Genomic DNA, 480,037 nt, shown 5'->3' on the forward strand with positions numbered 1-480,037 from the left:
GATTGCACAAATGTCTCGTAGTAATTAATTTGTAAATATGTTATGAATAAAAAAGTATTATTATTTTTCGCCATACAGTGCTGTAGTACAGCCTGTATAGACAGGCTGTCATGCTAGGCATACAGCGCGGTATTCGGTATAACTCTGGTCCAATCTGCCCCTTCATTTTCAAATTATTTAAGCAAAATGTCATTCTTGCTAATAATACCTAATGCATTTTGTAAATAAACCACTTTTTGGGAGTATCACTTAAGGTAGGTCGGTATACAAGAGTGGAAATATTTATAGGTACCAGAAGAAGCCTTCTTCTACTAGGTATATACCCCTATCAACATCACCAAATTCGAATATGTGACGATTTTGATATGGGTACACCGGTTGACATAGGACAGCGCGATTTTAACAAACCAAAATACGAGTACAATATATAGAATACCCGATGACTATGATTTCTTATTTACAAGCTCTAGAATACGCTAATATACCACAGCCACAGCAGTAATTCTTATTCTAAGTTAAATATAATATTTATGTCAAACACATAAAAAAGTATAAAAGGCCTTGTAAGTATAGTACAAACGGCATTTGGAACTTTCCTTCCCATCCGGGGACTTGTATATAAAATAGTATACAATACATTATAATCTATAATAAGTAAGTACCGCTCATTCAATAAGGCACGAACATTACAAGTATTACAACTAGCAAACCTTTAAATAATATAAAATCACTCTGCATAATGATATGCAATTAAATTACGTTGTTAGGTGTAAAAGTCTTATAATATGTACTCCGTACCTACTTGTAAGTTTGTTACACTAGGGTGCATGCGATTTGCGTGCAGGATTCAAAACGTTGCTGTATTAAAATAGTTTTCTGCAAATATCTGCTTCGTATTTTCCTAGCTACATAATTATCAATATTGTAGATAATTTCAATATTTAACTTAGATTTTATGGAAGACGGATTAGGAGTAATCTCTTCGAGACCTCCTTCGGGATTTCACTCGGTAAGTACAAATCTATTCTTAATAATAAAGTACGTTTTGGTTTCAGACCACATCCACTAACAACTGGACACTGACAAAACTGTCATTAGGTACGATAAATATTTCGAGTCTTTGTACTTTCTAAATTCTAATTCTATATTTAAATGCAAGATCTGACTTAACTGAGCCATTGCAAAGCAATCTCGAGCATTGTCCAATTCTACTGGGAATGTTTCTACTTATGAATTTCGTATTCGAGGTATCGTCCGATATATCTGAACAGCTTAATTTGTACATTTCGTAGTCACGTCGTCGCCTGAGATTCATCCGCAGGGTCTAACGCACACTATTCGACCGGGGTTTTGGCACCTTGTCTTTATTGAACCGAAATGAGTCCGGTATATCATGGTCCCGTATTGTCTGGAAGGGATCAGACTTTGGGAGGTGGCGTGGCGAGCTTGGAACGCGACTTTTCCCACCGACTGATGTAGTCGATGGGGTAGCACATTAGAGCAGAGAACAGCAGGAACCCTCCAGCCACGTAGAATGGGACCACGAAGTCTCCCGTCATGTCCTTTATAGCTCCTGTAAGGGAACAACATAAATCAGTGAGTTGGCGAAGTCTTAAAATATTTGTAACAAATATGTGACAGAGGAGAAAAATGTCATTTAATTTAACCGCATTCGCTTTTTACTACGTACTTACAAGAACGTGCAGGTTCGCTGTGTTTTTGTTAGCTTAACATTGAATAAATAATAACTGAGATGATGTCTCTTACCCGCAATTGGAGCACCTAATAACGCGCCGAAACCTTGGAAGAGCAGGAAGAGCCCGAAGCAGTTGGTGAGCTGCTCCAGCCCGATATATTCTACCACCAGGATCGACCGCAGCGACGCGAAACAAGCTGCAGAAAATAGAAGACTATATGATCAACTAATAATGTCAAATATTTCATTTTAAATATGTACAATCTTTTGTCACTGACATTTTTTTTTGACAATCATCTAATATTACTAGCTAAAATGCTTTGTCGTTTTACGGAGTTCCTAATATGCTCCGATTTTCATCATCAGCCTGGCTTGATAGCAGTTAATTTCAGCTTAGGGAACAAATAAACAAACATTATGACTTGTGAATCAAACAAATGCTTACCAACAGCAAGTCCAAACAATGCGCAGTATGCAAACTGGTAGCCCGCATGGAAGCAGTATCCACTGAACATAGTCGCTATTCCACCAGCCGTCAGCGCAATATTGTTCAGCCACAGCGGAGATACTTTGGGCATCGATGACACCAGACCACACGTCATACGGCCCACGATGTTCGCCACGCCGATCGTCGACACCAACAAGGTGCTAGTTGTTGCATCAATGCCTCCTTTTTCCATCGCTCTCTGTTTGACATACATGTAAGGAACAAAGAATCCCAGCATCGTGAAGAAACCTGACACGGCAAGAATCACGAACGTCGGTGATCGGAATAAGCTTACGTCCAACATGGTCGCGAGGGTCCGCTTCACTGCTTCTGGGCACAGACGGCATTTGCCCGACTCTTCTTCTTGAGTATCTTCCTTAGTTGGCACGTGTGTAACTGCCATGTGGTAACCCAGAGAATTCCGAGACGTATATTGGGGTAGTCTGACCAAACTGCCGCTAAAGAAAATGTCGTCTCTGTATAGTGGCCGAGCGACTAGATCGGCGTGTGAATGACGAGGCCTGACCTCTCTCTGTATAACTTTGATAGGGGCGCTGATGAGTGGCTCAGTGTTATCGATATTGCTGTTGGAATCGTCTTCATCTTTCTCGGCGACCGGGCCCGTGATGAACATCGGTCTGTTTCCAAGAGTATTCTTAATCGTTCCTGCTGTTGCTGATGACCGTCGGCTTAGATGAGAATTGCTGCCCCGGAAGACTTCCTCGGCGGTCGGGTATCGTGTATTATTCGCGACTCCGACCCACGTGTGTGGACTAACTTTGTTACTGAATCTCATTTCGGCTGGCATTGAAATCCCGGAGTCCAGCTTGCTATGCAATTTGAGCATGGAGTTGAGCTTTTCAACGGCTTCCTCGTGCCTACGAGCGATGTCATCATCGCCGGATTGATCAGCCAGCGCCACTCGTACCGGTTTTATGGGTCTGAACAGTGCACCAAAGATGATGCATAGGAGAATGAATCCTGGAAAAAGAGGATCCTAACTTAAATTTTGTCATTTAGAGCTTGATAATTCTGAATTCTGATAAAAACATGTCTTTTGATTGCTTACCTCCATACATAACAACAGTGACCCTCCATCCATAGGACTTGAGAAGGTATTCACCAAGCGGCGCAAACGCAAAAGTGCCGACGCCAGATCCGCAGAGCGCAATGCCTGTGGCGAGGGCGCGCCAGCGCTCGAAGTAGAACCCGACTGTTAACACTGCTGGCATGTAAATCATGCAGAAACCGATACCTGAAACAGAAAAAAATATTTAGAATTTTTTTGCATCATCGTCGCTCATTTCGGTTCTTCATGTTTGCATTGGTATATAGTTAGTGTGCTAATTAACGATCTATTAAATGTATTGTCGATCTAAAATCAAATTCATACCTCCAATGATGCCGTAAACTAGGTAGAGGTACTCGACGCTGGTCGCGAAGTAGGAGAGTCCGAATGCAACGGTACTAATCACGCTGCCTACAATGGTCACCACTCGGAAGCCGTACCTGAAAGAACGGAAGTTAAGTTTCATATCAAGAACATTTCTTAAATCACATCGGTCTGTCATCTGTCAGTTCATGTTAAGTATAAATAATTGGCAGCTTAGCTAGCTTTTGTTTTAGCTATAGAGGACATTGATGACACAGGACCTATCTCAAAGACGAAAGGGAAATCGAGGTACCTAATGAGAAAACACGGTGAGTAAATATTGAAGAATCTTACTTGTTTGCTAAGGCCGAAACGAAAGGCCCCGCCAGAAGATAGAAGCCGGCCAACAGAGACTGCACAGGCGCCACTTGACCATCACTAGCCTGAAATAAGAAAATTATACTATGTAAATACAAAGTATCTTTGATTTAATTTTGATCAACCTTCAATAGGATAGATGAGGAACTAAAACAACAAGACAATAATGTGCTAAATAGTAACATCCCAGCCTAATAGGTACCTATTGTAGGTGAACTGGTATTGCAGTATCTTCTTTAATATAGGTTACTATTATTACAACATTTATAGCAATGTTAATACACATCGGAAACTGGCCCCATTGTGCGTAAGAATACATTATTAACTATTTTTTTTTATTTAAGTCTGTATGCTATGTCTCAGAAAAAGTTGATCAATTAAGACCAGTGATATGGAATCTCTATTTCCTGCTCAACGAAGGCTTACCAACTGGGAAGTCCGGTTGGACGCTTCCGACACCGCACCCTATTTAACTGACCTTAGCCTACATGAACCGACTGTCTTTTTCTCATCCTCGTAAATACCAGATTGATTTGATAAAGTGAACTTTATGAGCTACAAATTAAGGTATTAATAAATATAAGTTAAGCAAATCACGAGGTTGGGAAAGTATGATAATGGACATTCACTGCACTTTTAATGCGGTAATAAACAAATGACGACTCTGAACTCTGAATATAATGTACTCACTTTATCTGTTTATTACAGAGGAACATACATTAACGAGTAATTTTCCATTAATTCGATTGCTACTGCAGATACTCGTTAACTGCTCAGGAAAACATAATAATAATTTTCCTATTGCGCAGGTACCCACGTGACGACTTAAATGCGGGTGTTGCGGGTGCTACTGCTATCTGTTACTAAACTTGTAATACAAATGCCGGTACCAAGTACCTGTGCCTCAAATTTACCTACATCTTTTTAAATGCGCTCCAAAGAGTATGCACTTAGCTTAAATTACATGTTACAATGTAAGATCACGTATAGGAAATTATAGGATATACCTACCCTGACTGCGATGATTTCTAACGCGTCTGTACCTACATCCAGCGTGTGCGCCGTGTGTGGCCTTTGTGCACTTGTGGAGGCTAGGCTAGATTTGTTCTAAGTTCTAACGGGAACCCATTCCTGCATTCCGGCCGTAGCTCACGGCAAGCTTTTGAGGGCGTCGGGCCGTCGGTGCAAGCTAATCGATGGGACTTGGTACTAACAGAAACACTTAATTCACCATTGGTGAACCTTATATCTTTGAAATAAGGTTTATGTATTATCAGTGATCAGTGTTGAAGATCGTGCAAAGGTATGAATTATGTAAGTGTGTTATGCATGTGATTGGACACCAATTCAATTAAAACATCACGACTATTAGTGCCTAATTACCTACGAAACGAAGCTGATACCGCACCGCTGTTGGTTAAAGTACCTAAGCTTTTGAGTCTCTAGAGTTTCTTGCAACTATGTACCTAGTAGGTAAGCTTTTACTATGTTCCGAAATATTGACCAAGGCGGCCAACTAGACCACTATAGATAGGTATGTCGTACGTCCCAGATTTATATCTAATCAGATTTTCCTCAAGAGTTGACAGTGATGTACTTCAATGTAATTCTAAAATACGTGTCTTAAATGCAACGCTCAAAAGAGATAGCTCTTACATATAGAAAACAGCAATTTCAACTATATACTCAGGTTTTATTGCATTTTATTGCAACCGGAATCTGTATTGAAACCTAAGGCAATTAAGTCGTAAATACTATAGCACGGTTTAGGTGTCCATACGTGACTAAGCTAAGACGAGGCCATCGATTCCCTATTCGACGTTTATCGATCGATCTAAGCGCGGGAGAAAACCTATAAATCACATAAATTGATCGAGGCTCTAAGAAATAGCGGTAAATAAGTGTTTGCCGCAGGACGTGATACTCTTAATTGGTAGTTTTACCAGTAATTAATTATAATCAGGTACTTATATCGATGGATTGAGTAGATTAGGTCTTAATTGGTTTAATGTCATCAAAGTTAGTAAGTACCTAACCGACCGATTATCTCCATAGACTAGTATTATCGTAGAGGTACAGCGTGCAGCAAAATTGCATGGATACATTATGAATCAATTCATTTATAAAGTGGTCATGCAGTTTTTCGGCTGCGTGTATAGATTGCTTCGTTTTATTTCGTTTTAAATATTTTGATCTATGTTTCGTTACTTAATGAAAATTGAAAATTGATGATCAGCGACATCCATGCACTACTTACCTAGATGCTAGCCTAGCTTTTCATTTCATACATTGCGAATTTGATTTTTACACGATTTTTACCAGATGATTAATTGTTATTTATTTTTATGGCTCGAAGCTTGCTTTATTGACACAAGGAAAAGATGTGGACGAATATCTCAATGAATAATCGATTGTAAATTGTTATTATAATTCGCTGATTTGCACTAGGTCAGAGAAAATTGCTAAAAACCTGTAATAATTAGTACTGGTCGACGAACAGCTATAATATCATTTATACTAGCGACCCGCCCCGGCTTCGCACGGGTTAACAAATTATACACCTAATCCTCTTCCTCAAGAATCACTCTATTGATAAGTGATAACTGCATGGAAATACTTTCAGTAGTTTTTGAGTTTAACGCGAACAAACACACAAACAGACAGACGCGGCGGGGGACTTTGTTTTATAAGGTGTAGTGATTTTATACTAGGTATAGGTACTAGTATATTTGCCTACAGATACATATCTAGATGCCTAGTAATTATGGGCATACCTAATTACTTACTTTACAGCATCGGTGTTAACGTTATAAAACTCTAAACTATTTTTTTCTTAAGCGATGTTCTAATCTAAATACTGGCCAGACACCCGCCCGCAACCCAGGGGGTTTGTAAGTGCGGTGCCATCCTTTGAGATGACAGTACGCTACTTTCTTGGGTGGAAAAATTGAATTTTGTTTCACACAACAAAAGCATATCTGTTCCATATAATAATGATTTAAATTTCGTTGGAGGTAATTTGTACTAGCATTAGAACCGTCGTGGGACGCCAGAGGATAATTACCAATGTATTTATTATTATTTATTTATTTATTACTATTATTAATACAAGAAATAACCTTACGATCTCATTCAGTTCCCTGCAAAACTGTTTACACAGTTTGTCTGCAGGTGCGAGTCTCTTATATAATTACTTACATACGTAATCAATGTAAAATATTATAAAAACTAACATCATACACTTAACTAATATAATCAGATATACCTTACTTTACTTGGGTGACATTTGCAGGCACAGGCATACAATTGTCACCCAAGCATTTTTAATAGGTGCTGCTTGATTGCTGTTTTAAATTTAGTTTTATTGGGCTCGAGCCTGATATTTTCTGGAAGACTGTTTAAAAGATATGGCAACCTTTTTTTTAGAGTTCGGTCTCCGTAATAATTGGTGACGCGGGGTATTTCATATTTTCGCACAGCCGCTGATCTTGTATTATGTTTATGTTCTACTCGTGTCGAGATATGCTCCTTATTGCTGTGGTTGTTAATTGCTAAGAGGTATTTGTGTTTTAAGCTGACCGGGAGTATTTTACAAATTTTAAATAGTTTATTATAATTACCTTTACAACTGTTTCTAGTTTTTTTATTGACGAGTAACTTTAAGAATCTAATTTGTAGCACTTCTACTTTATCTATATACGATTTAAAAGTGAGACCATAGCAATCAAGGGCATAGCTTAACACGGAATCAACTATTGCAAAGTATAAGCACTTTAATACATTAATTGGTACTTTAAAGCTAAGGTGGTAAAATTTACCTAATAAAATTCTAAGTTTGCTACAGATATAATTTATATGTTGTTGCCAAGAAAATGCGGAATCTACTTTAACACCTAAATATGTAACACAATCAACTTTTTCTATTGGTCTACAATGGCAATCGTGTAAGTTATTATGAAGGCAAGTAAAGCTATGGGTATACATAGGGAGTGGCATTTCTGTTGGGCTTAGATATGGCGATTGTATAATTAGGAGCTTAGTTTTATCTGAATTCAATATAATGCCATTGTCATGTGACCACTTTACTACTGAGTCTATGTCTTCTTGGACTAGACGACAAGTTTCTATCATATTGGTTCCTGCGCGTAGGGTGCATAGGTCGTCAGCAAACATGTGTGCGGAACAGTTTCGCAGAACTCCACATAAGCTATTTACATGCATTAAGTAACACACGGGGCCACATACGGAACCCTGTGGTACTCCACAATGTACCAGTGTCTCATCACTTAGGTCGTCACCAATCTTTACTCGGTATGAACGTGATGTGAGATAGTCGCGAAACCATTTGTTTAGCGGCTGCCCCACACCACATTCGGCCATTCCATTTAAAAGGGTGTTTGTATCTAAGGTGTCGAATGCTTTCTTAAAATCATAGAATATTGCTACAACAAATTTTTTATCGTCTAAATAAGTATTAATTTCATCAGTGAATTTGGACAAAAGAGTGGCAGTACTTCTATTTTTCTGAAAACCATGTTGACAATCATTTAATATACTGTTTTTTTGAAGGAAGGAGCTTGTTTGATTGATTATACATTTTTCAACTATTTTGTCTATACTGGAGAGAATGGATATCGGTCGATAATTTGAGTATACTTTACGGTCACCCTTTTTATGGATTGGACGAACTAGAGATTCTTTTAACTTATTAGGGTATTTATGTTGAGCAACTGATACATTCATTAATTTGGCTATGACTGGACTTACTTTATCTACGATTAGCTTCAGGTCAGACATGCGTACAAGATCGCTTCCCGGCGCTTTATTTTTATCTATTAGATTAATTACACGTTTAACGTCTTTGCTATGCACGGGTTGCCATCTCATACACACGTCCGTCCTGTTAACATATTTGTTTCTGTCTAACCATATATCGTTACATGTATATTTGATTATAACTGCAATGTTGTTTCCTTGGTCGGGACAACAGTTATGTAAATGAACTCTAGCCGGCCTGGTTTCGCAGTAAATCAGTAGACGCTTGCCTGACCCTGCCCGGTTTGCATTGCAAATTATGAGAGCCGACTGAAACCGATGTGATTTTATATAATCACCCTTATTGAAAGAAGATTCCAAGAACATTCCAGTTGAATTGCAAAATTGATAAGTTCTAGTTGAATTTGAAATTTTTGGAATAAAAGTATAACAGGAACCAGGAATTCAGCACCTCGGGCTAGCTAGACTCGAACTCACGCTCACGAATCAAGGATCCAAGCTTGCCTGTTTACCAAACCCTCTTTACCCGGCGAATTATTCTAACATAATTTTATTGTTATTCGCACCTTTTTGCATAGAGACATCTACCGTAAGAGTATATTATTATGGTTATTAACGGCACCATGGTTCCAAGTAATCAAAAAATCAACAGTGACGAAGCGCTACCCCTTTTCTATATTCAGCAAGTAGACGCCTGCTAACCAAATACCTATTTTTAAAACGACTTATCTGGGAATAGATAACCGATGAAATATTCAAACACAACCGCCTGCTGTATTAGAATGTTCCGTGCTTCCTACGCATGCGCGTTGCATTCATTCATGTCTGCGTGTTCGTGCCCAAAACTAAAGTGCATTATAACATATGAGACTCTTCATCAGTTACGTCATTTCTCTTCTGTCGTAAGTATCCCGTCGCCATCATTAGCCAACTTGAACGGAAATTTTACGAATACATTTACCAGTTTTGTTATTAGCAATTTAATGTAAAGATTTTATCGCACTGAATTAGATTTGGACAAAAATAACTGTTATGTAAATATAACATTTGAGTGTGTAAGCGATATAACAAACTTCGTAACGTCTTGTAAGTTTATTTTGGCACCCTATTCTGGAGCGCTTTCGAATCAAGACATTGTTTCTCATTAAGTAGTAGTTACCAGAAATATTCTTAGTACAAAATATTATAACAGTGTAGTCCTAAATTTTTATCTTTTAACATATTTAATACCTCGTTGCAATGGCACGGCGTCTATACATATTAAATACTAGATTCCTACAGGCTTGCCTATCGAGACAATCGTGCATGTGTTTGTGTATCCTAGAATTCCTAGAAATTTGGATACGTTGCAATTTATTTTATATTGGTTCCAACTAGTCATTCTGAGAACAAAAGCTTTGAGACTCCTTCCTCCTTAATTTATCAACAGTCTTCTAGGTACATATTAGCATGGGATCCAAATAGACGGCAAATAAAATTTGTCGTAGAACCTTAAGTGCTTAGTTTTAAGCGTGTTTTTGCAACTCCTATAGTCAATTGGTAAGTAAGCCAATAAACGTCATTAGTCAGTTCTACGCCGTAAATAACCAGTCACATAATGATTAAAATGGGCACATTTAATTGACGTAAACAGTTATATCATTGATCTGCTATTAACCGAACTTTGCATGATTGTCCTTGCCTCCGTATTAAATGTGTACGTCATTTTAGCAACGCTCAATTAAATTGGTTTGTTTTCACGTTTTCAGTCACGTCAGCATTAATACACATAGGCGTCGTGATTGTAATAATTATCTGTCATCAATAATCAATTGTCCAAAATTTCGGTCAGAAATAGCAAACTTTTTTTCCGTTGTGTAATGTTGACGTCTATAAAGAAGGCCATAAACGTAAATAAACTAATATACCTATATCGTCGTCCGTGTATTCACGTACTTACTTATGAATATCTAATACGCCCATATTACTTGTAACGTTGCAAGCACTCGTATATTTTACAGAACAATTATACCTAAGCGAAACTAAAGATTTTAGATTAATTATGAACGGAAATGTGTAGCGTTTTTATGTACTTACTTAATTCCTTTCAATAACGCTAAAACCTAGCTTGGACTAGTAAGAACTAAAAACATATATGTATATATACACGGTTTAACATGAGGAAACCGTATAATTTTAACCACGCATTTCTGAGGTCAAAAGAAGGAAAAATTGTAGTAATATGAATTTAGGTCAATTTCGCCAAAAAAAAATGTTTTTTTGTTTTGTTTTTTAATTTTTTTGAATGTACATAAAAAATAAATGTTATTGGTAAACTTGTCACTTAAAATTGATTTTTACATGTTTTTTTCGTAAAACCTACTTTTTGCAAAGTGTTACTTGTCACTTCATGACATCTATCAATAAGGATATTTAGACCACGTCCGATAGCAGCAACATCACCATCAAAAAGGCCTTTTACACTATGTAACAATAAAAACTTGTATTTTTTTAAATTAATATTATCTCTGAAACTAGGCGAATTTCAAAAAAGTTTATAGGACATTTTTGTCTCTAAATATGATCAGGAATACGCTGTTAAAATTATTCGGTTTCCTCATGTTACACCGTGTATATAGTAATGTTATATGCTGTTAATTATAACAAGAATCATCTTAAGACTATTTACTAATTTACTTTTTTACTACGACTAGTTTTTGGTTGAGCTCCTTGAAAGGATAGGCTCTGTATTCTACTGATTGTAATGAGCATTATAACATAGGTTTATTATTAACCGGGCAACTAAAATATTAAACAGGATCGAACATTCATTGGGCATATAATAATATAATTTGGCTGTGCATTAATATTTTAGCACCAATAAATTTATATTAGTCTCAAATATAAGCATCACTGGCAGCAAAATCAAGCCACCCGAATAGTTTATAGGGAACTTGAAGTGATAAGTTGGCGTCTAAAATAATAAGCTGGCAACTAATATTGAAAAGCGATAATAAAATTTGGTTGTCATCTACTTGTTCACATCTAAGTACCTAATCATATTGAGCATATCGTTTCAGGTAGTATTTTAACACAAAAGCAGTTCAAAAATTTAATGAATATTGGTCACTATTTATACAAAACACCTCAAATTAATTTACAAAACCGCAATGGTCCGTATACTTATAGTCGAAATTCCTAATCATGAAACACCTAATCGCCATTATACCATTAGATCTTTCAATTTTTAATCACTAATTTCAATAGTTACCACTGTGTTCTACCAGAGCCAAAAGATAGGTGCGACGACGAGCGAAGCGAGGAGGAGCGTGTTAGGTTGACTGTGTTAGTGACCAAACAAAATATTTTAAAAGAACTTCATTTTTGAATTAATAGATAGCCGTTTTCTTTCTAAAATGTGCTTCATACATGGTCTCCAATATAATAATTCAGTTGCAGAATAAATACTTGGTAGCTGCCTAAAAATAATCAAAAGCTGTAACGGCATTAAAATACAACTCATATTGATATATTTTAAGGCTCCGTTTTTGTTGCCAATCTATTAATTTTAGTACTCATATCTATTTTATTAAAGTATACCTGCCCAAATTCGATTAATTAGTTGACCGGTTAAATACGTGCCTTATACATATATTATGATCCAATTTATGACTTGATTTTGATTTGATCCATAAATGGGTTAAAGCATATCTAGATATCATAGTTCTAAATAAATAGGATAGCAATATAATATAAAAAAAATTAAAAACCCCCTACGCCAATAATGCCTTACGTCATTTTGGAAAAGAGCTGATAGGTACGTTTCAAGCTGCTGGATCGATTTTTATCAAACAGCTTAGAGCCACCGCAAGGAAACTCGCTTTCACGTAAAAAAAACCACATCGATATCAGTCCATCCGTTGGAGAGTTACGATGCCACAGACAGACAGCGTCAAATATATATCATCCCTTCTTTTTGCGTCGGGGGTTCAAAGAATCACGCGTCAGTACCTAATTATATGACTTATTATAAATTTCAGACAGCGAAGTGCATCATCAGTTACACACCTAGCGACACTATTGTGCGATCTCAAAATAACTAGACGCCAGCACAGTTAGATCTTGGGCCGCCGCCAGACGCATTACAACACTGTCCCTGCTATTAGGTACGAACGTCGCGTGACACTTGTTTCACGGGAGTAAACGCGCGTTAAAAAGTGACAGTCTCCTGCAATTGTACTGCGAGATTACAGTAGCGTTGAGTATCGCATTACCACTGGCCGGTTGCCATGTAGATGGGAAGACGAGTGGCCAGAAGATGAGTAAAATATCATCAATATTACAAATAAAAATCAAAAAAAGTGTGAAACTAACACTAAAAATACTAACTGTAATTTAAATTTATATTGCCTCAAGGGATCCTCTAACATTAACTTTGACCATTACAGCCCCGCACTGCTGTGTAGATGTGTTACTCTGTCACCTTTCTTCACTCCTATGCGTTTATTTTAATTATATTAATAAATAAACTTTCACGCGCGTGTGCCCTGAAATGAGTTTTCTATGCGACCCGTGGAAAATTTACGAATTGTACGAGAGGAATTTTGTATTTAACAATTCTAGGTATATATATAAGACTTAATCAGTGGATTTATATATAAATAAACAGATGCATTTACTGAGATAACTTTGTAGATTAATGATACGACGTACTTTATCTGAAAGATCATAAAAATCTCTAATAATACCGTATAATTATAATATGGTATTTTTAGAGACTTAAATGAAATACTAAGATCACGATTTTAGAAAAGTAAATGAGTTAAAGAAACTTGCAAAAAAAGGTAATGAAATAGTAGATTGTTAACCAAGGGTTGAAAGGCACCCATTTCTGTCGAGGTAGTTTGGCGCTCGAACGCAGTGAGAGCGCCAATAGTCCGAGACAGAGATGGTGCCTTTCACCCGAGTTAAACACTCTACTTTTCATATCGAATGCGAGGAAACCAAACAAGACAAGGCAATTTCGCAAAATCAGTAATTGAAGTACCTAATAGACCTACGGCCATGATATTTTTCCTTACAACTTACTTACTTGCAATCAGAGACTTTACATGTGTGAAGATTAATAACCCCTAGCGAAAATCATTTAGATTGCAATATTTACGACAGCACACATTTTTTAACAAACTGCAGTAATTTTAAAATTATTTGTTCATTATAATATGAAAAGCAGCGGGATTGCCTCTTACTTTTTAATTTTATACTTTTTCGTTCTAAAAGCCGCAACAGACTACCGGACCGCACCGCGAACTTGGTGCGCCACACCACGTAATAACATTATAAAAGTATTTTAAATATTAAATAACAATTTAATTAATAATATGAGAAAGTTTTATCTTGTATTTTATTTTATTTTCATGAATATAGTGCTAAATAACTGTGTGCTACTCTGCAGCGGCGCCACCATAATGAATACCAATGAATTATATGGTGAAATGATGTACCTAAAAGGTACATCATGTACGTATAATGTTTATGGCTGTACCTGTGATAGGAAACGAAATAATCGGCATTGAAAGTGGCGCCGCTGGGGAGCATACTCCCCAGCGGCGCCACATAGTACTCATAGATAGAAATGATATTAGCTATTTTTTTCTTATGTAAATTGATGTACTAATGCTGCTGATTACGTACCTATTGAAAAAAAGAATTATTTTGCATTGATTAGTGATTTTATGGGTCAAACAGATCACTGTGTTATGTCTTTCCTGTAGACATACACAAGAGTTAAGGGCTATAAAGGTTAATTTTCTTATTTAACCCTTATCCACGTGAAAAGGTCCTCCTTTTATTTAGAGAACTATGATAAAATCATTGCTTACATGCCCACAAGCTGTTAACTATTGCCCACAGGAGAGAAAACTAGTGTGTTATCGCGAACAGCACATTTTTCTCTCCTGTGGGCAATAGTTAACAGCTTGTGGGCGTGTAAGCAATGATTTTATCATAGTTCTCTAAATAAAAGGAGGACCTTTTCACGTGGATAAGGGTTAAATAAGAAAATTAACCTTTATAGCCCTTAACTCTTGTGTATGTCTACAGGAAAGACATAACACAGTGATCTGTTTGACCCTTATTTACATTTTAATTCCGCGTTCCACCTAAACGGTATGAATAGGGTATTATACTGTATTTAATAGTACATTATTGTCGAGGCTCGGAAGTAGCTACTTGCAGGCTGAGGATTTGTTTTAAACGGACGACCTTGGGAGTCCGTTTAATTGAATCCGAAGCCAGCAAGTAGCCTTCCAGCCGAGTCATATATAGTGCTTTTCTCAAAAATGGTGCAAGAAATATAAATATCATAGAAATATTTTACAAAAGCAACTTTCTTACGTATATATTTTCACAGAAAAAAGTAGAAACAATTGAAAAATTAGCTTTGCCGCCTTTTTATTTTTTTAATAAAAAAATAGAAGTGTATTTTTCTGCCGAAAATACGTCAACCTATTTGAGACAGCTAAATAGTCGCGGTACTAATCATCTGTTTGGCTGTTTAATGGGCCTGTGCCTTCATTTGATATGGCCATTTCAACTTTAAAAAGTTTGGAACTCGACAAATAATGGAATTTGTATGCAACATTGCAGTCCCAAAATCGAGACTGCAATGTTTTTAACTTTTTAATTTTTGACTGACCATAAACTACGCGCTTCGCGACCTATTTTTTAAACGGCAAAGTCGACTTTGCCGTCCATTTTTGAGAAAAATAAATTATTTTACACCATGCATGAAATAAAGCACCAGATAATTATTAGAAAAACACAGATAGGAGTTATTTTTAAACACAAGTTCTATTTAATAAATCGGATAGAAATATAAAAAGTAGGTAAGTTGACCGTGACGTCACGATGTAATGTTTCATATAAATTCCATATTAGCAAATCGTTTTGACAGTTCTAAAAAAGTAACTGATTTGACTAGTAGGAAAATACCCTATTGTAAGAGAGGCGCGCGGGTGAGCGAGATAGAGATAGAAATTCTTACCGCGGGACCGCGCTCCCGCGGCCCGTTCCGATTTTCAATAATAATAGTTATTTGTTTTACAAGGGGGCAAAGTTGTTGTTTAACCGCTCGTGTTAATATTGATACCCGAGCAAGCGAAAGAGTCCAAAATTGAACCACGAACGTAGCGAGTGGTTCGAAAAATGGAATCTTGAGCGTTGCGAGGGTTTTAAAGCACGAGGGTTAAACAAAATTTGTCTCCGAGTGAAACACAAAATTTTTCACCTCACCAACCCGAAGCAAATATTAAATGTTAAATACCGTCATTATAGCCAACTTTGCCACCAGGGGAAACTTTGCCCAAAACGACAATTTTAAACATTAAATAATAGGTTAAATTATTAAATATTTAAAGGAAATAGGTTAAATTTGTGACAAAACTATATACCAAACATATGCTCAACTTGACTTGGGAATTTTCAGCGAGTTGTCAAATATAGGGTATATTTCGGAGGGCAAAACTTGTTGAAAAATGAATGCAAGTAGAAAAAAAATGAGAACACTGACAAATATTTCCGGGTTTCAGTTATAAAACATGAAGCATAGATTATGTCCATTGAGGTTTAATCTAAAAAGGCCTAAAGACACAAAAGTTTTGGCGGTGGGCAATGTAATCCGGTAATTTACAGACCTATGGATGCCAACATTGCCCACCACTTAAAACGGCTTAGGGTTGTCACTTTTGACAAATTTACCCAACTTCGCAAGTAAGCGAATGTTATGGTTATGTCTTGTACACTAAAGTAAGTTTATAATTATATACTGTATTTGATTGGTCTTATTATCCTTTATTTAGATGTTTTATCCCTTTAACGCATGAAAACTACAGCAAAACTCATATTTTAGTCCATTAAACTACAGGTTTTCTCTAAAGTGACAACCTTAGCCTTTGTAAAATGCTTAGGTGAGTCTTGTATGGAAATGGCCAAAAACGGGTAGGCAACATTGCCCACCAATTCAAAAGTTATCGCTAAGTTATTAACAGGGAACGGTACGATTGCCCAAAACCATTAAATAATCCTTAAGGGGCTCACTGATTAACAGTCCACCGGACGGTATCGGCCTGTCAGTTAGAACAAAATTTTGACAGTTCCGAACGACTGACAGGCCGATACCGTCCGGCGGACTGTTAATAAGTGGGCCCCTTTAGACATCATCATCATACATACTAGCTGTATTTGAACACCAAATTGACGTGGGCAATGTTGGCGCAAATCCCGGATATCTTTGCCCGCCCTCTAAAACGCCAAAAAAGTGGGTAAAAACATGATTTAAAAATTTTCTTCAATTAAACTGATGCGTTTGATCACTATGGACGTGCTGAGCAAAAAAAGTCATATGATGTGTTATATTTTTTTTTGAGAAATTCGTGTTTTTTCAATAAAAGCGGGCAAAGTTGGCTATAATGACGGTATCAAACAAAATCAAATCAATTTCAAATTAATGTTATTAAATCTTTATCATCCAAAATCATCATTTAAAAGTCAATTCTACCAGTAAACATAAGAAAACAACTCAAAGTTTGCATTTGATTACTTTGCCTCACATGTGAATTACTTATAGCAAAGTGCAACTTTGCTATCCGTTTTTGAAGTGCAAAGTAAGTCTTTCCGAACTGGTGTGGTGAAAATTAAATTACCTAATGCAAATTTTGAGTTGTTAACTTATACGTTACGTATTATAATATGTATTGTCTTCGGTTACCGCGATTGCATATGTTACTCATGAAATAAAACTATTAAAACGGATTATATCGCGTATAAAGTTAGACCAAAAGAAGTCTGCAGCGATTTTGATAGCCCAAGCAGTGCAAATTTTATATATATATCGCGGTCTGAGTACCCACAACCCACAATACAAGCCTTCTTGAGCTTACCGTGGGGCTTAGTCAATTTGTGTAAAAAAATCCTATGATATTTATTTATTTATTTGTTTGATATTTTAGATTAGTATTTTCGTCGGGTTGGTGTGGTAAAAAATGTTGTAACTCTCGCAACGCTCAAGAATCCATTATTCGAACCAATAATTCGCTTTTTTATATAATTTTGGAATCTTGGACAACAACTTTGCCCCCTCGTAAAACGAATAACTATTTTTCTTTTTACAGACACATAAACATAACGAAAGCCAATACAAAAATATTATTTATGAAAATAAGTTCAAAAACTAAAACCCGACTACTGAAAATCGCAATGAAACAAGATGTAATTCTTATCTGAAACTATCATACAGAAAATGTTATTTAATTATATACTATTAAATAAAAAAAAATACAACGTACTTAATATAATTTTTCTTTTGATACAGAAGTACAGACACAGAAACATAACGAAAGCAATAACAAAAATATTTATTATTGAAAATCGGAACGGGCCGCGGGAGCGCGGTTCCGCGGGAAGAATTTCTATCACCATTTCGCTCACCCGCGCGCCTCTCTTACAACTCATACCGTTTAGGTGGAACGCGGAATTGAAATGTAAATAAAATCACTAATCAATGAAAAATAATTCTTTTTTTTCAATAGGTACGTAATAAGCAGCATTAGTACATCAATTTACTTAAGAAAAAAATAGCTAATATCATTTCCATCTATGAGTACTGTGTGGCGCCGCTGGGGAGTATGCTCCCCAGCGGCGCCACTTTCAATGCCGATTATTTCGTTTCCTATCACAGGTACAGCCATAAACATTATACGTACATGATGTACCTTTTAGGTACATCATTTCACCATATAATTCATTGGTATTCATTATGGTGGCGCCGCTGCAGAGTAGCACACAAATAACTTTAAATACCAATTTAATATCGTAGAAACGTTTAACTGTGGCTGTATAAGATTCTGCCTTTGCTCATTTACGCAAGTGTAAGGTTTAAAAAAATATTTTTGGTGTATTCCTTTTGGTTCCCGCCTTATGAAATCGAGTAAATAGAATTCAACGAAAGAAATCAAGAATAATTTGTTTTTAACAATTTACTTACATCATTTTTTATAAAAAAAGGATCAACGTGGGATTAGTAAAATTATACAATTACCAATTGTTCCAGGCGAGGAAATAAAGACATTATTTTTCCATTTTGTTTCCACCCAGTCGTTCGTGGGACGGGTACGCAGAGGAGTACACCACTTTTCTGCGCTAGAGCATAAACATATCACTTTCTGCGCACCTTTTAGAACAACAACGACCCACTTTCAGAGCATGAGATATGAAAAAGTTATTTAATAAAATCGTAATTAGGTACTTCTGAAATTACTAAAAGCTAGGGGTCCAATCGATAACTTATTCACAAGCTAAGGAGAAGCATGCAATGGAGAGTCAACCGCATTTAATTTTTAGAGCATATCTGAGAATCTTGAAAACATCGCGTTTGTACGGGACAACGGTAGGCAACTTCGTGGAAGTGGAATGCTGCAAGAGCTAGCTGTTCCATATATGTATGTATAAAATTATATGTATCAGTCCTGGTCAGTTTTAAGGACACCGGTTTCGGATTAAATCTTCTGTTCTGTGTAATAAGTGACCAATTTTCATTGCTCCTGAGTGTATGTAATGGCAAATGGAATGCCAAATGTACAGGCAGAATGCGGCGAGTTAAATTTAGTAACAATGTCCCGCTGTTTCCGAATCGGTACTTACATCGATACGTCTCGAGTTTGCATGGCGGCCATTGCTCTCCGCGAATGTGCACACGAGGTGTGCTAGGGATTTACGAGTATGCTTCTAAAATCGTCTATAAACATATTAACTGAAGCAAGTCATAAATAATAAGCGGCACCACAGAATAAATAATAGTACTACCGTACAGAAAGGAAACTTCCTACAAAACCGAAGTTTGACAGCGGTTCAGGGTCGAACCATGCTATCCCTTTCTAATACATGGCACCATCCCTTTCGGCAATTTAGGGTTGTCAAAAATCAAGTGATTATCTTATCTGTGGTCGTGCACGCAAAAGGAAGTCAAGTGGTAACCCTAATAATTGCTCGGAGCAATGCTGAGCCGAGCGGAGCCGAGTTTGGCCGAAGTCAGGAGTTTGGCACCCCTGGCGGCACCTTAAAGCAATCAGAATCTTGCAGAAATACTTCAAAACAAACTAAACCCACTCAAACCATACCCAGATCGAAGGTAAACATAATTCCACTTGAACCAGATTCGACCCATAGCGAGAAAAAACGCATTGTACTTCATTCAGTATTTGTTTACTGTCTATTGCAGCAGCAGAGGTTTAACTGATTTGGCTGGTTTTACGTAAATAAACATATGGGGTAACATCAACTGGCCTCCCAGAAAAAAAAAGTTATTCAATTCACTACCTAACTACTCTTTGGCGACCCTTACAAAACTGACTCAGTACATTTCCAATGTCAAGTCGCTACATAACTTACACAATTAATTGTCTGCCTCGGGCTTCAGTGACGTACGTACAAAGTTCGCATAATCAAATAAGGCTTACACATACACTTATCTTTTAGATACCTACCCACAATACGACACGCACACACTTCTTGCGAAAACCGGCGAGTGACGTGTGTGACTGTCTCCTAAAGTAAGGGCGTTAATTACGAAGAAATTCGTACATTGACCCGCCTGAGGGCCTACCGCGAACCACGTACGACGTGTTGCCTCTCTGTCGCATTTGTAAATTCGTACGTAAGTGTGACAGGGAGGCAACATGTCGAACGTGGTTCGCGATAGGCCCTCTGTGCCTGTCTCTATCGCACGCAATAATTTTGCTCCATGAGAACGTGCCCAGGCCGAAGATCGACAATTTGATATTAGTCGTTATTATGCATCTTCTGTTAGCTTCCGACCGCTCCTACGTTCCCACGTTGCCCACGTTGGGGGCATTTTGACACACCGACCGCTGAATTATAATAGTTATTACCATATTGTATTAATGCCTTTGGGAAAGCGCGGTGGGCATGGGTGACATTTCTGAATTTTTCGTCTTTGTATTGTAAATAATAGTATCGAAAGTTTCAGAGCAATTTGTGACAGCTGCAGTTGTGACAATTAGTATAATTGCACGTTTAATAGTTGGTACCTACTGTACTTTACTACATTATGGACCAACGAATTTTAGGAAAGAAAACTTATTATAACTTTGCCTACAAAAAAAAAAAATTAAGGAAGATGCTTATCGAGAAATGTTATTATACCATAGACGAATTTTTAGAAGATGACATGACATAAAACATTATTATTATTATTTTTTTTTAATTGACCGGAGTTATGCAAAAAGAGACCAATAATAAAAAATCAGTTTCGAGTTATGGACGTTTTCAGTTTATTTATTTATTTTTTAAGTTCCCTTAGTATTTGCCTAGAGATAAATGATGTCCATTGGCAGATACCAACATTATGCAGGATATTAAACAGATTTCACAAGCATTAGTGTGACTTTACAGGGAAAAATCTTGATTACAAAAGAGTTGGTAGTTTTCTGCAGAATATATCTTTATAATAGCGTTACTCACTGAAAACGACCATACCTGTAGTCGACTTGTGCTAAATTACGATATGAGACATTCGATTTTTATAGAAACGGTTATAGGTGGCTGTATTCAGTAAAACATCGAGGTTTAATAAGTAGTATTTTAATCAAAAAAAGAAATTCTTTGTAAACTATCATTATAATCTAAATTTGTCAAAGTCCGCTAGGTACCTAATTTGTATGAAATCAAATAAATCAAAATAATAATATCTATGTTGCCAAGCAATCAGTGAACTACTGACCTGTAAAAAAACTGGTTAGTATACATAACTTTTATTACAATAATAATTTCTTGAAACTATGATTGCATGTACCGTGAAACACTCACATGCTTACCTAGTTCTTTAGATGGCATTTTTAATAAGGATATCATTAATCAGTTGTTATCTCAAAATCTAAATTTGGCATATTGTATCCACCTATATCGTCTTCTATTTCTTGGTCTACCTGCTCATATCAAAACAAGAAAAAGACCAATTCGCGGGTAAGACGCAAAACCTATATTTTATGAAAGCGACCGTCTACCTAGTCGTTTTATGCAGAATTAAATATTGTGAACATTGGCACTTTTGGTTATTGTCGAAACCGACCAGATTGCCGTGAGTGGTTTGGCTGTGTTCTGCAGATTAAAAAATAGATATGTTAGTGGAAAAATTAGACCAACTCGACCAAGTTGGCTGCTTTCAACCGGTTTGAACACACATTTTTGTTATTGATCGTTTTAAGCGATTTCTTATAAATCTGTGTAATCATTTGCTAAAAATTAGTCGCTTTGAGCAGAATGTAGTTCAAAAAATCTACTTTATAGCATACTAGCTAACTCATTTCAGCAAAATATGGCTTTGGTCGCTTTCTGCATAACTATGGTCAATTAATCAATTTATTAATATATATATTTTTTTGTTTTTTTTTTTCGTGTATAAAATTAATTGACATAAAAAAGATAATTCTCTAGTGTTTAAATTTAGTTTAAACCTAGTATTGCATGACAACTACTTTAAATCATTTATTTTACTATTATAATTAATGTAATTGTAAATTTTTTTTAATTATTAAGTTTAGTTATTAAGTAAGTAACATGTCCTGTATTGTATGCCCTAGCAGGGTGTCATGCACCTACGAAAACTAAAATGTTAAGACCTATTGTACTGATGAGCATGAGAACAATGGATTAAATGAATATGAATATGAATATGAATACATATTATACGTCCCTAATTATATGTAGGCGTACGTAATATAATTTAAAAATAAATGGTTCCGAATCTCATGATATAGTAGAAATTGAAGATGATTTCACATTTGTTCTTCCGTACAACAACATTTTTAATGACAAGGCCCTATAACGAGTTTTGTGCTACTCGCTTGTGTACTATTATATAATCTATGCTTGTGTGTAAAGTACAAACTTCGAGAAATAGTAATAGTACAACTTGACATTGTTCCAAATAGTATTTAGGAACTACATGATCGGTTACGAGAATGGAGTGAATGAATGAATGGAATGGGCTGCGCCGGCGCGGGCCTTGGCCTTAGCGTTATGGTAATTAATGATCGCGCGCTGTGACGTTCGGTCTAGATCTGTGCAATTGTCTAGTCTTAATTATAAAACTTCAGCCATGACAAGCTGCAGTTATATTACAGGATGTAAATAGTTAACGTGAGGCTTACTTATTGCTGATATGACGTGTATTGTGAGACTAACTGCAGGTAACAACAAATTTGATATTTGCTAGATAAGTATCTACATGACCATATTATGTAATCTACTATCATTAAAGACAATTATTATAATATATATATAATAGAATATGTAGATACAAATAAAAAAAGGAATTTAAAACGACGCAAAAGAATACAAGGTTAAGAATCAGACGGTCAAAAACCGAGTAAGTACGTATATGTTTAAAATACGTAATAAACACAACAAATTGTTACGCTATGTATACATACTAATGGCCAGACATTAACATAAAAAATGGCAAAAAAAGTCGATGACGCAATATTTTAATGCCCTTCAACTTGATCTCCGTTCGTTTTTCGATAGCGAGAAGTACAAACAAAATGATCAAAGAGGTCATGATCATGATAAGATCACGTGGTCGTCATAAATTTGTTGCCAATTCTCCAAGAATTCATATGGAGGCCCGACCATGACGTAAGTGGCGACGCCGAGGGTGTGGTTGAAGACGAAAATAACTGCGCAGACACATGTCATTATTGTATACTTAACGTTCGAATTCCGAACTCAATCGACATTATACTCGTGAATAGAATACTTTAAACTCTCGCGTTTTGTACACATATTTAATTACACAAACGGGTCTACCGCGATATAATTTCATTGTTTTTACCTTTAATTCCGACGTTTCAGCTGAGTTGCACCAGACGACGCCAGTCTTTCCGTGACCACAGCTGGTGCAACTCAGCTGGAACGTCGGAATTAAAGGTAAAAACAATGAAATTATATCGCGGTAGACCCGTTTGTGTAATTAAATATGTATACTCGTGAATACTAACTACTTCATTATAAGTATTACAAAGTCCTGTACAAATGCAGTATACTGACCATCACTTTGCAATGACCTCAACATTAACCTATTATGACTGCTCAAAACCGGTCATTCAGTAGCAAAGATCACTTTTGCAGACAGATGTCTGCAGCTCAGATTATTTTAATTGGCCAATTGAATAAGTATATTATTATTGCTTCAAAACATGCATATGCACTAGAGCTCTTGATATCTAGTTACTTAACGGCTACAGAAATATCACGCAAAATAAAGTCTTGTTCATTCATTACCGTACTTATATAAATAAACATTGATAGTGATCACTGGTCAGGTTACGGAGGGCAATTATTTCTTTCATACATATCTACATGTTGAGATTAGAGCCATAAAATCTTTCTTGGACTCTAATCCGATACAGAGGTACATTAAAAAAATATAATAACATTTTCCTCTTGACTCTCGAGTTCGCACTGTTGTCAAAAATAATTCAAAATTTCTATGATTCTGTAGTTGGGCATTAGAATCTAGAAATTCCGATCTGTCATAACTTACTATAATTTAAATTCACTTACGTTAAATTCTTTCTTGATGGGATCGTTGAGCATGCCTCCGCAGAATATGATGCCGTCCACGACGACGTTGCACATGAAGGAGGCGAACACGATGACCCAGCCCCAGCCACCATCGGGTGGGACCACCTGCAAATCAACATCAGATTGAGTGACGTCATAACGCTGTAAATATGAGGTTTAGCCAGGGTTTAGCTCGATAAGAGAGGAAGTAAAAAATCAGGAAGAAAATTAGTTCAGGCATTAGCGTGGCGTGGTCCACGTTCCTGGGTTAGGGCGAGGGGAACCCTTTGTATAACAAGATTTATCTAACGAAACTATACTTTACCAAAGATTCTTCTACTCGACCTGGACCCTCATCCACGGTACTATTGTCAGATATTATAAGAACATTATCCATCTCCAGCAGTATAATTTATGAGTGGCATATTGACATTTTGAAGTTGAAGTATTTACTTTCGGATGTTGCCCGCTGATATAATATTCTTTTGTGAGCGAAGAGTTTAAAATGTATTCCGCAATCAAAGAGTACCTATCATACAATATTTTAAAATACATAATTATATGAATAGGCTCTGACCACGCTTGTATTTTGCACAATATAGGCAGTACATACATATCCATATAAGCTCCATACTTGACGTAGTACTTGGCATGAAAACATAGCGTGGTCCAACTCTACAAAAGAGGGGCATATTTATACTGAACATGTGTATCTTTTTATGTACAGTCAACAGCAGAAGTTGCTAAGCGGGCCAGGTGTTCAAAATGATCTTGACGTGACTTTATTGTTAAGAGAATAAGAGCGTGTCAAGGTAATTTTGAACACCTCGCCCGCTTAGCATCTTCTGCTGCTGACTGTATGTCTTATTAATCGTAGCTTTCAAACGGATTAAAAGAAGAAGGGGTTTTTTGCATAATATATTACGAACTGACTCTTTAATTTTTAGAAGGACCTACAATTAACACCTACAATGAATAACTACACCTTATTGCGGAAAATTACGTAAACGTTGATAAATTACCAAAAACTCTTTGGAATTACCTACTGATGATTTACCTGACGATGACCTATCTTTATAAAGCCTAGCCTAAATTAGTTTCCCAAACTATCTTAGCTGTTTCTATGTGACCTTGTCCAAAGCAGGCTGGCCTCGACGCCGATGGTAACTGTTGCCACCCTAACATCATTACACTTACACTATAGGCGATCAATTAATCAACTAATTGCTTACCGTTTCTTGTAACTTCTATCAATGGAACTAGCCACTTGAATAAAACTCTCAAATTATTACAATATTTATTTATTTAACATTAGGTTTACAAAATTGAGTATCAACATGACTATTGTATTTAGACGAATGGTTATGTTAAACTGTAAGAATGATGTACGTGCCTATTATCATTAACGCCCAAGCACAAGTTTCTAAAACAACATCAGCCGTTTTGGCTAAAATCTGTTTCCGCCTTTTCCAAGCTCTTTGCATGGCCATCTTGAACGAGTTAGAATAGAATACTTTATATTTATTGTTCTATAACAGCAGCAGGAGTACGGTCAGGATCAATTCAGAAAACGCAAGGGTTACAACTCCGATTATGCACCCGTTGATAACACTCTGTGCCGCGTTTCGCAAATACCTCTTCCTTTTCTCTTTTTTTGATTGTGAGGTCATGTTAAGATTCCGTTACTAAAATTTTGGCATTTGCTAGTTGTGGTAGTCTTTACTTCATTGAGGCTATTGTTTAAAACAACTGCACGTAGAAAGACATTTCTCTGGACGGATTGGATCTTGAATTATTCTTTTTATATACTCAAAACCTATTAAAACAACACCTATGTGAACTGCTACTGCTAGCGTGACCACGGGAGTTAATAGAAACATGGGGTTCAATGTATTTCGTGAACCCCATGTATGTGTATAGTATATTGTAATTTTTAGACCATATTAAACTTTTGAATTTATAACTATGAATGATAATACGTTTGTCAAAAACGAAGTGTCAAATTCTTTTTATTTTTAGTTTGTAGTAAAAGGTCGGTATCCTAGTTATTAAAACCTTTTTGTTTATATATTTTGGAACTTACTGAAATCAAGATTTTTATATTTACCATTTTTGTTATGCTAGTCAGTGATCGCATATAACCATGGATACCGCCTTTGGGAACATTACCGTTCAAATTCTCGGGCCAAATTAGCACACATACACAATTACGCCTACATTTAAATATGACGATACGTTTACAGAGCCTGTAATCAAAGCTGGTAAACGAAATAATAGTCATCTCTATTACACTAACGTACACAGCTAAGTGTAGATGAAATGCATATAATGTCAATAACTACCAATCAGCGACATTAATCCGCTAATAACCTTCTTGCTGTACGTACTGGCCGCTGAGAGTTCGCGGTTCATATTTGATTAGAATGACTAGGACAGGGATAGGTTTATGCCATACATTGAAGAACCAGTCAAATAATTCACGTATAATAATTTAATGCAGATTAAAAGATAACTAGTTAAAATGTTGTTGTGAAATGACAGACTAACTCAACATAAGTAAATATTCATTGTTGTATAAATGTATTCCGCTATAATAAGTATTTTGTATATTTTATTATCAATCTGTATGGCAGTGCGAAGTCACGTTCAGGTATAGTCTGTCCGTTTTTCTAAGATCAAGTACGCCATAGTACAGGTATGTATACAATACCTTTGATTATGAATTTGATATAACTAGGTAGTTTTTTTATAGCTCCATCTCATGAAACAAAAAGGAAAATACACATCTGTAAGAAGCAATTTATTACTACCTTTATAATGATATAGAAAATACCTAACCCAAACATCTATACATATAATAAAGCTGAAGACGGTCGAAAGTCTGTACATGGAAGATATTTGAAAAAAAGTTGGCTGGGGATACTTAGAATCGATAACAGAACACGTTCCAAAAGTTTTTAGAATTTTTGTCTGTTTGTCTGTTTATCTGTTTATCTGTTTGTCTGTTTATTTGAACGCGCATCACTTGAAAACGGCTGAACGGATTTTGATAAAAACTTTACTAATCTGTCGAGAAAATTCCCGGCCAGGTTATAGGCTATAAAAATGCAACCCCTAAAAGGGGGGGTAGCCACAACATTCGATTGAGTTTGCCCCTGAATCTTATGGCGCTACTTAGGAAGGAGGGGCAAACTTTTTTCAAATATGTGCTACCACTATTGAGTACCCTGGTAAACTAACAGATGGCGCTGAATTTAATACGTTGTGACATGAATAAGCCACCGAGGAAAGATTTTGCCAAATTAACTCTAAGTTTAGAAGAGGGGTTACGGATATCAACAAAAATAATTGAATAATTATGTTGATTTAATAAATTAATAATACAACAAAATTAAACGACAGTAAATTAATTGCCCCTCATTGCACAGTGCCATCTTTTGGGGAACTGAGTAAACATTAAGTAATCAAGAAAACTAAAAATGAGTTTACATAGTTACGTAGTGGTAAAATAAACACACATATCAACACGCGTATAATTGCATAATTATTTAAAATTATAAATTTTCTCCATCATGAATTATACCTAATCGTAATTATATCGCACCCATATCAAATCCGTATTCATACGGAGGTATCGCCTCCTTTAAGCACTTAATAATGGCCACGAAGGTGGGTACTTTGAAGAAAAAAAACATTGACCTCTGTCATTTGCAGTGCCGGATTAACCCTTTTAAGCAAAATAAGCACTTGCTTAGGGCACGACGTCTAGGGGGCACTAAAACCGTAGGCAAAAAAATGCGCAGGCTGCATCAGCATTGCAGTCGTCGTGGAGTAGGTACCTACATGAAACTTTTATACGTGTACAAGTACCCATCTAATAACGAAGGGTCGTAGGGATCAAGTAAGAGAGTGAGGGTACGTAAGAACATCTCCAACGTAGGCTTTCGATTTGACCTTACGCGGAGGCCCTTAAAGTAATGGAAAAAATCTTGCTTTCGGGCTTGCGGCCAGCCGATTTTTTCGACATAGGTTACCGATTTTATAGCGAATTTTGCTCTCTTGCACGCCAGATTTGTCGGCCAAGCCGAGTTGCTCACTTGCTCCTTAGCCGCGATCCTGAGACTTAACTGTCAAAGTGTTATAAGGGGCCCCGTGAAAGCCGAAAACTAAAAGCATCCTCATATCAAGTAGCGCTTTCGAGTGAAGCCAAAGAGCGAGCAGTAGAAGAGTTGTGATTACATGCATAGATTCGATTTCAAGCCACTCTTTTACAGTTCGGCGTAAGGTCTTATGCGAGGTCTTCTGCCTTATAGCAAAGTTGATCTTCTGCCTTAATTACACTTGGGCGAGGATCCAAATCCAAGCTTTCCTCTTTCGCAGCTGGGCCTTCTGCCTTGCTCACACTTAGCCAATTCAATTCACTTGGTCAATTCCAAGCTCTGCTTTCTTGCATCTTTTCTGTATGAAAACAACCTCGCTGAGACCCTTAAATATCGAGCCCTATGCGAAGCTAGGCTGATAGAAAACTGTCCCATCCCTTCTCTGTATGAAATTCTGGATTCGCGCCTGGTTGGGACTAAAAGTAAAAATGTACAACTGTCTATCAAATTGCGTTTTATATATCGAAAAATTTTCGCGCTCGCTTCGCTCGCTTTTACAATTACATTATAAGATATGATGATAAAGGTGTCATTCAGGTGACGACTGCAGCAGCATTACTCTGTTGTAACGTTACTGCTGCAGAACTGTCAATTTTCGTGATAAAATTATGTGACTGATTTCCATACTAAAAGTAAAAATGTACAACTGTCTATCAAATTGCGTTTTTATATCGAACAATTTTCGCGCTCGCTTCGCTCGCGTTTTCAATAACTTTCTAAGTCAAATTGCGTTTTTTATATCGAACAATTTTCGCGCTAGCTTCGCTCGCGTTTTCAATAACATTATAAGATATGGTAAATGTGACATTCGGATGGCGACTGCAGTAGCATTACTCTGTTGCAACGTTACTGCTGCAGCACTGACAATTTTCGTGATAAAATGATGTGACTGATTTCCATACTAAAAGTAGAAATGTACAACTGTCTATCAAATTGCGTTTTTATATCAAAACATTTTCGCGCTCGCTTCGCTCGCGTTTTCAATAACTTTCTAAGTTATGGCGACTGCAGCAGCATTACTCTGATGCAACGTTACTGATGCAGCACTGTCAATTTTCGTGATAAAATTATGTGACTGATTTCCATACTAAAAGTAAAAATGTACAACTGTCTATCAAATTGCGTTTTTATATCAAAACATTTTCGCGCTCGCTTCGCTCGCGTTTTCAATAACTTTCTAAGATATGGCGACTGCAGCAGCATTACTCTATTGCAACAATACTGCTGCAGCACTGTCAATTTTCGTGATAAAATTGTGTGACTGATTTCCATACTAAAAGTAAAAATGTACAACTGAACTGTCTATCAAATTGCGTTTTTATATCAAAACATTTTCGCGCTCGCTTCGCTCGCGTTATTAATAACTTTCTAAGATATGGCGACTACATTATAAGATATGATAAAGGTGTCATTCAGGTGACGACTGCAGCAGCATTACTCTGTTGCAACGTTACTGCTGCAGCACTGTCAATTTTCGTGATAAAATTATGTGACTGATTTCCATTCTCAGCTGTAATGCGGCAAAGAACGTCACTCAACTTACCAAAAAAATTCAATGTAATCTCGATGACCCTAGGGAGAGGGGGCACCACGGTCTAGAAATGCTTATTAGGGCATCAAAATATCTTAATCCGGTCGTTTGCGGAGTGAAACGATGTGGGACTCGCATTTTATACGCATTACCATGCCTTCCCGAAAAAAATCTAATCATTCGCGAAAGTCTCGCAACGCATTGAGGTTACAAGGGGCACGTGATCTTCCTCAGGAGTCTGAAGAAGACCACGATGAGTGGGTGGCGCTCTAGCCAGGCAGGCCGCTTCGCTTACGCTCGCGCGCGTATACCTTACTGTATCGTCCGATATACATCTACTACTCTGTCGTTTAAATCACGTGTAAAATTTGATAAGGGCGAAATAAACTATTGATTTTGGAGTGTAGTTTTATTTAGTGGTACCTAATTGTAAAATATTTTATCTGGACTACAGTCCTCTAGCATATCCATCTGTCAACTTTACTTCAAGTTCCGCCTCCAGGGGAGAGGGAGAGAAATTAGGCTTAGAAATTAGCCGCTTACTGACACAGACCGAATTCCACGCGGGCGGAGCCGCGGGCACAGCTAGTAAGTTAATAAAATAGTCTACTTCATTTGGCATAAAACCATCCCTATTATCCTCGCAATTTGAAAAGTCGTATGCAGTTGTTACGTTTTAGCTTAGCACAGTAGTATTGAAAAAATATTGTTATGTTTATTCCAAATTTTACTGAAGTTATCTGTTTACTACAAGTGAAAAGTGATTCCACTGTCCTTGGTATGAACTAAAATAACTTCTGCACCAGTTCACGACACATGAAGATATTTTTAATTACAAAAAAACGTTGTTTTTATAAATCAATTTAGCCATTTGTCACTGACTGTCATCTCGGTCGTACTGAGATTGCCAATCGAGCGGTTTGTAAGTACCGCCTATCGCGGGGTAGTTTGCGTTGGGTCATAATTGAGCGGACAGAATGTTTCCATGGTTATATGCATTCACTGATGCTAGTAGGGAATATTACGCGAAACTCTGCGTAGGGGGCGCCACTACCACAATCCATCACAATCTGGGGGTCTACAGCGAAACAAGAAAATCGATATTTCGTTATTTAACCCCTTTATCACTCTTGCATATCGAGCGATAAAGAGGCAGATAACTAAATTTCGATTTTCGCGTTTCCCGGTAGGCCCTTGTTAACAAACCGCCTTGATCTTAGAGCATTTAATAACTAGAGTCGCCTTTAAGAGCTTACCCCTCTGCCGAAAAACTTGCACAATTGTGCAAACTTTTGTATGGACTGACATGGCTATTTGTACGTTACGTACAAATCATGTAGAAATAGCAATACATTTGACGTCCCCTCCCCCGCAAAAATCTTAGAGGATATAACCTAACGGAGTAGCCATTGACAGGCGTTCCCCTCTCTCGAAAATAGGCGGCCAATGGTCATACACAATGTATGGACTGACGTTTATCTGACATGGCTATTTTTACGTTACGTATACTTACATTTGACTTGCCCCTCCCCCGCAAAAATCGACAGACTGTTTTGTAAAGAAAATTACAGACAAGGCGTCTCCGTTTGGTTATATCCTCCAAGGCAAAAATCGGCAGACTATTTCATAAAGAAAATGACAGCGATGACATCTCCAGTTACTAAATGCTCTAAGGCCTTGATGCATCAATGTCATATTTAATTGTCTGTGAAAACTTGTCAAAAAGTTACTCTTTGGTTTACTAGAGGCGCTGGTGCTGCACTCTGGCGGCAGAACATTGCAGTAATACCCCTATTAAAAAATGCTAACCTAACTGAATAAAATGTTGATAAATATACAGGATGATTCATGAGACGTGAGCAGGACTAATCCTGCACACTCAGTAATTGATAATTGATCCATCACTGTCGTATTTAGGAGAAACAACAACACTTTTTCCTATTTTTTTACTTTTTGGTGAGGGCAAATTTAATTCTCAACATTCATGGTCACCCTACAGGACCTAATTAATAAACATAAAACCTCTTTAACCGTAATGGCATTTTTATTACGAAGAAAATAAACTGTCAAACTTGAGTGAGATAAGAGTTTTCAAAAGTAACCAGACCGTGATGACAGTAATGACATTCAATTTGACACAGAATATCGGTAGTTTAGTATTCTAATTTTAGGGTGACCATGCAAGTCGTAAAAAAAATAATAACTTTTTTTTTCAACACGACTAGAAAATTAACGTTAACCTCACTAATACTGATACGAAACAATTGCTTATAATTAACGATATGCGCAGTGTTAGTCCTGCTCACGTCTCCTGATTCTCCTGAATCACCCTGTATAAAACGCTTAATAGTGATTTCGACCATAGTTTGTGGTTGCGGACTAAAGTTACCTGATTTTACGGTACCGCGTTTCGGGGTTCGGCATTACTTTCTAGGTAAGTTTGAAGCTACTTTGTGACTGATAGTGGTTATAAAATATACTTAAATACTATTCAATGTGCTTACCAGTGCTGCCTCTGGCTCGGACTCCTCGCTGGGCGAGTCGCGGCCCAGGCCGCTCTCGTCCGACGAGGGCGTCTCGAACGGACGCTCGTCCGTTGCGACTCGCACCACCATCTTGGATCTGAAAATAAAAATAAAATTAATTAGCTACTATGTAGCATGTATTCAACTACCTATTTTTCACTTAATGAATATACTTAAAAATATATGTATGCATGTCTATATGTATAAGTATACCTACTAGTTTTTGGCCGCTACTTTGTCTGGGTGGAATGATGATGATTAATAAAACTATTTTATCTCCTTCCTCAGGCTTCAAACTATCTCCATCGGTTCAAATGTTTAAGCGTGAAAGGTAACAGACAGACAGACACCGTTGCTTTTGCATTTATTGACCGAAGCGTAGCGAAGGTCCACGTTTTGACTCGGGCATTTTGCTTTTGTATGTCCGGATGTTCTCCTCTACAGGTCGCAATTCTCAACCGATTCTCGTGAAATTTTGTGACCTAATTCTATGATTAAAATATTTTTATTGTCTATCTGGTATTTGGAATTTTTTTTTAATGGTGGAGTCTTGATAGCTCGCGCCTACACAAATAGTCGTATCGATATCATAAGAGTTCCTCTTGAGATATGTTTACAGAATAAATGGCAAAAAATGCAAATTTGTATCGCTGGTTTTAGCTAGGTATTAAGATATTTAGTTTTCACTCGAGAATGAGTAGGTAGCCGAATTTCGTCACCTTATTCATAGGGGTGTGTCAGTTTTTCAATATAGCTTTAGTACTACAATGAAACAAAATGACAAAATCATAGCTCGAAAGTAGTTAACTAAATATAACTTGTAGGTTACGATTCTAATTAATATTTTTTGAAACAGATGAGAAAATATTTAAAATCAGGTATTTGTTGGTTCTGCTTTTTCCGAATGTATTTTTAACTCAATATTTATCTCCTTAGCAAATTTTTGGGGTCAGATTGGATTAGAAGGGAAAACATATTTTCTATAAATATTAAGTACTTAAATCATATTTTCTATAAAAGATCCACCGGTTAGAAAGATCACTTAATAACTTAATAACGTTACGTTTTATCACTATCGATAGTAAAGTCTAGTTTTCCTACTAATTACCATTCATGAAAGCTAAGTGAGGGCCTTGTACCAGTTATCATGCGAATGTAGGTACAGCGAGTCGTCAACGAGTAGCATCTGCCACAGCGCTAGGAGGAAGTGAGGCCAGAGGCTACGCCCTTAGCTAAGTCAATAAACAATCGAATAGCGATAATCTCAATCATTAACTGTGCAGTTTGCGGTACTGCAATTTTATGCGGGTATTTGAAAAGAAAAAAAATTGAATCTTTATTTCAGGCAACTAGTGGCCCATACATAAATACCTTAAACCTAGCATACAAATAATAATATTCGTCGTATTTGCAGAAATATGTACTAGTATAGGCACAAATTAAATTAGACATTTTCAGGTTGCCATAAATCGAATTTATTGTTAAATTTTGTGTGGATGTTTTTCTCTGACACGATTACGTTACTCTTTTCACATTCGTCCGGCGTGGACTAAGCGTTAAGTATCAATTAATTTATCGAAAATTCGGTTTAGTTAAATGAGGTAGTTTCAATCCAGCGTCTGAAAAGACTAGAATTGGACTAGACCACGTGAAGTGGTACGTTTGAGAAGTCTATCAAATATATGGTAAAGTAAGTACAGTGTGCGATTGTTAACTACATAATTTACGTTTTTATATACATACATATATACGAACATCACAATCATGACTCTGTAATAGATTATGCTTAAACATTAACATACAGCTGATTAAATACACTACTCATACAATATATTCGTTAAGTTACGGTTATAGGACAGCTCTGACGCAGTTACGATTATAATGAACCTATAATGACTTCGGAAAACTTTTATGTAGGTACCTTAACCCTTGGAACGTGTTTGTTTGTTTGTAAAAAATGTAATACATAATGTTGCAATGATAGTATTTTTTTGCTGATTAGAAATCGTTGACACAATATTCACAACTATGTAAGTTTATTAAGTCAGTTGCCATTTAAATTTACGAGTAAGGTAAGCTATAAATTTTATCATTTGAATTTTCTGCTAGCGGCTAGCGCCGTCACACTGTAGTATTAATTACCCTAAGTATTTATTATTCGCAGTTTTCGAGCTAGGTTAGGATAAATAATTCGATAATTTACACATGCGCTTTTCTCCACAAACTTAATTAATTATGCACAGTTTGGATTCCCATGAATTTATTTCTTGGCGTTGCGCGAACGTAAGCAATCGTTGTACTTACTTAATAAATGAAATGAAATGAAATGAAAATCTTTATTTCAGGCAACTAATGGCCCATACATAAATACCTTAAAACTAGCATACATATTATATAAAAATATATTTTAAAAAACTAAACACTACATATCCATTATGGTTGCGATGCATTACGCAACCCCGCAGTGTCAGGGAGCCGGCCGCGGAACCGCCGAAACTTGACACCTTTCGGCCAAAACTCCTCCTTGGTGAAGGTCGCTAGATGGTCAGTCGGAACGCTCACCACAAACGAATTAAAATTCGCATTGTGTCGAGATTCCAACTTCGCGACCCTCAGGATGAATCCGGTCTTCGTTTTCACATACTAATAAAGTGTTCAAGTGTTCATAATTAACAATGTACATTCTTTACGAATAAGTAGGTACCTACATTTTATCACGACTTGCTTCTTAACAATCTGGATGCTTCTCAACAGTGGATTGTTCATTATTTTTATGCAACTGTTGAAATAATTATCTACACTAATTATGCTTCTTAATGTGTAATACATATGTAGGTATATGTATATCACATTAAAAAAATTGTTCTCATTGTTAAGGTTCCGCGTGTCGTTTAGGTACTATGGTTACAGACAAGAAGCATTACTATTTCTATTAAAACTATTTGTATAATTTGAAACTTACTTAAGTACTTAACTAGGTATATTCCCGTTTATCCAAGATTATAAATATATAAGACAGTGCTGTTCAGACATGCATCAGCATTTCAAATTGTAATCGAATTCTTTGGGATAGGTACCCCACGATTACGGTATCGATTTTGACAATTTAAAGGAAATATTTTTTTGCTTTCTACAATTAAAATAGTTACATATAATTCGCCATTAACCAGAGCACGATATTTAAGTATTTGAAGTGATATACTGCAAAATTATTAATACCATCCTTTGTAATGGCACAACCGTTAATTTATATCTACATCATCACTATACACCGTATAAAACAAAATTCCCCGCCGCGTTTGTCTGTTTGTATGTTCGCGATAAACTAGAAAACTACAGAACGGATTTTCATACGGTTTTCACCTATCTGAGTGATGTTTAGGTGTATAATTTCATAAGGTTTTGTGTAACCTATTCGAAGCCGGTGCGGTGGGTCGCTAGTCATATCTATTCATATCTTACAAGTAAGTCTAAGTGGAAAAATCCACTTAATTTTATTTAGTACTGATAAGAAGGTCTATTGAACAAGTGTAATGTGGACCGACGACCGTGCGACCCGCACTGCTCTGATAAGGGATAACGTTGTAACCTCTACTCGTACAAAGCAAGGCTGAGCGTGGACTTGCAAGTATAACTTGAACTTGGAAGTTGTTGCTCTCGTATTTCTAATAATACGGTTTTCTTATATAATTAACAAGTTGTTTAGAAGTTCGAAAATTTATAATAAAATCGATACTTGGAAGTAGGTTTACTTTTACACTAAATACTTAAGTACCACCAGCATTAAGAAGCAGCATAAGTCTTTTACTATCTTTAATATGCGGGATTATTAATCGTTTACAGAATAATAACAGGTTAAGTCGCATATTTTATTCAATCAATATACGTAATATCATACGTTTAATACGTCTGAGTATATTCTACTCATAAGATCTCTAACTAATCTAAATCGAATAGAAATTGACCAATGATTGGATCGTAAAGTAACATTTTAACACAACGCGTCTTCCCCAATTCCTTTTTATTTTTATTTCAACGGTACAGAAATATAGGCGTAAGTTATACAGCGTAGTACCTACTTTAAATAATTGTAATTTGCATACATTGAAAACATGAACAATGGGGCGTACGTCATTTGACCACCATGTCAGCTAGCGCCATATGCTATTGCCAGTATAATGTAAGGAATAACTATAGTCATATAATAATGTAACATGTGCATGATAAACGATCGATGTGTTAACTCTTTTTGATATTTTTTTCATACTATTTATCATCAACAAAATGTTAAATTACCGTAGTAATACATTTACCTACTTATAATCTACCTATGAATAACATACAAAACAATATCTCTAATTTATTAGATCTAACTATAAACCGTGTCAGGCGTGGCTCACTCCGCGATATCGTCGCTTTGCTACAGGTAGCTAAAAGTACATCCGTTCGGCCCCAATTTTGGGGTTTGCCATAAGCCGCGCGTGGCGCTGTCGCCACCTAGCGGCCATATCTGTGCTGATCGTAACAGACGCGTTTTGTTAGAGAGTGAGTCTTCTTATTATTTATTCTGTGACCGTGTACGGCTGATTTGCTTTGTTTAACGCATTCGCTGCCAGGGGGCGCGGCCTAGGAACAAACTTGTATGACGGTGAACGCACATTATGTGCGTTGGGGGCAGTGAATGTGTTAAATATTACCCTCAAAGTTTTACCAATTTTATTGTGTAATTTAGATAGAAATAATATATAAAAATACTTTTGAAAAACTAACTACCTATTTTTTTTTTATATTTTACTTTTACTGTTTTAAGATCATTGTTTTGGATAAATTGTCAGTACTTTACCCGCATAAATTAGAAACTTAGATTAAGGGAAACATTTAAAAAATTCACCGCTTCTGGCAAGATTCGTATTCTCGACCTTTCGGAGCACCGATCCAATCCCGATCTAACGTCGATCGTTATGTCGCTTGCAGACGTATCTGCTAGGTACAAAAAGTAATTAGTAAACTATATTATCGTGATTGCCATTAGGTACGCTTTGCCCAGTATTTGGCAGGTATAAGTTAAAAGCCCATCTACCAGATTGGGCAGCAGATAGTGCTGATAGAAAGTAGGTGAATTGCCATGGCCCTTTTTATTTGATAAGATGTTTTATGGCACTCGACAGGTGGAATAACAGCTGCCACATGACTTTTAGGGGGAACTGAATAGGTAGGTCCTAATGTATTGAGCTCGTAGAATAGAATACGTGTATTTGCGAGAAGGTACAAGGGTTATTAAAATTATAAAACTGGCACCACCGTTAATTTATATCTACATCATCACTATACACCTTATATAACAACAACCCCCCCCCCCCCCCCCCCCCCCGACCCCGTCCTTTATCCAAACTTGGCAATTATTTTTAAACGTATCAACGAGACAACGTTTATTGTTGATATTTTTGTGTTGTGTGATTATGAAATAAAATATAGGTACTTTACTAACAACAAAGAAGAATAAAATTGAGAGAATCCACAAAAAAAAAAGTTATAAAATATCGTGTGATGGTACAAATTGTACAAAACATTTTTCGTGACTTTTGGCGCTCGTCTGAGACATGCACGACAATGTGACCGGTTTTTTTTTATCTTATAATACCAGAAGAAAAATGAAACCTAACTAATGAAACTTTATATCTAACTTTAGAGCCCATTGAGCACTTTGTCAGTTTTTACCATTATTTAGGAATAACAGGTACCTAAATATTTTAATAATTGACGTTTTAATGAGGTAGCTAACACTTAGGAGCCCTGCCACTCCTCTAATCTTTAGCGTATGAATGATAAAAAATACACTATGCTATGGAATTGTTTATGCACAAGTAGGTAATTAGTTCTGCGTGACGAAATGGCCGTCTTAAGTATTTGCGTGGGGTTGTTTACATTCTGTGATAGCAGATAAACTCTGGAGCAAGTTATCTGGCGCCGTTGCAAAATAACAATTATTGATAACACTGCTTTACCCTTATGATGAAAGCTAGTCACTTTTTAACATTGTTACTAAGAGATAGGTACCCAGGCATCAAAATCTTACGGTGCAAACTGATTTAAGTACTAGTATAGACAGCGAGATATTATTATCTTTCAGCGTTAAATTAAAAAGTTTTACTTTCGCCCCTGGTAACAATAGTTTAAAACTTAAATCGATTCTGCACAAATACATTTTAAATTTGCATTACTCCACTCTAATCCGATGACGATGAGTTGCGTATTTAATCTAATACGTAATACTACCGTATAATTTGCGAAGCTAAGCGTGTTAACTGCACAAATATGTTTGGACTAATCGAATATAAGTCTGATTTTTGAATAACATTTCATCACTAGACTAACAGACAATAAAATTAAGCACCGACCTAATAAAGTACTGGTGATAAAAGCCTCCAGTGATGATACTGGTCAGGCGGTAGCTAATTCTGAGTTAAATTTGGACCGGCTTTTAGTGTGGGTCTGTGCAGAGATAAGTACTTAATGAGATTTCTCACCAATTCCTTCAAAATGCTGCAAAATAGCTGAACTTTTCAACAACTTGAAAGATGGCTTGAATACGTAGCACCAAGGAAGCTTGATGACGACTGAACATCGCGGAGGCACGGTTATGTTTATAGCCCATGTCGAATGTTAATGTTTATGGTAATCGTCACTGGTTGAGCTGGTTTAGCAAAGGATTCTATTTGTTGTTGTATTTCAAATTGTTAGTTACGCAATTATATTTGAACAAGAAGATGAAGTTAAAAGCGAATCTTCTTATCCGGTGTTCCAGTTGAGCACAAAAAATTTGGCTGTTTCATACATTTGTTGCTGGTCCATTTTCTATGGGAGGGTAGTTAATTTTTGTTTTCGCGATTTTGCGGTTGGTCCCATAGTAAAAGTTGCTCAGTATAATCCCAAAACCTCTCTGGCAACGGGAATGCAGTTATTTTAAGCCATCCTGTATGGGAAACCCGGAATTTCATAACAAAAGTTAAAAGTAAAAAAAAATCAAAACTGCAAAACTACGAAAAATCGGCTAACATACATGGGGTATATTCTGATAGCCCACGACGTGAGGAATCTAAAAAAAATTTTTGGACGTCAAGGTTTGGACCAGCCTAGATAGATAAAACTTAGAATCATAGGTAAAATCCATAAACTCAGGAACAAAATATTCGTGATAAACACACAAATAAATGCCCTTGCCGGAAGACGAACCTGGCTTTATCTAGCTTCGTAAGCAGACACTACGGACTAGGCTACGGCGGCCATTAAGAAATGCAAATTTGAACTGAAAAAGACTTTGTGTTTCGATGTTGTCACTAATTGTTTAGTCTAGACATCCATTTTGTTGCTTCTTTTGTCCTCAGGATTGCGTCGTATTTCATGGTGGGCTCAGTTATAAAGGACTCATGCTAGACCGGGCCGGGGCCGAGCTGGAGCTTCCGGCGCTTCGTTTTCTATGGAACGCACCACGTGATCACCGATCAGCCGTCATAGAAAATTACATGTCGAACGCCTAGGCCCGGGCACGGCCCGGTCTAGTCATCCTTAATAGGCTTCAGTTATATTTTTATAATATAGCCCTAGTTCTCGTAGGACGGTTACCCTTAACATTTCAAAGTTCTCTACCAGATGATCATATCATAAAGAAGCAAGTCATTCAACAGCGATCGTAGTTGTCTGGTTAATAAAAAAGACTGACACAAAAGCACATCAACAGGTTTTGGCATCCCGCAGTATTTCTACCAGTAACTTCTAACATGAAAATTTAAAATGAAGGCGAAATTAGGTACTTACTAGAGATTTCTCTATTCTAAAAACTTTCAATTTGTCTTATTTGCCCCTCGTACTTAAGATCTTTTTTATTCATTTAGTTATATAGCATCTGGAGGTGACTTCGCTAATGTATTTAGTTTATTTTAACAAGGGAAGTTGAAGTCGACAGTCGCTCTTGCTTCTTAATGTCTTTTTTTAATGGCTAACGTGAATTCCATTTTATAATGAAAATATACATACAAATTAGCCTCGTCCGCAGATAGCAACAGGTTAATTTTTAGCGCGTTAAGGCATAAAAAGCTACAGTGAGTTTTACGACTTGCGTCATAATTTTAACTTTTAAATAATGCTGTGTTATTGTCGGTTTAATGAAGATTAAAAGCGTCAAACACGCTCGTTTGGCACCATCTGAGCAGAGAGTAACTATATTTTATTTATTAAACTTAATTAACATCTGGTATAAGTTTTCCATCACAATTGTTTGTTTTTTGCGTGACTACACTTACTCAATTCAACTTAATAAACCATTTTGTAGTTATGGTACGCAAACCGATGCATTTTTGATAAAGATTAAAAAAACTAGCAAGGAATGGAGGATTGTAGGGTAAGACCTCCAGTGAATGAACACTTAAGCAATTTTCCAAGTTTGAAAAATCATTTCTCAGCATTCATTAATAATTGGAATAATGAATTGCAATTTAATGAATCCTCATGTAATAAATAAGAAAGTAATTTCTGCGATTATTTATTACTTTTATAGTTTTTGAGTAATAGCAAAATTTATCAAAAACTACCCAAAAACCTAATGAATGAACATAAAATCCAGTGAATGAACACCACAAAACCCAGTGAATGAACATTATTTAGATCTTTTTAATCAGCATTAAAAAATCATTTTTAACACAAAAACTGTTTCCAGCTCTATTTTAGTAGGTATAGCGAAAGCGGTAATATCTTTATATCCCCTCCATATTTAATTCAAACATATTAGAATGTAATAAAATGATGGTTTTTCACATATAACACAGAAACCTGTTACATATTAATAATAAAAAGAGAATAAATCTTGAAATCAAGAAATAACGTGCATATTTTGATGTAAAAAGATCAGGCTCAGCAAATAATGCTTAAAATAATAAACTTGTTATTGCATTGTTCGTGGTTACAGTGTTCATACATAGAATTAGTAGAAATCTAATAAATGAACATGCCAAATTTTGTATTGTTCATACATAGGCATGAAAAATCTAGTAAATGGACTATAGAAATTTGGTTTGTTCCAATACTGGCTGAAAGAATCAGAATCGTTTTCTATGCAGAATCACAAAAAACAAGCTAAATACCATTTCGTTTACATATAAATTTAGAAAAAAAATTATATCTAGACGACACCAGTAAATGAACACACCGTTCATTTACTGGTTTCAGAACATTTGATAAGCCAGTAATGGAACTATAAAAAATAAAGACTTAATCACATAATACGCTGACAAACTGTACATTTATTGAAGGTTTAACTCTTAATCTAACCAAAAAACGTAAATTTGTACAGGTAAACATTAAATAAGCACTTCATATGTTGCTCCAAACGTACACTGTTCTTATCTGGGATTTAATTTTTACATACAAAACTTCAATACCAGAAACACGTAAACTTCAAACACTAGTCACATTCAAACTGATCGAAAATAAAGTAACCGCGGGTTGCCATTGCATAGGAAATAGAGTCGTTAATAAGTAAAAAAATACGACAATTGGTAGAAATTGCTATATTTCTTATTTTAGACAAAAAACGTGATTTTGTTCAATCACTGGGGGGTGTTCATTCACTGGAGGGTTTACCCTACCTATGTATAGAATTGACTTGCGTGATAGACCCACGCATGTACGCAATTATACGCATCTGTCACGTTATTTATAAATATAATGCTTTCGCTCAGTTTGTTAGCTATTACAGTTTTTATTTTCGATGGTGTTCAAAAATAAATATAATGTAATAGATAGAAACGTTAATCCTATTTATATTATTTGTATACATACATATTATGAAGTTTATGACATTTAAATGTTGCAGGGTTGTTGACAATTCATATTGATTTGCCGCAGGCATTTACGGAAGTACCTAGTGTGTCTATTTTTTATTCAATATACCTTCAAATTACTATTCGACGCTGAAATAAATGTGAAATATAAACTCGCAAATCTAATTTAAGACTAACATAGGTATAGTTAGTTCTCTATTTATAACGTCCTTACCTAATATTTTTTTGTTTCGTAAACTTAGAGGTTTGTTTCAGCAAAAAAGTTCGGAAACAAGGAAGCTATACAATCCAGCCGCGACAACCTTGATACAAAACATAAATAAATCAGATCGTTTTGCGCGGAATGTGGTCGCAGCGACTTTCCATAACTTGTACAAGTTACAAGTTCTGCGTAAGATCTCACGTGCATCGGCTTGTCGAAGACGATTTATACGACTTATCTTGTTTATATACATACGAGTGTAAATAATTATTATCGCATGAACCACACTTTCATATGAATACTAAAATTGTGAACGTATTTGTTGATAGTGACAATAATTTTTGAAGACTATGTGACTATATATCGCTATGTGAGAATAATGAGGAAGACGTCAATTAAATTACCTAATAAATATAAACTAAGTTTATGTACCTACCTATGTGGCTCGAATGATCAAATTTCAAATCTATATTCAAAAATGCTAATTAGATTTTTATTAATTTATAGTGATTAAATGAATGTCATTATTGATACCAGACGTTAGAGAATCCAATATTTTAGTAAGAGAAAGCCGTTGCCTGGTTAATGCTTTGCTAAGGTGCTTTTATTGTCTTCAGAAAACGTTGGAAATTTCCACTTTGCGGCACTTACTTACAATGAGAAACAACAATTAAACAGGTGCGGTAACAATAGCGTTTTAAGCAGTCTGTGGAGTCAAAATGTGTCGGTTTTTATTGAGATTATCCAACAATAGTACATATTACGCTATTTCGTCTCATATTACACTAACACTAATACCTACTTCTTCTCCCACGCGTTGTCCCGGCATTTTTGCCACAGCTCATGGGAGCCTGGGGTCCGCTTGACAACTACACACACACACAACTACACTAATACCTACCTACATCATCGAAAAAAAATCATAGATAAGACAAAAGTATTATGTATATGAGTAAGTAGAGGTAAGTACGTTTTAAAGCGTGGAGTAAACTGTAATATAAACATTAAACTATGCCTTTATTTGTATGTCTCTAAACATAAGTACATATATTGAACTTGTTTTTGGCAGCCTTGCCCCTAAACGTACAAAATAAATATGCCATTTGATTAGCAGATACAGCATTTGCCATCATCACTTACTAATTCGTTGTTTGATCTTCACAGGATTTAAGGAGTTGACAAAGTCAAGATACCAGTATGGATATTTGTTGTAGAAGTTTACATAGGGGACACAAAAGCCACGGATACCCCGTCATTTTCTTTGAGTATCGTCATGTGACGAGTAATATTGAATACTTAATATAGAGCAGCATTCACAAAACATTTTGTCTGTGATATATTTGTTTTTAAGTTATATTTGAACTTGCATTGCGTAAAAATGATCACATTATGCTCTGTTTGAGCATTGAGAATACAAAATTGTGGCTCCTTTAGCCTTGTTACAAAAATAACACCAAATCCTGCTACATACCTTAAACCACAATAAAAAAAATTGTTTAAATCCCATTACCACTGTATATACCTAAATAAATGACTATAAAAAAAAACATTTTTTTTAAATAAGCGTCGGTCACAATTGTCACAAAATGCTTTGTGACCAAAACACAGTGAAAATCCAGTATGACGAAAGCATTGTTTTCGTTGCGATCACATGCTTAGTTACTAATCCAGTTATCCAAAATATTTAAATATAAATTTTGCAGAGACGTTCATAACGAACCGTCCATTATTATTGAAACGGCTTAAAATTTAAAAACCGTAAAATTCCTTCGAGACCGGGCCTTCAGGTCCATTCACACAACAAGTTGCTTACCACAATAATGGCGCCATCGTTACGTCAAAAATCCGGCGTATCCCACAGTTTCTCACCTTTTTAGGGATGTCGAGTGGGCCTTCCAGGAACGACATTAATAAATAAAACCCTTCACGCTCCCGACAAAAAATACCCCTAACATCAATGAAGAGGCGCCAACACTTGTTAATGGTCCTAGAATCTAAACCGTTTATTATAAGATTTTAAGACATTATATTAGGGAAGATGTTTCTAAATTATGTTATTGTTTTTGTATACAAAAAATTACACACGCTTAATATGATATGTACCTAGGTACATATCATATTTGGTTCTTTCACCAACGTATCTGAATAACGGACTACTAATTCTAAATAACTAATAGTAATAATATTATTGTCACATCACAATTGTTAAGAATCTTCGTATAAAATACTTACTCAGCTTTTCCTCGTTCTTAAATTCTTTATCAGTCAATATAAATCTTATCAAAACCACTTAAGTACAACATTTAAACTAAATTGGTTATTAATATAATCAAAAGCCGGTATTTTATCCTTTGTACCTAAATGTATCATACCTAACTGTAGCGATAACACGCTCTGTCGCACAAAAACTACTGAACCGATGCTAATTTGTATTCAAAACGTTAATATAATTCATATAATCGATGCCGTTGCGTCGTGGCTTTGGTCCTTCGAGCCGGATATTTTAATGCAAAACTTTTTTGGCATAAAATCATTATAAAATGTATTTTTTCTCGGGAAAATTAACTCTTAGTATGCTCTTAGTGCGAAAAATGCTTACATGTCAGTACATGTAATCAGTAAATCAGTACAGTAATCAGTGCGAAATCAGTATTTCGCATTTTAAGCAACCGTTTCACTAATATTTATTTTACTAGGGAATAATATCATCAACACCTACAGACAAAAAAGAGTATAAAATATGCATAGGACTCGTGTATTACCTATACGTTTCGCAAAGGTGAGTTTCAACCCAGACATGTTCTATCGGATATAGGTATGTACTAGTAACCACATCGACATTCACTTCTACTTGTAAGTAGGTGTCGCTCATTAACAGTGACATTTTTATTTGCCAACAGCGACGCCAACTTTTTTAAACGTGGGCTCTTGTCCTGCTAGATCTTTTACTTTTATAAATTAGTTACCTATCTGTTTACGCTTTCAATTATTAAATAAAGTAGTATCTGTCTAAGTAGTATCTTATTTAAACAGTACGTCACAGTTACCCAGTGGTTTTTAACCCTTAACCCACTGCGCACTGCGCATATATGAGTTATAAACAGTATTGCGGCTGCGGTTTTTTTCTAATCCAAAGGTTTTATGCCTGCATTGTGGTCAACGCCGGCGTGGGAATTCTATTTAATTGTAATTTTAAATAGTAAACTATAATTTTTCCTTCATGTTATATTATATTACCGTAAAATGAGGTGAGTAGGTGCAAAACCGACATTCAAACCTCGATAACATTTTATTTTTACATATGCAAACTGAATGGTGTATATAATAAGTGTTCCGGACGTTTGTATTTTAGTTTTTATTTTATTTTGGGTAGTTCCATTTCATAACTTTGACGATAAACAGGAAATCCCACCTCACCCCGTAGTCCCTCGTATTTGGGGTGAGTTGGGTTTTCATACAAAGGTGATTTTGGAAGATAGTTGGATCGATTTTTTTTTATTATGGGTATTACTATAGCTCCATTTTAAATTGGAATACATTATTTTTGTAGCAGTAGCCTTAAAATCCCATCTCACCCCCTTTTCATCCCTTCTCTCCCCATTCATAACCCAACTCTCCCCGCGAACCCTACTCACCCCATTTTACGGTACTCGTACAAAAGAGCTTTTAAGAGAAGAATAGTTTTACGATGTTTTTCTTGCAATTTATGATGGACGCTTATTTACTTTATGCTCTGTATTGTTCGAATGATCGAGTTTCAAGTTAAATTATTAACTTCGCAGGCCATGTACACTTGTAAGTACAGTAAGCAGAAGAAAAACACGGATGAAGCTTTGCAAATATAGGGAATTAGGGTTGACAATTTTGAGGCAAAAGAGTGACATATCGCAATGTTTGTTACAGGAATGTTGCGGATGCAGATTTTTTGACATCCGCGGATGCGGATACGGATATTTAAAGGCTCACATCCGCGGATGCGGATGCGGATGTTAAAAATAATGCGGAAGTTCGGCGGATGCGGATGCGGATGCGAATATTCGCAACATCCCTGGTTTGTTACAATATCCAACTTTACCCTTAGTTTAGTTCTATTTTTATTATATACGATTTTTAATTTAGTTTTCATTTCAAGACTGGCCGTTGTTCCGTAGAACACGTTTACTAAGTTGTTGTTTACTTATTATATAACAAGAGTCATTATGAATCGCAGACAAGGGTTACGTTACGAACTTGAATTCTTGAGTTCAACGACCTTTTGACATTCGCGGGGAAAGCACGAGTAAACTGCCTTGAGGTCGCAACCACATTACTTGACCTGGAATTTTCCCAGCTGTATTTTTCCTCGGATTAGTTAGCTAGTTTGTCTAGATCTAGTTCCAATACGTGATTTTTCTAATAGTATAATTGTTATTGGATATACCTACTTCAACTTTCTATGATCTGCATTTCGAAAAGATCACTTAGGGGCTATTCATAAATTACGTCATTTCAAATTAGGGGGGGGGGGTCTGGACATCGGATGACGGTAGCATGAAGTAGGAGGAAATGGGGTCATTTGAAGCATGATTTTTGGATGATGATAGGGGGGGGGGGGGTCAAAAATCGTCAAAAATCGATGACGTAATTTATGGACAGCCCCTTAGATATCTAATAGTTAATCGGTAACATTTCGCAACTTTTTAAATTAAATGAGTGGTCTCCTCTGTATTTTAGTTGCCAAAATAAAAACTAAATTTAGGGATGATAGGATTTCAATATCCCAATTCACTGCAATTAATCCAACTACGTAAATGTAATTGAGCATGTATTTAATTCATACTACGAGTACATACACATACATACCATATCAAGATATTTAAATCAAAAGAAGTACAAAAATAAATTGCACTTTATAATACCATTACTATTTAATAATATACATGTATTACCTTTCATCACTGTGGTCAATTCAAAATACATATAATTAAATAATCCCCTGTTGCTTGTTAACACCTAAACTCTAGTTTACTTAATGAAATCTGTTTGAGATAGTCGTATCCAGACCCGCAAACAGCTTCGGAAGATAAAAACGCGTTATCACTTTCGATAAGCACCGTTTCTCGTTGCGTCTATTTGTTTAAAGCTTTGACCAAAATCCTGGCTTCTGTATCTAGAAAGAGGCAAATGACCTTATCTCACTCACTTATTGGTATTATGAATGGATTTAAAAAGTGCAGTACACAGGTGTAGAATTGTAGACATGGCTATTTTGCGTTACACAAAGGAATCGATTTAATTATAGACGAATTAAGGCTTACTTAAAAAAAAACTCCTACTACCAATCATACTTCACTTTAGATTTTTCCAACCGTCGTCAAGTGGAAAAGAAATATCCATATACACCAACGCCTCCATAATTTTTCGTTTTCGATCTATATATTGTTATAACCCATATAAAAATGCTAAATATAATGCTAATGCTATGCCCATATAAAAATAAAGTTTAAAAAAAATTGTCTGTGCTTGACATACCTAACGTTATGACCGCAGTGATAACCATTTTGTGCCTTCCGTTATCTAGGTAGGTATGTAACAGTTAATTTTATGTCCGACATTGCTCACTAAAATGTTTCGTTAACAATCCTAACAGATGAAGGACACGTAAGTATATGAATTGTGTAAATTGTTGATAATATTTGGTATATTCAACATTTACAATATACGGAAATATATCCTAACTACATCGCAAATAGGACAAGAAAAACCTAACTTTTGGTTCAAAAGTATTTTATAAGAATGTAATTTTGCAAACAATTTTTATAAACGACTGTACTTTACACACCAAGGCGTTGAACTCGTCAAAAAGAATCTAATTATCTCAAACTTGAGGGAGACTACCGAAAAGTTCTTGAATCCAACTGCTGATGCTGGCTTCACCATCTCTGTCATCTCTGATGATGATTGATCAGATGCATGTTAAATCCATGTAAACCATGATATCACATTATTATATTGTCATCGGGCTCAGCACGGTTCCATTTTTATCGACTATCACTATGCGCGTCCCTTTCGCACTTACATACTTGTTAGAACGTGACAGGCATGGTGACAAGGGATAAAAACGCGACCGTGCTAAGCCGCCTGGATTACATTGACTAGAAAAGTTTCATATTGATATACCTACTTGAGTTGTTCCCACTAGTTACCACCAAGTTACTGGTGACAGCTTACTGGTAACTAATGGGTAAAATTATGTGGGCTATTACATAATTTTATTAATTCTGTGTCGATACGACTATTAAATAGAATTAGAAATAGGGTAAAATTGATTTGCAGGATTTTATTACATTTGCTTTAGTTACATTACAATACAAACGAAGTAAGAAATATAAGAGAGTTGATCGAGAAGACATCGAGGAATGTTATATAGGTACTTATACCATGTCACACAGAATCTTTGCAATAAATTGAACTGCATTGTTTAGAGAAATCGGATAGAAGAAATGTAATAAATATCAGAAGTTTACATGTTTTACGAAAATGTTTACTCCGTCGCTTCAATGTATTTTTTTAGTAAGTAGGTTACAGACTATAAGGTAAACGTACTAGTGCTCGACATGCTAATGCCCAATAGATGACACCTTGCTGTCACCTCTATTGACAATGACTTAAGTTTCAAGATGACATGTACTGGGACCGCGTCGAGCACCAGTACGTTTACCGTTTAAATTTTAAAATGAGTATTACTTAATCTTAAATTAAATTCTATTTCAGTAGTAGTTTACTTTCAGTAGACTAAAATGACACTGAATTTCAGTTGTGTAATGGAAAAGTAATCTCTCATTAACTGCTTATTTTTTAATATTTCCCATTTCTCATAATAGTCATAATCCTGTTTTATACAATTTCACACAAATGTAACGTAATCTATGTATGTATGTAATGTATTTTGTGAACAATGCTTTAAGTAGATGTTCCAAAGACGATATCTTAGTAAATTAATTAAACACATTAATAAAGTCATTGTTCAATTAATGATCATACCTTCTGCGTTAACAATTAGTGTGAGATTTTGCCTCCGAGTTCAAGGCATCTTCGAACAATAACTGCAACTTCTGTTTTTTTACATAGGTAGGTTGCTTGCTTGGTCCGGCCAACCTTACTCTACACAGGCTTTGTGAAAACGTCAAAATTGACATTTCATGAAAATGTGACGTTTATTATGGCACCCCCAGACGTTGTCAAGTAAAATCGGTGCAGGCAGAGTTAATTAGACGGACTCTACATCGAATTATCTTTTGTTATCTCACGTGTACAAATAAAAAAATACTTAATGCTAACAGAAATGCACGTCGTGCGACAGTGGTTAAAGTGTTCAGCAATCTATGCCACCGGCGAATGTAGGACGTACATATCGTTATAATTCACGCTACACAATGTAAATGTGCGTTCATGATTTGAAAACTCTATGAATGAATGAATTATGAAATAAAGGTCTTTCATCTTTAATTTACTAAATAGGTGTATCTAACAGTTTTTAACTAAGCACCTAGACACTGTTTGTCAGTATTGCCTAGTAATGTTAAAGCAATATCAAGTTGCTGTTAGGTAGTAGGAATGTAGAGCAGGTAACACGAGAATTCAGTTAGGTTACGGGTGTGGACCAAAAATAGTTTCGTCGGAGCATCTCGTGAGCGCGCTAGTCTAAAAATCTAAAAATAAAGTTATAACTAGCTTTTGAGATGTCACTCACCTGTAATGCACTAACTGAACGAAAGTGCGGAGGCACAAACCGCGCCAATAACTTGAAAGGACCTTGACGAATTCAAATTTCGAATCCGCGTTGCCGGCATCCACGAGAACGCGTCCAAAACTCACTCCCGCGAAATCGAACTTTTTTTAAAAAGTCACGTTTTATCGACTCCGAGTTAAAAATCCGTTGGACACTTATTCACAGTTTTGATGATAAATTGATATTTTATCGGTTTATTTGTTAGATGTGGCGACGCGTGCGTGCGGCCCCGGTTGCGAGTGTACTGAGCGTCCGCGCGGGCTGCGGCCATGTTTATCGTAAGGCACGCTACGGTGAGCTAACTATCCGATAAAATATATATTTTGTTACGATTTCAGAGCATTGTTTACACAGTTTAACGCGGCCGCCGGAAGCACGGAGCTTTAATACGGATTACGTTACGCGAAAGCAAATCAGGTACAATTTACGCTTGTACGCGCTGAAAGTTTCTAACAAGTACTTAAACGAATATAAGAACTTAGTTCCCATGTAATTTTAAAATACACATGCCTATTGTGTAAAGATAGTTGCTGATGATGAAAATTCTAGGTACCTACTCTGTTAAGTACTAATTAAGCTTACAATTGATCTGTGGTTAGGTTTTTGATCTATAAGTCAGTCAGTCACAAAAATGACGGTTTTTAAACGTTAATTTGTCAATAACTGTTTGAACTACGTTTATAAAATTTTGTATTCTAGACAAGCTAAGGGGCTTTAATAAATGTGCCAAATTTCATGTGTGTAGGTTAAGTAGGTTTCAAGTTGTGAAGGGGTCAAAAGTAGCTCGAAATGGTTCGTGTAATATTACACACAGTTGCTGCGTCGCTAGTTCCTTTTTCTTTGAACTTGGCTGGATAGATACCGACGATAGACATCAAATTGTAGGAAACTACCACCGTATTAAACTGGCAGTAATCACTTAAGGTTCCGTCACACAGGCGCGTTTTCGTTTGGGCGTGAGCGTTTTATATGTAAAACGCTCACGCTCCGCCCGGAAAACGCGCCTGTGTGACGAAGCCTTTAAAATTAGTTCGCAACACAAGCGTCGCACGGTCTTAGCGTGACACTTGCCGCTCTATCTAGACCGGAAAGGATGGTCGTCTGTCAATTTGATGAGAACGTCAAGAACTGTTCCTAATTTACCGCGTGAATTGGTCACATCTGTTCCAGTAAAATTAAGAGCAGTAGCTTTAATGTCTAATGAGAGCTGTGTAGTTAATCGAGTAAAAAATTTAATGCTTACCGACTAATCACTTTCACAATTTGACACTAAAATTAAATTAAATTAAACTTGTCTTATCTCTGTAAAAGTTGGCATAATGTGGTGTAGGTCATCATCGTTCGATGATGATTAAAAAATGAATAAAATCTACCAAGAGCATGTCGGGTCATGCTCAGTGTAGGGTTTCGTAGTTACCATTCTGTCAGAATGAATAGGCCTAAGCACGGGCGTAGCCAGGGGGTGGTTTTGGGGGTTCAAACCCCCCCCGAAAAGTTCAGAATATTAACATTCATAGAATATTTTATGTACTTTTAGTCGTTTTATTTTCTTGAACCCCCCCCCCCCCCCCCGATACTAAAACCTGGCTACGCCCGTGGGCCTAAGTGGTAAATATCATGTACATTACAAGCATTTAGCAGCGCTTTGTAGGTAGGTAGGTACCTATACCTACGTCTTTTTACTGGGAAGATATTTTGCAATAACTCAAAAACGGCTAGACCGATCATATTCGCTATAGTTTTCATTGAAAGTATTTATTAAGCTTTTATTTTTACGACTCTTTGTTTTTTTTTTTTGAGATTTATTATAAATACCATTTTACAGGGATCGGGGTTTTTATGGGTAAGTTTTAGTGCAAATTTTTATTCTATTTAAATTTAAATAATTTTTAATTGTAATAGTTTTGTTTGATTTTAATTTAATTTTATGTTGTAGTCGATTTTTGTTAAGAAATTTAATTTTTAATTTAATTTATTTTAATTTTGACAAATTGTGTATTAACGTTGTATTTGTTCTTTTAATTTGCGTGGCGACTTTTAATTTATTTAGAGATATGTATTTTAGATAAGTTTCAAATGTTTACTTATTTTAGTTGATAAAATAATAAATCAATTTTACGTCAGTAAACAATATTTTTTTTACAGTAAGTAGTGAAAAATAAATCCATTTCACTTTAAATCCTGATGTTAAGGGAATAGGTACGAATAAAATCTATATATATCAATACTCATTAAAACATTTTAACTAAAGGAAGTTAATTCTACTATATAGCACTATACTCTGCATCTTTAGGTAGTTATATAAATAAAAGTAAACAAATAATTTGTACATTTTCGGGTAGTTATAACATTTATTGGTTAACCAACCAAATACAAAACTGCCTGAATCTGTCACTGAACGACCTGACTTTAACCTACATTATTTGATCATGTAATGTTTTCATCTACCCTCAACTGGCGTAAGGAGCAATTTGAAGTTAGATTTTGTTGATAGAAAGTAGGTACTTAGACAAGCATGCTTGCAGTTCAAATCAAGCACTTTTTGCAGTATTTTTTTCTGTGACGATTACTTCTGTGCAGTTCCTTCTAATACTAAAAAAACTCCTCTACTTCGACTACAATAATTGGGAAACTATGCCTAGTTAGTTAAATGTAATCCATGTTTATACATCATTTTATTACAATCAAAATATACAATTCAAAAATCTTAAAATCTACTTACAAAATTACAAATGTCTTAACCTAAACTAACAACACAAAAACTATTCACAAAATTCACCCCGCGCCCCTCCAGATGCAAAGGAGCCCATCACGCTCGCCGCGTTGCCACGTTGAACCGCGATGGACAACCCGCGTGTATATTAGGTACTACTAGTGGACTCTACTGGCACTTAAGTCATGGTGGAAAACCACCATGTTGAACATTTACAAAAAAACGAAACTAACCACCGAACCTGCTCTAAAAATTTCACGAGAATCGGTTGAGAAATGCGATCCGCAAAAAAGAACATCCAAAGATAAGAACATTTTTGCCTAGGCTGAAACAGACACCTTCGCTAACGCTCGGTCACTTACTATTACAGTTAGTACTTACCTTCAACTAGAATCAAATTTATAACGAGTTTCTATTAAAGTACCTACACATTTTTTTATAAGTAAATTGAATAGTGGAGAAGATTGAGCAGGAAAGCGGACCCTGGCGCTATAGTTCGTTTTTTTTAGCATTAGAAATAAGGTAAACAATCTTGATGTGTCTTTTAATTGAAATACACGTTTTAAAAATAAGTTACGGCAAATATGTAACAATTATGAATCTAATACGATCATTTATATTCTTCTGCTTTCATAAGTAATAGTTACTGATTTTTAAAAAGCGTTTTTCAATTAAAAGACATGTCAAGATCGCTTACCTTCTTTCAAGTTCTTTCTAATACTAAAAATAACGAACTATAGGCCGGGAAAACGCTAGGTTGAAGAAGAAGAAGAAGAAATTGATTAGCACACTGAGAAACCAAACGAGGATACCTAATTTTTATTACAATAATCGACCAATCGATTAAGTAGTTACTACAATATGTACACATGTAACAATATGTCTTGTGTTATGGGTCAGGTATTTACAAGCAATTGAAATAAACATTAGGTACCTACTGAAATCTAAATAAATTTTGCTGAGATGCATTTAGGTGGAAAGATAAAGGCCTATTCTAAGCAAAAGTAAATTATAATTTTATTATGTATTTGAACTTCTGTTGATTTTAAAACGATTCGTGAATATTTCCCCCAAGAAGCACAGAGTACTGATGGAGGAGCCTAACACAATGATTTGCCAAGGTACTATCATCATACTGGAGCCTTTAATTCTTTCTTTTCTTGTGTACAATATTTTTTCATGCTCAAAAACATAGTCTCGCCAAACTTTCAGTGTAAGACCGGCTGTCTGCATCCGTAGCGCTTGCTTAAAAAATCTGTCGCGATGGGGAAACCCTTTGTACATATAACTGGCGTACATCATCTTGCCTTGAGGTTGGCGAAACGGGTAAAGAAGGTCTTGTCCATATTTATCGTAGTAATCGTACATTACCGCGTAATACATATAATACGGTAACACGGTGAACATATCATCAGATTTGGCCACTTTTTCGAGGCTGCCACTTAATGTGCCACACAAAGGTGACTGTGGCGCGTCGTATAGAGTTTGAGAGTGCATAGTTTTGTTATTTGAAGTAATTCTGTGAAACAGTAGAAACGCGTCACTTATGCAGGGTCGCAGCCCATACTCAGATATATCCGAAAACATCCCGATTTGATATTCATGCACTGGTTTCGTGGTAAAACTATACAAAACAGACAAATAGTGGTATGGAATTAAACTAGCAAATATAATCCAACTAAAAAGTATATATTGTATTCTGTTTGTTTTCCGAATCCTGCACGTGTGCAGTAACAAGTTGTCTATTAAACAGAATATCATTACAACTTTATCTCTGGATCTACTTGCAAGAGTTAGCAGACTAATAACTATTACGAAAGTCACTAAAAGCAGCAACCAAACTAGAGGACTGAACGCCAGTATAAGTAATTTCCAACCAGGCACAAACCCAGATTTACGTACGAATAGTGCAAAATAGTCGTCGATAACTAGATGTCCGTAGAGGTAGTCGAATGCCTCGGCGCGGTTTGGCAACAGGATCTGGCAGCCCGTCACCACGTCGAACTTGTTCTCCTGCAGCCACCCCAGCGGCCCGCTCACCTCCATGTCTTGCGAAACATTAGATACTACATCGGACAACTCGTCAAAATAAGTTATATTAACTTTAAAATGTTCGAGCTCACCCAACACAGAGAAAATATATTCGTCCATTCCGATAGTTTTAACGTCGTTTTTTGTACGATCAACGGTAAAAGGTGGCCAATTGGTCGCTGCTACCTGCAAGGTGCAGTTTTGAAGAGATTTGTTTGAATTTGAAAAGAAATAAGGAGGGGTGAGGGTGAAGCACTTTCCCAATTCTATGATAATATCGAAACTTTTCCCGCAGCCATGGTTTCTGAAGGGATCGTAGGAGTACGCATTAGTCGTGAGTGCGTCAATTATTGCAACATTTGTGACATGGACCCTCAGTAACTCGCGGAATACGGGGTAGAGCTTGTCAAGGTCCAGGTGCTCCATAACGGCTATAAAGGGCGCATCCGGCTTCCAAGTACCTTCCGCTACCAAAGAAGAGAAATGTGATAAGAAGTCGTCAGCGTTTAATGCGTAAATGAGGTATCCTCTGTTGTGAAGTGGACTTTTTTTGTGCGGACTTCTAGTTATAATAGAGACGGCATTTGTTTCATGGATGGCTTGTAAAATGTCCAGGTTTCTTGCATTAAAATGGAAGAACGTCAAAACTTCATACTTGTAATGTTCATTAATTATACTTCTGATACATTCATTTGCCATAGAATAATTATTCTCAATATTTATTTCTAATATTGCACCAGAATAACATAGTTGAAATATCAAGAGAAATGATAGGCGTGATATCAACATGGTAAACGTTTGTAAACGATTTAGTAAGTTGGGATTTGGTCTTTATATTTATAATGACATGACAATCTTAAAACAGATCAGTTAATAAATCATTGTTTATCGTGATTATGTTGATTCCTTAGGATCATTAGGACTAAAACGCACAATTTTTATGTAGGAGGATATGCGTTTATAATTGCTTTTCCAACATAGGTATTTATATAAAATACATATATTTTAGGTCGTCTTTTATTATCATTATCAAAGTTTAGTTTCCTTTGATTAAAACATCAGTGGAAAATTATTTAAGAAGATGGGTTTTTTTTTCTAAATTTTTGTAACTTCTTTCTAAGATAAGTAACACACAGTGCAGGTTCTTAATTTAAATTATGGTCCCATCTAGCAGAAAACATGAAACTTGGCTTGCTTATTAAGTATTAAAAAACCGTCCAAGTGCGAGTTGGACTCGCCCACCGAGAGTTCCGTATAAATTTGTAAGTCCATATTTTAAATAGTTCAGGAATCGAGTCTCGCTGTTTTTTCCGAGCTTTTCTCGAAATTAAGTTTCGAAAACCTATAATTACATAAGGTAAGGGTTCCGTTTTTTCCTTTTGACGTACGACACACGAAAAAAGTAGAAACAAATCGTCAAATATTTTTCTTTCCATTTCTATGATAAGTCTATATACATTTTCAAAGTATACAACGGGACTTAATCGCGTATTTAAGTTTTAAGATTTACCTCCGACGTTTCGAGGACGGCGTTGTCCCCGTGGTCTCGGAGAAGACTGGCTCAAGTTGACATCAACATCTTCTAGCTGCGCGAGTTTTTCGAACTACCCGAACTTGGTCTTGTTTATCAGTTTGAACGTTTTGCGCACTAGGGATGTCACTCTGTCGACACACAACACTAACGATATCCCATTTATCGACTGTCGATATTCGTTTCCGCTTACATTTACTAATGACCGGATTCCATGTGGATGAGATCTTAAAACCCTCGTCCCGATTAAAATTGCAATGTTTTTTAATTTCAATGGCTTCCCGCACTTTTCTACTGTAGAAATGGCGATCCGTGGAAAGGATTTTAGGGCTCAATCCAGTGGTTTGGTCCTGACTCCAGCAAATGCTCAGCCACGGCAGACTTGTTCACCTGACGATTTTTGACAGCTGCGATATGTTCCTTAACTCTTTCTGCTATGGTGCGCTTAGTTTCTCCGATATAGGAACTACCACAACTGCAATCTATTTTATAAACGCCAGGTGACTGGAACGGAATAACGTCCTTCGGTGGCCTTAGGCTCCCTGCAACTTTGGATAAAGGAGTGTACACCGTCTTTATAGAGTACTTTATCCAACTTTATCCGTTACCCCTTTTACATACGGCAAAAATGCCGGCTGTCTGGAGACATCAGGACGTTTCCCTCTTGCCTTACGTCTGGGTTGCCACTTTTTTACCTTGTACCCGTTCCTCCTTAGTACCTCCTGAATATGCGACATCTCACTCTTTAAATATTCAGGGTCACACAAATCATGTGCTCTGTTCACTAGCGAGGTAACCACCGATTGTAAGTGACGGGGATGGTGGTGAGAAAGGGCGTTCAAATACCTGTCAGTGTGTGTAGGTTTCCTATAAACAGTATGAGTTAGGGTTCCGTCTACTCGACCAATCACTTTCACGTCCAACAACGGCAAACTGCGCTGTGATTCTAATTCATACGTAAACTTCGTCTTCGGATGAATTGAATTTAGATATCGGAGTAGTTGCTCCACCTCCTGCTTCCCACCCTTCATAATACAGAAAACATCATCCACATATCGCTTCCACAACTTCACTGCCCAAGGCTGCAGGTTTACACTGGCTTCGATATGCTCCATCCAGATATTTGCCAAAACCGGTACTACAGGGCTACCCATGGCTACCCCATCAATCTGGAGGTAATGCTTTCCACAATACAAAAAGTAGCTTCCTTCCAAGCAGTTCCTCAGCAACACCATTACTGATTCCGATATACCCCCATCGCTCAGTTTCCTTCTGACTACTTCTAGACATTCTTTAACGGGAACATTGGTGAAGAGCGACTCAACGTCAAAGCTCACCATTACCTCATCTGGTTCCAGCGTTATTTCCTTGAGAATATCTATAAAGTGACGAGAGTTTACGTATGAATTAGAATCACAGCGCAGTTTGTCGTTTTTGGACGTGAAAGTGATTGGTCGAGTAGACGGAACCCTAACTCATACTGTTTATAGGAAACCTACACACACTGACAGGTATTTGAACGCCCTTTCTCACCACCATCCCCGTCACTTACAATCGGTGGTTACCTCGCTAGTGAACAGAGCACATGATTTGTGTGACCCTGAATATTTAAAGAGTGAGATGTCGCATATTCAGGAGGTACTAAGGAGGAACGGGTACAAGGTAAAAAAGTGGCAACCCAGACGTAAGGCAAGAGGGAAACGTCCTGATGTCTCCAGACAGCCGGCATTTTTGCCGTATGTAAAAGGGGTAACGGATAAAGTTGGATAAAGTACTCTATAAAGACGGTGTACACTCCTTTATCCAAAGTTGCAGGAAGCCTAAGGTCACCGAAGGACGTTATTCCGTTCCAGTCACCTGGCGTTTATAAAATAGATTGCAGTTGTGGTAGTTCCTATATCGGAGAAACTAAGCGCACCATAGCAGAAAGAGTTAAGGAATATATCGCAGCTGTCAAAAATCGTCAGGTGAACAAGTCTGCCGTGGCTGAGCATTTGCTGGAGTCAGGACCAAACCACTGGATTGAGCTGCATAACCCTAAAATCCTTTCCACGGATCGCCATTTCTACAGTAGAAAAGTGCGGGAAGCCATTGAAATTAAAAAACATTGCAATTTTAATCGGGACGAGGGTTTTAAGATCTCATCCACATGGAATCCGGTCATTAGTAAATGTAAGCGGAAACGAATATCGACAGTCGATAAATCGGATATCGTTAGTGTTGTGTGTCGACAGAGTGACATCCCTAGTGCGCAAAACGTTCAAACTGATAAACAAGACCAAGTGCGGGTAGTTCGAAAAACTCGCGCGGCTAGAAGATGTTGATGTCAACTTGAGCCAGTCTTCTCCGAGACCACGGGGACAACGCCGTCCTCGAAACGTCGGAGGTAAATCTTAAAACTTAAATACGCGATTAAGTCCCGTTGTATACTTTGAAAATGTTTAATAATCGTGAAAGTTTAAATCAAAGTCTATATACTATTTATAAAACCGGTAAAGGCTAAGTATTATATGCTGAACCGGTAAAGATACTAGCTTAAGTACTGCGCATTTTTTCTTTGAGGTAATAGCAGGCCTATGGAACTATCCGCGCGAGCTCGGAATTATACCTACGAATCTGCTACCGTTCACGGTAGAAAAGCAAGCGAGTTGGTTGCCACACGCGCTCACACACATATGTCATCGTCACCGCGCGCCGCACTGTCAATTTTTACGATAGTTACAAGCTACGTAGTTACTATTGAATTTCTTTAATTAAACATGTAATGTTTATTACAACAAATGTACACGGTGTGGCCTGTAACATGAGCAAAGAATTAAAACGTAGATTGTTCTCCTCAAACGGTGACACTTTTGTTCAACAAGTTTTAAAAATTATGAAGTATTTAGACTCCCTATTTTTCATACAAAATAAATATTATCTTCAATTGACGCCATCGCCACGCCATATTATTGTGATTGACGTTGCTTGTCACGCCTTAAACATAACAAAATTCGCAATACATTGCGTCTTAGAATAAACTTTAAAGTGTAATAAAAATCCAACCACAAGTTATTTTTAAAAGTCGCTGAACAAATGTTGGTCAGTATAAGGAGTACAGCCTACAGTTTAATTTTTTGCTCATGTTACAGGCCACACCCGGTATATGAATATTTGAAATAGGTAGCAAATTTTTAATTAATTTTGGTAAATGTTTATTTTAACGACAGTAAGTTAACTTTACATCGGAAACTACCTACTTTTTTATGCTCTGGGTAACTTATAATTAATTACCTGTATTCATGGGTTCTCTATGATTTTTCTTTATTGTGTAACATTAATCTCTGTCTGGTTTTAAATTACACGAAGTTTTAAAACTAATACTTGCTGGGATCATTGCGCGGTTTATAAAACGGCGTAAACACTGCGGTTACTGCAGGGACATATGACCTTTAAAAATGAGTATTTCGCAAACACTAACGCATAAACGGAATATTAGGTATAAATTAAGATTTAGCTTTCCTTTAAATTCACTCCGCTATTTAAGTAGGTATTTATTTATCATTTCTAAGCGTCAGCAACCCTAGCGTTGTGCCGGTGCGCGCGGTGCGGGGAGCGGCGCGCTGAAGGTCACTCCATTGTATTTTTGTGTAGGTATCAAAACGGTAGGTATTTGCGTTTTCTTTGAGAGATAAGTATCTGTTCGTAAGAACTTTTATATAATCTGTGGTAATAGTACCTACGCCATACGCAAGAAAGAGGTACCTATAGCTATTCGAGTAGCTCTATCAGCTCTTCTCCAGTAATAGTTTATCTAAAAAAAAATATACGCGTCGACTTGAGAACCTCCTCCGTTTTTTTCGTCGGTTAAAAATACTAATGAATTGTGTATCAACTGGTAGAAAGAATTATTGAATAATTATTGCTACTGAAATGTAGATTAGGAAAAAATTTTAACCTTATTTTCTAAGCCCTATCCGGGACCTAGTAGTTATGTATGTGCCTACCTAGAGCTAGCATTAAGTTGCATGTGCCCACTGTACCTACTTGGTTGCATTGCAAATAAACATTGAAATTGAAATTGAAATACGGATTGGGAAAACTTTAACGCGTGATATGACTGCCGTAACCAAGCATTTTCGCACCATGCCATTTCGCTTCCAACGATGTTTACGGAAAAGCTAAAACAATGTCAAGGCATTTTATTGGTATTCATACGTTTGTGATGATACTGATGATGTTTCCTATTGGCTGAATAACCTTATACGATCAAGGGCATGCTATCAGTGCTCCTGACTATCCAATAAATAACAATCATCTATGGTTTCCTGGAATTTAATTGTATCAATGGATAATAAATTTATACCACGTTCATATGACAAGTAACAAATAAGCTATTTACTTTAAAGTGGTACACTTATTAGTATTATTTATGTTCAATTTATCTGTAACTATAATTTAATAAATAAATATTATAGGACAATTTCATCTACATTGTATTGTATCTATGTGTGTACAAGCATATCTGCGAACCTCTAATAGTTTTACAATCGGTAGAGATTTACACAGTTTTCGTTTCAAATCATCAAGAGAAATATCTGTTTTCAACCGACGAAAAAAAAACGGAGGAGGTTCTCAAGTCGACGCGTATATTTTTTTTTTTTTTTTTATGTATGACCACGCATAACTTTTTACAGAGATGTTCGATTTTGATAATTATTTTTTTATTGGAAAGGGTATACCCCGAAGTTGGTCCCATATAAATTTGGAAAAAAAAATCCAACCTTAAGGGTAGGAAAATAGGGGATGATTGATTTTTTCACTCACCGATTGTAACGTATGACCACGCATAACCTTTTACAGAGTAGTCGTAATAATAATAAAAAATTGGAAAAAAATCCTACCCTAAGGGTGGGAAAATAGGGGTAATTTATTTATATTACAGAACAAAATAATAGTTAAAGTAGGTTTATTAATATAACAGTTAATAGCTAAAGCAAGGTAGGTAGCTATTTTAAAAGTAATCAAAAATTAAGCATGTAATAATTTGTATAAATTATAGCCACAGAAAATTATAAAATAAAAACTTTTTAACAAAAAAAATAACCGCCGAAAAAAAACTAAAAGGAAATAAAAAAACCGGCACTAACACGAAACGAGTCGACCAACAAAAAACAATAGCACACTGAAAAGAAAAAAATAATTATTGTAAAGTTATTATGGTCTACTAGAATTTTCTAGTAGGAGGTATAGGTATCTGAATTTTGAGTTTCTAGGTATTACATTTTTAGTTTATAACATGATACAAATCAACTTTATTCAGCCAAGCCCTCAATCAGTCCGTAGCTGACAATTAGATAGTCTTATCCGCTACTATTCATGCTGACTGTAAAGTCGCCATCAGATATATCGGAGCGGCCAAGGTGTTCACAATATCTGAACACGCACTCTAACGCCCTGACAATAGAGGCGTGTTCAGATATTTGTGAGCGCCTTAGCCGCTCCGATATATCTGATGGTGACTGTACAATGGCCGATTTTCTTAGAAATGACTGCGTGGAATTGGTGGGTTATATATACATTATTCATGTTGTGTACATAGTATGGGCATACTCGGTTTATCATCTTATGAATCTTAAATTCATTGATGTTTTCGTGGAATTGTATTCGTTTGTTTTGTAAATAATTTACCCCTATCTCAATTCCTCTTATACCTTGTCCCTCTGTATGTGATTTTATAAATATGTGTATAATTGTTGTTGTTGTTGTTGTTGTTGTTGTTGTTGTTGTTGTTGTTGTTGTTGTTGTTGTTGTTGTTGTTGTTGTTGTTGTTGTTGTTGTTGTTGTTGCTGTTGTTGCTGGGTGTGTTCAGGGGTGCCAAGCTCATAGCGTTGCTGACTGTACCTACGAAATACAGAGTTATTGTAAAGTTAGAAAATATTTGTTTCGATTAAGTATAAAAAGCATTTAAAAAAAACATTTTCGAAGCAAGCTTTTATTGCTGACTGTACTTTAAGACAGTCATTCACTACTCATCAGGACTATTATTTATTATATCTATCATCAGTACGTCTACCATCAGTTTTGACATTGACATTATACGCTCACGTCTACGTAACTTACTTTCTATGCATCTCGCTCGTACTCGCATATTAGTGCAAGCGCGATGTAGGTACAGAAAGTAAATTACATAGACGTGAGCTGAGCGTTATGTCAATGTCAAAACTGGTGGTAGACGTACAGATCAGTGTAACAGTAAGTCGTTACGTAGGTAGGTGTAGGTGTGCTAGTTAGTAATGCTTGTAATAAGTAATCACATTATTGTCAGTACCATAAATTCCTATTCTTCTTTTATTAATATAGGTCATTCAATCTCAATTCTTTGCAACTAAATGACTCATCTGCCAGCCATTACGTAGCTAGCCTAGCCATGAAGTTGACCGCAGGATTAAGTGTTTTGTCCCAATTTCTACTCGGTAGTTATTAGCAGTAAATGTACAATTAACAATTGACCCAATCTCAGAGATCCGATTAACTTTTTATCATGTTTGAACTGTACCGGCAGTTTTACTAGCGTGACTTTAAAATAGCTGTAATTAACCCTAATTATTGCTAATTTGAGATATTAGTCAGCGCCGATTGAAATTATAACGTAATAGTTATTTGTTTTACAAGGGGGCCAAGTTGTTGTTTAACCCCTCGTGCTAATATTGATACCTATCCAAGCAAGCGAAAAATTCCAAAATTGAACCACGAGCATAGCGAACTAGGTATATGTACCTACTCTTTAATGCTCCCCTCACGCAGATGACAAAGAATCCGGGAAAATTAGCAGTGGTGCGTAGATATTTTTTCCGGATTCATAAGTTCTAAAGAGTGGCCACCCTAGTCGCCTGATCTAAATCCAATGGATTATAGTTTGTGGTCAATCTTAGAGACAAGGGCCTGTGCTACTAAACACAAAAGTGTAAACGCTCTAAAAGCAGCACTTACCGAAGAATTGGACAAAATATGCTTGGAGGAGCTGCGGCATTTCGTTGAAAATTTTAACAAACGTTTGCGTTTGTGTATCAAAGCGAAAGGAGGATAAGTATTTTGAAGACAATTAATTTTTTGTTGCATAAAAAGACTGTAGTTTTAATTTTTAACTTACTTTGTACTAGTGACGTAAGTACTCAATAAAATAATTAGAAAAAACGTTGTCAACGTATTTTTGGGCCACCCTGTAATAAAAAGAAAATAAATTTAATTAGAAATAATAATAATAAACTAACGACGTCAACTATAAAGACTGTTAATTTCTTTAGAATAAATAATCCCATCAAAAACATTACATGTAAAAAGATGCAAATCTCGCAACGCAATTCTTCTACTACAAAAAAGTTTTGAGATGTAATGTGAAACCAAGTCGGTTATTTTACTCAGTGCCAGGGGGTGTTAAACCGTATCAATAAGATATCTTTAATTTTTAATACGTATAATAACATTAATAACTTGGCCATCGCACGGCTGCATAATAACACAAGGATCACCATCTAATAAAAATAATTAAACGTAACGCTAACGCGCTAATCGCATGCAGTTTGAGCATTATACATATTTACGATTACGGTACGAGTAAAGCATTATGTGTCTTTAGAATAAATAATAGTTAAGCGAATTACTTATTTAAAATAAGTAATTCGCTTAACTGTTTGCTTCCGCGCATGCCGCTGTTGCATCATACCTACGTTTTTTGCGTTGTGTGATATCTGATACATGAACAGACCATACATGGTCCTATCCTATCGCTACTTCCTACATCCGGATGTTATAGTAGTATTTTGCGGAAATAGGAAACTACATCTGATATTCTTTAAATAATTGAATAGGTACTTTGCCAGCCGAAAGATTGCTGCTAATAGACCTTTCATTGAATCACCACAGCGTATATATGGGTTGTTGGCTTTGGCTACCCTCATCCATCTAGCTAGCGATCTACGTGATCGTCGGTGGTCGGTGCACTTTATTCAGGCTTTATCTTCTGTTCTAGTGTTCTAGTACAATCGCAATCACATATATCGGAGCGGCCAAGGTGCTCACAAATATCTGAACACGCCTCTATTGTCAAGGCGTTAGAGTGCGTGTTCAGATATTGTGAACACCTCGGCCACTCCGATATATCATATATCTGATGGTGACTGTACATTTACGGACTTTTGATTGATGAAGCATTTAGACTTTACAACCGGACCACGTAGGTACCAAACCCGTACACGTGGTTCCTATTTATATTAAAACCTTTTTACCTCAGCAGATACTGAGGCATAAAATGTAAATGTCTCTTCAGACATATTTCCTTCAGATATATGCTTTTCTATAGTAAGAATTGACGTATGATATATGATAGGAAGGATGATGTATGACAATGAACTAACATGTTAGGTTGTCTTTGTATCGTCCACACGTGGAGATACTATCGGGTTTTATATAGATTCACATTAGAATAAAATAAGTAGGAATAGTCAATAAAACGTATTTTTCATACATAACAGAATCTTATCTTTGTGATAAGGTTGTCAATGTTACAAATTGCAAGTTAAAATCGTGAACGGTGGGCTAAATACATTTACCGTCTTTATTATTGTGATACTTACAATTTGACTACTGTCACATTGGAATACATCGTAACCCTATCTACTAAAATTGTCCTAAAAAAGGAAAAGTATGCCGCTCACTGAACTAGTAAAAAAATATACAGATTCTGACAGTGCACGACCGAAATCGCTACTAAATCACGTTTTTAATGCGTTACATATGACACGAATATGATCCCTATGATAACTCCATGACCTAGCTAGTTCACGTTTAATTACTGCCGAGTTTTTTTTAAGTTATGCGTATCTTTTTAGGATTCCGTAACCGAAGAGTGACAAACCGTTCGTCTGGCTGTCAGCGGTGTTTATTCTGTCGTTCAGCGCGCTCTATCTTATGACCGTAACAAATAGACGGTTAACCACATAATAAAATGTATTGGTATTGTCTGTATTTTTCTGTACAAAACAGTCTGCTGATTTTGGCGGGGGAGGGGCACGTAAAATGTATACGTAACGTAAAAATAGCCATGTCAGATAAACGTCAGTGTGTGTATGACCATTGGTCATAGAGTTTCGACAGAGGGGAACGCCGGTTAATGGCTACTCCGTTTGCTTTCATGTACTTACAAAAACAAAAAATAATAATTAGGTACATTACATACCTACATAAAATTAAAACAATGGATACTTAAGTACATAATTTTTCTATTACCTATACTTACCTATAGCGGTTAAACGTACACTCCGTTGGTCCTAAGGAAAAAAAGTGTGAAATAGCACGGAACCCTTAGGCGCGAGTCTAATTCACACTGGGCCTTTTATACAATCATACGCTGTAAGGTCAGAAATGCCTAGTTTTAAGAAGGAAACAGCTGTCAGATCTTACAAGAAAATGCGACAGATTTAATAGACAGTGACTGATTGATAGTATCTTACACGATTTTGTATATCCTTCCGTTTATTTCATGTCTCGAGATAGATATGTCTTAGATATTTATTTCATATCTAATGGTTTTTGAAAAATAATGTGCACAAGACAATTTTATACTTTATCAAAATGCTTTGATGATTCATGAAAGTCCACTTCTACTTTCGATGTCCCGGTTCGGTTGACAGTCTTAAGTTGCGGCACAAGTTTTTAATTGAAATAAATTAGTGTTTAAACTAAATGTTTATTTTAAATTGACAGATGAACCAGTGATCTAAATGGCGGACACGCAATTTCTAATTCGGAAAACATATCAATGAATAACGTACTGTAAACGCAAAAGTAACTGTTATTTTTAGTAGGTACCCTTTCACGATTCCTGGTGGCAAAGTGTGTATTTTATTTAATCTTAAAATATTTTATTGTTCACATATTGTACACCCGTATTCAGCGAACAAATACCGTAAAACGGGGTGAGTAGGTTTCGCGGGGAGAGGTGGGTGAATGGGGAGAGAAGGTGTGAGAGGGGGGTGAGAAGGGATTTTAAGGCTACTGCTACAAAAATAATGTATTCCAATTTAAAATGGAGCTATAGTAATACGCATAATAAAAAAAAATCGGTCCAACAATGTTCCAAAATCACCTTTGTATGAAAACCCCTCTCACCCCAAATACGAGGCACTACGGGGTGAGGTGGGTTTTCCTCTTTATCGTCAAAGTTATGAAATGGAACTACCCAAAATAAAATAAAAACTAAAATACAAACGTCCGGAACACTTATTATATACACCATTCAGTTTTCATATGTAAAAATAAAATATTATCGAGGTTTGAATTTCAGTTTTGACCCTACTCACCCCATTTTACGGTAATGAATTTAGTTCAAATCTAAATTAGGTAACTCTTTAAATAAACTAGAGTAGAGAGATTGGTAAGATTTCATAGATGTGATTTACCAAACCACTGAAATACATAGAGTGCCTAATTACTTATAGCATAAACTAACCTAATGACGAAAGTTTTATTTTGGGAGAGATGCGTGTTTTCTTTACTCGTGACTGTAGGTATATCGAGTAGGTAAGTAGGTAAACGAAAGTTGGTAAGGGGGCCTAGCCAAGTTGACAGTAGTGGATAGAAAACGCAAATCGAAACTTAAATAATGTATGGAAATAGTCACATAACTTTTTTATAGTGCCTATCATATGTCATCCCGATACATTATTTTCGTTTGGCAATATAATACATCGCATCGGCTAGACCCCAAAGTCGGGCATGGACTGCGGAACATTTTATTTTTCCCGGGGCAAGCGAACATCATGGAAATTCCATTCACGTGTTTCCATACCCCACCTTCCTTTTATATAATTTTATATAATACGTTCCTGAAATGTAGAGTCTAAGGTCACAGTGATCCTGCGCTATGATGGGCTTTCGCCAATTGTAACGATAATATCAATTCGCTTTCATGATGATACGTCACATAAGTGATGCGAAAACCCGTTACAATTATCGTGCTACTGGCCTCTACTGAGCCTTGGCCGATTTGCTCACTATGAAAAACGTTACGCTTAATCGAAATCTAAATGTCTTAAGTACGTACGAGTATGTCGATGTAACTTCATAAGCCGTTATGGATCTGTAGCCTTGAATTCAGATCATCTGGCGGAATCCGCTGAAATGTTGCATGCTCTAATCATGGCGGGATATCGGTTACTAATTGGCTCGTTTGTGGTAATGAGGATTAAAAAAAACAATGAATTGAAATCAGCTCGTTCCTGTTAAGGCATTAGGCGTTTTAACGCAATCGTTTATCGATTTGTTACGAAGTTGCCAGGTTCGATGGAACAACTTACTGACTTACAATAGCTGTTGTAAAAATAAAATGCATTGTTTGTACTTACATCACCTAGATTAATTATATGGTAGAGTCGAAAGATAAGTACGACGACGAGCGAAGCGAGGAAGAGAATGTTAGGTTAACCGTGACTAAGTAATCTTTTATAATGTTAACGTAGAAAAATATTTTTTTTATGTTACGTGCATCGTCTAGTAAAAACTAGTTTTTTCTGAAATACATTTTTAAACAAATATGTCAATCACAAAACTAGATGTCCAAGGCACTTGGTGCGAAAAAACTAAAACAAGTAACAGTGAAAACGCTGAGGCGATACGGAAAACTAATTTTAATTGGGGTAATCGGGTTTTCACTACAAACGGGTTTTTACAGTAAGTAACATGCTACCTAATACAGTAAAAAAGGAAATCGCCTTTGCTATATGACGTCTGTAGGACGTAGGATGTAAAAAATAATCATATATACTTAAATACATCGGACTTGTAAAAGTCAATTCTTTTCTACATATATTTTATATTTTTTATAAATATTACAAATACTTCTGGGTACATTAGCTTTATTACGACCCATTGAGCAGTTTCCTGTTCCTCGGCCCGACTTAAGACTTGCATTTTCGATCGAAGGCCCCCATTGCAGCGTAACATTTTTCATTGCATTTTTTGCTGATAATCTGTTAATGCAGAAACGCTTACAAGAATTCGTCTGGTGTAAGTCTGCGAGATATTACATCATTCACGTGCGTGACTATGAAACGTGCGTCAATAAAACGTGGTATGCGTCTGAAAGTTTCATTGCTGCGTCCGTTGGGTGTAATTCCGATGAGTAACCTTGAAATAGTCAATGGAGACGTATGTTATTTGAATATTGGTAAACGTGTTTGTTGTTGTGTGAGTTGTTTGGGTATCGTGTTGCTTGGTTGCTTTTGGAATGCATCCACGATGGATCTCTGTGACTTTTGTACATGCTATTTTTGAATCGTTCAATGAGCCAAATGTTGTGAGCATACACTGAACTCGGTGGCCTAGACTCGATAGTCGATTGTTTTATCTGATTAGGTCACGTTTAGATTTTTAGCTAGCGTGCCGTCTTAACGCCGACTTGAATTATAAAATTATAATTTATAAATAATCTTTTATGTAAGTAGTAAATAATTAGTTGATTCTAGATGAACTGCGCGGTAATGACAAAGGTAAAATAATGAAATGATAGATGGGTTTGCTGCAGACAAGTTGATGTAAGTTCACTGTAATATTGCACTGCACGTTTTTACCCATTTTTTGTCTAGGTAAAACCACTATAAAAAGTAAAAAGGCTACCTACGAGGCCACATTTGTGGGTAATGAGACACGAGGCACGAGCTAATGGTTGCGCAAAATACAAGGAAAAAGATGTTAGCTACCTACCCGAAGACCAAAGACGTCATGACAAGATAAATAATATATCAATACTTAAACTGCGGGTTATTTGAAAGTATGTGTTCGGGACTTTACCAAACATTCATGATGAAAATCAGATGAATTATATACGTGGGTCAGCACGTGCTAAATGACGGAATATCTCGCTATTCTCACGAAGCAAAATATACCTACCCGGCAAATAGAGCCATGAACATACATACTTACTTATACATTGTAGTTAGAGGTTTAACAGGCTAATTTTAGAACGTCTAGCTTGCTATAAAACATACCCTGGGTGGACCCATCATAGGTACAATGCAATGCTCACGATACGCGAGTACTTACGCGACCTATTCTGAATCTAATCTAGGTACTTAATACATATTAGACTGGTCTTATTTTTGTAAAATTCGATTTCGACTGGCAAATCGTACTTTCGATTTTTTGGCAACCGGGTTTTTTAACCTAATTAGACCCCGCTGAATCCGATTTTGCCGGTTGCTTGATCGAATTCTTGACCGGAAGTGAGATATTTCATATTAAAGGTCCCTTTTTTTTAGTTTTTCGTAAGTAACTTAAACGGTGGCTCATAGCCAAAAATATTCTACTAGATAAGTAATCTGCGTAAAATTGCATACAAGAAAGATACCGTACAATTTTGCGCTAGGAAAATATTTAAAGAGATATTAACGCAGGAAAGTTAATTATAATCACTTCTAAGTAGGGTTGCCAACTTTTTTTTGGTAGAATATAGTATTTTCCAGAATAAGGCATCAAAAATATAGTACATTTCAAAAAAATATAGTACTTTTAGATATACATATTACTATAAACATGAGTGTAATATACGTTTAATCGGAAATATAGTATTTTAGCGTACTATATATTTTTCCAAAAGTATATAGTACAGAGAGCCAAAATATAGTACAATACTATATAGTACGGTTGGCAACCCTACTTCTAAGGTCCCTTTTTTAGTTTTTCGTAAATAACTCGTAAACGGTGGCCTATATCAAAAAATGTTGTTAAAAGTTAATAATCTACACATTTTTACAACTAAACTACAACTACAATAATTTTGTACAAAAAATATTCATTACACTTTTTCGCAGGGACCAATGTTAAAAAAGATAATAAAGAGGGAAAGTTAATTATAATAAATTCTAAGGTTCCTTATTTTTATGTTTTCGTTAATAATTTGTAAAGTATGACTCATAGCAAAAAAAAATCTTATTCATAAATAATAAACATAAAATTTCCTACAAGAAACATGTAGAACACTTTTCGCTAGGATCAATATTTAAAAAGACAAAGCAGCGGGAAAATTAATTATAATCAATTTTGAAGTCCCTTTTTAGTTTTTTGTAAATAACTCGTAAACGGTGTCCCATAGCAAAATAGGTTTTTAAGAATAAATTATCTACATAAAATTTCCTCCAATTGAAAAACATCTTGAACACTTTTCTCTAGGATCAATATTTAAAACGATATTAAAGGAAGAAAGTTAATAACAATCAGTTCACAGGTCACTTTTTTTTAGTTTTTCGTAAATAACTCCTAAACGGTGGCCCGTTGCAAAACCATATTATACATAAATATTGAACATAAAATTGTCCACAAAAAAGGTTCTGTACACTTTTTCGCTACGATCAATATTTAATGAGGTATTAAAGGGGATAAGTTAATTATTATAATCAATTTCCAGGTCCCTATTTTTTAGTTATCCGTAAATGACTCGTAAATGGTGGCCCATAGCAAAATAGGTTCTTAATGACCTTATGAATAAAATATATCGATTTATCAACTTCTTCCCGCCGTGTACCGAAGGGTTCTCTACACTTTTTCGCTAGGATCAATATTTAATGAGGTATTAAAGGGGGAAAGTTAATTATAATCAATTATACACATTATTTAACTTTCCCGCTTTAATAGCTTTTTTTATGTCGATTATTTATTTACAAGAACATTAAGAACCTATTTTGCTATGGGCCACCGTTTACGAGTCATTTACGAATAATGAATAAGTAGTTCATTTCTATCTACAGAATAGACGTCAAGGCCGAACTGTCAAAAAGTAGCCATATACTTTATGGGCTCCGTTCTTGGGCTACCCCTTGTGGCTAAAGTAACCTGCGAATACGGTAAGTACTACATCACCATTCATCATATTGCCCGACTTGATTGTCAGTGAATACAGATGTAGTGCATAATTATTTTCCATCGTATTTTCACGGAAATGTACGAACGTGTCTTGCTTTTGTCATTCTGTCTCGGTACACAAACTACTGAGGTTGACTGAAGTAGAATGAGTGACTCGAGTGACATGAGTGAGTGACTTGTCATGCTGCATGACAAATACGAACATTTCCGAGAAAATACATTGGAAAACAATTATGCACTACATCTGTACAATAGGGTATTTGACTATATTTTAAATAATTTATTTTACACCATGCATGAAATAAAGCATCAGATGATTAATAGAGAAACGTAGACGGCAGTTATTTTTAGACACAATTTCTATTTTAAAACCCGTGTAAAACTATAAAGAGTATGTAATTTGATTGTGTCGTCACATGCTAGTGTTTCATATAAATTCCATAGAAGCAAAATCGTTTTGACAGTTCTAAAAAGGGAACTGATTTGACTAGTAGTCAAATACCCTATAATAACTTTTCACCCATCAACGTGACAGAGGTGTTGTGATGTGACATAGTTTCGACGGCATGAGGCCAGTGCACCGTAAACATAAACAAGTGCTGATTCATAACAAGTTGAGACTGTTTTGATGTTGATACGATCCGAAATGGATACTACATGTGTAGTAGGGTGACCATAAAACAGGGACATATAGGACGGTCCCGTAAAAGTGCTTACGGCATACTTTTTCATTTTATTATTTTTAGACCGATATGGTGATATTGTTTTATATTATTATATAATTTGTTTTAATAAACAACGTAAAATAATGACGAATAAATGCTTAATATTTCGTCGTAGTATAACTAAGTGTACTCTTACAATGAATTCACTATTGTATTTAATAAAATTCTAATTTAATTTCGCACTTTTTGCGATCTCTTTAATACCTCTAGTTTTAAATAAGGTCAGTTAACCTAGGTATTGTATTCATGAACAATATAATTTTATCTCAGGCTTTTATTAATTAAAAAATACTTCAGGAAATGCCTGAACTGTACCTGCAGCAAGCTATTGTTCCGTGTAGAAAGGTCGGCTGATGTAATAGCCGCGCGTGTTGCGCCAGCTTGCGGTCAATGACCTTGCGTAGACGATATGCGCGTGAGTGGATAAGCTGGTCATCTTTGCTGACTAGCCATTTTGATCACGAACGAGACTGAAATGATTTTTGATACGGGCCAATAATATAGTATAGTTTATTATAATCTAAAACAACTTTCGAGAGCAAAAGTATGGTTATCCTATCTTTCTTATTTAAGCTGGTATTCATATGTGACATAGGAATGTCATGCTTAGAAATTGTGCCCTCAGCACGTATATTGGAGACAGGCAAATTATTATGTTGTAGATACGTATGCAAATGCATGTGCTCGTTTGTGTGCATATAAGTGTCGGAAATTTTTAGAGATGCCACGAATATTCGGCAACTATTCGGTATTCGGCCTATTCGGCCACTTTGCCGAATATTCGGTATTCGGCCGAATGTTGCCAACTATTCGGCCGAATACCGAATAACAGATATTCGGTATTCGGCCGAATCTACATAAAAAGAAAAATTACCCAAAAAAAATAACCAAAAACTAGGTATATTTAATATTTAAAATGTATTTTTGGAAAGTAGTTAAATACGATACGAAGGCACGTTTTTGAGCATTTGTTGATTACAAAATATTTTATTTTTATCATGGGTCTGATTTGATTGACTCTAACTACATTCATTAATTCTGTTCAACATATTAAAAATATATCTTAGCAAACGTTGTGCTTTGTTGGCGAACAGTTTTCATAATAATTGTGACTCAAAATGTTCGGACATCATGCCGAATATTCGGTATTCTGCCGAGCGTGGGGCCGAATATTCGGTATTCGGCCAAATTCACTATTCGGGGCATCTCTAGTAATTTTCCTATAGGTATTGATGAATATGGTCACCCTTTTATTAAGATGATAATAGTGCTTAATAAACCTCTTGGCAAAAAAGGACACCGATACCATCTTTACACAGTTTGATGGTAAATTAAGATTATTTTTATCACCGTACTTCCTCAGTAAAAACTTTTTATGACATCTCGTCAGTATTTTAATTGAATATGAATATATTATTGTATGTATTAAGTATTCTTAATGTAGATATACAACATATTATGCGCATCGCAATGATATTTAATCAGAATGAATTTGAATTATATTCCAGAATTGGATTGTGAGTTAGAGTATCGTTTTTGAATTAAAACCTTGCTACGGCGTAGCACTCGTAGCTTTTCTGGACACTTTGTAGCGGCACTCCAACTTTAAATATCTCAACTTGATCTGATATTGGCTTGACATTAGTTTACACACAGTGTATGTAGGGTAAATCGTCAACTGTCTGGCCACTGTTTAATAACTGGCCACCTTCTACTAAAAATGAATTCTATTTATCTGTAAACAGAAATCATTTTACCTATAAACAGAATTCATTTTTAGTAGAAGGTGGCTAGTTATTAAACAGTGGCCAGTAATTTACTATTTAACCTATTTAGTGAACACAAAAATATGCCTCATGTAATACTTAATGTAGGTACCTACTTATTGTTAGTAATGTATTGTATCTGTATGAGTAATGCGTTAAGATAAAAGATAAAAGATATTTATTCGTGACGTTCACAAAACAACGAACATGTACAGACAACAACAGCAAGGAAATAAGACATCAATAAGTGTGCATCACGAAATGGACCCAACTCAGCATAATGCTAGCTATAAAGCCAGCGCTGGTCTTCCGTAGAGCCCATTCGGTGATGCCACGACAGGTAACACGTTACTGATGAATTCTCTCAACACTCCGCCGGTGCTGTTAAGATAGAACATTCTTAAGGTACATAGATATCGCTATGCGTCTCCCTAGGCGTGTAACCAAATGGAACGCAAAAATTCACACGTTTCTGATCAGCTTCGGTAGCTCAGATGGTTAGACCGGTGTTTCGAAATGGCCGTAAGTTCAAGTCTTGCCCGAAGAGATCCGATTGAAACAACCGATTGTTCGATTTGCTACGAGTACATATTTAATGGACAATCAATAAAATTGACAGTCACTCTTTATTGATTTCTATTTGTCTAACCTCAATTCGGTGGATGGAAGAAGTAGATAAAAAATCTAATATTATTTATTGATGCATTGATACCATTGATGGAAATAGCGGACTTCATTGCTATTTTCATGGCCAATCAAGACGATATTTGATAATTATTTTGATGGTGTCTGAACGTTCCTCTACCTAATGTACAGTCAGCGTCAAATACCTAGTAGGTAGCATCCAAAGTATTCAAATAGTTCGGAACGCCATATAATTTGTATGGCGTACCGAACTATTTAAATACTTTGGATGCTACCTACTATATGACGCTGTCTGTACGAATGTAGGGTAGATTCGTACATTCGCGGACTACTTGACATTGATGCAATATCATAACATAAGGAACTAGCTTTTGCCCGCGGCTTCGCACGCGCAGGAGAGTTTTTTTAATAATCTATGTACTTTAATGGTTTTAGGTATTTTGAATGTAAACAAACCGTTTAAGATGATAATTATTTTAAAAACGATGTTTGTGTACTGTTCAATTATTAGAAGGTATTTGTAATCTTATAATTTTGTAGCTCAAAAAATTTACTTTAAGGGATTGAATTCTCAAAAGTCTGGATCACGTGTGGCTGTAAATCAGCGTGTATGTTACAACCGTCTATGCTATCTTCGTAATTAGCATTCCCCACCAGGGGCCATAGTTCACGTCGGCTACGTTATATTTTAATTTTGATCCCATTTTTGTAATTTTTGTAATTAGCGTCCCACAAAACCATGGAAATGATACCCATATTGATATTTTGAAATTTCAATCCCATTGCACCCCCACCAGGGGGATGATTGTTCACTTCGGCTACGTTAATTTTAATTTTGATGCCATTTTTGTTATTAGCGGCTCAAAATACTATGAAAACGATACCCATATTGATATTTTGAGATATCAACCCTATTGGGGACTTTTCCCCCTCTTAGGGGTTCAATTTTCAAAAAACCTGAAACACGTGTTTACTTATTTATCTTTAGGAATACTCCTGTGAAATTTGGAATAAAATAGTCTAACTTATCTTGTTTCCCAATACAAACTTTGGACCCCCATTTCACTCCTTTAGGGGATGAATATTGAAAAATTATTTCTTAGTGGACACCTAGACCTTATAAGGAATCTAGTTGCCAAATTTGGACTTTCTAGTCCCAGCAGTTTGGGCTGTGCGTTGATTTAAGTCAGTCAGTCAGTCAGTCAGTCAGTCAGGTCTTTCACGTTTATATATTTAGAAGATTATATATTTAAGAGAAGGTATTTGTAATCTTATAATTTTGTAGCTCAAAAAATTTACTTTAAGGGATTGCATTCTCAAAAGTCTGGATCACGTGTGGCTGTAAATCAGCGTGTATGTTACAACCGTCTACGCTATCTTCGTAATTAGCATTCCCCACCAGGGGCCATAGTTCACGTCGGCTACGTTATATTTTAATTTTGATCCCATTTTTGTAATTTTTGTAATTAGCCTCCCACAAAACCGTGGAAATGATACCCATATTTATATTTTGAAATTTCAACCCCATTGCACCCCCACCAGGGGATGATTGTTCACTTCGGCTACGTTAATTTTAATTTTGATGCCATTTTTGTTATTAGCGTCTCAAAATACAATGAAAACGATACCCATATTGATATTTTGAGATATCAACCCTATTGGGGACTTTTCCCCCTCTTAGGGGTTCAATTTTCAAAAAACCTGAAACATGTGTTTACTTATTTATCTTTAGGAATACTCCTGTGAAATTTGGAATAAAATAGTCTAACTAATCCCACAAAATCATGGAAATGATACCCATACTGATATTTTGAAATTTCAACCCTATTGCACCCCCACCAGGGGATGATTGTTCACTTACGGCTACGTTAATTTTAATTTTGATGCCATTTTTGTTATTAGCGTCTCAAAATACAATGAAAACGATACCCATTTTGATATTTTGAGATATCAACCCTATTGGGGACTTTTCCCCCTCTTAGGGGTTCAATTTTCAAAAAACCTGAAACACGTGTTTACTCATTTATCTTTAGGAATACTCCTGTGAAATTTGGAATAAAATAGTCTAACTAATCTTGTTTCCCCATACAAACTTTGGACCCCCATTTCACTCCTTTAGGGGATGAATTTTGAAAAATGCTTTCTTAGTGCACCCCTAGACCTTATACGGAATCTAGTTGCCAAATTTGGACTTTCTAGTCCCAGCGGTTTGGGCTATGCGTTGATTTAAGTCAGTCAGTCAGTCAGTCAGGTCTTTCACGTTTATAATTATATTTAGATTAGGTAATGTACCTAACTAACGAAAGTCATTTATTACAAAAGCGAATCATCGTCTCGGAGCCGCTTTCCGCTTAGAACAATTAACAATCCACCATTCAAACTTTGTTATAATTAACTTTCTTTTCAGGAGAAATTTAAATGAAACCAGAACTAACGGAACACTATTCAGAACAGTAACTTTTTAAAAGACTTGATACTTTAGTCACCATTTAATATAACAATGGGACAGTTAGTCAATATAACTTACCTACTTTTTAGAAATAATGTTACTTTGTACTCGAAAAACGAAAAAGTAGGGGAAATTTATGTTTTATCAAGCAGAAACGTCTGCGAATTATGCTATTTTTAATTTGTTTAATTTGTTAAGAAGGAAAATGTTTTTCGAATGTATGTAGGTACAGTCAGCAGCAGAAGTTGCTAAGCGGGCCAGGTGTTCAAAATGATTTTGACGCGACTTTATTGTTAAGAGAATAAAAGCGTCTCAATGTAATTTTGAACACCTGGTCCGCTTAGCAACTTCTGCTGCTGACTGTACTATGATTTACAATACCTACATTGGCATGCAGCGACTGGGTTCGTACTCTTAAGGAGCAGTAGGTACAGCGCCATCTACATCAGCTATTAATATTGAAGTACGAATTTTGTCTTTTACTTTACAAATCAATGAATCTTTCTTTTATTATAATGAAGGCCAAAGTGAAAGAATTAAAGTGAATGACGTAAAACAGTCTGCCAGCCGTGAATAACTTGATAATGGGAGATGATACATTTGTTCACGCCTTTTATACTCGTATGCAGTGGCGTAGCTAGAGGGGGGGGGGGGCGGCGGGGGCGGCCCGCCCCGGGTGTCACCCATTTAGGGGTGACACCCGACCGTGAACATCAGTAGTGCCATCTATAAAAATTCGTAAAACTGTGGCAGATTGCACAACCACCATTAAGGAAATAATATACAACGTGCCCTCTAGGAACCCCAGAGATTTTGACAGTATATTCCTGATCATATTTAAAGACTAAAATGTCCTATAAACTGTTTTGGAATTCGCCTAGTTTCAGAGTCCAGTACCACCAGCCAGCTAAAAAAATATCTTTTTATTATTACTTAGTGCAAATTGTTTTTTTGATGGCGATGTTGCTACTATGGGACATAGTCCAAATATCCTTATTGATAGAATGTAAAAAAACCGGGCAAGTGCGAGTCGGACTCGCGCACGAAGGGTTCCGTATCATAATGCAAAAAAAAAACGAAAAAAAAAAGCAAAAAAAACGGTCACCCATCCAAGTACTGACCACTCCCGACGTTGCTTAACTTTGGTCAAAAATCACGTTTGTTGTATGGGAGCCCCATTTAAATATTTATTTTATTCTGTTTTTAGTATTTGTTGTTATAGCGGCAACAGAAATACATCATCTGTGAAAATTTCAACTGTCTAGCTATCACGGTTCGTGAGATACAGCCTGGTGACAGACGGACGGACGGACGGACGGACGGACGGACGGACGGACGGACGGACGGACAGCGAAGTCTTAGTAATAGGGTCCCGTTTTACCCTTTGGGTACGGAACCCTAAAAAGTGACAATACACTTTGTAAAAACTAGGTTTTACAAAAAAAGGTAAAAGTTTATATTTTATGTACAAATACGTACAAAAACTCGAAAAATGATTTTCTTTTTCACGAAATTGACGTAAACTCTTTTAATACTTTTTACCTTATTTTGGCCTCGGAAATGCGTGGTCAAAATCTCTCGTGTTCCTCGTGGGCACCTGGTATGTAACAATAATATGTTGGCGCATCGTAGGTTTTTTTAATTCAGGAGCATTGTAAAAGTTTTTTTCTTAAATTATGTAATTATTTCTGTAATTGACAAAAAAAAATTTTTGGTGATATTTTTACAAATTATAGCATTTACATTTTATGTAAAAATACGTACAAAATAATCGAAAAACAATTTTTTTGGCGAATTTGACGTAAACTCTATTAGTATTTTTTTTTCCTTATTTTGGCCTCAGAAATGCGTGGTTAAAATCTCTCGGGTTCCTCGTGGGCACCTGGTATGTAACAATAATATGTTGGCGCCTCGTAGGTCTTTTTTTATTATGTGATTATTTCTGTAATTGAGAAACTATGTCACTGTTTCTAATTGGGTGACTCTGGACTATTTGAAATTCATTGTGAAATGGGATTTTACAGAATCTCTTCCAAATCTCACACTTAGCAAAAAAGTTTATAATTTTTTTTACATAAATTATTTGTATATCTTTTACGGGACAGTGATGACTCGGACCTTTGGGAGGCAGGCGCGGAGCCCAACCCAACACGTAGATGCCCTTTTGACACTTATGAAATGTGGGTTACACCGAGCGGAGGATGCTGTCCTTGCCCGTGTCATAGAACGCCGCGCGCAGAGGCAACACCCGCCAGGGTGTGGACTATTGAGAGTTCATGGAATCTAAAATGAAAGCGATGGAGTAAATTGTGAGCTATGGAATATTAACCTTTTGGACGCCAATTACCGATATATCCCCACCGCAGGTCCAACGCCAAAAACCGATTAATACGTCACAGACCACAGAGCAACATAGACCTACATGCATATGCATTAAGTTCAATTTTACTTTTGACACTTCGGTGACGTGGCGTCCGAGTGACAGCTTTTATGATTGACACGGCGTCGAAAAGTTTAAACATAAATTACTATTACTTTTTTAAATAATTATATTTTACAATTTTTATTGAATTTTGGGGTGACACCCACAATTTCCGCCCCGGGTGCCACCCATGCTAGCTACGCCACTGCTCGTATGTTACAATTACAATGAACGCGGGCATGGCATTGTAAGGTCAACGGAAACAATTGAAAGTGTTGAACTACTGATGTAATAAGTGAACCTGTTTCACGAGACGGCCACTAATTTGCGGAGGTCAATAATATGACGACGGTTATAGACGTAATAACAACAAGATAGATCACTTTTATAGACCTACTAGCTTTTGCCCGCGACTTCGTCTGCGTGGAATTAGTAATTTGGGTACCATAATTTTTAAACAAATCTGCTTTTTATTACATCCTTCTTTTCACCCCCAAAATGGATGACTATTATTAGTCAAAAATGCGAACTTTCTTTACTTGTAATGAAAGATTATCTTTTGAGCCCTTTTTAATTTAAGATCTTATTTTTTTTATTTATTTATTTATTTTGACGTGATAACGTCTTAAAAATCGATGAACACCGGTAGCATGCACGAAAAAGTGTCACGTTGTGGACAAATCTCCATGGTAACGTTGTGGACAGATCTCCATGGTAATGTTACGTAATGTAATGATAATGTTTTTTTATGACGTTATCACGCAAAATTATCGTCCGTAAACCGACTTTACAGACAACCATATTTTTGTATCTTAACATCACTTCCACCTCCACTGCAACTTGGAGGTTCGAGAAGTTGAAGAAGTTGTAGAAGTTGATAAAGTTGGAGAAGTTGAAAAAGTTGAAGTTGGAGAAGTTAAAGTTAGAGAAGTTGAAGAAGTTGAAAAAGTTGAAGAAGTTCGAGTTGGAGAAGTTGAAGTTGAATTTGAAGAAGTTGGAGAAGTTGAAGTTGAAGAAGGTGAAAAGGTTGGAGAAGTTGAAGTTGAAGAAGTAGGAGATGTTGAAGTTGAAGTTGAAGAAGTTGGAGAAGTTGAAGAAGTTTGAGAAGTCGAAGTTGAAGAACTTGAAAAAGTTGGAGAATTTGAATTTGAAGAAGTTGGATAATTGAAGAAGTAGAAGTTGAAGAAGTAGGAAGATAAATAAGTCGGAGAAATTGAAGAGGTTGAAAAAGTTGGAGAAGTTGAAGAAGTTGAAAAGGTTGGAGAAGTTGAAGTTGAAGAAGTATGAGAAGTTGAAGTTAGAGAAGTAGAAGTTAAAGAAGTAGAAGTTGAAGAAGTAGGAGAAGTTGATGTTGAAGAACTTGAAAAGATTGGAGAAGTTGAAATTGAAGAAGTAGGAGAAGTTGAAGTTGAAAAATATGGAATGACTTGCCACCACCCTTAAGAAGTCATATGCCCTTGATAAAATTTAAAAAACTTGTAAAATTACACCTTCTCGAGTTACAAAAACAGAACCTTCCCCTGTCTTAGTAGGTTTTGTGTGTACAAAATATAGATAAATAATAATATATATTCATATGAAAATAAAGTACTGGATATCTATGTATATGTATAGCATACACACAAGCACTCCTGTAACAGTCACACCTTTTAGGTACACACACATACACACACACACACACACACGCACGCACGCACACACACACGCACACACAGTCGCGCCAAACGCCTTCCGACCAGAGGGATCAGGCTGAAAATCAGGGCTGGATAATACCACCAATCTAGCAAAACTTGAGACTGGTGCCCATTGCCTATGTACCAAAAGAAAGTCTGTCCTGCACTTGTAAAACTTGTTAGTATAAATAATTGTCTATTGTAAGCTATAATGTACTTATACTGTAAGATTTCGTTTTTTGGCAATAAACATTTTATTTTATTTTTTATTTATTTAAGTTATAGAAGTTGAAGTTGAAGAAGTTGAAGAAGTTGAAAAAGTTGAAGAAGTTCAAGTTGGAGAAGTTGAAGTTACAGAAGTAGAAGTTGAAGAAGTTGGAAAAGTTGAAGTTGAAATAGTAGGAGTTGAAGTTGAAGAAGTTGAAAAGGTTAGAGAAGTTGAAGTTGAAGAAGTAGGGAAGTTGAAGTTGAAGAAGTTGAAAAGGTTGAAGAAGTGGGAGAAGTTGAAGAAGTTGAAAATGTTGGAGAAGTTAAAGTTGAAGAAGTAGGAGAAGTTGAAGAAGTAGGAGAAGTTGAAGAAGTAGGAGAAGTTGAAGAAGTAGGAGAAGTTGAAGAAGTAGGAGAAGTTTAAGAAGTAGGAGAAGTTGAAGAAGTAGGAGAAGTTGAAGAAGTAGGAGAAGTTGAAGAAGTAGGAGAAGTTGAAGAAGTTGAAGTTGAAAAGGTTGGAGAAGTTGAAGTTGAAGAAGTAGTAGAAGTTGAAGTTGAATAAGTTGGAGAAGTTAAAGTTGAAGAAGTAGGAGTAGTTGAAGTTATGGTTGGCTATGGTTGACTGGTAGAGAATGCCTTTAGGCATTAAGTCCGCCATTTGTACATTTTATTTGTATTTTGTCCAATAGTGTTTAAATAAATATATACCTACAAAAATTTGTACCTGGTGAGGTGTCGGCTCTCGGAGGCTAGACATTTCTAGAACAGTCCAGAATATTCGAGAGTATTCGAGAGCATTCCACAGCATTTCAGAACATTCTGGAATGTTGTCGAATATTCGAGAACATTCTAGATCATTGTGGAATATTCCAAAACACTTTTGAATGTTGTGGAATATTCCAGAACACTTTCGAATGTTGTGGGATATTCTGGATCAATCGAAGCCGTCTCGGGTCTCGGTGGCTACATTTCTAGAACAGTCCAGACCATTCGAGAGTATTCCACAGCATTTGTGAACATTCTGGAATGTTCTCGAATATTCGAGAACATTCTAGATCATTGTGGAACATTCCAGAATACTTTCGAATGTTCTAGAATATTCTATATCCTTCCCCGGGACTCAAACTATCTGTATACCAAATTTCAACCGAATCGGTTCAGCGGTTATTGATTCCCCATACAAACTTCCACCCCCTTTTTCACCCCCTTAAAGAGGGATTTCTGGGATAAAAACTACCCTATGTCCTTCCCCGGGACTCAAACTATCTCTATACCAAATTTCATCAAAATCGGTTAAGCGGTTTAAGCGTGAAGAGGTAACAGACAGACAGACAGACAGACACACTTTCGCATTTATAATATTAGTATGGATTACGTTGGTTTGGCGAAAATGCAATGGGATGCTTATGGTGCTGGTCAAACTGATGGTGTGGGAATGAAGAGTTGAAGACCTACAGGTAGTAAAATAACATAAAAACAATAAGTTTGTGCTCGTTGGAATTGAACCTAATTTGTAAATTTTATTTAGATGGTTGGCTAAAGAAAATTTGGCAATTAAAGCCAAATAATCTAACACCTTTAAACGAGCAATTCTTGTTTATTTATATATAAAATCGGCGATCTCGGAAACGGCTCCAACGATTTCGATGAAATTTGCTATATGGGGGTTTTCGGGGGCGATTAATCGATCTACCTAGGTCTTATTTCTCGGAAAACGCGCATTTTTATAGTATTTATATGTTTTCCGAGCATAGCTCGGTCTCCCAGTTATTTATAAAAGAAACCAACTAACTATATAGGTACTCCCATACTATTGCATTATTGTCATTATGATATACATAAAACATTGGTGCTAAAAAGTATAGGCGTAAAGTCGATTTCAAAATGATGTATTTGTTTAAAACAACGCCCAGCACCGTATCACCGTAAATAAGCTGACTGCTGATCGCACCAGGCCCCGTAGACAATATGGCAATCGCTAACGCTGCGTAGCGAACGAAACTCAACTGTCACTGTCGCACTAATAAGGAAGAATGATAGAGAGACACAAAGCGATTCGATGGCGAAGCGATAGCGATTGTCACCTTGGCTAGACCACCAGTAGTCTCTTATGCAGAGTGAACTATCTTACAGATAATTTATCTGCGCGTACGCCGCTACCATTATTAGATAGGCAGTAATCGGCCGAGAGCGAGACATTGGCCCGCATTGCGTTGTTTAATGAATTTTATTACTGCTTTGATAAGACATTCTGAAATATGACTCTTGATATTGAAGTATGTTAGAGGTCATGGGAGGATATTCATCCTGTGTACACTCTTCCTTATTTCTTGTCGCTGTCCTGTTGAAAGCGACTGCCATCTGACCTTCCAGCCCAGAGGGGAAACAAGGCCTTATTGGATTAGTTCGGTTTCCTCACGATGTTTTCCTTCACCGAAAAGCAACTGGTAAATATCAAATGATAAACGTACATAAGTTCTGAAAAACTCTTTGGTAGGTATCTAAGAACCGGGGTTTGAACCCGCGACCTCCGGATCAAAAGTCGCACGCTCTTACCGCTAGGCCACCAGCGGTGGTAACATTTGAAGAACTCCTATATGTATTATGTTTCAAATTTAAAAGTCACTATGTTAATCCGCCTCACTTACATTAGGTAGGAATATACCTACACCATATTTGAAAACACATTTATGTAGACATAGATAAAACTTATTCCCCCCTCTGAGTTGGAAGGTCTGATGGCAGTCGCTTTCGTAAAAACTAGTGCCTACGTCAAATAATGGGATTAGTTGTCAAGCGGACCCCAGGCTCCCATGAGCCGAGGCAAAATGCCGGGATAACGCGAGGAAGAAGAAGAATAGTTAAAACTTATTATGTATACTGTTGCTGAATGATTAAATCCACACTCATTTGTAGGTACGGAATTTAAATCAATTATTAGCGCGTTAATTAGGTAGGTAACTAGAATACCAATTAGTGCAGATTCAACTCGTAATAGGTACCTAAAACAATGGTTTGATAAACAAAGTCAATTAATTCATTTTTGTGGTACCTACAGGTGCAGCAGAAGTTGCTAAGCGTTCAAAATTGCCTTGATACGCTCTTATTCTCTTAACAATAAAGTCGCGTCAAGATAATTTTGAACAACTGGTCCGCTTAGCAACTTCTGATGCCGACTGTATTAAATTATTGGCAGTCCATTTATAAGGACGAATACTTAGTGCCTCTTTATTTATGTAACGGTTACTAGAAATTACTTTTTGTTACAATTGATTCTTCTTCATGGTCGTGACCTCATATCTGAGGGACGTGACTCCTATGGGTTATTCTTCCTACCACTGCTCTCCAGGCCTCTCGATCTTCGGCCATCTGCATCGTTGCCTGGAGCGAAGTCTGGGTAATATTTTGGACCACATCTGACCATCTACTGGGTGCACGCCCTCTACAATTGATTAGTCTAGTTCAATATTTATTATGGTCTGTCTGTGGTGATTACATATTTGTTTCCGAAAAATTTGCTGGTACCTCGAGAAGAATGAAAACGGCTCACTTTTTATGGAAATTTCTTGTTAACTTTTTATCCTTTAGGATAAACACATCGGTAACATAAGCACATTTACCTCCAATGAAAACGGACAGCATGGCATGTTTATAATGGAGGCGTCGTCTTTTCCTAATAGGTATTACTACTATTACCTACCTACTGACTAGTGGCTCTGTGAGCTGTAGACCTCGCGAGCTGAGCTTAAAACTGAGTAAATGTATGGCTTCCTTGTTTAGAAGAATTTAGAGAATCTAATTTGACAATTAAAACCTTAACTATCGAACCTGCTTACAAAATTCGAGAATTGGTTTAGAAATGCGACCAGTAGAGTAGAACAGATGGACATACGAAACAATTTTTGGCTAACAGGCCAATTCAAACGTTCACTGATATCAGAATGACGTCTAACTGATGTCATTTAGTTATCGTGCATTTCGCTGGTTCTTGTCCGTACATGTATTGGCGCAAGCGAGACGCACGATGACTACTAAATAACATGATAAAAATATCATTCCGATGTCAGTGTACGGTCGGTGCCCCAACTTAAGTATCCACGTCGCCATACTAATTGTATAGAAAAGTGGATAGAGTTAGACCAAGAAAAGTCTGCAGAGATTTTGGCAGCACACGCAGTGCCAATGTTATTTGTGCCAGTGTCAAAATCTAAAAAAACTCTTATGATATCGATACGATTATTTGTTTAAGCGCTAGGTATCACAACTCCGCCATTTTTAAAAATTTCCAAAAATCGGATTGACAAAAAATTTTTATTTAGTCATAGAATCTGGTCACAAAATTTCATGAGAATCGGTTAAGAATTGCGACCTGTAGAGGAGAACATCCGGACATACGAAAGCAAATTGCTCGAGTCAAAACGTAGACCTTCGCTACGCTTCGGTCAATAACAAAAATGTTTACGTTTATGTGGCTACATATCTAATTGGCCTGATGACAGTAACAAATAGATCTAATTGTTTTCAAAACAGATCTACAAATCTATTTACTATCTCATTAACTTGACCTGAAAGATTGTCAACAAATATAGCCTGTTGATTCCGACCCGTTCTACGTGACCTGATTTAGCTTTGATTTATGCAATATACCTTAACGGTTTCCTCATAACATGCAACATTGAGGTCGGCTGAAAGAAAAACAATTGACGTACCCACTCGAAATCAGTAGGTACTGACCAAAGAGCGGAATCAACTTCATTGGACATATAAACTGAAATATAGTCACATAGGTAAGTACCTACTAAAGAAAAAAGTTACCAAGCCCTCCAGTGGCAGAGGTCGTATAACTTCCTTCGATATAATTTGTTATTGACGGATACTTTTTATACATTCGATTTCTACCTTAAATCACTCTACATAAGTATATCTATAAAGTCGACATTGAACAAGAGCCGTCAAATAGTATGATTCTTGTAATATATGTTTACTTTTTAAGTATATTATTGATTGTTACTCAGTACGGTAGCCATTCTTTCAACAGCCAACCGTTAAAGGCTTTATTTACAATTTTGGTTCTAAACTAGCTAGAATAATACTAGCCCTAGTGTATTAACACCACAAACCGTGAAGCGGAAACCATCAAACCACTGAGCGTAGCTACATTTCTATGGGAAGGTATTTATTACAATAACACAGCAATTCAGTCATCATTATATTTAATGAGTCTGTTATATACAAAAGTTTCGGTGGATATAGTCAACAAATAGCATGTTTTGTACATTTATTGAAGCGGTTGCTATATAACTCGGTTCGCTAACTTTGGACATGAAGCTGTTTACACATGATAACTAACATGTCCTCTTTATGTGGCACTGGTCATAACCTTGTCAAGTAGACCTCTTTTACAGTTGTAGTGCAGAATTGATTTCCATCGTATTTTCTCGGAAACGTTCGTATTTGTCATGCTAGTTCAGTAAATGTCAGTACTTTTTGTACCGAGACAGACTGAAATAGCAAGACACGTTCGTAAGTTTACGTGAAAATACGATGGACTGTAGTTTAGTACGATGTTCGAAATAATTAGTGCTAAAGTAGGTTTTCTTTTATTGTACGATGTGATCATGATCTATGTGCTTTAAAAGTACAGATGCATTAATAACTTTTCTAAATCTTTAATGTATACTACAGTGCGTACCTATAGCTCATGAAATAGGTATATATCCGAAATTGTCCGAATCTGAGTCTAAGCGACTTGGAATACACTCAGCACCACATGTGGAACAATGTTTAGTTACGCTCTATAGCATTGAGCAATTTTGATATTGACATTTTAGATTTCGATTGTACGAAAATAGCTATCGCTGTAAAGCAAGCATATAAAACACACTTAAATAAAAAATATTCCATACAGCATACAGCGTAGCATTATAAAAATCATAAAGCTAAGTTAGAATATGTACTTAATGATGGATGAGCCAGTCTAACTTATAAAAATGAACCAAGCATTATTTACGAGCAAATACTACGCCAAATTACGGATAATTTTGCAGCGTAATGGCTTTGTAGTGTTCAACTTTCGGTATGCCGATTAAAACTACTATGCGATTGTTTAGCCGATTAATGCGTAAACAGCGTTTCTTAGATAAAAACAATACTTATTAACCAATACTGAATTAAATACATAACATTTTTGCAAAGTAAAATTGAACTAGATATTAAAATACATAGACATAAATTGAGTCTTAACTAAATAAAAACCAATGATCCTCGGACATTTGATGCGTTTCGGACTTCATCACATTGGCTTTAATTGTCTAACCCCGGTATAGTACACATAACACTTTTTTTTTTTCAATCTTAAAAACATAATAACACTTTTGGTTTTTTACATAAAGCTATAACAACAGTAACATTACTAACTTTCAGAATAATCCTTAATAAGATTCTTTACACAATTTGTAACATTATCCCACTTTAATAAACCTTATAAATGAAAACCTAATTTTAATATTACATGTTTCATAGTAGGCATATCGTTATTAATAAAACATTATAAGTGTTACAAAACAAATAAACGGTATTCGTATTATATTTATCACATAATACCATTTCCTACGTCCTGAAACCCTTACGCGCTCCTATACGTACAACTTACAGCTAAATTATGCAGTTTATTGACAGAAAAATATCTATACACAATTACACAAAAATATATTAATATATACTTAGGTACTCTGCGTCCGCTACCTACATGAGTGGCAAGTCCCAGGCCCGGGAGTCGGAAATTGACTGCGTTGCGTTACTCACTGTCTCCTAAGTTACTACCCGCTTATTTACATAAACTTGTTCGCCATGGCACGTGGAACGATGCAGGTCTACACTCTACTTCAAAATCAGGATATCAATAGGATGACATAGATTTCACGGCGGTTCAAAATTCATTTTATACCTACCTAACGCCGTCGAGACAAAAATCTCAACGAAAATGACCCCGAATGCTACCAGCGAGACATAAACAGTATCTAAACTTCACAAGTAATATAAGGAAAAAGCCAAGCTCGAAAATTCAACACATTGCTATAGCAAGTTTCAAAATGTATCTTACAGTAAACACACAATACAAATATACCGAACTATTCACGTATCATTAAAACGACTTATAGTCTTCTTAGTTCTATCGTACAGCAGTTCATTTGACATCGTTACTGTAAGGTTGACATTTTCAACCTTATGTCAATAACAATAAGAGGATAGTTGCAAGCTACGTTTAAAGGATAGAAAAATAGAGGATAGCGAGGAAGTGTTCGAGATAGTATACGTAGTCAGTGCCATGATTGTTTCAAACATCCTACCTACTTGTGTATGTACAATAGTGCATTATTTAATGGTACTATATATTTACAAAACGACTGCATTTGAAAATACTGGATTCTTTGTGTATTCCACTATTAATAGGAAAATATAATTCTAACACGGAACCCTATAAAATTAGGCGTATTTAGATAGTAAATTAATCATTTATTGTCTCTTAGAAATTTCAACTGTCAGAGGAAGTACGATAGATATGGATTGTTGAAAAGGGGTCAGATGAAAGGTTCTAATATTTTTTTACTTTTTATATTGTTTTGAATCTAAGTACTTACAGCTTATAAGTACAAATATTATTGCTAATGACATTTTAGACTTCGTATCGACCACCATCGCACTTTCCAAATATATTATTGTAAATTTATAAGTACATATATTTTCCTCGTGTTGTCAACCCGCTGTTTCCTCTTAAGCATTTCCCTCTGAGTATTGAGTGGTAGTTTCGATCGGTGTCGCCGCTAGCACTACAACGCACGTTACATATGGCACGTCAGAATTAGTTCCCTAGACAAAATTGCAACGAATCTGTGTAAAATTATTGCTTGCAGTCAATTCCACTATCGTACCATTCTTATTAAATAGTTGAATATCGTTTTTAACATATTATATTATTTAGAATCTCTTTAATGTGCCATCTCATGACTCATGAGTCTTTACGGAAGCCGTGGGGTTAGTTGAGACTAAAAGGATTATAAATGTACAGTCAGCACCAGAAGTTGCTATCGGGCGAGGTGTTCAAAATTACCTTGACAAGGTCTTATTCTCTTAACAATAAAGTCGCGTCAAGATCATTTTGAACACCTCGCCTGCTTAACAACTTCTGCTACTGACTGTACAGCTCGCATATTTTCACTATTTTTATCCTCCTAAGGCCTAAGGTCCTACCCATAGAACTTATTCAGTTCGATGAAATTTAAATCATATTTAATTGGAACAGAGTCGCATTTGTTTTTTTTCGTTCAATTTTCAAACAAAACCAAAATCAACTCTATTCCCTGCACTAAAGGTTCAAATTTCAGTGACTAATTCTGGTTTTTCCATTTGTATGGCTGGGCCTTAGGAGGCTATAGTTGGAACAAATGTTTTATACGGTATACTTATATATCTATTCATTCCAAATAGCCCCGCGCTTTCCAAATGGGCTTGCAAGGCGGTATTTATCGATATTGGTGTATTTGTCGTTAAAACACTACGGTAAAAAAATACAAGTTACTTGCGGTAAAAATATCGGTCATAATCGTCAGTGGTCTTTGCTAGTATCTTCGGGCTATGAGATCGTATTTTTGTTATTAATATAAATATCGAAGATACATAGCAAAGAAATACTTTAAAATTAAACAAACTGAACTACGGGTTTTGTCTGATCCATACATCAATACAATCTGTACACATTTAATTAAAACTTAGGTTAGTTTAATGAGTAATGACACAGCGATGTATTTGCACATACGTAATGTATTCATTACAAAATGAACCCTTCGGAAAAGACATACGATAGGTTTTACTGTAAAGCAGTTGTTGAATGTTATTTTCAACCTAGGTATCATTAAGATTGAACATACTTTTTGCTTAATACCAACAACGCTTTATATTTATAACTATACTTATATGTTACCTATACCTAGTGTGAAAGGTAAGGTTTTATAAAACTGCCATTTAAAAATGCTTCTTATGGCACAGTCGCTAAGGTCCTTATCAAAATATTTGTACAAGTTTCATAACAGCCTTTATATGGAGCCTAGTAACTATGCCATATTGAGCATCCACTTCAGCAGTTTTATCTCTCCTCTTAAATGTGCAGTTTTCTCTCGTGAAGTATCATTTCTGTTTTAGAAACAGGCAATGTATAATGAGCCAAGTTATTCCGCGCATTCCTACTAATCTTTGTACAATGTACTCGTGAAGTCATACATCTTTATGACCATTTTTACGAGCCAAGTTCAACTTCTGTAGCGTCAAAGAAAACTATAAGGTAGGTACAGTATTCACGATCGCGCGTACCAACTCGCGAGTTTATACTTTATTTATAGCGACGCGTGAATACCAAACGTATCACATTTATCTTTAAAAAATATCCCGCGATTTAACGATGTGCAGTCGGAAAGTTTCCAAAATGACAAAATTTCCATATGGAATAATTTCGGAAACTTCTATATTTTTATACTGAAATTTTCCATTTCAAACAATTTTCTTTTCGTTTGTTTCTTGTCAAGATATTGGAAACTTTCCGCAACTTCGCACATCCGGAGCTACAACATCGCGTCAAGACACGTTTTACTCCTCCCTGAACGTTCGAGGCGAATCCGACCTTATATCGAGTCCTTAGAGTACACTTTCCCGCTGACTGAGCTCGGCAATAGTCGGGCAATCAGTGGGCGAGGCGGCGGTGCGCGTGATGGCGGGTGCGGCGCCGCGCGCCATGCCCATGGTGATGGGCGTGTCGTCCGGGTCCTCGTCCGCCTCCTCCAGGTCCTCGTCGATGGGGGTCAGCACGTCCACGGGCTGCTGGACCTCGTCAGGTTTCCTGAGAAACGTGGCAAAAGTGAGACGTTACTATTTGCAACCCGGGGACCTCTAACATCTACTAAAATTAGAGGAATTTCGAAAACCGCTAATATCTACTTAATCCTTCAGACTCTCGCAATACTTAAGTTACTGCGACGCTCGCCGAGGCAGGTTAATATCGTTGCTATAGATATTTGCATTACAATTACCACGCTCTCTAAGTTACACTATGCACATATATTTTTATATATTTTTAAGAAGAAAATAAAGTCTCGACTCTACCTAAACCTAAGAAGATAGACCTTAGTCTATGTCAAACGAACGAACGGAACGAAACAAATACTATAAAGTATAAAAAATATAAATAACAATGTTTACTATACAGTACAAAACAGATGGATAGTTCTTTCTATAGCAACAAAGACGTGTTAAGATATATATGGCCACTTTTGATGCTGACTTACCTTCTGAACAAAGGAGCAGCGAAGGAGGTGAGCGTGGCGGCGAGGAAGAACGCGGCCGCCATGTAAAACGAGGCGTCGTAGTTCTTCGTGGCGTCGTACACGGCGCCGGCGAGCGGCGAGCCCACGATGGCGGCCGCTCCACGGAACAGGATGAGCAGCCCGAACGCGTTCGTCAGCTTGTCCAGCCCCAGCAGGTCCACCAGGATGATGGACGTTAGGGAGATGTAGCCCGCTGGAAAATTAAACATATCAACGGTCAGTATGCTTCGCGGCATTCGTCCAAATAATTAATGAATATTTTTAACGCCCCCGAACAGAACTGCAGAATTGCAGATCTATCAAGTCAAGAAACGAGTACTTTCTGTATGTAAATATTTTCTTATAGGAGCTATTTTAATTTTTGGAATACTACTTACAAATAGCGATCCCAAAGAATATGGCCACTGCGACATAAGAACCATAAGATGCGCAGAATGGCGTCGCGGCAACAGATATCTGAAAATAGTAAAATCATTTTTAAGTTATTTGATTGTGTCATCAATGCCGATGTGAACCTAGGAATCTTCACATAAAGTCGTATTTACCGTGGCAATGACAAGGCAGACATTGTTGAGCAATAGTGAGTCCATCCAGGGGAAGTCAGCGACCCAGCCGCAAGCGATACGGCCGATTGTGTTCGTTATGCCGATGATGGATAGGAGGAAGGAAGCTTGCGATGATTCTACACCCTGAAATATACAAATAGACAATATTAGTCAAAAGTCTGAAGAAACATATTATTCAAATTGACGAAAGGGATAAGAATAAGTTTACATATCTGCATAATAAAATTTGTAATGTATTTGATTTTAACCTCCTAAGGCTCAAGTTAGACGTTAGGCCCAAGTTCGATGAAATTTAAATCCTATTCAATTGGAACAGAGTCGCTTTTTCTGTTTCGTTCAATTTTCCAACAATGCAAAATCAACTTTATTTCCTACACTATATGGCTGGGCCTTAGGAGGTTAAGTATGGCTGGCGAGGTTAGAAATTTTAACAATTTTACTGAGTACTAAGTAATGTTAATAAAGTTAAACATTGCTTAGTTTATTACAGCTATGTTCATACTATCATGTAATAAGGCATTCTAGTTTGGAGCAAAGCAGAGTTATTGAATACAATTACTTAACACAATGTCAAAAGTGTTGTTACCTAATCCTTGTTTTTGTCGATAGTCTCGCTAAACGTGGCTACCCACTAGTGTTAGAAGGCAGCATGGGCAGAGGGCGGACTTGAAGAGTTGGTATTACGTACATTAAGCATGGCGGCGTCCACGATGTACACGAAGGGCACGTAGAGGCCGGCCATGCCGAAGATGTTGGAAACGCCTATGAGCATGAAGGCGGGGTCACGCAGCAGGCTCATGTCCAGCATTGACCCCAGGGCGGACTTGAAGGATTGGGGCAGCGATAAGCACGGGCATAGGTCGTATTCTGAAATATAGAATTCAAAATAAATACGATTATTTTTGCACTTCGTTTTTCAAACACATTAACCTGTCTTTGTTTACCTTTATGATTGAATTATACAAAATGTCATTAGGTATTAAGTAATCTCTGGTATCGTGCGGCCTCTAAACCGAAGGAAGTTGAAGTTTGTCTAAATTGATGTACGATGCTGAATGAGCTGAATAAAATTTGTAACTAAATGTATGGCCCCTCCCCCTCCCCTTGGCCATCGGCCATAATAAACTGGTTGTCAACTCACGTTCTTGAGCCTCCGCGTCCCCAGCCTGCCTGCTCTGGGGCAGGCTGAGCACGGAGTTCCGGTAGGCCTGCAGGCTCTTCTGGCTCTGGTACTGCGGCAGGTTGAGCACGGAGCCGGAGTAGAAGATGTCCTTGCGCGACATGGGCCGCACCATGCGTGCCGGCTCGCGCGGCGCCGCCACCGACAGCTTGGAGTTGTACATCACGCTCTCCGTGTCGCCCTAGAACGTATAGGGTATTTGACTACTAGTCAAATCACTTTCTTTTTTCAAACTGTCAATACGATTTTGCTACCAAAGTTTGCTACTATGGAATTTATATGAAACACTAGCATGTGATCGTCACAATCAAATTACCTACTCTTTATAGTTTTATACGGGTTTTAAAATAGTAATTGTGTCTAATAATAACTCCTATCTACGTTGCTCTATTAATCTTCTGGTGCTTTATTTCATGCATGGTATAAAATAATTTATTTTAAATACAGTCAAATACCCTATTGTGTTACCTACATTATAATTGATAGGCGCCTAGGGAATTTTGTGAAGCTGGAAGAATGGAAGAGTCAAAGACTGATTTTTGGAGCCTTTATCTTTAGGATTATGTCGAAACTTTAATTCTTAAAAAGTTGTTGGACTTGGATCTTCTGTAATATTTAACGAACCTATTCCTACGAAAAAAATCATTTTTGCAACATGTTTCAAGTTGTCAAATGTATTTATTACTCTAGTTAATATAATAACCATAAACACTGATGAATCTTGCCTTTGTTGTAGGCGTCGATTCATTATCTAGTTTCAAAAAGACTCTTAGGAATATAACTTGATTCACGATTGAAAACACTTAAGTCTTGTAAAAAATACTGGAGTTCTTAATTCCTATCGATGACATAAATTTCGTTTCACAAATAATTACATTCAAAATTCGACTGTATAGATGAATTCCCCAAATTTTTTTTTCTCCGGTATTTTTAGTTCCATTCGCGTTTTTCCCCATTTTCTTAATTTTCTATACGTTATTTCTGCCAACAGATAATTTCGTCACACGCATTTTTTTCTACTCGTTATTTTTGCTACTCGCATCTTTACCAATCTGTTTTATTCACATGCGTATGCTAAAGTAAACCCGTAGAATATATCTCCACTGGTTTATTTTTGTCACACGTTTTAATATCTAATCTTTTTTTTTCACTAGACGCATTTTTACCATGTTTTAGCATGAATACTAAGCGGGCGGGGTTCGAGCAAAAGCTATCGATTGAAACCCCTACCCTACCTATGTATTATCGACCCCTTTGCCTACGTATGTATTATGATTGTTATGATTTTTATTACTAAGTTATATTGGTTATATTAAAAGGTTATATTAGTTATATTATATTATATTAGTTGTAATTGATCCCACCAAAAACATTTTCATGTAAAGTATTGCAAAAACGAGACCATTATTAGGCTATGTCAAAAAGTTATCAAATATTATGTAAAAGGTAAGCTTCTAAATGTATATAGGTACCTACGCCTTAAACACTAAAAGCCCTAATCCTACACTTTAATGAACTAACGTGTCCCGTCTCGCTACCGTCACTTTTCTATTACGAGTATACAGTAGCAAGGACTGTATAAAGGTAATGTTCCTTGGCAGTAGTAACGAAACCGACCAGGCTCTATTATTCACCTGGATATTTTCAATTATTTATCCGTGGAAAGGAAAAGACAAACAGTTAGTTTTATATTTATTATTAAAACGCGGCTAGTCATGTATACTTAGGACGAAATAAAACAAAAACTGTACTTTAGCTTTAGGAACTTAAACATGCCATCAGATATAATAATGCAGTTGAAAGCTGGCCTAACTTCGTTCTTATTATAATACAAACATAAAAATTATAATAATATTTTCTAAATGTTAATGTGTGTGTTATAAGTTTTACTTATATTTGAGTACTGATAACAGCCTTACACATTTTTCTATGTTGGTGGATCCCATGAGGTAATTATTTACAATTCCCTCTATTTTTCTGTCCATCGAAATATACATTCTATTTCGTTTTCGGAAAACATCAGTTCGCATTTCATTTTGCATGTTTACAAAATTAACTTCGACTGCTTCTTTTAATTGCGATATAAAAACAATAGGCTGGAGTTGTTATGAATCCGATTATTCATCTTTCTGTGCCAGCTTTCAACTACATTATTTGTCCTGTGGCGGTGGCCATAACAAGACACCATGTGGATCATATCAACTTTTACCCATTGTTTTAACATATAGTCATTAAAACTTAGGATCTCGTCTGTTCGGGGTGACATTTCCAGAATCGATATCCACGCTTTGTGAATTTTCATTGCAGGCAGGTGTGCTATCGCGGCACATTTTGCGACATGGCTGCAGCCTTCACGTGTACTGGTTGCTCCAAGTGAATCAGCATTGGTGTACACGGCCTGCTTATAATGAAAAAAACAACCACTTATTTTAGCTGTCGGGTATAAACATTTAATCGCATTAGCAGCTGCTATTTCAAAATCAATTTTTATATGATCAGGTTCAAAACTAGGTATATTTTCTTTTATGAGTTGAAACATTCGTTCGTACGTGGTTTGCCGCTTGTTAGGTAGCAACGCATATACGCAGGGAACTACCTTCGTGCAATTTTCGTCGGAACCTATGTCGCCATGTATCGTGTACAACTGAATGAACGGCTCAGGCACTATTTTAAAAGTTCCATCTATAAAAAAGGTTTTTAACCCAGCTATCCACTGCTTGCACTCATCTGTTATAAAAATTATAATGTCACAGTCGTGAACGCACACAAAGTTTTCAGAGAGATGTATAAGTATGGCCACATCTTCGAATGTCTCGAACTTCGACGTTCTTTGTACAAAGCATCCCTAACAGTATGAAACGGTGGTAATTTGTCAGCATATTCCTCACGCATAAATTGTTTCATATGCTGTTTATACAGCGTAGGGATGGGCTTGTAATCAGTAGTAACATTTTTTTTAACTCTATAATTTCTTTTTCAATATCGATAGACTCGTAATCCGGCACACAAGAATGGTTGTTATCTCGCAAAATGCTCGTTTCTGTTGCATTTACGAGGGGTGTTCAAAATATTCTCGGTATGAGAATGAAAACAAACAAGTACGAAAAGTTTGATATTTTTATTTTTCAATATACTCCCCCCCTATGTTAATCCCCTTAAAAGATCGATCAATTTTTTTTTTTAATCCCTCATAAAAATATTTTTTATCTTTGGTGTAAAAATGCTCCTCCACTGCAGCCTTCAATGCTTCATCGTCAGAAAAAAAAATTCCACGCAGATCCTTTTTAAGATTGGGGAACAAAAAGAAGTCGCTGGGGGCTAAGTCCGGACTATACGGTGGGTGAGTAACAGTTTCAAACCCACATTCAACAATAGCTGCCTTGGCAATATGAGCAGTATGGACGGGGGCGTTGTCACACAGAAGCAGAACACCTTTGGTTAACTTTCCTCGCCTCTTTTCTTTGATTGCATCCTTTAATTGACGTAGAATGTTAGCGTAGTACTGTCGTGTGATATTTACACCTTTTTCTTTATAATCGATTAGTAATATTCCTTCACAATCCCAAAATATCGTGGCCATGACCTTGCCAGCTGAAGGGACGACCTTGAACTTTTTGGGATGAGCTGAACCCTTAATGTGCCACTGCATGGACTCTTGTTTACTCTCTGGGTCATAATTATGAACCCAGGTTTCATCTCCAGTAACTATTCTTTGCAGCACCTCATTAGGATTTTCACCGCACAGGTCAATAACATCGGAACAACACGCTACACGCATGTCTTTTTGAAGCCGAGTCAGCATTCGCGGAACCCATCTTGCACTTACTTTTGACATATTAAGATGGTCATGGATAATATCATGTACGATACCAATAGAAAGATTGGTTACTTGAGCTATAGATTTTACCTTCACTCGACCATCTTCCAATATAAGTTTTTCCACTTTATCAATATTTTCTTGTGAAGTAGCTACTACAGGCCGACCAGGTCTAGGGTCATCTTCAATACTCTCCCTTCCACGTTTAAATTCGCTTGACCACTTTTGAATGGTAGATAGAGAAGGAGCAGACTCACGGTAAACACAATCCATTTCCTCTTTTATGGTTTTTTGATTTTTACCCTGTTTTGTCGAGAATCTTATGACGCATTGATGTTCTAATTTAGTTAACATTGTCAATTCGCACATGATGTTCATGTTTGTTCAGCAATTGCAGAAAAACAAAAGAACATCTCGGTTCCAATTATATTTTTTTTTAATGTCAATGAATAAACCTTAGCGGCCAGTAACGAAAGAAATTTAAGAAGAGGTTGTAAGATATCAATACCGAGAATATTTTGAACGCCCCTCGTATAACTACAAATCCCTTGCACGAATTCTTTTTATGGCAATTCCACACGGAGGAACCTGACAATTTTTGGTTCGTTTAAAATAATGGCGATATCCCTATGATATCCACCTTGTATTAATATACGCCCTCCATGAGTACTTTCCAAAAAAGTAAATGCACATGGTCCTGACGATCGCCCATGGGTTTCATCACTCGGATCCATCATATTTCTCTTGTCTATTTAAAACCAATATTCATAAAACAATTTATTACCAATATTCATTAAAACCTGAAACTCGAAACATATTGACATTGACGTTGTCCAGATAATGACGGTGAGGTAATAGAACTCGTTACCTATCTAAAGAGGTTTATTTCTAGTCACAGAACACCGCCTCTAGAAACCTAATATTGGCCATTTTGTTCCCGACGCAAATCACCAAACTGTGAGGTGCGGGAGGGGTGCTCACGGCGTTGCGATTGGTCGTTCCAAACACGGCGCGCTGACACGTGTAAGCGTAGGGATGGGACATGTTCATTACAGGTAGTGGGTACTGTTACCAGTGGTACCGAAATTTATTGTAGTAAAATTGTTACCAATTTAGTATACTTAGAGTAAACTTACTTAATAATTATATTGATTAATTTAATATTTCAATAAGTAATTTAACAATGTAACTGAAATGTTTACTTAACATATTAGGGCATTTCTGTTTAAAGTTTAGAATTTTTATATTATTTCCACTCAGAATCGCAATCTCTTTCGATACGAGAAAAAAGTGTCGCCAAAATCTCATACAATTATTTTCTTTTGTCCGTTTTATTAAGGTCATAGAAGGTTGTATTGAAAACATATTCAAATGGACCAATAACATATGCCTATTACAAATCAACTCAGAGTTCTCTCGCACTTCTTTGAAGTTCATCATCAGGTCCATCTCGTGACATGAGACCTAACTGCTCATCTAGAGGATTCTAAAAAACCCATACAACATATGTCTATCACATACCAACACCGAGTTCCCTCGCACTTCTTTGAAGTTCATCATCAGGTCCATCTCGTGACCTGAGACCTAACTGCTCACCTAGAGGATTCTAAAAAACCCATACAACAATGTCTATCACAAACCAACACCGAGATCCCTCGCACTTCTTTGGAGTTCATCATCAGGTCCATCTCGTGACATGAGACCTAACTGCTCACCTAGAAGATTCTAAAAAACCCATACAACATATGTCTATCACAAACCAACACCGAGTTCCCTCGCACTTCTTTGAAGTTCATCATCAGGTCCATCTCGTGACACGAGACCTAACTGCTCACCTAGAGGATTCTAAAAAACCCATACAACAATGTCTATCACAAACCAACACCGAGATCCCTCGCACTTCTTTGGAGTTCATCATCAGGTCCATCTCGTGACATGAGACCTAATTGCTCACCTAGAGGATTCTAAAAACCCATACAACATATGTCTATCACAAACCAACACCGAGTTCCCTCGCACTTCTTTGAAGTTCATCATCAGGTCCATCTCGTGACATGCGGCCTAACTGCTCCGCTGGCCTAGAGGATTCTAAAAAACTTACACAACATATTACCTATATATTATGTCTATTGTACCAACAATACGGTATGACGAAGCACGAAGTTTCCGCAACTGAAAAACCATCATCGTCACATCACTAGTCGAAAGGGAAAGGGATAGCGCATTGCATTTTCAAGTTGACGAAAAGGGACGGACATACTTCGCCTCTGCTTACGACCAGTATAAAATGAACCCCGCGGACAAGAAACATTATTCAATGAAATAATGAATTTGACTTTCCTGTGGGATGTTATTCCATCTGTTTCGTAAGTAGATGTCTTAGATGACTTGCCACACCATTTACGCTGCAATATCCCATGATTTCCCAATGAATTCAATACTTTACGATTTATTTTCTTAGACTCGTGCACACTGCCAACATGTCGTAACCTTGGGCGCAACTGATCGGAGCGGCGCGCGAACAATCTTATATTTGACCTATACACCATACGGGCGGTGACCGCGAGTCGTCCTATAAGCTCGGTCTATCGGGGTTGGTCTGTGGTCGTTCCAAACACGGCGCGCTGACACGTGTAAGCGTAGGGATGGGACATGTTCATTACAGGTAGTGGGTACTGTTACCAGTGGTACCGAAATTTATTGTAGTAAAATTGTTACCAATTTAGTATACTTAGAGTAAACTTACTTAATAATTATATTGATTAATTTAATATTTCAATAAGTAATTTAACAATGTAACTGAAATGTTTACTTAACATATTAGGGCATTTCTGTTTAAAGTTTAGAATTTTTATATTATTTCCACTCAGAATCGCAATCTCTTTCGATACGAGAAAAAAGTGTCGCCAAAATCTCATACAATTATTTTCTTTTGTCCGTTTTATTAAGGTCATAGAAGGTTGTATTGAAAACATATTCAAATGGACCAATAACATATGCCTATTACAAATCAACTCAGAGTTCTCTCGCACTTCTTTGAAGTTCATCATCAGGTCCATCTCGTGACATGAGACCTAACTGCTCATCTAGAGGATTCTAAAAAACCCATACAACATATGTCTATCACATACCAACACCGAGTTCCCTCGCACTTCTTTGAAGTTCATCATCAGGTCCATCTCGTGACCTGAGACCTAACTGCTCACCTAGAGGATTCTAAAAAACCCATACAACAATGTCTATCACAAACCAACACCGAGATCCCTCGCACTTCTTTGGAGTTCATCATCAGGTCCATCTCGTGACATGAGACCTAACTGCTCACCTAGAAGATTCTAAAAAACCCATACAACATATGTCTATCACAAACCAACACCGAGTTCCCTCGCACTTCTTTGAAGTTCATCATCAGGTCCATCTCGTGACACGAGACCTAACTGCTCACCTAGAGGATTCTAAAAAACCCATACAACAATGTCTATCACAAACCAACACCGAGATCCCTCGCACTTCTTTGGAGTTCATCATCAGGTCCATCTCGTGACATGAGACCTAATTGCTCACCTAGAGGATTCTAAAAAACCCATACAACATATGTCTATCACAAACCAACACCGAGTTCCCTCGCACTTCTTTGAAGTTCATCATCAGGTCCATCTCGTGACATGCGGCCTAACTGCTCCGCTGGCCTAGAGGATTCTAAAAAACTTACACAACATATTACCTATATATTATGTCTATTGTACCAACAATACGGTATGACGAAGCACGAAGTTTCCGCAACTGAAAAACCATCATCGTCACATCACTAGTCGAAAGGGAAAGGGATAGCGCATTGCATTTTCAAGTTGACGAAAAGGGACGGACATACTTCGCCTCTGCTTACGACCAGTATAAAATGAACCCCGCGGACAAGAAACATTATTCAATGAAATAATGAATTTGACTTTCCTGTGGGATGTTATTCCATCTGTTTCGTAAGTAGATGTCTTAGATGACTTGCCACACCATTTACGCTGCAATATCCCATGATTTCCCAATGAATTCAATACTTTACGATTTATTTTCTTAGACTCGTGCACACTGCCAACATGTAACCTTGGGCGCAACTGATCGGAGCGGCGCGCGAACAATCTTATATTTGACCTATACACCATACGGGCGGTGACCGCGAGTCGTCCTATAAGCTCGGTCTATAGGGGTTGGTCTGTGTTTCTAGTGCTTATTAATGTTATTATCATCACCCATCTATACTTATACCTAGAGTCTGTTCAGACAGAAGTCGTGGAATGTATTGGGCCCCATACATTCCACGACTCTTCTCTTTCCGTACAGACTAATAGTTCTAGTAGTTCTAACGACCCCGCCTGCTTAGTATTCATGTTAAAACATGGTAAAGATGCGTCTAGCGAAAAAAAAGATTAGATATTAAAACGTGTGACAAAAATAAACCAGTGCAGATATATTCTACGGGTAAAGCATACGCATGTGAATAAAACAGATTGGTGAAAAATTGCATTGGTAAAGTTGCGTGTAGCAAAAATAACGAGTAGAAAAAAATGCGTGTGATGAAATTATCTGTTGGCAGAAATAACGTATAGAAAATTAAGAAAATGGGGGAAAACGCGAATGGAACTAAAAATACCGGAGAAAAAAAAATTTGGGGAATTCATCTATACAGTCCAAAATTCTAAGTCCAACTACTTCAAGAAATAAATAATATTTAGTGAAGCGAATGCTCCTGTAGACGACTAATTAAATTATCCTATTTTATATACAGGATAATTGGGTACTTTCCTCTACTTAAAATAAATTATTTCACACTGTGCACGAAATAAAGCACCAGATAATTATTAGAAAAACATAGATAGCAGTTATTTTTAACCACAATTTCTATTTAATAAATCGGATTGAAATATAAAAAGTAGTTGAGTTGACCGTGACGTCACTATACACGTTTTCATATAAATTCCATATTAGCAAATCGGTAGGAAAGTAGCCAATTGGAATAGTTTGCACTTACATCGATTCTGTATTGACTATTCATGGAAGTTTTGGACGTGGCTTTAATAGCAGCTAAGGACGGTTTGAATCTGAAACAAAAAAGCGAAATTAGTTATCTACTTAGAGTTAGACCGACGTGAGTCTGTAACGATTTTGATAGCACACGCTGTGCAAGTGTTATTTATCGTTTCATAGAAGTTTGACGTTTAAAATAACACTTGCACTGCGTGTGCTATCAAAATCGTTGCAGACTTATCTCGGTCTGATTATACTTCACATTACTAACACTCACAAAAGCAACAACTATACAACATGCGATATTCTACTTGCAAAAACACATCAGTGAGGTTTAGAATATAATACGCTGAACAAAGTCGATGGTACGTTCAGGATACCTGGTTGCTGTCGCCTGACCTGACCTATTGCCGGTGCTCTGCTTGCGCTGGCATTCAAAGAGCGGAACGGAGCCGTTCTTAGGCAACCCCGGTGCCTGCGCTCTGAACGCGGGGAACAATACCTTGCCGCAATATGATCAAGCATAATATGTAATGGGATGGGAAGGGAGTCGACTGTGCTCACGCGACGTGTTAAACTTTCCCTCTTCGAATCAATTGTAAAATCTGTGTTGCTTTTTGGCTGCGAAACGTGGAGAGTGCCTAACGAATAAACTACAAGTCTTCGTCAACAAGTCCCTCAGGTCGATCCTTCGCGTTTTCTGGCCAAAAATTATTCGTAACGAAGACCTATGGCGTATATGCCGGCAAACACCCATTGGCGAAGAAATCGCGACACGGAAATGGAGATGGATAGGACATACTGTTCGAAGAGGGGAAACTAATAACGCAACCATCGCTTTCGGTTGGAAACCGCCGGACGGAAGCCGTGGCCTCGGGCGCCCTGTACACTCTTGGCAGCGGTCTGTCACAAATGAACTACGAGCGGTCGGGTTGAGCTGGGGCGAGGCCAGAAGGGTCGCTGAAGATAGGAAGGAGTGGCGCGAGCTTGTGAAGGCCCTTTGCACCTCTGGGGTACCGTAGGACAACAACAACATAATATGTAAACAAGATCCCATGACACGTCACCATAACATTCCTTGTCCACCACCTGTATAAAAGTCGTCTACGCTACCTATCGCCTGACCTATCGCCGGTGCTTTGCTTGCGTTGGCGGTCGAAGAACGGCACGGAGCCGTTCTTGGGCAACCCCGGCGCCTGCGCGCTGAAGGCCGGCGACGACACGTTGCGGGACATCTGGTTGCCGCCGTTGGTGACGCCGTTTTCCCCCTAGAAATATAAGGAAGTGTGATAATCTGAAAAAACAAAACTACTTACTCTACGACAAGTTCGACGGGCGTGTTCTACATTGTATTTTTGGAATCGAAAAGCGTTTCGGATGATTTGAACTTTATAAGATTGTGAAGTATCTTAAAATTTTAACGTCTTTTCTTTTATCAAGAATAAGAATAGAAAACTGTGTAGAACTGTGTAGGTAACTGTTTCGTTTCATTATTGTCAAAAATGGTGTAAAAAATTTTTTTGTCTCTTTCTTTCTATCACGGCTATCATAGATATAAAAAAAAGTTATACGAGGAAATACCTTATTAATAATTTGACAGTTTATAAATATTATCCGTTTTATTTGTTACAGTTTTTCTAGCACCAAGAATTCACACGGATACGAATGGTAGGGTTTTTATCATTACGTGCATAAAGTACAAAACTTATGTATGGAAATGTATTAGGTATTTTGTACACAATATCTGACTCGTGAAGTATTCATTGTGTATCGTTTAAATAAATGTTTTTCATTCACTAACTAAATTCACGCAAAAAGATATGAAGAAAGTTATGTGTTATTCATAAATTTATGACAAACCTATGTTAGTTGACAGAATTATATTTTAATTTGTATGTCACTTTCTATATGCAAGAGAAAAAGGGACCATTTGAAATAACATAAGCATGTAAGATATTCTTTATGAAACAAACAGGCCAATTCGGACGTACACTGATATCAGAATGGCATCTAACTGATGTCAAGCTATCGTGCATTTCGCTCGCGTACTTGTCTAACATGTATTGGCGCGGGGGAGACACACGATAACTAAATAACATGATTCAAATTTCATTATGATGTCTGTGTAAGTGTAAAAATATGAGGCGTTGGAGGGCCTGCCATCTTGTGGCCTGAGTCGGAAACATATGTGCACATGTACATTGCCAAAGCAAGTGCTACCATCTACCGTTCTCGTCGGTACGTTTCCTTGTGCATAGTAGGTTCTGCCATCTTATCTTGTGGGCTACATCGGAAGCGTAAACGACACATATACGCCTCGCACCAATAATCTGACGGCTCCTATGCTACCCTCTATAGTTCATGCACGGGGCCTATACTCAAAAAGATGTCGCATAGCTCTTATGTCAGCGAATTAAGAACTATGGGACGTGGATGGAAAGTTGAATGCACTCATATTTTTACATGCGAAGTGGCCTGATAATGTAAGAAGATACCAAACCAAATCGATGAATGCAGATATAGATAATGAAGAGTTTTGGAGCATGCTGCCAATTTTATTTGACGTATGCCGTTCACACTTCTGTACCTCACGTGTCCTCGGTCTTCGAACACTGCCGTGGCGAAAGCCAAATACGACAGATTTCGATACCTAATAAATAACATAATAACTAAAAGATTGTTATCATCAAAATTATTTCATTTTCTAATTTATGGGACGCAAAACAATCGAAATTTTATAGGTTAATTAACATACCTATATATTGTTTTAACAAAAGGTACACTTTTTTGTTGCTCTTGAGTGTAGTTCTCTGTGTTCCTAGCATAGATAATAAAATTGTATACACATTGCAGCAATTAAGTATACCAGCGGCTACAGAAAATTTATATAGCAACAATTTTTCAGTAACGACTTACCAAACAACAATAGCAATATAAAAAGAATCTACACAATACCTCCTACCAGTCGTTGGACAATCGCAGATTTTTTTACTATAGGCTCAAATTAAAATCAACAAAAACTGTCAGGATTCTGACCCTTTTTACAAACAATCTCATCGTAAAATTACCTTCTTCCTATCTCCATTATCATCCACAACCCTCGCCTCCGTGATGGTGGGCAGCGTGGGCACGGTGGGCACGCCGGGCATGTTGGGCACCGTGGGCACGCGCGCCAGCGCCTCCAGGTTGAGCGACGAGTGCACGCCGGGGTCCACGTTCAGCGGGGCCTGCAAAGATTGCCCTGACTTGTCCGTGGCCTGGCGACATACAACCTCTTAATATATGCACAGTGGTGGAGTACGCGAGTTAGCTCAATAGCTGTGGCACCGATGTGTCGCCCGATGGAATGGGAACCAGTGACAGATGATCCGTTTGGAACTTTAAAACGGTTATCTGCACTATGTATCTTGATCAACGTGCATGTATGAGGTGTATACATAATGGGGATGCTAGGATTGAATGGAGACCAATCATGGAATATTTACAAGATGCCATGCCATGCTTATAATACCGGTAATGATTTTAATACATCTTAGAGCATTTAATAACAGGAGTCGCCTTTAAGAGCTTACACCTCTGCCGAAAACCTTGCACTATTGTGCAAACTTTTGTATGGACTGACGTTTATCTGACATGGACATAGCTATTGTACGTTATGTACGAATCATGTACAAATAGCCATATATTTGACGTGCCCCTCCCCCACAAAAATCAGCAGACTGTTTTGTACAGAAAATGACAGCCAAGGCGTCTTCAGTTACTAAATGCTCTAAGGAATACATACATTAAACCAATACACCAATATCCCGATGAAAAGGTAAGATAGCTGACTAACAATATTGTACTTAGATGACCCGTAAAAATTATTGTTTACACCAGTATGAATTGTGTTAAAATGTGTGGGTAGTAGGTACGATAATGAGTCACAAATTCGTATCACGGTTTTGATGTACAATTTCAATTGTTTTTAGCGTTGCTTCTGATGATTGCCTAATGTAGATACTATTCATAATTATTACCTAGGTACCTACATACAATAAAAATTGTCCATAGAGCATCTTTTATTGGCTTAGTGACCTCATAGACATTTCGTGTCAATTGCTCCTGATAATTGCCTAAGCGTATTTACGCTAAGTGTACAATCACTTAAGTATAATAACATGGTCCATCAAGCTAATACAATAAAATGAAAATAAACCTTATTAATTTTTTATTGACTTGGTGGTTTCGTGAACATTTCGTGGTCTATAGTGTTGAATAAAAGTTGTTTATGATAATGTATTTTTACCATTAGGGTTGACCATGCAGTTTGTATCTGTACGAAAAGTTGCATTAACTGTTGATGCCAAAACTCCATACTATGTGTAACAGAGTTGACGGAGAGAAACTTGCGTTTGTTCCTTAAGCTGCCAATACAGCTATCTCTTTGAAAAAAATTAACAGTAGGTATTTGTTTTCCACAACGAGCATGTTTTTCGAACGTATGATATAATTGATATATCCTCTTAGTAACAGAAGTGTTAACATAAATGATCATGACTCCAGTAAATTATACAAATGTATAAGCTGTGACGGTCAGACGTCACTTGACCCTTACCATGCTGCCCAAAGCGACCGGTTAGTGAGTTGGAGGTCGACATTACCTTCAGCCTCTTCTCCATAGTACCGTCGGGCAGTTGGACCACGAAGTATGAGCCGCCGATCGAGCCGCGCTCCATTTGGAGTCGCTTCTCTTCCGCCATGCGTTGTAGGAGGGGCTTCTCTCCAGATGACTGAAATGTGAGAAATGGGTTTTAAATTATATGAGCCCATTTAAAAGTAATTTACACCATACCAAATATTAGATCAAGGACTGACAATACTAATCTAGTTCCGGTACTGAATCATGGTGGAACACTGCAGCCACAGCTAAATTTATTGGCCGTGAGTAAGCTACGTTGACGGTATAACCGAACTCCACCCGGTATTGGAGGAAATAAGAACGACTCGCCTTCAGACACCTAAACACTACCAAAGGAGGCCTCGTAAACGCACATCGATCTCGATTACAAGAGTCTGGGCCTCATGGGTGCGTCAAACGCTTGAGGATTTATGCCAGCCAACAATGTTCAACAGTTCTTGTCACTACCTACTTACCTTAGGATAGACGAGCGGCCTCATGAGCGCTCCAAACACCGCACAGTTCAGAATCAGTCCAGCCAGCAGCAGATTAGCGTTCTGCCACGAGCCGAACTCGTTGAGCAAGAGGGCGACAATCGGCGCGAAGCTGAACGACAACATTGTCACAATGAACCCACCTTAGGATAGACGAGCGGCCTCATGAGCGCTCCAAACACCGCGCAGTTCAGAATCAGTCCAGCCAGCAGCAGATTAGCGTTCTGCCATGAGCCGAACTCGTTGAGCAAGATGGCGGCGAGCGGCGCGAAGCTGAACGTGCCTACGCCGGAGCCGCACACAGCGATGCCGGTGGCGAGGGAACGTCGCGCCTCGAAGTAGTAGCCCACGGCCACTACTGACGGGAGGTAGATCATACCGAAGCCTATGCCTGAAAGAAGAACGAATGGGAACCTTTTTGAAATACAGACAAATACGAGGCAGTATTTTTTTTTTTTGTGATTGATTCGGAATTAAACGCAGTTGCAAAAGCAAATTGTATCGGTCAACAAACTAAATAGAAACATACCAGGAACCAAAGATAAAAACGTGGTTGCCGACAATCATCACGAGCAATTTGGCTCAGCGCCCAATAAGAGGACTTTGCCCAATTTACCAGCGTTCAGCATTACCCGAAGAGCAGCTCATTAGCCCGCTTTGATGTGTTAACAAGTAATCAGCCCCATGATTTAGATACCAAGAGTCTCGAAATATACTTCAATAATATCATAATATAATTCAGTTTTGACAATTATATCATATTAATTCGCCATTCAATATAAATCAACGGGTTAATAATTATCATTATGTTTTTACAAGACTTGAGTTCAAAACAGCCTCTTTTGCGGGTACAGTAAAGCGGTACCTATATAAATAGGAACCGCTAATTACCTCATTCAGTCACTACTGCAAATAGTTTCGTTATTAGTGTTATTTAAAGCCAGTACTTATGTACAGTCGACTAATTAAACTATTATTCCGGGTCAAAGTGGTTACATGTACTTATTTATCAACATACCTTGCGATGAGAGACCAATGACACTTGCGGTTACATTTTAAGAATATTTCAATACCGCAAATTACCTCACCCAGTCGCTACTCCAAATACTTTCGTTATGATGTTATAATTACATTTAATTTACCTTATATTTGTATAGAAATATGGAATAGTAGAATATGATAGCGGGTGAGTCAGGCTGTCGGCCCACAAATCGGTATTGAAACCGAACAAAGGAGCAGATGGACTGTTGCGAACCGGGGTCGACGGTCGGTGCGTCATATTGAGCGAACTATATATCACACAAATTGATCACTAATTAGTATATACATAATTGTATCATAGGTGTTAATAATTGTGATTGATATACAGTTAAAATGATTTATAGCTTTCGATAAAAAGTACAAAAGACGCACACGAGCTAAAGGTTCTTTGTTTCCTGAGCCAATCGAGTTATGGACTTAAGTGGATGAAATATAAATGCTTTGTGAGGAGGATAAAATGCGAATAAATCGGATAAAAAGACAGTCAAACAAATGGTAGCATGTTTGTAAACTGTTAGCGGATTTTTATCAACCCTCAGTAAATTCGTAGGTATTTCAATAAATCACTAGGAAATGTGTAGGTACTATATTTTTTATCACTTGATTAGTCTATTTCCGTTAGCATTAGTGAATTCAAAAGTCACGAACTCGTGGCACGGCGTGACTAATTGCAATTTCGGCTAAATTTAACAGCATGAATGCACAAACAAGCCCTTTTTGAGACAAATCTGGAATATCATTAACATGTCACTAAACTTTGAACCCCTTTCTTCTCAATGGAAAAGAAAATGCAAAGTTCAGACGAGGGATATTCAGGGAGGGACTGATACCATATAAATGTTTCATCGTTCAAATGCAGAGTTTTAAAGTCCTCTGATAAATGTTTCGCAGTTTAATGAATGTTGACATGTCGATAACGTGATAACGGAGTGATCTGCAACCGTCCAACGCATTTAATACTTGAAAATGTGTCAATATATGAGTTCCACAGCTACAAATCTATGAAACAAAAATAATTCAGCGTTTCGTACTATCTTTCGCGGTTTAAATCGATCATCCAATTACATAAAAACAAAAATCTATCTTAACAAAAGTAGTCGTGAATTGTATTGGGCATAACTTCCTCCGATAATTCTTGTCAAAATAGTGGACATATATTATTAAAGTTAGTTTAACCAATATCCTTAACTTTTGGAAACAAAAACGACATTATGTGATGCTACTTATAGGAGTATAGGCAAATCTTCGTGTCTGACTGACAAAAACTGAATGACTGCTGACAAGTTGATAATAAAGCTTACTGCTTGCTAATGTCAAATTAATTTAATACTTGAATATGTGACAATCAATGCGATAAAACAAAAATAGTCCAAAGCTTCGAGCTCATAACCGTGGCGAAACGTTTACGTATGGAACCGACATTGAAATTCGATGATCTCACGTTTGGCTGCCAACTGGGATTCGACGACTGACGCTAAACAGTGCTAATGAATCTAGTTTTCGAGTTTACAAGGGATTCTGTTTGACGTTCGCGCTGCCTTGATGTGGGTCTAACGAATCTGGCTCGTGAGAGTTGCAAAAACGTTGTATCAATATTGTATCTCGACAGGAAGATGTTCAGTAATCAGTATCAGACTGTACTTAAAGACATGAATTAGCGACAAAGACGAAATGTTCGTGACACGCATGCTTGAACCACAATGGCGCCTTGATTGCACGACGCGAAGAATTAGGTCAATTCGTCGCACATGTCATGTCATCGGGAACGTTGTGTTTACAGCATTGACACTAGACTAAACTAAAACCGTCATGTTTTTGCATTTTGAATAATGAAGCGCCAAACATGTTTAATCATTTTAAGGAGAAATGGTACAGTCAGCTGCTGAAATAAAGTAGCTCCTGCATAGAAGTTTGTACATACTTTGGCAAGGGGTGCTTTGTCTCTGTAGCTGACCGTACATCGTCCAGATTATCAATCTAATTCTATAAGTAATAAATTACTCTATAATCCCATGATGTCGATTTGCAAGAGTGGTCGCGAGATTTGTAATAATCTGTCGATATTTTCGCTCGCAGCTCAAAGTCCTTCATTCAAAGTTAAATATGCATTGCAAGTTTGTAAGTGTTGTTAACAAACTTGGCAACGTATTTGCTGATCATTTTCCCGTACATACTTAATGTGATTTGAGGATAATACCTAGCTACAAGAGTACCATGACCTTATTTTACTGTACCTATTTATATTAAGAGACAATCATTCACAGTACAGGAGACCAATTCCAACGTACATGTCCAACGCTCAGCGCTTAAAGTATGAACTATTTTATAGCTTTTTTCACGGAGCTCGTCAAAGCTCGTCATTCAAAGTAAAATATGATTCACAAGTTTGCATGTGTTGCTGGCAATCTTGCCGTATCGTTTCCCGTAGATGTGTGATTTGAGGATAATTATACAAGTAGGTACACGAGTGCACCATGACCCAGTGGCGCCGCGTCGTCTGTGATTGCTGGCTAGGTGCCAACATCCCGGCTGCGCGACCTTGAAATAGTCATAACGCGGTAAATTTGCACTAGTATAGCTGATACCCCGCCACGCTGCTACAGAAAAACCGGGCAAGTGCGAGTCGGACTCGCGCACGAAGGGTTCCGTACCATAATGCAAAAAATGGCAAAAAAAAAAACGGTCACCCATCCAAGTACTGACCCCGCCCGACGTTGCTTAACTTCGGTCAATAATCACGTTTGTTGTATGGGAGCCCCACTTAAATCTTTATTTTATTCTGTTTTTAGTATTTGTTGTTATGGCGGCAACAGAAATACATCATCTGTGAAAATTTCAACTGTCTAGCTATCACGGTTCGTGAGATAACAGCCTGGTGACAGACGGACGGACGGGCGGACGGACAGCGGAGTCTTAGTAATAGGGTCCCGTTTTACCCTTTGGGTACGGAACCCTAACAATGATATTAATGATGTAGGTGTTGCCTACTTTCGCGAGGAAGCCAAAGAACAGACGATAAAGGGCTGAATGACGTATTTTGTAGTTTTAGGATTTCCTTTCCACAAAATTGGTCGAGACCCACTACGAAAGTAACTCTGTCTAATTTAAATCGATATAGGGTCTCGAAATAAAAAAAGAACATAGGGTAGCTTTTGTCAGCGATTGTTTGATCAACAGATATCTGCGAAAGTTTTTAAATAGATAGTTAGTCGGTAGGAGGTGCTGCGAAAAAAGTCAGTCATAATACATATTACGAGTAATAGTATGTACTCGCAAATTGTACTATGACTGACTGTTTAAAATGATTATCAGTTTGTAACGATTATCATAAGTCAGGCTTTAAATTACTCCGGGAAAACCAGCGGCATTTATGCTGCACGGCAATCTATGTGCAGTGCCGCATTCACGGAAAGGACCGCCCTCAAGCCACGTTTACCGACCATTTTAAATTTTAAATTGTCCAGGGGTATTCTATTAACTTACAGAGTGTGGGCGATTCTAATGCTCAAAATAACCAGTATAAATGCGGTATTCTTCAAAGGTAGATAACTAGTATCAGCAGTCCAGCAGATTTCGGTTACACCGCTTCAATTTGCCAGCGCTCGGTAAGCTGTAGGAGTAGCCGTTCAGGACACAACGCTAACATTCGAACGCCGGGGTCGCTGGCAACTGTTCAATTTCACACACGCTTTTGTTGCCGTTTCAGCGAAAATTCGAGAACAAAGAGGTAGGGAAACTAATTCCATTTCAAATCGCACGTCACCTTCGCAAACGTGAATGATATACGGACAATATAAATCCTACGACCATTAAACCGCCAGGAAAATATGTTTCTACCTATTCAAAACAATAGGTACCTAGAATAACAAGTTGCCTACATGTTAATGTGAAATATGATGCCATTACCTTATGTGAATTTATCACGCTAAGCAGGAAGATTGTGCATGTGCATGCATCTAAGAATCATTTGCAAACGCGTGTAAGAGTTTAGGAACTTTTAATGTCAATTTGTGACATTTTCAAGTTTGTGACTAAAGGTGGCATTGTTCTAGCCGAGGAAATTGGCACCAGAACAGCACGGGTCTGTTACGTCCCACATCCCACCGTACTGTAAGAAGACCTGAGACGCTTGAACACATACCGACAGATGTGTTCAACCATGTTGGGGCTTCCTTATTTCCGATTGAACCCTTTATTTCCAGTGAGTCAACTTGCATTTCAAACAAATGATTTTGGTAGGTCGTCAGTGAAAGAAAATCAATTCTGTAGCTCAAATTTTAAACTTTACTGACACATCTAAATAAAACGTCTAAAAGGATCTAAATTATTGGAAATTAAGGGGAGAGGCCTTTGCCCAGCAGTGGGACACTCAAATAGGCTAGGAAAAAAAAGGATCCAAGTCCTTTATAATTTTTTCATGGCGATACCTTCGTTCATCGTGACACACCAAATAGTGCCGTGGATTACATAGCGGATGTTAAATTATTTAAACTACTACAAGTGCTGAAGCTATAAATAGCTGCAGTTAATTGCTGCTGCGGGTTACAATTGCAATGAAGTTATACAAATGAGCGCCGCCTGTGATGGGAATTGCGACAGTTGGTTGTACAGTCAGTCAAATCAAAAGTAACGTATGATACAACGCACCAAAAGTATCTGCCACCATCAATTACCCTTCCAAATAGAGATACCTATAACTTGACAGTTTCCGCTCAAATCAAAGGTATCTGCAACAGTTTGATTGGTTCACATATAGAGACATATATATCTCGTTTTATTAATCAGAGAATGGGAGATACTTTTAACGCATAGTCTGATCCGTTACTTTTGAAGCTGACTGTACTAGTACAATGTAGACTATCCTAATTGACTTTGGACTGGTCTCCAGTACCGTCTTTACCATAAGGGCACACGGGGCCCGTGCCCAGGGCTCCCATCCTCGGGGGGCCCCAAAGGACAGAGAGTAACAGTATATTTGATTTTAAGACGGCCCTGTTCGTCTCGGAGGGTTCTAACGTCGATGAGTAGTTAGATCACTGAAAGAAATAAGTACTGAAGACGGCAGGGCCGACCTGGCATATAACCGTCGCATTGTCGTCGCAACATGGAAATCCATAAAAGAGGCATATGTTCAGCAGTGGACCCAAATATGCTGATAAGAAGAAGACCGAAGTTTTTGAGAAAAAAACTTGGTTTTTGTATTCTCTTATACCGCGATTCAGACGGTAATGAATCATCTCGAAAGGACAACCTTGTTTTATTTAGGTAGGTAATTCTATTTACTGAGAAGTAATATCGCATGTTCCTATTAGATAAGTATTTATTTATAAGTTTTCGCTCACACTGTTCCAATTACTTAGGTTATAAATACCACTCGTTACGAATAACGGATAGGAGAGAGATACTAAGAAATAATACTAATATCTGAATTAAATTTAAAGGGGTTCTTATTTATTTAGGTCCTTTGTACAAGAGGATTCGGTCTATAGCCCGTGGGATACGGATAAAAACTTCACACACATTTGAATTTATTCGCAGGTGCAGGTTTTCTCGCGATGTTATCCTTAACTGAAAATCAACAGGTAAATTACTTACGTGTCAAATAATATTTCATACCTAATATACATCCCGAGATTCCCGAGAAACTCTTTGGTAAGGGTAACAACTAACAAGTCGGGGTTTGGATCTCCAGTTTAAAAACTAAATACCACAGTTACCAGCAGCGCATAATAGCCACGAAAGAGGATGCCGAAGACGGAACGAATTGGAAGAGAAAAAGTCGGAAAGCGGAGCCTGTGGGCTCCATAACGCAGTAGCTGAGGACGCAACCGAGATGAGGGGGAGAGACCAACGCATAATTCAAAACCTGCTACTAAATAAATTGCAATTACATAATTAAGTTGTATAGAGGAGAAGCAGGTTACAATTTGTAATTAAATACTACCCTCGTCGTCGCCTGGTGGGAATAGCAACAGTTGTAGTGCCGTTAATCGATTTGTTGGAATTTCCCTTGGGGTTGATTTTCACTGATAAATAATTTGCTAAGCGGTACCAGAGTCCAAGTTTAATGAAGAAAATTAATAGCAATTCGGAAGCGGCGGGGAAATAGTTTACCTATTTCAAACGAAAGACATTGGAGATCTGAGATTATGTAACCGAACCACATTATGGCAAATTGAAAAATAGAATATTTTTTAAAGATTTATCAACTTTGATTTTAACAGAACAATAAAAAAAAAAAATATTACTTCCGCTATATTTATACTGTAATTTATTTAATTACATTCATCTTATCTAAGTTTAAGAAATTTTTCATACTGATCTGATGATGCAGAAATAGGAATTCTGTAAAAAAATATCGCAACCCCATCGCGTTGGACTGGTATTGCGTAATTTGCTCGATTTGGGCTTCCATGCCAAATACCATAGCTTGGGTTGAAAAAAAAAAGATTGAGATAAGTACTTAATTCCTAACAGACAGCTGACTCATAATGTCAAGCCGGCAATGTTGTAGGAGTCAAATACGACATCTACCTACAGGTTAGATCTGTTAGGAGCATCTAAGCGAAGGACGTCACGCCGCACTACACTATGGCATGCCATAAATTGTGCCAAGGTCACACGCGGCCATACATTTACATACACGCTCTCGTTCGCTTGGAGTTGTAGCACCAAAACACAGATTACATTAAACAAGAGCAGATTCGACACTCTCATACAAGACATATTGTTGAAGATAACTAAAGAACTGCTAGAAGTATTTCAACTGAGGATGTGACGCGGCACTACGCTATGGTATGCCTTAATTGTGCCAAGGCCACACGCGGACATACGAGTTGTACCATAACACAGATTATTTTAATGATCTGTCAGAAATACCGAAGTAACTAAGGACGGTTAAATAAAACATCTATATAGTCAAACCAAGCTACTCATACCTCTACACCGACTTGACGATAAGTGTGGAATTGTAAAACATAAACTTACAAATTTCTATTAAAATATTACCGATCATGGTGGCACTTCTACATATTCCCGCTGTGCAAAGTTAGCTTAGACGTATCAAAATGACGAGTTGCACTACGCTATGGCAAGCCAGAATTGTACCAAGGTCACTCATTTACTTAGAACAGCTTGGAATTGTGGCACTAAAACACAGATTACAATAGTCTATACAAATGCGAAATTTCCCTTGCGAGAAATAAATACTCAATATTAATTTTCATTAGGGGCTATTCATAAATTACGTCATTTCAAATTAGGGGGGGGGGGTCTGGACATCGGATGACGGTAGCATGAAGTAGGAGGAAATGGGGTCATTTGATGCATGATTTTTGGATGATTATAGGGGGGGGGGGTCCAAAATCGTCAAAAATCGATGACGTAATTTATGGACAGCCCCTTACACACGAACGCAAATAAACGCGCAGCAAGCAAAGTGCTTTCAACTCTACACAAAAGCCGAAAGTTCAAAGCCCTTTGGTCACCGCGCAGAGAAAACACTCGAATGTTCAATGTTGCGAATGTGTCTTTTTTTCAAGAGTGGTGTATTTCGTATTCTTTGTTCGCAATAAAATAATTTACAAAGCACTCCGGGGATTGGCTATCAGATCTCTGTCAGCAATAACCTAGCCTAGTCAGCAATCAAACCTTTTGAAAGGATGCTCTGATCCGTAATTTCAATACAAAAGAGAACGCACAAAACAAAGGCGTTCCATCATCAGATCATCACATTTAGTTGTAAATCCTGCCGTTTATGCCTGAACCGAAACCACAATCACAGACATATAAGTAGGTCACCAAACAAATCTACTTTGTATGCCAAAAGATCTTGCTTAAAACAAAACTTTTGTGGTCGAATTTCTCGACCGAAGGGTTTGGAATTAGTAAGAAAAGTAATGACCCTTTATTTTTTCTACTTTTTGTAAATGACCTCATTCCTTATATAGAAAATATAGTACCGCAGACAAAGCTAGTAGTGTTTGCAGATGATACAAATGCGGTAGTCACAGCGGAAAGCATGACACAATTAAACGATAAAGCAAACGCTGCTTTGATGGCTTGTAATATATGGTTCACAGTCAACAACTTAAAACTTAACACAAAAAAGACGAATGTGATTTTGTTTTCCGCTACTTCTAACAATTCGGATAAACTAAACATTACTTTAAACGGAAGCAAAATCCTACAGGCTGATGTGGTGAAATTTCTGAGGGTTCATATTGATGCCCATTTGAATTGGAAACATGAACTACAGGTACTAACCAATTCCATAAGCTCTGCATGTTATGCCCTTCGCTCCTTACGAGATTTGACTCATATGACTCAACTTAAAGCAGTCTACCATGCTCTAGTGGAGTCTAAACTGCGATACAGCATCAAGCAATGGGGTAATAGTTATCAATATAATGTCGATGCAGCTTTCATACTTCAAAAAAGAGCTATTAGGATAATTGTTAGAATACCTCAGACGGAGTCTTGCAGAGAACATTTTATAAAGCTCAATATCCTCACGGTGCCGTCGCTTTATATCCTCGTACTCCTAACAGATTTAATCAAGCATTTAAATAAATATGAGAGCATTACAGATCGGGAAATCAGGTTGTCGACTAGACGGAAAGATTTGAAATGTAACCTTGTCCCGCGACTTAATATCATGAAGCAAGCCGCCAGCTACCAAGCAATTTTTCTGTTCAATAAGTTACCAATCGAATTAAAATCTATTTTAAATAGCAAATTGTTTAGTATAAGACTCAAACAGCATCTTTTAAAAAAAAAAACATATTATTCTATAGCAGATTTTGTATCAGACGAGCAATATTAGTGTTTACTCTTAGAAACTTGTCTCCAATGTTGAAATTAAATTTTTAATGTCTTATATTATTGTGATAGGGATTTATTTAGTTATTTTTAAGTTGCATGACATTTGACTGTGGAGACTGGCATTTGTAATTATTTTCTAGTAAGTGACTAATTTTTAATTTGGATGTGTGCTATGAATTTTCATTCTAATAATATTGTAATAACTGTTGACATTTGTAATTGTAATTCTGTAATTTTATATACTCCAGTATTTATTTTATTTTTTGATAACAATGTACATAATTTTAATTAGGTATTAAACAATTCAATGTTCGACACAATAATTATTGTTCAGAATAAAGAATAAAGAATAAATAAAAATAAATAAATAAATGCGATTCTGAAGCCATGGTAAAATGCCAGTCTTCATTTTTTATTTTTTATTGGTTATTCAGTTCTTTAAGCGCTTCTACACAAGTTGTTCGAAACATCGATCGGTGCAAATTATATTTGGCCCACTACATGCACTAATTTATCAGACCTAACCCGGCGCCATATTACTATGAAAATATTGACAGATAAATAACATCTAGGTAGGTAATATGCATTATGAATACAGATGAGAATTAAATCACTATTATGTAAATCGAAACTAGACTCAGTCAATAAACAATGTTTATTAAAGATATACTCTAGTGATGTCACTCATCTACGTCACTAAAATTAGTTATAGAATAGAATAGAATAATATTTGATTTTCACAACAAATCTCGGTACCTGCGAGTTTAATTCCGATAGCTCTCATATTTCTGCCGGCCGTAAATAGCAATCCCCGTTTTCCGGCGCGAAATTCTTCAGGCGCTTTATATTAAATCGATAAACATGGAGGAAAATATCTAGTTGTTTACGAAATCCGAGTGGTAACCCGGCAAATTGGGTTGGCGGTTCGCTTGTATACAAACAGTTGTGAAGGGCGAGAAGTAACTGCCAGGTGACTGACCATTATTACCGAGCGCTGGCTAATCATTCAATCGGATAGCCATTGCGATCTCGAGATTTGTCAACGATTGGTAGACTTTATACCACTGTAATAAGGTTTACAAAAGGTAAATTCGTGTTTATATAGGAAATACATATATACTGGTCCATCTTAGCGTTGGACTGGTGCTCGGTTGAAAGGATTGAGAGGAATGACATAATAGATCTACTGGATGGCGGCCAGTTGTTCTCCGAATTGCTAATTGAATGTTTAGGAACTGGGCAATATAGAGCTCTTAAGTGAGTCACTATGAAAACACTAGCGGAAGTTAATTTACAATATTTTGATAACAAACCTCATAGATATATTGCGTTAGAAACCGATTGTTAATCAAAATTTTTACAGTGAGTGAGTGAGCTAAGAAATGATAGGCTACCTCTACAACAATGGTTTTGACAGCCCAAATATAACAATAAGGCAATGCAATATTTTAGGTTCGGCAGACAAAATAAATACGAAAATTGAATATGAATATTCATTTACGTCCGCCCGACTATGGACATGGCACGGTCATTTTACTTTGAAACTGTAGACGCATAAATATATTAAGTAATAAAAATTGATCCGTTTTAGGAACGACAATACCATTAATCGACTTAAACATTGGAAGAAAGAACCCGGAAGCCATAAGATTGAACCTACGGGGTTAGGTTAGGTTGCAGCTGGACGCCCATAAGCGAGAAGTACACTCTCCTCTGTAATTGGTTAAAGACACCGCTGATGATGATGACAGTATGTCGACGACTAGCGATAGTCTTGTTGTCCGCCTGCTAAGTTATGCCAACTTCACGCCGACAAAGGTTTCGTGGCAGGGAAAACTCACCTCCAAGCAGGCCGTAGGTGATCATCATGACTGTGACGCTCTTGCTGAAGGTGGAGAGCACGAAAGCCGAGGCCGCCACCAGCGAGCCAGCCACGCACACCGCGCGGCACCCGTACTTGTTGCATAACGCTGATACTATGGGACCTGGAAACAAAACAAAAAATTAGGGACTGTTTTTTTTTTAATTTTATTTACTTAATAATAAAAAATACACAGCAATATGAAATACATATTTTTTCGCCAAGCTGCATGACAGTTTGTTGGCGTTTTGTAGAATAACAGCCACCACTGCAACCAGGTAGGTACAATCAAGGAGTTTGATTTCTGTACAATATCCATCTTGTTCAGTGACAATATTATGAGATCCTTAGCGGGTTTTGTCTTGATTGTCAAAAGCACAAATTGGCACAGAAATTAAATTCCTTGATTGTGCCTAGTCATATATACATATAGGTACATATATTTCAAGTTGATCGACTCGACATATGTAATTGGTTAATGCATCCCACCACTTGAAATCAACTCCATTGTCTTTTATTTCTTATTCTTACTAGCTAAGTATATGTTGAAATAAAGACTCAAAACATATAGGCCGTAGTGTAAGTTTAATACCCGGAGCTACAGAACGACGTACATACCTAAATGGATAATTAATGTTCAAGAATAAAGTTCTAGTGGCTAACATAACAAATCCAAAGTGATTTAAGATTCATAAATAAATAGATACTTATATGAACCGGACACGGTTGTTTACAATTTCCACTCCAATTTTTTTTATTCATTTTTTGATACAAAATTAGTCATTTGTTTTTGTTATTTAATTTCTCAGTAAGTATAAAAAATGTCTCAGTACTCGTACAAAAACGCCTTATCAATGGTAAATCACGCCCGCCATGACCATGAAACGACAAACTTAGTTATTCAATCAACACAACACACAACTAGGCTGCCGAGACGTACGCGTCATGGGTAATAAAATCTAGATTTTATCAGCATGTACCTAAGTAGTTTATTATATGCCAACTATAATATAATATAAGATAGTAACTGCACAGAATAAATAATAGTAAGTACTACCGTACAGAAAGGACACACGGCGGCGGCGTGGAAGTTTGACAGCAATTCAGGGACGAATTATGCTATCCCTTTCTAATGTATGGCACTATCCCTTTCGGCTATTTAGGGTTGTCAAAATTCAAGTCATTATCTTATCTGTGGTCGTGCACGCAAAAGGACGTCAAGTGGTGCCAACCCAAATTGCTCGGAGCAATGCTGAGCCGAACGGAGCCGAGTTTGCCCGAAAATAGGAGTGTCTCCCCACTGGTAACTGCCCGATTCGAACTTTAAGATACGTCAATTATTAGATCTAGAAACGATATGGATTAGATGTATCAGTGTCAAAAGTGACGTTTTTGTTTGAAGAAACGTCACATTTGACACTGAAATATCTAATCCATATCATTTCTAGATTTATTAATTGACGTATCTTAAAGTTCGTATCGGGCCGTAGGTAAGTTAAAGAAGCACAGACGAAGATTCTAGTCCGCAGCTTTACCTTGTTCTCGTTTATTGTAAATGCTAATAGGGCGAAGAGCTAGAGTACATTGGAATATTCCCTCGCTTAACATATTTAATGACCAATATTAGTTCACTGATTAAACAAGCAGTATGTATTAGGTTTTTGAAACAAAAATAGACAGCAGCTATCGCAGTAATATGGTATGGCGGAGCAAATGGCTGAGATACCTTGCATACAGCGTTCGATTAATGGACTTTTCTACTACAAGTGAATTAATTTGTATTTTATTTTTATGTTGTAATATTAAATAAGTAGGTACTTATTGTATTTACATTTGTATGAGTATTGTTGCTAGTTGTTTTTTGTACTTATTGCCTTTTAGTTTCACAACTGTTATAAGTACCAGACTTGCCAAAATGAAAATATATGACACGAAAAAGAAAATTGGGATAATTTATTTCCAGGGGCAGGGCGGTGTGTCAATGATGATGGAATAATAAATGAAAGCGACACAATTGTCGATTGCCCTAATTCACGAACACGTCATCGAAATGCAAAACGGGTCAATAGGGCCGTTTACATACACCTAATATGGTTCGGTATCAATTTAAATGGTAATATTACGCTATTATGCAATATTGTGCCATGCGAAGGCTAACTTCATTCTTATAGGGATCTGATATATTTGATAGTTTAGCATATTTGTGACGTTCCACGGGAAAAGGTACCTTATGAGGGTTTCTAGTTTCGGAGATATTAAATGTTTTGTAAAGAGGTGAAAAAATGCTCAATTTTTTTTTATTGTGTGATCTGAAACCTTAATGCGTAACGTTTGTTTACCTGTTTTTATTTTTGTTATAAGTTAGTTATAAGCCTAGTAATGTCGTCTCAGAGTTTAGTAGAAAAGGTACCTTATGGAAAAAAGATTGAAAATTCCCAAAAAAACTAGTCAATACGGGAAAAGAAGTTTGGTAGAAAACTGTATTAGCATTCTGCAAAACTAATTTGATAATTTCAGTTCTGGTTGGGGCGCCTCGCAAATATTATAAGTATTATAACCGTACATAGACCGACATCACAAATCCAAGTAGACTGCTATTATACCAAAGTTACTCTCGTCAAGTCTTTCTTAACTAGAATAATCTTCATTTGGTTTGGTCGCATGCAGTAAATCAGCCATTGGTTTGCTGAAAAATGCCAATACCCGACGCATTACCTTACGGAATATCTGAGGTCATTGAACCTCAATGCCGCTTATCTTCAATAGCAACCGAAATATATTATTGATAAGAAATAGACGATTTATACCATCTTAACCCCAAAATATTATTAGTTTATCCTAACTGTTCCATCATCATCATGCCTCATCATGTAACTTGACCACAAGGTACCTTTTCATTACATACAAATTATTGGTCTTTTTTAAGATTATTATGACGAAGAACTAATTAAATTGGGGGCAGTTTAATGTAAATTAATATTTTCTATTCATAAAAGATAAACTATAATATGATTGATATTTTGTAGTGATGTATTATTAGATTTATTTCCATAAGGTACCTTTTCGTAAATGTATGGAGCAAATACTGTTATTGTTATGTAAGTTTAAAGTGGCATAAGGGGTTAAATATAGTATTTAGTTGGGGTTTTAGGATTTATTTCATTTGAATGACAGAATTTCTTTCATATGTGCTCAGAAAAATTGATTGTGTGTCACATTAAAAGTAAAAATATTCAATTTTGTGATTTTATATGAAAAAGTCAGAAAATACATTTTCACCTCTAAATCGGTATTGTTTTTTGCTTAAACTGTCTGTCAGTGTCGTTTTCTAATAGATAAAATTTAAATCTTGAGAGCTCATTGCAATCAATCGTGAAAATGAAATAAAACTTTATTTTCAAGAGATTGGTTAGTATACACATAAATCAGTCGATATCAAAAGTTTCTATTTGCATTACAGAACAAGTCGCAATATTTTTTTAATCTCAGATATATAAGGCATTATTATTTGTAGTCAACTATGTAACTTACTTCAGGAACATAGTTTTTTAGGCGGCTAAACTTAAAACTTCTCTATCGTAAAGTTGCTCATTTCACAACATTATTTTCAAAAAATCATATCTCTGTAACTACGCAACCTAGAAGGTTGATCTTTTGTGTTATCGATAGCTTATTTATTGTAGATTACTGGGGTATGCATAACTCCATACCCGCCATAAGGTACCTTTGACCGTGGGACGTCACATTTGTCCTTTTATTGCAATATCAAGTTGACGATACTAAGAAAACTTTATTAGGCGGATCATGATGCTTTGTTTACCGTGCATTGTCTCATAAGGAGTTGAATTATAATTGTATAAATATGCCTCTTGGTGTCAAGCAGGTATACAAGATTGCAAAGTATGCATAATGCATATAAGTATTTACATATTGTATCTCTTTGTACTACTAAGGGCATTTATGCGGCATTATGTATTAACTACAACTATGCGACGTGTTAATTTACTACTACCTTGAAAAAACTATTCCAAGCTTCAAAGCATAACGGGCTATGAAATAAAATTTTGAAGGGTGGCCATTCGTATCCTTAATTAAAAGTAGAGAATGAGTGTAGCCAGACTATAATTAATTTCCAACTTGAACAAGAAACCCTGCATCCCATTTGCATCTAGTGTACCTAACTGAAATGATTGCAGTGGCGTATAAATACATAGCAAACATGACATACAATGCGTGTTTCAAAAGAAAGATCGATTTATTTATCAACCGACGAAAAAAAAAACGGAGGAGGTTCTCAAGTCGACGCGTATATTTTTTATGTCAATAAACGGAAAGTTATCTGGCGCAAACATTATTCGATATGCAAATTCCAATTCGTAGTTTGAAACAATCGTTATCTCCCAGAACTCAAAACACTAGTTCTGGCTGTGTAAACTCATTGTGTACTTAATGTGTACCGGGAGCAGGCAAGTCTGAATCTTCGGAAAAACAGTCGTGGCCTCAAGATACTGATTTAAACTTGCACGATTTTTACTTAAGTTATTATTATGTATTTAGCAAAACGGGATTTAATCGCGTATAATTCTTTTTTTTAATTTACCTCCGTAAAGTTCAAGTTGATAAAAACGACCAAGTGCGGATAGTTCGAAAAACTCGCGCGGCTTGAATAGGTTGATGTCAACTTTGGCCAGTCTTCTCCGAGATCACGGGGACAACACCTTCCTCGAAACGTCGGAAATCTGTCCGCATGCTGTGTCACTTATTTGAGTAATAAATAAATAAAGTCCCGTTTTGCTAAATACATAATAATGGCATCAAGATGCCAAACAATAAACGTGTTCAACTTGGCTTTTAAACTGCGGCGGTAGCACGGCTGCATGTTTATCGCTTGTCACCATGTCTGTCACGTTGTAACAAGTATGAAAGTGACAAGCATAATGACAGGCGATAAAAATGGAAACATGCTGCGCCTGCTGGTTAAAACAAGTGATCAAATATCCCGCCCTCGCCGAGCAATTGAAATTACATCTCTGTTGTTTTATCGGTGCAAAGCTGGGAAAGCAAAATCACCCAAATATACTATTACATATTTTACTAGTAAGTAGGCAATACTTAAAGATAAAGCGTAGGTTACTATGTCAGGCTACAATCAGATAACGATATTACTTCGGTACGAGTACTAAACACTTCATCATTTCATAGATAGCCCGGCTTATTGAAGTTCTGACTAAAACGCCTACTTTTACTCGGTATTTAAAATACCAGTCATAAAAACGGGAATCTTTTTTTTGTGCAATCGTTATCAAGCCAGTAGACTATATACATACAATTTGATAATACATAGTTGCTAAGCAGGTAATTATATACTTTTCAGATAGTATATTTATCTAAGGCGATTAGATTAAGATTAGAGCTCTAAGGTAACATTTTCAGAAGTAATAATTACATAGATACGAATCTTTTGGCCTTCACTTGCATGAATAATCTGAAATACCTCTGCTAAATCAATTATATGCCTTTTCTAGAGTATTTACATCGAGGGTGATGTTTTTTTGATGGAGTTTCCAAAGAAAGATACTGTTTTGCATTGTTCTTGACTGTAAATTATTATAATTTTAGATAACACGCCCACTTCTGTTTTCGAGTATGTGAATTTACACCTAACTATCCTTAATTTTTGTCGAGTTATTCCTCTTCATAGGTAGGTACTGTTGTAAAATAGACATAAAAAGGTAGATTTCGAGAAAATAAAGTTATTTCATTTATTTATTTTACTTACTCGTGGACGTTTTAATGAAGAAGTCGACTTTGTAACAATGAATGAGCGTCAAGGTATTCTTTCATCTCATACAAAACAATGTACCATCTACCACATTGGATTTGCTAATGTAAAGCACATTGCACCAATGCGTGTAGCAGTGGACATGTGGATATTGCACCAAACGTGACCCAATTGACAGGAAATAGCCTATTCCATGAGGGGATTAGAATGCGAGGCTGATGAAAGCTACGGGGAAAATTCTGCGCCAAATTCAGCTAGGTAAAGCTTGGTTTAAGGGTAATGCATTTTCGGTTTTCCTTATTCCTTGCTATAATGGAAAACTCTTGGAATCAGGGCTCTTAGTGAGATGGAAGATAAATTTCATTACAGGAGTTGTAGATTTTTATTCTTAGGAGACGTTTATTTGATTTTTTTACTTTTACATCCTGTGGTATTGCCTGATTTAACTAGTTAATCTTAAAAATATTTGTCTGTTGTCGGCTGTAACTTGTCATTGTCAACCGAAATATTGGTATCTTTTACTTTTACGAAAGTATTTTTAGTAATTGATTATCTAATATTATAACTATCTATATAATTATCTTATAACTAATCTTTCATATTATATTATATATAAAACCATCTCCCATACGTTGTAGATAAATATAATCTTCCGTATAGTCGACGTCAACGATTTATACCTGCTTATTATTATCTTTATGAGCATTGTCGTATGTCAACACCACACATGTATGGGACAACGCCGTCCTCGAAACGTTGGAGGTAAATCTTAAAACTTAAATACGCGATTAAGTCCCGTTGTGTAGTTTGATAATTGTCGTATGTCGTATGGTTAAGAAAACACAATGAATCATTAAACTAATTTATGATTAAAAATATTATTTTATTAGAAACATACATTTTATTTATTTGTTTATATTGTAAAGGCATTTAATTGTTCAAAATTACAAAATAATGTTTAGAAACAATCTGAAAATAAAGCAGAGAAAATATATCGCGGCGTTTTAAAAAAAAATACGAGCTAAACCATTTTTATGGTGCGCGCTCCTGCACAACGCATACGAACACAGCAAAAGTCAGTACTGAAAAATGCGGACTTTGTTGTACTTTATGTCCATTTCGGAAAGCTGGCTTGCTGACCCTCATTATGATTTTCCTGACACGCGCAAAAAAACAACTAGGTACTATAATGTCAATCGTTATAAAACGACGTGTTCATTTATACTGCAAAATCTAGTAGATTGTACTTGCATTCGTCAAAACGAAACAGATTTCATACATCAGCTTCTGACATCTCATTAGACGAAAATAAACTATTTTTTCAACGGTGTTAACGTAAACGAAGTGTAAACAATTCCAAATGCCAAAACGCTTATCTGGCGTCTTTCTTCGGAGCAAGAGATGGGTACTTTAAATGTAGTCGTAACACCCTAATTGCTTAAAGATTAAAAGAAGGAAAACAACCACTTACCGGCAGCCAAGTACACGCCGGAGAGTAAACTTCCGACCCACGCCACAGTTCCTTTCCCCTCTCCAAAGTACGTGACGAGCTCTGGGAGGAATATTCCAAATGTGTATGCGATGCCGTCGACTATGAGGTTGCACATGAAGGAGGCGAAGACCACGACCCAGCCGTAGCCCCCGTCGGGGGGCGGGGGTAGAGCCCCGTAGTCGTAAGCCTCGTCATCGTCTTCGGCCCCCTCTGCCGTCAGTCGCGCCGCCTCCTCGCATGATGTTTCGCTTTCAGTCTGTAACAACCGAAAAGTTGCTTAGCGGAGAATTGCAACTCAATCATAGGTAATAGGTTAATTTCCTAAAGCAAACAACTAAATACGATCACTCCTGACAGTTTACTATATGAAACCGTGAGCATTTTTATTTATTCTAGGAGTACCAAGATTCTCTATTTTTTCCATGAAAATCTAAATACATGAAAGCACACGAAATTGTCTACTTTAGGTATATGGAACGACTTATTAACCTTTTGTGCGTCATACTTTCATATCTTAAGTAAAAGATACTGGATTAGTGCTTTATTTAACATTGTAATTCACAAATTACCACTTATTACAGTCAAATGAGATAACATGCTTGTATCTAATTTTAGAATACACGTCTTCTATACGGAGATTAGAAGGGAATCAAGGTAACCAAACGGTGATATATCATTACGTAGTTCCGTCACATAACAAACAAACGATTTAGATAATGAACACAACAAAATCCCCTAGAAAAATGCACGAACACCATCAGTCAATTTCTCTTTCGATAGCACGTTACGACCTTGCGTCGGAAAAATCCCGAAAGTACACAAATGATCTCATCGAGTCAATAACAATGAAGGCTTGATTTTAATACACCCATCAAAATCAACGAATCATAAATTTAAGAGCATTGCGTCACGGAAATCGTAATTATTTATACATATTCGACTTGTTTTTATTGTTCCATCGTTAAGTTTGGCGAGTGTTGCCGTAAAATGTTAATTCGGAACGATAAGGCCGTATTTAGAAGTGTTTTAGATGTAGAACATAATAAAGACCCAGGGTTTATCCAAATTATTATATAAACTATTACAGTGAGTTATATGTATTAACCTAATTTACATAGGAAATAATCTAACACGCGCATAAAGTACGTAGTAGGTACAGATAACTATACGAGTGTAACAGACATAATACATTAAGGGCATTTTCAATGTAATTAGTAACCATTACATTTAATTACGATCCTCACGCCATTTACATACCTATAAAAAATGTAGGTACTTGTAGATATAGGTATTTTTTAATCCGCTATCGAATAATGGTCATACAAAACTACAATGGTTTTTCTGTCTACATTCATCACCCACACGGGTGTGCCTTGAATTAGATCGACACGCTATGGTATAAAATAAATGAATCTAATAAATTTTATACATTAAACATAAGTTAGGGGTATTACTCCTTCTCGTTTCTTTGTGTCGCTTAACTTCAAACTCGGGTAAATCCATTCGACCCTCTCAGCAAATATTTACCCTATTACCTTTTCTTAATACCAAAATGGCACATCTGACAGATGGATTTACCCGAGTTTGTAATTAAGAGACTCATTTGTTGTTTACACAGAAACGCCGGAACCATAATTAAATTTATTCATTGTTTTCCTTCCATTTTCATCTTTTTAAAATAAATTGCGACGAGGACGATTGCCTCACATCCACGACTCAAAACAAAAGATAAATAAATAAAAAAAACCATTAGTATCTTGTCGTGTTATATATAGATCGCCATACCTATTGCCGCAGCTCATGGCGTGTCCCTAGCTGCGACAAAGTGGTAGGGTACAGCGACTTCCGAGGCCGCCGTACCTGGACTCACGGTCATTGTCAATGTCACAGCCTTCACGTATTAGCGTTTTTGTGGTTGGTATCTCTGTCTAATACCAATGGCTTCGTTTGGCCGTGACATATGTACTGTATTCTAAAAACAATCATGAAAATAGATTATATGAGCAAGCCTTTTTTTGTTTCCTTTTCAAAACTTTTAAAAGCAGCAGACTTCATTAAAGCTGAACTATGACGTCATTTTTTTTAAATTGCGTATTTGTAGCATATCTTTTTGAAGTATCATAGACAGTCGCCCATTTCACCCGATAGCTTTTTTACAAAGCACTTTTAGCATAGCCGGGAGTTAAAAGATTCTCCATCCGAAAACAAAGACGTGTCAAAACGGTTGCTCCAAACTATAACAGAGGCTTTCAATTATGCAAGGATCATATAGAACTACGGATGTAGTACCAGGCCACTGTTATCGTTATTAATCGATAACCTATATGTTCCAGTTCCCGAAGTTTCCAGTTGTTCTTTGTCGGAAACAGAGAAACGTTTGCATATTAATACAATAGCAGTCGATATTTCCAACTATTTATCGCCTGTGCTAAGACAAACGTCAATTAACTTTGTAAATCGAGCGTTCAAGACATCTATCGTCTATGCAACGCTTCCTGTTCGATAGCTCGTAATAATTACAATATTTATCTTCCTTAGTGTGCTTAGTATAAATACGTTTGAAAATTATATTGGACTATGGCTAAATGTGCCTTATCTGTCATATTGCATTAGGCACTAATGCAATATGACAGACAGGTAAAAAGTTATTCACCTCGTGTTTCCTATGTTGCGTAACGTATGGATGTCAAACTTGGGCGATAATATCTTAAAACTGAGTAGTTGCTAGAGAAGAATCGAAATTAGGAGGCGTGAGGCTAATAAACCGCAAACGAGCAGAGGATATAATATAATTATGTAATAATATATAAATATGTAATCATACAAACGAAAAACAGACAACTAAATTGGCGATGGACGAGACATGGTCTAGCAAGCCATGGCATAGCAGGACTAACTGTATGATGATGATGATCCTTCCGGCCGATTTCGACCAAGGCGACCACTTCGACTCACTGTATATCTCGACAAACTGTATACATATTATGTATTTATATAGAGGGATCTTTACACGTGTAACTATAATAATCAGTACATTATAATGATACTTAGTAGAATTTGAGGCAAAGTAGGTACATTATTTATAAATCGATCCTTCTATAGTAAACTAACGTTAATGTGATGTGTAATGACTATGAACAGTATAGGTACCTACTCATGGTAAATAAGTAATTATATACCCTTCCCGCATTCTATATAAGGCGGAAATTTTAAAATGCGTAGCAGAAACTGACCTCCAAAGTGTTTGTGGTTTACATAACCGCTGAGACTGCGGCACTGCAAGTAAGTAAATAACTCTGAATCGTCGGGAATCGCAAGATTCCGCATTGCATGTACAGCAATATTGTATTTTTCGCACGTTAGTTATTTATTGACATGCCTAAGGTCACTTCTGGTTATCCTTCTAGTTTCCTCGACATACACGACACAATGTACAACGAAGCGCGAAAAAATATCCGACACGACAAAACTAAGAACATATCATACGGTTTTTGTGCTACTTTATATAAATTAATTGTTCCTGGTCCAAGAAAATACACTAATCACTTTACAGCATATATAATGATTATTGTTATTGGAAAAATAGAGGCAAAGTCAAGCCGCAATAAATGTTATTATGTTTAGCTCTGCAAATACATTGTGTTGTGTCGGATATTTTTTGAAGAACCTGAAGCTGATATGTAAATCTGAAATGGTGCCGTGTCACGGAGCTAAAGCGAAAACGTATGAGTAAACTGGAGGAAAATCCTCCGTCAACAAATCTAACACTGAAATTAATTATGGTGAATGCATAACTATTTCTAGAAGGCGTTTTACTAAATCTATTGAATGTTTCTCTGAATTGATTCTTAACTTCTTAACCAGGTTAAGAATCATTGTAATTATTAGGCCAGTTAACCTAAATTAAAGTTAAATAGAAACAGAAACACGAAATCGATACGAAAAGTAGGTACTATTGGAAAACAAAGCAACGAAGTCTAATGAACTTTTAACACATATTCTTGATAGGGTATTAGCATTGGAATAACAAATAATGTTTAACATTTATAATATTCCATTAGTTATCGAACATTACTAAGAAAAGCTAGTTAATGCCAGTCAAAAGCAGTTAGGATAGATCGCTGGTAAAACACCAAAGGGAATAATCACAATGCCCGAGTTTCTTTATCGGACAATAGTATAAGATATCTGTTACTCAATTGGATGAATATATTCAAAAGGAAAGATTAAATTATCTGCTGACTACTTACATTGAAACATTACATCATAAGATCGTAACATTTCTTTTGAAGAAAAATCCGATCAGATCGAAGTACGTCTACGTACGTGAAGTTTCTAAGGAAAATATATTTCAACCGATTGCATGTTTAGTAAGTACTAAACGGTGTTTTATTTTAGGGATAGTTGTACTTCAATTTTGATATACGTAATACTAATTTGATGTATTATTCGTATATGTATGTAATTTGTGTGACACGCACGGAAAACGTCAAAACTATATCGCATACGTCAGAAGTTGAGAACCTTTCCCTTTCAGATCAACCCAACTTGAAAATCAGATCGCATTAAGGTGGACTTTCGGATGGATACTAAGGGGCGGTATACAACGGGTGTATACGGGGCGATATCACTGTCAATTTCTTTGATCAATAGATGATTAAACGTTTTAATCGCGATAGCAATGCGGTAAATAGAGCAATGCAATAAAAAAAATTACGGTGTCATCTCCCATTTCCTGCTACTGCAACGCAACAGCACAGCAACGCTGCAGTCATCCGAATGTTTTCCATTAAGCTATATGTAACTATGTGCAGCAGCAATTTGTTCCATATGGGTCATTGATGGCCACTGTGCCAGTGGTCATGAAAAATCGAAGGTTAGCCGAGCCAAATCTGTTTGGTTAAAATTAAGTAAAGTAATTGAGTTCAACAGATGCCTTGTCGTTGGTGTGCCTACCATAACCTTATGGCACATGATCGCACCAAATAAGCAGTAATTGCAAGCCCGGAGATTTTTATACAGCGCACTTTTTTGCTCTTCTTAGTACCTACCTAAGTAGATTTGCCTTTACTCCATTTACAGCCTTTTCGTCAACACAACTATGTAAGTGCGAGAAAGACGTTAGTTGAATTTTTTTGCGATTCAAAATTTCATAGGCTAAACGATGATTAGGTACCTGTTGGTTATGTTTGTTGTGCTGGACGCTGCAAAAGTGCTCAATACGATCAATTTCATTACTGAAACATTTTTGTGAGGATTTTGCATGTGACGCGTATCGACGTCAAAGCCTTTCCCTTTAAGGCTGTTAGTTTAATAAGTCTGGGCAGCGGGCAACGTGACCCATTGCCGACATAAATAAATTGCAATTTCATGTGAGTTCTAAATGTGACACGTTTCGAGTTTCGACTATTATATGTCAATACCTTTCCCTTTCTGAGGGTGTAGTATGAACAGAATGGACAGCCAACGTGACGTGCGTTGTTGAAGGGGCAAACAGAAAAGGCAACTATTCTATAATATATAGCAATTTTTTTGGGAGTTCTACATGTGAAATGTATCGAGTACATCCAAACCTTTTCCTTTCAGCCAGCCGGTGTAAGTATAGACAGCCAACATGCCCACTCATCGACGGAGCTTGTGATTAGACGGGCGACGGTCATGTATAGTGTAGACTTATGAAATTTCTACATATACATTATACCGAGTATAAACTTCATCAAACATCAAACCCTTTCCCTTTCAGACGGTGTAGTATGGACAACGTGCACCATTGTGGCGCCCCGCACGTGATGTCGATTGCCTCTAATTGATTAGCGCCGCGCTGTCGCAAACTGCGCGAGATATTAGATTTAAGGCCTGAATGGCCGTAGCGACGCGACGTTTATATAAGCTTTAGTTCGGGTATGCGGTTATTAATAGTTAAGTATATATAATATAGGCACTGAAGTCCATAAAAATTACTCATGAATACGTTTACGACTCCCGACTTACGACTAGCCAGACTAGCCAGCTCGTGATTATAGGTCATTAGGGTTGCCAGATGGTCGGGATTTGGCGGGATTCTCCCGATTTTTAGCAGGTATTCCCGATTCCCGACAAAGTGTAAACTGTCCCGAAAAACAGCTTCACGTTATAAAACAATAATTTCAAGTTCCGAACTGTCGTCGAGCGAGCGAGCTGACGTAGTGCCAATAATGTAAAATATCGTTGTTTTTAATACAATAACTTTAATTTGAATGTATTTTTTTTAGAGATGCCCCGAATAGTGAATTTGGCCGAATACCGAATACCGAATATTCGGCCCCTCTCTCGACCGAATATTTGGCGACCGAATATTTGGCATGACATGCGAACATTTTGAGTCGCAATTATTATGCAAACTGTTCGGCATCAAATAAAGCACTATATCTACGTTTGCTAAGATATATTTTTATGTTGAACAGAATTAATGAATGTATATTAGAGTCAATCAAATCAGACCCATGATAAAAATAAAATATTTTGTAATCGATAAATGCTCAAAAACGTGCCTTCGTATTTAACTACTTTCCAAGAATACATTTTAAATATTAAATATACCTAGTTTTTGGTAATTTTTTTGTTATTTTTCTTTTTAGGTAGATGCAACAGTTATTCGGTATTCGGCCGAATAGTAGGCAACATTCGGCCGAATACCGAATATTGGGCAAAGTGTCCGAATAGGCCGAATACCGAATAGTTGCCGAATCATGGCATAGTGGCAATCGTTGCATCTCTAATTTTTTTTCCCCGACTTAAGTCCCAAAATCCCGAAAAAATTATATTGTTTCCCGATAATAGCGCCTTTCGATCTGGCAACCCTATAGGTCATTCATAATTGTCAAAGTAGCTCTCGCAGTTTCCTTATTCTTGTGCATAGCTTTACAAGAACGCCACATTTCATTGTCGATTTGATGAAGATAATATAGACTTATAAAACTAGCAAAGAAAGTGCAAGAAACAATGTCGAATGTCTATTAAACACCACGGGATGAAGCCATCGAAAACAAGAGACATGTCGCAATAAAAAAGAAAGTGATTTCAGGACAAAAACAAATGGGCATCATTTCACAGAATAGAGTAGCCGTAATAATAAAAAGAAACCTATTTACTTATATCGAAATATCAGAGAAGATTTCATTATAATTTAATATGCGTCGCTATTGACTTCAGCGTGGCTAGTGGGTTGCAAACGAATAAGAGATGATCAATAATGAATAAATTGAATTGATCAAAAATAAATAATTTGTAGGAGTATTTTTACAAATATACAAAAATGCTATCCTAATAATTTTTAGTACAGCGTATTGATTCCCTGTTATTGAACTATCTAACTCTAGAGGCACTATTTAACATAACTATTACAACTGAAACAAACTCTCAGCTTTCTGCAAAGTTCCTAAGCGTAAATGTCAGCGAAGCGATACAAGTTCAGTTGAATTACACTTAAAATGTAATTATAATTATGTATTTTAATTAATTAGCTCACCATTCTTTTTAATCACACTATTTGAACTAGAACACTGCACAGTGCACAACACAAGCACTTCGTTGGAAAGACAATTAGCAGTGATAAAGATATGTACGAACTTATTCGATATACTTACATTACTTACTTATCAACACAGATCGCATAATCTTATCAATGAACTAATTATTCGATTTGCCATTGAAATAAAATGTGCCATTTACTTTTAATACTTATCTATTAATATTTTTTTTATTTTACAAAATTACAATAGGTCTTTATAACATTACCTTCAACAACAGTGTCCATAAGTACTAAGACTAAGGGGTCATCCATTAATTACGTCACACGAATTTCTAGGTTTTTTGACCCCTCCCCCCTCCTTGTCACACTTGGTCACATTTGGCAAACCCCTCCCCCCTTAGTGTAACGTCACATTTTTTCAACGCAATCGGCCAATCGAATTAAGTACCTATTATTAATATTATATCAAAATATTTTTGAAAAAAGTAATATTAGTAATTTTATAACCCAAAATTGAGTGGAAAAAAATATTAAACGAATAAAAACGATTATCATTACAAAAACTTGCTATTTAACTGTACAGCGATAATTTAAGTAAATTTTCGGTTGCTGATGAAGTTAAAGTGACGTCACAAAGTTTGTGACTCCCCCTCCCCCTTGTCACAACATGTCACATATTCTTGACCCCCTCCCTCCTCCTAAACGTGTGATGTAATTAATGGATGACCCCTAAGTACATTTTATTAGCTCACACTTTTTAGGACTTTATACGCATCTTTTGCCATCGGAAAATGCGCACGTAACTTAAACAAGTCTGCATCAATGGATAAACTATATGTACGTATTTGTAAGCAGGGGGTTATATAAATCTGCAACTGATTATGAATAGTAAACAAATAAAAATATAAGCTGGTGTTCAGCTTTTCTTCCAGCTTTATCTGCATTACGTCAATGTGTCACGCTCAGGACTGACAATCCAATCGCTTACCGACTTCATGCGAGTCTACCAAAATCGAGGGTCAAAAAAACGATCCGAGCGAATTTCGATAAAAACTACTGTCAACGAAACTAAAATTACCGTAATTATGTATGACTTGCATACAGTTACTATGTTTCATCATTGAGTAAAGATTGCTCTCCAATTAGGTTTTTATGGAGGTGACACTGGTTAGACAACCTGGGTGGATCAACTTTTAGCGTCTTGTTATTCTATCCCGTTGTACAAGGGACAATAATGCACCGGTTTTACCCGCAACCATGGCAACGAGTAACGCTAATAAGTTGATTCATATAGACAGACACGCGCTGCTAACTTCTGCGATCTACTTTACATTTATATTGCAGCAGATAACACCTGTGCCCTATCAGCTAAGCCTGGCACTCGTGTAATGCACAGGGATTAATGCATACCTAACAACGAAGTGGAAACGCATATATAATTAATTATAATCATCTTTGACGTATTTAAGTATGTAAACAAATAAAACCATCAGACCTGGTTATTCAGTCGATTAGGTTATGCTTTATCTGCTAAAGGTTACAAAGATTGATTACATACACTGGTTTAATTACCCAAAATAACAATCTATAAAGCTCTCAAGTTCAAATACCTAGGATGGGTGGTGGTAGGACTGGTAGGTACTCGTGCTGTCCATATCATGGACATTAAAGTCACTTGTACGTAGGGTTACCAGACGACAGGAATTTTCCTGACATGTCAGGAATTTTGGTCTTTTGTCAGGAATGGGGACGAAATACGAAAATGTCAGGACTTGATAGACTTTTTTTATAAAGTACCTTTTTATTTACTTAAATTAATCCAAAAACATTGTAAAAAAATTATAAATGAGTATACCACTCAACTTATCAATAACTTCGTAATTATTAATAACAAATTACTCAAGCATACATAATACATAGATGTTGTAGAAATCGAAATCATGTCTAATATTCGCATTTGCAAAGATAACAATATGTGACGTTCCACGGGAAAAGGTACCTTATGAGGGTTTCTAGTTTCGGAGATATGAAATGTTTTGTAAAGAGGTGAAAAAATGCTCAATTTTTTTTTATTGTGTGATCTGCAACCTTAATGCGTAACGTCTGTTTACCTGTTTTTATTTTTGTTATAAGTTAGTTATAAGCCTAGTAATGTCGTCTCAGAGTTTAGTAGAAAAGGTACCTTATGGAAAAAAGATTGAAAATTCCCAAAAAAACTAGTCAATACGGGAAAAGAAGTTTGGTAGAGAACTGTATCAGCATTCTGCAAAACTAATTTGATAATTTCAGTTCTGGTTGGGGCGCCTCGCAAATATTATAACCGTACATAGACCGACATCACAAATCCAAGTAGCCTGCTATTATACCAAAGTTACTCTCGTCAAGTCTTTCTTAACTAGAATAATCTTCATTTGGTTTGGTCGCATGCAGTAAATCAGCCATTGGTTTGCTGAAAAATGCCAATACCCGACGCATTACCTTATGGAATATCTGAGGTCATTGAACCTCAATGCCGCTTATCTTCAATAGCAACCGAAATATATTATTGATAAGAAATAGACGATTTATACCATTACCAAAATATTATTAGTTTATCCTAACTGTTCCATCATCATCATGCCTCATCATGTAACTTAATCACAAGGTACCTTTTCATTACATACAAATTATTGGTCTTTTTTAAGATTATTATGACGAAGAACTAATTAAATTTGGGGCAGTTTAATGTAAATTAATATTTTCTATTCATAAAAGATAAACTGTAATATGATTGATATTTTGTAGTGATGTATTATTAGATTTATTTCCATAAGGTACCTTTTCGTAAATGTATGGAGCAAATACTGTTATTGTTATGTAAGTTTAAAGTGGCATAAGGGGTTAAATATAGTATTTAGTTGGGGTTTGAGGATTTATTTCATTTGAATGACAGAATTTCTTTCATATGTGCTCAGAAAAATTGATTGTGTCTCACATTAAAAGTAAAAATATTCAATTTTGTGATTTTATATGAAAAAGTCAGAAAATACATTTTCACCTTTAAATCGGTATTGTTTTTTGCTTAAACTGTCTGTCAGTGTCGTTTTCTAATAGATAAAATTTAAATCTTGAGAGCTCATTGCAATCAATCGTGAAAATGAAATAAAACTTTATTTTCAAGAGATTGGTTAGTATACACATAAATCAGTCGATATCAAAAGTTTCTATTTGCATTACAGAACAAGTCGCAATATTTTTTTAATCTCAGATATATAAGGTATTATTATTTGTAGTCAACTATGTAACTTACTTCAGGAACATAGTTTTTTAGGCGGCTAAACTTAAAACTTCTCTATCGTAAAGTTGCTCATTTCACAACATTATTTTCAAAAAATCATATCTCTGTAACTACGCAACCTAGAAGGTTGATCTTTTGTGTTATCGATAGCTTATTTATTGTAGATTACTGGGGTATGCATAACTCCATACCCGCCATAAGGTACCTTTGACCGTGGGACGTCACATATAATAAGAAGTATCGTCTGCCTCTGTGATTAAAAAGAATGTACTAACTCACCAAAATAATGCACAATCGGGTGGCCATCGCTAACGGCTAGACCCCTCCCCCCCGGTCGTCAAAAATATGAATGTCAGGAAAAAGACCGAAGAAACGAAGGGAAGAACAAGAAATCATAGTCCTAATCTAGCAATTGATAAGCCAATTCAAATGAATCTTTTCATTATTTCAGGTAATAAATATAAAAGATAATATTCATCAAAACTAACAAGGAGATTAAATAAATCAGTTTCGTCATAAAGGATGAACTTAATGTGTTTGTCGATAGAAACAACTTATTCATTCGAGTGAGTCAATGTCAATACCATTAAAGTAACATTATGTATGATCTATTAAACCTTCTCGCCACGTGTCAGTGTCATGTTCAAAACGTGACCTATCTAAACGGATGCATAACATGCATGTTTATAAATATGATAAAATAAATAAAACTGTAAGCAACAGGTGTGATGAGGTATTTACCTTTTAGCTATATGTGTAAAGCACTTTAGAGTCTCCGTTTGTTTAGATAACAATGAGTGTAAACACTGATGCCCTGATCCAGTATATTTCATAATAGTTACAAGTCACATGGCATTTCAGTGTCTGCCAGTATAGTGTAGTTTTTACTAACTTAACACATTCACTGCCAAGAACACACCGTGTGTGTGTTCATTTTGTACTGGAAACGGGGCGCCCGGCACCGAAAGTGTTCATCATCACCATTATTCTTGGCTCTTGTCGGTGGAGTAATCGCCATTCCGTTCTTCTCTCAGCCACTGTTTTGAGCTCCTGATAGTCACTACATTGATTTTCTCTTTGGGCTGGTCCAAATACGCACGTCTCGGTCTTCCTCTGCTCTCTGTTTTTCTATTCTTCCTTCAATTATAGATTTTATGTAAGTATCGTCACGTATCAGGTGCCTCAATATGTTTCCCCTTCTGTTTTCAATTGTTCTCAGCAGAGATCTCTTCTCACCTACCAAATTAAGTACTTCCGTATTTGTTTTCCTCTCTTTCCAGCTTATACCTTCCATTTTTCTCCATGTCCACATTCCAAAAGCGCTCTATCACGCATCTGCATGTCTCTATCACGCTGGGTATTATCCACGTCTTCGACCGAAACCGAACCGAAAGTGTTAACTATCAAAAATGATGTAGGTAGGTACCTAGTTAACAATGGACTCGAGTGCTGCCACGAAATTTAATATTGCTTCCGTAAACTTGCCCGATGCCTTCCGATATGTGGGCAAGTTAATACATCAAAGTTTTGACGTTGAATCAGAAAGATCAATATTATAAGCTGTGGTAAGGTTCTATTTGTGGCCATACCTAAACTTTTCATATTCTTTCCACTCAGAATTACGAGCTCTTTCATTTACAATCAACATTTTCGAAGAGCTGATTATCTCAATAGGCTCTTACCGGTCGCAAACAAGACTACTCAGTTATCACCCATTTTAACTTTCTCAGATGTTTACTGAAGAACAGCGATGGTGATAGTCCGGTGGCCGGCTGCATGAAACAAACCTCATCAAAAAATAGAATATACCTACCCTGTAGAGGTACCTGACATTTAGTATCTTCCAACGCACTTGGTCGGCCTAGGCTTAACCTGGCAGATTTTGTATAAATGGCAAAAACGTTGGACAAAAATTCATCAAAAAAAACCTCATCGAAAAATAGAATGAAACTTGTATGGTAGGATACCTGACCTTGAGGACAGTAAAAAAAAATTGGTCGGCCTCACCTTAGCCTGGCAGTTTTTGCAGTCCGACCAGATTTATTGGGTCACGTGAGAGCTACAATTTACCTCATCGAAAAATAGAATGAAACAAACGGATTATAATAGCTAAAATAAGCCTGTTGACGTATGTCTTGGTCGGCCTCACCTTAACCTGGCAGTTTTTGCAGTCCGACCAAATTTATAAAAAAATCATCAAAAATTTTTTATCGAAAAATCGTATGAAACTGGTATGGTACGATGGCTGCCTTTGAGGACAGTAAAAAAAAAGTGGTCGGCCAAATCCTGTGTTGGCAGGTTCCTGTGTCCGACCAATTTTGTGGTACCAAGTGAGAGCTACAATTTTACCTCATCGAAAAATAGAATGAAACAAACGGATTATAATAGCTAACATAAGCCTGTTGACGTATGTCTTGGTCGGCCTCACCTTAACCTGGCAGTTTTTGCAGTCCGACCAAATTTATAAAAAAAACATCAAAATTTTTTTATCGAGCAATCGTATGAAACTTGTATGGTACGATAGCTGCCTTTGAGGACAGTAGAAAAAAAGTGGTTGACCAAATCCTGTGTTGGCAGGTTCCTGTGTCCGACCAATTTTGTGGTACCACGTGAGAGCTACAATTTACCTCATCGAAAAATAGAATGAAACAAACGGATTATAATAGCTAAAATAAGCCTGTTGACGTATGTCTTGGTCGGCCTCACCTTAACCTGGCAGTTTTTGCAGTACGACCAAATTTATAAAAAAATCATCAAATTTTTTTTATAGAAAAATCGTATGAAACTTGTATGGTACGATAGCTGCCTTTGAGGACAGTAAAAAAAAAGTGGTCGGCCAAATCCTGTGTTGGCAGGTTCCTGTGTCCGTCCAATTTTGTGGTGCCACGTGAGAGCTACAATTTACCTCATCGAAAAATAGAATGAAACAAACGGATTATAATAGCTAAAATAAGCCTGTTGACGTATGTCTTGGTCGGCCTCACCTTAACCTGGCAGTTTTTGCAGTCCGACCAAATTTATAAAAAAAATCATCAAAAATTTTTTTATCGAAAAATCGTATTTAACTTGTATGGTACGATAGCTGCCTTTGAGGACAGTAAACAAAAAAGTGGTCGGCCAAATCCTGTGTTGGCAGGTTCCTGTGTCCGACCAATTTTGTGGTACCACGTGAGAGCTACAATTTACCTCATCGAAAAATAGAATGTAACAAACGGATTATAATACCTAAAATAAACCTTTGACGTATGGCTTGGTCGGCCTCACCGTAGCCTGGCAGTTTTTGCAGTCCGACCAAATTTGTGGTACCACGTGACAGCTACAATTTACCTCATCGAAAATAGGATGAAAAAAAAACGGATTATAATAGCTAAAATAAACCTGTTGACGTATGGCTTGTTACGGACGGCTTTCATAAATTCAATGTGGCAGTGTGCGGCAGAATCCACTTGCATCAAATTTGATTCAACACATTGTGGCTGGACATTAAGAGATGAAATGTATGAGATCAAATGGTTTGAAGGACACATAACGCATTTGCGAGTCGAAGAAATAACAATAGATAAGTTGGAGTCTGGGGAAAGTTCGTCAGACTTCGACTCCGAAGATGATTAGTAGTTACCACCATACCACCAACTCGGTTTGGTGGTACCTACTGGGAATTTTTATTCCCAGTAGTTACCAGTGGTAAAAGGTGGGAAAATAATTCCCAGTAGTTACCACTGATAAGAACTTGGTGGTAACTAGTGGGAATAACCCTTTTATAGTTAATAATTACTGTTAATCATAATCATCTTCGGAGTCGAAGTCTGACGAACTTTCCCCAGACTCCGACTTATCTATTGTTATTTCTTCGACTCGCAAAAGCGTTATGTGTCCTTCAAACCATTTGATCTTATACATTTCATCTCTTAATGTCCAGCCACAATGTGTTGCATCAAATTTGATGCAAGTGGATTCTGCCGCACACTGCCACATTGAATTTATGAAAGCCGTCCGTAACAAGCCATACGTCAACAGGTTTATTTTAGCTATTATAATCCGGTTTTTTTTTCATCCTATTTTCGATGAGGGAAATTGTAGCTGTCACGTGGTACCACAAATTTGGTCGGACTGCAAAAACTGCCAGGTTAAGGTGAGGCCGACCAAGACATACGTCAACAGGCTTATTTTAGCTATTATAATCCGTTTGTTTCATTCTATTTTTCGATGAGGTAAATTGTAGCTCTCACGTGGTACCACAAAATTGGACGGACACAGGAACCTGCCAACACAGGATTTGGCCGACCACTTTTTTTTTACTGTCCTCAAAGGCAGCTATCGTACCATACAAGATTCATACGATTTTTCTATAAAAAAAATTTGATGATTTTTTTATAAATTTGGTCGGACTGCAAAAACTGCCAGGTTAAGGTGAGGCCGACCAAGACATACGTCAACAGGCTTATTTTAGCTATTATAATCCGTTTGTTTCATTCTATTTTTCGATGAGGTAAATTGTAGCTCTCACGTGGTACCACAAAATTGGACGGACACAGGAACCTGCCAACACAGGATTTGGCCGACCACTTTTTTTTTTACTGTCCTCAAAGGCGGCTATCGTACCATACAAGTTTCATACGATTTTTCTATAAAAAATTTTTGATGATTTTTTTATAAATTTGGTCGGACTGCAAAAACTGCCAGGTTAAGGTGAGGCCGACCAAGACATACGTCAACAGGCTTATTTTAGCTATTATAATCCGTTTGTTTCATTCTATTTTTCGATGAGGTAAATTGTAGCTCTCACGTGGTACCACAAAATTGGACGGACACAGGAACCTGCCAACACAGGATTTGGCCGACCACTTTTTTTTTACTGTCCTCAAAGGCGGCTATCGTACCATACAAGTTTCATACGATTTTTCTATAAAAAAATTTTGATGATTTTTTTATAAATTTGGTCGGACTGCAAAAACTGCCAGGTTAAGGTGAGGCCGACCAAGACATACGTCAACAGGCTTATTTTAGCTATTATAATCCGTTTGTTTCATTCTATTTTTTCGATGAGGTAAATTGTAGCTCTCACTTGGTACCACAAAATTGGTCGGACACAGGAACCTGCCAACACTGGATTTGGCCAACCACTTTTTTTTTACTGTCCTCAAAGGCAGCTATCGTACCATACAAGTTTCATACGATTTTTGAAAAAAAAATTTGATTTTTTTTTTTATAAATTTGGTCGGACTGCAAAAACTGCCAGGTTAAGGTGAGGCTGACCAAGACATACGTCAACAGGCTTATTTTAGCTATTATAATCCGTTTGTTTCATTCTATTTTTCGATGAGGTAAACTTGTAGCTCTCACGTGGTACCACAAAATTGGTCGGACACAGGAACCTGCCAACACAGGATTTGGCCGACCACTTTTTTTTTTACTGTCCTCAAAGGCAGCCATCGTACCATACCAGTTTCATAAGATTTTTCGATAAAAAATTTTTGATGATTTTTTTATAAATTTGGTCGGACTGCAAAAACTGCCAGGTTAAGGTGAGGCCGACCAAGACATACGTCAACGGGCTTATTTTAGCTATTATAATCCGTTTGTTTCATTCTATTTTTCGATGAGGTAAATTGTAGCTCTCACGTGACCCAATAAATCTGGTCGGACTGCAAAAACTGCCAGGCTAAGGTGAGGCCGACCAATTTTTTTTTACTGTCCTCAAGGTCAGGTATCCTACCATACAAGTTTCATTCTATTTTTCGATGAGGTTTTTTTTGATGAATTTTTGTCCAACGTTTTTGCCATTTGTACAAAATCTGCCAGGTTAAGCCTAGGCCGACCAAGTGCGTTGGAAGCTACTAAATGTCAGGTACCTCTACAGGGTAGGTATATTCTATTTTTTGATGAGGTTTGTTTCATGCAGCCGGCCACCGGACTATGAATCTTTTGAGATAATGCTGGTTTATACCTCGACGAAGACCATTCCAAAGCTACGTACCTATTTTATGGATTAGATTTAGAAGGTCACAGAGGCGTTCAAAACTTTGAGATTTATTTCTGAGACATGTAGGATTAGATGTTAAATTCTCTCAAATAGGGCAAGCCGGTGGGAATTGTTAGTTCTACGAAGTGCTCGATACTGAATGTCAGGATGGTCAAGTTAGTCGGGTCTAAACCATGTGCGCCATTTCAAGAATACACATCGACGGCGGAGTCTGTCAGGGAAAGAGGGAAAAGGTTAAAGACAATAGAGACATTTCCTTCGTACAGACCCAATAAGGAAGTGTCTACAACCCTTTCCCTCTCTTTGTATTTCTAGAAAAGAACCACGAAATTTGCTCTATGGACACACTTCCTCCTGACATACAGAAGGAAAGAAACATTAGGTATTCAAAAAATACTTGATCGCGGAACTGAAACAGTCATTCAATGGAACTTTAATAACCTCCACGGCCTTGATTTTAATAACCTTCCCATTTGGTCAAAAGCATATAGGTAGCACGCTACTACTATTGATTATAGTTTAATAATTCAATCCCAACGGCTGCGAAGTCTCCCTTCAGTGGTCTTTGTTGAGTGACAATAGGTTACAGTTTTCTGTGTCAGTGATACCTCGTACGTTCAACATGTTGTCCTCTACGGAGGTTCCGCAATAGCCTTGTGAAAGTTTAAAGGCATGGCCATTGCCAATGACACTTGTTATTAGTCATATTAGTGTGATCATGGACATTTTGAGCCGTTAGTTTAATGTGATATCGAACGATTACTGGCACCCTTCATAGTGTGACCTACAACACCGACACCTACTACGAATTTAGACCCCCGCAATGCGTTTTTTATGTTTCAGTAATATGTGAATATCAGCTCTTGAATTAAAATCGGTAATATAACAGTTTGGACTTAGAAGGCTGCTGTGGATTATTTACTGCATATCTAGATTAAACCTCAAAGAGACTCACATTTAGAAAAGAGTATCATCAAATGTGTATTTAGTAAAGTCTTCACCCTACAACTGCCTCAATAATTCGCTTAAGTATATCAAAAGAGCGGCTAAATCGACTATCAAATAACAATGGCCAACAATTTTATTAATCATGTTTTACGCGCATGCATCTAGTTGACAGCCTAATGGAATGTCCAGGAATCTAAATGCTTGTCGAGCGCGAGAGTTTGACTGAGGCGCACCAGTATAGATGTACTCTCTGATTACACAGTTGTGACAGATCAAAGTTATACTGGTTTTATTTGGTAGCTCGGTATGTGTTGGTAATGTGGGGCCAGTTGATTGTGTACGCTTCCCGCTCAACGATAGTGAGTCGCGACGCGGTTAGATCTGCGCGAATCAATTTGATGAACTGCGAGCTCGTGAACAATGGGGTGAGGTCAACTAGACGCGATAATCGAAGCGATTTAAGTTAGTGTGGCCAAAAGGGTTGTAACTTGTATGAGACAGAATATAAGAATATGTAGACCTATAGCAAAAAAATTTGCCAGCGTTTAAATAAAAACATGCTTACACTAAACATTTTGGCGTCCAAAACGAAGCCGCGTATTCGACCAGTTTGTGGAGTGCCCTGTGGCCTAGTCTCTGGCTTTAACTACTTAAGGAACCAGCCGAACTGGGATTGGTGAATACTAAGAATAACCCAAAACGATGAGTCGTTAGTAATGACTTTTGTAGAAGATATGGTGTTATCCTTAAAATGAGCATGAATTAAGGCTTATATCATATCGTATATTAGGTAGATATAGGGGTAGGATTATATAAACCTAATCTAATGAATGTATGACCAAGAGCATTTTCTTTACATTGCATCAAACAAACGAAATTGCGAAACAAGTTATTTGGGTAATAGCAAGGACCATATATAAATTTATATATGGTCCTTGGTAATAGAATCGTGTCACATACTCGCATACTGTATTCAATCGACATTGACATGGTATATTTAATGATCAATTTAAAAAAATTGATAGGTAGGAGGAGGCTCCAAAGGGTTTCTGAAATACTTTAATTTAGGGACTTTAAGCTAGGAAATTACAGTTTTTTCCATACATAATACCTAATCATGTCATTTAGCATTCGTTTTACAATGTCCTCCTTCCGATTTTAGCGTAAAAGCTTAGCACTTTTATTGTAAATGATAATCGATAAAGATAGTACGCCAATTTAAAAAAATTGGCGTAGACACACCAGGCGGCAGTGGCGAAGCATCCGCAGGACTCGATTCCCATCGGCTTACCTGATTTTGAGTTATTTTATTATGGCGAAGGTATGTAGTGAAACAAAACCCAAATTAGCTCTGGCTTCCAAAATGCAAAAGCGACTGCCGTTTTTGTTTTTGCAAATGCGACTGAATTTTTTTTCAACTCAGAGGGCAAATTGAAGCAATACTCGTCATTAGTTTTATGCAAAAGGTTCGTATCTTGATTCATTTAATAATAAGTAAAAGCAATTTAACTAATGATATATATAGGTATGACAGTAAAGCATGAGCTAATGTAATGAGTTCCGGCACTAGCAATTAACAAATTGGGTGTATCCTATGAGACTGATAGCCATTCAAGAGCATGATAATTCAACTTTCGGGTGATAACCAGAAGCAACCGCTGTGGCAGCATCCTACTTGTCATTCAAATTGAAATTGCAATTAGGCAACTAAGTAAGTACATATAGCTAATTTAGTCATAAGTATAAATTTTTATATTCAGTTATAAAAATGTATATGTAACTAAATCTTAACAACAAATTTCCTTTTTTATTTCCCTAATTATATACAAGGAAAAATGCCTGGACTACCTTCTGCAGACGCACTAATCATATAACAGCAGACTTGTTAAGAAATTTTTGCTAAGACACATTTTTCAATATGTTGTTGATGTGCTTACATCTGAGGTTTTGCACACACCTATCAAATTAGGACTATGAAAAATAGAGCACACATTAACTTTACTAATGAGGTGATTGATAGACTCAAAGAAAAACGAAATACATGAACCCGTTAGTCCCCTCACTATGTACTTAAATGAATATCAGCGGGTGTTAATGAAAGATTTAAGTTTCAAATTTTTGAGTTAAGAACCTAGTATAGGTAGACCAATGCTGAACCAGATACACAGGACATACAATCCGCATGCATATGATTTAGTTAATTCTGGTATCTTGCTAATTACTGCTTATTTTTGCATTTAATTTGATTCTCCGTCTAAATGTTTTATGGCATTTCCATTATCTATGTACAATCATAAGTTGGAATAGTTATTAAAAACTAAATCAATACCAGAAATGGATTCTGCATTACTTTATGCTCGTTGGAAACGGGTTGCGAAATTCAGTTGCCGTAGTCACTAATGCATCACTAAATAAACTTTGTAATCACTGCTGCTTTCATCGAGACAACATGATAATATAGTGGGGTATAAAACATCAATTATACAATTAATCACACAATAACGGCATGCTCCCTGTACTGACTTTCGGTAGGTCCGTGGGAATCTGCAGAATCCTACTTCAGCGGCAGTAGCACAGTCACAGTTTTATCACCTGTCTGCATGCCTGTCATGTTCTAACAAGTATGTGAGTGCAAAAGTGACGGACATAGTGACAGGCGATAAAAATGCAACCATGCTGCCACCGCAGCGCAGTTGCAAAATAATTTTTAGATTTTAAAATTATCATTATTGTATGTATGTTAGTCTGGAAGGTATGCTTATAGGTATAGGTATCTATGGGTCTTAGTTGCATGACAATAAATGATATTTGATTTGATATAAATGTACCAGTGGCTATCCATACACATCTAATATAACTGAAGGCAAACTCTATCAATATGAAAATCTGGCAAACTGCATCTACATTGATACTAAAATTATACATTGAAATATTATAAATGTATGTTAATCACTGTGCTACCATACAGGGCCAAGGATTATGGTGATGGATCTTAGATTCATAATGCAGCATTTGTTGCTTTGAATATTGAATACTAACTGCTACATTAATTAATGCATTTGTAGAGTTTTGTTAAAAACAAAACAACTTTAATAGCTAGCTTTAGAGATATTTGTAATGTTATTTCAATAGAGATATTCATTAAATTAAAAAAATAGACAATAGGCATTGTTATTCCAATATTGTACAGTCGAGGACATAAATATGTATAAATTTTTTCACCTTATTTCAATGGGTTAAGGTATTAGCATAATTAATTGGTGGTTATGTGTCATTTGGCTCACTTTAGCAGATACAAATAAGTTTACTGTGTAAATGTGTCATAAATTTATTTTAATTCTGTTGTCACATCATAGCAAATATACTCTGTCCAGAAGTCTGTTGAAAGTGACCTATGTTCATAAATTAAGTTTAACAGCCGTTGACCAGACATATCCCAGAGCAGCCCATAGATTATTTAAATTATAAACCCAGCAATTTTTAGTATAAAAATTAAAAACCAACATTTATAGTATGTGAGGTTACATTTAAAGGCTAATTACACAAATTTAGGGTTTCATGCAAGGCATATGAATTATTAATATTCAAAAAAATGTATAGCTGCCAAATGAATATCAAAACCACATAATTATATTTATATGAGATACCTTTGTTATCACATATGAGCATTAGTCTTTTGTTTGTATGAAGCATCTTCATAACAATGCAAACATATACATCAGTGTGAGGGCCTGTTCTTATTGTATCACTCAAATATACTGCTAGCCGTTCTAATAGTGACGGTTTTGTTTTGTTATTTGAGTTCTACCAAGGCTATAGGGCTACATAAGACCAAAACAAACATAGCTAACAAAGAAATAACCTCAAATTATCTATTATTAGCCACAACAGCAATGAAGGGCTCATGCAAGTTTAGTTAGTAAAATAAATTTGCTCACCCTAGAGTACGTTCTCAGCCGATTGATTCTTGGATTTGATGGTATATTCTGTAGGGACACCTTAGACATTGTCGAATTATTTCACAGTCTGCTCACGAACGGAACAAAAAATAGAATCTTACACACCACACTGTTGGCACTGAACGCTATTTAACTATATCAAAACTCGACCAAGTTCAAGTGGATTTGAAACGAAACAATTTTAATTTTGACAACCCCGAAGTAATTATCACGACCCCATAATTCACACACTAATGGTAAATTGGATTTAAAAGAAACTTTATTTTAATTCTCTTAATATATATTTATGTTATTATTATTGCTTTAAATATAAAAATTGATAGCTAAAACACTATTATAACGAGTAGAAATTATGACAGCTGAACTCTGTCTGTAGCGTTTTGTTCGCAGTAAAAATGACAGCGTATTGAAATCGGCTACTTCATGCGCCGTTCGACACACGACTGTCAGACGCTCGCGCTATTGCTACGCACGTTCAGTTCCGCGCCAAAATATTGTTTATATTTTATATTTGTAATGTTTGTTTGAATATATTAATAATTAATCAAGTTTTTAAACGAGCCGAATGGAATTAAAATATATCCATAGTTTAGCTGGTAGGTACCTACAAATATGTACGTTGTAAGTACTTACCATCATGAATATATATTATATATACTTACTTTACTCTTTGATGAATATGTTTTATAAAAAGCAACTTTACTGTAAAGCTGGCCATACACACTAGGGTACGCCTGCGCAGTTTTACCTGTACAGTTCAACTGCACAGGTAAACCCTAGCTGGGTGGAGCACACACACGGCAGCGGTAAACCTGCACAAACTCTCAGTTGTGTAGCCATGGCACCGTCGTCAGCTGTGCTTGAAGTTGGCGCAGCATTATAAACGTAAGTTTTTGATTATAAGGCGCCAGAAAGACAAAGCAAGTAAGAAAAAAAAGAACCGTAAAGTGTGGTGTAAGGAATAACTGCTAAAAAGAAATCGGTTAAGGCCCACTTGCACCATCCCACTAACCCGGGGTTAAGCGGTTAAACCGTTAACCTAGTGTCAAATTGTACTGGTAACTTTGGCAACTCCAGGTTTAACTGGTTAGCCCCGGATTAGTGGAATGGTGCAAGTGGGCCTAAGCCATGTTAATTTATTGAAAGAATTCAAAATAGGTAGTTATAGTTGGTCAAGCAGATCTTGTCAGTAGAAAAGGGCGGCAAATTTGAAAAATGTAGGTGCGAAGGGATATCGTCTCATAGAAAATTTGAATTTCGCGCCTTTTTCTAAATGGTGACACCCTCTATTAAAAAGCAGGACACTGTTATGAGAACCGCTATAACTCCTCATGAGAAATTAACAGTACTTAACATTGCAATTGCTTGGTACCGGAAGGTCATACGAATGTGTTGCCAGACATTTTTATGCAATCGCAATCTCCGCGATCAACTGAGGCCTGCGCAGGCAAACGCCACACACGCTCAGTTTTACCTGTTCAAGAGCCCACAGGTAATAAATATCTATTTTCATATTTGCGCAGGTCAACTGTGCAGTCGTAAAAAAACTGCAGTCGAATGGCACAGACGCTCCTTTTTAACTGCGCAGTTGAACTGTACAGGTAAAACTGCGCAGGCGTACCCTAGTGTGTATGGCCAGCTTAACACACTTATAGTATACCTACGAACTGATTATAGTAATGAAGCAGATTTTCACAGATAATAAATTTTCTGTAACAAACAGTTTATCGTAATGTGCCATTATTTACGGATTTTGAAGGCATCATAGAGGGTTTATGATATGTGTGTAGATAAAAACAAGTACCTACTTAGGTACGTATCTAAGTTATAATTTAATGCTGTTGTGCTAATCTTACTGCTTTTAGTACTTTTCTGTAATCTTTATTGGCGCCATCTAATAGGGTTGGCAACTGTCAAAGGTTCGCATTGCATAGATGGCGCCATCGTAGCTTGCCCCTTTCTTTACTTTTGTTCTGGACTGTATGCATATACATACAATCAAAAAAATAAGTTTCAAAATCGGTCCAGTAATGACGGATATATGGAGTAACAAACATTTAAAAATAACATACAACCGAATTGATAACCTCGCCCTTTTGAGATTTGGAACTTTTGGAAGTCAGTTAAAAATATGATATTGGCCTTAGACATTGGCAATAGATGTTCTGGAAGGAACATTTGTCTTACAAAAACCTGTCTGAACCGTGTTACATTTTTAACCCGACCCGAGAAGATTTAATTCCCTCCTACAATTTAGGATCATATATTATAATTATTTTGTAAGTGGGTAGTTTTTGCACAGTGTAGTTTTTCCTCAGTCACCCGTTGACACAGAAGAAATAATAGTACTACCGTACAGAAAGGACACTTCCTACAAACCCGAAGTTTGACAGCGGTTCAGGGTCGAATCATGCTATCCCTTTCTAATATATGGCACTATCCCTCTCGGCTATTTAGGGTTTTCAAAATTCAAGTGATTATCTTATCTGTGGTCGTGCATGTAATATTGACAAACTACAATGTCTGATAAAAACTTTTTACAAAAAAAAGCAAACCGACTTCAAAAAGGATGAAATAAAATTTTATCCTTTTTGAAGTCTATGCGTTACCAACTGATATGTTTGAAGTCGGTGCCAAGCCAAATTTTGAAGCATACCATGATTTTGGTGCGATTCGATAAGGATGTACCTACGTTGGATTGCCTTACACGACGACAATGAACGTACTTTCTGTAGGTACAGTCGACGTTAAAAATATGTTTACACTTTTCGCCTTATTACAAAGGAGTAAGGTGCAAAAGTGTAAATATATCTTTGACGTCGATTGTATCTAAAGCCCCCTCCAGACTATGCGCGTGAATCGCGGGCGAAGCCGCGAACGCGAGTGTGGAGTCGATTTCGCAGGTCTGCGTTCAGGACTCCACACTCGCGTTCGCGGCTTTGCGCCGCGATTCGGGCATGAGTGTGGAGGAGGCTTAAGAACACACCTCAGAACACACGATCAAACCTTCTTGGCGCAGTCTGTACCATGTTTGTCGGCACATTAGTAGAAATCCAATGCATTTTTTTTCGTCGTATTTTTTAAAGAGCATTTCTTACTAATGCTCGAACAGTCTATAGCACGCAAGTGTGAGATTGGGACTGAGTAATTTCCTGTCCCTTATCCAGAGGACTACATTTCAAAATATAAAACAATTTAAGAAATTTACCTTCTTGCCAAATTTCACCTAAAGCGGTTCAGTTGTTTAGCCTTGAAAAGGCGACAAAGAGGCAGACAAAATTAATAACTAATGGGATTTATAGCCATAAAGCTGATTATTTTGACTGGTATTGTTACTACTTGGCTTGGCACCGACTTCAAACATATCAGTTGGTAACGCATAGACTTCAAAAAGGATAAAATTTTATTTCATCCTTTTTGAAGTCGGTTTGCTTTTTTTTGTAAAAAGTTTTTATTTTTCCATTTTTAGTTTTAACGCATTGTTAAGAGCGCGACGCATGAATGAAAAACAAGATCATGTTTAACACTAAATTCGTGTACCTATTACTTTAATAAATATGTATGTAAACAGGAATTTTCTCGAGTCCGTCTGGGAAATTATAATTCCTGTCACTACTACACTAAATCCATCCTCCGCCCCGCCACTGGCCCAATCCCTCAACGCCCCGATCACTCAACCTCACAGCGCATCAACCCCTGATCCAGGAACCCCTCGACCCTGAACCAGGAATTTTCTCGAGTCCGTCTGGGAAATTATATTTCCTGTCAACTAAATCCATCCGCCCGCCGCGCCACTGACCCAATCCCTCAGCCCCCCGATCACTCAACCTCACAGCACATCAACCCCTGATCCAGGAACCCCTCGATCCTGAACCAGCAACCCTTCAACCGCCATTCCCCGACCCGTTAATCTCTGACCCCTTAACTCCTAACCCTAACCCCCGATCAGTAATAGCCTTACCAGCTTACCACGAGTTTGACATTGATATATTCGCTAGCATGTGTGTAACTTACTTCCTATGCATCTCGCTCGTACTAACCTTAGTGTGAGCGAGATGCATAAAAAGTTACATTTAGATGCATAAGACGTTAGCGAATATGTCAATGTCAAACTCGTGGTAAGGCTACAGTTGCAGTACATCAAATTGGTGGTTTTCGGAAGCAAATGCTCGAGTCACTTTAGAAAACCCCGAAATCACTTAACACGTGCCTTTAAAAATTGAGGAGTTCCCTCAATTCCTCATGGATTCCATCATCAGACCAGAACCAAAAATAATACGGAAACACCGTGGAGGTAACTTCTTCCAAACAAAAAAAGAATTACTCAAATCGGATCACAGGTGCCGGAGTAATCGGTGAACATACTTACATTTAAAGAAATCATCATCATTATCATCAAAATAATCATCATCATCAGGTCTACTTCATCAAATTAGTGGTTTTCGGGAGAAAGTGCTCGAGTTGCTTAAGAAAACGCCCAAAACACCATGCATGTGCCTTTAAAAATTGAGGAGTTCCCTCAATTCCTCATGGATCCCATCATCAGAACAGAACCAAATTAAAATGGGACCAACTCGGAGGTAGCTCCTTTCAAACAAAAAAAGAATTACTCAAATCGGACTACGGATGTCGGAGTAATCGGTGAACGTACATAGAAAAAAAAAAAAAAAAAAATAGCCACAACCGAATACAGAACCTCCTCCTTCTATGAAATTGAAGTCGGTTAAGAGCGCTATTACATTTCGGCGTTGAGCGAGTTTAGGTATTTTACGCGCTGCGGCAGGGCGTGCGAGCTCAGTATGCCGATCCCTTCTACCACACTCGCACTACAATGATGGATTAAACATTCTTGATCCTTCGCGAAGCATATTGAAATCAACCATAACAACACTAACTGTACTTAACTTTTAAAGTTCTAAAACTGTTATTTGGTAAATACGAAAATACTAAATGCAGTGCAAATGTACATAGGGGCTGTTCATAAATTACGTCATCTATTTTTGACGATTTTTGACCCCCCCCCCCCCCACCCCTCAAATCATCCAAAAATCAAGCTTCGGATGAATCTGTTTCCTCCTACGTCATGTTACCATCATCCGATGTCCAGACCCCCCCCCCCCCACTCCTCCCATTTGAAACGACGTAATTTATGAATAGCCCCATACTCGTACTTATGAAGGTATATTACTCGAAAGAAATTATAGGTACCTACTCGCTTATTTACATGTTTCGTCATTGCATTTGGTACCTATAGGTTGTAAAGTTTGTATCAACGAGGGTTTAAAAACGAACTGGTACTGAGGATCTGATGATGATTAAGGTGGTCACGGATACCAATCAACCATGTAGTAACACGATTAGGCTCGTTTGATTCGTCTCAACAAGATCTTTGATACTGAAGATACACAGGGTCTGATGATGGAGCTGGAAGGTGGCCACGGGTACCAGTCTATCATGTAACTAAACAACTTCGTGTTTGGGCTCGTTTGATTCGTCTCAACAAGATCTTTGACACAAGACAGTACTCAGGGTCTGATGACGGAGCTGGAAGGTACCATTACCAATCAACCATGCAACTAAACCACTTCGTGTTTGGGCTCGTTTGATTCGTCTCAACAAGATCTTTGACACAAGACAGTACTCAGGGTCTGATGATGGAGCTGGAAGGTACCATTACCAATCAACCATGCAACTAAACCACATCGTGTTTAGGATCGTTTGATTCGTCACAACAAGATCTTTGACACTAGGTGATAATCAGAGTCTGATGATGGAGCTGGAAGGTGGTCACCGGAACCAATCAACCATGCAACTAAACCACTTCGTGTTTAGGCTCGTTTTATTCGTTTCAACAAGATCTTTGACACAAGATAGTACTCAGGGTCTGATGTTGGATCCGGAAGGTGGTCACCGGTACCAATCAACCATGCAACTAAACCACTTCGTGTTTAGGCACGTTTTATTCATCTCAACAAGATCTTTGACACAAGGTAGTACTCAGGGTCTGATGATGGAGCGCAAAGGTGGCGACGGGTACCTGTCTATCATCATCAGCTCCATCATCAGACCCTGAGTAGTATCTTGTGTCAAACATCTTATTACGACGAATCAAACGAGCCCAAACACGAAGTGGTTCAATTACATGGTAGACTGGTACCCGTGGCCACAGTCCAGCTCCATCATCAGACCCTGAGTACTAACTTGTGTCAAAGATCTTGTTGCGACGAATCGAAGGAAGCCAAACACGAAGTGGTTTAGTTGCATGGTTAATTGGTACCGGTCACCACCTTCCGGATCCATCATCAGACCCTCAGTACTACCTTGTGTCAAAGATCTTGTTGCGACAAATCAAACGAGCCCAAACACGGAGTGGTTCAGTTACATGGTAGACTGGTACCCGTGGCCACCTTCCAGCTCCATCATCAGATCCTGAGTACTATCTTGTGTCCAAGGTCTTGTTGAGACGAATCAAACGAGCCTAAACACGAAGTGGTTTAGTTGCATGGTTAATTGGTACCGGTGACCACCTTCCGGCTCCAACATCAGACCCTTAGTACTATCTTGTGTCAAAGATCTTATAGAAACGAATAAAACGAGCCTAAACACGAAGTGGTTTAGTGGCATGGTTGATTGGTACCGGTGACCACCTGCCGGCTCCATCATCAGACCCTGAGTACTATCTTGTGTCAAAGATCTTGTTGAGACGAATCAAACGAGCCTAAACACGAAGTGGTTTAGTTGCATGGTTGATTGGTACCGGTGACCACCTTCCGGCTCCATCATCAGACCCTGAGTATTACCTTGTGCCAAAGATCTTGTTGAGACGAATCAAACGAGCCCAAACACGAAGCGGTTTAGTTGCATGGTTAATTGGTACCGGTGACCACCTTCCGGCTCCATCATCAGACCCTGAGTACTATCTTAAGTCAAAGATCTTGTTGAGACGAATAAAACGAGCCTAAACACGAAGTGGTTTAGTTGCATTGTTGATTGGTACTGGTGACCACCTTCCGGCTCCATCATCAGACCCTGAGTACTATCTTAAGTCAAAGATCTTGTTGAGCCGAATCAAACGAGCCCAAACACGAAGTGGTTTAGTTGCATGGTTGATTGGTACCGGTGACCACCTTCCGGCTCCATCATCAGACCCTGAGAACTATCTTGAGTCAAATAAATACATATAGAATGTCAGGTCGTGTCAAATATTTTTAATCCTGTCCGGTAGTTTATTAAACTGTACCATTATAAATTATAATACTATAAAAACAGTGCTAGGATCAAAGTCTCTCGTTGCGGTTTACACGCACACAGTATAGCGTTTTACACGGCGCCCGCCGCACACAATGATAAAAAACCTCGTCGTCGCCGTTGAAAATGTGCGGAGCCGACCGACACACGTCCTGCCTCTACAAGCTCTGCCGCGGCACTGAGCTGGCGCAGCGCGCGTCATCGGTAATATAGAGTAGTTTTCAAAAAATTGCCAAAAAAATATAGTAGAATTTCATAAACACTAATGTATACCAACAGTATAAGCAAACGTTGCAGATTGCTTGAGTATGAAAATGACTTCGATATTAAGTAGATTTTCGTAGGAATTGACACTTGTTTCGGAGAGAAAATCGAGTTCGTTTTACTTTGATTTTCTCTTTCTCAAAGGTATGTAGGAAAAATATAGTTTGATATGCCTAAAGTACAGGGTATTAGTAATACAAAATAGCCAGGTTTAGCAGAGTAAAATTCTCAACATTTCCAAATAAGAGCTCGCCATTCAGTGCTTCACGGGGTTTTTCGGAAACGACCATCAGAAAAAAAATCATTACTAATTTAATAAGTCCTTTTTCTAATATTTACAACGATATTTATAAAGATAAGAAGACGCTTTTACTGGAACAAGTACTCATTGTTTCTAATAATGAGCGCAAAGTCCTGAATTTCGTCGACTAGTATCATCAATTTTGCATTATTTCGACTTTTCTTGTAAGAGCGCTCTTAATAAAGTCATATAAAGTCATAAATATTAACAAAGTGCGACCCACGTCAATTTCGTTAACTATGTGGCCCCTGGCTGCTAAAAGGTTGCCGATCGCAGCTGTAAAGGGTTCGAAACGAGTAGTATGAATTCAATATACGCGATATAATCCGTTTCAAGCTGGTTTCAATAATTTTATTTCATGAGTACCTAACTATCGCGGTAAGGTAACCGAAGACAATATTAAGACGATACTTATTTGATAATTATTTTGATGGTGTCTGAATGTTCCCCTGGTTATGTACGAATGTATCCCCTCGGTGGGGTACATTCGTACATTCGAGAGCTTGTACTAAAATTCAATTCATTCAATTTCAATTTCTTTATTCATGACGTAAGTTACATGTCAATTGTATTATACATATTTACATCTTATGTCTATTTTATATAAACAACAATAAGTAAGTACTTATCTTATTTCAATAAATTCATCGAATGAGTAGAATGCCTTCATTTATTTTAAAAGTAATCGACTTAAACTTTTTGAGTCGGGAGCGGAATATACGCAGACTGTTATAAAAACTAATTGAGCAATCTATCTTTAAAGGCGAATTTTTCAAAAATCAAAATCTAAAAGCTGTTTGAAGGGTGTCCATCTTCCCCTACTTAACAACCATAGTACAACTCGATAGACAAAATATAAAACTTCCCACAGTTAAGTAGCAAGTGATTCAGTTTTACGCGAACGTTAGCTTTTCCTTTTAGGTGTAGAAAGTTTAAGAATTCTTTATAAAAAAAAAACAACTACGCTACGTTCATCAGCCCAACACTTATGGATGGTATAAAGTTAGAGTGCCAGGATCTAAACGCCTAAAGCTTTTCTTACTGTTAATTCATCGTTTACCTACAGACACAATGACACAAGCGTAGGCGTTCCAAACATTTCATCATAGTCTGCGCCAAATGCGGTAAAAAGTAAAAACTAGTTGGCTAAAGCAATTTGACCGTTCGAATTTTGATTTTTAAAATAAGAACTCACCAGTGAACTCTCCGTAGGGTTGATACGGAGACGGGGCTCATCGTCCTCATCCTCGACGGCTTCGGCGCCGGCAGTCTGGCCCATCGTGTGAGGCCGGCTGCGCGGCCGCCCGCGCCTCGCTCGCGCGTCCACTGCCGCACCGCGGGTTTAATGCACAGCCCTATAGCCGGAGGGTGTCGATAATGGGGGTTGGACACGATCGTCACGATATCGGTGAGTCGATTATTTGTTACGGGCACTTTGCTACAATTGCCTAGTCTCAACACGCCCTTTAATAGTCGTACGGTACTCAATGACTAAGGGGGAGGCCTATGTTAAGGGGAAGGCCTATGTTCAGCAGTGGACGTCTTATAGCTGAGATGATGATGATGATGATAACTCAATGACTAAGTTTTTCATCCCAATGCCAAAAAAATATCTAGAGTGTTTAGTCGGCGTTCAAATGTCAAATATTTCATCTAAGTCTTGAAACCTCAACTTTGTAGAACTAAAGTAATTTTTGAAATTAAAGATCAATACAAGTTCAATCTCACTCGATTCCTGTAATTTTTCCATTTTTATTTTATAAAAAATTTTGGAAATCGACAATTCGAGCCATTCGATACCAAACTCGACAATTGAGTAAAAAAACATTGTAGAGCCTATTGAGATAGGTATAGTGCATGTCTTCCCTTATCGCCGGAAATATTTATTGCTTTCTTAGGGTCTGTCACATCGTTAGAATTATATTTGATATTGATATTGGATGACAACTACCGCCGCTAAAGTTATCGTTAACCAATTAGTTAATATACATGGTGAAGGCCACCTTAAATCAAAAGGAAAATACCATTGATACCTATATCGACAACGATGGGCGCCGCCCTACGCTCCGGGCGGTCGATACAGCGGGCGCACGCTCTCAGCTGGGACCTCTGACAGTTCCCACTCGAAAACAAACCTGAGGGTCTACCGCGAACCACGGTTGACGTGTTGCCTCCCTGTCACACTTACGTACGAATTTACAAGTGCGACAGAGAGGCAACACGTCGAACGTGGTTCGCGGTAGGCCCTCTGATCCGTGCGATTCTCGTTGAAAGTAAACGATGTAAAAAATATGAGAAAGACGTAGCGCGCTTATCTGTACCTACGGCTTTTGTAAATAGATTTCTTTCACCATCAATCATTTTCATGTGTATATTGCATAATATACCTACCCGCGAATCCTTTCACGTAGAAAATTATGTTACCTACTGTTTTTTATATATAAACTTTTTTTTATACTGTCATCAACTCATCAGCCAGGATGAGTTGATGACAGTATAAAAAAAAGTAAATCCTCCCATAATTTGGCCACTGCTTTAAATGAACAGCTTGGTTAATAATCTACATAAATATAATATTTGATACTGTTATTTGTGCTATATATTATGTTGGGCTAGGCTAAAAATATGGGTGCACAAATCATTTCAAAAATATGTCCCATAACTCTTATGTCAGTGAATTAAGAACTATGGGACATATTTTTGAGTAAGTTGTCTACACCCATATGTTTACCGTTGACTGTACATGATATATGGACGTCGCGGGTTCAAGTTCAAACCCCGGCTCAAAGGCATTCGAGGGAAAGCAGAGCTACGCGAACTACGCCGTAGCAACATTTTGCAATGTAGCAAAAAGCGTAGCAAAAGTGCTTTCGTGATGCATATAAGAGCCTCAAGTATGTTGTTTGTATTTTTCTCTGGGGTGTAAAACTGTGGCAAATATCGATTTAAGTAAAAAAATATGAAAAAATATACAATGGGCAAAAATCCTAGTCCGCACCGTAAAAGTTCCTTATCCTAATAATTTATAATACTTTAGAGGTTCGAGTTTTCCCAATTTAATACTAAGCTTGTGACAACATAGCATTTACTTATTAGCAGGCGTTGTACGCAGGACTGCAGGTGGGACAATGTTTATGCCGTAATATTTTCGATAAGTTAATTTTTTCTATTGGATTTAATTAGGTATTCTATTGGTTTTTTCCCCTGAAACATTGTGCATTGTTAGAATTTTGCATACTTGTATCAACTTGTATGTTAAAGCCGGGTGTGGTATTATGTTGCCCTCTTCACTTCGATATCCTGAACTTTAATATCTAAAGCTCTTGTGCCGCGGCGAGTTAGTATCAACGCCTTTTGCTAGAGGGCGCTATGACCGCTGAGTGTACATTAAGGTAAGTGCTTATAAAATTCTAGAAGTATAGTCTGTACAACCTATAAGCTAATTTTGCACCGGTTTTGACGTAACAAATTGTAAGGGTGCTTTGTCGTCATATTTTCATAGAAATTTGTAATTTATTGTGAACTAGCGACCAGCCCCGGCTTCGCACGGGTTACACAAAATCTTAACAAATTATACGTCTAAAACTTCGGGATATCGCGCGCACCCGAGCTGCATACATCGCCGTCATCGCCATTGTTAGTAGCTCGGTACACGTCAAAGACCTTCGGACCACTGTGGTGATGTTCCACTTCCAAAATTTGGAGCCGGTTTACAAACGCTACTGAAGGTGCGTGCATTTTGAAAAATACTTTACTCTATTTCTTTTTACAATATTTAATGACAAACAAGCCTACAGTTTACCTGAAGATACTAAGGTTTCTGTATTTCAGGCTCTATTTAGATAACAGCGCTATATTCTGTAATTTGTTATTGTCTTATTCATGAGTCTATTTATCATTTTACTTATGTATGACTCTTTTCATTTCAGACAATAGGAATAATATAAGAAATACCTTTTCTCATCTACTTAAGGCCCATAGTCATTATCATTAACAATGCATGATTAATCAACAACATTAACAGTTATTGCCTTTCATGTTCCATTTCGACAAGTATCGATCTTCGCAGCTAAGTATATTGAATTTACTTATCGCCTTAATTGTCCGTCATAATTTGTGAGTCTGTGTGAGTAGCGGGTAGCTCTATTTGTTACCTCCGGCGAGCTTAGGTAGGCAAAAATGATCGCGAGCAAAGATGGTGGTACAGGAAAAGTAAAAACGCAAAAGGCAAAGTTAAAAACTGAAGATATCGTACATAGCTTCGGACCAGCTCTCTTTATGGAACGCATATGCGCAATCTATCGATTCAGAATTTTCGAAGGAACCTTAATGCTTACAAGTAATTTTATGAAAGTATTCGGATTAGTTGTAGCAAGTGTAATTGCTGCTGTTTTCCTGTACTACTTCGATATCCCTGGAGCACTCTCTAAACCAGACCCGTTAAGGGATACTATGGTAGATTTCCCATCGATCGTCATCCTCATTCAATACGTCACGTCTGCCGTGATGACGTCTTGTTTGCTGAGTAGCGCGAATATTCGGATCGTGAATTCGCTCGCAAATATCGACTCAACACTTCGTCTTAACACAAATGAAGAATTTTATAGAAAATCAAGAAACTATTCAGTTATAGCGCTATGTATTATGGTGATCATCCACATCATCTCCAGTACATCAGATTACTTTTTACGAATGGATGAAGATAAATCCTATACTATGGATATACTTAATTATGTACTGAATTATGTTCAAGATCTCGAGATATTAGTTTTCTACTTAATGATAAGCATGTTGAACCACAGGCTGAAAGTCATAAATAATGACCTAACAAAGATTCTTCATCATAAAGATAACCAAGGCAAGATCACAGTTTATACGATCAGACAGAAAAACTCAAAGAACGAAAAACCTCTCGATATCCACGGAAAAATAGCAGTCAATAATTTACGGGATTTGTCCTTGGCTTACGACACAATAGGCGAGGCTTGCCACTTGGTTAACAGCGTTTATAACTATCAAATATTCATGACATTGATATCGGCGTTCGTCTACATTGTGATAGCTCTATGGACTGCGTTGTTTTACTATCGCACTCAAGTGTTCACGGGCAATTTGATTTCTATAATATTGTGGTGCTGCAGCGAGATGTTGACGGTGGCGGCGATGGCTTTTGTATGCGAGATGTTGTTATCGACGCGGAGCGAGACGAAGGTGCTGGTGAACGAGTTGGTGATGGAGTACGCGCTGCCGGCGAGGACACGCGCGCAGGCCAAGGCGTTCATGCGGCTGATCGACGCGTGGCCGCTGCGCGTCTACGTCTACGACATGTTCACTGTCGACATTACCCTCATGCTCAAGTTCATAAGCGTGTCAACAACTTATTTGATTGTCATCATACAAATCTCTCATTTCGTATAAAATATCGGCTACAAATATAATGACCACCAAAAAATACTTTGATACCCTAAATAAAAAAATCATGCTTACCAAAAAAAATTACTGAACACCAAAAAAATAAGGCCTAAAAATACAAAAGTACCACCACTTTAATTACGACTGCACTTCAAATTGTATTCAAATACCAAATATATTTAATGATCACCAAAAATCATTAATGATCACCAAATCTTGAAGACCAAATTAATGCGATATTTTCACCCAAATAAACCACTATGATTACCAAAAAATGTATACATATTACCAAATAAAGTAAACTGATGCCAAAATTAAGAAAAGTGGGTTAGGTTAGGTTTGAACTGCGACCCTTACAGAAAAGAAATGCTACTAGAAAAGTGGCTTAGGTTAGGTTTGAACTGCGACCCATACAGAAACGAAATGCTACTAGAAAAGTGGGTTAGGTTTGAACTGCGACCCTTGCAGAAAAGAAATGCTACTAGAAAAGTGGGTTAGGTTAGGTTTGAACTGCGACCCTTACAGAAACAAAATGCTACTAGAAAAGTGGGTTAGGTTAGGTTAGAACTGCGACTGTTACAGAAATAAAATGCTACTATAGAAAAAGTTGACGAAGTGGATTAATTAATTTAATAGGATAACGATATATTAAATGTTTGCACATTTTTAATTAAAATGTGGTTACAATTTTTGTGATCATTTACTATTTTTGCGTTTACAATGATTATTTTGGAGCCATTTGCTTTAATAGGATAGCAAGATTTAAAAATTTGGTTATCATTTTACATTAAAATGGAGTTCTAATTTTGGTGGTCATTTACTATTTTTGGGTTTACAGTGATTATTTTGGTGTCATTTTCTTTAATAGGATAGCAAGATGTAAAAATTTGGTTATCATGTCACATTAAAATGGGGTTTGAAATTTGGTAATCATTGACTATTTTTGGGTTAATAATGATTAGTTTGGTGTCATTTCCTTTAAAAGGATAGTAAAATGTAATAAAATTGGTAATCATTTCACATTAAAATGGTGTTATAATTTTGGTGATCATTCATGATTTTAGGGTGGTAAAATAGATTTTTTTGGTATTAAATTTTACTAAATCTGGTGATCAGTTAAATAGCAGCCTAAAATATCTAGTAGGTAATTATTATCTACACCACAATTTTTTAATTGCAACATCTATATAATGGTGTGTCATAATGCACATTGCACATGATATGCAGGATCATAATGATAGTTGATTATTTATAAAAACACTTTGTGTTTGAATCACACGTTGTTTCTAGATCCAGATACTAAAACGTCAGTTCGACTGCTATTTATTTTGTTAACCGATTTACCTTGTTTTGTACTAGAACGACAATTCGACTGGGCAAATTGAATAAGTAGGCTAGGTGTTGCTAGTATATTGGGTATTCGAACTGTCATTTTGGATAGTAAAAAAGGGCCATACATATTTTATATTATTCTTAACTCATCCGCGTCTCTTCTGGAGAGGGAGGAAATTTAAGGGACTCTAAAGCTAATTTTTAAGCTGCACCCTTACAGGCGAGATACAGTGGAACCTGAATAATTGCAATCTCAAGGGACCGGCCATTTTTTGTCAATTAACCAGGTTTTTCATTTAAGCAGGTCGTGTCAATTAACGAGGTTCAAAAAATCGTTGTGTCAATTATAGAGGTTTTCATTAATAGAGGTTTCGTTCTGACAAATTTCTTTTATGGAGGTGCGAATAACCATTGAAAGTAGATTTACACTCTTACGTTCTGGGTTTCTGGTCTATTATATTGCTTCTGTCTATACTTGCACTTTTACACTACATTAATTAATAATTACTAAGTACTTTATTTTCTTATCATTTGGGTTTAAAAAAATTCCCTTGAAGAAAGAAGAAAGTTTTATTAGAATGTAAAAAGCATACTTTGTTTTTGATTTAATCAAAACTATTTCACCTACTACAGGCTGTGATAGATACCCAATAAATAAATTGAATTCTGGGTGAAGATATAAATAAAATGATCATTGCTATTAAAATGTTGTTTCTGCTGTCTACAACTACATTATTTCAATTACAGAGGTAATAAGTAAGACTCGTTTCAATAATAGAGGTAAAAAGAAGAGCAAAAATAACGGATTTTTTTAGCACAGTGTCAATTATAGAGGTCTTAGTTGCGATGTAGTCAATTACAGAGGCAAAATTACGAAAAGCACTAAAATCTAAATTGCAATTATAGAGGTTCCAAAATTTCAATTATAGAGGCCTTTTGTTGCAATTATTGAGGTTTTCCATTTATCCAGGTGCCAATTAACCAGGTTTCACTGTACATATTTTTCTGTAATTGACTCAAATAAGAAAAACGGGATATACATGTACCAGAGTGTTGCATTCTCTTTTACTAAAATGCGTTTGACCCAAAAACAGAGCGTACTAGTTGTATTGGATGACGATTGTTGCACGTTAGCAAATAGTGTCACTTTGTTTTCGGTTTTTGTGGTGGGTGTGTTAAATAAAATTTTGGTCTCATTGAACGATTATTTGTTTTACTATGAACCTTTAATTTTTACCAAATATCATATTTTATTAAAATTAAAGGTATTTATGTCCTGTCTGCTTATTTTTTAACCGCGACTTCCTTTCCGAAAAGGAGGAGGTTCTGTAAATTATTACATCGATTCATCACCTAACAAACATTTTAAAATTAATCCCCTGAATATACCAAACTATTCTAATGTCGGTCGCATTTTTATCGCTTGTCACTATGCCTGTCACGTTCTAACAAGTATGTAAGTGCGAAAGTGACGGGCATAGTGACAGGCGATAAAAATGGAACCATGCTGCGCCCACGGGGGCGATTTTTGAATTTAGATCGCTCGATTTCGTCACTCATAAATCAGTGGAAAACGGCGAAATGCTAATTTTTGAAATACGAGCGATAGAAATTTGGAATCGAGTTTTCAATTCTATTAGTAGGATTTAAATGCCTATTAGTGGAGATATTATTAAACGAAATACACGAAATCGAGCGGTCGAAGTTCAAAAATCGGCCCCCAGGTGTCTCTGTGAAATATGTACAATGTGTTTCTTGGTAAGTATGTATCAAATAGGGACCTGAAAATGCGGCGAAATGGTTCCAGTAAAGGATGGTACGGCAGTGTTTGCTTCGCGCTCGACTTGGCTCGATTTGTTTGTGAGAAGTTGCTCTTAACTCGCAGCGACACCAAACAGTTGGTGAATGAGCTAGTGATGAACTATGAGCTGCCGGCTACCACCAGGGGCCTTACCATGATGTCCTTATTGCGATTCTGTTTAGGACCTAATCACCTTGGCTAGGCCGCCTGAATCGCTAAAGGACGGAGCTATATAACTTAATATAGCTCCGTCCTTTAGTGATTCAGTTTAGGTCCTAAACAGAATCGCAATAAGGACATCATGGTAAGGCCCCTGATGGGCCAAAGCAAAAGCATTCATGGTTTTAATCGATGCTTGGCCCCTTCAGATTTACGTTTATAATATATTTTCCGTTATTATTAAATTGTTGTTGAAGTTCTTTAATGTTTTGACAACTTATTTTATAGTAATTATCCAAATTTTTAATTTTATGTGATGTGCGATAAATTTACACATAAGCTTGAAATGTAACGTGTATAATATAATATTTTATAAGGAAAGAGAGTCACTTTGAACTATCCGAAATTCAATCCCCTTAGAGTTTTGTTGAATTCACACTACCAAAGCTGAAAGTTAGATTCAATATTTATGCATTGTGAACTAAGAATCAGTATGTATCTAGAGCCGTTATTTAACACAAACACCTGTGTGTTTCAAGTAAGTAGGTATAGGTACTATATTTACGTGGAATAAAAATGCATAGATCTGCATGACAAGTGAGTTTATTTTAATCATTTTCAGCAATAATATTATAAAACGAATACTTAGACAATATAAAAGTAGAGTACACTTCTAACATCTTAATCTAACAGACTTACATAAAGTGAGATATTTGTAGGATAACAATCAAGTATGTAGTTGTAAGGGTAATAAACTTTAATATGAGAGTAATGTCGACAGACACCATCAGCCGTATTCGAACAATGAGATACGTCAAATACTAGATATTGAAACGATACGGATCGGATATGTCAGTGTCAAAAAAGTATTTGACGTATCTCATTGTTCGAATACGGCTGTAAGTCATAGACGTAGATGCGCAGCGACCACGCGTCGATGAGCTGCATGAACGCCTTGGCTTGCGCGCGCACGCTGCGCGGCAGCTCGTAGTCCATGACCAGCTCGTTCACCAGCTCCTTTGTGGACCCCCGACTCGACAACAAGGCTTGGCAGACAAACCCCATTATACCGATAGTGGACATTTCACAAATGCACCACAAAAATTCGGTTGCCGAAAAAGTCGCATATTCGGATGACTGTACCATAGACCAAAGTGTTAAAATTATATTATATACAAGAAGCCTGATACCAAACTGAAACAAATCTGGAATTTGAAAACGTTGTTGATCAACTTACAGAGCTCACCTATGTTTTTATAATTAAATGATAATTCACGCAGTGAAGTCGATGCACCGATTGTATTATGCGGAATATTGAAAATTGGTTTTACTTTCTTTTTGTGTTGTTTATCAATAATACAAGCCTGCGTTTGACCATCAATATCATCAAAGAATACACTACTGTCTCGAGAGCATGCATGGCATACGTTAAGTTGTCAACAAACAACGTTAACGTTAACTTGTCGTTGTGTTGTGTGTGTATGGTTTTATAAAAAAAATCATTTAACGTTGTTACTAAATTGGTATCGATTTTAGTAAAATATTCTAAAATCGCTACATTTTTTCTTCTAAAAACGATTGTTGTGACTATTACCAACTATTACTGAAGCGCTGTACTGACAAATAACAATTATGTTCGGCAAGTTATTCACGATCTGAAGCTCTTTATAGGAATCCTTGAAGCTTATTCTAAAGTCATAACCATAGGAGAAAAAAATCCAAGTTAAATATAATTATCATAGCACGTCGTACATATGTCAGTTATGCCAAAAGTCTTTTAAGAGCACTAAAGGGCTTAATATACATACAACAAAAGTCCACAGACCTTGTCTCACACAAAATATCCCTCCAATAGGCCAAATTAATCCGCCTCCCTTCCTCGCAGCCGCCCAACCTACCACTCCATTTCATCTTCACCTCAGCCATCTTAAAAACAATGTCTCCATAGTCAAAAGAATACCTCGCGGAGCTAGAATAACTGTCGCGTCACATCTTTCTCATCTCATAAACAAATGCACCGAAAACAATACTACCGCAGACTGGCACAACCTCCTTCTTTTTCCCTACCACACCCTGCACGCCCAAGATGATGACCCGAGCATATGCCTGACCCAAAAAATAAAAAACAACTGCATCAACAATCCACCGCCGCCCACATATAAAAATAAGACAAATATAATGTACGACCGAAAGAAACACATAGAAAACAAAATAAGCGACGGCGACCTTAAAGGTGCCGCCCGCCTCCTTTTCTCTAACGACGTGCTATCGCCGGATACCCCCGACACTCTTTTGGCCCTACAGACAAAACATCCCCCAGGTCCCACCACCCCGCACTTTTTGGACCCACCAACGGCAAACCAGGCCTGCCTACAAATAAAAAACAGAGACGTAATTATAGGTATCTTGTCATTCAAAATCGGTTCTGCTGCAGGCTTGGACGGACTCTCACCCCAACATTTAAAAGACCTCACTTCCCATTCCGTGGGCGACGCTGGCGAGCGTCTCGTCGACTCCCTTACTAAACTGATCAACCTCATGTACACAGGCAACGTGACCCCAGAAATAGTCCCGATCCTATACGGGGCAAATCTCATCGCACTCACCAAAAAGGACGGAGGGGTGCGACCGATTGCCGTTGGTTCTACTATAAGACGTCTCGCCTCCAAAATTGTAGTCAGGTATATCATTTCCAAATTAAAACCACTTTTCGAACCTGTTCAGCTCGGTTTCGGCATAAAAGGAGGTTGTGAGGCAGCCGTCCACGCCTTACGTACTTACCTCTCAAATTCACCCTGTGATGTGCTGGTCAAAATTGATGTTCGGAACGCCTTTAACTCAGTAAACAGGGACACCTTGCTGACAGAAATAAAGAACAACATTCCCGAAATATACAACTATCTCTTGCATTGTTATGCTGACCCTACAAATTTGATCTACCGTGAAAATGTTTTATCTTCTGAAGTCGGTTGTCAGCAAGGTGATCCTCTCGGGCCGGCAATATTCAGTTTGGCTAATTAACCCAATTATTCAAAATTTAAAATCAAAATTTAACGTCTGGTACTTAGACGACGGAACCCTGGGAGGCGACCTCGAATCAGTACTGTCAGATCTCTCAACTATAAAATCAAAATTTGAAACAATTGGTCTAGAATTAAACTATAGCAAGTGTGAACTTTTTATTAACAATACCTCTTTAAATTTTACGAATATAAAACCAAAATTTGATCTGCTTACACCAAACATCAAAATAACAGACAAAGACTCTCTCTGCCTCCTTGGGTCTCCTATCTTTGAAGAATCCTACTCAAAATTCACATGCGATACTACCTCTAAATTTCAAACTTATGAAAGTCGTCTTCTCGAAATTAGTCCGCATTTCGCTTTAACTATTATCAAATTCTGCCTTTTTGTACCAAAATTAATGTATGTACTTCGCTGCTGCCCTTTTACAAAATTTCTAAATTTATTAACCCCTTTGGACGACTTGATAAAAACTAATTTGGAATCAATTTTGAACCTGCAGTTTAGCGAAGAGTCATGGACCCAGGCATCCCTTCCCATTCGCCACGGTGGATTAGGGATCCGCAAAATTGAGTGTTTCTACACCGGCGTTTTTATCTTCCGTTCATAGTCCTGTTCCGTTCAGAGGGCCTGTCCTCCAAACTATGAGATTACTGGCTTAACGGAGTCTAAAAACGCCTGGTCCATCGCCTGCCCGGGTAAGGATTTTCCCGAAAATCTAAATTCGCAAAGGGCCTGGGACGACATACAATGCAAAATTACTTATGACTATCTTTTAAGCCGCAGTACAGGTTCTGCACGCAACAGACTGCTAGCAGCCGGTTCCAGGGAGTCCGGCACCTGGCTGCACGCCTTCCCATCGGTGCATACCGGCACTTTCCTGGAGCCGCACACTCTGCGCGTTGCGGCCTGCCTGCGACTCGGCGTCCGGGTCTGTGTTCCACATAGGTGCCCCTGCGGCACTGACGTCGACGCCTTCGGACACCACGGGCTCTCCTGCCAAAGGAGCGCCGGCCGCTTCTCTAGACACGCCGCGCTTAACGATATTCTCCGCCGGTCTCTTACCAGCGTCAACGTACCGGCTCTTCTCGAGCCTCCTGGTATTGTAAGAGACGATGGTAAGAGACCAGACGGAATGTCACTAATTCCGTGGAAGATGGGTCGGGTGCTGGTGTGGGACGCCACCTGTGTGGACACCCTAGCCCCGTCTCATCTCCACGGCACTACTTCAAAAGCCGGCGCGGCAGCAGAGGCGGCCGAAAAATTAAAAAAGACCAAATATAGGGGTCTCGGCCCCGAATACGATTTCGTACCTTTTGGTGTCGAGACCCTTGGCCCGTGGGGTCCGAACGCGTCTACCCTTTTTAAGGAACTATCAAAAAGGATAGCTGACGCCACTGGTGACCGTAGATCTGGCAGCTTCCTCGCACAAAGAATAAGTATTGCGATACAGCGAGGAAATGCTGCCAGCATCTACGGCACCATTCCGCAGGGGGATATTTTGTAATTTTTTTTTTAATTTAAGTTTAGTTTTATTTATTTTTAGATTTAGTTTTTAAGTTTTGTAGGTTAGTTATTTAATTATGTTTTTTTTTCTAGTTATGTATATTAAGTTTGTATGCACTAGTAACTACATTCAATAAAGCTTATCCATTTGAACCTTTCATTATCAACAACATACTATAAAATATCATGATTGTGTTGGTTTGTTGAAACCTTGAGACTTATTGTCTTTGTAGTGGTATCTACATCTTCCGAGCACATTTTCGACTACAAGAACTGGTAGGAGTGATTCAGCTAATTCTGTCATTACAAACGGCTGATTATCTATATTTTTCATATTTTATCCAATATTTTTTTTGTATGGGAATTGCGACTAATGCTTGTCAATGCTCCTTACAGAGACCTGCGACGTACACACAAAATGAAATGTGTTGATATTGATGTTCATCGTAGACACCATTTCATTGCATTCGTTAATTGGTTATTATAGACGGAATGACTAATGTCAGACGTTTGATTGACTGCTACGAACAAAACGTAGGTACTAACGTTTGTTATTGGTACTCAATAATGTAATAATTTAATCTCCATTTAATTTGATGATGGGTTAAAATTGATACCTACCACTATACATACGCTTTTTAATGTATTTAATTAAACGCGAAAGTAACTGGGACTGTCTGCCTGTTACCTCTTCCCGCTTTAACTGCTTAGCCGATTTAGATGAAATTTTGTAAGGAGATAGTAGTTAGAATAGGGTTGCCATACGTCCCGGTACGCCGGGACATGTCCCGGTTTGCAGTGGCGTGCACTTCATAAAGGCAAAAAGGCACTGCCTACCCTACTATAATTCCGATGTCTATCCTCTTAAACTACTTAATTTAATTTATACCTGATCGTACTATCAGTAATCGATATAACTTAAAACATTCTAAAAATTAATAAGCGCTCCATCTACCGGTTAAGCTTTGTCATCAAGTCATCATCTATAATAATTCTACGCGACGAAGTTTACACCACGCGGCACTAGCGCCGCTACGTGCCTTGCACGGCAAAGACAGAAAACATTTCCGTCTAAATCTTTCTATGTGTGCCTCCCCGTGAGTCGTCGTTACCATGGTATAATAATATACTCCGCCTGGTACTCCATTCCCGTCTTTTCTAGGTCACCTAACTGACACGGGCCTACGTCATCATGCGACAGCGCTATATGATAATTAGTGTCCGACCGAAACATGTTTTTTTGCCGAAACCGAAACCGAAACCGAATGTTCGGCTTTGGCTCTAGTTTCGGCCGAAACCGAAACCGAAACCGAAACTTTTGTGGACTTGTTAAAATCGTTGAAAAAATGTCATAAAACCGCTTTTACACACATATTATGGGGCTGTCAACACCCAATGTCCTTGAAATTGATGTTACTTAAGCAGTTTTTTAAGAAAATTACTAGAGTTAGACCAAGATAATTCTGCAACGATTTTGATAACACATGCAGTGCAAGTGTTACTTTAAACGTCAAAACTTCCATGAAATTATGACGTATAAATTACATTTGCACTAGTAGCACTGCGTATGCTACCAAAATCATTGCAGAATTTCCTTGGTCTAACTCTATTCATTCACCAGTCAAGCTAACATGTAGATACAGGGTCAACCAAAAAAGTAACCAAAAACGCGAGCGCAGCGAGCGCGAAATTTTTTGTTAACAATATCGCAAGGCCGGGTACCGATCTTCACCAAAGAGAAAGATCCCCGCAATTTGCGAACTTCGATTTTCGCGGTTATAGCCCTGGGCCTAAAAGTCCGAAGTGCCCCAGTGAGGCGAACTTTCATGCGAAGTCAAAGCCGTGCTTCAGGCTTCAGGATAAGTAGTTAAGCACAGACTCCAACCAATATCCATTGTATTAAAAAGCGAGACCGCAGGCCGAGCATGGCGCAGCGAGGCCAAAGGCTAAGCTGAAGTAGAGGACATGTGGAACACAAACCAATGGTAAATTGAGGTAAAAAGTGAGGCTAAGGTCGAGCATTCGTATGAAAAACTGTACTGGGGACACTTTTAAGGGTTTTTTCTTCGTTTTAATCAATAGTCAGCTGTTCACAGCTTCGCAAAATATTAACTATTGAGAAAATCAACTTTGCGGCACTAGTTGAGCGTAGCCTTTAGCCTCGCTTAAAATTTGCCATTAGAGGTAGATAGAAAAATGAGTGAATAAGAGCGAAAAAGACATCGTTCGACTCGTGCCGAGCTGATACTCGGCCAACGGCTACGTGCGACAGTGCTATCTCATTCACTCCGATACAATTAGACAGTGTGCGCGTTATAGGTATTGACAGCCTCTTAAGACTGCGTCGACCGTCCTGTGGCGCTCTCATTAGTGGAATTGTGTTTTATAACAAACCAATTAATTTCTGTACCTATACATGAATCAGTATATGTAGGTATGTATTAATATTGTTGTCCTACTTATTCCCCAACTTTTGGTCTTTGTCCGAAGTACCATTTCGTAAGTTTCGGCCCGGCCGAAAGGTTCGGCCGTTTTTTGGCCGAAACCGAAACTACAGCCGAAACATGATTTTTTGGCCGAAACTGGCCGAAACCGAAACCGAAACCGAACCTTCGGTCGGACACTAATGATAATATGCGATAACGCTATATATAGCGGCCATGTTGCTGTGACGTAGGCCCGTGTCACTCTGGGAATGGAAGACCATGTTTTATTAGACTATGGTCGTTACGCGGTTACAGTGTAGTGGACCTTCCTATAAGTACGAGCACACAATTATACAAGTAACGCACACATTTAGACGCAATAGGCAGTGTCTTTCGTACCAAACATAAACGAATGACGCCCGAAAGTTTCCGAATAGTTCCGATGTTTACGTGACTATTTTAAAAAGTAGCATTTGCTATGGTAATTTAGTGCAAAAACGAGACTATTTTTTTATTCGTTTACAGTATTTGGTTAAGTTTATTTACATTTTTTATTCGGTCGCCATTGTTTGTTTGTTTTGGTGAGTTTATGAGATAACAGTTAACAGTTGCCGGAAATTATAAAGTGCGATTAGTGAAAAAATTGATAATTTTATCTGTGAAAGTTGTGGGTGTGGGTGTGGGTGTGTGTGTGTGCAAACTATTAAAAATGATGCGTTTTCGAAGCTTTCGTTTAGCCAAAAAGAGAAGTAATTGAAAAGACTTGACAACAAAATGAAAACCATCACGCAATTTTTTTGGTGAGTTAGTAGCTCTCATTTTTTAAGGTTCCGTACCCAAAGGGTAAAACGGGACTCTATTACTAAGACTCTGCTGTCCTTCCGTCCGTCCGTCTGTCATCAGGCTGTATCTCACGAACCGTGATAGCTAGACAGTTGAAATTTTCACAGATGTATTTCTGTTGCCGCTATAACAACAAACACTAAAAACAGAATAAAATAAAGATTTAAGTGGGGCTCCCATACAACAAACGTGATTTTTGACCGAAGTTAAGCAACGTAGGGCGGGGTCAGTACTTGGATGGGTGACCGTTTTTTTTTTGCCTTTTTTTGCATTATGGTACGGAACCCTTCGTGCGCGAGTCCGACTCGCACTTGCCCGGTTTTCTGATATAATTTTGCCTACCCAGTCCCAAATCTCTGTGCACGCTACTGCCGGTTTGAAGCACGGTGTCCCGGCGTTCCGGCCGATAAGAAAATTGTCCCGGTTTAAAAATCATAGTTATTTAGTAGGGGGCTGGACTTAGTAAATAATAATATAAGGTCAATGTGGCGAAGTCCGGCATACTTTATTTTTTTTTGACTTTGGAGTGATCTAGTTCCGTTAATTATTCACCTATGTTACTGCTTGTAATCGCATACGATGAAGAATTTAATAATTAATAGTTTAGCCTTAGTGACAGATCATTTCAAGCACAAATTAAGCAAAAACAATGGCATTTTTTAAAATTCGGCGAGTAGACGGACTTCCCGTGCAGTTTAAGGGAAGTCCGTCTAGTTATGATATCAGCCAATATATGGGTGCGTATATGTTCGTAGTCAAATTCCTAAAAAGAACGGATCAAGACAATGAAAAGTGTATTTTAAACTTGTTAATATACGGTTCAGATTCGAAATAAACACCATTTTTCTAAAACAAAGGCAAGTCCGGCATATACTACCAAAATGGGGTGGTAAACCTTTTTTGCAAATAATTAAACATAATTATTTTTTTGATTTCCGAAATAAAAGATCAATAGTAATTTTAAAATGAATTTTAATCGTTTCTTTTAATATACTGAGATCAAAATTTAATAAAGTAACATCATGCGCAAAGTCTGGAGGATTTTTTGATGCCTTATCAAATCGTTATAATATTAAAATCGCAAAAACAGTTGGTAATCTCTGATTTAACGAAACTCCGGCATATGACGGACTTGCCTTGAACATAATAGACGGACTTTCCAACTTAGTCAAATTTTAATATGATAAATTGTGGAACGTGTAATTTCAAAACTAAGCTAATTTCTGATATTTTAAAAATAGAATAAAGACAGCTGGTTCTTATGCTACATACGTAGTTACTTTCTGATGCACAATCTTTTCAAAAACTATTTTTAACAAATTTTTTTCGAACGGCTGTCGCACTATGACTTCGAGTTCAAAACACGAAATGACTTATTGAGGCGGATTGCTCTGAACTTGGTTGTCACAGCGCCATCTGTTTTACAGAGACGGAACTAGCGCGAAAAACTGGTTAATCGACTGGACTCCAAAGTCGCATACGCCTTCAAATTCAAAAGTTATAACGTGTTGACGGACTTGCCTTGTAGACGGACTTACCCACAGTGACCTTACCTACATTTCTACATTTCATATGGCCAAAATTAAAAAAAAATGTTTTAGGGTACCTACTTTTACCTAATGTCCAATATCAGTTTCTCATACACACAATAATTAGATAATTATGTAAATTATGTTATTTTATAGCTTTTAAAGTCTGTAATGTAGAGCTCGAATTTCAGGCTCCCAATGGCCTAAAACCTCATCAATGGAACTTCGGCCCTCCGAGTAACTCTTGTACATATGACACATATTATTGTTGAGTAACACTAGCGCTGCTTTCTTACAGCTCGACCTTCGGCGTCGCTTAATTTTTAACAAATATAAAAAATTGTTTCAGAAGCTTGGCCTTTTGCCTCGCATGAAAGCTCACCGCGCTGGTTATAAGTACGCTTCGGGCTTATTAAGTAATGTGGAGATTTCTGAGCTCGACCTTCAGCCTCACTTTTTACCTAAGTTTTTGGTTTGTCTTCCAAATCTCCTCTTTTTCAGCTTAGCCTTTGACCTCGCTGCGCCAAGCTCGGCCTGCGGTTTCGCTTTTTAATACAATGGACATTGGTTGGCGTCTATGCTCTAGCTGAGCTTATCCTGAAGCACGGCTTCGACCTCACATGAAAGCTCGCCTCACTGGGGAACTTCGGATTTTTAGGCCCGGCCATTTTAACACGCTTTCACAATTTTGTCACAAAAAATTTCGCGCTCGCTGCGCTCGCGTTTTTTGCTGGTTGACCCTGCATCCCCTAAATCTACATGGTAGCGTGACTGGTCAATGAATAATCATTTAAACACATGGAAAATTTATCTACGAAGCTACTGTGCTAAAATTTTGAAAAAAAAAAAACACCAAATAGTTCTTTACCTATCTATGACAGGAAAACCTATTAGAAATGTGCAGTCAAGCGTGAGTCGGACTTAATTATAGACATTTCAGTCACGTTTCACATGAAAAAATACATTGTTACAAATTGTGTAATGTACGGAACCCTTGAAACGCGACGCGAGTCCGACTCGCACTTGGCCGGTTTTCTTTAAATGTCCCGGTCTGAGTCCCCACACTTATGGCAACTCTAAGTTAGAAGGACGTAGGATAGTTTTTATCAATCATCATCATCATCATCATTATTACACATATAAAAAGTCGCGGCTAGAATCTACAAAAGTTACTTTTATATAAGTTCCCTAATCCAATTAAGCATTTGTTATATATTTTTAATTACTTGACTTACTCGTACTTCACACGAAGACTCTTGTTCCTACAATTTCTAAAGATATGTGGAAAAACACTGTGTTGGCTTTGGCCCAACAGTTCAGTGGGACACTCTAGGCTAATAAATAAAGTATTTTGAAAAAAATAAAACTATTTTAATTTGAGTTACGTACATACTTTAATTAAGTAACATTTAAGTTTATATAAACAACATATAGCGTACACTATCATAGTCCTTATAATCTACTCTTAAATAATAAAAGGGTTCTTAAGCACAAAAACTATTCCTTATCCGCACTGCACCAAATAAAATAAAATAGTTATTTACGATACAAGAGCGGAAAAGAGGAAATTCGAAACGAGTGGCGATAAATTAAAACACGACCGAAGGGAGTGTTTTAAATCGACACGAGTTGCGAATTACCTATTCGCATGTGTATCGTACAACGTTTTAAAGTACATATGGCCCTTTAAACTTTTGACATCGCACAAAAAGTGCTATTTTACGCACTAGTGCGGGAAATTAGGACCATAATATATGTACTGTAAAATTAGTATCATGTCTCGAAGAATCGTTATCACAGATCGACTGACCCCGGTAATAAGTCCTTCATCGGCACCACCCTGAACAGTTGATTGACACTGGTCATGATGGAGTTAACGCCGAAGTCGACGATCGGCTTACCGAACTCCTCAGCCACTAATCTCCAATTCCTGTTCATGAACTCTAACACTAATTTACCTGTAAGGAAAACGTAATTTGAATTAGTATAAATCATAACTATTGAAACTAGTTTTTGTTTACTATATAAAATCACAAGCTTTTCTGACATAAGTCTAAAATTTAGCTGGCGCAAAGTATATTTTTCCGGCTCGAGGGACCACTATAATGTGCTACTTGCTAACTCTAACATTAATAGACAGATATATTATTAGTAATTTAAATATAAATATTATAAGGCCTTCTTACACAAATTGACTAAGTCCCACTGTAAGCTCAAGAACCCTTGTGTTGTGGATACTCAGACAACGATAAATATAATATACAAATACTGAAATACATAGAAAACATCCATGACTCAGGAACAAATATCTGTGCTCATTACACAAATAAATGGCCTTACCGGGATTCGAACCCAGGACCATTGGCTTCGCAGGTAGGGTCACTAGTGTCACTACCCCAGACCGGTCGTCAAATTTGGAACACGAAAGACGATTTCTTGAGATAAATTTGATCTATTTTAACCTGATAGGTGCGCACTGATATGAATAATTAGTTAATGAATAGGTACTTACTTATTTACTAATTATGAAAATTTTCTATAAAGTAAATGCTGATGGGGCTAATGAACAGCATAATTCATGTGCAATTTACTTGTACAAGCTGCATTATGAAATCTATGAACATTGACATATATATCTAAGGACTGTGTCACCGCTACAGCGCATCACTCGCGCGATTGGTCGCAACTAGATTGGCTCGAATTCATGAGTGACACCGCTGAACTACTACCATTTTTAGTGCCATGTTAGTGCCCGTAAGGCCCGTCCTTAGATATATATGTCAATGTCTATGAATTAGAGAACGAATATGTCGGAAGTTATTTATTCTATTGCTTTTCGAAGTAATTTAAGTAAAGGACAGATGTCCACGTCATCTGTGGTCATTTAGTTGAGTCACAAAATCGGAGAAATCCATTAGATAAAATATTGTCAGGAAGTAAACTTACTTATCTCAGGGTTGCCCTTGAAAAGATTCGTCATTTGGTAAGACACTCTACCCTGAAATTTGTGGTTCACCTTCAGACTCTTAACGTCTAAATATTTTTCAGAATCTTGCATTTTTGATCCTAGTTTTACTAGTGCCTCCAATCTTATATTTTCTGCAAGAAAAAATGTTTTGTTTAAAATATTTGACTCGAGTTCTTAGTTTTTTGGTGGAACGTATGTATTTTCTTCTTGCCTTATAAGGTGGTGGTACTGGTGCTTGACGCGGTCCCAGTGCATGTCATCTTGAAACTTAAGTCATTGTCAATGGAGGTGACAGCAGGCTGTCATCTATTGGGCATTAGCATGTCGAGCACTAGTACAGTCGCCCACACTGTTAACTGTACATCGGTGGACCTTATGCCTTTTGTAATAAGGTCCACTGATGTATAGTCAGGAGTGTTGCTGGTACACACAGCACCACCTTATTATACCTCAGATTTTATTTTAAATATAAATTTTATACACATTTTATAGTATAAAACAAATAATAACAATTAGGTTAAACAGTTTGGAATTTTTGAAATATTAAAATACAAATAGATTGAATAAAGTGGATGTCTAGGAAGGGGATGCCGATTATCAGCCAAAAGATGGCGTCAGTGTGCACAAATTGTGGATTTTCACCGTTTCTCCCAAAATACAAATACAGACAGTGACGTAAACATTCGTTTTAGATCAAATAAAACCACTTACTACATTTAATAAGCGAGTCACCGTGGCCGTCTATGGGGAACATGAGAAGTCTGCCCGTGGAAATATACTTCCCCCGTATAGTCAAGTTACAGTGTAAATGAATGTCCAAGCTGTCTTTTATCATTCTGAAAAAAAAACAAAAGGTTTGAGGTAAAGCATATTAGTTTTTTTTAAAGTAAGATGCCAAAGTCAATAATATTAAAATCTATTAAATTAGAAAAATAACATATGAATTGTTTATGATTAAATTTAGTCCAATGGTATAGTGCGACATAAAATAGTAGAAATTAAATAAAATATAACTAAAAATATTCCATACTAAACTGTTGCCATGTTTAAGCATTTTACGTCAAAAATGTGACAGTTACGTAGAAAGTGGCGCCCTCAATAATTTTCTACAATTCCTTGTCGGACTATAGGTAAGTACTGATTCTACGCACTGTTTTTAATTAGTATAAATTACCTATAATAAAAATTACCTATCGACAATTAATTCGATGCAATAATTTCCCACCCACCATTAGTGTTGGAGACGTTACATGGTGCTTCTTTTAGTATTTCTGCAGAGCAGATGAACATACGTTTTTCACAGCATGTTCCACTCTGTCTTTACGAGTATACAGGTACCTATGTATAGCTTAATGTTAGTTACACCTGAAGACTTAAATAAATTAAATATTAGTTTTTTATTACATACCTTGCTTTATCAATGATACACTTTCTGAATCCGGTAGCTACGCCTTGATTGAAGCTGATCGTCAAGCCACCCGGAAGAGTCAGGTTCAAATTGTTGACTTGGAAAGGATCCATATTGTCTATGCCCAAATCAGGAGCACCTCTCAAAAACCCTGGCAAAGTGGCCTGGAGGGACTCCCGCAAACAATCGGTTGAGGTATCTTTGCATACTTTGATAAATTCAGCTAAAAATAAAGGTAAAATTTTAAGCAAGTTTCGAATTTCATTTGTTTTTGTCTTAAATAGGAAAATAGGATCTAAAGGGGCCCACTGATTAACAGTCCGCCGGACGGTATCGGCCTGTCAGTTATCTATTTTAGAGCAGAAATGTGAAATTGATGGATTTAGTCGTTGAAATTGTACACCTTTTGTTACGTAATAGCAAGTATTGGTTTCTATTAGCACGTCTTCTCATCTTGGCTTTTAATAATGAGGTCGCGAGCGTGCGTCACTGGTAATACATGACGAGAAGGGACAGTTTTTAAAAATTCATCAAAAAATTATGGTAGTAAATTATACTAAATGATGTATAAGAACAGTTTCAGGAAATGTTGTCGATTGTTTAAGTATCAAAATTACGTTGAAATTAAGTCGAGTTTCAAAGAAATTGTCACTTGTTTTAAAGTAATTTCTGGAGAAAATTGATTTTGTCTAACTTTCATTTACACTACTTCAAAGTCATAATAACAAAAATGTAGTCTACAAAAATTCGAGTACAGAATAGGTGTAATACAAATTTACCATTTTTAGTAGTCTAAACTTTACGAAATTTACAAATAAGATCGACAAAATGAGTGCTTTACGCGCGTTTACCTAAACGTTCTTCAGAAAAAAAAATTACTAATTTAGTGAGTCTGTTTTCAGAAAAATTATCTACAAAAGTGCAAGATGGGAAGACGTGCGAATAGAAACCAGTACTTGTTATTTCTATTAGGTAGCAAAAAGCGTAGAATTTCTTGGTCAAAATCTATCAATTATACATTTTTGCGACTAAAATCGATAACGGACTTTACTTAAGTGAATAAATATAAAATTCTGTACAATCGAAGTTATTACGCTCTCATTAAACTTAGCATGAACATCAAAATATCATAGGACAGTGCATATAAATTGTAAGGTAGTCTAATAAGTAGGTACATTACATAAATATTAAATAGGTAAGTATACTTACGAGATTTTGCAGCAACGTGTGAACTTAACGCAAAAATTACTCCCAATAACACACTTGGCACCAACTTAATGCTTAAGAACTGCATTTTGAATATTTACTATAATTTAAACCAATATATTATATTAATTAAATAACTGTTGCTCGACTTGCTTCACTACAATAACTAATCCATTTCTTTCCGTTTTGCATTCTTATATCCGTATGAGTACTTGCATAATTAGCGCTGATCCGTGTCATTAAAAAGATAATGACTAATTAATCCTAAGAAACTTTGTTAAATTAGAGAAATTAATTGACTACTAAAAGCTTGCTAACAATTAAGAAAGTCGATTAGGATTCATTTATTAATTTAAAGTAATTTAATCATCTAATCTAGGGGTTCATTCGCTTATCAATATCGAATTCAAGTTCATCGTCATCACTGGTAGTCGGCGAGGCGGTACCGAATACACTCTGTAAAATGTCAAGGGGTATCAGAGTTGGACTAGGTCTGTTGACATCGATGTTGGTGAACCGTGTAGGGTTCACAGTAGGTGCTGCTGTGGGTCTCACTGTGGTTGGTCTAGCGACGGGGGTGGCCCGTGTGGTTTGCCCAGAAACTGTGGTTCTGGTGGTTGGATTGGTGATGGGTCTGGCTGTGGTAGGTTGTGGGATCTGGGGGACGGCGCGCGGACACGGCGCCTGGCGGGCTACTCCCACATCTGTTGAAAGTTATTTAATTGTTAATAATAAGCCCTATGATGAAACTGGAACTTTGTTGCTCTATAATGAAATTTAATATGTAAAACATAGTAGGTAGTTTACAGTACGAGTACATCTGGTGCTACATTACGACACCGGTGCTATAATAAGCACATTAAAACTTTGTACGATACACGTGCGAATAGGTGATTCGCAACTTTACGGTTACCGTCACTTTGTCACTGACATAAACGCCGTCGAGAACGTAATTTACTTTCTATACATCTCGCTCGCACTCGCATATTAGTGCAAACGGGATGTATAGAAAGTAAATTACGTTCTCGACGGCGTTTACGTCAGTGACAAACTGATGGTAACCGTACTTGTGTCGATTTAAAACATTCCATCGTCGGCCGTACTCGTATTTTAAAATTCGCCATTCGTTGCGCTGACTTTTGTACTGTAAGATTTTCTTTTGTGTAATATATGTATTAAATAAATATTACATTACCTATTCAAATTGACTGTCTCACAGTAAGCTCAATAAGGCTTAAACAAATAAATAAATAAATTATTTGAGTAAGTAAACCGGTGAATCATCAGATCATCACATGGTTGGACAGGCGCGTATGCAGATGACTAGATCTAGCAGCGTTCAATCTGTCCTATGCCGAGCGATCGTAGCCGGTCGATAATACTTACTGAGCCCACAGTTCCTAGCACACTGCAAGGCCCCAGGGTTGTTGTAGGTGACGTTGTTGGTCCCGCAGACAGGGTTGTACTCCGACGTGGTCGGACAGGCTCGTATGCAGATGACTAGATCTAGCAGCGTCCGGTCTGTGGTGGTAGGCCGGGCGGTAGTCGTACTGGTCGTAACTGGTCGAGTTGGTAACGGAGCCCTGGAAATTATAGACTTAAAATTAAAATACATATCCCCTCTGATGTGGCAAGGCCCTGATCGGGCACCTGTCACTGCGCAATTTTGAAGTTAATGAAAGGTCATTATTTTAATAGCATTTTTAGATAGTTAACTAAGCTTACTTAGGATCAAGAGACATGTATTTAAAAAATGTTTGTTTTCCTTGCGAAGTTAACATAATATACATATTAATATGATGTCATATCATTTTATTTTATTTATTTACTTATTTAAACAATTAAACACACATTGCGGCGCTTTCCAATGATATTTTTTGCGTTTAAATCTGCACAATATAGGTACCTAAATAACGTTACCGTCTTAGGTCTTAGTTTTAATGGAATTATTATTGAATATATTTTAATAAGATTTGATTAGGTAACTGTTCTCAGACATAGAAACAAAAATATAAACCTAATAGATACCACTTAGGAAACACAATACATATATGTAGGGGGGACCTAAATATCACTCATGTCATGTCACATCATTCCCATAATTTTATTGAAAGAACAATACCTAACACGTTATGTGTATAAGCAATGTAAAGTATTGTGTTAAATGTATTTCCAATTCAATGATGGATACAGGAAAACCCCCATTGCTAAAGAATGCGTGGAAATAAAGTAGTTACTCTTTGCTACTACTAAGTGGTTTTTAAGAATTATTTATGAAGTACAAATCCGCCTGGAGAAATACCTTTCAGAATACTAATGAGGCGCCAATTTATTAATTTAAAATGAATATAAAGAATATATAACTATCAGCGGACCTATTATGGATGGCTTTTGGCTATCTAACATGGATTAACAGAACGCGATTGAAAGTGTCGGATACCGTTTTATCACGCTGTCACGTAGACAAGAATGACCGTCATATCCGTACAGTAGGGCTAATATGGTCGGCTCTTTATCATTTGCCACCATGCCTGTCACGTTTTAACAATTATGTAAGTGCGAAAGTGACGCATGGCATGACAGGTGATAAAAATGCGACCATGATACCGCTGCAGAATTCATATATTTATCCATAATTACAACAAGCTGCGTAAATCAATACAAAAAATAGAGGCAAAAACATCAAAAATGATTCCTCTATTATTAGATAGCACAACAAATGCGAGTAATGATGACATGACGTACCTAGTAGGAACTTGGTTGTTAAAATCCGGAAACACCACGCGGTCAGCATCGTTCGAAGAAGGTTGAGGTGGGATTACATTGTTTGGAGGTAAACCCATAGGACGTCCGCTGTTTTGGCTGGGTTGACCAGATCCGGGTTGACTAGGATGTCCGTGAGATCCCCAATGTTGAACAGAAGATCCGGATCCACAATTATGCCCATAATATCCCCAATGTTGGTCGTGAGCATGAGTTCCGCCTGGGTGTCCGTGTGACCCTCCATATTGGCCGGATTGTCCCGAAGATCCAGATTGAGTATTCTGTCCGCGAGGACCCCAGTGGTATTTATAACCGTGGTTGTGATATTGATGATGATAATCATGATTATGCCCATAACCAAACGCATGACCATCTCGATCATTGTGATATGCTTGATTATTCAAAGTATGTGCTTTATTTCCATATCTATGATCATATCCATCATAATCTTCATAACTTTCCTCAGAGGCCGGTTCGCCATAATATTTAAATTTGGAACCTGGCCGTTCATCGTCGGGGTCTGCTTCCCACGACCCAATATCTTCGTCATCAAATCCGACCCAACTACGGCTGAACGATGATCCGCTCAAACAGACCAATGCCACTGTAACAAAAGCAATTATTAATTTAATGTATTAATTTAAACTGGTCACTTTCCTAAGTTTCCTAAAATGATAAATTTTAATATTGTTGAGTTTCAATAATCATTTTAAACGTAACTCAATTGCAATAGAGTTTGACTCTACTTATCGACCAAATCGATTCCGCTCGTGTCAAATCGTTTCAGTCGCGTCCAATTGTGAAGTCATACAATAATATAGGAAAATTTAAATCATCACCAATAAAATTGATTACACCTACTCGTATGCCCTTTGCAGATCTAATCGAGAATCGTAAAAAATCGTTTCTAGTTTACATTGTCACAACCCTATAATTGCTTTTTGACATATGTCACCCTACCCATCGAGTTTGAAAAATTCTTTAGGAGTGAGTTACCTACATGGGCCTACATATAGTTATCTGTTCGTCATTAGAAAGGAAAAGGTACATTTTGTTTGGAACTGAAATTCCTCCAAAAAAGTTCGAGACAGCAAAGGTCCATGTTTTTCAATAAAATACATAATACTGCGTTCGCTATTCACTCATGTAGTCACTTCATGTCATTGTTGCGTGGGCTTTCACAGTTTCACACATGAACCTGAGTCCTTGTTGCATTCGACACTCACTTCCGAGTTCATGTTCGAATCGGATAAACCGCTCTTAATTAGGGTTTAACCTTAAAGGCTAGTTCGGACTACGTTAGTCATTTAGTCGAGTGGCGAGTATTTTGTCTGCTAAAATCTATCAATTGACCAAAAACCGTTCGCACTACAGACGAGCGAGTTACAACTTACAAGTGAGTAGGCAGTGTTTTAAAATGAAAGGCTTAATAACCATAAGGGTCGAAACACACAGTTAGCGTAAAGTGCTCAGTACAAATGGAATGCAATCTTTTTTCGGGTCAAAGTATTATCTACTATCCAAAAGCAATGTCAACATAAAAAAAAATTACCATCAACATTTTGTTATGATTGAACCTGATTAAATATAATTATAAGGTTAATGTGGCTAATTCCGTCTTACCGGCTATTCTGTCTACGAGTGTATAGAGTCTGTTCGGAAAGAGAAGAGTCGTGGAATGTACTGGGCTCCATACATTCCGTGACTCTTCTATTTCCGCACAGACTATATTTCTTTGTAGAAAAAAAAACCTTTTGCTTTTGATTGCTCAAACTAAAAGCAACCTTACTGATTATATTTCTATAACCGTAAAAATTATTGTTTGTCAAACAGGTACACACGAATCTGTAGAATTGAATTCGAGGGTACGCTGATTAATATGTTATATATATTAATATACTAGGTTATTCTGAGTTTAGTTGACACTAGGCATTTCATAGTATAGGACCCTAAATAGCTCACAAGACCTAAATTTTCCGACGGGTATTTGATATTAGATTCATAAATTCTCTCAAGTAGATGTCACCAGTTTTCGGTTTATTAAAATTTTTACTTACTTATGTAAGGTTAATGTGGCAAAGACCGTCTATAAGAGAAGACCGTCTACAAGCTCTTTCGTCGCTTTTAAATCTTGCGTTTACGTATCCACTTACAGAAGATCGGTAGAGCAGAAGGAGGAGGACTGAGGCTCTTCCTTTCTGACTATGTCCGACTGCCCGATTTTAAGATACGTCAATTAATAATAGATAGAATAGATAGAGATAGAATGATAGTTTTTGTTTGAAGAAACGTCACATTTGACACTGACATATCTAATCCATAATCGTTTCTAGATCTATTAACTGACGTATCTTAACGTTCGAATCGGGCCGCGAGTGACGTACTTAGGTATACAAATACTTGCCCTTGCTTGCCCTTTGACCGTCTTGACCAGCAACAGCAGCAGCATAAACCTTAGTCGAAAATCTAAATATTTACTTACATTCAGCACTCTACTAAAATAGAATAAGTTAGATAGGTACTCATAGCCGTGCTCACAACGACGAATATACTGTACGATTGTCAAGGCTAAACTCAAAACCAATTAAACCTATGACTCCTAAGAAAGATGACTAAATCACTACATTTTACCGGCGTCGAGATAAAATACCAATTAAATTTGTACTAATAGGTAGGTCAAGACTATAAAAAAACAAATACAACTTACCTAGTATAGCGATCCATTGAACCATTTTCTGGGTTAATAGTGTGATAACTAAATTAAAATTTGATTGATCCTTTTTAGGGCACTCTGTCTGTTGGCAACGGTCCGCGGTGCAGCGAGATCACAGACTTATAATAAGCGGATCTTAAGTCCTGTGAGTTTATAACATCCCCACCATATGTGTTGGTCCTCGCTGCGCTACTAATTCATTCGTATACGTATATGATTCATATATTTATGGATCCGTTCTGTGAATTATCGAACATTTACCCTGAACGAAGGTGGTTGGACGGAACCTATAATAAATAACTATCGTAGTAACTGGAGTTCAGGGTCGGTAATTATTACATTGTTCGTTAATATAACTTTACTGATATATTGCGACCATATGGCCACTTTTGTGAAAGGTAACAAACATCATCATCAACGGTCAGTCAAAATAAATTCTGAATTGAATATATGTATTTAAAACATTTATAAGACAATCTGAAAGGGACATATACTTACCCAGGTTTTATTTCATAATATTTTTTCACACCTCTTACTAGTAGTTCGGGTATATACGGGTATATAAATAATAGCACTTAAAGTAATGTCATTCTTACTGAAACACTTTCTGCTGAACTTGGAATCACCTTTAATGAACCCATCGTTGATGTTGGACATTTAAGTACCTATATACCTAAAATATCAATCATTTTACTCTTGTTTCATTTAGGTAACATATAGAGAACGTGAATTTGTAAAAATATCTATAGTATTAGGGGTCTAATGCAATTCAGGTTCTTACTAGAATAATAAGATTTATGTAACAAATGTAAGTACCTAGTTTCACGTTTACAGTACCAATTCCTAAACCTTTGACTTTGCCAAAGTTAATAACTGACTGACTGGTTGACTGGTAGAGAATGCTTTTGGCATTAAGTCCGCCTTTTGTACGATAAGTTTTCTTTTGTGCAATAAAATTTAAATAAATAAATAAATAAATAAGTATTAACAAATGTCGTGTAGTAATACGAGTAATATCTTAAGGTCGATAACTTTTCCTCGAATACGGCCGGTTCAAGTTTACGCTATATAGAAAGCAAGTTCCTACATGCGTAATTGTAACGAATTTCGTAATCAGGAACTGATTTAACCCATACATGATAACGGTAGGTAGGTATTACCTACTTATATTACAGATGCAGGTCATGCAGGTTCACTTGAAGTAATTTATATATACCAACATCTATGGGGTTGCGTTCTTTTAATTGCTCTCATAAAGTTACGTTACGTTCGATCTACGTCACAATAATCACTGATGCCAACATTTATAGTAGGGCTGAACTGAGGTGATTTTTCGGGCTAAGAACTACCTATATAAGACCAGAACGGATGCACTCCTTCCGGTAGCCAACCGCACTGCATAATAAGTTCAAAGGTGCTAGCTGAATTCAGCTCTACGATGAGTGTGAAGGTTAGAGAAGCATAATTTTTTGAGTTGCGAGTCGCGTAATTACGGTTGATCAATTTCTGGTGCATTCGGTTTCATTCAAAACACCGTTTTGGTTCACACGGCGACGCAAAATGAGTTGTCTGCCGACATTCATTAGAATTTCTGCAGCTGAAATTACGTGAAACTCGCAACTCAAAAAATTACGCTCGTCTAGCTTCATACTACACAGCATTTGAACTAGCATAATTTGCCAGCTTTATTTTCACCGGAAAGTTATATTACTTAGTAAAAAAAGATTAAATAATTAAAACAATCAAATTGCACAGATCAATTTCATCATGCATAATTCATTCGGCTAAATATAATTTACACTTTTGTGTAAATTTATGAGAAAAGTGGACTGACGCGCTGACGATCGAAAACGCTCCACAGCTAACTGATTTTAATATAAAAGTAATGCTTCTTTGAATTTTTTCGTACTTAATTCAGTAAGTTGTTTTTGCTCCAAGGATTATAGAACGAGTCACTGATGCCCAAAACACTTAAATCATAAGTCTTCGTGGGAAATAAATCCAGTATACGAATCATGAGTAATACCGGATTTATAAACCTACCGTACATTGTCGCGAAGAAATTACTTCAAGGTTGTGAAGGAATAAATAGGTACCTAATTTTTTATAGTTTTTTAAATCTCAGAAAACAAGAGTAGACTGCATTTTAATTACATCAACATCCTGTGTGAATTCGTGTGCGCTTCGGAATAATAGGTGATTCAAACACGATATACGAGTAGTGTAGGTAAATTTGAATCCCCGGACCTAAAGATGCAGACTTAGAACGAACTAATGTTTTTTTTTTAATTTTCTGAAATGTATGGTACATTTTAACTTACGTTTAACGGCGACATGATGCACTAGTACCTTAATCTAACTTTCATGATTAACTTACGTAATGATATCATATGAACGCAGTATACGTTGTATGTATATAATATTTAACTATTCTGTTCAATCATGCGTTGTACCTATTAGCAACTTCTTAATTTTTGATTTAAATATGTTTTTACACTTTTTACTACCACATTCGTCTTCAATAATTAATAAACTCTTAAATATTCGCGGTGTGATATAGCTGCGCGTCCTTTTACCGTAGTAGTTGCTAGCCTAGCGGTATTTAGGTTCCACGCCGAGGTTCCACGTATTTACGACGCATTATTAACCCTCTTGGCGCTCGGGTATACTGGGTGTTTCCTGTAACACGAGCAAAGAATTATACCATACATTGTACTCCTCAAACGATATAACTTTTTATTAACAACTTTTAAAAATTATGAAATCTTTAGATTTTAATTTTTTTCATACAAATTAAATATCATTTTCATTGTACGGTGATATCAGTGTGTTGGACGTTGCTTGTTATGCTTTAAACATAACAAAATTTGGAATACATTGTGTCTTAGAATAAACTTTAAAGTGTAATAAAAATCGAAACAAGTTATTTTTAAAAGTTGCTGAACAAATGTTGGTCAGTTTGAGGAGCACAGCCTACAGTTTAATTTATTGCTCCTGTTACAGGAAACACCCAGTATACTCGCGGAGTTTTAAATTCGGAATTATTAAATTGATCAGTTGCTATTAAGTACTTAACTTTATCATGCACTGGCAGGATGTTGTAGAAGGATGTGAGTGTTTATCTTATGATAGTTATTGTGTTATGGCAGGTTAAATACATAGGTATTTATTCTTTTCTGAAATGAAGTTGAACTTTTATTTGTGAGGATTTTCGATAATTTTTACATTATTCTGCCCGCATTTTAACACGTTAACTGTCTTTATACAAAATAATATCACGCGTTCAAGTGTCCTTCCATTTGAAGTTGTGGTGGTTTGGTTGTGGTACCCATAGTGGTAGCACTACTACCGAAAAAAAGTTTCATGATCCCACATGGGAGCACCCGGACAAGGAACGTGTTAAAAAAATCTTAAACACTATCCTTGGGAGCCTTAGGAATTATAGATATAAGTTTATCAGACATTATTCAGAGCCAAAAATAACGCGTACCGTCAAAAGCTCTTATGTGCACTTGGCTCTTTTGGTTTATTATTTTGTTTACCTAGACTATTTTAATTATAAAAGTCCTTTTGAGACTCTAGTCCTTTTGAGTCATGCTCAACTCAAATCACGCTTCAACTTTTTTGTATTACAACTTATATACCTACCTGGTTCTGTTGCCCCTGTTTCTACGAGTAGGTACCTATTCGATTCGATTAATAAAAGTTGATTAGTTATGGGTAGTTAATAGTTTTAGGTATTCACCTACATTTACTAGGAATCGAATTCTTGTTCAACTGCCCACACTATTAATAACCCAAAATAGGTATTTACCTGCATTTATACCAGGAAACCACGGTTTGTTACTTATACATCTTTCATCAAAATTGACTTTTTGCCATAATTTTAATGGTCGTTTGAGCAGCCATAAGGGTTTAACGTACTTTTTGCTATTACTCAGCGGTATTCCCCCTTCTCATAGTGGCAACAACCTTCTGAATCTCACCATTAACTATCCTCCACAGAAATTCCGTGCAAACCAGTTGTTCAACGTTGTGCATGAATCTTCGTTTTGTTTCAATTCAGACTCAGTTTTAGTAGGGAAACCCCCGCTTTGCTGACTGTCAACTTTTTAGGGGTCCATTTATGGCAAGATATTTTACCCTTAATTCTAGTAGATATAACCTACTACGGCTACTACTAAAGTAATAAACTTACCTAGACATAATACCTAATACCTTTGATTTTACAAACCATAAAAACATATTTTTTTAATTTTTTATCTTAAATATCAATATTTTTTGCAAATGGGCGAACCTATGGATCTCTTCTAGAGCCTTTAAAGAATTAAGGATGAGTCACGTTAGACCGGGCCGTGTCGGGGCCGGAGCTTCCGACGCTTACTTTTCTATGACATGACAGGTGATTGGGTCGAGTGATGCTTTCCATAGAAAACGAAGCGCTGGAAGCTCCGGCCCGGACACGGCCCGGTCTAACGTGAGTCATCCTTGAATCAAATTTGGCAGTTAGATATAAGTCATATAAGTAGTGTGCAAAACCAGAAAAAGGAAATAAAATATATGAGGTTTCTCATACCCGTTATCGTTCATTAGCCATTCGTTCATTCCTTGTAGGTATCAGAGGCATTTACTCAAAAACTAAAATAGTGATTGGTGCCATTAGTGGTAAGTTATCTTATAGTATCTAAAACGATCAAAATGTATAGATTTAATAAAAAACTGCTACCCAACACCCAACCCACCCAGTAATTAGCCACATAGTGTGCAGTGGCGGATTTGCAGTAGCTGCCCCTATCTCAACACCCATCACATTGACTACATTTTGAGTTATTTCTTGTTATCATCAGCAAATTTTTTGTCACAATTTGCTGCCCCTAATATCTTGCCGGCCTAGGCCCGGGCCTACTGAGCCTTAGGGCAAATCCGCCACTAATAGTGTGGTTAAGTTGGATGTCGACGATTTGGGTGTGGGCACTGTTTATTCACGTCGGGGCACTGTATTCTGCTGTACAGTAGACCGCCAAAGCAGTCGATCTTAAGCCCCCGAAGGTGGTACCCGTTAGGTTCTGCAGTATGCGGTTTCAGGTTCTCAGGTGGTTTAACCACAGATTATATAATAGTTCGTTTGGCTGCGACGTTCTGCAGGTGGATTTTATATGTTAGATTTCGGGCCAGTGTCGGGCAACTCCAAGATATTTTCGGTAAGAGTTATGCCACTGCCAGGACAGTGTCTCCAAGGCGGATGCTGCTGATCAGCTCGAGCTCTCTGCTAGCATCCTCATGACATACCCACCCGCAACTCTTAGTTTTCCCTTTATAATTATGGATTAGAGTGTAATTATGTTTGACGCTTATTTGGCTTGCTATACAAAACAAAAGGGATGCAACATGAATATTTGCCATATACAACCATGTGAAGTGCCAGCACATAGCGTCTGTGGCAGATGATTTATTGTACCTTGTCAAGTAATTGTTCACTTTTTAGCACAGCACTAAGAAGCTTTTAATAAGGATTATATAAGTATACTACATAATATTTCAGTAACAGTAAAAATGCATTTATTAAGAAAACTATGATTTAATTCAGTCTTAAATTTAAGGTACTCGAGATTACATCTAGCTTCTTGGTGCAGCGGTAGTTGTCGTCGGGCACGGCGATGACCTCAGCAAGGAAACATCTGAAAAACGAACACATTACGCCATTAAGAAAATTGACCAGAGACCACATGAGAGACCGAAGTCCGCTTGAGCATCCTTTTGACATTGACATCCAGCAAGTTATGGCTTATCTAATTCGTGAAGGTTATAGACATTTGGTTCATTTAACTTACAAACTCAGTGGATAACTAGATCATAGAAGGATTATTAGCTGCCTTGAACCTCTATTAAATTTATAATACAAAGACTGCAGCAGCATGTTTTTGGAAATAGGTACTTCTTACTTATGTAACATCTTAGGTAAGGCCACAGAATAAATAATAGTACTATTAGGTACAGAAGACTCACTCCCTAACAAAACGCGTCTGTTACGATCAGGACAGATATGGCCGCTAGGTGGCGACAGCGCCACGCGCGGCTTATGGCTAGCCACCAAAATTGGTGTGGAACGGATGTACTTTTAGCTACCTGTAGCAAAGCGACGAAATCGCGGAGTGAGCCACGCCTGGTAAGGCTTAATTTAATCTTAAATCTTAAAAATACTCATAATAATCTCACAGACCAGCCTGCGGCTAACATTCACATGCGTTATTCTACGGCGTTTTCCTTAAGAAGGAGCCATTAAAGCATCGCTTAAACGACATACTTAGTCGTAGTGTTGTTTTACTAGCATTACATTAAATAAAATACACGAGGTAGCTCGAGTAAAGAAGGAAGTTTAACAATTATATTATAAGAAGGCGTAGAATGAGTTTACAGCCAGCATGTGACAGCCAAAGTGGCCAAGTAATTCGTAACAGACCTTTGTTAGCATATATGGATATATTTGGGTCGACGTGTAAAACATGTGTAACGGCCGGCTTATCTAATTTAATTGATACAATCGTGTGAGTCTCATCATTCAATATTAAAAACTGCTGCTATAATTATACAACGATTACTTAAATGCAATATTAAACTTCTATGGGCTTTTACATCCTAAAATAGGAAATGCAACTGTCAAAATTGTACCATCGTTAAGAGTGCCATCGTTTTCACCGGCTTTCCTCATTGTAACTTGTACTCCTATATATAATAGAAACCCCATGGAAGTGGATATTGTGGATACTCACTGACGCCACACGATTGGGCGCACGCCAGCCGCCCCGGGTTGGGGTATTGCACCATGTTGGTGCCGCACACTGGGTTGTACTCCGCTGTCACGGGGCACGTGCTGATGCACTGGTCCTGGCTTGCAGTATTACTGAAATTTTAAAATTTATGCTTGATTAACAAATCTGTGATTCAATTTTCAGGCAATGTAGTGATACTAATGTTTGAATATTTTCATTTGCAGCTTTTTGTCATCCATTGACGCATTTTAGGTACAATAAGCCTAAATAGTAGAATAAAATAGGTAACTTTGACTTCGACAATCTGCTAAATGCCATGGATGAGTTCGATATGACTGTAACTAGAGATTTCTGTACAGTGAGTTCAGAAACATCTTTACTAAGCCAACGTTCCAAAAATATACCTAACATACATGCCTCTAAGACCAAGGCCCCAACGCTGTCTGTTCTCTTTCACGGCGCAGCAACTAGTATCATTCCTCTCTCCTTGCTCTTTTAAAAATGCCGTTTGTCAAAAAAGGACAACCATACTGTTGACAAGATGGACTTCAAATCCAGGTGTCCCCTTTTTAGGTAGACCCAGGTTGCGTATGTGTGCTCTTTTAGGTATGTGAAAAGTCGATTTTAATCATGTTATATATCGATAAACGCTACACAGCGGAACGCAATAGCGATTAATTGAAGCTTCAATATCTTCGTTAAACATAAACATAATTGAAATGCTAATGGATAATGAATATATTATAAATAATTATAATATAATAAAATAATTCAATTATTGCGGAACACCTATTTTAGTAGGTATTTATCTATTTTAATTAAATATCTGAACTTTCCCTTGGTTCCCTGCTGGAGGGTGACTATAAAATTGTGATCTGATAACCACAATAAAGAATAAAAGCGTTTTTGTTCACTTTAGGTAGCGTTAAACCTTTGAAGTAAAATTAAAATTGCAAGATATGTCGATAGTTTATCGATATGACTTTATCGACATGGCTACAGCAAGGTGGGCCACGTTGTTAATCGTACACTAAACAAAAGTGGTCACACTGACAGCTCGCTTGGAAGGTATCTCTGTACGGTTTAGATTAAATGTTAGTACCTATGTCTCACGACAATTTAAATTCGATTATATGCCAGTGCCAGTATGTACCTACCTGTTAATTACTATTATTACTTTTAAAATATTGTTGCTACTAGCCGCTAATGCTTACATACCTAATGTCAATCTTATTATTTCCTCTACGAGACAGCCTATGCCTAGCCTAGTGGAGGTCAGTATAGTAACACTGTTTAAACTTATTTTTGTCAAACAAACAATTTGTACCTACAGAAGACGTTAGGAGTAAACAATATTTGTCTTGTAAATCAGCTGTGACAGATTAGAATTTTTCAGTAAGAATGACTAAAATGAGGAATCCATAGTTCATGCTCAAGGTGGTATTCCATATGTCCAATATCTTGGTCAACTGTCATTGCGTCTCACTCTGTCATTAATCAAAATGTGAGACGCAAATACACATTGGACAGGTGTATTCCCACCCTCAGTAACGCAGGTTTCGTCAAGAGGACACAAATACAGATCAGTTATTATCATAAATATTTAAGAAAATACGTACGCATTATTAGGAGATACAGTCGACTGCTGGTTTTGGCTTTGGTTAGGGAACTGTCCCTGTGCCGGAAATTGACCCTGTCCCGGGAACTGTCCTTGTCCTGGGAACTGCCCCTGTCCCGGAAATTGGCCCTGTTAAAAGGAATAGAGATTTCATTCAGACCTGCTCATAGATAGCTCATATCGGCACTTAGAGTTTAAGTCGCGCACAAAACAAATGTCACGTCATACTCGTAACAGCGAGATTTTTTTAAAGTAATTTTTTCGCAACGTTAGTAAGTTCAACAGCCACTGAAATTATATCCTATATTCCCAAATTATATTTTGTACTAAATTGTATTAATTTGACCTTTGAAATATATTCTGAGAATGGCCCAAAGGTCGCGATAAATTGAATTCCTTAAGTTTAGTTCTTGACATTACCTGTCCAGGAAACTGGTTCTGTCCTGGGAATTGGTTCTGTCCAGGGAATTGGTTTTGTCCCGGGAATCGGTTTTGCCCAGGGAATCGATTCTGTCCCGGAAACTGATTCCACTGTGGTCTGCCCTGCCCCTGCCAACCGTAGCGGTCTTCCAAGTCGTTTGTGTCTTCGGACTGGGTGGACTGCCGTTTAGGCCTGATCTGCATCGCCATGGCGCTGGAGATAGCTGTAATAAATATTAGTCAAATAGGATTATTTAATGTAATGGTTGTCTTATAATTGCGATGGTAACTCTGTGTGTCTATTTACCTTTTTACTTTTTAGGACTAAAAGTTATAGTAACCTAGGACGGCTAGTTTACAGCGTGGAACATTTCTACAGACTGAGCTGAAAGGATAGTGATCTACGATCGAGTTATTATAATCGTAAAGCTTGATTAAAAAGTAAAATAAAATCATTATTAAAATTAAATATTTTTATATCTGCTTGCTAGGGTGGTTACCTTCAGATTTTTGCACTAATGTTTAATAAACTGTATCTCAAAAACTGTTAGAAATATTAACGTGATTAATAACGTACGTAGCCTAAACAATTCCCCGTTTGCGTAACAGTCCTTCGTTCTGTTCTACCCGATATATAATAACACATTCTAGTCTAGAAAGTTGACACATGAAAGTAGTTACTTATCACACAGTTGTTGCTTGCAACAAGTCCCTAGGTAGGTACCTACCTAAAGATTTCTCGGATAAACGTGTTTTCAATAAACATTTACTCGTATAGTTAGTTCAACCTTTCTTAATAGCAGTGGAAATTCCGACTAGCACCTCGATGAATCACATTTTCACCTCGGCTTGCCCATATTCACAGTTCACAGATAATCACATAAAATTACCCATTAAGTAGTAAGTATCTGATCTGTTTTGTTTTTTTTTAACCAGTCAGTTGGTCAATACCCAGTTTATTCTCAGTAGGCGTTAGGTACAAATTTCGATTTTATGGTTATGCTTTAAGAATATATTTATTACAATTCACTTACATAGAGAAATGCTAACAATCTTAATTTAATACAGAGTGCACGAATAGCATAGAATATGTCTAAAACAAAACAAATAAAATTAAGTACCTAATTAGTTTAGATGTTTTATTTTAGATTGTATCTGCTCGCCGGGAAATATTTTAAAGGTCATTTAAATCGTATGATCTTCGGTCACGGCGTAGATAGATATGCTTATTTACTTATCATGTTTATTTTATTTATGTCTACACAGCGAAGATGACATCGAACCAAATTAACATTCATATTCATTTGTTTTTCCTTATAGCTTCATATTATCATTTATTATCGATGTCATTATAACTAAGTATCACAAAGTGTTCTTTTATTTGTGGTACATGTTTGTGCCTAAGTTATACGTAATTATGATCGTGATACAACGCTAATGTGTTTAAAATGGAACACAAAAACTAGCAAAGTGACTGGAACCGAGGTACCTAACAAAAACTTGACATTTTTAATACTTTTTGAGATACACAATACAATAGGTAGGTACGTAATCGACACAGAAAATTAAAATAAATGCCTTCAGTCTCTAATACAACTTACATAAAGTTTTAGTGAAATTTATTTTTAGTGTTCCGTACAAAACTTTGTTCACGGAACATTTATGGAATCACTTCGATCTTGCAAATCATTTATGAGTGTAAACAAACTGTTGCCGGGGTCGTTTTCTGCTTAAATGCTTGCATATAAACCCATAATTATGTTCTCAGATGTTGGTTAGTATTTATTTTAGTTTAATATTCTCTAACCAACCTTTTAACCAAACTTTCAACCCTAATATAAATAAATGAAACTATACTAGATGTATCTATCTCTATTGCATCGTCTTCAAAGTAGGTAGGTAATCAATGTACCTACATACATATGTAACAATAATACATTTGAAATATGTACAATTGTACATATAAGCTATGTCAACGATATGTTAATAATACTACGTTAAGAATTTGGGAAACACTGCAGTTCCGAAATAGAAACCACTTTTGAAGGTTAATGTCGGAGACTTTCAATTAACACATATATCTATCTACCTACTTCTATGAATACCTATTGAAAAAGAAGTAGTAGGTAAATAAATAAGCTACTCACCGACCACAAAAAAGATACACAGCGGCTTCATGATTGTTATAATAATTATGACTTTTTGTGTTCGTCCGCTCAGCGCGAGTGTCGTCCGCTTCTGGCGGGTCCGGGCTGCGGGTATGGCTATAAAAGAGTCGCGGGCGCAAGTCACTCGACTTAATCCCGTGGTGCCATGCCAGTCGCTTACCGAGCACCGAGAAATCGAAGACCCGGGCAAACCAGGATAAGTACACTCTTCAATCACGCACAGTTATTACGAATCTTGAGATCACGTAACAATGGTTAGTTCAAGAACTCGACTTGCCCGCACCCGCGCTGTCATTGAGAATGCTTGGCCTGCGCCTCCTAATAACTCGTTTTGTAGGGTTGTGCGTCATTTCTCAGACGTTTTGGAGGGATTTGACCGGTATCAGAATTTACGTTTTAGGGAAACTGTGGGTGATTTGATTTACCATTTTTTCCTGCCAAAACTCTAGTTTTGTTATCGATTTCTGTGAATTGTCCGTCTTCTTGAACTCTTGGCTTTGTTATCAAAATCTGTGAACCGCGATTATCTTCTTTTTGATCACAGCAGCATTTTTGTCACGTTTGGAATACGCCTATTAAGTACCTACGCTATGCATATATTTATAATAAGGACACATAAAGAGGAAAGTAGACGACCGCTGCTCCATACAAACGAAGTCCCCATTTTCCTCTCTGGGTTTTGGCATTATGGATAATATTTTACACAATTTTATGTAAATTTACCTAATCATAGCTATGCGCGCCCCTTCATTGGTATTTCTCGATTTTTTAAATAGTATACGTACCTAAGAGTAAGGAGCGAAAAAGAAATACCTACCATACACATGGTAACATACATATCAAATTATGTAAAAATATTTTCTAAAATCATAATATCCGAAGAGGAAACTAGGGGCTACGTATATATGGATAAGCGTTTGTAAGTGGCCACTTTCCTCTTAAGTTTTAACTTCACTGGTATTTTAAGACCCAGAGCAAATTTGAGCTTTTGAATTTTGAACTCCCTTTCAAAACTCGAATTGAATTTGTAATTTTGTACTTGTAAGTACGCGGGACTAACGAGGCCGAGGCTAAAACTTTTTTGCACCGCAGTAAAGGGTTACTTTAGAGCCACTGAGACAATTCCATTAATATTATTCCTGTTACATGGTCAAACTACCTAGGTACTCGAAAATATTTGCAGATGTCTGTTCTCTTATTAAGAGTTGCCTGCCAATGCACTTGACCTATGATATCTTTACGTTTTCCTTAATAAAGGGCTGATACCCACACATCTTACAAATGAGTCTCATGCTCTTGGAATTATGAGCCCATCAACGTGCACACTACTTAGCGCCACTGCTAAATAATCGTAATTATTTAAATTTAACGACAGGTATTTAAAAAAGGGGGCCGCTACGTACTGTATTGTGTATTTAAGTAAATTTAAATTGAAATAATCACGATTATTTAGCAGTGGCGCTAGTGTGCACGTTGATGGGCTCTTATGTGTATCAACGCATTCTTACATGCACTTAACACTTAACAACTATAGTCTTACTGTCTATTCTTTCCTTGCTACTCAACCTTATAGCTTTGCTACTCTAGCTTGCAGTAAGAGTCATTGGAACAAAGTTTCTAGTGCAGTCGTGATAATTTTCCTCAAATTTGTTTACACTTATCGAATTCTGAATTTTAATTAACGCCCAAGTGGGCTCTAAAGGCGACTCGCTGCAGATTTCACACATTTCCACACTTTCCTCTGTAGGCACAACTTTGTTGTCAAAGGCTATAGGTATGAAATACCTATTTGGCAAATAGTTGTTATTGTTTAATGCATTTTTCTGTTAGTTTTAGTTTTATCCATATACCTAGGTATTAATATGTTCTTTTATTATCTCTGACTGTATGTAGTTGGTAATACATTTATTTTGACCATTTAACGGTCCAGTTAAAAAAAATACACGACTCGTGCCTCATTGCCTCTTTAATGTCGAAAAATTGTATACCGGGTGTCATGTTACAGGGCACACCCGGTATAAGGAAAAAAATCAAAAGAGGATGTAATGGGGTGGATAATTGGTCATTATTTACCGTGTAATAGATAGATGTGGTGTGCCTACCCTATAAAGGGTTCCTATAATAGCTACTAAAATACTCATTCATTTGTTTGCCTTATTCTCGCGCAATAAATTCCTTAAATTGTTTTTAAGTACATACCTACATTGGCTATTAGTAGGGGCAGACTAACTAGTGGCTCTGTGAGCTGTAGACCTCGCGAGCAGAGTTTAAAACTGAATAAATGTATGGTTCCGTTGTTTTGAAGAATTTAGAGAATCTAATTTGACCATAAAAACTTAACTATCAATTGCTTACAAAATTCGGGAATTGGTTTAGATATGCGACCTGTAGAGTAGAACATATGGACATACGAAACAATTTTTGGCTAACAGGCCAATTCAAACTTACACTGATATCAGAAAGACATCTAACTGATGTCATTTAGTTATCGTGCATTTCACTCGTTCTTGTCCGTACATGTATTGGCGCAAGCGAGACGCACGATGACTACTAAATAACATGATAAAAATATCATCCCGATGTCAGTGTACGGTCGATGCCCCTTAAGTATACACGTCGCCATACTAATTGTATAGAAAAGTGGATAGAGTTAGACCAAGAAAAGTCTGCAGAGATTTTGACAGCACACACAGTGCCAATGTTATTTGTGCCAGTGTCAAAATCTCTGCAGACTTTTCTTGGTCTAACTCTACTTATGTTAGGAAACCAACATTACCTTTGAATTAACCTGTAAACTGCAACTAAGAAGCTTCGTGGACTCGCGAGTGTGGCCCATAATTTCCGAAAATCATTTTTTCTTCGAGGCAATTACTCCGTTCTCATATTTTGCGTTGCCCATAATTTCCCGAAATCATTCATTCTCGGTAGCAATTACTCCGTTCCCATATTTTCCCAATGGTTTTCTTCCGCAATCGCCTATTTTTAATATTTTTAAATTAATCTTTTCCTTATAGTTTTCTTTCTTTTAAATATCTAGGATAATATTTTCTTGTTACTGTATGTTAATAGTGTAGTAATTATATTTGTTATTTGTTTCACATACAACAAATATCAAAAACACTAAAATTAAAGCATAATCTAAAAAACTACAAGTAAAAAACCAAACGCTGTCAGCCAATAACTCTAACCTACCTATCTCTGGGAGCAGATTCGTTTTTAGGGTCATCAAAAAAAAATAACCCTAACCTACCTATTTCTGGGAGCAGTTTCGTTTTTAGGGTCATCAAAAAACAAAATAACCCTAACCTACCTATCTCTGGGAGCAGTTTCGTTTTTAGGGTCACCAAAAAAAATAACCCTAACCTACCTATTTGAAAAAAACCTGGTTATTTTTACCACTAGCATTAAAAAAACCGGCCAAGTGCGAGTCGGACTCGCGTTCCAAGGGTTCCGTATATTACACAATTTTTAACAATCAGTGCCGGATTAAGATATTTTGATGCCCTAAGCATTTCTAGGTGCCCCCTCTCCCTAGGGTCATCAAGATTACATTGATTTTTTGGTAAATTGAGAGAAGTTCATTGCCGCATTACAGCTGAGAATGGAAATCAGTCACATCATTTTATCACGAAAATTGACAGTGCCGCAGCAGTAATGTTGCAACAGAGTACCTAATGCTGTTGCAGTCGCCACCCGAATGTCACCTTTATCATAGCGTAGAAAGTAATAGAAACGCGAGCGAAGCGAGCGCGGAAATTTTTCGATATAAAAACGCAATATGATAGACAGTTGTACATTTTTACTTTTAGTATGGAAATCAGTCACATCATTTTATCACGGAAGTTGACAGTACTGCAGCAGTAACGTTGCAACAGAGTAATGTTGCTGCAGTCGCCACCCGAATGTCACCTTTATCATATATCCTTATAAAGTAATTGAAAACGCGAGCGAAGCGAGCGCGAAAATGTTTCGATATAAAAACGCAATTTTAATTTTAGTCCCAACCAGGCGCGAATCCAGGATTTCATACAGAGAAGGGATGGGACAGTTTTCTATCAGCCTAGCTTCACATAGGGCTCGATATTTAAGGGTCTCAGCGAGGTTGTTTTCATGCATAAAATATGCAAGAAAGCAGAGAGCTTGGAATTGAATTGGCGAAGTGTGAGAAAGGCAGTAGGCCCAGCTGCGAAAGAGGAAAGCTTGGATTTGGATCCACGCCCAAGTGTAATTAAGGCAGAAGATCAACTTTGCCGTAAGGCAGAAGGCCTCGCATAAGACCTAACGCCGAACCGCAAAAGAGTGGGTTGAAATCGAATCTATGCATGTAATCACGACTCTTCTACTGCTACCGATTGTTTCCCAAAGAATTACGCGCCATTATTTTTGCAAATTAGCTTTTGGACAGCTAAAAAAATCGTGTGGTAAAAACGATGTGTCTGTCCCTAATTTTAAAATTTGTTCACCTTTTTCAACCTGGCATTTTGGTGCCCTCCCTGAACGTGGTGCCGTAAGCACGTGCTTGTTTTGCTTATTGGTTACAAAGTCTTTATTAATTCAACCATTAAAGTCGACGAGTACAAAAAACTTTATAATTTAACATTTTTTTTAAACATTATTTTTAATTTGACCTTACAATTACTCGTAAGTAGGTAAGACCGTTAAATATTTAAAATGATTATCTTATCAGAAAATTATCACCAATTACTCTAAGAAAACTACTACTCTAAGTAATCCGGCACTGTTAACAATGTATTTTTTATGTAAAACGTGAGTGAAATCTCTTTAAAAAATCCGTAGGGGTCGGATCAAAAACTGTAATTAAGTCCGACTCACGCTTGACTGTACATTTCTAATAGGTTTTCCTGTCATCTATAGGTATAGACCTATTTTATGTATTTTTTTCAAAATTTTAGACCTAGTAGTTTCGGAGATAAGGGGGGGGGAATGGTCATTTTTTGCCTATTTTCTTGAATAACTTCTAAACTGTTGATTTGAAAATTATAAAAAAAAATTATTTGAAATCCTTACAATAAGCTCTTTCATTTGATATGTAACATGATATAGTTTGAAAAATTTTTTTTTTCATTTTTTCATTTACCCCCCAAAAGTGGCCCCCATGTTTAAAATTCATTTGTTTACGTTACATGTCCGTATTCGGGTCACAAACTTACATATGTGTACCAAATTTCAACTTGATGATGTCGCACACACCTTTAGCCTATCCTCAGCTAGATGGCGTGACGACACCGTTTCATATTTAACAATTTTAACACATAGATATCAGTGAATGAACATGGATCAAAATGATATAAAAATAATAAAATCATTTATCCATATATATACATTATTTGATAACTTTATGCGTTTTCATTTTAAGTTTTAGTCGTGTGTCGATAGATGGCAGTAAATTTACAGTGACTACAAAATTTACAATGACAGGACCCCTCTATACTATCTATTCTTTTTGAGCCCGGGAAAGCGCAACGTACGAGCAACCTACAGCTAGTTCCCTGAGCCCAAGGTCGACCACTACCCTAGGCAATGTTAACCCCTCCGATTTATGGATGGTGACCGCCCATGCTATAAACGTAAGTGGAAATTGACTCCTGGAACAGCCATGCCCTTGAACTAAAACCGCTAAAAAAATGTTCAAACAAAAACTCAAACGAATACGCTTACCTCGCGCTTCGCGCTCGCTTGATCAATCAGCAATACGATGTTTAAGTGCAAAAAATAAATAAAAAAAATTGCATTTACTGGGGATCGAACCGGGTACCTATCCCATATCCTTGCTTGTAAGCGTCTTTCCAACTGCCCTATGATAGCATTTAGATGAGCTGACGAAATTGGGTTACTTATTCTCGAGTAAGAATTTAAATATCTAATCTAAAGAGAATAAAGTGTATAGGGGACGTGCATGAACTATAGGGGGCAGCACAGGAGTCGTCAGATCTTTGGCGCGAAGCGTAGATGAGTAGTTTATGATTCCGATGTAGCCCACGAGATGGCAGAACCTACTATGCACAAGGAAACGTACTTACGAGAACGGTAGATGGTAGCACTTGCTTTGGCAATGTACATGTGCTCATATGTTTCCGATTCAGGCCACAAGATGGCAGGCCCTCCAACGCGCACGGTCCCTATAGTGGGCGTGCGTGAACTATAGGGGGTAGCATAGGAGCCGTCAGATTTTTGGCGTGAGGCGTAAATGTGACGTTTATGCTTCCGATGTAGCCCACAAGATGACAGAACCTACTATGCATAAGGAAACGTACCTACAAGAACAGTAGATGGTAGAACTTGTTTTGGCAATGTACATGTTTCCGATTCAGGCCACAAGATGGCAGACCCTCCAACGCGCACGGTCCCTATATGTAGTAGAGGGTTATTGTCATACTAAATTTTGTAGTCACAGTAAATTTACTGCCATCTTTCGATACAGGATTAAAATGAAAATGAAAAAAAAAATATCAATAAATGTATATATGTATGGATAAATGATTTTTCTTATTTTTAGAACGCCATATGATTTTGACCCATGTTCTTTTACTGATATGAGTAAAAATTGTTAAATATAAAATGGTGTCGCCACCTAGACGAGCATAGGCCAAAGGTATGGCGCCGTATATTCAAGAATCAAATTTTCTTTATGCGCAAAAAGCCATCATCTCTTGCAAATAATAAACGAATGCGCTTAGCCCGCGCTTGATAAATAAAAAATACGATTTTTTTTTATTTTTTCAAAAAAAAAATAAAAAAAAAACAACAATTGATACGAAATTTAAGTATAAAAAAATACAAAAAGTTATGTAGCAGCATACAATTACTGGGGATGGAACCAGGGACCTCCCTATGCAAACAAAAAAGCGAACGTTTGCAAAATGCGCCATGGTAGTTCTTACTAAAGCTGACGAAATTTAGCTACTCATTCTCAAGTAAAAACTAAATATCTAAATACCGCCGAAACCAGCGATACAAAGTTTCTGAATTTTTGGCCATTTAATCTATAAACATATATCAAAAAGAAAAAACTCTTATGATATCGATACGACTATTTGTTTAGGCGACAGGTATCACGACTCCGCCATTTTTAAAAATTTCCAAAAACCGGATTGACAAAAAAAATTTATTTAGTCATAGAATCTGGTCACAAAATTTCATGAGAATCGGTTAAGAATTGCGACCTGTAGAGGAGAACATCCGGACATACGAAAGCAAAATGCCCGAGTCAAAACGTAGACCTTCGCTTCGCTTCGGTCAATTACCACTAAGCAACAACGAAAACATAATACGTACGACACGAGTACCTAATATAATACCTAACAAGATATCGTAAATTCGTAATATCGCAAAATATAAACTTAAAATTATTTCGAAGTAATCTTCTATTATCGATTAAAAAGAATAGAATATTGCATTGAGTGTGGTATGTACTTAATTTTACGTAGGTACACGGTACACATACGTTCAGTAGTAGTAGTAGAGTCATTTAGTATCATTTAGCGCTTTGTCAGTGCCTAAAGTGCCCTAAGAAAACAAATTTATTGGTCCTTTAAGTAAGCAAAAGAGGCCGGGGCAGACCACAAATGCGTTGGGAGGAAGACATAAAAAGAACAGCCGGCACAGACTGGATGGCGACAGCACAAGACAGGGACAAATGGGCAGCAATGGAGGAGGCCTTTACCCACTAGGGATTCATTAGTAACAACACATATTATAAGTAGTGTCCGACCGAAACATGTTTTTTTGCCGAAACCGAAACCGAAACCGAATGTTCGGCTTTGGCTCTAGTTTCGGCCGAAACCGAAACCGAAACCGAAACTTTTGTAGACTTGTTAAAATCGTTGAAAAAATGTCATAAAACCGCTTTTACACACATATTATGGGGCTGACAATACCCAATGTCCTTGAAATTGATGTTACTTAAGCAGTTTTTTAAGAAAATTACTAGAGTTAGACCAAGATAATTCTGCAACGATTTTGATAACACATGCAGTGCAAGTGTTACTTTAAACGTCAAAACTTCCATGAAATTATGACGTATAAATAACATTTGCACTAGTAGCACTGCGTATGCTATCAAAATCATTGCAGAATTTTCTTGGTCTAACTCTATTCATTCACCAATCAAGCTCACATGTAGATACAGGGTCAACAAAAACGCGAGCGCAGCGAGCGCGAAATTTTTTGTTAACAATATCGCAAGGCCGGGTACCGATCTTCACCTGAGGGGCTACCGCGAAAACCGAAATTCGCAAATTGCGGGGATCTTTCTCTTTTACTCCAATGAAGGCGTAATTAGAGTGACAGAGAAAAATGCCCGCAATTTGCGAACTTCGATTTTCGCGGTTATAGGACCTGGGCCTAAAAGTCCGAAGTGCCCCCGTGAGGCGAACTTTCATGCGAAGTCAAAGCCGTGCTTCAGGCTTTAGGATAAGTAGTTAAGCACAGACTCCAACCAATGTCCATTGTATTAAAAAGCGAGACCGCAGGCCGAGCATGGCGCAGCGAGACCAAAGGCTAAGCTGAAGTAGAGGACATGTGGAACACAAACCAATGGTAAATTGAGGTAAAAAGTGAGGCTAAGGTCGAGCATTCGTATGAAAAACTGTACTGGGGACACTTTTAAGGGTTTTTTCTTCGTTTTAATCAATAGTCAGCTGTTCAGCTTCGCAAAATATTAACTATTGAGAAAATCAACTTTGCGGCACTAGTTGAGCGTAGCCTTTAGCCTCGCTTAAAATTTGCCATTAGAGGTAGATAGAAAAATGAATGAATAAGAGACATCGTTCGACTCGTGCCGAGCTGATACTCGGCCAACGGCTACGTGCGACAGTGCTATCTCATTCACTCCTATACAATTAGACAGTGTGCGCGTTATAGGTATTGACAGCCTCTTAAGACTGCGTCGACCGTCCAGTGGCGCTCTCATTAGTGGAATTGTGTTTTATAATAAACAAATTAATTTCTGTACCTATACATGAATCAGTATATGTAGGTATGTATTAATATTGTTGTCCTACTTATTCCCCAACTTTTGGTGTTTGTCCGAAGTACCATTTCGTAAGTTTCGGCCCGGCCGAAAGGTTCGGCCGTTTTTTGGCCGAAACCGAAACTACAGCCGAAACATGATTTTTTGGCCGAAACTGGCCGAAACCGAAACCGAAACCGAACCTTCGGTCGGACACTAATTATAAGTCATAGTTTTATTTTAATTTTTTTATGTAAACACGTTACAATGAATAAAGGGCTTTTTTATTTTTTATTTTATTTTATTTAAGTAAGTAAGATTACAAAAAAATCTCGAATATGAGGAAAACAAACGTAATTTTATCGTCAATCGTCAAGTCCCATTAATTTTCATCGGATAAATTATTAATTAATCCGGGCGCCTGGCAGCTGTTCAGCGGTGGGTGTGACAGTGGTTGGGCAACAAAGGGGTTGTAAAAACAATTGAAGGTGTGCAATTTATAGAGGGGACCGAAAACGTTTTCACCCTTTGGGTAACGAAACACGATAAAATTTGACCCAGTAAATGAGATGACTTGGCACTTTTTCGCGCATCTTGGACATCACCTGGCACTACTTTTCCCCCAATTAAAACGCCTGGCAATCTTATATTCGAATTAAATACATAATTAGCTATTATATCACACCAAACTCAGAGCTCTATAAATTGTACACCTTCAATTTATTTGACATCTCTCACACCCACCGCTGAACAGCTGCCAGGCACCCGAATTAATAAATAATGATAGTATGGCACACTAACTAGAGATTTCGTTGCTCTATAAATTGTAAACCTATTTCCGTAGCTAGCTCTCCGTCTATATCTAAAACGACTAAAATGTACATAGATTTAATAAAAACTGCCACCCACCCAGCCATTTTTGTGGTTAAGTTGGCTGTCGAAGATTTGGGTGTGGGCACTGTTTATATCCACGTCGGGGCACACTATCCTGCCCTGCCCTAGAGTAGACTAACGCCAAAACCACAGAACACCCGACTAGAAACCTAATATTGGCCATTTTGTTCGCGACGCAAATCACCAAACTGTGAGGCGCGGGAGGGGTGCTCCCGGCGTTGCGATTGGTCGTGGCGCGCTGACACGTGTAAGCGTAGGGATGGGACATGTTCATTACTTGCAGTGGTACTGGTACCAATGGTACCGTAATCTGTTGTGGTAAAATAATTGTTATCAATAAAGTCCACAGATTAATTACTTCAGAATATTCATACAATATAATCATTCATTAGGTACTTTAAAAATGTATCTAAAAATGTTACTTTGCATATTATTAATGAGCTAAGATTGTAAACATAAGAAAAACTGTAACGATTTCGATGAAATTTGCTATATGGGGGTTTACGGAGGCGAGGCGTTTTAACTCTAGGAAAACGCGCATTTTAGATTTTTTATGTTTGCTGTGCAAAGCTCGGTCTCTCAGATATTCAGTTTTTATTAACGCTGTTTTCTACAGTAGTACCGTTGAGGCACCACGTGATTGCCACAAAGGCAAAAGCCGCTGCTATACACCAATGCATGCATGCTAATGAAAAATACTGTATTATTTTCCTAGTCTAATTCATACTAAACAACCATGCATAATCTATTGAAAGCATCTAAGTACCTACGTTTACGAATAAACCGACGCGACAATTTTGTATATGATCCCAGCACATCTGTAAAATTAGTTTGGTTACGGCAATAACATAAACAAATATAAAATAATATAAATGTGTAATAAATTTCACATTTCGTCGGAGTCCATTTCAGTTCATCATCAGGTCCATCTAGGGTTACCAGATACAAATTTAGAACTTCCTGATTTCCGAATATTTTTCCTGATATTCATATTTTGACGACGCCGGGGGGGGCTGTGTCGACTCTGTCTAGCCGTTAGCGATGGCCACCCGATTGAGCCTATAGCCGCGATTTATTAAATTTATTATTTGTATTAATTTTAGTAAATAAAAAGGTACTTTATAAAAAAGTCTATAAATTCAAAAAATTCCTGACATTTTCGTGTTCCGTCCCCATTCCTGACAAAAGGCCAAAATTCCTGGCATGTCAGGAAAATTCCTGTCATCTGGTAACCCTAGGTCCATCTCGTGACCCAAGACCTTACTGCTCACCTAGAGGATTCTAATAAAACCACACAACATGTGTCTATCACAAACCAACACCGATTTCCCTCGCACTTCTTCAAAGTTCATCATCAGGTCCAGCTCGTGGCCCCCCACCTTACTGCTCACCTAGAGGATTCTAATAAACCCACACAACATGTGTCTATCACAAACCAACACCGAGTTCCCTCGCACTTCTTCAAAGTTCATCATCAGGTCCATCTCGTGCCCCCCCACCGTACTGCTCACCTAGAGGATTCTAACAAACCCACACAACATGTGTCTATCACAAACCATCACCGAGTTCCCTTGAACTTCTTCAAAGTTCATCATCAGGTCCATCTCGTGACCTAACTGCTCACCTGGCTTCTTAAAAAAAAATTACATCATTCATTTATTATTAATAAATCAATCATGAATTTCAAAAATACACTTTGGTGGCAAACGCAGCCTATGGAAACTATACTACTAACTAATGGCGCTTGCAACTAGGAGAATGTCACATGGGCGTTGCTCTGAAAACCTGCTAAAATATGATCATTTTCTTATTTTGATGCTACCTCAATAATGGAACTACTAACTAAAAACTAAACTACACCCACCCACTACTACATATACCCACTAAGATAAACTACCAACTACCTAATTAAAACTATAGATTTTACAGATCAATTTTATTTATTCTCAATTAAAAATGAAAGAGAATCACAATTATCTTTTACATTTCTTAAAATGGTACAATATGGTTCGAGCGAAAGCACGAATTTACCGCAATTGACAAAACCATCACCGTCACATCACTAGTTGTTGACGTGAAAGGGATAGCACATTGCATTTTCAAGTTGACGGAAAAGGACGGGCTACTTCACTGCCGCTCAGTACAACCATATTGACCAGTATAAAATGAACCCCGCGGACAAGAAATAATTTTCAACAAAATAGTGATTTTGACTTACCTGTGGAATGTTATTCCATCTGTTTTATAACTGGAAGTCTTAGATGACTTGCCACACCATTTCACACTGCAAAATCCCATGATTTGAATAAATTGCGATTTATTTTCGTAAACACGCGCACACTGTTAACAGGTCGTGAATTTGGACGCAACTGATCGGAGCGGCGCGCGTGAAATATTTTATAAGCGCTATTGCTCGCACGAGTGGAGGCCGCGAGTCGTCCTATAAGCTATGTCTATAGGGGTTGGTCTGTGCGCCAAAACAGTCGATCTTATAAGCCCCCGTATGTGGTACCCGTTAGCTTCTGCAGTACCTGTGCGGTTTCAGGTTCTTAATCATTTAATCATGTACGACATTATAAGTAGGTATATAAGGTACACATAGGTAAGGTAAGGTATGTGAATATGAACCCGGACAAAGTATAGCAATTAGTTTTAATCTTATACTAAAGTCTATAAATGCTCGTAGTTTGTACAAAAAACATTTGGCTGCGACGGGACGTTCTGCAGGTGGACTTTATATGGCAGGTTTCGGGCCAGTGTGACTCCAAGATATTTTCGGTAAGAGTTATGCCTCAGGACAGTGTCTGCTGCTGAGCTGAGTTTTATAAAAAACGCGGCATCCTCATGACATGACATACCCACCCGCAACCCTTAGTTTTCCCTTTACAATTTGGATAGGAGTGTAATTATGTTTGACGCTTATCATTGGCCTGTCCTTCCTTTGCTTTGACATACAAAACAAACGAGATGCAACATGAATACCTACTTGCCATATACAGCCATGTGAAGTGCCAGCATAGCGTCTGTGGCAGATGATTTATTGTACCTTGTCACCTATTAATTGTTCGCTTTTTAGCACAGCGCTAAGAAGCTTTTAATAAGAATAAGTAGGTATATTACATAATATTTCAGTAACAGTAAAAATGCAATTATTTAGAAAACTATGATTTAATTCAGTCTTCAATCTAAGGTACTCGAGATTGCATCTAGCTTGTTGGTGCAGCGGTAGTTGTCTTCGGGCACGGCGATGACCTCAGCAAGGAAACATCTGAAAAACGAACACATTATGCTTAAGAATTTCATAAAGAAAATTGTCCAGAGATCACACAAGAGACCGAGCTGGAGCATCCTTTTGACATTGACATCCAGCAAATTATGGCTTGACTAATTCGTGAAGGTTATAGGTAGCCATTCGGCTCATTTAACTTACCAACGCAGAGGATAACTAGACCTTAGAAGGATTTTAGCTGCCTTGACCCTCTATTTATAATACGAAAGACTGTAGCAGCTTGTTTTTGGAAATAGGTACTTCTTACTTATGTAACATACTTAATTTAATCTTAAAAATAGTCATAATAATCTCACAGACCAGGCTGGGGCTACATAGGCATGCGTTATTTTACGGCGTTTTCCTTAAGGGCTCATTTAGACGGCGTGCGAACTCGTATACGATTTTAGTTACATTGCGGACCATTGAGGTTACATCAATTCAGCCGACCGATCAAATAACGCAATGTAATGAAACTCGCATGCGAGTTCTCACGCCGTCTAAATGAGCCTTAAGAAGAAACCATTAAATCATCGCTTAAACGTGGCTTAGTCGTAGTGTTGTTTTAATAGCATTACATTAAATTAAATACACGAGGTAGCTCGAGTAAAGAAGGAAGTTTAACAATAACATTATAAGAAGGTGTAGATATAATGAGTGTACAGCCAGCATGTGACAGCCAAAGTGGCCAAGTAATTCGTAACACACCTTTTTTAGCATATAGATATATGAAATGCTGACTCTACTGTACGTTTAAAACATGAGTAACGGCCGGCTCATCTAATTTAATTGATACAATAATTCCGTATTAAGAACTGCATAATTACAACGATTACTTAAATGCAATAATAATAACTTCTTTGGCATAATGTGAAAGAAAAATGTTGCCGGTTTGCATCCTAAAATAGGAAAGGCAACTGTCAAAAATGTACATCGTTCAGAGTGCCATATATAACTAGTTTTCACCGGTTTTCCTCATTGTAACCATACTGTGGATACTGTGGATACTCACTGACGCCACACATTTGGGCGCAGCCAGCCGCCCCGGGTTGGGGTATTGCACCATGTTGGTGCCGCACACCGGGTTGTACTACTTGTACTCCGCCGTCACGGGGCACGTTCTGATGCACTGGTCCTGGCTTGCATTGTTGCTATTTCTGAAATTTTAAATTTATGCTTGATTAACAAATCGATGATTCAATTTTCTGGCAGTGATAGTAATGTTCAAATATTTTCATTTGCAGCTTTTTGTCATTCATTGATGCATTTTAGGTACAATAAGCCTAAATAGTAGAATAAAATAGGTACCTAACTTTGACTTCGAACATCTACTAGTATTAGCTAATGCTATGGCTGAGTTCGATATCACTGTAACTAGAGATTTGTGTAGAGTCGAGCCAACAACAACAACAATCAATATTGTGTGTGTTTACAAGCCAACGTTCCAAAAATATATGTACCTACATACCAGGGATGTAACGGATGTGGTTTTATCGGAACCGAAAACGGAAACAGATGTTTTCAATTTAGTTTAACGGAACCGAAAACGGAAACGGAACCATAATCGGAGCCTGACTTTTTAACGATGTAGTCGTTTTCCCCTTTCTAGAATAAACCTTCAGACAAAGTTTACACTTAGCCGTGTCCCCACTAACTTCATCAAAATAGTTCCAAATCGAACTTGATTTCGGCTTCATTGTGCGTTTTTTTACACACTAACATTCACCACACACACTACACACAGTCAGTAGTCAGTATACAACAGAACACAACCGATTTTAATTTTAATAACACGAATAAAACAAAGTATACAAACAAACAACAAATTAGCGTAGCACGTGGCAAGCGGGGCGATGAGCGAATGACTGGTATGAACCTGTTTGTTTTTGATGTACGCCGCCGCCGCGCGAAGCATTGACATCCGTTATAACTTCCGTTTCAAACATAACGGAACCGGAACAGAAACGGATGTGTAATACCAAACGGAAGTTCCGCCTTAACGGAAACGGAGCTCCGTAACATCCCTGCTACATACCTACATGCCTCTAAGACACTAAATAAGGTCGCGTAAGTAAGTATATTTTTGGAACGTTGGCTAGTAAAGATGTTTGTGAACACGCTAGCTAATTTTACGGTTTAGCTTTAATGTTAGTACCTATAGTCTTTATGTCCCGGAAATCGGTTTTGTCCAGGGAATCGATTCTGTCCCGGAAACTGATTCCACTGTGGTCTGCCCTGCCCCTGCCAACCGTAGCGGTCTTCCAAGTCGTTTGTGTCTTCGAACTGGGTGGACTGCCGTTTAGGCCTGATCTGCATCGCCATGGCGCTGGAGATAGCTGTAATAAATATTAGTCAAATAGGATTATTTAATGTAACGGTTGTCTTATAATAGTTATATTTGCGATGGTAACTCTGTTTGTCTATTTACCTTTTTAGAGAAATACAAACAATCTTAACTTAATACAGAGTGAATAGCATAGAATATAAGAAGAAGAGAAATAGAGAGCAATTCATTTCAGCAAGCAAAACAAAGCAATTGAACAACTTAAGTGATGCAACGCAAAATGAAATACAAAAACTCGCAAAGTGACTAGAACCGACGAGGTACCTCTACCTACCTACAAAAACTTTGAGATACACAATAAGTACGTAATCGATACAGAAAATAAATGACTTCAGCCTCTAATACAACTTAATATTAGGTACATAAAGTTTTAATGAAATTTATATTTTATGAGTGTAAACAAACTGTTGCCGGGGTCGTTTTCTGCTTAAAAGCTTGCATATAAACCCATAATTATGTTCTCAGATGTTGGTTAGTATTTATTTTAGTTTAATATTCGATTTATCTCTAACCCACCTTTTAACCAAACTTTCAACCCTAATAAAAATAAATAAAACAATACTAGATGTATCTATCTCTATTGCATCGTCTTCAAAGTAGGTAATCAAGGTACATAACAATAATAAATTAAAGGTGAATTTGAAATACATACATATGTACAATTGTACATATAAGCTATGTCAACGATATGTAAATAGTACTAACGTTAAAAATTTGGGAAACACTGCATTTCCGAAATAGAAACCACTTTTGAAGGTTAATGTCGGAGACATTCAGTTAACACATATATCTACCTACTTCTAAGAATATTGAAAAAGAAGTAGTAGGTAAATAAAGAAGTTACTCACCGATCACAAAAAAGATGCACAGCGGCTTCATGTTTGTTATAATAATTATGACTTTTTTGTATATTCGTCCGCTCAGCGAAAGTGTCGTCCGCTTCTGGTGGGTCCGGGCTGCGGGTATGGCTATAAAAGTGCCGCGGGCGCAAGTCACTCGACTTAACCCCGTAGTGTCATGTCAATCGCTTACCGAGCACCAACAAATTGAAGACAAGCTGCCGTATTCGAACTTCAAGATATTCACAAGATACGACACGTACTAGATCCATTCTAGATACGTTATAGTTTAGATATCAACTAGTTCTCTTTTGCAGCGCTATTCGGGCAACCAATGTCACTTTGACGTTAGATAGAGTAAGATATCTATTAGATGTGAATTGGATCTCTAAGAGGCCTATTCGGATTTCGAGATAATCACAAGATCTTGAGACGATTTAGAGATCAACTAGATCTACATTAGATATCGACTAGATGTGACTTGGATATCTAAGACATAACTTGTCGAAATCGTTCAAGAGGACCTCCAGAATCGCGGAAACGTCAAATTTGACATATCTATCTTACAAATATCTTTAAATTATCCGTATCGTAACTTGTTGAAGTCTAGTAGAAATCTAATTCATTTTCCGAATCGAGCCGTAGATCAGGCCTATTCGGATTTCGAGATAATCACAAGATCTTGAGACGATTTAGAGATCAACTATAGATCTACATTAGATATCGACTAGATGTGACTTGGATATCTAAGTCATAACTTGTCGAAATCGTTCAAGAGGACCTCCAGAATCGCGGAAACGTCAAATTTGACATATCTATCTTACAAATATTTTTAAATTATCCGTATCGTAACTTGTTGCAGTCTAGTAGAAATCTAATTCATTTTCCGAATCGAGCCGTCAGAATTTACGCTTTAGGGAAACTGTGGGTGATTTGATTTTGCAAATTACCTAATTACTAAGAATGGGGCCAATTTTACCATTTTTTCCTGCCAAAACTCTAGTTTTGTTATCGATTTCTATAAATTGTCCGTCTTCTTGAACTCTTGGCTTTGTTATCAAATCTGTGAACCGCGATTAACTTCTTTTCGCATTTTTGTCACGTTTGGAATACGTTATAAAGTACCTACGCTTTGCATATATTTATAATAAGGACACTTAAGAGGATGGTGGACGAATGCTGCTTCATACAAACGTAGTTACCATTTTCCTCTCTAGGTTTTGGTATTATGGAAAATATTTTATACAATTTTATGTACTTGTTTAACCATAGCTATGCACGTCCCTTCGTTGATTTTTTTCGATTTTTTAAATATTAGTTATACTTAAGAGTGAGGAGCGGAAAAGAAATCCCATACAGGCATACACAAGTTTGGTATCTCCTAACTCCTACGGTTATGGTTACATAGCACTGCATATAGTTGTTACTTGTAATTATGTAATTTTTTTTTAATAGATTTATAATCTATAATAATATCCGAAGAGGAAAATGGGGGCTACGTTTATAAGCAGGTGTCCACTTTCCTCTTAAGTTTTAACACTGGGATTTTAAGGCCCAGGGCAAATTTGAGCTTTTGATTTTTGAACTCCCTTTCAAAACTCGAATTGGATTTGTACTTGTAACTACGCGGGACTAACGAGGCCGAGGCTAAAACTTATTTGCACCGCAGTAAAGGGTCGCTTAGATGATAATGGTTTCATTAATATTATTCCTGTTATTATATGATCAAACTACCTAGGTACTCGAAAATATTTGCAGATCTCTGTTGAGACAAACCTGGACATAAGAGTTGCCTACCAATGCACTTGACCTATGATATCGGCCGGCGGGTACTTTACGTTTTCCTTAATAAAGGGCTGATTATGTGTACTTACCTATCAACGGCATTCTTACATGCACTTAACAACAAGTCTTACTGTCTTGCAGCAAGAGTCATTGGAACCAAGTTTCTACTGCAGTCGTGATAATTTTCCTCAAATTTATTTACACTTATCGAATTATGCCCACAGGAACAGGCTGGCTTTGTAAAGGGAAAAGGCACCCGTGAACAAATTCTTAACATCAGGCAAATCGTGGAGAAATGCTATGAGTTTGACACGCCGGTCATAATGTGCTTCGTCGACTATAGCAAAGCTTTCGACTGTGTCAATTGGGACTGTCTATGGAGAGTCTTATCAGAACTGGGTGTACCTCATCATTTAACCGCGCTTCTGCAGTCACTATACCACAATAGCCAAGGAATGGTGAGGATCAACGGTACAATATCCAAACCATTCAGTTTTGAAAAAGGAGTTCGTCAAGGCTGTATCCTATCGCCCATCCTATTCAATATATACGGTGAGTACATAGTGAGGCGTACATGCGATGGCTGGGGAGGAGGAATTGCCGTTGGTGGACGCAAAATTCACAATTTGCGTTATGCAGACGACACCACCTTACTAGCGTCAGATGAGATTGAGATGGCCACCTTATTGGATAGGATGGAACGCATAAGCGGAGTACTAGGGCTCTCTATAAATAGATCCAAGACGAAAATAATGGTCGTAAATCGCACAGGCAAGCTTGAGCTCACCGGAACACTTGACTTGGAGGTAGTTGACAACTTCACATACCTGGGCTCAAGCATTAGTAATAATGGCTCTTGCGAAGCTGAGGTGCGACGTCGAATCGGGATGGCAAAAGGAGCTATGGCGCAGCTACAAAAGATATGGAAGGACAGGAGCATCACCCTGAAAACCAAGACCAACCTTGTGCGCACTTTGGTGTTCTCCATATTCTTATATGGCGCAGAGACGTGGACCTTAAAGAAAGCCGACCGTGACCGCATTGATGCTTTTGAGATGTGGTGCTGGCGCAGGATGCTGGGGATTCCCTGGACAGCACATCGCACCAACGTATCGATTCTTCAGGAGCTCAAGATCCAGACGAGGCTTTCTACCACCTGCCTACGAAGGATTCTGGAGTACTTCGGACACATAGCCAGGAAAAGCAGCGATAATCTCGAAAAATTAGTGGTCACTGGCAAAGTGGAAGGAAACAGACCTAGGGGCAGAAGCCCGATACGTTGGACTGACCAGGTTCGCACCACCCTCGACACCACCGTACACGACGCTCTTCACGAGGCAGCAGATAGAAGTGTGTGGCGCCGAGTGGTCCACACAAAACTATTTCGACGAGATGGTCACGACCCTCAGCATTGAGGAAACCGACGCGAGGAGGAGGGGATCGAATTATGAATTTTAATTAAGAGCCCATCAACGTGCACACTAGCGCCACTGCAAAATAATCGTGAAACTTAAATAAGTTTAACGAAAGATATTAAAAAAAGGGGGCCGCTACGTACTGTATTTTGTATTTAAGTATCTTTTGAATACCTACATCAGACTAGTTTTTATGTTGCTGGATTCGTCGATCTATGAACTCAAAACTAAAACGGCCGTTTTAATTCTGGACGCATAGATTCAGGAATCCAGCAACATAAAAACTAGTCTGTTGTATTCAAAAGGTACTTAAATACATGTATTTTGTATTTACGTACCGGCCCCCTTTTTAAATATTTTTCGTTAAATTTAAATAGTCACGATTATTTAGCAGTGGCGCTAGTGTGCACGTTGATGGGCTCTAAAGGCGACTTTCGCTCCAGATTTCACACATTTCCACACTTTCCTCTGTAGGTACAACTCTGTTGTCAAAGGCTATAGGCAAATAGGTGTTATTGTTTATGCATTTTTGTGGTAGTTTTATCCATATACCTACCTATATGTATAATATGTTCTTTTTCATATCTCATGCTCTGAAAGTGGGTCGTTGTTGTTCTAAAAAGTGCGCAGAAAGTGATACGTTTCTGCTCTAGCGCAGAAAAGTGGTGTACTCCTCTGCGTCCCCGTCCCACGAGCAACTGGGTGGAAACAAAATGGAAAAATAGTGTCTTTATTTCCAAGCTTGGATCAATTGGTAATTGCTCAATTTTACTAATCCCGTATTGAATTTTTTTCATCGAAAATGATGTAAGTAAATTATTTTTGATTTCTTATGTTGAATTGTATTTACTCGATTATAAATTATGCATGTTGTTTTCTTCTCTCAAGTAAGTGAATTATTGTTATTCTTTTGAGAAATAAAGATCTTTAAACCGATTACATAAGGCGGGAACCAAAAGGAATACACCAAATTTTTTTTTAAACCTTAAGGCCCCAGTACACAATGGGCCATCGCCGGCCACTCCAAGGGACGCAGCCATGCGGTAGAATGAGATAGCAATATTACTTGCTCCCTCTAACGCATAAATGCGTCCCTTGGAGTGGCCGGCGATGGCCCCATCAGTACACAATGGGCCATCGCCGGCCACTCCAAGGGACGCAGCCATGCGGTAGAATGAGATAGCAATATTACTTGCTCCCTCTAACGCATAAATGCGTCCCTTGGAGTGGCCGGCGATGGCCCATTGTGTACTGATGGGGCCTTTACACTTGCGTAAATGAGCAAAGTAGCAAAGGCAGAATCTTATACAGCCACAGTTAAACGTTTGTAGGTATGTTATTAAATGGGTTTTGAAAGTTATTTAGCACTATATTCATGAAAATAAAATAAAATACAAGATAAAAATTGCTTATTTCATTCATCAATTGTTATTTAAAAAATATTTAATTTCTTAAAATATTTTTAGTGCGGTAGTCTGTTACGGCTTTAAGAACGAAAAAGTTAAAAATTAAAAAAAAAAGAGGCAATCCCGCTGATTTTCATACTACATAATTTTTCGTAAAATTGCAATCTAAATGTTTTTCGCTAGGGGTTATTTATCTTCACACATGTAAAGTCTCCGATTGCAAGTAAGTCCCAAGAAAAAAAAATCATGGCTGTAAGTCTATTAGGTAAGTCTAGTCTAATTACTGATTTTGCAAAATTGTCTTGTCTTGTTTGGTTTCCTCGCATTCGATATGAAAAGTAGAGTGTTTAACTCGGGTGAAAGGCACCATTTCCGTCTCGGACTATTGGCTGGCGTCTCGGACTACTTCGACAGAAATGGGTGCCTTTCAACCCTTGGTTAACAATCTACTATTATTATCTCTGACTGTATATAGTTGGTAATACACTTATTTTGACCATTTAACGGTCCAGTTAAAAAAATACGCGACTCATGCCTCATTGTCTCTTTAGTTAAAATCCAAAAATTCTACATAAGGAAAAAAATCTAAAGAGGATGTATGTAATAGGGTGATCATTATTTGTCATCATTAATCGCTTGAATACATCCCGAAAAACAATACATTAAAGAAAAAAAATAATAAAATCATAAGTCAAAAACTGTCACTATTAGGATGTTGATACTCAGCAAAAATATCCTTCACCATAAGAAGTACTCATAAAAAAACCCGAATCGAATTGATTTAAGGGCCAACTTACTATGGAATACCGACTATGGCCTTTATTGGTCCTTTAAGTACCTATACACATTTCATCCTTACAAAAAAATCTCGAATATGAGGAAAACAAGCTTAATTTCGTCAATCGTCAAGTCCCATTTCATCGGATAAATTTCGCTACAATTATAACAGGCTATTACATAGGCCGTAGCGCTATATGCGAAGCTTAGTAGTGTATGTACATGTAATGGTCATTAGTTGATGAAGACAAAAAGTGCGACGCGTAATCTGCGTTTTGTGACTCCTGCATACTTTGGCTTGCGCAAAAATGTCTCTGCAAATATCTGGATTTGTTAAAATGCTATAGTGATCAAATGAAGACCACCATGATAGAGCTACTGACTTTGCCCCCATGTATGATCAGCGAACATTAATAAGTTTTCACCTTAATCTTTTTTTTAAAATTCAAGTTGAAACGTAATCCTTCAGGATTTTTCAAAAATAATTAAAGAAATATAAAAAAACATCGGTACATTTTTTTCCTGAGGCCTGAGAAGATGGCAAATGAACCTTTGACATTTTTATTTGGCAAACGATGAACCAAACACCCTGTATTTTCCCTGTTCACTAGGCCGGGTAAGAAAGAACGTCCATCCAATATATTTCCACATTCGTTAGAGCATTCAAGAATTGACTCCCAGTATAATAATAGGTAATCTTAGGGTAACAGGTCACCAAGCAAATGTTGCACTGATAAGACGAAAATATCCCACTGCTACTGGAGTACTGGACCTTAAAATCTAAATAATATTGATCGTTGACCTCCCGGTGATTTTGTATACCTACCGACGGTTACTTAGAATGCTATATCCTATTGTAAAGTAGTTTGGGTAAACATTGATAATGGCACAAAGCAGTACTCACTTGGTTCAATATTTGGACAAAGTAGGAAAATAATGTGGTAGACTTGGTAGAGCATATGCTGCGAACAATAAATAAGAGTTCACTTTTGTCCTGTCTCTGCGAGATACAAAAAGACAATTTTATTGAATGTGATTAATGGGAGTAAAAGGTGTACATAGTTACATACTGTAAGTACCATAGAGTAATATAAGTAAAGAAAGAGTGGTAACTCCATACATCAGTTTTCTTACCAAAACGCGTGTTATATCGTAGTCGACATCTAGCGTCAAGTAGTGGAATATATCAGTACTGCTAGTCGACAATAGATGTCGCGGCGAACATAAACTCTAATACTCAACAATTTCCAGCTAATATTATAACCGGATTACTCGAAACTCTATTTTCAACTACTTCTGCTTCTGTTGTAAATTGTTTTAGCAGTACATTTTTCGTCAGTAGCGACACTTGTGCCATCTGGTGTCAAGTAGCGGTACTGATAGTTCCACTACATGACGCTAGATGTCGACTACGAAATAACGCGCGTTTTGGTAAGAAAACTGATGTATGGAATTGCCACTCTTTACTTATATTACTCTATGGTAAGTACTTACAACTACTAGGGTCCAACCGAAACTGGATATTAAGCCGAAAGCGAAGGAAGAAACGAACCAATTTCCACCAATCAATCGACGCATATACCAAACATCAAACTCAATGGAAACCTAAGGTTAGGTTTTGCTCGCTTGGTTTAGCCTCATCCCACCGTCCGCTGGTCACTCAATGGGTACGCGTTCTTTCCTCGCATTATAAAATATGAAATACCGCAAAATTTACGATGTTTCAAATTACCTCTTTTTTTAACTCACCTCGGTCTCCCCTAATAATTTCTGCGTTAGCATCGTTATATAATCATCTTGTTTAGGGGTCATCCATTAATTACGTCACACGAATTTTTGGTTTTTTTAACCCCTCCCCCCCTCCTCCTTGTCACACTTGGTCACATTTGGCAAACCCCTCCCCCCTGGTGTGACGTCACATTTCTTCAACGAAATCGGCAAATATTTATTTAATATTTTATCAAAATATTTTTGACAAAAGAAATATTAGTAATTTTATAACCCAAAACTAATTAAGAAATAAAATTAAACGAATAAAAACGATTATCGTTTCAAAACCTTGTTATTGAAATGATAATTAGCGTATAAAATAATTTAAATACATTTTCGGTTACTGATGAAGTTAAAGTGACGTCACAAAGTTTATGACTCCCCCCTCCCCCTTGTCACAACATGTCACATTTTCTTGACCCCCTCCCTCCCCCTAAACGTGTGATGTAATTAATGGATGACCTCTTATAGTTAAATCTCAGGTGATTTTTTCCGCTTAAACCTTAATATGTTATAGCTAACCGCTATCTGGTAGCGCATCGCGCTGCATAAAAGAAACAATTAGTTTTAAATTTTATTCTTATATAGTTCAAGGCGTTCAAGCCGAAAAAATCACCACAGAAAATCTTTTAATTACACCGGCAAAAACGGGTGATAGCATTTTCTAAACTGTAATTATTATGATTCAAGCTAAATATACCCAGACCGATTTTTATGTCGCTTTAAACTTTCAACAGTCACTTTGTGCGTGCAATAGGTAATTGAAATTTTCAGAGTATAGATAGACTACGAGTATAACTACTACCGCTATACCTAACAGCAACTAATAACAATTACTGTGAGTGTTTTTTTTTTAAACAACGGTTCTCACTTTTTTTCCGGAGTTCCATTCGTTTTATGAGCCCGTTTAACATCATCCCAAATCTCGAAAAATCCTCGTTTTATCTTCCACAAAAGAATACTCGCTCTCATTTGAAAGTCGGTGTCGTTATCGTGCCCCGTCCTCCGGCTGGCAGAGGTTATCGCTTCCCCCACCAGCTCCCGCTAGATACCGATGCACCAGTAAAGCGAAAAATACACAACCAATAACACCGACCGACCACAAAACAAAACAAATATATATTAAATAAAGTCGGATCTCGATCCGGATCGCACGCGGAGTCTTCGCGAGTGTGGACTTGTGGCGGCAGTTACCTTTTCGGACACAATCAGGTGGAGATGTTAAGCGGGAAGCTTCTGTTTTGCGCGATATTACTTGCTGGTAAGTTATGAAGCCTTATATTAAATTACATTTAAAAACAGATAGCAATACTAGACAGTTAATAAGTATCGGTTAGTAAAACTGTTTGGTTAGTTGATTTGAAGCATAGTTAGTGTGTGTGTTAAGTATCTTGCAAACATGTCAGTTTACAATTCAATTAAAATAGGTAAGTCAAGTGATTTGTCACATTAAAGGGAAAATAGTTAATTAATATAAGGTCCATGTGTTTAATTCCGTCATAGGGACTATTCCGTCCAACAACGAACAACATTGATAATTTCGTCGACAAAGCAGCGATTGCTTGCAAATGGTTTTTTTCCTACGATTGAAAATCAAAGAAATATACGCTCGTGGATGGAATAGTCGAATAGACCCTATGATGGAATTAGCCACATTGAATATATCATTTAGGCTCGAGTCAATGGAACTAGCCAATAAGAATAGATACTCAATACTCATAAGATGACACGAGCTACAATTCCATCGTCCGCGTAAACGGACCGATTTCCACCATACAATCGACGCACCGATGAAACCCAATGGAAAGATCCTAGCGAACATCCTCGGCTCTTTGTTTAGGCATGATATCATCTCGTAAACAAAGATGGCCTGTGCTTTCGCAAATCTAGATAAACGGAGGGTAGGCGCAGGGCAGCTGCGTAGACCGAGTGACGACTTGATCCCGGGTTATCGCGCGGGACCCGCCCACCGACGTATTATTAGACGTGAGTAACCGATCTACTGACAGACTTTAAGACGACTACAGCGATGCAATGCAACTTTGTACAACTTGATACAGCAATGAAATCAGTTTCATACAGATTACTAAATTCTACATAATGATTATGTTTAGTCATTTGATATCTTACTAATGATTGCTTTCAAGTATAACGATTTCACCACTTTGCTAATTGCTAATTTTCTAAATGAATCTACATACTATTATTTCCTGAAACATTTTCAAAGATCGTAAGGGGATCGTCATTCAGCTAGTTGTATTACAGCAGCACCCCTTTCAATAATGTCTCAGAGCAAACAGGAAATGCGACAAATTTGTGATTAGAAAAACAATTTAGAAAGTATTTAATAACATTTAACAAAGAAAAACAGTTTAAAATATCATCATATAGTATGATCTTCGTCAGCAGTTCCACTTCACCGAATCGAAGGTTTTCCGAGAGCAAAGAAAGGCAGGATATAGGCATGCAGCCACTATTTACTATAAAATAAATACCAAAATTCCAGATCATCATCATCTCATCAGATGATCATTCAGGATTCCAGAACCTGACTAGGGGCCAACTGTGTAGTATATCCACTCAGAAAACAAAGAAGTAATTTTTCAAATCAGTCAAGCCACGTTGGACAATTCGGGGATGATACATAAAAAAACAACTCGACGATTTGAGAACCCCCATCTTCGAAAAATGTCCATCATTTAACATTTAATAGTATGTACTAAATTAAATAGCGATTCAGAAGCGTCAAATACCAGTAACGATGAGGTACATAGATTAAATCGCAATACAGCCTACACGCGGCGTGGGAACGGAGATACCACGATATCCTGGACTGACTCATCGGAAGTAGCGATGCCAGATTTGTGGAAACCAGGCCAGCTGTCGTCGTCATCGACAATGACGAGGCATCGAAAACTGCGCAGTTCTTTAAATGCAACATACCTATTATGTAAAAGCTGGACTAACTGCCACTTTACAGTCTTTAAACCCTGAATTATGAACCTTGGTGTGAGCTATGAGCATGAGTGTAATAAATAATCATCTCCGCGAGGGTAATTTGATTATTTTATGGAATTCATTAATGATAATATACATTGTAATTTCTGGAATTACTCCAAAACCATGGAAGGTCGGCAACGCGCATGTAACACCTCTGGAGTTGCAGGCGTCCATAGGCTACGGTGACTGCTTACCATCGGGCGGGCCGTATGCTTGTTTGCCACCGATGTGGTATAAAAATTAGAGTGGAATTTCAGTCCAATACTTATGCTTACCAGGACATACATTTTTTGGGCAATAGGTCAAAACACTATTACTTATAGTTATCATTCCTATTCGAAATTATTGTTTCTGTTAAAGCGACAAACTTAGTTTATCTTGTTAGGGTGGGTGTATGTATAACTATAACCACACACTATTACATATTAGTAGATGCTTACAATTACAGGACTTATGTACTTAATTCCTTGTGTTAATCTTGCTTGAATCTACTTGTCACCTGTGATCGTCCGGCTAAATAGCATCATTATCTTTTCCACAAATTGCCTACAATTACATTCATAAGTACGCTTTTGTTTTGTTATGAAGTTCTCGGGGATTACCTGCCAAAAGACAAACCAATTTTTGGCGTAAGGTAATCAAATACAATGATGAGATAATGTTTATTTAACCCAAATCTTTTCTCGTACGTTTTTGTGTAAACTAGTATCATCAATACGCCTATTATAAACCTGTTAGGTTAGTTAGAACATCCACATCAACACATTTTTCAAATATTACACGAAAATGAGCTGTAGATGGAGTCAGACCATTTGCTAACTCAGCAGTGACAGAGTGTGATAGTGTCACCAGAAACGTCAAACTACTTACAATAGGTACCTATACTTTGTAAAGTCAAAGTTGTTGCAGAGTTAGCCTAGACGGACTCTACAATATCTACATACGTGACATTGTGCAAGTACCGCAGGACTCACATCAGTCACCAGACAGTCTGCAAACAACGCACAGACACAACATACTACTTCTTAACCCTTTCACCACCATACACGTCAACTAACGCGGTCGGTACCTACAATGTAATATCAACCTTCGTACATTCCTCTAAGATTTACAATTGCGCGTTGTATATAATAGGCGTGCAAAGGGTTGATTGTGTCGACATGCCTGTAAATAAAGACTCATTAGATAATAGCATCCCTACACTATTTTCTCTTGCACTTACTATGAACTCAATGCAACAAATAATCATTTACGCATTTAACTTACTGTTTACACAAACCAAATTAAGAGATATTTTCAATGTTGACACAATAGTTGATATACTCGTGGATAAAAGCATGAGATCACCGGAAAAGTTAGAAGAACAAACAATACAGATTAGACTAAGGGTCACGTAAGAGTCGCCATAATCTGGAGCCTCGTCAAAACAATAACGGAATAAAACGAGAAACAATTAAGCTACGTTTATGGCCTCATTAATAATATGGAGATAGTGTATCAGTGACAGGCGGCGCGCAGCTTCCAGCCATTTGACTCGATATACTTTTTAGGGTTCCGTACCCAAAGGGTAAAACGGGACCCTATTACTAAGACTTCGCTGTCCGTCCGTCCGTCCGTCCGTCCGTCCGTCTGTCACCAGGCTGTATCTCACGAACCGTGATAGCTAGACAGTTGAAATTTTCACAGATGATGTATTTCTGTTGCCGCTATAACAACAAATACTAAAAACAGAATAAAATAAAGATTTAAATGGGGCTCCCATACAACAAACGTGATTTTTGACCAAAGTTAAGCAACGTCGGGAGTGGTCAGTATTTGGATGGGTGACCGTTTTTTTTTTGCTTTTTTTTTGTTTTTTTTTTTTGCATTATGGTACGGAACCCTTCGTGCGCGAGTCCGACTCGCACTTGCCCGGTTTTTAATTTTCACGAGTAAAAAGCTCACAAGACAACGACGATGTAACATTAACGCGACCTAGTGAATGTAAAATTTAATTGACTTAGGCCCACTTGCACCATTCTACTAACCCGGGGTTAACCGGTTAAACCTGGAGTTACCATGGTTACCAGTACAATTTGACATTAGGTTAACGGTTTAACCGCTTAACCCCGGGTTAGTGGGTTAATGCAAGTGGGCCTTAGTTTTCAAAATCTATTTCGTAGGTATCTAATAATAAGTATATACTCAACTTTTTAGGCGTCATTTCGACGGTCCCACAAATAATACAGCAGGAACTTAATTTTTTATTACTTACGGTACAGATTTTACGTTTAAATAGTTAACGGTAAGAATCAACTTTTCTGGTCAACACCGCAAGACATGAAAATGCTTGCTCGATAATTATATTCAGGCATAATATGTACATTTTATACCAAGTTTTTCTTCGTTGGGTGCATGAATAACATTAAATAATAATAAACTGTGAAACCAAGTCTATATTCCTTTTTTGTACACAACGGGTTATGATTCTAATAAGTACCTACAATACTTATATGTATAAGTTTGACCTTTTATTATTATTTAGTTATTTCAGTTGGGATCATCTAATTTCCGAATTTCCAGTTGCACCTGTTCGGTACTACACATAAATTGACAATGTTCTTAACTTTCCGAGTTGGTCTAGTGATTCTTTTGTATTTTCACAGCGTGGCACGAGGCTTACACCGCCAGCCTCCCGTTCGTGCGGCTGCCGCGGCTGGACGACAGCGACGACAACGAGCTGCTCGACGACGTGGCGGACGCGCGGCTGCCCGTGGAGATGCGCGCGCGCGTGCGTGAGGGCGTGCCGCCGCCGCTGTGCGCGGGCCGCTGCGCCTCGCCCCCGCGCGGCCCGGTCTGCGCCTTCGACGCGGCCGGGACGGCCCGCACCTTCGCCACCCTTTGCGAGCTTGAGGCAGTATCGTGCCGTGAGAGCACCTGTAAGTGGCCTAAGCACCCCCCGATAAGAATCATAATCCCTCCGTGGTAATTTTTAGGAATACCCCACCTAAACGTGCCCTCGTTGATCTCTTGAAACCTACTGTCATCAAAGTAAATTCAAGAGATACGTAACATATCCTGCCATAGTGGGCTACAATTAAATAGGTACCTACTTACCAAAAAAAAATCCTACTTCACTACTTTTTGAAGTCCGTTTTTCAATTTTAAGGTTAGTTTGATTGTTATACGTACTCCTTATCGACCCTAGAATAATTGTCTGCGCAAGAAGTTATAATCCACTGTTTACAAAAGGAATATTGAAGTTGGTAATCTATAAGGGTAAACATTGCTTTAATCAGTTAGATTTAAGTTTACATAAACCACATTCGCATACTTACATACATAATTCACTAACTAATAGATAATTTAATTGTTTTATTTTTTTACAGATTATGCTATCACGAGCCTGGGCGAGTGTTGACTGAAGAGACGGCCTTAAAAGTAGTATAAGGTTATTTTACCCAAATTTTTCTTGCAAAAATATTAAATAAGTAAATACCTTTGTTACTTATATCCGCTGCCTACAAAAAAATCGTAAAAATGATCTTACATTAGATCGTGTAGCGGACATTAAAAGTTTGTTTTATATTTTGACTAATAAATAAGGGAGAGAATTCGTTTATAAATTGAGTGATAAGATAATACTCAATATCTCTTAATTAATGATAAAACGCATAAAAGTTAATGCGCATCACATGAAAAATACCAAAGAATGTAATATTTACTAAGAATTACTTAGTAAATATTACATTCTTTGGTAGTAGAAAAGTTCCTAAATTCCAAATTGTCATTAGAAGATTTAGAATAATCTTTAAAATGTTTGGAGATACCAATTGGTATATCTTAAGTTTTTCTAGTTTCCGTAGTATTAAGCAGTACCTACAACATATGATTATTTATTGTACAAAGTACGAGTTAACCAGTAGGTTAGTAGAGCGACTGAAATGTTCCAGTCCTAGACGAATTGCTGTATTTATAAATGTATCAAGTAAATATATTAAATATGAATAAAGCATATATTATATTTTATAACAAATTCTTTAACATTTATTTCAGAGAAAACGTAGGTACTTACTTAAATGTTAATAAATATCCGTGAAAGATGACAACAACAAAAAAATCTTCTACAGCTACGCCTGCTTATTATGACTAACTAGGTATGAAATAACCACCAGAAATCACTACGTTCATTCATATTATAATGATGTATGGCATTAAATCAGGAACGTTTTAAAATGCCGAAAAAGTGAGATAAAGCTTTCTCCTCAGCCTTTACTTTACTAATACAGTGCGAACTCTATATATAACGACACTTAAGGTACTGCGCATTTTTCGGCGTTATAGAAGACGACGTTAGCGTTATATTTTTTTTTATAGTGGTTGTAAAATGGAGTGAAATAAAAAGATATGTTTACTATTCTAATGTATCTGTTTATAATATACGTACATAGTACACATTTTGCACAAAAACACATTCCTTTAATACAAATAACAACGCCTATTGCGTATAGTCTGTTATCTTTGTCTGATGTTTTTTGCGCCTCCAATATTTTAATTGTATTTTCTTAAGTATATTACTCATATCTTGAGATTCTGATGGATCATCTTGATTATATAAAAAGTATTTTTCTAATAATTTCGCTGCATCAAGTGCTTGTTCGATGCTTGGTGGAGGCTCAGGATCGCCTTTTTCTTCTTCTTCATCCACTTGTTGTTCCTCCGTATTTCTCACCGATTCTAAAATTTCTTGATCTGTCAGTGCTTCTCCATTCATTTTATAATAGTTGATATGGTGACGTTGCTTGAACTTTCCGAGCCATCCTTCTGATGCTTTGAAAGTAGTTAATCCTAGTTGTTCGGCAATTTTCTTCGCCTTAGCTTTCATGATCGGTCCCGAGACAGGCATGTTATTCTGGCGTTGTCTATAAAACCATGATAGCATCGCTTGATCCAGATCTTCGTATTGAGGTTTCTTTAATTTCTTAGCAGATTTTCCATCCACTTCTGCTTGTAGAATTTTTTCTTTGTTTTTCCATATTGTAGACACGGTAGAACGGCTAAATCCAAAGCGTCTTCCAACATCACTTATCTTTTCTCCCGCCTTTATTGAGCGTATTAATAAAACTTTTTCGTCAATACACAAAGATTTTCGTTTACTCGCCATGATAACACTTTAACAGTTCGAAAGTCTGTAAGCAACTGCGATTATTATAACGTGTAACAACTCGACCAAAATCTAGTGGCCGAGGTAAACATGTGCAAGTTCATCATACAAAAACAAAAGACAAATTTTCTTAGAATCTCCGGTACGTCAGTCGAAATAAACACGTGCTAGATAATAAAACTACAAAACAGCAAAAAAAAACGTACCTACACAGCTGCAGTTTTTATCAATTTCGGCAACTTAGAAAGTACTTCGTAATGGTTTATATTGCTGTATTGTAGTCGTTAACGGACTAACGGTTAAATAGAGTGAGCGTGACGCTATACCTATAGAGTGTATGATTGTATCGAAAACAAGATAAACCAACCAAAGTCAAGAGTGACGTTATATGGAGTTTACGCTGTATTTTTAGAGTAGGCTTTATTACTTAGGTAGGTACTACACCATCGCATATCATCACATTAGTTTTAATTTTCACAAAGGTCGTATTTTTACAAGCTTTTATATTTTTTAGTTTCAACTGTCCCGTAATTAGTCTGTAATCAAATTATTGCAAATTAAATTTGAACTACATACTTCGCGGTTTCCGATAAACCTAAAAATTTGCATGTAAATTCGATGACAATGCAATATGATGGTACCATCGAGCTCATCTGATGACATGAGACTATGTGATAAAACAACGCAACTTAACTGTGTTTGGGTTTGTTAGAAATGTTAGAATTGTCTCGATGAGTACTAGTTGCCTGTTGAAAGAAAAGTACAGTTAGCGATAAAAGCTTGTATCAAAAACGAAATTTATAACTAAGCTTATTTAAATTCAAAGTCTTCATCAAAAAAATATGCTTCTCTTTATTACTTTCAAAGCTAGCTTAATACAATAAATGCATAATAATATAATAAACACAGCATCTTTTAGATCGCAGTCTGATTAAAATCTTCAAAAGAGGTTATTCATAGATTATTGTCATGCAAAAAACATCAGTGCTGACAAATTACTTATAATAGACGAGTGTAAAAACTGGCGGTATTCGCGTCGCTTAGGACAGACGGATGCCTTGCGAGCCGGGGCATTCACCTTTGCTGATCTTGTGCAGCGCTGGAAGAGAGAGGACCATTAGTGTTTGTTGTCTCAATACACAAAGGCAGTAATGATATGGATAAGGATGGATGTACGCAATTACGCATGTCGATTGGTAACGATTAGACTAGTATTAGTAATGAGTATAGGTATGTAAAGATGTTTAAAGTATTACACACAAGTATTAACATGTGGTTTGGGCACATTTAATGTCCTCTATAGAGAAGTATCCATAACGCTTTCTGCGGTTAGTTATTATCGGTTTACAGCCATTAATATACTTAACGTTCAGGAACATGGGACACATTTTTTCCATTTTATCAAGGGAAACTGGCATTTTATGTAATTATTTACATCCCCGTTTAAAACTTGCATCTACAATATTGATTCAAACCCAAGTAGCATTGCAAGCTGTATATAAGCTGTATTAAAGTTTATTTGTATACTATAAGCTGTACAGTTAGGCTGTACAAAGGCTGTATAAGCGCTTATACAGCCCTTATAAGTAAAAAAAGGGCCCAAATTATGCAGCCTTTGGCGTTATTAGAGCTGTAGAGTAGCTGTATAAGCAATACATAAGCTGCATAATAGCTGCATTACAGCTATATTTCGGTGTAACAGGAAACCCTTATAAGTACGATATAAGAATATAAGTTTTAAATGAGTTATAAGAAAGAATTACAAGAGAATAATAATCATTTAAGAAACTAAAATGTCTTAATCTTGTTCATTCGTAATGTAGTAATGGCGACAATAAAGTGTTATAGTGGATGGTAAAAGTAAAAGTAAATATTATACAGGACTTGAATGGAACATTACATTATTGGTAAGTGCGGATTATTATTTATTGTGAACCTGTGTATCTTTTCTGGCAAAATATTTACGCGCCTGCAAAATAACAAAGAGAAACCATAAGGAAAATATCAAAAATCGGTAAAGTTACTGTTTGTTTTTAAGGTTAGATTATCAAAAATATTTATAAATATGAATTCTAAGGCTAAACAATTTATTTTAGCTGGTAATCATAACACGGCGTTAGTCTGCTAAATATTTGCAAGTATTTCTTTAATTATATTTACAAATACGTTTTTTTTTTATTGTAAAATGGCGACAATTTTTAAACAGCCTACAGGATAGTTGGAGAGCATTATAATCTTAGTAGCTGTGCTGTGTAATAAATGGAGTGTCTTTTACAGCTTATGTAATTAAAACAGCTTTATAATAGAATATTTGTATTCGTTTGGCTGTATTTCGGTTCTCCGTACATAAGTTATAATTCTCTTTAGAGATCCGTATAACAAATAAAAAACCTGTACTGTAACTGTCATATATTCCTTTAGTTTTATAATACACTTATTTTCAGAAATCATTACACTACTATACTTATACGAGCGTAAAATTACGCCAAAAGATTGTTATAAGCGACTCTATCAGTAATACAGAAAAAAGCTGTACTATAGCTGCCATTTATTCATTTGGTTTTATAATACCCTTACAGACAGAAGTTATACAACTACTATTCTTATAGGAGAGTAAGATTACGCCATAAGAAATAGCTTTAAAACGGGGTTGACAGATACATATGTACAGCTACAAGTGCCAAGTGATACTACAATACAGCCTCTATACAGCTTTTACGATAAAATTAGCTTGTAATGTTTCACAACACTTAATGTTTTAAAACGGAGTTGACAGATACTTTTGTACAGCTAAAAGTGCCAAGTGTTACTACAATACAGCCTGTATACAGCTTTTACGATAGAATTAGCTTGTAGTCTCTCACAACACTTTTAGTTTTATAGTAGATTTTTTATATTCTGATAAAGCACCCCATGCTTCCGCAGAATCCTTTATAATGATTTTATACAGCTTGAGCTGTATAATGTCTGTAAAGTACCTTTTATACAGCTTAAATCTTTTCTGACACTCTTATACGTCCCTTAAATCACTCTAAGTTCTTAATTGGCTGCTATATTGATGTTGCCGACACTTCCATGCTACTTGGGAATGTAACTGCAAATATTTAAAGCCGCGCCACGCACTCGTAGCTCACTGAATCCAGTTTACTTCCACGGAAAGTCCATGTTTACAAAAAACAAACGTGAGACGTGAGTCACGATCCGGTGTGCTTGCCGGCGCCCGCACAATAGCAAGGTCTGCTGACAAAGCTTGCGTCATGTCATGTCACACTCTGCCGCGCCGCGCGTGTCGAAGTTTCAATCATGGTGGCATGGCTTTCACTGGCGATGGTGTGAAATACAGGCATTTTCCTTTCGAATTGGATATACTTTATGCTTCGTAAATATATTAAAATAGATTGCAGTAGAGACGACCTAATACCCAAACCCAGATCAACAAGTAAACTAGTGGCTCTGCTCTGTGAGCTGTAGACCTCGCGAGCAGAGCTTAAAACTGAGTAAATGTATGGCGCCGTTGTTTAGAAGAATTTAGAGAATCTAATTTGACAATTAAAACCTTATCTATCGAACGCTTACAATACGCTTAGCCCGCGCTTGATAAATAAAAAATACCAAGTTTTTAATTTTTATTAATAAAAAAATAAAATAGAAAACAACAATTGATATGAAATTTAAGTGTAAAAAAATACAAAAACTTATATCCCAGCATATATGTAATTACTGGGGATCGAACCCAGACCTTCCGTGCAAACAAAAAAAAGCGAACATTTGCAAAATACACCATGATAGTTCTTACATGAGGTGACGAAATTTAGCTACTCATTCTCAAGTAAAAACTAAATATCTTAATACCTCCAAAACCAGTGAAATAAAATTTCTGAATTTTTGGCCATTTAATCTGTAAACATGTCTTAAAAAGAATACACTCTTATAATACCGATACGACTATTTGTTTAAGCGCGACTTTCACAACTTTTCCATTTTGAAAAATTTTCAAAAACCGGCTCGAGAAAAAATCTTTATCGAATCATAGAATTCGGTTACAAAATTTCACGAGAATCGGTTAAGAATTGCGACCTGTAGAAGAGAACATCCGGACATACAAAACTAAATATCTTAATACCTCCAAAACCAGCGAAATAAATATTCTGAATTTTTTGACATTTAATCTGTAAACATGTCTCAAAAAGAATACACTCTTATGATACCGATACGACTATTTGTATAAGCGCGAGCTATCACAACTTTTCCATTTCGAAAAATTTTCAAAAACCGGCTCGACAAAAAATTTTTATCGGTTCATAGAATTCGGTTACAAAATTTCACGAGAATCGGTTAAGAATTGCGACCTGTAGAGGAGAACATCCGGACATACAAAAGCAAAACGCCCGAGTCAAAACGTAGACCTTCGCTTCGCTTCGGTCAAAAATAAAACCGACATAAAAAGCATGGTGTGTGCAAAAATGGGGAATGTTGATTGCGTTTGGCGTTGACGAATTCCCTATATAAGGAGGAACCATAGTCGAAAGCACTATTTATTTACACAGCTTTGAACGGAACCATATTCAAAAGCGCTAATCTACATGGTTAGTTAACACGTTCACTGCCAGCAACGCATATACATATATATGCGTTCACCGTCATACAAAATCACGCCTCCTGGTTCCTGGCAGTGAATGCGTTAAGGCTTCACCGACGTTTGATGGATGTTTAAAAGTTTTATATTTAAAACGTACAAATCCTTATGTAAAATTAGGTTACGTTAGCTTGCATCACGCGTAGCGCGTAGTCTACTCACTCTTTTGCGTAGGACTCTGGCTTGGTGCCCTGCTTGCCGACGCAGACTGGTACTAGGATGACGGTGGTACATAGTTGCAGTTGCTGCCGTTGTGCCCACAGTTGTACGTAGTGGTTCATGACGCACTAGTTGGTGAAGGACTTGGGCTTGCCCACACATACGGGCTCGAGGGCCACTGTAGTATGCAGTTACGGGACTACTTACTGCCTTTGTGCTCGCAGACAACTTGTCCATGACGCAATCGTTGGCGAAGGACTTGGGCTGGGGCTTGCCGCCCTGCTGACCGACACAAACTGACTCGAGCGCCCACTGCAGAAGCTACAGCAGTACTTACTGTCCTTGTGCTCGCAGTTGTAGTTGTTCATGACGCACTCGTTAGCGAAGGCATTGGGCTTGTCGCCGTGCTTCCCGGCACCTACTGGCTCGAGGGCCACTATAGTAGTTACAGGAGTACTTACTGTCCTTGTGCTCGCAGTTGTAGTTGTTCATGACGCACTCGTTGCCGAAGGACTTGGGCTTGTCGCCCTGCTTGCCCGCGCAGACGGGGTCGAGCGCCACGGAGGTGCAGTCGTGTGTGCACGCCTTCTTGCGCGCCGCCTCCGCCTTTAGCTGCTTCAGGTCCGGCTTGTCCGGCCGGCACGATACCGCCACCACCAGGACCGCTGGAATTATATACAATGTGAAATGAGTATTGTATTGTAAATGCTTAAACAGATTTCTTTGAATAGCAAATAATAAATTAAGTTAACTTTATAACAATGAAACACTGATGGCATGACTTAGATATAATTTGTATTGTATCGCGTTATTGGTATGATAACACTGAACATGGATGGATCATGGCATGACTAGTGGATTTTCATTTTGCGGCTGTTCTACCCCGAAACACAATAGGTAACTCTACCATCAATGTTATGCACGACGAGGCTGACACCCGGGCGTACCTAAGCGATTTGGTACATACAATAGACCAATATTCGAAATTGCACATCACGAATTCCATACGGTCATGTATTTAGTACCTACACTTTTTATTACCTGTACTTATAAATAAGAAGTAATTTTTCCTTATATCCAAATTGCGAAATGATACAAAGTGGCAATGACAATGAGGTAATTTTCCAAAAACGGTGACACTACATCGTATTTTCTGCCTGTTTATCAGTACTTATCTCAATAAAGGCAATGTTTACGATGGCTGTGTCTTTGTTTTTCTGCGTAACAGGAAACAATCAAGTAATAAAGGTCCTAGCACGAGACTTAGTCGGGAACGCGGCAAGGTTAGTGTATAATGAGGTAATGTGGTAATCGCAGGAAGGCGCTGGCCAACCGCCTGGATCCAACCTACGCTGCTGTTAGGAGGCCATAGTAAGACTGTAAAGTAAAGGGAGCCATCAAACTGAACAGAGATAAGCATCTTTAATTGAAACTTTTAATTGAAATGGTAAAGAGACGTGTTTCAGCTCTCATTTGTTCATTCGTATTGTAAAATTAAACTTGTTAATCAAGGTTTTTTATTTAATACAATACTCTTTATGGCACACCTCACACAGTTTACAATATGTAGGTACATGTACAGAATCAAATAAAAACAAAGGCGGTTTTATCCCTTTAAGAGCAATCTCCTCCAGGTGGATAGGTATAGTATATTTTTAACTATTAAGGTCTTTGGTATACTTTAAAGCAGCGGTCGGCAACCTTTTAGCAGCCAAGGGCCAATATTAGTTAACGGAGGTGACGCGGGCCGTACTTTGTTAATATTTATGACTTTATGAGACATTGTCGTTTGTCACTATTACATACAAAATAGCCAAGGCGCCTCTCGGGCCGCAAGTGACAGTTTCGCGAGCCGCATGCGGCCCGCGGGCCGCAGGTTGCCGACCGCTGCTTTAAAGGGACGTATTATACCGTTTATTTACGTTTATTATTTAAGTATTTATGTATTATATTTAGGTAGGACTAGCAATGTACAAGTTGCAGAACATTCTCAAAAATTCAGTAACATTCTCGGAAATTTCCGGAAACTTACACGAGAATTTAAATTAAATTTCCAATGAGAACATTCCCTATGAGAATTATCAAAAAATGTACTATTAGTATTATTTTAATAAACTCGTAAATAAGACAGTCAGTTAAAATAATTGATAACGGCGGTGTCCAGCGACTTCCTGAATAATTTTTATGGTTCGTAAAATTTAAGTTCTGAGAACATTCCGTATGGAAAATTTCGCAACTTTGGAAACCTCTCCTTGGTGCATTGCTAGGTAGGACTGTTATGTACACGTTACATATTATAACACAAGAATGCCTGCAATAATCGCCTTAATAGTAGGTACATAATATCCGCTGGAAAACATTAGGTACTTACATAGGTACCTACGTTGACGTGATAAATAACTATATAAGTAGGTAGTTAAGTTACGGTCAGAGTCGCATATATGTATATACACCAACGAGGATAAATTGTGATTTTAAGTTTTGTCATTTAAACGAGCGTTAAACTGACACTCAGGTAGGTGTTCTGAGAACGGTATGCCTATGAGTAAACAAGTGAAAATACCCACATCTGCTGTTACCTACTGCATTAATTTCATTAAAACTTACACAAATATAATAGGTACTTATATCTGCACAAAGCGAAGTAAATGATATAAATTAATTTATTGCTGGCACCTTTAAGAGTGTTGCTATAAAATCAAGATGATTAAAATCATATCGAACAAAAGTTTACCTTCTGCAAAAACTGTACGAGTAAGTAAACAAAAGGACCTACCTAAAGTTGTATAGGTATACCTAAATTAAAAAGTTTCGTTTAAAACAATCAACGACCCCATATACTTAACGGTAACATTAACGGAATTAACTGGTTGTCATTGAATGAAACAATATTTATTAAAGTTTATCTCCCTCAAAACCGGTTGATACTGGAAATGAACTTACCAAAAATAGCAAAAGTAACTGCCTTCATGTCTGCACTGTTTGAGCACTGTACCCGAACTGTGGGCCGGTAAGGGGCTTGGCCTTATATAACATCACCGGGGAGGGGTATCAATCTATCTAGCTGAGTATGACCTAAGACGAATCAGCGTATGTCAAAGCTACCTAAGTATGCTATTTTGCATGATTCTATCCTGCATTGCAAGAAAACCATACCTATTACAGTGAAACTTGGTTAAGTGGGACCTGGATACGTGGGAAACCTCTATAGCTGGGACTCATGGCGCGGTCCCGACACTTTAGCACTGAATTACCTTTGTTAGTGAGATAAAACGAACCTCTATATAACTGGGATTAGTTGTTGTGATTTTATAGTCACATTTACCTCTATAATTGAGATAGAGAGTGTATTTTACCTCTTTTACTGAGACAATATTTATAAGACTACATTCTCTTAATTGGTTTTTTAGAATGTTATAGGAATTGACCTCTGTATCTGAGATAACGTCAATCTTTGACCTCTTTAACTTGGACTTTATTGATAAATTTCCGTATTTTTACTAACTCTTAGTCTATCCACAAATTCCTCATTTGCTTAATTGTGTCTAAACGACTTCAAGTTTCATTTAGTTAGTTTAGTTAGTTTAAGTAGTTAAAACTATCGAAACGAAAGCTAAAATATTGATAAGTAACATGACTAAACAGAAAATTATTTTCATTTACTTAATTAGGTTTTATGGCCGTATCACATTGTATTGAACAAAATTTATCCTTTCTAGAATCATTCAAAATAAATTCGAATAAAAATTTAAACATACTTAAAAAAATATTTAGGTACAAGGATTATTTACATAATGTTTCCAAAATACCTCTATAACTGAAATATCCTCTATTCTCACCCTTTATTAATGGGACCCTCTGTAAATGAGACAGAATTTTATTTGTACCTGGCTAACTGAGAGCCTGGGTAAGTGGAAAACCTCTTTAAGTGAGACAAATTTGCTCGTCCCTTGAAGTCTCACTTATCCAGGTTTCACTTCATTGTATTTTTGTTCAGAAACAAAATATAGCGGATAAGAAAATTATGTTCGCGAGTGTTGCATGAGCTTTCGAAATATAGACATTCGTTTAAGTACATCATACATAATATACCAAGGTGGAGGTAGTATTAGCATAGTTTTTAGTAACTGCCATTAATAATGGATTAATCATTAGAAACATAAGTCATTATCGGATAAAATATGATTTTAGAAGGTCCTATGATCAACTGATCAGTGACAAAGATTACCTACCTACATGCCTAGCTGAATAACCAATAGGTAGTTACTAGGGAATGCAATCTCCATCTCGCAATTTCGCGATCTCGCATGAATTTTCAAGATGAAATCTCGTTGACATGAAATCTCGGTTTATGCAATCTTGGTCGAGATCTCGAATAATACTTTCGAGATCTCGAACGAGATTGTAAGTTTTATCCGTATGAATTACTATGTTTTGAGTAATATTTGTGACCTTAGATACATGTTGTTCAGGCATTGCTTTTGTGTGCGGCCGGCTTTAACTGACGATAAACTCATTGTGGAGCGCTCCCACCCACAATTATTTATATGATATTTGCTCGCCTACCCTAAATTTGTTTGTAAGTTGCTCAGTGCTTGTCATAAATATCAACTGAGCATTTTAGTGCCTCTGCTTACAGTATAAAAAAAATTATTACCAGGGTGAATCAACTTTTAAGTGTTCAACGTCACACGTACAGAGTCCCTGATCGATAATACAAATTTATACAAAAGTATGAGTTTTTTTAGTATTCCGCTATGTTCCTGTTAATATTTTCTAACATTTTATTACAAAACATTTCATTTTGTTTACAATTTACCCGTTCTTTATTGGTTGTCCAACAGACCAAAAGTTGGTTTTCCATAGTAGGACGGATTGTCCCCTTGCAACAGTGCACCATAAAACTTTGTATTATGAAAAAAATACTGTTGTGGAATTGATATTTAAACACATAATCATTTTTATGGATAAGTATCATCAATAAAATATACCGATTTTTTATATTAGCATGTAACGGTTTATGAATTTCTTGCGTTTAAATTTTGTCCCTTGAATTATCCACGTCATGCAGGTCAACTGGACAACCATAAATTAGTTATGAAATCTAAATATATATAACGTAGCAAGATACTTGAGGACAAGTTCAAGTTTCTGGTACGCAGATAGGCCTACTCGCCATTTTGATTACACGAAACTCGCGGCGTCAGTCGGTCGAGTACTGTTGGAGAGTGTGGGTGGCTTTATTATATGTCCATCGGACCACTGGCAAAAATACATAAATACTTAACATATTACAATAAATGGTATTGTACCAGATACTACTTCACATATAGGTATTTTACCGTAAGGGTGAAATAAACACAAAAAATCTTTAGAATTTATTATACGGCTCAAATTTTTAGATAAGTCCCTCTGACAACTAGTCACTTGGATAACGGAAGTGGTTGTCCATAGGACATTTTGTTTGTCACTTGGACTTTTTTAGATTTTTATAGGGTTTGAAATAAATTCAATAAAGTATCAGAAAGCACTAAACATACATATATATTTTTTTAAAGGTACAATAGCACAATATAAAACAAAGTAGCAGGAGCAATTTTCTTACATCACTATAACTATTTCGCGTTTTAATTTAAAAAATCCGATTATGAGAAATAAGAGTTGTCCAGGGGATAAATTTTAGGGATATATTGTGAAATTTCTTGAGTATGTGCCATATATAAAGATAAAAAAGTATACAGCATTGTTTAATTAATGTAATTAAAATAATTGTTTAAACAATAATTGATGTCTAGTATGTTTAAAAATACTTTTGGATAGTGGTCCAGGGGACAGGGCAGATTTGGGCTGGTGAATTTTTTTCCTCATATTCACTAAATTCTTAAAGAAACAGCTCTGCTTTATACATAATCATAAACTAGAGAAACTTATATTTTAAATAAAGTACTTATATAAATATGGACAATAACAAATAAAAATATAAATCCATAATTTCATCATGTGGACATTTAAAAGTTGATTCACCCACCACTTTTTCTTACTTACATGCAAATTAGAGTTATAAATTTCTTGTTTTTTAATAGAAGTTGATTTTATATGAAATGTTGATTTAATTTGTTGTTTTTATTTTCAAAATATAACGTGATGTACCTACCCTAAATAAGTAGTATATAGACTCTTAGAGATTTTTGATTAAAAGAAACATGTTATTAATTACTTTGTGATGTCTCGATCTCGTCGAGATTAATCTCGAAACTCTGACGGCCGAGATCTCGAAACACCCAATCTCGATTCAGATTTTTCTTGCGAGATCTCGAATCGTCAATCTTGGTGCGAGATTGCACTCCCTAGTAGTTACTATATGTAGACAAGGAAACTACATAACTACATGAAAAACTTGTGTATAAACTATTCATAAATTCATCAGTTTTTTTGCATATATCATATACATGTAATTATTAGGGATGTACCGACTAGTCGGGAAAGCCGACTATCCGGCCACATTTGTAGTCGGCGATTAGTCGGCGACTAGTCGGCAAAAATGGCCGATTAGTCGGCACTTTATTAGTGCAAGAAAAACATTAAAAAAAGAAATAAACAGTCAATATTCACCATATGTTTTATGTCTATTTTACTAAAATACCTATTCAGAGTGCATACGAAAACTTTTGTTCATATAACTGACCGTTTGATCGTTATCGTATGTTGGTGGGATGTTGTTTTCCTCTACAGGTCGATCTCAACTGATTCTCGTGTAATTTCATGGGCAAGTTCGATAGTTAAATAATTTTATTATTATTCAGTACTAGCTTTTGCCCGCGACTTTGTCTGCGTGGAATTCGTGACAGCAGCTAAAGTAGGTATAGCGCCTGGATAATGCTAATAGTAATCATTCAATTCGCGCATTGCTTACTTCAATATTAGGCAATTCATTAATTCTTTCAATTCCACCTCCCTTTGGACTCTCATCAGGGATGATTTCCGACATAAAAACTATCCTATGTCCTTCCCCGGGACTCAAACTATCTCTATACCAAATTTCAACTAAATCGGTTCAGCGGCTTAAGCGTGAAGAAGTAACAGACAAACAGACCGACACACTTTCGCCTTTATATTATAGTATATGGATTTGTTTTTTTTTTTAATGATGGAGCCATGGCGAACTATTAATGTTATTGCAAAATTTAGACACTTAGACAGGGCACGTTGATCGTAAAGACGCTGACCACAGGGGATAGGTTCTTAACTGGCGACTCCGTACGGGAAATAGAGCCTTGGAAATACCTCCTACAAGCTGTACGGACGGTCTGCTCAGGATCGCAAAATAAAGGAAAGACAGAAATTGAACGAGGATTCTTGTGATAGGTCTTTGAAGCTGTAGAGAACACCTTTTAGCCAAGCTAATATGATGAATAGCGCGACCAAAGGAGTAAAACTATTGTTTTTCACCTGAACTTATACGAAACTAATGATCTGGCCGACTAGCCGACTAGTCGGCCGACTAATCGGCCATTCGAGCGCCGATTAGTCGGCTAGTCGGCCAAATCAATAGTCGGTACATCACTAGTAATTATACTTCATATTGCAGGTATAGTTGGATCGCACAACTTGATAAACATACTAATTGGTAATTGTTTAAGTATCACATTTTCTCAGAATGGGTAGTTAAGTGTTTACATTGTGCTCTAAATGCTAGATCGTATCTGCTCTTTTTAACTCGGTAGCAGAATTCTTCATTGTTTTATTATGAACATTTACTGGCCTCTAAACTAATCTGATCAGTATAATATAATGTGAACAGGAGCTATTGTACTAAGGAGCTGTAAAAGCTGACTTGTACCTATGTTTTATCTCATAATGTAAGTAGATACTACATCTAGGTATATGGGAAAATTAAATCACCGCTTATTTATTATTTTCCACGTGTAAGAACCCATGAAAAAGAGATAAGGAGGTATATAATACATTAATATAGGTATCCAAGACAAAAGCCGGAATAAGTCGTATCAAATATCAAGCAAGTGGAGTGGTCTAGCCAACGCAAGTCTCAAGTTGGTACTCTATTTGCTATTTGATAAGTACCTCTTGTTAGGTTGTAGGTAGATATGTAAGTACACACTAAGGGTGGTAACTGGTATTCCACCTATCCAATTTCGTTGTCCAATGTGTTTTGCGTCTCATATTTTGCTTAATGAGAGAGTGAGACGCAATGCATTGGACAAAGAAATTGGAGAGGTGGAATACCACCCAGGTAGGCCGCGGATCCGATGCGGTACATGAGCCTGTTTGCAGTTGCCTACTTAGATTGCTTGTACAGATAAGTAGGTAGTCCAGCGTCCAGCAACACAGACGCCATAGGTAGTGCTAGTCTTGTTAAATATATAATAAACAATATTATCCTATCTATAATCAGTTAACTCGAGATCATTGCATGAAAAATTAACAATATAATATATAGGTACTAATTCATTGTTCACTAGACCCTAACAGTTATTTATAGTACCGTACTATAAAATAACTGTTAGGGTCTAGTAAACATTGATCTTAACACACAAATAAATTTCATATTACTACTTACCTCTCATGAAATGATCTCCATCTCCAGCATCATGTTAATGTAACTAAAATATCTTAGCAAACTGTTTTTAGATTATAACATGCGCTATACCGCGCCACCTATGGTCGAGTAGCGATAACATTCCGCTTTACTTTTATAGCTCAGGACTCTCATCACTAGATGGCGCTGGGAGTTACCATATGACGATATGACGAAGGTTTCAATAAGTCCCCAAGTACGGCCTCATTGTTTTGTCACTAATATAATAAGCAAAGAATCTAATAAGTAATGCGGTATTTATGTTGCACATTATTACAGATTCAGGTCCGCTCTCTTCTCTGATACTATTTCTCTATTAGAATTTACGGGCATGGATCCGTTCTAAACTAGTGGCTCTGTGAGCTGTAGACCTCGCGAGCAGAGCTTTAAATAACATGGTGCTAAGAGCTTTAAATATAGTAAATTAAAAAAAAAACAATACGAAATTAAAGTGTAAAAAAACAAAAAAAGTTATATCCCAGCATACAAATACTGGGGATCGAACCCAGACTCTCTGTGCAAACAAAAAAAGCGAACATTTACAAACTGAGCCAAATTGTTCTTAGACAAGCTAACGAAATTTAGCTACTCATTCTCAAATTAAAATTAGTTAAAATTAAATATCTCAATACCTCCGAAACCAGCGAAATAAATTTTCTGAATTTTTGGGCATTTGATCTATAAACATATCTCAAAAAGAAAAAACTCTTATGATATCGATACGACTATTTGTTTAGGCGCGCGGTATCACGCCTCCGCCATTTTTAAAAATTCCCAAAAACTGGATTGACATAAAATTTTTATTTAATCATAAAATCTGGTCACAAAATTTCACGAGAATCGGTTGAGAATTGTGACCTGTAGAGGAGAACATCCGGATGGACATACGAAAGCAAAATGCCCGAGTCAAAACGTAGACCTTCGCTACGCTTCGGTCAATAATTCAGTATCCAAATTTTTCATGAACGTTATGTTTTTCCGAGTTCGTGTCCCCAATGGTGGATGTGATGTGGGTTTTTTCATATACACTCGGGAGCAAAAAAATCGACTCTAGTCGCATTTTTTAGTTTTTGTCGTGTTTTTCGAAAACGGTCAATATTTTAGTAAAAGTGAGATTGCAATATTATTGTTTATTTATTAAGCTATCAAAAACATTAGTAACCCATAAAATCGGTTAGGTAATTTTCAAGTTATTGTTATTTTTGTAGAAAATGAGATTTTACCTGCTTTGATTACGCACAAGTTGAGCCCCTTTGAGAGCCACAAAAACCGATTTAACCGGTTATTTCTTATCAGTCGCTTATCAGAAGTTGACCTGTGCATATCTCACGCAATTATTCACTGGAATCACCTGGATAAAATGGACACCACAGAAACTGAAGCTAGTCAAGTCATCGTCTTGCTGAATCAATGCCTTAAGCAGCGTGAAGTTGCTGAACAGCTGAATTTAAGTCAGTCTGCTGTCTCCAGAGTCTACCAAAAGTTCACATGGACTGGAAGGCTTGCGCAGAAACCTGGATCTGGCCGTCCCAGATGCACATCGAGGAGAGAGGACCACTTCATTGTTGCGGCCGGTCTGCGTGATCGACACCGTACCGGCGTTGACATCCAGCAGCAGCTGGTGCAGGACCGAGAAGAACCAGTGAGCTCTTGGACAGTTCAACGAAGACTTAAGGAAGCCGAAACTGACAGGGAGGCACCGGGACGCTCGCGTGGATTTCGTTTCGACTTATGAAAATTGAACGTACGGGCAATGGAGCCGCGTACTCTTCAGTGATGAGTGCAGGGTGTGTTTCCATGGCAGTAACAGAAGAGGACGGGTGTACCGAAGACCTGGAGAATGGTTTGCGCCATACTGCATCTCCGAGACAGTCGCCTACGGTGGAGGTTCCGTCATGATTTGGGCGGGGATATCAATGGAGGGGAGAACCGAGTGCCTCCCGGTCAGTTTGGTCCCTGTGGCAGGCCTTTTTGGGGTAAGGTTGGCTTCCTTAAGTCTTCACCGAACTGTCCAAGAGCTCACTGGTTGCTCTCGGTCCTGCATCAGCTGCTGCTGGGTGTCAACGCCGGTACGGTGTCGATCACGGAGACTGGCCGCAACAATGAAGTGGTCCTCTCTCCTCGATGTGCACCTGAGACGGCCAGACCCAGGTTTCTGAGCAAGCCTTCCAGTCCATGTGAACTTTTGGTAGACTCTGGAGACAGCAGATTGACTTAAATTCAGCTGTTCAGCAACTTCACGCTGCTTAAGGCCTTGATTCAGCAAGACGATGACTTGGCTGGCTTCAGTTTCTGTGGTGTCCGTTTTATCCAGGTGATTCCAGTGAATAATTGCGTGAGATATGCACAGGTCAACTTCTGATAAGCGACCGATAAGAAATAACTGGTTAAATCGGTTTTTGTGGCTCTCAAAGGGGCTCAACTCGTGAGTAATCAAAGCAGGTTTCTACAAAAATAACAATTACCTGAAAATTACTTAACCGATTTTATGGGTTATTAATGTTTTTGATAGCTTAATAAATAAACAATAATATTGCAATCTCACTCTTACTAAAATATTGACCGTTTTCGAAAAACACGACAAAAACTAAAAAATGCGACTTGAGTCGATTTTTTTGCTCCCGAGTGTACATAGTAACGGCACCAATCATGAAACGTTTATTCTAAGGGTGGTATAGGGACCGTGCGCATTGGAGGGTCTGCCATCTTGTGATTCTTGTGGCCTGATTCGGAAACATATTTGCACATATACATTGCCAAAACAAGTGCTACCATCTACCGTTCTCGACAAGTTTCCTTGGGCATAGTAGGTGCTGCCATCTTGTGGGCTACATCGGAAGCATAAACATCGCATTTACGCCTCGCGCCAAAAATCTGACGGCTCCTATGCTCCCCCCTATAGTTAATGCAAGTCCCCTATACCTATTTTACAAGATTTGTGGTTTACGTTTGATTATTGGTGCCACACCTATTATAGGGGTGTTTTGTTTACCATGTAAACTTCAACTATGTAAACTAAGCCCTAATGATGCCGTAGTCTGCCAGGCACAGGTTGATTCACGAAAGCTGGTATGAATGGAATGAGCGAAACTTTTATCGTATGAGTGACACGTACGTACCACAATTGTATTGGTTAACTCATTCACTGCCAAGAACACGTATGTGTGTTTATTTTGTACTGGAAATGGGGTGTCCGGCATCGAAAGCATAGAGCTGATACACAGATATTTTTATTCACTCATTCCATTCGTGCCATCTCTTATGCATCGACCGACCTATACTTTTATTATTATTTGTATAAATTATGGAACAGGGATCCCTTTTAATATGGTTTAGTTCCTTCAAGATGATTGATTGATGAACAAGGATAAATTTAAAGTAAAAGAACAACTAATATAAACATCTTTTTTATTCCAACTTATAACCGTACATAATATACACAGTACAAAAAAAACTTGCTTTCGCCTAATACAGCAATAAGGACAAAAGAAATTGTCACATATCTTGTTTAACTATTATTTGTAACATACTAACCAAATTGAGAAACTCTAATAATATAGGAGAAACTTATCTACACGCAGTGTTTAATGTACAATGCTTCGAGCGAATACGTTTACTTCAATACAATAACTTAAAAGTATACATTTCTTAATATGTACTCGATGGAATTCGAATTAAAAATTTACACAATACATACATATCACTAGAACTACAAATAAGCCGTAAATAACCTGAAGAGTTTATTTTGTATTTCGATTAAGGAACATAAAAGATATCCACATCTCGACAATATCACCGTATTCAGACTAATTTACATTGCACATTCTCCGATCGCGACAGTCGGACTAAATCACATTTTGAGTACATTTACACACACAACTGGTACACATTCCACGCGACGTTTAACAATGGCATCTTACATACGAAACGCGGGTCACTCGCTCCCAATCTTACGTTTAAATGCGGAACTTAGCTAACGTTACGTTCGAGGTTGAGATCAAATGCGAGGGGAGAGGGCGGGGCGGGCTACTCCGCCGCCGCCAGCGCCTCCTCCAGGCAGCACAGCGAGTCCTTCACCGCGTGGTACACGATGTTCTTGATCTGCAGCTTGTCCTCCTTGTTGGAGTGCTGCCGCGACAGCCGCCGGAACTGCTGCGCCAGCTCGAAGCAGCGCGACACGTTCTCCGGCGACACGAAGTCCTCCGCCACCTTGACGCAGTCCAGCAGGTTGCGCACCTGGTGCGGCGCGCCCGCCGGCACGAACACCGCGTCGCCCGGGCACTGCAGCACGGCGTAGCCCTCCACGCCGTACTCGCGGTACAGGCGCTCGCGCAGCGCCGCGTCCAGGTACCAGGTCTGGTCGTGCACGGGGTCGTGCTGCGCGCGCGGCCGGGCGCCGCGCTCCAGCTCGGCGCGCACGAGCAGGTCGCGGATCTTGTCGGCGTCGCGCGCCGCGTAGATGTGCCACAGCGCGGCGGGCGGCTTGAGGCGCGCGCGGCGCCGCGACAGCACGTCGGCGCCCGCCTCCTCGGCCGCGCGCGCCGCCTCGCGCGCTCGCTCCGGCGCGTCCGCCGGCGCGCTGGCGTGCACCATCACGTTCACGGCGTCGCTCACGTCCAGGTGCAGGTTGGTGGTGCCGCCGGCGCCGCCGTACGCGGTGTACATCTTGGGCCCGAGGTCGGGCCGCACGAAGCACTCGGGCAGGCGCGCGGCGAGGTTGAGCTTGCCGGCGCGGGAGGTGTACTCGCCGAGGGGCAGCACGCGCATGAGATCCTCGAAGCGCGTGGGCAGCATCTCGGCGAAGTCCTCGCCGGGCGGCCAGTCCTTCAGCTTGAGCACCATGGGCGCGCCGCGCTCGTCGCGCAACCTCTTGCTGGCGAGCTCGAAGCCGTCCCAGAACTTGCGCGCCGGCTGGTTGGGCACGACGAGCCCGGACGCGCAATTGACGAGGTCGACCCGCGTGTCGCCGAAGTCGCGCGAGAAGCTCTCGGGGCTCCACAGGTCTTTGTCCAGCAGATTGGACAGGTCCGACACTAGCACGGGCTGACCGCGTTTCCACTGGTCCTAAAACAAAACGAAAATAAAATTATAATACAATTAAAAGTCACGAAACTAGAGAGTGCCAGATAAGAGAGAGAGCGAGTGATTGAGTGTAGAGTGAGTGTAGAGTGATTGAGTGTGTGAGAGTGAGTGAGTAAGAGTTGTAAATGGAGTGTTAGTCAATGGTTTGACTCATGGTAACAAAATGAATATTTTTTATAAAATCGTTCGGATTCACATCAAGTTGACATCGCTTTCACCATTCCATTGTTTACTTATTCCATTATTTATCAAAGACATACTCGTATATTAAGGAAACGTTAATTTGTAGGGGGATTGACATATTTGGACGAAACTGAATATAAACAACACAATATTAATATTAACCTGGAAAGGTTTGTAGTTGCCGGGGTGCGCGGGGTCTGTGAGGTGCAGCAGGCGGCCGTCGCACAGCCAGGCGTGCGGCACATCGGGGTACAGCACCTTGGACTCCGTCAGCGTCATGATCCGCACGGGCAGCTCGTCGCGGTTGCGCCCGCTGCGCTCGTAGCGCTTCACGACCGTCGACAGAGCGAAGGGCTTGGTCTCCTCGTCTTCGCCTTTCTTCTCGTCGACGACGCTCGATATAACGTCCGATGTGGACAGGGTGTCGCCCTTCGTTTTCTTCTGCTTCTTCTTAGGGGGTTCGGCCGCGTCGGGCGCGGGTCGTATTAAAAGTTCCCGTAGGGTGGAGAAGTTGCCGCCCTCCTCGCTGGAGTCGCTGGAGCTCGAGTCGGACTTCTCCTCCTTCTCGGTCTTGAGCGGGATGTCGGAGAGCCAGCTCACGACGGGGCTGCCCGTTTTGCCGTTCTCGGACTTTATTGGCGAAGAACCGTTGGTCGGCCCGATTTCCTCTTTCACGTCCTCCTTTTTCACATTCTGTAATATAAATAAATAAATATTAGATATTTGCTGTTAATTTACCTTAATCTTTGATTCACGAGAATCCTCATGTAAGTAAAGAGCTTATTTATCCTTTTACACTCATCGGGAAATATGTTGTTGCTAGACGCAATAAAATATTACACGGGTTGAATACACAATTATACGTCATTTAACGAGAAATAAAGTGACATAGCATGAACTAAATAGTAATCATCATACCATTTTTTGGAGATTGGAAAAGGTTTAAGGTAGAAAGGAATAATATTATATTGTACTAACGTTATCCAACGATTTAAGATTATATAACAATTAGAGAACAAGGTCATTGATTTGTTGGCATTTAGCAAGTAGGCAAGAAACCCCAATGTGCAATCTTATTAAAATGTAGCAACGTAAACTGTAAGTAATTTCTCTTAAAAGCAGTAAAATTCAGCGCACATCTCCAAAGACGAGATTTCGACATTATTTCGATTAAAAGTTCAATTTTCGTTTGTCTTTTAGCTGAGAAGACAACTAGATATAATTCTTTTTTTTTTCTATAATAGAACCGTCAGCAAGTAGGCTGTTTTTGTATCTATTATCAATCATTAATAGACAGCGTCATCGCTTGTAGTGAAACGTGATCTCGATCGTGTTTAGGATATTCTCACCTTCTGCATGGCTTTGATGAGCAGCTGGCGGGCGCGCTGGCGCCGGTCGGGCGGCGCGCTCGCGCTCGCGCTCGCGCACGCGCACGCGCACGGCGGCAGCGCCCACGCCGCGCGCGCCGCGTGCGCCCGCGCCGCCGCCGCGCCCAGCGCGCCGCCCGCCGCGATCTGCGTCAGCAGCAGCCGCCGCACCGGGTGCGCGCCGCCTGACGTGCACAGTAACCACCTGCAAGCGTACACATCGGTCAGCTCCGTTCGACAATTAAATCGATCTAAAGACTACATAATGTTCAACTTTTTCGGAGTGGACGATTGATTAGCCATGATGTAGCGGTGTTTTAATAACTGAATATGGGTCGAGGGTACACCGTAAAGATTATTTGTATCGGTTATTATTGTAGATTTTCTAGTATCCTAGTCGCAGTGCATAAAACGACAGTCAAATCGGTCTTCGTGTTTGTTCACTTTGTTTATGTAAATTACACAGACTAACAAAAAGCTCTTTTGAATGAGAAAACAAAAAACCGTCCTGTACAATAACTAAAAAGGAGCAGGTAAATTCTATGAACCACAGAAACTATTGTTATTTTTTGGGAAGATTTTAACAAAACAGTCCTTTAATATTTACATAATATTCGAGAACTTAAAAAAAATTCAGAATTTACTTAAAGTAATCCGATACATTTGTGAAACATGTTACTTACATGCAAAATGAAATTGACATTTAAATAAAATAGGAACTGGTTTGTTGAACTTACCCGAATGAATCTCTTTCGACGTTTGAGTTGGCATTCGAAGAGTTATTTGTCTCACTGGTGGTGTTAGCTGACTCGCCAGACGTCCGGGACTGTCAACAAAAATGTTACGTTAGAACATGTCAGCGATTGCATTTTCAAATAACTCAGTTCAAACCACGTTTATGAATCATGTTTAAAAATAAAAAACATGACATTTTATTTAATTTACCTTATAGCATATTTAATTACACAAACGGGTTTACCGCGATATAATTTCATTGTTTTTACCTTAAATTCCGACGTTTCAGCTGAGTTGCTCCAACTTTTTGGAATTTAAGGTAAAAACAAAGAAATTATATCGCGGTATACCCGTTTGTGTAATTAAATATGTGTACAAAACGTGAGAGTTTAAGACGAAACAGGAGCTGAGTTTTAAATATTTTAGGTAAATATACCCGTCTCGCTAACGGAAGCGGCACCTAAAAGTAGTGCGATAAGGACAAGGCGAAAAATCCTGCGTAAAAATCTCAAAAATCGAGGTTTCGTACTCCTCTGTTTCCTCCTCCAAAACTTAACCAATCGTAACCAAATTTGGAAATCTAAATGATTATGAAATTATTTGTGTCGGACCGTTTTGCTTTTTTGGCTAATTGATATCAGTTTTGAATGCCACGCCTCTCATTGCGGCATAGTCAATTAGGCCATTTTGGCCATTTTTGAAGGGCTCTAGCGCCTTAAAAAACAAAAATATCAAAAAAAAGCAAAACGGTCCGACACAGATATTGACAATATTAATCTGTGTTGAAAAAATCATTGCTCTAGCTTCAAAAACCACGGAGGAAAACGAGGAGTACGTTTGTATGGAGAAATGACCACTCCCGTTGGCTCTTAAAGATATTACCTTATAGCAGTCGAGGCAGACGACGAAGCCGCACTTGCCGCAAGTCCAGTGGAAGTTAAAGAGCGTCGTCTCGCACACGTCGCATATCTCTCGCACGCCCTGCACCACACGCTTCCACGCTATCGTCTTGTCTGTAACAACACAATACGCTACTTAGTAAACTCAGTACAGTGGAAAAGTTCGTACTGTAGACTGAAAGCAGTCCCTATCTTCCTATAATTCTTTTTTGGGTTGCTTCGTGAATTTTCTTATCGCAATAGGAGGATTTCCGCAGTAATGTATATATATTTACATTTAAATTATTAGCTTTACCCGCAGCAAACAATAATGACACCTGAAGGGTTGCTTTGTCACAAAACGTTTTTAAAGGGTGATACGTAAAAACAGGTAAACATAAATATTTCCTTGTTTACATGTGTTATAATTATAGTGTTTCGCATGTAGGTAACAATAAAATTAAATGCACTTCCTTAATCATCCATTAATGTTTGTCGCATTTAGTAAAGGAACATTTTTAGGAAATATTATTCGCTTTTTAAACTAGGTACGTGCTTCTATATTTATCGCGACCTACACTTAGGTAGCCGTTGTTTATAGTTAGGGCGTTGGCGTAGGACAAAGGGCAATAAAACTTTTTATGGGCACCTTAACTATCTTCAACGCTCTCAACCTGACTAATAAGAAAAAACACCCTTTACGATTTCAAACTACGCTAAGTATTGTGTCGGGATTAAGTTAAAATGGATAGTAAAGTGCTAATGATTTTAAAAGTGATAATAAAGTGATAGCAGGTAGGCGGCGCTGTTTAAAGCGTGGTTTTTAAGAACCTCTTACAAATCAAAAGGACTAAAGAAATAATGATCGGGAAATCCGTTGTAACGCTGCGGGAAATTTTATTGTTATTTCTTATGATAATTTTGTGAAGGCGTTATATTTTTTATTTATACTTGCAGTTACAAATTTTCTTAATATCCTGACTTGAATGTCTCGAAATAAACCTACTTTACAAAACACACTCACTTTACTTTTAGTGTAACTTTCCTGCCACCGTGCCGACATTTTATTGCACATTGTCTCTCTCAACAGTCTAAGAAAAGGTATGATAAATTGATAATGTTTATCAATTGAGTAGGTAACGTTAATTCCAGAACACAGTTATCACAGACCTATTAACCTTTAGTTCCTTGTAATCTTATCAAGTGAACAGGCAGCCTAATACGGACTCGTAATAAATAAATTAATTGGTTCTATCCGGTACTTGAAGCGGACATGCTACTTGACCCACATCTTGCTAACGCTCGACTTGTATAGCATACTATTTTTAGACTACAATAGAATCCATTTAACTAAACAAGGATATAGCAGGGTCATATAGGTATGACAGAACTAGTTATCAACGTTTCTTATTCAAATTGACGTTACAACTGTTACAAGTATTTAGACTGTTTCTAAATTAGAGCGAAATTACATGGATTCTAAATCCATCAAAATAAGATTAATAAGGTTCCCTTATGTTATGTGTCATAAGCTACTCTAATGTATGAAGCGACAAAATAATATAGTAGAAGTTTGTTGTGTACTAACTATTTACTATCTTGAAATAAGTTTTTAAGTACCTACTGAACGATAACGGCACAAATAAATATGTGTTATATTCCAGTTTGATCGCATGATTATCCTGAAGTAATGAAGGTAACAGGAAACACGTAAAGTAACGGAAACATATCTTACCGTCATTCTGGTGGTGTAACTCCGCCTCCTTTTCCTGTTGTAGCAGTTCACAGAACTGGTCACCAATCTCCCGCAGGAGGAAGCAACTCATCTCTATGTCTAATTCTGCCGCTCCCGCTGAAGATGATAGCCAAAGTTTCTTGTCCTCCTACGACAAAAAAGAACATGATTAGATACGGTACGCAAACTAAGAAATGTCAAAGGTATTTCATTGTTTTAATTCGATATTTACCTCTTCAGCATCTTTGTACGGATCTGAGAATCCGGCAATTGCTAGTTGCCTGTTCTTGGCATACTTCAGTCTTCGAAAATGGTAAAATCGACAGAATATGTTGGGCGAATCCTTGTCACGTTGCGCGGGAGACCAGCGGCACTCGCGGCACTTGGCGAGGCGCGGCGCCACCTCGCAGCACGAGCCGTTCTGGAGGAAGGTCTCGGGCACGGGCTTGCCTCGCGCGGTGGACGGCGTCCGCCGCGGCGGCTCGTCTTTCCGCCGCCCGCCTCGGCCTCCGCCGCCGCCTCGCGTTCTTCTGCCTCGGGCTCGGCCGCCACCTCCTCTTTTGCTGGAAGTGCTGCCGCTCCCGCTCCCGCTCGCTCCCGAGTCCGAATCTTTATCGTCGCTCTCCTTGTCACTTTCGCTGCCGCTCTCCGAAGCCTTCTTCTTTTTAGGTTCGTCGCCGGCTTTTCGCGGCACTGCGCCTTTTTTTCTTTTCGCTTTCGGCGGTTTTCTCTTTGGTGGTGACGTGGACTCGCGCTCCGAACTCGAGCTGTCGCGCTCAGCCTCTTCGACTCGACCGTTCATCTCCTTAGGTTTCCTGGGTTTAGGATTTTTCCGCGACCCAGTCTGCCTCTGTATCGACTTGGCGGCGACAGGAACGATGATATTAGAGTTTGAATTGTCCTCTTGTTCTGACACTCTGTTGATGGCCATAGGCAGCGTGATACAGGTACCGCCTCCCCCGGAGCAGTCGCCCTCGCCGATCGGCGCGGTTTCGTGTCTCTGGAGCCAGGCTTTCTTGCCTAGATGCCGCACCGGCGCGGAGCCGTCCCTGGGGTTGGGTGAAGCGGTTTTGGCGGGTGTGTCGACGTCTGCTACCGGCGTGACCGGCGGCGTCGCCGGCGGGGCGGGTGGCGTCGGCGCCGGCGGAGGGGCCGCCGGCGGTGACGTGGCCTGCGGGGGGACGGGAGTCGCGGGCGCGGGGCTCGCTGAGGGGGTGACTGAGGGTGCTGGCGAGGCGCCGGCGGCCTTTTCGGGCGTTTCGACGCTCCCGTCAGCTGAAGGTACACGGACGTCGCACGGGGGGCCCGGCGCTTGAGGCGCAGGTTCGGAGCCGTGCGGCGTTCGCCCGGCACTAGCCGCGGCGCTTGCTATTAGGGGCTCCGGCGCCGGCAGCTCTTCTAGCCGCCGCCGTTTCGCTTCAGAATCCGCGGATTCGAAGGGACACCGTCTTCTTGGCGATAACCGGTCGGAATCATCCGTTCGCGAGACGCCGAGATCGAGGGGTTGCGTTTGGCACGGGGACGAGGACGACGCGTCACTGTGCGGACGCGGCGGCCGGGCGTGCGCGGCCGGCGGCGGTCGCGTCCGTAGCGCCGGCGAGTACGCCGACGGAGGGGGGTAGGGAATCGGCGGAGGATCCGCTTTACTTAATTGGAGCGCCGGTTCCACGGCGACTGCGAAGTGAGCCGGACTAGGCGCGTTGCTGCTCGGTTTCCCGTATATGTGCGGCGGCGCAGGGCTGGACACTTTCGGCTTGGCAGGTGCTTGTTGGTAGTAAGCAGCGGGCGAGCGCTGCGGCGGCGGCTGATAGAGTGGCCGGCGGTTGTTCTTGTCCTGCGCAGGTAACGCCGCGTGCGGGGAGGTCTGTAGCGCGGGATGCGGGTGCGAGGGCGCATGCGGCGATAGGCCAGTCCGATAAGGCCGCGACGGAAGGTAGTGCGGGGACGGCTCGCTCCGAGGCTTGCTCGGATACGGGTGCTTTTGCTCGAGGTGGATTTGTTTGGCGTCGTGTTTCACTATCACAGAGTTTTTTTCCGGCACTAGCGGCGGCGGCGCCGGTAGATGCTGGTCTTTGAGTTTATCGTAGGCGCGGTAGGAGGGATAGTTGTAGGGGGTGAAGTTGGGTTCGCCCTTGGGCAGGGCGGGGTGCGGGGGTTTCTCCGGCTTGGAGGGGAGGGCGAGGCGCGCGTGGGGATGGTAGTCCTGGGGCGCGGGCTGGCGCGGCGCGGGCGGGTGGCCGGGGGGCGAGTAGTAGGCGCGGTCGGGCAGCGGCGCGCGCAGCCGCTCGTGCTCGGCGCCCGCGCCGCGCGCCGGCCCCAGGCTGTTCAGCAGCGACCACGACATGTTCCGCTCCCGCTGTTGACAACAACAAACCTTTACGATACTATGTCAAGTTACGCACTCAGGTTGCGTCATCTCGAATTACGTTCGCGTGAAATCGTAGATTGTAAACCAGGTTTGAACATGGAGGCCGATAAGACGGCGATAAATAGGTACTTAATGATAAAAACCTTTTGATTGGCTAGCCTCAGAGATTCCTCGAAGTGCCTCGACACGAGTTTCGAGGCGGCATTCTCTTGATCTCTCCTTTCCTTTTCTTCTCTCTCTTGCTTTTCTCTTTCCCTTTCTCTCTCACGTTCTATCCGTTCTCTCTCCTTTTCTTTCTGCTGCTTTTCCAACAGCTCTCGTTCCTGATCCCTTCGTTCTCTGTAACCAAAGAAAGGACATTTAGTCAAGACACTTTAAACCGTAAAGAAAACTTAAACAAGTATAAAATACACGTGTTAGGTTCTGCGACAATCTATGTACATAAATGGCATGTCAAACACGGCACTAAGGTTGCGATGAAGTCATAGTTTACACAATGTGGTTGTTAAACTTGCACAAGGCGCTGGTTGTTATGAATAAATATGAAATGCTAAACAGCATTCCTGACCTTCCAATGACTTCCGATGTTTATTTTCTACCAATTTGAGTTTATTTCAACGAAAATATTCCAAACGGGTTTACCCTCTAAGCGACCTCATATGAAAAAATACGGAACATGCTTTATTGGTTATTATATAAACGAATGATGTACAGATTGGTAATGATTGTTTCCAATTAACTTATTGCGATGACAATGACTCGAGCCACTTGGCGCGAGCGTCTGGTCCGCGTAACTAGGTCAAGGTCAAATCGGTTTAAATGACGAAGCTGTTTTTGAGACCACTATCTTATACACGTATAAAGGAGACAGATGACGTTTCAGTTTTCTGCGAGGAAATAATTTGCCAAATCACATTGTTGCTACAGGCTTCATAATATTTAACAGACTTTAAAAGAGGAGACGGTTTTCTTATAAAGAAACCGTACTCGCGTTAGTTTTTTAACATCTTGCTTCTTGAATAAACAATAGCACTATAGCTTTCCTCTTTATCAACACACATATAAATACCAAGCTTTCACCGTATCAATGTATCCATATTTTCCTTCATATTTGTCTTGTTTGTTTATCTACTTACTACGCAAATTACATTCCAAAGTCATTAAATCGCGCGAACCTTGCGCCATTACCATAACGATTATGGCCAGTAATGATTGCATGATACCTACTTACTCGGTAAAAATAGCATTTCCGTTATTCATTTACCAATTAACGCTGTACGCAGTACGCAGCCACAATCACGTAAGCTTATCTAACGATGCACTTACTTTTCACTTTTGTTAATGGTTATCGTAATGGCAGAATCGTTATTTTTATTAAAAGCACGTAAATACATTCATGCAAACGTGATGTAATTTAAGTACTTTCTCATTCTTGGATAAGTATGGTTAATTACTACGTTTTTGCAATAATCCTCGGCTCGGCATAGTTAATTTAAACTACCCATTACATTTAGTGACTTTTTGACAACCATCTGACATAAAGCTCAGACCATAGACGATTTGAATCTTTGGACAGCATAAAACCTTTTTGAAACACCTACCGGGCGCCATAAACAGCTTAAAACGTTTATACACGACTTGTTTACTCACTGGTATGCGAATTTCAAACTCTCCGACCGAGTCTCCGTGTCGTGGGAAAAGAGCATGGCAATACCTAACTAATAAATAAGATAAACTCGCGTGAATGACGTCAATGGCTCACTTCGCGCGTAGGAGTTTATTTTGACACTATTGGCGGCCAACTAACCTTGAAAAGGTACTTAAGCAATTCCAAATATTCTGAAACGTCATGACCACTAGAAAATACAAACAATATCCGGATCTACCGTACAGTGCGATAAAGCCCGTCACAGACGGAGCGATATATTTTTTTTACCGTAAGATACGGCATCTTACTATATCTTTTACGTACCTACTATTTGACAGAGTCCACACACGAAGCTGTAATATATATTTTGGTATCTTACGATATCTTATCGCAAGGCATCTTAGGATACCTTAAGATGTTATAGCTTGGTATATTACGATATATTTTGTATGTCTCACAATGTAGGTGCTAGACAGAGAGCGATATATATTTTGGTATCGTTGTGGCGTGTGTGGTGCTTAGCGATACTCTAAGATATCTGTCGGTATCTTACGGTATCTGCCGATATATTATCGCTCCGTCTGTGACGGGCTTAAGTAAGTAAGGACTTGTTTACACATTGATTAGTGTTAAATGCGAGTTCATACAGTTGATACTTGCGTTTAGTAGCAAAAGTAGGTACTCGCAATTAACACTAATCAATTTAAAAACAGGCCATAATTCACGGTCCGATGTGCGAAACGCGGAACCCCGGATCGTCAAGGTATCCATTGAAGACTACACAGGCCAGCCAGTCACAGGTGTTTCAACATTGTCCGGATGTTATTTATTATCATAATCCGGTAAACCGTTCAAGGGCAGCACATTGGACCACGAAATCATGTAAAAAACACCATATTGCTTATCATTAGCTCTTTCTTAATCTTTCAATAGTTACCATGCCGGTTGTTATAAGTACAGCCTTACAACTGTATTACAAGCGGCATTGTGATAGGTTCAGCCATAAAGGCGTCAATTGAAAACACGTTTACAAAGGCTTATTTTTCGACAATTGTCATAAGCCGGCAACTGGGTCACATTATTGGGTGGCCATTAAGGCAATGGCCTTCACTGGAATTAAGTCCATAATAATAAAACACCACAATGAAACGTTTAACCGGTTAGGTATGGCTTAGATAGTCTCGATTTCGATAAAGAGTAGAGGAAAGTTCAACAATAATAAGACGTGTATTCCGATGCGTCGGAAGCCGGTGTTGCTCGAAGGACGTGTATTGTCTAGTTTTGGGAAACTTCTCATATTATCGTTAAGTACCCAGTATAATATATGACATCGTGATTATTATTATTATCATGTTATGCCGGATAAAACTGTTATTACGATTTTAAGAGCAGACACACGTAGTTTTAGGGTTCCGTACCCGAAGGGTAAAAACGGGACCCTAATATTACTAAGCCTCCTCTGTCTGTCTGTCACCAGGCTGTATCTCATGAACAGTTGAAATTTTCACAGATGATGTAATTCTGTTGCCGCTATAACAACAAATACTAAAAACTGAATAAAATAAATATTTAAATGGGGCTCCCATACAACAAAGTACAAACGTGATTTTTCTGCCGTTTTTTGCGAATGGTACTGATCCCTTCTATATGACATTACATAACCACTATAAAATAGTTATTTGTACAACAAGAGATCAAAGTTTGATATTTCTTCGAGTGCTTATTTTGAGTCCCGTGCAAGGGAAAGACTCTATAATAGATTCACGAGCGTAGCGAGTGAATCTAATTTAGATTCTTGAGCGTAGTAAGGGATTCAAAAGCGCACGAGATGTAAATAACTTTGATCTCGTGTAGTACACAAAATTTTTCACCCTAAGCAGTGAGAACATACCTAGAGGGACAGAGATAATAGAACCCAAGTATATCGAACTTGTATTAGACCCCGCATGTTGAAATGACATTTGACTATAAAGGTCACTTGAATGTCATTTTGTCTCACTCAGTGAGCAAAATCGCATTTTAATCACTGTTTTTAAGAAGCAAAGTACCCTTGTTCGAGCTGCTGAGGTGAAAACAATATTGTGGCAGTTTTGCAAACAAACATTAAATACTACCAAAATGACGAGACAAAGACGCCTTGTGACAAAGAAAGGAAAGGAACAATAAAAGTAAGACTTGATCTTACTGACCTGTTCTTAATAGAGAATTGAAATAAATGAAATTTGGGTACAATTGAAAGATAACTTTGGGCACTAAACGTTGGGTGTCGTTGTATTGCAGCATTTAGATGATAGGGTGGCTTAAAGCCCCCTAAATTACTCCTAGTTTTAGTCACTTTAAATCAAGAGTAAAGAGATTCGAATGATCTATGTTATATTAAATAATATTGCCAAATTAAACCCATGAATAGAAAATCTCAAGGTTTAAAAAGTAAACAATTACTTGTTTAACATTTTCAAAAAAAGGGAAGGGATAATAACGTCAAAAACGAGTTTTCCTCGCATTACAACAGCGGGCAACAAACGCTGAAGAAGATCATTGCCTAAAAAATCTAACAAACAGACAAATTAGCCGAGAGGCGGGAAGGAAATAGCGGTACATGATTGTTATCTATTCTATACGGTAAAGAAAATAATTTCTTGTCTGGCAGTGCCAACAATGGAAGACCCCAAAATATCCTGTTATTTAGTTCCAGATATTATACCCGTCTAAAAGAACTTGGCTTCAGAATCGATATTCCTCACACAAACATCGACAGGAAGTTCATTCTGCGCGAAATTCTTCTACCCAGCATGTGTAACTTCTTCTTGTGCAGTTAACAAAATATCTGAATAAAATATAATTACGATATCTTGTAGCAAGGCATCTTAAGATACCTTTAGATGTTACAGCTCGGTATAATACGATATATTTTGGTATATTTCGTCTCTTCCACAATGTAGGCGCTAGACAGAAAGTTATAGTTGTACGTGGACCATACTGAAAGTTTCTGGATTCTGATATATGAGACGACTTATTTTTTGTAAGTGGCCAGTTCCAGGAATTTTCAGTATGCCCTAAGTATCGTTGTCGTGTGGTGCTTAGCAATACTATATCCGTCGGTATCTTACGGTATATATTATCGCTCCGACTGTCTATACCTTTATTATGTAGGTAGTAGATACTTTATGCAGATAAACGTATATTTCTTACAGTCGCACCTTTGGAACTAACTAATGGAATATTATTATTTTAGGGCCACCCCACATTTGGCGTCTTTCGGGCGTCGGCGTCTACTCTCTACTCTATGGCCGCTGCTCGACGCAACGTCGACGCAACTGCGCAGCGACGTCATTTTCCATAGCGCTGACCAGACGCCGACGCTCGAGGGACGCTAGATGTGGGGTGGCCCTAAGAATGTAATGGAAATACTACTTTATTGCATCTATTAATAATAATTCGGCACTTTAACATAACAACATGCAAAATAATGTCCTGAGTAGGTAGTTAAATAACAAACACAGGTATTAAAATAACCAGTAACATCTAACAGGTGTTGAAATTTGGAGAATAACGAAATAAGCGAATGGGGAATGAAATTACATAAACAGGTAAAAATAACATGAAAGGAGGAAAAGAATTCCAAATTTAAAATGACGCTGACAGTTCGATGTCTACACACGACAGTTGTTGGATGGACAGGTGTTGTATGGGGTTCTCTTCACCGCCAAGTGGGGTAACTGCACGGGGACAGAAGGGTTAAAATTAGACAAAGGAAATATTTCCCAATTTTATGAACACCGCTGGCAGCAGTGTACTTTTTACAATCTTTGAATAAGGATTTAGCAGTCTTAAGAGTAAATTTTTCAACTAAGTAGCTATGTAGATTAGTTCATAGTAAAAAAATTGTCTAAAGTTATCTCTCTGTCCCCAGTTAACCCACTTGATTGGACCACAACTCTGTTGTTTTGTTTATGTAACCTTGATACTCGATTTTTTATATTTTGACATCACTCTGCAAGTTTAATATCACCTAATTATATTATTTTATGTTTTTTTAAATATTGCCTGTTTTTACAATATTTGCACGCCTGCATGCAGACTGAATGCACGGATTACTTTTTTTTGTAACACCTCATAACTGCAAATAAATTCTTTGAATCTTTGAAGCTGGGACAGATTGCAACATAACATTGCAGGTACCCATTACGTGCAAATTTTATAAAGATTGTTTGCTGAGCCAATAGCATATTTCCAGTGAACATTATGAAAATAAAAGTAATAATGCAAGTTAATTAATACAGACCATTACTTAAGTCTTAAAACTATGTCCACTTCTTGATAAGGGCTTTCAACGAACTTGGAAATGACTCACTAACCTATAGTAAATAAATAACTATCATTACACCTTATAAAACGTACGAAACGAACGTTTTGGAGGACTTAGACTACGCAGATGACATCGTGTTGATTTCGCCTACTCATGCCTATCTAGAAGCCAAACTTGAAAGACTTAAAGAAGAGGCGGATAGAATGGGCCTGCGAATCAACAGACGCAAGACAGTCAGCATGCGAGTTAAATCAAGGACAACGGATCCGCTATCACTGGGGGGGGGGGCGAGAGCTAGACTCGGTGTCCAAGTTTGTGTACCTAGCAGTGTTGCCAGGGCTCTGCAGTCATAAGTTACGTTTCGTTTCCCTAAAAGTCACGTTTTTGCTGCTCAAGTCACATTTTTATATGATTGTATTGTATGGGTAGGTAAATCGAGTTTATTAGAAGAAATTCAGAAAATAATATATTTCACAAAAAATCTACTAACCTTATATGATTTTTAGGGTTCCGTTCCTCAAAAGGAAAAAACGGAACCCTTATAGGATCACTCGTACGTCTGTCTGTCTGTCCGTCTGTCACAGCCTATTTTCACGGAAACTACTGGACCAATTAAGTTGAAATTTGGTAAGTACACATATGTAAATTAGTGACCCAAAGACGGACATGTAAGTCATGTAACGTAAACAAATGAATTTTAAGCATGGGGGCTACTTTTGGGGGGGTCAATGAGAAAGTTAAAAAATTTAGTTTTTCAATAACCCAAGCAAATTAGAAATATCTGCGAAAATATTCGTGTAGTTTTGAAAATTGGTACAGGTAGACCTTGTGGTGTCCAGATAAACATACTAAAAGTCATCGAGGGTAGGGGGTGTGCTGAGGGTGCAAGGGGGGTTGAAGGTACCTTTTTTCATACTTTTGCTCATATCTCGAATATCTGTACAAATAGCATTATAATTACTTCGGACAAAAGTTTTATCATAAAATTTCCTACAAATTTAGTTATATTTATTTTTACTCTACGATCAATACTTTAGGAGCTTCAGGCTGTTATACAGTTAAATTAGAGATAAAAAATAGACGATTTAAGAAAACGTCGTTTTTTCGTAATTGTTCATCATAAATAAAAATTTTAGTTTGGAGTAAGCAAGCTTAGTGACGTGCTGATAAAATATTTAAAAAAACCGGCCAAGAGCATGTCGGGCCATGCTCAGTGTAGGGTTCCGTAGTTACCCGTCTGTCAGAATAGACTATTCGCAAAAACTCAAAAACAGCTATACCGATTAGGTTTGCTATATTTTTCCTTGAAAGTCTTTACTAAGGTATGTTTTTATGATTTTTTTCATATTTTTTAGACCCATGGTTCAAAAGTTAGGGGAACTAAAGTGGAAAACACAAGTTTTTTTCTTTCAGACCGATTATTTCCAAAAATATTAAGTTGATCAAAAAATGGTTCTTGAAGACCCGTATTCGTTTTAAAAGACCTATCTAACGACACCCCACACTATAGGATGGAAGCGAAAAAACTTTAATGTAGGGCAGTCACCATATTTTTTCTAGTTTCTATTATTAAATTTGGCACGAATATATAAATTAGTTACACTGACAAAGTCGTAAAATATAAACTATAAAAAATATTTTTTTAGGGTGGCTCCCCTACATTAAGTGGGGATGAATTTTTCGCTTCAACCCTATAGTGTGGGGTGTCGTTAGATAGGTCTTTTAAAATGAATAAGGGTCTTTAAGGACCATTTTTTTATCAACTTAATATTTTCGGAAATAATCAATCTGAAAGAAAAAAAGTTGTGTTTTCCACTTTAGTTCCCCTAACATTTTAACCATGGGTCCAAATAATATTTAAAAAAAACGTGAAAGTAAAACTTAGTAAAGACTTTCAAGGAAAAATATAGCGAACCTAATCGGTTTAGCAGTTTTTGAGTTTTTGCAAATAGTCTATTTTGACGGACGGGTAACTACGGAACCCTACACTGAGCATGGCCCGATATGCTCTTGGCCGGTTTTTTAAAATAGTATATCAGCAGATCGCTTAGCTTGCTTATTCTAAACAATTTTTTTTTATTTATGATGAACAATTATGAAAAAACGGCGTTTTCTTAAACCGTCTATTTTTTATCTCTTATTTAACTTTAACAGTCTGTAGCTCCTAAACTTCCTAAAGTATTGATCGCAGAGTAAAAATGAACATAACCAAATTTGTAGAAAATTTTATAATAAAACTTTTGTCCGAAGTAATTATATTATAAATGCTATTCGTAGAGATATTCGAGATATGAGGCTAAAAGAAATGAATCATTACACTAAAAAAAATAACTACAACTATCAAACTAAATGACACCGTCATGTCAAGGTAACAAGTTTCATCTTGCCACGACTATTATAATAAACATGATGGTGGATGTAAAGGCCCCAGTACACAATGGGCCATCGTCGGCCACTCCAAGGGACGCATTTATGCATTAGAGGGAGCAAGTGATATTACTATCTCATTCTACCGCATGGCTGCGTCCCTTGGAGTGGCCGGCGATGGCCCATTGTGTACTGGGGCCTTAACGTCAAGGTGTCAGTGCAAGTGTCAACTTGGGTGCGTTCACCGCGTTCCTAAATAATACGAAATGCAGAACTTAACTTGTCCAAAATTCGACTAGCTTAAAAAGTCACAAAAATTGCCTCAAGATCGTAAGTCACGCACATGTCACACGAGAAGACGAAAAGTCACGAAAAATGTGACTTTTGTGACCATCTGGCAACACTGGTACCTAGGGAGTAGGGACAGGCCTCCGTCACACGCTCAAGGCCACGCGCTATATGCCTACCGCTCGGCGTATCGTCGACGATACAACCGACAGAGGGCCGCCGAACGCCCGCCTCAGCGCTCGCACCGCATTGCACCGCGCGTTTCCCGCGCTTATGCTTCGAAATGCCGAAACCACGTAATTATTGTGCAGTAGATGGGTGAAAAAGTCAAAAAAACAAAGGAACAAGCCTATAATAAAAATTCATCTTTTTATGGCGGGCTAAAGGTCCCACCTGAAAGTTTAATAATTATATTGAAGGGTTAGAAAAAGTAGTTTTAAATAACTTTGACGACGTAATAATTAATCGGCCTGGTAGCACCGTATTACAACTTTTAAAAACCGTTGATTGTCCGTTGCTTTGCTCCTGAATATTTATTAAAATTATTTACGCGATTTAGGATATTTTCAACTACTTATTAAATTTTAATAACAGAGAATTCCGAGAAGTGAAAAAATTATAAATCATTATATTAAAACTAAAACATATTTGATTCGCAACATTCGTTTTATTACAATAATCATCATAGGTAGGGTAGCTACAACCCTAGCGCATTCTTACGATGACGCGTTGGCACGTGACTCGAACGGCGGGCAACACAGTCTCGACTCTTTGTGCGCGTAATTATGGTACATTTCTTCTTGTCCTGAGCAGCAGGTATTATTATTAAGGTTCTGTAGGCTATTATAGCGTAGGTATTTTTGCTTTTGTTTGGGAATGAAGTATCTGTTACGTAGTAACTATTTATTAATCTGTGGTAGGGAGCGTCTTATCCTGCAAAGGTGGAGCGGGTGAAGACATCGACAACCGGATAAAGAAGGCGAAAGCTGCGTTCGCTCAGTTAAAGGCTGTTTGGGAGTCGACTGTGCTCACGCGACGTGTTAAACTTTGCCTCTTCGAATCAATTGTAAAATCTGTGTTGCTTTTTGGCTGCGAAACGTGGAGAGTGACTAAGGGCCTAACGAATAAACTTCAAGCCTTCGTCAATAAGTCCCTCAGGTCGATCCTTCGCGTTTTCTGGCCAAAAATTATTCGTAACGAAGACCTATGGCGTATATATGCCGGCAAACACCCATTGGCGAAGAAATCGCGACGCGGAAATGGAGATGGATAGGACATACTATTCGAAGAGGGGAAACTAATAACGCAACCATCGCTTTCGGTTGGAAACCGCCGGACGGAAGCCGTGGCCTCGGGCGCCCTGTACACTCTTGGCAGCGATCCGTCACAAATGAACTACGAGCGGTCGGGTTGAGCTGGAGCGAGGCCAGAAGGGTCGCTGAAGATAGGAAGGAGTGGCGCGAGCTTGTGAAGGCCCTTTGCACCTCTGGGGTGCCGTAGGACAACAACAACACACCTTATACAACAAAGTCCCCCGCCACGGCTGTCTGTTTGTGTGTTTGTTCGCGATAAACTCAAAAACTACTGAACGGATTTTCATGCGGATTTCATTATTAGAGTGATTCTTGAGCAAGGTTTAGAGGTGTATAATTTGATAACCCATGCGAATCCGGGGCGGGTCACTAGTACTTAATAAGTAATAACAAAGCTAATGATATTCCTGTTTTAAGGGGCCCACTGATTAACAGTCCGTCGGACGGTATCGGCCTGTCAGTTGTTCGGAACTGTCAAAATTTTGTTCTAACTGACAGGCCGATACCGTCCGGCGGACTGTTAATCAGTGGGCCCCTTAAAACAGGTCTCTGTCGCCACTTTTTTGTATTTGGACTACTCTTGTTAGTGATTGAAACTAAATAAGCTTGCAAAATGATGATTGTGCAATATTTTAAATTTAACCATTCAACGGTCACGTCCAACCATACTTTATGGATTACAAAATGCTTAAAGTGCATGGACTATTTTAGTTAATCTGAAATTTCCTAATATTAGTACAGAGACAGACTAACTAGGGTATCAGGGCAGTGACGATTTTGTCGATTTTGCATATTTGAGGTTACTTAAAATATAACATTGTTTTTCAATCTACTCGTACTTAAATACGCTCAAGTCGGCACAAAGGTCCATATCACAGACGTATCATTTTTATTGGAGTCAATAAAATTGCCTCATAACATAAATTTCCAAACTTACGGCAGCCATGGCCCATACCCAATTATTTATAGCTCTGCAAGTCGGCAAGGCACTTATTTACTTTACTATCACATTTATGTATTTATTATTCTAAATCCGCTTTGTGGGAAATAAATCAATAAAAAAATTCCACCTTGAATGTAGTTTAGGCCTCATTTACGGAATCGATTTTCTACACTACGATTTTAGCCACTTCATTCCTCACCACGGTCATGAAAACATGCGGAAATTTAGGTTTTTTAAAGACTCTAAAAATAAGTAAATACATTCCAGTATTTCATTTTATCTATACAGACACATATCATAAACCCTCTAGGATACGTTAAAAAACCGCAAATTACGGTCAGCATAAAGATAAATTTTGTAAGAACCAAGAACAAATTTCTTATGTATGAAAATGTTATTATTGCGAAATAAAAATTCGATCAATTCTGAACAATAAAGGAATTTGATTTGACCTCAATTCTAATATCAGTCGAGATGACGTAATAAAGCAGGTATTTAACTATACATAATTACTCTAACTAGGCAGCAATAAGTGGCGCCTCAGGATTAAGAAATCCGACCCCGCGTAACGGGAAGTGGCGAGGAGAAAGAAAGAAGATAATTACTATAGGTAGACATTAAAATACTCGTTATCTGGGGGCACGGCAGTGCCCCCGCCAAGTCTAGCGCGAAGCAAACACTGCCGTACCATCCTTTACTGGAACCATTTCGCCGCATTTTCAGGCCCCTATTTGAGAACCTCTGGATAAGACAAGAACGCAGAAATTTTGGTCACCCAGTAAGCTATAATCACATACTTAAAATCCAAACTTTCAAGTCTGTAGGTCATTTAGTTCCGAAGTTAAGGGAAAGCAAAGTTTCGCATTTATGACACTCACTTACTCATGATCATCAGAAGAGAACTAGTACTTCCCATAAACTCAGAGAGTTGAAATTTGGTAGAGTTAGGGTTTAATGGCCACATAAAGGGAAAACCTAAAAATATTGCAATATCAGTCACGTTTTAAAGATCTAAGAACTGCATAAGTAAGTTTGTAATCCCATATAAATATATGATATTACAAAGTTACTGTTGCAGTTCCTACAAATAGTAGGTAAAGTAAAGGTACACTACGATGTACGATGTGAGTATGAATGAAGATATGTTTAGTTATGATATGTGTATACATAGTATGGGGTATGAGTACCCGAAAAGAAGGACTGCCTACAAAAAGAGATGAGATCCCATCAAAAACATTACATGTAAAAAGGTGCAAGTCTCGCAACGCTTTTACTACAAAAAAAGTTTTGAGATGTAATGTGAAACCAAGTCGGTTATTTTAATCAGTGCCAGGGGGTGTTAAAACCGTATCAATAAGATATCTTTAATTTGTAATACATATAATGACTTGGCAATCGCACATAATGCTTTACTCGTACCGTACTCGTAAATATGTGTAATGCTCAAACTGCAATTAGCGCTAGCGTTATGTTCAATTAGAATTATTTTTAATAGGTGACGATGATCCTTTTGTCATTATGCAGCCGTGCGATGGCCAAGTCATTATACGTATTACAAATTAAAGATATCTTATTGATACGGTTTTAACACCCCCTGGCACTGATTAAAATAACCGACTTGGTTTCACATTACATCTCAAAACTTTTTTGTAGTAAAAGCGTTGCGAGACTTGCACCTTTTTACATGTAATGTTTTTGATGGGATATGATTTAGTATTAATATAAATTAATTATAAAAATATAAAATTTAGTATAAAATATCATACCGCGTATCGAGACATCCATTACTTACATAAAGACATGGTATAATAATATACTCCGCCTGGTACTCCATTCCGAGATTCGCGTATGACCTAACTGACACGCGCCTACGTCATCATGCTGTTTACAGGTTCTCAAACTTTGAAATGTGGGAGAATTTTAACCAACGGTGAAAATTATTTTAACGGCATTAATTTTAAGTTATTCATGTAGAAACATAGTAAAATAAAACAAATCTAATGTATTAAATTAAACTTTATTTATCTATACAAGACAAACGTGTGAAAAACTAATTCACAGTTACACATTAATTACCAAGCTTACGGCGTGAAAAGTTTGGAAAACACTGCGACTGCTGACACTGAGCGAGAAGGAAATAACAATTAACACGCGTTCGACAAGGATGACGGTCAGGGCATGAAGTTATCTAGATCCGAATTGTCAAATGTGCACAGCGCTATCCTGTGTTGCCAGTAGTATAAACAGAATTACCCGAAAGTCTGAAATTTCTTTCGTGAATCGGAAGATATTGCTAACGAGTAATTAAAAATGACGTGTTATTGTAAAATTTAAGCTAAAATACATATAAATGAAAATTATAAAATTATAAAGAAATATTTTAACTTATTAACCATAGGTATAATGTACCCGTGTAACATGTTATGTTGAAATAAAGTGGCAATGTTATTGTGACGTAGGCCCGTGTCACACTGGGAATGGAAGACCATGTTTTATTAGACCATGCATAAAGAAAGAGTAATAATAGAGAGTAGTCATATAAAGAGTATAATATGAAATACTGCAGCCATAAAACAGGCAGTATGTATTTGGAAACTCGCCCGCGGATATGTGCTGAGCGGAACGCTGTAAAAAGTAGGAACTTTTAATTGGAGCGATTCCATTCAGACAAATATGAGCTGGACATTTAAAATGAACGCATATCCACAAATCCGTTCAGTGTTCACTGGGTGTGCAGTCAAAAGGGAATTTAATTAATGCATTCCCAGAACTTTTCTGGGAAAATAAATCTTTCATTTAGTGTTAATTACACCAACAAAAAAAGAGTTCAGGGCTTATTAGTTTATTACTAATAGATCTTAATGATCTAGGTATATCACTCATTTTAAGGTCAATAAATATACGATTCTTCAATAATAAGTTAATAACCATAGTAAATTGTCAAAAGTGTCGGCTTTCTTCGCATACGCCTGCTACGCCCAATTGCCTGGAGCAATGATTTATATCTATGGGAAAGACCAAAATTAGAGTAACAGAATACATAATACCTAAAGTAATGCCTACATAATACAAGTATGTATACGAGTAAAGCTTAAGACATTGCAAAGATTAACAAAAGGGGACAGAAATAACTAAAAATAGCAACATATGTAACATAGATTATCTTTTTGTACTGTTTACAGAAAAGACATTGACGTGCTCAACGCTGAGTCTTTCCCCCGGTCAGTCTTTTCGTAATATGTAGTATAATTTCCTATTAAAACATGTTTCACAGTCTCCAAGCACTCATGAATTACGACCACATACGAGTATAATACAATCATATCCGTTTTCTCATGGAAAGGTCATGTTAAGGGAAGAACACATTTTAGAATAAAATTATATCACAATTTGTTACTTTGCTTTTATAGGAAACTCTTGTAATATTTAATCATGTTATCTTCCATTTGACCAGGAGAGTAACATTTGAAATGGTAAACAGTTTGACATGAATGACACATTCCTCCAATAAGGATGAGCTGGATGAGTAGGTATTTATTTTGTATGGAGAATGGATAAAGGTGGGATCAGACGGTTCACTCGGATGAATGTTCACTCGAGTGATTGTTTCATTTTCCTTTCATTTCACGTTGCTGCTGGAAAGATTATTTATTTTTTCTTTTCTTTCACTATGGCGTCGAATGAAGTTGTGCATCTTGGTATAAGTTTAATTTGTGATCATTTAATAAAGATTTCAACAAACAAGATGCAAAGAAAGCGTCGTCGGTAATGGCTGCGACCTTGGATCGCAAGAAGAAATTTATTTGGAGCCTCGAATACATTGCTGAGAGAACTAGCCGATGAAGATCCGAAATCGTATTGCAATCATTTGCGGATGACTTAAAGTAATTTGGAAGAACTTCTATTATTAGTAATAGGTCCGTTAATAGCGAAAGAAAACACTTTAATGAGAGACAGTATACCTAGCCTAATAAAACTCCAAATTGTACTGCGATACCTTGCTACTGGCGATTGTTTTGTAACTCGGGGATATTTATACAGAGTACCTAGAATTACCATATATCCTACTTTGTTCGTTCCACTTGAACACCATTTTATTGCTTTTACGTTATCTTTGTCTAGCTAGATAGTAGGTAGTATACCCACAGGATTCGGTAAAAATATGCAAAATCCGAATGAACGTTCATTTCTGTGTTCACACTGTTCATTTTTTGTTCATTCGGAGTGCGAGTGAAAGATGCCGAATGAAAATATCCAAAATTGTTGGATTCTTTCACTAATGAATTCATTTTTCATTTTTGGTTCATTTTGTGTCCAGACGTGTCACTTTGAGTGAAAGATGAATAATGAAACTAGAAAATGAACAAAAAATGAACCGTCTGATCCCACCTTAACGAAAAGCAAAACATAATGACAATTTAGGTTTATACAACAATTGCTTACAATGTCTGTTGGTTGCCAGTAAACAATATTATTTTAATAGAGGAGAGAGACAGAGAACATATTCATGTTATGAGTTGAATCATTGAATAAATACTTCGGCAGGTGTAGGGTTGCAAATAGAAAAAAAACCAATGTTTTTTTTCAAATTTATGAAAAAAAAACATGAAAAAAATCCTGGCACCATGGTTTTTTTCTAAATTAGGTTTTTTTTCAGATGAACAAAAATATGCCACACTAACGGTTTTTCGTGATTTATTTGTATATTATGTAACTTAAAACTAAGTAATTTTTGGGGAATCCCTGAATTCCCCGATGCGGCGACGAGAGGCGTTGGTGTTGCCAACAGTAAATTGCGATAACTACCACTACAGATTTCATGTATGTTGTTATTAATCAAAGTTGTTAAATTAAATTGGTTTAATGGTTAACATAAAGTCTAAAACAAGTAAAACAACCGTATAAAAGTATTAACTGCCTTGCAAATTTTGAGTTTTCATACTTTTGAAAAAAAACGTACTCCAGAAAAAAAACGGTTTTTTTCACGGTTTTTTTTCATGTTTTTTTTTCAAGTTAGAAAAAAAACCGTTTTTTTACAACCCTAGGCAGGTGCATACATACTATACAAAGGTGATCGGTGATGTGGTCACGTGATTTCTATAGAAAATGAAGTGTCGGACGCCTCGGCCTGCTCTGTTCTGGCATGAGTCAAGGTGACGTTCGGTTAGCAACTGCAGCTGCATTATTCCTGTTACGATTGCGACATTACCGCTGCGGCCTTGACGCGGGTGCTGTGTTTGTCAATTTGCTCGATAAAATGAGTGACCCCGTCGCCGCCACGTTACTGGGGCGATGACGTTCACTCCGTTACTTATTTTATCAAGGAAATTCAAGTTCAAGGCCGCAGCCAGTAATGTCTATAGTAATGCAGCTGCAGTTGCCATCCGAATGTCACTTTCATCCGTTACTACAAGTATAAGGTACGAGTATATTGAATCATTCTAATATAGCGTCAGTGTGTCTGGTTTGTTGTTGGATTTACCCGCGCTTGGTACTGTTTCATTATTCATTATGAATGGATTTACATCTACATTGGTGCTATTTTATATACACATTTCGTAGGGAACTACTTCAGACTTTTAGGAATGAGCGGCTTTCCTTGTATTTTACGCGTCATGCAATTAACGTTTAGTTTAGTCCATCAACGTAAAACTTTGAATAATTCGAGAATTACAACCTCAAAATAAAGAATTGTGTATTTTTTGCTACAAATTATTCACATGCCCGTTTTTCAAGAACACAAAGTCGTAGGTAGTATTTTAAGTTTAGTACTCAATGTAGAAATTCATCTGATTTGCGGATTCCGGTATTTCTAACTTTCCAAGTTGTATCTAATAGTACCTAGATCATGTGAACTTTTCAGCTAATGCTTAAGGAGTGAAAAATGTTCACCTAATTGAAGCTCAAAGCTTATCTATAATTACACTATTAATTGTAAGATTATGCATCTAAATATTGAGCTTTTCAGTTTTAATTGTGCAAATAATAAAACAGTAAACTGTACAGTTAGGTATGCACCCATGCACCTACCTAATTTATTAATCAACATTGCAAAATGGCTTCATTTAAATAACAAAGTCGAGGTTAAAGATGACCTTGACTGAGGTTATTTTTGATTGTGTAGATACCTACACAAAGTACATTTTATTCTTAATACCTATACTTAGCTTTAAAACATATCCGTGGTGTCAAGGTTAAACGAGACTATAACAATGGAAATTTTTTGTTAATTGTATACAAGTACATACACTGCGATTACATTATCTTGTGATTTGAAAAACAAATAACCCAAGGATTGTGACAACAACAAATTACATAAAGGAAATTCCAATGTCATACGTTTCACCGATAGGTATGTCAATAATACATTGCTATCAAACAAAAGTTTATCTGCTTGTTATTAATTAGTTCGATTAGCTTGGCCATGCGCCGATTATGGCCATTCATGTCTCGGACGATAAAGAGAGCAACTATACCTAGGTGAACCTTATCACGTACTAAATACAAAACAAAAACTGTGTCTAAGATTGTGTTACGTTACATTATAACTTATAACACAAAAGATGTGCCATCTCACATACAATTCCATATTAAACAACCAGCACGGTGACTACGCAGGGTGCCATAGTTATGCTTCATTCATACGCATCCGTTATATACTCACACCTACGCTACGCACATAATTATTTTGATAGCGACGTACTTACCTATTAAAATAACTTTCAGCTTTAACGGGAGATTTCATGTCAACATAGCCTCTATTTACATTTAGATCTTAAAAGCACTCATTAAGGCTTGGCCACATACAGAGCGCGACGCAGCGCCGCGTCCACGCCGCGCGACCGCGGCACATGCTAACAGGTTACCGACGTCAAACAGACTGCGTCCCGCCGGTATCACGCCCCGCTTCTGTCGCGCCCCGCGCCGCGCGGCCCATTGCGTCCGCGCGGCGCGTGCGCAGCGCTGCGCCGAGCGAACGCGGCGGCCCGCCGCGTCGCGCAAGGTCACGTCAGTAGGATCGGACGTAGGCAGCGAGCGGTGCGCCGCGTTCCCGCGCGGCCGCGCCGCGTTCACGCGCGCCTTGAGGGCGTGTTGAGAGCGTGAGGCCGGCGCGATCGGCGCGCGCCCTGTTTGACCAGGCTTCGCGTCGGCATCACGCGGCGCGGACGCGGCGCTGCGTCGCGCTCTGTGTGTGGCCAAGCCTTTAAGAATTACCTTTGGGATTGCATTATCGTAAAGATGCTTAACTCGATTGATCCGCAATGATCGTCTGTCTTACTACTCTAGCAATCGTTCACAAGGTTAACTTTAACTACGTGCTTGCATAGCAACAGCATCGGCCGAGATGAACAATGGAGAAAGTGATCCGAGTCACGGTATCTGAAAACTGGGCCGCGGAAGAAAGGCAACGGTAACATGAAGTAAGCTGTAATGGCGTATGCAACGAGACGCGATCCTAACTTCTCTTCTCTATCCTTTATTTCTGTAAATTTCCTTTCCTTTTCATCCTTGGTTCCCTTTCGGCCACGACACCAATCCTCTCACAAAAAAAGCAATGTTGGTCGATATTGCTTTGTAACTACTGTGCAACTACTAAAAAAAAAACAAAAAAAAGCGACGCGATCCGTGGAGGCAAGTGGAAACAAAAGCATTGCGAAGTAATCAAGCAAATATAATATGTCTGTTGTTTATAGGTCATCCGTACAGTAACAGAATATTTTCTACTGCTCCTGCAAGTTAAGGAGACCAGAGCCTAATTTCTGGTTGTTATCAGCGACAAATCGGCAATGCTGTAAGTTATAGCAAGCAAATTATAGTTTATATACGAAACCAGAATCTATGTATGTATGACCAACTTACAATTTTATGTCCATTACATGCCTTTTACTAGAATGATCCTTTAGGTAGCCATCTAAAATATGAAATCTGAAACTGGACGTAATTGCGAGTTGCCTTGAAGCTTTATTTTCATATATTTTCAGAAAATAAGGGTGCTTAATATAACCAGTGTAAAGTATTTCAAGTATGTTTTGTTCCATAAGAAAACAAGACCGTAAATTATAAGCTGCTTTAGTCGCGGGCCCTCAAAAGAACAGGTAACATAACAAATGGAAAGTAATAAACAAAAACAAAAAAACCTTTTTGGTTTGTTTACTAAATTGGAAGTTACACAAATATCATAAGCCGCGAAATTATTTTTACATTTGAGGTCATTCAATGTCACCAATCCGTCCGAGGCTCCGAGGTAGGTTTAAATTAAAATTCACTTGACTTGCCCTAATCCCATAAAGCCGTTACTTTCAAGAGAACAGTTTATGTTTCTGTCTGTCAGTTTGCATACGAAGGTCAAACGGACAAACAACTAGAAGCTATTTCTTACAAAGTGAAACGATGCCTAACATACATCAAAGCATTTATTAAATTAGATTTAGAACGCAATAACAAATTGAACCTATTCAGGTCAAACTTTGATGGTTGTTTTCAATAAGGCGCTAAGTGTACCTTCGCTGAGGGATATTTTGCATATCTAATGAAAATAATCATCTTATTATTAATGACAATACTGACCGACAAAGTTGCACTTACAAATCATCACAAGTCACTATAGTTTAGTTTTTCCATGAATAGCGTTTTCATAATCTATTCTCATTATGCTCAATTGCTCACGGTTTCCGAATTTACTTCGTATGAGCGTTAATGACGTTCAAGCTTAAATTCATACCTTCGCAATTTCACGGCATTCCGTAAATGGTTAACTTAATAGACAACATCGTAAAGATGAAATTAACTGTTACGAACCGGTTAAATGACGGCTTGCCGCAATTTAACAGGTCTGACTGCAATAGGCACATGATCGTTAATCATCGCCGTGTAACATTCCTATGCAACAGCAGATCATCCAATTACTCGGGTTAGTTTACCGGCTAATTGCCGTGTCTGGTTTAATGCTGAACAAGGACGAAGCGATTACTATTTGATTTATTATGAACATTCCTTTTTGAGTTGATTGGTAGGTAGTTCAATGGTTGGATGGCAGCTAGTGTTACTGGATCCCAGTGCTGGATTATTGAAGACTGTTTTGATTAATCTAGTGCACATCCAGAGTTGAGACATTTTTGGACCCATGTTCTTGTCTTGGGAGAGAATATTTGTGAAAATAACGCTTATTCAATTAAACAGTTGTAATGGGCGTCCAAAATTTAACCTAGTTTTTATAAACACGGTCACAAGCATTGTCATAACAAACACGTAGCTTCGTATTGTCATTAAATACGATGCCTTCATGTAACGAAATGCGCAGATTCTATTAATATATAGTATTCTATAATTAGAATACTTGTCCTGTATCAAAAGAGACCAAAAACAAAATCAACTCACCGTAACAGTCTTTCGTGTCTCTCTCTATCGTAGGTGGCCGCTGCGAGGTAGTCCTCCGCGATGGCATGGTGCAGAGGAGGATGCAGCGGCGGCTGGTACCGCTGCTTCCACAGGATCTCGCTCGCGTACATGGACGGCGGCGGGGGCGGCAGGTGCAGCAGCGGCGGCGGGGGGTGCCCGCCGTACCCGTGCGCCATAGCGCGCCAATCCCGGTCCTCCACAGAGCTGGCGGAGCCGCCTGAGCGGACCCCGCTCACGCCGGAGTCGGACCTGTCGTCGCCATCACGCGCACTGACTATCACACAGTCGTCCTCCTCGGAGGCCACGGCGCTAGCCACACCATCCGCGGCTCCACTCACTGCACTCACTTCACTCGCGCACACGGCAGCCTCCTGAGCTACGGGCTCGGGTTTCGCGCACTTTTCTTTCTCTTCACTCACGTGAACCACATCACCACTCGCACTTACACTCTCGGTGGCACCTGTAACAAAACAAACATATGATTAGATCATGTCAGAATCATCAATAAACAAAGACAATATGAAATGGTGTTTCTTGCCCAGCCCAAAATCGTTCAGCGAGTAAATTTGTCGTTCATCCCACCGCATGAGCATACCTACTACATAACATAACAAGACCAACTATTTTCCTATCAAATTCAAATGCCCGCATATGCCACTGGAGTATCATCAAGTTTGTAGGTCGCATATCGCTCGTGGTTGTCGCGATGTTGATATCCCGTATCATCTGTTAATGTCATCCGCTGACGTCGGCGACACGTTTGGGCTGCCGCCAACGTGGCCCATTCACATTACGCCCACCCGAGAGAAACATGTATCGTATCTCGTGCGAACACTCAATAAATCACTCGAAACAATTCATGGGGCGATCGCGATCAAACGCACCATTGATACATTCTCAAAAATATGATTTATTTAAAGTAGGTACCTACCTAGTTTAAATGTAAACAAGTGAAATATAACAAATGTAATACATAAGTCAGAGGTCAGCAAACTTTCAAGGAGGCCTTCGCGCAGCAAAAGTAATCAATTTTAATTTGTTAACATACATATTTTTTCGATACCTAAAAGCTTTGGTGATCTCTGTATGTCATCTTACACAACTGTCACTTCGATTTTTATCTGCAGCGTTTTCGATTAGTTTTGTCCTCAACCAAGTCTAAAAGATAACTAGGTATGCATGTAAAAAATTGTGTCTATCTGGACTTCCCAATCATCCCACTTAGTTGCTATCTGCATCAATCAATGTTCGACCTCGATTCTAACAAACAAGAGCCAAACAAAGCCGTTACCTTGATAGACGGTTGCTTATTATCAATTGCATCACACACTTTCACGGCGGTGAAAAGCGTGCACCGGCCTTGGCTGTAACGTGCCGGGAATTAGTTATTGCTCGGCCGGAGTCACGTTTCGTTACGCCAAGTTTATTACGGACCGGAACGAGAGAAGATAGGCCGAGTGGGCGGGACATGACACGCCATTAGATTTGAATGGAGTAGTCAATTTTAAAAAGACGTTACGTGTTACTAGGGCGCCGCTAGCTTGGATATGGATTAGTAGGGACCACAATATGCGTCAGCGGTTTGCTATGAGAAACAATCGGAGTTTGGTTAGTATATAATATTTCCTTGGTGGCATGTTACACGTGAGCGGCTGGCGGCGGGCCAGGCGTTGCCGACGGTCAGCAGTCAGCAGGCGTTTGGCGAACAACCCGGTATGCGAGCTATGCCGTAAAAGCGCGAACGACGAGTTGACACGTTCCGGACCGTCTATTCCAATTGCTAACGGGACTGTGGACTCAAGATCCGTCATTTTGCGCACCTAAGATGAGACTAGACTTATTGGTTCATTTGAGAATTCAGTAAACGATTGGAATGAGCCCTCTGCCTATAAAATGTCCTGATGAGCCGAAAATAATATTAGATGACCTACTAACACATTCTAGCAAATACTCGATTTTTTTGCTAACAGAAGGATAAGGTCTTCACATTTTGAAGCGCTTAAGTTAATAAGTACTTAATCACGCACCTGTTTCAGGAGTGTCCTTAATGAAATCAAATTATTTAAAAGCAGATCGTAATTGAATAAATTAAAAAGCACTAACATAATACCGTATTCGACAAAATACAAAAGAGCGCGGGCGCGCCGAACGCGCAACAATGGAATTTTAATGAGGGGCTGTTAACAAGGATCCACATTTACATAATCGCGTAAATAATTATTCATACTAAACACGAACATAAGAAACGGGCGTCTGTCGCGGTGTTCATCTCGGTATCTTGGCATCGCGAGCGAATAATCGCGCGATTATACGATGCGATACGGTTACGATGATTATTTATGCATCCGCTGCAATTACTCACAACTCACAATGAGAAACCGGTCGCATGAAATCTGCCCCACTACACGATGCGTGTCATCCTGTTATAAAGGCTGTTTAATAATAATAAACATGACATTATATTTAAGTGTTTTCCCGCATGCCTGGCCACTTAGCAACATAACAGTCGGTACTTAAATGCTTTCAGTCGAGTGCTTACTCACACCTCGACAGTAAATAAAGCGATCATAATGTAAGATAAGCACGCCTACGTAGTAACTACATACCTAACTGCAATAAGTACCATAATATTATGTATTACCACATTGGAAAAATAATAACCAACGATAATCTTATCGCTAAATATGTATACCCACGTAAATAAGCTGACGTAACGGTAAGTAAAAAGCAATGAAAAACAATAAATAACCAGCGTTCTTGCTTTCACTACGACGGACAATATTTATAAGTAGAACAATCAACAGAGATAGCTAATAAGGTTGATAACACAGGCTTAAGTACGTCGTAAAAAGTGTTTACACGAGAAGAAAACAGTATCATTGTAAAATGTTAGCAAGTTGGTATTGATGAGCCGTAAACAAAAGTGGTGAGACAATGCGACATTGATCAGCGGGCACAATGGGGCAACAAATAACTCTACGTGGAAGTGCGGCGGCTGATTGACAAGACAAACGCCGAGGCGGAACCGGTGAGAGCATTTCATTACACGGCAAAAAGTCGCCGACTCCGAGAGCGCCCCGCCGGCCTGCTTGGCATAAATCCTGGCCTCTGTTCCCTCGTCGCTCACCGAGAGGACTGGTGTAACTGTGAGCTCAGTTCCGTAAGAATTATTTGTAATCGGAGACCACGCTGCTGGTTCGCCCGAGTTGTTGATCGCTTGCGCCTGCGGTCGTCGGGAATAACAAGCCTGCAGCGCGCCGACTGAATTATTCATAAAGGGCTGCCATACACATAGCTGCATTACATTCACCGACACACGCAACAGGATAAGTTAATGGAACGTTATTAAAAAACAAAGACATTAATAACTGCTATTTTATAACCACAAACATGCTGTCAATTACTTAGTGCAATACCGTTTGCAGCCATTAGCTAACTGGGTCTTCCGAGAATAGTTAACCGCGACGTAACCGCCGGCTCGAACAAGAACGCACTCAGTTCCTCCATTACGAAGATGACGGGGTCAGGAGGTCGAAATCATCAAAGCTATTTTGTAGTCGCACAACGATCTACAGAGGAAGTGGGCTCGAGCGCGTGACTTGAAACGATCAATTCAGAATGATTCAGATCATTTGAATATTTCACGAGCTAAACTAATAAAGTCGGTATTCAAGTGTCGAGCGGTTTGCGTGCGGTGCTCGAGGTACGAGTACTTTATTTATGAAGACGTTTCTACTTTGTCGTTGTAAAAGGACAAAGAGAGCAATCTCATCTAGCTTGAAATGTCGGCTGACACGACACCAAGCCCGTTTGTCTGTTGGAACAGTTTATTCCAGCCACTAGAGCGTGTAGCGTCGACTACTCTCCTGCCGTGTAATGAAACACTTCCACCCGGCCAATAACCGTTAAAAGGACATTTAGCGACAAAGCTTTCTCTGACAAAGCAATTAACTAGGTAGTACGTGAGTTTACGCAACGTAGACCTTGTAGATAAGTATCAGCAAAGGCTGATGTTAGAGTAGGCAGGTACTTCTGCCAAAAAACCGCAGTTTTTATGGTCACTTTCTAACTAATGAATCGAGACGTTCGCTTTTGAAATGTCAACCCAGTTTTTCGCTCGTTAGGCGGAGTAGTGACCGGGCAATTACGAGAACCAGTCGCGGCCTTATACGGCGCATCGGCTGTCGTGACTGCAAATGCCACCTTGAAGATATGGTGTAGCTTTGTAGGCACGACGCGGGAAGCGGGCGCGTGCAGCAAGTTGCGCAATGTGCTATTGAAAGCGCAAGAGGCCGGAGGCGGAGGCAATCTCCCTCGGATCTCACGACGCGTCCCGATGGTTCGTGACTGGAATCCCGATCCCCCTCGACAAGACGACCCACCCCGCCGCGTTCTCGCCCCCCAATTCAAATCGCACCCACCTACCTACGCTACGTGCATTTGACATCGGAACTGTGTCGAATTACTCTTCGAAACAAAGTAGGTAATTAGATAAGTAAGTGGTAATTTTATTAGTAAGTAGTATAGTAAAACCCATTACTAAGTTTTGTAACCAGCAAGCCAATATAACGTACCTACCTTCAACTGATTAGTATCCGGTTTTCCTGTTGCAACACTAAATGTTAAATGTGGTTAATCAATAAACAGCCCACTCAAGGCTTGCGTACCATTGTTAATAATCTAATAAGGAAATTAGTTTCCTTTTAGTCACATTTTTTATTATAATAGGTATTTGTTAATAGGTAGGTATATTTGTCCTTTATCAAAATCGCTTTATTGAAGGAAAAATGCCTTCAAAATACCTACCTACAAGTACTTTTGGTTGGGATTGGGACCTAGAGACCCTAGGAGTAGCTAGACTATCACAAATAAATGGGCACGAAATTATAAGATGTGTCCCAGACTAATAATAACAAAATCGGAGCTCATCACGGGTCAGAGAGCAATAGACAAGTGTCTATTAGACACCGATAAACCTGATAAGTGATATCGGACCTTGTTGACAAAGAAAACTTCCAGATCGTTTTCACTGATTACAGTGATTACGCACGGTACTAATTTTATTAGTAATTATTGTAAATTCAATGATATGAACTTGAAAAATGATGGTACAAGTTCAATTAAATTAATTAATGTTCCTCTCTTCCTTTCTATGTAGTTCAATAAGCTAATATGGAACTAATTACTCAGAAAACCTACTATGGTACCTTTTATATAAAAAAATATTTAACTCTAAATGGTCACTTTCATATTTTTATAAAATTCAATAAATTTTATTGTACAATGTAGAGCATTAAGTTGATGAACCATAGGTACAATTAGCACTTAATTTATGTACTCACGTTTGTCAAGTTTTGTGGTAAAACTTCCGTTAAAAGGTTATAGATTAATCTTCAGTCGAACTCTTCGCAAATCAAATATTCACTTCCGATATCGACACTAGTACAAAATTCGAGTCACAAACACTCCCAAGCAAATCACACGAAGATCCTGCAGCGGTAATCCTTCCGTAGCGTCCTTGAAAGCGGTCAATCGTTGCGTCCACCTGCACACACTCACAGCACTCTAGTCGGCTATGTTGTATTACTATGAATCACGATAATGAACGTGAGCGTTGTGTTAGCTGAGACGTGCGAGAACCTCGGCGTAGCACAAAGAACTGAAACGCGGGCGGGGAAATGGCGGTTGGAGGGAAGGGGTGCGCGGGGAATAGTGCGCCAGTCTCGCGCCGACAGCAACGTAGCAACAAGTGAAGGGCGCCGCGGGTGTGAGGGAGGCAGCGAGAGGAGCCCCCCGCGCCAGGAGCGCACCTGACGGAGGATGCAATGCAGTCAGTCAGCGCCGAAGCCGCGATAGCAGGAAGGGCACGCACATGTCGATGTAATCGCTAAGTGCGTTTAACATAATGACTTGCTTGTTTTGTGCCGTGTAGTGTTAAACAAGTACCTAAAAAATGCAACGGAATGCATCGTTGATACACACCTGGCTATTGTGGGTTCAGTTAGAATACAGGAAATATTCAAATGGATGCCTTTTTCATTGCGTTTTATTAAATTCACCTATAGTAAATTACCTAACCTACACGTAGGTCGTGACCTCGTGACATGCACACGATTTTTCAGGAATTACCTACATAAACCTTATGAAAATTCGGTAAAAAACAGCTCTTTACTGCACCGACACCTACTAGGTACCGGTACAGTCAAATACAATAATTGACACAAATAAACCCAACTAATAGAGTTGCGACAAAGAATCTAGATATGCCCACTTGCCTAGGTATAAGTTTACCTACCTATGTAGCTATGCACTTAATTATGTTTCGCAGAATTGCAACTATAAGGTATTTATTAAAATGTAAATTACATTATTAATCAGCATTTCCACAAATGCTCTAAATCAGCCATTTAAATATGGAACTTATTTGTTATTATATTGTCGACTCGTCAAACATTTAAAATTAGCATAGACATAAATCTATCTAGAACAGCGGCATGCAAAACTTTTAGGTTATATTAACAGCAAAAAATAACAAGAAAAGTAAACAAAATGCGATCGTTGACCAACATACCTACTGGCATTTTACATCGAGCCGACGATTTGGCGAGCTGCCAACTGTCTATTGTGTGCTGTGACAACTATTCGTTCTGCATTTCGGATTATAAATAACGCATTATTAATGGTGTTTCTGTTGTGTTCAACATAACGAACATCTTATACGAACACACAGTCACACACTTGAATATTAAATCCATAACGTTTTTTAATAAGGTTACCTACAGTAATTTACTTGGAGGAAAAGCGCAAGTTAAACTTACACTCACTTGTTATTGACGAACATTGAATGACATACTTTATATTTTTATGTTTATCACTACCAGCAGTTATGCCATGCGGGTGGACATGATACTGACAGCATAGGTACCACTTAACACCTTTTTTCAGAAGCGCAATGAGGTCGCAACTCGTTTATCAGCAGCCTTCGTGCTAATAAAATTAGCGAGTACACGTAAATTGCTGAATACTTCGTATAATTTGCAAAAACCAGGTGAAAAAAACCCGGGCTGTTGCGATTTTGAGATTTTCTATGAGCAAGATTTGTTGAGTTGATATTAGATGAATCTTTCTAAATACGTCATTGATGTCGAAATTGGTAATAAGAGGAAGAAACCGTTAACCCGGTTTGCGCTGTTTGAACAACGTTGACTATAAAAAAATAACCAAATTTAATCTGACCGCTTCTGTAACATGTTCCACGTATATCTCACTGACATGGTTAAACTTCAAAGATACGAGTGGATATTAAACCAAAAATACGCGCTTATCATTATCACTTATCACACAATGAGCCTCGTCAGATTGTTTAGATAAGGGAGATAGAGGGGAATTTAATAGATAAGCAACACAAACATAGCGGTCGATAACCAAGCCTGCCGTGATAACAGCGGTTAGAACTATTTGTACGGAGCTGCGCAAATATTAGATAAAAGTACGGTTTCTATAACCTCTCCTTAATTAAATTATCTAAATGCAAGCGACATTCGTAAACATACCTCAAAATGTTGGCAACAACGGCTTAGAGAGTTGCCAAAAAGCGCTCAATGCATAAAATCGTGCCGAATCCGAAAACACAGGGCTCCTATTCCTCTTACGAAAAAGTATCCTACTACTATGTACTACCAATACTTCTACATAAAGGTAGTGTATGTATATCTACAAGGGTAAAGAAAATCTTAATTTACTGCTTTATCAACGAAAAGACAACTAGCGCGATAAGTTTGTTTTCCTCTCCAGCTCGATATTAATCGGAGCAGCATCTATTTACACTGCCCGCTAGCTATTATTAAACAATTAAATAGTTATTAAACAAATACGATCATAAAACACGTTAATTGGAAAGGAACCTTCCAGCGATTACGATATTTACAATTAACAGTGTGCGGTACGTGGAGATAAGGTTGTGAGCGTGCGTTATCTGGCGTGAACGACGCATTGTCTCCGATGATTACCGACTTAGATTACGGCTCAGTCGGAGATATTTACCCTGCAAAGAACGCTCTCGCGGTTTCCGGGCGTGACTCAGTCGCGTGGGAGAATTTACAGCACGACGTAACAATAAAATACCTTACTCGATTCAAAACTACGTTCATAAACGCATATGTAGACCACGAACAATGACTTACTTATCAACGTTATCGTTATCGATAGCTTACACAGCTGTGAAGCCACCGATAATGCTGCTATTAAATTAATTCGATGCCCTGATGCTGATGCAATAATTGACTATGAATCACAGGCACGTTTACAAACGGAAACGCATTCACAGAATAAATTATAACAAGCTTGAAGGTGAAGACATTACGAATGGTTATTTTATTTAAGACGCAAATCACGATTTCGTCACCGTGGCAGGGAGTGTTCGGGATCGAATGTCAAAAACCACAACTCGCAATAAATTGTCTCGTGGAGAGTAAACATCGGCGTTCGGCCGCATTCATGCATAATTGATGAGGGTTCGGAACGAGCGCATGGATTCCTCTCGCGGTCACGACTCGCAGCTCCGCCGAAACGTACGCCTGTGGCAGCCATTTTGTGGAGTTCAAGTCGCCCCCGGCTGCCTGCGCCATGCGCGCCACATCGTGAATATTAATTTGGCCTTATGATACGTAATACACCCGACTACACCGATCTCCGATAATAACTGTAATTAAAAGACGAACAGGCGTTTTTTTTTTATTTCACTTCCGCTGAACGTGGACCGCACGAAATGATTTATAAACATGATAACTATGGACGTCAAGTATTGCACTCAGTAATATCAGGACGCAAGATACAATGAATACAAAACGATCGTTATTAGTTTCTATTGTTGCCGTCCGAGTAAATAGAGCACGAAGCGGTGTAACAATAAATTTAATAGCACAATACACGCGGAGCAGTCTCACGCACGCCTATTGTGCCGTGTAATTGTAATCAAAAGCCTTTTCTCTCGAGCATCTCAACGTCAATAAAGACATTTCACAACATCGAGAGAACCTTTTGTTTTATCTCTTACATTATCGCTTTGATAGTCCAGCGATCGAAACAAAGGCGTGTGATTCTAAGGTATCTCGGCGAAAACTTAAATTGGATTCGTGTCATGTCTATTCAATTTGCGGAGCTTCCATTACAGAGGTTGCTTCCTCGGCTCGTCGGCTCGTTGTGCGTTCATTTCGCTGATACCTACTTTGCGGTAGAGGCCTACCCTACGGCGAGGCCACTCAGATGACGGATGAAAGTACCGCCCAAGCGCCGACTTGTAATAACGTGAAATGAAATACCGAGCTCGTCTGCTCTTCAACCGGAGCCCGCGCTGCGCCAACACACGCCCGACGTGCACATAACATCAAGTGAATGCGTAACCATGAACTACGTATTACGCCGACAACTCTGTCTGCGCTCTGCAGCACCGTCTATCTATTATACAGAATATACAGATGGGTTATTGGCTGTTTATGTACACAACACACAACCATAAATAAATCGTTTCTGATAAATGAATTTAAACGCCTTTGAGCACCGGGAGCAAATGCCTGATGTTTGTTAAAGTTCGCTTGAAAGTCATATGTGTATTCAACATGTTCAACAGCTGCGAATGGTGCAGCCGTGCTTCCTGCCATCGAACGAGCTATTGTTACAGTAATACATGGTTTTATGCCCATTTTAATAAGAATGGCATGGCACTTGTGTTCATGCATGCGTCTTTATGTTAGCGTCGCCGGAACGGTGTGACAGACATACATTAGCGCGTGGGAATTGACAACTTTTGCATTTATGTACATTTACTGTTTTCTCCCGATTTGAATGAATCAACAATATACCGCTACTTTATTGTTCTTTTGTTTTCGTATAACGACACCTTTTATATTTAATAAATCGTAATATAAACTACTTACCAAATATTTCAACATTTTGTAGCAAAATCTTTAAAAAAATGATGTCTCATTAGACTTACAAATTCAAATACCCAAGCCCGACCCATACAATTTCCGTTTAGTCCAGTCATTCCAGTCAAACTTGTATTTCTGGTTTGCTTTTACTAGCAACAATTTGCGAGTTGTCGACTGCAGATTCATGGCAATTGGAAATACACTGAGAGCGCGCGTGTATAAGATGCTGAGCAGAGTTGTTTCAGAGTTTGGTTATTATGATGTCCTAACGATTTGTTCGGAGCGCTGGGAACGCCGGCTAGCGTGAGACCAAGTCGTGATCGGTCGCCACGACGCCCTCATGCGGCTTAATTTACTAATCAAATAGCACAATGCTTCCATTGTTGCTATATTCTTTTCAATCCCACAAAGACTTCCTGAAGAACGCGGGTCAAATGAGTTCGCAAGAGAAATCCGCAATTCTTACAACGTTTGAAAGAGTATCAAGGCACAATTACATCAAGAATTCCTATCATATGTTCAATCTATCCTTTTATATCCTTTCATCACGACCCAATAATATATCAATATCAAACAAAACGTAATGGCTGGGTGTCGACGAGACAAGGCCGTATATCACTGTAGCGGACTGCCCAAATCCTCCACCGTAATATATAGGAGAGGGGGCGCTCGCCGGCCACCCCGGCTTATTCAAAATAGGCATTAAGCCCTCCACCATTAAAGGCTAACTGCTGCAGGTTATCAAGGGTTTTCCTTTGAGAAACTGCAGCCAAGTGAACTATGCGGTGATTTGGATACGAGCCAAACAATGTTTCGACACGTTATCGACTCTCTAGGAAACGGAACAAGTAGCCGCAAGCCGTTTTAAAATACGCTCCAGTTCGCCTAGGTCCATGCCAGCAATGCACAAAAATAATGAACCTGGATAACTATCTAGATGGTAATTACCTACACTTGGCAAAGACGGACGGGTATCTCCTATTTTGTTATTTGATTAGGTTCTTTGTGATTCGTGTTCTTGAGATCAAACGGATCGCCGTTTGATCTCATACATACATCGGTAACCTCCAGACGACCTGACAACTGTGGATTCTAATAAAAGATCAGATAAAACCCACTTATGTAACTTGAAATTGCCGTAGTTATTATTATTAGTCAAAGAAGTGCAGACTACCTTTTTACTGATGTTTCGCATTAAAAACAAATCAGAATCAAAGAAGTTTTAAACAAAGAGCGTTTAATTTGCGAATTTTGCGTCGTCGAAAGATTATTGAACGAAGTAGGGCGCCGAGGGGAAAATGTCACAATTTAGGCGCCGACACGAGGGGAAGTCGGGAGGAATGTCGCCCACTAACCGCTCGCAGCCTGTTTACGTTGTCACCCATGAATCAAGGTGAATTCACGGGCAGAACTTTGATTAGTTATCCTTATTTACGGTATCAAGAGGCCGTTTATCGAAAAGTGAGTCACACGAGTAACATTTGTTTATATCTTAGTTAGTTTTGTATTACGTCACTACCTGTGAGGTCCTATAATTGGCTTCCTGTATATCTAGTATAATTTCTTTCGCCTCTCGCCTTTGTACTAATGATGTGTGTTCTTTCATGTTTTATGTTTCTTTTGGTACAATAAAGTATTTTACTACTACTATTTCTATGTTAATGTCATAGCTGTTATAGGATCTCCAAATGAATAAAATAAAAAATATCTTCACGTAATTTTACCGCGGTACACACTATCAAAATTCTAGGAAGTTTTTGATAACAGTCGCTAACCTAGTTATAGTACCCACTCTAAGGGCCACTTTCACCATCCCACTAACCCGGGGTTAAGCGGTTAAACCGTTAACCCAGTGTCAAATTGTACTTGTAATTGTAACCATGGTACCTCCAGGTTTAACCGGTTAACCCCGGGTTAGTGAATGGAGCAAGTGGCCCTCAGTGGAATAATTTATCATCATATAAGATGACGGTTTATTCGTTGTTTAGGTGTTTTTGCAGCCATTATGTTGGAGAGGCTTCCGGTCCCGGGCCGTTGCCATGGTGACGATTATAGCCCACTGAGCCAAACATCCCTCACTTTATTATTCCCACACAAAACCACCCCTAGAGCAGCTGATTTCATTCATAGAGAGAATAATTTTCCTTTGATGGTTGAGCATAAAATGCAAAGTCGCCAGACTTTTATGAAATTAAATTTGCAAATATAACGTAATGTAATCGACTAGTGTAAAAATCTGAAGTATTGTCAACTTGCCACGATGTATTTCTTGGAATACTGGCATTATTATCCTTTGTAAACAGGATTAAATTAAAGCTGACATGTTGGTTGTAAATGATACGGAGTAAAAGCGAAACAAATAGTCTGACTAGGCACACACACGTAGTCTGTTTTGATTTGTCGTGCGTCATGCTTTATAATAATATGTATTATCTGGGAGACAACATATAAAACAAAAATGTGCGTTTTCCCAGAGGACACCTAGCTAGATCGAATTTTCGCACCCGAAAACCCCCATATAGCAAATTTCATCGAAATTGTTCGAGCCGTTTCTGAGACCCCCGAAATATATAAATAGTATATTATAAACTAGAATTGTTCGTTAATACTTCGTTTAAAGGTATTGAGATAAATATGTATAGGTAAGTGAATCCACGTGTACCAAGTAACTGAAGTAACACGAGTATGTGGAGGCACGTCAACCCTTTTCCCTCTGCCCGAGGGACCACAAAGAACCCTCGACGGACTTTCACCCTCCTGGCTTTTATTCACGTAGAAAAGAAAACATTGATGTTAGATATAAGGCAGACATTTCTGAGGGCGAGCCAAATTATTATTCTTATAAAAGAGCGGTTCGTCGGCCCCTTTTGTTTGAGGAACCTGTTCCGCAATAAGACAACGGCTCGGTTACTAAAGACAACCGTAGACATAACTGGCACACTCGTCGCTAATGAAGGAGTTCGTTTATCATTTGATTAATTAAAGTATAATTATAAATAAACATTTAAAATTCGTCGCGACCGAGCGCGAAAACAGATCGGCCTCACGTTTTCGTGTCGACATCGTGTTTGGACGTTCCACTATCTTTAATCTACTCATTATCTACTCACGACGCGTATCCACCTACTTCCATGTTTGATTTCTATTTTCTCAACCCACGCCATCTTTATAAAGATTATCATTATTATCAACGATGATGCCAGTTTCGTGATAAGAGAATTGGCATTGGTTGGTATTGGCAAACCGTTGACAATGTTGACATCAATTATGATTATAATTTTGTTTCGAATCGTGCATGAGGAGCGAATAAAAAAGGGGCATAATATATTATGATCAATACAGCAGCATGACTCATTAGCCGTTCACATAACGACATAGATCTCAGGCATAACGAGCGTTGAATATTAAATATTAAATCCATTACCCAGAACCGGTTACATCGTAAATTTCTCGGTTTAAATTCGATCGCGATGCATGCAATTTAAATGTACGTCCGGTTAAATTGCAAGGCCAGCGTTATCGAGTGGAAATCGACACGTTTATTCAATGCGATGTGGGCCACCGGTAAGATAGCATTCCTTCGCATTTACGGTAGCGCGATTTACTGCCGTGATAGTTTCGTTTTCACGTTCGAATGGGCCCGTTGTATTTATTTGTCCATTGTCATTGTCTATTTGGTCGTGACCATTTGTGAGAGATCCCTCATGGTATTATAAGTGGGTTTACTGAGTAGTGGGTGGTTTGTTTTGTTAGTGGGGAGGGGGAAGAGGTAGCAGTTCGATGGAGTGGAGTTTTTATTCGCATCGAGTAGCAAACAGCGCGTGACTAACGTCGCTGCACAACCAAAGTGAAAATATATTAAGAATATATCATCGTACATACAGCCTTTTACCATTCGACAAAGTACTACAGTCCATACTAGAATCCACGAGACACTCGGTTGCGCAACGGTGGCTCTAAACACCTTGTTATTCAATAGACACCTCGACGTTCTTTTACTTTCTCAACTTCCATTACTTGTGTCGTGTCACAATCTCGTTCTATTAAGTATTCAAGTTTAAATTAGCCTTTTAAATACGAATTAATATAATACGTTCTCATATAAATACAAGGCAAGTTCACTCAATTGTATAATATAACCGGTGTAATTAGTAATTAAAACAACTACCTTATTATTGCACGTTACTCACATCCTTAGCGTAATCAACTTAAACAAGCGGTTTAAATACAGTACAATTATATCTTTAAATTTATAAGGAAATTGCCTTGACACAGATTTCCAGACACGATAAAGGTCGATATATTATTATGCTCCCGCAGCGTTAATAATTCTTATCCTCTTCGAAAGTTTTATAGTTCATATTTCAAAGATTTAACAGGCGTCTTAACTAACATGCGGGATTGGGGCGCATTCGAAGAAATGATGGCTCCCGTAGTTTTTTTCTCAGACCTGCCCAGGAATGTCACATGTTGGAGTAAAAAGTCAATAGTGGACTGTATGTCTTTTTGTGCTAAGGTGCTTTTGTATTTATCGAGAATCGAGATATAGTGGCGGCTAATAATTTACATTCCCGTTGTTTGTTTAAATCTTTCTACTTTTTGTTATTTCCTGAAATATCTTCGTATGTAAAATACCAGGGGGTAAAACCTTGTAGACTGCTTGTTTGACCGACAAGAAAATGGTGGCCGTATACCTACAGGTTTTTAAAGTTTTTTTCATGTTCTCATATAAGACATTGATAAATAATGCTCGGTATAGTAGTTGCATGGGCTATTCTATATATATAAATTCTATCATAACTGTGTATCATCCATTGACAGGTTTACCGGCTCCGTAAATAGAGCTCTTTGCAACACATATAGTAACAGCATATGGCGGTTGTAGATCATAACAATAAGGCAGTAAAGCGACAATAACAAAGCTACAATATTACTTTGTTGCTAAGGAGATCTACACAAAGCTTTCCAGATCCTACTTTTATAGCCTCTTATCTCGCTTTCGAGAGAGATATCGGTCTACCTAAGTAAGTTTCTGTTTCAAACTTAGCTGCAGAACTGCGATCCACTTAAAATACTTAGTCCGATTGACGGTAAAATTAAATTTTGTACTTGAGAATGCTTAGGTAAGCACAGTTTAGTTGTTGATCAGGAAAATTGGAGTAATGGGTACACTACACATATAGGTATGTATAAGTACATAACAAACATAGAGACAGACATATGTACAGGTAGTACCTACGTTCAAGTAGACAAGGAATAGTAACATTAGTATAGGTACCTCGCGCGCCCAACGATGATCCCTAGACAGTTCATTTTTATATGGAACAGCTGTCACGTAAAATGTTTGTAGACATTTTTTGGAAGTATGGCACATTCATTTATTTAAAAATAAATTTTCAGGGTTTTTTGTCGAAAGCAAAAGCTAATTATTTATCAACATATTTCTTTCTTAAAAACTTTTTTTCTTCATTAATGAGAGGTCGCGATTGTTAACCAGGAGCTTAACCCGATTAACGACAAGTACCTTCACAATTTATAGTCTAGTCTAGAAAGTGTTATAGGTATGCAGACCAGTTTTCATTACGTGTAACAAGATTTAAAATTAATGCCTACAGTGAAATAAAAGAGCTAACAGAAAAACTATAGCCATGGTTGGATCATTGTGCTGATATGTCATTACTTTCCCAAGCTGACAGCTTACCACGTAGTGATAGCAATACCGTTAGTCAGCTCAGAGCATTGTTCGTGAGCCGTTTTTTAATTAAATCTGATGTACCTACTAAAGTGAAGACCAAGGATTATTAATTTTAATTTACGATACACTCCAAAAGGTTAAGTTACCAATAACACTGTAGATAGGTAATAATTAATAATAAAAACCAAACATTTTGATATTATTTTGTGTGATATTTAAGCAAAAAATCGGCCAAGAGCATGTCAGGCCATGCTCAGTGTAGGGTTTCGTAGTTACCATTCTGTCAAATTAGGCCAAACGGGGGTTATTAGTACGTATCATAAGGGCATAAAGGCTTTGCAGCGTATTTGTACTTACGTCATTTTACTAAGAAAATTTTATGCAATAACTCAAAAACTACTAGACCGATCATGTTCGCTAAAGTTTTCATTAAAAGTATTTATTAAGCTCTTGTTTCACGATTTTTTTCATATTTTTTGACCCGTGGTTTAAAAGTTAGAGGGGGACGCATATTTTTTTTTTCTTTCAGAGCGCATTTTCCGAAAATATTAACTATATAAAAAATGGTTTTAGGAGACCCTTATTTGTTTTGAAAGACCTATCCAACGATACTCCACACTATTGGGACAATGCAAAAAAGTATTAAAAAAAAAACTTTTTGTATAAACCCAAAAAAAAAAAATTTTATACTTTTTATTTTACCGTTCTGTCGCAATGCGTGATTTATGTAACCATGCCAAATTGCAGCTTTCTAGCGCTAACGATCACGGAGCAAAGCTTCGGACAGACAGACAGACATGGCGAAACTATAAGGGTTTCTACTTTCTAGGTGACTACGAAACCCTAAAAAAGAATAGTGAAAAAGTGACCACTAAAGCAAACAATGACAATGTGTCTGCCTATAAATTACCTGACTTATCTATTTTGGGATCAATCGCGTCAATGTAGGTACCTAATATATTTCGGCACGATGAAGCAAACATGTATTTTGCATAATTAATGATAAAACATTCCATGCTTACAAAATTCATAATATGTATTTGTGATAATGAATTTATTTATTTATTTCTTTATTAGACTAAATCTAGTACATATATTTGTAATTAATTGGCCTGTTCATATTGAGTAACTTTAAGGATAGGTATTAATAACTAATTTGAAATAAATTTTACTGTTTATTTCACGCTAACTTTTCAATATTAAAAAAGTTGAAAACAATTATGAGTCCCTTAACCTTATAATCATACAAATTACCCAGAATCGATGAAATTTGCGTCTTGTTGACGTCAATGCTCGAGTAAAACCGCAGCGAGCAACAAAGTAATAAATTATAAGTTCAAGTAGGTATTATGAGCATGCTTTACATATTTAACTACAGTATTCTTGTAAACACGAGGAAAATTAATTCTTACGGAAACTTGCTAACTTATTGCATGATAAAATTGATAAATATTAATAAAGTTACCATCCAACAATAAGTACCTGGGAGTCCTGGGACCAAAGAAATCGAGGCAAAGCAAGCAGCTCGCCTATTTTGGTACCGTGAGAAAATGTACGTGCTTGCAGACGCGACGGTCAGATGTCAGATCGTTGGGAGCCGATGTCCGATCCGATCGATGACTACTACGACTATAGTTTAATTTATGATAATTGATAAAGTTACTCGCCTGACCGGTACTGCTTCAAACGGCTTCGATTAATCGTAATTTGAGTCACCTACGATTCAATGCCTGTTATACCGTTCGGTTACAGATACTTGGTATCTTGGTTATTTTTGTTCATTCAACTGACGAATAACAAATACGAATTACTAGTTTGTTTACGACAGACAAGTTTCTGGAAAACGTTCATCGTGTTTATAGTTAACTAACCAGATATGCACGTCTGGATTTCCCCTTGAGTAAAAAATAGTAGCGCGCCGCCGACATCATTAATTTTATTCATTCAATATACCTGACATTAATAACATCTCGACGGTTCACACAGCATCCCAGGTTCCATTACGAAGAACAAAACATCTCGAATGTTTGAGTAAGTTAATGTTAATGAATCAAAAGCCAGAAGTCATTGCCTCGGTGTCCGTAGGCGTTCATAACTCATGTGTAAGTACATAATTTAAACGGCGAGTTTCTTGACTCGGCTATAAGCAACATCCGATAGGCACAGCGACTCTGTATGTATAGAGACGAGTACAAAACGCTATTTGAAATGGTACCGATGTTCTGCTATGGGTTTGAATTCACGTCGATAAACCCACGCCCGCAACGCAACCCAAGCGGCTATCAATGCTATTATACGTAACTATTGTTGTGCGGCAACGTACCGGATCGTATCTCGGATCACCGAATGCACAGCCAGACGCGTCTAAAGGCCGTTGGCCCGCTTCTCGGGCGTGGGTCGTCTATGCGCTTGCACATTGCCCATACGGTTACGTAAACATCGTTTCCGACATTGTTTTTAGTATATTAATTATCCAATTACGCAAGCGCTGCGTCACGTCATGAAAGCCATTTGTATCCGCCCGCTATCGCTCACTTGCCAAAAGCTATTAATTACGGCCGGAGAATAGAATATCTCGTCGGCTAATCCTCCGGAGACGGTTACGGTTACCGACAACGTTGATTAACGTCGCCGGCATTCCATTTACTCTTTCTTTGTATTATGGGTACGAATACGTTTCTCGATTACGTAAACGCGAGTAACCTTCTTTCGTTTTGGGTTAAAATAAATAAATTAACGGCGTGAAGGCGTGATACGGCACAGATGCGCCGTTACGAACCTTGGATGTGGTATCCGGTCAACTTTTCGCTGGCCGTGTTTTTGATGGTTGAGCAATAAAGGAAAGTGATGGTCGAGGTTGTCGGTAACGATCGGCACGGGTGCCAATTAGCGGACGTTCTCACTCGAGTCCGTCGTCGGGCACTAATCGCAAACAATGGTAGAGATGAATCGGTCGTGTGGCGCGGCGAGCAGCGACATTCGCGTACCCGGCGAAGAATGCCGATGGAAACAACTGTTGGTTTCCACGAACCCGGAGCGTGACGAGAACCGGTTACACGACACCGAGCAGAAACAATGCATTTTGCCTTTCGTTAATATTAAACGTATTTATGTTTATAAAACCTTGCAAGTCTAAGAACCGCGCCGGTATGCCGGACGAAGACAAACAAAGCCGATGTGTTTGCACAAATGTTATTGGAGTACAATACGGATTTCAATAACAGAAATACATTAAATAATCTAGCGCGCTCATTGCGTGGTGAAACTGTACTCGTAAATACAGAGCTGAACTTTATGATAAATGATAATTAGATTAACTTAATAATTTGATTCACGTAACTATGTACCTATGTAAGAACGTAAAATGATAGTTTCACGAGTTCATAACTGAATATGTAGAACAATACGTATACACGTGGATTAAAACATAACCTTCGGCAAAATCCGGTGAGTTTATGCAAATAAATGTACTAAACAAAGCAGTAAAGCAAATACCTACCCGTCCGTATCTTGACGGTTTATGAGTTATGAATAGGGCTTGCATTATCCGTCCATTTTTTGTATCCGGATATTTCGAATATTTATAATTTTACTATCCGGATATCCGGATAAAACGGATAATTCGAATACTTGCTTTTTATTTAACAAAACTTACACGAACTTTATAAAAAATGTAATAGAATCAAATTTTACGTATAAAAGGTTGCGTAGTAACAGCAAATGCTAAGGTATTTTTAGGAGTTCTACCTTTTCGTCGAAATTTTATTGTCCGAATTTCACTTGGTAAATTGTTTCTCTGAAGCTTTAGTAACATGAATGACAATCAACCTTCGGCCAATTTTATTTTTTAACAATACCTATATAGTTTATGGAGATAACTTCAACCCTCCGCTTAATATTGGCACCCTGTGCTGCGAAATTCATTTCTTAAGTGATTTCAGATGATCACAAGTTATTTGGCGTTATGTCATTAAAATTTTACAACCATGTATTATATAATTACGGTCAAACTCTTCTGCAGTTAAGAAATTGGCGTCTTATTGACATAATGATATGGTACTGGCCGTGGTTTTGATGATATTTAGAGAATCGAATACGTCTTCTAACTGCTGAGGTACACTTTACATTGTATTTAAGGTCAATCAAGGCTTTCATTACAGATTTAAGTAAGTAAGTAAGTAAGTAAATACACTTTATTGCACCACAAAGAAAAAATACAATAACAGATTTACAGTGTAAATAAAGGTAGCAACAGGCGGTCTTATCGCTGTAAGCGATTTATTCAAATGTAGAATGCTAAAACTTTCTTATTCGTTCGGGAGTTCAATATCAACCGAAGTTCTGCTTCGTTGGACCCATTTTAGTTCTTTTCGCACATCATTAATAATGTATTCAGACGCTAACAATAATGTAGCGCAGCGCGTTTGACAGGAACACGGTACAAGTACATTCAAATTTAAAGTTACTTTGTACGTTTTACGGAGCTAGGTCGATCAGCATAAGATTGTTCACGAATATAAAAAAAAAATAAGGGAGTAGACGACAATCAAGGAGAAATACTTAAATAATCAGTTTTTATACCGTAAAAATGTATCTAAATAAATAAATAAATCAACCGACATCGTTTACGTTATAATTTTCAACTTTTAGAAATAGTTTTCTTAAAAATTTGAATGATATTTTTGTCATAAATGGTATTCGAATTATTCGTTTTATCCGGATATTAACTTCATCTAAATCCGGATAGTAAATTGGACGGATATCCGGATAAAACGGATATCCGGATATCCGGATTGCAAGCCCTAGTTATGAACAAACACAGCAAAACTTGTTTTTTGTATACATATTTAGATTACAATTTAATAATGTAATTGTACGAAAAAAACGTAAACAAACTTAAGCTGGAATGAAGATAAAATTTCAAAGGTAGCAACTAATAGGTACTGTATGTTTTAAATATACTTAGCACAAATACTTGCGAAATAAACGTACATACCGACATTAATTTGATATATCAATAATAAAACTTGAAGGGCATTTGAAGGTGAACGAGCTAAGCTAACAGGCAAAACATTGGTGACACACATACTTCCATTTTTATCAATACAATTATGTTTTACAATGTATTTTCCTTGCCGCATTAACCGCATAGTAATAATGTTAGTGTTAGACATGAAAAATGTGAGTAAAGTACACACATGTTTCTCCGCTAATCGAGAAAGATGTGAACCTGCGTTTAACAGTGTAGGGGCGTTCATACCAAGATTAACTTTTGTAAGTTAATAGGTAGGTACCTATTTCAAAAAGCATATATGAGTTGTTTACGCAAGTGTTACTTACTTACGCTAAATACATACATACATTCCCATAAGCTGGGAACGATACGATGGAGAAAAACAAAGCTATTTAAATATTTGCCAACTGAACAATGTTAAACGATCAAATTTTGTCGACGATGACGAACATGCGACGCACGGCGTGTGAGCAGACTTGAATGTTATGCAATAAATCGTCTTTTTTAAATGCCGACAATTACCGGGTCGTATCAACAAGGTTAAATACTGACAATGCATTTAATGTACATTACTCGCACAATGCTATGCCGATAAAAACTCCGTCTTGTTCGTAAATAGCGAGTGGGACGCTGGCCTGTGTTGTGTGCACCTTGAGAACTGGTTTTCCGTTTATTACCTATGCCCGTAAGGTAAAATATGCCCGGCCCTCGATTTGCTTGTTCGATAGTAGGTCGTTAAGACACACATACGATCAGTATGCACATAATTTAATTGATTAAACGTTCCTTTAACGGCCTCGTATAAATTAAATACATCATTTATTTCAAATCTGACTCGTTTCTTGTTTCGAATTGTGTATGTATGCATAACGGAATAGATAATACGTGCCAGTTAACGACAGGTTCCGTCATGGATATAAATAGGTATCTAAATATAACAATTCCTTAATACGTGTTCGTTAAAACTTGAAATAAACCACCATAAGCAAATCGACAACATAAACGGGTATATTTGTTAGTGGCACAATTCCCGTGCGGCGGCGCGTTATAAATTAAACGGACATAAAAGACGGATGAGCGAGAATAAAATGAGATGTCGTATAGTGAAAAGTTTACGAGGGCCCGCGAGCCGCAGTCTACGCACACAGTTGGCGTATGTTCAATTCCTGTTTGAAGTATTTTCGGAGCCACGCACGCTCCCGCTGTGCCGCCATGTTTACTAATACTAGCACTCGATTCAATTCCACATTTTATAAACACAGTGCCAAAAGAGATTGGCCTGAGGATTCGTCATGACGAGTCGTTCTAGAATAACAGCAGCTTCTCTGTTTACTTTTCTCCGTTGCTACCCGAATCCGCTCAATAAATTGACTTTGTTTCGGTTTACACAACTGTTAATGAAATTGAAGTTTTATATACAAAGTGGCGATGGCGGGGATCACATATGTAAAACAATCTAAAGTAGGTATCTTAAAAAATCTCTGTAGGCACTTAACTGGTTTGTGGTAAATACATAAACAACGGTTTATTTTCAATAAATTACATTTCAATACGTGAATAAAACATTGAACAGACTGATAAAATAGTTATTGTAATCATTTTTTTCAACCGCGAAGGTTAGTCTGGACACGGTTCAGCTCCTTGTTTAAAATTTATGTTGTGATGTAACGCCGCAGTTGCCAGTAAAACGAGGATATAAGTATTCTAAAAGTTAAGCTAGTATATAATTGATGAATCCGTGCGGCCGGATGGACGGCGCGGAAGAAGAAACCGACCGAGACGGCAGCCGGGATCTGTGCGTCGACTGGTTTAGGTTCATCGCTATACTCGTGGGAGCGAGGACCAAATAAAACGCTCGCTCGCCAGATAACTGAGAGGCATTTACGTGGAATGAAGAAAGGAATAAATTATACAGTATAGAATGGGATGAAAGGGCAAAAACATGATCTTCCGTCTACCTGCGCCGGCACTTTGAGTCGGACGAGGCGCTCGTTCCGAGCAGGTTCTCGGAATGTCCTTTAGATTGTTAATAAAAATGCCTCGCGGAGGAATCCGGCGAACGACTTCTTGGGATTTAGCTAATAAAGATTTCTTTGGTGAAATTGATTCCAGCAAAATTGCCAATTAAAAATAAATGTCATATTTACGCTACGAACTTTTCCTCAACTGAAGAAGACCTGACGAAAGAGTGAAGAATTGTTTATTCAAATCAAGATAATACCTATGTATATGTAATATGTAGTTAATGAATGATACATATTCTATGCTGTACATATGTACTTATGTATATATCGTTCATGAAATAATAGGTAGTAAAATAAATATATAGGCAAATAAAGTAAAGAAAATGAGGTACTGTAAATGTTAAACGAATAAAAAAGTAAAGGAAACCGACACCATAATAATACAAGTTTTACTAGTGCCTGCGTGGCTTCGGCAAACACGTTCCACGATGTAGGCACGTCGCGGCCAAAAGGAGCAAGGGAACAACCACCCGGCCCGACACAAACTTACAATGGAGTCTAAAAACGACTCATAAAGTTCCAATTGGTTTGCAAATCTTTGCATATTGCTCAGCTAAATATAGCCATCAAGAAACAAAAAGTCTCGGAGCTCGTAAATATTTCGACATTTTTGCCGCGAGCGAGTTGTTATTTTGCGTTTATTGAGTCGGCTCTTGATTGTTCTTCTCGTCGGTTTTAGAGCATTGAACTTGGCAATTTTAGCAGCAAGCCATTATTATTATTTTAGCCTAATCCAATTAAGTATAATATTGTGAACCGCAGACGAAGTCACGCGTACAGCGTACAAGGTAATAATAATGAGCAGCTGTTTGATGTATATAACCTTGGAACCTGTCTTGAGCCCCGGTCGCACCCTACCTCCCCTAAGATTCACAGGACGTAACACGTGTTCGCTCACGCAGAGCCATATTTATAGCTTCAGTATTTGATTACACAATAAATCACAGCTAATAAACCCGTATCAAATACTCAAATATTCGAAACCAATATTAAAGAACCTTTTACTAGACTGAAGGAAGCGTAGATAGTGCGATAAACGCCATTAAGAGAAGCCGGTTGCATCAACCCGTCATAAAGTAATCGTATTTAATTACATAAAATGTTGTCAATTCTCTACGCCACGGGATGGTTCATTTCGTCTATATTGGTCAATGAAACCTGAAAAGTGCTTACCTACTTATAAAAATGGCAGCAGAAAAGGCTAACGTAACAGGTAACAAACAAGTTGCGCTGTGAATTGTCGGAAAGGGGTCAGTGACTGGAGCGGGGTGAAAGGGTGGCTCGCGAGGGCGGAGGGTGTATAATAATACATTTGGAAAACCGCTCCAAACATCTGCCGCGCATGTGATGTGCGTACCCCGCACTGGAATAATGCAAGTCGGCCGAGCAACCGCACCGATACGGCTGAGCTTTTTGTGCAGTAGTTTTTTGTTGTCTTCACGCTTTGTGAGCGAGCTTTCAAACGGACAATGCATCTTTATTAGTAAGGAAATCAATACAGTTGTGACGTTCGCAGAGAACAATTTAGGCGTACAGGAACGGAGACTGATTTATGATCGTGGCTTAATGGACCTGCTTCTAGAATATAAATTGGATTAGTTACGGCAGAGTCGACATGCAGTTATACGTCGATGAGAGAAATAGCAACCATCATTCACGGCCACGGATGTCAAACGGATAAAAAGTATGGCTGACTAGACGTGTAATTAAGAATTGGCTCAGGGAGTTGGAAGAGGATTGCAAATCGATGCAGTCCGCAGAAGATCACCGTGGCTTGGACGTTCGCCAGACACTTTCGTTGGCTCGAGTGTCGTCGGAACACTGAAAAATGGCACTTACAGGCTCAGCTTTGAGTTAGAAAACGCTTATGCTAACAACGTTGTGACGTTGCAAATAGAAAATTAATTTTGAAAGACATTATTACAGTTTCAAACACCTGAGGTGTTAATATTACATTAACTATGCTCGTTTTAAACCAGTATTAGAAATCCAAGTAGAAGTATTTCTAGAAACGAAATGACGTGTACTAATTTATATTACTTTCCAAGTGCAGTTTACGGTTGGCAAAATTAACAAATAGACTACGACGTAAACCTACACAGGAGAGTAAGGTGAACTATAAATTAATAGAATAAGTAAGCTTGGGGGCGAGTCCTCCAGCAATATCATATCATCAAAGTAATCGAGATAAAGGTGCAGTAAATAGATGCCGGTAGAGCCGAGCAGAGATCGTGAGTTGGCCTTTGACTCGTGAGTCCCCCGGGGCGAGACGAGCTCGTTCCGAATGTTACGAGGCATGACTCTGCTTTAGCATTCCCATACGTTCAATGTTGTCAGTAATGTCAGCATAATACGAGATAGCACTTACGGACAATACGTTTTCTCACGCTTTTTTGCTCCGTGTGAGAATATAGCGAAAAAGATTTTATTGTTATAACTTATAAGCGTCGACACGGTCGACAGTAAAATGTCTTCTAGTAATTGCTTAAACTGAATCTCTTAATCAGTTCAACGACGATAATAAAAACTACGCTTAAATTCGGTTACGGTACGCCTTAACTTACATCAAAATAATGATGAGCAACAAAAAATAAACAGACAAAGCGAAGTACCAATCAACCTAGAAACTATTTCGAAACGTGTTATAATCTTATTACCATCATCGTGATCTCGCAGATAGTTAAATACAAAATAGATGTCGTAATAGACGAGTGCAGACGAGACGAATGGTGAGCGGCGCGGGCGGCGCGGAAAGTCCCGTTAGGAGAAAGTAGCCGCCTACACTCCGGGGCAAAGGATCGTGACGGCGCAAGCGCTGCGCTGATCACCGCCATCTTGGAAGCACTACTCGATTTTATCGACGCCTAATATGGCCACTTTATAACTGACACGATAATCAGATGCCTCGGTTTTGCATCACGCACGACCAAACTTTCAAGTTCAATAACTTTTTGCAAATGCAATCTGTCAGTGCGCAACAGGGCGGGACGTGCATTGTTGTGTGAGTCGCAAAAACGATTCAATGACAACGCGATTTCGGTTCGCTAGAGGCGTACAACTCTCTCTTTTTTGCCGAAAGGAATTTAAATATATATTTCGCTAAATCTTGAAAAATCACTCAATCGTGACTTTGCCAAAATGTTACAACGTAAGATCTCAATCATACTGGTCGTTGAGCACTATTAAAATTTAGGTTTTGTAGCTAAAAGGGTTTTTGAAACCGATTCTATGTTATAGATAGGTTATAGTCGAGCTACATAAAATATTAGGTGAACTTTTTCAACTCTACCAGCCCAAGCCGAAAAATTCTGGAAATATTAGCTCTACAACATAAGTACATAGTTAGAATCATAGAGGGCTACTTTTGCCCATGTAAAGGTGGTCTAATAAAAGTACATCGTTATAAGGCATAATTATACAGTCCGTTGCAAAACTATGTCCGCACACACATCGTGAATGAGTTGCTATACCCCGTTTTTCTTTTTCAGATTAGATATTTTAATTAAGTATAATCTAAAAAGTAGAGGTAACTTTTTTCCTGCAAAATTAAATTTGAGTAACTATGCACTGAATTATAGTGTCGTTTACATATTTGTAAGTACCGCCATATTAGATATCATAGGAACCCTAGCATTTCGGAAGAAAAAGTTAACTACCATTACTTTTGAGGTTAGATAAATTCTAATCTTTAACTATAAAACGGGGTATATTTAGTTAAATATTTATGTGCTATCCTCTGACTGTACCACGGGGAAGTCATTTCCTTCGAAAATTGTTGCTGTTCATAAAATCCAGAGGTACATATATAATTCTACCGATATAAAATAGCAAGCGATATCTTATTAAGATGGGCGAGGAGTCCTGTCAAGTCAAAGTGTGGACCATCTCGGCAACGATTGCGGAAGTGGTGAATAAAATCATGGCGATACCTAATTAATGTTTCATAACTGTAACACTGGGCTTGCCGACTTGCCCAACCGGTCGCGGCAGGTGGTGCATGCGACCCTGAATGCACTTCGTGTGAATCGCTTGTTAGCCGATTTCGTCTGATAACCTAGAAAATATCGAATGATTGATGAACAGTTGAGCGTGATCAATCGCAGTTTTGTCGATTGGAAATTAATTGGACTGGTGCGAAAAAGCCTTTATGTGGTAATGTTAGTTCGGTATACAAAGCGAAGAAAAGTAATTTATATTTTGGCCTTAGGTACTCCTCAATTCTGTATATAATCGTAATGGTTAAAATAATTTACAGTATGAATTATTAACAGTAGGCCAGGAGACAGCTGGTAGTAATTAGTGTCTTTGCAGACACTGATTAAGCCCGTATGTATATATGAACTTTATTTAAACAATTAAACCACCACGCTCAACCGCATTTTACAAACATTAATTGTACGTTGAAATTTCAAGGTGCGTTGGAACCATAAGGCGATGCAATTTCATACAAAAACCCGCGTGTATAATTATCGAATGCGGAGGTGGTCGAGCATAAGCTTCTGGAGTGTCTTTCCATTCGCTTACCAAGCAAGGGCAAGGCGATGGTTTACGCGAACCATTATAAGCATTTTCCGATAGCACATACTTAGTTACGGATCTGGAGGTCATGTTAATCTGATCTTCTCGAGAACACGTTCAAGCAATAGGAACACAAGGCCTGATAGAAAGTCGTGCAAGATTACACGGTGCGGACGGAACCGGTCGCGAAACCCGGGCATTAGCCGCTATTAAACACCGGCTCCGATATGTGCAACATGTGCAACAATACGCGATCAATTTAGTACTTTTAAAAACTTTCACAATATGTCAATGAACTGAATGTTATACATAATGCTCCTCTAAAAATAGCCTCAGAAGAAGAAAAAGTGGAGCTTCGTTAATATTCGTCTGCTCGATGTCTAATCTTTTTATAACATTACGACTTACGACAGAGACTTGTGCTTATCCCATTCACTAAATTCACTTGATACCAACGTTACATCTAATTCTCTTTTATATCCCGCGAACCGTCATCTCGTCAATCACATTCATCTTAGTTAAATTTCCTCATTAGTCTCATTTCATACAATTTATTTACCTCTACCTCATGTACCCACAATTCCCGTCTCTTAAAGCACTCCACATGTCCACATTCGATACTTTGTTCTAGTCTGTTCACATCCTGAGGGCCTACCGCAAACCATGTTCGACGTGTTGCCTCTCTGTCGCACTTGTAGTTTCGTACGTAAGTGTGACAAGGAGGCAACACGTCGAACGTGGTTCGCGGTAGGCCCTCTGGAACGCCTCGACGTCCTGCGACTTTAGTAAGTAATTGTGTGAACTTGGTACGTTTTAGTGTTATCAAAATCATTTTACAGAATGTATATTTGTAATAAATTTAATACGTGATACTGGTATATAGTGACATTGGTACTAGTACTTTAAGGGTATAAATATGTAGATATAATAAATAAATAATCGTCATAACAATCAACTGAACCGTGTTGATTAAAAAGTAACCAGATCCTTAATCGAATGCCCTTTGCACAAGTGAACTAGCAGTCCAGTTCACTAGCATGCCAGTAACTGGCAAATGGCCATTAGATCCGGCAGCGAGGACGATGAACCTCGACATGCGGGCTCATTAATGCACCCGCTGCAGTGCCCAGTGCAGCCATCGGCTGCGCGGGGGCAGGCCAATTATAACGGTCTCCATCTACACTACATTACGTGCGCCAGGATCGGACTTTAATAATGAGAACTCGTGCCATTGTGATAATCTCGCTACTTTTGTGAAAAGTGGCGATGTCACAGAGGCCAGGCCAGGTTGAACTTTCTTCGTGTCTCATAAACATTTACATGAAAACCATATTATTAAACCCGCATTTTATTAAAATATAAATTGTAGCAGGTAGCAATGAAAAAATATTCAGACGAAGCAAATTGTTTTGCACAACAATACACGTCTCTGGACCCCTAATCGTTGACGCCAAAAATATAATCTCACATACATTAGATCAGAGATCTAATATAGGTATAACCGCTTTTTCTTAAAATATTAACATTTGAATTACTTTTTGAATCAGCAGCTAACCGGTTTCGTTACATGTTAACATGTAATGTTATGAAACTGATCCAAAATGTATCGGAGAATTAGACACGGTACTTTCACCGGCGACTTTCTTGCTCGCACATGAGCAGAGACACGAAATACTGGTCCGACTTGTTCTTTTGACCTCTCGTCGTGACGAGCTGGTATTGTTCAAGAACGCCTTTGTGTTACCTGTCAATCTGTTTACGCTCTTCTGAGCTCACTGCTAATGCCAATGCACTTAGAAAAAAAACGTCGACAAAAGTACTTACTTCTGACGAACTTGCGATATTTTCTTTTGTAACTATTGACAGTTTAAAAGGGATTATTTGTAACTATGCGGAAAGGAAATCAGTAATAACATTAATAACCCTATTTAACTCTCGTTCAATGCCTTCAGCTTATACAGCGTCATTAGCAATCTCAATAACAACTAATTACTATAATTTGCGTGGTCTAGTTTGCAAGACTATAATTATGATTATCAGGTAACCATATCTATCGCACGCAAAACATCGACTAGGTACTAGGTAGCATTACTGTACAGGTTATACTTGAATACACTCACACGTGAGCTTCAAAGGCTTGTTTATATGTGTAGGAGTTTCGAACATGGCGTCTAACCGTCAGTAATCGGTTCAAGGCACGATCGAGTTAAACACACCAACAAAAAACGCGAGACCGGTTTCTTCTCGGCCGCCATCTAATGGCTTCGGGGCGTTCCGTCTCATGAATATTCATTTAATTACACTTACATTTATATGAGATTCGGGCATGACACACAACCGGAGCATAATCATTAGGTACCAAACATGTTCCTTTTCTGTTTTATTTATAACGTTGATCAATAAAATGTTAATGGTTTGAATTCTTGTTACAAAAGAAGCTCGAATGCTACCTAATACATACGAGATACGAGTATAATATCAATGTTTGACCGTTTGTCAAGCTATTAAAGCACCTACGTAACTTTTGAATATTAATATAAAGAATCGCTATTTTTAGATTCAACGCAAAACAACACATCAGAATATTATAGAATAAAATAGAATAGTTTTTATTCGTAAAAAACATAGAAAGAACATGGTGAAAATAAAGTGTCACGAAATGGGCCCATCTCAGCATGTTGCTGGCTACTTACAGCGCTGGTCTTCCGAAGCGACCATCACGTGAGAAATAATCACGGAAGGTAACAGACAAAAAAAAGAAACATAAAGGAAAGAAATATAAAATAAGCCGTAAAATAAATTACACATAGTTTACACAACTAATACAAGTTAGTTTATATTTTAGTATGTTATTTAAGCCCCTTTGTTATTTGAATAAATATGTCTAGATTCTTAAAAAAAACTAATACAAAAAAGAGATATAACATGACGACATAAGTAGGTACATGTATAATAAAGTAAATATGAAAAGCAGACAAGGTCTCCGCCAATGAAAGGTTAAAGCTTGTAAAAGTGATTTTGAGACGCTATTACAAGTTGAAAATTTTAACTTTAACGCATTTAAAACCTAGTAACTAGTTTAACATTGTGATTAAACTAGTTACTCGACTTCTTAATTGAGTAACGTGGCCTGAATAGGTGCGGTAGGGTACGTGAGGTAAAGAAAACAAAATGGGAGGCAAGGGTGGCACTAACACCTCGTGTGTGGCGCGCCGGTGCCGGGTACTACGGGGAACAGTGTTGTTTCAACCGCCTTCCAAGTATGTACTTCCAAACACCGTTCCACAAACCAAACAACCAGTCGAAACTCAATATGCGCACAAACACAATTTCAGGCAGATACGAATAAAATAAATAACAATTAGCCCCGCACCGTTGCACAGCAAGTTTACATTAATGTTTTAGCATACCTAACTCGTACAGACGCACGCATACAGAATTATGTAGAACTATCTATCGAAATTGACGTGACCCCGTTACTCGGATGCCGAATTGAATTTTAGATTCGTTGAATGATAATAACAAATGTATTTGTCGTTCGCTCTGACCTCTGGTTTTTTTTACCTTACTAGAGTGAAGTATAAGTGGTCCATGCATATGCAGATTAGGGTTGAACAAACAAAGATATAGTTTCATATGTAAAATTATGGATGGTGATCTCGACTTTCAACACAAACAATTTTTAACGCTACGTAAGCCATAACAAAAATAACATAAAGCCCCGCAGAAACGAGTCTGTTAAGGAAAACGATTGACATTTGTTACGATGAGCCAACCGACCTTATCTCAAAACTTCAAAAGTCATTTCCTGGTTTTCTGAGTTCATAACTGTAGAATCGAATATCATTATTAAAATTCCAGATCTTTAACGGCTTACATTTATTTTCATTAACTGTAATACCCAAATTAATGTTATCAGATTCGGCTCTAAATGAAAACTTTCTCGTCTGTCCGTGAATTATTGATTACTTTAATATTCACCCCTCAAGTGTGTCAGCAGCTTTATACAAGTCCATTACAAAACACTAGGCAAAACATTACAGTGACGACAACGTTGCGCTGGTTATTTGGTTTTAAAATCATCCTTGGAACGTATACCAGCACAGCATGTCCATTAAACACCATCTGCACATCCAGTTTGTTTGTCTTTAGTGCCTTTAATTTTTAGGACGAAGAATATAATTTACGTAATGTTACAACTTTGCCTTGAAGTTGATACTTCTTAATGGGTAAATGTTAATATACTAGTATAAAGAAAATACCTTTCTTATTAATTTCGACGGTCTCACGTTCAGGCGAGGAACCTGTAACAAAAAATAAAAAGCTTTTAGCGCAGGCGTCGGTAAAACTTGAAAAACCTGTAGTGAAACTCTGTCGAAAAAGGAAGCCTCGTCAATTTAAAGGTTATATATAATTAACTGAATATTTTAGTTGCCAATAATAGGCTTCGACCGGTGGAACCAGTCGCGACGACCAAAGGTGCAAGACAAACAGGTTCTACTCTACTTAGGCTGACATGATTTATAAAATTATGTTGTTACTTAGCCACGACCACGAGTTGCCACGATAAATGGTAGGTAAGTATTTCCTATTAGCAATTCGAAATGTAAACACCTGCACGACATTTTGATTGATGACTAAAATTGTTATTTATTCGGAAGTTACAGCATTAGGCAAAGTTATGTTATTACATGTTTACATTTGCATGCTGGTTTTGGTTCAATAAATATGTAAATATTAGTCTCTATCTGTTTTTTGTGTTCTATTGTTTTCAGTAACAGTTATTTAACAAGCTTAGAAAAACGGCCTCCAAGTTTTTTTAAATAATTCAGGACTCTGGTCTACATTATACTCGTAATTGTTTCCTTTATGTAACAAGAGTTACCCATAAAAATGTTATTTTCATTGCACAATGGAATCAATATAAATACATAGATACCAATTAATTATAAATTAAGGCATTTCTGACTAAACATATTTCACTTACACGTTGACAAGATTTTCGTGAATGATGACAAGACTTTCGTGATACCATCGTGACAACATGATCAACTGTACTTTCCGCGTTTTTTAAATCAATGACACGTTCGAGTTAAGTTATTACATCAGGCAGCGAATGGGCGGATGTGGCTGCGCCTGGACAGGACAGGTGGATGGTGAGGACAGTAGTCAGAGCCCGCATGGACCGCCTTCCAGTGCAGCTGGCGGGTCACTCACCCCCTCACTGGAAGCTTAGTGACTTCTTTATGTACTTAGAAATTTTCAGATAGAGTTCAATGGAGTAATAAATACTTAGGACACAAGTTTTTATAACCTTAAAAGGGTAATTGGAAACCCCTGTTATAATTTTACATTGAATAACTATCGATCGTTCTTAATAAAGTCTGATGTTATCTTTGTGAGCCTTGAGAATTTACGGCGATGACTAAGTACATTAATTGGATACTTGGCTTGTTGAAACAATTTATCTACATGAAAACTGGTTTCATACATGTACAATTTTTACATAATATAGGTACATAGTACGTACCAATGTAAATATTACATATTAGAATATTACTCGTTTTTCATTGTTCAGTGTAATGTTATTTGGGACTGTTTCTGGTAATGGTAATAGAAAAAACTAAGAATAACAGTCATAATATGTAATTGTCTTACATTTCATTCATACCAGCGTTTTATAATCGGTTCTCCCCAAGATTGTAGATGAGTCAGAAAGGATCATCTTTTGCCTGTATATATACCCGGCACAACAATCTTGTTTTTGTATTAAATCCCATTCATCCTTTATAAGCCCTCTAATAGACCTTCAAAAAATTCTAGACATTAACGGATAAAATCCTTATAATTTGAATGAATAATAATAATTCAAATATGAAATTGGTAGGTATCTTTATCTATTCAAACATTCAAGCTGAATGTGAAATTGTAGAGCTGGATATACGTAGGTAATTAATTCATTGAAAACCCTGCTTACAAATGTGTCTATATGTGAACAGCTGTGTATATTGCGCGCATGACTGTGGCATTTATGCCAACCTGTTTATAAGTTATGCAATTCAAGTGGAAACATATAAGTATGTAGTAAGTGGTATGCGGCCGGCGAGCGGGCGTTTAGCGTAATTTACTGTCAATTGTAGTGATATAAGTATTTATAGGCTAGTTTGTTAACAGATCTGCCTACCCGCATGATGTTTTATGTCATTGTGCTTTTAGACGTTAGTGTACCTACTTGTCATTACGAACATACATATACTTATAGGAACATTAAGTAATTAATAATTTAACATATTTATTTTAAGTAGCAAATTATTAAGAGCGCTCTTACAAGAAAAGTCGAAATAATGCAAAATTGATGATACTAGTCGACGAAATTCAGGACTTTGCGCTCATTATTAGAAACAATGAATACTTGTTCCAGTAAAAGCGTCTTCTTATCTTTATAAATATCGTTGTAAATATTAGAAAAAGGACTTATTAAATTAGTAATGATTTTTTTTCTGATGGTCGTTTCCGAAAAACCCCGTGAAGCACTGAATGGCGAGCTCTTATTTGGAAATGTTGAGAATTTTACTCTGCTAAACCTGGCTATTTTGTATTACTAATACCCTGTACTTTAGGCATATCAAACTATATTTTTCCTACATACCTTTGAGAAAGAGAAAATCAAAGTAAAACGAACTCGATTTTCTCTCCGAAACAAGTGTCAATTCCTACGAAAATCTACTTAATATCGAAGTCATTTTCATACTCAAGCAATCTGCAACGTTCGCTTATACTGTTGGTATACATTAGTGTTTATGAAATTCTACTATAATTTTTTGGCAATTTTTTGAAAACTACTCTATATTACCGATGACGCGCGCTGCGCCAGCTCAGTGCCGCGGCAGAGCTTGTAGAGGCAGGACGTGTGTCGGTCGACTCCGCACATTTTCAACGGCGACGACGAGGTTTTTTATCATTGTGTGCGGCGGGCGCCGTGTAAAACGCTATACTGTGTGCGTGTAAACCGCAACGAGAGACTTTGATCCTAGCACTGTTTTTATAGTATTATAATTTATAATGGTACAGTTTAATAAACTACCGGACAGGATTAAAAATATTTGAAACGACCTGACATTCTATATGTATTTATTTGACTCAAGATAGTACTCAGGGTCTGATGATGGAGCCGGAAGGTGGTCACCGGTACCAATCAACCATGCAACTAAACCACTTCGTGTTTAGGCTCGTTTTATTCATCTCAACAAGATCTTTGACACAAGATAGTACTCAGGGTCTGATGATGGAGCCGGAAGGTGGTCACCGGTACCAATCAACCATGCAACTAAACCACTTCGTGTTTGGGCTCGTTTGATTCGGCTCAACAAGATCTTTGACTTAAGATAGTACTCAGGGTCTGATGATGGAGCCGGAAGGTGGTCACCAGTACCAATCAACAATGCAACTAAACCACTTCGTGTTTAGGCTCGTTTTATTCGTCTCAACAAGATCTTTGACTTAAGATAGTACTCAGGGTCTGATGATGGAGCCGGAAGGTGGTCACCGGTACCAATCAACCATGCAACTAAACCACTTCGTGTTTGGGCTCGTTTGATTCGTCTCAACAAGATCTTTGGCACAAGATAATACTCAGGGTCTGATGATGGAGCCGGAAGGTGGTCACCGGTACCAATCAACCATGCAACTAAACCACTTCGTGTTTAGGCTCGTTTTATTCGTCTCAACAAGATCTTTGACACAAAATAGTACTCAGGGTCTATGTTGGAGCCGGAAGGTGGTCACCGGTACCAATCAACCATGCAACTAAACCACTTCGTGTTTGGGCTCGTTTGATTCGGCTCAACAAGATCTTTGACTTAAGATAGTACTCAGGGTCTGATGATGGAGCCGGAAGGTGGTCACCGGTACCAATCAACCATGCAACTAAACCACTTCGTGTTTAGGCTCGTTTTATTCATCTCAACAAGATCTTTGACACAAGATAGTACTCAGGGTCTGATGATGGAGCCGGAAGGTGGTCACCGGTACCAATCAACCATGCAACTAAACCACTTCGTGTTTGGGCTCGTTTGATTCGGCTCAACAAGATCTTTGACTTAAGATAGTACTCAGGGTCTGATGATGGAGCCGGAAGGTGGTCACCAGTACCAATCAACAATGCAACTAAACCACTTCGTGTTTAGGCTCGTTTTATTCGTCTCAACAAGATCTTTGACTTAAGATAGTACTCAGGGTCTGATGATGGAGCCGGAAGGTGGTCACCGGTACCAATCAACCATGCAACTAAACCACTTCGTGTTTGGGCTCGTTTGATTCGTCTCAACAAGATCTTTGGCACAAGATAATACTCAGGGTCTGATGATGGAGCCGGAAGGTGGTCACCGGTACCAATCAACCATGCAACTAAACCACTTCGTGTTTAGGCTCGTTTTATTCGTCTCAACAAGATCTTTGACACAAAATAGTACTCAGGGTCTGATGTTGGAGCCGGAAGGTGGTCACCGGTACCAATCAACCATGCAACTAAACCACTTCGTGTTTGGGCTCGTTTGATTCGGCTCAACAAGATCTTTGACTTAAGATAGTACTCAGGGTCTGATGATGGAGCCGGAAGGTGGTCACCAGTACCAATCAACAATGCAACTAAACCACTTCGTGTTTAGGCTCGTTTTATTCGTCTCAACAAGATCTTTGACTTAAGATAGTACTCAGGGTCTGATGATGGAGCCGGAAGGTGGTCACCGGTACCAATCAACCATGCAACTAAACCACTTCGTGTTTGGGCTCGTTTGATTCGTCTCAACAAGATCTTTGGCACAAGATAATACTCAGGGTCTGATGATGGAGCCGGAAGGTGGTCACCGGTACCAATCAACCATGCAACTAAACCACTTCGTGTTTAGGCTCGTTTGATTCGTCTCAACAAGATCTTTGACACAAGATAGTACTCAGGGTCTGATGATGGAGCCGGCAGGTGGTCACCGGTACCAATCAACCATGCCACTAAACCACTTCGTGTTTAGGCTCGTTTTATTCGTTTCTATAAGATCTTTGACACAAGATAGTACTCAGGGTCTGATGTTGGAGCCGGAAGGTGGTCACCGGTACCAATCAACCATGCAACTACACCACTTCGTGTTTAGGCTCGTTTGATTCGTCTCAACAAGACCTTAGACACAAGATAGTACTCAGGATCTGATGATGGAGCTGGAAGGTGGCCACGGGTAACAGTCTACCATGTAACTGAACCACTTCGTGTTTGGGCTCGTTTGATTTGTCGCAACAAGATCTTTGACACAAGGTAGTACTGAGGGTCTGATGATGGATCCGGAAGGTGGTGACCGGTACCAATCAACCATGCAACTAAACCACTTCGTGTTTGGCTTCGTTCGATTCGTCGCAACAAAATCTTTGACACAAGTTAGTACTCAGGGTCTGATGATGGAGCTGGACTGTGGCCACGGGTACCAGTCTACCATGTAACTGAACCACTTCGTGTTTGGGCTCGTTTGATTTGTCGCAACAAGATCTTTGACACAAGGTAGTACTGAGGGTCTGATGATGGATCCGGAAGGTGGTCACCGGTACCAATCAACCATGCAACTAAACCACTTCGTGTTTGGCTTCGTTCGATTCGTCGCAACAAGATCTTTGACACAAGTTAGTACTCAGGGTCTGATGATGGAGCTGGACTGTGGCCACGGGTACCAGTCTACCATGTAACTGAACCACTTCGTGTTTGGGCTCGTTTGATTCCTCGCAATAAGATGTTTGAGACAAGATACTACTCAGGGTCTGATGATGGAGCTGATGATGATTGACAGGTACCCGTCGCCACCTTCGCGCTCCATCATCAGACCCTGAGTACTACCTTGTGTCAAAGATCTTGTTGAGATGAATAAAACGTGCCTAAACACGAAATGGTTTAGTTGCATGGTTGATTGGTACCGGTGACCACCTTCCGGCTCCAACATCAGACCCTGAGTACTATCTTGTGTCAAAGATCTTGTTGAAACGAATAAAACGAGCCTAAACACGAAGTGGTTTAGTTGCATGGTTGATTGGTACCGGTGACCACCTTCCAGCTCCATCATCAGACTCTGAGTATCACCTAGTGTCAAAGATCATGTTGAGACGAATCAAACGATCCTAAACACGATGTTATTTAGTTGCATGGTTGATTGGTAATGGTACCTTCCAGCTCCATCATCAGACCCTGAGTACTGTCTTGTGTCAAAGATCTTGTTGAGACGAATCAAACGAGCCCAAACACGAAGTTGTTTAGTTACATGATAGACTGGTACCCGTGGCCACCTTCCAGCTCCATCATCAGACCCTGTGTATCTTCAGTGTCAAAGATCTTGTTGAGACGAATCAAACGAGCCTAATCATGTTACTACATGGTTGATTGGTATCCGTGACCACCTTAATCATCATCAGATCCTCAGTACCAGTTCGTTTTTAAACCCTCGTTGATACAAACTTTACAACCTATAGGTACCAAATGCAATGACGAAACATGTAAATAAGCGAGTAGGTACCTATAATTTCTTTCGAGTAATATACCTTCATAAGTACGAGTATGGGGCTATTCATAAATTACGTCGTTTCAAATGGGAGGAGTGGGGGGGGGGGGGGGGGGTCTGGACATCGGATGATGGTAACATGACGTAGGAGGAAACAGATTCATCCGAAGCTTGATTTTTGGATGATTTGAGGGGTGGGGGGGGTCAAAAATCGTCAAAAATAGATGACGTAATTTATGAACAGCCCCTATGTACATTTGCACTGCATTTAGTATTTTCGTACTTACCAAATAACAGTTTTAGAACTTTAAAAGTTAAGTACAGTTAGTGTTGTTATGGTTGATTTCAATATGCTTCGCGAAGGATCAAGAATGTTTAATCCATCATTGTAGTGCCAGTGTGGTAAAAGGGATCGGCGTACTGAGCTCGCACGGCCTGCCGCAGCGCGTAAAATACCTAAACTCGCTCAACGCCGAAATGTAATAGCGCTCTTAAGTTAACATAATTAATAGTACTAATGAACACAATAGGTACATATTTCAATAAGTACATATATATTTTAAACAATGAATACCGCGTACGTACAAGAACTAATATTACAACATTTACAACTTGCAAAAAAGAATATAAATATAATAGAACACCTACTTTAGACTATAAGACCGAGTAAAAAGTAATAAACTAAAGCTATCTGTCTAAACCTGTTAGTCAGACGAGAGTTGCACCTGGCCCGATAGTCATCCAGTTAATCCAGCCCGGACAGGTGGCAGGAGACGGATTAAATTAATTCATCATAACTACCAGATATCATTCGTTATCATCGGCGAGACAAATTGTGAATGATTGCGTGATTAGTACGCCGGGAGAGGGCTTGTTGAATCGATCCCAACAGGGCCAATAAACGAATCTGAACTGTAATTAACGACTGGTTATTGGAATTCATAAAATATATTGCTATCAAAAAGTATTAAAGCGAAATGAAATTGATTTTTTTTGTGTGCGGCGATGTAAAAGAAATGTATAGGTAAAACCTTTTAAATATTCAGTAACTCTCCTGAAGCCAAATATGTAGGTATGTACATTCATATCATATTTATGGAATTATGATGACCGAAGATCGATTAATAATCTGAAATATAAAATAAGTACATAGGTACTTTATTTAATCGTATTACGTACGATTAAATACATAGGCACTATATAGTATATTGAACATCAGTTATTTATAAGATAAATAAAATTGCTACAAAATTTAATATAATTATAGGTATTACTGGTACAAGTCTGAGCACGTAATTTCGTTATATATCAATATCATGTAAATGCCAAAATGGCTGATTATTATTAGACGTTGGTAATAGACATGAATGATGTAATGTGTAATTATGTATATGTATAGTAATTCATTTGCCATAACTATTTTGAACTGTAGAGTAAGATTCTGACGAGTTTTATTTTAGAACATTACAGATCATTGAGATTCTACTTAAACTGTTGCTCAAAGTAACATAACTCTAATTAAACATTCAAGAATAACATTGGTAACTAACTCTAGCCTAACTATATAAGGGAATTGAAGGAATTCAATTACTGAGGTAAATGAAAGGACGCTAGGGACCAGCGTTATTATGATCAAACACGGCCGTGCAAATACTATGTACTGTACAAGTAAGTACATAAAAGTTATGTATCGCTCACAATGTGCGACAGTCATGAGTTGCTGCAAGATCCAACTCAACGAATTGCAGTTTTTATTTAAAACCAAACGTGTTGAACTGGAGCACATTTTACAGACCAAAAGTGGTTTTTTTCTCGTTTTAAAATCATTTAGCTAAAGCGGTCTAATGGCCGATAACCAGTATGCCTGCGTCCGTTGAGAGAGCAAAAAACAGCCGTTTCTCCTTTTAAGGGACCGCGTGAGCCTTTCTTGATCGGCATGCGGCCGGACCAGTCCGGACGGGTCCAACGTGAGAAATGGGAGCTGGGGCCTCACCACTTTAACCATCGACATACGAAATTACCATTCGTCTCATTCTTTCGATCCTTCTACGGCTAGAGCTGGAGAGAGACAGGACGATGATTCGATTGGAAGTAGAACCCGGGACCAATGTCTGATACATGCCGTGTAACAACCTCAGGCTCCTTCCAACTTCCAACTGAATTCGGAACGACGTGATAAGAAACTGAACAACTTCACCACATCAATAAAAGTCGCCATTCCATTTATGACTTGGACCAAAATTGTGTTATGAACGTCTTCCACAAATGGTACCTAAAACGTTAAAAGGGACCACTCCCCACTGCATTCATGATCTAACGAGATACTAATCTTGCAATTGAATATGATATCGCCGATAACTTCGATTCCTAAAATAGATAACAATCCATCACCAATCCAGGCAAATGGAGTGTACTTATGTATATCAAACATGATAAGCGTCCGCTCGGCAAAGGGTGTCAAAAGCGAAACATTGCACGCATATAGTAATTTATCTCCATCGATCACGCAGCCAACGTTATCAGAATCTTTCTCGGCTTTCTAATTGTGAGATAAATCGTGCAGGAACGGGTTTGGTTCGAGCGAGAGCATTAGCTGGGACCGGTCTACGGTATCTCGTTCGATGCTTGACCGGACGAGCCTATTGAAATTACGTGTACTTACCTACAATTAAATACGATACTCGTTTCGAATTGGCCTGCAGTCGTTACTCGGATTACGAGCGTTAATTTAATCTGGTGTGTGTTGCTGTAGCGTCCGAGTATTGTTCTTGAAATATCGCTTTAAATAGAACGGCTCTTGTTACACGATCCAATTTGATCCTTAGTGACTCAGCTGTGTAGGTAACTTATAATAAATATAATCATTACTATACAGGATATGAAGTAGGTATAAAATAAACGATGTTGAATTACAGTTGCTCAAGTAAACGAAGCTGTTTCTTAAAGAATTATTGCTTATTGAACCGCATCACCGGCACCCGCGCAAACTCTCTCAGCACTCCGCTGTTATGATAAATTAAGGCCGGTAATGTGAGCGCCCGCACTTGGCAAACATGTTGTAAAACAAATAAATAATAAGCAGAAGCGGTCTGCGCTTGATACTGGCTAAAAATAGTTTTGTTTTCATAAACCCGATATGAGAGTTTACGCTAGTCCCGAGAATGAGGTCAGACCAGTTGGTTGCGATGCGCGCGGTGTCGAAATGTGCGGCCACCGACTACCGACTTTACAGACACACATCAACAATGCAGCACCGTGTTAATTATACAAACACTTCAAAGCAACATTAAATTTAGACGCGTCGCATGCTGGACTGGATTAGAGATTTTTCAAGTTGCGTTAACATTTAATGGGTCTGCTATTATTGGAACTCTATTTCGAGGCTGATGTTCGGTGCCAACTGCATTTTTAGCGGCGAATGTCTTTTCGGATATTTCGCGGAAACGATTAAGAGATTTACGAAGATATTTGGAACGCATAAACATTGCTCTTTTCTGTAATTATTTTAGTCTCACAACAAACATTTCAAATTCCGGTCGGATTGTACTAAATATACTTACTAGTTTTTATACATATATTTCCTCGTATTAATAATTAGTAAACAAATTAATTTCCTTATTATGTGGTTACTTAATATTATTAATTTTAGCCTATTTTACATTCCGGTCGTAGGCGGAAAGAGAAGGATTACACTTGGCACATTATCAAAAATGCACTCCGGTATTTGGAGACTTCCGCTTTTCGCCTCGTCCATGTTGTACGTTTCATTATTTATAGAAGTAACATCGTCTCATGTAAATATATCATTGATCATTATTTTGAAACGACATCTTAACGATCTTACATACATATATGAAGGAACTATAGAACATACAGTCGACTGTGTTTCTCGTGTTTTTATTATTTCTATGTACAATAGATAGGAGAAAAGCGATGCTTGTTAAATGCGATAAGAAATAGGAGAGGCATGATGTTAGGACACCTTATACGGCATGATAACTTTTTCCTAAACATCCTGGAAGGCAGGATTGAAAAGACAAGAGAAGAAGGGAGACCTGGAATCACTTATCTCAGCCAAATAAAAAACAATGCGTCGTATGTGGAAATTAAAAGACTGGCACAAGAAAGAAATGATTGGCGATTACTCCACCGACAAGAGCAAAACTCTTAAGTTATGATGATGATGATGATGTACAATAAAGTATATACATAGGTACATACATACAGTCGACGTATGAGTAAGACGAGTTGTGTTGTACCAGAAATACCGGACAGGATAAATGACGGATATAAACTTCCTTCCTCTTTTATCAATTAAATATTGAGACCCTTAAAATATGAATTATTAACCAAATGGCCTCTAACCGCAATGTCCTGTTATCATCAACTCCCCGGTAATTAAAGCGTATTTTAGCTAGATTAAAATCATGTTTATTATTCACAAATCACGACTAGGCTTCAATGACAAATTCAGCGTGCTCGTGCTTGCTTCCAAAGAGCTCCACTTATTTTAAAAGGTAAAATTGGCATCTTCCGCGTTGCCCAAACCTTGGGCTTCACGGTTAACGGCTAGAAGGAAATCCGACCTAATTAGCTTTATAAACACTTTTTGCGACTACACACTTACTTGCAAAAAAAAACAAGTTGATACTTTAATCGATTGTGAGTAAAAACATGCACAACGATAACGCGGGTGGAATAAAAACTACGTTAACGAGGTCATTTTGCTCTGTGAATAGTGATGAATCCATTTAGATCATGAAGCCATCTACTCAGGTCAAACAGTTTTTATTGTTGGTCATAGCTGTTAATACCCAAGTTACAAATGTAATACCGTGATAACATTAATGAGCAGTCACTGTTGCAATATAAATGCCTGCTAATAATAGAGGATGTCTTAGTAGTTTCCTCATATTGGACAAATACGGTAGACGGTTGACTCGGGTATGCAAAAATGTCGTTGCGACCAGGTTGCGACCTACTTTCCGATAAAACATTCAGTAGGTACTATTTTATCAAAAAACTTCCAATTAACGGTATACCAATTCGAAGGACAAGAAATAAATTAAAAATTGCTTGCCTAATAAATGGTAGCATTATGGAAAATACGAAGTCTAAAAGCGGAAATGGAGCATTAAATATTGATTAGCCGGCGCGGACGTTCGCGTTTCTTGGAAGTAAATCATCATTAGTTTATTTGTGGCCGCCACTGACTCACCGCTAGACGAAGCCTGGGTTCGCTCCACTTGCTATTTATTAATCCCAGTTAAAGCGTCAACTATTAAACTCGACTTTCCATTCCGTTTATCGTTTAAAATTCTGCGGTTGTAACGTAAAATTCCAAGCCGAAGCAGGTTTATTTAGAAACAGGTACTTATCCAAATATGTTGTTGTTCAAAATACGAACCTAATCATTTTAAATGATATTAGTCTAGAATCTAGAAACTCTAGAAGTCGTTAAATCGTTATTTGTCACTTCAATTAAGTTTTTATTAGGGACACGACGGAAAAAATGTCGGAATGACGGATTAAAACAGCACAGACGATAGCATTCAAGTTTCAATGCCACAGACAATCGACTAAGATTGACAAAAAACGGAATATCTTTACCACCAAAAGTTCTTTATTGTGGGTTATTGCTTACTTAAGTACATATGTGCTCAAAAAACTGATCACGTGTACGGTACATATGCTCGATACTGCTAGACAGGCACATACATAATGTATTTCTGTTTATGTCTAAGATATTTTTGTCAGCCATTCGTTTCGGTTCGAGAAATAATGTAGTTAGGTAGTTATTTACGCAATAACATTGTCTTTTGATGTTTTTTTCATAAACATGTATTAGTTGTTATTTATGAAGTCATTTAACACTAATAATCTTACGGTTGACTGATAGAGAATGCCTTATGGCATTAAGTCCGCCTTTTGTAAAGTAGTTTAAAAAAATTAACTGTACAATTGGTATACCTATAATTTATATACTTATTTAATCGTATGGCGTAGGTATACATAAACATTCTTAAACAATATGTAGTAGCTAAATAAAATGATTATAAATCCACATTCAGGGTCCCGGGCCACGAGATTACGTTGTAAATATACTTATTGTAAATAAGTGATCAAATATAAAATGGAATCGGATCAAGGACTCAAGGTAGAGGGCATCTCATTCACATTTATTCAATTACGCCGTTGGCGACTGGATAAATCTTCGCTATTGACGTCATTGAGGTACATAAGATATACCATGATTTCAATGCTATGACTATATTGACTATAGTTACAGGATAATGTACCTATTACTTAGGTATTTACCTACATTTTATTGTTATATGTTAATTTTTATGTGGGTAAAGCAATCCAAAGCTTTCATTAAATCCATTCATAGGTAAGTTATGCATCTAGCGAAGTCTACGTGACTCTACAGTGTAGAGTCTACACACCGTACAGATACAAATGAAGTAGTTCCTGGCCAAAAACTTAAGCTGAAGGCGGTCGCAATCGCAGCAAAGGTCAATAGAATTGAATTCAATGTTCTCCAAGTTCCCATGGCCGTCGGAAACAATAACAGAGCAGCACTTAAAACCGAGAACAATCGTTCGAGTGGAAACAAGGCAACGATATAAATCAAGCTAAGCATTGCGTGCAGCGGCCGGCCATAGATCCTCACGTTCATGCGCGCCGCGCTGCGCTCTGCCTTCCCGCCGCTTATAATTACCGAGTACTTTCGCCAACCAACGGCCCGACGCCATCTTGCTATTTATATTTGCAAAATGGCCGACAGCGCGCTCCACGTGTTTCTCTTTCTTTTGTTGTTTAAAGATTTAAACAACCAAAGTTAGTGCATTGCATTCTAACATTATTTAAAGGTTGGATGTGAATTTAATGATTTTATTATGTTTCGTGTGGAACCCAGCATTATACTTTTACACGCAGTGTATATTTTAATAGATTTATTTACTTAAGTATAGAAACAGTTATATGAATATGTAATTATATAAACTATATTCAGATTTAGAGTTGAGCAAGGTACAACAAGAAATTTACATTGAATAGGGTGCTGACTATGTCACGATGTGACAGGGCAGTAGGAAAGGGCACCTTGACCAGAAGAGGAATGATTTACTTACCAAACAACAAGGCTTAACTTTGTATAGATATTCACGATTCAAGTCAAGCAACAATATTAAATATGTAGTTACGTACTTAACATATAGAAACGAAAATAATATAAAACAAAAATATGCTAATAATTAATGTTACGTATAGTACAACAATTAAATTAGTATAATAATCGCGACTTCACGTAATCACATACGCATTTGCACATGTCTTCGCGATATTCAATGCTAATTTAAAAGGAAACTATGTTATATAACGTGTGGTTGCACAATACAAGTGGTTTGCCTCCAAACGTATAAATAAACATCCTATAAGGCAAACAAGATTAATCCTAGTCTTAAACATGATACAAAAGATAATTTGCGTCACTATCAATGCAAACGTTTGATGCTAAACAAAATCGTAACAATGAGTGTTTGTACTGCGCACCGCGAGAACAAAAGACGTTGATGAACTTGAAAAATCAACATTACAAGGTATGGGCACCACAAGTTGATAACGAAATTGCACAACTAATACATCATACTTGTAACAAATTGATAATGCTTATCTACGGCAACTAGGTCAAACTAAATAAACAGATATTAACAATCGTTCCATTGGAACGTAGATAACGAAACGTTGTTTTGATATAATCCTGCGTCGCTAATGGAAACAACATGAACGAATATATTGTCTCTGTGGTTTCCTGTTGAGCGATTTGCGATTCGATACAGGTGACCAAATCTGTACATAATTTCAATACAGATCTTGCAAAGGTGCCTACCCGTTTAGTATTCAGCGGGATCTGCGGCCATTGGTGAGTGATCGGCGCAGACCACTGCCTCCTGAATATGTATGAGCGAGCACTTGAACACCAGACACGCAACACTTTAGCCGTGACACACATCCTCACAACAGATTCAACTAATTCTTCTCAATTAAATTCTCGCGTGATGCTCGCGCCATTACGGACGAAATACTTAGTACCTACCTACTTTTTAGTTCTGTTTTAGCATCAATCATGACTGGTGTTTATAGCTAGCTTAATAAATCGTCGGCAGCGTGATTATGATTATGTTAATGCTATTCTCATCCATGGAATGGGTTGAGTACAATGTAATCATCTTTCCTGGATGAATTATTATTATTACAAACGCTATTCGTTTTTTTTATCGCTCGTGTAACCTCCACCTCGTGTAACATAATAGGCTGTGCTGCGGTAAAGACGTGTTTGCTCCTAACCTAACCATTATATCGCGTCGTTATGTCAATTGTAGACCTTTTTTGTAATTTCCGCTCACTATTGTCCTCTAACATTGATTGCCGTGGCGGAGGCAATGGCCTCATTTCAAGAAGCAGTTTAACGTCTCATAAATTCCGACATGTTATCGTAACTAATGGAGATACATATATGAATAGGTGTGGAATTCGTCGCGTGGACGTACAGTGGCTAATTTTACACCTAACTAGCTAAATAATGTAAAAAGTAAATGATCATGTTCCGAGAATGATGCGCATGACATCATACGGCGAGGCGAGAAACAATGCGCGGAGCAACGTTAACGACTCGCGGAACAATAGCTCAGACAATAAAAATGTAAATTAAATGTGGCATAGATAACGATATAAGTAAGAATAACGCAATTTGCCGTAAACCCATCAATTATTCACCCGTCAATTTTGCGTTTATAATGCCTTTTGAATTATCGAATTAAATCGCATCCTTAAAACATCATGATTAAAAAACATGTATTCACTGGTGTTAAACAGTTTATTGATTTCTCTTCATTAAAACATGTGTTATCCGGTCATTGATTAGGATTGGTCGGTCATACATGAGCTCTACATCTGCCGGGGGCGCACTCACACGTGGCGGGTAATGGCCGCCTGCTCCGCGTGTGTTAACACTAACAGCTACGCACTTACAAAAATAAATATGTATGTACATACAAACCCAACATTATACTAAGAATTTCGTAATGGTATCCGAGACTAGAATCCGAAGCGGCCGAGCACGTTTTCGTCATCAAATTGTCGCAATCGACACAAAAACCGATAATGTAATCGCATGGCGAATCACCGGGCGCAATAGAAGCGCCCAATCATTTTATAGACCATAAAAATGTTCTCTTTTACACGTAAGATTGATGGCTTTGGTGGAAACGAGAATGAAGGCACGCGGAGCTGTGTGCGTACGGTAGACGTGGGAAAGCGAATGGCGGGATTGGCAGCCATCTTGAAAACGGAGTGGGCTGACGTGCTCGCCGCACGCCACGCGTCCTCAGAATTAAAAAACCTAATGGGTGTCCCGCAGGGGTCGTGCCTCTCCAACACATTGTTCAGTATTCTGCTAAACGACTTACCGAAAACCATAAAAGGCGCTCAAATTTTTATGTACGCCGACGACGTAACGGCGGTAGTAAGCACGACATCTGGACGGGAGTTGGAGAGAGCACTAAATAACGTAATGAATCAGCTGCACGAGTGGTTCCGAACAAACGGTTTGGCACTTAATAAGGAAAAGACGTCCTTCATGACGATCAAACTGAACGGCCACGCCAGCTCACCCCTGAGAGTGTGTGCGGGCGGTGCCCCTATACAGCAGGTGACCTGCACACGTCTCCTCGGGTTTCAGCTGGACAACGCTTTAACATGGGAAGCGCATATCGACGAGCTGTGCGGCAAGCTGGGGCGCGCGTGCTTCGCGCTGCGGAGGCTTACGCTCACCGCCGGAAGACCTGCGGTACGAGAGTGCTACTTTGCCACAGTGCACTCGCTTCTGACATACGGCGTGGAACTGTGGGGCCGCGCAGCTGACTGGAAACGCGTGTTCGCCATGCAAAAAAGAGCTGTCCGCGCTATGGCCAGCAAGGCAGCGGATGCCCCCGCACGTGACCTCTTCCGGGACATTAAGATCCTTCCCCTCCCATGTCTGTTCATACATCAGATTGCGGTGTTCACGCGAGAAAATATTGCCAGGTTTAAATGTAAAGGTACTAACGACAGGTACAGCCTCCGCAGTAACAGACATAAAAATAGGCTGGTAGTCGAAACACACCGACTCGCCAAATCAGCGAAATTGATCCATATTGTGGGACCTAGCGTGTATAATCGCTTGCCTGATAGTATAAGAAAAGCAGCTACCACCGCGGGCTTTAAGAATAAATTAAAAATGTGGCTCGAGACTCACGTATTTTATAGTTATGAAGAATTCTTTAACCTACCTATTCTAATATAAGCCAAAGTGTTGCGAATATGTATTGATGTATAAATTATGTATAATACCAAACATGGTAATATCTGACATGTAACTATTGTTATTAATAAATTATTTCATTTCATTTCATTTCATTTCATTTCCGCCTGGCAACATGCGGCGCTAACCGGAGCGGAACAATTCGTGTACACCACGTGCTTTTTTGTTACAGCATTCCACTCCCTCAACCGGTATTAATTGGATCGCCAACCCTTTGGCCTTGGGCGGCAAAATGTTTCAATTTGCGACATAAGAAATAGGTAAGTAATTAACCGCGCAGCCAATTTTAAATAACTGAATAAACCTAGAAACTAATATACGTCACCATCACAACAAAAACAATATTAGTTTGATAATATGAGAGATAGAAAGCAAAACGAACATATTAGAGCATAAAATAACGAAGATCTATAGGTAAACAAGTTTATGAGCTCTGCAAAAGGACATGAAACATTCGGAGCAATGAAAACGCCATTTATATATTTATCGCCCACATAAGAACATTTCGAGTAATGTCTGCGATGTAAGTTGTCACCTTCTAGTGCGACCTCCTACATGAAATCTAGAATTCCAAGTTTCTATTGTAGACTTCCTTCATAAATTATGAGATGACTGTCGTTCCCTGCTACATTAATAAAATGGGCAATAGAGTAGAGGCAAAGAAAATGTCGGAAAGACACGAACGCATCGTATATTACATTTTACTGCAGTAAATTGCATTCTGTCAGTTAAGGATATAAAATACTGAAATAGGGGGTGAGATTCAACAGTAGTGATGCAAGTAAAAATGATTAAGGATCTTATAACGTGTTCTATGCGCACTAGTGATATATACTCGCATAAATTGTAAGTAAAAAATATTAAATATATTAAGAACGCGGGTCACTCACGTATTTTGTTATTAAAGCTGTAAGTAAAGTCGGTAGGGGTCAGTGAATAATTTAGAGCTCTAGTACTTAGGTATGTAGGCTAGGTACTTAATGCTGGTAATTGGATAGAAAAAAACAAGCTAGTTTTAATATTGATAGCGTCGATCTTTATGAGTTACCTACCTATTAATTTAAGTAATACTAATAAATAATTACCACAGTTTCGCGTCGATGATTCAGCAATAGGCGACTGGTTATGGTTAGTTGATTTGTGTATGGTTGTATTTACGACTGCAGCCGTTTCCCCGGCGACCCATCGCGTGAGTCACATTAGTGTTACAGCTGTTTCGTTGTTATTACGTGGCGCGACGTTGTCAGCTCGGCACACTTTTTCTACGCCACCTTACTTTTTGTGTCCTTTTGTTACGAGTCTACCTGCTCTCATCTGTTCACATTGTTACCGATATCATATAGATCCTTCCTTATGTTCAACTACTTTATTCTTCTAAATTTTCCTTATTATTATTTGTGTGAACGTTAGAGATTATATCTTTGACCTTGATGTCGGGTTTGAGCCGTTTGATTGTTCCAAGAAAAGATGTTTTTCCGCCGTCTATTATTTACGTTTTGTTTTTGTTCTTTGATTTAATTTAACGGACTTTATAAATAATTGAGTAGATAAACATGCTTTGGTCATCATTAATATCATTATCACTAATATCATTTATCTTTATCCATTTATCACTCATGACAACGTCGGTAGGTATGTAGCGAATGATAATACATACATTGGTACCTACCAACTGTGTATTAGGGGTTACTAATGGATTACCGATTTTTTTTGACAGATTTTCATATCCCAAACAATCTATCCCAAAAATATAAAAGCCAACTAATCATTTCCCAACTAAACAAGTCGCATATAAATATTTTCCAAGAGAACGATATGCAAAACAATATTTTGACATTTCCTTACTTTGGCAACATTTATTTTACCAAATTTTAATTACTCGAAATTATTAGTTGCCAAAGAATACAAAAACCATAACAAAACATGACAAATGTAACAGTTATAAAAAAAAAAGGCAATTTTTATTTGAACAAACAATTACTCCAAATGAGTACTTACCAAAGAATACAAAAACCAAAACAAAACTCATACTCATAGGTATTTAATACTGTAGTGTTTTTTTCAATGCGGGGGCTTCCCCCTCGAGCTCCATCTTGGTAGCTTTCGTGCGGTTTAGACTAACGCAACATATTCAAAAGTATGACTTAATTGACAAAAAACACAATTGTGGCAGATAATAACAATCCCTTTTTTTAAAGCAAGTGAGACCCGGCAACCGCTCTAAGGAACACAAGGTAACTAACGAACCTACCTAGGTAAAAATATAGGTGCTGCAGTGTACTAATAAGCACCCACTTTACCTAACCTAGCCGTAACACATTTTTAATAACGTAATGTTTTGGATAGACATAATTTGTCAAGTAGTGGTTTTGCAATACATTTATTTGAACAAACATTTTTTACTTAAAGATATTTTTGAACAAAATAATTTTGTCCAGTGATTTATTTGACTAAAATAAATTTGAGCGAACATTTATAGTCTAAATAAAACATTTGGGAAAAAAACAGTTGGTCTTATAAAAGTTGCAAAGTAACAGTTTGGGAAATGATCATTTGTCGGATTTTAAGTTTGTCAAATGTTTATATGGGAAAGATTGAGTTGACAAACGTGCAGTTGGTAAAATTTGGTTGGGAAACGAAATTTGGTCAAAAAAGTTTCGGTAAATTAAAAGGATCCCGTGTATTAGTGTACGATAAGAAAGTTCCTTTTTATATCGTAATCAACACGAAATGTTGCCATCTCGAAGTAAAAAGGGCAGTTCCGTTACGGGCCCTTCAGGCAACGAAAACAGCTCCTTGGTCATACATTATGCAAAGAGTTTTTATCTCGACCGCGTCCGCTCCCGGCCGTGTTTAGCCTTGCATGCAAATGTGGTTAATGAGTTCAGGACAGCACAAAAGGGCGACCGTTAAACGTAAATCTCGACTGTTCTAAATTCAAACGGGCCCTCGGATATTTACATCTAACTTACCAAGCCCATTTGTGTAAGTGAAGCTAAAATCAAGGCAATTAAATTACATAATCTTAAAAAACGAAAAAAAGATAATTAGTTCCCAAACGCGCCTGCTTACTGTCATGTAATTCGTGAAACTACAAAAAAAAACTTGAAAAGAAAAACGTTAGCAAAAAAATTTACGGCAACCAAATCTAGAAGAGTGCAGAGTTAGCGAAGCGCGGCCGTCAGAGAGGGACGGTTGTGCACGCCATCTTGCCTGCATCGAGTATTTAGTCACGCGCAGTAAAGCAGGGTTTCTATTTTTTGCGCGCTCGTCTGACCTCGTTGGTTTATCGTTATCACACGGCTCTAATAATGGATTTCACTCGGCGAGGAATGCGCGCCGGCTTGACAAGCGGGTGTAATAACAAAGATAACCTTCGCCCGCAGTTCATAAATTTATTTGCATACATACGAGCACACTGAGCCCTGACGTCACCTCTTCACCATCCTGGATTGTACATTTTACATGAAGGATTAATCAGTATAATAGACGACGTTGATGTGACTGCTTACGCGTCTGATAAACTACGACCCACTTAACCCCTTTAATGCTTAGGTTCAGAGTTAATTAGCAAGCCAATAGTTTTAACAGCTGTGCGCAAATGGGACACAATTGGACGCTTTCGAAGCTGCCAACTTTAATAAAGGCATTTTAAGTCCATTACGCCGGACTGTTCCACTTTATATTATAGACTAGCGGAGCGACTGTGAATTCCTGATTGTAAATAACGGCATTATAAGATGGTCAGGAGCCGCCGAGTCACAATTATATTCGTTCCACGGAATTTAACCGTTTCCGAGGCGATTGAAGGTCGTCTAAAGCACGATTATGCTAAGATCACGATTAATCAATCGTGACTGTAGGTATTATTTGCTGATTATGTTAAACATGTTTGCGTTTAACACGGTAAGCAGTGTAAGGACCTAATTTATTTATTCCTTAATGAGCGGTTTGTTCTGTTCAGCAATTAAAGTTAGTAAATGATTATGCAATCTGAAGCTAATGCTTCACCAGGTAATCCTGGTGATTTAAAAATAATGTATGAATATAGTAAATTTATTCTCTCTCAATTTTAGTACGAATTTAGAGCACTAAAAAAGTTGTAAGAAGTTACTGACCAAGCCATAATAAGTAACGTAAAAGTTATATGCTAACTGGAAAACTTTGGAGAGCAACTTTATTATACACACAAAATTTGCACCAGTTGCAGTAGGAACGGTCGTTTGAAACAAAACTAAGAGCAATGAATAAGAAGATACTATAAATTAACTCGGGTAATGTAATACAAAGTTTATTCGCAGCCAGACAGCAATTATGTTGGAAACTTTAAGCGGTATTCACCAACACCAAAGTGGAGTCCCTCCCCCTCCCGTCGAAACCGGTTCAAACTCACAGCAGGGGGTGAAATTGACAAAGTTCCACCACGGCGCGATCCTATCCGATTATTTCGGAATCCTTTAGGGGTTAACTTTCTTCGATATTTTTCTCACCTAAACAGAAAAAAATTGGCAGTTGACTAAATTAATCTCCCGAACATTGTGTAACCAGGTGAATTGAAAACTTAATTAGATTATGTAAACGTACACATTATTCCATATGATGGGATTTTCCACAATCATTGATGCGATGCCAGATAACTACAAATATTGACGTAAGTATTCGATGATTGATATTGTTTACGTTTGAGCGGGTCGAATGGAAATGTAATAAAAACGGCGAAGTGTAAATCTCAGCAGTGGACGAAACAAGGCAGAATGAGTATCTAAAGCAAATAAAGACGTTGTTTGAAAGCAGAAAGGTTCAGGAAGTCGAGCACGATGGCGGAGTTTGCCGGGGCAGGCTACTTGCGCAAAGTTGCTCTTAACTTCAACCGGATGAAACTTTGCCAGTTCACAACTATAATAATGGATAGAAGGAGATAATCTACGAGTTTGTCACTATAAGCTAACTTTAGTAATACGATTCAGAATCATACTATATTTTAATTATGCTTTTGCAAAAGCGCAAGGAACGTTTATAAGCGTTAAAAATATTAAATATATCTCGTGATTTCAATTCACGACGACGATATTGAAATAAGAAAGCGGTTATAAGCAACATCACTACTAAAAATAGAAGCATTTTTCTGATGTACATAAAACATGCTGAAATACTGTGCCATTTAACTCTTACTACTATGTCATACATAATAGGAATAATGTCTACACCTTGAAGCAATTTAAAACATGTGAATAAAAATAATAATTTATTTTAGCACATTACGACCTTCATTTACCTAATACTAAAACTAGCCACTTTAATTGCAATCTACTTGAACCATTGTAACTAATATTTAAGTTAGTAAGGATTGAACATTGCGGCAACTTAGTTTGTTAGTTTCAGACTAATGGGAATTGAGTTTGGCAAAGTCCTAAACTCGACAGAAGACAGAAGGCCAATACCAAAGTCAATACCATTTTCACTGTACTAATAACAAGTAGTAAACATATAAATATAAAGATATGTATATAAGTTATATATATGTCATATCTCTAATTAATGTTCTTAAACTACATGGACTGTAATTTATAACGTAATGCAAGAATTTATTATAAATAATTGACCAGTATAAATAGGTATAATATTTTGTACTTATCAACCGTTGACTTCTAAGATGGATATTCCAATATAATTTCATAAAATGTGAGGAGGGACATTTGCTGATTGATTTTGTTTAGAAAATAAAAATTAATCATTGTGTTACTTGTTATTTTCTAAACAAAATCAATTAGCAAATGTTAGCTTACCCCTTAAGGTTGCATATTTGAACACCCTTCCCCTGAGTTCATTTATCTGTCAAACGCTAGTCAGAATTTAGGACAGGCTTACCTAACAGGGAACATCGTTCACAGCAGGCGGACTGTGCAGCCACGAGGGTAAAACAATAACTGTAAATTAAGCTGGAAACTCATTAAAAGCTTGAACAGGGAATGTGAGAGGAGCACTCGTTTATTGGGGTAGAGAGTGTTTAACACGATCGAAGTTTAATTGCCCCGACGGAAGCTCCAACGTTAATATATCATGAATTCTGAGCGTATACAAGAGATCTTGCTCTATGACATGAATTAGTTACAACATTTCAAATTGGTACGGTCGGTGCCCCAACTTAAGTACCCACGTCGTCATATCTACTAATTGTATAGAAAAGTGGATTACTTATGTTAGGGAACCGACTATACATAACTTAAGCTACGTATGGGATTAACGTCCTGGAAAATAGAATAGCTCAAGTAGATCAGAGCAGATAGAGAATCTGTAACGCATTTATATTTAGGTACGAGTATTTGTTGTCTTCCGGACAAACTTCTATCGAGGTTTCAGATTTCCTCTTCGATTGGATTGGATAAAATGGACGACGTACAATATAATGATTTGAAATAGATACATTAGATGCCACATCACACATGTTCTAATGAAAATGTAACCCTGGCTTCCCGACGCTGGATTTGAACCAGCGTCTTCAGCTGACGTCAATTGATTTGTCTATACAAAAATCCAATATTAAGTTCGTTATGTCTCCAATATGCACAGATATGTCCAAGTATCTCCGAGTTTTACAAGACGGTTAAAAATATTGGCTACAAGACCAAAATCCGCTGAACACAAGTTGTTTGAAATATGTCACGCTCATCGCATAGCTGCCAACTTTTAATCTGTGGGTAAAAGTGAAAGATAATAGTGGAAGTAATGCATGATAATGGAAATCAATTGAGTTCTGATGATGAATGTGCAGCGTATCGTGATCGCGTTTCAATAATGGGTTATGTTATCATGAAAAAGGATAGCGATATACTAAACATCATTTAAGAGGTAGCTGTATGATAAGAATAATGATTAGCTTATACCTAATAAATAATAATTACACCGATAAAATATTCTTTGTGCGAGAATGTTCAACGTTTTAGAGAAGGAAATAAAGAAATACAAATAGATTATGAAAGAACATGCAATGACCTCTAAATGTCCAGCAAGTTTAAAAATAGATGTTAATTTTGTCTGCTCATCTAAAAGCTTCTGTCGCTATCTTTGTTATTATTGTAACTGTACCTATTGGTAAAAGGTCAATTTGGTCAAATTCTTGCAAGGGAAGCAATAAATCAATGTTCAGCTCATTTCAACACTTGAAATACAATTATCAAGCTCATGCTGGCACTTGTCCAAGCTCTATGCTGTCTGCCGTCAGCATTTGCAATTTTGTGTAAAATGATTTCTTAACGATTAAAATATGCTTGCCTGACAAACTGTTAGTCCATTCAGTTTGAAATAAAAGGTTTATCCAGTTTTCAAATATTATCGTTTAAAATATTGAGATCTTTAACCTCCTGTTTTCATCAGTTAAGACCGCAAAAGGCGATTCACGGTCAAATTTATACTTCCTATTTTGAGTGGTGGACCTTTACTCATACATTTACTTAAACAAATACTTGATAATATGTATATATGTACCTTATTCGTGGCAAGCGCATAGCAGGCTGACATCACATGGGTTTAAAGTCAATACTGATCGCACGGAATACCCCAATCAACTAATATAAAGTATATAAACTCGACGGTCGTAAAGGGTGCCCTTGAGCTCGTATCTCTCCATAATCTCTTTTGGAGCAAAGCCAACTGATTCCGGACTTTGCATTACTTTTCTTAGCTAACATGAAGTTTAGCAGTTTAAGGTTATAACGGCCGCCTAATTATCTCTCTTGAGATGGTAGTTTAATAATACATTTAAGCGTAAACATAATATTAAGAATTATTATGTTTAAAGTGACTGGAGATAAGAACAATAATGATTTCACAACTCTTCCTTAAGGTCATTGAAGACATTGCGTAGCTTAAGAATTTCGGAGATTATCTGTATAGGTATAATCCGAATGTCGGCGTGTACAATAAGAGTAGAGATACGCTATTAAGAACATTCATTGTTTTCAATAAAAAAACAATGACAAATGGCATCCATTATGCCGCGGTACGTTTGGCGTGCCGCCACGGTCGTCGGCCTCGCCTTGACCAAGATCCGTGATCGGAGATGTCCGTCTGCTTGTATGTGCATATTAATTATCGACTTACATACATTTATTTTAATGACATATTGCAACCTTCGAAAATTTGGAAATATAGATCGAATTTTTCATATTCATATCATTTCATATCAATAGGTACATCAATACATGTACATACATCTTATAAAATTAACAGAGTCTCCCACCGCGTCTGTCAGTTTGTGAGTTTGAATGTTCGCGATAAACTCAGTATATGATATATTATATATTCATGTTCACGCTGTTCTCCTAACCAATTTGAAACAAACATTGTATTTTACAACTAAGAAAATGTCTTTGAGAATCTTAGTAAACAACGACAAAATACTAGTTATTTCTGTTATCAGTATAGTTTGTAGTTGAATTACTGCGTGATTACAGCACGAGTACAAATAGAAGGAAGGAGTACAATTTATCTTTCAATGACCTAATTCACAACGTATCAGTTTGCATGTTATCGCTTCAAGTGATACATTTATGAACGAGGATTTGACTCTTATCATCAGGTAGGCATTAAATATCATAACTCGAGTGCTTTTTTGACTGTAAAGATTCCACGAGTAATGAAGATAAAAATAATGTAATACGATTGAGAGATGAGAAGTCAGTTTAATAATATTTTCTGAAATTCATGAAAGAAATTTAAAATAATCTGGCAGGAGTAAAACGTCTCAGATGGACCGGCAGACATTTTGGCATCTCGCCCGCGAGCCACTTCACTGTATCGTTGCATGCCATCCGCCACACAACATCCAGAGATCTAAAAAAACATTATAAACTTATCTGCAATATAACATATCTCGGTCTTTTCTACCCGGGTAATAAACTTGAGTAGGTAACTTTAAGAGCTCCTTCGATCAAATGTTAACCCACACGTATTAAGATCAATACGCATTAAGAATATGAGATGTGAGTCATGTCACGAGTAAGATAAATGGAAGAAAACAATGAACCTACTCGTATGTAGCCAATGTGTGTTCCAATTAAGCATCATTTTATGTAAAACTCTGCAAATAACTAACTCGTAAAACAGCCTACAAGCATGTGACGTACAGTTTACCTTCATAAAGTATAGATACTTAAATAATCAGTGTAACTTTTGTAAATTACTCACCTAATACCTACGTTTCTGTGCACGTAATATGTAATTGTAAATCTGTGATGAGAAATATATTACTGGAAACGTTTGTAACAAAATTATTTTACCTTGATATGCTCAAAAATACCACCTAAGATTACCTTAGTTTGCTTTACGATAACATTCAGTCTCTATCTCCTCATACCTGTGAACAATATTAAACACGAAAATATTAATAATGAATCTTTTAAACAAAGCATACTAAAATTTAGTTTCAAGGTTGAATGAATGTGATATCTTATTTGTACGGAACATATTACTTACAAGAAATAAATGTTTAATACCTATCGTTGGAATACATAATATACAAGAAAATGTTGGTACGCAAGTGTCGCAAGTTTTAGTTAGTTTCTTACCTACAAAAACATAATTAGATGTTATTTAGATCTCTTACAATATTACATGGTTTTTACTATTGTTTCGAAGTATTAATATCTTATAAAAAGGTATATCAAAAGGCTATCAAAGGTCGGAGGATATCGACTAGGTCACAGTAAACATCGTGTGCGCTGAATGGCGTAACAATATCAAATTTATTGGCTCGATTTATGTATACTACACAAACGATAATAGGCGGTAGGTAATACGAGTCTCGCTATTTGTGTAACCTTATTTATGAACGTTCGTCGTTGTAGGTAAGATTGTTTTATCAAGTTTATTATAGGTACATTTATCTACACACTGATAGCTATAACAAGTGTTTTATGTAAAATACCTATTATAACGATTATACTGTGATACTCTTGTTGCTCGTGAAAAATCATGATGATACATGTACATAGTACAATTCACGTCATCGACTTTGTCAAGCAAACACAAGCAAAATCCACATTTCTATATCTACGTCTGTTTACCTCATACATAAACCGAACATTTGTTCAAATACGTGCCGTCTCCATGTGAATATAAAACCATCCACACATGTACGACGGAAACGTCTGCGGAATGTTTCGCAACGTACCTAATGCCGTGTGCTATCTGGTTTTGGAGTGTCTGATTAGGCCAATCATTATCAGGTATGATAAGTGTAATATCGAGTGTCTTTGCCGGATATGCGCTCTTTAATTCTGAAGACTGTTCTAGATTTACAGTTATTTAAATATGGCATTATACTCCAATCCGAATATTTTGAATTGTATCTTTCATGGAATTCACTTTACTGCTCAAATTGTCGCAGCCAGGAGCCGCTTTTTTAATTGTTTTAGGAGACATTGTAGTAATACTAACAACCGCTAATATATCAACGATGTCACATTGTTCTATCTTATTAAGTTTAGATAGCATAATGTTATCTCATGTTGAGATTCTCAACAACTTGATTAGTCGGTGTGTCGTTCTTCTATTGGTTATGCAACAGCAATCATTCCGCTAGACCGTGTCCGTTCCATTAAGGGGTCATCGTAATAACTGGTACCTAAATAAATCCATCCTTATTAGCAGCAAGGAGACGCGTACCGCGCTGTCAGCGGGCCCCAACGGCCACAATTGAATATGATAGATGGCCCATTGTTGCTACGATTCCGCTCAGATTGATGGCATAATAACATAGAAAGCATGCGACTCGTTCGCTTTCTACAGCGCCAGACAGTAAATAAAGTTCCAACTAGCAAGTTCACGGCAAATCTCGAGTCTCTCGGAATATTCTTGTATGTTGTGAATTATTTGATAGGAATGGTTAGTAGGTATGTAAACATTCGCGATTTGTACCTATACTTTATTAACAAACTACACTGCGTAATATTGAGGCTTACGAACTGTTAAAAGTTAAACAAATTGTACATAGTAATGCGATTCGCACTTTGCCCGGCTATGTTTACTAACGCCTTGACAGGGTTGCGAAAGGCACACAAATCCGGCTCAAAGCCGCTCGGGCAAGTTGGACGATTAGTATAGTTCAACGAATAATAAGGAACTGAAGTTTAACAGGCAATTAATTAGCGTACTGCCCGGCTGGGTGGAGTGACCTGGGAGTGGTCTCATTCAATGTTGACAGACGATTTACGACCAGGCCGTTTATATTCAAATTAGCGAAAGTTTTATGCACTATTATAGACTGTTGTGTCAGTTGACATGAGGGGGAACTTATGACTAGCCACTTGTAGAAATTCTACATATGCAGCACCTAATATCAAATGTGCATTGTTTGACATTCACATTTAAAACGAATCGTATTTTTTTATTATAGTACGAATTGTGCAATGTTTTTGTTATCATTGTCAATACGAGTACCGAATACATATCACTGAGTCATGACGACGTAAGCGGTATACAGTTTAATTGCTGGGTATGTATTGTATTGTATGTAATATGTTATTAAAAGCATCGCATTACTTACCCAAGTAGCAATTTGTGGTACTATAGTAGTCGGTAGAACGTTTCCTAAATACCACCTAAGGTCCTATAAAATACCTAAAAAGGTTGTATAAAGCCGAAATGGCGCATCTTATGTGCCATTCAGTGATATAGTAGACCTGTAGCAGTGTCAGTCGTGACGTTTTAGGTCTATAAAAGTGATGTAATGCATGTCTCTTGTGCTAATTTGTTGTCAGTAACGCCATTATAGTGTTAATTTATACTATAGTAGCATTTGAGATTCCATTATAGTGCTTGTTTTATACTATAGTAGTATTTGAAATTCTATTATAGTGCTTTTTTATACTATAGTAGAATTCATAGTTCTTTTAATACGCAATTTGCTATCAAGTTTTCCATCAACTGTTGTGAGTGGTTTTGTTGTGTGTTTACTTCACAAAAACGGTACTAAGTAAAATGGTGATAAATAAAGACTTTATATTAATATGCGTCATTTAGATGTCAAATAATTCGGTCCTTAGTGCAAAAAGTATATGGGACGGAAGTTTTACCGTTAGAATAGTATTAGGTTAATGAGGAATTTTAAATGCCCCCTCTATTTATTTATGTTTTTAATAAAATAATTTAATAAAATATTATGATATTCACCATAGTTACTACTATACAGCCAAAAAGTAAATCCGACGCTTTTATAGGCTAACTATAGAACTTACGACGAAATATTCACCGCCATCATGATTAAAATTAGGGTTCCAAAAGAATTTTACTGTGACCCAGTTGCACATACAAACTCTTTAGAAAAACATAGGATTTTTTAAAAATTTGGATGTAGTCATTACTGTTGTTTTCTTTTTCAGTGTGATTGGAAAAAAGATGTGCTAATAATGGATGTCGATAAATATCTAAACCATCACGATTTTATGCTTGTATTAAATCATTGATGATAAATCTGAACTACAATCACTAATAACACTGGGGTTTTTTTTTAAAATTCATTAATATAAAAATATTTTGTACGGAACCACATTATGTGGCTTAGGCCTGAACTTATATAAGCAAGATATAAGTAGCCATTACAGACCAAATTTATCATTTACAAGTAGTCGTTTTCTACCTTTATGTATCTAACTCGGTTTATAAAATACATAAAAAACAGCTATAACGCTGTTGTCTTTTAAAAGAAAAAACAAAACCACTATACAACAGTTTTGTAATATAAAAGAGTAATTGTGACGTTTACATCTATGAGATATAATAGTTATTTAAAAACTACTATAGCGCTTATTAACTCTATAAATATATGTCCCAAAAACGCTACTATAGAGCAAAACAGTTCTATAATAGTGTTCATATGACTACTAAAGTATTATGTACTGTAGCAGTGATCTCTAAAGCCACTATATCCTGAAATCGTTGTATAGTTGGGTTTTTGTCACTGTAAAAACACAAAACTATAGCGGCTTGCAGGGAACCGTAATAGCGCAAACTACTAAAGTATTATATACTATAGCAGTGATCTCTAAAGCCACTATATCCTAAAATCGTTGTAAAGTTGGGTTTTTGTCACTGTTAAAACACAAAACTATAGCGGCTTGCAGGGAACCTTAATAGCGCAAACTACTAAAGTATTATGTACTATAGCAGTGATCTCTAAAGCCACTATATCCTAAAATCGTTGTATAGTTGGGTTTTTGTCACTGTTAAAACACAAAACTATAGCGGCTTGCAGGGAACCTTAATAGCGCAAACAACTAAAGTATTATGTACTATAGCAGTGATCTTTAAAGCCACTATATCCTAAAATCGTTGTATAGTTGGGTTTTTGTCACTGTTAAAACACATAACTATAGTGGCTTGCAGGGAACCTTAATAGCGCAAATTAGTTGTATAAAAGTGATTCCAAATACTATTATACAGTAATATTGCTCTATAGTGGTTATATTTGCACCTGTTATAGTACACGCCTATAACGGCCCTATAAAATGATGAAGTAAACCTTTACATCAATTGCTTATAGAATATATATATAATATGTATAAGCCTATAGAGCAAAAAGGTGTTGCCAAACGCTTTTATACGACAGGTGGTCACCTCTGAAACCTTAATACGGTCTATACAAGCTTTTAGCGATAAAAACTAATATTATAGGACTAAAATGTTACTTGGGTAGTTTATTGAGGTTAGGTATTGGGAATTGATTCTCATCGAATGCAGCTAACGTGTGTTGCGTTACCATTATGGTATCATCAACCGTAATATGGTCAATAAGTTCATATACCTTATAAGCTGTTCAATAAGAACTTATTGACGACACGCAAAGTTAATATTGACATGATAGTCTTGTGCTGTCATGTCATATATAATTGTTAAGTGAGCTGTATGTACATATGTTTAACAGGCAAGTGGTATACGCCTTGTTTGTGCCAACGATGTCATCGCTCAGTAAAACTTGCTTGGTAATAGCGCTTATAACAGTTATAAGATAATAGATAACAAATGATTTCTATCTTTGGACGGTAACAAAATAGCTCATACCTATAGTTATGGCATAAATACCAAACATGGCGTAGGTGTATATAAAATTGACGTAAGTAACCGATCCAAATTGATTTCTAAAAACAGATTCCAATTTAGGTATTTCAGTTGACCGAAATCACCGTAATAACCTACCCGTCCTTGTCTTTAAGGAAAACAACGAAGGTAATTTACATGTTTATAGAGAACAGTTTTGTGCCCGCTTATAAATAAATAAGTCGTTTTTCCAGTCGAGCTAGTGTCAGGTATCAGATATGATGAAGCAAAGGTCACCGTCGAGTTAAAACAGCTCTGTTTTAAGTGGAACGTCGTTCTTGATTTGAATAATGGATTCATTAAATCAAAACGAAATATCAATCTGTATCTCAACAGAGTGATACAAATAGACGCTGCGAGCTTACATATCAGAATTTCTAGGCATTTCTAGGACATCTGATCAACGAAAAACTTTGTTACTTATTTGATGTTATTTTCCAAGAGCTGAGCGAATTCAGTGAGTATAACAACATTAACAACAAGTATTAAACTTTATAGACGCTACGCTACACCTGTGTAAAGGACTAATAAAGTTATTCCAGTTTAAAAAGAATAATCTGACTGCACCCAAGTATGTGAAAGTTTTTGTTACCCAACACAGTTAGCAGGGGAAGTTCCGCCTCGGCCGATATAAGGTCTGCGGAGAAAAGGGCATTAAAACTTGGGCATTCCTTGACGAAGTTTGCGCACTTCTGGGGCTGCGAGCAATATCTAACTAAACTGAGATTTATCTTCGCTTACAACTTCTTTGACAACCGCCTGTTATATATCACGTGATTGAGAAACTTTCCTTTGAACGGCTCCGATTGAGAGGAAAATATTTTCCACTGATAATGTTCACCAACCAAAGTTCGGTATCAATGCTTCTTTCAATTTCAGAAGAATCAAAATAACCCGACTTAAGTCTGTTTTGCACACAATAAAGATCAATACCTAATAATTGACCTAAATTTTGAACAAATTGCTGCCACTGCTTAGAGTATCGTTGCATTCAGTCTAAGAATAATTCGGTCCAGCTACCAAACCGAATTATAACAAATTATACCAAAAAATAGCAAGGATAAAATAAGCTTTTGTCCTTTGTAAATTCTAAGCGACATCAACTTGTCACGTAGACTGCAAGACTTCCGGCCCATTAGCGATGACACCGCTGACCGCGACACTCGACACATCCTGGCCATTCCTATTGCTTATACTGATCGCAGGTCAACCAATCAACTTTGATTTTGAGATCACAGGAAACTGTGAGTAATCAGAGATCATATTTGTATTGGACATAGACCAACAATCGCTTAAGGATTATGAATACATAGCCAGGACATTCGGTAAACCACACTCATCTGCTTCGACACCCCATGTGAACAAACATTCGTTTAAATGTTTTTTTTTCTTCGACAGTTTTTGTTGTGTATTTAACAGCATCTTGTAACCTAACATTTTAACATCTACAACATGTTGTGAAGGTATTTTTGTCGAGGGTTCAATGTTAATGTAGTGTCGTTGTAGTGTAGTGTCGTGTCACTACACGACACTGATGATGATGTGTGATGGCAAAAACACAATAGCAAAGGATAAAACCGCTGAAAATGTACGGAAAAGATCGTCATAAGAGAATGCTTATTTATAAAATACATATCTACATGGATAAGATGATCTCATATCATACCTACTAGTTTATAGTAGCAAAACAAGGTGTAAAACCCCTGAATAACAAAGAACTTATTAATATCATTTGCTAACAACCGTGAATGAGTTCGCGTCGTTTCTCTAATGACGGCGTTCTCGGAAACGCAAATATTTTGTGGTGTGTTTACACTGTAAAGCGATTAGCAACAACGACGCATGTTAGAACGCAACCTTTGCTGTAGCTTCACGCAATACTTATGCAAAATGTGGTGAGATACAAAAGTAGATAATATATCCTGTTTGTGTAATAACAGATTATGCATAGATTATAAACATGCCGAACTTTACACAGTAAATCCTCGTGTGTGTATCCTCGTGTTATATGTACATATTACCACAAAAACAAGTAGGTAGGTATCTTATTTGATCAAGAGCCATCCCACAAGCGTATTCTGATTTTATTAATTACTTATACTTAGGATATTATTTCATCTGGATTAGATATAGATCGGATCTGTCAGTGTCAAAAGTGATAGTTATTCAACCGAAAACGTCACCATTGACACTGACAGATCCGATCCATATCTAATCTAGTTCGAATTAATATCCTGTAATTAAAATTAGAATAGGCATGTTATTCTAGTACAAGATGTGAATGACTAAATAGCAAATAGCCTGAAACACCGCTTATTGCATGTCAAAAAGATTAAGTAGTAAGAAATTAACTAAACATTATTATGTTTCGAATAAACAAATAAATACACACACAAGTAAATTATGTGTTAAACACTCAAATTGGTTAGAACGTAAGTACATATTAATAAATAACTAATACAAAGACAATATACTGAATTAGCTAAAAGGTCAATACATTTCGTCCAGAAAACAAAAGCAATGAGAAGGAAGCATAACAGTTACAATTAATAATACTACCATTATTGCCCATTGCTTCATACCCTATGGCAGTGAGACCCCGAATAAACACAAAACATCAATCTCATAGACGACCCTCTGATCCTGCCTGGAGAATGAATTGTTTACATTTTTTCTGAGCTCTAGAAAAAATACAGGTACCTACATGGGGGCCGTGTTTAAGGCGAAGAATGCCCATTCCCAAAGAACAGGCAATTTTTTCTATGACAACAAAAAGTTGCTTTTGCCCGAAATGCTTTGTGGCCCGTAATTATAATAATAAGAATAACTTGGTCGATTTCTTGTTGCGAGGGGAGTTTTTCTAAGCGGGGAACGACCGCGGCAGGTGGTGTATACAAAATGCTAGAGCATTAAGTCTGGTAAATATATTGTATAGTAAAAAAAGTGCAACAAAAACTGGTCGGCGGGGCGAGGCTCGCCCGGCCTTTGCTGCGCAATGTCAAATAAAGGTCGCACGAATATCCTCGGCGCATACGCATAGATCGGAGCGAACAATCTTGAAGATGGAACGTGTCATTAATAAATCATTAACATATCATTAACGTTATTGATTCTTTATTATTTCGCAGATGGTCTAACAATATGGACTAATTGAATAGTATGTATATATATACTAATAGCATTTTTGGTTTTCTCTTTCTCACCGAAATCTTTAATCTTCATATCCTCTCCTCTCCTTTGCCCACAATTAGAAAGCCTTAGCAATCAATCACTGCAAATATTTACGCATTTTTCTTTTTCAGCATTTCAGGAATATAAGATGAGACATGACAGAAAAGATAATGATATCTAGCAAATAAGATAAAAATAATTAAGTAACTACATTACTTATACATGAACATGAGTCACTCTTTTTTATGAGTACGTTTATAACAAAGTTATTAGAGAATTACACAAAATCATATGAGTTATACCTGGACGGCATATCTACAAATCCAATTTCACGCCACGTATGCCGGCGAACACGTTCTACCCGCCGGAGTTTAAAGGCCCCGTCTTTGTATTCATCCGGTTGAGTCCATTAATATAATGAAGCCACAGAGCTAGCTCGTCACGTTCCTAGGCACTACCCACGTCCGCATGTGCCACAAAAGGAATGCTCAATATTATTCTTACAACGAAAAAAGCTGACTCTATACTTTTTACGCGGCATCCAGGTAGCGCAACAAAAAGTGGCCAAGCGGAGCGGAGCGGGAACCGGTCGCGACAGAAAAAAAACGCTTTGTAAGAGCATATATCATCAACATCATGCAGAGTCACAACCGCGACCGGTTCACTATCGCCGTGTCTCGCGGCCGCCTAATGAGCCTTCAATCAAGGTCGGACCGTCCGTCCGCCGTCCGTTGCCGGCTCAATTATTTAAACCTGTTTTTATACGACTCTTTATTAAATTTTTTGATGTTGTAACATTAAATTGTAATGCTTATGATGGGTCGATGGTTTTTAAATGTTATTTTTGAATCGTGTTTTTCACAAGTATGGTAATGATCACGTGAGGTATTTGCATAACTGCCTTATTAATAATTCATTCAGTCAACGAATAGTCGAATACACAAAGTTGATGGAGCGGTTGAATTGAAATGCCCCTGAGACCTCTCTGCTTGCGCTTGCGTAAGCTTATTGCAGTGCGCATATAGCAACTGGCCGCTGCAACTAGCAGGTAAACTAAACCAGTTAACTCTAGCAAATTCGCATGACAAATCAGGAAGTCTGTATAAAAGGTCCGTTAGCGAAACAATGAAAAGTTGAAGAAGAAGTCGAAAATTACTATCGCGTTTTAAATCGGGTATGCCAGAAGGTAATAATGAAAGCAGCAGTTACCATTGTGTGAAGTTGAAAAACAAACAGTTTCTCATTAGGCGAGTAGCGCGAACCATCCATTGTTCTTCTGAGAGGACATAACGGACTGTGTTGGATTTATGTAGCCAGGCCGCGCCCGCGACCGACGGAATCGGTCTGCTGCCACCGCCATGCCCACGCAAGTGTTCTATTTCCAATTACCACGATCTTTTGTGCGTTATTTTCCGAAAGTTTTAATCAATTTTCACACACAAAGGAACCAATTTGCGGGCCGTTTACAGAATAAACATTTAAATTGAAAACAAATGTTAGGTTAGGTACCTACAAAAATTATGCAGAAAATTAGTAACATGACGACATCGTGTAATGTAATCTATCAGCAAACAGGCAGGGCGTTAACGACTGGAGTGGAACGGAAGGGTCAATGGCCGTTGGACCTCGGACCAATTCGCGACATGAGATTGAATAATAAATTGATTGCGAGCTTGGCCCAAGGCCGGCTGCCATTGCTGCCACGCATGCACGGGCGCCATTTTGTAGACAGACGTGCATCACCAAATGTTTCATCGGTTCTGTGGTGACACTGGTGACCCACTTTAACCGTTTTCTTTCTAATCTTCTTATTCGTATTTCAAGTGGCTTTTGTTAATCACCCGAATCGATTTCAGATTGATTCTCATTGCTAGCTGGCTGAAGCAAAAAAATCTCTACCAATTTATTTCGTCGCATACTTTAGGTGGAACATGACATAGTTAATTAAGTTTAAATGACGGTGAGTATGAGATTCTTTGTAAGAAAACAAATGACGTAATTGGTTTTTTCGGAACTATTGATACCTATAAGACAAAAATCTTAAACATTCAGAACATGAATTAATTTATTATTCACAACAAACATTAACCGAATGGTAAAGAGTACCAACATGTATTTATAAACCTATTATGGTAATTTTATTTGAATTCTTGACTTGAACAATATGAGTATATCTACTATTTATTTAATGCCTGTCAAATAACATTACGTAATGTTTTTTTAAATATCGCCATACCTAATTTTCCTGTGAAGCGATAATGGCAATGTTGGAATAAAAATAGAATCACTTAGGTAGGTACTTGAAGTACCTAAGTTACATATCTACTTTGTATAATTGGCACTCAAGTATTTTAAATGTAATGCGATAGCATATGTAAATTTTGTCTGAAATAACTATAATAATTTAAGAACAACTAAGCAAATTCCGAAGCACTTTTGTGCCACACGTATTTTAACGTAAATTCGGAATTATATTTTATTCGATTCTGACTTTGACAAATTGTTCACAATTAACCGAATCGCTCTCTGACACATTCAAATCCATCATTTGTAATTCAAATAAATAAGATAGACAGTGTTAAGTAAGTATACCTTCTGTGTAATTAAAGTCCTTTAAAAGGTTATCATATCCGTCCTGAGCTCATAATCCCGTCTACGTCCGTCGATAAAGCATCGCGTGATGCCCGTATAATCGGTTATTGTTTATCGTCTTGCAAGATTATTTCCATTCAGAATCGTGTCTATATTTAAGCAATGATTGCTTGGCGGTATTTTTTTTCCTGTTTTGTAACGGATTATTGACGTCATCAATCTGATTTACATATTTATTGGAAGGCATTCAAATATACAGACGAATAATATTTTTAAGTTCACATGATGTCTTCATGATGAAGGAAACGAAATAAACTAAACAAACAAAATGAAAATCCACTCTGAAATGCAACAGACACAAGTTGACACAACTTTGCCAACTACGCTAGTTTTCTACGGAGCCAGTAGGGTGGGGTGGGCAGTTCAGCATACTAATTAAGGATTACCTACTTGAATTATTTAATGTAACAATACGTAAATCATCCTCAAACACTTCAAATACGCTATCAAGCGTACATGACACGTTTTAATACCTTCTCAAATTCACAATGACTTCACGTTTACTTTTTAAATCATCAAAACTACGTGAACGTTAATAAACAGATCGTGTTACTGTCATTTGTGTAAATTTTATATATCCAACATCACCTGTTAGGTGGTTTTATTGTTACTGTACCCGTGACAAATGCTTCGTCAATAGTGACTAAGTAAATGGTTTAACCGTGCATGATCAAAGTAGGTACGAATAAATTATTACTATTGCGTTGTATGTAATTCAAGATGTGAAATTCGACCCACATGTGCTATAATATAAATTACAAATATACGTAATGGTTTGAAATGTATGTACTTAACAATTTTCAAAAAATCATTGTCCCGGAGAGGCTCCAGCAGCGGCAAAAAAATATATCATCATCTCTTCTTTCAGGGAAAGATCTTGATTCCAGCCAAACAAGATTTATCCTACCATAAGATGGAATTATTTCAGGATAAGAAACAAAAAGTTCTTCTAATGTAAAACAAACAAGTTCTGGTAAAATAATCATAAAGATTTCTAGGAACTTTCCAACAAATTAACATGGTAATCGCTTGAGAGATTCAAGCAGAACTCTATAAAGTCTACAACCATCAGTAATACAAATTAAGGACAGCGGTCAGCTCAATTTGGTATGTCATCCGTTAAGGCGGTTCACAAAAGGCCGTGAGTGTCAATCAGAGCTTGCGCATCATGACGTAACCGCCGCCGCCTGCGCCGCCATCTCAGTAACTAGCCCCGAGCCCCGCTCCCGCTGCCTCGCAAAGGATTATCGCGAATAATACGTATGACCGATGAGGGCAAGCGTGTTCTCGGTCTGTAATTTAGTTCGTCATCGACTGCGTAAATATAACCTATTTAACCTACATATTTATTGTTTTGTAGTATGAGTCAAATATTTGTTTTGTAACCAATAACAAACAGACTAGAATGTACAAGTGCCTACTTTTTGTGTCCATATAAAAAGCAGTAAGAATATCCGTAAGTATTTATTATCTTGGACATTTTTCTTGGAATTCTTAGTAGGAGGGAATACGTTATAGGTAGGTACATAATGCTTGAGATATTTTTTACATACATTAGTTAGGCATACCTAAAAATATTTTGTCTATAGATATATTTGTGCCAATACTTACTGTCAATATTAGGTGTTAGTTCACCTATATTAGGTACCTAGAGCATTTTGCGGCGTCATACATCATACAGCAGAGTAATGTAAATAAAACACATGTAAAATGAGTTTAATTTAACTGTAACTAGGTACGACATAAACACGTTTCCTGATCTCCACATAGATTGAACAGGCCCCTTGAAAGGGTTGTGATAAATTCTTCCAGAAAGCGATTAGGATTCGACAGAGAAATTTCCTTTAAGGGAACCATGAATCTGTCCACACACGGCGATTACAGACCCGTGCGATCGCCCGATAGGGACGCCAACCCGTATTTATGGTCACAAACCGGTCTGGGGAATAGGAATGCATAAAGGGCAAATAAAAGTCATAACGGAGTAGTAATATGGCTGACCATTGACATTGGGGCGAGAATTGTGTGAACCATTCGCGAGAGAAAATGTGTTCTGGTCACGAAGGCGGCGTGATTTGAGGATAGTGACTTGCTAACTCGAAATGTCAAGCGTTGCCTCCGTAGGTAATCGATGTCAGAAGCATAGATTTGATTTCTAGCATCACTCGTAGGTGCTCGAACAATAAATATCCAAGTAGGTATTCGATATTTCTAGAAAAAGTGGAAGTTCTGGAATTTAAACTAGCGACGGATTATAACAAAAATTTACAGATCTACTACTAGAGCTAGAGCTAAATACAACGTCTTAGTCAGTAATTCAGTACATACTTTTTCTGTGAACATTATAGAATAATGCATAACGAGTCTCTACTCTCTACTCAACCGTCTTAAGAACAATACGTTTTTAGTAAGATTGAGAATTCTATGGATACCTTAAATAGGTACTATAAGAAAGATAAATTACTTAACATACAAAATTACGTAGAAGTAATCAATAAATTGTAAGTACTTAAGTGTTTATTTACTTACTTAAATTAAGTCTCTTAAATAATCTTAAAAGCCACTTTGACGCATTGTTTTTGGTCGTTATTAAGTCTTTTGATTAAGGAGTATTCATTAAATTCGTAATTCTTGAACAATAAATGTGTAAATCAAGCTGTCAGGGCCGGTTAATTGCACGAACATAAAAGCTGAAAGCCTATAAAGGCTAGATAGCCTCAGGCGCGGCAGGTTATCGAGAAATCGAGCTATCAGAGAGACAGGGATGCAAGATGCGTCATAACGGTACGTCGGGGTGAAAGTACTTGTACAACGTAGTGTTAAGACAAGTGTGCTTCAACACGTCAATATTCAAAGCGAAAACTAAATATAAACATAAACTTCTCCTATGTATTTAGTAATGTAATACGGGTATGCTAATTAAGAAATATTTTCCGCCGACAAATTATTATGATTAACTTAAATCTCATTAGCAAACGATAGCATCAATTGAATACACGCGTGTAACTCTTTCACACGCTAAACGAGAACAGTCGAAAATATGCAAATCGTTGTTTATGCAGCGAACCGAGGACGGAAACGGTACTGCCGGCCATTTGCAATTCCACAACGATATTGTATAAAATGGAGACGGTTCGCAGCGCTATGAATAAGTAAATAGAATAGATTCGTGGCGTATTCCGCGGGCGTCCGCGGCCGCGTTCCCAGCCGGCCATTGTTCTTTACGTAACGACGTGACGCGGCGCGGACGCGATTTATTACATTATCAACACGGACCACTATATAATAAAGACTTACAATACAGTCATCATTGTTTTAGTACTTTTAGTAGGTATTTACTAATGTAGAGAGCTCTCAGGTACATGAATAAAAGCCCCAGGCACTATTTCAACTCTCAGAGGGTTCATATTCATAGATGACATTTGACACTAATAAATAATATGTATACTGTTATTATTTCTTTATTTCTGTGGTCCCTATTTAGAATCAACATGAATGATCGTTGTGAAGGCGGTTCATTGTCGGTGCTATCATACTCCTTGGTGAGCTTAGTTTTTGGTTCGTTGATTTAAAAAAAAAATTCATGCGATCTACAGTTTTCAAGATATAGGGCACATATATTTTGAAAACGACTTTATAGCTCATTATCTCTCATTCCGAGGTAAAACTGTAAAACCCTTAGTTTTTCCTTAATTTTAGACACCCATCAAGTGCAATAACTTGCGCGCTTTACTTAGACTTCTGCGTGGTTGCTTTTATTAAATTGCACCATACATCATGTGCTAAACTTAGCTTAGCTCAACATATGATACTGGTCTTTAATATATATTAGTCTCTGACTTTATGAAGGTGCCGCGCTCACGTTTCGCGGCGTCGATTTCCCCCGACTATTGTTCGTAATCTTACGGCTAATGCGCACTGCACTGACAGCGCACGCCGTAAACAAACGGATAGCGTGCTAATCAGAATATAATTACGCTATTTCGACGTTCGTTTATTGTTCCAGTTGCGAACTTGAATGGATTACCCGTTAATACTAGATTCTATTAACTACTCGACTAGTTGCCACAGTAACTAGCGCTACAAGTAAAATCAGGTTCATCGACTTTAATCTATTAAGACTCAAGTTGTTGTTTAAGACTCAAACTAAATTCTAATGCTTTCTAATCACATACATTTTCTATGTTAGATAATCTAAGGTAAAGCCCTGCGTCTCATTAAAAATTTGAAATGCCTTGGTGGTTAACAGTTCCTTCCAAAAGGGTCTAGCAGGCTAAGCTAACAAGATTGGCCCCCGCAAGGGATTTGGTTGTAATTTGAGGTGCAGTAGTGGCAGGTCCTAAGAACACTGTATGCATAATATCAGCCTTCGATCTTCTTTTGTTCCAGACTTATCCACGAAAATGTCAAAATATCAAGGTAATTTTTAAACGGTTATTTCAGCTAAACCAAGCAAGCGCGAGTTACCAAATAAATTCAGTATGAAGGAGCATAAAATGGGGTTTATAATGCATATTTTTACAGACACTCATTTCCTTGAACTTGGATGAAAAAAAAGTTTTTTTTTTCAATCAATCAATCAATATTTTTATTTGTTAAACATAGGTACATGGGTGTTACAATTAATTACTTAGTATCACTATGTCTTACCAGCATTGGGTATACAAATCTATTTGCGTTGGAAAGTTAAGTTTTCGCTTCATTTTCGTGCCACTTCTCGCGGAGACACAACTATCAAAAAAATTACTTGATAAGCCGCAATTGTCAACTACGTATACATTTTAAAACATTTTTAAAAATCATTGTGCGTCATGTCAAAAAAAATTCACAGATTTCGTGCCTCACACGACTATCGAGCACATTGGAAATGAATCTACGGAATTCGAAAAAATATTGTAGCTGAGCGACGAGAAAGTCTGGATAAGGAAAAAGTTACAAAATAAAACAACGTTGAATGATAATTATTTTATTCTTAGACTAACACAAGTATCCTGGACATAACGCATGTGAACAAACAAATTGCAAAATTTCCACACGCGTATCCAAGTTTGAATAATTGTCGCCGTGGCGCATAAGTATAGGTACATATTTCATTTTTCGATTAATAAGCAGGATATATTAATGTTCAAAGTACAAGAAAATTATTACACGGCAAATCCGTAGTCAACTCGAGAAGTCGAAGCCGAAGATAGGCAGCGGCCCATTTGCTGCAAGATATGAAATTTTCTTGACAGCAGTTTGACGCGACGAGAGATGACCATAACAGCGTTTGTCTATGTTGCACCAAACCTGAGTTCCAATAGGTACTACCAGGGTTCAGCATCAGCTATCTTGGGTAATGCTCTACCATGTGCTCATCATGACGAATCGGGTGTCCAAAACAGCGTGTGCCTATGTTGCACCAAACCTGAGTTCCGCTAGGTACAACCAGGGTTCAGCATCAGCTCTATCTTGGGTACTGCTCTCCTAAGTGCTCATCGAGACGAGTCCGATGACCAGAACAGCGTGTGTTTATGTTGTATTAAACCCGAGCTCCACTAGGTACTGCCAGGGTTCAGCATCAGCTATCTGCTAGCAGCCGCCAGCAACATGCTGAGGTGAGACCATTTCGTGGCACTTTTTCTTTTTTATGTTTCTCTGTATAAGTTTTTATTCCCCTTATTTCCCTCTCCCTCTCCCTCTCCCTCTCCCTCTCCCTCTCCCTCTCCCTCTCCCTCTCCCTCTCCCTCTCCCTCTCCCTCTCCCTCTCCCTCTCCCTCTCCCTCTCCCTCTCCCTCTCCCTCTCCCTCTCCCTCTCCCTCTCCCTCTCCCTCTCCCTCTCCCTCTCCCTCTCCCTCTCCCTCTCCCTCTCCCTCTCCCTCTCCCTCTCCCTCTCCCTCTCCCTCTCCCTCTCCCTCTCCCTCTCCCTCTCCCTCTCCCTCTCCCTCTCCCTCTCCCTCTCCCTCTCCCTCTCCCTCTCCCTCTCCCTCTCCCTCTCCCTCTCCCTCTCCCTCTCCCTCTCCCTCTCCCTCTCCCTCTCCCTCTCCCTCTCCCTCTCCCTCTCCCTCTCCCTCTCCCTCTCCCTCTCCCTCTCCCTCTCCCACTCCCTCTCCCACTCCCTCTCCGCCTCTCCCTCTCCCACTCCCTCTCCGCCTCTCCCTCTCCCTCTCCCTCTCCCTCTGCCTCTGCCTCTGCCTCTGCCTCTGCCTCTGCCTCTATCTCTATTTCTATTTCCACCACCACAAGAATGCATAGATTGTCGAATAGTGCGTTATCTACGCCCGTCTCAAACAGGATAGATAGAGTTAGACCAAGAAAAATCTGCAGCGATTTTGAAAGCCCACGCAGTGCAAGTGTTATTCTGCCGTCATAATCCCGATAATTCACAACAAACACCGATAACGAACTCTGCGAAACATAATGAAGTCATAAATGTCCTGTGAAAAATGTCGTTCTGACTTTTTCACAATTTTAAGGTTAGGCTACAGGGCAAACCCTTAACCCGATCGTTTTTGTTTTAGGCTCAAATTGTAGCTGACTAAATTGTCCAGAGCCGTTTTTCTCAAATTTTTGATATCATTCTTCGTTTCCAAATTATCGAGCACCAAAATCAAAAATTCGGAAAAAATTGAATTTTATTTTCACTATTTCGACCATAACTTTTTTTGTTTTTAACTTTCTCGAATAATTATTTTTGCATTTTACAGCTCTCGTGATTATGCGTCTTTTGAGCCTATTTTTTAATATCATATCTTCACAACTTTCCGAGATATAAGGGGATCGCACTTTTTCGTGAAATCGGACCGTATACTGGAGCGAACGAAAAGACATTTCCAATGTCAAAAACAATTACGAACGTATGTTTACTATAGCATATCATATCAATAGAGTAGTAGTGGCAAATGAGTCTGTAGTATAACATCCTCTTTCGTTCATTATGAAATAATTAATTGACATTGAAAAATGACGTACATATGTCATACATTTACTACTACACAATATCTAGCTATTTCTTATGTAGTTTCTACAGATATAGTGCAAATAAGCTAAGTGAGCATACGTCAACCATGACCTAATTTGTCCATCAACCCTGTTTCTGTGGTGTAACAACTACAGACTTACCTCTCTTTGCCACTACACTATATACTTGGACCATTATTTATTTTCCAAGCAAATTAACTGTCAACGACTTTATAACTAAAGTATTAAGGCGTTTGACAGTTCATTTGCTTGGAAACGAAATAATGGTCCAAGTATAGTAAACATACGTTCGTCAATGTTTTTTTTTGACATGACGCACCATGATTTTTCAAAATGTTTTAAAATGTATACGTGGTTGACAATTGCGGTTTATCCAGTAATTTTTTTGATACCTAGTTGTGTCTCCGCGAGAAGTGGCACAAAAATGAAGCGAAAAAAAAAATACTTTTTTTTCATCCAAGTTCAAGGAAATGAATGTCTGTAAAAATATGCATTATAAACCCCATTTTATGCTCCTGCATTCTGAATTTATTTGGTTACTCTCGCTTGCTTGGTGTAGCTGAAATAACCGTTTAAAAATTACCTTGATATTTTGACATTTTCGTGGATAAGTCTGGAACAAAAGAAGATCGAAGGCTGATATTATGCATACAGTGTTCTTATAGGACCTGCCACTACTGCACCTCAAATTACAACCAAATCCCTTGCGGGGGCCAATCTTGTTAGCTTAGCCTGCTAGACCCTTTCTGTAGAGCTATTGGTCGGTACCGGTACGGTAGCTGACACTAGGACAATTTGCTTACCTACATGTAATAATATAATTATGTTATTAATAATAGCATTATATTAACTTGATTGATATTAGGTAACAAAACGTTAACAATTCAGTACAAACGAAAAGGTATTTGGAATGTAATTTCTTCAATAAAGAGGAAGTAATAACGGTGATGGCAGAGGGGGATAAACCGCCGACCCGGCGGTCTAATGACATGCCTAACATGGCAGGTGCGTCATATTTATGTCCTTTAACACATTCAATACCACTAAGTGCTACGGGTTACGCTCGTAGCGCGTAGCCACGGTTTCGTCGTATGTAGCGCGTAGTCGCTACGAACAGTGTACCCGACAGTCGGGTTCTTGGTGTTGAATGTGTTAATAAGTTTACCGAAATAAGTACACGAGGCTTCTTGCCACGTGTAATGTCACAATTGTTACAAGAATCTGAATATTCTAAAGTCAACTGGAAGTGGTTAAAAATATACTTGGCAGACTTTATTGTACATTTTATATTAAAAGGAAGTTGTACTATATGTACAACACGGTTGTGTGTTTTAAAAGACTAAAAAATCAGTTATCAACTCCAAAGTAGATGTTTGTGCAAGTATATGGCGTTATAAGTTTTATAGATTTGCATTGCCTATTAATTTTACAAGTAGTGAAAAACGACGTATTATAAATTAAAAAGGCCATAAAATTTACGACAGCCCCTATAAATCTTCCATAACGGTCGATTCGCCGTGAAAGGGCATTGGACCTATAGACGGCTCCCGCATTTTTACACTGTCGCGCTCCCTTTCAAGCTAGGAGCATTCAAACGAATTGGTTCCATTGGTGAAATAAAACGAGAACGGATCGTGCACGAAAAACAGATATTAAGCCTGTAGGCAAATAGAACAGAAATAACTACTACCTATTGGAAGACTTGTCTCAAAAAGGAGCTTTATACGCGATTAATTTTACGTTGGTAATTCATATTTACTTTTGCAGAGCTTTTGTCATTGGACGTTAAAGTTAGAACCCACTTAATTTGGGGTAGGTACACAACACAATTACCTGTGACAAAATTTAAGAAGTTTTACAAGAGTTATACCAGGCTGGCTCTTTTGATAGCAAGTCGAATGGAGGCGAAGATAGAGGACTTTAATAGCTTCTAACCGAAATGATCGAATTAAGTATTGCACATCGTAATTAAGGACAGTAACTATTAATTAGTGCTGCAAGTGCTGTTACTGCTGTGTGGTGTTTTACGATGCATACCGAATTACAATACGAGTACAAAACATGCCATAACGAAACAACATCCATAAAACGATACATAACAATGGCAATAACATTTTCTAATTAAGTTACTTGTGATTCACGTGTCAGTGACCTTCACGTGATGGCGGATGCCAGCACTCCATCACCGTTCCGTTTCACAGCCTTTTGTACTACATAAACAAAGATGGCTGACTCATTCTTGCTACGTTATTTAATTTATCGCGTTGGAAATTGTTTGACGAGGAATAAAAAATTAATAATGTTTAAAGTAATGTTAGTTTATCATGATTTAATAGAAGGCGACTAATATTCCTGTTTTGTGCAACTGAGACTGCATGATTGGATTGAAATTGCATTCTATTGTAATTCGATTTAGTTACACGTACATATTTCGCACACGCATATGCATCAATCAACACGAAAGAAGGCAAGTTGCATCATCATATTGACATTAGATTACCGTGTCTAAACAATCTATTACGATTGGAGATTATTAAATTTGTCAGTTGTGTTTGAGGATCGATCAAAGCGCTTTCCGGAGATACGGTAATGCATTTCACGTATAAAGGACCACCCCGGAACGTTCCCGACGTGTCGCCACCCCTGCACCCCTCACCCCCGTCGCGTGCCACCACCAACATGCAAATTTAATACTGTTATTTTTATTCCAACTTTACAAGGGCAGTGGGGGAGGTAAAGTGTGATATAGGGGCATAATGTGTCTTAATGGGCACCCCGTTTCCTTAACACGTAGCGCATTCATAATAATGGCTTCTTAATGTTTTATGAAACGTCAAACTCCAGCATAAATACTAGAACAATTTATATACTGAGTTAGAATCGTGAGGTAATTTTTAGCACGAGTTGCCGAAGTTAATGATCTTCTTGCTGTATTTCCTTAATTAAGCTAAAGTAATACGGCTAATGTAAGTACCGCCCGTTCCTAACGAAGCATGAAATCTCTTATTGATTATGCCAGGAAGCACGGTTATCGCACCTGATCGCTGTAGCGGTGGGGGTAGACGCATTCGGCTTGCACGTATTGTATCGGTGCGTTTAACGAACATGCAAAGTTATGCAAACTGCGCCGCGGCGGCATGCACGCAAAATTTGTGACGCGAGCACTGCCAGCATGCAGATTACTTCGTTACTGTACATCAAGATAGCGAACACATAAATCTTGCATACATAACGGAGATATTTGGGAGCGTATTTATGAGCGCAAACTGAAATAAAGTACCTACCTACATTTGAGAGCCTAAAGTACTCTCGTAAAGTTGGCTGTATCTGTAAATTCGACGGTTAAAATTGTGCAAGCTCTTGTGAGGAGGAAGGCTTATTACTTGTTGGTTAAGGTTATTAAGTAAAGAATGCTGTATCATTATAAATTCTGTGGAGTTAAAATATACATACATATTTATAAGGTGTGATGCATTTAAATTTCCTTATTGGATTGGCTAAAATATGTTAATCAACTATGTAAAGCGATGTTGGGTCTTGGCTTAGTCATAGTTAACACTTACACTACATTTTATTAGTTTTACTAATAATACACATTTTATTAATTTCCAATTTGTGTTTTACATATTTGTTTTGTATTTAAACACATATATCGTTATATCGTTAAAGTTGAATGGTTGAAGATTACCAAGCGTCACTGAATAAATAAATAAAAAATAATTTAAACCCATAAAAAGCTTTCCAGAATTCAAAGCCACACACCACGTTGTTTGTTTCACGTCCACAAACCGGACACGAGAGAAAACAAAACATTATTCAAACACTACAAAGCAACGTTTTAAGTTTCGTGTAGGTATTCCAATTAACAAAATTCATCAACCGACAATCCGTTCAGTCTAGCTCACAAATAGCCCAATCCCCTGTCGCCGCGATGCGACAAGCCGAAAGCAATTAAAATCGAAATTAAATTGCACAGCAACTCGGGAAGTATTGAATATCCGAATAGCGACACAAAGGAGCTGCGACACGTGTCCCACACTGCGTCATTTGTTTACCGGCTGGAGGCAGAATAAGTGTGTACACATGTGCGAAATGTGACCTATTTGAACGTGACCTATTTATTCAGAATAAAGAACTACTTATGTATTTGAATTCTGTCCATGACTCGGTACTTACATTAATCTAAGAATCTGAAGCGTGGCAGTGAGACAAATGTTTGTGATTGGCTCGCTCATGTTGACAGAGTTTCAAATAGATGTAAGGGCTGCAGATGTTTGAAAGGCTTGGTCTAGGCACATTCAAAATGTACAACATTGCTTAATCCCCTACTGCAGCGGTTCTCAAACTTTTTTGGCGACGTTTTGGAAAGCAAAATATTTGACGGAGCCCCATATTAAAAAATTTCATGAGTCTAATTAACAGTGGATCAGAGATATAGACAGAGGCGTCGCGTAGCCCAAGGGGTCCGCGGACCACACTTTGAAAATGGCTGCCTTACTGAATAGTTACATGTTATTTTGACTATTATCAAGGTCACTAGACTGGACAACAAAATTTCGGCGTAACTCTCAGGAAGCCCGTTAAACGAGTTTAGTCACGTGGCGAAATTTATTATTGGAGGTCAAAGTAACTATTATACACAGTAATTAATAACGGTTTGTATAAAGCTAAATTGTTGAACGTTAAAACATTTAATCCAGTTTTACAAACATTGTGTTAAACTTCTACGAACTACTAATTAAATTGGTTGGTTTGGTTTGGATAATTAGCATATTTTGTTTATTGTTTTCATCTATTATTGTAGTATTTCAGGAAGCTAAACGTTACAGCTTTAGCAACCTAAAACCGCAGGCAACATTGAAAAGTTTTACGAAAAACAGTAGCCCGAGCTTCGTGTATTGGTCAGAGATGTTTAATTCATTAATTTATCATGCAGGCATGTTGAACAGTTTATCAAAAAGATAAGTAATACTCTTCCATGTGTATAATATGTATGCTAGTTTCAAGGTATTTTTCTATGGGCCAATATAAATAGTTGCCTGAAAATTAAGATTTTCTTATAATTTCCAAAAAACGTATTGTTTACCAAGTGGTCGCTCGCGTGAAGTTGCTGCCAATGAGTGCCAACCTTGGAAACTTGGCTAGTTTCACATTCAAAAGTTAGTCCCGCCCCACGCCAGGGTAGGTCGCGAAATGTTCACAAAAGTGAGGAAACTTTCCACGGTGCACAACAAGGTGAACAAAGTTGGAACGATCCAAGCTATATTTGTTGCGATTCCACGCTTTGTTCGCAACTTTACAGCCAATACTAAGTTTGTTAGCTTCTGAATATATTAATAATCGTTTGAGCTTCACGGCTCGCTTGATAATATTCATAATTAAGTATCCAAAAATAGCCCTACTCAATAAAACTAAAAACATTCCAACTGGGAATAGCAAATTCAACGCTGTAGTATTCCAGGGCTTGAAACCGCATAGAGTCGTTCCAGAAAATTATGCAAACAGTTCGCTGCTTACTGTACGAGGATGGGAAATGCCGGCTCTTTATTATGTAAATACAGTGGCCCCACGGCGACAGACTTTATTAATATTTGAATTATTCAGCAACTAATCAACGGTAACAACATTCAGCAGTACAAATACAATAGAGACATTTACGGGATGTCGAAGTGGGAATTACATCAATTACAGCAGGCAATACACTAACAGCATAACACAAATAACGATGACGGAGCAAGCGCAAACAACCAATAAGATCAAAAACTTGTTACTTACGCAATTTAGGCACGATTTTTCGTCGCCTATCAGTATGAATGCAACTCAACCGGCTAACGATGTCAAAGAGATTTTCTCAAAAATAAACGTTCTCAACTTTGTATGAATCGTGTAAGTAAAATAAATGTAAATATCTTGTTGGCCCTCAGCCCGCAGCGTTCTCGGCTATCACACACAGCTACGAAAACCTTCTGGCAGCTTGTATCGCCAACATTATGCCAGCCAAAGGACAACTTTCTAGTTATCTACGTGTTTTGACACAAAGAGAACGCTATTTCCTATGTTATTGCGCACGTTTCTGGTTTTTGAATCGACTATTGAAATAAAACTTGTACTTACATAGCGAGTTTTCTGAATGTCTGTCCGTCGTTTTCCCAGTGGAACGGCCCATAATGTAAGTCGTCAACGAGTAAACCATATTGGAATAAAATTCATACGTCGATAACGTCCACATAAGGTACAATTATTAACTAAACAGGTCTTTTGACCTAAAACTGAAATGGACTTACGGATATTGACATGGTCTATAAACTAGCGGCAGTGTTTTACGCTAACTAATTTGCATTGCATATTAGCATAAAACTTCGTATGTGCCAATTATATTACACGCTGATCTTATGAGGCCACACATCCGTCTCTATAATGTAAGAAACCTATATCACACTGCGGCAGCAAAGATAAACCAGTTCTTGTAAAATAAGGGTCATATGTTTAAGTAACCCGTTCACTAGCGCCGAGATGGCACCGCGCCAATTCCTGGCGTGCCACTGTACATAGCCGCGTATAACAAATAGTGCTACAATATATCATACTGGAAAAGTACGACGCCATTATAAAATATTTCGCTAGAGAACCTAGAATGCTTTGAGAGTTTTTTACTAGCTTTAATTCCCTTGCATCTCGCTCGAGGAACTTGTAAGGATGCCTGTAATTCTGCCAAGACCTCGCGAACTACGTTAATTGTCTCGCTGGAAGACGGCGTTTTGTGCACGCTGCGGGAAATTAGTTTGTAAGGCGACTGAGCAGCTTTTTAGTAAGCATTGAAGTCATCTTGCAAATATTTCCTTACGGCAATACGTTTACATTAAACTCAATATAGTTATGGTCAAAGAAACGACTACCTTTTAATTACTAGACTTCTATGTTTTAGACATCATGTGGGCGTTTTCTAATTTATTTTCAAGTATAATAGAGTACTAAAATACAACAAAAGAGGCCTAACAAGTAATTTCACCAAAAACCTTATGAATGCTGTATTCAATCTAGCAACGCAGACAGGTAGGATGAAACCAGCCGGCTGAATGCCCTGAATCCCATCCTATTAAGAGCCGAGTCGGATCGAGCCCGGGGGGACTCTAACTACCCGTTGCCGTAAAACGTACGAGCTTCACGTATCTACAAAGGAAACTAACGGAACTATTTATTAGAACTACTCGCACAGTTTCGAACGAGAAAATTAGCAAAATGCTTGCTAGAACTATCATCAAAGTGTGTCAAATACAGTGATTGCGGCGAATTGGGCTGTTGAAGTATGAATACGAGTAGGGTACAAACATAATAATTGAATAATGTCGTTTTACTAAAAATAAAGGTTAAGCCTATGCTACACATTACTGGTACAATTACCCTATTTAAATATACATTTGTGTTACTTGTAGGATTGCAGAAAATCGGCGAATCAGGTACCTGGACTTTGGAATAAAAACTGGGTTATGTTTATGAGATATATCATCCCCACGGCTTTCAGCCATGCTACTTCAACTTCAGGCTAATGATTCCACAGTATGAAAACGAACTTAATAGATAGAACAGACTTGGGTGGAGTAAAATTGCCTCATACAATTTTTCAGGGATATTTCCTGTATTTGTAATAAAAAGGTAGAGCGCAGTTATTTTTTTACACAATTTCTATTTAATAAATCGGATAGATAAAAACATTTGGTGACTTGACCGTCTTGACCGTCACGTCACTTGTACATTTTTCATATAAATTCCATAGTGGGTAATCATTTGGACAGTTCAGTAAAGGAAACTGAACTAGCAGGCATATGTATAATAGACATAATCAACACCAATTTTGAAAAAAAAATCTCTGCTGAAATAACCTCGGTAGAGAGACTGGTATTAGTAAAGGATTAGTATCAGTGGCTTCAGTTCTCGAAGCCGTGAATCGTGGACAAAGTCAAAGTGGTGCCAAGGCCTGGTATTTCTCTCAAGTATTCACAGCGATTTGTCGTTCTCTGCCACCTAAGAATAGGAATTTACCTGATGGCTGTGGTGGAGGCTCCGCCGACGCGATCTGCCCGTTGCTGCGCACTGCTGCTTTCTTCCTGCCGCCCGTCGTAGCCGGGCTCTTCGCACTTTCGCGCTCTACCCTCTGAAATAGATAACCTCATGTCAATACATAAGTAATAAAATAAAGTTGATTGAGTTTGAAATTGCCCATTGAAGTTAGTTTTAAATTTTAACGACTTAATAGGTAGAATATTTTAGAGTGTATGAGTAATTACTCATTCGACGTCAATTAAGGGTAATGGCAGGTTAACAACAAGCTCAATAAAGGCAATGAATTGTGTATTACTTGTGTCCTCTTTAAGTGTAATCGCTTTGGTGTAGATACATAATCACAAAATACGAGTACATACTCGTAGTCGTATCGCTATAGACTATAGAGATTGAATTAGATAATAGATCCTGAAATGGAAACATAACAAAGTTTTAAATATTTACACTAACACTATGCAATCCAAACAATCCTACAATGTCTGAAATATTTCTACAAAACCTTGAAATTCCACAAACAGACCTACTTTGAGAAAGGTCGAAGAAATTAAAAGGAACATAAAGCCTTTACAACATCGTTTGTAGTAATGACATCACAGCACTTTTAAAATGGATTCATTGAGCCGTGAAGAAGCAATCCACTTATTTCGGCCGACGGCGATCCCGTGGAATTGTTGAGTCATGGAGTCATGCCGGCTCATGCTGAGTCACGGCCGAGTCGACGAAAACCGCCCCGCCGCCGCCGAGTCAGCGCCGCACCTCGCCGCACCGAGATGCGAGACGGCGGAACAGGCCGCTCGCCATGCACTAATGCTGATTGATATTCGATAACGACACACTGAAGCCGTTAATTTAATATACTACGATAGATTTATTATCATTACCCACCTAAAGTCTCTCTAAAACAATATATCAAACTCTGTCTCATTCTCATTAAGAAATGTAAATTGGGCAAGAGTACCTAATTTAGGAACTCAATAAATTGTAGAATCAGAAGGCGACGATGCGACTAATAAAAACGAATGGATGGGCAGATAAGAAAGACGTTTCAAAAGAACGTTTTAATAAGCAAAGTGTTGAAATATAAAATTTTGATTCTCAAACAAAAGGCGTCATATTCGATGCAGACACTTAAAAGAATATTCAAAGAGATACAACTTTTGAACAAAGGAATATAATATAGCACGCTCGAAGTTGAGTATAAGATTTAACGTTCACGCTTCCACGAGCTTCTCGACGCCTTCAAGCGTGGTTGAAATAATGAATTAAGCTAATGAATCTAGCCGGTGCAGATCAGCTGTTCGTGTGTTGTCATAACAACATTACTCGGAAAAGGCGTGACACTAACTCAGTTGTGGGTTGCGGGTATCGGCAGGAGGCAGTCGACACGCGACACGCGGGAACTCGTGAAAAATGGGGCAGTCGGGGGAAGGGGGACCCCCATTCAATGGGGGAAGTGGGGAGATAGGAAGCCGCCGGCGGGCGCCGGTTGCGACTGAATTGTTTATGTGCACAACGAACACCGTGCTTTGACAGCCTGCTGCGTCATCGGGAAATTGACAAACAACGATTATATCGGAAGAGTTTGTTCAGGTTACTGTTAGCTCTAAAATTTGCACGATTTGTAATTGTTTATCATATGCCTAAGCAAAATTAATATTAAATCTAAAAACAATATAAAGTGCCAATTAAAACGGTTATAAGAGAAAGGTCGGGTTGGGGTAATTATTCCAAAAATGTGTTATTGACTTTTATGTCGTTTGTTATTTAAGCACGAGAGTTGTCCGGAAACTCTAAATAACGTCAATTAAGTTGCGAAACGAAACTGAAACAAACAACTGGAACTTCAGTATGAATAGAAAGTTTGAAACGTTAATTAAAACTTTGTTCGTATCGCACGGAACGGCGAAAGCTATGACTCGTTACATTTATTAATAGTCATTTTGTAGGTATTGTTTTTTGTTTGATTAATTAGGGGCTGATAAATCAATGTCAATCACATAAGCAGACAATAGATGGATTATATTAATGGGACGTCTAGCTCTAAGGTTTAGATTGTTACATTGATATTGTATTGTTACATTTTGCACTATGAAAGTTGTGCTTGGGGCAGTTTATAGCCCACATGGCTAGTATTTATAAGGCAGTGTTGAATTCTCACTTCTTAAATGGATCTTAGTTTCGCAATTTTCGAATAAAGGAAATAGGTACAACTACATACTTATGTATCGACCTTGATTGGTAAAGTTAATTATACATATTGAATTACACAAACGGGTCTACCGCGATATAATTTCAATTAATTATTAATTTTAATTTCTTTGTCTACCCCGAACATTTTTATAAACTAATTTCGGGTAGTTTAGTGGTGTTTTATTAATATCTCCGTTGACATTTGTTGGGACGTCAGTCTTTCCGTGACCACAGCTGGTGCAACTCAGCTGAAACGTCGGAATTAAAGGTAAAATCAATGAAATTATATCGCGGTAGACCCGTTTGTGTAATTAAATATGTGTACAAAACGCGAGAGTTTAAAGTGTTAATTATACATATTTTTATTTGTTAATCTAGCGCAACTTAAAGTCAATTTAAATAATTGACGTTAAAGTTGTGCTACCTGTATAAGTATTATTTTACTTTTTCTTATATAATCAGCTATTGGCCTTTATCTCGATATACGTTCACATATTGATGTATATATAATTTAGTAGAGTTAATGGAATAGGCAGTGGTTGTGAAAGTAAACGCACGAGGAAAGCACGTGACCTACGCAACGCGTCGCGATGTGGACCGCGACACCTATACAGTAGTCATAATTTACTAACAATAACTGCACGCCAGGTCACATTCGAGACGATAGTTAAAACGATCCTATCACATTACTTATACGTTGAATTGTAAGTAGAAGGTAAACCTTAATGTAGTTGCATTGCAAGCAATAGTTTGGTCAGTCTGTAATGTCTCATCTTGCAACACCTAATCCAAGACACTGCATTAAAACAGTATTGAACTTACCACATTGATTACCTACATAAAACAAAAAACTAGAAGCATTGAAATATAGTCGTAAGGAATCGTCTGTTCATAGGTAAATTAAATATTTTGTTGAAATAGTATGCAAAGTTTTAATAAAAAAACATATGCATTAGGTTACAGAATAAGCTGCAGGAACATCATATTTCTCCCTAGTACATAAGAACAATTAATACCTGTCTAAATATTGAGCTAGTGCTGCTTAGCATTCCCCATTCTTTTGTTGTCACTACCATAGTTTATAAGAAATTACAAATGTACCGAGTGCGAAACACAATAGATCGTAGTGTTTGGCACAAAAACGACCGATCCGTTTCCTGCCGCGCTCCCCTTGTGTCGCTGCAGGGGTGAGGTCATTTAACCCGTCCACTTTATATTTCCACTCATACGTGTCCCGTATCGATTACAATTACATATAAATAAATTAATCATGCTGCTCTGTTTCGGTCTGTATATGATTTAGACAGCGACGACAGTGTCCGATGCCAAATGAAGAAAAAAACTACAGCGGATGTGATTAGCAGCAAAAAAGCTAAAAAAAAAGCAAAAAAGTTATACAGTAATTTATATTGTGTAACAAATAAGCTAAAGTATAACCTGTTTCTCAAATAGTAATTCATACTAAAATGGTTAGTGAATGATATACGAAATCGGCAACATGCAACAGCTCTTAAAAAGTTATGGATATATTAACACATCCATTTATATGAGAAACTTCGATCCATACCGGAAGTTTGGGCAATTAGTTTGAATACCGAATGTAGATTAGAACTAAAACCAATCCTGAGTGAAGTTCCGAAATCGCTTTTCATATTTGCGTTTGAATGAAGTTGAAACTAATATCTAATACTCGCAAAGCTCTATTTCTTTCTACTAAATGTATACGAGGTTGCTAAATGTTATTGTACAAATTGACCCGACACGATCGATGGTAAGTTTGTAACCCCGTGACCAATTAATGGGTTCCGTATTAAGCCAATTTACTATTGAATTGCTTGTTCTGATCACTGGATCCGAATAGGGTTGGGATGAGTCGTAATTTATGGGACGTTAGGTTAGGATAGGTAATCCACGTAGATCGCTCTAAATCGCTTCTGTAATTTCTTAATTACTTAAATTCTTTTTGATGATCATTATCACCATCATCAGCGTACTTCTCTCTGCTGGGCACGCCTTTGATTATGTACGCACATAATTGCAAGACCAATTTGGTTACAGAAGACAAAATTCTATTCTCCCATAGTGGAGTAATGAAATAAATGCATTTGTATTGTATTGTATTATTGGATATTCATATACTCAGTATTTGTGTTTTTTTGTAAATTTTGCGCAGCTGATGTATACACGGTATTTTCCTTGACTGATTAGCTAGTAGTCATATATTCCAAACATAAGTTGCGCGAAGCTCATTGGTGCTGCAGCCTGGAGGCTAGATAGGTACAGACCGTCACTCAAGCCCTGCGGCCACATAACGCCGGCTCCACACAAACAGCACACAATGGCCACACGTATGCATAGGGTGTACTATACATGCCGGTTGCACTTTACGTTGACGTGTCCTTTGTACCGGAGCGTTGGATATACACAATAAACAACCTGTATGTAGACAGAATTGTTATAGACTGCGTATATAGATCTTGCTAGATTGCTGTTAAAGCATGGTGAAAAACAAATTATGTACATATGTAGGTACTACATATCTATCAGGGTAGAAACTCGAAAATGTAAATAACTGATATAATTACCTCTAGGTAATCTATAATATCTATATTGGGGTAGTTATTTGAAAACAAAATATCTTTTTTTTTATATAAAGTTAACCAATCTGTTAGCTAAAGTTCCGTTCGATAAAAGTTCTTAATTTAAAAGTTAATTACTATCACTAAAAACAGAAACGGTTTTAATGTTATTAAGAGAAGGAGAAGTCGAGGAATGGAAATCGGTAATTCCTTCATACAATTAACCGGTTTATAATTTAGGTTAACCACGATTTAATAGACTCTTTTCGAAGATTAAGGTAATAAAACTAAACATTGAAATTAAAATAGAGAAAAAAGAAATAGATTCCTTAGAAGATACTACAAAAAATAGTATGCAGTTCGTATACGTGGAAAAACCTACCGTTTTATTAATACTGGCAAAAAGCGAACACAAAAACATAATTTAAAAAATATCCTCTTTAAAAATGTCGTGAGCGTTACGTGGCGAAGTCCTTTCAAACGGCTATATCAGAGTAATTTTCCTGGAAGTGGAAAGCCGAGGTATATACGAAGGTGTAGATGTGTATAGCTCGAACCCGGGAAGCCTTTGAGCTGCGCGCCTGGCAACGGTGCTTTACTTTTACCGGGATGTATATTCCCAGTATAAAATCACAAGAAAAACGGCTTTTATTAAAGCTAAGAATAATTAGACGACCCTTACCTAACAGTTTAGGTTCATCGTAGAATTTCAAGTCTTTGAGACCTACGGAGATTCAAGAAAATTATGAATTTATTACAGTAGTAAACTTTGAACGTCACTACAGTCTGACAGCTGACAGTCAGGATATTTTCGTTGCTGGCAACATTTAAACAAAGCGCCGGCGATAACTGAGGCTTATGACGCAAACACCTTGGTCTTTACGGACATTTCACTCAAAACATACTCGTATTTTATTTAATTCCTTGTCGCGTGTAGACAGCTGTGAAAAAACGACTTTAAAAACAACCATTATTCAAAGTATTCATTAATACAGTTTTATATATCAGGTGAATGAACAAGGACTACCTAAATAGTGATTTATTTGTACTCGTATCGGGGTTGCTGGCCGCCGTGCCCTAAAGGATTTACTTTGCCAATAAGTATCATCGACCCACAATAAAAAGGTCCCTCTTTATTCTATCTCACGAAGGCAATAAGGGCGTTTCAGCGAAGAGGCCGGGATCTTGATTAATTGGACTGTTAGGTTAACACAGGAGGTTAACGGTCTGTTGGTTGAAAGCACTAGAGTTCGTTAGAAAGACATCATTTTGATACCTCTTTATCTTTAATATACTTAAGTAGATTTTCTAGAGGATCTTATTTAAGTTTCCTATGTCTATTATTTAACTTCAAGCTGACAGAGCTGTTAGATACTTAGTTACATATGCAAATCCAAACTATCCAAAGAAAACCGGGTACAAATTATTCAAATCAAAAACACGTTTGAGCAAAACCCATATACTTGTTCTTGTGTCGAGTTACTATGTTTTATTCATCACTTACGTTGACGTTGCTTCGTTTACATTTACCGTTATTATGAGCCCTACAAAAAGTTGAATCATGCATTATCTGCAACCGTTACGCAACCAGGCTGACCTTTGTTGTAGATTAAATAATAATCACCCTTTGTTCGTGCCCACGCGCAAAGCATCGGACACCGAATGATACAATTGTTATCATTGGTCCGTTACGTAAGCAGTCTTTCGCAGCCATTCAATAAGATAGCTTACACAGCTGCCATTGAAAGATAAAAAGGAGGTAAACCTGTCTTTAGTTTGTCCATGATGTGACGCGCCTGTTTGTATGTATTACTGGTATTAGGTTCAATCAAAAAGGTAATACTATTATACGCGTAGTTTAATGTCTACAACTCTACACAGACAACACGAAGACGATGAGTATTGGGTCATATAAAACAAAAACTAAATAAACTAATAGTCGTTTTGTAATAGTATATAAAACTAAATCTTGAAACGGTGCATACCACTGTTTCTTTATCTGCTGGAAAATGACTGTCGCGTTCCCCAATATTAAAAAAAAGGTGTAAAAAATTAAAGTCCGTTAATCCGCTAACCCCATTTTCCTTCAACACGTGTAGCCAAGCGTGTTACAGCTACTACGATATGAAACGTCGTTATCTCACATAATTGGATTGTGACAGCATCGACCTACATACCATCATGATCCAATATCGAGTTAAACCTATCCATCCCTACATGCAACGATAATTTCTCAAGCCTTTAAAAAGGCCAATTAAAAGGAGGCAGATATTGCGAAGTTTACGCTTTGGTCGTATATGTTCCTGTACATTTATCTGTAATCTAGTAAAACCGGAGGAGTGCCTGAGGCCAACAGTGCAACGAGAACCGGTATATAAAGCCCTCGTGCTCCCTCCCATTCGGTAAAAGCAAAATGGCCTATCCATAAGGATTTTACTATTGTTTAAGACGTTTTTCCTTCCCGGGTTAGCACGGGTCGATAGGTACTTGGGGCCGGTATTACTAGACTCCTAGACTTTACTGCTTTTACTAGATTTAGTGAAACTATATGGCCACTCGGCGAATAAAATGCTCCACGAATCGACCGGCCATCTTTTACACAATATACTACATACATACATATAGATGCAGTTTGATAACATTAAGTAATTAGACAAATATATAGGTTATAGATACCATAAAACATGGATTGGGCAGTTACATAAAGTTTGAGCATTTGCCATAAGTTGTAAAGTGTGAAAAATAACGGAAAGAGGTTTTACAAGCGCCCACATAATCATGTTGACCTGACATTTACAATTCAAATGATACTTATATCAGCTGTTGCCGTGATTACCATTTCAATAGCCGGACCCGTTATTAATTCAAGCCTTGACCCCACGGCTATTGTCACGAAATTTTTGATCATTACCCATATACGAGTAGGTTTCTATCATTCTAATTGGCCATTCAAGTCAATTGCACTATTGTCTCATTAAGAATTTGTATATCTAACTAGATATAAGTACCTCTGTTTCTACGGTTGCATTATCTACGTTCGTGCCCAATATAATTTTGCAGAAAGATAAAAATACAGATGGCAAAGGGAGTGTAGAAGCCACAACGATAGCGATAGACTATAAACAATTTACTTCACAGTCCCAGCCATAAAGTGTATGTAGTAAAACGCGGAGCTGGCCGCGCGCCAAGCTTTCTTTTATTAACGTCCTATGCAGTAGCTATAACTAAAAGGAATTGGTAATTAATCTGCGCGAACGGAACGACAAAACTGGGTCGTGCAATACGATAAAGAGATTAATTGCGTATGCTTTCAACAAGAACAAGTTTACTTTGTCAATGGACGGGATTGTTTCAACGATTCTTACAAATAGTTGCAGTTTAGCTTTTCCATTCGCTAAAAAGGTATTTTTCTTAAAGTTATTAGTTTCCAACTGTATAAATCCATTAGACTGACTCACGCAAGAAGAGTGGATGCTCGGTTCATTATTGCTGAACTTCTAAAGCCTCTTACGTTAAAGGTATAAGGATGATCATGCCAAGTAAAGTTTGCTTAGAGCTTTAGCCGCTTGCATTTCATAACAGCAATTTCAGACGGTAAATAATGTTTGCTAAAATAACGTCGGCGGTTAATAAGGTTACATTAGCTTTGATAGAACTTATGAAATTTTCTTTACGAATCTTAGGCGTTTAGGAGGTTGAGGTAGATACATTATATACACCTTGAAGTGTTTTGAGAGATTTTATAGGTGACAGAATAAATTCTAGAGGCCTGGAATATAATTGTGTTGATGTTCGAGTTAACAACATCCGTCAATAAATGATATTCATCGCAGTAGATATTAATCAATAGATATTATCATATTCTGATTGATTATAACAGATCTTATCTGACATTCATGCTAAGATATTTTATTTCATTCAACATTGCATTAGTTAAGTGTTTCAAAGTTTCAAGTATCGTAACTCGTATCATAAGGCCTAAGCATTCATCCGCTTCGTCATAGCAAATAATCGTTCCATGGCAAACATGAGATGGCATTACAGCAAAATTACCTCCAACGAAACGTATTAAATATAAACTAGACATTTGCATAATAGCGCATCGCGGTCGCGAATACACTGCATTACCGTAAATCAGAACGCAATCATGATAGACGGAGGAACGCGAACTCGTGTTGTTATTGCGAATAGACGTAAGAGGAATAAGAGGATTATATAATGTTTAAAATTAGGAAATATTATATAATGTTTGATTCAGAGTCGGTTTTTGTTATTTTAAATATGAATTAATCAATGGAAGATGAATCGCTAGTAGATTGTAAGCGAAATTTACTTATAAAACAACGTGTCACATCTTTATTTTCTTATTTGTTCTGACCTTTAAAGCCATTCTACGAAACCAAAAAACCAAATAAAGCCCTCCAGAGTAAATCTAAAGCGCCGTATAAAGGTTGTTCCTAACACCGCTTGCCGACTGCTTCATTACAGGGGGGCGAGCCAGAGTCTCGTTTCCATTTGTTTACGATTTCCCAGGCCAAGTTATACTAGAAATTCGCTCAGAGTAGAATATTTGGATATATAGTAAAGTGTTGTGAGATGTTGTCAGGTGCGATTTATTCACGTCTCGCCGCGTGGGCGAAGGACGTGGGCAGACGGTGCGTGTTATGTACAGAGGGCCTACCGCGAACCACGCGTTCGACGTTTTGCCTCTCTGTTCTGTCGTACTTGTAAAATTCGTACGTAAGTGTGGCAGGGAGGCAACACGTCGGACGTGGTTTGCGGTAGGCCCTCAGACGCCTAACGTTTGTCTGTCCTTTTACTGAGTTCCATAATTCCATCCTGTCCGTCTATCCGCAATTTCGTCTGTGAGTTCGCCACTAGTAAAATTGTAGCCCAATGTATCAAAAATTTACAGTAGTTTGGGTTTTTAATAATTTCGATGAATAAGATGGATCTACAAACTTTACGCAGCACAGGACATTTGCAGCCTTTAGCACTAAATTGGTGAAGTTATATTTTTTTATGATGTCCTAATGTCATGAACAACTCTTAACATGCGGACACCTTAAAAATTCTAACTACATATGTACAATCGGAGGCTCGGAGGTCCGGCTGATTGGTAATATGTAGTGTAAGAATTGTAGAGATAAGAGACGTACGCCTTAGCACTTAATCGATCGTTTCCCTGAAGCCATTGTATAATAAAGTTTTGATTTTAATTAGAGATGCACCGGATATCCGGTTACTATCCGGTATCCGGCCTATCCGGCCGTCTTTTTACTATCCGGCCGGATACCGGATAGTGACTTACTATCCGGCCGGATACCGGATAGTAATTTTGCTTGATTTTGGAGTCAACAAATTGGATTTAAGAAACAGTGACGGTCATAATCGTACTCGTTTATTATTTTAAAACATTTTAATGATTCCGCTATTGCACGCGCACTCATTTTCGAACCTAGAAATGAGTCCACGCGAACTTTCACTACGAAACAGATCAAAGGCTGCACAATGCGCACCCGAAAAACCGAAATGTAGGTATAATTTCGCCGGCCGAATATTCGGCGGCCGGATACCGGATATCCGGCCGATGAACAGGCCGAATATCCGGTATCCGGTATCCGGCCAAGCAACTATCCGTTGCATCTCTAATTTTAATCTCTATCTAATTACATGTCTGAGTAGAGTTTTAATGTCATTATAACCTTGTGAGTCTGATTAAAATTTCAACTTCAGGCGTAGTGACTGAGGTTGCTATTGTAACTTTATAATTGAGCGAAATATGAGTTTGCGAAAGTTGCATGATTAATGCGGGCACCTGCAACTGTTCAAGCATAATTGCCTGCATTTAGAATGCGTACTGGCCTTCGGAACAAAGAGGTACATTGTTGGCTGCACAGTTCTCGTTTTCCGTAAGCAAACGTGGACTTTTAAATTGTAACAATGGGCAGGCAAATAGGTAATTGTGTTTTACGTTATGGATATGAAATGGTTATGTGCAATCGTTGTTGTTTACGGTTACTAACCTGTCACATAATATCCCTAAGTGAAGTAGGAGTTACTTATCTATTTACGAGATTATTTATATTGTGTAAATCAAGGCTGACATTACCAAAAATACAAAAAAAAATGTGTTAATACACACAGAAAAAGGAACAGCCAACAGAGAAACGCGGATGTATATTTGGATAATCTTATAAGTTGATGGGAACTGACGCTGCCTCACTGCACAGAAAGACTGCAAATAGAGAAGAGTTCCGGACTATGGTAGCCGACGTAGTAGAGGATACATAGCACCTAAAGAAGAAGAACAATGAAATAATGGCATTAAAAGAAAAAGGCTGGAGGGACGTGAGAAAGGTATAATTTAATCAATTACATTAAATGTACCTACGAGTACATATATAAAGGTTTATGATTAGAAAACCTTAAGTATGAAGAAGTATATTTTGATAAATCCAAAGCAAATAATGACACAGCAAAATTTAATGGAGCAATTAATTTGTCATACTTAAGCAGACACGTTTGAGAATAATCAATTTTTATTTGATCAGTGAATAACTCGCAATCCCCTTTATAACAAGGACCCTTAAAAGGGAGAGGGTTTAACTTCGTATATAATATTACGGACCTCTTTCTAGTTATTATTATTATAAGCTTAGCAAAACGAGGACACATGGCTTGCCGTTATATTAACTTGAATTGGACACCCTATCTAAATAATTCTTAAACGTGTTCTTAAAACCAACACGTGTACAAGACCAAACATTTGTATGAAATAATTTTGTGAACTCAAGGCAATAAGTAGATAATAAACAACGTTTTAGAATTAACGGTGCGCTAAACTGCATCTGGGATAAACAGGGACAGTTATACACTATTCCGTTTGGTGCGACAGAGGGAGTTGCTAACGGGGTGTGGCTATCTCAAGCTACTTTATATGCTATGCACGTACATAGTTGCACGCAAGCGTAATATATATACATACGTATATAGGCGTGTGTTTATGCCAGCATTAGGAAGTCTTGCTCGTGTTATTAGGGGTCATCCATTAATTACGTCACACGAATTTCTAGGTTGTTTGACCCCTCCCCCCCCCCTTGTCACATTTGGTCACATTTGGCAAACCCCTCCCCCCTAGTGTGACGTCACATTTTTTCTACGAAATCGCCAAATCGAATTAAGTAAGTACCTAAGTATTATTAATATTTTATCAAAATATTTTTGACGATATAAATATTAGTAATTTTATAACCCAAAACTGCTTAGGAAAGAAAATTAAAAGAATAAAAACGATTATCGTTTTAAAAACTTGTTATTTAAATGTACAGCGAATAAAATAATTTAAAAAAAAAATTCGGTTACTGATGAAGTTAAAGTGACGTCACAAAGTTTGTGTCTCCCCCCTCCCCCATGTCACAATATGTCACATTTTCTTGACCCCCTCCCTCCCCCTAAACATGTGACGTAATTAATGGATGACCCCTTATATGCTAATTACTTTTACGATACTTGTTCAGCATTAAAGATTACGCTTTAAATTATCTCATAGGCAAAGAAAATGCAGCTTGTGCTCTGATATTTATTATAATTATAAGATATAAAACAGGCTAGCTAGTAAATAAGGTAGTAATAGGTAAATAAATAAAAACATAACGCAAATTATATGTAACAAGATTATTTTCTACATAAGAACCATTAAAGCATGAAAGGGTTGATATAAACAAAGTTACGACAGTTACCATAAATAAGGAAAGATCATGCGCTAAGGTAGCATAAGGGGTAAACTAATACATAAACAAGTACCGGTTCGACCGGCGTTTTGTCCTCGTACAATGGTCACAACACCAGAATGTGAATCACTTCGCGTCACACGTATTCGGGACCGCTACGGTGAGAGGTAAAGAGTGGAAGCGAACGGGCGGACGCCGGGGCGAGCAGCGCAAACTGTCGGCCCAGGGAGGAGCGCCCCTCGGGCGCGCGCCTCCGCGGCGGAGCCCGGCCCGCCCCGCCAGACAGCTCGCATAATTACAGGAATTTCACACACCTTCCGCGCAGGCAAGGTCACTTTTTAAAGCGCCAATGCATTCTTGGCGGGCTCAATGGTGCATGAATGCGTTAGATCACTTGCCAACGGCACTGCTTTACAAAATTACGACCGGATGTAACTGGCTGATGCGAACTTTATCAAGGATCTAAGAGGGTTTTGCCTATTGTTTGCCTGTTTAATTAGCCTAGTAATTTTATAATTTGTAGACTTAATAAAATGTTACCCCTGACCCTGAGTTTCAATCAATTCTACAATTGCAGATATAAGTACAAGTAAAATCAACAGGGACAAATAGGGAAAATTACGCAGAAAACTTAGGTATATTTATCAAGGGTTTCGCCAATAACTCTGTAATAATTTTGGACGTTCCAAGAATAATAAATTAATCACGTGCCAATACAGAATAAGAAGAAGAATAAGCTCCCTCTTTAAATTGCTTACACCTTAATATTGAAATAAGAGATGTACCTAATTGCTTAGTATCGTTAGATATTATTATATTTCCATTATAATTACAATCGTTTCATTCACGAGCAAAACAGTGCATAAAAAGCAGACCTTCATCAAAACAATCCAATCCAACGCACCGAATCAAAACCCGGAAGTAACTATAAAAACTTGTTCGAATCATCGCAAAAGTCCAACTGTCATCCGGGTCAAAACGAATATTAACCTTCAAACGAAACAAGAACAAAGTAGAGGGGTGGGTGGTAATAAAGGGGGGTGAGGCGGATACCCGGGCGCGGCGTGCCAGACGGATCCCGCACTTGTCGCGATCGATACCGTATCCGCTGTGAGGGAACTCGCATTAACTACCCGATAGAGGTGGAAAGTCGACCGATGTTGTTGCAAACTTTACCGATCAAACTTCCCGCTTGCCGCTCGCCCTTCGTAAATGAATCAACAACTGTAGCGAAAACACGCCCTATGCCGCTAATGAACCTTATAATTCTATTACGCTCTACACTACCTTTGTTCTTAGAAATGACTTTTGTGATGTACAGTTAAAAAAGCTCCTACCCTCTACGCTCATTAACATTCAAAGGCTGCTGTCGTGAAAAAATACAGCTCTTATTTTATCGGGACCGGGATAAAAGTAAACGATCAAGGGAAAAAGGGAAATTTATCTTGTTCCAATTATTTCGATCGATGCATGGCTTATGTAACTTCTAATGCGAGCGTTTCAAATGTATCCACATTACCTGGAAATTCCTCGATATTATATCCACTTTGATGCGTTCACATTGTACAAAGCAGTAGTGGTTTCACCTACTTAATCACAATATTCATTTGTTATATAACAATGGAAGGTACTCGACACTTGTCAGGATTGTCAATTAGACACTACAGAATGTTGGAGTATATAATTTGTACATGAAAGCAGCCGTACAATGCGATGCTCGAGACAAACACAAGGATGATAATGATGTAACACACTGTCTGCATAAATCATCATTACGCTGTCGCCGATTGATTCCGTTTTGATGTTGAACAGAAAATGTTTCCCACGGAATTTGCATTGTGGACAATGTTATAAAGAAATAAATGGATCGTTGAGGTTGTTCCATCTAGTTGTTTGTCATAAACAATGTTAGACAATCTATAATCTTGATTATTGATGTTGATAGGATGTCGTGTAATAAGATATATCTAGAAGGAAGATAGGTAGCTATCGAATACAGCAGCAAGTTCGAACTTCATATTTTGCTGGGAATTTGCAGCAAAAGCGTTATAGAGTTTCTCGTGGACGCTTTATTTGCGCGCTCAATTGATTCAGGCGTTGCGGCACATAAAACGAGAGGTTCGACCAATTCCCCGGGAAATGGGAAAAGTAAAGTCCCCATCGGCTCAGACCAGGCGGAACTCTAGTCGATCAGTTTATATTGCGAGATTATAAGCACTAGTGTCAGCAGTGTTATTTCATTTCAGCATCAAATCATAATTCTATGCAAACATTATTTGGTAATATACGGCGACAAAATCAGTCCTCGCTATCCTTAGGGAGACTGACTGTGAGCGCCCGAATGCTGATATAATTACGCTGCCAATTTACCGTTAAAATTACAAGCAATTCATACAATTTGGTTGAAATACTTATATGTGCCTACTCGTGATTATTTTGTGTTTTCTTTTTATTATGTATTGTCTCGATTGTTTGTGCTTGCGAATAAATATTATCTATCTATTCTATTCTATTCTATTAAAAGCTAATTATAACAAACTAAACAAGCAAAACTAAATGGCCATCACATTGTCCGTATAACTAGAAATGTCAGCTTTCACGGATATTAAAATGACAAATTATGCACCGCAGGATTTTACTGGTACAATTAAATCGCTAATATAACGTCCATCAATTTGCAAAACTAATGTCACGTAGTCGTATTTCAGCATAATTCCAACCTGTTATTTAGTAAGCCGTTCAGCACTGAAATGCCAAATTATATACGTGCTTTTTTTTTATAATTTATTTACATACTATATATATACAGTGGTACTACTAAACTAAATTAATAACTAGCTTAAATCTAAAATAGGCCCTTGAGGCATTGTACCAAGGATGCTGGCGGCATTTCCTTGCTGTATCGCAATGCTGATACGTTGTGCGAGGTAGCCGCCAGCTCTTCGGTCACCAGTTACGTCAACCAGACGCTTCGCGATTTCTGCGAACAACTTATGCGCGCTGGGACCCCATGGACCTAGAGTTTCAACTCCAAATGGTACAAAATGGTACTCTCTACCGAGGCTCTTATATTTGTTACGTTTTAGAATTTCGGCGCTTTCCGCCGCTCCGCCCGCTACGTGCTTTAAATACGTCAGTTCTATTAGTCCCCTCTAAAGTACTGTTTCTATTGGCCGACTCGCAGGTCTTAACCTAAATATTTCAACAAGTATTAACTGGCACAATAATAAACAGAATTTGTACACAATTAATCGTCGACTAAGGTCTGGTCTACGGTTCTGAGTCACCTCCGAGACAGGCAAATCTCAGCATGTAGTCTGGGGAATAAAGCCGTCAACATATTCTCGTTTCTATATATCGTGAGATCATCAAATATAGGATTACCAGCTTAATTCTGTTGCAGTTGTTTATAAACAGTGAGTATGAACGACAGTCGAGCAGTGCGGTGGGCGAGCTGGCGCGCGGCCAGCGCGACGGCTTCCGTGAAATGTTATTGCCAGTATGAGATCGCTTCCTTACGTCTGCGATCCTGCTCGCTACGGGATGAATAATTTATCGCTTGCGCATAAATCTATGCACTCCCGCATGGATGACGAACATCCATTTGTTTCATGGTAAATAAGTTCACGTAATCCAACGTTTCTCTCAAAGTTTATAATAAGAGAAGTGACAAACAAATACAACAGCCAAAGAAAACTAACGTTCTATTTGGTCAGGCAACGTCAGCTGAGTGTATCTCACGGTAATTAAAGCACCCGTGAATGTTCATTCGATACAAAAAGTTAATATGTATAAAATTATAGCCCTTACATCAGAAGTTCTCATACAAGGAGTAAAATTTTGGGATAATGTAGACTTTATCTTTATAGATTTAGTAACCCCCGTTCTGAGTCATGGCTTGTCCAACAGGTCTCCATCGCCATACAGCGGTAACGCTGCTAGTGTGATGGGGAGTGGGGACCTTTGGACCCGGCATGGCTCAAAACGGGTTTTAGTTTCTTAAGTTTTGTACATAATTATTGTAACATGTATCCTTTTTTTATAAATAAATACATCGTTACTTTAAAAAAAAAATAAAGTAATAAATAAAATACTTTAAGGTCTCAGGGTGGATTTTAGAACAAAAACAATCAGAATAACAAATCACAATTATTTATTCAACGTTCTAATAAATCTCACAAAATCAAAGGAACGAATCTTACATTAAGTATCGCTTAATGAAATACAAAACAACAGCAGGGAACGATATCAAAATAGCTCACACGAACACGTCGGCGGCCGAAGGAAAAATGTCCCGAGCAACAGTTTGCACCGGTTTTTATACCCTATGCGGGGTAGGGTAGACTTGGTGTTGCCAACACGGCTTCTCCTGACTTGAGGTCGTCCACGACCTCTTGGGTAACATCGACGGAGCCTGTGGTGCCGCCCGCAGTAGACGGCTGAAGGATGGGTACTCCGCTCGCGCCGGGTCAGATGGACTGGTGGTGCCGGTTCCGAGCAGCTCGTACGGGCTTCAGGTGTGAGCTCCGTCAGATCTTCACCTGGACACTTGGACAGTCATCGGTATCATCAGCTGGAATTAGAGAGAGCAGTCATTATAACACACACACACACACAATTATACACCTTATTTCCATAACATCTCCCATGTACTTTATTTCAATGTTTTGTCAATAAATCTTTTACTATTTAACATGTGTTTTTATTTTCTTTTAAAAATCTCTTCTGACTCTATTAGGACTCGTAGTACGTATGCTGCAATCAAAAGCAACATATCAGAGCGCAGATAACGTGGCATGCTTGCATATAAGATTTAAATAAGGAAATAATACTGCCCTGTTACTGTTTTCCTTTCATCTCAAGCCAACTTCAGTAAGGTATCGTCAGTAGACTCGTTCAGAGCAGCATCCACCGGGTATGGGGCTTGATGACATTGACGGAATGCACGGGGTAACCGACGAACGATTCAACTCGACCTACGAGTTAGACAGTGACGAACACGTAGCCACGACCGTAGACCGTATACGGTTGTCAGGTGACGAACACCTACACAGGACCTTTAGGCAAGACGATGACGTACATCAAGTCTTTACCCACCTGTGGCATGCCCAAACGCAATAACAAATGTATGCTTGTTCGGGTGTACTCCGACGAACGGATAGGCTCGACGTACGAGCTAGACCAGCGACGAACGCATGATCAGTAGGCGACGAACACCATGTCAGTTGGTAAGCGGTGAACGTCATGTCAGTAGATAGGCGATGAACGCCATGTCAGTAGGCGACGACCGCCATGTCAGTAGGCGAAGAACGCCATGTTAGTAGGTAGGCGAAGAACGCCAAGTCAGTAGGCGACGAACGCCGCTGAAAAAGGCAACGCATATCTCGGGGCACCACTCGCCACGCCAAGGCACTATACACCGTGATGCTGCTTGCGTCGTTTTCCCGCAGCTGCGACTGAGTAGTCTCAGGCCGTAGCGTCCGCTTGGCAAAAAACAAGTTTTCCTGCAGACTAAGAATGATTTATTACAAAAACAAGATCGTCAAAGTGGTGGGCGTAGATGTATTTAGCTTGTTCATCTTGGCTAAGCTGGTTCCCGCTCAAGAGCTGGCGGGCTCTGTTCCTTGATGCTTCACTCATGGTATCTCGGTTGGAGCTCCCAAATGAACCGTTTTGCGGTGGCAAGGGTTTAGCGAGGGCTTCTACTTTACGTGAGCTCGGCCTAACCTGACCTTGACTTACTAACCTATACTAAGTTTTTGACCTCAGTGACCAGGAAACAGCACTTCCGAAGATTGACAGAAAAACCCGCCTGAGTCTTTAAGACGTTTCGTAGGGTCAACATTGGAAACTAAATATGTATGTGATCTCACAGGTTACGCAACTTTAGTCGCTTCTACCCGAGCTTGTGCGATTTGAGACGCGCCGGGTAGTACCGCACTCGAATCTTGTGTAGTATCGAGATCCGCACTAATACCAGGCTTTGCAACTACGCGAGTATGAGACTGAGGAGATTTGCTTCCAGATCGTTTGCGCCTTCGTGCACGAGAACTGCTACCAGCACGAGAACTACTACGCGAACGTCTTGCAGGTATATTATGATCGTCTGGAGACCTGCTACGCGAATACCGATAAGACAACGCCTCTCTCCTATGATGCGCACGCCGAGACCGGTAACGCGATCGAACACGCGAGTAATGACGACGGAGACGCGATCTAGAACGCCTAGTACGCGTATAATTGCGTTTCTACACAAGTCAGATTGCAATCGGTGCCGAGAACGAACGCGTTAGCCATTTCGGGAAGTACTTACTACTCATACGAACACGCGATCTACTTCGCGACATCCCGTAACTACCTCAACGTCGCAGGGATTAACCACATTACACATTACACAACACTTAATGCACAAACCACAAAACAATACTTGTCGGTCCAATGCCACTAATCAGCACACTTTTGGACCCTGCACGTAAACAACATCTGAGACTACGGAACGACAAAACTACGATTGATAATGATTTGCCGAAGTATAACACTAATTTAACACAATAAGCAATACGGTATCGCAAAATCGAACACTAAAAGCAATGTAACGGAATGCTTTTAAAGATTACCCTCACGTAACCGCACAAAAATGAGACGCACATTAACTAATACACCATAAAAGTTGTCAGCTGCAAAATTCGTTCCTTTTTTAATGTGGGCTGCAGCGTTCTTTATCCAACTTCTGATTTAAGGTCTCAGGGTGGATTTTAGAACAAAAACAATCAGAATAACAAATCACAATTATTTATTCAACGTTCTAATAAATCTCACAAAATCAAAGGAACGAATCTTACATTAAGTATCGCTTAATGAAATACAAAACAACAGCAGGGAACGATATCAAAATAGCTCACACGAACACGTCGGCGGCCGAAGGAAAAATGTCCCGAGCAACAGTTTGCACCGGTTTTTATACCCTATGCGGGGTAGGGTAGACTTGGTGTTGCCAACAATACATATTTTGTTTCATGTAAATTAGATGTCGTATCATGTAGTTGAAAAGAATAATGTCTATACTATTAATAAACTCCGTGTACGACAACACAGGCTATAATTAGGTATATATGGAAAATAACAGCCTGAATAAATGGTAAAGAGATATGTTATGTTATTAGTACATAAAGCTACAAGCAGATAATCAATCCGTCACTCGACATCAAAGAGATAGGCGTCTGCGCGACAATCTTGTCTCGAATCTAGGAACATGACATTTAGCGACCTTGCTCCACATATTATGAATAACCCTTATACATGAAATACTAATATTTACTCTGGTTATTTTCATTAATTAAATTCAAATGTTATGAATTTGATATCAAGCATATTAATATTTGAATAAATGATACGCATTATTTACAAATAAATGAGTGCAAAACATTTTGATAGTAAATGTTTTAATGCTGGAACTTTGATTCTAATGGAGCGGATATGTTCATTTGTATGCCCGATATAACTACAGACTACAGGTGTTAGGTAATAATGAAACATTTTTGCATGACCTAAGGAACGTAAACGTTGGTTCAACAAGTACAGGGTGGCCAAATAAGAGGTATACACTTTATTTTTGAAATTTTATTCTATAAAACATAAAAAATATTAAGTATTCCTTGTTAAATATAATATTTAGGGTCAGCAATTACACCTGGAAAATAATGTCACACAAATGTCCCCCTCTAGCAGCATGGCAGATGCGAACCCTTTTCATCGCGTTTTTCATCACTTTTTCACACATTTCTGGCGTTATCTCAGCGACAGTGTTTCTAATATTTTGTTTTAATTGCTGAAGGTTCGTTGGCCTATTAGCATAGACGCGTCCCTTTAGATAGCCCCACAGAAAAAAGTCAGGAGCTGTTAAATCAGACGATCTTGGGGGCCAGTCAATGTCACCGTTTCTCGAAATTAATCGACCGGGAAACGTTATTTTGTTTGTATGTTTCTATTGTAACTCGTGCCGTGTGACACGTTGTTCCGTCGTAAAACGCTCCATAATAAATTAGCCGTATCTACACAAACTAATTTTCATGCAATAACTGTCATATTCACCGCCAAAATAAAATGGCGGCAAAAAAAAGTTGTATACCTCTAAGTTGGCCACCCTGTATTAACTTACGTAGACAAAATCGAGCTCACTATAAAATGTTATTATAAATATAAATACTTAGTTGCAAAAGTAGCCTTTCTACAAATCAAATCACTTTAAAAACTTGAGTAAATGATCTTGAAAAGTAGTGCAAAAAAGAGTTAAAAATAGCACCTTGAAGATTACGGATCACCTGGAACTCAAACAATTACAAATTAGACTAATAGGATATCTAAGTAGACGGGATAAGGTCTAGTATACCGTACGGTTTGAGAGAACAACTTGAGATAAGATAGGATTACAGTTTAGCATTCTGTTCACGAGAAAAGAGTCGGCGGCGCAGAGGGGGAGTGGAGATGATTCGTTGAGTGTACTTCGCCAATCGATAACTGAGGAGCATTTATAATGCTTCTCGAGAATGACGTTTATGGATCAGAACGTGGCGAAAAGGGGTACAAATTATAAAGTAAGGATCTAGGATACTTTGTTATTTTTGTGTTGTTAGGTATAAATATTAACCTACAGTGACAAATTCCGATGCTTTCGTGTGGTAAGTACAGGTTTTCTAATTTCGCACAGCCTAATCGTTCATGCTCACATGTGTAGGTACTTAGCTAACATTATTATAAGATGGAGATGCATTCTCAATACTCACATACCTAAATGAACGTCTATAATAATATTTACTTATAGGTGTGGGCGTTTTAATGTAGTTGACCTGACTAAGAATTTTTCCTGTTAGGGGCTGTCCATAAATTACGTCATCGATTTTTGACGATTTTGGACCCCCCCCCCCTATAATCATCCAAAAATCATGCTTCAAATGACCCCATTTCCTCCTACTTCATGCTACCGTCATCCGATGTCCAGACCCCCCCCCCCTAATTTGAAATGACGTAATTTATGAATAGCCCCTTACCAACAATTATACAGCGTCATTCGTGTTTAATACCAATATAATTACACCAGACCAAGGTGGATCATTTTACACAATCACTAGTTATTTGCGGAAAATGGTAATAATGTTAAACATGTAAGTGAAATGCGGGAAACTAAGAGGAAAACAATAGAAGAAAAAGAAAATGGCTTCACTTACACAGTATTTATTTATAGAATCACAGTTGGATCATATCTTAACATTGAAACTAGTGGTTTGTGCAAACTTACATACAAACTAATTGAGGTATACAAATTGCGTCCTCATATTTGGATTTGCTTTATCAACAATTTTAATTGACTATAATGCAGTGCAGTTTGGTTTAGATTAACTAAAAGATATGTAACATTTAAGGTGTGTTTACTACTCCATCTTTCCTATCTTCATCATCTTCATCATATCTAGAAACTTCTATCTGAACCAACGGGTTAATATGGGGAGGACTGGACGTCCAATTCGACTTGGGCGATACGCTGGCCATGGAGAAAGAATGAGGCTGTGATATAGAGCTCATCTCAGCTTCGAAGATCAACTGATTGATTTTGTGGATCAGTATCGCACTGGCAGTCGGATTGAAGAGATTTAGCTTGGCTTCTAGGTACTTTGCAAATTTTGCCGTCGCATCTTTTCGTACGCTTTCATTTGGCGTGTGCGGTTCTCGGTAGTCTCGTTTCGCTGGGCACTCTGAATTCTCGTGGTGGGATGACGAGGATCGTTTTGTTCTGGGCGTGATAGGTTTGGGGAACTCGGCGATTGTAGTATCTTGTGGAACGTCGGAGACGACTGTGTCTGGTGTCAGGTAAACGTGTTCATACTGAGATGCTATTGTTCCATTTTCATCATCCTCCTAGAGCGACAAGAAACAATATATTTAATAAATATTGCGTCCTGGATCAGTTAATTCATTTAATATATTTTTTTCAAATTAAGTAGTGCAAATCAAAATATCCTATATACCTACCTTTCAAAATCTGTACCTAAATATTTAAGGTTGACCCATGTTAAAGCATTGGTTGATAGACTAAAACTTACATTGTCATTTTCAAAATTATTTGATATTTCTTGTTGAGTTATTCCAGAATCTAATTTGACGGGATTCAGTGCTGGGTCGAGTAAGAAGCTGAAGGCTTTAAAGGCAAACCAATCGGATTTGTACTGCAGGGGGCTTGTTGGATCTGGAAATTATAACAATTATAAACGGTCATCCTAACTAGTAAAAGTTTCATTTATCTAGGTAATGTAAGAAGTTAAGAACGTTAAACTAATCTCACCATTTTTATTTATCCTCTTTCCTCTAGATTTCTCTCGCCTAAACGACCCAAGCAAACTAGCCATCTTCCGCTTCGCATTTTCCAAGTCAACGCCAACTGCGTCAGCTACTATCTGCCACGCTCTTGTTTTGATGTGCTTGTTGAAATATCCTTTATGATTCGTATCCCATAGTACCCTTTGGCTTCGGTATGCGTTGATCAAAGTGAACACTTCGTCTTTGCTCAAGTCCATGTCTGGGGATGGGAAGTTGGTATGCCGTGCGGCGCAAACGGACCGCAACGCACGAACGCTTTGCACTGGTTACGAACGGCGAATGGCAACGGCGCGCGCCGCGGCGCACGGTCGACACGCACACATTTACGTGGCATTCATTGTGTGAGCGGCTGCGTGCGGCACGAATTCACCACGCGCGTCACGAATTGTGTTCCGAATGGCAACGTCGCGTGTTTGCCCAGCGCAGCAGTTCTATCGCTATCGCATACCCATTTACAATATTTACATACTTGCGTGCGTAGGTACATAGGTACATACTTTCATATATAGATATCACACAGTACATTATTATGTCTATTTACGTATTCTACACGGACAGATACTAGACATGGTTTTCGATCAACAATTCGAATTGTATGGATAAGAAATAAATTTGTGTACTTATAGGTATTGCTGATTACACTTATTACTCATTAATCAAGTTAATTAACGACCTGCCAAAGATAATAAACTCCATCAATATCAAATGTTTTTTTATATGCCGATGATATTTCCATAGTATTCTCAAGTCAAAATAATGAGGAAGTAAACCAAAAAATGAACAGTATCCTAAACGTAATTGTTAAGTGGTTTATAGACCATAATTTACTATTAAATCTTAAAAAAACCAACCTTATACAGTTTAGACCCCATCAAAGATCCCCAATAGATATAAATTACACATACCTGAATAATACTTTCCAACAAATTAGTAATTGCAGTCTTCTTGGTATAAATATCGACGAAAATATCAATTGGAAATCTCATATTGACAAAATTAGTACAAAACTTTCTCGATTTACCTATGTCTTAAGAAATATTAAAAAAAGCACAGATTTTAAAACGGCCGTTCCTGCATATTATGCATTTACCCAAACCTGCCTCCAATATGGAATCATTTTGTGGGGCAATAGCACAGACATACTACAACTATTCATACTGCAAAAAAGGTGCATAAGAATTCTTACAAATATTAAAAACCTTGAAACCTGTAGACCTCACTTTAAAAACTTAAAAATTTTAACTTTACCGTGTCTATATATTCTAGAAGCCAGTAAATTTGTCCGCAAGAGTCCAAGTTTATATACAAAAGCAACAGACCGCCACACATGTGCCATAAATATAAGAAATAAAGATAAAATAGCCATACCATCAAGTAACTTACAAATTAGTAACAAGAGCCCTCACGTAATGACTATAAGAATTTATAATTACCTTCCAAAAGAAATAACTAACGAGCAAACATACACAAAATGCGTTACTAAGCTAAAAACCTACCTAATAGACCACAGTTTTTACTCCCTGCAAGAGTTTTTCAATGAAAATAAGTATAATTCAAAGATAATAAAATAATAATTTTGTTATAAGTATTTAATAGGCGTAGAAATAGATAAATTATAGTGTACCTTTCTTATGTGTATACATATTTTATATGCACGTGTATTTGCAATGCCCTTGTAGGGTAACATGTTGTAACCTTATTGTACTTGTAGAGTAAGATCAATATGTGAGCAATAAACATATTCTATTCTATTATATTCTACTTTATTAAGATTATAGTTCAATAAGTACTGTATTATTACGTAACAACAAACTAACTGTAAGTTAACAAGGCATCCTGTTGCTTTCCTTCGTGTCTAATAATAAACCAAAATCGAAAAACAGTCTATCGACAACATACGAACAGCACGAACGAAAAAGATTGACATTTCAAAGCCATTTGCCGAAAACTCTAACGTCCTGTACCTACAATACATCATAAAAAACCGGGCAAGTGCGAGTCGGACTCGCGCACGAAGGGTTCCGTACCATAATGCAAAAAACGGCAAAAAAACGATCACCCATCCAAGTACTGACCCCTCCCGACGTTGCTTAACTTCGGTCAAAAATCACGTTTGTTGTATGGGAGCCCCACTCAAATCTTTATTTTATTCTGTTTTTAGTATTTGTTGTTATAGCGGCAACAGAAATACATCATCTGTGAAAATTTCAACTGTCTAGCTATCACGGTTCGTGAGATACAGCCTGGTGACAGACGGACGGACGGACGGACGGACGGACAGCGGAGTCTAAGTAATAGGGTCCCGTTTTTACCCTTTGGGTACGGAACCCTAAAAAGAAAGCCTTTAATACATGTAACGTATTGAAGTAGGTAGATAGTCAGACTGTTAAGTGAACACAAAGCGAATAACCTAAAGTGATACAGTTAACTAATAACGCTCTTATCGCCCACATGTCTATCTACTAAATGCGGCTATCCGTCATAGTCAGGGTCTGCTAAATACCTACGCCCAGACACATATTAATCCTTTTAAAGATTAAAACGCATGTGATGTAATTGTACCTGCAAAATACTTGAGTCGGTATATTAAAACAGCTCGCAGAGACCCTGACAACTTGGAGAGACTTGTGGTGATGGGAAAGGTGGACGGCAGACGGCCTAGAGGACCAAGTCCTACGAGATGGTGTGACCAAATATCCGCCCAGATGGACATCACACTAAGCAACGCTTTCCACAAAGCAACCGACAGGGAGAAGTGGAGAGCTGCCGTAGGAAAAATTAGCAATCGGAGTCACGATCCTCAGCAGTGAGGGACCGACTTAGAAGAAAAAGAAGAATATTAAAGCAATGTACACGACTGCATAAGTCCTGTCTTATTTCTGAGAATAACTTAACGTCTTTCCGATTCAGAATAAGTTAAAATTCCGTTACCATTCTGCATACACATCGAATTTGGCTATGTAATGACACAAGTGTCATGTTCAATACGCGCGAAATATTTACGTTAGGCGTATGGCGTATCTATTGTTTGAATTTCATTACATATAGCTACGTCACGAGTCAATTACGAACCGCCACGTGAGAGCAGGCTTTGCTGCCTCACATCTAGTGCAAATATCGTTTCAAAGCCTGTAAAGGAATGGGAAAGCGCGCGTGGGTTTCGAGGCCGACCTCGTGTTGATACCTATGTACTTAGGCACTAATTGCAAACACAAGGTGAGCTCTAATTTTGTCTATTTTCCATCCATAAATTATAAATGTATTTTCCATTCATTAGTGGGTTCGTTTCCGTCGTTTTAAAAATATCTATACGTTGATTAGTTGACCGAAGCGAAGCGAAGGTCTACGTTTTGACTCGGGCATTTTGCTTTCGTATGTCCGGATGTTCTCCTCTACAGGTCGCAATTCTTAACCGATTCTCGTGAAATTTTGTGACCGAATTTTATGACTAAATAATTTTTTTTTGTCAATCCGGTTTTTGGAAATTTTTAAAAATGGCGGAGTCGTGATGCCTGGCGCCTAAACAAATAGTCGTATCGATATCATAAGAGTTTTTTCTTTTTGAGACATGTTTACAGAGTTAATAGCAAAAAATGCAGAAAAAAATTATCGCTGGTTTCGGCGGTATTTAGATATTTAGTTTTTACTTGAGAATGAGTAGCTAAATTTCGTCAGCTTTAGTAAGAACTATCATGGCGCATTTTGCAAACGTTCGCTTTTTTGTTTGCATAGGGAGGTCCCTGGTTCCATCCCCAGTAATTGTATGCTGCTACATAACTTTTTGTATTTTTTTATACTTAAATTTCGTATCAATTGTTGTTTTTTATTTTATTTTTTTATTTTGAAAAAATGAAAAAAATCGTATTTTTTATTTATCAAGCGCGGGCTAAGCGCATTCGTTTATTTTTTGCAAGAGATGATGGCTTTTTGCGCTTTAAAGAAAATTTGATTCTTGAATATACGGCGCCATACCTTTGGCCTATGCTCGTCTAGATGGCGACACCATTTTATATTTAACAATTTTTACTCATATCAGTAAAAGAACATGGGTCAAAATCATATGGCGTTCTAAAAATAAAAAAAATCATTTATCCATACATATATACATTTATTGATTTTTTTTTTCATTTTCATTTTAATCCTGTATCGAAAGATGGCAGTAAATTTACTGTGACTACAAAATTTTGTATGACAATAACCCTCTACTACATATAGGGACCGTGCGCGTTGGAGGGTCTGCCATCTTGTGGCCTGAATCGGAAACATATGTGCACATGTACATTGCCAAAGCAAGTGCTACCATCTACCGTTCTCGTAAGTACGTTTCCTTGTGCATAGTAGGTTCTGCCATCTCGTGGGCTACATCGGAATCATAAACTACATATCTACGCTTCGCGCCAAAGATCTGACGGCTCCTGTGCTGCCCCCTATACACTTTATTCTCTTTAGATTAGATATTTAAATTCATACTCGAGAATAAGTAACCAAATTTCGTCAGCTCATCTAAATGCTATCATAGCGCAGTTGGAAAGACGCTTACAAGCAAGGATATGGGATAGGTACCCGGTTCGATCCCCAGTAAATGCAAATTTTTTTATTTATTTTTTGCACCTAAACATCGTATTGCTGATTGATCAAGCGAGCGCGAAGCGCGAGGTAAGCGTATTCGTTTGAGTTTTTGTTTGAAATTTTTTTTAGCGATTTTAGTCAAGGGCATGGCTGTTCCAGGAGTCAATTTCCACTTACGTTTATAGCATGGGCGGTCACCATCCATAAATCGCAGGGGTTAACATTGCCTAGGGTAGTGGTCGACCTTGGGCTCAGGGAACTAGCTGTAGGTTGCTCGTACGTTGCGCTTTCCCGGGCTCAAAGTCTAACTAACAATAATGTTAGTTAGACTTTGAGCCTTTTAATTTGGATCGCCTCGCTAAAATGGCCCATAATTTCCGCAAATCATTTTTTCTTCGAGGCAATTACTCCGTTTTCATTTTTTCCCAGTGGAATTTCTTCGCTTTATTTAATTTTTCGTGTACATTTTTTCATAAACTAAATTTTCCTTTTCTCAATTTATTCTCTTTTCTTTTTAATCCCAGTAGTTAAAATAACCAGTAGGTTTTTTTTTCACTAACTAAATATTCTCTATCTCCATATTTTCTCTTTTTTTTTAATGCTAGTGGTAAAAATAACCAGGTTTCTTTCAAATAGGTAGGTTAGGGTTATTTTTTTTGATGACCCTAAAAACGAAACTGCTCCCAGAGATAGGTAGGTTAGGGTTATTTTTTTTTTGATGACCCTAAAAACGAAACTGCTCCCAGAGATAGGTAGGTTAGGGTTATTTTTTTTTGATGACCCTAAAAACGAATCTGCTCCCAGAGATAGGTAGGTTAGAGTTATTGGCTGACAGCGTTTGGTTTTTTACTTGTAGTTTTGTAGATTATGTTTTAATTTTAGTGTTTTTGATATTTGTTGTATGTGAAATACCTACAAGTAACAAATATAATTACTACCCAAGAAAATATTATCCTAGATATTTAAAAGAACGAAACCTATAAGGAAAAGATTAATTTAAAAATATTAAAAATAGGCGATTGCGGAAGAAAACCATTGGGAAAATATGGGAACGGAGTAATTGCTACCGAGAATGAATGATTTCGAGAAATTATGGGCAACGCAAAATATGAGAACGGAGTAATTGCCTCGAAGAAAAAATGATTTTCGGAAATTATGGGCCACACTCGCGCACGAAGCTTCTTAGTTGCAGTTTACAGGTTAATTCAAAGGTAATGTTGGTTTCCTAACATAAGTAGAGTTAGACCAAGAAAAGTCTGCAGAGATTTTGACACTGGCACAAATAACATTGGAACTGCGTGTGCTGTCAAAATCTCTGCAGACTTTTCTTGGTCTAACTCTATCCACTTTTCTATACAATTAGTATGGCGACGTGTATACTTAAGGGGCATCGACCGTACACTGACATCGGGATGATATTTTTATCATGTTATTTAGTAGTCATCGTGCGTCTCGCTTGCGCCAATACATGTACGGACAAGAACGAGTGAAATGCACGATAACTAAATGACATCAGTTAGATAGATGTCTTTCTGATATCAGTGTAAGTTTGAATTGGCCTGTTAGCCAAAAATTGTTTCGTATGTCCATATGTTCTACTCTACAGGTCGCATATCTAAACCAATTCCCGAATTTTGTAAGCAATTGATAGTTAAGTTTTTATGGTCAAATTAGATTCTCTAAATTCTTCAAAACAACGGAACCATACATTTATTCAGTTTTAAACTCTGCTCGCGAGGTCTACAGCTCACAGAGCCACTAGTTAATAGCTCTTGCGCCGCTTTGTGTATAAAACTGGACGTCTGTTCTTTTTCTGAATTTATTGCATGATTCGGACAGGCGTACAGTGTGCGGGGTCTATAAATATGTGGGAATTCTCCACATTTTACCCCGCTGCAGTAATGTTTCTGGTGAAATAAAACGTTGGCGTGGTTATTTCTACTCGACGTTAAACAAACGGTCGTCGTGGAACGATACACGGTCCAAAAACAAGGATAGTGTACTGTTTATGAGAATAGTAATATTTCAAAAGGTTACTGTTACAATTTCTGGCAAATCAACGTGTATCTAGAAATTCTAGAATAAAATGATTATTAGACTTATCTATAGCCAACCTAAACTAAATCATCAAATCATCACGATTAATAAGCCCCTATACTGACTGGCTGAAACTTGTTTAGTTTAGTTTAGTTTATTGATCTCTCAATACAATTTTCATTAATGTAAAAGAATACAGAAGCAATTACTTATCGTATAGCGACTTGAGTTCTTCGATGTTAATATTTACTTACTCACTTACTTACTCCGTCGTTGGCTCAGCGACCCAAAATGAAACTTGGCCTCCGACACATAACAGCGCCACTTTTCTCGGTCCTGTGCGGTCTTCGATGTTACCGATGAGAAATTCACAAGGTCCTAGGAATAGGTAATATTGTCTCATATAAATGTACCTCTATTTTGTACCTCATTATGAATACTATAGCTATTATGGCTTCTAATAGATACTTAGTAGTTTCATAAATTCAATATAAGTACCTAGTTACTTAATTGGCGATCAAACGTCGTTTTCAAACCTATTACTATTAGATTGTCGATATACTTGAAATTGATTATATATAGTTGAATACTTTCTGTCTTCTGTCCAAATCGATGTTAATTCATATATTATTGTGTGTGAGTGTGAGACATTTAAAGTTACTTTAATAATGACTTCTGACCTTTTCGTAACAGATATTTAATGCAGACTCAGCTCTCATAGGTCAATTATTTTTGTTTTTTTCTTTTAATATTTAAACATGATTGACTATATGGCGTTATAGCTTATTAGTTATTACTCTACCTCTTCTCAAAATGTGGGGTTCCGGTTTCAAAGCAAAGAGTATACCCCTGAGCTCTAGTTTTGCAGGCTTCCATTAGGCTACCATTAGGTGGTCCGTATGCTTGTTTGTCACGGACGCGGAATAAAAACGCTTGTTTGAAAATGCAGTTGCCGCATGGCGTTATTGCACGTTGATATTTAACCCTTATCTTGGCATTGTAACACCCGTGATACATGGAACTTTAAAAAATCTAGCAGGTCCACTTTATTACCTAACAAAATAAGTCTTCCAGCAATATGTCGAGCTACCCTCCTTTTTTATAGAAAAAAAAATAGACACAAGTGTCATTGTAAATTAATTAGTAATAATCAACATGGAGCCACGGAAACAAGAGATTTCGGTTCGCACTGGAAGTATTGCATTTATTTCTTAGATTAGTATATATTTTTCCATAATCTACATTTTGATGCATTTACTATCTGTTAGTGCATAAATATTTACAATGCATTCGAATTTAAAAACATTTAATACACAGAATTTCACATGAAACTGTTATGTATTATATTTGATACATTGCCAAGAACTCAGAAATGTACATATTGAAAGGATTGTATTACATTTAATACATTGCCAAGTTGTCGTCAAAATAGTTTTACATGTTTTTATATTTTTGTTATATTTATGGGGTTACAAAACATGTTTCAAGTATTTTATATTAGTTGTCGTATTATTTAGTTATTGAACTTAGATTTTTTTAAAGTACTAAATGTTATTTAACTGTATATTCGCACGCCGTAGCATTATTGCTACGCCGTAGCCCGTAGCACGGAAAAATATGTGTATGGCAAAAAATGCCCCTTATTTAAAAAATATATATATTTTTTTGACTTTTAATTATTTGTTTACTTTTCATTTTTTACTCAACTTTTTGCTGATGACTTTTTTGAAACTTTACGGGATCAAATTTTCCGCCCATGTGATCAGGTATTCGTAGATATAATTTATTTTTACAGGTGTAATAGTCATCTGATGCTTTAGATTGCGTTTAATTAGCAATAAATGATAATTTCTGTTGCATTACATGTTTTATTTTTATTAAAATCCACATTTTTCTTCTAAAAAGTAGGTAACTATTTTGTCGAAGGATTGGCATTGTATCAAATATGAGACATATGATTTTCCGAAACTGCAAAATCCTGGATTTTTTCCCTTATTTTTTAACAGTCCAGTATGCTCTATTAGGTGACGAAAAACTAAAAAAATGTTTATATTTAACATATTTTGAGCCTTGCCAAGATAAGGGTTAAACAACGAGTTATCTCGAAACAAAGATTTCTTTTATAATTGAAATTGAAGAATGTAACGCGACACTTTCCTTTTAAGGCGCTCTTATACTAGAGTTTTACGTTTTCAAGGGGGTGAAGCAGACGCGTGGTAGAACGGGCAGGCGGGCGCCCCGCGCGGCGCACCGCACCATTCCCGCGCAACACGTCTACGTCCTTATTCTGACGACATCGGTATTCTGAATTGTCAGTTCCGGGATTTTTTCCGGCATTTAATATTGAACAAGATTTATTAGCAAATTCGAATTTTGATGAGTACTTAATGAAATTAGTTAAAAATGGTAGGTAAGACGGTGAGTGTAAATAATTATTAATTATATACAATATGAGTGTATACCGCGACAAACTGAGAATCTAATCAAATGATACCAAATTAATATGAGACAAAAAATAGTACTTAGACATTAAAAATTTAATAGAGCTAGACCAAGAAAAGTCTGCAACGATTTTGACTGCACACGCAATGCAAGTGTTATTTTAAACGTCAAACTTCTATGAAATTATGAATAACACTTGCACTGCCTATGCTACCAAAATCGTTGCAGACTTGGTCTAACTCTAGCAGTCAATTTCGGGCAAGTAGGTAGTTAAAATAAGGAAGAATTTTATTTTATTATTATTTATTATTTTACTAGCAAAGTTAAGATAATTTGTGGGACTATTGAGTTATGCATAGCTCCAATAAGTAGATAAAATTAGCTATCTTCACAAAAAAGAATTATAACTCTAACTATTTTTCTCAATTTTGAATTGACGAGTAAAAGTTAAGCATTTAGAGATTATAATGACAAAAAACACTTCTACTTCGACATTCGAGTTAGTAGCATTCGGGCTCAAGAAAATAAAAAAAATCTGCGGAAATAATTCGTATAATTTTGAAAATTGGCACAGTTATACCTTGTGGTGTCCAGATAACCATGCTTAGCGGGTGTGCTGAGGGTGTAGGGGGGAGGGGGGTGAAGGTACAGAAATAATCGATCTGAAAGAAAAAAAGTGTTTTCCCCTCTAGTTCCCCTAACTTTTTAACCATATGTCCAAAAAATATGAAAAAATCGTGAAAGTGCTTAGTATACTTTCAAGGAAAAATATAGCAAACCTGAACGCTCCAGCCGTTTTTGGGTTTTGCCACAGAATAATTTATAGTACTACCGTACAGAAAGGAAACTTCCTACAAAAACGAAGTTTGACAGCGGTTCAGGGTCGAATCATGCTGTCCCTTTGTAATATATGGCACTATCCCTTTCGGCTATTTAGGGTTGTCAAAAATCAAGTGATTATCTTATCTGTGGTCGTGCACGCAAAAGGAAGTCAAGTGGTGCCAACCCTAATAATTGCTCGGAGCAATGCTGAGCCGAGCGGAGCCGAGCTTGACCGAAGTCAGGAGTTTCACACCCCTGGTTTTGCAATCACTCAATCAGACTATTTTGACGTACGGGTAAATGCGGAACCCATACTGATCATGACCCGACATGCTCTTGACCGTTTTTTATATTTCATGAGCAGGTCGCTAAGTTTGCTTATTCTAAACACAAAAAATGATTTATGATGAACAATTACGAAAAAACGACGTTTTCTTAATTCGTATTTTATTGTCTCTTTTAACTTCAACCTGTAGCTCCTAAAGAAATAACTGCTAGATATAAAAATCACATTTTTCTTCCTGATTTCGAGGGTGTCAATAACTCAATTTCGCAAAAATTGACACTTATGGTTTTTTTCCTTAAGGCGGCAGAATTGTACTTACACTTATTTTCCTTAGAATGTAAATACCTAATCCAATTAAACACAAAACCATTATAGCCATTTTTCGACCACTTCCACAAAAACGCATGTAGGTATCTCGGAAACTAAAAGTGTTGAAATGGTTACCACCATACACTAAACACTCCCACATATTTGAATCCTGTATATGTTTAAAAATTATTCAATCTGATTAATTTTATAGCATTTTAAAATATGTTTACACAATTTATCAATCGTGACTGAATTCCGGATTGGTTAGATGGGTGTGTGCCTTTGCTGCCCAACTTGTTATTAAATGGCAATATGACGGACGAATGTCTGAAATGTCACTGTATTTAAGAATTATTTTGCTTTTCTTCGTAAGTATGTTGAAAAACATTGTGTGTATAACATATTTGCATATTTATACTGTGATTACCCATTTTATGAAACGTCCGCTAAACTAGCATAGGTCCGACGCTGACAGTGGTCACGAGCGTACTGGCGTGAGGAATGGGCGCAAGGTATTGCCGCGTAGGGTGTAATTTAGTAGGCAAAATGTTGAATTCATCAAATGATGAATGAAAAAATTAACGTATCGATAAAAGGACAAGCAATAATGAAGATTTACTTAAAAGCTATCGACTGAAGTAAGTTTCATATACATTTTCGTTGTAGTACTTCTAATATAAGGAAATAAAGACAGTGTTAGGCATGTTTTCAACTTAAGATTCTATCGAGAAAATAATGTGCCGTCGTGTTTCTGACAAGCAATAACATAGTTCAAGGACTGAAGTTATACATACTAGAAAATAATGCATGAAATCCTTGTAAAAGTCTGTAAATATGGTGACAAAAAAGCGCATTTTACTACACACCGCGCCTTAAGTTTCGATATACTTTTTTTATCTCTGAAAAGCCCTGAATGTTATCAGAAATTGTTGACAAGGAACTCAGAATACTAATATGTAATATTGAACGCTCCAATTATTAAGGTACAGACAGACTGTTTAATTTAGCTGAAAATACTAAGAGTAAGCGAAGCATATTTTCAAGGATGTCTTAATATGTACGTCAGTAACTGTAGTTATCCTTCGGGGAGGGCGCCGGGACCTTGGTGCGACCGATCCTTAGGACCTTGAAGCTAAATTAAGTGTATTAAAACCGCTGTTCCACTCGTTTCTAGTTGCTTTTTAGTGTTCCGTACCCAAAGGGTAAAAACGGGCCCTATTAATAAGACTCCACTGTCCGTCTGTCTATCACCAGGCTGTATCTCATAAATATGAACCGTGAAAGCTAGACAGTTGAAATTTTCACAGATGATGTATTATTGTCGCCGCTATAACAACAAATATTAAAAAGTACGGACCCCTCAGTGGGCGAGTCTGACTCGCACTTGTCCGGTTTTTATTGTATGTACCTATTGTATACGTACCTACTAAAGAATGAAAGAATACTAAGACGGAAAAATGAGGTAGACGCTAGACAATGAAAGTACCGAAGGACGGACAGACAATTTATGTGCTTTGCAGTCTCGACGACTTCCTAAGATGATCAGCATCGTTTTCATTTGTTTGAATGCGGATGCAGCTTTAAAACTGTCAGACTCTGGGAACATGCTATATTAATATTGCAGTCTCGAGTAATAGATATGAATTTTAATATTGTTTTCAAATTTTTAATCACTCGTGGACGCAATACTTCTAAAAGGGTCACAACTCACAAGTCATGAAATCTCAAATGAAACCATGAAACCAGCACTGTGATACTCGTTAAGCTAGAGTCAGACTACTTAAACCAACTCTGCACAGCGTTTTGCAGTGACATATTGTGGAATTGTCATCATAAACATCTAATTTCTATGACAAATTTCACGTTTATACTTTACACTTTGTCTCTTCTAAATCAATGCAGAGTTATATACCTTAGACGGACGACTGAGGCCTATTTTAACCTCTTTCGGTTAATTTATACATAGGCACAATAATATAACCATTTTAATAAATCTGCAGAAAAGTGAGAATAAACTTATTTTGGTCGTCATTGTTTGAGCTACAAAGCTTTGGTTCACATCGGAAGTTGTAATCCATACTAACCACACACCTCACATCATCATCATCTTCATGATTAGACCGCAACAAACTGGTAAGATTCAGTTATGACCCCGTAAATACTTTCTAAGAATATAAACACGGCAAATAAATGTTAAAATGCATTCCCAACGAGTAGAATGGTCGAAGCACGTAAACAAGGCCAGCTAGCCGTTTTTCATTCATAACGTGTTTCATTAAGAATTTGCTGAAGGCTCATTATATCCGATTGCCGAACTATACGTGCCTCAGCGATCACTTTCGGAGAGCTGTGTTCGCAGTATTTTTTGTATTACTTCTCTATCTCTTCTTTGTCTATTACATAATGGATTTTTAAATGGTTCAGCCCTATCGTGTAGCTGAGGAAATGTTACTATAATGTCTCACGAACTTACATATCACATATAGTTATAGTTCAGAGTTAGCTGTTTTTAGGTGAATGAGGCGCATTCTGTAGTGTTCTCAAAGAGTAAAATTTTAGCGAACGTAATAAAGATGCCCTTTAATGCAATCGGCTCTAACAGTAACACATTTTTATCGAGACTACAAAGACCACCCAAGCTCAACAAATCTCTTTAGGAAGTTTTCGGAGTAAATAAGATTAAGTTTAACAAGTTTAAAGTTTCAGTTAAAAGTTTGAAAGCTTAAGTTGTGTGTGTGGTCGTGTTCAGGACATAGTTACGTCTGTTCCAAACTCCACCCCACGATTAACATTAGTTTCCAACAATGCCGGCAGGATTAAACTAAGTTCATAGTGCTAGTCCAATATTCAAATGAGCTCAGTGGCGCAGAAACTCTACGTTCACCGCCCAGGGCCAACTCGGCCACACTGTTGGAAACTTTTCACCAACTTTTACTTTACAAATTATCAATTTGTCATTATGTTTAGTCCTAGACTCGAATCTAAAATAAGACATATCATTATCCATAAGTATTCTAGTACTTAATAAATGGGCTTATTCGTTGCATGATAAAATTCTTGAATTCATGGTACCTAATATATTTGTATTCAAAACCTACATCGGTTGATGTCTTTAGGACGTTGCAAAAGTTTTGCAACCAAAACGACCGTTGAACGCAAAACGTCGCTTATTGCTCGCCGACGCATCGACAATCGGTGCGCTCAATCTAATCCGATAGCAGAAATATAGAGGAGATTTCTGCTGCAGCTCACTGAAATCGTGCAAATAGAACCCGCATGGTTATTAGACGTTTAGAACTGAAATAGTCTGCAGATCGTCTTGGATAAAGGTTGGATAAAGCTAGCAATAAATTAGTCACACAATCTAAATTAGACTGAGCGATCTGTGTTCAGAAGAGTGTAAGTTGGTGTGAATTTTGAGGGGGTTTAGATCTTTTAGGTTGAGTCAGGCTGGAACCCTCAGGATAAAGCTGGCGCATGCGTCAGGCGCCGCCGACCTGTCGCGACTTGTTATACAGAAATAACCGACGGACAGACGTGAGTAGAGTGCTCATTACTTGACTGCTCGCTAATCAAGTTTATCGGGATAGCGCGAGAATTAAGGATTGGTTTCGCAGTTCCTTCACAAAGACATTGTATGAAAAGGCCAGCACAGGACACCGAATTTCAAATAAGTACGGCACATTATGTGTTCCTATGTTTTAGGAACAGCCACAACTGTATCCTGCTGGTACCTACCTAATCAACGACACTTTGGTAATATTATACAGAGCAATAACAAAGCTCTCCAGAATTACCCAACAGTCGACAAGTTATCGACGCTTAAGATCAGTTTCAACGTAATTGCCAAAGTCTAGTGCGACGTCGGCAACTCATCAAAATCTAGTTTGTGCTTAATTTAGACTTACTTGCAGATTGGAGCGCGAGCGGCGAGGCATCACGCCCACCACCTCGCCCCTCATTATGGATTCGATAACTGTAACAGAAGATAAATGTCAGGATGAGCAATGGCATAGAAAAAAGAGAAAAGCATCATTAAGCTTGAGAAGGTCAAAGAATTCAATGAAAACATCTAATTTGATTTTTTGCTCGGTTTGTTGGCGCCTGACTAAATATGTAGAATACTCCTAGAAGCGTACCTTTTTAATCTGTTAATAAAAAACCATAATGATTTTTTGTTGAATTAATGCTACATTCAACAAATGGGATATCGCTATCAAGTTGTAATTTATATGATAATACCTACTTAGATGAGATATAAATTCTTGGTCAATGTCTTATTATAGTAATTACATTACAAGTAGTGTAATCTCACGCGAGACTCAGTATTCCCAAAGCTCTTCATATCTCTGTTAGCTTTACGTTTATATTTTATCATATATTTCAAGTAGGTAAGTAATACGTTTGTAACAAGTGTTTAATCCCGTCATAGTATAATACGTACATTACATTGTATGCTTCGCAAAGATTCCAAGTTACGTCACTATTTATATGGCTTCTTGCATCCAATTAGGCGTAGAATAGGGTTACCGCGTCGTGTTGCATAGATCTATTAAAATATGTATATCTATTCACATCTATCTATTTCATAGAGATATAGATAGATGCCTGCACTGCACCTATCTATCCCTCCTTCTTGCTTGATGGTTGCACCTTACTAAAATATCGACTTACAATTTCCACTGTATTACTTTCCAAAACATTGTCGGTGCATGCATTGTCGGTCCTCTTGACCAGACCTTTTTCTAGATTTATTGTAATCTAAAGTTACCTAAATTATTATTAGGTAGGCTGAGAACGTGTAGCTAAAACGATTTAAATGTCTTCTTTTATCAAAATTTTCTATCGGCTAAACCATGATAGGTCCTTCTATATTGTTGGTACAATTGGAGGAAAACCACTCGAATCAAATTAGGTAAAATGTGTACTTATTATAAAATGTAGATTAGTGTTTATTCCGTGAATGACATATAAGTGTTAATTAAGAACAGTCGAAGTATCCAATCTATGTACGGTTGCTATACATACAACCAGCCAATAAGTTATCTATGAATTCTATGATATATAACATGTAGCTTACATAGCTCCAACAGACTATATAATCATTATACAACTTATGTATTGTGGTAATAACAACCAAGCATGTAATGCATTTCCAGTGCTATTTGTACATTTAATTATCAAATTAGATGAGCAGATAGCACGTCCGTTAAGCTATTGTTCTCGAATGGCCGGCGGTCATTATAAGCGCTAGTGGAAGTTCAAATTACGATAGCTGGCACTGATACGGCATATTAAATGCAGTATGAATTATTGATTTTACAGATTAAACAGAATACAAGTGGTTAGTAATTTCTTACTTTTGAACTTTGACTTGAATTATATTAGTGACACATTTTCTGCAAGTCGCATAATTATGTCGAAAAATGATAGCAGGATAAAAAAATGTGGCAACTGGATCGTGTGGTATTTATATAATGTTGCGGTGTCTTTAACTTTAATTGCTTAATTATCACGTTGTCTATATAATATAATCAACGGCCTTTTAACAAGACAGAGAAAATAACACAAATAGATTAAGATATCACGCAATTTACGTGTTATCTTAATCTATCTGTGTTCGTAGTTGTGTGTACAGTCCGCAGCAGAAAAAGATAAACGGGCCAGGTCTTCAAAATGTTCTGCACACGCTTATGTTTTCCTAATAAAAAACTCATGTTACGAGGGGGCTAATGCAAATTTATAGTTATATAAATCACGAAAACGTGTCTAATTTTCATTTATTTTCAGTTGTCTATCGTTAACCAAGCACACCTTAGCAGTATAACTTTAGTATACCTAACCACACCTAACATAAGTAGATAGTGAAATAGCGGAGTGATCTGACCAGCAAAATTTAAAACCAAAGTATATTTTCAGACTTTATTGAGATACCCTACAATGTTACAACCCGCGGAATGGTCCTATCTCCCTTCGCAAGTTTGCTTCGCTGTATTTTTTGTTCCCTTCTAATTTGCTAGCTTTACGTCCCTCTAAGGTCATTTTAAATACCTTACCCGCTTAGCTGACGCTGTCTGTACTTTACAGTTGTGCTATGAGATAAGCAGCGAAAGCGTGCATTATTGTGCCGCAGTCTCAATGCGCGGTGCAGCGTGAAGCGATGTTACGCAACGGAATGCTCGCTATCAATAACCCTGTAACCTCACTTATTTCGGACTGTTGCCATGCGATAGTATTTTAGAGGACCATGGTTGAGTGAGTAAAAGACACAGATGACTATATTTTTTAACTGATTATATTTTGCTGACCGCCATAGGTATCTTAGGTCATGCACAACTGATTTTGGTTAGCCGAGGGAGTTCGAAGCACGATCTAAGCGTCTCCGATTCAGCTTGGGCAAAATACGTAATGAGAGTTCGATCATTATTATGGATTTTTTGGCGATACACATTTTGTGATTTTTTTCAAAATGGCCATGTCTTTAGGTTAGATTCGCGAGTTATAACGCGGTAAACTTCTTTGTGCAAGTCTTTTTCTCTTGGTTAAAGCAGCCACGCGTCAAATTAAACCAAGTTAATGTTCTTTCCTCTTTGAAGTATGTACTCACATAAACTTACATAGGTATGTAGTAGAGTAAAATTAGTTTTTAGTGGCCACTACCTACTCGAGCATTGTTTACAGCAATCAATAACGCCGTAGCCCCACTAAATTCGAGTTTTATCGCCCTGCAGCCATATTTGCTTTCCTAGTGGGAATGCGAAATAGATTTTTATTTATATAGCGAGTTTATTCACATCTGCATTATAAAGATAGGCCTGTGCAAAATGTCTATGTAAATTAGTTACTTAACTTAAAACATGTTTAGCCCACTTTTATAAACATCTGTAATGACTTCATTGCAATTTGTACTGATTTTTATAAAGCAAACCTTAATATATCAACTTCCTGATCTATGACTTCTATAAATAGTTTAGTTACCTAAATGATTGCATAATGATTATAGTTAATTAACGTATTGAAAAATTGTTAGAACTAATAATTAATATCATACCTCCATCACCGAGGAGTCTCATCTGCACCAGGGCTGGATCTTCGCTGTGCTCCTCCAGCACGGTATCATCAGTTACTGTCAATTCCTGAAACAGAAATCATAACGTTTATCTCAACAATATCAACACATGACTTCAAGGAGAAAAGTCCAAAGATCAGCAGGTGTATCAAATATATTAACGGGCCACCGTGTGCTCCCGATGAAACTTCTCGTCAGGTGATTTACACTAATTAGTCTAAATTGGTTTGTATCACTACCAACATTACGAAATTCCCCAAATTCCCATTTCAACTTTCCCACGCCGGACGCCGTTTACTACGAGCTATAAATAACGCACAAGCGCATCTGTTTTATATTGCTATCGTTGGAAACAACAATGTTAATTTACGTCAGCTGCAACTACAGTATCTGCCAACTATAACGAAACAGGTGCTAAGTTTTAGTATACATTAATTCCTGGTCTAAAATTAGGTACATATATTACCGGGGAGGGGAGAGCCTAATAGTTTTCTGTACGAGACGGTATAATGATGTCGTTAAAAATATCGCCGAGCCAAAAGTTGAAGTTGAAGCTAAAACTTGTGAGAAACAAAGAGGAAACTTCGAGAAAGTTACTTAAGAAACCAGGAAAGGGGGCCGAATGGGGGGTTACTCAAAACTTTACGTCGCGGGCGCCAGTAATACCAACCCCGCCAAGTTTTCCACTCGCTAATTCGCAGTATAAATTTGTTTAACGTCTCAACTTTTTAACTGTAATTACTTAGGAAAGTTCAAGATAGATTGAAGTACTTCGCTACTCTGACATCGACGCTAAGGAGTTTGACGGGTAATGGAAACAACATAGTTTTGGTACTTCACCCTTGTTTTAGATTAGAACATCTGCCTATTTGAGCATAATTGGATAGTCTATATTCTATATAGTCTATGTATATAAATTACCTTACTGGAAAGGTAAGGGTATTAACATAAACGGCGACTACATCTCACACCTACGATTCGCAGATGACATAGTCGTAATGGCAGAGTGGCTAGAGGAGCTGAACCGGATGCTGGACGGCCTAGCTGCGGCCTCGCGACGCATCGGTCTTGGCATGAATTTGGATAAAACCAAAGTCATGATCAATGGCCACATTGATCCAATACCGATAAGTCGTAAATGGTCACCTTCTTGAAATCGTTTCCGAATACACGTACCTCGGGCAGATTCTGCAGTTAGGTAAAAACAATTTCGAGAAGGAGGCCAAGAGGAGGATCCAGCTGGGCTGGGCAGCGTTTGGGAAACTACGCCGAGTCTTCTCGTCATCCATACCGCAATGTTTGAAAACAAAAGTTTTCAATCAGTGTGCCCGTCATGACCTACGGAGCCGAGACATGGACACTCACGGTAGGATTGGTCCACCAGTTCAAAGTCGCTCAGCGAGCTATGGAGAGAGCTATGCTCGGAGTTTCTCTGAAGGATAGGATTCTTAACGAATACATCCGACAGAGAACCAAAGTTATCGACATAGCTCAAATAATTAGCAAGCTGAAGTGGCAGTGGGCTGGCCATATCGCACGAAGAACCGACAACCGCTGGGGTAAACGTGTTCTTGAGTGGAGACCGCGACTCGGCAAACGTAGTGTAGGACGCCCTCCGACCAGGTGGGATGACGATCTGCGAAAGACTGCAGGCAGATGCTGGATGCGGCAAGCTGAGGACAGGGCGCTATGGCGCTCTTTAGGGGAGGGCTATGTCCAGCAGTGGACTACTATAGCCTGATGATGATGATATAAATTACATATAGTCAGTCCATGAAAAGTCTGCAGCGGATTTGATAGCCCACGCAGTGCGCGTGTTATTTTAAACGTCAAACTTCTGTGAAATTATGACGTATATATGACACTTGCACTGCGTGGGCTATCAAATCCGCTGCAGACTTTTCTTGGTCCGACTCTAACATGTCTGAACTGTCTGATACATCACTTGAATTTCTCCATATAATAACAAAGATAGCAAGTTTATTCCTGTTTGCAAGCACAGCATAAAAGTTTCAAATTCTTCACATATAAACAAGAATATCCCCTTCTGGCAGGCAAAAGGGGTGATGAAAGAAAAACAAATTGTTTCAATAAACATGAAACAAGAAACTTTGTTGTGCAAAGTTAGCGAAAGGGTGAAGGGTGGGGGGTGGCCCCCCGGTGGGACTGCGATAATTGATACATTGTTGTACTTAATATTAATTTAATGTGGGGGCTGAAGCTTGGCTTGGAATTATCTTATGAATAAATTAGATGGGCACCTTGAGCTTGAGTAATTTCTACTCTCTGCATAATTTTATTATTAAATCAAGAAAAGGAAGTAATCAAAATTAAAACATTGTTAAAGATGGTATCTATATGAATAAAAAGCGAGATTAAAAGAACCTGACAATCAATGATAACAGCGAGTAAATTATTTACGTCAGACACAAAAATAGTAACAAATTGTCAACAAAACAACTGTTCAATTAAAATTCGATCAAAATGTATTCAACACAAAAACTTGTTCTTGATCGTTTCCATATCGCTTTGTTAATGCGCTAGGCCATTACCCCTTTTAGGCTGCAATTAATAAAATCGAAGGCAGGTGGAAAGTTCAAGCCTTTTTGGGAGTTTATGGATTTATGCTGCATTGAAGCGGGTTTCCTTTTGCGTTTCCATGGAGGTAGATAGTTAAACAAGCCCATATAAATCCAGCATCGTTACCGTATCGGCGGGATGCCTTCGCGTTCAATAAACCGAACTGGTTTCACCTAGAACTTCCCGCTACGGAATTATCTTGTAGAATGTTTTTACAGTTATTTCTAAACGCCTCGGATCGTTCGATCGTTACGTTCCATATTATCCAGGACACAATTATTCAGTACCTACTTTCGTATTTTATGACAATATTAGAAGCGGGGCCGTATCCAAGATGGCTATCCTTTGTCGACAAACGCTATTTGAAAAGTAAACATGACTCAATATTTAGGTATAGATGAGACGAAAATTGCTGTCATCAATTCCATAAATCCCTATGGACTAGACTAGATGGATTAGAATGGAACGAAGAAATAGTAAATGGTAAAAGCTCTAAGAAGATGTTGAATATAATATTCCAGAACAGGCACGTAATATGTGAATATTGTGAATACTAACTCCAGTATGTTCGTTGACCCCAACGATGACGGCGGTGTACCACTGCGTGGTGCCGGCCGCGCGGTACACCTGCGCCCTGCAGCCGCCGAGCACGGAGGGCGTGGTGGTGAGGATGCGCTGCCCATCCTGCGCGCTCCGCCATTCCGCTGCCTCGGCCGCGACTGCGGTCAGCACCTCAGGGTCTGTGCCCGCGTCCGCGCCAGCCAACTTAGCATCCCATTCCTGTAAACAAAATATAGTTTTAATCTTACTGAATCCAAGTTACTGAAGTCAAGCGATGCGGTGACCATCTCTCGTTGTCAATGAAATACTTACATCGCTATGTCTGTATCTTTAGGTATTTAAATAAAAGTAAACAAACAATTTGTAAATTTTCGGGTAGTTATAACATTTATGGGTTAACCGACCAATTACAAAACCGCCTAGATCAGTCACTGAACGACCTGACTTTAACCTACATAGTTTGATCGTGTAATGATTGCATCTACCCTCAACTGGCTTAACAAACCATTTGAGAGTAGATTATGTTTACTTTTATTTAAATACCTAAAGATACAGACTATAGGAGCTACAATTTACAAGTTGGTGCCGTGACCAGGATACAAATAAAAGTAACTGACGAAGCATATTTCAATATTCGAATATTGATTGACCTATTTGAATATTGATTAAGTTATTTCAAAAAATATTAACGGCTAGGGATACAATACAATATTGTCGCCAAACTGCAGTTTGTTAGCAAATAGTGCGCTCTATAATTATTATAAGTACATATCTACTTTATGTATTATACCAACATAGTATAGAACAAACTGTATATGAATACTTAGGTTAAGCTTAATCTAAATTTGTTTACAATAATAGGTTAGCAAAATTAGTTTTTTAATCCTGTACAGTTAGCATCTCTTAGTTAAGCTTGATCTCTTAGTTGTGGATAATTATTTATCACACTTTCAATTCCTACACCAAGTTATTACCCGTCGATATCACCTAACTAATCGAGCCAGAGTCATAATTGGAAATTGTAAACGACAACACGACTTTACGACCTCGTATCATGTAAACATGCCCTACATTATTCCTAATACGTAAATACACATACGCACACAAATAAACGAAACTATTAGCACTCTTCACGTTTATCGCATTAAGTGCAATTCACAACACAGTGACATTGTATTTCGTAGAGTAACAGTAAACCAGTGCAGTAGGGTATACATTTGTTTAATAATCTGTTCGTATGCAACCGGGTACATTATTCATCTCTTAACTATGGGCATGGTCTGATGTAACGTTACTAGTTAACATGTCCTATTAGGTGTGTGTTTGTTCGATCTAGGTACGTAGGCAGCATTATCTGCACCCGCAACATTGTGTTGTGATAAAATTCAATACATAAGTACACAACAGAACAAAAGAGTGCAAAATTAACACTTTCAGTCGTTTTACCGTAAGTAAGCACGTTTTTAGTAAGTTGTTGAAATTGTATCTCATATTAGCCTAAGCCTAAAACTTCTAACACAAGCCGACACCTCTGTTCACCTGTTGTGTAATCAATTTTAGTAATAAGAAACTTCCTCTTGGGTAACAAATTAGAAGTAGAAGCTTTTAAGAAATTAATTTTCAAGAAAGCTTAGCCATTTGCAAATGAGTGAAAATGACTAGTTAAATGTTTAAGGCCTGTAAGCTACAAAGTAGTCGATTTGTTTAGATAACAATTAATATGAAACACCCGCATTAGTAATGCACCGTATTTATGTCAATGTTACACTCACACGTATACAAGACGCACACACCTGTGCGTTCCGCACGCGGCGACAGACGTATCCGGTGCGATGAACTCGTCCCACCCTCCCCTTGTACAGTGTATATGTAGTTCTACTGTACACATACATATATATGCAAACTGGACCATGCAATAATAGACTTTTAGTAAATGAAATAAACACTACAGCGCACGAAGATATGTTGGTTTTCCAGTGTTACGTTTACCGTGCGTTTAGGCATAAAAAAGAAATGAATTCTATTCGTGTCCTACATTTTTTAGCGTAATGGTTGCTAATAGAACATAAAAACAACACTAAATGGCACGCAGCCAGTTTATATTTTTATAAAACTTACTGAGTATTTAAGCAGGGATTCAAAACTGGCGAAAATGTCGTTTTTGTCGACAATTGAACTAATTTTTTTCAGCAAGCGTAATTAGAGGAACGCACATACGCACAATGCAGCCAGTCTATAATTTTAAGCTCCTGCCGCCCAAAGACCTATTAAAAGGTCTCCGACTGAGTAGTAGTTCCGGCCCAAGCATAATTACACTTTTAACTTATACGCGCCCAATGACCTTTTAAAAGGTCTACAACTTTAACCTGTCATAAAAGTTCAAATTTATCGCGTATTGAATTCAGATCAGTTTTGAAAGAATACTTCATATTTGACGTTGTCAATAGATGTCAATCTGTGTAAAATGATCTGTCAGTTTTGAAATAATATCCAAAACAATGACGAGGGGTCGAGGACGTGGTAATTTAATCGATGATTTCATGGCTATATCGGCAGATTCCTTGTGTATTTTTGTTGTAAATGATGTCTAATATGTTCGTCTTTGTTTTACCACATTTATTTTTTACTTTTAATCAATATTCATGTAAATACAATAATTAACATTTGGAAGACCTATAGGAAGGCATGTGGGTCGTAATATATTTAAGGTTTTTTATAGGTCTACGGGCTTTAACCGCTATATTGGGTTGGTTTGCATTGGATATGCTGTTCGTTTAACGATTAAAATTTGAATATAATAAAGTATTTAATTTTTAATGGCTTTTTGAAAAGCTTTATAAGTAGTTAGTTTTGGCAAAAATTTTTAAAAATTCTTAAATTAAAATAAGATGGTAGTAATTAGTAGCTATAGGATTTTAATAGGATTCCGGGTGGTTACCCTATTTTTATAAGAAAACTCGATATGCTCGAATTTAGTGCCTATTAGTTAGGTCATATTCCCCGTTTATTAGTTTCCAACTGCTTGTGTAGAATTCAATATTCACTGTATTTTTATAATCCAATAGTCAAAGTAAGATAATATGCTGCTTGTGGCTAATATTATTGTTAGCATGTGGCAAAGGTAGGATTTTTTTTATTAATAAATAATATTTTACATGAAATGCGTTATTTAATTCTGATATATTTAAAAGGCACGTATTTAACCGGTCAACTAATTAATCGAATTTGGGTAGTTTAAAAAAATAGAAATGGGTACTAAAATTAATAGTTTGGCAACAAAAACGCAGCCTTTAAATAAATCAATATGAGTTGTATTTTAATGCCGTTACAGCTTTTGATTATTTTTAGGCAGGTACCGAGTATTTATTTGGCAACTGAATTATTATATTGCAGACCGTTTATGAAGCACATTTTAAAAAGAAAACGGCTAACTATTAATTCAAAAATGTAGTTCTTTTAAAATATTTTGTTTGGTCATTACACGGTCAACCTAACACGCTCCTCCTCGCTTTGCTCGTCGTCGCACCTATCTGTTGACTCTAGCAGAACCCAGTGGTAACGATTGAAATTAGTAATTAAAAATTTAAAGATCTAATAGTATAATGGCCATTAGGCGTTTCATGATTAGAAATTTCGACTATAAGTATACTGACCATTAGGTATTGGTAAATTAATTTGAGGTGTTTGTGTAAAAAGTGACCAATATTCATTAATTTTAACTGCTTTCTTGTTAAAGTACTACTTAGCTGAAACGACATGCTCAGTTATGACTATAGTTGATTACTTAGGTGTGAACAACTAGATGACAACTAAATTTTATGATCGCTTTACAATATTAGTTGCCAATTTATTATTTTAGTCGCCAACCTATCACTTTAAGTCCCCTATATTTTTTTGGGTGGCTTGATTTTGCTGCCAGTTTTTTTAATAATTTGATGCTTATATTTGAGGCTAATATATTTTTTTGGCGCTAAAATATTAATGCACAGCCAAATTATATTATTATATGCCCAATGAAAGTTCCTGTTTAATATTTTAGTTGCCCGGTTAATAATAAGCCTATTTAAAATATGTTACAGAAGCGGGGTAAATCATTGAAATGGTACATTAATTATTTGAATAAGTTCAGAAATACACAATCTAAGAAAAACCACTTTGTTGAGGTAGCGGCCCAGAGTCCTATAAAAAAGACATCGAATTTCGGTGTTTCTTTGGTTTCTTAACCTTCTACTGATACTCCTTATGATGCTAAAAAAAATCTCACACCCATAATACAATGCTATGACAATGTAATCATATGTCGAAGTCTTGGGCCAGAACCATGTGAACCTAAAAAAAGGCCTCTGGGCTTGTATCCCATCTTTGACGAAATAATTCTGGGCGGCAGGAGGTTAACGCAGTAAAAAATACCAATACTGATAAAAATGTAAGCCACTATTTCCCGACACAAACTGGACTAATAAAACCTGAATGCAAAATACAAATTAATGGGCAACAAACGTTCTGTCCAAGAACAGTTAAAAACGTGCAAAAATTTATGTAAATATAGACCTCTGAATTACCAGGGTCACAGAATGAGTAAGAACGTGTTTGGCCAAATCTTTTTGAAGTAGACCATCTACTATGAGGCTTTTGTAGTTACGTCGGGCGGATTAAACAACATTTGTCACGGTCTGGTGCCCGATTATGTCAACAAAACAGACTGGTGCAAATACGGCGTGACGCCTGATTACAAAACGATATTTTACAATACAAAAAGAATATGATACGTTAAGAATATCTTAAGAACCAAGTTTGTTTTTCTAAGTCTGTATAATTATAAATACAAACAAGTTTCTTTAGCGAGCGAAGCAGACACCTTTTTCTACGGCTTAGACTGGCTTTACTGCCGACTTAAAACTCTGTACTTTATAATACCACTTCTACTTAAGTACTAATTGATTGAGTAAAGGCCACGGATTAGTTCTTAATACTAATTGAGTTATAATTTACAAATTTTGCGATACAACTTAAGTTGTTGTTTTCCTTGGATTGGGATTTATTTTGATATCAGCAATGTTGGCATTCAGTAAAAATGTAATAATAGATCACACTGAAGCATGAGAATAATCCTCGACCACTTGCCCTGAAGGACCTCTAATTAATCACAGTAACCGCTCTTTATTCAGGTCGGGTTGTAATATTAAAGTATACCTTACATTACACCTATACCATCTGTCAAGTTTCTCGTGTGGGTGGTCTTATGTAAGATAAGTACTCATAAAAGGGTATTATTTTACTTCGCAGCTATATCATTTACTGGCATTATTTGTGTATCCAATTATATAGTATTTATGTGTGAGGGCTAGAGAGATTAAAAGATAGTAAATAATATAACAATGACGGCTTTCGTGTATGAAGCATTGAAGCACCACTGGAGAATGGAGATTCCAGACTGATAAATCTGATAATACTCAAGTACGAATAACGAGTAGTAGTCTCTTTCAGTTATAAGGAATTTATTCGCATTGGTAATGAATTTATTTCAGTAAGCAGGACTTAGGTCCTTAATTTACTTAATTGATCAAACATTAGTTTCGAGCAAAGAGAAGGCGAAATTATCAATGGTTTTTTTTAATTTGAAGTTGTCGCATTCTATGCTAATACAATACCTATACCAGCCTTGAAAAAGATAGTTTCAAGAATTTACTGTAATATATGGAAAAACTAAACAAGGCATCGTTTTTAGAATTGAATTGTAAGTAGTAAAGATTTTACAAGTTAAGCACCGAGTCACCGACCTATGCCAACTCTCTCCTTGTTTGTAATCTTTTACAAAACATCCTTGTACAATTTCCTTGGCTCTGCAATAATAGGTTCTTTATATTGCAGATAACAAAAGTGGAAAGGAAAACAATGCATTACTTACTCAATCCATCAGGCGGAAGGAAAGCCTCGGAGAAGAGCGGACAAGATTATAAATAGGGTCTTTGTGGTTTCCTATCTATTGTCACTACGGCCGGCGACGACGACGACGCTTAATCTTGGATGAGTTAAACAGTCATGAGATCTTAAAGTCTGCTTGATGTAATGTTTGTATTTGTTAAGGTATTGAATTTTGCTATTAATAAGTAAGACATGATTGTCAAGACCTAAAAAGGGTGAATGGCGTCCCAGATTCGTAAATACCCCCCAACCCGTTTTTATATCTTGATCTCCATAAAGGATGTCAACGGATTTGAATGTTAATAAAAGAGGCAAGATCAGTAAAACCATTACGCACACATGCACACCCTCCCCTCGCCACCCTGTACCGCGGACAGTGGGGTAAAGCCAACTGAAACAAACTTTACTCGTTTAAAATTTGCGGGCGCTCGGTTGCGTTCATATAGAAGAAAGTCTACTCTACAACTTCCGCAACTCGTGAGGTGTTTAATGGAAATTGATTTTAAAGTTAACATTAATTACATTATTGATGTACCTACAATTACATATCATAGTGTATCATACCTTTGTGTATCCAATAATGACGCACATTTGAGTTTTGATGTTATTTGTGTACAATTTAATGTCGTAGCGTTCAAATATAATATTAACTATAAATCCAGTCTGTATAATAAAATTATTGACGGACTAATTTATTTCAAGTTAAGATATTCCCCATTTGATGAAGGAGACACCTTATGTAATTGTACCTAGGTATATTTTATTCTAGTATTTTTTATTTGCAAAGTATCATATCATATGAAAGAAAACACGTCTCGTATATCATCCATAATATCACTTATTATCAAAAAGAGGTAATTTATTGGTAATAAGCTTCAAAATATTTAATCATCTTTTGAACGAAAATAAGAGCCCTCATTTATTTAGATTCAATATTTAGGTAGTCATTAACATTACTATCAGGATTCTCAAAAGAAAGTATGTATCTGCACGGATCCAGAAAATATCCCAGCATTCAGCAAATTGTATGTTATAGTCAAGTGTAAAAAATATGGGTACCTACATATAAATTACTCAAAAATATGTCCCATAGTTCTTAATTCGTTGACATAAGAACTAAGGGACATATTTTTGAGTATGATCTGAGCACCCATATTTGTACACTTGACTGTACTTGTTTCGGTTGGGCATGTTTCTTGGAAATGATACTTATGAAGGCTCGATAGCAACGAATACCAATTTGACGGCAGAGAGCAAACAAAAATACGCCTCATTTATGTTGAAAGCAAATTAAATCTATATTACAGCTTTTCCTTTGCGCGTAATTTAATACTCCCTCACCCTCAGGTAAGGGTAAATAAATGATATTTCTTGAAATAACGTTTTTATAGGTATTTACATGAAAGGAAAATATAAATATAGAGGAGCAAAGGAACACGCAGTAATAATAAACATCAAACGGTTATTATATTAGGACCTATAGGTAATATAATATTTAAAAGTTATTGCACGGTAGATAAGATACTGCTAAACCTAACTATTACACGTAATCCAACCTAACATCAAACTACTAAACTTATTAAATGAATGAGTAATTTTAAAGTTAAAACCTTTTCCTAATTCAACGTACACATTTCCTACATTTAGCCAACAGTAAAAAGATTGCTTTCGAAAGAATAACTGAGCAAAACGAATTTCAAAAGTTTCTATTTCCTGAACCAAGTTAGCACTCGTACTGGTAAAGTCTGATAGCGACAGCCGCCATGTTTGAAATAAAACTCAGCGGACATCGCAAACGAGCAGTTGATTACGATTAGTCGGCATCAATCATCGCGCGGCAACCATCGCCGCGGCCAGGAGGCGGCCGGGCTCGCCGAAAATAGCATGACGTGAACACACCAGCCACCTGGCTCAGATATTATAAAGGGGCAGCTGGGTGGCGAGGGCGGAAAATCAATAGAGCGGGCGGCGAGCATCAAAACATACCGCTCCCCCTCCAACGGGGGCACCCCCTGGCCTCCCGTCTCCCGGGAAAATCCCCCCCTTGTTTGGCAGACACCGTCCTTGATCTCCCACCCGCCTGGGCGCGCAAGTTTGGATAAACACTCGTAACGTCTACTCGAAATTGGGTCGCTTATGCGTTTTGCTTTTTGTCTCCACTTTTACATCTCAATCCAATACGCTTCCGTTCTGTCACCGGATTTATACGATACAGACAGAAAATCTGAACTAACTTTATCTATTATAGGCCGGTTTTATAGGTGTAATCATTCCTAATATAACAAACAAACCTATATTTCTAAAATCTGATCTTTCGAACGGCAAAAACTGCAGTTACCTATGCCATAACATTAATCAAACCTACCTACTGGCATTTCCCCCGGCGCTCACAATTGTAAGCTTTATAATCGCGGAATGTTTCTGTGTGTTCAAAGTGTTCCAACAGAATAATAAATGAATCTGTTATGAATAGCGTATTCGAAGAATTCCAATTTCACGGGAGAAGTTCTCAGAAGTCTCAGAACTGCGACATGACACGAATACCGTGCCTCAATGTCTCAATTTTACTACCCATAATTAATTGACATTCGTACATTGGATTTAGTAACTAATAAAACACTTCGGCTTAGACTTGAAACAGTAAAATTAAATGTAATCATTGCATAACATGATTCACGTGACTCACGTTTGAGTTGGCCTAATACGGTATAGCTATAGTGGATCATACAATATATACATCTAATCGTAAATCAGTTTGTAAATATTTTATTGAAGTGTCAGAGGTTCTATGATTAATAGTCGGTTATAATGGAGCATCACAACACAATCTAGTGAAATTCGAGTACTATTTTCACTGCACACATGTTAATATTAAAGATTTATACATAATTCTCAGATTAATAAAGCTGTAAAATCAACTTCCTTCGTCTTAGCGCCAAATTTAATATCACGGATATCACGATGCTTAGTAATGAATTGCTAATATTGCCTGCCATGCTAATAACTTTGGTTTAATCACCTCAAGTGTTACGTTCAACTATTCCGCAAGAGAAACTCTATTAGAGACATGACAAGAATGTTAAACTTGGTAAAACTTAAGCACGCCATCATATACGATGGACGAAAATAGAATAGATATACATTGAATTGATTTAGAAGATCACATATTATTCATATTAACTACAAATTCTGCACAAGGATATTAAATTTTCATTTATATGTAAAGTTCAAGAAGCAAAATCTAACAGATATGGCAGTGAAAAAATATCCAAGGAACCTAACAAGAGTTATCAATTACCTATAGTAAAAAAAGTATGCCTATAATCCAGTATAGCACATCATTCACCAATGAAAGCGTGGAATCCATATGCTAATAACATCAAAATCCATTAATTTAAATTATATTCCTAAGAATCCAATTTAAATATTTTTCGTCAATTCCAGTTTAAGTAAGTAATATATACAAAAAAAAAAGTTTTTATCGATGTTCACATACTTCATATTCACAGAATTCTACTACTAGTAATCAGTTAGTGTGTTAGGTGCCCCATTGTCCTATAGTATTTTTCAAACTGGAAGGGTATTAACGATAATAGATGTCATCTCCATACAATTTATAACCTAAAAATGCCAAATGTCGCAAAATTGTATTGAATAGACCCTTCCAGTTTGAAGAAGTAAGCGACGAAATCCGGCCAGAGTTTATTTTGTGTCTTCAAGCATGCCTTTTTTGTGTTTTTGTTCATCTATCTTTTGGATAATATATGTGTAAAGCCGCCTTAAGTTTAAGATAGTAGGTAGGTACGGGCTTACCTGAAATGGCTGCAGATTAGCGTAGTCGAGGAACCTGAGTTGGCGGTCGTGCAGGAACTCAACAGGCTGCGCGTGCGGCTGCAGCGTGACGTCCGCCGCCAGCGGGGTAAACGTCTGCAACACAAAATACGGTAAGGATATACCTACATATTTTACAATATTTAAAATAAAGGAAATATCAGCAATCGGTAATTGAGTAAGTGTACCACAAAGTCTACCAATACACACCGCCACACCACAGTAGTATGTCTACCAATTGTTTGACAAACAAACGTTTCATTTCGCTAATATCACATAACAAATTGCAATTTCAAAGTAATTTAGTAGGAGACATTGCTTGGCGATAGGGTGGTCTTTTGTAACTCTCTACCAAGGCTACTTGTATTTTCTTTATATTATTATGCTTATAAATGCTTATAAAATAATCTTCATTGTATTTTTTGCTGAAACATATTTCAGTATGACATATTTAATATGTTCGTCTTACAAGAAACCAATTTGGTGACTTAAGTTGTATTTCTGACCTATCTTGAACAAATTCTGACTTTAACCGAAATAAGTTAAGACTCTTAACTGTCACACTATAGGTATTTATTTAGTCGTATGGCATGCATGATTAGGCAATATATATTTTCCATGTCTAATTGAATTCATCACAATCTAATCTAGTGAACATAAGTCTTTTCATTCATAGGCTAGTAATTACTTAATTAGTCTTCTGTTTCAAAGGCTAACAAAAAAGGTATTACTGAGAGAAATCCATTCTAGAAGGTTATTAAGGGCATAAGGACGTAGATAGGTTAAATTGTCTATAAGTCTACATAAAACTATTAATAAGTTCGTCCGTTTGTGATAATACGTAACGGTTTTTACTTACTACATACATATATTCAACACACGAAACATTTAAACCTTAACTAAGTTAAATCACTACTACGAAGCGGTTAAAACACTAGAATTTATTTATTTGTTTGTAACAACACAATCAATCAATCATCTGGAGTACTTATTTTACCTAAAGCCTCGATCATAATTCATAACATATCAAATTATTTACCTCCCAACTGTTCGGACACGACTTAACTCCCATAATTTCGATAATGACTGACAGAAGCAGGTAAGTACCTATCAAATCAACGTCATTTAACTTTGCAAGTTTTTAAAAATACCCGCACTTGATGTTTATTGATCACAATCGTCAGATTGATATAGCAATATGAAACACGAGTGAAACAAGATTTCCTGGCGGTCTCGCGCGCGACGCCATACATCAAGTGCGACTTAAAGTCGCGCGCGAGAACGCAACTTATGCTAGACCGGCTCATGTTTACAACAGTAGGTACTATAATTATTATTATCATGTTTAGTGCTCCGTACAAAATTTTGTTTACGGAGCACTTATGGTATGGGATCACTTTGCTCTTGCAAATCCATTAAATGAGTTTTTGTCGGAGACGGTTTGATGTAGATACCCAAAAATTTGGAACAGTTATAGCAATTACTACCCCTAACACCGTTAATAAAAGTTCTGAATAGTTACTGACTCCAGCGGCATTAATTCCGATTTATTTAGTAGAGTATATCTAATAGTATAAATTTATACGGCTTATTAATATATATTCTAATCAATAGGAATGTAGTTCATTCATGCCGATCAATAATTCAAAATCAATGTGCAACTTTATGAGCGATCTAAGACGCAATGCAACGCAAGGGCACGCATGCCTCACGACAAAATAGGTAACTACGCACGCATGCTTATATCCCCGGGTCAGGGCCACTACACCTGCCTAAGTATGTAGCCTAGCCTGTCACCATATATCTTATTAAAAACGTGAGCAAGTCACATGGCACTAACATATGTATTGGGAGCTGGCGAATGGAATATGTATCTGGGCTCAAAGGGATTCTATTTCCATAGTGATTTCAGGGTCTGCGGATGACATCTGTAATGAATGTCTGTAGATCTAGTTAATGTCTGTATAATCATTGTGGACTTTTGTAGCTAAATAGGGTTGTTCAGGAAAATGCTTTGTATCTACTAAAACTAGTAAAATTATTAGCCAAATTACTATTAAATTACAGGAAATAAATCAAATATGTACTTACATAACTGGCCACTTGTATTATTGCTTAAAAAATAATTCCTATGTAGTCAGATCATAGAATTTGATCATTTCATGAAATGCCATTTTAGAACTGATCACTTCATGACCAACCGATCATTTCATGAAATGATTGCCACAAACCACAAATGATCAATTCTATGATCTGACTATAGTTCGTTTTTTTGTCATTAGAAAGAAGGTAAGCGATCTTGACATGTCTTTTAATTGAAAAACAACAATTGAAATCAGTAACTATTACTTATGAAAGCAGAAGAATATAAATGATCGTATTAGATTCATAATTGTTACATAGGTATTTGCCGAGACTTATTTTTAAAGCGTGTTTTTCATTTAAAAGACACATCAAGATTGTTTACCTTATTTTTAATGCTAAAAAAAACGAACTATAGACATTTACAAAATTTAGAAATACATATAAATAAAACAGTAAAAGTGTTTCTGGCATAGCCATAGCCACACCCAGGTAGGTAAATTTCGAAGGTTGTAAATAGGTACACGTACAATGTCATAGTAATACGAGACCTATTTCTTAAGCAAAGCAGTTTGCGTTCCTCGGGATCGGAAATTAAGCGCATTCAAAGAGATTCAGAGTTGAAGCAGACATTTAGTGACGCTAGGAACGTGAGCATTGTGCTAATAACAAATGCTCGAAATGAAGTACCTACCTACTCCAGACGTGTTCTACAAGCTAAAATATACAATATGTACTTATGTTTACAAATGTTTTACAATTTTCACTAAGTTACAAAATTGTAGTAGTCTAAAGATTAACCCAAACCGGCACAATTTTTGCGCTTAATCATTGTCGATAGTCCTTTTGAATGTCATCAGTACACTTGTAAAATTGTAACTTGTAGATTTTGTTACCGACTGTGATGTGTAAAATATTTTGATACTCCTAGCGCCATCTAGTGCAGTACTATGAAACTAACAAGAATGGAAGAAACAGAGAAGCGTGTAGTTGTATGAACTAAGATGTGCAATATGCACTATGTTATTCAACAATACAATTATATTTATGATTAATGAATTAAATGTGATTGACTTACCAAAGCAGGCCATTTGATTGATTCATCCTTAACATTTTTAGGAGCCCACACTAAAGTTCTCTCCACTAAAAAAACACGAAACGTCCTCCGCGAATAAACGGCAACCCATTCACGTCGCTGCCAGTCTACTCCGTCATATTCCACTAACACCTGAAACAACAAAAAAAAACATGTGAGTATATTTACATATTTCCTTTAAAAATGTATCTTAAAATACACTTGAATTCTCAAGCTTCTATGGCGCCTATAGCGCCACCTAGTGTTGAGTAGCAGAACTACATGCATTTGTACTGGGCTCGAATTATAAGACTCCTCACGCGGTAAATTTTGTTATCATTGAGCCGCTAGATGGCAGCACCAATCTTTATGCCAACGTTGTCGCAAAACCCCGCCCAATGCCTGATTGCAAGGTACACCAGCGCTCGTGCGAGCGGAATAGGAGACAATCTAAAAGGGATGCCAATAATAACAATCAACATCTAGTTAGAAAAAAATGAGAATATGAAAATAAACTAAAATCTAGTTATTGACAATTTTCTGCGACGACAGGCCAATAAATATTTGTATGAAATAACTGTAATAAGGGGCTATTCATAAATTACGTCATTTCAAATTAGGGGGGGGGGGGTCTGGACATCGGATGACGGTAGCATGAAGTAGGAGGAAATGGGGTCATTTGATGCATGATTTTTGGATGATTATAGGGGGGGGGGGGTCCAAAATCGTCAAAAATCGATGACGTAATTTATGGACAGCCCCTAAGTAGGTATAGGAACCTATAAAGATTAATCGATGGAGCATAAATTCTTCTCATGCTCATGCCTACTCACGCAATTATTAAGGTATTTACACATAAATACCTCTTATTACCTAGGTAGGTACCTATAGAATGTCGTTGCTGCCTGTTTGTCATTATGTACTTAGTCTATTATAAGATTATTTTTAAGTGAAACTTGTAACCTAAGGTACTATTCTTAATAAATAAATAACAAACAACTCGTAGGTCGTAAGTTTCAATGTCGCACAAATCGCATAATTTAAAGTATGTATTTTTATTTAATACGTCAGATGATGATTAAAATAGACAGTACTCGTATCGTAAAGTACTACCTGTATGTATTTGTATACATAGATATTAGTTGGTCACGCATTATCAATTTCACCCGTATCTTGTGCCAACTGCCAACCTGAAAGTTTTGTGGCAAAAACGAGGGATTGACAAAATAAAACATCGACATACCTACTTAAATATTATCGACACGTAGATACTGTAGATACTCGTAGTTACTTTAATTTTACAGTATTATAGATAAGTATTACATTTCGTCAAGCACTGGTTTTAGACAAGAGAAAATGTAAATCTACTACTTATACGTGAGTAGGTACAGGTAGGTACCTATCACGTATTCAAATTTAGTGTCGAGAAATTAACGGGCTAGACTAAACTAGACGCAAAGCAAATAAATTTCAACAAGAACGAGAGAGCAGGTCAGGTACTGCAGGGAGGAAGCGCGAAGGTTTTGTATTATTTCCTTCATATGTCTGCATTACCACCCTCCCCCTAATCCCCCTTTTTACTGTACTTCCAGAGATGTACATAACAGAAAATCCTTTGGGTGGTGGTGAAATGGTTATGAATGATTAGTTCAATGTTCAAAGAATACAAAGGGTAATGAAGTTAAATTGTTTCCAGTTTGGGCTTGTGCACAAATCACGCGAGGTTCGATAGGGGGAGGGGGCTCACGAAAAAATCACGATTGATCACGTTGGGGGAGGGAGGGTATAATGAAAACCTCACGTGTATTTTTCTACAGTGAACGAAACTAAGAAAAAAATAACCTACTACATGAGTAGATACTTTTTTTCAGTTGCGTTAAACATAAATCTTCACTCTACACTTCAAAATAGCGACTCTATTTAACGAAAATAGAAAAATAAACAAGATTTTCTATATACAATACTATTTATCTTAAAATTAGGTCGAATGAAAAAAATTCAAAAATATACACGTGAGGTTGTGTGGGGGGAGGGGGGTAACTAAAAACCTCACCAAATATCACCAAGGGGGAGGGGGGTTCAAAAAGTAGCCGAAAACACCTCGCGTGATTTGTGCACAACCCCTTTGGATCTAAACCAATTCAAACATTTCGTACCGTAGTACAAACAGCAACACTCTTAACTGTACATCGGTGGCCCTTAATTACAAAAGGCATAAGGTCCATCGATGGACAGTTAACAGTGTGGGCGATGGTACTCAAACTTCGAACACAGATAACTAGGTCAAGTTTAGGTTGATGGATTCACAGAACATATTGCTGGCAATTTAACAAATAATAATTAATACACACACCAAAAAAGGCTTGGTCCATAAAATATCCCATTTTATGGTATAAGTCACATAGTCTACGCTATCCGTAGCCACGAATGCCATGATTCGTCAGTTTCAAAAATAGAATGACAGCCGTCGTCGGTTGGTAAACAAATGCAGGGCGCGTGCGAGTCCCACGCTCGTTACAGGTCCACAAAACTATCCGTGACACCAATCATGCGTAAACAAACTCTGTGCCAACGGGATAAGGGCGTTCCCGGGTCACGACTAAGTTGGTAGACGACTTTTGCTACTCTAATCCAAACGGCGTATAGACTCATGCTCCAATGGCTTTTACGCTCTTTCCGTAAAGGGAGAGGTCAGCTGTGACCCGTATGCAACTAGGCGATGCACCTGCGAGGGAATAATTCAGCATCCATCGCGGAATCTGAATAGTTAATGTGTTGTCAGCATGCGTTCACGGATCCCTTTAGCTTAGGGGTTAAAGGGTTCTTTGGGTTATGTAACAACGTAACAAACGAATATGAAAATCTAATTCATAAGGTGGGGTCCTAATGCTCTACAACTTTTTAAAGAGCTATCAAAAAGATTGGTGACCGAAGAGCTGGCAGCTTTCTTGCACTACGTATTAGCATCGCAACACAGCGGGGAAATGCTGCCAGCGTCCTCGGCACCGTGCCAAAGAGCCCAATTTCTGAGATATATTTTAATTTTATTTAGTATTATTTTTTAGTTTTATTTTATAGATAAGTTAGTTAATTTTTTTTATGTACCTACCTGAAAAAGAAAATAAATGTCAATACATAAATCGTATGTGCTATTGTAATTATATACTCCGAAGCAGGTTGTTCACATGTCAAGAAAATCCCTAAATTACTATACTATGATGACATAAATGATTGGGAAATAGTTGAAACTGATGATATTAGCTTTAACAAACCAGTTTCATTAGGAGGGTCGTGGAAGAAAATACTAACTTGCTAAATTCTTCCTTTGGCTGATACAAAAATGGCAGAAACAAGATCTATGTACCTACCTATCAGTCTTGATTAAAGTTAGAATTTTCTCGCTGAACCACCTACCTCGGTAGGAAATACAATGTTTCATTACATCACATATCTACCGATGTATGTGCCATTGGACTTGTGCTATTGTTGGCTTAAAGGTAAGTGGTAGTAAACCGGTAGGAATCGATATATGGATACTTGGTACCTGCTGTGATACCGGTCCAGTCTATACTTAGAATAGTGGCAGGTAATTGCTATAGAATGTTCGATTTCGATTTAGCGGCCTTACATAACGTATCAACACCTATAGCTGTACGTCTAGTCGGCAATAGCCTTGCCAAGTTGCCACCCATGTACTCAGTATACGCGTACTAGAACGCAAAGGTACAATCTGCCTATGTACATACAACATTAAGTATGCAAATAGAGTTCTAATGGCGATAACGTAATGCACCGTCATTACTACATTACATACTCATATTTAAGAAGGCAATGGAGAGATTTATTGTAGAGATTGTAGCCGATAATTTTACACAGCATGAATTATTGGTTTGCTAGTATTTATTTGTCAAATTATTCAAGTAATCTCGATTCCACATGTTTTTAAAGGTTGTAAATGCAGATGTCGCTAGTGACGTTGTCACAGTTACGATGACTAAATTCGCGTTGATTGACGGAAGGTCAGCTGGCGGAATTGGTAACGCATTGGTGGACCGGCAATCCGAGGATGTGGGTTCGAGTCCCACGTTGGCCAGAGTTTGATCATCGTTGATTTTTTCATTGTGTTTGACATCTGTATTTACAGTTTATATTTACAGTTTATAGATTGTTTTTAAACAATAAACAGCACTTACAGCATTTACTTACCGCCTTTTGGCTAGAGATTTTTTCTCTCGGTACGTGTATGCGCTTTTCGTAAAACGGTTCAAAATGTGCCGTTATTAGTTTTCGTGAAATCATCAATCTTAAAAAACAATATTAACGTTTCAGTTTTAAGCTGTCAATCTGGTTCCCCTTGCTGCCTGGAAGGTCGAGTCGAAACGTCTAGGTTCACGGTAGACAGATTAAATGTGGTAAGGTTAATGTGGCTAATTCCTGCTGTCCACTAGAGTTTTTCTCGAACAACGAACAAAATTGATAATTTAATCGACAAAGCAGCGATTGCTTTTAGTTTCGGCAATCAAAAGCAAATTCAATGTTGACGTGTAAAAGTGCCCTTTAGGCCAATTTGCTGAATTAATGTTGAAGTTTAATTGTCTATGCGGTCGTCCAATTAAGAATATCAGGGTCAGGGTTGAGGTCTCTTTACACTAGATTTATGATCGATAGTTCGTCGTTATATCAGTATTTAATTTTATCTTAATATGCTTTATATCAAAGATGCATACGACCTATAATTCCAGTTAGTGCTTTACCATCGAATAACGAAAGATACATAATATACGAGCCTGATAACATATGCGATACTGAGCTCTGTTTTGTGTCCCGGACAAATGTCAAATGGCAGTCTGATTAACTACATTACTAGTAGTAATTTACTACCCCTTTGTTTGTATCAATTTTATACAGTCAATGCAGCTACTTACTACAGAATCCACTTTTATTTTCTATCTATACAGCTAGTATGCCGACGTGGGTACTTAAGTAACTTGGGGCACTTGCTGAACTGACATGATTTTGATTAATCGGTAGGGCAAATTGGGCAATCGAATTTACGTGGGATATAAAAACAGTTAAAGATTAACTAATCGCTGGCATCGGTCCTTCGCAATACCGATAAACGCTTGCAACCGTGACGCAGATGTATGTGTCGAGTAGTATATATTTAGATGTATACTGTATTGTGCATTGTGAAGTTAAAAGAGCGCTATCGGCCATTGCTATGTGGTTGCGATATCGTTTGTTTGCAAAAGGGCTGCATAAACTTCAAATCTCGTTTCCCTGCGGGTTGTGGGATGCCTACACATACTTATTACACATGTTTACAAGTTATTTTATGCGACTAATATGTAGTATTCACACAAATTATATAATTTATTAATGCTAAAGTTTGTATGTGTAGTATTTAGACGTTAGTTAAGTAATTTATTAAAAATATGGCGGACCAAGAACTTCGAAGAACGAAATTTGTGTAGGTATTTTAGAGATACAGTTATAACCCGCACCGTTTCACATTCTCAGCAATCAATCATAATATAATATTACATCAGAAACTGCTTGCCGTAAAACTTATATGAATAAAAATATTGTTACCTAATGGCATTAATGAAATCAGACGTATCGTACTGTTCTCGCGCTGTGCATCGCGCGGTGTTTTGCAACCGATCGCGCGACAGGTCTGCGCCCGTTCGTTGACCCATTGAACCTCCCGCCGAGCATCGCCCGTGCCTGAACCGGATTCGGGAACCCGGCCGGCCGCCCAGCTCGCGTTGCCTACTGGACAATGTACTAAAGAATGAACACGTCTGAGTGAAGGTTCGATATTTATTATATCTTTTTCACTTTTTAAGACAAAACATAAGACCAACTAACTAGTGTAAGGTGTATTCGGGTAATACCGAATGTCGGATAATTCCGAAATTCAGATGAAAATCACTCTTAATTCCATCATAATAAAAGTCTCTTTTCGGAATTATCCGACAGTTTTCGACATTCGGAATTACCCGAGTAAACCTTATACTGAGACTACTGAGGAGTTAATCCTTCTATCAAGTACTATGAACTCAGTTTAACTCCAACTCACGGCGCCATTTAGGGCTGCCAGACATACTATGTATAATATATAGTATTTTACTTTATTTGGCCTCCGTATACTTTATGAAATTCGAAACACATAAAGTATGCTAAAATACTTTATTTTAAACTGAAACTAGAACAAGCAAAAAATGTGTAAGAAATAAAGAAATACTTTATTTTTTCTGCGTATACTTTATTTTTTTTTCCTATACCACCAAATACTATATTTCTCAAAAAAAATCTGGCAACCCTAGCGCCATTAGACACCATAAAATAAATCATAAGCAACGTAAACTTACTCCTTCGCTATTGCGACTCCTTCCCATTAATTTTATCGTTTGATTTGAAATTAGGCAGGTAAAACTCTGTAGTGACCGTTCTTAAAGCTTGTGAAAAACTTTTAACGGAAATTTAAGGACAATTTAAATACAAATACTGTAATTGACTAAATATGACATACATCTTTTATGAAGACATTGAGATTGCAGACGATCCCATTTCAAATACGGTGGAATCAGTAACCGTAACGAAACGCGTGTAAATTTCTATCTACATACTTTAATTGAACAAATAAACATTAAAAAATAAAAACTACGAACATAACTTACATAACAGTGAATTCCAGGCTGACAGCTAACATTTCTACAGGCGCAAGTGCGCATACCATAATGCTTTCACTCGAATTCTCGAGTAACATAAAAAATAATGGCATAATGATAGCTCCTCCGCAAAACCAACAATAACCGGAATTTTAAGACCATCGTTTAAATTTAATAGCTTGAAAAATTTACCAACGAAGTAATTACGGTTTACTTTAAAAAAGTCGGCTTGGTAGGCAATCTCATGGTAGGTAGTCATGTCTGTGATTTGCTTTTGACCCCTAGATGTAAATTAAAGGATGTGATAATGATAAAGTTCATGTGTAGTTGAATAATAAAGTTGATCTGGTTGACACTCTCGAGTCGAGTGTTTTTAACGTTGTACGCCGGGTTTTTTTTTAAGTTATTTAAAATATAATTTTATTTAGGTGCACATTGTATTTTCAATATTATTCTCATTTAAGTTAAAATTATTTAATAGCAATTTAGGTTTGTCAAACATTATGTTGACTCTTCCCATAGCCCCCCTTCGGCCTGCGGCTGTAGGGTGCGGGTGCGGAATATGGCCTCGTTAATGATTAACATGCCCGTTACATACCGTAACGTGGCCGGTGCGTATTCACGCGGGACATTTGTACATGGAACACGTGTATATGCGAGGGAATACATACTGTTATTCGCGCTGGAATACAGAATTTATTTTTATCATCAGGTGTATCGGAGCGAAGAAGGTGCTCAAAAATATCTGGGCATGACTCGATAAGCATTCTAGAATTAAATTAAGGTCGTAAAAAAATTAAGCGCCCTCTACAGCACAGTACCAGATAAAAATTGTACCTGCCTACTTTATTATGTATTATAGCCATTATAGGCAATGACTGAAAACGTTCCTTATGATCGAATATTTATGCCTAGTAAAGGACACCTTTTCATTGCTCTTGAAATGTACTTAGTTGTGTTTGTTCAAATGTTTGCATTACAAATGGCGCGCTTAACGATAATGTCAGTTTGTCACTAGTAATTGACGACGATATTACTTAATTGCTTACTTTATTCTTATTAATGGTTCATTCATTCATTGTCATTCATTGTGCAAGATGCGGTCTTCATTATGAAACGTAACGTATCTAGAGTTGTGGTTCATCAGAAACCATACGGTATATTGGGTTGGGTACCTATATCGTCTACTAAATCCCAATTTCGGGTTTGATCAACTGATTGGTAATAAAAACTTTGAAGCTGACTCTATGTATTGATATTAGAGGAGTATGTTTTCTTAAATACTTCGCTAAATCAAATCAGTAGTAGTAGGCGGGCATGTGTCATACGGACGCGAACGAGTATATAAGCAAAACCTCGTGCTTATAAACGAGACCAAAACAAACGTGGGAATTTTTTTTAAACAATATTTACAAGCTTAAGAACCATAACCGACCTTGAGCAATTAAGATACCTACTTACCTACCTAATTAATTAAAGTAAAAACATGCTGTAAAGATGAAGTGGGTGGTCTTACGGTTGACCTTTAATATAAGTTGTAGTAGGTACTTGTATTGATGCAGAAAAAATCAATAACATTGCTTTTTAACTTTTCCTACATTAAATAGAAGGCAAGCAACCAACGATAGGTAAAGAAAGGGTCCTGAGACCGTTTGAAACCCTGATTAAAGTGAAAATCAGTCGCAGTAGGTAACCTGATGGCGGCTGACATAAATTTTGAATTTTTGATTGATACAAACCACCAATAGGCAAGTTGCATTTATCAACCAATGGCAGAAGAAGATAGAAACCCAAAAACATGTTTTGATGAACTCATTGCCAATAACGTACATGACGTCCGTTTGTTGATTGACAATCGCGATTCCGCGGGGACGTGTAAGAAGGGGGAAGATATGGTGATACGCATACGAGTATGAATGACCGGATATTTTGCTCATTGAAAAGCATTGTAGTGGAATATAATGGATATGTACATGAGATTTAAGAACATTCCGGTCAAGTGCAGCCGGAATTCCGCATGGAACGAACAGACAATAATTCATTCAGCAGCAGAAGTAGCTAAGCGGGTGAGCTGTTCAAAACGACCTTCTCACGCTCTCATTTCCTAAACTAAACAAGGGCTCATTTAGACGATGCGAGAACTCGCATGCGAGTTTCATTACATTGCGGGTTTTGATCGGTCGTTTTAATTGGACGTAACCAATAGTCCGCAATGTAACTAAAATCGCATGCAAGTTCGCGCACCGTCTAAATCAGCCCTAAAGATGTGTTCAATTGATTTTGAACACCTCGCCCGCTTAGCAACAACGGCTGTATGCTGACTTTACCTATACTTACCTGTATGAGGTAAAATGTATCATATTTTTAGTTTAATTGAAAGAAGGTATTAAGAAAATAACCTCTCAGAGTTTGATATCGTCGAATCAGTTGCGGAAAGGCCTTTGAGCTTTGCGCGCGTGCTGTCATATCCAAAATTAAAGTAACAATCACAACATTACCCACGTTGGTAGATAGGTATTTAACAACAACCTAAATTCGTAAATAAAATCCGGAGCAGTCTGGCAGCAGTCATAAACCGTATTCTTTGTAGCACGAAAGCAAATAGAATGACCTTGCTGGCACTGACCGACCTTCGGCGATCCATATTCAATGAGACCGAGCCACCAAGACTTTGTAAAGCAATATCACGATGATTTATCAAAACAAACACACACTTTTACCATTTTGTATCATTTTTGTTCGTAATAGTTAAGTATTTCTTTCTTATTACTGCTGCGCCCGCGTATCCGCTTGCATGGGATTTGGTTTCTGTCATTTCAATACATCTTTCTGGATAAAAAATAAAGTATTTCATCAAGAACAAACGTGTTTAGTAAATTCTCCCGTGGAAAGGAACAAACAGTGGGTTTTATTCAAATTCATTATATCGTATTGATTATCTACCTAGTTACACCTTCACCACTTGCATCACCCTCGGTAGATAGATACACAGGGTTCGGTATTTATAGGCGCGTTTGCATTAAAATAATACTTACAAACTACACTACTTACTAAAGCCAAAAATAATAGTCAACGTTGGAGGTTTTCTCAGGGCCCTCAAAACTCCTCCAACGATTTCGGGTGGTAAAATGTCAATGTCCCTAAATGGGCCTGTGTAGGTATACCGAATACCGAGTACGTATACACACTACTTAGGGGCTGTTCATAAATTACGTCATCGTTTTTTGACGATTTTGACCCCCCCTAAAATCATCCAAAAATCATGCTTGACCCCGTTTCCTCCTACGTCATGCTACCATCATCCGATGTCCAGACCCCCCCCCCCTAATTCGAAATGACGTAATTTATGAATAGCCCCTTTAATCGTTACACGGTATGATACTGAGATGATACGAGATTGTTGAACTACATATCTATTACTCGACCTCGTCTGTACAACGAGTACGAGACAACCATTTGAAGTGAACTCAGACGGATTAACTCGAGACGAGAGGACGCGGACGCGGCGACTAAAAAGTAGACAGCAGGTACCTAATACGTATTTCTCATTTGCCGATACATAGATGGTTGAATCGAAGGTTTTTTCATTGGGAAGGTGAATTGGCGATCTGTGGATGAGTACAGCGCATGACCAAAGGGTCACTGTGACGATTTTTCGGTTAGTCTTGAATCTAATTAAAACTACAAAGTTGCTAGGTAGAGCCTGAACTAATAGAATAGAGACGGCGTCCAAGTACGTAATCATCCGCGACATGTACTATATTTCAGATATGCTAGGTCCACATACATACTATATATTTATGACTCAATTAAGCCGAAGATAATGTAGGCCGGAGGCATTTTACTCCATGGGTCCTAATTGCAGCTGTCTGGCCTTCAGACTTCGATGTCAAGCCCAGGTGAGAAATGACAATTATGCTCTTTCATACCTGCCTATTAAATTATTTCTTAAAGGTTGAAGTAAGTTTGTTACAATTTTATTACATCTTGGGCCATATTTAAAGTCAAGTGTTCCGTTTTAACCCTTTATTTAAGAATTAAGTGGCAATGAGGCTTGAAATATGGATTTATTAAAATTTTGCCCGTAAGGGTTAAACTGCTCTACTTATACAAAAATGCCAAGATCATACTGTTGGTTTCTATTAGACTGTTTGTAAATAATAGTAATTACTAGAGACAGGTATATGGTATATTACAGACACAAATCCAAAGCTGCATTAAAATAAACGCAATCAAATCTTAAGATCTTGATTTTTGAGGGTCAAGGAAATGTGAAGCGACAATATGGGTCTAAGTCCTAAGATGTAATACGTATGTTAATTTGTAAATATACTCTAATCATCCGGACTGAAAAAAAAGTCCTAAGAACACTTACATATTTCCAATGTCAGCATCATAAAGTCCACTTTTACGATCTTCATGGAACGGAGTTATTGTCAAATTCCGTTGTTTCGCAAAGATTAAAGTTTTCTTTGTGAAGAATAACAAAGAAAAATTTAATATTTTTTTGGTTGGTCACATTACAAAGTCTAGTCACCAAAAGCGGTGAAATGCAAGGATTTTACGGGAGGCATTTCAAACACACCGGGAGAAAGATTATTCACTATGGTTTCCTTATAAGTACCATGTAAGTACTTTATTGGATATGTATTCTACATTCTAACTTCACGGTTGCCGGTAACAAAATAGACAGTGGGAAGGCTATTATGCAAACCAGCTGTCCTGTATACTAGGAAGTTCTAGTAACAACGTTTACCCAACTTTTCTTCACATTTAAATTCCATTACTGGCTCCGGTTTCTGCGCAAGGCGAGGCGACGCTAGAAGCGCGCAGCTCTGAGCTCATAAAGCGGCCCTGGACTAAATATTCCTACAGCTTACAAAGCTCTCGCTACAATACAACCAGTATAAGTGCCGTCCCGATATCCGCAATAAATATGCATCTTAGGAGATCATTATTTATACTTGTTCGCTAGAAGCGGATGGTAGGTAAGAGATCGGAATAACTGCACTGATAAAGCCTCAGTCCTGAGGGATAAGGGGACGGAGTGGGCGGGGCACGTACTCTGGAGTTGGGCGTTATTAAAATTTACGGAATTGTTTTAATAAAAAGCGGGCATGAGTTTAGTGTCGCCTGTTTGCAAGAGGAAAACCTCTGTTTCCGTATGTTGAGACTTGAAAGCAGAGACGCACATATTTAACACCTGTTCTATCCCTGCATGAACAAGTGGCATATTGTTAACGAGTAGGAAACGTATTGGCAAAATAATGTGTAAACTTACGTTAATCACACGAGAATGAGATTGAGTTTGTTTATATGTACATATATTCGAATTTTATTCATGGATTGTCACTGAATGCAAGTTCACGTATTTGAAGATTTAAGTTTTAACTTACCTATTAAAATCTTTGAGACTCAATTGATGTGAATCATATCTGCGTCAAAGTAGGTATATAGGAATAATGTAGAGAGTCAAGATTATCAAGAGTGCACATTTTGGACTAAAATCTTTACCTGAGTTTTTTTGCTAATATTTATGAGACGAAATCCGTGATATTCTTGTTTAGAGTAACTACTAAATTACATACAGAATAGGTAAAATATGGAGCGAAAACGCTGAACATTGTTTTTGGTACTTTGGATTGTTGGGTAAGTTGAGTTCAGTTTCGCAAGTTTGATAGATTGTGTCTGGCTGTCAAAAAGATCCCGGGCTGGTGCTTTGATCTTTACGTAGGTTATAAACACAAGAACAAAAGAACTCAGTGAAGGACAAACATGTTTGTGTTTTGTGGTTTAACAAGACGTCGCCGAAAACCTACACATCTGTAACTACAAGTATAAGGTGAGTATGAATCGGACACGGACAGTTTCAATTATATTTAACGAGTTGCATTGCATTGCAAAAAAGAAAACTATTTTAGCCAAATAAATACATTCTGACCTGCCTAACTATATAGGCTATACATATAAGGTGCTACTTTATTAGTTGCAGATATTTTAACACATGATACTTTACTTTAAAACAATTAACTTTAAATAGAACATGAGAATATTTTATTAATTTTTTTTTGTTTTAATTTACCGAACAAAAAATTAAATTTCATTATGGTTCGGCGGGAAAACTGCAAAAGGTTGGATGAAGTGGCTAGACAGTTAGGTGAGGTAGAAGAGGTACTAGAATCTGTTCAATGAGTTCACATTTAATAATCACATTAACAGGGTGTTTTATGTAGCAAATTTATTTTTCAGCTTTCTCCAAGAATCATCGTAAAAGCTATAATATTTCATACTTAAATATACTCCAAGAACCGAGTACTATCAGCTGTATAAATATCTGCAACGAATAAAGTAGCACCTTACATATAAGTTTGCGACACGGCACTGATATGCACTTGTTCAATTGAAGCCTGATTGATCAGAACTGTTCGATTGCTAGCCCATAAGAAGTGTCCATCCCGTCGACTGCCAAAACGCGAGTATAAATAATTATTATAGATGACTCAGGAGAACCAGCATAAGAACTTTTTTAGTTTAATATGGAGATACCGAATCTCGATATTCTGGTTCGCCCAAAAACTCAATTAGCCTGCGCCATGCCAGCAATTGGAATGAATAACCATGCAGGAACAGATGTAGTGTTGAGAAGAATGTAGACTCGTGCGCAGCCCGGTCAACGCACGCTCAACTCAACGCATCCACATACTAGGTATACTCGCGAAGCATAACAGGGGAAAAGTAAAAAGCAATGGAATATATTGTGCATTTAACTCCAACGACGCACTTAAATATTTTTATAGAACTTTTAGTTTTGTCATACATTGTCTCGTCACGGCATTCGATTCGCAAAATTCCACCACCAGTTATGAACGACACTTAAATACATTATTGGTCCTTCGGGCCGGATACCTTTTCCTATGCTCCGGGGTACCGGGGGTACATTACATAGTGTATCATCTCACCCATTTTAATCATAAACCTAAATAGATGCAACATGCTGGTTCTATATTTCATAAGTAATCTTTATTATTACGACCATATGTTTGGAACATAACAACTACACGTTAAGTATGTGTATTTTTCAGTTTCTTCTAAAATAGTAGTGATTGTAAATTATACTGCAAAACGTAATTCAAGACCAAAAAAAAAGTAAGACAATGTTGCCACTTTTTACTAGCGCGTCTTGTATTTATGTAAAAATAAGAAAATAAAAGTACTTTTTTAAATCGTAGGAGTAATTAATAATAAATAAATTATCTTAGCGTGATTATTTATCAAAAGGAATTTACTATTTTACAAACAAATTATTGCAGTGGTTGCGTTTTGCAGTTTAGAATATAAACAAGCAATTAAATTATTATTTAAAAAAACTAGTTGTTATGCAGCCATACATAATTCAATACGGGCAGGTACTGCAGGTAGGAAACTGCTGTTTAAAATGCATTCTACACGGGTGTAAATTACATTTTCAATGAATAGAAATTGAATAAGTACGCATATTACGACATCGGCAAAAAAAATCGGCCAAGTACGAGTTGTAGCCGCGACCCAAGGGTTTTGTTTAATTAGGTACACACTTTTCTACGATGTTTTTTGTAATTTTTTAACCCTTAAATTAGCAACGGGACCTAAGTTGAAAATAAGACTAGTACTTTTTTATAGGAATGAGTAGAAAAGGACAGATCTTCAAGACTGTTGACAGTAATTTCGTTACGTAAGTACCCCTTTTTACCCATGTTGCCCGAACGTGTGTGATTTTAAAAACATTTCACGTAAAAATTAAGTGTATGAGCTGCACAGGTAAGTATGTATAGGTATAGTTTCAGCCTACTGTGGGAATACCATGCTATTGGGATGATGATAGTACGAATTAAAACGATATATCCAGTCATACACAGGGAATATACGACGTGAATTAGAATGAGTCTATGATTCGTACCAAATTGTAACATCGTATACCTATACTCAGAGAGTTTCGTTATTACATATATAAGTATGTATAGGATAAGTAACTCATCATCTTCCTCGCGTTGTCCCAGCATTTTGCCACGGCTCATGAGAGCCTGGGGTCCGCTTAGCAACTATTCCCAAGAGTCGGTGTAGGCACTAGTTTTTACGAAAGCGACTGCCATCTTACCTATAGATTAATATACATTATTAATAATATATTTATATATAGTATAGGATAAGTAAATACCTACGTTAAAATGCTTTTCTCAAACATGCAATGAAATGTCGTCACTCCGGGCGTTATATCAGGCTTCGAAGTATCACGTTTAGGGCGGAGCAACTCCAGAGAACTGTAAAGGCATTTCATACAAAATTTAAGGCCAAGGACGGGAAGTAATTTTTTTTTTATTCCCATTTCACAGATATGTGTGACACACCATCGTGGCATTCAGCCATTAAAGTGATAACACACTATCGCACCGCTTTAAAAAAAAACTATAGGCAGTTTATGCTTTATGGTTTATGGTACGATTTCTTTTTAGGGTTCCGTACCCAAAGGGTAAAACGGGACCCTATTACTAAGACTTCGCTGTCCGTCCGTCCGTCCGTCCGTCCGTCCGTCCGTCCGTCCGTCTGTCACCAGGCTGTATCTCACGAACCGTGATAGCTAGACAGTGGAAATTTTCACAGATGATGTATTTCTGTTGCCGCTATAACAACAAATACTAAAAACAGAATAAAATAAAGATTTAAATGGGGCTCCCATACAACAAACGTGATTTTTGACCAAAGTTAAGCAACGTCGGGAGTGGTCAGTACTTGGATGGGTGACCGTTTTTTTTGCTTTTTTTTTTGTTTTTTTTTTTGCATTATGGTACGGAACCCTTCGTGCGCGAGTCCGACTCGCACTTGCCCGGTTTTTTTTTTTAATCTTTATAGGGCTGTGTCTCCTAAACCGTGCGTCGCAGCGCAAAAATAATAAAATGTTCGTTCCTCTGTAAGAAACCCTTAATTAATATTTAAAAAAAACACAAAAAAGAAAACAAAATAACAAAAAAAAACTTTATAATGCTGTATCTCCTAACCGTACGTCGTAGCGCAAAAATAATCAAATTTTCGTTCCCCTTTAGGAAACCTCTTAATAACATTTAAAAAACACAAGAAAAGAAAAAAAAGCAAAGAAAATATTTATAGGGCTGTATCTCCTAAACCATGCGTCGTAGCGCAAAAATAATAAAATGTTCGTTCCTCTGCAAGAAACCCTTAATTAATATTTAAAAAAAAAGCACAAAAATGAAAAAAATAATAACAAAAAAAACTTTATAATGCTGTATCTCCTAAACCGTACGTCGTAGCGCAAAAATAATCAAATTTTCGTTCCCCTTTAGGAAACCCTTAATAACATTTAAAAAAACACAAGAAAAGAAAAAAAAAGCAAAAAAAATATTTATAGGGCTGTATCTCCTAAACTATGCGTCGTAGCGCAAAAATAATAAAATGTTCGTTCCTCTGTAAGAAACCCCTAATTAATATAAAAAAAAAACTAAAAATACTTTATAATGCTCTTAAACCGTGCGTCGTAGCGCAAAAATAATAAAATTTTCGTTTCCCTTATGAACCCCACGCACTGAATAACCTATCACATTAGGACATGAAATAATCATCATCATCATCAATTTTTATTATTATTTCATGTTTAAGAAAAGCACTATACATACCTCGGCGTGAAAAGGGGTTGTCGGCCTCATAACTATCCGGCCTCACTACGTTCGGCCGTCTATATGCATTCGGCCGGCAACCCCTTACTTCCCAGCCTCTGTAGTAATGTACTATTGTACAGATAAACATATTACTATAATATCATACCAATATTACCAATTTATTTAACAGTGAAAATGCTACAAATTTTACGATAAGTATCTGATAGTCATAAATAATGAAGACTCCACTATATACAAAATGACGCTATCGTAAGCAATCAACTACTATTAAAGTGTAATCAGCGCAAAGGAATCACATATCTACTATTTTCCGTACGCAGCAATTTTTCAATGAAATGTTAAAGCATGTATTAATTGCCAACACACACGAATGTTTTGGTTCAATCGAGCCCCCTTGTTTATATAGCATAAAAGGCTACAAACCTTACAGATCGATACCCATTTGGCAAACCTCCGAGCATTAAATTCGGGCCCAAATTTGGCCCTATGCCGCCCCAGGCACGTCTCGCCCTCTGCACGTATTGACCTAGTTCTGAAAGCCCTCGTTTGCAACCGTAGTTTTAAAATGGGGTTGCATGGTAATGGTTTCTTGCCGAACCGAGGGATTCTGTAAGTCTTTTCTCTTTCGTGCCACGGGGAATGCGATGACCTAAATCTTCTAATTAGCAGTAATTACCACTCGAGAAGATTTAGCCGTAATGAGTATTTTCTACGAATACTGATATCGAATCGATACAATATCACCACGAATTTTAAGTGCATAATTATATGTTGTCAACAGTGATCTTTGGCTATCTTTACAAATATACCTCTTACGAGGGTAAAACTGAAAGTTTCGGCAATAGAAAAAAATATGCAGTATAAGTGAGTTTATTTATTTTTATTGTTTTTCAAAATATTCTCCTTTGTATTTCATGCACTTATGCATGCGTTCAAACCAGTCCGTAAACCTCCTTCTCCTTGTGCACTAATGCAAAACCTCTTTTAATTGCTTCCGACGAGAAACGGAAGTTTTCCCACTTTTTATGACATTGCTCGTTGCGAGTGCCATTTCTAATTCAAAGCTCGCCTTATCCTTCAGGGACTGAATTAAAAGCACTAAGTTTTTATGGTCCGACGTAGACGTACATGTAAATATAACGATTGGAAATAGCTATTCCCGACTGCAGGCGACCTACATTCCCGTGATTCAATGCGTGTATACGCTTATTCAATTTCCTAAAATATCATTGAACGGTTAATACCTGCCTTGACGATAAAATTGATTAATGGACTTACGATATTTTATGCAGCAATTACGTAATTCAATCGACTGATTGTATGATTACAGAGGAAACGAATCTGATACTTACCTGCTTGATGTCCTGAATACTTGTCTACCTGATCATATCGATTAAATTCAGCACAGGAAATGACCAACCTAAATAAAAGTGTATTCTTGTATCTCTGTTTACCAACTCAAATTCCCGAATGATTGGAATGCTGAGTTCTTGAACTAAATTTAAGTGTTCGTGACTCAATTGCACAGCATGACACGACATTCTTAGTTTCTTACCTTTGATACTGTCCTAATTACCTTAATTTAGTTTATTTTTTGCTTCTTTAATAACCACATTAGTTCGCAATTAATAAACAGACCATGTATTATGTATTTTTTTATTTCTATTCATTATACGCATTACATTAATTGCTTTAATTAAATTTGTATTTACACGCTTGCTCTCTCTAATATAGTCAGTCGAATAAACTTAATTTTGTACACAGTGTCCGCTTAGCTACTCTCGTTGCAGACTGTTTTTCCTATTTGATCGAGTTATAAGTCACACATCTTAACAACCACTACCAGAGAAACCTTCTATTCCACGTATGTCTACGTAATTTTCTATATGACACACTAGTAAATTTAAAAACAAACCCGGTAAATAACTACTAGAACTGACACGCTCTCTGAACAAAATAAGCTCTTATTGATAATCTGTTTAATGTTCCTTTGTAATCTTTATACTTAATCAAAACTTCTAAGCCGTGTCAGTAGGTGACTAGGCAGAGATAGGTACCCGAGGACACGGCGCGGTCACGCATCAGCGTTCCTTCCGACCCAGTCTTGCGGCAGTGATGCGTGTACACGGTAAAAACTATACAAAAAACTGCGAGGCGGTAAACAATCTGACGGAAAACGATAATTTCTGTAATAATGGGGCTAGAACTTTTACGCGTAAATTTCTATACCACCCCCCAGAGTGTCGTAAAGAGGTTAATGTGAAAACTGGTAATTTTAACATAACGGGCCTTTGCCTTTGCTCTTAGCGAAATGTTTAGCTTACCTTATTGAAAATATGTATATCTAACTTTCATAAAAAAGGGATATTAGGTAGGTTAATGGTTTGTACCTTGCAAATGCCATAAATTAATGACAGATATATTATAAACGTTAAATTAAAGGGATTCTAGTTAAAATTGTCAATGAACATTTGTAAGCATAACATTCAATATTCACACACGTCTGTTTTACGTTCACAGTGTTTGTTTACATGTTTCTTTTCCACGAACTCTTTTATAATTCAGACAAAACAAGATTCCTGCACCATTGTTTACAAATTAACTCGAAAGTATACGATTCATGTCACAATCGTAGTAGAAGAAACCCAGCGTTGAGCAGGAAGTGAGCTGCGCACGCGACGGGCGCTAACGGACCGTCGGAGGAATTAACTGTTATTTATACTGCAGAATGAACCTGTTGCAACACTGTCGAAAGTATTTCAACGTCGGTTTTCAATTATGTTGACAATAGCGTACCGTTAATTTGGCTTGCTTGTATAGAATAAGCTGCTAGCTGTTATTGACAATTTATCAACATTAAAAAAATATATACAATACAAATACTTATTTCATTTGAATAACTTGTTCTCAAGACACGTGCCTCTGAAGTGTTACTCTTAGTACCATAACAGACACACAGTACGTAAATATCATAGTATTCTCATGAGTTGGAAACGGTTAACAACTTAAATCATTAATTATGTTATTTTCCATTTGATTACGATTTTCTGTTGCATTGCTATCATAAATTATTCCACTATCAATTTGTCGTGCTCACTCGTAGCGTTATACGCTAATTGCGTTTCGCTTTCAATTTTATTAAATACCTCATTATAGTAATATGTACTTACTATTGACTCGAATTCGAAATATCTGCAATTCACCTGTTATAATCTCAAAGGCGTAAAACATTGGTTCATTGCGTCACACACAAATGGTAATTTCAGTCTATTGGGCATACAATAGGGATGCAAATCACCTCACATTAGGGTTTTCGTTGACGACTTTTTGTACAATGTACATCCGCAATTGTAACGATTACGTTTCTCACAATTCCAGAGTATTAGTCATTGGTATTGAGTAAGTAGATGATGTTTATTGTACCATAGCCAGCCATGACCGGCGGCCTTGCGTGGTGAGCGGTTCTGGCGCTCATTTCAAAGGCTTCGTTGCGGATTTCGCAACGATGTCAGCACTTGTGTACTCGGATTTCGATTTGCTTCTAGAAAGATTTTAAACCGTCGGGAGGCTTGAGAAGTTATAAAAATTTAATTAGGCAAGTCCCTTAACTTAAAGCTTAATCTAAAGTGCTCTCTTAAAATGGTATATTTTCCCCTTTGGGTTCAAAAATAAATTCAAATGTGAGGTAGCAGTTGTTTTCGTATATAAAGGTATCGTCAAATACACCCAGAGCTTAGGAGGAGCTTATAGGCAATGGTATAGCTTTTAAATTAGATTATAGTACAACGGAGAAAGCCGCTAGGGTTAGGAAAAATAAATAACAACCTTTCCTGTACTTCCGATTTTATGTTATGCTATCTCTTCCTGTTTCTTCTACTACATAATATCATTTTTGATGTCATTGTCAATGCCAACGTCGGTAACGATAAACATTTTTGAAGTTTGTTTTTCTAATGCTTCTTTGCAGTCGTAAACAAATTTTCTTTTCAATACTCGCATAACTTTGAGCTTCCTCCGCCGTTTTCGATTTAATACTCTTGTCAGTTATTCTTAGCTTAGTATTGGTATCACCATCTCGAACGTGAGAGTATTAAAGACGATTAGCGATGATTCTTGTCAAGAATAATAGATAAGGGATTTAAAACTAGTTTCAGCTTAATCTGATAATCCAGTAAACAAAAACAAATAATAACTTCCTTGCATTTACATAATGCATACATAACGTACGGATCATGTTCAATTGTTCATTAATTTCATCATCGACAATTCAATATCATCTTAATGTAATTCTAGTTTACTATAGGATAAGAAAACATGAAGCGTGTGTTGCACAAAATAATTTGCTTGAATATAACTTTTATTCTAATACTTCCTGAAATAGGTACTTTTATGTTACAATAGTTTTCTGTTAGGTGTAACTTACGAAATCAAATATTACGGGCCCGGCAATAGTGCTGACCTTGCCCGAGCACGATCTGCATTCTGCATCCACTCTCATTTGCATCCAGTCTAGCGATGCTATCATTACTTCACCCAGTCTGTTCTTCAGTCAAGGTATGTCTGTTTAAACCTCTTCAAACTATCAGCAGAATCAAAAACTGGCGTATATTTTACACCTTCGCAATAGCGTAAACCTACGAGTAAATGAAATAGCATATTTTGCCAAGCAGCTTAATCATAAAAACAAAATTACGAGGCGGAGGAGTCGCAATAGTCCCGGTGTCCTGGTCGCACGTGGAGTTGACGACCGCAATTAAGCGATGGCGACTGCAACCCGCGATAATTGAACTCGGTACTAATTAAATTTGCTCAATTCCGCCTGTGCACTAATTTCGATGTTACACGTAAAATTGTAGATTCTAAGAACTAAGAACCTTTATGAAACATCAAACAAAAATCGCTCCTGTATGAAGATCGCAAAGAAAACAGAAACTGTGATGTTACATCCTAATCTTCAATGAGCACTACTTAAGTTTTACTAGTTTAAAAATTATCCACCCTTTTCAAGATCATTAAGTATGTCATTTTATGAGTTTCTGAATATGACCGTGATTTTTCTCAACCTTGTCATAAAAAAAACTTAAGTATAGGTACTATAATTAACAATCAGAGCAACTCGAAAACCGGGACAAATGATTACACTAAATAAATTTAAGCCATTGTATGTATTGCCGAATACAATCAAGATAAGATGACATTACATTCAGAACATCACTTTGAATGATAACATTGATAACATTTGTATTTCGCAGATAACTTTTATTTACATTATGCCAATCAATCCAGTTTTTTTATCATGATCAAAGTCCAATTGAGATCAATTGCTAAAACAGAAGTGACGTCAGCTACCTTGCCGAATGTATGGAAATACATGTAGATTTGCTATTTCAAACACGAAATGAAAAGAATCCAAAGACGAACATTTCTTGTTTAAAATAGCCAATCTACTGATTGAATTTCTTATAATAAGAAAAAAAAAAGGAATCTAAAGACAAACTTTTTCTTATTATAAGAAATCCAATGTTATCTAACAATTGTTATTGTAAATATTGTAAAACTCAAACTAGCATAAGTTTAAATGAATAAATTTCATCTTTATCCTTTACCTTCAATTTATTTTAAGATGAGGAAAAACACTAATTTCTACAGTTTGATGTCTAGTGTCGATTTTCTCTGTGTTTTGTTACGATTACGTTAATCCACTCATTAATCATTCAAATATTTAACTAGAGATACACATTAATTAATATGAAAAAAAAAAGTTGTATACACACGTGTGAGCATATCCATCAGATTTCAAACTAGGCTGAGCGTGTATCTTGGACGTTTGCGAGAGCGATTGACAACTTAATTAACATATGTACAGTAAAAATACGGTGTTAAATAAATAAACTTATAAAATTCAACACGCGTCACTAATATGGGACTAATATGGAACTATGGAAGTTTCTTTAGTCCGAATACAATAAAATGTTATATAGGAATTTATTGTTGTTTATATTAATTTACATAAGTACCTATAATAAGTCTGACTTTAAATAATAATATGTTTGACATTGTCACTTCGTAGTTTAATCAATGTGTTTGTTTACCTGAAGTTGTTCATGTGTCTGAATGTAAATTATTTTTCTCAAACATGCAATGAAATATTGATGTTATGTTCCTTATAATAGGCTGCGAAGTATGACGTTTCAGGTGCGGCTAGGACAAAAGGTCGTTAATGGAATTTCATACACATCTTGCAGGCCTAGGCCGGCAAAGTCCTCTTTTCTAATTTTCATTTCACAGATATTTGTGACACAGCATCGTGGCATTCATACATTAAAAAAATTAGAGGCAGTATTTGCTTTATGGTTCGTAATGACACTCTGCCACTACGCCTATAAAAAAAAAACAAAAAACAATGTTTGCTATAATTTGCAGTTTTATTTGTATAAAATCAACATGAACTTAATAAATATGTAATACATTCTATAATTTTATAATTTTAAATTATAAATTTAACTACACAAATAAACACATTTAAAATATTTCATCTAAACGTTAGCGGTAAAAAGGTCTACTCAAACACGCGTAGTTATATTTTTAGGGTTCCGTACCCAAAGGGTAAAACGGGACCCTATTACTAAGACTTCGCTGTCCGTCCGTCCGTCCGTCCGTCTGTCACCAGGCTGTATCTCACGAACCGTGATAGCTAGACAGTTGAAATTTTCACAGATGATGTATTTCTGTTGCCGCTATAACAACAAATACTAAAAACAGAATAAAATAAAGATTTAAATGGGGCTCCCATACAACAAACGTGATTTTTGACCAAAGTTAAGCAACGTCGGGAGTGGTCAGTACTTGGATGGGTGACCGTTTTTTTTTTGCTTTTTTTTTTTTGTTTATGGTACGGAACCCTTCGTGCGCGAGTCCGACTCGCACTTGCCCGATTTTTTTAAATTGTTATGGAGGTAAAGTTGAAAAATATTCATTCTGTTTTATTGGATTTATGGTGCGTTGTTGATTTTTTGACTTTAATATGAGTTCCGACGAAATAATGAAATTAATATTAATTGTAATCGTAGGCGTTGGAATTGGCAGCAGAATTGATTTTAATAACTTGCTGCCTCTGCCGCCAAGTCAAAGACGAAGTATGTATATGGTTGCTTATGGCAATTTTATTATTTGAGAAACTAAGAAAAATGGCTTACAGTTTATTAGAAACAGTTTTGTGGCATATTTTAAATGGATGTAACTACAAATTCGTCAACACTGTGGAAATTATACTTATTTACTCCGTGCATAAAGCAACGATGTATGTGAAACATGATATCAACATGAAAGACTATGTAAACTTATGTGACGAAAACGACAGTCAGACGGATACAAGGCGAAAAAATCAAAGATACATGAAAATATACGGGTAGTAAAAATACACGACTCGTGTAAAACATACGCGTGATAATGATATAGGCTTAAACTAATAACGCATAGACAGATAGTCCCCATACGGCTAACCTGCCAAAAGTGAAGCCGAAACACGATCGATGTGTGCGTGGGAGGTCCGTGTTTTACGCTCAGCAACAAAACATATACAAAAACGTGTTGCCAGTATATAGATATTTCCCTCAAGATGGGGGATTTAACAACATCTTTAACACTTGGTTATTAATAATTTGTGTGTAGAATTAATAGCAAAAGCTTTTTATGTATATTTAAGGAATTTTGCATTTCTGTCCTTCGTGAAATAAGGTTTAAATAAAAAAAATTATACATTTTTACAATTTTTTATTTAAAATGTGCATAAAATAACTACACGATTTGAAATGAAATAATGAAATATTTAAAAATATATAATTTTTATATAATTATACAAGGAACTTCAATTAAGCGTATTAATTTTAGAATGTAACCGTCATGTCCCATTTTGAGGAAAAAATATTGACTCCACTGGCAACATTTATAAGAAATGGCGGCTGATGAAACATTGGATTTTTGTAGTTACGATTACTAAAAAATGTCACATTAAACTCTATACTTACGCGTGAAATGTAATGTAAGTCGGTTTGTTTTTATGATATGATGAGTTGTGACACCCATTCAATGCACAAACAACCATTTTTCCTGTGTTTTTGATTTTTAAACGAGAGGTGTACACACACCGACGTGACCTTTACGGCTACCACCAGTTTTGACATTGACAGATTAACTCGCGTCTACGTAAATTACTTTCTATACATCTCGCTTGCACTAATATGCGAGTACGAGCGAGATACATAGAAAGTAAGTTACTTAAACGTGAGTGAATATGTCAATGTTAAAACTGGTGGTAGTGCTTCTTGAGTACTGCCAGGGCCGTCAGGGCCGATCGAATACGGTGACACGAGTGCGACGTGACGTCGCACTTGAAATGGCTTCACTAGGGATGTACGAACACTCGATCTATGCCTTATAAATCTATGGATATAGGTACGTGTTGGTTATATTTTGGGTGTACTTTACTTTTAGTTTTTTCTATAAGTAAATAAAACTTGGGTTTCGTGGATTTTTTATTTTATTTATTTCATTGCATGTTTGAGAAAAGCACTATACATACCTCGGCGGGAAATGGGGTTGCTCGCGCTCAGACCTATCCGTCCTTGCTTCGCTCGGCCGTCTATATGTCTTCGGCCGGCAACCCCTTTCGTCCCGGCCTCTGTAGTAATGTACTATTGAACCCTGTTCGACATCACCGAGATAAAGAGACGTTTATTTGCGATCTTTGATTTTCAAATCTACGCGGTTACATTATTAGGCTTTAGTTAATAATCTTGACACTTGATGACCTTCGTAATCACGTAATATTTATTACAAACATGTTTATGAACATTGTAATACGGTCATTAATAATAAGTAACAGTACCTACTTGTACTTGTGTTCCAAATATCTGAACATGTATAACGCCTTGTATTGTAAGCACCTTTTTCTTATCGACATATCTGACGATTATGAGTACCTATGACGTTGACTCCGTGTTTATCTTTAAATAACATACATACATATATTTAATTTAAAAAAAATAAGTTTTAGAAGAGTCTTTAATGGCATTTGACTACTTCAGATGCCCTATTGTTCGTAGCGTAATTAATGTAATTATCATATAAAGATACGCTTTCCTTGATACTTCGTATTTAGACAAAATGTATCAAATCTTAGAATTACTTGAGGCAATTTAATGTGTCCAGAAGGAAAGTACTACCTTTAATACATACTTTAAATTGACTCGTATAATTGCCGGCAGTCCTTTGTTTCCTTCTTCGCGTCCTTCACTTGTCAGATTCTCCTATTTCCAGAAGCTTATTGCAGCGTCATGCAGTCTGCGTTCGTATTACTGTTTGTAAAGTCTTAAATGCATTTAAACCGTCTAAAACGTTTTCATATTAATCTCGTTTTATTATGAAGCGTCAAGTGATACTGTAACTTCTGTTTCTTCTCGAAGTCTATACTTATTCTATTCTATGTGAGGTGAACATATTCATAAAGATGACTTCAATTTGCATCTAAAAGCCTGTAGAGGTTTATTGTCAAACAACACAGGACATTTTGCCTGAGAATGACAACTGAGATATCTATAACATCTTCAGAACTGTATTCAAGAGTTGATTGAGAGTTTTGCTATGTCATATCTCAATTCAATGCATACATATGTTTTGTGTAAGTAAAGCACTCAACAGTATTGTTTGTCTGTGATAACAGCTGCATGTTATCACGCCACTGACTATAAATAATACGATCTTGCGACCGTGCCACAACAACAGATCTAATGTGACGTACCTAATTAGCTTTTAACTATCAACCAACGCCCTATAAACACTGGTAATCCATTTTCTAATGGCATTTGCAATGACTACACAAAAATTGCATTTGTCGTAGAGATAATATAACTACTATAAGCATTGCGTCATTCTTCGTATGCATTTAGAGCAGAAATAGGTTACTGGTCCAATCAATTAGAAATCGAGAACATAAGAATGTCCTCGGGAATCATTGTCACTTGCGAAATACATTTTCTAATAAATTAGACCCTTAACAAAGATTGTGTCTAGTATCTGTTATATTAGAGAATTGAATTATATGTATAACCATACTCCGCATTGCGACTATTTATTTGAAGCTAAATTACACTTCTAAAATTGGTAGTTTAACGAAAAACCTAAATCTTAAGGTTTAAGATCGGTCTAACCTAAGTAACCTAACCTATACCTACATCTTAAATTATCCTAAAACTGGTGAATTAATCATCTCACTAAGTATTTGTTGCATTAATATATCTGAGCATAGATAATGATTATACAAACAAAAAGTGAAAAGCTGCTACTTACCTTTTATACTGTATTAAATGAAGCTTCGCATTTCAAAACGAATGAAAGCATTCATCCATCATCCAGCCAATGAACACGCTTAACCCACGGACTTCTTTATAAGTTAACACGCATTTTTTCTTTTATGCTTGATATTTTCCATTAGCTAAGCCAGTGTTTTCCTCATTCATTCTCCCTTGACCTTCTCCGGTCGTTTCAAGGCGACGCCACTGTAAGGTTTTCTCGGAATATTTATCTCGATTGTGTCCGTTGTTAAAATCTGTCAATTACAGTAAATTGTACTGATAAATAATCGTCATCATCTTCCTCGCGTTGTCCCGGCATTTTGCCACTGCGGAGCCTGGGGTCCGCTTGGCAACTAATCCCAGGAATTGGCGTGGGCACTAGCTTTAACGAAAGCGACGGCCATCTGACCTCCCAACCCAGAGGGTAAACTAGCCTTATTGGGATTAGTTCGGACTTCTCACGATGTTTTCGTTCACTTAAAAAACCGGGCAAGTGCGAGTCGGACTCGCGCACGAAGGGTTCCGTACCATAATGCAAAAAACAGAAAAAAAAAACGGTCACCCATCCAAGTACTGACCCCGCCCGACGTTGCTTAACTTCGGTCAAAAATCACCGTTGTTGTATGGTAGCCCCACTTAAATCTTTATTTTATTCTGTTTTTAGTATTTGTTGTTATAGCGAATATAGCGGCAACAGAAATACATCATCTGTGAAAATTTCAACTGTCTAGAGCTATCACGGTTCGTGAGATACAGCCTGGTGACAGACGGACGGACGGACGGACGGACGGACGGACGGACGGACGGACGGACAGCGGAGTCTTAGTAATAGGGTCCCGTTTTACCCTTTGGGTACGGAACCCTAAAAACGACTAATAAATAATAATTGACTATAATGGGCTCCTAGCTTAGTCGGTAGTGACCCTCCTACTGCCCACGAAGCAGGTGCCGGGTTCAAGTTCGAATCCCGGTATGAGCATTTATTTGTTTGTTAATCACGAATATTTGTTCCTGAGTTATGGATGTTTTCTATGTAGGTATAGGCCTGTACTGTGTGTCGACCTGTGTAAGATTGTCCCCGAATATTAACTTGTACTGTCTATCGTTTTGATTTGACAATAACATTGAAAGAGACAAAATTCAACAAAGGATCGCTATCTTTTATAAATAAGGGGGTAAATGATCTAGATCAGCGGTCGGCAACAAGCATGCGCATGCGGCCCACGAGCCCCCCTGGCTATTTTGTATGTACCTAATATTGTCAAACAACAATGTCTGATAAAGTCACACATATTAACAAAAGTGCGGCCCGCGTCAACTTCCTTAACTACTATGTGGCCCTTGGCTGCTAAAAGGTTGCCGACCGCTGATCTAGATCATTGCCTAGCAAGATATATTATGTGTGTGTAGACACCTTCAAAGTAACAAAAAGTACTTTTACAGTAAGATAATAGCTGTCATGGTTCATGGAATGCAATTAATTATTGACATGAAATGAAAGTCATACCAAAAACATCTTGTTCATCAGCAATGTTATTATTCTTCCTAATGCTTGACTGGCCACTTGTACAATTTTATATCGTGCAATAAAGTTTAAAATCTTTATTAATTTTATTTCGGCTGCTTAAACACTTGGGCTACACTTTTAATTATCTTTTTCTGCTAAATTGATAAATCATTATCTGTCATTGTCGTGTTATCAGCCATTCTCACGTAATAGGTTGTGATTTTTAACAAGATTAAATGTTTGGCAGTGGGGTAATCTGTCGTTTATTGTTCAAATTGTGTTATTTTCATTCATTCATTCATCCTTACAGGCAAAAATTAGTCAAGGCATAGCCCTTGGTACCTATACTGACTGATACAACTTTTAAAAGTTAAGTTGGGTCTCAAATAGTTACAGAGAAAATTAAATTTTACTTGAAATAGATGATTGCTCAACGCTGTAACTTGTTGCATAACAGCTTGTTTTGTAACGATACTGTGTCAAAGTTAAAACAAGTTCTAACTTTCTTCGTGTTGGCGAAGTTTGGTATTAGTATCTATTATTTCCCTAATTTCTCTTTAGGACATGTCTATAGAATGTTATTCCTTCATTTAAGAGTGACTAACCGTCATATAATTCCAATTTTGTGACACATAAAAACAAGTGATCAAGGTACGCAAGGTACAATTTCAAGTATGTATTGAAAATGTATCTGAAATGTCTTAAAACGCATCTAAAAATACGTTTTATATACATTTCATTAGCATGTTTAACCTGTTAAACCGCCCGTCCTTGCTAACCGTTGTTGCGTCGTAGTAGGTATAAATGCACTGTGTATACTTAACGCGTAAACGCGGGCAACGACCCCTCGCGTGAGAGGACCTTGTCTGCGTCTGTCACTTTCCTATGATTTAAATAAGACGCAAATACCTATCGCGCGGTGGCACAACTTTAGTTCAGTCAGTGGATCGAATGCGCGCGAAATAAATTATGTACCTATACCTATACATTTTTGATATTACGTTTAATTTTAGAAACGTACCTTAAATACCTAAGCATAAGTGAACTAGTTCTTAAACTAAAATTAGACAAATAATTAATTAGTCAGTAAATTAAAGCAGATACGTGTTATATTGTTGACTAAAATATTTGTGAAATCTGAAAGAAGATATTTTTGATAACGGTCGATGAAAGCCAAGTTTCTGTTAACTGTTATTACTTGTTTGTTTATATGTCCAAGACAAAAGTAAAGTACTGCCCTCCTAAGCTAAAAAGCCGTATTTGCAGTCAATTTGTATGAAAACTGAATGCAAATACGGCTTTTTAGCTTAAGAGGGCAGAGTACAGCACATAGTCCAACCGCCTTTGGAATGCATTCCTTTTCCAATACCACATCAGGCGATGACGTTATGTCCGCTGTCAAAACTGCCAATAGCATAACCCTACGTTGAATAGATATACTTAGCACCACTGTATTAACCATGGTAACTCCAGGTTTAACCGGTTAACCCCGGGTTAATGGAATGGTGCAAGTGGGCCTTAGAGTCTTAGACGTAAACATAAAATCCTAACCCGCCGACCTGTCTGCCAACAAGTTTAACCAAAGTTGGATTTGACTGGTAAACTTCGAACATTTGCAACGGACCAGACAGTTTCGCTTGTTTGTAATAAATATTCCAAGATACATGCATACAGGTATAACACTTATCTGCAAGGTTAAAGTAACGTAACAGCTATTTTTACTTTCGACTTCGCGACTGCAGCCAAACCTGTCCCGTGTTCTTTAATACACTGTGGATTTAGCACGTTACGTCTTTACGATTATTGTTTTACTTCAATCACAAGATCTAAATAATTTTGTTTTAATAGATGTGTGAAATTAACCTACACTACACCTGGTCGAGCTTAGAAAATCATTGATATTAAAGGTTGATTTTGTTAAACTCGAAAGACGACATTTAATTACGAGGCTGTTGCGAGGCTGGCACTGAAAGTGTCGGGAATCGAATACTTATTAATTTATTTTTAACATGTATTATACCTTTTTATAATCTCTGAAGTTTCCTTATCTCAACACACTGGCCACTTAGAAAAAAAAATCTATGGTTCGGTTTCAATTGTTTATTGAAGTCGTCGAGTCGCTGCTTAAAATGGAATTGTGCCGTGAAAATTTTAGAGCTATGATTTATTATGACTTTAAAAGTGGACTAACACAAAAACAATGTGAAGAGCGGATGGTTGCTGCTTTTAATGAAGAAGCACCTTCAAAGACTACAATATACAGGTGGTATTCAGAATTTCAACGTGGCCGTGTATCCCTCACCGACGAAGTGCGTGAAGGTTGACCAAAATCGGCAGTCACGCAAGAAAACGTCGATGTTGTGCGTCGCCTGATAAATGAAGACGGACATGTGACATGTCGGGAAATTCAAGAGTGCCTGGGTATTGGAATGAGTCAAATACAAATTATTTTAAAAGAAGAATTAGGCGTGAGGAAGTTATTTTCCCGTTGGATACCTCACCTATTGTCTGACGAGCAGAAAATAGTCCGTGTCAATTGGTGCCGCAAAACTTTGAAAAAATTTAACACGACGCTCAAATGCAGTTTTTAGCATAGTATCAGGTGACGAGCCTGAAACTAAAAACCAATCCCGAGTATGGGTCTTCGAAGACGAGCTCAAACCGACAAAAGTTGTTCATTCTCGCAGCACGGCTAAGAAGATGGTGGCTACGTTTATCTCTAAATCTGGTCACGTAGCTACTGTTGCTCTTGAGGATCGTAGAACAGTCAATGCTGATTGGTACACCACTATTTGTTTGCCGAACGTCTTTGCTGAACTCCGAACAACAAACCCTAGTCATCCTTCACCACGACAACGCCAGCCCACACACCGCTCGGACAACAACTGAGTACCTGGACGGTGAAAAAGTCGAAATATTGGACTATTACCCTCCATATAGCCCTGACTTAAGTCCCAACGACTTTTTTACATTCCCCAGAATCAAGGACAAACTGCGTGGTCAGCGGTTTCAGACGCCAGAAGAAGCAGTGGAGGCCTATAAAATAGCCATTTTGTCGACCCCTACTTCAGAGTTCAAAAAGTGCTTTAATAAGTAGGATATTCTCGCTTTATTAATAATAATTGATTCCTGCCGCCGTATTATGGGATGGTTTTATCCACGTGATAAAATAACTGTCACTTTTTAACACCGCGGGATAGAAAGTGACAGACACTGTTTTATCACGCTGTCACGTAGACAAAAACGACCATCATAGTTTAGTTTAGTTTAGTTTATTTATTTCATAATGATAAATTACAGTATAAATTATTCTTACGCTAATCTATATGAATTTACATTATTATCGTCAATAATTTAGCATGCAACGTAACAACAACGTAACGTAATTATACAATGTCAACAATGATAATTAAATTACAAATTTATAATTTAAAAATAAATTTTAGAACTATCGTCAAATTGAAAAAAAACTCAATAAATAACAGAATACATGTCTAATATCTCATAATGATCGTCATACTAAAACTAAGAGCGGTAATCATAGGTAATAAGTTCAGAACGATATCCGTACTGGTTGTATAAAAACTATAAAATAGTTAAAAAGAGAAGGTTGAACTGAACCTAGCAAAAATGTAAATGGTTTTGGGTCAGAAATAAGTTAAATAAAGCGAAGCAATCAGAAGTCTAGACCATTAGGAAGTCGACTATATTGTATAAGATATTTAAATGTCTAACCATCTATGCTGGAAATAACCGTTCCGTTTTACTGCTAAGTAACAATAACAAAGAAACAACGAATGAAACGACACGGCTGTGGTTCGACGTCTTTGTCCGGCGAGGCAAGTATGGCAGCATTCCACTTGCAAGTGTTGTATGATCATATGATGTATCATAAATATCATAATACGTACGTGTTTTGTCTTTGCACTCTCTTTTGACATCCGGCCAAAAGTAGTTGAAATTGTTTATATCACCATTGTGTTCAGCTCGAACTTAAAAGTCATTGTTATGGGTATTGTTAACTTTTACAACCAATTTTACTGTTACTGCAGTTAGGCTCAAGAATTGTTCGTAGTATCGTGATACAGTATCCAGTATCCACTGCAGTGCTATCATGTAAGAAGTTGTTAAAAACAATTAATGCTTTATTTCTCGATGGTATTCACGAGACCCAGAAAATCGATTGGGTCGCGAGTGTAATGATGACCCACTTTATCGAGTGACCCTCATAGGTAATCAGTGCTAGCACTGCTAGCTGATAGCTGCTTTACAATCGTTAAACTTAACAACAAGTAGATAATGTAGAACAAAACTATATGTATTGTTTAACTTGAAGAATGTGATGCAGAAAATGATTAATGGACACAGCAAAAGGTAAGAGTACCTACCTACTATTTTATACTGTTATTATCGTAAATGTATAAACCACCCCCTCTGAGATTAATTTTATCCGGGTTTTTATTTAACCCACACGTATACAAATGTCTTTATTTTATACTAAAGACCATAAGCTCACCTTCACCTCGAAAATCTGGCATTCAAGCATACATTTAAACTATAGAGGTAAATAAAAGCCTCACTATTTATAACTTTAAATAAATGACTGTCAACACAAAGACAACATATGCACACGTGCAAGACGGCCTATTTACGAAGACAAAACGGCATTGCAGTTAAGTAGTAAGGCAATGATATAATAGTAGAACAAGTCTGATGGCACGGGGGCCGCGAAGGTTGCAGGGCGGCCGAGGCCACCGACGAACCTTTGATGTTATAAATACTGCTAATAAAATCTAAACAAAGCCTACAAAATTTAATTTAGTGGCTTCATTTTTCGGAAATTTGCTTCAAGCTGTATGTTCTGGGCGGACATGTCTAAAACCTAGAGCATTCGTGTAATTAGGCAATGGGAAATATAATAAAATTTTTCATTTATTATCCTACACCTCAGTGTATATATGTATTGAAATTGTGATGCGTATACATCAAATTCTGCGTTCCATAATCGAAACTAATTGCCTAATAATATAAAGTGCAAGTACCTAGTAGCCTTGTACGTAGATAACTTCTTACGTGAACGTGATATTGACATTTAAATCAATTCAAAGTTTTATGCAGATTGATGGAAAGTGCCCGAGGAGAAAATTGCCATTTTAATTAACACTCAGGAAAAGGTCGAGATTTCGACACGTTATTACATGAACAGTTGTGCAAACCAGGGTGCAACAGAGACCAGCGGAGATTTGCACGTTCGAAATGGTCGGAAAGGACCTGTTGGTGATAAGACCACAAAATATTTCAAAAGTAGTAAAAAAAAATTCGCTCGATAGATTTTTTTGTCCGATTGTTAAGGTAATACGTAGAGGTACGGAGGAAGGATGTCAAAAGGGTAGCGGAATAAAACCGGATGCAAGTGACCCAGCGAAATTCAAAGTAGGTCACTGAATATAGCCCTACGCAAAATTTGTAGACTGTAACAAAGAAAACATGAAAATAGACCACGTAGAGAAGATATGTTACGTTTATTATTTTTAGTGAAATTGTCAAGCGCTCAATCGAGAATGTTTCTATGGTAGGTACCCAAAAGATATTTGACATATTATCGTCATTGTGTCTCACGTTTTTAACTTTTAACTAAGTGTCGTAAATAAAATATCTTCCATCCTATTTTATATCATTATCGACCACAAGCGTCCACTGCTTACCACTGGCACAGGTTTCCGCAATTTCAAACTCCGGTCCTGCTGTCTATTCTAGACACATATTTTGCAAAACCTCACTTTAAGTACTCTTCGAATTCCATACAATAATTTTGTGCAATTCTTACTGAACGAACAACACGACCACTGACAGAATAGGTGTGTTTGGTACAAATTAGTAGTTTAACTCGTTTGCCGGCTGGTTAGAACAGGTCGCAGGGCAGATGGGAGGTGGGAAAACTACGCAAAACGTTTTCACTTCACTAACTACTTGACCGTTATATTTGTAGGATTTCTTTTCGAAAGCCAAGGTAATTAAGGAAATTTATGTCATTAATGATACAATTAGTCAATTATAGTCTTATATTAGTGGTTTAATTTGTGCATATCAGATATATATAAGAATTTTGACCGTATTAATGAATTCAATGATACATTGCTTCAATGCAATCAGGGAACATCGTCATACAATAAAGTCTTTATCTCACAATTCAAATTAAATTAAGGTACTTAAATCAGCAATCTACATAATCATTTAACAATAACATTGTATTATTAGCGGAATCTCTCGCCGATTTTGCTGCTGAGTCAGCACGCAGCAGTATTTTTCAACGCAAAATCATCATCATAATGCTTATAGTCTTGCCAGAAGACACTATCAGAGTGTTTTTATTCGAGATCACTTTTCTCTTGAGATGTGGCAAAGAGTTTTTTAATCGCTTTCCCATAGATAAGATGTAGCTGGCCAGTGACTGTCAGAATGTTTTTTTTTGGAGAGAGAGCGCTTTCCCCGCGTGGTAGCGTAGCGCGAGTGCGACCCCGAGCGGTTGATAAGTGGCTGTTTGCTCCTCTTGTGCCCTGCTCTTAACCCTTCGATAAAAATACAAGTATTTATGCCTGCAATACATATGAAAAAAAAAACCGTAATTGCAATGTTGCTTTGTAACTTGTTTAATCTCTGAGAAAAAATCTAGCGAGTATTAATCGATTTTACACTAAATTCCTACCATGATTGGAATTGACCGGTAAAAACATTGTTAGAGAAAGTTATTTTATTTATTTATTTATTTATTTACATAAGGAGATCCAACAGCTAACTAAATGACAATGGAATCATAAATAGATATATAGAGCCAATTACAGGAACTCGCAAATAGATATGTAGTAAAAACATATACTTAAGTAAAACGCATCACATACACACACACACACACACACACACACACACACACACACACACATCGCACACATGAAAGAGATAAGACTCAAACCAAAACTAACAACATTCGCTTACATAATCAAACCCTTCTACCGGTGACAGGACACCAATTAAATAGTGTAAAAACAAAGAAAAAAGAAAAAAAGAAAAAAAAATTATAACTGAAAAACTAAGAACAAAATAAAGTGTTATGTTGTAACTTAGATACTACATATACAAAGCACTCACTTACGAGATAAATAAAAAGTGCCTAATTGAAACACATTTCCGTCAATTTACGCCTCACGGAGGGAATGTCACAATTAAATATATCAATGTCAAGCTCTTTCGTTAGCTTATTCAAATTACGGCTCGCACGGTTAAGAAAACTATTACGTCTGTAGTTGGATGATGTTCGCTTTAATGAGATAGGAGGAGAGTGTCTTTTTAACCGAGAAGGGGTTACGAATGAGATCTGCTGGAGCAACTCCGGGCAATCTATTTCACCAGTTATGATTTTAAGGAGGAATACAACATCAGCAATTTCACGTCGTTCGAATAATGGTACCAGATGCTGTTTCCTACAAGTAACTAAGTAATCAGTTCGATTAGAGGGGCACTTAAGTTTATGGCTCAAATACTTTAGAAACTTTTTCTGCACACGTTCTATCCTATCTATGTATGTATTATAGCAGGGGTTCCAGATTTATGCCAGATTTTTCCAGGGTTATGTTGAAACCCTTCTCAAATTAACTGACAAATCATAAACGCGCGCATCACACTACTCTAGGGATCTACTATAAAGTTTACAATTACAATGACAGATTCAAGAGAGGAAAATGAAAATCACGGAAAACTTTCTATTTTCAATCGGAAAACTGGGCTACAAGAGGAGCAGCCCAGCGGCCTAAGGGCTCCCCCCGCGCCCCGCCGACCTACTTTCCCCCCCTCTCGATCTTTGTGCACGCTCGGCTTGCACAACTCTTGCGTGATATCAGCTGGATTCGATGATAACTCGATAGCGGCGTTGGCCGACTCGATTCGTTCGCGTTTGTAGAAAGTTTGTGGTTATGCTTTTGTTTTAAACAATTGACTGGAGTTATTAGGGAACTCGATTGTTGGAATTTTGTTGTTTGACGAGTCAATAACAGTTAAAATGGTGTCCGGAATAATTCGTAAACCCAGTATTATAAGATAAGATAAAGATAAAAGATGAAAAATAGTTTATTCACTAGGCATATTACAATGCGCTTATGAACGTCAAATAAAGCTATACCGGCTCCAACCGTACACCTCTGCCTCGAGAAGATTTAAATCCCCCCTCAATTGGAGGAGGGTATCCCAATACGGGACCGGCAACAAACTCGGCGGGACACATCTTTTCAAAACATTATTACATCTTATAATTAAGGGGCTACCCGAGGTTTTCATCGCTTTTTGACAAGTTTTGAATCGTATCTCCTTTTGTTGCACTACAGATAGAATTATAAGACAAACGGCTATCGGTTCTTCAATCTTTAATCTCCGGTTTTGTCCACCAGATTTTTAAAGAAATGAATACTTATTTTTTTATGTTTTTTTTAAACACTATCTAAAAAAACACTTTTTTGTGTGTGACGTCTCAAAAAACGTGTCCAGGGTTTTAATTTTAAACTAATTAACACAAAAGTTATGGCCAGAAAACCAGTTTTTTAGCTTAAAATTGTTCTATTTTGATGCCAAATATCTCGAAGACAATGAACTTCGAAGTAAATATGGGATACTATATTGCTTAAAGCCGTTGCTGTTAATATAATAAGCTACAAAAAACATTAGAAAACTAAGGGATTCAGGTCGAAGGTCATTGGCGTGGGGTAGCCCCTTAACATGCATTACGAGTAAATAAGAAAAATACAATTTAAATTACTATAGAATTCATGCAATTATACTCAGTAAGTATATAACTTTATAGAAATATGATTAAAAAAAAACATATATTATATGTACATGAAATCATACAAATACGTAGCTCTTTCAGAAAACATATCAACTTCTTACAAAAGGAAAAGAAAATAAAGTCAATAAAAGAAATGAGAATACATATTATATGAATCTGACTGATTGTCATGAGATGCCTTCATAAATTTGATGTGCTTTCTTATCTGAGCTGAGTCACCTATAACTCTACACATAATACAATGCTTTTAATTGCTACTTGTTTTTATTACAGTTTCTGGTTTGGACCATGCATGTTTGTCTGTCAAGTAGTCCTCGACTCTGTAATAAGCCTTCAACATCAATGACTTTTTTTTAGGTAATTTTTAAGAGCTGGAAAGGGTAATCTTAAAGCATCCTCAGGTAACTTGTTATAAAAATGAATGCATTGCCCAACGAATGACTTTTGTACTTTACGAACACGAAACTTTTTGATAGCAAGCTTATTTTTATTTCTAGTATTAGGGTCATTCTAAGTTAAGAGGTAATCGCTTATATGAAAAAGTGGCACAACATAAATGTTGAAATTTTGATCTAATTATACAATATTTTTATTGAAACAACTCTTTTATGTATATTTGTAAGCTAATCAGTCATTTTTAAAATTATTTACCATTTTAGAAGGCACCAGGGGAGAGACCGTACTTTTTCTATGTAATAAAGAGAGAAGGTCTCTCCCCTGATCTCTTTAAAAACATAAACAGAATCGAAATTTTGACCAGCCGTCTTACAAATTCGAGCAAATTAAAGTGTAATGATTTTTTTAAACAAGAATTCATACCTCCACTGTACATTTTAGAAAATTATGCGCCAGGGGAAAGACGCCAGGGGAGTGACTTTTTCATGTCAAATCAGATATAATTGTGAAAATATTTATTGTATATAATTAAAATAAAGTATTTATATAATCTATGCATAAACTATAGTAAATATACAAATACAATTAAGTATTTATATCAATAATTTTGAAATAAAACTGACCAGGGGAGATACCACTTTCATAAAACAACATTGTCAAGTAAAGAGGTCAATGATCAAAATGACTGACAATCGGAACCAAAAGATGACTGTCGCAGAGTTGGTTGTTAGTATTGAATGAAATGCATTGCTATTGGGATTAAAATGGCAATAATTAAAATTATAAACTCAATATTTTTACATTTACATAATGGCCAGGGTAGGAGACATAGAATTTGGGGGACAAAATTTAACATAGATATTTTTTATGAAAAAGAAAAGTTTAAAGGATTTTATTAATAACATTACAATCAATATTTGTTTTAATTTATGAAGTATACTAAATTTAACGGATTTATGAGAATTACATCTGGATAAAGTTACTGATTGATTGAAAAACCTGCAAAGGGACAGGCCAGGGGAGGGACATTTTGCATGTTTGAGGTGCAATTGTGACAAAACTGAATTAATTAATTAATTGAAATTGACTGTCTATAGAGGAAATGCAATCTTTTAAGGGAAATTACCATAATTGATTTAAATTGTTTAAGAAAAGTATGGATATGTATCATGGACACCGTTAATACCTTAACTTAGAATGACCCATTATATAGATGGTCAAGCAAATCTTGTCAGTAGAAAAAGGCGCGAAATTCAAATTTTCTATGAGACGATATCCCTTCGCGCCTACATTTTTTAATTTGCCGCCTTTTTCTGCTGACAAGATCTGCTTGACCAACTATAGTTATGGACATCAGAATTCTTAGTGAAGGAGTCTAGATTCTTAATAACATAAATAATACTATCATATATGTATTGGGAAGCTACAGTTAAAATATTAATTTCTTTGAAAAGTATATAGACTATCTCTTATACCTACCCGGTATAAGAATACATGCGCGCGTAATTTTGCTATGCACTTGACTTATAAAAAATACCATATTGCTTGAAATATTTTCGAATGCATATAGTGATATTTGTTGACACGTTTTCGTTCACATAGAAATGAAATAATTTATTTTTATACATCGAAATACTGCGTAATATTTGTTGATAAGTTTCACGTCGTGATTTAAACAAGACGAAAACAAAACTTTTTGTGGCAGTCAACGATGACTACTTATAGTACTTATGTTGTGTACTGTATGGCCTTGTCAAGGGCAAGTCTATTCCGGTGATATGACGTTCTTCAGAGGTACTGTTTATTTAAAATATTTTGATGGGAGTTAAACAAACACTGTACTGACTAATGTTGATAAAATACTGTCAAACTTGGTTTAAGGTTTTCAGTTGTGATTAATCTATGGTGTTACTTTTAAGAGAATGATATTAAAGTCAAATAGATCGAGTCAAGTTTTCTAGGCACTCATCTTTTATATCCACCCTTAAGAGCGCTATTACATTTCGGCGTTGAGCGAGTTTAGGTATTTTACGCGCTGCGGCAGGCCGTGCGAGCTCAGTACGCCGATCCCTTCTACCACACTCGCACTACAATGATGGATTAAACATTCTTGATCCTTCGCGAAGCATATTGAAATCAACCATAACAACACTAACTGTACTTAACTTTTAAAGTTCTAAAACTGTTATTTGGTAAGTACGAAAATACTAAATGCAGTGCAAATGTACATAGGGGCTGTTCATAAATTACGTCATCTATTTTTGACGATTTTTGACCCCCCCCCCCCCCCCCTCAAATCATCCAAAAATCAAGCTTCGGATGAATCTGTTTCCTCCTACATCATGTTACCATCATCCATGTCCAGACCCCCCCCCCACTCCTCCCATTTGAAACGACGTAATTTATGAATAGCCCCATACTTGTACTTATGAAGGTATATTACTCGAAAGAAATTATAGGTACCTACTCGCTTATTTACATGTTTCGTCATTGCATTTGGTACCTATAGGTTGTAAAGTTTGTATCAACGAGGGTTTAAAAACGAACTGGTACTGAGGATCTGATGATGATTAAGGTGGTCACGGATACCAATCAACCATGTAGTAACATGATTAGGCTCGTTTGATTCGTCTCAACAAGATCTTTGACACTGAAGATACACAGGGTCTGATGATGGAGCTGGAAGGTGGCCACGGGTACCAGTCTATCATGTAACTAAACGACTTCGTGTTTGGGCTCGTTTGATTCGTCTCAACAAGATCTTTGACACAAGACAGTACTCAGGGTCTGATGATGGAGCTGGAAGGTACCATTACCAATCAACCATGCAACTAAACCACATCGTGTTTAGGATCGTTTGATTCGTCTCAACAAGATCTTTGACACTAGGTGATACTCAGAGTCTGATGATGGAGCTGGAAGGTGGTCACCGGTACCAATCAACCATGCAACTAAACCACTTCGTGTTTAGGCTCGTTTTATTCGTTTCAACAAGATCTTTGACACAAGATAGTACTCAAGGTCTGATGTTGGAGCCGGAAGGTGGTCACCGGTACCAATCAACCATGCAACTAAACCATTTCGTGTTTAGGCACGTTTTATTCATCTCAACAAGATCTTTGACACAAGGTAGTACTCAGGGTCTGATGATGGAGCGCGAAGGTGGCGACGGGTACCTGTCTATCATCATCAGCTCCATCATCAGACCCTGAGTAGTATCTTGTGTCAAACATCTTATTGCGACGAATCAAACGAGCCCAAACACGAAGTGGTTCAGTTACATGGTAGACTGGTACCCGTGGCCACAGTCCAGCTCCATCATCAGACCCTGAGTACTAACTTGTGTCAAAGATCTTGTTGAGACGAATCAAACGAGCCTAAACACGAAGTGGTTTAGTTGCATGGTTGATTGGTACCGGTGACCACCTTCCGGCTCCAACATCAGACCCTGAGTACTATCTTGTGTCAAAGATCCTATAGAAACGAATAAAACGAGCCTAAACACGAAGTGGTTTAGTGGCATGGTTGATTGGTACCGGTGACCACCTGCCGGCTCCATCATCAGACCCTGAGTACTATCTTGTGTCAAAGATCTTGTTGAGACGAATCAAACGAGCCTAAACACGAAGTGGCTTAGTTGCATGGTTGATTGGTACCGGTGACCACCTTCCGGCTCCATCATCAGACCCTGAGTATTATCTTGTGCCAAAGATCTTGTTGAGACGAATCAAACGAGCCCAAACACGAAGTGGTTTAGTTGCATGGTTGATTGGTACCGGTGACCACCTTCCGGCTCCATCATCAGACCCTGAGTACTATCTTAAGTCAAAGATCTTGTTGAGACGAATAAAACGAGCCTAAACACGAAGTGGTTTAGTTGCATTGTTGATTGGTACTGGTGACCACCTTCCGGCTCCATCATCAGACCCTGAGTACTATCTTAAGTCAAAGATCTTGTTGAGCCGAATCAAACGAGCCCAAACACGAAGTGGTTTAGTTGCATGGTTGATTGGTACCGGTGACCACCTTCCGGCTCCATCATCAGACCCTGAGTACTATCTTGTGTCAAAGATCTTGTTGAGATGAATAAAACGAGCCTAAACACGAAGTGGTTTAGTTGCATGGTTGATTGATACCGGTGACCACCTTCCGGCTCCATCATCAGACCCTGAGTCAAACTATCTTGAGTCAAATAAATACATATAGAATGTCAGGTCGTTTCAAATATTTTTAATCCTGTCCGGTAGTTTATTAAACTGTACCATTATAAATTATAATACTATAAAAACGGTGCTAGGATCAAAGTCTCTCGTTGCGGTTTACACGCACACAGTATAGCGTTTTACACGGCGCCCGCCGCACACAATGATAAAAAACCTCGTCGTCGCCGTTGAAAATGTGCGGAGCCGACCGACACACGTCCTGCCTCTACAAGCTCTGCCGCGGCACTGAGCTGGCGCAGCGCGCGTCATCGGTAATATAGAGTAGTTTTCAAAAAATTGCCAAAAAATTATAGTAGAATTTCATAAACACTAATGTATACCAACAGTATAAGCAAACGTTGCAGATTGCTTGAGTATGAAAATGACTTCGATATTAAGTAGATTTTCGTAGGAATTGACACTTGTTTCGGAGAGAAAATCGAGTTCGTTTTACTTTGATTTTCTCTTTCTCAAAGGTATGTAGGAAAAATATAGTTTGATATGCCTAAAGTACAGGGTATTAGTAATACAAAATAGCCAGGTTTAGCAGAGTAAAATTCTCAACATTTCCAAATAAGAGCTCGCCATTCAGTGCTTCACGGGGTTTTTCGGAAACGACCATCAGAAAAAAAATCATTACTAATTTAATAAGTCCTTTTTCTAATATTTACAACGATATTTATAAAGATAAGAAGACGCTTTTACTGGAACACGTACTCATTGTTTCTAATAATGAGCGCAAAGTCCTGAATTTCGTCGACTAGTATCATCAATTTTGCATTATTTCGACTTTTCTTGTAAGAGCGCTCTTAAATTGATGATCTCTCCAGCATGCAGATGGGCTAGATTGGACAGAATAGGTACACAGGCAAAGACTTAGATTTTGTCTGTCTTATGTTCGCTAACGCTAAACTATCAAAACAGTATATTTAATCATCTCGGGTCAAAAAGTGGAATCGTCAATTCCAATCTGAGCAGGACCTACCAACCGCGTCTACCGCGAACATCGAAATTTAGTTATATGACCTATTGAGGGATTTGAGGGGCCTTGTGTGGACTATTTTCTATAGTATATAAGTACCCCCTTTAACGTACAAGCCAATAAATCTGAGTATAGATAGACCACAGTCTCGTTAACCTTCAATGCAATAGTGCCAAGATTTCTCAAGCAGGTACTTCTCCAAGGCCCCTTGCCGGAGCAAAACGGATAATATTATCTTTAAAAAGACCGATGACAAAGTTACGATTGAGATTGGCAAGGAACCAACAAGACTTGAGTGAGGAACTAAGAAAGGGGCCAGTTACCGGTAAATTGTGGAAATAGATTATCACAGAGATGATTTTTTTATCTATCAGTTTAACAATGTCAGTGATTGAATTACAAGAAATTACATCATTAGCATGAGTATCATGATAATTAACGTTTTTGTGATTATGCTAGTGCAAGTACACATGGCAACTACTACTTAGTAGCTTGTCACTCACCTGTATGGCATTTATCTACAAGAATTTTTAACATAAACAGCATGCTTGCCACTATTTGCAGCTATTAAATATGGAAATGAGCAGCTCAAAGATGACAATCTTTGTTTTTATAATGACTCAACCGTAATGATTCATATTACTAAGTCAACACAACAATCAATCGAGCATCGGGCAGGTATCTGTTATTACGTGATCGATCTCCTCAAGTCCTTTAGCTCAATTAAGCTTCAATGGTTTATTGATTAATCAATTGCTTTTGGCTTTGTCAAGCTGAGTTGATCTGCCACTCCAATTACGCAACTATGAAAACGATCAAAACATATAGGTTAATATTAACATCTAATAATGCTACAATAAACTCAATTCGCATGTTGGCAATTTTCATCTTGGTGTAAATCTTAAATTAATCAAGATCAGAGATAACTATACGAGTATGTATCAAATTTGTGCCTAAACTACCTAAAGTATCCCAACATAAAAAAAGTTGGCAGCAAGTGAAGTCACGGGACATGTGGTACAACCGAAAACCAACAGTATTATGAATCTTTGTTATTTGAAATAAATGATTATTGAATTGAATTGAAAACCGCCAATTGAGTCGCTTAACTTCAAACTCGGGTAAATCCATCTGTCAGATTATGCGATTTTGGTACTAAGAAAAGGTAATAGAGTAGATATTTGCTGAGAGGGTCGAATGGATTTACCCGAGTTTGAAGTTAAGCGACACAATTATGGTTTTGATTATGAAATATTGCGTTTAAGTACCAAGTACAATCATCAGCAAAGTATTACTGGTACTTTTACAAATAAGTCTTTATAAATAAGTATCTAAACTTTTGGGGTCCTGTATCCTTTAATCATTTTAATAGATGTTTAAATTTTCATCCATAGGTATGCTAATTCGCTAATGTACTAACCAAATAACTAGATTACAACGTTGAATACAACATCAGTCATCGATTTCGCTATAGTTCAGGCAATGTCCAGGTCATTGTCGTGTAATGCCTACAGCCTAGACTGGCGGTCTTGACTTTCTTGCAGGCAACTTTGCAAAGTGTCCGTGTTTGTGTTTGACATTGATACTTAGTGTTGTATTTCAGCTGAAACTAATGTGACAGAATACTTCAAAAATAAAATAAACCGAATAGGAATCACTAAAATATAATATAGATATTTGCCCTGCAGTCAAAACAGTTCGATGAATTTGACGTGAAAGGTACAGTGTGCGGTGAATTTGTCGTGCGTGTGCTAACACTGCTACTGAGTCTTGGAGAGAGAGTAACAGCAAAAAAATGTTGATTCAGCCTATTAGATTATGTCTCAGCGTGGAGAATGACATAGGCATAATATATTTATGTAATTAATTTAACTTTTATCATTTCTTTTAACTTTACTCGTTTTCCTTTGTCCACTAGTGACAAGAAATTGCTCTACAACGTTTTCTAGCCGCGGCCATTTTAATTCCGAGGTAGCAATTTCACCGCGTTCTTCCGCATAAATTCACATGAACTTGAAAAGGTTATGAATTTTGTGTTTTCAACTTGAGCTTCGCGAAGTGTCTTGGATACACAGAAGTATATTTGAAATCCGTTCGCATCACAATTCACAGTATTTCTATTGGTAGATTGGACGAAAGTAAATCTCCAGTCCGGCACGTTTGATGAACGTGAGGGTGCCCAAATTGTCGAAATTGATGTGCTCAGATACATCTATACGAGGATACTTGCTTCTGTAACATCTACCTACCTATGTACATATCTCAACATTGATTTTGATGGATTTCAGGTTATTTCTATATACTTTTTTATACTTCAAATATTACAGTAATCTAGCGGCGATATCGCGACGAACGCTAATTGCACAAATCGCTAAAAGATGTCAGATGTCAAGACAGTTTACTTCTCGAGCTTAGGGCCATGAGAATCATGACATCAATCAATAGGAAATTCGCAAAAGGGGTCAAAACTCTACTGTAACTAGAAATCCTCGTCGTCTTCTATTTTTCCCTCAGAGTTACCAGGCACATCTATCGCACGTTAGTAGTGCTTATAAGTTTACTATCTGGCGTTTCTCACTCACGGCGGGAGAGCGCGGTACAAAGATATGGCTTCTATTTATAACCGAGGAATGAGAGGAGCGGTGCAGGCGCGCATCGCATCGGGTTTGTCGTTGTGTTCGTGTTCAATGTTTTGTACTCGCGTTTAGGTATTCCTTTACTTCATATTCATAGGTGAAATTAACCTTCTATTAATTCTTGTCATACTAATTTTCCAACACTTTTGACCCGAAAGTTAATGATTCGCCAAAGTGACGAAAATCACAAGCTTTTCATGTTGAAAATTGCGGAACTCAAAAATGCTACATTGGAATTAAAGATAGCAAATAAGACGTGGTACTGTAGGTCATATTTGTGTTCGAAAAATTTCCCATTTTAATCATTAGGTTAAGGCAGGAGGTTAGGTTGGAGAATCCGAAAAAACGCCGAATTTGAAGAACTAGCTGCTGAACCAAACATCATTGGGGTGACAAAGGCGCAAAGGCTTCGGTGGCTCGGCCATCTTGAGCAAATGGAAGGTGATCGGGCGGTGAAAAGAGCGTTTGAGGGAAAACCGATAGGACGCCGCCCGGTCGGCCGACCTAGGTATCGATGGGCGGATGTGGTGGACGCTGATCTGCGCGAGCTCCGGGTTGAGCACTGGCGAGAAACGGCACAGGACCGGGATCAGTGGCGAGCAGTCGTGTTGGAGGCCAAGACACACTTTGGGTCGCTGCGCCAGAGTAAGTAAGTAATCATTAGGTACTTTACATCCTAATGATGTGGTTAGTAATCAATTAAATTCCGGTTATTCTTATATGCCAAAACGTAATTAAAACCAAATACCTAGCGTATAATCAGCTTGTCTGAAGAATTGACTAATAACGGTGACCTTTAGGATTTCACCAGTCTAGACCCAATTCAGATTTGTGAAAGTTTTAAAGTTCATTGACATAATTTTCAATTTTAGTCGTCTTTACATGAGTATTGATCAGACATTCCATTATTTTGAATACAACATTGGAATTGATACTTGTAATATCCGGTGGGGTGCCATTGTCTCGTAGGCTAGTTCAATCAAACCGAAACTGACATCATTCTCAGGGACCAACATTGTCACGAAACGTTGATTCGACCAACCGGTAAGCAGCAAAATTTTCCCACTGTAATCATGTGTTAGATAACGAAGTCTAACGTTCATAACATAACGTCTTATCTCTGTCATAGCTATTTATAGTATTTATATGTAAATAGTGTAAAGTGGAATTATGTAAAGTCTTCTATCATAAATTTGAATAGATGATATGAAATGAGTGGTAGCAAAGCAATAATGTTGCCGGAATTTATTACATTTATTTGAATAAAGGTGCCAATCGGTATAATCACTTCACTACAACTTATAAAACAAAGTCCTCCGGCGTCTGTGTGTTTGTTTGTATCTTCGCGATAAATTCAAAAACTACTGAACGGATTTTCACGCGGTTTTCACCTATCAATTCTTGAGGAAGATTTAGGTGTATAATTTATTTGTTAACCCGTGCGAAGACGGGGCGGGTCGCTAGTTTAATAATGGCAAAGTAGATTGACATAAACTACACCCAAGGATTTACAATGTCATACTTATTCATGAAGTAATAACCTAATAGCTTAACAGATTTGGTAGTTTAAATTTAAACTGATAGCATGAACTGAATAATGTATGAAAAAGAAGTCACTGAAGAGTATAACGTAAAAGATTATATAACTAAGTAAACATATATATAAATCCTTCTTTTGGCACCTGTGCTATAGAGACGATTGGCAACACATGCCAATTCGTCAGGCGATCGTGATTTTAGTTGTTTAGTTGGTTCACCAATAGTCGCAGATACAAAATAGTCATTTAAATGTTAATCAACTAGGTGCCAATCTCTTTCCCACGCTTTTCTAATAAAACGTTATCATTAGTGAAAGGTGGCTCAAATGAGAAAGTCAACAATACAAAACTCTGGAAAAAAAACGTATCTGACTGTAATGGAGAAGCTGGTGTTTTGTGCCCTAAAAACAACATTACTTTGGAGATGGAGATTACTTTACAAGTTGAAAACAGGCTGCAATCCAAAATCACCCTGGAACCCCATGGAATAAGAGGTGGAAAGGATAAGAATGAATTGGGAAGAAACTATCTAAATGTAGATACCAAAGACTGAAATCAATTGGAGAAATTTATTTGAGCCCTACACTCTATAGTTCGTTTTTTTAGCATTAGAAAGAACTTGAAAGAAGGTAAGCGATTTTGACATGTCTTTTAATTGAAAAACGCTTTTTAAAAATCAATAACTATTACTAATGAAAGCAGAAGAATATAAATGATCGTATTACATTCATAATTGTTACATATTTGCCGTAACTTATTTTTAAAATGTGTTTTTCAATTAAAAGACTCATCAAGATTGTTTACCTTATTTCTAATGCTAAAATAAACGAACTATAGCAGAGGATATGGGATAAAAATAAGAAGATTAATAGACTAGATTGCTATTAACTTTGCTTTGTTACTAAGATTGTTAGTAACTTTTGACACTGACAGAGCAGTATCATATCGGAAACAGATCGAATAACTAAAACTCGAATTAGCCTGTTAGTATTCGTACCTATGTCTATCTCGATAATCATTAAACTGATGTTGCAAGTTGTAGGTTGCGTAATGCCCTCTTTGTTTAGTATCGCCTTTAATTAAATAGGTAAAACCTTTTTGCATTGTTGTAGTAGGTTAAAAAGGACAAGTGAAACTAAATAAACGACTTTCATGTAATTATATTGACTTTATCAAGGTTGAGATAAAGAATGTATGCTTAATAAATATTTTGAATAATATCTCGACAAAAATGGTAAACAACTTTTAATGTCTTTATGTCAATTACCTTAATTTATTAGGTAGGTACTAATAAAGAAATAATCAATGAGACCAAATACAATTAAATCAAATGTATCATTGGTAAGTACCTATTTACGAAAATAAAATGCAAAGTAAAATGAAGCATCAATCAATTACTCTTAGTACCTACTGTACCATGTACCTAGATATCTCAAGTAGGTATTGGCAGGTAGACGTTTTCCTAATGTGAATGTGTGATTTTTTATCGATTCTTTATTTCGTACACGGCTTATAGTGAAAAAAAAGTAATTTTCAAGTGTAATCATCCTTCAACCTGTCAAATTGGGTACCCGTTACTATCGCGAAACTTTCCTTTCATCAAGTTTAATTTAAGAATTCGATTGTCGAACGCTGATTCGGTTCAGAAACCGTGCGTCGCCGGTGTCGGGCCGGTGCATCGAACGCGGTGAGAGCGGGGTCGACGAACCTCCAGCCATGTGCATTCGGTGAACTAAATTGTCATAGATAAACGGGTTACTTTTTTAAAACGAGGGAATCCGAATTGGTTTTTAGTTTTATTATAGAAAAATTACAACTGTCCCTGTTGTAGGTAGTCTGCCTGTTATAGGTGTGGTATACCTAAGGTAATGTTCCTTTGGCACTGGGTTTCCAATTTTTATGAGGGTCAAGTTTCGTCTGTGGTTTGCACCAAGCAAGGGCCTAAACTCAGTGTAAGTCCTATCCCAGATAGGTAGGAAATAGAAAGACAGTTATTTATTTCTAGATTTGATAGGTAATCTGTCATTTTAGTAAGAGTTCAGCTGTAAGTTTTCAAGCTGGTAAATAGTCAGGTAGTGCACCAAAAATCTATCCTACATTTTGCCCCAGATAGATTGGAAGGTATTTTGTTTTTCCTAAGAATAATTTCAGGTCTGTATGAACTTATAATTCATCGATGTATGTAGGTATCTATAGGTATCTTTATCCCGGGGTTTGCGAATAGGTCCCAGGCCGCCAGGCTCCGACCGAGCCCTTTCCAACTGTCCCGAGCTTATTTCTCACTCCCACCCTAAGCGCCCTTGTCCCTTCCCCCCATCGTAGGGCAAAATGTGCCAACATTCCTAGCCATCTACATGTATTTGGAAAATAATTTTTCGCCTTGAACCGCGTAGGTTGCTCGTAAAATTACTAAGTCGTGTATTTTTTATGTTTAATTACAATACTAGTTTAGGTATATGAACCGGTTTGAACGAGATAAATCATTCTTGACCAACTATCGTTTTTACTAAATATGTACCAGAATAATAATATACGAAGCTGTTCTCTACAATCACTATAATAACTAAGGTACCTATCTAGTTTTATTTGAAGACAACTCATGGCTCCAATTTATGATACAGTTCAATGCCAACTTATCAATCAAAGATACAAATAGCAACGTACGACCACTATATTATTCAATAGGTACCTAGAGGGGAAATAAGTACATACCTCTTCCACGTAAGAATGAGGAACTGGCATGTTTGTGTTATGTTATGGAAAGACAAGACGTTGCGTTCAGTTGGTATGCGACTGGCAATTAATTATACGTGAACCATCTAGAATAATATTCAGCCATGACTTAACATAACAATAAAAAATATTCTTAAATTTAATTATATTAATTTAAAGGCATAGGGCTCTACCTGAAGCTCCTTATTCTTGTTATCTTTGAGCGATGCTGCCCTGATAACACCAGCTTTCCATCCCCACTCGGAAACTTTATTCACATTAATTTTTGTCACACCACTCACAGACAGAAATCGTTTGCCAACTAAATCTTCACGGTATTTATAGGCCATAACGAACCACACAATCACATTATTCACTTTAAAACTACACAAACGTCAAAAAACACAGCGTTCGAACGCTCTACACGGCACACTCTTCGTTGAGCGAAGGGAAACTACGTGGAAAACAAAAAAAGCGCCTGCCCGGAACGTACATTACTAGCCGATTATTTTAAATACTGCTTCATCGAACTTATTGCGCCAGGCACGGACAACTTCTTGATTTGGTCGTATCAGACTAAACTGAAGTATAATACTACCAAATAAAACAGTACTTGTTATCAATACGCTTTACGTAGAAGTTACTATGCTTTTAAACATATCCCGCTAAGATTCAATTTCACCCAACACGTAGTTTCTCTTTACGTCGTAATTCTGAGAAGTATCGACAGATGGCGCAAAAAGAAACCACAATAGTTACACACGTGATATTGAGATGGCGCTAGCGTACATTTGTGAGACATCATCTGGTAAAATTATATTGAACCGCCAAAAAACATTTAATAAATTTAATAAACAATAAGACATAATTTTACAACTTCACAGTATATCATGTACAAAAAAATAAAAGATTTAGATTTTTGTAGTCTACTTAAACTGGCTACTTAATATATTGATTCATCACGTGACCAAAACATATTTCAAACTTCAACTCAATTCAATATGGCGACTCGGACGTACTGCTGAGCGGTTGTGTTTGTCATGTTAAATTCTATGATTTTTTGAGTGTTTTTCATATGTGGCCGTTAATATGATATCGTCTATAATATCCCGATTAGTGATGTAAGTAATACATTTTTTTATATTTGAGTTTACCTGCCTCTTGTACAATGTTGATTTCTTGTGACGTATTGCAAGTTTATTTTTAATTTTACACATCTGTCTACCCTTTGTTTGATTATTCAGTCGGTATCGATCTGTACAAATTATTATTGGCTGTAGAAATCCTCTATCTCATCTTTATAATAAATAAAATAATTAACAATCATCAAAACTATAATTATTAAACTGACGCTAATATAAAAAATAAAATGACGTTTGATTACTGGTTTGATTTTAAATTTGACATTATAAATTATCTCTTTGCAATTCTATACAATTGCGTTGTATTTTAAATAGTAAGAGACAAAGATAATCATTAAGTTTTACCCACGAACGAAAAATGTAGTACCTAACTCCATTGGTACCTACGTATTGCATTTTGAAAAGTATGCTTTTCTCATATATACAATTGCCAGTTGTCGTTTGTCGTACTTGTCCTATTATAAATATTTGGATAGACTCCAAGGAATTTAATAAGTGCAACAGCAAAGTCTGGTAATGACAAAAGTTGGTACACATAGTTTCATCTTGGACCTAGATTATAAGCACCAGAAAGCTTATTGTTCCTGTTTCTTTGGTCTACCAACCAAATTCGTAACGTGGTAGGTATTTGAACTCACAAAATCTCACAATCAGTTCGAATTGGAACTAATTCATTACAGTGCCATGATCAGCGCGGTGAGTGCAGTGTAATATATATTGATAATCATTTGTGACGTTCCACGGGAAAAGGTACCTTATGAGGGTTTCTAGTTTCGGAGATATTAAATGTTTTGTAAAGAGGTGAAAAAATGCTCAATTTTTTTTTATTGTGTGATCTGAAACCTTAATGCGTAACGTTTGTTTACCTGTTTTTATTTTTGTTATAAGTTAGTTATAAGCCTAGTAATGTCGTCTCAGAGTTTAGTAGAAAAGGTACCTTATGGAAAAAAGATTGAAAATTCCCAAAAAAACTAGTCAATACGGGAAAAGAAGTTTGGTAGAGAACTGTATTAGCATTCTGCAAAACTAATTTTATAATTTCAGTTCTGGTTGGGGCGCCTCGCAAATATTATAACCGTACATAGACCGACATCACAAATCCAAGTAGACTGCTATTATACCAAAGTTACTCTCGTCAAGTCTTTCTTAACTAGAATAATCTTCATTTGGTTTGGTCGCATGCAGTAAATCAGCCATTGGTTTGCTGAAAAATGCCAATACCCGACGCATTACCTTATGGAATATCTGAGGTCATTGAACCTCAATGCCGCTTATCTTCAATAGCAACCGAAATATATTATTGATAAGAAATAGACGATTTATATCATCTTAACCCCAAAATATTATTAGGTTATCCTAACTGTTCCATCATCATCATGCCTCATCATGTAACTTGACCACAAGGTACCTTTTCATTACATACAAATTATTGGTCTTTTTAAAGATTATTATGACGAAGAACTAATTAAATTGGGGGCAGTTTAATGTAAATTAATATTTTCTATTCATAAAAGATAAACTATAATATGATTGATATTTTGTAGTGATGTATTATTAGATTTATTTCCATAAGGTACCTTTTCGTAAATGTATGGAGCAAATACTGTTATTGTTATGTAAGTTTAAAGTGGCATAAGGGGTTAAATATAGTATTTAGTTGGGGTTTTAGGATTTATTTCATTTGAATGACAGAATTTCTTTCATATGTGCTCAGAAAAATTGATTGTGTGTCACATTAAAAGTAAAAATATTCAATTTTGTGATTTTATATGAAAAAGTCAGAAAATACATTTTCACCTCTAAATCGGTATTGTTTTTTGCTTAAACTGTCTGTCAGTGTCGTTTTCTAATAGATAAAATTTAAATCTTGAGAGCTCATTGCAATCAATCGTGAAAATGAAATAAAACTTTATTTTCAAGAGATTGGTTAGTATACACATAAATCAGTCGATATCAAAAGTTTCTATTTGCATTACAGAACAAGTCGCAATATTTTTTTAATCTCAGATATATAAGGCATTATTATTTGTAGTCAACTATGTAACTTACTTCAGGAACATAGTTTTTTAGGCGGCTAAACTTAAAACTTCTCTATCGTAAAGTTGCTCATTTCACAACATTATTTTCAAAAAATCATATCTCTGTAACTACGCAACCTAGAAGGTTGATCTTTTGTGTTATCGATAGGTTATTTATTGTAGATTACTGGGGTATGCATAACTCCATACCCGCCATAAGGTACCTTTGACCGTGGGACGTCACATTTATTACTTACCAAGTTAACAATTTATTATTGACAAGCACTTGTTTTTTATTTTATTAAAACAGCCTTTACCGAAAATGTTAATGTTCTAGGGCAGTTGTTTACCTTGTTATGTAAGTTCAACTGGAAAGTTTTTTAATGAGAAGACTAAAGTGCATGTATAGTGTATTTATGTGCGCTCCTGGTACTGGTTATCTATACGAAACTACAGGAATTCCCACGTCACACCATACAAATTCAGTTATGGCAGCATTCCTTGGTTGTACATAGTTAACTTTTTGCATACATTTTGTATCACATCACATTGTGTTAAAGTAGGTTAGTAGGCTATAGACATTTTTCTCAAAATGACCCATCTAAGTAATAACTATCAGAGAATTTATAGGTTATAGGTTTTCGCGGGCTTAGTTTCCGCTACTCGACGTCATAATATCGCGCCTATTTTGCGTATTGGGTTGGCGGCACTATTCCTGCCAACCCAACTCTACCAAGAAGCCTAGCAGACCCTTGACATTGCCGACGACTTCTGGGAGAGACCCCGGTGAGCCGAGGTGTTGTGCCCGGTATTTTGCCACCCCTGGGCATTCAAGAATGACGTGGGCGGCTGTCTCCTCTGCCTCCATGCACGCTCTGCAGAGGGGGCTATCTGTAACACGTAGGGTTAGTAGGTGCTTGTTAAATGAGGCGTGTCCAGTTATTGCCCCGGCTATAAGCCGGAGCTGTGGTCTCTTCAGCTGTCGAAGTCTCCGCGACAGATTGGGGTTGAGTGTCGGGAGGGCTTCCTTTGCCTGCCTGCAGGTGCCTAGGTTAGACCAGTATTGTTGGTGTTTTACCTTGGTGTTGTGTCGCAGCGTGTTCCGGAGCCAGGCATATGGCAGAGGTAGGATTGGCTCAGGTCAGAGAATTTACTATCATGCATTATTTTTTGTTTAATGCATTATTTTACCGGACAATTATTTTTCTGAATTGACAATAAAGTGGACATAATTAATATAGCTTGTTGATTTTATACATGCCTACATATACATATAATTACGCCTATTTCCCGGAGGAGTAGCCAGAGATTTTAACTGCATAAATAAAATTTATTTTGGATTTGGACAATTTTAATACCTATGTAGTCAATGTGGCCAAATCCTAATGCTGTTATTCATAAACGCATTTCAAGCCTGAATTAGCTATGAATTGTTTGTCTTTGTCTGTCGTTTTGACTTATGTATTTGATAAGATAGGGATAAAACATATGTAATTTAACTTAATTAATGGTAAGTTAGTAAAATGTAAGTTTACTAAGAACAAATTTTAAGAGATGATTGATATGGTAACAAAAAAGATCAGGTGCTATCACATGTTTCTTGGTTATTTACACAGGTGATGAAATTATGTACACTAGCTGACATTATTGCATTTGATATATATTTTGTAATTTTTTCTGAGGCATTTGTATTCATCTAACAATGAATACAATAATTTCATAAATAATTCAAAAAAATTATAAATGAGAACATGAAACGAAAATTAAGTTTAAAATTCTACTTCTAATATAAAATCTCTTGAGTTTGTGTCTATCTTCTTCTTCTTCTTTATTAGGGGCTATATAAGGCTCCAAAGCCTATGTATCACTGCGACCATTCCTGATCTATTGTGATCGCCACCTACTACAACTCTCGATCCAACCCTGCAACTTCAAATAGCTGCAGGATCCTTTTGGTCTCGAGAGACTTTACCTCCTCCGGGCGTAATATGTGTCCGCCCAAGATTAGGTCACGAGTACGCATTAGGCAAGGGCACTCTGTGAGGATGTGCAAGGGCGTCTCCTCTGCCTCCATCCAGAGTCTGCACCGCCCTATGTCACGTTTCCCCATGGTGTGCATGTGCTTATTTAGGCCGCAATGCCCGGTAAGCACCCTTACCAAGTTGCGCAGTTGGTTCCTAGACAGCGCTAAGGCGTTCGAGGACGCCTTTTTGCTGAAGGCCTTGATAAGCGCTATGGAATGGTTCAAACCTGTTGTTTCTCTCCAGAGTTGAATGGTTTTGTAGTGACAGTAGGTCTTTAGGGTGAGCCGCGTTAGGCTTTTGGGGATATCACAAAAGGGCTCAGGACTGTAGTTCTTCCCCTTACCCCTGCTCGCGCGAGTTCGGCGGCCTTCTCGTTTCCTACGATACCCGCATGCCCCGGGACCGGGACCCAACGTAGAATAACCTTGTTCCTGGCTCCAAGGTTGTTCAATAGTTGCCTGCAGTTCTCAACCAGCCTCGATGTGGTGACATCGGAGGTTAGAGCTAAGAGTGCCGCCTGGCTATCCGAATGGATATAGATAGTATGGTTGCTGTAGTTGCTTTGCAGATTGATTGACGCACATTCTAGAATGGCGTATACCTCTGCCTGGAATATAGAGCAAAAACATCCTAGGTTTAAGCTGATGTTTTTCCTAGGCGCTTCACCGTATACTCCGCAACCTACTTCAGATCCGGATTTGGAGCCATCAGTGTACCACCTCAGGCTTCCCTCTTTCCACTTAATTTGACTGTTTGACCAGTCCTCCCGTTTGGGGATTTCCACTGAGTAAAGTTTGAGTGGACAAAATTTGGGTGACATAGTGTCGGATGGCATCCCAAGAACAGGAATATCGTACACTGATTCCTTAAACAGTCTCAGAGTTTGCGATAACCAATTACCTCTCCTCGCGCCCGCTATTCTAAGCATACTAGATCTCGCCTCCAATTCTAGATGCAAGTGGAGGGGCGGTAGATTTAGTATGGCTTCTAGGGCTGCCGTCGGGGAGGATGACATGGCCCCAGTGACGATGACACAGGCAGTTCTTTGAAGGCTGCCAAGCTTCATCACTGTTACCTTCTGCGTCGTTTTCCTGTACCATGCTACAGAGGCGTAAGACACTATCGGCCTCACTATGGATGTGTACAGCCATAAGGCAATTTTGGGTTTTAGACCCCATCTGTTGCCTGCTAAACGACAGCATATTGCCAAGGCTGATCTAGCCTTTTGTATGGTTCCGTCCACATGCTTGTTCCAGGTCAGTTTCTGGTCCAGTGTTACCCCCAGATATTTGACCTCTGTTGAGAACGGAATAGTTTTACCATTCATGACAACTGACATTTGTGTCTATAGCAGCAAAGGAAAATATTTTCTAGGCCTACTATTATATTGTATGGTATTTATTCAGAATCCAAATTAAAATAAATAAAAAACTAACTTGATAATGATATGGTTATATATTGTATATTAGTGATGTTATTTAAGTTCCCTTGTTTTAGTCATGTTGCACATTGCAAGCAAGCACTTTGGGTACAATGTGGCTACCACCAGTTTGGCACTGACATAAACGTTAATGGGAATGTAACTTACTTTCTATGCATCTCGCTCGTACTCGCATATTAGTGCGATTGAGATGTATAGAAAGTAAATTACGTAGACGTTAGCGTATGCACTTTTGACACTGTCAGTGACTCATGGTACCGGTACAATCTATCAAGAAAAACCGGCCAATCGCGAGTCGGACTCGCGCACGAAGGGTTCCGTTACCCTAAAAAAACGGTCACCCATCCAAGTACTGACCCCGCCCGACGTTGCTTAACTTCGGTCAAAAATCACGTTTGTTGTATGGGAGCCCGACTTAAATCTTAATTTTATTCTATTTTTAGTATTTGTTGTTATAGCGGCAACAGAAATACATCATCTGTGAAAATATCAACTGTCTAGCTATCACGGTTCATGAGATACAGCCTGGTGACAGACGGGCGGATGGACGGACAGCGGAGTCTTAGTAATAGGGTCCCGTTTTACTCTTTGGGTACGGAACCCTAAAAATTAATAACTTCGTAACACAATGCTATGGCGTATTATTAGTAAATTGCTACTACATTATGAATACTCAAAAGCAGATCAGCTGTGTTGGCAAATCTCCAATCATTCTCATTTTCGAGACTTGCCACTAGCACCAAAAATTGGCAACATTTCATTTCTTAGTCCCATTTTTAACCTTCAGACGTTTACCAGCTCTCTACAAGACCACTCGTTCATTCATTGTTGTCTTTTCAAATTGATTAACGGAATATCAAAGATAACTTCGTATTCGTAACTAAATTCTCTTTGTGTACCTATATTTTGACGAAAACAAAGAACACGAATATTGACGCTAATATTGGAAATAGAATTAGAGCGTCAAATCAATTAGCTCCAGTGAAAACGAGCAGCAAGCTTCGGAATTCGTCACCGGGATACCCCGTTGCACTGCCGGGTGCTATTTTCGGTAAGCCCGGCCGTTCGCCTCCTGGTTGTGTGAAGATTTGAAGAAGCTTTAGTCTCAAGCGCACACCGCATGCGCCCGCGCCGCGACCGATATTCTATGCAACTTAGTGAAGTGCGTTGACACCTAACCGTACTGTGATTCACTATCAGTAGGTGTTATTAGTGTCTGTTCCGAGTGCGCTCAATACGTTCATACGTCGAATACCTTGACTCCGACATAATTATGACCTTATAGAGGCCGCTTGTCTTGCCTTTTTAGGGTTAACCTCGACGGAGCCCAGTTTTGCGGTGACGTAGACTGACCTAATTAAAAAATGTCTTCGCGAACGAAACTGGATATAAGAATTACTATTTATTACGAGGATCATGTTGTTGTTATTTATATTTAATTGTATGTAAAGGTGTTGTTTACTGTTTAACATTGGTAATAAAATGTAAGTCGTTAGAATGACCTTTATTTTCTCAGTCTCTTTTCATCAAGTCATCACCGCGAACAAATCTTATTCGAAAACCTTAATAGCTTTGTAAATTAGGACAATTTTTTATCTAATGCAGAATGAAATAAAACTGGTAACAAAGCAGTCTTTGTCAGCAGTGTTGTCAGTTTTGTTGATGTTTCATAACGCTTCGGTGACTCACTATGTAATTTTAATGGTTCAGGAGTCATAATTTATGTACCTAGTTTAATGTAGGTTACCCTCCCGAAAATAACTAGGTATGGCACAGTCAATTATCGTGCGCCATACGACGTCCGGTCATGACCGTGTTTCAATTACAATACCGTGTGTCCGTGACAATATGTACCTGCAGTTGTGGCATTCTTGATTTTATAAAACACAAATGTAGAGTCCAGGCGGCTTAGCACGGTCGCGTTTTTATCCCTTGTCACCATGCCTGTCACGTTCTAACAAGTACGTAAGTGCGAAAGGGACGCGCATAGTGATAGACGATAAAAATGGAACCGTGCTGCGCCCACAGAAGTCAATTATCTAAGCTTAAACGCATTTGTGAGCTTGTAGAAAAATATCGACTTCAATTGTTTCTTAACCGTTCGTTTTAGAGCCGTAAGTGCCGTAACGCATTGTCGACAGTGTCGACTAGTCGCCGGCGACTCGGTCTCTCGGCGACCAAAACATAGGAAACTAGGGCCAGGAGACCAAGCGCAAGCATCACTAAGACATGTTGTGACCTTCACAACTATGTTCGAGAGAGAGCCGGATACAAATTTGTCATCTCGACAGTTGCTCGCAGTGTAAACGCTTCCGTGTTCCTAGTGGTCGCCGGCGACCAGCAGTCGCTTGTGCGGCGTCGCCTCTAATACGCAGCGAGTCGCCGAATCGTCTGGGCGACCGGCGACTAACGTAAACGACTATACTAACCACAGAAAGTCACAGTCGCCGTCGACTGAGTCGCCGTGTAATTCTTAAAGTACGTTTTTGAAATGTTGTAGAGTTTTGCCTTGAGCTTCGCAACACAATAATCACCGAGAAGGTCTCAAGGTTGTGACCATTTTCGGATAAGTGAAATCACATTTAAAACAACCTCGAGCGGCTCGGTGCTTGGTGTTAGATTTTGCTTTGAAGATACAATCTTGTTGTTTGCACTCAATTATATGTAGAATGAAATCTGGTTACAGTGATTACGTGTTCCAAACTTAAGTATGTGTAACATTTTAAGCCGACCACTGACTAACAGGCCGCCGGGCGATATCGGCCTGTCAGTTAGAACAAAAATTTGACAGTTCCGAACAACTAACCGGGCGATATCGTCCGGCGGACTGTTAGTCAGTACAGTTCTATATTTGTAATTAGAGCAAAGGGCCTCCCCTCCCGCAACACGCTATGTTGTCTTAAATCTATGTGGCACACTTTAATGATGTGAAGTGCATACGAAACAGGGATATACGAAGTAGTGATTTTATGTTGCGCTATACCATGATGCTGAATATTGATAATATAAGTTTTTCGAAATTTCAATAATAAAATACAGAAAAGTCCCTAAAGGGTCATTCCACCGTTTCGGGTGTTACACTTGAACTCTTAAAATAAGGTTTTATTCGATATTGTAACAGGAACTAGGAGGTTATAACTATTGATTCATCTACTACTTTGATAATATTTTCTTTTCCTGTACACACATAATTAAAGTATAAGAGCAATAACGAGATAATCACTAAAATGTAGCTGTTTCGGGCGTTACGGGAATTGGCCTATACCTTCTGACCATCAGTACCAAAATGCATAATTTAGCGAATTTTGTCAAGTAACCTCCAGTTTTATTTATGTCAAGTAATAATAGTTAGTATAGACTACTGAAACACTGAAGTAACACTTAGTATCACTTTTCAATTAATTTTAATAAAATAAATTACCTGTTTCGGGTGTTACTCATGGTTCGTTTCGGGTGTTACGAGTACGAAATTAAGACAGATTTATACGAAATTATGGCTCATTTTATTGAAATTATTGTCTTTTTAATAAATTCGATTAAAAACATAAGTAATAAATGCTGAATTATTATAAAATACATTAATCTTAACAATAAAAACTGTTTCTCGAAGATATCATAATTATTTTTCTTTCGATGCGAATATTACCGAAAATATTCACTTAATCAAAAAATGGTTGATGGTGACACCTATTCATTTTGAAAGATCTATCCAACGACACCCTACATCACAGGATTAAAGTCGCAAAAAAATTAAAAATATTTTGTACAGGAGCAAACCTAAAAAAAATTTTTTTTGTAGTTTTTGTGTTACTATTTTGTCGCCATGATTGATTTAAGTATCCATGCCAAATAGCAGCTTTCTAGCACTAACCATCACGGCGAAAAGCCGGGGACTGACAGGCGGACGATCAACACGTTTCGGGTGTTACACAACTTCAAACTTTAAAACATACGACTAAAGCAGACGCTAAAACAACAACTATTACACATTTGCATAGGTTCACATCATAGCCTTTCTTTGGCAAAACATGTTTGGCTATAGTTAATTACGGGAAAAGTTACACATACTTTTATCTCTTTTTCGTTTCGGGTGTTACTTTGAGACCACAGTCTAGAATACTCTTCTAAAAACCGATTAATCCATGCTTTTTAATATTTTTAAATACAAATTATAAAATTACGATATTTTACCTGAAATAACTGCGGGAAATTTGTAACAGTTTACAGTTACTTTCTTTTTAATTAGTCTTGCCAATATCGCTGTATAAAATTAGTTTTACGCCTATCATTTAAACGTTGCGATCAAGTACATGAAAAACATGTAAAAATTGATTTTTTTTCGGTATTTTTTTCTGACATGAAGGTTTGGTATGTTTTCTATGGAAATAGGTTAGTGTTGACTTCTTAAACGAATTTTCATTTTTGAACCCTTGGTAGCGTTTATTATGGAATGACCCTAAAGACAAACGGCTTGATGTTTTCTACCTTTTTATATGCAGCAATTGTACCGAACATCTGTCTATTATGTAATCTACAATTTATGGTCTAGTCCAGCGGTCGGCAACCAGCGGCCCGCGGGCCGCATGCGGCCCGCCAACCTCTCGCTTGCGGCCCGCCAACCTCTTCGCTTGCGGCCCGCGAGCCTCCCTGGCTATGTTGTATGTAATACTGACGAACGACAATGTCTGCTAAATTCACAAATATTACCAAAGTGCGGCCCGCGTCATCTTCATTAACTACTATGTGGCCCTTGGCTGCTAAAAGGTTGCCGACCGCTGGTCTAGTCTAAGAGATACATGTATGATTTAGTCTTAATCTGTAAATTAAAAAAAATATTGTTTTACAACATAAAAATTGCAACTTTCCCGCTGATACAGATATATTTTCCTTTGCGTCTATTTTACCAGTAAATAATTGCAAACACACTCTTTAATACAGTGAACGCATATATTAGTATGGAAACCGCCTTTAGGAACATTACCGTTCAAATTCTCGGGCCAAATTAGTACACATACACAATTACGCCTACATTTAAATAAGACGACACGTTTACAGAACCTGTAATCAACGCTGGTAAACGAAACAATAGTCATCTTTATTACACTAATGGTACATAGCTAAGTGTAGATGACATGCATATAATGTCAATAACTACCAATCAGCGACATTAATCCGCTAATAACCTTCTTGCTGTACGTACTGGCTCCAATTTCACCACGGTGACAGGTGCGACAATTGTAAAACATCACTGTTGCTGACGTCACAGGCATCCATGGGCTACGGTTACCGCTTACCATCGGGCGGGCCGTATTCCTGTTTGCCACCATCATTGTATTATTAAAAAAAACTTTATTATATCGGAAAAAAACAGATATTTCTCTTGCTAAGTTTATGACAATTGTCACAAGAAACACTACAATTGTCACGAAATTCCGACATATAACTCATTACCTGTCAAGAATTACCTACAATTCTTCTAAATCTTGACAATTGTCAGAAACTTCGCAAAAGAAATATCTGTTTTTTTCCGATATAATAAAGTTTTTTTAAATAATACAATGATGGTGGCAAACAGGAATACGGCCCGCCCGATGGTAAGTGGTAACCGTAGCCCATGGATGCCTGTGACGTCAGCAACAGTGATTTTACAATTGTCGCACCTGTCACCGTGGTGAAATTGGGGCCTGGCCGCTGAGAGTTCGCGGTTCATATTTGATTAGAATATTACTTGGACAGGGATAGGTTTATGCCATACATTGAAGAACCAGTCAAATAATTCACGTATAATAATTCAATGCAAATTAAAAGATAAATTGTTATGAAATGACAGACTATTAACTCAACATAAGTAAATATATCATTGTTGTATAAATGTATTCCGCTATAATAAGTATTTTGTATATTTTATTATCAATCTGTATGGCAGTGCGAAGTCACGTTTAGGTATAGTCTGTCCGTTTTTCTAAGATCAAGTACGGCATAGTAAATGTATGGCGAACTTGACCTTAGAAATCGGACTGGCTATACAGTCTGCAAAATTTACATGGGTACACGAATCGGGTCAAATATATTTGAACAGGCGGAGTCACAATAAATCCCCACTTTCAGTTCCAATGGAAATATTTTATATGTATATAGCCGGTCAAGCAAGTTTGTCAGTAGAAAAAGGTGCAAAATTAAGATTTTGTATGGGACCACACCCGTTCGCGCGCTTACATTTTCTAAATTTGCCGCTCTTTTCTACTGACGGAAATGGCTTGAGAGAGAACCTACATATATGTGACAGTAGAGGGTGGATTCAAATGATCAACATTTTCAGATAATGTGTTTATTTGTTAAATTAATTCAGTGAAAGCGTGATAGAAAAAAATTATCTACATATAGGAGACCGGGTATGATTATCTCACGGGTTATATCTCATGAATAGAACATATTCTAGATATCTTGCCAGGCATCCACTCAATTTCAGGTCTCTCTAATTGGACAGCTTTTTTCCATAGTTCTCTGCGAATAGCATCTTGTGGGAATCTGAATGGAAAGTAATGTAAAATGACTACTAAATTTGATTATTAATTCGAAATAACTAGGTAATTTTTTTATAGCTCCATCTCATGAAATAAAAAAGGAAAATACAAATCTGTAAGAAGGAATTTATTACTACATTTATAATTATATAGAAAATACCTAAACCAAACACAAGTTAATAAAATAGTCTACTTCATTTGGCATAACACCATCCCTATTATCCTCGCAATTTAAAAAGTCGTATGTTGTTATGAAAGACGTATGCAGTTGTTACGTTTTAGCTTAGCACGGTAGTATTGAAAATAAATGGTCATGTTTATTCCAAATTTTACTGAAGTTATCTGTTTACTACAAGTGAAGAGTGATTCCACTGTCCTTGGTATGAACTAAAATAACTTCTGCACCACTTCACGACACATGAAGACATTTTTAATTACAAAAAAACGTTGTTTTTATAAATCAATTTAGCCATCCGTCACTGACTGTCATCTCGGTCGAACTGAGGTTGCCAATCGAATAGTTTGTTAGTACCGCCTACCTTGAGGGAGTTTACGTTGGGTCATAATTGAGCGGACAGAATACTTCGTGTATATTCGTTCACTGCTTTAATAAGATAACCCTTTCCATCATACAAATACGTCGGAAAGGGACAAACGATTATTATCGGATTGTCAACTTTAGTGGACGTTTATGAATAAGGGGGTAAGTAAATAAATTTCTCCAAAGACAAAAGATGAGTTTCTTTGTCTGTATGCCATTTTACGAGCAGTAATTGTACCTACGTAATTCCACAAAGCGCGATTATTAGTTAATTCACGCTCTACTGGACGTTACATCGACCCTGATGCGATGCGCACGCGCCTTATTTGGTGCGTCAATAGCTGTACTCTATTGCAGTAGGAAGTTGCTGCGTAATATGGATTTGGAAAATTAGTAAACGGTGTGGCTTTCTGGGACTATATTATTGTATCTGATAAAAATATAGAAAAAAGAATCTCGTATCGTATCTGAAAAAAAATATCGAAATTATAGAAAAAAGACTTCTACGCGTCCGATTTGGACCGTTTCATTTCGGGAACAACCATTGTCGTGTAAATAAATTGCATACAGCCCACAGTATGCTCAAAAGTCTAGATAAAGCCGATTTAGCCGAAAGTGGTCAAATAGTGGCAGTTATCAATGTTATCATACACGTGTTTCTTCAGTTCTTCAAGAAAACGGTTTTTTTTTGTAATATTAGTTACCTACGTTTGTTATTGTTATCCAATTGTTGTGTGCTACCATTAACACGCAAATTACATATACACTTCAACAAAACGAGGAAAAAATATTACTAATAGCCTTCAGACAATAATCGAATCTACATTCGTTTCTATTGTCTTCAAAGCTCAAGCTACGATGAGTCACTTTGAACAAAGCCCTTGTCAGGACATAAATTATTCCATGCACTTTCAGGTAGTGCGCATTAACTAGTAACAGTCCTAACTCCTAAAGGCTATATTAATTTACCTCATTACCATTAGGTATACCTAACCTAATTTATGTCCAGAATAAGGAAAAATAAAATGCTTTCATTTTACTTTGTTTGAAAAAAAAAAGTGCGTTGATTTAGACATAGGTATTTATTGAAAAATATGATTGAGTATTGTTAATATACTAATCAATAGCAAAAGTGATGATCTGGTGATGCTACAGACACGAACTTACATGCTATTTTGTCATTTATTGGCTTCAAGAGGACACCACACTGGGAAGTCATTTCACGAAAACAAAGTAAAAAAAATATATGACGCCCTCTAACGCTGCATAGCTTTCTATTTCTACTTAATTATCACTTGCCTAATATATCATTAACAGCCAAATATGTCGTTTCCCTAAAGAAATTACTTTCTTCTCGTTCTTTGGTTTATGCACCCAGAGTGTCGGCAATTTTTTTTTGTAGGTACTTAATCAAAGTGTGTTATTTTAAAATCTAAATGAAAAAGGAAATAGTTGAAGTATTTTCGAAGTTAACGTTTCTTTATTCTTGCCAGTACCCAATCTGGCTTTCCAATCTTAATATGATAACTCTACAATGTAAACAAGTCGACGCACAAAGGCTAAACCGGATCGCGTGAGATGCGCTTTAAAGATGCACTGCGTACCGGAGGTTCTTGACCTATATGCTATGCGGCCTATATCGTGGGGGAGTTATATTTTCGTAACTAGATTATTAGTAAGCGATTCCCGAGAATGAGTCAACGCAACGTAAATACAATATTTATGTATGAATATTATAGGTACCAAGATTTTGATTTCAATATTGCTATTAAATAGGTACCTAATTTAGAGAAAGAGCCCTGTATTTTGCTTCCTGAGATTAAAGATAGTCTTTCGCTCTTCAAGAAAGTAGGCGAATGTAGCGCCCAGAATATTCCGTTCAGGAAGTACCATTATAGCATTTAGCAATAACCCGTGTAGGCTCCCAAAATAGTTATTGGGTTAGGATAAGCAATAAAATATCGCAACGTATAATTAAAAACATTAAAGATGGATTAAAAAAAGTATTTCTCGCATGTCTATTGGTACACCGGCTGTAAATGAAATCAATACATTAAACAGTTCATACTCGGGCGCGTTTTACGCCTCATTTGCCGAGCAGTTTGCATCATCGCCTTATTTATCGCCTCTAATCCGTTAATTTTGCAACCTGTCTTTTGTTTTTATTTTATTGAAAAACTGACCACGATAGTTCTCACCTGACTCACCTGATAGGAAGGAAAGAACCAAATACGAAACTCACTAAGAGTCCAAAGTAAGATAGATAACAGTTTTCAGTCCAGACGTTTTCGTGAAAATTATAAAACAGAATGAACCATATGACAATAAAAATAACTTTAAATTCGTCTAAAGTGCCAATTAGGATGTACCACTACAAAGAGGTTAAATATCTCACGCAAACGTACTGAATGTCATATGTATTTGAAAGAATACGGAATACAGTCGTTTTGTATTGTAAATAAAAACATAAGTATATAACACACACAGGAACAAATATGTATTAATAAAAACCTTTAAGATCGGACAAAGGAGAATTGGAACGAAGGGCGCCGCTTCCGCGTTTATTTTTGTTCTAATTTTGCGTTTTGCGTTTCTTTCTTGCATTACTTTGATTTTTCAGTAGATAATGAAGTTCATAAAGGGTACGATATTTTAATATTACATATTTGAGTTCTGTTGAAAGTCGTCGCGGATCTCGAGGTCTAATAAAGAGAATATGATATCATTCGCGTGGGATTCGCATATTTACGAGCTCACTTTCTTATTTAAAAATATACTCGTTTCCATATACCTAAATTCGTTTGTCATTTCATATTCTTATCTTGCACACCTGATCCTACCTATCTACTTATATACTTACTACAATTTTGTCTGAGTATTTGAATAGAATTTCGTTACAAAGCAAACTAGTCTGCATTATCTCCTTTGCATCAAACAGTCTGCAAACTTATACAAACAAATCTAGTGTTTGCAATTGGACAATACGCGATTGTTACACCTATACCTATAGGTACACCCAATGTGCGCGCATCTGCCATGCAATTGTCTTGTATATTTTTAACTAGACCAGTCTTATAAGATGTTTGTAGTGTTCCCTGGTTGCGAAGTGTCAGTGAAGTGGGGGAGACCATCTTCAATTGGCTTAACTGTAAATGCCGGCGACCAAATCGACCAATCATACGAGTATGAGCAAAATAGCTGCCATTGCATTGCTTGTTTCCGGTTCTTTTAACGATCTATTAGATTAATTGTCTCTCATAAACAAATAACTTGCGTATGTAATATCAAATTTTCATGCACCTGTAGGTTTTGAAATGTTGCCAAAATACTGTTGATGTATAAATATTAGGTATTATTAACATCTAAAGTCTAGACTATTGTGAGACTGAATTTTAGTAGTTATGTCCAGCATTATTAGCTTCTCGTTAAATTGTCACGGGTTCGTGCACTTTTTCAGTTGTGAACGTGTGGAATTGGTCGGCTGAATACAGTAATGACTCATATTTATGACTTTTATGTTGTTGCACTGAAATAAAACTATTTTTAACACGCTTTAGTGCCTGAAAAACATCATAGACATAATTAACCTTATTAAGTTGCAACATATTTTTTTTTCTTTAGTGAAAGAGGGAGGGACAGACAGGGAGGGAAATGGGGCTAGCTTTTTCTAAATCCGCAGCAATAA

The 480,037-nt window shown here is 37.6% G+C and overlaps 13 protein-coding genes and 1 non-coding gene across 24 annotated transcripts; 4 read left to right on the forward strand and 10 right to left on the reverse strand.

Annotated features, from left to right (window-relative positions):
* Positions 1-1,393: 1,393 nt before the first annotated feature.
* Positions 1,394-50,608, reverse strand: LOC134794240 (uncharacterized). Of its 2 annotated transcripts, none has more exons than XM_063765992.1 (9): positions 50,314-50,608; positions 32,523-32,640; positions 24,328-24,453; positions 3,910-3,998; positions 3,577-3,692; positions 3,253-3,438; positions 2,142-3,164; positions 1,768-1,893; positions 1,394-1,573 (listed from the first exon to the last, which is right to left on the reverse strand). In XM_063765992.1, exons 2-9 carry the CDS (start codon positions 32,631-32,633, stop codon positions 1,419-1,421), a joined length of 1,932 nt encoding a protein of 643 aa, XP_063622062.1. In that variant the 5' UTR covers positions 32,634-32,640; positions 50,314-50,608; the 3' UTR covers positions 1,394-1,418. The 2 variants fall into 2 exon arrangements, with proteins under 2 accessions (XP_063622062.1, XP_063622063.1); XM_063765993.1 differs by lacking the exon at positions 50,314-50,608 and adding an exon at positions 39,071-39,206.
* A 2,685-nt stretch (positions 50,609-53,293) lies between these two features.
* Positions 53,294-55,915, reverse strand: LOC134794558 (uncharacterized). Its single transcript, XM_063766367.1, has 2 exons — positions 54,437-55,915; positions 53,294-53,311 (listed from the first exon to the last, which is right to left on the reverse strand). The coding sequence occupies exons 1-2, from the start codon at positions 55,883-55,885 to the stop codon at positions 53,294-53,296; spliced, it is 1,467 nt and encodes a 488-aa protein (XP_063622437.1). The 5' UTR covers positions 55,886-55,915.
* Positions 55,916-91,059: 35,144 nt separating this feature from the next.
* LOC134794234 (monocarboxylate transporter 3) lies at positions 91,060-157,360 on the reverse strand. Of its 8 annotated transcripts, none has more exons than XM_063765981.1 (15): positions 157,203-157,360; positions 126,497-126,773; positions 119,224-119,367; positions 107,662-107,909; positions 107,008-107,136; positions 105,433-105,591; positions 104,952-105,014; positions 103,478-103,632; positions 102,369-102,438; positions 93,490-93,709; positions 93,037-93,215; positions 92,328-92,471; positions 92,160-92,238; positions 91,744-91,975; positions 91,060-91,298 (listed from the first exon to the last, which is right to left on the reverse strand). In XM_063765981.1, exons 1-15 carry the CDS (start codon positions 157,284-157,286, stop codon positions 91,097-91,099), a joined length of 2,385 nt encoding a protein of 794 aa, XP_063622051.1. In that variant the 5' UTR covers positions 157,287-157,360; the 3' UTR covers positions 91,060-91,096. The 8 variants fall into 8 exon arrangements, with proteins under 8 accessions (XP_063622051.1, XP_063622047.1, XP_063622055.1 ...); XM_063765977.1 differs by having other exon boundaries at positions 105,433-105,621; positions 157,203-157,359; XM_063765985.1 differs by having other exon boundaries at positions 91,061-91,298; positions 103,490-103,632; positions 157,203-157,358.
* A 2,621-nt stretch (positions 157,361-159,981) lies between these two features.
* Positions 159,982-161,425, forward strand: LOC134794561 (uncharacterized). Its single transcript, XM_063766370.1, has one exon. The coding sequence runs from the start codon at positions 160,187-160,189 to the stop codon at positions 161,423-161,425; it is 1,239 nt and encodes a 412-aa protein (XP_063622440.1). The 5' UTR covers positions 159,982-160,186.
* A 3,981-nt stretch (positions 161,426-165,406) lies between these two features.
* LOC134794559 (uncharacterized) lies at positions 165,407-166,637 on the reverse strand. Its single transcript, XM_063766368.1, has 4 exons — positions 166,629-166,637; positions 165,902-166,075; positions 165,613-165,848; positions 165,407-165,491 (listed from the first exon to the last, which is right to left on the reverse strand). The coding sequence occupies exons 1-4, from the start codon at positions 166,635-166,637 to the stop codon at positions 165,407-165,409; spliced, it is 504 nt and encodes a 167-aa protein (XP_063622438.1).
* Positions 166,638-175,796: 9,159 nt separating this feature from the next.
* LOC134794256 (uncharacterized) lies at positions 175,797-179,916 on the reverse strand. Its single transcript, XM_063766016.1, has 5 exons — positions 179,625-179,916; positions 178,416-178,638; positions 177,719-177,843; positions 176,986-177,138; positions 175,797-175,997 (listed from the first exon to the last, which is right to left on the reverse strand). The coding sequence occupies exons 1-5, from the start codon at positions 179,707-179,709 to the stop codon at positions 175,834-175,836; spliced, it is 750 nt and encodes a 249-aa protein (XP_063622086.1). The 5' UTR covers positions 179,710-179,916; the 3' UTR covers positions 175,797-175,833.
* A 58-nt stretch (positions 179,917-179,974) lies between these two features.
* LOC134794560 (mucin-2-like) lies at positions 179,975-196,200 on the reverse strand. Its single transcript, XM_063766369.1, has 7 exons — positions 196,053-196,200; positions 193,906-194,129; positions 193,487-193,614; positions 191,868-191,998; positions 190,719-190,775; positions 181,008-181,277; positions 179,975-180,325 (listed from the first exon to the last, which is right to left on the reverse strand). Exons 1-7 carry the CDS (start codon positions 196,081-196,083, stop codon positions 179,997-179,999), a joined length of 1,170 nt encoding a protein of 389 aa, XP_063622439.1. The 5' UTR covers positions 196,084-196,200; the 3' UTR covers positions 179,975-179,996.
* A 24,281-nt stretch (positions 196,201-220,481) lies between these two features.
* On the forward strand, positions 220,482-226,546 carry LOC134794265 (uncharacterized). Its single transcript, XM_063766027.1, has 3 exons — positions 220,482-220,803; positions 225,188-225,460; positions 225,911-226,546. The coding sequence occupies exons 1-3, from the start codon at positions 220,761-220,763 to the stop codon at positions 225,940-225,942; spliced, it is 348 nt and encodes a 115-aa protein (XP_063622097.1). The 5' UTR covers positions 220,482-220,760; the 3' UTR covers positions 225,943-226,546.
* Positions 226,547-226,903: 357 nt separating this feature from the next.
* Positions 226,904-235,529, reverse strand: LOC134794259 (Kazal peptide Pr13a-like). 2 transcript variants are annotated; one of them, XM_063766021.1, is made up of 3 exons: positions 235,424-235,529; positions 232,942-233,145; positions 228,520-228,784 (listed from the first exon to the last, which is right to left on the reverse strand). In XM_063766021.1, the coding sequence occupies exons 1-3, from the start codon at positions 235,449-235,451 to the stop codon at positions 228,726-228,728; spliced, it is 291 nt and encodes a 96-aa protein (XP_063622091.1). In that variant the 5' UTR covers positions 235,452-235,529; the 3' UTR covers positions 228,520-228,725. The 2 variants fall into 2 exon arrangements, with proteins under 2 accessions (XP_063622089.1, XP_063622091.1); XM_063766019.1 differs by lacking the exons at positions 232,942-233,145; positions 235,424-235,529 and adding an exon at positions 232,818-232,930 and having other exon boundaries at positions 226,904-228,784.
* A 6,907-nt stretch (positions 235,530-242,436) lies between these two features.
* On the forward strand, positions 242,437-242,811 carry LOC134794563 (uncharacterized). The gene has a single exon (XM_063766371.1). The coding sequence runs from the start codon at positions 242,437-242,439 to the stop codon at positions 242,809-242,811; it is 375 nt and encodes a 124-aa protein (XP_063622441.1).
* Positions 242,812-244,467: 1,656 nt separating this feature from the next.
* On the reverse strand, positions 244,468-463,123 carry LOC134794232 (probable JmjC domain-containing histone demethylation protein 2C). Of its 2 annotated transcripts, XM_063765974.1 has the most exons (17): positions 462,857-463,123; positions 413,166-413,315; positions 409,988-410,101; positions 400,247-400,468; positions 397,091-397,175; positions 393,948-394,015; positions 356,681-356,792; positions 305,134-305,175; positions 273,671-274,151; positions 253,568-253,763; positions 251,289-253,412; positions 251,057-251,204; positions 249,326-249,456; positions 248,446-248,534; positions 247,691-247,913; positions 246,504-247,034; positions 244,468-246,140 (listed from the first exon to the last, which is right to left on the reverse strand). In XM_063765974.1, the coding sequence occupies exons 1-17, from the start codon at positions 463,010-463,012 to the stop codon at positions 245,103-245,105; spliced, it is 5,910 nt and encodes a 1,969-aa protein (XP_063622044.1). In that variant the 5' UTR covers positions 463,013-463,123; the 3' UTR covers positions 244,468-245,102. The 2 variants fall into 2 exon arrangements, with proteins under 2 accessions (XP_063622044.1, XP_063622045.1); XM_063765975.1 differs by lacking the exons at positions 393,948-394,015; positions 397,091-397,175; positions 400,247-400,468; ... (1 more) ...; positions 413,166-413,315; positions 462,857-463,123 and adding an exon at positions 369,277-369,305.
* On the reverse strand, positions 378,431-379,975 carry LOC134794564 (uncharacterized). Its single transcript, XM_063766372.1, has 3 exons — positions 379,540-379,975; positions 379,301-379,443; positions 378,431-379,115 (listed from the first exon to the last, which is right to left on the reverse strand). Exons 1-3 carry the CDS (start codon positions 379,769-379,771, stop codon positions 378,618-378,620), a joined length of 873 nt encoding a protein of 290 aa, XP_063622442.1. The 5' UTR covers positions 379,772-379,975; the 3' UTR covers positions 378,431-378,617.
* On the forward strand, positions 417,181-417,255 carry Trnaa-ggc (transfer RNA alanine (anticodon GGC)). Its single transcript has one exon. It is a non-coding gene; the product is annotated as a tRNA-Ala (tRNA).
* Positions 463,124-468,135: 5,012 nt separating the features above from the next.
* On the reverse strand, positions 468,136-469,173 carry LOC134794565 (uncharacterized). The gene has a single exon (XM_063766374.1). It carries the CDS (start codon positions 469,171-469,173, stop codon positions 468,136-468,138), a length of 1,038 nt encoding a protein of 345 aa, XP_063622444.1.
* Between the last annotated feature and the right edge of the window lie 10,864 nt (positions 469,174-480,037).

The sequence above is a fragment of the Cydia splendana genome, chromosome 10 (assembly GCF_910591565.1).
Source record: "Cydia splendana chromosome 10, ilCydSple1.2, whole genome shotgun sequence".
NCBI classification, from domain to species: Eukaryota; Metazoa; Arthropoda; class Insecta; order Lepidoptera; family Tortricidae; genus Cydia; species Cydia splendana.

Bases quoted from the DNA above. Each gene is read 5' to 3' on its own strand.
- LOC134794560 (XM_063766369.1), bottom strand. From the start codon at position 196,083: ATGAAGCCGCTGTGTATCTTTTTTGTGGTCG. The intron at 194,130-196,052 runs GTGAGTAGCTTA...TATTTATTACAG, and splicing joins GTGTATCTTTTTTGTGGTCG to CTATCTCCAGCGCCATGGCG. The intron at 191,999-193,486 runs GTACGTATTTTC...TTAAAATTTCAG, and splicing joins ACTGTATCTCCTAATAATGC to TAATACTGCAAGCCAGGACC.
- LOC134794234 (XM_063765977.1), bottom strand. From the start codon at position 157,286: ATGGGCCAGACTGCCGGCGCCGAAGCCGTCGAGGATGAGGACGATGAG. The intron at 126,774-157,202 runs GTGAGTTCTTAT...CGGTTGTTACAG, and splicing joins ACCCTACGGAGAGTTCACTG to ACTGAAAGCGAAACATCATG. The intron at 105,622-107,007 runs GTAATGTCGACC...GTATGTCGCCAG, and splicing joins CTATGGAGAAGAGGCTGAAG to GCCACGGACAAGTCAGGGCA.
- LOC134794564 (XM_063766372.1), bottom strand. From the start codon at position 379,771: ATGGACTTGAGCAAAGACGAAGTGTTCACTTTGATCAACGCATACCGA. The intron at 379,444-379,539 runs GTGAGATTAGTT...TATAATTTCCAG, and splicing joins AAAGAGGATAAATAAAAATG to ATCCAACAAGCCCCCTGCAG. The intron at 379,116-379,300 runs GTAAGTTTTAGT...TTGTCGCTCTAG, and splicing joins ATAATTTTGAAAATGACAAT to GAGGATGATGAAAATGGAAC.
- LOC134794232 (XM_063765974.1), bottom strand. From the start codon at position 463,012: ATGGCCTATAAATACCGTGAAGATTTAGTTGGCAAACGATTTCTGTCT. The intron at 394,016-397,090 runs GTATGATATTAA...CTTCTGTTACAG, and splicing joins GAGACTCCTCGGTGATGGAG to TTATCGAATCCATAATGAGG. The intron at 247,035-247,690 runs GTGAGAATATCC...TTTATATTACAG, and splicing joins TCATCAAAGCCATGCAGAAG to AATGTGAAAAAGGAGGACGT.
- LOC134794565 (XM_063766374.1), bottom strand. From the start codon at position 469,173: ATGAATGGTAAAACTATTCCGTTCTCAACAGAGGTCAAATATCTGGGG.
- LOC134794559 (XM_063766368.1), bottom strand. The intron at 165,849-165,901 runs GTATCAGGCTTC...TCTATGGTACAG, and splicing joins TCCAGATTTGTTTCAGTTTG to TCATCCGAATATGCGACTTT. The intron at 165,492-165,612 runs ACAGCCGTATTC...GCTGATGGTGTC, and splicing joins CGCATCTACGTCTATGACTT to TGTCGACATTACTCTCATAT.
- LOC134794561 (XM_063766370.1), top strand. From the start codon at position 160,187: ATGATCGCGAGCAAAGATGGTGGTACAGGAAAAGTAAAAACGCAAAAG.
- LOC134794558 (XM_063766367.1), bottom strand. From the start codon at position 55,885: ATGTTGATATCACGCCTATCATTTCTCTTGATATTTCAACTATGTTAT.
- LOC134794563 (XM_063766371.1), top strand. From the start codon at position 242,437: ATGGACACCACAGAAACTGAAGCTAGTCAAGTCATCGTCTTGCTGAAT.
- LOC134794265 (XM_063766027.1), top strand. From the start codon at position 220,761: ATGTTAAGCGGGAAGCTTCTGTTTTGCGCGATATTACTTGCTG. The intron at 220,804-225,187 runs GTAAGTTATGAA...GTATTTTCACAG, and splicing joins TTGCGCGATATTACTTGCTG to CGTGGCACGAGGCTTACACC. The intron at 225,461-225,910 runs GTAAGTGGCCTA...ATTTTTTTACAG, and splicing joins ATCGTGCCGTGAGAGCACCT to ATTATGCTATCACGAGCCTG.
- LOC134794240 (XM_063765992.1), bottom strand. From the start codon at position 32,633: ATGGTGGTGCGAGTCGCAACGGACGAGCGTCCGTTCGAGACGCCCTCG. The intron at 3,693-3,909 runs GTAAGATTCTTC...CCGTTCTTTCAG, and splicing joins GTTTCGGCCTTAGCAAACAA to GTACGGCTTCCGAGTGGTGA. The intron at 1,574-1,767 runs GTAAGAGACATC...GTTCCCTTACAG, and splicing joins ATTAGGTGCTCCAATTGCGG to GAGCTATAAAGGACATGACG.
- LOC134794256 (XM_063766016.1), bottom strand. From the start codon at position 179,709: ATGCAGTTCTTAAGCATTAAGTTGGTGCCAAGTGTGTTATTGGGAGTA. The intron at 177,139-177,718 runs GTAAGTGGTTTT...TTTTTCTTGCAG, and splicing joins TGACTCGCTTATTAAATGTA to AAAATATAAGATTGGAGGCA. The intron at 175,998-176,985 runs GTAAGTTTACTT...TTTTCCTTACAG, and splicing joins CAAGGGCAACCCTGAGATAA to GTAAATTAGTGTTAGAGTTC.
- LOC134794259 (XM_063766019.1), bottom strand. From the start codon at position 227,685: ATGGCGAGTAAACGAAAATCTTTGTGTATTGACGAAAAAGTTTTATTA.